The 576,716-nt window shown below is 41.4% G+C and overlaps 10 protein-coding genes and 2 long non-coding RNA genes across 36 annotated transcripts; 6 read left to right on the forward strand and 6 right to left on the reverse strand.

The window, feature by feature from the left end:
* Window positions 1–15,411: 15,411 nt before the first annotated feature.
* RNF2 (ring finger protein 2) lies at window positions 15,412–35,597 on the forward strand. Of its 2 annotated transcripts, XR_010651701.2 has the most exons (8): window positions 15,412–15,663; window positions 29,031–29,119; window positions 29,451–29,611; window positions 30,442–30,657; window positions 31,221–31,493; window positions 32,630–32,801; window positions 33,392–33,796; window positions 34,613–35,597. XR_010651701.2 is itself a non-coding variant. In XM_065842641.2 (7 exons), exons 2-7 carry the CDS (start codon window positions 29,033–29,035, stop codon window positions 33,491–33,493), a joined length of 1,011 nt encoding a protein of 336 aa, XP_065698713.1. In that variant the 5' UTR covers window positions 15,412–15,663; window positions 29,031–29,032; the 3' UTR covers window positions 33,494–35,597. The 2 variants fall into 2 exon arrangements, 1 of the variants encoding a protein (XP_065698713.1); XM_065842641.2 differs by having other exon boundaries at window positions 33,392–35,597.
* Window positions 35,598–37,000: 1,403 nt separating this feature from the next.
* Window positions 37,001–54,051, reverse strand: TRMT1L (tRNA methyltransferase 1L). 3 transcript variants are annotated; one of them, XM_071810572.1, is made up of 16 exons: window positions 53,786–54,051; window positions 50,797–50,946; window positions 49,936–50,046; window positions 48,440–48,553; window positions 47,366–47,430; window positions 46,884–47,013; window positions 45,174–45,294; window positions 44,574–44,653; window positions 43,576–43,822; window positions 42,552–42,764; window positions 41,690–41,880; window positions 40,117–40,195; window positions 39,185–39,348; window positions 38,642–38,698; window positions 38,225–38,351; window positions 37,001–38,125 (listed from the first exon to the last, which is right to left on the reverse strand). In XM_071810572.1, the coding sequence occupies exons 1-16, from the start codon at window positions 53,907–53,909 to the stop codon at window positions 37,810–37,812; spliced, it is 2,289 nt and encodes a 762-aa protein (XP_071666673.1). In that variant the 5' UTR covers window positions 53,910–54,051; the 3' UTR covers window positions 37,001–37,809. The 3 variants fall into 3 exon arrangements, with proteins under 3 accessions (XP_071666673.1, XP_065698712.2, XP_065698711.2); XM_065842640.2 differs by having other exon boundaries at window positions 38,642–38,701; window positions 49,984–50,046; window positions 53,786–54,050; XM_065842639.2 differs by having other exon boundaries at window positions 38,642–38,701; window positions 53,786–54,044.
* A 5-nt stretch (window positions 54,052–54,056) lies between these two features.
* SWT1 (SWT1 RNA endoribonuclease homolog) lies at window positions 54,057–85,213 on the forward strand. 5 transcript variants are annotated; one of them, XR_011739826.1, is made up of 19 exons: window positions 54,057–54,289; window positions 55,001–55,075; window positions 57,979–58,037; window positions 58,538–59,291; window positions 60,236–60,301; window positions 60,427–60,483; window positions 61,101–61,230; window positions 61,364–61,465; window positions 62,927–63,115; window positions 63,643–63,736; window positions 65,075–65,211; window positions 66,024–66,175; window positions 67,436–67,574; window positions 68,643–68,788; window positions 69,019–69,230; window positions 70,900–71,028; window positions 80,672–80,738; window positions 81,588–81,779; window positions 84,098–84,206. XR_011739826.1 is itself a non-coding variant. In XM_071810570.1 (19 exons), the coding sequence occupies exons 2-19, from the start codon at window positions 55,010–55,012 to the stop codon at window positions 84,201–84,203; spliced, it is 2,670 nt and encodes an 889-aa protein (XP_071666671.1). In that variant the 5' UTR covers window positions 54,057–54,294; window positions 55,001–55,009; the 3' UTR covers window positions 84,204–85,213. The 5 variants fall into 5 exon arrangements, 4 of the variants coding, with proteins under 4 accessions (XP_071666671.1, XP_071666670.1, XP_065698714.2 ...); XM_071810570.1 differs by having other exon boundaries at window positions 54,057–54,294; window positions 81,588–81,652; window positions 84,098–85,213; XM_071810569.1 differs by having other exon boundaries at window positions 81,588–81,652; window positions 84,098–85,213.
* A 387-nt stretch (window positions 85,214–85,600) lies between these two features.
* On the reverse strand, window positions 85,601–101,125 carry IVNS1ABP (influenza virus NS1A binding protein). 4 transcript variants are annotated; one of them, XM_065841804.2, is made up of 15 exons: window positions 100,988–101,125; window positions 96,010–96,257; window positions 94,863–94,985; window positions 94,359–94,528; window positions 94,198–94,273; window positions 93,317–93,490; window positions 92,882–93,007; window positions 91,390–91,497; window positions 89,358–89,484; window positions 88,528–88,752; window positions 88,279–88,400; window positions 87,980–88,106; window positions 87,761–87,892; window positions 87,454–87,627; window positions 85,601–87,035 (listed from the first exon to the last, which is right to left on the reverse strand). In XM_065841804.2, exons 3-15 carry the CDS (start codon window positions 94,971–94,973, stop codon window positions 86,782–86,784), a joined length of 1,926 nt encoding a protein of 641 aa, XP_065697876.1. In that variant the 5' UTR covers window positions 94,974–94,985; window positions 96,010–96,257; window positions 100,988–101,125; the 3' UTR covers window positions 85,601–86,781. The 4 variants fall into 4 exon arrangements, with proteins under 4 accessions (XP_065697876.1, XP_065697873.1, XP_065697874.1 ...); XM_065841801.2 differs by having other exon boundaries at window positions 94,863–94,989; XM_065841802.2 differs by lacking the exon at window positions 100,988–101,125 and adding an exon at window positions 98,036–98,138 and having other exon boundaries at window positions 94,863–94,989.
* Window positions 101,126–101,397: 272 nt separating this feature from the next.
* Window positions 101,398–181,030, forward strand: LOC136104044 (uncharacterized). Of its 2 annotated transcripts, XR_010651702.2 has the most exons (18): window positions 101,398–101,481; window positions 101,585–101,719; window positions 107,031–107,109; window positions 115,651–115,801; window positions 118,456–118,643; window positions 122,605–122,745; window positions 128,429–128,566; window positions 129,562–129,635; window positions 137,414–137,503; window positions 152,343–152,409; window positions 154,638–154,687; window positions 154,820–154,929; window positions 156,209–156,315; window positions 157,087–157,174; window positions 168,484–168,570; window positions 174,406–174,520; window positions 175,830–175,895; window positions 178,826–181,030. It is a non-coding gene; the product is annotated as an uncharacterized lncRNA (long non-coding RNA). The 2 variants fall into 2 exon arrangements; XR_011739827.1 differs by lacking the exons at window positions 101,398–101,481; window positions 101,585–101,719; window positions 107,031–107,109; ... (4 more) ...; window positions 129,562–129,635; window positions 137,414–137,503 and adding exons at window positions 147,919–149,150; window positions 150,052–150,187 and having other exon boundaries at window positions 175,830–181,030.
* Window positions 181,031–190,986: 9,956 nt separating this feature from the next.
* HMCN1 (hemicentin 1) lies at window positions 190,987–377,117 on the forward strand. The gene is made up of 107 exons (XM_065841673.2): window positions 190,987–191,425; window positions 218,664–218,734; window positions 222,069–222,227; window positions 222,555–222,677; window positions 236,014–236,185; window positions 237,854–237,960; window positions 244,246–244,366; window positions 244,910–245,173; window positions 245,438–245,582; window positions 249,701–249,822; window positions 254,384–254,659; window positions 265,772–265,913; window positions 266,315–266,442; window positions 267,051–267,164; window positions 268,943–269,101; window positions 269,793–269,987; window positions 270,938–271,036; window positions 272,255–272,382; window positions 274,100–274,244; window positions 275,604–275,716; window positions 276,705–276,864; window positions 277,692–277,866; window positions 279,517–279,644; window positions 281,133–281,405; window positions 282,479–282,574; window positions 282,870–283,064; window positions 283,807–283,937; window positions 284,532–284,679; window positions 285,150–285,276; window positions 286,390–286,544; window positions 288,192–288,470; window positions 289,078–289,359; window positions 290,367–290,475; window positions 291,071–291,240; window positions 291,478–291,632; window positions 292,413–292,536; window positions 293,836–293,937; window positions 296,068–296,244; window positions 298,676–298,827; window positions 299,593–299,716; window positions 303,178–303,353; window positions 303,494–303,590; window positions 305,577–305,699; window positions 307,429–307,590; window positions 308,162–308,443; window positions 309,716–309,883; window positions 313,461–313,574; window positions 316,856–316,942; window positions 317,350–317,541; window positions 318,249–318,422; window positions 319,477–319,590; window positions 320,975–321,120; window positions 323,089–323,239; window positions 323,980–324,183; window positions 324,956–325,069; window positions 326,065–326,252; window positions 327,084–327,180; window positions 331,708–331,869; window positions 332,633–332,746; window positions 332,879–333,081; window positions 333,308–333,389; window positions 333,536–333,667; window positions 333,890–334,039; window positions 335,551–335,710; window positions 336,306–336,430; window positions 337,792–337,975; window positions 338,142–338,239; window positions 338,598–338,876; window positions 339,419–339,609; window positions 340,449–340,530; window positions 341,328–341,464; window positions 344,507–344,648; window positions 345,709–345,853; window positions 346,736–346,863; window positions 347,159–347,315; window positions 347,494–347,615; window positions 347,810–347,974; window positions 348,171–348,278; window positions 348,758–348,895; window positions 349,047–349,181; window positions 349,461–349,730; window positions 351,183–351,373; window positions 351,738–351,951; window positions 352,528–352,662; window positions 353,125–353,315; window positions 354,039–354,120; window positions 354,899–355,168; window positions 355,667–355,837; window positions 355,915–356,085; window positions 357,867–358,037; window positions 358,911–359,081; window positions 359,706–359,876; window positions 361,302–361,472; window positions 361,851–362,000; window positions 362,301–362,438; window positions 362,765–362,886; window positions 364,297–364,534; window positions 365,841–365,903; window positions 366,725–366,844; window positions 367,091–367,225; window positions 367,626–367,739; window positions 368,045–368,170; window positions 368,951–369,079; window positions 371,622–371,972; window positions 374,140–374,259; window positions 374,763–374,889; window positions 375,762–377,117. The coding sequence occupies exons 1-107, from the start codon at window positions 191,149–191,151 to the stop codon at window positions 376,126–376,128; spliced, it is 16,929 nt and encodes a 5,642-aa protein (XP_065697745.2). The 5' UTR covers window positions 190,987–191,148; the 3' UTR covers window positions 376,129–377,117.
* Window positions 346,089–412,301, reverse strand: LOC139828320 (uncharacterized). 9 transcript variants are annotated; one of them, XR_011739836.1, is made up of 12 exons: window positions 411,672–412,301; window positions 398,592–398,679; window positions 398,005–398,062; window positions 386,792–386,883; window positions 382,050–382,224; window positions 381,541–381,632; window positions 378,795–381,032; window positions 378,570–378,690; window positions 377,806–377,868; window positions 375,545–375,605; window positions 374,080–374,251; window positions 360,251–362,351 (listed from the first exon to the last, which is right to left on the reverse strand). It is a non-coding gene; the product is annotated as an uncharacterized lncRNA (long non-coding RNA). The 9 variants fall into 9 exon arrangements; XR_011739829.1 differs by lacking the exon at window positions 360,251–362,351 and adding exons at window positions 346,089–348,291; window positions 351,152–351,285 and having other exon boundaries at window positions 378,795–382,224; XR_011739833.1 differs by having other exon boundaries at window positions 378,795–381,632; window positions 382,054–382,224.
* PRG4 (proteoglycan 4) lies at window positions 397,569–415,668 on the forward strand. 3 transcript variants are annotated; one of them, XM_065842745.2, is made up of 12 exons: window positions 397,570–397,987; window positions 398,578–398,676; window positions 400,807–400,929; window positions 403,042–403,161; window positions 405,972–406,082; window positions 407,561–411,229; window positions 411,900–411,986; window positions 412,181–412,320; window positions 413,094–413,250; window positions 413,973–414,152; window positions 414,358–414,483; window positions 415,473–415,668. In XM_065842745.2, exons 2-12 carry the CDS (start codon window positions 398,580–398,582, stop codon window positions 415,574–415,576), a joined length of 4,914 nt encoding a protein of 1,637 aa, XP_065698817.2. In that variant the 5' UTR covers window positions 397,570–397,987; window positions 398,578–398,579; the 3' UTR covers window positions 415,577–415,668. The 3 variants fall into 3 exon arrangements, with proteins under 3 accessions (XP_071666675.1, XP_065698817.2, XP_071666674.1); XM_071810573.1 differs by lacking the exon at window positions 400,807–400,929 and having other exon boundaries at window positions 397,571–397,987; XM_071810574.1 differs by lacking the exon at window positions 400,807–400,929 and having other exon boundaries at window positions 397,569–397,987; window positions 414,358–415,668.
* TPR (translocated promoter region, nuclear basket protein) lies at window positions 415,617–454,071 on the reverse strand. 3 transcript variants are annotated; one of them, XM_065842674.2, is made up of 51 exons: window positions 453,556–454,071; window positions 451,970–452,074; window positions 451,674–451,747; window positions 450,771–450,867; window positions 450,301–450,404; window positions 449,479–449,643; window positions 448,683–448,775; window positions 448,480–448,560; window positions 446,952–447,039; window positions 446,342–446,482; window positions 445,354–445,445; window positions 444,352–444,549; window positions 443,785–443,892; window positions 443,026–443,252; window positions 442,375–442,538; window positions 441,851–441,990; window positions 441,617–441,765; window positions 441,168–441,330; window positions 440,642–440,776; window positions 439,769–439,909; window positions 439,431–439,599; window positions 438,796–438,962; window positions 437,683–437,835; window positions 436,869–436,985; window positions 435,586–435,789; window positions 435,310–435,494; window positions 434,721–434,868; window positions 434,196–434,333; window positions 433,425–433,556; window positions 432,953–433,083; window positions 432,386–432,596; window positions 431,905–432,051; window positions 431,318–431,516; window positions 430,450–430,655; window positions 429,704–429,765; window positions 428,565–428,773; window positions 427,597–427,869; window positions 426,689–426,837; window positions 426,203–426,286; window positions 424,524–424,724; window positions 424,164–424,295; window positions 423,587–423,677; window positions 422,949–423,169; window positions 422,011–422,079; window positions 420,992–421,083; window positions 420,244–420,350; window positions 419,371–419,466; window positions 419,022–419,178; window positions 417,399–417,517; window positions 416,670–416,768; window positions 415,617–415,828 (listed from the first exon to the last, which is right to left on the reverse strand). In XM_065842674.2, the coding sequence occupies exons 1-51, from the start codon at window positions 453,944–453,946 to the stop codon at window positions 415,773–415,775; spliced, it is 7,380 nt and encodes a 2,459-aa protein (XP_065698746.2). In that variant the 5' UTR covers window positions 453,947–454,071; the 3' UTR covers window positions 415,617–415,772. The 3 variants fall into 3 exon arrangements, with proteins under 3 accessions (XP_065698746.2, XP_065698745.2, XP_065698747.2); XM_065842673.2 differs by having other exon boundaries at window positions 420,992–421,086; window positions 453,556–454,070; XM_065842675.2 differs by having other exon boundaries at window positions 420,992–421,086; window positions 422,949–423,133; window positions 453,556–454,038.
* A 911-nt stretch (window positions 454,072–454,982) lies between these two features.
* Window positions 454,983–471,279, forward strand: ODR4 (odr-4 GPCR localization factor homolog). 2 transcript variants are annotated; one of them, XM_065842644.2, is made up of 13 exons: window positions 454,984–455,253; window positions 455,564–455,695; window positions 456,056–456,151; window positions 457,283–457,389; window positions 458,294–458,330; window positions 458,448–458,588; window positions 459,194–459,289; window positions 459,809–459,874; window positions 461,213–461,341; window positions 461,981–462,071; window positions 463,486–463,671; window positions 468,060–468,152; window positions 469,347–471,279. In XM_065842644.2, exons 1-13 carry the CDS (start codon window positions 455,155–455,157, stop codon window positions 469,412–469,414), a joined length of 1,341 nt encoding a protein of 446 aa, XP_065698716.2. In that variant the 5' UTR covers window positions 454,984–455,154; the 3' UTR covers window positions 469,415–471,279. The 2 variants fall into 2 exon arrangements, with proteins under 2 accessions (XP_071666676.1, XP_065698716.2); XM_071810575.1 differs by lacking the exons at window positions 457,283–457,389; window positions 458,294–458,330 and having other exon boundaries at window positions 454,983–455,253.
* Window positions 471,280–476,127: 4,848 nt separating this feature from the next.
* Window positions 476,128–493,843, reverse strand: PDC (phosducin). Its single transcript, XM_065842526.2, has 4 exons — window positions 493,725–493,843; window positions 479,587–479,670; window positions 478,079–478,239; window positions 476,128–477,379 (listed from the first exon to the last, which is right to left on the reverse strand). The coding sequence occupies exons 2-4, from the start codon at window positions 479,645–479,647 to the stop codon at window positions 476,852–476,854; spliced, it is 750 nt and encodes a 249-aa protein (XP_065698598.2). The 5' UTR covers window positions 479,648–479,670; window positions 493,725–493,843; the 3' UTR covers window positions 476,128–476,851.
* Window positions 493,844–563,591: 69,748 nt separating this feature from the next.
* On the reverse strand, window positions 563,592–572,348 carry PTGS2 (prostaglandin-endoperoxide synthase 2). The gene is made up of 10 exons (XM_065841958.2): window positions 572,116–572,348; window positions 571,610–571,726; window positions 571,364–571,507; window positions 570,780–570,923; window positions 570,221–570,402; window positions 569,310–569,393; window positions 568,890–569,136; window positions 566,631–566,917; window positions 566,322–566,469; window positions 563,592–566,174 (listed from the first exon to the last, which is right to left on the reverse strand). Exons 1-10 carry the CDS (start codon window positions 572,165–572,167, stop codon window positions 565,768–565,770), a joined length of 1,812 nt encoding a protein of 603 aa, XP_065698030.1. The 5' UTR covers window positions 572,168–572,348; the 3' UTR covers window positions 563,592–565,767.
* Between the last annotated feature and the right edge of the window lie 4,368 nt (window positions 572,349–576,716).

Raw genomic sequence — 576,716 nt, forward strand, 5'->3', positions numbered from 1 at the left:
CTGTTCCAAGGCTCCATTTTCCGCGGAGAAGCTTCTCATCGGGAGCCTATCCAAGAAGCCATATGCAATGATTGAAAGGGGATTTGCTAAACCATCTTGCACGCTGAACAGGCTGCAGGAGTTCAAAAGGAGACACACAAAGGAGAATCTTGCAAGAGAAGGACATAACCCACTCAATGGCAACAGCACGACCAGGGGCAGTTCCCCCGTTCCAGGACATGCCATGTCACAATATATATTTGTTAATGACACAAGTTCTGCCACAGTGATGCTGATTGGTATAGAAATTGCAACAAGCGTCTTATGGTGAAACAGGAAGCAAGAATCTCTGCAATTAATTATTACCAAGAATTATTTGGGTGGTAATATCTGCACACAGAGTTTTTCATTGTCCTTTAGGAGAGCGAGTGTAATTAACCAGTATATTACTTACCTCCGCAATGATTTTCTTACGCTTGCTGTTGCTTTTCTAGTTGTGAATGTGGGTAACAAGTAATCTGCTCTTTTAGCCTGTTATCTAGCTTGGATTCTCTTTAGCTAAGCAACTTTCCAGCAGTTGCACTATCTTGTGGAAATTATGTATGTCCATCTATAATAAAATGGGCTCTGTTTGATTATCCATTCTTCTATGTGAACTACTGCTAAAAAAATAACTTTTAAAAAAGAGAAAAGTAAACTGCATTTTTGTTGTGCAACTCATATACAGATGTCAAGTGCCTGGCCAAGCAAGAAGTATCTGTTACGTCTCTCAAAATGGTTAAGGCTTGTTTAATAACACTGAACACCATGGTTTACTCCAGAAGCAGTGCAAAATACAGTCTGTAGAAATTAGAAAGTACCCAGTAGGTCCTTTTGCTCTAAATTGAGCATTTTTGTATAATAGCGATCTACTTGGATTTGATAAATTCTATCAAATCACTGGTGAGTCTGTTTTTTTCTAAGTAATTTAAAAGTCAGTGATTATTTGGCTTTTATAGGAAAGCATAATACTCATTAAAAAATTGCTTTCTTTCATATACGCATCCATCATTGCAAGTCCCCCAGTTTTGCTGTACTCTACAGAACATACTGGCACATTTATTACATTAAAGCATCCCTCTACAGAAGAAAAAAGATCATTTTATTACTTTTTTCACTGATGTTGAGCAGAATCCTATACTCTCCTGGTTATCTATGCAGTTCAACTTTACCAGATTGGTTTTGACCACAGCCAGTTGCAATAATGTTTCTAAGTGAAACGCAACTATTGCTCTTCCTTCCTTTTCTATTTCATAATAAAGTTAGTATTTCCGTAGGCCCTGGAATCCTCATTTGCCTGACATGAGAGCAAATAACCACATTCTTCCGTTATCCCAACTTTGAAACATGATGATTAGAAGTATTATCATAGATCACAGAAAAATCTCGTTTGGAAGGGACTTCTGGAGACCATCTGGTCCAAGCAGGGCTGTGGAGATAGGTTGTCCAGGGCTCTGCCAAGCCAAGCCCTGAGTATTTCCAGTGAGGGAAATTCTATCATTTCTCTGGCAACCTGTTCCAATGTTTAATTGTTCTCACAGTGATTTTTTTTTTACTTAGATCCAGGCAGAATTTCTCCTTGAAGCATCTTGTTTGTCTCACCCTTCATGTGTTTTCCCTTGATGCGTTCAGATACGCAAAGTAGTGCTCGCCGGTCTAAATAACCACCAGAAGAAACAGCAGTGGTCTCGTTTTATTTCTGATGTCTTGCTGGATATTCAGAGATTGAAGCTTTTGTCCGAGTTTCTCGTTCCCGTTTGCACAGCCTGCATAAGTACCCGACACAACTGGGTGGTCTTCAAGTTCTCTGCCAAGTCCCAGAGAATTAAGGAATACAGAAGTAGACAGGAGTTTAAAATTGAGGGTATTAACATTCTACAACAGCCATCCACTGCCTTTTAAAATGAAGCTTTTCAAGGACTTTGCCTACATGGTATAATTGAGCTGTGAAGGTCGCGGCCATTGCCTGAAGGTCTGTATTCGACCCTCATTTTGTGCACATGCATCACGCTGCAGGCTGAAAGCAGCGTGCAAAACCAACCTCGTCATCCTGCCAACAATTACCTGTTACTTGGTGCACTGCCCAGAATAAAATCATGCAAAATTTTAGACTCCAGTCTCCATTTCTCCGCTATATTTCTATAGCTATTGAAACAACTGCCAAAAAAAAAGAGAGACGATAAAAGTGTTTAGATTATGGAATACACGTGCATAATGGGTTGGCTACAGTTCCCTTGTCTTTCCCTAAATAGCTGAAAGAATAACGAGAGGAAACACTAAAAAGAACCAGCAATCTAAACAAAGGTTGTGAGGTCAAACTCTCACTTGCTCCTCCTTCCTTCTCTTTATCGCTGCCAGCCACTCGGCTGCTGGCTCGCTGCTTAGGGCTCGCTTGCATTGTTAGTCCATGGGCAAAAACAATATACGACAAAATATATATATATATTTTGTGGGTGCCCAGTGATATCTTAAGATTAAGATTTTTCACTGGTGGTGGACAAAGGTCTTCTTGCCAATAGGTTTCACAGCAGTGAAGCAGAGGTTTGAACATGTGAATTTAAATATAGCCCAGTAAAAGTTTAGCATCAAGTGGTAACCTGTACAAATGGGTGAAGGGCCGCAAAAGTCCGCCAAGCGTGGAGATGTTTCTAGCAGCGTGCTATATTTCAGGATAGGACGGGTCTAAGTAGCTGCCGCTCAGTGCAGGTCAAGTAAATGCTGGATTTGCTGCTGCAAAAGGAGTCGATTGACCCTGTCTGACAGTGCTCCCGTGTCCTGCCCCCTGAACACAGCCCTGAAAACAAACAGAGCCAAAGTTGTAACCTATCTGCATATTGTCTAATTCAATATTTTGGGGGCACAGACAGTCAACGCTAAATGTATCAACTTAGAATCCCTGGAAGTGAATTTTCTAATTTAACAAGGCAGTAGTTCACTGTAGAGACTGGTATCGCGTGGCTGCAATTGGAGTGCTAGTGTGACACAATAAAAATAAAGGAGGCTATACAGTTCCTACTGAATTTGCTCTTGCACATCTAATTACAGAGGAGCAATGAAGATTGTACTCCTAACGGATCAAAGGCTGGAGTTGCAGACAGGAATCAGATTTTGGGTCGCTATTCATATATCCTGACTGTTGCAATGAATGTTGAATGTGCTAGCCAGCAAAATCATGAATGCTTGGGTCTCCACTCCAACTCTCTGAGGTTATGCAAAATACAACCTCAACCAAAACGTTAAACTAGTTGTTCTGCTTCTCTTTTCTGAAGACGTTAGCACACCAAAAGTTACTCCTTGCTATCTGGCGCCCTCTCCCGCCCGTTTACTCATGTAGGCTGTTCTGGTTACACAGAAACTCCCACAACTTCCTCCTTGTCCTGCCAGGAAGGTCTCTCAGCAGAGAAGTCCCTCTTTCCCCAGCAAGCCTTACCTCCCTGTTTTTCAGATACCTCGGTTGTGGCCACTCATTACACGCCACAAGGCTCCCAGGCAACCTTAGCTTTGTTAATGAAGACTTACCAGGCAATTAATTCTCTTTACAAAGCAAAATTACTCCTAGCATCCTCAACTTACCATGCTCCAGCTCTCTGCTGGTTGTCTCTGGTTTATTGACAATCATTACACTTGCCACAAAATGCATTAAACAGTGTTGGTGTTTTTACCTCCACAACAAAATCCTTCTCCGTCTCCTGTCTTTCCCCTCATCGAGTCCAGCTGAAGTTGAAGCAAATAGATCTGAGCGCAGCTGCCTCCTCAACACCATCAGCCTCCTTGCCACTCCATCTCTGTAGGAAGGTAGCAGTAAATACATAGCAGTGACTGACCCTGCACTCAGCAAAGGCAAGAAAAAGCAGAGATTTTGGGTCTTTGCTCCAAACCTATGTGTTTTACATGAAGGCCCATTGCATCTCCAGCAGAAGTTCAGAGAGGTGTGACCTCACCCCCAACAGCAGGTTCTCTGGTCATCCAGCTGCGATTAGAACAATCTGAAGCTGCATCTCTGAGATGGAGAATTTGCTCCACTTATGGGTCCTCTTCCACCTCTTTTATCTGGAGATGAAAATCCACTGTCCCAGCTCCCACAAAAGGCAGGGAACGGGGCACAAACCCCGAGGAGCTTAAGAATTCATGAAAGAGGAAACAATAAGGGGATAGCACTTTATTACCACATTTCTACATCCTCCTCTCACCAGCTGATGGCCAAACCACTTTCTCTTCCATTTCCTTCCTCCCTGTTGTCTTTTTTTACACTGCCAAGTCGTTCACACCACTTCCTCACCCTCGCTCAGTGTTCCAAGGATTCTCTTTATCATATTTTTCTAGTTTATCACCAAAAAGCTGCAAGAAGCTGAGAAGAAGATAAACTGGCTCTTAGAGAACAACACAGAGGACGCTCAGACTTTTGGCTAATGCTCTGCTCCAACATTTACTGGATTTGATCCATACATTTTAGAAGGCTTTTTACTTGTAGGCTGAGGATGTTTTCAGCAAAAATCCATACATATTGGCCATTCATTTTCTGTACGTGTCTTTGAAAAACCTTTCTGCAGGGTGGCCTGTTTGATTATTCTCTGATCAATGGCTACACAATGCTACTGTAAATTAATCCACAAGAAAGCACATTAAAAACTAATTTTCAGCTGGTTTGTGGCAACGGGTGCATACTCTATAGTTTCACCATCCAAGAACTCTGTATCACTGACTTTTTTAGGCTTTTTTTTTTTTCCTATAGTCTTCTTGGACAAAATGAAGCCCCCTAAAAATGCACTTATAGTTGTTGATTGTCTGACTAACCTACCATGCAATGTTACGTCTCCCAGGTGAATAGGACGGTGTGGCCCCAACTCCTTCTGCTGGAGGTGTTTAGGATCAGCACATGTGCTAAGCCTGGAAGTGTGAAAGCTATTTCTGTATTTGTGTTGTGGATTTAGGTTTTCCTACCCTCAAAACCTCCTGCTGCACACCAACCCACCAGACTTCTGCAAAAGAAACCACTGAAAGCAGTGGGAAAAGGAACCCACAAAGTTTCATGAATTGAAACCGCCTGTTTGTGTGATTTACTTCAGCATACCTGTTCCTCAAACACAGGAGGCAGTTCTGTAAATACAACAGAATGTAACAAATCTTCCACCAATGCTTACCCTTGTGGCAGCAGATGTTTTGGTATCTACCGACAATTTCCTCCCACGACCACTTAGCCTATGACTAACGATGCCTGGAACTGGTTTCAAACACTATTCTTTAAATCACTTCTAGAGTTTGAAGCAGATTTGCTGCAATGTTTCCTAACAAAGTGTTTATGTTGTGGTTAAATTGTTATCAAAAACCACTGATTTTTGTGGCCCATGGGAAAAAAAGTCAGCTTTCTCCCACCTGCTTCCACCCACTTCAAGGTGTTTCAAAATCTTTAGCTTTGACCTCTGAGAAGATGTAGTTTTCAAAGTGCCCCATGTTCTTTTTGAAAGTAGGTATGATATATGCTTCTTAGTCATGTAAATACTATGGAATCACTACCTGAGCAGAATCATGATGTTCTACTTACTTTCTTCCCTCCTTCCTTCCTTTCCTTATGATTGTTTTTATTCCAAAGTTGTAACTGAAACAGTTAAAACCAACCAAGCAAGCAACCAACCTAATGAATATCTGGATTTAAGAACTTACAATCAGGTTTTTGCTTTTCTGGTTAAGTCTGTCAAATCACACCTTCTGCCTTTTCTCTTCCTCCGCTTTCTAAGCTCAACTTCAAATTGCATTGTAGTTCACTTTTACAAGTTTGGACCTGGGAAGAAGTGGAGACTTCAGCTTTAACTGACTGTACACATCTGATTTAGGTCTGACTCAGAGAATAGTCACTCCCGAGGCACGCAAGCACAGACAGGACAATTCAGAATACCTAAAGTAGGTGCTTAGAGCGCATTGTGTGGGAAAAGATCCCGGCTTATATGTTAAGAGTACAAAAAAACCCACCTTCTTTGACCCCTTAGTCACCTTTGAGCACCATCCACCACTCCTCTCTTTTCCAGTCCATCACACTGCCTACACTGCTTCTAATTTTTATTGTCATTGTGTTCCCACTGTCATGTTAATTAGATTAAGCCAGGCTCCCACTGAGGCTGTAACAATGATAAACATTGTGGTAATCCATCAGCTCCCTCTGCAACCACTTTCCATGGCTTTGTAAATGCGCTGCCGCAACAGACCACACCGCTGGGTAATGTAAATAATCTGCTTTGATCACACTTGCTCATATATGTGACAATGATCAATAGGGAAAATTAAATTCATAATGACAGGAAACCTGAGGCACGTCATCAGTCTTTCCAATTAACTAACCATGAATGGAAACAGAATAATTTTAACCATGCATTAATACTGCCACTTTTTAACTACACATTGCAAATGTTGTGGGGAATTATCTCCTGTCAGAAGTTTAAAATGACTGTGCATTACAACCCATCAGTTTCTTTGTCTGGAAAAAATGGCTTGTTCCATTTTTCCCCTCTTTGCCTCAAATAGTTTGTGGCCTTTGCACTGCTTGTTGTAAAGAGAATAATACATTCTGACGACTTTTAACAGACCCCCAGTTTTACAACATTTCACTTCCAGGCAGTTAATGTCTAAATCCATATTCTGACAGATTCCACCTGAGGAAAAAAGAACAATGTGAGAGCAAGCGCTGAGCTGCCTTTCCTGACTTACAGTGTGAAGATATTCAGCGCCAAGGCACTCCACGTTATCTGGCTGTATCGAGAAGCAGGGTGGGCTTCATAAATGCAGGTTCAGTACAAATGACATGGAAACCATTATAACAAATATTAATATTTCTCTATTTCTCCCTGGCCTTATGCCTCATTTAACTGAATCCAAAAGGTTTAAGTCTTCTACATCCAGTGTGCGTGCGTGTGTATGTATGGACATCTCTATATATAATCTGCTGTGTTCATAAACCTGTATTACACATCTCATTTCTCTTCTCACTGCAAATTTGAACCAGATGTGTGAGGCTGTAGAGAATAGGTGTGAGCTGGTTTCTTCTAAACTGTTCCTGCTGCTCATTTGGAAAGCGTGAATTTCCCAAACAGCAGAAGCACAGACTTTAAATACAATAAAAACACACAGCCAAGATCTCACCTTTCCAGCCCTCGGCCTGAAAATAATGAAAGAAGAGTAGAGGTGGAACCCAAAAAGAGAAATTATTTCTTCTTTAGACCTCTGCCCTAACACAAAACCTGCCCCCAGCACCTATCAAAGTCTACTATGGATCTTTAATTCAGAATGGTGTTCAGAAGATTATCTGACAATTATTTTATATGTCTTTAGCTGTGGGAGGTGATTCACAAACCTGGAACGAGGTGCTTAGGTTTGCACAGGTGGTCTGTAATACAAGTGGAAACCAGGCTGGGCCTCCTTGGAAAGCAACTAACTGCAAAACCCTCTGTAATATGTTGGACTGAAATGTGAACGTGTGCAATATATACATATATATAAATATATATGTACACCACCCCCCAATAAACTAGAGCTCAGACCTATGTGCCTCAAATTCAAAGGCTGCCCAGACTCCAGCAGCAGGACTGTGCTTGAGTTAATCAACTCTTAAAAGGTTTATGAGAACAGCGCTGTGTTCTGAAGAAGTGAGCGGAATTGCTTGGGTGAGTCACACGCTGACTTGGAACAAGAAGACAGCTGCTATAAATCTAGTTTTCACCGTTTCTTGAGGTCACTACTTAAAGTTCAAATAATGGAAAAACCAAATGAGTTAAAAGCAAACCTCTTTGAATCATATTTGAAACACATTGCTCAGGTATAGTCTTGCAAAAATTAACCAGCCTCTGAAAAGTATGGTACAACTATCTGTTGAGCTTCTCCACTCGTTAGAAATTAGAAATTAGCCCGCACTTGATGATAGTCATAAAGGGATCGCATGCTTTGACCAGCTACAAACCAAGGTAAGTCTGTGCTACAAGAAATCCTTTAAAATATGGGATAAAGAGAGGGAAGATGTAATCATTTGCTAGAACTGGTTCTTAAGCCAGGGATGATTAAAACTGTATCCTGATTTCTCTTTTATTCCCCAGGATTTCCCCCCGCTTTTTGCCTGCTTCTGTCCTTATCCTTGACTGTCTATTTAAAAGTATGCTTGTGTTGATCTCGTTTAAAATGGCCTTATAAACACATCAGGCCAAGACATCCTCCTACTTATTTACTTCCTGCATGCTTTTCAGTGCAAGCACAAACCTTCAGCAACTTCAGCACAAGTGCTCTTGGTTGGGCCATTCACTTCCAGGATTGTACTAATAATCGCAGAAACCCCCTCTATTTTTGCAGAACTAATAACTGCAGAAAAAAAGTTCCATATTTGATTGCATCTGTTTAATATAGCTACAATTACAAATGTGATCAAACTTATTTGTGCCGTCCTTTAAAGAGACCTTTGGTGATGCTGGGAAGACAAAGAGCATTCGTTCTGCTATGGTCTGATGTGATAAACTCCACAAGAGGGCACCAGATAGTTATCTCAAATATCATCCTGGCAGATGTGAAAATGCTGTTACTTGCACCTAATTAGGTATCAATGGCTGTATTTAGCAGCTACAGGTTAGGCCTTCAATATAGAAACACTCAGTGAAAAATTCGGGGTTTCCATCTACACCACAAAGGAAAAGTTCATCAATGCAAGAGACAGTTTCACTATGGGTTAATCTCCATCTCCAGAGCTACTCCCCCAAATGCTGCCACCTTCCATGCTTCAGAGAGGCCTTTGACCTTGTATTTTCAATGCATATATAGTTATTTTTTAAATAATTTTTTAAAAATATTCAAAACATTGTGTACAGAATTTCCCCTATGGGAAACCACATTTCATAGGTGTTAATTACACTTATTTCCTTACTGCAGAAGACAGAACGTTACAAGCGTTTGCTGAATCACAAATTAAGAAGTCGTAAAAATGGTTTTAGCGTGTCCCTATTTCTGTTCAAATCACCTCTGCTAGGCACCGGAGCTGAAGCGTTCTGCATTCTTCTTTATCCTGAGACTACCCAGATCCTTCTGAACGTATGTGCAAAATGTCCTCAGCTATTTTGAGGAAACAAGAAGGTAAAAAAGACAACCAAACAAAAACACTAAAAAATTATCTTTCCCCTCAATCCGCTTATTATAATGCAAAAGGTAAAGAAAGTAGTAAAAAAGGAGTTACAGGAAAATCAGATGCAGCTTGACACCCAGCCTGGATTGCATCTTATGTACTGAGAGAGGTTCTGTTTCACTAAAGCATTTCAAAAAGTCATCCTCCTTTAGCAAATGCAACAGAGAAAAGTTAGCAGTCTTTAAAGCAGATTTACAATGATTCATTTGTAATTATTTTGAAACAACTGCTCAATTGCAGAAGCTGTGGATAGCACACAAAACTATCCGTGGTCCCTGGCCGTGTTACGGGATGGTGGGACTTTCTCCCCAGAGAAGGGAAGAAAGGATTAGGAATCATTATTGCACGTGGCTCGGAGAGAATAGGAGATCAGCCAGTTTGCCAGCCACACATGTACTCTAATCTCCCTCAAAAGGGAACAGAAATGCTCAGTGGGAAAGTGAAAAGTTCTCCCAGGCGAGAAGCGTTAAGTCTCAGAGCAGTTACTACAGAGAATTCCTTTTCTGCTTCTGTTTCTAGGCATCTTCCTAATTAGCAGACTCATTTGACTTAGTATTCAAGAGGAGCAACATCTTTCTTAGTTGCTTTTAACAAGTGATGACTTCTCTATCTCCCAGCCCGGGATTTCTGAGAATAGAATGGTATCCTTTAACAATTTATCTTCTATAGCCTGAATTTTGAATATCCATTAGCTACATGGAACAGGTCATAACGCACAACGCCTGACAAGGAAACCACATGTGTTAGCGTGTAAGCTGGACAAGAGGAATAGTCTGTTCTCAGAGATGAAATCACTAGCGAATTCAAGCCAAAAACTTCCACGTACTCTGAAATTACAGCTTAGGGGACAAGAAAGTAGGCCCAGACTGCTGGCTCCATGTGCAAGGACCTACACCAGGATGTAAAGCAGCACCAGTAAAGTCACACCTAGGTCAGGGTACTGGAATGGCTGTAAATACTGTCAGAAAGTTACTTCTTTGGGCAAACAAGCGCTTCTGTCTCTTCACTTCTCATTTTCTTGGCAGTGCATGCAAGAAGAAACAAATACTACCTTTGGTTTTATTGTGGCTAAACAACATGTTTTAGATGAATGGAATTAATTCTCTTCTCTTACCGTATTAAAGGGATAAAGGAAATGTCGAAAATAAAGTTCCCACCCCATGAAAATATTTTAATAAGCTGTCTAATTACCTGATTAAATAATTATATTCTTTGTCTCCCTGTTCTAACACCTGTTAATATGCTGTCCTAGATACCAAAATCACAATTAACACCAGCCATTAAGTGTATGCTGCGCCACTCCAGAAGTCCAAATTAAGCATGTCTTTACAAATTATACCTCTAATTATCCAGCTTTGTTATTTCAGTCAAATGTCTTAATGTACCTTAAAGATATTTTGCGAACTAAGGAGACATTTCTTCTCAAAGTATGAATATTCTGAAAACATCGTATTTTTGAGCACAGACCCTAAGGCTATAGAATTTGTAAATACTTTTTTTTGTTGTTAGTTTTAAGTGAGCTGGGGTTCTGCCTTCTGAAATGTTTAAGAATCTGAATTTCATATACTAACCTTTCATTGGCATAGCTATTTCTGTAATTCGGGGTACTGCTGTTTTGAACTATCTTTCATTTTTTAAACTGGCAAAATCCTTTGATCACTGCCTGAAACTTCATTTTCTGAAGTAGACGACATTATCTTGCAGCTGCTCCTGGAGTTCTTGGCCAGCTCTGCCCTCTGTTTTTACTTGCAGACATGATTACTTTCAGAACCAGAGTTGAGACTTTTTTTTCCCTGTGCTTTCTCATCTTTGCCTTCTTACAAGCAACTTGCGTTAGAGAACTTGACCTGATGCTGTTTCCATCAAAGCTGGTGAAAGATTTTACGTCCCTGCTCACTCAAAATCAGTTGCTGTTTTGCACGCTGCCTAAGAAGCACATTGCAGTCATCAGTTAATTAAGGTGATGCTAGACCCAGATACAGCAACATTTTTAGGATACATTGGAGGGGAAAACAAGTTTTCAACCCTTTCTAAAGGAGTTTTACTATGTTACTATGTGGTCCCATCTCTGCTACTCCCAGCTGTTTCAGGACTTATAAACTGCTGTTATTAGCACTAACTTTCCCTCTTGAGTTAGTATTTGTTGGCCAAATGCTGGCTACATACTGGTTTCCAGCGACTTTTTGAAAGCATGAACTTAACGGTGGCAGGGCATGAATTCTGAAGATCCTATGGCGTCTCACGCAAAACTTCATTTCCAAGGGAATAAAGCTGATAGAATCCCTGATTTGTGCGCTTTGACCCTTGAGTAACACGGCTTCTGCTACAATTCCCATGTATTCACATTTCCTCTGTGAGTAGTTAATATACCATGGTTTTCTCCTCCCTACTTCTTTTTGTCTACAAGTCTCAAAATAAAATCACAGTCTTTTCAAAGTTCTGAAAATACATTTCCAGGGTATTATTTTACTGATCAGTCCAGGAAATTAATACAAATTATGGCAGTTTCTGACACATATTGAATTACCTTCATCACATCCATAAACAAACATCCCAAATGCATGACCGCCTATGGAAACAGATAATAAGCCTATGTCTCCAGATGTTTATTACTGCTGAGCAGAACCCACTACACCGTTAGCAAATATATCTGAAATCACTCCTTAAAATGATCTTTGGGATGTCAATTTGAAAGTGACACAATTTCTGCCTTGGCACAAAAAGTACCCTCTGTCACTGATTACTGTGGGCCTAGAGAACCCAGCTACAGCTGAGCAATCCTGTTTAATTTCCCTCCTCTCCCATTCATAATATTGAACATTTCTTCATTCTAGATCACACAACTTGCTTGCCTCTGCTTTTTTTTTAAAATAATCTAAAATGTAGCTAAAACGTCCGTTCTGGGCCAGTGTTGGTTTAGAGGAACAATCTCCGCGTCCTTTCCTCCTGCCTTGCTTGTACCTGCTCCAATCCTAAGGAAAGCCGCTTTGTATGTACTGTGTATCCTGCACAAAGTGTAAATGCCTCAGAAATCCCTCTTGCTCAGTTTGACAGGGGCAGCCAGCATGGGAAAAAGGATCAAGTATTTTACTGATGTCTGGGCACCACCAGTTACTTTACCTCACCTTAGCACTCCACTGCCCATTGATTTTTCTCTTGCTATCACTTATTTATACACTCATCTTTCTTTACTCTAATGGACCACAGCAGAGTAACACACCAAGACTGACATTTCCTCCTGCCTTCTCCTACTTTTTCTGTGTTATTTACAGTTCCCTGCCTCCAGACTTTTAAAATGGGAGTCCTTTATTTTCCTTTTTCTTCTGTCTATATATCGGTTTCTAAAAGGCAGTGAATGCATGACCTTCAATCACTTTAACAGGTAATAAATATTTTGCCTGGAAGGGGGGCATGGAAACAGCATGTCTCAGTTGACTGGAGTGATTTTCTTTACTATTATTTTGCTGCTGCCAGGAGCAGAATAAATGTTTCCATTACAGCAGGAGCAGCGGAAACCAGGAGCTGATGACAGCTTTTTTCAGCTGTCATGCCGCACTGTTTTTTCTACCTGCTGCAGAGAAAGCTGCAAAGAACAAAAATTCTCACAAACGCCAAGGTTTGAAATGCAATATTATCCATATCCCAGGCTTCCTTGTCTGCACTATGAGTGCAGAATCACAGGACGATGGGATAACTTGGGCTGGAGGTGACCTCAGAAGGTCCCAGTCCAAGCTCTTGCACAAAGCAGGTCAGCTCTGGGGTCAGACCAGGCTGCTCAGGGCTTGGACCAGCTGGGTCTTGGAAACCTCCAGGGATGGAGACGGCACAACCTCTCTAAGCAAACTGTGCTGAGCGTCCTCGTGGGGAACAGCTTTTCCCTGCATTCACCCCAAATCCTTCTCGTTTCAGTTTATTGCACCTCTCACCTCGCTCCCTTGCAACACTGAGCAAATCCTGGCTCCATATTCTCAATAACTAACAGTGGCACACAAACATAGGAACTTCTTCACTCACCACAGTGCTGCAGACAATAAGTGAAGCAATTTTCACCGAAGGACACTTTTTGGTACAGCAATAGCTTGAGAGACAACGTCTTCATGTCTTTGGCACTGAAGAACAACTGAAACATGAAGAAAGTGTCAGCCATTAATCCTGACTAGTTTCATTCTAAAGAGTGGAACTTGCCAGAATCTATTTTTCTGTTCTGTACCAGCTTTGAACTTTAACATTTAGAGAGCTCAACGCAATCCACTTAAGAAAAATAATTCTTAAAAAAAAATGAAGAACAAAAAAGGACTGTTTAACCCTGTCCCCAGCTGACTCCATCTGAGATTCAGCTGAGACATTTGATCTCAGTTAGAAAACAGAGATGTTATTGCTGAACACCTTATCAAGCTCTTGTGAGGATTTCATTATATAGGCTGCGGTGCAGGTCACAAGGAGTGTGGAGGAGTGAAAACTACCACATAAAAATAGTAACTTAGAATGACCAGAAATAACCTGACACAAGCTAAAATTTTAAAAAATGTGAAGCTTTTCAAAGGGGGAAAAAGTCCCAAGCAGGACTTTGTTAATATTCCAATTATGAGAATATTAACTGTAAAATTCTAGGAAGACTTAAAATACTCCATATAGAACTGCTCTAAATAGTCCATATTGAATCATCTCAAATGATGTTGCTGTGTCATTAAAGACTGAAGTATTAATTCAAATTTACACCTCACAAGGTGATCTCTGTTCACTTTTTACTCACACCAGGTTTAATTACACTAAGTGAACTGCTGTATAAACCAGTTAATCACAAGACCAATAAAGGCACTGCCGGAGACCTAAAGCTCATAAAAAAACTATCATAATGTAACAAATGCTAAAACGTGCATACCAGGAGACAAATGCTTCTTTAGCACTATGGCTCCAGAGACTAAAGATGTTTGAAAAACGTCTGATGTGAATTGTGGTATCTGAAAGATGGGCACATCAGGTCTTGCTTCAGTTCCTGGCCCCTGTTTGCGGAATGTAAAGATGGCACAGCGCACCTTGATGTCGGGCTTCGTCTCACAGCCTCTGAACAGCGAGCACGTCCCTCTCTTCAGAAAGGCGGCCAGGAACGAGAAGCGGTGAAGAGCCACAGAGCTTGGAGGCCACGTTCGGGGAGGAAAGCCCAGCAAAGGTCAGACAGAAGCCATCAGTTTGGCCCGTTTGATCTTGAGAATGGTGGACCCACTCTTGCGCAAAGACAATTTAACAGCCTTGCCCTATTGTTTCACCTGGCGACGAGGCACAGGCACTGCCACCACCATCCCGCCTCAGCCCTCACAGAGATACCAGCACCACCGGCTCCACACAGGCAGTGGGGCTGGGGTGGCTCCTTGGCAGTTTGGAGTGGAAAATATGAGACAGCACTGACCGCCCAGCGTGGCGTCACCTCAGGGAGCATGGCCACCCCTACAGAACCCCAGAATCCCAGGGGTTGGAAGGGACCTGGAAAGCTCATCCAGGTCAATCCCCCCATGGAGCAGGAACACCCAGCTGAGGTTCCACAGGAAGGTGTCCAGGCGGGTTTGAATGTCTGCAGAGAAGGAGACTCCACAACCCCCCTGGGCAGCCTGGGCCAGGCTCTGCCACCCTCACTGAGATGAAGTTTCTTCTCAAATTTGAGTGGAACCTTTTGTGTTCCAGTTTGCACCCATTCCCCGTAGTCCTATCCTTGGTTGTCACCGAGAAGAGCCTGGCTCCATCCTCCTGACACTGCCCCTTTCCATATTGATCCCCATGAATGAGTCACCCCTCAGTCTCCTCTTGTCCAGCTCCAGAGCCCCAGCTCCCTCAGCCTTTCCTCACACGGGAGATGCTCCACTCCCTTCAGCATCTTGGTGGCTGCGCTGGACTCTCTGCAGCAGTTCCCTGTCCTTCTGGAACTGAGGGGCCACAACTGGACACAATATTCCAGGTGCGGTCTCCCCAGGGCAGAGCAGAGGGGCAGGAGAACCTCTCTGACCTACTGACCACCCCCTTCTAATCCACCCCAGGCACCATTGGCCTTCCTGGCCACAAGGGCCCAGTGCTGGCTCATGGTCACCCTGCTGTGTCCAGAACACCCAGGTCCCTTTCCCCTATACTGCTCTCTCCAGGGGCCGCGGGCTGAGGTATCGGGGGGGCGGTGGGGGGGGTGGGAGCTCCCCCGAGCTCGCTGCCGCATCGCCGTGCGGTGCGGAGGGGCCGCGGGAGCGCTGACAGGCGGCGGGGCGGGGAACGGAGGGATGGAGGAGGGCGCTGGGCGGCCCGCTCTCGGCAGCCCCATCCATCCGCGCTCCCCCTGCCCAGCCCCGGCCATGAATATGTAACTCCCCTCTCATTTCCCGAGCTCCATTGCGGAGGCTGCCGCTCGCCATATTGTGCTGCTGGGGCTGCGGCGGCACCGCCGGCGGGAGAGGGTGACGGGAGCGAGTGGCGCGGCGGCAGCAGCGAGCGGCGCGGCGGCCTAAGGGGAGAGCCCGGTGAGCGCGGCGCGGGGGCCTGGGCGGCCGCGGCCGTTCCCGTCGGGTCTGTCCCTCCGGAGGGGCAGGGGAGGGCAGCGCAGGGCGAGGAGCCGCCGGCGGGGTGGGTGCCCCGGGGGGTGTCTGGTGCCGGACCCGAGGCGGAGGAGGGGCCGCCCCCAGCCCCTGACAGGCCGGGGCCGTGGGACGGGGCCGCTCCCCCGTGGTGCGGGGCCGCGGGGAGCTCCGCGAGCCCTGAGGGAAATATATATATATCTGTATCTCTACGTGTCTGTATATCTCTACTCTGGGAGCTGCAGGCAGAGGTACCGACCGCCGCATTCCGTAGCACCACACAGCCAGATGCCTCCCTGGAGGAGGGAGAGCTGGTGAACAGTCACAACCCGTTACTGCTGTTCTAATAAATTTCCCCGGCTTAACGTAGGACATTCAGTATGATTTATTGCCCTGCGTTCCCCGCCTTTTGTTTCTCCCCAAGCCATGTCACCGTGTCACCGAACGGCGTTTGCGAGGCGTGATGCTGATAAACCGGCTGCTGTGCTGACAATGTCATCGCTCCCAACCGGGCATCAGGTGCAGAAAGACACTGTTGGCGGCTGAAGATGCGTCTCCTCCCTTCACACTCGCTCTCGCTGCTTCCCATAGGAATTTAGAACCTTTTTCTTGCCAACTTCTACAGTCTGTCATAGCTGGCTCTTCAAAATAATTTGCTTTTCTTGGATGCCACCCCATAGCGTAGTGTATATGTAAAATGGACACTGAGCAGTATTACTGAGATTTTTATTAAGCTGTTTGTTTTTCAGACACTCTTCTATGGGAAATAATTGGATCAGGTGCCTCACTCCATAGAAATCCAGCGGAGAAAGATGATTTCCAGTAGGATAAATTATAATCCACTCTTGTTTGGAGGTGGTTATAGCTCTGTGTAATAACTATGCATTTCACGCAGGCTTTTAAGGATTAGAGGGAATAGCTTACATTTGAAAAAACGTGACTGGTGCGCGGGTAACATTACTTTTGCTTGGGGAAAATTCTTTAATCAAATATGTCATTCATTCAGTGACAAAGACTCGATTTGTCATAGGAGTTCCCCGCAGAGGTACTCTCATTTCTATTCATGTATGTTTTCATTAAGAACTTTTGTAATGAGATAATTTGACATTTTTATATATCATGCCGAGCTCAGAGCTGTCAGCCAAGACAGAGGCTCTCACTTTGACAGCAGCAGATATTGATAAGCAGTATATTTTGCATTAAAAGATGTGCTGGTTTGAAGGATTAGCTTTGTCAGATATTTGGAGATGGGGAGGCATTTTCACTGCATAGATGTGGTTATGGTACACTTCAGTGATGACGCTTAAATTAAGTTCAGATCATCTTTAGACCTTATTGACCCTGGAATTGTTATTTACAATGTTTAATAAATGCCTTATTATTTTCAGCATTCAGCGTCATAATAGTAGCGGAACGCAGATTTTTTAACTTCTTCAGTGGCTAAAATTTTGACCTTTGGCTTCAAAGCTTTGAAACACCAGCCCTGCTGCAGTTGCCAAGAAAAGCTCTGCCTATCATGGCTTAAACTTGAAATAATGTGCAAGTGCCAGTGAAATAAATTGCATGGGGTGCTTCCTTTATCACTGACGCTTCGTTTCTTAAGTGTGGTGCATGGTAATATGTTGAGTATAGAGACTTGGTTGGGCATCTTGGGTGATTAGAGCAGAATTCTGGCGTTTTCAGGGCTGTGCTATCAATTAAATAGAAATACGGTTGGCACCTATAGGAAAGCCATCACTCTTATATGAAATAGATGCTGGGATACGTGAATTTAGTCAGCTTTCTTTAACTGTTTCTCTTTCCCTTGCTTAATAAAAACAATGCAATGGGGGAAAGAAGCCCTGGGGAAAAAGGAGCTTCAAAAATAAATCGTAAGTCTGTAAGTGCTCGGGTGTATTTTTCTTAAAAGAAGCACTGGATCTGCTGTTACTGAAGCACCAGTTCGAAAACATTCAGAGTAAAGGGATTCCTTGTGCTTTTTTTGTTTTTGCTTAAATACCCTTAGCCTGTTTTTAATGACTAAATCAGCAGTTTAATAATGATGCGAACAGAGAGAAAAGAGATTGGAGCAGGGCTGTAGGTGAGCCTAACCTTGGTCCTGCTTGGTGGTGAAAATAACCGGCCTTTGAAGCCGACCTTAAAGTCTTAATTTTCTGAGGAATGAGCAGCGTTCGGTGTTACGGAGCTGTTTAGACTTGTTGCAGTGGAGAAATATTTGAGGAATTATCCCTTTCTGCCTCCCCTCAACTTCTGGATCGTGCAGCTCTTGTGGACAGCTGGGAGTTAGCAGCAGTGTTCTGCTAACTAATTAAAAACCTAATCCATTCTTTACTCTTTACTACTCAGGGATAAAATGAAACTGTTTTGGCTGATTACAGAGTCAAAACTGTGTAAGTATTGCTCCTGTAGTACTGTTTACCAAGTGTACAGTTTTATTTGAGAGAGAGTCTATAAAACACAAATCCTTGTTAGCTGTCACCCGGCTTTAGAGGAAAGCTGTCTGGGTGCCAAATTAACAATTTTGTTTCTGTATATTTATTTTAGGCATTAAGTCAGTCATACGTAAGATTACTTGAATCTTTCTTTTTGTCTCTCAAGTGTTGGGGGGGAGTTAATTTTCTCTTATTAATAACCAAGCTGTCTTTCGTTCTCATTAAGAAAACTGGTTGTGGCTGACTTCTCTGTGATCACTGGTAAGTGGATGAGAAATTTTTGTGGCTATCTAACATAGCTCTGGAAAAACTGAAAAAAACCAAGCGTATTTATTGATTCAATATTCTCAGAATTTCTCCCACAATATAAACTCATTAGAATATTACTGCGTGCTGCCATTTCTGTTAGTAAGTGTGATGGTTAGTAGTTTTATGCTGAAGGATAACAAAGTGGCTCACTCGATGTGATCCCAGTAGGCCAGGGAGAGCAGTTCGCCTGATTTACAGTATATCGGGCTTGAGCTTCTACGATGTTTCTTAAAATTTACTTAAAAGCACCTTGGATCCCAACAACCTTGGGGGTGTTCAGCCTGGAGAAGAGAAGCTCTGGGGAGACCTTATTGTGGCCTTTCCATACTTAAAAGAGACCAATAAGAAAGATGGGGACAGACTTTAGCAGGGCTTGTTGCGATAGGACAAGGGGTGATGGTTTGAAACGAAAGGAGGGAGATTTAGGCCGCACATGAGGAAGGAATTTTGTGGCAAAGAATTTAACAAAGGAAAAAAAAAGTCCGATTAAAAATATCCTAAGGCAACAAGTGTCATTCCTGAGCTGTTTGTATGTATTTAGTTGCTGTAACAGATTAAACTTTTCTGGAGTTTGAAGGTTTACTTTTGTTTGCTCCCAAGAGTTTTCAGTCTTCTATCCCTCTGATCTGATACAGTGCTGAAGTGGATTTTAGACAGGATTTTAGAAAGGCATTTTTGCCTTTCTCTTTCACAGCTGGTTATTAATTCTGGAATCTAAGGTTGATATAACTCTAAGAGCTTGAGAGCTTCGCTAAGAACTACAGTACCATGCTTCCTAATGTGAGAAACTTTGCATAAAACTTAACCAATAACAGAGAAAATGGCAATTCTGCTCACTTCCCTACAGAATTCCGTTTAATATTGTTACTTCACAGGGCTAAATAATGGCTTGGAAATGGCTGTTTTCCATTTTTTATAAATTGCTGGCAAAGGTCTTTGGCAAATTTTAGGTCAAGTGCTTGTCTGATTTATTGGCTCATGTGAGGAGTGAAAAGATGCTTTTCCTCTATCAGTTTTGTTTTCAGTCCCGGCAGAAGGCGCTACTGTTGTATCACATTTCAGGCCTCAACAAGATCTAGGTGCTGTGAAAGTACCAGGATTTTTAGCTTTAATGATTGATCTTAACTACCTGTTGCATTACAACAGTGGGCAATGTTTGTGATCATGTTGTATATTCCAGTTTTTGCAGCTCAGGAGATGTCCAGGAGGGTATGATACGGAATTGTTGAACGCTGAGGACCGAGGTTATTGGCAGTGACAAAGTGGTCCAGGAGGCAGCGTCAAAAAAACTGATGCCCCTTGCTGGGAATATAGAACTCATTAAAATAAACTTGAGTTGGAGTGTCGGCTGCATAAGAGCAATGTACACGGACATATAGTGCTTATATGCCATTATACTTTACTTCTACGATCACATACATCTGTCATGTCCAAGAGTATGTGACTGTTCTTAACCCTGTGATACCCTTGAGTATGATCAAAAGTTTAATTTGATACTATCCTTTTTTTTAATGCTCTTCACATCTAAAATGGGAGGATTCTCTCTCGCTGGTGGCTTCTATTAGCATTAGATTCATTGCATTTTTCCATAGGTGTACATGTGTGTAGCAGATGGTTTGTAGGAGGTCACTAATGTTTTGGAAGGCCAGGATGAGCAGCTTGATGGCCAGACTGGAAATGCTGCCAGGGATCAATTAATCTCCAGTCCAGTTAATGATGAGTGGCAATTAACTACAAGATTCTGTGTCTTTGCACCAGGCAAAACCACTTTCTTCCTCAGGGGCATAAATACAGTGTAGAAACTGTAAAAGACCTTGTGCTAGCAAGCTGCTGTGTTTCTGAAATGCCAATATAAGTTTTATTTCCCCCTCTCTTGTCAGACGTTATCTGAGCGGGAGCCTGCTGGAGGTTTCACAGTGATGGCATCAGGTGGTGTTACTTGGCTTTCAAAGGATTTATTTATTTTTGGCATTGAAGAGAAATGTCTTTTAAGTTTATGGGGCAGGTCGTGGGAAAACTGGAGTTTGGGACTAGTTATCAGCCAAACTGAAAACTTAGAATGAGTGTGATTGAGAGGGACAATCACGTTGGGAACATATCTGAAGTGTTACCGACTGCCGATGCTGCTCAGCTGCGCCGGTACCTCGGGTTTCTCTGCATTCCTGGGTTTTACTGGCTGCTTTAGGACATTTTGAGTCTGTGGTCTTGAATTAATTATACTATTTTTTTCTTCTTTTTTTTTCCTCCTGACTGGTAGTGCTTTGGGGCAGAAATGAGGTTGATTCTCCTTGCTAACTGCTCTGCATAGGCTGACAAACTTTGGATTCCTCGGTTTGGACATCTGAAAATGAAGAGCTTTATAACACTTTCTTTGGGAATAAACGCAGCTTCCCTAATCTTTATGTACTTCCAGTGTGGAGGTTCGTAAAATATCTTCTGATGTAGTCGAGTCTCTTCTAGATGAAAAACTTCATTACTGAAAGTAATGGGATAAGAGGAAAAATACATGAATCTTTCTAGAGTGACCTTTACAGTGGGTCTCAGTGAGCTTCCCATCTTGAGCAATCTAGACTCGATTTTAAGTGGCAAATGAGAGAATTTGACAAGGTATTTTACAGTTGAAGTGCTTTCCAGTGAGCCTGGAGAAATGCATACGTATGGCTTCTGCTAATATACATTCTGGTGACATAATACTATAAAGAAAAGGAGAACATGTCCTTTTTTTTGTACAGAACAGCCTGGATTTATATTTTAAATGGGGAAATTGGCACAACCTTGAGTGTGAGGAACATCTGGCACTCATGTACGCACAAATAATTTTATTGTATTAATAATTTTGTTGTGCCAGCCGATCACTTATCTAACATTCAGCGGGAGCTGCATGTACTCATCTGACAGTAAAATTTGTGTTTAATTTTAATATTGGCTTTCTGGTTTAATTATATTTAAATTGTTTCCTCGGCCATGATGTAATTGATCGAAACATTTGAATGGTAATCTCTTCATTCTGTAAATAAAAGTAGGAGAACAGGATGGCAGGGAACCGGATGTTGCTCAAATGGTATTGTCAGGGTGGTTATCACTTTGTGTCCATCGCTTACACTTGAAGGACAGCGTGATGCACACTGATAATTGAAATTAACCTGCTTTGAGATGTTTCATCACATTAAACATCATCTGTACCATGCACCACAGTCAGACTGCTTGCATTAATATACGTGATTGTTTATGGCCATGTGTGGTCTCAGGGTAGTCCCAGCCAGTCTTTATTTCCGTACATTTTTATTCAGAGTTAGTTTCTGTTTCTTTGGTTTAGCTCAAACACAGGTTTTCCAGGTTTGCTCTTGACGAATGAAACCCAGCAACAGTTCGAGATCCCAGGATGATGTCCTGACAAGAATCAGATTTGTGTCCTATTTCCCAGCAAGGCTCTTGCCCCTGGAGTTGCCGGGGAGCTGGTTTCATCTCTTTCACGGAGATAGAGAGTAACAACAACCCATAGCTGTGTCTCTCCTCCCTCGCTTTTTTCTAATTCGTTGTGTCTATCCCACAAATACAGTCCAAGGATGTGTTTGTTCGCAAGCTGATATACCTAGCGGGTGGAAAGCACGGTGTAAATACTCATTCTTATCAGATTTGACTTCTGGAGCATGTAATTGCTATTTGAAGTCTCAGTTTCATAGTTCGTATTAATTCGGCATCTTTAATAGTCTTTTAATTGACTTTGATTGTGCCTTGCAGATGGTAGCATTTTAGTTAATGTGTGCAAAAGTATTTTAAACGCTGGCTTTGTGTAAGCGTTGCTAACAACTCCCTTTTAAATGTAGTAGGCATTTACAAAGGAGCTCTCTGACATTACGATAGAGTATTAACTGATAAAGTATTTGGTAATAATTTTGAAATTAGCTCATGAATGTACTTTTAAGTGTTCTGGGATAGCAGCTGAAACTATTCACTTGATAATATTTGTTTTGTAATCTGTATCTGATCCTCATGAATTTGCATTAATCCATCACCACCTACAGCTCTTTTCTAACAGCCACGGATGTTACATTTGGGCAGATACCTTCAGCTCTCGAGAGCTTCAGTAGATGGTCAAAACCCAAGGCATTTTTGCTTACCAATGTACAGAAGAGAGAAACTATATGATCCGAAAACATTTGTATGGTATTTTGGGGCTTATATGTTAATTTTCCAGTTTAGACAGAAATACCTAGTTGTGAATTTTACTCCTGATTCCACAAGTTCCCAGAAGATATATCAGGGGAGTGTTCTTTTTCTTCAACATGTGGTTGGTTGTATCATGTGTTTATGGAGGAAACTCCCAGCTTAAGCTGGATATTTTCTATAACATCCTGCGCACCTAAAGGCTCAATTCCCTTGTTGCTGTTTCCATGCAGTTCAAACAAATGGATTCTGCTTTGTTTAAAGCTACTGGTCACTGCAGTCCCCCAAAAAACCTTCTGATGTTTCTTTTGTGGGTGAGGAGTATGTTCATATTGAGCCACAGAGGCTGTAAAAGACATGGGGAGTAGGAGAATGTCCTGCTGAGGTTTCTTCAGCTTTTTATGGCCGTGCTTTATTGCCCTGTTAGTAGTCACTGCTGTTCGCTTTTCTTGGCTGTGTCACTTTCTATACAGCAAAACTAAGTATAAATTTATCCGATAGCGAGATGCCCCATAATTAGAATAATTTGGGTTGGAAGAGACTGGTAGAGATCATGCAGTACAACCTCCTGGTAAGCAGGGCCAGTTAGATGAGGTTGTTGGTGACACCGGTCGAGTGTGACTGTCCCCAATGTGGAGATCCCACCACCTCCCTGAAGTGACCTTTCATTAGTGATGCTCTCGTTGTGGCTTGATGCTTTCGGCATGGCAATAGTTCCCCCTGTGAATTTTACCACTCGATGCTCAGCAGTTTATTTTGTCCTCCCGTGCGCCTTTTGTCGTGGCCAAGGCTTGCTTGTTTTCTTTTTGGTAGCTTAAGCAGTTGTTGCTTGATGTCTGGCTCGTGGTACACATCCACAGCACAAGCTCCTAAGGAGTTTAAATGGGGTTTTAATGACTATAAGAAATGATGATGGATGCCAGATCACATGACTTAGATGTCTGTGAGCCTTGACAACTTGAACCTTGTACGTTGGAGGTGAGCTGCACTACGGAGACGCTGTGTTTGATGGCAACTCTGACCATGGGTCAGTGAGCTGGAATTTGTTGTTAGCACAGATACGGACTGGTTGTGTCAAGAGAAGATGACTGTACACGTGGCTAATATAATACTGAAGTCAATTTGCAAATATAAAGAAGTGAAAACCTTCCCTGTAAGGGATGTTGTGACATTGAACTTGATAGTTCAGTGAACTTGACAGGACAAGGACTGAAAGCTGAATGAACTAAACCCACTTTACTAAGACCTTCCTCTCTCTGGCTTATCCCGTTTTTGAGATCAGTTATTTCCTGATGATAGCGAGTGCAATATAAACTTGCTGAGAGGCGATTTGGAGCGTGGTGACAATAAAGGAGCAGAGGAGGATGTGGGGGGCACGGACAAACACGGTGACATCCTTGTTCAGGATCATCGAGCGGTTCGTTGCAGAGCTGGGAATAAAATGAGCTCCAGGCCAGACCTGATTTGGCTGCGTCCCAGGGATTTGGAGATCTGGAGAGGAACAAAACTTCAGCAAAGATTGAATAGTAGAAGTATTAGATTGTAATCTAGTCCTAGTTGCCCTAAATTATAATTGAACGTAAAATATGAACTACAGGGAAGATTAATTCCTTCAAATAGCGTCTATCCAGATCTTTTTTTTCTAAATCAAGCTCTTAGCCAGGAAGTAAAAGCAGCAAAACCTTCAATTTCAGACTGCTTTAATGGAGTAAATTGAAATGAATTATTGAATCGAATACTTTGTCAAAACATTCAATTTGTCCCTAATACTATTTACAGTATTGGAGAGAGTATATAGAACTCTAATCCTGTTAAGCTTCCAGAGTAACTGCACCACGGTACCTGTTTTTAAAAGAACTAATCCTTTGGCAAGTAAAAATGGAAATGGTTGAAGGTGCTGTTGAACTTGGCGTACCAAACAGAGCTCTAACTCTCCTACTGTTTTAAGTCTAAATATTTACCTTTTAACACTTGGAACAAAAATGAATTGATTTCTAAGGGTTCAATACTACGTGTGTATTTTATTTTTTAAAGAGCCTGATGCTTTTTTTTTTTCCTTAAAAGCGTTTTTGAGGGAAGTATCAGAGCTCAGTAGACTGGTTAGTGTTAAATAGCGGCTCGTACGGTATGGCCAGAGCTGAGCTGGCTTTGTGGGTTCTCTCTTCCAGCTGTTGGGTACCATTCCACCCTCTGGTCTCTTTGCCTGGGCTAAAATAGGCCCTGCAAAGTCTTTTGGAGAGTAATTGAGGTTGTGAGGGCTCTCTGGATGTCATCTGGCAGCAAGTCCCCAGCTCCCCGGTTAAAGCAGGGCCACCATCATGGTTAGTTCAAAGCTAGACCTAAGGAACTGTTTAAATTGTCACCAATGACAAATTTTGAGAAATGAGGCTAATTTAGGGGTGGTGAATCTCTGGGAAGGTGAAGTAGGGAAGAGCAGGAGCAGCGTCACACAGCTCCGAGCGGTCCAGAGCCTGCTGGTCCTGTTGGATTTTATTTCCAGTGGCCAGTTCCAGGACTGGGATACCCGAATACCCAACTTACCGTGACTCATCACAATATTTTAGCAAATATTTAAGCGTATTTCAGTATAAAAGCTTGTAAAGTGCGTTGAAAGGACTTTCCAGCATTGATTCCCCAGTCAGCAAGCAGGCAGGAGATCAGAGGCTATTTTCTGATCGGCTCTTCCATACCATTATTTTTCCTATAACCGCCTCTTTTCCAGCGCTTCAGGAACAAGACTTAGTTTGTTGTTACGTTTTTAAACCCCAGCTGTTAGTCTTCAATATTCTTTTTCTAATATATATATATATTTTTTAAGAAAATAATTTACACATGGATGAGCACAAAGAGCAAGGTTGCGTAAGCCCCTTTTTCCGAGGAAATTGGGCTTAAATAGCAAGTCTTTCAGATGAAGCGATGCGGTGTATTTTAGTGAAGCCAGCAGGCTCGTCTACCGGCTCTAGTTAGGGAGCTATTCAACATGTGGGTAAAGCTGCCTTGTATAAAAATCAATGAAAACTCTTAAGAACAGCACAGGTGGGTTTTGTTTTCTTTTGATTTTAGTGTTCTGGCAACGTGGAGAACTGAGAAACATCCTGGGTACAAAGAAATACAAATGTACACCTTCTGATGATTTTTAACAATCTCCCACTTTTCATCCGGCAGTTTTCTTCTCTAAACGACACGCAGCAACTCAGCAAGTTTTATGACTAAATAGTAAATGTTAGCCTGTTTCTCTTTTTCTCAGGGAGTGAGGAGGAATCAAACCTGGAGAGATTCATAACGTTTCTGGCTCTCAGCTCTGTTGTTCGTTCTTGTGGCTCTATCCACCAGCCCTTGCTTTGATAGCAACAGCTGTGTGTACTCTGCAGTTACCAAGTTTGTGCTTAAATTTTACTGTCCTCGAAGACTGAGTCAGTCTGAAGGATTGTAGGGATCCTTATAATATTAGTTAAGCTTGGTTTTTGGTTTGGATTGTTTTTTTTTGACAAGAGTTTCCCTCTGGCTATAGCATAAATCACAACAACTAGTTGTGGCTCCAAGAGCTGACAGGAATGTGGCTTCTCCCCTTCATATCACCCCCGTGTCATGCCACTGGTTCCTTATATCCAGAGGGCAGAGACAAGGCCAGAAAGTTAAAAAACGATAAAAAGTCTAAAGTTGTGGTGTATTAGAAGATTTTCAAAACGGGGGTACCTGACTTCGCGTCGTTCCCAACGTTAGCACGTGTGACCTGCAAAGAAGAGATGCCATCTTCTTCATTTATAAAGTGGAAAAGACGTTGAACAGCTGAAAACTCGAGTAGATATTGTGATGAAATCTGCTTTGTATCTTCAGTTGGAAAAACAAGCATGATATAATAGATATTTAAGACTTAAAAAAAATGCTGAAAGGGGTGCAGAGGGATAGTGAAATACGTCAGTGACGGTCCAACTGATTTTAAGAATGTGAGATTTCAGTGGAATGAATTTCCAGACTGAAGAATAAATGTAAGGTTTTATATTTATTCTCTATCTTCTCTCCCCTTGCCAGTAGTAGTTAATAAAAAGTGTGTTGTTCTTTTCATCCAGAAACTTTCCACTTTTATATTTTCCACTCTGAACAAAGAATCAACAACAGAAAACAAAAATCTTTCTTTGGCTCGTGAAAGACTTTTCCTAATTTTGTAGCTTTAGAAAGAATCGGCCATTCAGATGTCAGTAGAGCTGCCCAACTCTTTGCTCTTGAACCTGAGAGCAAGGGCCCGGTGCGATCTCCTCCTGCTTGGTCAGAAGGCTTGACTTGAGTGTTGGCCAACTCTAGAGGTTCTTCTGCCCTCTGTTCTCCGAGAGAATGGAGATCAGCCATCGATGAGAACATCTGAAGAGACTGCTTATGATTTTGAGACTGCTGAGTTGGTACGTGGTGCCTATTAGATCAGTACAATTTTAGGTTAAAATGCCTCTCCTGGTGGTTGAGTTTGACCTTTGATAGCGGCACCAGCTGCTGATGTTGCTGTATTAGGTTTCAGCAGCGTGAAGAAATGTAATCCAACCCGACGTCCAGTAACATGCTCGGGAAAAGAAGCCGCATCCACCCGCATTTTTCAGACCCAAATACACATCTGGAAATTGTAGGGGAACAGGGAAAAAAACAAGGAAGCTTATTCATTGATCATCAAACAGATTAAAAACTCCATGCAGTGTAATGTGATTTTTTGTGGTTGATTTTTTGGAGCGGGAAGGGGCTTTTTGGCATGTTTGAATTCAGCGTGTTTCTACCGGTCCTCAAATTTCGCCTTCAGACATAGCAGAGGAGGCGATCGAGTGGACTACACGGATCTCCCCACCTTCCAGGCCAGCGTTTGTCCTCTTTCAAATTTGAAAGTGCTATCGCTGCCAACCCGAGGGTCTTGCCTGAACAACTTGACTTTCTGTACCCCTGGAATTACCTCAAATAGTCGTGGAAACCAGAACACAGAGAAGTATTATGTCCTTTCTTTGCCACTTGTACACTTTCTCAACATTGCTGTTTTGCTGAGATCTGTCATTTAATACCATAATTAAATCCGTACCTCTGGATAACTTAAATTGCTTTTCTGATCCACACAGAGAAACACGTCTCTTGTGACAAGTCATCTGTATTGTTAAGGCACAATATCTATATAGCCAAAATCGGAGTCGATGGTCTGTCATCTATTTCTTGTGATGCCCTTTTGGACCTTTATTACTTCTTAGACATAATAGTGGACGTGGCTACTTCATGTCAGGCTTTTTTTCACCCCCTTCCTTTTTTCAGGAGAAAACTCTAATTTCAGTGCCTGGATAAAAGTAGATCTAATAATCTTTGCTGCACTGTTTCTCTTGCTTTTTCCTCAATGATTAATTAAAGCTTAGAAAGTAACCTCGCTCTCCGGAGAGGGTGACCCTTTTCACATGGAATTTGATGGATTGGAAGCTGGATTATGATGTACCTGGTAGATATCAATAGAATCTGCATTTGGCTGCGGGTGTGAAGGTCTGGAAATACAAACCTAGATTAAAAAATAAGCGTTAAAGGGAAAAAAGCGCTTCTGCTTTCTCCACCCAGTAAATATATATATATATGTATCTATAGAAATATCTTGCCTCTTCTGTGGTTACATACACTCTGGGATAAGTTTTCCTGCTTCAAGGAAGGTATTTTTGGAGAGATGGGGAGGTCTGTCCCCTCTCCTCCAGTGTGCAAATATTTTCTGCTCAGAAACATCATTTTCTTCTGATGTTTTGACCTTTCTTCCACACGTCTGCAGTGACCACATGTGGTAGTTTTGCCCCATCACATCCAACAATCCCACAATTTTGATGGGAAAACAGAACAGTTTCTTTGCATGGTCTTTTTATTGGGTGGGAGGGGGTTTGTTTTATTTGTGTGTTGTTTTTTAAATGAAAAGGTGATGTGTGCCTTTACCTGCAAGCAAATTCTGGTTGTGGAGCAGTTATTTCCATTTCCAGGAATGCTTGTCTGCCACTGCTGACACAAAAAATGAGCAAAACCCTGATAATCTCTGTACGATTTGGTTAAAGCGGACCCGGCTTGACCCACGTGCAGGTTCCCGAGTGGACGTTGATGGACATTTTCCGCATCAGGTGGCACTTGCAGCTCTTGCACCACGCAGCCCAAGTTTTCCGGCCTCGGGTTCCGCGTCGCTTCTGTTTAACGACCTTAATTGATGTTTGCAAAGCGTTCACGGCTCACCGACTCCTTTAGTTTCTCTGGAGCGGCAGAGAGCGTGGGATTATCCATGTGTGGGATGAACATTGTCCCCATTGGTGGCACAGGGACTGTGGGTCTCTGTGACCCAGGGACACCCCGCTGGCCCCAGGAGCCCCTTGGCGAGGGAGCTGGATCCCGGAACATGCAGTTTCTCTCTCTTTTTCTCCCCAGGCATGTCTCAAGCCGTGCAGACCAACGGGACGCAGCCTCTAAGCAAAACATGGGAGCTCAGTTTGTATGAGTTGCAAAGAACGCCTCAGGTAAGCCAGGCTCAAGGCCTTCATGGCACAGCTTTTTTAATACTTTCTAGAACTCAAAGCTTGATGTTTAATGTTTTCTTTTCCCTTTAGGAATGTTAACTGCCTCTTTTAAAGGATACTCTTTAAAAAAGCCTTCCCAAATAAAAACCTGTCTTATAATATTAGAAAAATAAGCCGGTTTGATGTTTATTTCTTTTTTCCTTCCTTTAGCAGTGTATTTGATGTGGTTGTGTATGCGCGTTCTGCCTTTTTACCGTGTTTCTCCTTAAAAGCACAGTGAACCATGCAGTCTAAATTCCATTAAAGAACTCTTTACCTTAACTAACGCTAGGAAGCAATCACCGATGGCTTGGAGATCGTGGTGTCGCCCAGGAGCCTGCACAGCGAGCTTATGTGTCCCATCTGCCTGGATATGTTAAAAAACACCATGACGACAAAAGAATGTTTGCATCGCTTCTGTGCCGATTGTATCATCACAGCCCTCAGGAGCGGGTACGGAATCGTTACTACAGGGAAAAGGGATTTTACTCTAGACAAAGCTTTCCAGGCTTTGCTACTGAAACAACCTAAAGCACAAATAATTTTTCTCTTATTCTTCAATTACAAGTTCATCTTTTCCCCAAAGCGATAGAATTCTGAGGTCACCAACAGCAATTAAGTCAATGAGGGATCTATTTCTGATAATGGCAATTACCTCTGTACAGAGGTCACACCCTATTTGCTGTGCCTGTGTAAATCAGATGAGTAATTAGCAAAAATACATTAGAGGGCAGCAATAAAACCATCAGGAGTAAAGACACCGGTGTTGCAGCCATTGACGCCTCTCTCAGGAAAATTAGTGTGTGAACCTGACATTTCAGTTCAAAGACAACAAAATGGTAGGAAGGACAAGTTTCTGGGTTTAATTTTGCCAGGAATTAGTGCTTGAGCTACAGACTAGGTTCCTTAATCTTTGTTTTATCTTCCAAGCCCCAGAAAGACCATGCCTTAATGTAATTTCCACTAGACGTGCATTTTTTTCTAGGTGAGAATCCAGCCAGAGGGTTAAGGGCAGAACTGGGTTGCAGAGTGGAACTCCTGAACTCTTCAGTCTAAATACAGTTTCCTTAAACATACATTAAAAAGAAGCAGGGAGATACATTTGGGGTTTTTGTTTCAATGTCTGGAACTACCTGATCCATCCAAAGACGGAAGCCTCATTCCAGATGTACTCTCAATATTGAGTCTTGGTGAGCACTTTGACCAAGAACTGCAGCATTAGGGCAGACTTTGGTTATTGCCAGAGAGCTGTAATTGTTTTCTCCCTTGTTGTTCCTATCCAGCAACAAAGAATGTCCCACGTGTCGTAAAAAGCTCGTTTCAAAAAGATCCCTGAGACCGGATCCCAATTTCGATGCTCTCATCAGTAAAATTTATCCCAGCCGCGATGAATACGAAGCTCACCAGGAGCGAGTGCTGGCAAGGATCAGCAAACACAACAACCAGCAAGCTCTGAGTCACAGCATCGAGGAAGGGTTAAAGATTCAGGCCATGAACAGGTACGTAACCCACCTCATTTGTCCACGTGTAACCTTCTCTTTGATAATAAACTGCAACACGGTGAATCCTGTACCGATGTATTCCCCTTACATGCAAATCAACGCATGTAACGCCAGAATTGAGGTTTTAGTCGCGACTTAATTCACAAGGTTGGAATATGGGGTGCTTAAATTCTAGGGGTGACCTAAGAGAGTCAGCTGGGAAAAAGGCCCCAAACTTTGTGTTGTGAAACACGGTGTGATGTATATTTTTCATCACAGGTGGATTCACATTTAGATGAAAATAAAGGTCTGAAAAATAACTGTATGAAGTTAAAAATTACCTTAAAGGCGTTTGAGGGATAGGAAAAAGTCTGTAGTCTTGTCTATGAGTATCTTTTTATCAGAAAGATAGAATTTTTAATTTAAATTTTAAAATCTCTGAAATGTTTAGTGCTTGTGTGTGCCCAGGTCTACCTTCTGGCACGGCAGAGACCAGGAGAGTTGTACCAACCCCGTGGGCCTGTACGCTGGGGAATCCCCAGCGCGGATTAGCTGATTTCTACCCATTTCTTTCTGCTCAGGTTACAGAGGGGCAAGAAGCAGCAGATTGAGAACGGCAGCGGCGCGGAGGACAACGGCGACAGCTCGCACTGCAGCAACGCCTCGACGCACAGCAACCAGGAGGCAGGACCCAGCAATAAAAGAACCAAAACGTCGGACGATTCGGGGCTAGAACTGGACAATAACAACACAACCGTGGCCATAGACCCCGTCATGGACGGGGCGAGTGAAATAGAGTTGGTCTTCAGGCCTCACCCCACCCTGATGGAGAACGACGACAGCGCGCAGACGAGGTAAACGCCCGCTTATTGCTCTTCACATCCTATCTGGATATTCTGCTCTTATTTTTCTGGTGATTTTGTTTTCTGTCACTTCTTGGGGCTTTGAAAAATCCATTTACGTCAGTCGTACCACATTCTGTTCAACCATACGCACACTTTCCCCTTTTCCATTGCAAGTCAGGTCGATGCTCAACTGATAAAAATACTCTGTTGCAGTAACAATCTGCTTTGATTTAATCACAAATACAGATGTTTTTAAGGGCTTCTAGCATTGCAGTTTCCAGTAGTTCCCAAGATAATGGTATAATATCAACCCCTTTCTACTTATAATAAGATTCTTTAGGAATAAACAAACCTTGCATAAGTGTCAGCAGTTTTTAGAGCAGCTTTGTGTCAAAGGGATTTATAGGCTGGACGCTTTTCCTGGCATTTTTTTCATGATCCAGTCCAACCACCGACTGGAAATTTTGGATTGCGGCAACAAGGAGTCTCGTGGAGTTCCCTCCCATCTCTTCCTGGCTTTCTCTCCTCGCGAGACATCTCCCTGTAGTGCCTACAAATATATTCTAAAGTTTCGGCCAGCTTTTCTTTTTGGTTTGGAATTGCAAAGGAGTTCCAGGGGTCATTCTGAAAGGCAAAGAGAAAACCAAGCTTCTGGGAGAGGCATTTGCGTCAGCCTTTAATTCTTGTGTGAATAATTGAAGCGAAAACAGATAGTGAGACAATACGGAAGAGTGACGAGGCGCAGAGTGTTGTGTGGGCAGCTGTCCCACCGTACGGCTTTCTGTCCAGGCACTTGAGGCTGTATCTATGCTCAGAAGATTTCAGCAGCCGTGAGTAGCTCTGAAAAGCCCTTGACAACCCATCACTGGGTTTTTCATTTTGAGCAGATGCCAGGGCAGCAATGTCTTCTTTCTCCCAAGAGCAGGAGGGCCTGTGGGACAAGTGTCAAAAAGATGAAGGGACACTTTAGAACGCTATACTTCGATGAGCTGCTTGCATGTCTTGGGGAAAAGCAATTAATATTCTTGTTTGTGAACTTTTCCAGGTCTTTTCACGCTTGATGCTTAATATTTAGGGGCGTTCTAGATGGCTTTTCACCGTACCTACAACTCATATGTCTCTGATTATCGCTGTTGTTGCTGCAGATACATTAAGACCTCGGGCAACGCCACCGTTGATCACTTGTCCAAGTACCTGGCGGTGAGGTTGGCTTTGGAGGAGCTTCGTAGCAAAGGCGAATCCAACCAGATGAACCTGGACACGGCCAGCGAGAAGCAATATACCATTTACATTGCTACCGCCAACGGGCAGTTCACGGTGAGCAGCGGAAAGCTGAGCCTTGATAAGTCTTTGATACAGGTCTGATTGAAATACACGCAGCTGGGCTTTTCCTGAGTTGGCTTAGGGGTGAAATTCACAGCACCAGGTTGTGCATTTAGGAGCAGATCAGTTCCTCTGCGGGAAAACACATAGAGCAAAAACTCAGTTAGTAGAGAAGGAGGCATATAAATTACTTGGGAAAAATCCAGCGATGCCAGCAACAACCAGCTGACTTATGGCGCTATTTTACGGTTAAAATTGAAGAGGAAAACTATTACTTCATCTAAGAGAATTGTCTGAAGAGCAGGTAGCTCTTGCACCCGAAGTGTCTGGCGTGCGGTGACGTTTCTCCATGTCTGTGTGGGCTTCGAATATTCCCCTGTGAGCTGCTGTGGGTGGACCGGGGGCAGATCCCTTCATTCAGCTGCCAAATTCGGAATATACAGATACAAGGTGGCAGCGTCACAATCGGATTGAACTCCGAGCCTGATCTTACACCTGGGCGTTTATCTGAATGAATTAAGTCTTGCGGATAAAAGGCAGATCCTTTACATTTCTCTCATTTCTGTTTCGCTGTTCTCTTCTAGGTATTGAATGGCTCGTTTTCCTTGGAACTGGTCAGCGAGAAGTACTGGAAAGTGAACAAACCCATGGAACTGTACTATGCACCCACAAAGGAACATAAATAAGCTGTGCTGGAAAACAGAGATGGGACTAACTCTTTTATAGCTACAACTTTAATATTAAAAGAAGGCACCACCCTTATCTTCATGGACAGCACATGTGATGCCTTCACGCTCTCTCAGTATACTTATTAATATGGTCAGACAGTATTCTGGGTTGTATTTAATTTAGTCTTTGTTTTGGGGTTTTGCTTTTTTCCCTAGGAGACTAAATGACCTTCTCCAGTGCATTCCAGTGGTTGACATGCTTTTTTGTTCCTAATGCATGATAACGAGTGTTCCGGTTTGGAATGTCTTCATTTTGTCCAGGTAAATCTGGATTTCTCGTCCATATGACACAGTCACAGTGGCCTCTGAGAAGTACTGAGCATTGGGCGGCCAAGTTGGTCTGTTCAGTAGTCACACATGCCAAGGGCTGTAGTTCAATGTTGTCTGCCGATGGTTATCCGTATAAAAAATTGGTGGAGGATTGATTTCCGAGTCTTGCAGCTTGAGGTTGATTCCCTAGAGAAGATTTATGAGTCATTTTCTTGTGAACAAATAGAGCCGTAGTGAGAAAACAGACACTTTAAAACCTTCCTGTTTACTGGGCTGAATGCTTCAGCACGAGGTGATTTGTGAATCTGGTTTGCTTTTCAGCAAATACTTCACTCGGAAACCTTTTAACATCTCAAACCCATAACCCTGTGTAGAACATGCCAGCCTTGCTGCGCACTGCAGCTTCCCGGCTGCGCTGTTATCCTGTCCTCGCATCCTTAATCGAAGAAAATCTCCTCAAAGTTTTATGTCCCTGCTCTATTTCCTATAATTACAGATTTTTATTGTGAATGTATTGGAATGTTCTGTAAAGAACCCCCCTGAAAACTTTTCTCTTAAAGCAAATCCCCCAAAATTCCAGCGCATGGACATAGTGCAATGTCCAAACGCTTTGCTTTATGGAATTTGTGCCACCCCAGCTGGGAGCTTATCCGGGCTCCAGTTTGAGGAGGGAGGACTCCAACCAGAAGCTGCTCATAGATTAGTTTCTTTTTTATTTTTTGCCATAGCTTTAACAAATGTGGCTTAGCACTTTGGAAGACAATTTTAGTACTTGACGAAGTTTACCATTTAGTGTCTTAACTTTAGGTTCAAGTTGGACGGACTTGGCAGCAGGCGGTTGTGTCTGGTCCTGTAGCTGCTGTCGGCACCTGAAGCAAAAGAAGTTGCAATGATAGGTGAGAAATATAATACACTTTCCAGCAGATGGTGTTGCTGCTGCTTTGTCTTGCCCATAGTTAGACTGGTTTTGGTACAGAAGTGTTCAGATGCTCGGGGATGTTCTTAGGAAGGAATCATCCTTCTGTCACGTCCATCTTTCCAGCCTGGCACTTGTAAATAAACGTATCCACTCCGGCTGCTGTTGCAGATCAGCTTGATCCTGATGTGAAAACTCGGCGGTTTTCTTTGAGTAACTTAGTTATTTTCTCTTACTGGAAAGACTTAGTTTTTTTTGTGACATGAAACTGCAGTTTTCAGGCCCCGGAATGCAGAGGGGGCAGTTTTTAAGGCAATTCATGACTTTCTGGTGAAATGGTGCATTGTATAGACTAGTAGTGCATGTCCACTAAATATAATCTGGGGGGTGGGGGAGTGGTGATTATAAATGCTTTAAAATTGATGGGGAAACCTTCTAGCTTAGTCGCAGCATCCCTTCCCGGTGTGATCGCCCAGGGGACATCCAGTCCCTTCGAGAGGTGTTTGTGAGGCCGAGCGGTCTGTCTAGGAGTCTGTCTGTTACTTTGTCCCCAAGTTCTTTAAGAAGCGTGGGAGAATGTGAAGCTTTTATTTTCATGTTGTAGTGAATTTACTGAATATTTATGTTCTTTAAATATTATTATTATATATATATATAATGTAGTTGTTTGATTAAACCATTGATTGCACTGTGACTCTCTAGTGCTATAAACTATTTTGTTTTCAAAATGACTTTACTCTTCCGTCTTTTAAGCCATGTTATTTTTTAAATACATAACGTGTTAGGTACGGGTAAGCCTAATAGCTCTAGTATCCAACTGAAGTGACACTGAAACTCTTGAATTGACAATAAAAGCCAACGTGTTTTAACAAGCTATTGGGAATTCCAGTGCTGCTTCCTCTGCCAATCCATAAAAGAAACCCTTTGGCCAGTTTTGGAAATCCATAGGCGGACAGAAGACATCAGCTGGTGCTGGTCTCAGATCCTGGAGCCTGAGGAACAGGATGAAAAGATTTTCACATTGTTGGGATTAAACCCAGCGACTCTGGTTGCATTTAATTGTATATTAAGCAGCTTCAACAGGAAGGAGCGTAGGTTAACTCCACCAACTCACTTGGGTTGAGGTATGTTATTAAAAAGTGAAGTCCTGTTCTTTGCTTTATTTCTACAGTTATTATATTACAACTGTTAAGCAGAAGGATGCAACCCTTCTCGCAGACTCAGGAAATAACAAGGAGAAGCCCCTAAACAGCAGCCTTGAACCAGCACTAGTGTTCTGTTAATTAATTATTGCAGGACTGATGTAACCTACTGAACAACCAAGACAACTATTGAACAGAATGAGAATTCTCACAGGCCTGAGCTACAAATCCCCCTTCTGGTCACTCACACCAGGCAAAAACTCCTTGTCCCTGATTTTATAATGGCAAAAAACCCCAAATTATATGGACAAGTCTGAACTTCATTTTCTCAGCCCCTCCTTGTGCACGGGAAGAGTTGCTTTGACTTGGAAAATACACACAATACCTTCTGTTACTCAGGGAGCTGTAAAAGCAATGGGCAATCCTTCCTCCAACAGGCTTCAGTTAAACTTCCGTTTTAGCTTATTTTGTTCTAATTGGAACATTCTCTTTTGCTTCAATTAGCCAACTTGGAGTGATTTTTATCCCACTTACAGTAACACTAAAGTGAGCTGTGTTAGCTGTGAGCAGAGCCTTCCAACAGGCTCTCTGCATCAAAAATTATTGAAAACTGGTCAGAACAACTAAGGTTTTCCTCCTTCATTTTAATTTCTAATTTGATACCAAGTTACCTTTAGAAAAGAACTAGAAGCACTAAATTTTCAAAGGAAACTTAGTTTCATGCTGTATCACTGCTGAAGTGCAAATATTATCCCTTTAGTGGTCTCTTCTTAATTTTTAATTAGGACAGTCCTCAGTCCTGAATTGAAGATGGTCTAAGAGGCAATAACTTAATTCTGGCCCAAGGGGAGCTTAGGAAGTTGTGCATGATCAGGAGTGTGCTGGTCACATTCCTCTTGGTCAGCACTCAATGAGAAGCAATACTCTTACCAGGAAGTTTCAGAGATGGATAAATCACAATAATAACCTCTCATGCTCTCCTCATAGATAAACCAAACACCTGGGGCCAGGCTGAACACCCAACTTATGAAAAACCACAGCAACTCCTTCATTTGGCAGAGTTGTTCCCAATTCAAGTGACACATAGAGAGGTGTCAGAACAAGGTTTGGGGGAAAGAAAAGACAAAGTCAAGTTGATTTGACTGGAATGCTGCCGTGTATTTAAGGAAAACAGACCCAACTCCCACCGCAGCACCTCTTTGCTCGTTCACAGAAGAGATCTTTTAAACAACTAAGACTTTAATGACAGATTCATAGCAAAACGTCACCTGGAACTCAGGGTGTCTTGTCACTGTTCCTTTTTGCAGTACCCAACCAAATGTCATCTCTGCACAAACGCCTACCAAGGGTGACAAACACAACTCACTATGGTTTGGATGAACTGGAGTTTCAGGAACAGTCGTGGAACCATTTCTTTCTGCTCTCACTTGAGTTAGGTCCTTGCTTGTAGGCAGAACTATGAAAACAGAACCAAACGCCAAATTACACGTGCCAGCTGGAGTGAGAAGCACACCAAGGAAGGGTTTTCTGGATTTTTATCCTGTCATATTTTATCATCTTAACTGAACTGTAGCCAGTCAGGTGTTAGGAATTATTCATTTCAGGAATACTGTGTTTTGTATTAACCTCCTGTTGAGAAATGCTGAAGATGTTCAGCCCCATCCGCCCTGCTGGGTTCTGTGCTGGCAATAAGGTGTTACTAAGGGCTTGGGAGCAGCCACCAAGCCTCAGCAACAAAGTGGATGCAAGAAACTCCCTCTGAGACCTTCCCACAGCAGCAGTACCTTGACCACACACGCTGTGAACAATTCTAAAGTGTCTTTTTCAAATTAAAATAGCAGGCAGCTCAAGTTTTCTAAATCCGGTTTGGTGAGATGTACTGGCTTACTGAAACAGGGTGTGCTCGCAGTCCATAACATCCCGCCCTGCAAACAGGACGGTTTGTGTTAATCAGCCGCGCACAGAGCGGGGCAGTCTTTTGTCAACAAGGCAGCAGCGACCGCAGATTTATCGTCTTCCAGAAACTCGGCATCGTCCACCTTGCCGTCTGTCTTGCCGTAAGCCTGTTCTCCTTGCTGGATGTCCCCCGGTCGGTGGCCGGGACCCTCCGCCTGGCCCCCCGTGTACGTGGGGGTGCTGTACTTCATCAGGACGGTCTTAAACTCCGCCAAGGGCGCGTCTGTGCGGACTCCCATGGGATCAAAGTGGGTTCTGCTGACTCTGTATCCCGCTTCGGAGAGATAGTTTAAGAACTTATTTAACCTGGAAAAAAAAAAAGGCATTAATGCTAATAAGGCTGACTCAATACAAGTTATCAGTTGTCACAGTAATATAAGGCTGGAGCTTAAACAAAAGCCTTACTTTGGCATGTTCATTCCTCTAATACTGTGTCTGTGGATATTGTAGTAAAACGCAGGGTGCTCAGCACTGTTCTCAGATTTTTGGCGCTTGGCTGCATTCCGAAGCACTTCTTCACTTTTTCTTTTTCCTGAGCCACAAGAAATGCCAGTGAAACCAGTGAATACCCAGCAAGACCACAAAAGATGTCAGTGAAGCCAAAGACAGTACACACAAACAGCCACACAGCAGCTACACCTTTGTGTCTGATTTTAAGCTAGACTTTTGCAGAGTTAAAATCCAGGCTGAATTTAGTTAACATGCTATGATTGCTAGATATTAAAAAAAACCCAAACCTGTGACGACTAGGTTGGTTTAGCCATCACTTAAACTACAGTTTAATTTGAAACTGCTTGAACTGCACGAAAATGATCTACTTACCATGTATCAAGTAGGATTCTGCAGAAGTATTTGCTGTTTTAATATATACGCCACATTCTTCTAGAACACAAGAGTCAAAATTAATTGTACTGTGAGACAGGAAAATGGCAAAACAGGAAGAAATAAAACCACGTTCTGGCCTAAAGAAGTGCAGGAAGGAAAACTTTCACATACTAACTTGGAGTTCAGAGGCGATATTCAAAAATATGATTTTATTTAATGAGCAGAACAGCATTCCCATCCCAAAAGCCATTTTTCTGGGCCTGCTGGTTTGCAGTGCCTGCGGAATATGCAGAGCACAACAGCCCAAGTCCTCCCTTCTCACAGCACATCCTCTCGAGTCAAAGAACCAGCAGACACTGCGTATTCCCAGCTCGCTCAGGGAACATGCTGGATTTCATGGCAGTTCACCTACTGCATTATGTTTATTTGTTGTCCCACCCTGCATTCTGTTTTATGGACACACTAAGTTTTTAAAGAGCAGAATCTCCCTAAATAGCCCCCAAGCCGGTCCTTTTTATGACACATCTGTGCAGTTCTTACCTTGTTTGTTCTCATCAGAAGGGCTATGGGTAGAAAGTTTCAAAGTTGTACACTCTGCTTCGCAAAATAACGTCTTCAGAAGTGGCTGAGCTTCATCCAGACCATGCTGGACAGCCTCAACCAGCATTCTTCTGAGGAACCCGCTGTTGAAGATGGACCCTGACCTACAAAACACAAGTGAAACATTAAGACTTCTTAACGAAAGCAAAAAAATTTGCTCCGCAAATCCCTTGCCCAAACTGATCAGCAATTGCATTACACTGAAGCGCTGCATCAGGCTGACTCTGTTCTCAACTTGGCAATAGTGAACTGGTTTGCAATGACAGCAGCATTTGTCTGGTGTTAAAAAATCAAGATCTCAAGAATGGTCATTTTATTTCTGTCCTACTATGTTGAGAAAGTAATTTAGACCCCACAAGAAAAGTACTGTCACTTGTGAGCCATTTTCATGCTGCTCTGACATGGTTAAAAGACTTAAAGATTTATTCTTATTTCTCACAAGAGAAAGTTCTAAGTATTAACTATTGAGCAGTGTAGTATTTACTACCATCAGCACATATGAGGATTTAGTAAATAAGTTCTCCACGAGTATAGAATAATAGAAAGTTGTTTAACATTTGGCAGCTAGAGGAGTACACAGCCAGGCTCCCCTGTGCAGGATGTATTACCTAAGTTGCACCAAATGTGAAATTTAAAGGCAGTTTTTCATTTATTAACCAGACGGAACACTATGAACAAGAGCAAAAAGGGAACACCCTACAAAATTAAAAGCGATCAAATGTTTTCTGAGCTCCTCCCAGTTGCTCTACCTCCTTTTGCAGTGGTAGAATATCCAGCAGCCTTACGTTTTTATTATGTGACTGAGCATCTGACCTCCAGAGGTCCTTCCAACCTCGATTATTCTCCGATTCTATGTTGTGTTCTGTACTTACCAGAGAGGACCAAGAACAACCGCCGTCTTCCCAGGCATACTGCTGTGACAATCACAAGGCAGCTGCTGATACGGGTTTTCTGCAACAGAAAAACAGGATTTAAAAGTTGTTTTGAAATAGCCAGCAAAGCCTGCTCTACTGAAGAGAGATGACATCAACACAAAGGCATTAAGTAAACGATTCGTTTACTAATTATCCTGGTTTCAGCTGGGATAAGACTTAATCTTCCTCCTAGTAGCTGTGGAGTGCTGTGTTTTGGATTTAGTAGGGGAAGAATGTTGATAAGATGCTGATGGTCTGGTTGTTGTTAGGTAGTCAAGGACTTTTCAACTTCTCACACAGTGCCAGGACAGCTGACATGGACCGGCCAAAGGGACATTCCATACCATCCACCATCATGCTCAGTGTATATTTTGGGGGAAGAAGGAAGAGGAGGATGTTTGGAGTGATGGTGTTTTGTCTTCTCAAGTCACCGATAGGTTAGATGGAGCCCAGCTCACCTGGAGCTAGCTGAACACCTGCCTGCCATGGGAAGGGGTGAATGAATTCCTTGTTTCCTTCGCTTTTGTGCGCAGCTTTTGCTTTACCTATTGAACTGTCTTTATCTCAGCCCACGAGCTGTATCACTTTTCCTCTTCCGATTCTCTCCCCCATCCCACTCAGGGGGTGAAAAGTGGCTGCGTGGGGTGGAGTTACCAGCTGGAGTTAAACCATGACACTAATGAAAATCTCTGCTGCAACACTATCAGTTACTCCGTTCTGTTCTTAAAACTTTATCCAAGGTTTTAAATAATCTTTTTAATAACAAGCCCATTGCACACTCCTGCACCTGACTTGGAGCAGGGCAGTCAAAACCACCACTAGTTAGTAGTCAAATATCCAAGAACCTGTAATTTTGAAACAAGTTCTTTCCTTTTATCTTCATTCAAACTACCATCTGGCTAGTAGCTACCTCTTAGCTTATTTTTTTCTACTAATTTGTGTTTAGAGACAGCCCACAGTCAGTTTTTAACCTGGAGGCTGCCTTGATTTACCACTAAGTGTTAGAACTACACGTGTCTTTCCTACCACACCTGCCGAGAGATTCCATCAGATGTCTGCAGGTCCTGCCCAAGGGCAGGGAGAACATATATCCTTGTCAGAGGGAAAGTGATACTGTTTAGTACACTGCATTTTAAGGTAATAAACGATCCATAGAAAAGCTATCTGACACTTAAATCTATCCAGCTGCAACTGTGCGGAGGAACCAAGTGGTAGCAAAGACTGTCCCACTCTTTGTGCCTTTGCTCAAAATACAGACCCATATTTACCGGGCATTCCAGCAGCTTCAGCTAGTTGGTGTTGAGAAACAAATCCAGTATATTTACAGCAAAATTCATGCAGCCAACTCATCTAACCCACTACCGTAAAGCATGGCACCTTCTCCACCTCATCCAGTGAGGTGGGGATTGTTACATTAAAGGTAATTATTACTTTACTAAGGGAGTGCCAATACAAACAAGGCCTTAAACAAGCACAGACCAGACATACAGAAATCAGACCTTCCAGAAAGTACAAAGGAAAAGCCATTTACCTTCTGCCATACTACCCTGTTTCTGAAAAATTCTCTCTTCACACCACTGGCAATGGATGAGGTATCTTATTTTCTTTACTGAATCATCCGCGATGGATGGTCCCCTTAAAACTCTGACCACTACTAGAACAAAATGTTCTAGAGCCACTGCGAGTAAAACTTCAATGGCTTTGTTACAGCGAGCTGCAGCTCTGTGAAGGAAAAACAAAACCAAATCGTACTCAGTTCAGCAGACTCAAACTGCCACAGATACCTGAACCTGCTGAAAGATTCTTGAGCTCATCCACTTTCTAGAAAGAGATTCTGAAGATCTGAGAAAGAGATCAGGAGAAAACCTCATTTCTTAAATAGCTGGTTTTGTCTGCTTCCTATAAGGCTGAGTAAATCTTATTTTACCTTTTACTGAGAATATTGATATGCAAATGACTGATTTCTCAAATTAGCAATCACATGTATCTTTTTAACTTCAAGCATGAAGAGCTAAAGTGAACATCAGCTTCCACCAAAGCAAATCTAACTCTAATGCTCAGCTAGAAGCCACTCAGGCAGTTTAAATCATATTTATAAAGTCCTATGCAGCACTAAAATGACCATAAAATTGATGGAGGAATAAGAGTGTGCAAATAGGCAAGTCTGGGTATTTTTACATTACCATCCCTCCCCACTGTCCCAGTCTCTCACCCTATTTAGGCCTTTTCTCCTCGCTCAGTCTTTTAGTTTAAAAATCACATTATCCCATAGCAGCACACAAAATACGAAACATTCATTTTGTATCAAGAATTAAGGAATTCTGGAAACCGAACATGCACAACCTACAGAAGCAGCTAGAAGCAGAATTTGAGCAAATTTGTTTTACCAGTACCTTGTCACAGCAGCAATTATCATTCTGGCTCCCAATTCCCTGTAGTACTCCGTTCGGACAATATTACACCCGTAATGACGCAGGGCAACGTGCTGGGCCTTTGCGTACAGAGAACTGGTGTCTGTGGACGTCAGCGACACAATTCCGAGGTTTCTCACATTTCTGAAGGCAGAATCCAGGTAATTCACAGAAGTTCCAAAGGGGTCCAAATGGCTGAAAGCAAAGTACCACTGAGTATCTATAGATGCTCAACAGTTTAGCCTTCAACTGCAGAAAACACTTTTATAAGCCTCACTTATGGCCATATTTAAAACAAAATGAGAAAACAGGACTAATATTTACAGTACACCTCTCATTAAATACTCTGGAACTTTAAAGTATCAAATTGCAAGAGCTAGGGAAGCACTATGCTGGAAAATACACATCATCACAAAGCCAGAAAGTGCTTTTTTTTGGCGTCCTGACCCAGTGACTCATTTAAGCTACAGGAATATTGGCCTGAGGCTTACCTTCAGCCTTAAAACAAAGGGAAACTTCCAAAACCAAGAATGCATTCCACTTTATGAACTAAATTAATACTAATTTTCAGCCTGAATACTTACGAGCTTAGATCTAGACATTAATCAATCAAAAAAAAAGAATCCAATCACTTATTTTGATATCTGTATAGGTTTTGAAAGTATGCATCTATAAACCCAACTTGGAAGAATTAGTCTAGTTGAATATGAACACACTGCAAACTGGATTAAAACAGGAGGTGCAATGAAGTCCTGCACAATGACATGCAAAGGTATGAATTTTAAATTAGAAGTTTCAATTTAAAAAAAGACTAATTTGACATTTCTCTTTCTCAAACAATGTATTTATAAAAAGAGAGTCTGGCTTAAAATTTTCATGTACTATTATAGACCATTCTGTATGTCAGAAGGACTTAATATTTTCCCTAAATAACCATACACTGGGAGATGGGTGTGGTGTGTCATTATCAAACCGGGAAATCATTAACAGAAACATTCAAACTTACATAAAATCAAATGCTCTCAAATGCATTATAACATTGGCGTCCATTCTTGTCACTTCAATGGTGTCAGTATTTTCTTCTCCATCTACCATAGCTTCACCATTGTCTTCCTCCATAGAGTCAAGTTTCACCTTCATTTTGTTTAAGTGACAGTTTTCCCGAATCATCGTCACGGAATTTTCGTTACAATCATTAATCGTAACTTTCACAGCACTCCTGAGATGCTTTGCCCACTGTAATCCCATGATACCTATGGAAAGACAGAATTGTAACCTTAGAACGGCTACTGCAAAAGCTGGCAAAACAATTAATTATTATTTTATAATAATTAAATAGTTAAACATTAACTAATATTTTTAGGTTGCCTCCAAATGTAGCTTTTGTAGTGCAGCCCATGATGACATAGCAGAAGTGCAGGACAGGATGTGCTTGTGGAGTCTGGCCTCATTCAGAACAGGGATTAATTCACAATCAAGAATTTTTATGCAAAAATGCTGAGCAGTTACTGTTCTTAATTAAGAGGCAGCAATCCAGATCTCTTTGGGTTTTTGTTCCAGATGGTTAAATAGACACTGATATAATTACATTTAGTTCACATTCAGAATTTTGTAATAATTTAAGAGATGATTCTGATAAAGACACTTGAATTCATCACCATTTTTAAACCACAGGCTGATTTTACAGCCAAAGTCCACAACCACAGTCACACAAGATCTGTGACCTTGCCACAAGTTTAGGAAGATGCCATTAAATGTTGAACATGAAAGCAAATAGTTTTAAGGAGACTGCTAAACTTTGACTTAACATTATTTACAGTCTTTAAAACACCTAATACCACGCTCTTGATGGCTTTTTTGTATGGAAGCCAATGGCTGGCTGCCTAAGGAAGAAAGTTATTGTGTAGCTCACTTTTTTTTTTAATACATCATGTCAGTTCCTACTCATTTTTGCAGCTTCATACTACTGGATATTAACCAAAAGAGTAAAGTAATCGACTTTACCAGTGGCACCAAAAGCATCCAAACATTCTATCGGTTTACGTTCCTCGGCTAGAACGGCTAGTGCGCAGAATATCAACTGCCTTGAAAATAAAAAGGAATGGTCATGGTAAGTTGAGAAAACATTTTTCCTTCTTTTTCTTTAGTTATTTCCCTTTAAAATAATACTAGAACATTTAAGCCAAGCTCTATGTTTTACATGGAAAAACACTACCCTACAATGGCTCCATGTTGAAAATCATCATAAATGATTGTAGAGCAATGAAATTCCACTTGTTCTTTGAGACATGGCCATGACCTTGGTTGCAATGGCCTCCCCCAGAGTCACATCTCAGCTGTCACAGGTGTGTCTGAGCTAACTTTAAACTCAGCTCAAATATTAACAGCACTGAGAACATGAGGGGTCAGCAGGGGCTGAAGCCCCGTCTTGAAGCCTTGGTGTCAACACTCACACTTTGGTACAGACACATTTTCTAATGGAAAACTATTTCTCCTGCCCTCTGAACTAAAGTTTCTCAGGGTTTGCTTTTCAAAACACACAAGTATTTTTCACTACAAACTCAGCAGCCCTCTGGTGCATCCTCCCACCCCCTGTTCTCTTACCGGTTGAGTTTCATTTTAGGATTAAAATAGGAATCTGTTTTCTGAGGTGTGGAGTAGTTCGGAAGAACCTGCACATCTGTGGCCAACTCCTTCAGCACTTCAGAAGACTTGGGAGCAGCAACTAAAAGCAAGCAGTTGTGGGGGAAGGAAAGAGTTATTGACAACTGAAAACAGCATTAGCACATTTGATAAATTAAATTAAAAATTTGCTCCCATAGAGCAAGAAGTCTGGGTAATGCTGTAATTAAACTAGCACACGGATCAGTTAACAAGTACGTGGGGGTAAATAAGCAGAGGATTTATCTTCTAGTCCTACAAGGAACAGATAAGGATCAAGCTCTACTATAATTTTTTTCCCATAAAACATCAGATTTGTTTTTCAGTTGGGCTCCTACATATTCAGAAACTTCAGAAAGTGAGCCCCTGAGCTTGAGCACATTTGCTTTGCATGTTCTAACATAATACACTGCTAATTAAATAAAACCCTAATGACATAGTTCTGAACTTGTATCAGTGAACTGCAAAAATCCCTCAAAATCCTTGATCTAATCTCTAAATTATCAAACAGCTTCATGAAACGTGTATAGACAGCACAAGCAGAGGGACAATTTCAACGATTAAGCGTGAAAGATGTTCTGAATTTCTCCTCTCCTCATGAGGAAAAGTAGCCACAAACATTTTGTTAAAAAAGCATCAAATAGGCCATTCTTTACTAACAGTTCTGAAGGGAACCATACAGAGATACATGTATTTCACAACCTCTGTTAAAGGTTAAAGTTATGGAATAGAAAGTCCATATTAAATTAATGTTCAAAATTAAATTAATAAAAACTAAATTAATTTCACTAATTTAATTTAATACATATAATTAAAAGTAAGTAATTGAATTAATACATAAATAATAAAAATTAAATTTATGGAATGAAGTTAAAAGTATGGTCTACGGTATGGAGGGTACTACTATCACTTCTTACATGCAAACTGACGCCAAGACACCGAACTACCACTCCTAACCTGCTTATGGGCAACAGAAAGTGTGACCCTCATAGCACCCAGTCTCACCTTTATTACATTATATATAGGTAAAAATCCATATATCTACACAGAGAAAATAGATCAATTTTCAACATCAATAGTCTAGGGTGCAGGAAAATAAAAAAAGTTTTACACATCAGCTAATCAATAATGTGCCTTTTACTTGACAGCTCTAGAGAGCAGACAATTTGCAAAAATAAAGAGTTGGCGTTCCAATTATTTAAAATGCTTCCCACTACCTTGTTTGGTGTATCCACGCTGATGCAGTTTGGATAAAAGGCAAAGGATTTTTATATTGCAGAGACTTCCTCAAGACTGATTTACAAACACACACACAGCCAAATACATAGGCATTACACTCTCTACACAGATTTTTGTTACATGGCTTCCAGGTCCTCCATTCTTTTGAAGAGAGAGAAGCCTACATTTGCAACATTTAACTAATTGTGAAGGGAATATTATTTATCAATAAGAATAGCTAGTCAATGTAGAGGTTATATCACAAGGCCGTTACACCTTTGAGGAAAAAAAGTGTTCCGAAATATTAAGGGCAGATTTTACAATAGTAAAGCTAAATCTGTTCCAGGATTTTTATCATCTCTCTCACTCATTTATTATAGTTACTCCACGTGCTAGACAGTATAAGAAGATTGAATGTTTTACAGAAGAACACACCTGTAATAAACCTTGACTCAGTTTCTCCTTTATTCACATGACGATTAATATGACTTATCATGTCAGTTCTTCGCGTGATAGTTGCTGAGCAGATGATACAGTGGTAATGGGCTCCCATCTTCGAAAGTGCCTGCAAAATACAACATGTGTAGTTTCAGAATAAACACAATCAAAGCAGAGGAACAGCTGAATATAGGCAGATGAAGAAGTCATCTGTTACCACTAGCGCATACAAAATACTTCGATTTTACAGCCAGGGACTTAGGTGATACTCCCAGAGCCACCCTCTGCTGATGCTCCACGTACTCTGCATGCCGGGGAGGAGCAGAGACACATCCAGCACCTCAAATACTTACATTCTGGACTGATAAACTGACACTAAATAGCAAGATGTATTTTGAGACTAAGTAGATCGCAGAAGTTCCCCCCAAAATACCCATTTCCCAAGCTAACAAATATTTGTGTGATTCAGCATTTTTTACCTGCTCTCCAACAAGGTTTGGTTTTACTGGATGACAAGGTAAGTGGCAGATGCACATTCTGTACCCTGGAAAACAAATTATTGTCACATCACAGGACAGTAAGTAAACAGAATGCATGTGTCCTACACCACAGAGTCTGATTCAAAGTGTTCTGCATTTTCATTTCATGGTCTCATTGAAGATATCCAGATATTGCCACAAGAAAACGTTACCACTTATTTCACAAACTCACCTTCTGCAGAGAGAAATTAATCAGCTAACTATACATTTTTAAAAATCAGAAAAAAATACAGGCAATTAATTTTAATAAATCTGTGAGAAGCTACAGTGAGTCTTCAGGCTATATGGTATGTAATGTTCAAAAATACTTTGAGTATATCACAAAAGTATTGTTACCTGGCTAAAAGACTTGTGTGAAGAACCCATATGTTTCATGGTTTACAGAAAAACAAATCCACCCCCCCAAACATACCGGAAACACAAAAGACATCTGCTAGCACACACAAAGCCAGAACTCCAGTTGCATCATTTTTAAATCAACCTTCATCTTGTCCATATTCTGATTAGTTGTTTTATTTCCTGCAAACTCTTATTTCTGGTTCTTCAAAAAACACATGCTGCTCACTGTCTTTTCCTTCTTCAACTTCCCATAGGGATTTTAATGCATCTTACAAGCAGATCACAGAGCTTGTTAAAAACCAGATAAGTGACCATACTTGTGTGTCTGATTGTTAATAATACACCCCAAGCTTTTATTAAAGTAATTTTCATTATATACATATTTTAACTTTTATTGTCATTTTCATGACATGCCAAGCAATTGTTGTAATTTTTTCTTAATTAGAAAATGCACAACTGTAACTATTTTGGCCTTTAAAAGAATACAGAGCTATTTTACGTTTACATTTTACGTCCCAGTTCAAGATTCATTATGTCAAAATGTGGTTCTAATTCAGAGCTGGGAACAAGATCCTTAAATCAAGAGAAATTTAAAAAGATGACACAAAGAACAATGTCCTACAACATGTTCACAATTTCTTCTAGCATTTACTATTCAAATATGATTGTAATTACCTTCAAATTCAACAGAAACTTTCCAGTGCAAATTCTGAAGGTGACGATGGAGCTTAGGACCGTAACAAGCTTTTAATTTCTCCTCGGGACACAATGGACAAGGCTTCTTTTCATCTGAAAATACAAATAAACAAAAAGTATGAGAAACATATGAAGTGCAGCAAATACTCATGTTAACAGAGATGCATATCAAGAGAAAAAAAGAATGAAGGTGCTATCAATGGAAGTTAGAGATGAAGTCACCAAGTTATATCCTATTTCAGGTGCACAAAAACATCAAATTTGTGGATTGCCTCTTTCTACTTCACAAAATATAGACAGAGAATATAAAATATAGACAAGAACCACTATAACTTTAAAGATCATTAACTTTTACAACCCCAGGTTTTGTTTTCTAGGTTTTTTTTACTCAAGCAACACATGGCTAATGGAACTTCTGAAGAGTACTGCAGAATAACAATTTCATAGATGATGTTGAGACTGGCAACATTTAGAAAAAAAATCCAGCTGAAGAGGTTAGAACAAGAAATCTGTCTTTCCATATCCTGAATCTTTTAGATAAAATAAAAACTAGCTATTGTGAGATGCTGTAGAGCTGTACACAGGAATTATGCATCGGAGCATACATACACCTGCTGCTGGGTCATAAACTCCTGAATGGCAAATAACTTTTCATGCAGAATTTAGCAGAAAAGCTGTGATGTGTTTGAACAGTACACAGTGAATTTTGAAACATGCCACACAACATGGGGATCTATAATAATAATGACATATCTTGGGCGTGCACAGCAGCAAAATTCCTTTTTAATGACTTTTTTAATGAGTGGATTAGTACATCCATAAGGTCCCACGCCACTGAAGCCAAAAGAGGCAGCCTACAGCTCCCCAAATAGATATCTAATGCTGACCAGCCTCTTTTATTGACTTATGATTTACTGAGTATCAAATGCACGAGGAAATGGTAATAAATACAAGTCAGTCCAGTAATACATGTGGCAGAGGAATGCTACATCCATGGCACAAGAAAAAAAATACTATTGAGAACATGCAAAGGAAAAATGAGTTTCTTACCACTACCATGGATTTACATCTAAATCAGCAACAGCTAAAAGTGCCAGAAATCTGAGATCCCTATGATCTATCTCCTCATTAAAAATGGAACAAACTCTCTACAGAAAACATTTATTTCAAATTTACACACTAACAATTAGCTTCCCTGTTAGCACAGCACTTAAAGTAAAATAAAAATGAGACTAAACTGCTGATGTATAGCTAGAATTAACATTTTGCTGATCCATGCATGCTGCCAACATTAGAAATGCTACAATGCAGAAGAAAAAGATGAAAAGGAATCATTAAGGCCTTAAATTTAATGAAAGAAGCACAACAACAAGAAGGGGAACCATAAAGGTATTTATTTATGAAACCCCTCATCTTCAAGCATATTAAATATATATGGTGTTTTAAAAATAAAACCTGAAAGAAAAAGTAAATACCTGTAACGTGCTGATCTGTGTTCTGGGATACTGCCATGGTAAACTCACCTTCTCTCAGATCAGCTAATTTCTCTAGATCGGCAAGATGTCTTTGAATTGAAATATGTTTCTCTAAAAAGCAGAGACATTTAGAAGTCAGACATTTTTAGTTAATAAATCAGTTTACTGCTATTTTTCTATCCATCATTTCAAATCTATTGCTGACACACAGCAGACTTCTCAAACTCGAAAGAACTTCATCTGAAAAAAAGCTGAAAAGAGCAAGTCACATTTGTTCCTGATTTTACTGCTTGGCATTGGTAGTTAGAGCGAATCAGGCACAAAGCAGTTTAAAAACATCCTATGAACTCTCTAAAAAAACCTAAGAGATCAGCTAGAAGTGTGCCAATTGTAAGTAACAATTATTCACTGTACAGTTGGGATTCACATTCTACCAACGTTTTTACCCCTTAAGAGAGTGTTTAACCTTTAAATTTACCACCTGGTATCAGTCAATGGGAACAGTGGAGAAATTGCTAAAAGCAAGGGAATTAGTTTATATAATAAGTCACCTTTATTGATTTCAGCATACAGAACATTCCAGTTTATAGTAATACTGAGTCTGTAGTGATTTTAAACCTCTACTATGTTTTTACAAGATGAGTCTTTAGGTTTTCTTATGTGAAACAATGATACCCTTTGATCCACGGGCTCAGAATAGAGAGGTGAGTTTTAAAGCAATTCCTAGCAAGAGATTTCCTCTGCTCTCTGTGGTGCTCTTCGCATCAGAACCAGATGTCCCTTTACCTTCCCCCCTATTTCTACCTTTTCTCCTCCTTTCCTTGAGCATACAATAAATATTCTTAGATTTTATTAACAAACCTCTGGGATAGTCTGATGATACATCCAAAATGCTGCTATCAGATTCCCTTGTGGATTCTTGCTCCATTCCTTTTTCTTCCGCTTCCAATTCTGACTTAACTTGCACATCCAGGTTGTTGCTTTTCACTTCTCCAGAGAGCTCTACACCATCTTAACAAAAATCAAACAAAACAGTGAAAGTGTTGTTGATATAACTGAATTATACAAATATGTTCATTTGTTTCCAATAATTTGGTGTTTCTTACAGGCTAAAATAACTACCAGTGCGAAGGAGAAAAATTGTATGTTTGAGAATAACATGGGATTAATTATTGCTCATCCTTGGAAACCACTGTGAAATAATGCCATCCTGGACAGACAAAACTATTTGCCCATCTGTATCATCAGATGTCCGAAGTTAACAAAATAATATTTACACTTTATTTTCTGACAAAATGCAGTGCTAGCAAGACAAAGCAGGCAAGAAGGGGGTCCAAATACTCATAACAACATACTAGGAGCTAAGAAAATTGTAAATTAAAAGTTTAGAACCATTTGTGAGTAACTGAACATCTTGAAAAAAAGATGGAAGGAATCTGCTATCCTCAGGAGCCATGATGAGGGTTAAGTGCTGGTGCCATGAGTATTTTGCAAATGAATGACTTATCTGAGGTAGTGCAGAGATGGGCCACCTGAAGAATTCCAAATGAATGACTTATCTGAGGTAGTACAGAGATGGGCCACCTGAAGAATTCCAAATGAATGACTTATCTGAGGTAGTGCAGAGATGGGCCACCTGAAGAATTCCAAATGAATGACTTATCTGAGGTAGTGCAGAGATGGGCCACCTGAAGAATTCCAAATGAATGACTTATCTGAGGTAGTGCAGAGATGGGCCACCTGAAGAACTCCAAAAGTACTTAAGAAGACAAAAAAATAGTCAAGTAGTAGACTTGGGAAAAACACCCTCATCTTGATTTCACAGATGAATGGATGCATGGACTCTGAGCTGAGCATCACCAGTCAGGACCACCACCTCGGGATCTTAAAATCCAGTTTTGGTGAAAGGAAGAGGTGTGAATCCTCAGAAGCAGTCCACCAATTGACACTACTGGGAAAGCCACATATAGGGAACAATATTGTCCCTGAACCCTCAAGCTTTAAAGGTAGAACGAGGCAAGTTTCAAAAAAAAAAAAGCTATGGCACCACTTCTTAGCTACTGGAAAATAACAGAGCAGGCTCTGACTTCTCAGCCTAGATCCAACAGATGTCTATAAAACCATGAGATGCAGAGAGAGCACTGAAGTCAACTATTCAGTGTCTATTCCAGTACAGAAACAGGGATGCACCAACTGGAGATGTCAGAGCTGGAACGTCAGAGCAGAAGAACATCAGTTTACACATGAAAGCTGCAGAGCTCCCTGCCAAGGATGCTGCAGGTCTACAAGTGCCCAAGTCAGAATTCTATGGAAGAGAAATCCACTATGGGATTTTAAACACAAACTCAAGCTGAAGAAAACAGGGGGTCACAAACTAGTGGGTTTTTTGTGTGTAAAGGTATTTCTGGAGGGTGCATTAATACATAGTTGCTGTGTTCTGCCATCTACTCCTGGCCACTAACTAAAGACAAGGGCTGGAAGGATCCTACAGCAATTCTTATGATCCCCCTGGGGTATTTTTGTTTGTTTTCTTTTAAATATTGCAGTTGGATACATATCTTTGCTGTTATAAAGAAATAAAGAGGAAATTGAAGTAATACCTGAAGGCAGGGGGTTGGAGGAATTGTTTGGAAAGACAATTCTAACAGTTTTCTACCTACTTTAAAATGCATCAACACCAGCATTGCTACTCAGAGAGCACTGCCGTATTTCGCACATTTTCAAGCTTAAAAATTGTATTAATAATTTCCATCTACTCCTCAATTAAAAAGTTGCAAGATGCCTGGTCATAGTTTCTACAAACTTTATCAGCAGAAAGAAAATTAAAAAGTGAAAGGATTTTTAGTAAGAGATCCATAAGAAGAACAATGATTAATTACAACTATATGTGCTGCGAGAAAAACTTGTAACACTTATAAAAATGCGTAGTGAGAGCACAGTGGTGACCAAAATTCACCCGAGCTGGATTATCTGCATCTTCACAAGTCTACAGGTTAAAATGGCTGAAAAAAATATCATGCATATATATGTACATAGAGCTTGTATACATATAGGAAGAACGGTAAACTTCCACACTAAATCATTAACAAAAGCTATCAAAGCAAGATTGCACGATTTTTAAAATACCCATGAGGAATCACTGGTCATGCACAAACATTACAATGCTTCAAAGAGCCTAAAATTTTAAGAGTCAGTTTGCTTCAACCGTAAGATTACAGCAGCAAATAACATCAGTGCCACATTTGGCGCGGCTGGAAAACCGATTTAAACACATTTGGCAGAAAAAAAAAAAAAAGAAAAGGCGAGGAGAAAACTCAGGGGGCAAGGGCGGCAGAGCAGCCAATTTAAGCACATTTGAGAGGAAAAAAAAAAAGAGGAGAAAATCCATGGGGCAGGGGCCGCATGGCTCCCACCGCCCCCATGCCTGTAACAGGACCTTGTGAGACCGCGTTTTGAGATAAAAAAACCACCTTTAGCAACCACAACAATATCCCATTAGATGCAAAGGGAGAAAAGGGGAGACACAAGCCCCATTTCGCTGTTGCTAAACCGGCAGAGGCTCAGCCTCGGGAACACGTGTGGCCCCACACAAAGTCGGGAAAACAGGGCAAGCTGAGCCTACCTCACCCCGCCGGTCTCACCGCGCGGGGCGGGAGAGGCGCGAAGGCTGCTCGGGCCGCCCAGCTGTACGAGTTCAAGCCCTCGGTTCCCTCAAGGCGCTTCTCCCCCATCCCTGCCCGCCGCATCTGCTCGGCGCTCCCCTCGGAGGAGAACGGAGGAGCCGGTGCCCGCCACACCGCCCGGTGCCTCCACACCGCCCGCCCGCGGCCTTCCCGCGCCCGGCCCTCACTGAGCGCCGCGGTCTCGTCATCGCCGCCTTCGGGCTTCTCCTCAGCATCGTCCTCCCGCCCCAGCTGCCTCTGCTCGGGGGACAGCGGCGCTAGCGAGGCCTCCGCAGCCGCCTCCGCTGCCATCTTCTTTAAGGGCAGCAGGAAAAGGCCGACAGAAAGACACCCCGTGGGGCCCACACGCCTCTTATGTGGGAGCGAGGCGGGCTGGGTGGGGGGGCCAGGCGGCGGCGGCTCCGCACGTAGGGCGGGAGGGAGGCGGTTCCGCACCGCCTACATTTCCCAGAGCGCCTCGGGTGAGCTGAGGGCTATCCCCCGTGAGGCTCCTGGCTGTCCCCACAGCGGGGAGGAGCCGGGCCCCGGGCCCGGGAGGTTGTTGGGGCGGGCAGCGCCTGCCGGGGAAGCCCCTTGCCCAGGAGCGGGGCCGCGCTCGGGGTGTCCCTGAGGAGCGTCCGAGGTGAGGGCGCGGAGCCGCTGCTCGCGTCGGCTTCAGCTTCGGCAGGAGGGTGAGGTGGGGCCCTCGTTGTCCTGCTGCCGGGGATAAGGAGGGAGGGGATGCGCTGGCAGCTACTGGGCGGGGTCGAGGGGTGTCTGGGGGCTGCTCTGGGGGGCCCGGGGGCTCAGCCCGCGTTTCCTCACGCGTGGGGTTGGGGCAGGAGGCTCCTGCTCCCTCAGTCACAGCCGTTCCCGCGGTCACTCCGCCCCGGCAGCTTGAAGAGCCGTGTATTTGCTCAACTCCGCCTTCCCTGTGGAGTGGCCGAGCTGTTGCTGTGTCTCACCTGCTCAGGCGGGTGATCTGGACTCCAGACATTCACCTCTGGAGCTCTGGGAGCTTCTGGTGAAGGTTTTTTACAGCGCCCTGAAATCTCTTCTTGTTTGTTTGGCTCTAAGGGCCAGTTTGTGTGTGGGGGTGGTGTAGCTGTTGGGAGATATCGCCGTGTTTATTACCTTCCCTCAGTGGAAGTGATGAATTCTATAGCCTAAAACTCGACGTTTATATGAGTAGCCATTAAAAAATGTTTGTCTCTCTTAGTCTTTGTTTGCTGGTACAACATACATACATAGCATTTAAAATCCACTGTGGTGCTGTAATCTGAAGAGAAAAAGGAGTATTGGAGTGATTTTTATTTGCTTTTTTTCCTCTATGCAGTTAAAATTATTTTTATATCAGCCAGAAAACTTGAAATAAATAATAATGGCAATACTGTTTTTCCTAGGATTTCAAGATGTCTAAAAAGAAACTGAAGAAGTTAACTGGGAAGGAAGACTGTTTGGATGGCCGGGATGACAAAGTAGGAACAGCTGTATTATTAATATTACTATTACTTTAATTCAAACCCCCACATTCAAGAAAAAGGTGTTGATTATTTAGCGGGCTTGTGATAGAAGGATTAATCAAGTTTGAAGATGGTGTCATTAAGAACAGCAGGATGGTTGAATTGTTCAGATAACTGCAAGTTCTAGCCTGGTAACTAGCTTAGGTTTTTCTCCAGAGGTAGTGTGGGTATCAGAAAATATGAGACTTTTTTATTTTAACATATCTTCCTGGTTGAGGAAATTGACCTTAAAACTGCTATCAAAACCACTACTGTTTTCCTGGATTGTTCCGTGTCTTGGATCACAGATCTTAATTTTCTGATTAATTGCAAATTGTGCTTATTTTAGCAAGCAACTCTCAGATATTTCCTCTTAACCATTAAGATGTAAGTCAGTGACCAAAATCAGATGTAGATTCTTAGTATACGCTACTATGTCTTTGTGTTTAGTGATTAAGTTTTCACCGGACCACTTGTAAAATACAGGTGCTACAGGGATGGTAATCTTTCAGGTCATGCTTGTATGTAGCTTCCCGTTTGTTTTTTTAATTGTTTGTATAACTTTTTGGGAAGTTATTTGCCACCAGTGGCATAATACACATGTAATAAATCATTAGTTTAATAAATCCATACTAAAGTTTGCTAGATTTTTTTCACTTGGATTTTGTAAGGCATATATGAAATACGAGAGCTTTTAACTGTTTTGTCATAATTGTGTTAAAAAAAAAGTTTGGAAGTGTTTATAAATGAGCATGATATCTTGGCAATAGAAACTGAATTATGCACATGAGGAGCCTTTTGCTCATGAGAAAATATTTGTTCTAGGACAAATACTTGTAACTATTTTTCTCCTGAATTCCCTATTATTATTATTATGCAATATGTCTTTTAAGATTAACTTGTTCTAAGGTGTGGTTTTTTTTTTGTTTTTAAGTTCTTCAATACAAAAGGTAAAAACATGGCTTAAACCCTCATACTATAGCTGTATTGCTAATGCCTATACCAATTTAAATAATAGAGTTTTAACTGTTGTGCGATTTCCATCTCTGTGGGACAGAATTAAATATTGCAGATGTTGACCAGTGCAAGCAGCAGTGAAAACCCAAACTATTAATAGCAAAAAGATAAGGAAATCTCTGAATAGTAGCAAGTGTTTCTTCAGTGTGATCACAGAATGGATAAAGAGGTATCTTCAGCTCATACAGGTGAGAGTAAGCCATCTAAATAACTTAGGAGTGATTGTGTCAGGGCTTTGGGACTTTTTATGTGGTATAAGCATGGCCACAGGTTAGAGAAAACTCGATGCCTGCTGGCTTTTAATATTTTGGCATATAATTCTGTAAGCAAAAGGACATTTGTCACAGTATAAATTAGAACAGGTTTAAACAGAGCTGTCTGGGGGACTAAAGGCACTGGTGCTACTTGATAATGTTGCCCAGATAATGCCAGATGATATGATAGCTGTGGAGTTATGAACAGAACACCTAAAGCGGTCTGCTCCAAGAGGATATTTACCCTGAACTGATAATGCCTTAGCATTACCTCTTAAGATATAATTTTTTAGTAGTCTGTTATTATAATTTTCCTGGTTTATTGCCGGTATTGATCCTGAGTGTGTAGTTCACCTATTGCCAGTTAATTGAGTTGTTAATAAACCAATAAAACACTTCGATTCCTATTTGATTATAGTCATGCAAGTTGAACAGGTCTTCCTGCACCAAGCTGCACTGGTATGATTCTCAGTGGCAGGAGCCTTTAACTGCCTCCTAAGTTATAATTTCATTGGGTTTGCTGCTTTTACAACTCCAGAACGAACAACAGGCAGAAGTTCTCCGGATTTCCTTAATTCATTAGGGCTCCACTGGTTTCTGCAGCCTTTTTATTTTTTAATGAAGTGCTTTCTACTGGGGAAGTAGAATAGCAGGCCTCTCTTATTAGGGAAATCTCTGTGACAGTGACCTAATGGCCTCACAGAGTCAGCATGACCCATTTACCGAAGGAGTGACTTATTTGTAAAAGGCAGTACTGCCTAGAGCTTCCTTATCTGAAGTAATCCATATGCTACCATTCGCTGTTGTAATTTCCTACACCCTGCTGTAGTTTTGGGAAAACTGAGTCCCATAACCCAAAGGTATATAGAAATTACCTGCCTTGTTGCGCAAGATTTGTATCAGCAGAGTCTCATTTTGCTGCTCCATGTTCTGTCCCATAGCTGCAGTAATAAACTGCTTTTTGTTCTGACCTGATTGAAGTCACCTTGTAGTTATTCTGCAACATTAACGCAACACAAATTGCAATATAGGTATGCCAAGCAGTGATATAGCTGCTTTCTAAACAGGGTCTGTTCAAGTTCTTTGTTTGGGGACTATCTTTACTCTTAAGCAGGCCTATGTAACTGTGGTTTCACACTCTTCTACTAATTAGTAAACCTGATGAGAATTAACAACACATCTCCTGCACAAAAGTCTCCCATAGAAATAACCTCTCTTGGGCCTTACCTAGGGGGTAGTTGGAAGCAGTTTTCAGGTAACTTTCTTCTCCCTAAGAATTGTTGTAAATATACAAAAATAGGTATTATACTCACTGGTTTGCTTGTGGAGTATATGAAACACATGAATTCTTAATGTGCTTAATTAGTTGAGCTTTCTATATTTATGAGCAGGGCTCTGTGCCACAGTGTTTTTTCCTGCGTGCTGTTCTTAAATGTAACAAAATCTAAACACTAGGTCATAGCAAGGTACCTGGCTGCTTTTTTGAAGATTAGCTTAAAATCATAGTGAATCTAGTATGAGATAATAGCTTGATCCATCCTATGAAGATTTTAACTGCAGTTTCCTCTATAAGGAAAAAATCACTTAGATTTTTTTTTCTTCTTTCAGAACTCTGAAGACACGAAATCTTATAACCGTACTGTGAAAGGCGATACAGAGTTTCAGAGGTAAAATACTGAAGAAAAAAGTTTGTGATTGTTTTAAATTGAATTTAAGAAATTTGTTTGACTTGTTACCGAATAAAATACTTAAACTGATGAAGTGTTGGAGTTGCATTAATGAGTGGATTCTGTCTAAGCTAGGCAGTTGGAGATAGTTGAGAAGACAGGGTCCGGAAAAAATAATTACTCTCTGATAAGCTGAAACTAGACTGATAGTGAACGCAGAAAAAGCTTTTCTCAATTTTGTAAGTTAAAATAGCTGTACAACTGGTAAAAATGTAAATACTAAAACCACTCTATCAAACTATTTTAAAGGATGGATGTTGCTGCTAGTTCATATTTAAGAACATACCAAACTAGTACTCATAAATGGTTAGCTGTAGCTGCCTAAATCAAGTGTTGGCTTTTTTGTGGTTATTTTTTGGGATTTTTGTTGGTTTGTTGTTGTTTTTCTATTACATTAACTGAAGTAGATTACATTACTTTTTTGGGTAATGTTTCTATAGGTTCAAAATAGAGAAAGATGTGCAAGAGAAGAAGCGAGACCAAAGTTCTAATATTTCTCACAGTACTGATGGAAGATCCCAAAGAAAATCTCCAAACAGAAGCAAAACCACAGACAATTCTTTAATCCAAACTGAAAAGCAAAAGAAAATAGTTATACAATTTAAAGCCAAAGAAATTAAACATGGAAAAAGTACACACACTCCTGATGTAGTGACTTCTAGCAGGGAAGGTCATAACAAAAGTCGTTTTGATGAAGCAGAAGGAAAAGGACTCTGGCATAGCTTTGCACTTCAGAGGGCGAAGGCAATGAAGAAAAAGACGGAGAAAGCCGAACTCTGCAAACTAAAGTTAAAAGCGGAACAAACGATGTTGGAAAAATTTAAGTCGTCTGCCTATGATTCACACGTATCGCATAAAAAGGCAGATGGATCAAAAAAACGGAATGAAGATGTCAGAATTCCCAAAAAACCGTATGACACCTCTACAGGGACTGTGGATGACCGTAGGACTTCCACTAAGAAGTCAAATACGTTATCTAGAAGTTGGGAAGAAGAGTATGAAGAAGAACGTAAGGAGTTTTCTATGAAAAACCGGCATGCGAGTAAACGCACACCGTCACGTGCTTCAACTGAAACACCAGAACGGTGGGACTTCAGTAAACGGAAAAAACAGGACGATGGTTCTGGTAAAGCTGCTGGTGCTTCAGGAGCTGGAGAAGGGGACTTTGAAGCCACAGCGTCATGTTTTAAGCAGGTAATTGGAACTCTTAGCATTATGCTGGTAGGTCTTTCAGGCTACTTTCTGAATGGCAGGCAGTTTTTGTGTGAGCAGACTGTCTTACAGATTTATAACACGATTTCTTACTTACACTGGGTTCAAGGAAAATCTATCAGGCTAAACCATGTTAAAGTGTTTCTCTGCTAAATAGTTAAACAAGCTAGAAGAATAAAGGTCTTGCATGTTAGGACTGTGTCTGCACAAATGCTTTCATAGTATTACTTGCCTGCTGGGGGTGTGCAATACTTCAGTTTAGGTGTAAGTCAACAGAAATTTTTTGGAACTCGTATTGTCATATCATTTTCTGAATGAATAACCAGAACCAATGAAAATAGTGCCTGCCAAACAGGTGCTAATTGCTGACAAAGTGGTGCCAGGAGAACTTCTAGATGTTGAACTAAATTTGTACATTTCCTGCAGAACTTCATCTTTAGCTGTGATGGGTTTATTTCCACGTTCTGGCTTATTTGGCTCTGCACCTCAACTTTTTCTGGAGTCTGGTTCCATCATCTTTACATTCTTCTATCAGATATTTATAAACATTGATAAAATTCCCCCTTCTTTTCTTCAGGCCAAAGTATCCCATCTCTTTCAGCCTTTTGTATGACATGCCCAACTCCTTTAAGCATCTTAGTGACCATTTGCTCAGCTCACTCCGTTAACTTCACCTGTGTCTTGTACTGGGAAGCCCAAAGCAAGAATCATATAATGACAAACCCACAAGAGACTGGGCTCACTGTGTAAGCCACTATATTTATTGAAAATTAAGGCCATCCTTCTAAGCCCTTTTGAAATGATACTGTAGGTACTTCATCATGAATATAAAAAATATGTTTGGTACCTATTCATTTTACTTTGGAACATTCAGTGTTCTCTAAAAGGCTGGTAACTGTCCTGCTTCCATTCCTATTTATTTCTAGACTTTTGAGGTCCCATGCACATCTGACTCTTACCGAGACAGCGAGGACATAAAGTCTACCCAAAAGGTTAGTGATGTACTTGTTTAACACTGAAGAGCTATATTCCAAAACTCTTGACATGGGGTCACTTGTTCCTCAGTCTTCCTTGATATTTTGTGGTATTGGTATGATTTTTAAAATTCTTCCTGCAGAACTTTGAAGTCTTTCCACCCCTTCAAGGCAGTCAGAATCCAGAAGCAGACCAAGAGGTTAGTAATGCACTTCCACGTTGTTTTAAAAATTCATGGCACCGGGTTTGCATCGCTGGACAGTTGTGACTTTTCCTAGTGTTTTGCCTTGTTGGCTTATGATCTACACTTCCAAAAATGTGGAGCATTTATTTTTCAAATACTAAACAAACTTGCTGAAGTATCACTAATCAGGATCTTTCTGGGATGGAAGTACTGTGTTTCTGTTACCTGCCTCAATGTAGGAGGCCTGCATAGCTGCCTACATCCTCTAGCTATCTCATTTTCCACCCTCTAAATTCTAAGTCGGAAAAGAGACTCTTTTTAAGAAAAACCTGTCAGGAAACTGACAGTCCACATAGCAAAAAATGGAACAAAGTTTTCAAGTACTGGGTAGAAAGGACGTAAACAAATCTTCCTTTAGACTGTATTTTGGACAACTTTTGTGGACTTGTTATAGTGGAGGGTGTGCAGAAGGTTCTCACAGCTTTACATTTTCTGCACCAACTTAAAAAGTTTCCTGTTTCATTTTTAGGTATTTTTAACACAACAGCATTAATATAAAAGTATATTTTTGCGGAATAATTCATAATGGATTGCTTACAATTGATATAATGCAATTTTTTTTTTTATCGTAGATGCAGATAGTTGAAGATTTGCATGTTGCTCGTGTTCAAAAGAGGATGGCGCTGCCTGTCGTACAGACTTGTGGAGAGCTTACAAGTATGGAGATAGATCTTCCAGAGCAGGATTTAAATACTTCTGCTGGTATGTCAGGATTTGATGTTCTTTGGTATCTACACACACCTTGTTATTACAGTTGGTTAATGCTCTGAGTAGAGAGTGCACAACTGATTTTTTTTCACGATTGTACTTTTGTTGTATGTTTTTTCTCCCCCAGAGGCTTTTACTTCGGGCCTGAACATATTAGTGGTGATTGACACAAATATAATGATTAGTCACCTTGAGTTTGTCAGATCCCTGAAATCTGAGGACATACCAGGTACGTGAATATGTGATGATCAATAAGACATTTTAAGAAAAAAAAAACAAATATTGTAAGAACTCCAGGCTACTTGAAGAAAAACAAACTTGGGCTTAAAAAGGCAGGAGGTTTCATATCGAGGCCGGTTCTGTGGACGCAAACAGGCTGCCTCTTATACCTGTGTACCTATAGAGCGTCATGGTCAACATTCCATGAATGTGTATGAATTCTTAGAAGTAAATAAATCTTACCTACTCTAAGAACATACTTTAAAGGGTTTAATCTGATACTGGTGGCAATGATGTTTTTTACTCTTTTTAGCTTTTTTTTTTCCCTAGAAATCTAAAAACACTTAAAATCTGATAAGCAGTCACTCAGTGCATTATTTATGTCTTGGTAAAAGTCACAGAATTCATGAGACGTGTGAGCAATTTCTCAGGAATTCCACTTGCAAACCCTGGCTTTGATGTTTGGCTTTGATGTTTGTTGTGAGGCTTTTAGTGATTTCATGTTAGCAGGATTAGGATCATGCATGTCAGTTGTTGGTAGACATTTGGAATCTATTGGAATATTTAGGGTCCTTTGATGCTTTCAGCTACTGAGAACACTTATTCTGGCCACCTGGAAAATAACTTTAATAAGGGCCTGAGCAATTTTCAAGAGTGTGCCAGACTGTGTTTCTCTTTCCCATGTTAGGAACTGTGCTGCATTGTATAATACTGGGAGCTGCAGTCTCAAATGCCTTTTTTAGAATATTGCAGCTGTCAATTTCTGGTCCTACACTAGGCCTGTTATGCAAAAGGTTCAGAAGATTGCTCATTCTGGACCTGTTTATTACAAAATAGATGGATATTGAATGTATTCTCCAAAACTGACTGTACAGAACAGTCCTTAAATTTCTGATTTACTGTGTATTTCGTATGTAATAGTTTTAAAGTTCAAACCATACCTACCTCCAAATAAAACCGTGGTTCAATGTTTATGCTTCCTGTTCCTTGCTTAGGAACTCTGGTTGGCAATCAGAACAACTCATCACCCCTTTTCTTTGACAATTGGTTTTGTACAGTGGCTGTTGTGATCATTCCGACATTTTCAGCCTGTTCTTTCAGCTGCTGTCACCGTTTGCTTTAACACCTTACACTCAGTGTGTGACAGGATGTTAATTGCTGCAAATATATTTTACAACACCGCTACACACTGCTGTCCAAGTATTCCATTGATTAAAATTGTTTATTCCTTTTGTTTGCCTAATTTTGGCGTTTTTACATATAACCAGTGTAGCGCCGGTTTAAGGTTAGATCAGAAACAGGGAACTTGGCCTTTTTCAGTTGTTTATTGTTTAATATTAGATGCTCTTGAACATAGAATATGAAAACTACTGGCAAAAAAAGATACATGTAAGTTTATGTAATTATGATATTGACTTTAAAGTTAAATGTAATAATTTGCATGATTTTTAATTCTTTTTTTTCCTTGCAGGGGTTAATAGACTTGCGTTAATAATTCCCTGGGTCGTTCTACAAGAGCTGGACAACTTGAAGAAGGGAAAAATGTTGCAGCATGTGCGGGACAAAGCTATCCCTGCAGTCCAGTTCATCTACATGTGTCTCAAAAACCAAGATGCGAAATTGTGGGGGCAATCCATGCAGCTCGCTTCTCAAAAAATATGTAATACATGTGCAATCAATTTGCTTTGGGTACTTAATCCTTGCAGTACACTTAGTAGTGTGAACATTTGCACTAAATTTTGAGTTTAATACAGTCTTCACTCTGCAGTTTGCTAATTAAAATTAGCTAATAACTTGCAGCAGCCTTCAGGCTTTAGTGTGCAAATACTTTATTCACATTAGTGCTTTGCTTGCTGTTTTGTCAATTGTTTCTCAGCGAGGGAGTTAATGAAAATTTATCCAGTTACTGCTTTTGCTTATGAGCTAAGGAAATGTTGTGCGCTTTTGCTTTTGACTCAGTCGTCACAAAAACTGACATAATCAAATTTGTGTGGCTCACTTGATGTTTTCTGGCAAAACCGTGGAGTATTATCAAATAATTCAAGGCTCACATTTGTGCTTAGGTTACACTTCTGTGTCCTTGCTTGGGGAGTGTTAAATTGAAAAACAGTACCATGACTACACTGAAGTATTTCTTATGTTGAGTTCCTTCTGAAGATGTCAGCGCTCTCTTCACTCGATTTGCAGATGGCCTGAGTGACGAGAACAACGACGATCGCGTTTTACAGTGTTGTCTGCAATATCAGAACCTCTTTCCTCAAGCTGTCGTCGTACTCTGCACGTGAGTTCCTGCATGGTTTTGGGCCTCTTATGAGGCGTAAGATTGTCTCATGCCAAATACGCTGTTTTCCAATTGGATCTTCAAATGAAACTGTTTCTGAAGTAAGCTTTTTGAAGAGCATTCACTCTCTTAAAAGCTAGAGCAGAAGGATATAATAAAACACAAAGATTGTGGACTCAAATCACCTTTGTGTGCTTGAGGCCTGAAGTAGAATTAAATTTACTCAGTATTCAATTTTAAAACTTTTCAAAACATAGCATTCTCAGATGTTATTCTGATTTCTGATAAAAATATTGCTGGAGTTACAAAATAAAAAAATTGTATTAATTATTGAGGTTCCGTTAGGTGCTTTGTATCTGCTCACCTGATTGAGAACAGTGATAAACATTGTCAGAGATTGATCTTAAAAAGAGCAAAAATGGAGATAAATTTGCCTCTGGTTTGGGAAGGGTGATGGGCAATGCGGGTTATTTTTAGGAAGAGAGGAGATTGAGATGGATTTGTCTCTGCTCTTGTTCTGTGAGTATAACGGCTGAGTTTTAAGTATTGATTCTGGATTTGACACAAGTCACACGAAGCTGGTTTTTAAAGGGCCGATATTCCTCGACAGGGACTGTGAACAGCTTTGGTCTTCACTGAAACCTATATAGGTGCAAGAAGCGTGGTGTTAAGAGCCCCGATATCGTTGTTTTGTGTAGGGTGGCGTGTGTGGGTTGGGTTGCTGTGAAAATACTATTTCGGTGACGCTATTGGTAGGACTACTAATAATGATTTGGGGCTTCTCTGAGTAAAGAATAGGAAGTGACCTCAGAAGTGCTTTTCATCCAAAAATCCCTTTATCCTTTATCATTGTAAGCAATGAAAAATTTTGAGAAAGTACTAGGTCCAACTTTCTACTGCATTCTTCTAGTAGTTGTGCTAGAGCAATGTATAACTCGACAATTATTTGGCCAGTAGAACACTAAAAAAAGGTGATGAAAACAAGGATTAATTGTACAATCGGATCAGATATTACTGTCTTAGATCATTGCCTTGTTTGTGTTCCAAGGTCATAGCAGCTAGGTTTCATTGCTGTAGTATTTATATCAGTTTTTTCTTAAAGCAAAACTAGAACCTGAAGCATTTTCCAGTTATGTTTCTATTTGTTTCAGAATAGCTGCTTTACTTAATTTTCTGGTTTAATTTTTTTGAACTGTTTCTAATTTCTTGAGAAAGAAATCTTCGTATATAATGAAACTCACGAGATAAGCTTACTGAAGACAAGGTTTTCCTTGTGTTGATTTTATTGCTTACTATGCAATAATGTCGGTTTTATGTCAACAATGAATTATCTTCTAGGGACGACAAAAATTTATGTAGTAAAGCCATTGTGAGTGAGGTCAAGGCATTCTGCAAAGCTGACTTGGTTACTGCTCTGCGCAATCTGAACGTGAACAGACACCAGAACTGTGCTGAGCTGCAACAGTCAAAGTGTGGTACGTTAGCTTAATGTGGTGGCTTTTGAGACACGTAACAATCAGTGGAGGAGTGGGAGTATGGTTTCTACGTAGTTTCTACTCTAACTTAATTTTTCTGGTACTTTTAATCCTTAGGAATGGGGGGGCAGATTTTTTATTTTCCAAGATCGATGGCTTTCTAACAGTTTGAGACCCTTATTAAAACATCTGTCTTTTAGAGTTCTAGGAAATTCAAATATGACTTTTTTTTAATAGAAAAACCACAACATGGATATTCTATGTTTATTATAATCTAACTTCTTATGACTGAAAATTTTTTTTTCCACATGATTTAGTTTGGGTGCTGTTCTTAGCAGTCGTAATATTCAGTGTGATGCAATCACACCCATACATACCACACTAATACTTTTCCTTGCATCCCAAAGAGTAGAACTTCATCCTTGGATTGCCTGCTTGTTTTTTCCAAAGCTATAAATATAGCTTACAATATTAAGAATTGATCTTCTTATATTTGCTGATAACCCCACTGGCTATATATAATCTAAGTTATTTAAGGAAAAAAGGAAATGTGGAGTAAGATCACAAATGAATGATGCGCTGGGGAAAGAAATCTTTTTGGTTGGTAGCTCATAATTAAAAATAACCACAGCACAAGTGAGTATAACTAGAAATACTCAAAATGTAATTAAATGTAGCCCACCTGCTTTATAACATGAAGTGTGAGTGCCGTCTGTCTGTATTTATGGGAACAAGTTATTCGTGTGCTATCAACATAAATGAGATACAGAAACATTTGCAATAAGTACCGGTTATTATCATTGGTTTGACAGATGCAGAATTGGAGAAAACAGGAAGAGGTGATGCTAGTCTTACTGCGCGATTCCCAAATACGCTTCCAGGCCTTGAAAAGATCTTAGGAGAAGCTTTATCTTGTATTTTGGAGACCGAAATGAAAATTGCATTTGGAAACCTATGGATGGAGGTGGTTTGTTTTGTCATCTTGCTTGATATTTCAAGTATTAAGAGGTTTAAGTGTCCTTGGTATTTTAATGGTATTAGTACCTGTGCTAAGCCAAACAACTAACTCATCTAGTTCACTAATCTAACAGTTCAGAAACAGTGAACAGCCAAGCGTTCAATTTTACTATTTCGTTTTATAACAAGATTATTTTATTTGACCAGTAATGACTGTGCAGTATTGGACTAGTATTTGAATAAAAAAGTAACAGAAGTGCCAGCTGTTCAGTGTGACTTTTGGGAACTCTTTGTATTAGTTGCATTAATTTTCTATTTCAGCTTTTCTAGTATGGTTAAATCACTGCATTGTAAATACGTCCTTGCAGAAATTTTTCCGTCACGTTTGATATAATATTGAGGCACTGTTGTTGCGGGCGCTTCTTCCCCTTCAGGGCAGCTGGTTTTAGAGATCATGTGGATAAAATTGTTCACAGCTCAGCTGGTTACACTGCAGATATAGAATTACAAGGGTATTAATGAGAAGCTCCAAACACTCACTCTTTCAGAAGTATTGTTAACAGAAAATAAATACTCGTGTACAAGGCACTTTCAAGTTACCCGTGCTTTGGTTTAGATTCCATTTCATAGCTGGTAGGGGTTAGTTAGAAGTTTGAATTTATTGCAGACAAGCTTCTGTGGCTTCAAAAAAAAATAAATCTACACAAGATGACTGTTGTTCCACAAGACAGAATTTCGATTAGCTGATAAGCTTTAAGGCACTCTGAACTTAATTAATTTTCTGTTAACATATTTTCAAGCTCTAGTTTCACTTGGTGATAATAAATTTAAATTTTATTACAAAATGTATATGCTATTTCATGTATATGTAGTCACAGCTAGGAGAAATGTGATTATTTTTACTTTAACAATACTAGAGAATCAAAGGTGAATTTACTGTTTCTCTGGATTTGTGCACAAGTAACACATTAAATATTTGATGTGTTTGAGAAAAAGGGAACCAAAAATCACGAAAATATTGAAAGATTGTTATTGTACACTGAACAATTCTACGCAAGCATCTCTAATTAACCCATGATGCTGTTGAATCAAATATTTAATTGATAAACTTGGTAGATCTGCATATAACCTTATTTCTGAGGAATGATTGAAATTCAACTTCAACATGCATAAATCATAACGTTATTGAAGAACGGAGCGGTTGTGAAATGCGTAGGAATATGTCTATATATGTCTATGTTTGAATGTATAGTGTATTATTTTTCAGATACTGTATCTGAAGCCACCATGGACGCTAGCAAACTTGCTGAAGTGTTATAAAAAACACTGGATGGCTGTTTTTGGTTACATTGTGCCAAGGAATTTACTTTCAACCGTCGAATGTCTCTATAAACACCTTTGTACAGGTAAGAATCTCTGAGAACGTAGACTATAAACTTGGAACAAGCTTCACTCTTCTGGTTTTAGTACTTACAGAAGTAGATACTTTGAAAAGGCAGGTGCTCTGTGCAGTCAAATAGTGACATGTTCTCTTCTACTTTTTTGTACATTAAGGTTATCTAAGTGGAGCCTACTTTTGTATTGGTCCACAGTTTATTGCCCAGATGGGTGACAAAATCCCAACACTGCTTTTGTAGCCTTAAAACCAGAATTGAACCGAAATTGATGAAATATGAATTCCATTTAAAAAAATAACAAATAAAGCTTGTGCCAAGATCAAGTCTGTCGAGACTCTGGTCCTGTGGGCTCTAAATATCACCTGAAAAAATCACAAAAATGATTTCTGAATTATTTTCTTTTTTAACTTCAGTATTATTCTGCCTTTTTTTCCCCTTATTTTTTAATACGAAGACAGTAAAAGCAAATGTCTGGATGCTCTCAGGGACGTAAGACTTTTTCACACATCTCTACAGACCTGCAAAAATCAGGGGAAAAGCATTTAAATTAATATAAGATATATTCATGATCACCGAAGTCTCAGAATTGTTTTTAAAAAGCAAATAATCTCTGTCCTTTGCCGCTATGTTATGTGTGGCAAAATGATCTGCATTTGCCAAATAAATTACAGGGGAGTTAAGATGAATTGACATAATAGATGAGAGCAGGGAGGTTTGTTTGCAAAAAAAAAAGCCAACAAAACATCCCCAACCCTTTCATTTATTTAAAGATGTCTTTAAGAACTTGAATTTAACAGATATCCCTGTTTTGGGCTATTGCTGTTCTACAGAATTATTTCAGATATGCCAGTTGATCGTCTTGCCAGATCCTGGGCTAAATTTGGAAGACTTGATTAAGAAGTGAAGAACCTCACACATGTTTCTCTTGAGACTGTTTCATTTAATGCTTCTCAACCTTTTCCAAGGCTTTCTGTGTGCTTCAATTATTGCATATATTTGCGTACTCAACTTGCCTCCTACAACTGAGAACTCCTAACATTTTTTTTCCTATTTTCTGTATTAATTTCTAAATATCAGGTAAAACAGTTGACTCCTCAACAGCAGCCATGTTGCTCCAGGAATCCAAAAAACTGTTCCATGCTTTCAGTTCAAGGTCAGACTATGATGGAGTTCTTCCCCAGGCTTACGCTGAAGTGAATAAGCTGCACCAAACGCTTACAGAGGTATGGGGAGCTTTAGTTTCTCCATGTTCATATCGCAAACCTCACTTAGATTTCTCAATTATTCCCATAATTTAAAAAAAATATTGCAGGAAATGTTGTTGCTAGGGTGTTTTCAAAATGTAGCTTTTATTTTCACGTAGCAAATATCTGCCTTGATGTTGAAGTGTTCAAGTTTTCTGAAGTTGGGAACCAAACACATTCATTATTTGTTTGCTGAACTGTTTTATAAGGTGAGGTCAGGCTGTGAGCAGGATTTATCAGAAGACATCATGGTTGTTTCAGAAAATGCTGCATGTGAAAAAATGGAAGCCATGACACCAAATCTTCAAAATTGTGGAGAAGAGAAAAAGTTACATCCGAGCTTTCATGTGGCTCAAGAAAACAGGCACCAGGAAATCTGGTCAGTCCTTGAAGGTGTGTGGAATACGATGAACTTGTACAGGTATGGAAAGCTAAAGAAATCCCGAACTACTTCATAACCTTACGTAATTCCCCAACGCACTTGAGAAATGGCTTTTTTCCTCCTAGTTTAGAGAAGAAGCTGTTAGTAATTACTCAAAGTTGACCAAAAAAAATCACACAACTTGTTGCACAGAGAAGTTAGGAGCATGCAAATTGTTACATGAGTGCAGTCAGTGATCTCTTTAGTCTGCTGCTCTTTTTTCTGGACGGTGGCTGAAATAAGTTGCCTTAGAGAACGGTGTTGAAAACTCTATAAGAGCCACAGATCTCATCTTTATCTATAAGAAAGAGACACTAAAGTTTTAAGTTTTCTTGTGGGTATTTTCGTTCCAAATCCTGTGGAGGTATAATGTGCAAAACTGTTTACTTTTTAATCAATTTGAAATACAAGTTTTCTTGTTAAGCAAACTCCTTCACTCTGTAAAATCTGCATGTAGAATCTAGTGATGAATTTCTTTTCTCATATCTCAAAATTGTATGAAATTAAACCCCCCTCTGTCTGGTTGTTTTACCATTGTTTTTATTTTGATTATTTTTGAAAAATCTGCTGGAAGATGACTGAGATGCCATACTTTTGGATTCTATCACAGAATCTGAATAGATGCTGTGTTTCCTTTTTGTAGTCTTGGCCTGAAATCTTTTCAAAAGAGAGACTCTGAGTTATGTCAAGCAGAAAGGAACTCTATTTTTGGTGGTCTATTAAGGACTTTATTAAGCCCTTTATTACCGTTTATTAAGAGTAATAGCAACTCTGCTAATATGACTTCTACACAGGCATTTGAATGTACTAGAGATCTGCACCAGCAACTTCTCCTGGTTTGCACCAGTGCAAATTAATCCGAATTGAAGCTGGTTTCAAGTTGACTTGGTGTGGTGTTCAAGTCAACTGAGGATCTGAATCAGAGAACAATCTTAACAGTTTTCTTGCTGGGATAGTAATTGTGAATTTGAAGATTTCATACAGGCATTGAGGAGAAGCTCTTTCAAATGTACCATTTTTATAATGAAAATCCAACTGGACTGTTGGTTCTCACTACCTGCCAAGGCCCATGCTGTGAAAAGAAGATAAAATCTTAGAATCAAAGCTCACTTCGCATTCTTCTTGTTCATGTCAAGAAAATCCTACTAGGGCTAATTCTTCATGGGTGTACTGCAGTGCATGGTCCCAATGCAACCATTGCAGGGAAAATGTTGAGCTCCTTCCAGTAAATCTGGAAAATGAAGCTGCTTGGAAAATTGCTGGAAAGCGCTATATTATAACTAATATATATCATATGATAAAAACTAATGCTTTGTTTCTTTAAGCTGGGAATGCTCTTCTAAGAGAGGCTTACTCAGGCCATGCATGAAGAGACTGTGTCCTTCTGAAGGGAAGATTAATGATAAATACTGTTAAAAAATACAGTCAGCAAGGAAAATTTTAAGCAGAGAAGTACAATTGTAGGGGGTGCTCTTTCTGCCGTTTATTCTAAGAATATTTTGGATAACATGGGTTTAGTACAGATTTACATTTGACCTTGTGTTGTTGTGGTATGTCAGTTTTTGTTTAATAGTTGAAGTACAATGCGTACAGTAGGTAATGGGTTTCTGTGAATTTTGAGGATTTTTATTGACTGCTTTTCAATGTCTCTTTTTCTTTTGACTATTAGTATTGAAATTTTCCAGAAGTTGGACCCGAACGCAATAACTGTGACTGCAAAGTCTTCGTTTGAAGAAGCTTTTTTAGGTCTGCAGAAACTCTTGGCAGCTGTGAATGATATCCGTGAAGGAATTAGTAGGTAAGCATTTAAGACAGTGATAGTAACAGTCACATGAAGTCATAAAAACGACTGAAATCTCTTGATGCCAAGCCACAATTTATTATGTGTTGCTTAGTTACATGATTTTTAGTAAAAATCTTGGTATCGAGGCTACCTAGAACCATTTCTGGTGGGAAAAGCATTAGAAATGCTTGCAGACACAGATCTCTCGCAGTGCACTTTCTTTTATGTCTTGGGACTCTGCTCAGAGTGTCACCGCAGCTATGACATGATGAGCTAATACCTTAGCTCTGATGGCAAGAGCTTTGAATAATTCAGAACGTTTGTTTTTCAGATGTGAGACGCACGGGAACTGGGGCAAATTTCTGATATAGTGACAGACATAAAGTTTTGGGACTTCACTGTTACCGACCCTAGAGTGTTCTTTATGAGTCAAAATCTATATTGAAGCAGTAACAGTGTCAATAAATCAGCTGGACTCATGAGTTTAGGAAGGATAATGTTCCTTCTTTTTTTAAAGAGTACAGAATAATAAAAATGATTCTTTGGAAAGAATGAAGTATCTCCAGTGTAGGGTTAGCTTAGTCCTTTTTTTTTTTTTTATAGCAATGAAGTTTATTCACTGACAGCAACAGCCAGAGGAAGAATACTTTAAATTGTCGTGATTGTAGAGTTCCTCAGTTTCTCATTTGCTTTAATGAGTGTTTTTAGGAACTTGTTTGTAATTGTGGTAAAAGTGCCAGTAAGTGTCGTGAGCATCCTCAGGCGTGACAGGCCGTGAATCCAAGTGGCTGGAATAATTTGACTTGGGAAAACACACCACTTTGCACACTTCTTTTCACAGAATCCCAGAATGTCAGGGGTTGGAAGGGACTTGGAAAGCTCACCCAGTGCAATCCCAGCGCTGGAGCAGGAACACCCAGCTGAGGTTCCACAGGAAGGTGTCCAGGCGGGTTTGAATGTCTGCAGAGAAGGAGACTCCACAACCCCCCTGGGCAGCCTGGGCCAGGCTCTGCCACCCTCACCAGGAACAAGTTTCTTCTCATATTTGAGTGGAACCTTTTGTGTTCCAGTTTGCACCCATTCCCCCTAGTCCTATCCTTGGTTGTCACCGAGAAGAGCCTGGCTCCATCCTCCTGACACTCACCCTTTCCATATTGATCCCCATGAATGAGTCCCCCCTCAGTCTCCTCCAAGCTCCAGAGCCCCAGCTCCCTCAACCTTTCCTCGCATGGGAGATGCTCCACTCCCTTCAGCATCTTGGTGGCTGCGCTGGACTCTCTCCAGCAGTTCCCTGTCCTTCTGGAACTGAGGGGCCACAACTGGACACAATATTCCAGGTGTGGTCTCCCCAGGGCAGAGTAGAGAGGCAGGAGAACCTCTCTGACCTACTGACCACCCCCTTCTAACCCACCCCAGGTACCATTGGCTTCCTGGCCGCAAGGGCCCAGTGCTGGCTCATGGTCATCCTGCTGTCCCTTTCCCCTGTGCTGCTCTCTAATAGGTGGTTCCCCAACTTATACTGGAACCTGGGGTTGTTCCTGCCCAGATAGAAGACCCTACACTTGTGCTTGTTGTATTTCATTAAATTTTTCCCCACCCGACTCTCCAGCCTGTCCAGGTCTCTGATGGCAGCACAGCTTCCAGTGTCAGCCACTCCTCCCAGCTTGGTGTCATCAGCAAACTTGCTGACAGTCACATTGTTCCCTTTTACATAATAACAATGCAGATAGGTTAGAAAAATCTGAAATAGATCCATCCAAACAATCGGGCTTGCCCTGTATGTTAACAATCTACCTTTTAGGTAGACATTGAGTTAAATTCCATTTCTGCCACAGGCTGTTACAACTTTGTTAGAGATTATCTAATAAGCGTATGCTTTTTTTTCTGAGAAGTGGGTTTTTTTATCATTCTACCATAGTAGTGAGCTTTTAAACTTGCATTATCAGTCCTTATCGAGGTTCATTACAGTATTTTCTGATGGATCACAGTCCTTATGCTACAGTTATCACAGCGGTCCTGCCAAGTATGGATGTGTGCTTATCCCGGTTGTGAAGTGTGAGGTCTGACCTGTCAAAGCACTTCAAAAATCTGTCATTTTCACCTGTAACTGCTAGAGTATTTATTTTTTATATATATAAAAATTACGATAAAAACATGCAAACATTTGCTTCACTTGTTGCCACTCCCAAATAAGTTTTCATTGCCTATTTTTTATCATGGTCAAAAGACTATTTCCTGAATGTTTCAGAAATATGTGTGTTCTGTAAGTCCCAAACAAACTTCAGGATACACTCATGTGAAGTGGTGTGTTCACACGAGCACGTAAGACCATCCTGCATCAGTAGTTATAGGCCAAATTTTTTCTGTCCAACACATGAATAGTGGGACAAATCTATTCAAATAATTGTTGTCTTTCAAAGACAAATGGTCTAAATAATATGAAAACAGAAAAATATGGGTAGAGATGTGAGCTAGAGCAGCTTGGCGGTAATTGATTAATTTTCATTGCTGATTGCTTTAGTGTTCCCAATTGAGATTAGACTTTACTAGCAGCAATGTCAGGTTTTTCTCTGAAGAAATTGCTTTAATAAAGCAGGTTACTGCTAAACTCAGTTCTTTTTATTGCGCTCCCAAAGTTCTTACAAAAAATCCTGTGGTTGTCAGTTTATATATGTGGTGGATGACATTTAATGGGAATATGGCGATTCAAGATCATTATTTCTGTGTTGCAGAGGTGTTTTATTAATACTTTGTGTGGCTGTAACAATAGACATTTTAAAAATGTCTTTCAGTGAAGGCTGTTTTCCTCTTGTATTTCCCCTTATGGGAGAGCTCTGTAAAAATACAGAAGTCTAACAATATATCAGAAAAATCTATTTTATAAAAGATGTACTTTCATAATTAGAGCCATGAAAATATCTGAAGCAAAGATAAACAGGATTCTGTCATTTGATTTTATTTGAAAAGAAGAGGCTGTTTTCAGTTCTACCTGCTTACCATGACACTCAATAACATTTATGAAATGGCTTTAAAAATTCCTTTCGTACTTAAAATTTTCTACCACTGAACGTTATTTATGCAACTGGGATGATGCTCGGAGAGGAGTCATTTCCTTGCAGGTTTGTGTTTCCCAATGCCTGCCCTGAGTTTGTTCGACAGTAGGAGGCATCATGGAGCAAGAAATTCAGAGAGACTGTAGCGTGTAACCATCTGTTTCAGTCTTGAGTGTAGGTATTGAAGGTATTTTCAGGCTTCTGAGTAGGTTTTCTAGAGGGTCAGTATTTAGGAATCATTGTATGTTTATCTAGGTTACAGAGTATTAAAACAAAAAGTCTGAAGTTTTCAAAAGCAGGAGAGGCTCATTTTGCTCAGGTCGCTCAGCCTTTCAAAAACTGAACTCAGAATATAGTAATTTTTCTTGATTTTTTTTTTAAACAATTCCTTCCAGTGGCTTAGACTCAATCCAATGGTGTGATGGCAGAGAAGGCACCTGGAGAAAAAGTAGCAAAAAATCCTAGCTTGAATATTTGGAGGTAATACAGCTTTTAGTGATAAAATACAAGTGTTTTCTGCATTCCCTTCTGTTCCTTGCTGTCCAGAACAAAGAATAGAACGACTGTCTTGTGCAAGTTCTGAAGTTTTACAAATAAGTTACACTGAAAGTTCCATTGCATTGAAAGTTCTGATTTTCAGATTGTTCAAGACAATTAGAAAAGCTTCTTGAGATAAATATGTGTAGCGATACCCTTCCTCATAACAGTAAAGATACTACAGTAGTGGCACTGGTACAGCTGTTCGGATTGGATGAGCAGAACATGGTTATGACAAATACAGATATTAAAACGGGAAAAAAGAGCTATTCAGTGGGTATAATATATGTTGATGTATATATTTGTTGGCTCCTAGTCAATGTAATATATATTTCAAGTCAAACTTTAAAACCGTGGCATGTTTTTAAATACTTTTGGATTGCATAACATTTCTGACTGGTTTTAATGGCAGTTTGTGTTTATGTTGTGTATTATTTGGGCTGGGTACTATTTGCAACTAGTTAATTAGGGGCCCTCATTTAAGCTCTCTTAAATAAAATCTTTAAAATAATTAGCTTGAAAATAATTTCTTGATTTTTTTAGTAGCTCTTTGAGGCAGCAGAACTATTTCTACAACTCACGGTCGTGCTAAATCTCTCATCGCTTGTTGAAATTCTTCCACCGATTCTGCTGGAAGGTGTTTGGGTCCATCTTTGAGAGAAGTTTCAGTACTTAGCACGGATAATTAACTCTAAGAAGTGCAAAATGCCTTGCAGGGTATCGCTGGGGGGCTATAGATAATTGAGATATATTTGACTCTGTACTTTGGTTCCATCATGACTTCTGTCCGCTTTCTGTGTGTTTCTCTTTTAACCCCTTGAAATTCTGATTCTAGGGTTCCTATGCACCCTCAGGGAATTTTACCTGGCCTCATGTTTCCTACCCAAGTTACTTTTAGATAAGAAATCCTAGTTAACAGAAAAGAAAAAGTTTCATCTTTGAGTTGACATATAATTATTTCTAGTTTAATTTTTTTTTTTCATCTGTTCATTGGGAAATATTTTTTTGTTCATCTGCCCACTGCAAAATCACAACTTACAGCATATATTCTTAGATATAATACTTAGATATTTATACTAATATAGTGCTGGCTGTAAAAATATTTATCTATTACTGCAGTAAGTAGCCTGAATTCTGCTTATATTACCTAAATGGCATTTCTGTGCAATTTGCAATGATGAAGCGTTTGGAAAGCACTGATTTAGGTGAGGACTCTGTCAACATTTGTAAATTAAAAGTATAGTATTTAAGATCTTCTCAGTAGTGCAACAAAGCATTTGTGTATTGGAACTGATGGCTGAATTGAATGTTTTTAGCTTAACTTAGCGGAGTGTTTTGACCACACGCAGTCAAACTGGCACCATTTTCTCCTAGTTGTAGCATTTCCTGCATGGATTTTTTGCCATCTCCTGTTACATTTGAGTTTACCTACAGCTTTCTCTGCTGCGAGCACCCACGTGTGTCCTTTACCCTTCTACCTAATTTAATGAGAACTGTATGGAATTAAGTTTTGAGACGTCTGCCTCTCTTAAATACAGCTGAAGTTGGCCACTGCTTGAAGAGGTGCAGGAGCAGAGATGTTGCTGTGGCAGCTATTTAACCCTTGTTGCCTTTAGAGCAGTCTAAAAAACAGAAAAATGGGAATAAATGAGTTAATGTTGTAAAAGTCACGATCCTTTCTGACCTTGCAAAACTGGAGAACTGGCATCTGGACAAAGCGGGCCTAGGATTTGGCATCCCGACTGCTTCCACAATGGAAGCTAAGATGAACTTGTATTGATTTTGGGAAGGATCCCCTTGATTTCTCAATAGGTAGGTGTTGAACAAAACTCTGGTGTGTGTAGGTCATTGTAACAGCAGTTTGAGCCCCTTATTGCAGTGCTGTGTAACGAGCGATGGTTAATAAGCCACTTAGAAGCTTTGTTTTTCCATTTCTCATCTTTTTTATTTCCCTGATCTTCTGGCAATGAGGTTAAATGGGGCTTTTAGTGGGTCACATTGACTTTTTTGCGGTTCAGTCATACGCCTTTGTGATGAACCGCACGGATTTATTGAATTAACGCTTTATGACAGTCTTATCAGTCTGATGCCACGAGCGATTACATGGAGCTGATAAAGAGGAATGGCTCAGTGCGACGAACACCGAGCTACAGGAATTTGGCCAGATTTGAGAGCGGTTACCGCAGGGTCGGGCACGAATTTATCCACATCCTTCACTTGTCGTTGCTCAGTTTTTCCATGTTTGTGAGCAGCCGGCACACTGAGCTGCTTTCACTGCCACGTTGCTTTGTGGGGTGTTGTTTGTTTGTTCGTTAGTTAATTTTTCTTCTATTTGAGAAGTTAATTTTCCAATCCTTTCCAAGTAGGCTTTCCTTATTTCCCAGGTCTTCCCTATGCACAAGTGAGGAACCAGACCGTGAGCTGTTTTCCTGTCCACTTCTTTTCTTGATTATCATATCTTCCACCCTGTGCATGTGTTGGGCATCAGAGGGGTGTCAACCTAAAGCAATGTTCATAGTTTGGGAAGCCCTGTTGCTTACAAGATATAAATCATTAGTCTGACGCTTTCCTCACGTACTAAGTATTTCCAGAAAACTGCACACAAGGCTACCGTAGCTTTTACCTTGATCAACACATAGCTCAGAACATGATGTTTGGATTAATTAAGAGTTGAAGCACGTAACGTGGGGCTGTTTGTGGTTTGGTTTTGCCTGACCGGAAAGGCAAAGTGACTCAGTGGATTTCCACCATCTGCTTTTGAATACGTTTCATGTCGTGTTGAGATAAAATAAAAAGTGGTTAATATTGCAGAGGTCACAATACTGAGGTTCAGGTTCTCAGTAGACAAGTTTTGCATAAGAGCCCATTTGCTTCATGTATCATTAATTCAGGGGGTGTTCTCTAGACATAGTTCTATAGCTGAGACAGGCTTTTTGTCACTGAGCAGCTTTGATGAAAACGAGATCAACTTGATTTAGTGAAATAAAAGATGCAGAGCCAATGTGCATACGAACGCGTTCGAGTTCCCAGTGTACATCTTGTAAAATCTCTATTTCCTGTAATATAGAATGGTGGCTACAGGACATGAAAGAAACATCAAATGACCGCAGTGGTGGTGTGAAATCAATGCCCTGCAGACAGGAATGTGTTGGAATTTTCTACAGAAAAATATATTTCAAGATTGGAGCTGTATTCCAGTTCCTTGTTAATTGAAAGCAGCAATAAACATGTTTTATGAATGCTGACCTGGTAAGAATTTGTGGGGGAAGTTACTGTACGAGCTCTTCTCTCCCCAACTTCTTTTCAGTACTCCATGAGTAGCGATGGTTCCTCCATGAAAACAACAGATGTCTTTTATTTGAAGATACTGTAAAGCTTTGAGCCAAATGTCAGACTTCTCACTTCACCTTATAAACTCAGAAGCAATTGCTGTAATAATCCAAGCAAACTCCATAAAATAAGTTAAAGGATTTAACGTTAAGTTGCTTATATGCTTATTTACTTACGTTTTAGTTTCTTTTTTTACCAAAGAACTGGAGGCATGGCCGGTTTGTCCATCCGCCTGAGGTCTGGTAATGCACAGTGAGCTGAACCGACGGTGTTAGCAGTTTGTTAGCACGCTGTGGTCAGCAGCACAGAAATGATATTTTAATTTGATGTATGAAGAAATGAATGCCGTGAGTGGTGAGGGTTTGAGTGCATAGACTGGAAAGCATCAATGGACTATTTTTAAGTCTGTGGCATTCTGAGTGGTGTCAAGGCTCAGAGATCTTAATACACTGTTTCTTTTCTCTAGTAATCTATGAAAAGTGCTCTCTTCAGTGAGAAAAGATCAAATACAATCTGTGTGCAATGCTGCTGCTTTTGTGGCGTTCGGTTTGTGGAAGGAAAGGGAATGTGGGTGGCGCATTGGCTGAATCACACTCACAGCACAAATAAAGGTCTTTGCAAAACCAGGGCTCTAAAAATGACCTGGGAATGACAGTCCAATGGTGCTTTGGAAGTGACTTTCGAGATGGTTTTCTTTAAATGTGGCCTCGCCGAGAAAAGTGGAGTGAAAGTTGAACTTTGCAGTCGCTTCCTGGCTTGGAGGCTGGAATCAGGCGGACAGCAGCAGTCGTGCGGAGATGCCGTGTATAATCACAGAATCGTTTTAATTGGAAAAGACCTTAAGGTCATTGAGTCCAACCATTAACCCAACCCTGGCACTAACCCACATCCCTAAGAACCTCATCTCCGCGTTTAAATGGGTGCTGTTGTTCCCTTTATGATCCCACCTCCCACTTTGCTCTCAGGCTCTTCCTTCACCTTTATGTAGCTTGTACATATGTTTTTCTTCCACAGAATCAAGAAGCCCATAATTATTCCAGGTCTTCCTTCTCCTACCAGCTGTCCTTTCCCCCTGCTCCGTCCTTCCTATAGAAAACATACCTGGCTGGGCTTCCCATGACAACTGCCTTACTTATACATCCTTCCATATACATCCTTGACACAACAAGAAAGCTACCATGATTTTACCCCAAGATATTGTGTGACATATTGTGAAGTTAATAGTCAAGTCTTCCCTTTTATGTTTAGTACAGTTCTGTGTTCCGCTTTAGGAAAGCAACCCCACAAGCGCTCCTCCTTTTGGCATGAAAGAGAAGGCAGAACGGTACCAAAAATGATCAGCAACAGGAATCCACGCTTTCCCAGGCCAGGATATACTCCTTGATTTATGTTGCAGACGCGGTGCAACAGCTAAAGCCGCCACGTCCTGCGCGGATGGAGCTGTTCGGTGGGAATCGCGGCTGCGATGGGCTCCGAGCTGCCAAAATTCCCGGCGTTTCCAGGGGCGTTTGCCAAATTGTCGCTGTCAAAGCCGGTGACAGCTTTCTCGCTTGGAGGGATTTTTAGGAAAAACGAGCCAATTGGTCCTATTTTTTGTTTGTTTTTTTTTCAGTTGGCAGGTTAAGCGCTTCGGTTTAAGGCAAAAAAGATCCTGCGTGCATCTTCTTATGAAGGGGGAAAGAATGTGTGGCTAATTTTTGTTACAGTGATCATTCCAATGGACAATCATGATGAAAATAAGCAGCGGGCTCGCTAATGATAATAAATCCTGTGGTGTGGTGCAGTCTTCCACCTAGTTTAAAATACAATGTCTTATTTAACAGGGTTTTTTAACTTATGCTCGGTTTTCTTTTCCACTTTGTAATTAATTCATGTATAAAGGCTTACAGCTTGCATGGAGAAGGAGGGGAGAGTTTGGGTGCTTTCCCATGGGAAAGTAAATAGACCTTCTCAAAAGGAAGATTTTCTTTTTTACCAAACCTAGTCATTTTCTTAATCATTATTTACATACTTAAAGCTTCAGGTAAGGCAGAATTTTATGAGTATTTCTTAATATATATATAAAGTGTTACAGGGTTTTTAATGTAGATTTTAATGTACATCTTCTAACGTTTCAGAGGGTTCCGTATTTTCCTAGTGAATGCAGATTAGGTTACACTGAGGAATAGCCAAATTATACCTGCTTAAATAGATAAGGATAATTAATTTTTGAGATAATCAGTTCCCTAATGGATCATAAAATACCTTCCTTCAGCTGTCAAACCCTGCTTTTGCTTCTCAATATTGGGTGGGAATTGGTTATTAGAAGTGGAAATTGTAGCATTTGAACTGTGAATTTGAATAGCGGAGGGAAGGAGTTAAAGCTTTAGCTGGCGTGGGGAAGTTTTGTGTCGCTTCGCTGCTGCTCTGTGTTCATCCGATGGGGTCTGCTTATGGGAAACAAAAGGCTTTTAATTATTGCTGCTCTTCTTCTCTATATAGAGAAATTGCTCAGAAAACCAACAGTTGACATTTGAATTAGGAAAAACCTTTGCAGAAAGTCCGTACAGCAAGAATAAGCTCATTTAATTCTTTTAGAGGAGTGGAAAAGGGTGGGTGAAAGATCAGAATTTTCTTTTTGGTTAAAGATATTAGATATATATTACGGTTAGTGAAGCACGTCTGAGTATTTTAACACATCCATAGAATCCTTTTATATTTGCTTAAAACCAAAAAAACCCCAAACTTCTCTATTTCAGAATTTTGGCCCCAACCAGTAGTTTCCAAGATATTTGGACCCTCTATAACTTCCTCATAAGCAACGAGGTATGAAGTTTTCTTTAATGTTTTGTTGAACACACTTCAGTTACAGTTTTCCATTTAATTATGAAGTTAACTGTCTCGTCATTGTATTTCCACTGAGCTAGAATTTTGAAGAATTGCTCTTTATTAATAGATGTTGGACATAAAAATATATATGTTTTTTGGTTGGTGTCTACACAAAGTTATTTGAATCTCTACCGGTGTTTGGGTTTTCTGAGCGCTTGTGTTGTGAATGATTTGCTGTGGAGAGCGAAAAACCCTGAGGCTGAAGGCACCCCAATATCATTTTAAGAAGCGAGCGAGTAGATTGGATTAGGTGGTTCTATGGAGAATATTGGCTGCAGTTCACAGGAAAAAACAAGAGAAATTACCAGTTACTGATGAAGTTTTAACTCATTTGTGCTGCAATGAATATTTGCAGTAGAATAGAGGTGTTTTTCCATTTGGTATATGACATATTTCAGATCCCAGTCCTCTCTATACATGAAAAAGTACTTGGGTTTTGAGCCTCTACATATAGACTCTGTTTATGGAATTAACGCAAATCCGAACTTCATTTGCTATAGAACTGTAGAATAAATTGGGAGGGGAGGAAGAATGAATTAAGGTCTTTTATATTTGTACATAAATTACGAGAAAATGGAGCTGGAGTGTGACACCTATCACTCCCAAGATATACAATAATGATTGTTAATTTGTAATATTTGAATCTATAGCATGATTTTTTAATGTACTATCTCAAGAGCCCGTTGGGTAATATATTAACCAGATCTGTTATACCAGCTGTCTAATTTTAATCGGAATGCGATACTTGGTAAATCGCTACGTTAGCGCTTTGTTCTTTTGTTTTAGATCAACAGCAGTATAAAATTCACTGCTGAGGAGCTTTACGAGTGCGTTACACAAGAGACCTATCGGTAAGCTAATTACTGACCACACCAGATGGCTTTTGAGACAATATTTTGAGACAATACTAACCAAAGTACCAGCAGAGAAATCCTTTGGAGAAATAAAAATTGCCACTGTAGGAGGGGCAGAAGGAAGGTGAGTGGGGGTTAGAGCGTGAGGTTGCATTTAAATGAATTTGGTTAGAGCTGAAATTCTCTTTCGGTGATGAGGTACTTGTTGGAACAGAACACCTTATTGTGAGAAACATGGGTAAAGTGGCTTATTTCTGCTTTAGGAAGCTTTTCTATAGTTCAGTTGTTCTGTTGCGCAGCTGAGTTAAAGGCATTGAAAATATTAATGTGAAAATGAGTGTAAATATTTTCTTTGATGTTCCCATTATATGGATATGATTTGGCTGGAACATGCCAGGATGTGAAGCTTGGTTCCATCAGCTGCACAAAAGGCTTGAAGATTGTTTTAATCTGAGTAAGGAAATGATTCTAAAAACCTTTGCTTTGCCCGGATTAATAGTGATTTCTCAAACCTTCCGTGAATGTGAAAGTGCCAATTGCCAGGTCAGGGCAATTAGTTACCTAAAAAAAAAGCCCAGACGCCGTGTAGAATCACAGAATCCTCACCTGCTGAACCTTAATTGGAATGAAGTTTGTATCATTTAATAAATGACAATTTGATGAAAGGGGTAGGTGGTAGAAAGACTTACTCAGGCTTTGTTTCGCAAACATTGGAGCACTGAGCGTTGAAGTAAATCACTTGAAAGCTGTGTGGGACTTTCACACTGCTCTTTGTGCTCTTGCACCTGGTTGTATCTGCCTTGCAGTGTGGTTTTGAGAGCGCAGAAACATCTCCCTTGACCTGTTTAACGTAATTTCTAGTTACTACAGTAATTACATTTGGATTAACCCGTTGCACTGTTCTTGGGTATAAAAGTCCGCATGTAGTATCATCCTAGCTACCACTTTAGCTGTTACTCAGTGGCCACTGGAATAACACAGGGGAAATTTAAATTGAGGGGAGAGTCATGAAATATTCGCGTCTCGGCTGAGATTTTATTTTGTGCTCATTTTTAAGGCTGCACTTGTGTGACTTCTCTTGCTTTTGTTCTCTTGTTTTGAGGAGCTCCTTTAAATGGGCTTTTGAGCAAGTATCTTTTGGAAAAGCCAAGTTACAGCATGTTTGCTGTGTAATCAGAACTAAATTCCTCTGGGGAAACAAAAGTCTAAATAATAAACCACTGTAGTCAAGAGGGGGTTTTTTTGCGTGTAAATAAATGTATAAAAGACTGTTTGAATTCAACCTTCCAAAATCCCCTTTCTGTTAAGAAAGCTGATAGAAGAGACGTCTGAATGCTGATTGTTTATTAAAACTGCCTCTACATAATGCAATGAAAAGTAAAAAGGAGCTCTGCCTTTTCACTGAGTTGCAAGTTGGGGGTTTTAAGGTGTTCATAGAAAATCCAGCCTTTGCTGCTTTTTGGATTCTATGGAAATGGCCTTTTTGATGATACACATCACCTTTGCACCTCTTGCACATCATGCTTGTACAAGCAAGATCAGAAAAGCCTGTGCTAATTGTTTAAAATATAGATGTTTACATAAGAATGAGGTCATTTTTGAAACTTGTAGAACTCAGCTGATACACGTGTGGTTGATTTTTGTTGTCTTTTTTTTTCCTCCCCAAGAGCAATAGCAAATACGTTGGGAAAATTCTCTAGCTTAAGTACAGAAATGAGGATCTTTTTTTTTTCCCCTCGCTATTTACCATTTAACCCATTTTACCATCTAATTCCAACTTCAAATAGAAAAACAGGAGCGGGTATTTTAACAGTTTTCTCGCTGGAAAAAAGGCAAACTGCACAGGGAAGATGGTCAGAGTGTGCGGGCAAATAAAAGCGCAGCAGGACCTGCCGTGATTTGGTGTCTACACCTGAGTTTTATGAAAGTGGATGTGGGGAACAACATCCTGGATCTGGCCCTTTTGCCAGTGTTTGTTAAAGCCAAGTGTGAGAGGCACAGAACAAAGCTGCACATTGAGCTCGGATTATCCCAGAAGTCTCTGACCACGTTGTAACTGGAGGGAGCTTCTTAAACATTTAGGAAATGTGGAGTCGACACGCAGCTTAGGCACATTCAGTACAAGAAACCAGTAATGTTTTCTATCCAAACGCTCAGTTTGGAGTTGACTGAACTGATGTTCAGTGTGGCTCTTAGATTGTCCGTTTTTCAAGGTGTCATCGCAGGAGGCAGCTGGGAACAGGTAGGGCTCAGCCAGCTCTGGCATAAACGCGATATTTTGCTGTGAAGATCCAAATACATCTCAATTTCCAGACGTATTGAGTATTTTCTGCTTTAAAGCCCATTAGAATCCATTTGAATTTTGGTTTAAAGGACTATATGGGAACGTTCTGTGAACTGGGTCGGTGGTGTCCCGTTAACCGGCGCCTCGTCTCTCGGCAGGGAGCGGCTGGAGGTCGGGTGCTGCCAGCTGGCGCAGCTGGAAGGCGCCATCGAGCAGTGTCACAGCGCGGCACACGCCGAGGCCAAGAGCCGCGGCTGGCTGTGACACTGGGGCCAAGCTTTGGAGCTGCTGAGTTCGCCCCTGCCTCATCCTCATCCAGATGATGTCCGACTCCTCGGGGCTGCACAAGGGACACACTCGAGAAGCCAAAAATCTGCCTTTTCTCAATGGTGCCGTTTTATATGTGAGTTGAAAGAAAAAACCCAACTAGTTGTACCATATGTACATTAAATGTGTTAATTACCTGCTAATGGGCAGGTAATAGAATTGCTGGTCTCCAGTGAGGGGCTCTGGAGTGATACAGCTGGTTGGGTATCCAGCAGATGTGCTGGGCTGCTGTTCTGAATTCCAGATGTTGTTAGCAGCTACGTCCTTTAACACTTGTGTAGGAAAATCCTCATAAAGTGATTGTTTTGCTGGGATTTGAGAAGTGACAAGTGAGACCAGGGGTCTGAGGAGAGTGGCTGCAGAATCAGCTGCCTGGGATATGGACATGAAGGACTGAAGTGCAAGTGCAATGTATGGATCCTACGTAGTGCACTATATAATGAAGAGAGGATATAGAATGGGAAAAGAAATAGATTGATGCTCATTTTTAAACACACAAAGCAAAAAAGACCCCACCACCATGCAGGTATGTTTGTCCTGTACCTTTTCTCAGAGGAAAAGGATGTTTTTGTTAAAATACCCACTTGAGCTTCATCCAGCAGGAGCCTCTCGAAAGTTCCTTTGGGAAAACTCCTCATCCTTCCCCTTTGCCACCTTCCCTTGCGCAGGCAGGAGCGGTTTCCCTTCTGTGCCTCGGTTCTGGTTGAATGTACCAGTTGTTGCTTTCCCAACCCGCTTTAACTCCATGGAACTTTGTAAAAGCCATTTTCAGTGCTGCTGTGGCCTTTACAGCTACCTCTTCTGTGTATGTACTTGTACAGAGAGACAACAGGCAAAGTTCTAAAGGGTTTATATTTTGATATTGACTTTTAGATGTATTATTTGTAAAAAAAATATTTTATTGTTAAAATCTGATTTATTGTTATAGTAAATGGCAGTTGATTCTACGTGGCTTTTTCTTTGAGTAGCTTGTTTTTTCGCTTTGTCTAATTACTGTGGATGAAAGTTTAATGCAGTTCTTGCCCCCAGATACTTGGAACTCAGAGTTACTATTGGAGCCAAAGGGATTTTCCCATTTGTTATCCCACAACTGTGGGGTAAGTATGATAATGCTCAACTCCACCTATGTTGGCAACTCATAAACTGAGGAGGCTGGATCAACTTAAGCACAATGTCTGGCTTAGCACACTCTACTTTTGGCAGAGTGAGGGAAATACTTGATATTTTCTCATACAGACTCAGTTTTGTGTCTTAAACCTACAGGCATATGAAATGTCTATTTTTACGTCGCGAACTTCTGTCTTGGTAAAGAAAAGACACGTCAGAGCCATCCGTTGGTGCAAGGATTTCCCCAAAGGTACCTTTAATGTGTTTGCAGCAGCAGCAAGCAGTCAGTGCGAGTTTTGGCACCAGGAGTTAGATGTGCAGCACTACACATTAGACACCGAGTTGTCCTACCCAACATTTTGTCCATAGGAATAGAGAAAGTGAACTAAAACATAGTACTAGGAACACATACAAAATCAAGTTAGTTGTGTTCTATGACACCTTCAGCTGTAGTATTAGAAAAATAAACTGAAGACAGTTACTAATCAGATGAATACATTGTCATTGCCAACTGGCAAGAGTTTAAAAACCATGAGAAAACCCCCACGTTTAAGTTATTGGTTTACAAACGTTTGCTCACCCAGATTAACAAAACTGCTGTACAGAAAACACCCTCTGCTGCCTTCTCAAAATACCTGGAGCCAAAATATTATTCCCATTTCTTTTTTTTTTTTTCTGTTCAAACTCCATTCAGCGCTAACAAAGGTGTTACACATGGAGTTGTAACAGTGGAGCAGATGCTCCTGGCCACTGCTCAGTCAGTTCTCCCACTTAGTCCCTATGAGCTCCAAGGTTGGTTCTTTGCTTCAACCACCATGTATCTATCTGCCATTTTCACATCAACAGATAAAATACTCTGCTGAGTATATAAAAACTGTTATAAAAAGGCAATCATAAAAGATAAGGTACTGGCAGGCATTTCAGCATTTTTTAATAAAAAAAATAGCCATTATATCTATTAAATAAGGCTTCTTGTTACAGATTGTTCCAGTTACTGAAGGAAAACAAGGCCCAATCAAAAAAATAACCATCCCCCTAAACTTAACGCTTCCTGCCCCAAGAACAACATCCTACAGGAAAAGTCATTTAATGTGCAAAGTGACAAAACAAACAGCAGGGGAAGCTCCTGAAATGATATGTCCTGTCTAGTTTCTCTTGCATTATCTTCAAAATCTTAAAAAACAAAAAACCAAAACTGAAAACAAAGTTCTGAAATACACAGAAAACCCTTCATCTCAATATTCTTCCCAAAACAAATATGTACAGCATGTTATAATGCAATATGCAAAAGCTTTGTGTTGCTGTTGGCAACATCTACACCCTCCCCGCCCCTATTCACATGTGTACCTCTACTCAACCACAATTACATCACTAAGCCTGTTAGTTTGAAAAGGGGGATTTAATTCACTTAAAACTTGGAAATTTTTGTGTAGGGGCTCCATTCGTTTGACTCGGGATTGTAAACTTCAACTGTGTTCAAGAATTCGTTGCCATCGAATCCCCCAACTGCGTAAATAGTGTTGGCCACCGTGGTGATGCCGGCGTTGCTCCTCGGAGTAGTCATACTTGCCATCATCTTCCACTCGTTCTTGGCGGGGTCGTACATCTCCACGCAGCTCACCGCATGGGAGCCATCGAAGCCTCCTCCGACAAAGAGTTTTCCTGTCAAACAAAAGTGAATATTTCACCTCTGTCACCAAATGCAGCCTCCGTTCTGGGGAGACAAGCAATGGCAAAACAAAGGAACTTTGGGTTTTCTGCCAGAAATCTTTGCTTTAGTCAAGGTCTAAACTTAGAATTGACCTGCTTTAGGTTTCGCAATTGCTAGACGTGACTAAAACTTCTATCAGTGAGCACAAAGTCCAAATTCAAACAGATGCAGTTCTAGAAGATACACAGTGCCCCAAAGTAAGACATTTTTGCTTTGCTGGTTACAGTTTTAATTAAATTGGAGGCCCAGTCATGTTCTTACTCCACTGTCTCCTCCCCAAGCGGGAACACAGCTTTGTACTCCACTTGCAGCGTAGCTTAACACAAACAGTTCAAGTACAAGCGAGTGCTTAAGCCTGCGGCCACCTACCGTCACGAACGGCCACTCCAGCTCCCCGCCGAGCCACATTCATGGGCGCTATCAGGGTCCAGGTGTTGTTCTCGGGATTGTAACGCTCCACACTGTTCAGGCAGTTCCACGATTCGGCTCCTCCAATGATGTATAAATACCCCCCCAGCTCACACACCGCTGACTGGTGTCTCCCTACAATCAAACACCAGCAGTTACAGCCCTACCAAAACACCAAAATCTAAATTTTTTTAAAATTTGGTTTGGTTTTAAACCTGCAGTTTTGCCATCGCACTTCCCCCCCCCTCAAACTACACAGCACACTTACGGATATTAAGGGGAGCACAGCTTGTCCAAGATTTTGTTATGGGATCAAACACGTCACAGTTCTTAAGTCCCTTTTGGCCATAAGGATCTGAACCACCAACAATGTACAGTTTTCCATTCAGGGCACACACTCCTGTTCATACAGAAAAGAAAAATAAGTAAGCTAATAAATTAATACATATATTTTTAAAACAACAGTGATCAACTGTAGACATGTTACCTGCATTGCAGCGGTTGGTTCTCAGCTCCGGAACAGGAGTCCAATCATCTATTTCTGGCTCATACATTTCTCCACAGCTCAAGTCATCTGAGTGACCGTTCGACCCCCCCACAACATACAGCTGCCCCTAAATGGAAAAAATAAAATACCTGCTTCACATCTGTGTACACAACAAATCAAACCATTAGCACTTAACTACAGTTAAGCAAATCCTGTTACCATTTTGTCAAGTTTGCCATGTTTGTCCCACCTGCATTGACGTAACCTCACATTCCACCCGATCCGCCCCCACCACCCACCATTAAAACCGCCATCTGGAACCGAGCTCTCGGCGTTCTCATCGGCGCGAGGAACGTCCAGGTGTCCTTCTGCGGATCGTAGCATTCCACCGTGCGCAAACACTCCTCTCTGTTATAGCCACCTGAAAGCCAAAGGTTAGAGGAGGTCACATCTCCAAACACTGACTGCTTTGACATTGAAGAGAATTGAAACCACCTTCGCGCTCACCCCAACCACGCAAGTTAAAGAATTATCATCATTTCTTTTACCTGCGGCGATGAGCTTGCCGTCAAGTTCAGCGGTGCCCAGTCCGGACCGAGCGTACTGCATGGGAGACATGGGCTTCTCGACGGTGTCGTTGGGCTGCGGCTCAAAGCTCAGGCTCTTGAGCAGCCGCGGCGTGCTGGTGGGAGAGCTCTGAGGGCTGTTGCGGCCGTGCAGGAATATCACGCACAGCACTCCATCCAGAACGGCCAGACACAGGTAGGTGTTACCTGTTGTCAGGAGAGAGCACCAAGAAAATAAAATTTCAGGTGAATGCCATCTAGGGTCTTCTGATTCTGCTGCTCCCCTTGTAAGCGTGAAAACTTCGTTATTTTTGTTCTGGTTATTGGTTCCGAGTGTTAGCCTAGTTACTGAGAAATGTGAGTTTTAGATGATTTAGATGATGGTTGGACTAGATGATCTCCAGAGGTCCTTCCAACCCCAACCACTCTTTGATTCTGTGATTAATATAGTGCTCAAAAGACCTAAGACAGCAATATAAAGACACACTAGGGGATAGTCTCCTCACACACACACACAGCAAATAGCTCTGTTAATTAATTACAGACTGCCTATTCCCTTTGATTATACACAGTGTGGGGTCTGGCATGGCCCTGTTGATACAGAATCAAGATGTAAGCGATCCTGCTTTGGCCCCAGATACATCAGAAACATCCCACAAATTACTGAGCCAATCAAATTAATCAATTTGTATAATCATTAAGAACAAGCACTTCTGCATTTCTTACAAATGTTGAAGGAAACCCCTCAGGAGAGGTGGGAGGTGCATGATACCAGACACATCGTTTAGACAAACCCCACTCTGGTTACTCACTCGAAGTTCTCTCTGAAGCAATGATTTTCCACTCATGCTTAGGACTCTGAACAGTAGCATTTGGAGAAGGACTTCCAGAGGAGCTGCTACTGATCTGCTTGTGATCATTCTCACGTGGTGGCTTCTTCTGCAAAATCAAAAGGCAGCTACAGAAACCTAGCCAGAGACTACGCTCCTTCTACATGCGCTTCTCTGAGCTCATACCTAACTACTCAACGCTTCTCTACCACCTCTGCAGAGTGTCATTTATAGCACAGCTACATTTTCGACAGAGAACATCCTGCCTACTCAGCAACAGCGGCCAAAACCCACCCTGCACCTCCTCTTGTTAACTCACTTCACCCTGTGACTGCACCTTTACGCTGCTGCTGTCTGACCAGAAACGATTTCGCATCCCTCAAAGAGATCTCGCGTTACTAGCAGGATTTCCGAAAAACCCTCATCCCTTTGGAGAGAACCGATCCACAAAAGAGAAGCCTCACTCACAAGCTCTGCTTCTGGCACTGGAGTTAATTACATAACACGATTTGGAAGTGAATTAACTATTCTCTTCATTCCCTGAAGACAAATTAATTTCGTCTCAGTTCCTCTCTGTGCTCCGATTAGCTGTTTCTTGGATGTTACTCCCCTGATACTTCCCACTAACAGGACACTTCTGCTTGCTTTTCTTCTTCCATTAAATTTATCCTGTACCCTACATTATTTTGCTCAATGAAGAAAAAAAAAACAAATTTCACATTTCAGACTATACTGCACGGTTAGTTGAGTCGTTCAGGCTTTTTCTGTATCTCAAGAACCAAACACAAGAAGGTAACATTCTGTCTATCCTGTTTAGCAGAGAAGTTTTGGACCACGGTACCAAGTTTGCGATGCTCACACATTTCCCCAGAGTCTGATCTCCAGAAATACATCATCTAACTCATCGGTGACCTCACACGGACAACTGATTACTGTACGTAGCTCCCCACGACACCCAATTCCTTTCTGGATAGCACTGTTGTTATTTCTGAACCTTCGTCCAATTAAGAGCTTAGGTTCTCTTTCCTTAAATTGCCTCAACAGTCACAGAAATTACGCAGAACTATTGGCCTTGTTTCTAAAAATGTGCAGGTCTGGAGTGGTATCCAAAGGTGGTGAAGTCTGCGAAGGCTTACTAAAAATAATTAAGAAACTGGAAAATTAGCTGGCTTTTCATTTTTCTCTCTTTTCCCCTCTAAAATCCATGTTTTGGGATGAAGAGTGTTTCACATAAACATTTCAAGAAACATACATCTGTATCAGCACATTCCACTGTTAGGAGTTAAAATATTAAATAGCTTTGCTTCTAACTTGGTGTATTTAAACACCCTTAATTTCTATAAACCAACCGATAATTCACATCTATTAGCCCTTTTTTATTCTTTGCTTTTTCAACAGCCTCCATTGTGCTACATCGTGCATTTTCAAGTAGAAATATAACTGGCTAGAACTGCAAGAAAATGTTAAAAAATAATCTCAAAAAGCACACAATCTGCACACAGTCAAAGCATCACTTATGTCTAGATCAAGAGTAATCTACTCCAGCTTTTTTAAATCTCTCTTGCACATTAGCAGTGCAGCTGAACAAAAGAAACAGACGCTGGCAGCTGAAGGATTAGAACTTATGTCTGGAATCCTTTTCCGTGCCAAAATTTAACAGACGCATAAACCACTCTCCACTGCAAGCCAGGCAGCCCGTGATTCCTTAGTCTCTCGAGTATCTCTGCAAAGCCCCAGCTGACTTGCTACAGCTTTTCTACCTCTTCCTTCTGCTAACAGCCTAGGAGTTCTTTTGAAGTCAAACCTAAAGCGTTCCATTTTGCAAAGGCTCAGTCTAAGGAAAAACAAAACAGAGGTGGTGACTAAATGGTCACCTCCAGAAGGATCCCTTCTCGCCACGTGTTTCTCCATTAAAGCTACAGCTGCTTTCTCTGCTCCAGTACCCGAGAGTTCAGGTGTGCTGTAAACTGCTCCAGTCTATCTGGGGTTACCTCAGACTGTCTGCAAGTTGTACCTGCACAAACTGAATGTGGTCATCATCACTGCCATACACCTCAGCCTGTCCATCTAGCAGATTTCCATCAAGCAGCTTGTGATCAGCTGAGTAGTACAGCGTTTGAACCTGCAAAAACAACAACAGAACACCCAGGTGGCTACCGGCTCCGTTGCTCCCGAGCTACAGGCACATTACAAAAGGCAGTCGCCAGCATACTTCTCGTCAGCTCATCTCAATCTAGCGGAACAACAAAACTAAAAGGAAGCAGATGTCATGGTGGCAAATCTTCGAACACTGGGTGAAGGCTCCTTATTTCTCAGCTTGAGAGAAATCTTCGGTTTCCAAGGACTTCGGCTGTTTTTTTTTTCCAGCACAGAAACATTAGACAAGCGAGAGGCACATTAATTTGCAGAATTTACACAAATTCACAATCTCATGCAAGCATTTTCGTTAGCCCCGCAAACAAGTTTTCTGCTTTGAAAAATACACATATTTATCTCGATCAAAAAAAAGTTAAAGAGAAGCCAACAGTGGGCTCTAAGAGAAAGGTACGGGGACGAGGGCGGACAACACAAATTTAAGTTCTGGAGGAAACTGCCATCCACAACTAAACATCAGATGCAACTGTTTCAGTGAAATGCATCTGGATTTCAACACGATCAAAGCTCTTTAAATGAGTTATCCCAGGAGGAAATGAGCATACACGACAGTATCAACATGGACTTTTGCCTAGACAAGTGTTGCCGAAGACGTATCGTGCTTGTAATAACAAAGTGGAAAAATTTTGAGGTTTCACAAGTTTTTGTAAAATCCATTTTCTCGAGCCAATTGAAAATTTAGATTCCCCGCTCATTTTGCCATTAAAAACTGCCCAGGCTACATCTAAGTATTAGTATTCATCAGTAAAGCCATTTAAAAACACACAACTTAAAAGAAAATGTATCCTGTAAAGGAGTAAGTAAACACCATTAAATCATCATCATCGTTCTCTGCCCACAGCGGATTTTCTTAGGAGAACTGGGGCAGGACTGCTGCTTCTGTACGTGTCAATACACTTGAGGGCTCTTCTTGGTTCTTCAGCCTTGGTATCCTAGTTTTGTTAATAAACCTATGGGGAGATAAACCAACGGGGAGGAACAACCATTAGAAGCTTTTACCTACTTTGCATTTACAAGCAAAACCTGCAGAGGAAAACATCAAGAAGTCTACGGCAAGTTTCAGTTACCACCTCCCCAATTCTAAAGCAAGGTACACGCCACTTTGAGGTTACTATACAGCACGTAGTGAGCGAAGAAGGAAAGCGCAAGACCAGACTGAACAGTTCATTCAGCTCACCTGAACACCCCCCCTGTTTCTCAGCTTAGGGGTACCTACAGTAAAATTTAAATTCTTTAGGGTCATAGTTAAAAAAGTGAAAAAAATAAAAAAGAAAAGAAAAAGGGATCATCCTTCACATCGACTTCTTTATTTTTTTAAGAAGATGTTTAATCCCATTTTCTTAAAGACTAACCTCTTCCATGAGATCTTCCAGGCTGTCTCCGTTCTCCCAGATGCTGCGCTGTACCCAGTTGATTACCTTTGTGTACAGTTTGCCGTTGCTGGGTAGGCCAACATTGTCCTCCAGCATGACTTCGAGCTTGAATTGGAAGAGGAAAAGATCATTTACTCCCCTCGTATTTGTAGCGTACTACACTTTACACAGTGAGCGTTACTATACCGCAGAGCTAAGAAACACCACCTAGGAGGAGCTTTCAGCCTGCGCCACTGAAATGAGGAAGCGCATTTTAGGTACAACTAATTTTTTACGCTTAGAAAGGATGATAGGATGTGTTCTCTACAGTCAAGGTTCACAGTAGTATAAATATTACACAGATCCAAAAGGAAGCCTTAACAGTTGCTCCTTTGTTACCACCTACCGGAAGAAAGGTCACAAACTTGAGCTAACCTTTAACCGTGGGAGTTTGAGAAATTCTTCCTGTTCTGAAATCTGTAAAAGATGTTCCTGAATGTAGCCATCGATCTTGTTCAACAAACGCGAGTCTCCCATACAACTTGCAAAGTTTCGGTAAGAGATGCAGCTCTGAACGTCCATCTTGGAGAGCAAATAATCACCGCAAACCTTTAAAGAAGAAAGGCTGCGTCTTAATTTACAAGTCGACAAGATTTTTATGCTTCAATTATCCACCCCAACATACAGCAGCAGCTGCTTTCTAACTGCAGAACAGTGGCTGTTGTCAGCCCTCTGACAGAGCTGTAAACGAAATGTTGCCTTCCGTTGGAATATGAGTGTATTAAAAGCCACACACATTTGAAAGCTATGCACAAATTCACTAACCCCATGCTTTCCGATTTAACACCTGTTCAAAACTGCGGATTCGCAGCCAAGTGAAGAATCCTAATTCCCCTGGCAAAGGTATCCCCATTTGCAGCAAGACAAAATAGTTCTCAAGTCAAGCTCTACTAAACGTATGTTCACGAGTGTGCGGATTATTCTCTTTTCATACTGCCACAGATTTACAGGTTTAATTACGTTCCCCAATGCAACCGAACACACCACCGCTCCCACAAACTTGATGATTCAGAAGCCATTTTGCTGATACGGGTGCACAAATACAAAACTTAAACTTCGGAGAACCCTCCAGCACAAAGGTAACACAACTGGAAGCAACACATACTGCTGTCACTCCAATCAATCCAGTGCTAATGAACATCAAAAGCAGCTTATCCGCTGAGCACTTTTTCAACAGAATCTTCATTTTTTTTGTCTCACTAACACAAAAAAAGCATAATGCTGTCAGCCTGAGAAAGCAGAGCCCAGAACTGTACCTGCTTAACTCTCTCCATCTTCAACTTCTTTGCTGCAGAGTACACATCCTTCACCAGTTCTTTATCAGCTTTTAACCTAGTAAAGGCAGAAATTTGTCATCAATATTTGTTTTTTTTAAAATTAAAATCTACTCCCTCTAGTTTCTATGCAGACTACTTACTGAGCAGTGTAAGCGTAATTCAGCAGAACTTCCACAGCTTCTGGATTGAGATCATCGAATTTAACGTGGGAAATTCCATGAGAATCGCTATCGCTGTTGAAGATTTCGAACAGGTAGGGACTGCAGCACGCCAGCACGGCTCGGTGCGCCAACATCTCGTGTCCGCACACCTTGATTTAAAACACAAGTAAGAAACCCACACACTGGTAAGACTTCTTTTGAAGCACATTTGCGGTATACTAGTATAAAGGCCTACCCAACTGAATGTCACAGTTCAAATCAATGGTTCAAATCGATAGTCTCCAATTTACGTCAGCTGAAAAAAATGTTAGCGTCACTTCGCCCACAATATATCTGACTTTTTTCTTTTTAAATGTACGCATTTTTCAGAAAAATCAGATTCTAACAATCTCATGCCCCACAACCATTGAGACACATGGCATTACACAGCATAACAAAAAGCCCCAGCACGTTCAACCATCATACTCAATAGAAAACAGTTACCTGGAGACGGACATCGCAGAACTGACCACTTTTACGTAAGGCATTTAGTTTGGCAACAGATGACTCAATGAAGTTTTCATCTTCAAACATCAAATATCCATTAGGAATCATTTTGGTGTCGGTCTGGCTGAAAATAGAATGCGTGAAGTTGAGAGAGACAACATTTTGCTGCAGTATAGGAGGACTATCAACACAGCATTTGCAAACAAACATTTATAGGGAATTAAAAACAGAAAGATCCATCCCCCAAAAAAAGCCTAGAAGAGTACTACTGCTGGTAAGTACAGGTGGACAAAAACCCTTTGGACTGGCTAAATTAATTAATTCATTCAATATTTTAGAGTAGCTACAAGTCATGAAAGGACATTAGCACCAACAAACCAACTGAATCAAATACATTCTGAAAAATGATAATTTATTTTAAGTCGCCACGAAGCTAAAACAGCTTCCCCTGAAGATCTTGCCCATATACAAACAGACCATCCCAGGTACACTGGACCAAGACTGGAAAAACAAATTGAGAAAACTAACATTTGGATTTGGAAACTATTTTTATAGGTCATTTAATTGATTCTTTTTTTAGCTAAGCACTTTTAAGAAAAGTTCACTTTCTAAATAGGAAGCTAATTAAGAATAATAAAATACAACCCTGAGGTCACCTAATGAATTTGAAATAATAATTAAAAAACTATGTATATCAAATTTGTGAGTTTGAGCTGCTAACATATGCAAAAGTCTACTTTCCTCATCAATTTGAGACCAAAGAATACGTGGGATGCTACTGTTACTAGCAACAACTTATATTTCCATCTGAAGTTTAAGAAAATTCTGAAGATCAGACTGAACAAGAGAAGTCCCAGAACAGAACAAGCAGATAACAAAAATCAGTAATAGAAACAGCAAGCCTCTCACAAAATAATTCTAGTGTTAATCTGTTTATTTTAATTTTACTTACTACTGAAAGCATTTGACCCTAAACTGGCAACAATAATCTTATTACAGACATTATTATCCATTTGTATAGACTTGCTGCGTTTAAAAAAAAAAAAAAAAATAAATAATAAAAAAAAAGGACAGCAAGGTTTTAAAGTCACAGAATTTCATCAAAATTGTTAACTTGTATACGCAGCTAACAGTATCAACTTACATAGCAAATATATTCCTGTCAATTTTGAACTGGGAGATCTTAAAACAATCCAATGGTATCACTGTGTTAAACCAGAACACTTGGGTTTCAGTATCTTCTTGTAGGGAAGATGTTTGTTGAAATGCAAAAGCAGATGTGCCTTTGCAGCTGCAACAGGGATTCCAAAACTATCAGGCTTGAAGATGATGTAATAAAGTCCTTAAGAGCTATAGACATGAATTTCTTCTGTGATAATCATGCATCATAACCTGCAATAAAGGAGAAGATTTCAAGTAAGAACACTAGACAGTGCTACCACGTATTTCGGATAAAACTTTCATAGTCTCTTAAAAGTTCCTGACCCAATCAAACAAGTGTTTCTTCACAGAAATAAAACAGCCTGAAAAATTCCATACTGACACCAATACATTCTCGTGCCTAATGAGAGGTCAACCACATCAATTTTTATAACCCCAGAGACAAGGAAGCGGTTGAATTAGTGCCTAGAGAAAAAGGCGGAACAGCGGAATTCCATTTTTAGGCAACTCCTCACCAACTCCAGCCTTCGGCACTTCCGGTACCTCCATCATTACTGCTGGCTTCCACAAGTGGAGAACTCTCACGTAACACAACAAAAATGACTAAATCTAAAAAAAGAAACCAGTCCACATGCCTCCTACCTTTTGCTTTTCCTGTACTCATCTACTTATATCCTTCTTCTACTGAATGCCTGAAAGGGACTGAAGATGGATTACAGACACGTCTGAAATGACTGGGCATCTCTCCAGTCTGCGGTACCTCCACAAAAATGATGAAGTCAAGAAACGGCTATTTTGACGATAACCTTCTTAGATAAAAAATAAAGTCTCTTTGCTACCCTGGGAACAGAATCTGTTAAGTTCTGGTCAAGCCCTGGGGCAGCTTTGCTGGGATTCTGTGTGTGAGGGGACCCTTTATGTCGGGCTTTTTTGGGGAGGGGAGAAGGGGAGGAACAGCAGCGGGGAGGGAACAGGCAAACGCACACCCATTCTGGAACTTTCCATGACCCTAATGCCAGCTCAGGAAAACATCAATCACTTCAGTTCCAAAACTATATTTGTATCTACAGATAAAATGCCACGTGGGCAACCAGGATTCCTAAAAATAGGTGCAGCTCGCTTCTCCTCGTCAGAAATTCAAAAGTCACCTATGCTGACTCCATAAATCAAATATATGTTCTTTTTATAATCCTACAGGCAAGTTATGAAATGCATCCCAAGCTCTATTTACCAAATATTATTTAACTGAGTATTTGGAAGTCAACACTTCTCTTGTTGGTACAACTAGTATAACCCTTTCAGTTTCTAAAGCAAACAAAACATTTCACTTCTGAAAAACAGATTCACCTCATCTGAAACATCCAGTTTTTCAAAGATGCAGAGATATTATTTCAACACAAGTGTTGCAATGAATTAACTCTGAAGTTATAAGAAGCTACCAGAAGTTATGCTTCACCAAAATGAATGTACAAGGCAATTATCACTCAGAGACTTCTGACTTCCATCATTTCAGATTTTAAAAGTTCCAGGTGAAAAGTCTTGCACCAACCCGCTCAATTCTGAGCAGAAAACCACACATTAGATTATCCACCTCGCTCACACGGGTTTTCTCTTTCCAAGTCCTCCTTTGTGCTTGGGGTCTAAACCACACATTCTGCTTTTATGCATCTACTAGCATTGTCTAATCTGAATACCTAGGAATTTGAATGTCTTTTTTACTGCCCCAAAGTTTCAATACCGTTGTGTGTGAACCATGGATAATATTACTCAAAGTGGCATTAAATAGCACAAGCATATTCATTACATTCTGCATTTTTTGGTTAGGTATACTACTGCTAGAACAAAAGCCAAACAATCAGCCGAAATTCTATGAGAAGCCAAGAACGCTGCATTTTCTGCTTTAAATATTACATGTAAACAGGTACTGCAAACAAATTCCTTTCTTAAGCATCTAAATAACTTTTCATTACCTCCCCCCCTCCCTCCGCTTATACACCCATCTAGCTCACCACATCAAGAATTGCCAGCAGCTTTTCGTACAATTTTCCAGGATTTTTTTAAAAAACCAAGCATGGTGTTCACAGTTTTAATATTAAAGCCTGGAGGCACCCCCTCGCTCCAGAGTCGATCACGGCAAGTGTGGTGGTGCTGATGACGGAAGCCACGGAATGTTCACGTGGTGTGTTCCCATGCAGAGGAATGCCGGTACTCAAACGTCTGGCCAGTTGCTTGATTTAAACAGAATTGTGTTCTAATAGTTGTGTTTCCTAAACACCTACTGTTATGCACAGGCTTTTTGAATTGCTACTTATGTGTACCACTGGACCACCAAAGATTCATGGCTCATAATACACTCCAAAAAGAATTCACTGCACATAACTGACTCCACAAGAGAGATTTCCCCCTTTTAAACTCATCTGTTTCACTGTATATACACTTAAAGATGCATTTCAGAAGACTCACCCAAATAATAAAGAAACTAAGTCTTCTCATCCTTGACTACCCTATTCTCTTACATGCATCTTGCAAATACTATTGAAATATGATTAGCACAGTTACAACATCAAATAAATGGCATAATTAATACACTTTATATTGTGTATTGTGTTTGGAATTTAGGATCTGTTCATCCCTTTTTTTTTTTTTTTTAAAAACAGTTGTTCGCTGCAGAAAAGATTCCGACACTGAAAAATCCTGCTGCATGGTGATTACTGTTGAATTTCTCCAAGATGTAAACCCCATGATCTGGGACTCTCTGCTGCAGAACCATGAGCTGCGGTCTCAGGTCAGGTACTAAAAAGACGGGTAAGAAGTCACCTTGCCCATGACCTAACAACACAGGTAGTATTTATTTTTCCTCTCACCTGAGAACTCTCATCTTTAGTACCAGCTTGTGCTTTCTGGCTGTTCACAGTCTAGTTCAGCAGAAATGTAGGTCACATCTATGACTACTCAGAGTCCATTACTTCTATCAGAAGATAAAACCAGACACCCTCAACATTCTCCTTTCATGCAGCAGCATTTATTTATGGTGAAAACACACGGTATTTTCACGTCTGAGTTTGCATTTTGGCAAAATATCATGGACCAAGACATGTATTAACAGGCTTTACACCATTAAACACCTTCAACTTCTTTACACCAGTGATTTAAAAATAAGAGTCACAGAATTTAAATCTATTTTGTTTCACATATTTACTTTTCAGTTGTCTTCCCCTAAAGATTTAGTCTATTGAGAAATATGCCTTGTACACAACTTTTTTCTGTTTCACTGCAAACCAACCTCAGCTGTGCTTCCTCACAATGGGGGAAGGAAGAACCACTATAGACACTTCCCAAAACCTTTTCACACAGCCCAGGAAGATGTACTACTTGGCGTGTCCTCTATAGAGAGCAAGCCTGGAGAGCTCTTTCAAACACACATTTATGTATGTAGACTTAAAAAAATCATGAGAAGCAGGTTTTACACTTGAATGTTACTACTCTTGCAACTACAACTCATCTGTAACACACCATTTACTCACTTCCAAGGCCATCCTGGCCCTTACATCCCCTTTCCATACCAATTCTATGTTTCCTCTCCTTTTCCACCACATCATACCTTTTTTGTTGTTGTCACGGCCTTTATCTACAGCTTCTTTTGCCTCACACATGCTCTCTTAAAATCTTTAACCTTTGAAAGTTCTTTCCTTTTTCCCCCCCTTCACACAGGTTTATTTTTTCTACCAAGACAAATCTTCAAACATTTGTCCCACAACCAGCAAAAACGGTGGGTTTTTTGCTTGTGTGTTGTTGCTGTCTCCCACCCCCCCACCCTGGGCAGTTTTTGCCCTTTCCTGCCATCTCCTGCTCTTTGAGAACTCAAGCTGAGGAAAACAAAATGAGACCTATTTACAGTTTTCCTAACTGGAAAGTATCCCCGTGCTGTTGCGTCCTGTGCTCCAGGAGTCAGGCTACAAAATCCGCTTGCTAAAATTAAACCAATCTCATCAAAGCGCCACATCCTGCTTGGTTCCTTATTCTGTAGATCCCTGATGGAAGAGAGTAAGAGTGATGCCTACACACCCATCACTAGAAACAAAATTTAAAAAAACACCCTTCAAAAGCCAAAACAAATATGGAGAGTGGCATGATGCTGAATTTCCACTTGTCTATCACTGCTCAGTCTTGCTGTCCTTCTTTGTAAATAAACCGGACGCCTTGCTTCTTACTTCATCAATGTTCTTCCACTGTACAAAACTGTAACCAATTCAGCTTGGAGTCTTGGGAGTAACAGCGAAGACGTCAAAGGAAAAGGTATTTTCTACCTTGAAGCACCTCTGAAATATTCTGAGAGGCTGATGGAAATTGGGGAAAACCCCCCAAAAACCTCCCGTCCCGGTCACCCACACCCATCACCTTTCTCCAGAAGCACCAACAGCCCCTGGTTTCACTGTACTATCTATCTCCTATTTTCTAGAGGTGCTACAGACAGGGAAGGTCGCGACAGCAAGAAGCTGTCAGAACACTTTTTTAAGCCCCAAACGGCTACAAAGTCCGGGATTTTTGCGTTTCTCTTTCCCCCACATTTAACTACAAAGGCTTTAGGAAAGGTCCCCCTGGAATAACACTCACCCGGGGGGGAAACACCTCATTGCCGGGGCCTGAGGACACTCCCGGTAGCGCCCCCACACCCCCGGGCGACCGAGAGGGAACCGGCCATGGCCACGACTTCGCCTCGGCGAGCCCGGCAACGTGGAGATCTGGGAGAAACGAGCAACCAAGAGCCGCGGAGCCACACGGGATCCTGCTCCTCCAGCCGAGGGAACAGGAGAGGGGGGGACAGGCTGGGGCGCCACGGCCACAGCCCCAGCGCCGAACGGGGAACAAAGAGCGGCGGGGCCAGGGAGGCGCAGGGCCCGGCAACCCCGGCCGCTGTCCGCCCCCCCTCCCCCACCACATCCCGCTGGGCCCCGCCGTACCTGGTGCCTCCCAGCGCAGACGATGCTGTTCATATTGGGAGCCTCCAGGCTGAGGGGGAAGCCGACGCGGAGATGCAGTCCCAACCGGCCGAGAAGACGGAGCGGAGGGCGCAGGGAGAGCCAGGCGAGGCGGTGCAGCGGCAGGAGGGCGCGGCGGGAGCAGGGAAGCGCGGACACGACACCACAGACACAACTCCGAGATCCGCCGCGGCAGCCTGAAGAGAATCCGGCAGCCTGAGGAGAATCCCCACCCCGCCTGCGCGGCACTGCGGCCCGTACCCCTCCGCCTCCGCGGGGGCGGGCCGCATCTCTCCGCCGAGAAACGAGTCCCGGCCGCGCCGCTCCCTCCGCTCCACAGAGCGGGCCGGGGGAAGGCGGCGGGCCGGCAGGGGGCGCTGCGAACGGGGGTGCCCGCCTGAGGGGGCGGGAAACCCGGGCGGGGCGGAGGGGACCGAGCCGGGGAAATCCGGGGTTGATCCGCCGCGATTCTACAAGTGAGTGTCACCGCGGTCGTTTACTCGTAGCTCTAGGCCACAAGCCCTCCCTGGTTCCATGGTTTTAATTTTTTTCCAACGTGGCGTTGTTTTTTCTCCTCAGCGATGACTTCCCCTCAGCGCTCTGGTCTGCGGTTTGAGGTGTCGTTAACTGCTTAACCAAAAAAATATCATATTTAATGCTGCAAATGCTCCCTGGCAGCCTGTGCTCCATCACCCCTGGATTGTTCCAGAAAAGGTATTTTCCCATCTGGATTAAAACCACCCCCCCCCACACTTTTCACAATAAATCCTATCTTGCTGGGCAAGGTGGTTTTAAAATATCGCAGCTGATAAAGGAGGGGTGTTTGGAGCTTTTGTTATGTGTTTGCATGCTAGAAAGCGCAAAAGGTTTCTAATTCACGGCTGGGCCCTGAGTGCTACTGCAAAATAAAACACGGAGCTGGGGGAACCTGAGGGTCCTTCCCTGTTCAGAACAACGGCAAAGTCACCTGAAAGGGCTGTGGGGCATTGGAACAGCTGCCCAGGGCAGTGGTGGAGTCACCATCCCTGGAGGGATTTCAAAGGCATTTAAACGAGGTTCTTAGTGACATGGGTTAGTGCTGGAGTTTAGTTATGGTTGAACTCAGTGATCCTGAGGGTCTCTTCCAATTGTAATGATTCTATGACTCTAAGGCAGCAATATACTTCCCCACACTCCTTCCCCTTGTTCTGTCTCCTGATTTGGAGGCCACTTTGGTCAGAAACCAGGAAACCTATAGATTATGTTATTAACAGATGCATCCTCAGTGTCTCAGCTGTCAAATGCGTGTGATGTGCACGATAACATTTATCCATTTCTCTGACACTCTTCTAGAATCTTGGTGGAGAAGCGTATTTCAAAACACTGGAGTTGGACGGTTCTGAGGTTTCAAGCAGAAAGGACTTCAAAATACTGAAAATAATGGTCTCAGCAGAAGCAAGCAGAGGCGTTAAGCCATAGGTGTATTCCTCGCCTGTACATATCCCCTCATCTGTGGAAATTATATGTATGATAGCACTGGGCCCTCTCTTCAGCTTCTCTTCTTGCCAAACAGAACCCTCTCAACTTCTTGCCTCTCTCTGACATATTTATATTCCTTTTGGTTTATTAAGTCACCAGCCACACCTCAGTACCTGCCTTCCCTCTCTGCTTTCTTTTTGAATGAAGCTTCTTATTAAGGCTATGCTAATCAGAGGCACTTGTGGTAAAGCTGGGAGGGAGGGGGAAGTGAAGACAAGCGATAGAAACTATGATCAAATAAAATAGTGCTGGAGATGTTCCTTCATTAAGTAGATCTCAGGATTATGCAAGCTGCTGTTCCAGTATTCTTTGGAAAGGAGATGCCTTTGTGAATCACCATTAATTTTAATAATCAGCCACTGCAAGTGACGTCAAAGAGCATGCAGAGCATCCTCCCAACAGCACAGGGTGAGCGGATGGGTTTTCCCAGCTCTTTTCACTTAGGTCGCTGTGGCAGGGGAACACGTTTGGTATTTTGTGAACTGTGGCTAGCTGGGAGCTCAGGCAGCACCTGCTTTGGGCAAGTTGCATTCTGAGCACCCAAATTCATCTCCCACTGAAAACAATTGTTTGTTTGTTTGTTTGTTTTTTCTCTGCTTCTCGCTTTGTAATCAATATGAAATTAGTTTGCACCCTCAGACACATGGTGTGGACTGTGGAGTTGTCATATGCAGGGACAGGAGTTGGACTCAATGATCCTTGTGGGTCTCTTCCAATTCAGGACATTCTATGATTCAAACACCATTGTTCCAGCTGAGATGTGACTGTATTTCTTATGATGATGGAGAAGACTTCTACAGCATGCAAATAACTTTATTCCAATATGCTAGATACTTTGCAATCCTTCTCAGTGAGACCTCTGCCAAATCTTAGTGGATTTTTAAAGAAGAATACTTAATTGAAAGATGAGAGTGTGATCGAGTTGATAGCGAACGACTGAGTTACTGGGAGCTGAGCCAGAATCACTAGTTAGCACACATGCAACCATCAGAGCAGAGGTGATGTTCGTTAGGGTCTTTGATCTCATGGTTTGACAACTATCCTTCCATGTAACAGTGTTCCTAAGATGTAGAGAACACTCCTTTAACAAAACCACTTCTCTAACAACACTGTATTCAAAAATTTAAAAAAAAAAAAAATTGTAAAAGTTATGCTTTTAGAGGCTCTGGATGTTCTGCACATCTGTTGTTTCCCACCAGGGAAGACAGAGTCTTCCTCATTGATGAATGGAAAACCCTCTTGCTTTTCTTCAAAATGGCGTGTTACTCCTAAATCATGTGGGTTTGTAGGTGTCCCTGACTGTGCTGTGGCTGTTCTGCTGGTCCCTGTCTTATTATAAGTGCCTTAAAAAATACCTAATCTAAAGATCCAGTGTCCAAAGGAAAGGCTGCTTTTGTTATCTCTGGATATTACAAGGGCCTAATGTTAGAATATTAAACTCTACTTCCACCAAAGCTTAGTCATGAAGACCACCTGACAAGGGAAAATATACTATTTGGTGAGAGCAAAATATGTGCCTTGGATTGCTGCATTAAAAATTGAGGAATTGTAGAAAAAACAAAAGTTAGCCCTAGAAGAATAAGACGTGTTTGCCCATAAGCCACTCTACGATATAGCTTTAAACCTAACATCACATAGCATTTCTCTTTGGACACAGATTAGTACAGCTCAGCAAAGTGCAGCACCTGAGCGAGGTACACGAACAGCCAAGGATCTGCTCCGTGGTTTTCTTTTAAAAGGAAAATAGTTTTTATGAACAAAGACGACATTTTGTGAGACCAAATACGATTTAGATTCTCCATAATTATCACATATACCAGTCTATTCATTCCACAACTTTTCCTTGCTGTGTTTGGGAAGGATTTTTGGTAGTTTGTTATAGTTGCAGAAATCCTGGTGTAGAACGTTTTGTTGGTGCCTTGGCTCTCAGAGTCCTCAGCGGTGACATTTTATTGGTGTTTGGGGTGTAGAGGCTGCGTTGGAATTAATGATCTGTGTTGGATTGTTTCCTGTAAATTCTGGCGCGTCGTTTGCCGTCTGGCTGGCTGGTAGCAGCTGTTCCGAGGAGGGCAGTTCCTCTCCTTTGCTCGCCCTGTTCTTAGGCAAAGCAACGATTGTCTTGGATGAACTCTATACTTAGGAGCAGAGATTGTAGGCAATTTAGACGCAGTACATAAGAGTATTAAAAGGCCTAATTTCAATAGCTGTGGCCTTGCATTTTAAAGGCAGGCTCTCTATCAAGTCTCTGTTCATTTTTCCTAAGTGATGTAAACAACTTTCCTCCTTGGTTTCAGGAGACACCATTCTTCCACCACGGTGACCTTCCCTGGTTTCAAATCGCTTTGTGTTGGACAGAAAACCAGAGACTGTCTTCCACACCAACGTTATAAATCCTGTCTTGTCTCAGTTCCATTAAGCAAACAGAAGTGTGTTTAATTAATACCAATGGATTAAGTCCATAGGAAACATGCGGTGGCTTCTGACAGAGCTGCTAGTTAATGTCTTGAAAAAACCCTCTTCTACCTGTCCTGCCATCTCAACAATGCAGCTTTTAGGATGAACCATCATGAGAGCTCCCAGCTGCAAATGTACCTTGCATAGAGAAAATAGCCACAGTTTTTGAAAAATTATAGCTCTTTGAAGACAATTCTTACAGTGCAACTATCAGCAGACCCATTCTGTGCATGGAAGTACTACCTTTATCTGTGTTTACGCGATATTTTTCCTTGGCCTGGGACAGTTGTGCCAGTATTTAACTCAGATATAACACCAATTTGAAAGTATGGATGCATGTATGTAAACCGTTCACAAAGCAGTACCTGTTCTGTCTTCATTCCCCAAGCAAACAAATCAAAAACTGATATTCAGATCTGGTTCCCCAGCAAATGTGGTGGGACATTTTACGGAGACTTTGCTTCAAGGCTGGTCCTTTGGACTGTGGTTGCTCAAATGCTTCCAAAAGACTGGGTCAGGAATTGGCCTTCAAAAAAGTCTCTAGTTTATGGCTTTCCTGTAGAACTTGAAATTTCATTATTGCTTCTTTAACCCAGTTAAAATTAAATGAACTCTCCCATGCTTTCCAGTTGTATTAATTTATGGTTGCTGGGCAGTGATATTTACAAATATATTCTACTATAAAAACGCTGACTTATTCCCATACACCTGTATGTCTTTATTGCTTCTATAAGAACATTGTTTCTTTGGCTGAAACACCCTGTTCAGAGTGTTACAATAAAAGGCTGTAAACCAGTTTGCTCTTAAATCGTTTGCCTTTGTGACCCTTACGCTTTCTGCCAGCTCCTGGCTGTGCATGGAGCTCTGAGCTTTGGACTGTTTGTCCTTGGTGATGCATTCACAAAATATGTTTGTTGGCTCTGCTGCAGTCTGGTAGCTCCAATTTGCTTTTCCTTCTTTATTTTTTTCTCGCCTGCTGAACCTACACCATAACTTTCACTCGTGGTCCTAAGGAAAAGTCAGAATGTAAAGAAAAAGAATTTAGAACTTTTCCATTATGAGAATCATACCAGTAGGTCCAAAGCTCCTGTTATAGTGGTTGCTTTTCAAGTAAAGTTCTTCTTCTCAGCTTTTGCAGAAGAACCCAGTGTCCTTCAGTTTTGTTTTATTTTAGTTTGGTTTCATTTGTTTTTTTAATTAATGCTAACATCTAAAGCTAAAGGGAAAGAAATTGGTTTAAGAGTTGGACTATGTATTTGTAATCTCTGCACAAGCAGAAGAGTAGCATTATTTCTAAAACTGCTTTAACTCTACTTTGATGTTTTAGCCACAATAATGTCATGACTAACTTCATGTCAAAAAAAAAAAAGAAGAAAAATGTAGGAAAACCTTTATGTGCTGTGAAAGTAAAGCTTTTCCCATTGTGTACCCATGCCAGCAGGAAGGCAGAAGGTTAATGAGAAAACCTCCTTTAAGACTGTTTTTCAGATGTACACAGGGACAAGCCAAAGACGAGCTACATTGTTTCTTGATGTAGAGCAATTAATTAATCTTAAAAACTCATAATTTATTCCAAAGAACACAGCAATTTATTGTAACTGGGTCCTCACTTTGTATTACACTGCAGCTTGACAGTGTCTGAAAAAATAACTCTTACCCATAGATCCTCATTGATTTTGATTTCATCAGTATTATGAGTTCATTCAACATGGTTTGGTGTGGTTTTTTAGTTTTCGCTTGTTTAACATCTGGAACCAATTATCTTTTATTGGTATGACTGGTTTCCAAAAACACTGGTGAGTGCTACAACTGGCCTGCCACAGATTATGGAGAATTTCGGTAGGGTTGGGGGAAATGTCTCTTGGAACCATCAGCAGGGTTTGTGTTGAAATGATTTATTTCACATGAGTCATGATGCTTTGCATTTCTTTAACACTTTCTGTTTGAAGACCTCAGAACTATATGTAAATGAATTCAGCAGCGTAGAAATGCATAGGAGGAGATAACTATTTTATATTTATGCTTTGCTCTTTGTTGTTGCTTCTTTTCGCAGGTGAGTGGACTGCACGAAGAGGACTGTCTGATTTGCCTGAGATCACAAAAGTACAAGAACCAACAACACTGACAGAAAAGTAAATTTCCCCACTCTTGAACCTAGAGAGAATACCACCAGCTTATTTCTATAAATATATATATACAAATATGTGCATTACATAGTGCCATGCTTATGTGTTGCATATTAACATACCAGGATACTCAGGAAAGGAATTTAAACAATGAAGTTAGTTTTTATTAAGATGGAATACACTATTTTGCCCCTCACATTAAGGACTCAGTTATTTTATTATCATGACTAAGATGAGGAGTTTGTTACATGCTGATATACAAATGGTTATGGTGCCAAGATAATTACCAATGTGTCATAGCCATGTGTGTTTTGTTCCAGCTTCAAAGCTCTTTGGCCATCCCTACCCATGAACATCAAGTTCCTGCTCCTATTATAATTAAAAACATATTTACCTTTGAACTCTGGGGGAACAAGAAATGACCCCTTGAGTAACTGTGTGAAATAATGGACTTTAGTAACATTTACTTCACTCATCCAATCTGTGTGTTGACTCGAACCAAATTACTCGAGTAATCACAGTACAGTTTACTTACAGTTTTATATTTTTAATTATCATGCAAGTGTCTAACACTAGGAATGATCTGTATTTAGGAGAAAGAGGGAAAGGTATGAGTGGTTTTCTACACGCACTGTTAAGATAATACACACAGACCAAAAAAAACCAGGCAGCTGCTCTGAAATCTATAGTGCATTTCAAGTTTTGTGAGTTCTAGTGGTAACTAGAGCGAAGAAAGCAGGTGAGCATTTTATATCAGTCCAAAGAAACATTTTCACTTTGTATTGCTGAAACCTGAGGTTCTGAAAAGAAATGGAGAATATTATCTTGCTTTTCCCCAAAAGAAGTTAACTGATAATCTGTCTTCATCTCTTAATTTTTGCCTCTTGTTCATTTCTCTTGCTTTCTCTTGCTCATTTATTGTCTGTCTTTTGAATGTCCTTTTGTCAGTAATTTCCATTGTCTGCTTTTATGTCACTTGGCAAAAACCAAGGCGATAAATTACAGACTCTTCACAAGAGCGAACAATCACCAGTGGCTTTGCTTGTGATACTTTTATGGGATGCCTTATCTTTTCCCTTCACTTATAAATGAATGAGATTTGACGTGTTTGATAGGAAAGGGGAAGTGGCATAACTGTTTATAGAGTCACAGCCACAGTGTCGAGAAGGAAAACACGTTTCAAATCTGTGAGTGAAAGCTGGATCCCATTTGGTTTTGTAGTCGTTCCCTTTTTATGAGTGAATCAGGATTGTGCCCTGTCATTATTTGGGATTCTACTATAGTCAGAGCTTTCCCCACTGGAATATCTGATCCCATCGCTGAGATTAATGGCTGTAGTCTTGCAACAACTCAGAGAGATTTATACACCTCATTTCGCAGTTTCTTAAACTGAGGCTTTAAAAGGTGAAGCCATTGGTTTGAGTTACAAAGGAAGAAGGTAGGAATATTTTGAGTTCAATTTTGATCACCCTAGTCCTATGTCAACACTTTCACACTAAAGCTATTGTTCTGTTGTGATGCAAAGAATAATATATGACTCATGCAGGTATGCTTCTTTCTCTCTTCTATATAACCATTTAGAAGAGAACCACCGTATAAATATTAATAAACCAGTGTGAAATATCTGGAAACATGCATTATCATTTGGCTGAGATTCAAAACTCAAGATTTATTAAGTCATCAGAGAAGGCTGATGGCCAAAATAACAGGCTAGCTATAGATATTTCTGTAGTATCTCCCTATGCTTCCTAGTCCCCTCTTTGGAAAATGAAATGTCAGGCCTGGGAAACTCTACTTTTGGTGAAAGAATGGGTAGTGGTGTGATCATAGTGAAAAGTGTGGTGGAGGGATTACACTCTCAAACTTTCCAGATCTTCTGAATTTCAGAATAAAAACCAAACAAACACCAAAAACCAGAATGTAGGAGATACGATTTGACAGTTTGGAACATGTTTCCTTTCAGCTGTATTGCTTACCTGATTTTGGTTTACCCTTTTCCACCTTCAGACTCGTTCCATCTTCACCCACAAACTCTCTTGATTCATTTGACTTTGCCAGTCCTGCCTCCTCCTCACCTTAGGAATTACTGAGCTCCTTATTATCCACAACCAGGATTTTCAGTTTCTATTCACATTCCCTGACACAGCTCTAGCTCCCCTGCCTGAAAATCACCTCTCACACCTCTCCCTTCTTGCTGCTGTACAGACTCTCCTGCACAACAGAGGAGATCATGTAGATTATTGCACAGCCCGTTGGATAACTTGCAATGATGTTTTATTTTTCAGGAGTGAATCCAAAACCTACAGTAACTTTAGGAGGTTTGGTAGGCAAGCACTGCAGCACAAACCTCTGTTAGACATGGAGTTACAGGCTTCTGCAAATTAGGGTTAAAGAAAGGAGTCAAGGGGATGTATTCTACGATCATGTGTAATTCCATTCATAATGAAGAAAGGAGAGGATTTTTTTGTGAAGATCTGTTTCTAACAAAATAGGAATGTGGCAAACATGTTTCCCTTCATTACGTGTTACTACTGTTGCTGTAGTTCTGCAAATCTAGCTGAAGAAACAAAGGTTTAGGAAGAGCAAGCCCTGTGGGCTCACCATTGCTTTTTTATCACTCCACATCACACTGATGCAATTATTTGCTGGGACATGTTGTAACACAGGAGAATGAAATTACCGAAGCTAAGAAACAACTCTTTTTTTATTGTTTTTCAACCTGGATCATTCAACAGATTGAGTTTGCATGGGGATGGGAAGCTGGCTGGCAATTCTTACACCTACTTCTGCTACTGCAGCCGACATGCAATGGCTACGGTGTCAGGACACCAGTACTCTGGGTGCTGTATCCCTAGATAGGACTGGCTTGGTGTTTAGGAAGACCAGGAGAAGGCACAGGCAGTGCCATACCATGAAGTGGCTACTTGTAGTTCTTTTATTATCAGTAGGGCAAAATAAGTACAAAGCAATGAAGGCAGTGGGTGCGTGATGAATCGTTATTCACTAAATCCTCCAGTAACAGGGAGCGTATGTTGAAACAAATAAGAGGCAGATTTGAAAGTTTGATTGAAGAAAGTGAATTCTTTACACGGCGTGTGCTGAACTTCTGGAATTCGTATCCACTGAAGCGATACAGTAACGGTAAACGCAAGATAAAACATTGTCAGGGGTCTTGAGAAACAAACCACAGCCAGACACAAAAATAACATTTTCAAATACGTGCTGAAGAAAGAGATTACTCTCTCATGGTCCAACATTTTTTGCTATTGAATTTAATTTGTGCCCAAGAGAGACAACTGGCATTCCTGCTCTGGTTTCCTTAGTGCTTTGGAGGTGTGGAAATGAGGGGTTTGAGAGTTCTTACAGAGATCTCTGGTGACTGAAATCCAGAGGAAGGTAACTGCTATACAAATGCATTTGTACCATACGGGCATTTTTATCTCCCATGAAGATGCCTGTGGCTTGGCCGGGTGCCACTGGGAGTTTGATCATTTTTTAAATTGACCACCATACTCCTTATGTTGTTAACACTCTAATTTTGGCAGTGATTAACTTTGAACCTGCCTTGATCTCTGCTGTTCCCAGGTGATGCTCACCCTTTTCTCTGGACATGACAAAAAGTAAGATATTTGGAGCAACACAGAAACCCTGTTTAATGACAAAAGAGGAGACAGCTTGTATTATTTTTAAAACTTTGGGTCAGATTCCTTTCTGCCTCAGTACATTTGCTGCATATTGATTTTCCCGAAGTTACATAAGGCATAAAACCAGCCCTTTGTCACCAAAAGCAGCACAGCTGTTTCCAGGACCATGAGTCATGGGCATGACTTCTCCTTTTAACTTCCCACTGGCTTTTTAAAAATATACTTTAATATCAGTTTTGCTTTTCAACACCAAAGAGAAACAGCAATAATTACTCCCAAGAACTGCAGGTTTGGGCAAAACATTAAGTAGTCATATGCTGCGAAGGTTGTGTTGCAAAGTTGTTTTAAACTCTGATATTTACACAATATTGTAGAATATTGGAGAAGTAACGTATGGTTACATACATTTAAAATTCAGATTGGAGGTATTAAAATTGTTTATTTAAGCAATAGTGAAACACAGCTGCTGGGGCTGTTTTAGATAACCAGGCAGTCCAGACCTTCTCTGACTGATTCAGGCATCAGAGTGGTTAAAATGTTGTTTGCTGGAACACCTTGCAAAAGCAAATGAGTGTTGGTAGCAGCAGGAAAAAATGAGAAGTTTAGGCTACACTCCCACTTTTCTAGGAGTGTGTTCATAAATAGTTAAGTATCAAAACCTTTTAAAGTGGATATACGGAAAAAATAATAAACATGAGTACAGGGTGAGAATGAAATTCCCGTTGAATTATTTTGTCTAATCCCATCTGGATTAACAAAACAACCACTGGTGATTAAATCCAGCTTTTCCTTGTCCTCTTTCTCCAGTACTTCAAACAAAGGTACAACAACCTGGTCTTTGTGCCACACCAAAGTGAGAGCATTGGCTTTCGAACCCTGCTTTGTTTTGCTCCAGCTTTTGTGCCAGGGATCTGACCTGAGCTGCATGGACCTCCTCAGGGAACTCCATGTGCTCCTCTGAAGCAATGTCACCTCCATCCTCTTCTGGGTCTGGGATCGCATCGCACTTGGACAAGACTGTGGCCTCAGCCTTTGTTTGATGCCCAAAACTCCTCTGCTGGCACAAAGAAGCTGCAGTCCTCTTGGCCGTTCACTTAGTTTTTATAAAAAGAACAGGGAAAGACAGCACGGCAGAAGCTTGTTTGAAAAATTACCTCATTCCTTGTGGCTACACTTGAAAATATTCATCTCCCTGTTGTTTCATTCTGTGTGATTTGCCACAAAGATGCAGGTGGTGGTGGAGGAAAGAGAGAATACAGTGGTCTGAAGCCATTTATCAAAGCGTGTCCTCATGTGTAGTCCTCCTGAGATCCCCAGATAGAGCAATATGGCACATGTGTGTCACCCCATTTGTTATCACGGTATTATATTAGGAACAGATTGTTCCCAGAAAGATCTGTGGGGCATTGGAACAGGCCGCCCAGGGCAGTGGTGAAGTCACCACCCCTGGAGAGGTTTATAAGGAATTTAAACGAGGCTCTTAGGGACATGAGTTAGTACTAGAGTTAGGTTATAGCTGGACTGGATGATCCTGAGGGTCTCTCCTGACCAAAATGATTCTATGATTAATATCTCCTGGGTACCTACAGAACCCGGTCAGACCACAGCATCACGCACACAAAGAGAACAAGCTGTGGATAAACTATGCGGTTCCTCCCAAGTCACCTGGTGATCTGTGGCAGATCAGGCGAATTTTACAAGTTAGTTTTATGGGTCGCAGCCCAGCTTTTTTACTGCAAGGCTCATGAAGCGAGGAATTTAGAAAACCTCAGTCTAACTGGCTCTTACAGGTTTAAAAACACCACTGCTGTGCTTTGCCTGGCTTTGCAGGTGTTGTACCAGCACCCAGGCACTCAACTTGCCTCTCAAGTACAATACTGAGAATTAGGTAAAGTGTATAAAGCACTCTGAAGATGAAAGGCACACCGGTCCTCGCTATTATGTAGGAACCATGGATTAACAGCAGTTTAGACTGGATTTATTGAAGTGACATCATTTGCACGTCTAAAATTATATGATATCTACATATATTCATTTGATAAATATGTGAAAGCTGCATATTTGCACTCATCTGTAAGGCTTTTGGTCTGTTTTATGGGCTGAGAAGACAGCGTGCATCATCCTGATTGCTGTGCTCAAGATCAAATGTAAAAATCCAGCAATGGATTAATGAGTGAAATCTCCAAATGCTTTTACAGTTTCGTGCATCTCGCACACTCGCATAAATTCCAACAGACACGTGATTTTTAGTAAAAATAATGGCAGAGGCATGACAGTGCAAGAAAGGCTGGGACATTACTGGGTAGTTCTTGTATATATTATGAACCTCTCAGGTCTGCTTCAACGCTTTTCGCTTTTGTGTTTGATGTGTGGCGAGAAACCCGAAAAAACCCAAACCTGATGCAAGGTTTTTATGAAGAGAGAGTACAGTGAGCTTTTTTTAAAGTCAAAAAATCAGTGGACCAGGTTCATACCACCACCGCAGTTTAGGTAATTATTAATTCATTTAAGAGGACAGATACTAGGTTTTAAGTCAAATTGCACCCAGAAATACATGTAAGAACAAGACCATTTCTTTTAATCTCTGTATGTCCATGTATTTGCATACACATTCACCTATATGAGTTATACAGAGACATATAGGTGGGAGGTATGTCTGGGTTACCTCCTTTCCATTCCTTGGGTATAACCCTGCGAATAACCACATGCTCTGCCTTTTAAAAAGCAATGCTGCTGCTTAGCAACCATTCTCTGCCTGCATGAAAGCAGAAACCTTGCAAATCACAAACAAATCCATAGGTCCATGCAGAGGCCAAGTTAAATAAAGTGGTATCCTTGACCCAAACTCTGTCTGCTCCTCTTTTTTCCAAGGTAAAAACTTCCATGAAAAATAAGAGGGACTATAGGACATAGAGCTTTAAAGAAGGTGGTTAAAAATTCGATAAATAGGAAATAAATATGATGCACAAGAAGTTTTCAACCACTATGGAAAATAAAAAATACCTCCAAAGGAGATGAAAATTGCTTAATTCAGACTTTTAAAGCCAAAGTTTAAAGTGGATTTAAAATTTTCCTTCCCCCCATCATGACTAATAATTACTAATATGTGTTATTTCCTCCATAGAAAGTGAGATGGAGAGGACAAGGAGTTAATTTTTATATCTTTATTGGCAGTTCTTTTTGACATGTCATTAACACCTGAGGCTGACTCTCACAAAAGAGCCACATCCACCCAACTGCAGAGCTGGTGCTTCTGCTAAAAGTCCAATTTTCAGAGATTTTTATATTCCTGGAAATACAACTGGAGCCAAGACATCACATTTTTCAGAAGAAAATCTAATGAAAAGCAAATTAGGTGCCTAAATCTCCGGGCAACTAGAAGCTTAATGTGGTAAGGTACTTTTGGAAATCCCATTAGGCACCTCAATATCTTTGGAAAATCTGATCCTGTGAGGTTGAGCAAAATCCACTTGAAATCTATGGGAGTCACTCCACTGACTTCAGGAGGTTTTTGAGTTCAGCGACTGTGTTGTACCAGTTGTATTGTTATGTTGTACCGGTTTTGTATCTCTGAACAGCTCTCGTTTAACTAAACACCACGCAGCCGCTCGCTCATTCCCCCACAGTGGGATGGGGGAGAGAATCAGAAGAGGAAAAGTGATACAGCTCGTGGGCTGAGATAAAGACAGTTCAATAGGTAAAGCAAAAGCTGTGCACAAAAGCGAAGGAAACAAGGAATTTACTCACTGCTCCCCATGGCAAGTGGGTGTTCAGGAGAACAGGGGTCTGTCGTGTGTATTGGTGACTTGGGAAGACAAACACCATCACTCCAAACATCTTCCCTTCCTTCTTCCCCCAAAATATATACTTCCCCCCAAATATATGGTATGGAATGTCCCTTTGGCTAATTTGGGTCAGGTGTCCTGGCTGTGTCCTCTCCTAGCTCCTTACGCATCTTCAGCCTTCTGGCTGAAAAGTCCTTGACCTGGTATAAACATTGCTTGGCAACAATCAAACCAGCAGTGTGGTATCAACGTTTTCTCCTCTTAAATCCAAAACACAGCACTATGCAGCTACTAGGAGGAAAATAAGCATTATCCAAGCTGAAACGAGGACAAGAGCAAATAGTAATGGCACAGCCATGGTGCAGAAACGCAATGCCCACCCTCGAGTATGAGGGTTTTGCCACTTCCATTCCCTCCTGACTCTCATGTCATCCCCCAGATGCAGAAAATCCCTGGTGCAGACCTGCTCACCTGGGAAAATGTGCTGCCCAACACACGGTTTCTGCTTCCTTTGCTGTGTCTGCTTTGCAATGTAGAAGCTTTACAGCCCGCAGAAAATAAAGACAAGCTGCTTGGTATAAATGTTCCGCTCACATCTCACTTCCCAGGCTGGCTGGAGAGTAAATCCCCATGGACTGATCGCTGCATGCACCTCTATATGCATCTCTGTATTATTTAACCACAATACACCTAATTGTGGCCTAATATCTGTCTAGAGAATTCTCCCTAGATGATGAACGAGACTGGCAAGGCCCACTATTTTCTCTATCTCCTGACCTTTGGAGCAAAGAGACGGACCCCTGCACCTTTTCCAAGAAAAAAGGCTGCTGTTTAACCTGTCAAAAATATAGAGACCTGCTTATATTTAAAAAAAAAACACTTGAAGCTTTTCCTTTCTTTCAAGGCTTAAATACTTCCAAACACCTCGTTTTCAGGATTTAATGTTCAAGAGAAACAACTTTGGGTGCTAAAATTGTGGCTTTCCTTTGCAAATGCAATCACTAGGGAGTGGATCAATTTGTTATATAATTCCAGTAACAAAAAGAAAAAAGGAATTGTCATTTTTTTTTCCCCTCAGAAATGCCTCTGTGCTGATTTTCCTTATGGTTTAATTGCAGGTAACCCACAAACGATGAGCCCGGACATCGTAGCAGGTGGATCTCAGCAGAGCTGGCCCTGCAGCGACTGGTGAGCTGAAAGATGAGATCGGACACAACTGAATGAACACACTTTCTCGGTGCTTTGTGACCCTGTTTCATTCCCTGGCAGGTTCGTTTGTCTGATTACCTCTGCACGGTCTTGCTCATGCAACCTAAAGGCAGCCAGGTTGGCTCCTGCAGCTACAGCTAAAAAAAGAGAACAGGAATACGACCTGGAAAACGGAAGGGAACAAAACTGGAAAATTACACAGCGAGATTTTTGACATTGCTGAAGCCCAGGAATCTTTAGGAGCACAATGACAAATTTGCCATAAAACCAGAGGGCACAGAAAACATTTGGAATTTTTAATATAGTGATATGGCTTTTTAACTTACGCTAAGAGTAAGGTGACACACTCATATGTGTAAGGCATTTTTACTGTAGAATTTCAAACCTTACAAGCGTCACATTTTGGCCCTGGAGGCTGCTTTTGTATAAACCGATGCTGACACACTCACTAATCTTTGAAGGGCTTCTAGCAGGGGAATAATACATAAACTAGAGGCCTGTCTGCAGAACGCATTCTGTGTGCTTAATGCCATCATTAACAAAGTTAAGCGTTACAAGAATACATTTATATTTTCCAGTTTTCTTCCTGTTTTGAAGTCTCAATATCAAATGTGGTAAAAACCTTCAGGAATGTAGCAAGTGGTGCTGTTATTTCTAAGCAAACAAAGCTGGTATTGTCATTAAATTTTGGGTGGGCTTTGACTAGAGACAGATCAACGCTATTAGTTCTGTTGAGGAGAGATGAAATGCTGCCAAACTTCATGATGATGCTCCTGATACCCCAGCTCATAAACTAAACCTCTTAAAAGTACCTTTCAAAAAAGTACTCCTAAGTATTTCTTATTAAAATAGAGTAAGAAATATCTGTTTTCTGGGAAGCACCTTTGCAGACCTTCTCTGAGACAACTGATCCTTGGCTTGTGCCAATGGAGTGAAACCGAGAGCGGCTCCACTCAGAATGAAAAAGGGAAATTGTCTCAATTAACTGGTTGCATTTTCATCAGTGTTTATCAAGGGAAATTCCTCCAGGGTGAAACAGAACATGAAGTACAGGGCGCTCAGCAAATCGCCACCGAAGTTGAATATTTATGAAAATTTAATAGGGCTTGCAGATTATAACTGGTGTCTTTCAAGGGTGACTACCAAGGAATATACAGAGAAGTCATGTGATGGGAAATAAAGTTTACAACCCCAGTCCATGTGTGTTGATTGAGGCCAGATAACAAAATTTAATCTGCCAGACTTCTTGTGTATTATACTCTAATTGCAATTAATAGCTCTGTGTACATGAAGTCTCGTAGCAATTAGCTTGTTCTGCTTAAGCTTGAAATCTGGAATCTAAGTCAGATGTGTTATGCTAGAAAAGTCTGTAAGGCCAAAAGCAAACACACCTGCTTCACTGAGAACAACATGCTTGTAAAATCTTAGGCAAATACTTCCTGAGAATGAATATAAAAATAGGAAAAGCTGTTAAGCCCTAAAAATGTCACACTGTAGCAGGACCTTTACCTTCAGGGTGGCGACAGACTGAGGAAAGTCATCTGTAACAGCAAAACTCAGGAAGAGCTGGTCTGCCTCACGTGTGGGGTGCACTGTTCAGTGCAAAAGCTTAATTTCCTGGGAGCTACTTAATCTGGCATCGATTTACCCTGAACAGTAGAGGTTTTGATGTTTAAATGCTCAGCTACACCCTGTTTATTTCACCTTAATGTCTGAGTGAATCAGTAGGTCAATGGGCTCAAGCCCGACCCCCCCAGCTTCAGACTGCGAAACACGAATCTTACGCTGGTTGGGAGGAAGAACGCAATTTTCCTCACATCGCAGGATCAATAGTGTTCATTTAAACCTTATAAAGAGCTAATAAACCTTGCATGAAGGAGGCAAGTGTTACCAATCTCATGTCATGAGTGCTGACATCTCAGAGGGTTGTGAAGTGACTTGGCCAGTTGAGATAGATCCTTGTTTAGATTGGTATCCTCAACATAAGAAGATATTAGTTTTAAATATTAACACTTCAAAATACAAAATACAAAAAGTGTCTCCAGCTGAAAAATAGGTTGTTTAATGAAGGAATAAATACCTTGAGTCAATTTGAAATGCAAAATTTGATTTGGCTGTAGCAGAGCAAATATTAAAAATACTTCTTATTAATAAACCTCAGCTGTTCAGTGACCAAAACTGGATGCACAGCAGCTGATGAGCACAATACAACACAGACAGAAATATAATGTGTAACAACACATCAGAAGGGTGTTATAACCCCCTACTCCAAATCTGTTTAGCTCTGTACAAATGTCTTATTTCTTTACAGTCCACCCATAACAGAAGACAAACTGTTTTTTGCCGGTGAGTTAATTTTATGTGATATTGACATCTTTCCTCAAGGTAGTGAGGAGCTATATCTCTAACATTTCAAATCTGAAATTTGTATTTTAATGTGGCAATGGTATTTAACATAAAACAAGGCATTACAACAGGGACTGGAAACATCAGTTATTATGAGCAGTGTTTTGAGGAAAGGCAGTATTCATGTCAAGATTTGCTCTTATTTCACAGTGATGACAATCACTGCCACTTTTATCAACAACTGTTATCTGTTTCCATCAAGAAATCCTTTTCATTGAGCAAAATATATGGAGAATTTGCAGATAGGAGAATATGGTTTCAAATGTTTCGTGTTCACACTTACCTTATCCCTCTCTATCCTTTCACAGTTCGTTTGGGGTTCAGGTCTTTGGTCTGTTGCCAGAGAGAGGTGGCAGATGCTGGGATCTGCGTGGAGTCAACAGCGTCGGGCCAGCCAAACTTCTCCCCTTGGAAGGAAAAAAGACACAGTGCAGCTGGGAAGCACCGGTTGGGATCCTGGCCCATCCGTGGGCACAAAATTCATCACTGGCCTTGTGTAAGTGGAAGAATTGGCAGCAATTTGCCTTTGCTTCAGGTTTTGCTGAGACTGGGCTGCTGAGGGTCGGGCAGCAGCAAATCTTTCCTGGTCGCTGCTGCTCTCCACAACCTCCCGGCAATATAGAGCTGGAAAACCTGGTAGAGAGCTTGAATTGTTATTTTGGTTCTTGCTTTCTCACCTGCAGAAAAATGGTAAATACACTATTTCAGTGGATGGCAGACAGACCTGAGGGCAATTACGCTCCCCAGTACAAAACATCTCACATTAATAAGGCTCAGTTTAGTGCTGGGGATTCAGTGGGAAACGGCATCTGACTCCAGATCCTAATTACAAAACATTGCGTTACCTTAACTTTGCTTTTTAAAATATGCTGCTGTCCCAGTAAAAAGTAGCTGGGCTTAACGTCTGATACCCTTTTTCATTTGCAAAACCAGATCAATTAACTAGAAAAAACATATAAACTGACCGTAGGCTCAACAACTTCATTTTCTCTCATGGTGGCTACTAGTAAAATGTTACTATCTTTAAGCATGATATTCAAAGATAGAGATTCTGGATACGTGTACTGCCTTGCCTTTTGTAGGTATAAAAGTATTTGAAGCTTTAATAGTTTCTGCTTCAGCATTTCATTGCTGATGATTATTCGCAATCCAAGGCCCAACTTTGTTACAGGGTGGCTCTAGATAGACAGTAATTATCCTATTAGAGATTAATGCTGCAGACAGTTGTAGATAAGGATGAAACAAACAGGTGCCACATAATTTCCTGCTCACCAAGTGGTAGTAGCTTCTATCAGGGTTTCGTGGCTAATTACAGGTAGCTCAAAATGCCCAGACACACACAATCGTAATGATACAGAATAATTCAATTTTTTCAGCTGCTTGGCTTCCATCTGAATGATCCAAGGGAGGAAGAACAGCATGCCAGGAACTTCAGGAACACTTATTTTCTCCAATGTAGTGTATGCAAAGCAATATCTCCAGACCTTTCTAGAAGTGCCCAAGGTTTTTCTCAGGGAGCTCTTTATCCCTGCATGAAGTTCAATTTGCAAAACACAAAAGCTGTAGCATTCGAGTTAAACAAAAAGCCAGCTTATAGCGCTGCTGCAGTGCTTCATAGGGATTGAAATATATATTCTTCGAGTAGAGTCCATAATAGCTCACAAAGTCCCTAAGCAAGGAGTCTAGCAGGTTTATGACTGCTAAGAAAACAAGGGCAGGAAGCCTAGATGAGGTCGTAAGTGCAAGTATAAAATGAAAAAGATGAAAATGTTGAGCTGAATATATGTTCTGACGTCCATAAATGCAGTAGAGTCTCCAGCATGCAAAACATTTTTGTGTCTTGATTTTAACCTGAGGCTTTAACAGCTACTATGGTTTCGCATCATTTGTCAGAATGGTCTGATTCATCTCAAAGCCTTTATATCAGTTTATCTCTGCTGACTTCACTGGTATTATGTCTTTATCTCTCTCCTCTTTAATAAGACATTCTTGAATTTTCATTCTCACTTTAAGCATGGGAAGAAATACCATATTCTCCTTTCTCTTCATATAAGCAGAGTCCTACCCTTTTAGGGTCAAATCCAATTTTCATTAAGTCAACACAGTGTTTTTAATTTATTTCTATGGGAACTGGATCAGACTTGCATAGCATGAACTATATTAAGTATCACATCATAGTATACACATTGTAAATTTTCAGGAGACTTCATGCATTCAGGCAGTTTGAAAGGTGAAGCTAACATAAACCACATTTAGTAGATGGAGTAAGAGCTTCTTACTTAAAATCTATTAAATCAATTTCACATGAAAACAGCCTGGCTCCAAATTATATCCAGGACATTTGAAAAATGTAATTATACACAGATCTCATATGACACCATGGGAGAGAGGGGAAAAAAGGGAGGATAAAACCAAGTTGTAAATATTTGCAAGACTGAAATTGTTCAAGATGTAAGAAACATGAGCTGTTAACGCAATCAGTGGGAAGCGTTATCTGTAGTGAGCAAGTGTTATTTTCTGGATGTGCTTGTCTGAAAGAATTCTGCCTCTCCATCTCTCCAGGAAATATTGGATAGCTTATGAATCTACTAGGCAACAGTAATTGATTGGAGACGCTTAAAACCAAGAAATCCCTGGTGTGAGATAAGGTTTTTTCAGTTTTTTAAAAAAGAACTTGATAGGCTTTACATCCCTCTCGGGTGATGACAATTATTCATGACAATACATATATGAAACTAAGAGCTTATATGAATATGTAGAAGTACCACTAACCTCCTGAGACCAACCTCCTAAGTATAAATTGAAAAATAAACTATTATAGTCTGTAAAGAATGAGTGATAAAGCATTACTGGATATGCAGAAATATTTTCTGGTCATTGACTACCATAAAAAGAATTACTTAAATTGCTGTAGCTCCACTGAACCCAGTGAAATATAGATATTAAAGGGTTCTGATTATGTCTTGGGGCATCATTTCTGGAAGGTCTTTTTTTTTTTACATGACCCATTTTCAGCTGCATATCCATTTTTATAATGACAATAATGCAAAGAAAGCTGACATAGAGATGAAGAGCTCTTAGATTTTTGAGGCAAGAAGGTTGCTATATGGTACGTATAATTTAGCTCTCGTGGTCAGAGAACAGAGGTATCTCACTATTAGTGGTGTTATATGTTGAAAAAAACAGATCCACAATGGGCTGAAGGGTCCAGATTCCAGGACAAACAAAAATTATGAACATAACTTGGGTTAAAAAATGTTTTAGCTGAGTAGAAGCTGTCTCATACTGAAGAGAAAAAAATTATGCCCCATTGCTATAACCTTTTCATTCCTCGAGTGCAGAGGGCTTGGATGAGGCTACATTACAAAACAGCCTCTGTAAATGGCAAACTCAGAGTAAACTTTCAGCTTCCCTATTTTACACAAAGAGTAGAAAGTGGCCTCCTGCAAAGGAGGTCAAGTGACTTCACCTGAAGAGCAGGGAAAGAAAAGTGCTTTATCTCGACATCTGCTTGCCACATAAATCTCTGCACTGACCTGTGGAAGAGCAGATTTATTCTAGGGAAGCTGTTTGAATTAAGATATATGGCATAAGCATATTAGCTTTATCTCTTTTGTGCTTATAACTTTCTAAGTTCATGAGCTTTTAAGTACAATATTTTGTTTCTTACTTGGACACTAACTGGGCTGGGAGCCCTCCTGACTGTTATGACAGCAGATCCTAAGGGAGGCATTTTTATTTGGAAAAACATGATAAATCGCTATCCCATGAACTGCCTCTAGAGATTGTTTAAGAATAATGAACCAGAGCAAAACCAATTCAGAAAGATGTTTAACAGAAAAACATTGCCCAGTAGGACATGATGAAGTATAACTGGACAGAAGAGTTTTAAATTTAACTTCAACATTTATCTGAGAATACTTACCTAGTGACAAAGTTTTCAAAATGTTTTCACTCCAAGTATAGTTAATCTGTAATGTAAATACTCTTCACGTATTTGGGAAATAGCAGATTTAATTGAGAAGTGTGTATCCAATAATAAGCACAGTGTGACAGTCCTTCTGTATTTCCTCTCCTTTATTTCAGCAGTAGCTGTCAAGTAGGTGGTTTTTTTTTCCTCTGAAGTAATGTAATACTTTTTTTCATCTGCAAAGGTACGTATTTTTTAGCTGATTTGGTAATTCTTGTACTGTATTATGGAAGGTTTCTGTCATCTTGACTTGTAAAACAGCACAAGTCATACATCAGCACTAGTACTTGCAACCTGAAATTGCTATGGGCAAAAACCACAATTATTTAATTCTATTCAAAAGTCGAAAACGCAGTGTTCAATGGTAAAGAATCATTGTTTTGAAGGGTGAGATTTTATTACTTTTATCTTTAGCATTATCAGTTTCCATTTGGTTTGGCATGATTTGGTTTGGCCAGATAGAAATGAGATTTCTGTTCTGTTCCAGAGGGACAAGCATTTCCACTCCCAGACATTCCATTAAAAAAGGACAAGGATTGCAGAGGTTTGAAGACTGAGCTCTTCCCTTCTCTCCATGGCCCCTCGATCAGCTTTTGACATCAAGGTTGTGGCTGACCAACAACTCTAAGTAAGTGCTGAGTAAGTACTGCTCAGTTGTACCTCTGTTGAGATTAGAGAAATGACAGCGTGAACGGTACCTGATCTGATTCCTGTGTAAAAATAAAAGCGCAGTGGAGATGGTTTTTTGAAGACGAATGAGTCTGTCGTAGGAGGTTATTTGAGAAAACAAAGCATAAATCATAACACCTACTTGCATGGTAGGGGAGAAAAGTAGTCAGTCGTTCTATTGCGAATAAACAAAGCAAGAAGGTGAAAATAGCAGGAGTGTCTGACTGGATAATGAGAGGTTTGGATATACGGACAAACGGGGCTATTCAGGAGCAACAAAAAGAGATTTCAGAGCAGGCTTGTTTTCTCTTGCCATCTCCAACACACAGACAGTGCAAATAATAATGGGAACAGCAAACTGTGCTTCCAGATCTGTTCTTCATGTTTATTCTGCTTGATGTTTTTTAAGGAAGGGAAGGGAACATCTTGCTCTTTCCTGGATGGCTCAGCTTCAGTTTCTGTGACAGTTTTTGAATTGCCCTTCTTAAAAACCCATGTCACCTCAGTAAATGGAGGTAAGCAAGATACAGCAGCATTAAAAGCAAAATATCAGAGCTGAAAGGAGTATAATTATCTGAATTAAAAGTGATTTCTAGGTAGTCAGTGCATGAGTAATAAAGGAGAATGCCAGTGTCGCTTTACCAGATCTGACACACAAACCAACTCCGTCTCCTCCTGAATTTCTGTCTGCTTCGGATGTCTGGCTAGCCAAGATTTTTCGGTGCAGACTTGCGTCTGGTGTAAGCATGTGGAGGTGACAGCCAGCGCGACGGCCTGCGCTTGTGGTATCACTGCAGGATCTTCTGTATTTAGGGAAAATTAAGTCATTTAAAAAACAAAACAAAACAAACAACCACAATCCCTAAAACTCACATACAAATTCAGAAAGAAAGGAGCACCATAAACAAGTTGCTGAGATAGAAAACAAAACACGGCACCCCTCCTCTCTGGCTTTATCCAAGGCTTCTTTCGCCTTTGTTTTACTCTCGCTCTGGCATATCTAGGCCAGCATTTACTAATTACCAGGAAATGGAAAATGGTTGCTGAATAGTATTAAAGGACGATTCTCATATTTAAAGCCTGTGTTGATCTAACATGCTCCATAAAAAAAAAGCACTTACTCAGAAGAACTTTAAGGAAACAAACAAACAGTGCATTATTACATAATTGGAGCTCAAGTTGGGTGCATTATCTAATATATATATACACTTACAAATCCAGCTGCATTTTACCTATTTACCCATCCCTCCAAGCGCAAGGCACAGTAATTGTTACCACACCTTCGAAACTTTCCATGGCAAGGTGTGGTCTATTGTCAGGATTATATCAGATCGTGAACTTGCATCCACAGAGAGGAAGCAGTTAGAACCTGCTGGTAACGTCAGCAGAGAGAGAGGAGAAATTCAGAAGAAGAAAGTAGAAGAAAAACTACGGAAAGCTGGCAACTGATATGGGCACGATATTATTAGATGGACATTTGATAAGTTATGGCATATATACAACTTTAATTTCACTTATCTAGCTGACAGATTCAACCCAAATACATGAATTAGCATTGTTCGGTTCCTGTTTGTTTTCCAGGATGCTTGTCAAAAGCAGGAAATGTTGGAGTGCACTGAAAACATGTTGTTTTCCTAAAGCAACTTTTAAAAATATTTAAAATAAGAAGTATGCAGTGTATATTCAAATTTTCTAAAAGGGAAAAAAATTGCTCAGTAGTGTGCAGAAGTTATTGTAATGCTAGTTTTATCAGCAGATTTGCAATAATTCCATGCGCTTATATATAGAACTGTATTAGCATTCTGTGAGAAAAAGGCTATTTCAGTCTGTTCATCCACTAAGGAGATAAACCAGACTGTTATGTCAGCCTTGACAGCAACTCTGAGTCTTCCTGGATATATCTAAGAAAAGGCTTTTATAACTATCACCATATGGAGCTATAACATATGATGCAGCCTAAAGCTATTTCCTTTGAAAGCAGAGCTCTAGATTCCTGTAATAAAGCTATGGATGTAAAAACCTGTTGTGAACTTGACAAAACAAGGTATCCGACACAGGTTCTGCAATTTCCTATTAGTACCTGCGGTGGAGTATAGAATAACCATACATTTTCATTTACCTGTGATTTTTTTTTGGCTGAAGACCTCTAAAAAGGGGCTTTAGGTACGCATGCTCCTACGAGGAACTGGTTAGTCCAGAGCCATGTGGGATTTACCAACCCAAACAGACACTGAGATTGTGAGATTATGTCAAGCCTTAGCAAGGCAAGAAAGGACAGAGGTCTGGGAAAATGTCTACATCAAACAGTATTTGTTGAGCCCACTGAATTTTTTTGGCCAGACGAGTATGGTGGAGTGTGCTGCCCAGAGCTTCGCCAGCTGGAATTTCAGGATGTTTCAGACAGAGGGGTTATGCTATAGAGTGCAGAATTTCCTTTCCTGGCATCTGTTAAATCAATACATAAAGCTCAGGTTGGTGTTTTTAACGCAGAAGGCATCTGCTGTCTCTTATCTTCTCCAAATCTTCCTCCTGTGAGGGTCACTTCAGAGGAACAGGCTTTGACTCCCATCAGTGCAGAAATCACTTTTTGCTGTATTCTGTCCCCGCTGCGGGGAAGCGAACTGCTCTGTGAAGTCTTTTTTTCTGCTTCCTACCAGAGGCTGCAGCACCAGGATGTATCTTTTGCCATGTGTGTGCTTTTTCATCTCTCTGTACAGCCTGCGTGTGTGCTCCTTTGTCCCCTTTCTTGCATCTCGCTTCAGCAGATGGGGTGACACGTCGAGCGGCGTGCACCCCCTAGCACAGGTGGACTCCATCTCTGAACCAGCGAGCAGAGGGAAAATATTCATAAAAGCAAACATCAAACTGGACTGTTGGAAAGTATGGTGAGCATCGCAGGTTACAACAAGACCAAGAATCTCAGTTATAACATGTTCTAGCCAGATCTCCATGTTTGGTTAAAGTAATACATGTTTATACTTAGTTTGAATAAAAGATCATACGCACAATGGTATTTAACGTGAGCAGGTGTACATGTCAGGGCTTAAATTCAGTGAAGAATGTGAGTAGAATAATTGTTGGCTCTCTTTCTTGACCAGGAGTTACTATCTTATTAATTGTGAGACACAGGTTTCCACAAGACGTTGTCCTGAGTAATAGCAGAGGTAATCACTGACATCAAGCAAAACAATGCTGCAATGTTAATGAGTAGATTTTTTTTAATTAACAGTCTTTAGGGGATAAGAATCATGGCCATACATTTTCAAACATTTTCAAGTGTGCTGTACACAACCAAAGTAAATCTACTCAACCTCTGGAGCACTGCAGAGAAAAAACAGTATTAGGAGCTCAGTTTAAGGAGGTGGGGCATTACTATAAAAGGGTTATCCTCCTAAAGGGGAACGCTATTTCCGTCAAGGAAATCATATATATTAGATCACCATACATCCATCCGTAGGTCAACACCATTTTACCAGACTAAGCTATTGCCATGAAGACTCGAGGTATTTGGCCCTGGCTTTCTTCAGCACTGGATGTGATAACTTTGATGGAGCACTGGTTCTTGTGATTATTTGCACCCTGATTACTTGCTGCTGTTGAGTTTTTATTTATAGGCTTACAGTACTTAACGGACACACAGGGAATTCAGTGGCAGGAGGTGCAGTGAATATCTGCATAAGCCTATTCACATGAATAAAACAAGTTGACAGCGATTGACGCTATGGATGATTAAACTAGGGGTAGCAGGTAACTAATCATACCTGTTGAAAAACGGTTAAGAACTGCAAATGCTTTTAATGATAGATTAGGTAGAATTTTCCCTACTGTTGGCATTGAGTGAGTCCCATCATCTACTCTGTCACATAGAATGGTGGAAATGCAAAAATACAGCGGGTCTGGGGCTGGAGGTGGGTTCATCTGCTACATGGGGGCCGGGGAGCACTCCAGAGATGGGGTTTCTGGCAGCTTCGCCCCCAGGAACAGCCTGTCATTAAATTTGGGGTAAATTAATTATTATCATCAGGCTTTTTTTTTTTCTTATGAGAGCTCATGTAGCTCGAGTCAAAGCGCATTTCTTGCTGCAAGTGCATGAGGCTTGTGCTGCAACTGCCGTTCGTGTCTCCATTACAAGAGCAAAACCCCAATTTTCCTTTTAATGTTTCGATTTATACTTTCGACTTCTAGGAAAAAAGGATCAGTGACATGAGAGGAAGGGTGGTGTTCGTGATTCATGTGCTTGTATGTCTCATGCAGGCACCGCAGCCGTACCTGTAACTGCGTGAATAATGATTGTGCTTGAGCTGGGCCTACGTAGGTGTTGAAAATCAGTCATGCAGCCATGCTTTGCTAAGCCAGGAATCGCAAACCCTGCCTGAGCTGCTTCTGCTGGCTTACAAAAGGCCCTTGAACACAAGAACTGAGAGAGGAGAGCCAATTCCTGACTTTAAGCCAACTTTCTGTTACGTGAGGGAGGAAAAAAGGATTTCAGACCTTAAAATGGTTAAGTCTTAACAGTTCCAGCCTGACCCAAAGCCCACCGAAATTGGTCTCAGCCTAACCCCAGGTCAGTGAGGATCTTTACATCATAAAGTATTATTTGGAATGGAGCAATAGGAGGAAAAAAGGTCAATCTGAGCTAAAAGTACACAACAAACTTCTGTGTACTGTGAAAATGGATAATAAAAGCTGTCCTAGCACACTAAACCTTCCCCTGCCCTTGTACTTGCATCACCTTTTTGTCTTCTAGTATCCCTGTTCGAGAGTGTGCTTAAAATTAGCTATGCTGTATAAATTCAGGAGCCTTAATCCACATAAATGGATAGAAAAGCTGTACTTGTTTGTCTTCTCCTTTGTGGAAGGAATGAGAGGCCAGAGCTCAGGCATTGCGGTGGGGAAGAAAAGCGGTCACATTAAAGCAGGACATAAAACAAAGTGTATAAACATGGGAAGGGATAGGAGAACACTTTGAAAATAATACACATAAATATAACCTAAACCCTAATACTGGAACCTGCTCATAGCAGCTGCAGTCTTGCTAAAGTTTCCATTATACCAACATGTTTTTACCCGCTTCATTTTCGACCAGAAGTCCTGCATGACCTGTAGCTGTTTGAAGATTAGTGTTAGAAAACCCGAGCAAAAATTCCTTTGCTTCTTCTTGAAACCATTGCAGAAAAGCAGAATAAATATCCACTTCTCCTATTGTAAAAACACTTGAGTTATGGTTCTTAAAATGCTAGTGCAGAAAGTAAAAGAAACAACCAAAAAACCCCACAGCAATTGGAAGAAAAGACAGAATTGGAAATGCGATTGACTCTTTCAGGATCCCAGCCATAACCAGAGAAGATTTATGTTTTCTTTTGAAACTGCTCCTTCAGTACCAGTTTATTTTAAAACTTCATCCCGCAAACATCTAGAAGTGTTAATTTCGTACTTATTAATTTCAGTGGATGTGAGATCACCGTCTAGATTCTGCTAAACTACTTCATGTTTAGTTTACTAAAGCTGGGAACTCTGGGGTTATCTGGTTGCTGTTGAGACAATTTACCTGGGGAAGATTATAACCCTATCAATCAAAACTGCTTCTAATATAATTATTTTCCCCTGAATATTAACTTTAAGTGACCAACCATCTCTTACAGAATGTTAAACACCCAGCAGATGACAGCTGCACTTTCTGGAAACACCCAGTAATCCGACGTTCCCCGAGGGACAGCGGGAAGCACAGAACTAAGAGCTCATCAATTGTTTAGTTGGATTCTGAGTCACATGGTGAAAAGGTCAGTGTAAATTGGGCATGCGCTTTATAATTAGTTTCCAGAGATTAGTGATATGCTAATGACCCAAATTCCAAGAGTTGTTCTTAGTGCACACAGAGGGCATGTGGGTATATTGGATTCAGAGTCTCGGCAGTACAGGAGGAAATATGGACTTTAGAAGAAAAGAAAACAGAGTTTAAGTTATTTTAAAAGAGACGATAGTTTTGGAAGTTAAAAAGGAATATATTAAAAGAGGAAAACAAAATGACTAGGACAATGTGAAAGACACTAAATAGCCTCGGTAAATCAAATAAGCAAGATTTTGCACTTCTATTGGCTTCTGCTTCACATGTAACCGCTTAAATTATTGAGTTTTCGTAGTATAACATTAACGCTTTCCCAGTCATCCGTATCTCCCATGAGACTGTACCCAGTTAGATTATCCAGGCCGTGCTGGTGGGTGCCCGTAACCTTGTTGCTGAAATGGAGCACAACCTTATTTTGTTCTGTCAGCTCAACACCACGAGCGTTCCCCTCCCTCCGTCCCTCCCAAAAGGCACGGCGGGCACAGAGAGGAAAGAAATCCCGAGGGATTACATCAGTGTCACGGCATTATCACTTAGTCGATGACAACTGTAAGGATTAATTCAAGCTGGTGAAATCCTTCTTAGCTAGAATAGGAACCAGCAAACCATCTGGTGGAAAGAGGGCCAAAAGGAAATACTGTCTGAGCAGTCAAAGGAAAAAATAAACCTTTCCGCAGACTTTTGGGAACTGTTGCGTTTCCGAAGTGTCTGGCCACAGCAAGTGACAGTTTTGATTGCGGTGGTTTAAATAAATACCGTGGCAAAATATTGTGTTTGTGGCTCAGGAGAAAAATCAGATTTTCAGCTTTGAAATTTAGTATAATAAAGTACAATACTTACATAGAAAGACTACGTAAAAAATCATGCGTTCTGTGAAATAATATTGTGCCATGCAATCTGATTTCCTGCTAATGTCTTTTCTGTTGCCAGATTTCTACCTGCAACAGAAATACTGCATAACTGCATTATTTTATTGCTTCCTTATTGAAGGAAGATCTTTACAGGTAAATCGCTTTTCCTCTGCTGTTCTCTCCTACTTCCCTCCTTTGAGAGAGGGGCTGTTGGTCTCCGTACGCACTTTGCTTTACCCTGAGGCGGAGTAAATGAAGTGTGTGTAATCACAAAGACAAAATACAAGTGACCCAAATTTCCAGGTGAGGTCAGTATCACAGCTCTTGGGGTAGGAAAGACAGACTGGCCTACAAAGGCAAGGTGATCAGCCTCATAAACTGCTTTGAGGTTACCTCTCCAGGAATTAAGTGTCTTTGTCTCTGGAGAAGATCAGACAATGTGAATTGGATTTATGGTGGCGTCTCTCCTCTGCGATGTCACTTTGCTGATGTTTATATTCGAAATAAGGTCTTGCTTCTGATGCGTTGGAGCTTGGTTCACTTGTTTCAGCCGCCTTATAAATAAAGGAATCTAATTTACAGCCTGTGTTTTCTGAGGTGTGTGCTGCCACCGTTGACTTCTGTAATATATAACGGCAATTGCCTCACTGTGAATGATTGGTGGTGACACCACGTGCAGTCTCACGGGAAGGAAGTTTCCGAAGGGCATCCAGTAAATACATTTTTCATCCACTTGAATCTGTCGTTCCCTTTTTAGACCTAGAAATTCTCTTGTTTGCCTATCTCCGACTTGAACGGTAAAAGTGCTTACGCAGCTGACGCTGTTGTTCCACGGCAAGGTTTTCCTGGCTTCCTGTGCCTATGGAAAGTTTTCATCCTGCTTCTCCCCAAATATTGCCATGCATAGGAATTTATGAATGCAGCACACTGGTGTGTAAACTAATGTAGCCTTGCAAATATAAGAACTGCACAAAAGTGTTCGTTTTCCTGAAAGAAAAACCCTGAAGCGTTGGTTCACATTCCTCTTTTGTATGTGGAAGTTCTTGATGTGAGAACTTCAGAGCAAATCTGAACAGCAGAGTCCTAAGATGTGTAAGGCTTGTCTGGTACTTGCAATGAACCTGTTTATTACAAGAGGCAATAACAATCAATGTGTTGGTACAACAGGGCACCAAATTTTCCTTAGACGTCCTGGCACGGGCAGTAGTCCCGCTCTTGAGCTCGGCCTTGCCCTCTGAATGCTGCTGAGTTTGAAAACATGTTTTCACAATATATCGTTTCATCAGTGCTCAGAAGTTTCATGGATCTTGAAAGATTGTTTTCTCTCAGTGGAGCCTAAAATAAAGCTAAATTGGGAATTTTTGGATCCAGATTTGAAATAAGAGGATCAAAGGAATCAAAATATCAGCAAAGATAAAAGAGTTTGTTTGCCAATGTCAGGTCTTACCGCTGCTACTGGGGGCTCTTTCGATCTTTGGGAATATCAAGCAGGAAGCATCTGTGTGCGCTTTTTTACAACACAAAATCACACATTTCTGGCCTTTGCCTTACCAAAGATAGGGAGTGAGATGTCTCTTAACATCTGTCTTGCAGAATATTGGACATACCGCAAAATCTGGAGTGACTTGGTTTGTGTCTTTTTGATCAGTTTATGGTCAGTTTGTCTCGTAACATTAAAACTGTGTGAAAGGTTGGAGCCGTCCGTCCCCTTTTGCTTCGATCTGGGTGATAATCCATCAGGCTGGTCAGTTGTTCTCACAAAACAACTGTGCCCTCAGCATGAAGAATAAATAACAGGAATGAGTCATCACAGCAAATTTACAGGAGTCCTGAAGGAAAAAATGATCCTGGAAAACTGAGTCATGAGAACACATCTTTACCAAACATCTTGAGAAATCATAAACTGTACAGCAAGATTCCCAATGCTATAGATAATTATTTACCAATTACTAGTTATTAATTACTAGCTACCACTAAGCACTGTGCTCCAAGCGTAGCAACTCAAGACAGAACAGTAAATGCTGTATAATTTGGGAGGTAGAAGTACATTAAATTATTACTTTTTAGGCATCATGAGAATAGACATGCTGATTCGGACCAAGGTCTTGCATGGCCTCTTACTCTGACTCCAGTGTTGGACAGTAGTGGATGGATGACAAGAAAGAAGTAAAAAGAGGTTAAGTATAATATATATCATCTTACCCTCTCTTCCCCTGCCTATCTCATGTGCTCTGCCAGATGCCTTGAGATCTCATGCAAGCTTTTTGCTTATTAACAATGGAAAAGGCAACAAAAGGAAAGAGCAACAAAGGTACAGAGAACGTCCACGTGAGATTTGACAGAGTAGAACTCCACAGCCAAAACCCAGAAAGAGACAGTTCATTACGTAGCTTATGGTAGACCTGTGCAACTCTTCACCGAAGGGTGCTGTACATGCACAAAATTAACATTCGCTTGAAAGATATTTGGACAAGTGCTTTGGAAAGGCCCAGCAATCTCGGTTTGTTCTGAAGTTGACTTCTGCCATCTTCACTGGTTCTTCCAGCACAAGAACTGGTGCATGAGATGAATAGTTGATTCTTATTCACCTCCTCCATACGTAAACAGCTAAAATATCCCCTTTAAGTCAAATGTTTTCTGTGCTCTAGAGTTTCCGCTCGATCATTCCTCATATAGAAGTTGTTTCATACATTTAATCATCCTCATTGCTCTCTTGTGAACCTTTTAAGTGCTTTATGTTTCACCGAAGCTTCACAGAGCGCTCGGTGTGAAAGAACCTTGGCTGGATGTAATGGCATCGTGTTATTTTCTGTTTCATGCTGTATTGCTTTGTAATAACTCCCGAGGCATGGCTATCCTTTCTGACAGCTGCCAGCCACTGAGCTGATGAGTTTATGAAAATCTGCATCTAAAGCCTCGTTCTTGCTGTGTCCGTTTTCCCGTAGTTGCTCAAAATGTTGACTTAATAATTCCAAAACTAATGAATAGTATTTTTCATTACAGCTATTTACAAGATCATACTTGCATATCCATGCTGAATTTAATTAACTTTAATAGGTTGAGCGATTTCAATCTGCATCTTTTGGCGTCTTAAGATCTTTTCTACATTTGGCCTGAAATGAGCATTAAATATCTTGTTCTGGCAGTTTGGGGTCACCATAATGATAGCTGTGTAACACCGAATACATGAAACAGCTACACCATCTGTAATTACACGAGCTTTGTCATGGATAATTAATGAGATATTATTAATACCCTCACATTGTTGAAAATATATTCACATGCTTATGATTAATCATAGAAATCTAAAACCAGAAAGCAATATTAGTGTGTCTTGCTGCAATTAATGTAAAAATGTATACATAAATCTTAAGACAACCTTCTCTGAAATGGCTACTAAAAAAAGGAAAATACTGTGAGAATCTATGTAAGTTCTACAAAGTTCTTCCATGATCTGGCTCTTATATTAGTTGTTAAATGAGGTCTTTCTAAAATTTATGGAGGTGGTGTAGCCAGGAACACTTTTCCAAAAGTGTAAGTGGATGCACAACAACAACATACAGCTGAATTACAACAGCATTGCTGGTGAGGAGCTTGATTTTTTGGATACTTATATTTAGAACCATGTTTTGATTTTTCAGCACGTTCATTTCTGTACTGGCCTGAGTTACATGGTGAATGTTTGCACAGGTTGACACAGGGCACAGGGTTTGAGATCCTTTCTTGAGTAGCTTTTTTCTACTCCAAAAAAGATAATTGGAGAAAATCTGTGAAGTTTGACAGGCAAGAATTTGGATGCAGCTGAGGAAACAGGAGGATGAATGATTACAAAAGGAGAACGCTGCAGCTTGATGGGAGGTTGTAATTCTGATCTCCTGCATTTGAAAAATATCGTGGAAGCTGAAGAAAGCTCCTCTCCTGAGATTAATTTTTGAGTCTGTATTTGTACTTTGTTTTCCCCTGAAGTTGCTCAAGCCTATGCCCAGACTATGATTCAGCTACTCTCTGGGCTTGTTCTGTGTTCAGAGTGCATTAAGCTGGCTCTGTGCTGTGGCCCATGTGCAATTAGGATGGAATATTCTTGGTATCTCTGCTCCCTTGGACATTTTAGAAAACCGACAAAGGAAAAAATACACCTAGAGCTCTACTCTGTTACTGTCTGCTCTGTTTATGCAACAGGATCAATACAAGCTAATTGAGATTGGCTTTTTGTTACTGCAATTCTCTGTTTTTTCCCACGTGTCCCTTGCCAGCTGCAGGTTGCGTTCATCTGTAGCTGTCAATGCTGCTTTGCCTCCGCTGTCTCTAAATCAATAAACATGCACTGGTGTTTTCTGGGCCTGTATTTCCTGGGGCATCGTGGGACTCGGGGTATCGTCATGTCAGTAACTATACTGGGAGATAGTGCAAAGAGCAGGGTATGTACGTTAATGTCCTGAGTTCAGTGCGTGAACGTCACCCTGTAATAAGATTGTTTCACAAAGTACCTAATACCATTCATAAAAAAACTTGTTTGAGTGCTTAAAGCCCTGTTTGCCTGAAATACAACACTTTCACCCTCTGTGTCGTTACAGTTAAAAATCAGTAATAATCAAATGGATATCACACTAACATAGGGATTTTAGAGATGTTTTAAAAATCACAGAATCATCTGATTCCATTTAATAACCTCACATTGGTTTTCAGTTTTTTATTTACTCATAAATCTAGACTGCAGTATTTCCTAGTGACAGCTTTCCAGTATCTACATCGCTGTTATTTCCCACAACATAGCTAAACCTTTGCTTGGAATAATGTCTTTTTAATGCTGAATGGGTACAAATCACTGACATTGAGCTTCTTGAGCTCTGCTATTGTGCTATTTGTTTTCCTTGCTTCTCTTAGTTCTTCCAGGTCCGTCGTTGGACATAGGTCACATACACATCTTGATGCAAATGCTCAGCTATACATTACTCTCCCTAAATCAGCAGCAAAGTGTGTGTATTTTGTTTGTGTTCCCCATGCATTCTGTAGCCCTATATAGGCTAAATCTCAGTGCTTTTCCTTGTATGTTTTGGTTTTCTTTTCCTTTTTAATGCTTAGTTTTTAATGTGGACATATAAGTACATTTGGTGCTTCTTCATTACTAGTCCTAATACTGGCTGTGGAACTAAAGATGTGATCTTTGGGACTAATTCAGCTTCAGTGCAAATTTTCACTTAGCTCTACCGACTTAAATGGCACTCGGCACGATGAGGTACAAATTCTGATCCTTTTTTTGTGCTGTTTTATGGGGACTTGATGCAGGCGCTCATCTTATGCACCGAGTGCCTGCTGCACTGAACAGACACCCTGCAAAGGTTTGTGAGGCAAACCGGGAGAAGTCGGACAATAGATATCATGGTTCTGAAATGCAGCATTTTGGAAGGAGTCTTTGGTTGTTGCTCAGTCATACCTACTAAACTGGTGATGTAGGAAGAGCTTTTGTTTGCAATTACCTGAGAAACTAGAAATATTGGCATTTTCCAGGTCTTTTACGTTTTCCGCTGCTGATAGAAATACAGTCGATGTGACCCACAAGTTGCTTCCATGAGCTGGGTCAGATTCAGTGTCCAATTCAGAGTCGACCAATCTGTGGGGTTTAAGATTAAATGCTGGGGTTTCCAATTACCCACGTTCGTAAGGTTATTAACAGGAAGGAAAGGACAGCTGTGTTCTTTCCCCAAAATTTCTGAAGATTTGGATGTGCATGTCGATCATTTTTCTGTGCTAGTATTTCAAGCATGGATGAAGCGTAGGAATGGAAGAATCGTATCAGTAGCACCTTGTGATACCAACTGTTTGGATGGCATTAAAGGGAGCTTTCAGTTTATTGGAGCGTAACTCTTGCAGCCATAAGATCGGATAAGTACATAAGGGAGAGGAAATCAATAGCCTGCTTAAGAAAATTAATCTTTGCCTGTGTTTCCAAGGCAACACAGATAAGGAAAGTAGTAAGTGCCATGCTTAGAAATTGGGATCATCATATTTAAGGGGCAAATTTCTCTGGCAAAATCAAAAAGAGTGTTTAGAAAAAGCAAAGGTATCTCTAGCAAAAGAGATACCAATTGTCTTTTTAAACTCTGCTGAAACTACCCACGTGAAACAGAGTGAACATGGTGAATCCTATGGTTGCCTAGGTGGGAAAATGACTTTGATGCAGATCAGATAATTTACCATGCCCATAATCTCAGTCCTGTGTGAAGGAGTCGACTTCTAGCACGGAGGAGGGTGTCTTGTATTTAGTATGAACAAGGACCATGTCCTCAGGGGAATTTAGATGCACTCAGGAAAGTGTCGGTTGTGTTGTTTGAGTATATTCTTAAACAGTTAAAACGTCTACCAAAAATATTTGGGTTTTGACAGGTTCATGGTATTTTGGGATCTAAATTAAATAATACCAAAAGCTGGGGAAGAAGTTGTTTTCTGTTGTAGCTTAGTCCTCACCTCAGTAATAAGAGTCCTGCTAAGACTATTTATTTAGTTTATATATATATATATATATGTATGTATTTGCAAATCTTGTTCCTAGACCAAGATCAGTTTTCTTCAAGAGATGTTATGTGAGCCAATGCCCTTCTCTTCAAGTGCAGTAGAATTGGATCGCTCTCCTGGATCAATTACTATGGGCTATATTGATGACATGGTTTCTTAGGAAGAAAGACAAAAGAAATAATAGTTCTTCTGGTTGTTTTCTATTGAGTTAAGATTACACAGTAGCAGCGATGCATGATTTGGAAACTGCCAAGAAAAAGGTTGGAACTTTTCTTGTGTCTGATGGAATAAGATGAGAGGATATAATAAGTTTTATTATATGTGTTGTCTTCTTGGGCATTGCATTTTGTGGCTAAGGGTCCCTGAAAAATCAATTTTCTCCTGCAAAAGTAGGAATGAAAGATTCTTTGTGGAAACTTTTACTCACCTATGTGAATTTTTATGATTCACTGTTTGAAAGTGAATTGGATATTCTTATGTTCATAAATTCAGGTATTTTTAATTATTACTCTTGCATTCTTTCTTTCCTTCCTTCTACTATTTTGTTTTATTTGGACAAGGCTTGCAAGATGATATTTAGGTCTCTTACATGTTTTCCTTTGCATGTTTTCCTTTTGACATCATTACTTCTGCAGATTTGAAAGACAATTGGAAAAGGGTCTTTTTTGGGGGAAGAAAGAGGGAGGTGAAGAAGTGGCAAACTGACACTTTCATTATCCTTGAGGGCAAAAAAAGGTCTGAATGGAAATCTGAATATCCATTTTTGCACTATTAGTGCTCCATTTAGCGCTCTCACTGACTAATTATTAGTCACCTTGACAGCAGCTGAGTTGCTCTTATACCTGCAAAAGTTTGGGCTATAACGACGGGGCAGTGTGGAAATGCTTGTGTTTGTATCCATCACCCTCCTATGGATAAATTTAGGCCTGGAGTCTTGTGGGGTCACATTTGCAAGGTGTCTTTAATAACAAATATCGGTTTAAAGCGGGAATAGCAGTAGGTGACAGCGTGACTTGGGGGGTAGGGGGGGGGTTGTTGTGCGATTTTGCATGCTTGTTTATCTAATTGAATAGAAATCCCATCCATCATGGGATTACGGTATTTGCCAAGGATGCCTGTGGGCTTTTAAAGCATTGACTTTTTGACATCGCTGAAATGGGAAATGGGATGCTTGCATGCTGTGGCTTATGGAATATAAGGCTGAATAATTAAGTCTTTAGCATACTGGGCTTATTAATTAGCATTAGCTGTAGCTGATAAGATATACGGGCAGGGTGTGTGCATTTATATAAGGAGGAGAGAAAGAGCAAGAGAGAGTGAAAAAGAAGAATGGGGTGAAAAAAAGGGAAAGAAAATACAGGAAAGGAAAACAAAACAAAGGGAAAAAATAATCTTGTGCATTCCCTTGTATGTTGAAGGCCTGGACAGCAGGAGGAAACCTCTCAGGCAGCGCAGTGTAATGCCCGATAAGGAGTGAACCAAACAATGCTCTTTGAAACCCCAGCAAGGTAAGAGATCTAAAGATTCAGATTACCTGATTTGACCTGGGTGCTGCTTTGCCAAAGCTTAGGGATCAGAGCAGACACTGCCCGGACAAAGGTGTTCCTGAAAGACCGGAGGGGAGAGGTTGTTGCCTGCGGTGATATGACAGGTACTGATTAAATCGAGTTCCTCGGTAGGCAGGGTGTCACTTGGATGACAGAGTTAATCAGGTTTGTGCAGGTTCTTGAAGGGAATGTCACAGACAAGGAAGGTGCTAGGAATGTGTATCTTGTTTTTGCACTGTCTTGATTTTGGCAAATCAGCTCCGCGTTGCAAGCATGAATCCACTTGCGTAAACCAGCAAAATCTCTCCCTACTGGTACCCAAAAAGCAACAGTATTTACCAATCCTGCTAAACACCACAGCTATACCACCAAGCAGGCTTATATCTACCTGTGTGATCTGGCCTTCCCCTGGCAAAATGGAGACGTGGACATCTGGCTTTAGAGCCCTCAGCTTTTTGTTTGGTTACAACAGGTCATTTAGTGCACCAAGGAAGCTGTTCTGCAGCAAAGGAATTGAGGCCGGTAGCGGGAATCACAAACCGAGTGCTAATCAGCAGTGATCTGCTGTGACCGAGCAGGTAAAGGTTGTATGAGACTGTGAATAAGGAACGTTACTTGAAAAATGTAGTCATGGATCTGCTTCACTTAGCATTAGTAAGAGATTGGCTGGAGACAGAGGTCCAGCTTTGGATGCTGCATTTCAGGAAAGACGTGGGCTGATTGGAGAGACACAGTGAGTCAGAGCTCTAAGAAATACAGTTCTGAGGGAAAGATTAAACCAACTCTGATTCTTTCAGTTTACAAACAACTGGAGGGAGTGGGGCATAAAGCTGTAAGACATTAAAAAGCTGCTGCAGAAAGGAAAGTGAACATTGTGCCCTCTATCTCTGCAGTGTACAAGACAAAAAAACCCCACCCTCTAACATTAAGTGAGATTTGGGTTGTTTTTTGGAAAAGTTCTTCTAGTGGTAACTGTGTTTAAGCTTTGGGGGGGGATAAAAAGACATAGGGAGCATGTGGAATCACTTTACCATAAGAGGATTTTGAGAATAAGTTTGACAAACAACTGGAAGCTGTAGTATTGACAGAACTGATCGTGTGGGTCAAAGGGGTAGGTAAGATAGTCACTTTAGGGTCCTGTTTCTTTCCTTTTTGACCTACTTTTCAATTTGTCGAGACACCTTTGAGTTCTGTGCTCCAAAGCATATGCAATTGCTTTGCAAATTCTGTAAGCAGGCTTCCTCTGTTCTCATCCCAGCCACTGCATTAAGAGATGACTTCTAAACTCACCCTACATCTGATATGATTCCGCTTGCGATAATCTTTAGGTTTGATAATCAATCTTCTACATTTAGAGAGGGATTCTTTTCAGTGAGTTGCACATCCATGATTTGGTAGTTTATGAGAATGTCCTGGGGGAATGTGCCTTACCTCCCCTCCTGCCACTGGACCACTTGTCCCATCCAAGAAAGTAAGTACGTTGCTTGAAAATAACTTGTTGCCTTTTTGAAGTTGACCTGTCTTCCTGTTTCATATTTGTGCATGAGTTTTTGAGGGATTAAAGGGATCTGATACATTACCTCAGATTTCCTTTTACCCTTGTTTTGTTTTGTTTTAAGGTAGTGGTGTATTTACTCAACATACTGCAGATCAAATCCTGGTTTAGAACGCTTAGGTAAACAGCCCATATCTCTGCAAGGACACAACACACATTGTACTTTATTGGAGAGGCCTGATCTAGTGATCTGAGTAAAAAAAAGGGAATGGTTTAGCCCTTCTCTTTGCAGAAAGTGCTGCTGTTCTGGATGGGAGTGGGGCGAGTCCAAGAATGAATATTGTAGCTGCACAGTGGTTGTACACACTTTTGGGGCAACCTGACCAGAACTTGTGCTGTTTTCTGTTCCACTGTAAGTATTTCAAAGGAAATAGGAGTGTTTACAAGTTCCAGGAGCGGAGCTGGCACTTCCGAGAGTGCAATCTTGATTCAAGCTGAAAACAAACCATGAGGAGGAGGGGCAGTTTTTCCCTGACGATGGGAAAAATGACCTTGCCGAACACCAGCTCCTTTTGCTTGCTCCTTTCCCCACTGGATAACAGGATTTCAAATACCTGCGGCAGGAGCGGGTTATCTGCTCAGCTCCATGTCATCGAGGTGCAACCATTGCTCCCTGGATCCCTGCCAGCACGGCCTTAACCCAGGCAAAGCAGAAATTCCTGCCTTTGAACTCTTACCTTCTGCTTCCCAGCGGGTTTTTTATAGACTTGCTTATTTTGCGGCCGGGTTGACATCAGGATAAGGGTCATTAAAACAAATAGATTTCAGGTGATCAAAAACATCAACACAATGTGAGCACAAGGAGTAGGTGAAGTGTGAAGCTGAGGGAACACTCTGTGCGGCCTTGGGAAGGGAAACAGAAATAGCCTATTCCCATAGTAACTCTGCTAAACTATTGCTACTATTTATCTATTGTGTACAAAACAAGTGGTGGGAGGTAGCGCAGTTCAATTAGCATTGAAGTAGATCCAATTTTATGTAGCACTCTGGATTTTTGCCATTCATCAGATGTTCAGGGCACTTTGAAAGTAGCTAACAGCAAGCTGGCTAAAGACAGGGAAATGCAAGATTTCCATCCATCTCTCTACTTAGCTGTACAGAGTAACCTTGTATAAACTTCTATAGAATAAAATAAACCTGCTAGTAGTTTGGGGAAATTCTTCCAATAAACAGAAGACACCGTATTTCTCCTTACTCTGCATTCAAGACAAATATTACAACAGTGTCCAGAAACGGCTATGGGGTAATCTATGATAGCTACAGAAAGAGCAAACTTCTGATTTACTTTACTTCTGTGCTCATATCTTCCCTTGCCTTTGTGGAAATCTATTTCTGCTTGGGTCACCTGTTTTAGTAACAGTTCTTGCTGTAATATGTAGCTGTTTTTATGGGGTTTGTGATATGTTTTTCTATCCCTGGCTTCTTCTCTGTGGAGTACAACCACCAAAGGACAAAGCAGGCAGCCGTTCTTCAATGGGAATGTGTCCTTATGGCTGCTCAGTTCTGGCTCGCAGGCTGCCAAAACCCAACAATATCCAAATGTTATGGAAACTTCTTGCTGCTTCCACATCTCCTGCTGCTTTTGCACATCTCCGGGTGGTAGGAGCTGAGGCTGAGTTTCCACCAGCAGTTTTACATATATCACATCAGTCGTTTACCTACTATGATAAGTAGTTCCCACTGGTATCAGCTAGAAAAAGTGGTTACCATGCGTGCTCGGAATGTTTTTCAATGTGATGAACTGTTGGCAGCAAATGCCATTGGCTCAGGCTCATGTGGAAACACTTCCATGGCTCACTGGTCTTGTGCTGGAGTGACCTATCAATATGTAAACCAAGCCTGGATTGTACTTTGAATGCTCCTAACGAGGTCACTAAGACTGCAGTTGGTTAAAAATTTACTTTTGTAAAAGGCATGACACACTAAATAGGCCACATGGCCGAGTCCGATAAGGCAGAAAGACAAAATACATGAGGCTTTCAGGCTTGGGAAATATATCAATATTTGTTGTGGTAAAGAAAAACAACTTGGAAAACTTTTTTTCATGAAGGGAAGCGAACTGTTGCAAAAATATGAATTTAATGAGTTATATAAAGTTATTCCTTTTACTCTCTAAGTACAAATGTCGAACAAACTGAGGATTACAGAGGAAATACCTGAATTTGCAGATGGAACCTCTAACCTGCTACTTCTTTTAGCTGTTATGCAAATATATCTGGTAGTAACTCAGTGGTTTCACTGTTTCCCCTTCTTGGACAAAGTTTGGTGTAAGAGTTTGAATACTTTGCAGTGGTTGCCAGTGGCTCTAGAAAAGCAGAAATACTCCTGGTGTCTATTTCATCAGTGTTTATAAGGCAGGATGACCTGAAAGGCCTGTGTTGAGTGACCGCTGAAAATCTCATTAAAAAGCCAGTGCTTATGTTAAAAGAGAGAGACTTGGATGTAGATCTGAACTCAGTATCAAAACTTAATCTGAAATCCTGTTTGGAGCCTTACCTTAACCTTTAGGACTTTTGTCTGTCTCTAAAGAGCCTGGTAAAGTGAGGAAGAGCTGACACCAAAAGCCAACACAAGGCATCGCTGATCAGACACCTTTCTATTTTTAAGAGGTAAATAGAAAGAAACAGAGGTATAGGTGGGAGTTTCAGGTCTTCCCGCATTCATATCCTCAGAGAAAGAACAAAGAGTTCAGGCAAATTAAATGTTTGCAGGTTTATTTTAGTGGCCTAAATGAAATTAGAATTCCAGCCAACCGGCCCTAGTTCACTATGTTCGTAATACAGTGAAGGCATTTTCTCACAGTGAATGTTTTCTTTGTTATATTGATAAAAATGACTGTGTTGGTCCTAGAAGGAAAATATTTTCAGAGTCTGATGCTTTCTTTTAGAATTCTGCATTGAAATCTCTCATGGGGTTACTCTGCTGATAAGCTGTGCTCTCATTGGAAAGAGATTATTAGTTCAGCTCAAGCACAAGTCCAGAAAAATAGCCTATGAATGGGTTTTTTTTGAACTGATGTTGGCTGAATTTAAACAAGATTATGGAGGAAAGAAGGGAAAGAACATTGTGATCAGTTTTCCATCAATTACATTGAGCTGAAATGATATCAACGTCACAGATTTTGGGAGATTTGTCGTCCTGGTTTCCTCTTGCTCAAGCTGGTAAAGATGCTGGCTAGAGAGTGAGCTGCTGCTGGTGTTTTCTGGGAAAGCTTTGCCTTTGGGATCACGCTTTCTAAACAGAAATACAAGCAACTCAAATTAAAAAGAAATCATATAGTGTTTATTGCTTGGGTTTTTATTAAATGCTTGGTGTTATCCTCGTAAGACCTTTCTGCTTTGCTGTTGATGATTTATTTTATTATGGATTGCAGCGTTAATAATTTGCAAGATCACCTGGTGAATGGAATAGATACTTCAATTTAGCATTTTAGAAAGAAAACAAACCAAATCACCATTAGAGACTTTGATACACGGGGTCATTGATTCATCTGCTAAAGCTGACAATAAACAAATGACTCATAGCAAAGTGCAACAGCTCATTTCAAACATGCGGCCAACTGCTCAAGCAATATCGCTGCATGGATGTGAATGTCCCTAACCCCATGGTAGCCCTGCTGCACCGCTTCTTCAGTCCCAAAGATTATTTTAAACCATATAAATGCAGTAGTACTTATTAACCCAGCCTTTGGTGACAAAGAGAGTACTTGGCCACTTGTGCTATGAAGTATTTTTCCACATTTACCTTGTGTGTTATCTTTTCCCCCTCTCATTTACATATGGAGTGTTGCCATTTGGGGCAGAATTACAGCTTGTAACACTTAAAAAAAACCCCAACACAAAACACAATCAACCAACCAACATAAGAAATGAAATCAAATACCACATGAATTGCAAGTGAAACTCCTGAATACTCGTTCTTGACTCTTTTACAGGCTTGTTCTGTGACACTGATCAAATTGCCTAGTGGACTGTGTTCGTTTTAGGGTTCACAGTGGTTTGTGTAAATACAAGCCAAGACTTTTGGTGTTATCACTAAAATTCACTTCTGGAAAAGATACGAGTAACAGGAATCCAAAAGAAACGTCTTAAAGCCGCAGTGACTCTGAGCCACGAGAGAACTTCTTGCTTTGCAGTTCTTCATCTATGGCCCATTGTCCGTCCATGAGGTATTTTATGATCCTTGATGATGCATTCTGTGCAAGATGGAATTTCTTTTCCCCCTCTAAACGCATTAAAAAGCCCTGCATTTTCAGGTACATCTTCCTCACTCTAACACATATATACCTACATCTTAGTTTCACCGCTAAACCCAATGTTTCACTGTTCACCATTCTTAAATGGGTAGGTGTTTGAGACCCTGTCTAATCTGTGTTTGGCAAGTGACTCTTTTTTCTAGAAGAAATCAAAATCAGGATCTGAGCATCACTGAACACAATATCAACTAACTTTAGCACCTAGCTGTGGATCCTGGTTTTACAGTTACACCCCCATTGTATTAATATTTTCTTGAGCTGTTGCAATGCAAACCCCCTGTATCTGGTTAGTGTTAGTTTTAAGCAGCCTTGCTATCCTATGAAATAGGTGTATTTGGTTGCAGGTGCAAGGAGGAAGCGTTGCTACGTTTTGGTCCCATGCCATTAGCAAACATTTACACTATTTACTCTTACATACCAATAATACAGCAAAAAGTCACTCCTGCAGATCAACGAGTACCCTGTGTGCCTCTGGTTTAAGGACAACATGTAAACCTGACAGTGCACAGGGAATCCAGCTGATCAGACCCTTAATTGAGAATGGTTATTCTCTTGTGCTGAAGCTGGGATCCAATGTTGCTATGGTGGAAACTTATCATTTACAAGTTCATTTTAGTCATTATCAAGAGTTGTGCCAGCTGAGTTCCTTTGAGATACAAATTCCTCAAAAAATGATGTTAAATGCCTTGTTACTCATCCATTCTTGCCCTTGGTTAGGACTGTGTATCTTCTACTGCTTTAGCAATTGTGGAAATGATTGATGGCTCATCAGCCAAAATCTCAGAACAAACTCTATCCCTTCAAAATGAACACTGCAAAAATCCGGGGTCCGAGTCCTCTTTGGTGTAACAGAGTTTTCCTGCAGCTCAGTGTGTGCGTATGTGTTAAATCTAGAAACAGTGTTAGGTATGGTGTAATAACCGAGGTTACTTCTAACTGCAAATCTGGGGTTCACATCGATTCGGTGGTCTGATCTCAGTTTCTCTGAACATTATCAGTCCTGTAGCCAGTGCTGTTCTGGAAAGCAGTGGGAGTTCTGTCTATCCTGGACTTGATCAGTAGTTTTTTGCGTGGCTGTGGGGGAAAACGGACGTCAGACGATGACTTAATTGGTAAGAGATGCCAGCGTATACTTTCCTTTTGTATCAAGATTAAAACTAAAAGGCCATTTTCTTCTGCCTTCTCTGTTTTGAAGCCATTTAAGGAGTATTCTGCAAGATCCATCAGAGCAGTGGCGTGCTGGGATTTACAGCAGGAGGCAGAACTAAAAACTACCCCATTTCTGGGAGAGCTCGTGCACTTGAACTCAAAGGTACATAACCATGTGCACATCCACAGGTCCCATGTCCAGCTCCAGGCGGGGACACAAGGGCATGTCCAGCTCTCTTTTGATGCTTAAGAGAGAGGGTTTAAAGGGCCACAGTGTGAACCGTTTCATACCATTCATCTGTTACAGTATTCTGCTAGATAAAGAATCAAATACACTCCATTTTAAGGGCCAACACAATTGCGACAAGACTCGAAGATAGTTTCTAATAGGAAAAAACTGTTTTCTCTTTTCCATCGTATCTAATAAAAAATATACACTATTGAGCTAAGATTGTGGTAGTGATCTTCTAAATACACGGCTATATAATTAATAATAAAATAGCAGTAGATTGGAGCAAGGCTAAAAATTCAGTAGAAAAAGGATGAATATGATAAGTGACTTTATTATGATGATACATTGCTGATAATGTATTAAGTGCTGTTACCATACAGACCGTCCTTTTTTACTGTAAGGGCATAATATGATTGAAACAATATAAGAAAATGAGACTTTTCTATCATTTATATATTAAAAGCTCTAAAGCTTCGTGCAAGCCAGATTTGTGCATTTATGATGTAATAATTTGACACTGGAATTTTATATCGAGCAGTTCAAGGGAAATATTAGCAATATACTGCCATTGCTTGAACAACTCTGATCTTTTGTAATGATGAATTAAAGCCAGCCTTATATCAGAAGTTAAATGTAAGCTATTCTTGCAACAGGGTTACCTTGTCTTTGCAAATTAAACCTTACCTCACTGTTACAATCACTATGAGTGCAAGAAAATAACTAAACCCAATAGAAAACCTAGAGAAGAGACTGGATTTATCAGAGGGACTTGCAGTTGAATGAGTACTTTACAAAGGGCAAAATAATTAAGATAATCTTGGAGACCTGTAGGGACTCTTTGTGGAATAATGTTTGGACCTAATCCTGGAAGCCTTTGGTCACGTAACTAATCCGGCCTCACACAAGGAGCGTCACCTGACGTCAATAAAATGATTTGCAGGGGAAAGGATTACTCACATGACGAAGGGTTTGTGTGCTTACTTTAATCAGTCTTTTTCTTGTTTCAGGAGTAACTTCCCCAGAATTTTTCTTTCCACACTCATTTTGCTCAGAAGAGCAGGTGAGGTCTACACACTCGCACACAAATTGATGGTGCATTTTTGTTCTGGGTAATTATAGCAGCTCTTAAAAGCATGTGCACACACGGTTTGACTGTATGACTATAAAGGGACCCAGGTGCTTTTAACATCCTGTATGTAGCAACACTGATCTTTTTCTTGAACTAGTTTATACTATTTTTCCCCTCTCATAACTGATTGCAGTTCATCCATATAAAATCAAGAGAACTCAACTATAACTAGACAAAATAAATGCAAATTATCTCATATTGATAGCTAAGATCTATTAATAAGGAGGAGAAAATTATGAATCGATCTGTCTTCATGGACTGTGTTTGGTAGGGGAGAAAGTGCAGAACAAGACCTGATTCATTCTTAGAACTTGTGGGAAACAGATTCCAGCCAGAATAGGCTGAATATGAAATATATTTGTCCTTTAAGTGTATTTAATTGTACTACATGTTACAAAACATGAACTAGTTCTAAAAAGTGTTCTGAGACAGAATGCATGTGTCAATACTGAAGGAACTTACTACTTTAAAAAGAAAAAAAGAAACCCCCAAACATGCATATTCAAAAGATTCAAAAGTAACCGGAGAAACATTAATCTTCTGAATGGCTCTGGTATGTGGTCACCTTGAAGCTTCCAAAATCAAACATTAAAACCAATGGCTGCAACACTGCCGGGGTACCTCAAAAGAGAAGAAGAAATTATGCTTTATTTCAGAGACCAGAAAGCTAGTCCTAGTAATTTATGAGTTACTTCAAGACAGTACTACTGTAACACTGTTGCAGGTGGGGGTTACCTTTGGAAAATACACAAAACTCCTCTGTTCCAGTCCATGGTTATCCAGATTGGAGGAGAAACCCACGAGAGCAACATGCCCACAGGAACCCTGTGCCTCCCACTGGGTTTTGTCAGACATCAGATCCTTAGCCTTAAAATCAAAAGCTTTTGAAATTAAAATGTCTGGTTCAGATGTCCATAGTTTTCCAGATCGCTGCTAATACCCATGTTACAAGTTGATGCATTACTTGCTCTTCCCAAGTTCCCAGGTTCAAAGGCGACGCTCTGTGCCGTTGTTACTAATCCGTCAGTCATGACATCCTTCCCAGTCTGTCACCATTCGCTCGGGGGAACACCATCTGATCCTGACATCAGCTCACACTTTGGTTTTGTCTTTGTTCAATAGCCTCATCTTCACCTTTCACAAAAAGAAGTTCGGCTTGGCCTACCTTAATGTTTTGTGTTGTGTTTTACGTTTAACCCACCAGAGTTTGCGGTGCTTCCTGTTGGCTTCATTTGAACTTGACAGCTTTTTGAAGGATGCCCCCTTAAAGATTTCCCTTCATCTACCTGGCCATGCCTTTTCCTCTTGTCCCTTTCTCAGACCTTTTTGAGAACCATTTGCTTGAGAACCGTTGAACTGGTGGTTTGAGTAGTTTTCCAATGCGTGAAAACTCTCCACAAAATCCCAGGTCTATCGCAGAACCGGAATAAGGAAACTACATGGAGAATTGAAATGCGAGTTGTTGCATTTTATTGCTCTGGTGGCTGAGTTTTGCAGGTAAGGCATGGATCTGCTTCGTTAACTGTCTTGTGTCATTCTGGCAAATTAGCAAATGATCTATTGACAAAATTAAAAGCCCTCCCCCAAACATACAGAACAAGGATGTGTGGTGGAGGTTGGTTTTTGGTGTTATTGTTGGTTCAGGGTTCTTTGTGGAGTCCTCTGCTGGGAGCTGATAAGGTTTAAGGCTTTCTAAAAAACCCCAAACCAAATGGAACTAAATTCCCAAGAGCTCCGGTCTCTCTCCAAGAACACATCTGATGTTTGTGGTCTTTCCAAACATGGGAGATGGGAATTGTGCAAACAACTGTACAATGGGATTTTCTTCCTTACCTCTGTTCAACCTTTCTGTGTCCTGTTCGTTCAGATAATATAAAGGCAAAGAAAAATACATTGAAGTCTTTGTAGTTCTTTTTTCAAACAACCTGATAGAACCTCAAATATGCTGTGAATGTCTTTGGAAGTGTTGAGTTTACTTGACAACTTCAAAAAGAAAAGATAAAATAGAGACTGTCAGTGTTAGTATCATCTTGCTGGTTAAAATCTGGGGCCTAAGCCTTCATTATCTTTGATAGCTAGCATCATGTATTCATATTTATAAAAATCCAAACTGAGAAGGAAATGAATTTTCTTATCAGATCAGACAGGTAAATGGATTGTCCTGCTTTTACCATACCTGCAAAAACCCAAGGGGTAAAGGTCAAACCTGCAAGCTATTCCAGAGAACTATTTTATAAGTATTTTTGGAAGCTATTGCCACAACCTGTGAACCAAGACACCCTCTGGGCTCAACAGGAGGAGAAAGGTCTCGAAGTTTGAGTAGCTCAGAAGACTCATGATTATACAGAGAGCTTCAGCTCCTACGGTAAGCTAAGAACAGCTGGTTTGTGTGACAAGGAGATGTTCCGGAGCTTTTTGTTCTTTCGACACTTCAGCTCAGAAATTGGGTCAACAAGCAGAGACTTGTTTTTTTCTCATGGGAAACTCCCATAGAAAAGCTTGCACTGGATTCCAGCATGGTGTAAAATTTATGTTTATTGTGGGTGTTGGTTTTTTTTTCTCAGCTGAACCTTAGCTCAACCTCGAAGTAAAATAAAAGTAACAACTGGAAACAGGTTCAGCTTCTAGAAAACTGGCAAATCCATCCTTGGAGCAGGCAATAAAAGGAACAACATAGCCTGGTCTGTGGAAGAAAGCAAAGTCAGGTGAGGGCAATTCATTGCTCTATACCAGAATTTCAGCATTCTGCGGCACTGCCTTCAAGTTTTGTCGTCATTTTCCACTTTCCGTGACTGTTGTTATTGATACTTGTTATTCAACTAGTAATTTACTGCTGTTCCTTTCTTTTGTTTGAGTGACTGATGCATCTAACCAGAGGAGGATTATTTTTCCAAGCCTTTGAACTTCCCCCCCGTTCACAGCAACCGCAGCGAAGGGTTGAGGCAGCTGATACACTGAATCTGTTGCAGATGGCTTTACTGTATGTTTGATTGCAAATAATTAAGGGGTTTATTAGCCCTTTGGACGCTACTGAACAAAAGCCAGTGTCTTTGCCAAGCATTGAGGTGCAAGTTCTGCAATGCTTACGCCAGAAAAGCCTGGGGAGTTCTGTGGAAACGAGTCAGAATGACTTTCTATCAGCAAGCAAAATCTACTGCTGGCTCTTGCCTAAAAAGCACTGCGGAAGGTCTGTTCCAAGGGAGAAGAAACATGTTAAAAGGGAATAGAAACATAGGCAGAGTGGCATGCCATTGCTGCTTCTTCTCCCAGCCTCCAAAAGAAATATTAGTAAGTACTTTCTTCAACCAAGACTGATGTAAGAGGCACCTACTTGGGCTCCTTCTCAAGCCAGAGATCTCAACCTGGGCCTTAAACTTTCCAGGGCTTGATAACAGAGCTGAAACAATGTTAATAAATAGCGAGTTAATACTGATTACTTCCTCAGTTATTTACCTTGCTGAAGATAAGTGGGAGTTGTTACCTGCCCTTGCTATTTTAGTTCCTCTGCAGAAAGAGGGTGCAAGTTGAGCAAGACGAAGCAGTATAGCATACCGATGATTCAAATCACAGCAGTGACTTTTTAACCCACTTATACAGAATTGCTTAATAATGAAGCACAGGCAGTGCTTTCATTTTTTTTTGCTTTTCGAAAACTTACTGCCCTACAATGAAAGTTACTTGTTTTCAAAACCATAATAATAACCTGTATTTACCTGTTGTAGCTACAATGACCTTGAACTTCATTTTTAATGAATAACAAAAGTCAACAAAATACAAGCTCTTGATAATCTGTAAAAGACATTAAAAAAAAGAAAGGTTAAGTAAGGAAGGCACAGAAAAAGAGGTAATAATGATATAAATAATCCTGTTATTATCCTTTTATACTGTTGCCAGCAGCTAAACAAAGTTAATATAGCCTTTCAGTCCTTCTTTCAAAATTTAGTCTTGTGGGCTTTTTTGTGAACTAGAGAGAAAGGAAAGATGAACAAAATGGAGCAAAGTCAAACCAAAGAGATTTAGCCCAATATAAAAAGAACATAATTCAGTGCGATATTGAACACTGTGTGTTGAGGGAGACGGAGAGGACAAATCTTAATGTAGAAATTAAGAAAAACATGATCAGAATTGTTTTCTTTAGAAACTTGCTGTAATATGCCTGCCCATTTCTTACTTCCTGTTCATAACGCAGGTCTAACAGGTTAATGTCTGTACCTGGTGGTTGCCTGTGGCTTCATTCTTGTGGTCAACTGCATTTTTAATTGTCAAGGGCACCTCCACTGCTGTCTGGGTACCCTTGGGGTCTGTAGTTGCAAAACCAGACAAAGGTAAGTGCAAGTTCTACCTGCAAAAACTCTGCTGTGCACACAAACTGAATTCATAAACTTCACTCTTGAATAAGTCAGGACAATTAACTATGAATTTGCATGCTGCAAGTTACTTATCAAATCAGGAAGGAAGAACAATTGAGAGGGACTTGAAACCAAGCTGGCTTAAATTCTAGCTGGAGATATTAATTCGGACCAGCAAGCCAATATATAAAGCAAGCTTACCAAAAAGCAAAAATCACTATGTTTTCATTTGAAAACATCTGAGAACATCTCAAGCATCCACACAGCAAAGAGGAGCAATATCTTGTTGACCAAGCTGTGCAGTGGGTATTTCCCTGAGCTGTACGCAGCACTGAACATCTGGCAGCGTGGAAAATGCAGCTGGGTGTTTGCAGGACCTCTACGCTCTGCAGTGAGGACCCAGCACGGCAAAATCTTGATTTCCATCTGTGTATGCTATGTATGCACTCCCTCTTCTGGATAGCCGTGTCGTGGCTGAGCTGCGGGAACTTTCTCCTGGCTCTGCTGAGCCTAAAAAATTATCAGGACTGAAATTATGGCTGCAAACGGAGGCCTGTGACCTAGGAGGTCTTACAACAAGGGTTGTCTGGAGGGCTTGTATCTCTTGCAGGCAACAGTGGCACAAAGAACCACGGTTCTCAGAACCAGCGTTTTAGCACTGAGCGCTTCAAAAACTGCAAATCTGGATCTGAGCGCAGTCACTGGCCTCTCCCTTTGTAAGGAATCACGCAGAAATCATGTGGTGGATGCCCCAGATGCCAGGCGCGCAAAGCTTTGATCACAATTTGGGCACTGCGGCTCAGAGCCAGCAATGTGAAAACATGATATTCATTTAGGAAAGCAACGGTGATCTTGCGGTTATGTCACCTGAAAAAGATGAACCCTGACCCTTTCCCACCTCAGCCACAGATGTCACGGCTGATTCTGGGCATGTCACCTGGTCTTTGGCCAGATTTCGCTTTTATAAAACAAGGCTGACAACATTTCTGGTTTTCCTGTGAAGAAAACAAAGCCACATACTTGAGATACTTTGATGCGTGGCCTCATGAGATGTTAGTTGTCTTGTCAAGCAGAGAAACAAAGCTTTTTTTGTCTGGAATATTTTTATCCATTTATTTCTTTAAGCCTGGCTGTTCACTTCGGTTAGGGAGGGACTTTGCAGTGTCTGTTCTTGGAATCTTCATGTGGCCCCTTTGCCTCCCTCTGAGTTTTTTCTAAGCAAAAAGCACCAACTCCCCATTGCCCCTGACTCCTCATTGCCCCTGACTCCCCATTACCCCCGACTCCCCATTGCCCCTGATTCCCCATTGCCCCCAACTCCCCATTGCCCCCAACTCCCCATTGCCCCCGACTCCCCTTTGCCCCTGACTCCCCATTGCCCCTGACTCCTCATTGCCCCCAACTCCCCATTGCCCCTGACTCCCCATTGCCCCCAACTCCCCATTGCCCCTGATTCCCCATTGCCCCCAACTCCCCATTGCCCCCGACTCCCCATTGCCCCCGACTCCCCATTACCCCTGACTCCCCATTGCCCCTGACTCCTCATTGCCCCCAACTCCCCATTGCCCCTGACTCCTCATTGCCCCCGACTCCTCATTGCCCCCGACTCCCCATTATCCCCGAGTCCCCATTGCCCCCGACTCCAACCAACTGCTTCCATATCCAGAAATTCTGCACCCTCCCCCCCTCAAACCTTTAGCCTCCTCTACTCTTAGGCCTTCCAAAGATTTTAGTCTTAAATGCATCTGAAAAAAACCCGGAATTTGGGGGTAATCTGTTGTTTGGTCCCTTCCTCCCCACACCCCTTATGGGCTTACACATGTATTAAAGCTCTTGTAGCTCATATGCCACTGAAAATAACAAAATCATTAATGACACCCTGTTTTTAAAGTATAATTAAGGCCTTAAAGTCCTATTTGGGCTGTGGAATTTCATTGCTAAGCTTTGTGCTGCTGACAGAAGGGAATGCTTCAATTTGAAGCCCATGAGATTTACAGGAATCAAATAAAGCTTTGCTTTAGGTTTTCAAAAGGGCGAATGATGCCTGTGCATCCATTATACATGACAGAATGATTATACTACAAAAAAAAATAATAAATTACATATTCAATCTTTTGTATTTTGGCTGCAGGCAGTTCAGCTGTGTCTGGGTGAGTGCACGTCGTGTGTTCTTCCTTTGGATCCACAAACAGCTCTAGGTTAGTGGTGGAAAAGGGGAAGGGGTCTGAAATCACATCAGCCTGTTTTCTCAGTGTTTAAACAAGGCAAAACCAGCCACCTCATAAAGAGAATTCTCCGTGGATTGCTGCAGGCAAACTCAGTCTCCCGTTGTTCTGGTGCAACATGAGAAATATTGGTTCACAAGATGTTGAAAGGTTTCTGTGCATCCTGAAAAAGCAGCCAAGTCATCTAACACATGGACTTGGTTTTTCTCGAGGCTGATAACCAGCTTCTGCAGTTGTGTGTCAGGCCCAGCTAAACCCACACAATTTCCAAGGTAAAATACTCAATAATTTGGTGAGGGCGATGTTGATGAAATCAAACTGTTACTTACCTGCCTGCTGCATTTATTTACCTGGAATAAGCTTTTATATTCAAGTAGGTGAATTGCCCGATATTTTTTAGCATGATAGGACCTTCCACAAGCAATTAAAACACAAGGTGCTGAAGAACCAGCCACCTCTTTCTACCCATTTCGGTGAAACTACATTGGTGACTGAAATGCTCTGTGTTCTAGAGATAGAAGCAAGAGAGCTGAGGACTTGTTAACCCCTCAGCATGAGTTGCTGGGCTTTGGAATCTTACAGATTGTCTGATGGGGAAGAAATTTGTGATCAAGTCAGGTACATCCTTAGGAACTACCAAAAGTTGCATCCAGGTATATATAAGACCAATTTTTCAATGTTGCTCTGAGCTGGGTTTGCTGTGTGCAGAGTTCACAAAAGTACAGGAGAAAAATAACCACAGCTCCTGTTAGTCAAATGTGGGATGTGTGCTACAAATGACACGTGATGTGGTCACAGCCGCCCAGATAATACACCAGACTCCTTTATCCCTGCCTATTTTGCTACCCCAAATCCCTTCTTTTTTATTTTTCTTTTCCCCTGCTTCTTCCCCTTTCTTCCCTTTCCCCCAAAGGATTTGTGTTTCCTGTGCTCTGCCCACAGGGTCTGCTCCACTTTCTGCTGAGGAACAGGATGCTCTTGTATGAGCGAGGGAAGGATGGGGTGAATACAAAACTGTATTTTGAATTCGGTCTTTCTCCAGCAAAATCAATTGGAGATTAGCTACCGATACCAGTAGGGCCATATTGAGACCATTTCAGGCATCTTTTTGCAGTTAGTGAAACACAGCTGGAAAAAAGGGTGCTTGCTGCTCCCAGATGCAGAGACGAGCAGTGAGTTATTGCACCTTCAGCTGCCTGAGAACGCGGGTGATTTACAGCTGACGTTCTGACCTCTCCCGACATCTCAACAGCGGCGAGGGGAAACACAAACCCAGTGCTGAGGAAGGAGCAGGAAGTCCAGGCTGTTGTGTGTGCTTGTGGTTTCCTTTGTTTCTTCCTATTTTAGGTTATGCCTGATTTTTTTGTTTGTTTGTTTTTCAAGTTGCGGAAATGAGATTTCACAGTGCTGGCAATAATATTCACTGAATACGCTGGGAAATATTGTTAACTTATTTTCTAGGGATACAGGGCTGTGCTTGCATTTTTCTGAAACCTGGGCTTTTATAAAAGGTCCTAAGCCCTTTTATAGAATACAAATGGAATAGAATTGTAGAGAATATCAAATATATTTGGTTATTTGAGTGGATAATTTCAGTCTGTGACAAGTAAGGGCCAGTTTCAAGTTGAGCTAGCTGTTCCCAAGCACTGAGTAAATCCATCAGGCTGGGTAGGAGCTGGGGGTGCAACCTCACATGTAGTTTTCTATCCAGCATGCGTTATCTTTGCAGGGCCCACTTTCAGATGTTTTTCTCTCCTGACATATTCTGTTTATCACTTTTTCATGCCTATGGCCAAAGGCCTCTCCTCCCACTTCACTCTTTAGTCCACATCACATTTATTTCTCATTCCCACATACTCCCTGGCTCTGTGTCTCCAAATGACATGTAGGATATCTCGAACATTAATGGTTCTCTTCAGTGGTATATATCCTTTTTTTATGTGTTCCTTTTCATGGGGGGAGACCAAGGGATTCTTTCTGGACTCAGCTCCAGCAAAATAAGTCACTTTTCTTCTGGGATGCACTGAACACACGTTGTTACCATTGTCTTAATAGATCTGGAGTTTGCTCTCTCTAAAATCGCCAGTTGTACCTCTCCTTGAGCAGCAGCACTAAGGATTCTGTGACTTCATTGCCAGCCAGATGAGGGAGTTGATCTGACTGGAAATCCATTTATGTTTTTTTTTTTCCCTGTTAATTAGCAGATGGATCTACTGACTTGGGCCAGCTCTGAGGGCAGGAATTGGGAAAGGTGGGTACCTGCCTTTTTTGCAGCACAGAATTTAAATTGGCTTAAACCATTTATAAATAACACGCATAGTCTCACTCCTAACTTTCCCCTTTTGAAAGAAAACAATGACTATAAGAAAATATGGTTTTGCAGGTGCAGCCACAATGCCCAACTCAGAAATCAGCTTCCCTACACGGAGGAGAAGGACTTCTGCAGCCTGTTGCTGATGGTTAACAAGTTATGACTGCAAAGTCAACAACAATGTAAGTCCAATATCTTTTGTAGTTTTCAAGCTCCCGTCTCCAACAATGAGTCTGCGGTAGGTTTTCTTTCAATGAAAGCTGAGATTCTGCGTTCAAAAAGCTGAAGAGCAAAAAAATTGCAGTAGCTGGAAGGTGTAGTAGCACCAGGGTGTAGTAGCACCAGGGTGTGGTAACACTAGGGTGTTGTAATGCTGTTTGTAGCGGTGTGAGGAGAGTGTTGTGATCCGCGAGTGGAAAAGCCAGACGTGATCTTGGTGAAAGCAAGAGAGACACCTTGTGAAGGTGGCGAAAATCCTCCTCTCCTCATCTCTGGGAATTACGTCTGCCTTGTGTTCCAAAGTAGTCCGTAGTCTGGTGCAGAAAGGAGTTTGTAGAGCTTAGCACTTACGCGAACAGTCTGATAGCTTTTACAAAATTATAGCTGTGAAATTGCTGCACGTATGAAATACATAAAACCTTGGGAGATGCGTTTGGTTCCTTCTTCTGCTCCCAATGCTCGTCTAGAGAAATTCACTCTGTTCTGCCGCCAGTTTTGGAGGTTTTGTGAGCCAAGGGCTGAATGACAATGGCTTAAGGCCCATGGGGAGGAGTGCAGGATGGAGGGTTGCTGAGGTCTCAGATATCACTCCTGACGCTGTGTTTGCCTTTCTGATGACCTAAAGCCGTTCTCCACCCCTTGATGAAGTAACCTGTCCCTGCTTGGGTGTCAGTTAAAGTAAGGAACATCCCGGTGGTCTAATTCGTTCTAGTGACCTAATAACAAATTAGGGGATTTGTTTGGATAACTCAAAGGGGTTTAATAATATAGTGTCTATAATAAATAATTTTAACAGCATTGGAAGTCAGAGCCCTACCAGGGTCACTTCAGTGTCTCTTGAGGTTACCAGACATTTATCTTCTCTGCCATGGGGAAATTAATGCCATTATCCATGTTTTAGGGTATCATTATCTTGAGGTGGAATAGAGACATGCCTGGATCTGTATTTTAGTGGATCTAGGCTATTTAATGCATCTTCTAATCATAATGCATATCACATTGTTTTAGGAGAGAGCTTAAAACATTGTTCATCCCCTTTTGTCTTTGTGTTTGCAGTTTCTTCCTAGGGAGTTTTGGTTACGTACTTGCCACAGATTGTGCAATTAAAGCACACTACAATTTTGTATATAAAACCAATGACCTAGAGCATTACAGAGCATTACTGTACTCTTCAAAATTAATCCAGAGGCTCTGAAGACTATTTCTGTAGCACTCATTGTCTTTTTTCTATTACACGTACAGGCTCGGAAACAGCATCTGCCTTTGGTCTTGGAGCTACAAAGCAATTTCTGATCATTTTGAGATGCTGAGCTGCACCTTGAGGGTTGTGGAATCTTATTGTTGTTAGTGTAAGTCATGGATCAAAGTGCTGGCAGAAGTAGGGCTGTAACTCTTAACATTGTGCAATGGCCAGACCGTTATTTTTCCCTGAGGTTCATTTGAAAGAAAAGAACTGTTTGTGCTGTCTTTGAAATGTTTCAGTCCGGTCCCAAACCACTGACCTCCTAAAAACAAAATGGAAATAAGCCAACACCTCCCTGAAAAAAAGGCCATTCCCCAGGCATGTGATAATACCAGTCACTGTGCCTGAATACGCACAAATAAGAAATAAAAAGAGCCACGTGTCTGGTTGAATCAGACAGCGATTAGGAACCTTGAATGAAGGTTTGCAGATGCTGGCTTTGCAATTTAGGGTTTGCACATTCCCGTTCCTACACTTTTTAAAGATTAAACAAGAGTATTAGATCAATGAGGGCTGTTTCCTAACACACTTACTTTTAGCTCTTAATAGATCTATTTTGAGTAAGTGTTTAAACAGTGAGAGGAATTTCATGCCTCTTACTGAATCAGCAAAGCCTTGAAATCTCCTGTTTGTTTTATTTTCAGTTATTTATGGCTGGGGTTATCTCCTTTCCAACACTTCCCTCTTGCATCTTGTAAATCCAGCTGAGTTGCATAAGACAAAACAAATTCTGATGATATGAATGACAAAAGCCCCTGAACTTCTAGTTTTAGACTTATACCTCGATTACTTCGTTACCTTTTCATCATGCTCCTGTTGCCTCGGTTCCTCTTTCCCTCACCTGACCTAAAATGTTTCCTTTCCCTCTGTTCTGAAGGCTGCCAAACAACAGATACGCTCCTGCTTACCAGTCCTGCTTTGAAATGCTGCAGCTCGTGGCAACATTTCCTGTAATTCTGCTCACTGTAAGTAATAAACAGCCACGATGGCTGTGGCCTTGCTGGTTCCTTTACAGGGTGGCTGCTGCCCTGGCAGGGAGTTGGGTGCATCGTGCAGGATCTGCCTCCACTTTTATAGGGATTCCTGGCAGCAGGATCCACAGGCCAACTCTCTGTCTTTCCTTTGGGGTTTCCATACCTCTCCCCATTTTATGGTGGAATCAGAACAATTCCTCAGCCTTTAAAGACCAAAATCCAAGTCAGCTCTTCAGCTTGGCTGGATTTGTATGTGCAAAACATCCATGAGCATGGTTTTTTTTTGCATACTATTACATGGTACTTCTAACAAAACACAGAGAAGCTCATTTGTGGGTGTAGGAGTTTTGTTTGAGTCTCTCTGCTCTTTTTGTACCCGTGAACCAAGGTTTGGTTCCAGATTCTATGTTTGCTCAGCTACTCAGAGGGCTGTTCCCTAACCCAGTGTTTAACATACTTTCAGGGTGATCCAGCAATAGGCAAATGTTTAACCTTAATCCACTGAACTACTAATTTAAAATTAGAAAAGCACCAGCTTCTGGGGTTTAGTCACTGCAATTTTCCATCTGTTGTCAATTGTAATTGCAGGGCACGTAAGTCTTGATTGGCAAGGAACAAAAAAGTTGTTCATTCGGATTCTTATGTACCAGAAATTAAAAGCCGGCTTGCGTTAGTGTATCAAGTTTGTGATCACACCGTGATCAAGCTTTGGGTCCCCCCGGCTGGCACAGGACATGTTTAGGAAGCTCTGGATAACGTGGCTGTCTCTGTACTAGCTGAAATCTTCACTTTGTGCCCACTAGATAGACAGGAGGCTATTGAGATACTCCAGCGGATTTATCTTTTTCTTCTGGCACAGAGAATACCTTTGTAACTGTTCTTATCTGTAAGATGCTGCATACGTATCCTGGAAAACAATATTACTTGAAAGCAGGTAGATGAAAAGGAAAACACCAAATACAGGCACATTGTCTGGCATTGAAAATCCCTCCAAAATAGATGTCAGCACAAAATATTCTTTTTAAACTTGTCTGCTGTATTTGCAATTGCATCAATGTGCAATAAGACTTAAAGAGTTGTTTTGAAATGCAAACACATCTACATTTAAACAAAACAGAACCAAAGTATCACCCCAGCAAAATCTGGGTAACCTCATTTACTGACTAAGAAGACTTTGGTTCTAAGGATGAGATGACTTATACCTAACTTTAGATATCTAAAAATTATTGTAATTATTATTATTTTTTATTTTTATTTAAGGACTGTAAGTAGCTTTTCAAATCCTGTACCGTGAATGTGAACACCACCCCAATTCTGCTTGTTTGGAAGAGGGGTGGTTCTGTACAATGAGCTATCTGTATTTGTTACATCCGATGTATTTGAGTAAGTCCTGTTGGGTTGGTCTAATCAAAGGTATCAGCGATTAAGGCAGGGAAAGGGGGATTTCCCTTTCCACGCTGCATCACCCCTGGCTGCTGCCTGCCTGGCTCAGCCAAACAATCTGGTTTTTCGAGTTTGATATTGTGAGGAAAATAAACAGGCCTTGGGGGAAGTGACTGATGGAACATTTTCTACGCTTTTCCTTCACAACTTAGCATATCTAAGAGACTGCTTATAAACCAAATTACTTGGGTATATGGCAACCCTGACAAAGACTTTCCCACAATCTTTTCCTTCAGGTTTCCACCCATTGTGGCAGCAATGCTTGCTCTATTTGCAGCTGATCTTAACCCCCTTGTTCCCCCAATCAATCAAACAAGCGGAAAAAAAACCCAAAACCTAGTTATGAATTACTTTCTCAGGCAATTTTTCTATCACAATGTCTTGAACTCTTCCACATCACTACGGTGATAAAATCAGCCGCATTAATTGTGTTAAATATTCTGTCAAAATCAGCACTGACTTCACTGAATGGCACATGGGGGGCATTTGAACATCTGAATGATTCCAACATCCTTTGACCATCATCTTCCAGCATACACTGAAAAACGAAATGAAATCCTTTTAGTGTTACATGGAAGGGCAAATTTTTCATTGAAACACAGAAGAGGAGTTACAGTCTACCCACCTGGTTGTCCGTCCAGCTGAAAAAGTGCTTAGATGATCACGCTCCCAGGGACGTGGTTAATATGTCCCCAGGTGGCTTGTGCCAAGTCTCTGCAAGTAACTGGGATTTGGCACATGCTTCATGTCTTTAAAGAAATGTTTTGGTAGCATAGGTCACGATGGGGTTGATAGGGATAGGTAGAGTAGGCATCAATGCAATCAATGCGTCACAAAACTTCAAGATACTTTGAAGATCTGAAATAAGATAAAAAGTTTGCGTATCGCTGACCTTGTCATTGCTGATCTCATAGATCAAATTGACTTTCATGTGTTTAGATACGTTATCAAAATACAGTTACCGTGTTTTCTCTCTGTCCATTTCCTCCTGTCTCTACGGCTGTAAAAGCCACTACCGCGGTGGATTCACGGTGGGTCTGCTAACACGTAGTTTAACAAATCATTGTGTGATACGTGGGGGAAAAACGGGTCAGTGGAAATGCAGAGACTGAGCATCATTTCCATAATCTTCATTAATCTTTTCCTTTGAAGTTAAAATATTCCAGTTGGCAGTAGACATCCGTACAGCGTTTTGGCACTAGCAGCCAGCTGCGGTGTCCTGGAATTCATTGCCGCATATGAATAGATGTGAGTGGGCAATTTAGAGCTGGGGGTTATAGTTCCACAGGGACAACAAATACGAAAGCAAAACAATGGCTTTGCGTGAGAGCCCGTTAAAACCCCCTAAGAGTTTTTCTATAAATAGGGTTTTGCTTCTCTCAGTCGCCTTTGAGAAAATATTAAATCCAGCAGGGCTGGCGTATAAAATCCTGACTTACGAGAAGCATAAATGCTGTTCCTTTCTAAAGAAATGCTAGAAAGTGACATAAGCAGTAATTAGGGTCATTTAAGGGTGGTCACTGATCTGGGAGATATAGGAGATATACGACAAGTTTGGATGTTTTGAATAATGCTATGAGAGTCCAGCATGGGAAAGGAGGCACAAGGTGTGAAGGAAGAATCAACATCCCCTAAGAGACCAATTACTGTAATTGGGGAAAAATAGACAAAGGTTTGGTCAGACACGCCGTCCTGGAGGTTTTGATGAGCAGAGCTGCTGATTGCTTTCAGCTCATTAAAAGCATTAGCTGGCAAGAGGTGGTTTGGAGTTGAGCAATTTGGATTCAGGTTTGACAGTCTGGGCCTGTAAATAGTATTCAGCAAATGCAAAAGCCCTTGTCTGAAGTCGATGAAATAAGTGGGAATAAATAGATGGGTTAATGCGTCTACAGTTTGGTGGTGGCACAGAGGTTTGTGAGTGCTAGGACTGGTAAGCTGGAAGAAAATAGATCAGGTTCTTGGCAAAAATGTGTTATTTCTTGCTAAGAGAGTCAGCACAAGGAAGACTTGAGTTGTATGCATCTAGACTTTTGCCCTCTAAAGGTAAAAAACCAAATCTATGTGAATCGGTGGTTGAGACCGAATGGAAATTCAGGCTTTTTTTTTTCAGTAAGAAGCAGTGCAAGGAGCCAGAGACAGTGAATTTTCCTTCACCCACTTATTACAGAACATGTGTATGTACCCCCAACTCACCAATCTCCCCTGAATCCTCAGGCTGTCTGCAGAGATGCAGATCTGAAAATACTTCTCTTTGTTATTTTTGTGAGTAATTTTACCAAAAACCCCCAGCTTTTTGCCCGTAGCAGCCTAAAATGTTTTTTTTTTTATGCTTTAGCAAGCTATGCTGAACAGATTTCCAAGTGAAGATGTTACGAAGCAGATGGAGAAACACCATTGAAATGCAAGGCCTCCTTTCTTTTGGTCAATTAATATTACTGAGGTTTAGGACTCGCCTTTGCAGGAACACTTTAGCAATAATCTAAATGAGCTAAAAATGTGATTTTAACATGGATTAGCCAAACCGCATTGAGCCTCTGGGTGGTTAATCACAGTGAGAATTAAACTGGCCTCATTTCCAAAGTCGAAGTAAAGTTACTTGACTTCTAAACCGAGATTTTATTCCGAAGGGCACGGCCTTATCGCTGTTGGCTCCAAGGTGCAGGCGGCTTCCAGGATGTTCTCAAGGTAGCACTGACGAGCGAACCTCCAAACTTCCAGATTCTCGAAGAGTTTGGATAATCATCAGAACTTCTGGATGTTTATCTGAACCGTATTTAAGCCGTTCCAGCTCCTTGGGTCTGGAAATTTAAGTTAGAAATCTTTTATGTAAGAGTCCTGGTATTTCCTGTTTCTGACAAGGCCAGATATGCGCAAGTATCTCTTTGAGGTGAGATTTGTCTCCTGTTTTTACTACCGTCACAAGGTTATCAGATCACCAGCTCTTGGATTCTAGTTCAGGAAAAAAGACTTAAACATGCTCTTGGTCTTGAGAATAAAGCAAAACAACAACGCCTAGAAATTGTGCTTTAAAGGGATGAGATAGACAATAGGAGAATATATCAGAGCCAGAAAGAAGTTATGACAGCTGGGGTGCACGTGGCTGGTTTGAGACAGCAGCCGTCTGTACATCATAAGCCTGTGATTACTGTGTGGGAGAAGAGGAAAGTTGCTTATAAAAGACAGAGAAGTTAAACGAGAAGATGAATTAAGAACGTAAATGCACATGAGAAAGTGTATTTATGTTCAGCTTATGGTTTACATTAAGCTTTACTGAGAAAGGAGGAATAAAAATACTGTACACAAAAGCACAGAAACGGATTAAAAAATGCATTCAATTTTGGTGAAGAGCAGAAAAGAACAAACCTAAACTTATGGTACAAAAATGCACGAGCTGTGAGGGCTGCACATTACCCTCTTTTTCCTCTCGAGTGAGCTTGTCTTAATCAGGCTTCAGAATTCAGGCTTGTGGGTACTGGAAATATGTGTTTTCTGGGATTTCTGAAATTACAGGCATACAGTTTTGGACATAATTGATATATTTATTAAACTGCTGAAGAACCAGAAGTGCAAACATATCGTCCCCCAAGATTTTGGGAGGTGTCTTGAGCAAGGACACCGGCATCTGCACTTCTAATGAGGCTTTGTGGGAGAAAGATGCAGCTGTAGTGCAAAATATTCATCTCAGCCAAGCTGAGAACAAGAAGAATAGAAGTTTTCTTTGCAAATCTAATAAAATTTAACAAACAAAGTTGCTATTGAAGAAGTATCTGAAATTTGCCTTTGAACTAGAATAGCTTTCATGTAAACTCAAGTCTTCTATGTGATAAAGTAAATAACTTTTAACCAAATGGATATTATTTTAATCTTTGTCCTTGAAGTTAACAAATTCACTTTCTCTGTGATTTCCTCACTTGTGACAGCCTCTGGCTGTGTTTTTACTGTCGTAACAGCTTCTGGCAGACTGCGTGTCTCTCACATTCACTACAAAGTAAACAGGAATTTTTTCCAAGGGTAACTGGCTGGGCTCCAGTGGAAGAATGCGAGTTATTCATAAGTTCTGGTAGGCTCGTTTCTGCTTAATATGCTCTGTTTTTATTGTGGATTTTATGAAGGAAAAAAAAAAAAGTTGTGATTTTTAATCTCCTGGAATTATTTTCTTCAAATGTGGGAAATTACCTTCCCTCCCTATACCGCACAACACATAGTTACATTGATTTTAGTCCCATGTCCATTTCTTTTCCACCTTTGGGCACAAACAGGTTACCAAGGTGCCACGGGGACATTTCATACCATTTTGAGGATGTAATTGGTGTTTCAGATGTTCACAGCAAATCCGTCACGGCTCTGGTGAAGCTCTGGAGCGCCAACAGCGTCGTCTGCCCTGCAGATTCCTCTTCCCGAGCACAAGCAGCAGCAAAGATTTCCTTGTGCCTGGCATAACCCTGGCCAAAAAGGGAGGAAAATACTTTTGGCCTTCAAGCAGATTCGATATTAATGAGACAAACCAGGATCAGGTGAATCCTGCTCGATGCCCACGTTCTTCATGGCCTGTGGCACCACCAGGTTCCAGGTGCCCATGCAGCAAAACTCTGGTTTTCCTGCTTTTGTCAGGTTTGGTCTTTAGAGCTGTTTGGTTTATTTTGTGGTTCTTTTTGTAGGAACGAGCTGAGCGGCCCTTTGGTGCTTTCCCAGAGGTTTGGGGGGTACAAAGAGAGCTGGGGGGTACGTAACAGCGGGGGAAAAGCTATAAAGCCGAACACAGATGTCAACACAAGAGCAAAACACTGTGAGTTGTCCAAGCTTAAGCTGGAAATTGGTTCCTAAATAGAGTAACGAGGTTCTTACATTTCCTGGGCGGAGGATTGAGGGAACTTGATGCGCTATGAAAGGGGTTATATAATAATTATACTGTTTGTGGCAAAAGGAGATTGGATTTGATGAACAGGGAGGTCCTTTTCTCACCTAATTTCCTCTTTTTTTTTCCCCTGGGAACACAAGAACAACCATAGAACTAGACTGTAATTGAGGACTGTCAGCACTTTATTGACATTGCAAGATGGGTGGGTGCTTAAGCCAAGTCAAAGTGTTATCCTGAGTCTCACCTCCATACTGGAGAAATCAGCTGGTTGTGATTGGAAACAGCGCTCAAGTCAAAGGGGTTTGCATGTTAATGTGTGTAGAATTCAGGACATTTCATTAAAACCAATAATAAATCAAGCATCTGATTTTAATATTGATAACGTTTCTATAATACATTTTAGTTCGAAATGTCAAGCCGCTTTACCATCAAAACTGACTTAAATACAGCAAAATTCATCAAGCTTCACCTGCGGTTGGTCAGGACCTGCTCATAGGCCTCTTGGGACATTTTGTGGCTGATACGATAGCAGACGAGCAGAAAATGATTTGGTTGGAGTTGAGCAGACAGGCTAACTCAGTCCAATTTGTTCCAATTGCCTCTCTCCACATTTGCTGTTTTTCCTTTGGCTGTTCGAGTGCCCATCTTTTGTTGCCGCTGATGCTCAACGAGGAGGTTTTAATTTCACATGAAAGAGCGTATTGATGTGTGATGCCAGGGATTTACAGCAGCATTGCTGGCGTGCTCAACTTGCTATTTTGGCTGCCTGTGAGTATTTGGAAATTAGGGTATTAGAAAGGAAGGGGAGACCATTTCTTGTAATGCTGAGCATTATGTGTCTCTTCTAAATCCGTATAAACCACTACTAATTGAAGCAAGCTTTCTTTTTGATTACTTTTTTAATCAGGAGATGAGTTGAAAGGAAATGCAGTAGACCCATATCTCACCTTCACTGAACGGCAGGAGCATGACCAATTATATAAAATATTTATGATACACAGCTGGAGAAAACAAGAAGATGCAGCCAAGAGGAGATGCGCTCAACCCAGGGCCCTAAATGCAGGGCAATATTTCACTGTTTTTCAAAGAGAAAATCAGTGAGGCCCACATTATTTTTAGGTACCACTGCAACTGTTGTATCCCACAAAGCTGATAGGATTCCTTCCGCTGGCAAACTGTGAGAAGTCCCCATTATATTTATTTCCTTTTTAAGATCAAAGAACATTCAGACAACTCAATTTAACATCTGTGCATGAAAACTGTGAAAAGAATGTACCTGGACTGCAAAGTTTGTTCAGAAATAGGGTCCCGAGTCTGCCTTGGAAGCAGCGCTACTTCATTTCTCTGCCAGAAAGCTCCATCCAAAGGTGGTCACAGGTCAAGTTTTTTATTCGTCTCCCTCACCTCCTTCACTTTACAAGGAAGAGCAGATGGGGGGAACTATTCCTACAGGGAAGATGTTCTCTTCCTAAATTTTTTGAGAACAAAAATATTTTTGAGACAGGCTGTGCCAACGATGTGCTTAATTATGGATGGAAACTAGATTTATTTTCTTCTTAAAATAGAGATCTATGGCATTGTAGCTGGATGCAAAACATTTCTACTAATTTCACTAAGAAACAGGGACACAAGGTGGTAAGTTTGTGCCACCTGATGAGATTACAACTCAAAGTAGCTTGGCTAGTAGAATTTTTATTTTCAACCTCTGCATTTGAGATGGAATCAACCTCTTGAACTCTGAAGTTCACTCAGGCTTGACTTTTCAGGTGAATTAGGATTGCAAGTCTCAGAACAGTTGGCTAGGGAAGTCACCAAGCCTTCCAGACAGACACCACGTTGACATCAGGCTGCTTTTGACCTGGCTCACTCCTGTGTGCCCCAAACCGGGCTCTTTGCTCATCCTGCTTGGTGTTAAAGTTTTGGAGGATGTTTTTTCATTCCCTCTCCTCTCCTCTCCTCTCCTCTCCTCTCCTCTCCTCTCCTCTCCTCTCCTCTCCTCTCCTCTCCTCTCCTCTCCTCTCCTCTCCTCTCCTCTCCTCTCCTCTCCTCTCCTCTCCTCTCCTCTCCTCTCCTCTCCTCTCCTCTCCTCTCCTCTCCTCTCCTCTCCTCTCCTCTCCTCTCCTCTCCTCTCCTCTCCTCTCCTCTCCTCTCCTCTCCTCTCCTCTCCTCTCCTCTCCTCTCCTCTCCTCTCCTCTCCTCTCCTCTCCTCTCCTCTCCTCTCCTCTCCTCTCCTCTCCTCTCCTCTCCTCTCCTCTCCTCTCCTCTCCTCTCCTCTCCTCTCCTCTCCTCTCCTCTCCTCTCCTCTCCTCTCCTCTCCTCTCCTCTCCTCTCCTCTCCTCTCCTCTCCTCTCCTCTCCTCTCCTCTCCTCTCCTCTCCTCTCCTCTCCTCTCCTCTCCTCTCCTCTCCTCTCCTCTCCTCTCCTCTCCTCTCCTCTCCTCTCCTCTCCTCTCCTCTCCTCTCCTCTCCTCTCCTCTCCTCTCCTCTCCTCTCCTCTCCTCTCCTCTCCTCTCCTCTCCTCTCCTCTCCTCTCCTCTCCTCTCCTCTCCTCTCCTCTCCTCTCCTCTCCTCTCCTCTCCTCTCCTCCCCTCCCCTCCCCTCCCCTCCCCTCCCCTCCCCTCCCCTCCCCTCCCCTCCCCTCCCCTCCCCTCCCCTCCCCTCCCCTCCCCTCCCCTCCTCTCCCCTCCTCTCCTTGCCTTTCCTCTTCTTCGCCTCGCCTCTCCCTTCTCCCTTCTCCCTTCTCCCTTCTCCCTTCTCCCTTCTCCCTTCCCTTCCCCTTCCTCTTCCCTTCTCCTCTTCCTTTATCTCTTCCTTTATCTCTTAATCTCTCATGGAGCTTCACTTTTTTTCTCTCTTACTAGAGATGAACTAATACCAAATACAGAGCAGATCTAAACCTTCCTGCTGTTTGGATAGAGCCTATCTCATTTGTCTTTGAGAAACAGTAAAAGTTAATTTTAATTCCACAGAAGTGATACAAAAAGTCACTGGATTGCCCCTCTTTAAAACTGTTTTACTCTCCCTTTCTGTCTGCTTCTCTTCTTCCTCCCATGACTTTTCAAAGCATAATAAATCCCTTTCCTCATTCTCGGTGCTTTCATCCACTTGTAAAATTCACTAATGAGTCCTTTTTGTGTAAGTATGGGAATAGAAGAAGTGTGAAAGCCAGAGTTCAGGTTTCTGTATTTCATACAAAACAGTTAATGGGGAAATATTTAAAGTACAGCATTTCCCCAAACCTGCTTTGTTGTTGCTTTAGGTGTTGCCCATCAGTTCTTTGAAACCAGAGCTCTGGATTAAGCTGTTGGTAGCACGAGTCCCTCCAGCTCAGCCAGAAGGGAGGTGTAATGTGACAAAAGATGGAGTAATGGCTCATTTTTAACCATTTCACCATCTCAAAAGCTCAGTGTGTGCTGATGGTCTGTCCGATTGGGCAAGGAAGTTTCCAGCTCTTCTGTTGTCCTGTGTCCTTCCATTCCAACCACCCAGCATTAACACATTTCCCACTTCATGGGTTTCAAAATGTAAGATTTGGTGAAGTAATCCTTCAGTTACCAGATGGATACTATAACAGGATCCTGTCATACAGATGGGACAGTGTTGTCATAGTTACAAAACTTCTAGTCACAGCAAGAATTAAAGAAAGATTTTTAAACGGTGGGTTCATCCAGAGCCCTCAGGAAGGGCCTCACATGAAGCGAGTTGGCCGTTTTCAAAATCAGTGCCCCAGCACTTAATAATTTCGGTCAGCCTTTTAGAAATAAAACAAAACCCACACAACCCACTTCCCCTTTAGGAAGTTGCTGCTTTTTTGTTTTTAATAAATTGCTTATTTTAATCCCTAGAAAGCACATTTTTCCTGTCCGAGGTATGGGAAATGGAGTCCCTTCTACATAATAACGCCATCTGTGTGTTTAATGTTCTGCTGTAAAGGCAGCAGCGATATGTTTGAGAAAAAAACTGGTGCCTGAGACAGCTCTGGACATACAGGACACATATATGTGGTTTCTCAGCCGCTGGTACCAATGGCTAAATACAGATCAGGTATGTCTGCCCACGCAACACAATGATTTGTAGCACACGTACAGGCCAGAGATGGGAAACAGAAGTAAAAGATGGAACAGCAAAGCGGAGGAGTTTGGCAAAGTTGGTCTGTGTAGCGTTGTAAAATCCAGTGACTTTGGAGCTCCAGCAATTCTCCAATGCAAATTACAAAGCATTTCATGTGGCCTCAGAAAGGCCATCGCACAGCGGAACAGATACAGCCAGTTTTCCCCTGTAAATATTGCCTGTTGAGATATAGTCACTTCTTCTTAAGAAAATCATAAGAGTAGGTTTATTCTGCAATACAAAAGGCCTGCAGAGTTACTTTGTAAAATCTTTCCTAAATATTTACTGAAATAGCCAGAATTGTATCAGCGAATTCCCTGGGTATTGAAAAGCAAGTTCGCTTTCTAAGTTTCTCAAGGAGAATAACTTTTTGGATTGTTCGTGTATTTAAATCAAGTTAGAGTTTAAAAAATGCCAACAAGAAACCTCACTTGAGAGCAGCACAAACACCCTTGTTTAGTTTCTCAGAGTTGTTTTATACAAAAGACAGACACAACAGAAGATAGCAGTGTTTGTTTTCCAGCGATTTTTGCAGCGTTGCTGAATGTTTCATTCTCTGCTTCCCTGGGTATGCCACGAAGGAGCAGTTCCCAGCGAGAACTCGGTTCCTGTTTGGCCTCTATTTCATTAATATTGATGTACATAAACACACGGACATGCAAAACAATGGCACTAACAAAGGCACAAGTGCCACCAACATATTGTTTTCTGCGTGGCAGGAAACAATTCTAAGCTTACTTTGCAGTTAGCTGGGAAGAAATGAAGAGCTATATTAATATATTCTTCTGCTTCAGTCCTCTTCCCTAGGTGGAATCAGGTAGATAATTCTTATTTGAAAGAAATAGACTTGCTAATAGGATTGAGGGCTGACCTATTTCTGTGTTTTTACAGCCGACGTTCCCCCTGCTTGCACCTTCTCACTCGAGGAAGAACTGGAGTCGGAGCAGCCAGATTCCCCCCTGCTTTCCTCCCTGTGGTGTAAGTGAAGCTTTTCACAGGACAACATTCTCCTTTTTAATACAAAAGTTCAAAGTCACATTGTGATCTGTGACAAGTAACCATCACTCTGTCTTTAAAAAGGCTGAAGTGGTCTGGTCAGCTTTTGTTAGGACTGATGTAGTTGCCTTCCGTCTGTAAACAGCACAGGTTTCTTGAGAAGCTTTGGGACAAAAATCAGTTTTTGCAAGTCCTGGTGTCTCCGTTGAATTTCCACTAATCTGCCTGTGCTGAAGAGCTTGTGGGATGGGAACTCATGGGCTTCTTTGAGAGCTTCCCATGCCACACACCTTCTGCTTAGAGGACAGATCACCACTGCTACATGAGAAAAATGGTAAAGTAAAATAAAAGACTGGATAATCCCTTAAAGTTTCTTGTAGGTCTTGGGAGTAGTGAAGAGCGAAACCCCTTCATCATGCGCCAGGTGGCTTCCTACGAGTGGAGAAGCTCTTACAGCCCCATAACACATGTTGGTCTCCTGACTTCCTAGGAGCTGGACCTTGAGTTCAGCTCAGTGCTGGTGTTACCTTCCAACCAGCAGCAGAAAAGCTTTGTCTTTCTGTCCTTCCTAATGGAGTTTAGTCTTTGATTCCTTCTATTTCTATTCGATCACTCTCTACAACTGCCTGAAAGGAGCTTGGAGCCAGTAGGCGTCGGGCTCTACTCCTCAGGAACAAGCGCCAGGAGCAGAGGAAACGGCCTCAAGTTGCGCCAGGGGAGGTTGAGGTTGGATCTGGGTGAACAATTTCTTCCCCAAAGGGCTGTGGGGCATTGGAACAGGCTGCCCAGGGCAGTGCTGGAGTCACCATCCCTGGAGGGTTGGACAGACGGACATGAGGTTCTCAGGACATGGGGCAGTGCCAGGGGTGGGTTATGGTTGGACTTGATGATCCCGAGGGTCTCTTTCAACCAAAATGATCCTGTGATTGTATGATTCTATGATCACTGTTCAAGGCGATTTTAAAGACCTCATAGAGGTTTTCTAGAAGTGTGGATGGGGAGGATAGTTCTGCTGCATTTGGCTACTGCACCATGGGCTATCGAGTTTGAAAAATACAACAGAAGAAGAAATTTTGAGGGCTTTGAAAGAACAATATGGTCACTTAAATCTGTGAAGACAGTGGGAAGAGGCAGGGTATTAGAAAGAGACTTTCCATTATTATATCAGACTTGCCCAAGTCAGCAGTGCCCAAGGACCAGCAACCCTGTGGGGAGGTTTCTCGTGGTGACTCTGCCCCACCAGTTGACAAACATTTGGGGTCCTCGTTAGTATTCACAGCACATGGGGTGTGTGATGAGGCATTTCAACATCAATCCTTCCACTTTGGTGGAATGGGGAGTGTGGGATACAGAGCCATCGGCATGGACAAAGTCTGCGTTTGACCTGCTGCATCAACAGGACAACTTTATCAGCTGCAACTATCAAGCTAATACCTTTTAGCAGGAGCTCAGAAGTAACTAAAGGGGGAAGAAAGAAGTAAAACTGTGTCACAGAATTGTGAGCCCATCTTCCTATAAAACTAAGACCAATTATTCAAATACCATCTAACCTCTGGCAAAATAATTCTAACTGCAGAGTGAGCTTGAGAAGCACAAACAGAAACTGGAGATAGCAAATCTCTCTGTTAGGTTCCCCTGTGTTTGCCCACGATGTTTCCTGTCTCACGTTTTAATGGCTTGGTGCTAATAGGGAGAAAAATTCTGCTAAGCATGTTGATGATCATGGAAAGCGGAGTCGTGTCCTTTCTGTATAGAGAGCTCATCGTGTAGATATGCATGAGAAATTGCATTTTGGGATGAAAAGGATTTAGCGAACTTTTGGGAACATTCCCAGTTCTTTCTCTTCCTTAATACTCATACTGCTGCTTTGAATATAGAAGTGTGGATAATCTCAACCTTTATGAGCTGCTGCTGATGGCATTTTTGTTTTCACAGCCATTTGAATTGCACTGAGTTTCCCTTCCATTAGTTGAAGTAAGAACGATTTGCTACGTTACAATATTCCTAGACGTGCAGCATTTTGAGGCAGCTACTTGGAGAAGAGGAGGAGTGGGCTCAGTAGCAGGGAATTGAATGTACTGAGTTGTTTTAACAACGACCTGCAAATTGTGACTTGGGCAAGTTCTTTGACTGCTTGTTTTGTTCAGTATCTTCATGAATAAAATGCGCTTTGAGATCTCTAAATGAAACAAGTTATATAATAGATAAGAGTTCTGGGAAGGGAGAGAAAATGGAGACTATTTTAATGTAAACGCATCATCTGAAAGCACTGAGACTGTTGCAAAATGAAACCATCAGTGCACCTTGATCCAAGAAAATGAACAAATCTGTCTTCTCTTGTGTTCCATGAAGTGAGCTTGCTTTATTATTATTTTCATTATTGTTTAACCAGGTTCAAAAGGTAATTAAAACACCTCTACTGGCAAACAGCACCTCAAATGCATGCAGTAAGTGTGGGTGAGTTGTGACTTCTTGCCAGTAACTAACGTAATTCCAGGCTGAGAACACCGAATGGCCCAGCTCACAAAATTTAGTGCTATATTTGGAAATCATCAGAATATGAACATCCTTGGGCCTATGGCTTTTGTTCACACTGTTTGCAAAGAAGTCTGGATTCCCACTATATATCCAGAGTTCTACCTGATGATATGAAGTGAGAAAACAAACAATGCTATTCAACAGATAATGAATTAATCACCGTTAAAGTAGAAAAGTTGAAGTTATCTTGGACTTTTTCCTGGAGAAGGTTGTTTGGTGTTTGGCAAAAAAGTATAGGAAAAAGGCCTGGGGACAGGAGAGATGTGGTGTGTTGGCACAAATGAACATTTCCTGCTCTTTTACTTCCTGGAATATTCATCTAAGAATAAAGGAATAATTTGTCATTGAATCACAGTTAGACTGGAAGGGACCTCTGGAAGCCATCTGGAATTTCCCACGTTCCAGCCTGTGTCTGTTGCCTCTCCCCATATCACTGTGCACTTCCAAGAGAGTCTGGCTTTATCTTCTCTGCACCTTCCCACAAGGTGTTTGTAGACATCTCCCCTTAGACTTCTCTTGAAGCTGAACAAACCCAATAGTTTCAACCTCCCCTCCAGTGTCACGAGTTCTGTTCTGGGGAATGTGGTGTCTGGAAACTCATTGCTGAGGTTTTCATTGGCATTTGCTTGGAGATGTAAGACGGTAGACTTTGGTTTTGAGGTACCTTGAGAAGAGTAATTAAAATCTCAAGTTGCTGTTGCCATCTTTAGCAAAGAAGTAAAGAACCTGAGTCACAAAGAGGTTAAATGTCTCACCCAGGGCCCAGAGCTGAGGACAGTATGCAGAAATCTGGAATTTCAGACGCTATCCTGTAGCCTGTCCTAAGAAATGCTTCACAAAAGGAGCTTTTAATAGAAGTGGTGACTTGTGCTGGATCAGTTTTGAAGTCTGTCCTTACCAAAAAGAGCGTTACGTAGATTGATACAATTAACAATAAATCCCATGCTGATGTTTTGCAAAGAAAATAATCTTCCTTAAGCAGTCAAAGTTGCAAAAGTACGTGAAACACAGAGGCTGGGTACCACCTGTGGCCAGTGAACATGCACCTTGTTCACTTGAACTTATCCCTTGGTTGGGGCAGCCTGATGCTCCAGCAACGTATCCGTTCTCCATCAGTGTGTACCATGAAAAGAACCGCTATGTTGTGTAATAAGCTTTTGGAACAAGATGAGCCCCGCAAAAATCAGCTTTACAGATTTAACAGCCTCTCTGGGTATTAAAGTGGGTTGACTGACAAAGCAGAGGAACAAAAGATCGCTGTGAATGGAATTATTAAAATCGGAACAATGGGGTTACATACCATGGGGTTTAGTGCATGGTAGATCAGTATGAGTCACTGTTTTCAGATTTATTTAGATTTGTGTTGCGTAAGGGAGCTATCTGGGTAATAAAGAGGAAAATTGTATGGCTGTAATTATTCATACTTAATATCTAATCCCAGTGATGCTTAAGTCATATGGCAGGTCATTGCTCTTGCCAGGTTATTTAACTCCTGCAGTGGAAATCTTTAAGGTAGTTCCTGAAAAAAAAATAGCCTTTGAGAATAAAAGAAAAGAGAATGCTATTTTACTCTGTGCCCATTGTGTTTAACATGATAAATTCATAGTGAGAGATACAAGTGTTCATGCTTCTTGTGTTGAAGTGGAAAATGCCTGAATGTTCTAACTGGCAGAACCTAGAAATGGAGAATTGAGAACAACAAAAAAATACATATCTGTATTCATATCCATATCCGTATCCGTATCCGTATCCATACCTGTATCCATATCCATATCCATATCCGTATCCATGCCAAGACTCTGGTTTTAACTGACCTTTTATTGACTCCCTTCATGACCTGTCAGTCTTCTTAATGTCCTCAAACCTAAAGGATTTCTTTCCTTCAGTCCAGTAGTTCAGCATCTGGCAATATGCAAGAGCAATCTTTACATTTTGGGGTGTTCAGATTCATCTGGTTTTTTTTACAAGTTTGAGCATAAACTTCAAAGAAGTTACTCCAGAGATAACTTGCAGAGCTAAAAAGTCCATCCATCCACTGAATGACCAGCTCAGCTGAGTTTAGTACTCACTCATATTTAACTGGAACCAGCTGGTTGGCTTCCTGTGTGTGTTTTTTTGTTGTTGTTTTTTGTTTGTGGTTTGGATTTAGATTGGTTTGTTTGTTTGTTTTGATTTTTCTTTCTTTACAACTTTTTCCAATGTAAATGAGGGGTGACCTCATTAATGTTTACAGATATATAAAGGGGGAGTGTCAGGAGGATGGAGCCAGGCTCTTCTTGGTGACAACCAGTGACAGGACAAGGGGTAATGGGTTCAAACTGGAACACAAGAGGTTCCACTTAAGTTTGGAAGAAACTTCTTCATGGTGAGGGTGTCAGAGCCTGGCCCAGGCTGCCCAGGGGGGTTGTGGAGTCTCCTTCTCTGCAGACATTCAAACCCGCCTGGACACCTTCCTGTGGAACCTCAGCTGGGTGTTCCTGCTCCTTGGGGGGATTGACCTGGATGAGCTTTCCAGGGCCCTTCCAACCCCTGACATTCTGGGATTCTGTGTGATTCTCTGATTCTGTGAGCTGACTCCTTTTGTGGTCTTTCTTCAAGCCTTCCTCTGTTCTTACTTTCATTTGGAATATTTTTCGTAAGTTTATATGACTAAAATTGTATACAAATGAAGTCTGACAGTGTCAGTACAACAGTCCCAGTACTTCCATGCTTTTCATGGAAAACTGCTTCTAACGCCAATATTTAGATTTGCTTTTTCGTTTTTTCATTGCACAACATTAGCAATTTATAGACATATTTTTTCAGATTAATACATTCAAGTGACTAATTTTTTATCTCTTTCTTATTTCCAGCTGGCAGTTTTGTAACTGCTCCTCATGTGTATGTGCATGACTTTGTATTGTGAAGTGCGGTCTCATTTTTACTATAATATCCTGAGCCATCCAGTTCTTTCTGGAGATACTGTGATCCTCCCCAACCCCACAAATTTGCTACATCTTTGCTCCATCTATGTCATCACTTTATTGCTAACCGAGGCAAAATGTTCATTTACTTTTGGGGGCTGTATCTATATCACCTTGAATCTCAATTCCATCCTTGGTACTCAATAGAAAGAGATTCTCAATCTTTTAAAAAGCACTGCTTACCTTTTTTGGGGAAAATACCAACATATGAATGCAGTTCATGCTGTATTTTTACATTTACAGCCAGCTGAAAAATTGGCCTGAATGGTTTAATTTGTTCCTGTGTTTTCCTCTGGTTTCCTTGTTTGTTTTGCAGGCACGTGTGGAAATGTGGACGTGGGTTTGTTTTCCTATGTAGTGGCTTCGAAACCACTTGCCTGATATCCTGAGGACACTAATGGGCCACAGACTGAGCAGCAGTGAGAGAACAGGTCTGGATTTCCTTTAATCAGTATTTTCATGTGTTTCTTTTTATGGTTTTTTGTCTTAAAACTTTCATTTTAAATCTTTCATTTTCATTTCGTTTGCAAGGTCTAACTCAGCCTCACATATCTGCCCTCCAAGACCGTCATTGACCCCATTATATATTGACCCCGTTCCTTTCCTTTTATGCTTCCATCTAATATTGTGCAGTCTTTTGTGGTTCTGTTTAAGATAAACCCAAAGCCTTATACATACTATAGTTCCTGACATGATCAGTTTCTGATTTCAATATGTGGTGTGTGTACAAAACCAGATATTGAGAACGATACGCTGTGTGTTTGGAATACAAGAGCGGATTGTGCATAAACCTAATTGTATAGGGAGGTGAATTAGTTGTGTGGAAACACGTGCCTTGCTGCTGTTGCAGGACAGGCTTTTGTGGAGTAGGGTTTGCCTTTGCTTTATTGAATATATACATCCAGTATTCATGAAAATAATGCTTCACCTGGCACAGAAGACCAGCTGCCTAATGACACAAGCAGCTTGTGTCCATCCACAAAGTTGAGATGTTCCAGATCAACCAGGCGCTTAACGAAGGCCGTGCCTCAATGGCAGCTTTGCACAGCGTTGGGGTTTGATGCAGAACATTCTTCTCCAGAGCTGGGCTGAACTTATGGAATCCTGCTCTGCATCCTAGGGAAAGAGTCATGAGATAGTCCTGGCTTCCTAGAGCAAGCAGATGAGGACTTGTGCATTTGTGAATATAGATCTATTGCGACTTCTGTTAAGAATATGATACGTTGCAGTTATTATAATGATCCTATAGCGATGTTAATTCAAGCAGTTTATGTAAAAAAAGCTGGCTATGCCATACTTTTCCTATGGACATCATGGGTTTGCATTGTCTTGAAAGTGAAAATATTCCTTTTATATCCCTCTCTAGGTCTGTAGATGCACTTAATGACTGTGGAGCCTGATTTAAAAGAATGAATGTTCTGTGTTGAAAAACACTTGAGCTAAGTAAACACAAGACAAAAATCCAACGTAGCTTCTGTAAGCCCCTGAGTAACTGTTTCTTGCAGTTCTTATCGTAACACTCAGCACTACAGAAGGGTTGGTGTCTTTAAATGACATCAATTTTCCATCAATCACATGTTACTATAGTTGTAGCGCAAACTTTTAAGCTTTAAAACATCATCTCAAGAGCACTGTTTATGAGCACATTTGGCTTGATTAAAAAGTGGAGATTTGATTATCTGCTAGGCAAATATAAGACAATGAATGGAAATGAACATTCTCTATTCCTTTCTGCTGCAGGTGCCTTCAAGATAACCTGGAAGGATTGGATTGTGTCTTGCATTTGTGTCCCATGATTTAGCAGTTGTAAGTATGCAAGAAACATGTTAGAGATGCAAATGTTAAAATGGTTTTAAAATGAGATTGGTAACTCTGTGAGTATTTGATTAGCAATTGCGTTAAATAGCATCGGATGGTGGTGGGGTTTATTCATGGAGAATAGTAGGTTTTTCTTGAAAGAACTGGGCATGAAGAGGAGATTGACTTTATGGATGTGATGGTACTGAAGGATTCACAGCATGATTTCTGGGGTTTGTAGCATAAATAAGGCCTCTTGTGCATTACACATACTACCTATTTCATAGCTCTTTACAGTCAACATGTAGTAGTTGCCTATTTTGGTTGCTAATTTGTGGACCACTTATGCTGAAGGAGATTATTCCTCCTGAAGGAGAACCTTGCTGTGTTTCATCATATTACAGCACAAAGTTCTTTAGCCCTTTACTTTTTTCCCAAATGCTGGGAAAAAACAGTATTTCCCACTACATTAATATATTTAATTCTAGAGTCTGTGCTTATATCCATGGCTTGCTACTTCCTACATACAGACTGTTTATAATCCTGCTTTGCGAAATCACGATGTGGAAGCAAAAAAATTAACAGAAGTGTATTAAATCTAATTTTCTGCCCTTCCTGTAAAGCTCTTCTGCTAAAACATAACACAATGTAATTCAAAGAGAGGGAAAAATGTGGGGGAATTTGAAACAATTCAGTCCTAGCTCAGCTAGGACTCCCCCACCACTCTGGCCAACCTGGGCCAGGCTCTCACCACCCTCAGGGGCAACAATTTCTTCCTTAAATCTAATCTGTCCCCAGACAGACTGGTTTATATGGTTTCTGGTTTATATTCATTTGGTCCCGTTCCCCCCCGCCCCACTATGCTTTTTATTAATGAAAGGAAACTGAGAGGAATAAGAACCTATTAAAGAGTTTAAATGGGTGTTTTCAAAAGCAAGTCTTTCAGCCCTGAGACACCAATCTCTAGCTAAGCGTCTGTATCAAAAAATATAACTGGGTGGCAGCAGCACAGATGTGTTTCTGAACACAAATGGAATGGTTCTCCTCTCTGAATGTCCTTCTGAAGCCGAGACTTACTGGGCAGGACTGGGCCGTTCTCGCACGCTTCACCTGCTGCATGTGACTGGACACTGGAGACAGCAGCACCTGGCAGAATGTGTCCCAGTGCTAACCAGTAACACCAGCATGCCGGGACAAATAGAGATAGGTGCTGGAAAGCCCGGCCTGGGCAGCAAGTGGGTGTTCTCAGATCTGGACTAAGCCGTTGTGAAGGTCTCCACCTCGTGGCTGCTCCTGTAAAATATGCAGCTTTAATATCCTTTAATTTAGAAACTTAGCTTTGCAATTGTCTACTTACTTTGCTAAATAGCCTTTTGCAAATCCTTAAAAATATACAGTAATATATAATATGCAGAAAGGTAGCTTTAAAGCAGTGGTCTCCTGGGCTCTTCTGTGACTCGGTCCTAAGATTCATCTGTGTGACACAAGCGTGGTGGGCAGCAAAAGGGAAAGTTTTAGAGCTGGCAACTAGAAAAGCTGTAGAGCTGACAAGAAGAAAAGTTGCGAGCATATTTGGGACCCAGTAAGGAGCAATACACAAGCTGTGTGTCACACTATTGGTGCTGGCACTTTTCCCAGCGGATGCTGAGTGGAAAATTATAGACAAAAGGAGAACCCATCTCCACAGAAATTATATAGACATAGCTAACTTTAATTCAGATTAATACTTTGTTGGTTTGGAGCAATTCTGTATGTGGCTGCTGCTGGTGGGTACTAACACATAGGCTGACACTGAGGTGACACAAACAGAAGTTATTTCCAGGTCGGTGTGTGTGGAACCGTGCTCAGAAGATGCTGTGTGCACATAGCCAAGTGTTGGTGACCAAATCTGCTATCATGGGCCTCTTCTTTGCAGGTGGGGGTAGGAATGAGCTCAGTGAGGGCAATACTCATTTGCTTAGCGCCACTGGTGCAAAGCAGGCAGGCCATCTACCCATAAGAGTAAGAAGATAAAAATATCCACCACACAGCATGAGGCAACCCCCTTTGGCTTTCTAATGAGCCACACAGGCCACTCACCACTAGTACATTTTAGGAGCCAGTATTATAACACTTCATTATTATTTTACCGCTACATGTTGAAGGTGGATGCAATAAAAGATGATTGTTTTAGGTAGACCTCCAATTATTGTATGTTACATGGAATACCTTATTCATGTTGATCGGGTTTTTTTTAGGCATCACCTCTTAAAAATTTTTGCCAGTCTGGTATCTGTTAAGGGAAAATAGTCAGCAGCTTTAAGAGAGAGAATCCATCTTCAAAGGTAGAGTATAATTTCACATCAGCCTTTTCTGTGAGGATTCCTAGTGAGAGCTAAATGATGCGCTGCAGTGGTGGTTGCCCACTCAAGAACAGGACGAGAGGAAATGGCCTCAAGTTGCGCCAGGGGAGGTTGAGATTGGATGTGGGGAACAATTTCTTCCCCAAAGGGCTATGGGGCATTGGAACAGGCTGCCCAGGGCAGTGCTGGAGTCACCATCCCTGGAGGGCTGGACAGACGGACATGAGGTTCTCAGGACATGGGGCAGTGCCAGGGGTGGGTTATGGTTGGAATCAATGATCTTGAGGGTCTCTTCCAACAAAAATGATTCTATTATTTTAGGATTCTATTGTGTTGCTGTTTAAAAGACAACACAGTGCTGTTTATAAGCAGTGGATTGTCAGAGCACTTGGTGTGTGATGAAATGCCACAGGCTAGAAGCTCCATTGCACTTTGTACTGAAAAGTCATGTCACTGGGAAGTGCTGACATTTGGAGTCTCCAGCCACAGTGTGCACATCCACCAGTGGCTCAGTTCTCTGTCCTGTTTCTAAAGGAGACTGAGAACAGGAGAAGGATGCTGTTTGTGTTCCTTGTGTGCACTTTGCTTAACCTTTAGCAGAGCTATGGAGCCGTCAGTCCAGACTGACCATGCCGATGGGCTGGATGATCCTGTACCCAACCGGGCATCTCGTAAGTGCAGCTCAGGACTGCAAATCTACTGCGGAACAGACAACCTTATGCTGGAGCAAAGGGAAAAGCAGCGGAAAAATACTGCAGGGAAATATCTAAGATATATAACATCAAGGAAAGTCATTAACGTAACTTCTAGACATGTACCTAAACTGTGCTGGATCACAGAAACTGGTATTCCACTGAGATTTGTACTAACTCTAGCTTCCCACTTCATAAGATCTCTTAATATATTCCAAGAAGAGAGATTTGTTTAAAAAATAAAACCGATCTTCACAAGTCCCAAGGTACCCTGATCACGAGTATCCTCAACTCGTATGCATTTTCTTGACCTCTAAAAGAAAAAAGCACAAGCTTCATCAAGACTCTAACGAGATTTAGCTACATCAAAACCAAATAGATATCTATCTTTGCCAAGTCAATTTTAAAAGAATTTGACAAATCTAAAATCTATAGTTATCGATGTTAATTAAAAAGAAACAGTGGAACACTTCTTAGTTACCTCCATCTAAATGTTTAACAGATAGTAATATTTGTTCCAATATTATCCTTCTGCAGCCATCCAGTGAGAATGGAAACCGCTTAGAACTTTGTCTAACTTTCATGTTTGTACAGATAATCCCTGTTTTCTTCCCACACCTGAATGGCAAAATTGCCCTGGATTAAAGACGGTCCAGGATCTTAATAAACGAGTTGTTGTGCCTTTGGGTTGATCTGAATGCTGCCTTGTTCCAGACCATGAGATCCAGGAAATGCCTTTTTGTTATATCTATCTATCTATCTATCTATCTATCTATCTATCTATCTATCTATCTATCTATCGAGATATATATATATATATATAAAATCTATACTTTTGTTCCTATGTCCTGGCAGCAAGAGATACACGTTGCACAGAAAGCAGAGCTGTAACAATGCCATGTAAGCAATATTTGGTGCAGGAGCTTCCAATCGGTTCATAAAAGTGTAACTCCATAATTTAAGCATGTGTTTGTCATTACAGTGATATGACTTCAAAATTGGAGTGTCAGATAATGAGCAACATTAAGCCCCAAAGGGAAACAAAAGGTGTATCAGGGAAATAACGGGATTTTTTTGTTAAGAGGGTAATTGTCTTGAGAGCTCATGCATCCACACTCTATTCAATATATATAGAAATCATCGCTAATCACTAAACCACAAGTTTTAGTGGTACCAATGCACAGTTTATATCTGATATCTTGCCCCAAAAGCAAGATCCTACTGCTTCGCAGTTTCTGATGTCTGTTTTGTCCATTAAGGATAGTTAAAAACGCTGCAGAACAAACTCAAAATCCATGAAATAAAATGCTTTTGTTTAAAAGCAGTTACTGGAACCTTTGAATATTTTATTTTACAAGGAATGCTAAACCTTCTGTTTCCAGATGGACTTTTTAGCTGAAGATATGCAAGAACAGTTTACTGATGATGCCATCTCCAGCACAGCTTATTGTAAAATACCTTTGAGATATTGAGTAGTAGTATTTATCAGTTTACAAAGAAGATCCATTCCCAGCTCCTTGAGTTGCAGAGCCTGTGCTGGAAAAGTTACACCGTGCGAGTCGTAGTGTGGCAAATACCAGAAAAGGGTAGTTGGATGCCAAATGTTGCGGTTTGGCTGTACATTCTCGCTCTTACACTCGAAAATAAACTGCGATCAAGGCAGAATGCCTTTCCAAAGACAGCTCTGTTTGTCCTGGACATCACACGTGTTTTCATCTTCCCCCGTTCATGCTGTCCCTTAAAAGAAAAATCTCGAATGGGTTAAACAGCACATGAAAAAGCAAAGTGTCCTTCAAGAAATAACAGCTGAAAATCAAATAGAATTAGTGTAGTTACACCGAAAGAAAAGCTTCAGGAATGCAGGATAACAGGGGGTATTTTTGTGCCTCTTTTCTGAATGATCAGCTGGAGCTCCTTCTGGAAGGGTGCACATGAAGTCAGAAGACGACTCCTAGAAGTAATGTTTCTCTGCTGTCGTGTATTTATTTTGACAAGTGGATTTAGAAACACTTTACTAAGAACAAAAGATACAGCAATAAAAACTCTGTAACTGCAAGAAATAGTAACTCGAATGTCTGCAATAACCATCCCCAAAAGGCTGCAGAGAACCTCTGATTGTCGGGCAATTCACAGCCCCTGTGTCACTGCCACCAGTCTTGTTAAGCTTGAATAAATCTTATCGTGGTTTTCAAGAAGCGTAACCAAAAAATCTGCTGTCTTACATTCGTGCGAATAATTTTATTGTACATACATGCATTTATATTTGAAGTGTGAAGATCTTGAAAATCTTTGCAACAGCTGAGGAAGCCTGGGCAAATAGAATATGTGTGTTTTGTAACTGTTAAAATTCACTTTAATTTAGATTAAATGTAGCTGATGGACATGCAAAGGTCATTTTCCCTCAACTTCTGTGAATCTTCAAGCCTTGGCAAGGAGAGGTCTCCAGTCTGGTCCTTATGGGTTTTGAATTATTATACATAACAATATACGCAACAGTGGAAATTAAGTGCACAAATAGGAAATATAAGAAAGTTTATCAGACTCCTTCTAGCCGTGTAGCCTCTCTTGGTCTCTCGCACTGAAGTAGCAGCTTATTCCAGGTACCATCACGTTGCCTGTAGAAAAAAGCAACAGTCTGATCCAAAGATGGCTGGAAATGAAGTGAAGAAGGTCGTTAATCTCCGGGAGCTTCAGGCCACTAACAAGTTATTGTTTGTATTTCAGACTAATCAGCTTTATTTCCGATCCCTCTCTACATAACAGACAACATTTTGCTTTCAGACTCTTGGACCCAGGAGCTTGAAGATGGGAGGTAGATCTAACCTGAGTAGATGGCCACGTGATGATGCCATACATTTAAATAGGAATTAATCTTTTTAAGCATAGCCACGGTCATCTCCTTACAGAAACTCAGAAATATTTCTTGTGCCTAAGCCAGCAGCTTTAGTTGCAGGAACAATTAGTTCTCCCAGCTCAGCTCATGTTAGTTATTCCGCATGTAAACTTCTCAAGATCTGCTGGGGTTCTTCAGAAAGCGCTTGTCATCAAGTTGTACAAAGTAAGGAAAATATGCAGCTAACTCTTTTGGAGCAGAGACAAACCACAGGCAGTGACCAAAGCATCACTTGATGCTCTACTGAGTCGGAGTAGAAAGGACTTGCTCATCTCACGTGCCACCGCGGTTTGGCTTCAAACCAACTTCCCCTCTTGCAAGTTCAACTTGGGAAGTTCAGCCTGTGACGTGGAGCTGGCAAATCTCACTTTAGACGGAGGTCCTGACCTAGCGACAGCGACCGTCGCTGTGCTCTGACAGCTGCCAAGGGATCTGGTGACCGTAGGAAAGACTCTGCTGCTGCTTAAAACCGGCTTTAACTGCTCAGACCTGGGGTTCTTGCCATGCTGCACCAGCCTCGTGAGGTCCATTGTTTGAGTTTTTACTTAGGAAATATCACATCCTTCCTCCCTGAGCCCTTTCTGTAGTCTGTCTGAGGGACTAACACACTCACAGCCTGAGCATCCTGAGCTCTGGAGTGGCAAAAAGAAAACAGACAACAAAGAAACCCCTTTCTCATACCAACAGCTTGTACAATTCTGTATGTAGTCACTAAATACAGTACACGATATCATTGCTCGCCTGTTCAAACAGGTATTTCAGGACCAGAACATGAGATTCTTCTACACCTGTATATGGGAGAAAAGCCTACAGAGTAGTAGACTATGAGGTGGCTACTAAATGACAAAGTCTGATCCTTAATATGCCAGATTATTTGCTTTAAAAGACACTTGCATACTGAAATAGCAGAGATCTAATCAGAATAATTGTGTATACACACTGTAGCACCCCAGTAGCGATGCTGAGTGGTATTTGTAGCACCATTTGGCTCTTTGCATAGGTCTAGTTTTAAAATCCATTCCATCCCCAGGGCAGTGAGTGCCCTTGGAAACACCTGGGTTTTTTTGGTTGAATAACAACAAAATTTCCTCAAAAAAGACATGTTATCTGGAAAACGTCAGGCCAGACAACGCAAAGGAGGCCTGAAAACAGGGTCGTGGTGGAAATTGCCAGGTAACTTCATGATAAATGGTGGATTAGCCACCTGAGTATGCAATGCATGCAAGCATGGAACAACTGTTTTTCATATGGGGAAGCCTTTTTACTCCCCCTTCCCTATTAATGACTATTTATTCTCATTATGAATAAAAGCTTGAGTCCATTCTTATTTAACTCCTCCCTTTAACCCTAGAAAATTATATGCCTGACAAAAGTCTCCTGTTTCCCAGTAGAAGGAGCATCAGGCTTTAATGGAAAAGATGATGTGGAAAACGTTCCAAGTTTTAAGAGCATCTCCATTATGCCAAGAGGAGTGTGACTGCGGATAATACACATCTTGGTAGTAAAACTAGCTCTCCAACTACTTCTAGTCTTGGAAAGTTATGCTTGGTAACTACTGGTAGGTGCTAACTCAGGTTGGCAGGATTTTAAGGGACACCTTGGTCTTTATGGGCTTAAATGTGAAAACTGAAACTGTGACTAAACCAAAAAATCACTCAAAAATGATAAACTTATAAATTGTGTGACCTTAGTTTCTTCAAATGCCAGGAAAACACACCTCACACACCTGACGATACTGAGTGCTGTCGTGCTGAAGCAGTTTAAAGGAGGATATTTAATAACGTGAGAAATATTTAAATCAGCCAAGTCTACACATACATGAAGAGATGAGAAGCGTGAGCTAATTCCTTAACACTTCCATGGGGATGAGGACAGGTAGTGGGAGAAATGCCAGGTAGTTTTCATCATAGGCTTAGCCTGCACAGACTGGAATCTGGACTTATGTTTGCTTTTAAACAAAATACATTTTTGACAGGTTTAAAAGGAGGAGAGCACGTAGCTCTGGAGAACTAAACATTTATTTTCTTATTCTATTTTTTATGTGAATGGCACGAACACCTGAACTTCCTTGGTGTTTCAGGGAGTAGTTTTAATTCATGGGTTATGAATCCAGGTGACTTTTAGTCCAGCTTTGCTGGAATACACCTGTAGGGCAGCTGTTAATGGGAAAGCCTTTCTGTCGTGAAGTCTTAATAGGACGCTGCGCCCTAACGAGCTCCTCCCGAGAAATTAAAACCAGCAGAATTCATTCCAAGGCACAAGGTGCGGTAATTAAGCTCGGGGGCTGCAAATCTGCCGAGCTCATTCCAGAGAAAAGCTCCCGGTATGAGAGGAATGGGACGCTTTGGAATATTATCCATTATTTCAGTGTCTGTCATCGACTCGGAAACAAGCTGAGGTCTGCGGAGCGAAGCGGCAGCACGGCCGCCCTTTGTAACACAGTATCATGATACTTGAAGTCATTTCATCTTCTTTTGGGAACTTATCCTGGATATATCGCTGCTTACCCCCGAGATAAGGGATTGGAGAGGCTGATTCTGTTAGAACTGCAGCAAATATCTAAGGTCAGATATTCTTCAACGCATGTGACTTGCTTCTAATAATAAGATAATGGAGAATAGTTCGTACTGAGAGTTGCTGTTTGCATAAAGTGATGGGAGTTTTGCAGCTTTTCAGAGTTTCAGAAGTAGAAGGAAGCAAAATAAAAGTATTAAATAAGTATAAAAATCCATACTTTTTGTAATTCATTTTCAAAACATTTCCTTCCAACTTGCCAGTAGAGGGAGATAGGGTTCTTGAAGCTCAACCTAAACTCACTACAGTTATTTTCATATTACGGTGTGGTTGCCTAATTGTTTGTAAAGTCTGCTGAAAATCCTGACTTGGCCAATAGAATATCTTGAAATTCTTGAGAATACCATAATTTTCAATGATAAAATTGCTCAAATACCTTTATAATAGCGCAGCATGAGTTTTGCAAAAATCCCCAGTCCCACAGGCAATTACTCAAGTGGTGAAAGCAGCAAATGTGTTGTAACATGATTTTAACCATTTTGTTATATCTATGCGTCCAGTTTTCTAATGGTAAGTTATGAGTGCAATTTAATGTACATATATAGTATCTCTTGGAGAAATCAAGTGGGTGACTTGGTGACTCTTCTATTTAATGCACAGCCACCAGTAAGCTTTGCATGATGACATGACTGTGGGTAAAAATAGTTTGGAATTGTGGATAATCAACATGTGCAGAAATTTAAAAACTCAGGTAGGGGATTTATTGATCTTCACGGAGCTGATCTTGAAAAATGATCATTATTTCATGGTTCTTTTGCTTCTTTTGCTCCACCACTGCCCTGGGCAGCTCGTTCCAATGTTTAATAATCCTTGCTGGGAAGAAATTGTTCCGCGGATCCAACCTCAACATCCTCTGGCACAACTTGCAGCTGTTTCCTCTGCTCCTGGTGCTTGTTCTTGATTCCAGAGCAGATTGCCTTGTCCAGTAGGTACATGCCCCATACTTTGGATTATTCTATTTCTCCCTCCATCATTTTATCCACTCCTTTTTCTTTTTCCAAGCAAGCAAGGAGGTAGCACAGCAGGCCCTGACTTGGTCCTGATCTTGATACATCATTGTCTGAATAAAGGCAGCGAATCTGCTTTGGAGCCAGAAAGCAAACTGTTGGCCCCTGACTTTTCGATGTCATGATCACAGGATGACCTGTTTTATAAAACAAATGTTTTATAACCAAAAGCAAAGTGATTTCAGCTTGCAGATGAGAGATGATTCAGTGCTGTAGCGGGGTGAAACGGTCTCTTGGCTCAGGCACATGGTTTATTAAACAAACGACTCCAGTTGCTACAGCTACTTATTGCTTGTGCGCCCAGCTCTTTTTCACCATTCTGTGATATTCTGAAATATGTTGACCTGTGAATCAAATTGACATTTATATTGAAGCAAAATTCCGTGGAGCGGACGAGATTGAAAAGGGCAAAAGATTATCTCTGTGCGACTTTTAGATTCTTTACTATGTGAAACATACGGCATCTTAAAAATGTCTGGGTTTTACGGTCTTTGCAATTAAAAGCCTCTGCCATCTAGAAATGTTTGCAGAGCAAAGAGGATTGCCAGCATTCACCTGTGTGCTCTGACTGTGCTGTAAAGCATGAATTGCCAAAGCCCTGAACAATTCCAGCATCGCTGCGCTCCTGCTGCCGCAGATGGAGTTTAAAAAGGAAACAGTGACCATGGAACACTGGATGGTCACAATTTGGGCAGACCAGGTGTGAGCAGTTCAAAATACAATTCTGGGTCCAGTGGAGCTCTTTACACTGAGATCTGAAAGGCAGGAGGAGGGAATATAGCCTGGAGCTTGATTTTGCCTTTCAGATTCAAACAAACCTTTTGGAAAAGCAGAGATCAGACGCTTGCAGTTCATCAGAATCTGGATTAAAGCACCAATCCTGACAGAACGCTGGAATGGACTTGGGAGAAAAATTACAACATATGACCTCTCTGAAGATTCAGAAGTCAAACAAAAGTTAGATACATGCCATTTTTATCTTAAGTCACAGGTTTTGTGTAGTTGGCAAAGGTAATGCAGCTCTCAGGAAGATGTGAATCTACTGTGACTACAACACTAAGAGGCGCTGAGATTATTTGGTATAAATGCTGTCTGGAGAAAAGCTTCTAACTCTATCAGGCAAAATGCCTCGGTCGCAGAAAGATAAGACGAGGACTAAAAACACACCAGTCTAAATGTGAGCCCAGCTGCACGGCTGAATAAATAGGAGTGACCGGCTGGAAAACAGTCAGTGTTTACTTGATCACTTTGGAGTCTGAACCCTCATATAACGGCATTCACATGATAGAATGTCCCCCCAAAAGCAGTGCTGGTCTATTCATGGTTTTTGCAGATGAATGTGAGGATTTTGCCACAAAGGTGGATCCATCAGTCCTTTCTCTTTTTTGCTCTTGGTTTGCCTTTCCTTGGGGATCTGTTAGCAGCAAGCTGCCTCACCTGGTTTCAGGCTCCTCAGCACACCTGCTAATTCCTGTTGGAGCATTCCTCTTCTAGGATGGCATTTTAACCCCATCCTTCCCAAAAGCAGCATTGGTTCTGCCAGCACACTGCTTCAAAACTCAGAACTTGAGACCCAAAACATTATTTTCAGTTTCAGAATAGTCAATGGCTGTGATAAAAACCAAGTTGTACCCCTTGTGTGCAGGACTAGAGTGTGTATACACATAAAATACAAAGAGAGGAATAAAGACAGGCTGAGAAAACACTCTGCAAACTGGAGAGATTTTACTGTACAATATATATGCTTCTCACAGAGAGCACCAAAGCCAGATACCCCAAACAAACAGCATCGATTCCCTTCTTTTCCACAAGAACGACTCCAGTTCAAACAAAAGGAAAAAAAAAGGCAGGATGGGACTTTGAGGAGGAGTGGGAATAAAAGCTTTAGATGCGCATGGAGATATCGTCAGACGTCTGTGACAAAACGGTCCCGCGGATCTGGTGTACGTGCAGAGTTTGCTGAGCAGCAAAGAGGTGTCGTGAGAAAGCGCTCCGGCAATGCGGCCTGCTGAGCCTGGTCCCTGGGATCCCAGGAGGAGCATCTGCTTTGCTACCAGCACTTTGCTCTGTGATTACAGAGTAGCATCGGCTTTGAAAACAATCATTTGGATATTCTGCTTCAGATGGGAGCTTCAGGTTTTGCTTGCTATGAAGGAGACTGAAACTGGCAACTCTTTCCTCGGATAGTCATAATTTTTAGCTGCAAATTACAAAATGGAACAGATTCAGATGCAAGTCCAAAGGGTGAAAAGTACATTATTTCCTTTCCAAACTTCTAAAGCACTGTATTCAAGGATTGATGTTCCATGTATCAAAAAGACTCACATGAGAGACGTGAGAGACAGGAAAAAAGTGAGTAGTAATGGAATCATAGTGATTTCAAAAGGAGACACAAAACAGCACATAAGATCATTAAATCCTGTCTATGCTGCTTCAAAACATTGGCTTTTGAGAATTACACAACTCTAGTTCACACCACCTTTGCTTTTCTCTTCTCAGTTTTACGTTCCATTGGAAATGAGACTAATTCAACGGCATGACATGACACAAGCACAAATGAGTCGGAGAGATGGAGGTTTTGTACTCGCCTATCAATGCTTGTGAGTTTTGATGTTATCCACAACACTTGAGCAAACAACCTGGGTTTTGTGTGGTATTGCTCCTGTGGAAATGCATATCACACTATCCCCTAGAACTTGAAGGCACACAAACACCCTTCCTCCAGCCAACAAACAAGTTTTGACGTACCACTTGACGTAGCCAGACCTTTAATATGAAACCATAAAGGCAAGGCTTGTGGTGTTGGCTATATAAGTAGCTACATATTCCACTCCTACCACAAGCAACTGGCACTTGAGAAATGCTCTAAATGACTAATGGTTTGAGTGTTCTGACCCACCTCCTTTCCCTACAGCATACAAATTCTATGCTTTTTATATTTGAGATAAGCTAAGAAGAGAGGAGGGGTTAAATGACTTAACTCTTTAATAATTTACAGGTATCCAGGATAAATGCATAGTGCGGAGGGGTAAGGCTGCTCACTCAGAGTGGCAGTCTGGGAGTGTGGTGGGAAGGAATTAGACAATCGGGCCCACATCTGTTGAACTCTTTCACGCTGCCAAATCGCATAACCAAAATGTCAAATTCCAGCCCCAAAACAGGCACGAGAAGAATATCGAGGTTAAGTGAGAAATGCTCAAAATTAGGAAGTAAGTGTCGAAGCCAACTGTAATGTCTGTACACACAGATGCTGTCAAAACTTCACTGGAGAGCATGTCAGAACGAACACAGCCTTTTTATTTTTATTTTATTTTTAATAGATGATTCTTTGGCAAACTATGAAAATAATTTCATTGGAGAAGAAAAATAAAATCATTCCTCTTGCCACAGGGCTTTCTTCTTGCACATTTCAAAGGCCCGCTGTGAATAATAGTGTTAGAGCCTCCAAGCTTCAAGGATATTTTATAGTGGAAAGTGTTAGGCAACCAAAATAAAGATCAGTCTCCACTGTTACGAAATTGAGATTTTTTTCTTTATGTTGTACCTTAAAACCCATGTTAAATGACAATTTTATTAGACATACAGCATTATGCATCAAATAAGGTTATTTTTGTCATAGGCACTAGGTTTGTTCTAACTTGTTTACATCGAAATGAGAAATAATTTAAGACAGAAATAACACTTTGGCTTTCTTTGTGAGGAGAAATATAACAGGGATTCATCTCTGCAAAGAACTGAAGGAAATCCTTAAATCCAAGGGCTGCCAGTCTCTAGGGTGTTCAAAAGACATATTCTTATTATATGGCATTTCTACTTAAAAGATTTGTGAGTATTTTTGACAAACCTGGTCCGAGTTTTCTGTTAGCAGAGTTACAGATGAGGCAAGTTTTCCATGGTTTGGGGTTTTATTGCGAATGCTTTGCACAGCTCTGGTTATGTGCTTCCTTCTCATGACATCAGTGCTGAAGGGGAGAAAGAATGTAAACATCTGTTTTTTATAATTCAATTCCAGGCTTATAACTTGATTAGGATAAACAATGCTTCTAAACGATTAATTTTCCAGTCGCAATACGATGGGCTTGGCTGCGCAGTTTTAGCACCAATTAGTAAAATAAGGAGGGAAACAAACAAGGTGAATTCTGCTTTATGGTCCAAGCCGCGTGCCTCATCCGCCTCACACATCCCTCTGGAAACAAAGGATGCAATTTCCCTTGATTTGGCATTAAACGATGTTGTGTTGCCCCCCGCAGCGCACGGTGCCAGTGTGTGCGGTGATGGGGACGGGTATGGCGATGGAGACGGGTATGGTGATGGGGACGGGTATGGCGATGGAGACGGGTATGGTGATGGGGACGGAGGCTCAGGACAGCACGGATGGAGCAGCACGTGTATGGGTTTGCTGATGCATCTTCTGAGATGCTACCTTGTCCTTGAACAGCTACAGAGCTCTGAAACATCTCGTGTTTAATCTCCCCCATGGCCGGAGCGGGGTCAAACCACCACTCCAGCCACTTGCTTTCTCTTCGTTGTCCCATCTTTTTCTTGCACCACGGACCACCAGTGCCTGGAGCCGTGATCCTGGACACATTTTGGGGTCTTTTCTACCCACTTTAACAGTGGCTAGAGGAATGCTTTCTAGGAGCAGAGGGAAACTGAGGCTGGAAGGCGCCTCGGGAGGCACAGCCTCTGGGTTTCAGGTAGTAGCTGTGGAAGTGTAAGCAGAGCTGAGAGGGGAACTGGGGCAGCAGCACATATATGAGTGATTGCAGTCTCCTGTCACGCATTTATAGCGATAAAACAATCCCACAGAATCACAGAATCATGTCAGGGATGGGAAGGGACCTGGAAAGCTCATCCAGGTCAATCCCCCCATGGAGCAGGAACACCCAGCTGAGGTTCCACAGGAAGGTGTCCAGGCGGGTTTGAATGTCTGCAGAGAAGGAGACTCCACAACCCCCCTGGGCAGCCTGGGCCAGGCTCTGCCACCCTCACTGAGGAGAAGAAACTCCAGCGGGGGGATTGGACTAGATGATCTTTTGAGGTCCCTTCCAATCCCTAACATTCTGTGGTTCCGTGGAATTGTTTTATTGCTATAAATGCGTGACAGGAGACTGCAATCACTCATATATGTGCTGCTGCCCCGGTTCCCCTCTCAGCTGGGCTTACACTTCCACAGCTACTACCTGAAACCCAGAGGCTGCGCCTCCCGAGGCGCCTTCCAGCCTCAGTGTCCCTCTGCTCCTAGAAAGCATTCCTCTAGCCACTGTTAGAGTGGGTAGAAAAGACCCCAGAATGTGTCCAGGACCACGGCTCCAGGCACAGGTGGTCTCTGGTGCAAGAAAAAGATGGGACAACGAAGAGAAAGCAAGCGGCCGGAGTGGTGGTTTGACCCCGCTCCGGCCATGGAGGCCGGTTGGTACCTCACCCCTCCAGCCCCTGTTCCCGCCACGGCCGCCCCGGCCAGGTGCGCGGAGCGAGCCCGGGGTGAGGGCAGGGGCCGCCGCGGGCCACGAGAGGCGGGGCCGGGGCGGGAACCTCCTCAGCCCGCAGCCAGAGCTCCCGAGGCGGTAGCCCCGGCCCCACCGCCCCGGCAGCAGCGCCCGCGGCATGGCCGGGGCTCCGGCTGCTCCCTCGGGGCGGCGCTGCCCCAGCCCTGCCCGGTGAGAAAGGCGGAGCGGGGCCGCACACAAAAGCGGCGGCGCTTCCTGCCCCCCGCGCTGAGGGGAACGGGCGGGCGGTGGGCTGCTCCGCTCCATGCAAGCGGCTTTCTCGGCGAACATGGCTCTCGGTGTGGGCAGCGGGCCGCGGGGAGCGGCGCTGGGCGCCCTGCTGCTGCTCCTCGCCCTGTGCCCCCGCGGCCAGGAGGTGCCGGAGGGAGCCTCCACCCTGGCCTTCGTCTTTGATGTGACCGGCTCCATGTACGACGACCTGGTGCAAGTTATCGAAGGGGCGTCCAAGATCCTGGAAACGTCGCTCAAAAGACCCAAGAGGCCGCTGTACAACTTCGCGTTGGTGCCTTTCCACGATCCAGGTACGGGGGTCTCCGCGGAGGGGGAGCCGGGGCGCGGGCAGGACGCAGGGCTGGGTCTGTTCGGGGCTGGTTTTTATCAAAAATTTGGCTTCCTGCGTTTCCAGGGGACAGGAGCATAAGTATTTCTGTCACTTTCAGCCCTGCCTGCCACAGGGGTCTCTGCTGCGGTCACTCACCAGGAGCGAGGAAGGTTTCCTCATCCCCCTCCTTGTCTCGGTGCAAACGCCAGCAGACCTTCCAAGAGCCTTTGGGACAAGCTCTGAGTAGGGCTCCGAGTACTTTTGGGGACCAAATAGCTCTTTTAATAATTCTAGTATGAGCTGAAGTGGCTTCAGTGACCTCTCCTAGTAGAGAACATAATTTCCTGGTAATGAAGCTACCAAGTTTTTTTCAGTGCCCTTCTATGGGAATACAGTTACGAACATACTACAGTTGCACTTTTCCTCCAGTCCTGCTGTCCCGTGTTTACATTCAGAACCTAGCACTGAAATGATCCAGAAGCTTTACATGGTGTGTTTTTTAGTTTGGGTCGATATTTCTTTCCCTCATTCTACCTCTTTTCTTTCTGTTGTACGTTGTGTGTTCCTCTCTTTCAGCATCTGTTTTCTATTGTTTTCCTATCCCTTTCCTCTGGCTTTCTTCCTCTTTCCTTGTCAAATACCTTGTGGTGACTGGAAAAGGAAATAGAAATAGAATGCCCCAGGCTGTACCATGCAGTAAAAACCCCTCTTTTAAATAAAGTAAGGGGAAAAAAAAAATCAAAGAGGGGAGAAAAGGCTCTTGAAAATAGCAATTCTGGTTCTGGTTTCCATGGAACATCTCAGAGTATGATATTCCAGAAATCAGTTCTGAAGATTTCAGTTTTTGCAGGGATGTCACCAAACGAAAACAGACAGCCCTTCTCTTTCCCCCCAGTCACAGATACTTCTGCCTACAAGTCACGTGTTTGCTATTGTTATAAATACCTTAGACCAAATGCCTGGAAAATTTGAGAATAACTTGTCTTCGCAAATTTTGCGGTTTTGTTGTCTATAAGCTTGTAGAGCCCATCACTGTGGTGTCAGAGTGTCCTATGGCAAAAGGGGCTTTTTATGTACCTTACTGTTTTCAACTTTGGTGTCACTTGTTGATTTCCTCTCTTTATCTTTTTGTTGTTTTATGGAACAAACATATGTGGGACTTAGTATCATGCCACAGAAGAAAGCAAGAAGGAAAAGGTTTTGGTCAAGTGTAGAGCGTAAAATTCTTATGTCCTTTTGGAAAATCAAGCTGTCCTAGGAGCTCTTTCCCCTTGGATGGGGCAGAAACTCAACTTGATGTGTTTGGAGTGTTTTGATTTTATTTTTCTTTCCATAATCACACACTCTACATCTTCCCTCACCAAAGTGATTCACTATAAGAATCGCTAGTTCTCTTTTTCAGAGGGCTTGTGTGTCTGTACCAACAATAAGATTATCTTTCATGGTGCATTTTTAGTTTGCAGGTTTGTGTAGGTGGTCCCTTGTTCTTGTGCATCCTCAGGAGAAACAAGTTCCAGCTTTTTTATCACCACCTTCTTGAGCTGCACGTACCTCGCCAGCAGCAAATCCACTGCCACCTTCCCCTGCTTAATACACATTTTTCCCCTTGCAGACTTCTTGCTTCCTTGCCTCCTCCTCCATTCCCTCTTTTTCCACAGGAGATCTCTTTCCTTGGCAAATGTTAGATTTCATGCAGTAGAGCAGCTGAAACTTAAACCTGCGGAGAGCTGACCTGTGCAACAAAGAACTGCTGGCAAACATACGTTGGTGGATCCTGTTACACGTCTCTATATGGAAGTCCAACTTCTTTGCGCAGCCATACCTTTTAGCATGATGGATAACTTGTGAGGTCATGAAGCTGTTTGAAAGTGGAGGATGTACAATTTTAAACTGAATTTTGTCTTAATTTATGAAAACTATTTCTCTGCGTCCTTCTTAGAAGGACGCAACACAATCGCAGTGTCTTGAATTTTATGGATGTAGCAGTTGAGGCTGCTGGTAAACTGGTATTTTACATCTGATGACTAAGCCTTGGGACTTGAAAAGAAAATGCAAGAAATACTGTTGTGACCAGTTCTTCAACATCTTTCTTGGATCTGTAGAGAAGTAACCCAATAACAAAAATATTGCTTGGCTTGTATGTCACAGTGTCCAGTTCGTTTACCTAGTGGTGTTCTTTCTGGAGGCTGCTCAACTAAATTGATGAGCATGAGATTATTTTTCTTCCCCCTCTTAAGCTGTCTGGTTATTTGCCCAATTGATACTTTTTCTTAAAAAAAAAGACCTTTATATGTGGCTGCTCCACAGACAATTATTTCTTCCCATTTTTGTGAGGTTCCATGAGGCCAATGGGACTCTACCAGGAGTGTAACATGGTTGGACCTCAGCTCCAAGGAGCTTCTCTTTGTATGAAGCTGTCCTGATCCGGATATACTGTTTATTGGTGGGTAATTACAATTTAAAGTTGGTGTGGATTTGGCTTTTAACTCCATTGTTTTCCTAATTTATGTTGCACAGTGTATTCTGAACAGTGCCGCAGTCATTCGTTTTGTGGTGCTGCTTGATTAGTACTAATTAGTGAAACAGCTCAAATGGTTTCTAAGTACTGTAAGGAGAGTGTGTTCACCAAAACTATGCAAGAATCCTTTACATCATGCAAGGTACATCTGAATTATAAGTAATTTGAGTTATTTAAAAATCTTCCTGTATTCTAGTGGACTACATTGTTAGCGAAGTGCTACCTACCCTGTTTCCCCAGAAATAAGACCTACCCTGAAAATAAGCCCTAGCATGATTTTTTTTGAGGATGCTCAAAGTATAAGCCCAACTCCAAAAACAAGCCCTAGTTACAGTTCATTAAAAAGTCAATTTAAATAGTGTCCAGGCAGCTAAACATGTTAAAAAGTGAAATTAATTAGCGATAGAATGCAGCAGGATGGATGTGACAGAATGTGATGACATGACTATTTTGAATAAATGTTCATTTTTTTTTTTGTTCAAGAATAGATGTAGATTGTTGTTCATGGAAAAATAAGTTATCGCCTGGAAATAAGCCCTAATGTGTCTTTTGGAGCAAAAATTAATATAAGACCCTGTCTTATTTTGGAGGAAACAGGGTATGAACACTGCATATTGTGGTCTTCAATGGTGGATTTAAATGTAATGTTATGGCTACTGTAGCGGTATTTTGCTCAGACTATGGTATTTTGGTAAACTACTAATAATTAACAAGTGTATTTTGTAGCCTGGAACCTGAGGTTTTGGGCATAGCCCAGACTTGGGACCTAGAGAAGAAACGTGTGATGGGTTTCACGTTGCCATAGCACTGAACCATCTGTGCTGAGATCTCCCTTTCGAAAAGCCTTTTGTTCTGGATCCCGCTCCATGTGTGTTGTGGTTTTCTGTTGTGATTTTTCGATGCCTGAACACGAGCAGAGAAGTTTTGTAGATAGCTAAAAGGGCTGTTGACAAAGAAATCTCTTGTGTTCAATGGAAAAACTGAAGGAGTAAAAAAATCATGTCCCAAATTAAGAAGAGTTGGCACAGGAAAATTTTGAGTTGGACCTGAAGGTTAAGATCAGCAAATGCTTTTGTAGTTGCGTGTTGTGGGTCCTGATCTCCTACTAACTCACTCCCATTGTATCCTGTGGAAATGGGACTGGACTCAGAATGTCTTTTATTTAACGTCTGTGGCCAGCTTTTCTATTTTCTCTTTATGCCATTAAGGAATTTTGGAATGGAAAATAAGCCTAAGAGGACAAATTCAGCCCTAGTATTCTTCTGGAAAGCTAATGGAATTATACCAGCAATAACTTTGTCTCCGCATCATTTAATCAAGCATTCCTTTGGTGTGAATGACTATTTTATAGACGGAACCCGAGTAATTAATTTCAATTACGAGAAGAATGCAGGGAATATATAACCTCTGGACTTCCTAGTGCACAGGATGGTATTTTCCTGTTAATACTGTGCAAGTCTGCAGGTCTCTGATGTGGGCATCTCTTAACCCTTTTTCTTATAAATCAGGTAGGCAACATATTATCTGTGTGAGACAAGGGAAACTGTTAATACTGCTTTGTTGAGATGGAACACAGTGTTGAACTGAAGTCATCCACCCAGGGTCATGTAGTAAAAAATAGGAGAGCTAGAAATACCATTTTTCCTTGATCCCGTTTCTCTTTTGTTGGAGAGTAAAGCTCTGATTATATCATGGAGTAAAGGCAAATAGTGATGTTGAACTTTATAACCTGGAGTCTCCTTCATTGTACAGAGCTGCAGTGCTATATCCATAACAACGCTCAGGCTGCTGAGCCACGTATGAGCTTGGAACAACTTCAGAAGGTCATATGAAAGGTCTGAGAACTTTGGGGTTTGCAGGTTTGATAGTTGTGTTTTGGGTGGTTTTAATTTTTTATAGTTCTAATGAAGAAGAAATAATGGTTTTTCCAGAGGAGGAACATAAGAAATTATGATTAGGCTATTAACGGAATTAAGATTTTTCATACTTTCAGATATTTGTTGTACAAATGGATAGTAAAAGGAGATGGAAAGCTGTGTGCAGGAACAGAAGTACAAGCTTTCCTTTGCATGTTAACTTCTGTGTTGAAAAAGACACTTGTGAGCAATGAAAAATAGTTTATCCTTCGAGTATAGCGATAAAACCTCCACCCCTGCTCAACTTACACTGTTTTCTTCTGTCACTTGAGGTCTTTGACTCTCAGGTTCATGGTATCTATGAAAATTTTCGGGCGAAGGCTGGAGATATTAGATATAAACCAGGTGTCTGAAACCTTTTCCCATTCAGAGGGAATCAAAAGGTGCTTCTGGTGTCACCTGAAGATGATGATCGTTGGCTTCTTGTTCCTTTGGATGGGGGAAGAAATGCTTCAAGACTTGGGATTAATTTTACTAAAGAACAGGAAAATAGCTGTGGAGAAGCTGTGCGGCTGTGGTTTCCAAAGCAGGGAGATCTTTTGTATCAGTATCCGAGTTTTCCAGCACCACAGAAGTGACGATTGTATTAATCCAAGGGCTGGGGGCTCTTGCTGTGCTGTCCCCTTGCGGTTCTGTTCTGGTGTCATTGCTTTTGTGGGTAAGTGATAGCACTTGGCTGTTATATACCTTTCTCAGTAGGTAAAACTGTTTGAGAGCTGTCTAATAGTTGAACTACACTAATTCTTAGGTTGGCAAGGAGGAATAAACTGCTTGCCAATGAAGTTCCAGTGGGCACGTTTTGCAAACACTGGTACTTGGCAAAAATCACATTTTCATAGGAAAGAAGGCGAATCGTTGCCCCAACTCTGCTAAGAGTAGGCTCATAGGCAAATAAATTTATTCTCCCCACTTGATTCAAATACTCGTAGTGTTCTTTGGTGGCCCCAGACGTTTCTGGAAATCCTATCTGGAAAACTGAAGGTTGTGTAAGGTGTTTTTTTTGGGGTCAGTTGATTTTGGCCTTCTTTAGATACATAGTGACAGCAGTAATGAGTACACGTCCAAGTTTTGAGCTTTTCTTTCACTTTTAGGAGACTCAATGTAAATTTACAACTGTTGGGTGCTGTCTTGGTATGTCTGAAAACAAATAATAACCAGAACTGGGCATAATAACCGTTAAATCTGCCCTTTAGTGCTCCAACTGTTGAAGTGTTACTATTGCTTATTATTTCGCCGTTGACAATTTCAGCAGGAAATACTGCGTCCTTAGGGCTCATATACTGCCTCTTTATTATTGTTACTGCTGCTAAGTTTTATTGTTACTGTCATTGGTTGATTGACAATCACCAATACTATACAATAGTCACTATTGTATAGTGACTATTGTATAGTACTAAAAGTACTAGAAGTCTAAAGCACCTACAGATGTTTTCCATCTCTATTGAGACTTCGATGATGACTGTACTGACCGTATGTGTGGTGAGTGTTTTGAAACCTTGTTGTTTTCCTTAACAGAGACATTGTGGTATCTGTAAAATCAATTCTGTGGGGTTACGTGTCTATTTCCTTCATCCTCTGGAAGGATTTCTCTGGGGTCCTTCAAAAAGTGGCTGTTCATATGGATTACAGGGGGTGGTATTGCCAGTGCCAGAAGCTCTAAAGTCTTTGAGACAGGGCAGAAATGTAACATCATCCAAAAGCCTATTAGAAAATCACTTACACCTTATTTTTCTATTGTCTTAACTCTGCCTGTCAAGCACTGAAGATACACACAGCGGTAAATTTTCCTACTGATTCCGAAGCCTTTTTTGCAAGGGAAAGGATTTTATCCTTTCTTTGGCTGGAAGATACAATGGAGATCGTCTTCTGCTGAGGGAAAAAAAGTGATAATCCTGAAAGATTTCATTCTCCTCTACGTTGCATTATGAATTATTTTTCATGTAACATTTGATATTTTTGTCTGCTGAACTCTCACAGAAGCTACTTGTTCTATTTTGCTTTGCTCTCCCCGGCTCCAAGTGGTGACGATTACGTGAAAAGCTCTGTGGCTCATCAGTAACGCATCCCAGTGTTTTTCTGTCCTAATAATTATTACTGATGTCGTTTAGCAAATGAGCCTTGCTGTTTAGCGTGCGCCTGTTCTTTGGAGCTCCTGGAGTTTACATGGAGGGTCCTTCACATGGTGCATCCCAAACAGCAGTCGCTATTCAGTGGCATTGCAAACTCAATGTAACAATATAGCAAATACTTGCACAGAGTTTTAAGTTCACTCCCAAATTCAGTGGGAATTTCAGCTGCTGCCATTCTGCACAAAAAATGTGTCCCCACCTTCTCATTAGAGGTTGCTGCCTCATTATTTGTGTTACTTTAACTATTTGCTGATTGATCTCAAAGTAAACACGACACAGCACTGAACCAGATTAGAAGGTGATGAAGCTGGTGCCAGTGAAACTGAAGAACCAGTGAACCCTCACCCCAGATAAAAGTGGCTGCGCAGTCCTGTGAATATGGTTTAATCTCTTCCCTTCTTCCTCCTCCCACTTTCAGTTTATTTCTCAGAAGTTGCAGTAGCTTGTTTTTCCACACAAAGTCATGTATAGAAGCCAAGTTAATCCTATTCAGGACAATAATTGTTTAACAATAGGCCACATTGGCTACGAGTCTTGATGGGAGCTCTATGGTATGGAAAGAAAAGAGAAGTTTTTGATGTGTGCATCTATTGAATTGGTTTGAATGCCTACAATTGAACTTTGTAATGACTTATAAAAAGCAGATCCTCAAGTGTTTTTAAAGCTACGACTAAGCTGCGCTTCCCTGAGATCGATATATTCTGCCTTTCTCTCACCTGGAGAAAACAGTTATTTTCCGAGAATTCACAGTAATGAAACAAATAAGGAGGCATGAATATTATATACGTATGTATCTCACTCTAACTGAGGCACTAGTCTTCTAGAAGCTGGCAAGGAGTCTGCCCAGAGAATATTTGCCTCTTGAAATGCCAACCTTGCTCTTTTAAAGCAGTGATGCTAGAAGATACTGTAAAAAACCAACACCTGCGGTGTGAATTTAATAGCAAATGCCTTCACTGAAGGGAGGAGCTTGAGTTCTCAGAGGAGAGAGAAGGAAAAAGACCCAAGACCTGGAGGCTGTTGAAACCAAGCCTCTGAGATCCTCCATCCTCGCTGTATGTGCTGCGCTGCATTGCTCTGGATTAAGGAGTACGGAAAAGGAGAAAGCCCTCCGATGCCAGTCAGTATATATTTTCCAGTCGGTTATTTGATTTTTGGCATGTGCCGTGGCCTTTGGTTTTGACGGAGACGCATACATCAGAGAAAATATTGGGAACATATGATTTTCAGTTTGCAAATGGCAAAACAATTTCTCCGTTAAAAGAGATGGTGTTACTTGATCAGCTCGCCGTGCCTTGGTAATCAACAGTTCTGTTAGAAGAAATAGGATGGATTTAATAAAATGTGCTCTGGGCTGGCTGCTTAAATGCTTTCTTTACTACTGCTGAGAGAACGTGTTTTACCCCTCAATTGCCTTGTTGAATATAATTCATTTTTTATAACAATTGCCAGTGTTTAGGATTTCCTGTTCTAGGTGCATCGCTCTCAGATCTGATCTACGAGATCTTCCAGTTATGCCAGTTGTGAATTCACGCAATGCAGTCGTTGTTGGGTGAACTCTGCATCCAAAATTTGTGTTTTGCATAGGGGTGATTTGCAATGTTACATTTTGAAGTGGGATTAGGGTGGTTTAGGTCACACCCATCCCTTGTGCTCCATGGTTAAACCTCTCTTGTTGCCTTTTGAAGAACATGTTGGTAACCATAGATGTGATCTGAGCTTTTTCCTTGGTTTTGCCAGAAGAGAAGCACGACTTCATGTTCCTGAACCACTTGAATGGGATCATGTTATAGTATATTAAGATACACAAAGCCATGACGCTGAGGACAGGATTCACCCCATTCCGCTTCAGGCACTTCACTGAAGAACCTCAGCTGGGAGACTCATTACCCAAAGGCTCTTGCTTTAATTCGCAAAAAGAATTTGGCACCTTTATGGAGCAATTCACTACCTGTGAGTTTTTAAATATTCTTTGGAGGTGTCATTTCCTTTCACTGGCTGCAGAGGGAGCAAAGGTTAGTTCAGCTGAAAACTCAAATTTAAGAGGCATGAAAACAAGCGAGAGGCTCTCTGCTTTCTGACTTTTTCCTGCTCTGGGGCTGAGTGTCCAAATAATATTCACTGAGATTCATTTTTATACTGTTTGTCATCCTACCATATGGATACCGAGTGCTTCGATGAGCCTTGTTCGCGTGGGGGAATAGGTGATGATGTCCTACCTGGTTCTGATCTGACCCCAGACCTCAGCCCTGCTGGAGAACCTCCCCTGGTTGAGCATTTTGGGCTAAAACTGAGCCATGCTCAGAGGCAGCTCCAGCAATAACCTGAGGGGCCTCTGCGGTTCCGCTTTGTAGAGGGCGTTGGTGGGTGCCTAACGATGCGGTTAATGAGAACACCTTACCAAAGGTTGTTGGCAGGGTCGGAACCTCGGCTGTTCAGCAGAAACCCTCTCTGTGTGAGTGCAAGGGGTAACACCGGCAGCTACGAGACTGCTGGTCTCTGTGGGGATAAGCCACACGTGGGCTGGTATGCACATTGTTGGTGTGTATTGAAAATGTCAACGGGCTGGGCGTATTTTTGAAGTTAACTTATTGTGCTGTATCCCATGGACTTCTCCATGTTAATTTTCTTTGGCATCCCTGGTTCTCCTCCTCACAGAGACACTGTGTGCCCTCTTCCAGCTCTGCTCGACTTGTACCCCTTTTCCTACAATATACTTAGCTGCGGATTTCAGTCTGCAAGACGCTGCTGGTAAAATATATGCATATTTGAAAATGACATGTTCCCAAACACCAAGCCAAGAAGCCGCATACATCACATGCAATGAAAGATAATTGAAAGTGTTGAATTTATGTTGGGTGATGTCTCCCTATTAGTCTCATCTGTTTGCTCTGGAGTAGCAGCTTCCTTCCCATATGGTAACACAACAGTTAGTGTGTGAATTCAGGGTCAGAGCCTGGGTGTAGCATAGCGGGACTGCCAGAATGAGCCTGGATGTGTGAGCTTTGTGCAGAGAGTATTTTAAGCGATTCTTTCAAGGTGTCCTCTTGTGAAAGGGCCTTGTGGTGCGGAGCCTGTCGCAGAATTGCAATTGCGAGGGAATGAGCTTTATCTCTCAATTTCAGTGTTTTCACGGGAGTTGTGGCGCTTCCTTCCTCTGCTGGTTTTTCCCAGCCGTAGGATGACAAAATATGAAGACACATATCAACTTTATAGGATAAATTACAGCTCTTAGCAGTAGACCGTATTCGCAATGAGACGTAACCAAAAGTGGAAGGGATCCCAGGTTTTCAGGCTGGAAAAACCCTGCTGGAGTGGAGTGAGTGGGGGTGGGTTTGTATAATTAATTGGAAACGAAGGAATGTCTCGTGTTGCTGTAGTCCCAGCTAAACGGCTGCTCTGTTTGCTCAGGATAGCAGCTCCAATCTGTGACTATAGGTTACTGCTGGATTCCTGCCATCCCCTTTAAATTGGATTCGTAGCCTGCGGGTGTGAGCAGGAAGCCATGGCAATTTTCATGCTTTGGACATCAGTGTATTTTCATGAGCTGAAGTTAAGTGTCTCTGGGGATGCTGAATATCACTGAAACATTTCCTGAGTTCTCTTAAGCTGTACAATGGTATGTCCGAGTCTGTTTTCCAAAGGACTGGCCTTTTTGTTTAGTTAGCGAGGTCTTGGTTAGTTCACTGAACTAGGATGCTTTTGCACTAATAATTTATTGAGGAACAGAAGAAGCGGGGGAGTAAAAATGAAGTCTCCCCCCTAGAACAGCTGGGAATGCTGTAATTATGCCCCATATTAATTCATATTTCTGATTACTAAGATCCTCAAGAGATTGTGACTTCACAACTACTGTATCAGAGCGAGTTTTGTGGGCTGTATCCAGGTCAGTAGTTAGGCAAGCATGTGGTTTTAGGTAAAAGAGCTGGAGCACCCAGGTAGAGAGACTACAATCGCTACCAGTCTATGGGCAAATCACTTTGCGTTGTGGCACTTCTTTTCCATTTTATGCTACTTAGCTTGTACAGCACCAACACAGTGACAGTGTGGTTTTAATTAGAGATCTCTCGCATCGCTGTGCATGCACTAATTGCTGTTTTTTACCAGAGTTAGGGTACCAGAAGCCCAGCACAGACTGCTGAAGGAGGAGGTGGTGTGCACTGCTGGGGGTAACGTCTCCACTGCTTTCCTACAGCTTTTTTTCGGTGTTGTTTTGGTGATGCCTTCCCATTCTGAATTTTACATAAGCTGAAAGCAAAGCAGAGGGAATTCATGTGACAGAGGACTGTGACTTGGGAGTCAGTGTTAACCACAAACCCGCAAATCGCTTATTTGTCCCTGAAATGTTTACTCCTCCTTTTCCTTTCTTTCCTCATCTGTCAGACTCCCACATCTTTTTATCTCCGTTGTCTCTGCCTTCAACCCATCCCTTCCTTAAAATTTCCACTGACCCTTTTCCCTCCGAGGTTCAGTGCCCCTTCTCAGCGCTCCCCTTCTTTATCTCCACGTTTTTTGGCAGTCTGGTCTGTCTTTCGCATACACAGGCGGGTTCCTGGTGATGAAATGTGGTGCTACTAAAGGCAAAATACTCTTGCTGCGTTAGCCACAAGTAGGTTTGTTCGACTGCGGGGGGATGGAACGAGCGTCCCCCGTGCTAATGAGCTTAATTGAACTGTAAAGGTTGAATTATGCAGGATCTGTGCGTGTGTGCAAATCTGGACAGTTTCTGTGAATGCTGACAATGGGGGAAAAAATGTGGCTGCTTTGTGTGTGGAGCTTTGTTCTACATGTTGCTGTTGTTACTCGTGCTTAGGGTGCGAAAAGTGATGATCGTGGCATTACTGTAAAAATTCAGCCCTTTCCCCACCCTTGAAAGTGCAATTAAATATCATTCTGTTACCTGAAGTGAACCGTGGTAAACGAAGATAAAAATAATGCGTGTTGGCTGAATTCTGTTCTAAAGAATTTGGTAATTTTATCACTTCGGGCAAATCTTTTAAGCTCTTGGTGGTTGGGCACAGTCGCTTATACTGATACAAACCCATGGTTTTTCTTTTAAAGGGAAGGTGCAGAAATACTCCTGAGTAGCGTGTGGAGCTGAGCTTGGGTTTAGCAAGTGGTAGGAAAGGATGAATTTATCTCTGTAGAGGGCACCAGGGGAGCAACTTCGGAGATGCTGTCACATTCCTGCTTCCCAAGGATGAGTCTTGTTCTGTGAAGAATATGGCTTGAGATGAAACCAGCAAACAAAAAAAGCCCTAAATAAGTGAAGCTTGTCTTGAATTAACTCTTTAATTTTCATAAAGCTTTTTTAGAGGCAGATTTAGAGTGTGTAAAACCTTTCAAACTTTGGCTGTGGATACTTCTGTGATGGCTCAAGCCCATTTCACCTTTTGTGTTGTAGCTACATAGCATTAAACAGTTTCTTAGTTACTTGCAATGAAATGTCCCATTGTGTAGATATAAAAGCCATTTTTTTCCACTTCGATATTCTGTCTCATTGAACAGGTTTTGTTCTCAGTTATCGTGGAGTAAATCCAGAGCCATTCCATTACAGTCAGCGATGTTGGTTTGGATTTACACCAGTAGAAGTGAGATCAGAGTCTGGCTTTGGTTACCTGCTTTCTTAATTTGCTAAATATTACACATTTCCCAAATTTCCTTTCACATCTCCTCTTCAGACCTTGCTGGCTCCTCCTACTTTCCCAAATTCCAAGAGTAACAACGTAGGTGAAATTTGAAAGTTCCTTGTTGAAAGCTTAGTTAAGCAGGGTCTGGTTTTTGTTAGATCAGCTAGTTTTCATTCTCTCAGCGCAGTTTGAAGTTTCATTGTACTCAGGATAGGATCTGCATTCATCACGCTTCTCTTATTGATTCAATTTTGTCTATTAGAAGTGCGGTGTTTTAAATTATAGGGTGCTCTCCAGTGTTATTATTGAGTTACAGTTGTGTGCCTTGGTGACATTTCAAAGCAGTTTTTATCTCCAAAGATCAGAAAAAGGAAAGAGGTTATGCCTTGAGGCATTGCTGTTAATCAGCAACATAACATGTTTGAAAGAGCTTGGTAAATGTAAGATGCGACTTCAGAGAATGAGAATTAAATTTTTCCTGCGTTTGTTTGTATTTCCTGACATTACTAGCTTTGTACAACTTTACTATAGAGTATTTTGATTTACCATGTTTGAGAGATATCTGGAATTTCACCTAAGTTAGTTATTCTGTTAGATAAATTGGATTTATTATTAAGGTAAGACGTTTGGACAGTTTTATCTGTGTTTATGTGTTTAACTGGTACATTGGGGTCTTTGTCCATAGAATCGTACCAGAAATGAATCCCTGACACTTGTCTGAATGTACAGTTGGACTTCTACAGTTACAGAGTCTCTACCTTCATATGAGGGTAAATAATCCTGCCCAGAATATCCAGCTCTTACTCCAGGGATAAAGAAAAAGTGGGAGGCTGGAAACACCAGCTCCTTCATAGTTTGGAGACCTTGGGCACAAACAAGCTCCATCTGTGGTTAAGCAAAACTATTAAGAATGTTTTTGTATATATTCTATCGATTTTTGGCATGATTTTCACCTATGCCCAAGTGTTTTTCTGAGCGAGGCCCTAGAGATTTGCCTCAGATAACAAAGAGAATCTTTGGCAGAACTAGTGATTTAAACCTGAGTGATAGTCGTAATCATTCAGATGCCGTTTTGTCCTGCAGACACCCAAGAGCTTTGCAGAAAGACTGAATCACTAGTCGTGTCTGTACCTGAATCTCTCCTAAGTTCCACGTAGTGACAGTCTTCAGCCATTTGTAAAACCAGATGGTTCCTCGATCCTGCACAATAAACTGTTATTTAGAGAGAGTTAGTCATGTGCTTCCTTGGCATTAGTGTTCCAGAAAGTTCGCCCGACTATTAATGTGTGTAGGAACTTCATGCTGCTTTGTGAATGCCATTAAAACGACATATTCGTGTTGTGGTTTTGAGCCTTCTTTTGGATGCAGGAACTAAGGCGCACATGAGAAGCCGTGAGCAGCTGTAGCACAAACACCAGCTCGTATCCTTGTGCTTTCTTCTAAGAAAAGATGACTATGAGCTGGACACAGATGTGTGGCAATTTGGGGCATTCAAGTTATTTATTCATACAGTCTATTGGAAATTATTTTTTTCCTTTCTCTTTTTGACGATGTAGAGTTTTTGGATTAGTTTTATTTCCTAGCACTACTGGAATCTTACAAAGCTCTCATAATTAAAATAAATTGTTCTATATTCTGTGCTAAGCCACTTGATAACAGGGCAGCTGAAAATGCTGTAAATTGAAAGCAAACTTCAGCTGCTGTAGATCACCCCTTATTTGTACTCGCCAGCGATGGTGAATGGCAAAAATCTCAGTGGTTAGCCCTTAATTGTCAGAGTGTGTTTCAAAGCACCTTCGTGTTCAGTGAGTTTGTGTTTTTGAGCTTGACGGCTTCAAGGCTGCAGATCCAAATTCCCCAAAGAAGAAAGCTTTGTGCTCTGTGTTGTATAAACAGGCTGAGCAATTTATTGAAAACAGTAATCACGGTAAATGCTGTAATTTTCACAGAATCCCAGAATGTCAGGGGTTGGAAGGGACCTGGAAAGCTCATGCAGTGCAATCCCCCCATGGAGCAGGAACACCCAGCTGAGGTTCCACAGGAAGGTGTCCAGGCGGGTTTGAATGTCTGCAGAGAAGGAGACTCCACAACCTCCCTGGGCAGCCTGGGCCAGGCTCTGCCACCCTCACCAGGAAGAAGTTTCTTCTCATATATACGTGGAACCTTTTGTGTTCCAGTTTGTACACATTACCCCTTGTCCTACCGTTGGTTGTCACCGAGAAGAGCCTGGCTCCATCCTCCTGACACTCCCCCTTTCCATATTGATCCCCATGAATGAGTCCCCCCTCAGTCTCCTCTTCTCCAGCTCCAGAGCCCCAGCTCCCTCAGCCTTTCCTCACACGGGAGATGCTCCACTCCCTTCAGCATCTTGGTGGCTGCGCTGGACTCTCTCCAGCAGTTCCCTGTCCTTCTGGAACTGAGGGGCCACAACTGGACACAATATTCCAGGTGTGGTCTCCCCAGGGCAGAGCAGAGGGGCAGGAGAACCTCTCTGACCTACTGACCACCCCCTTCTAACCCACCCCAGGTACCATTGGCCTTCCTGGCCACAAGGGCCCAGTGCTGGCTCATGGTCACCCTGCTGTCCCCAGGACCCCCAGCTCCCTTTCCCCTACACTGCTCTCCAACAGCTCATTCCCCAACCGAACTGGAACCTGGGGTTGCTCCTGTCCAGATTCAAGACTCTACACTTGCTCTTGTTATATTTCATTAATTTTTTCCCCACCCAACTCTCCAACCTGTCCACGTTTCTGGATGGATTTTTAAAATGTAATAATTCCTGAAGAGTAACTTTGGTAATTATTTAGTGATTATTTTATTTCGATGGGTGAGTGCTTTGTTTTTTTCAAGAGTCAGCTGGGTAAATCTGAGTTTTGTTTGACTAGGCCAGGCAGAAGGTGAAACTGGGAAATACAGAGATCAAGGCAAGTGAGTTATCAAGGCCAATGAGTTAGTCAAAGCTAATTTCTACCTAAACATAAGTAGTGGCATCGTTTCAAACTAATTTAAAGAGATGAGAGAACAGAAAACAAGGGTTCTGCATGATGCAGCCCTGTTTAACCTATTCAAGTTATCCTCATGTGAAATGAAAAGGTATATTTTGTTTAGGGTAAAAAAGTTAATGTTCTCATCTTTCTCTTTTTTTCCCCTCCTCACATCTGCTTTTGGAATTAGTCAGGAGCGTGCTTGCATTTTACACTAGTAGAACTCAGTGGAGTTTTATAATCCACAGATGATTTTTAATGTTTGCCTCTCTTCTACAAGCTTCCTAAAAACTACTGAAGCCTCAGACCTGCGTCAAGAGCAGAAATATTCTCACAGTTTCCCCCTTTTCTTCTTCCAAAGCCATGAAATGGCTTCTGGTGGCTTAATCCTGAGTTTATCCAGAGGGAAGACATTGCACCGTTATAGAGCCAGTGGTGAGCAAAGGCTCTTGCTTTGCTTTCTCAGAGGGTGGCCAGGGGTGACAGGCAAAGCTGTGGAGTCCAGAACATCGGCTTTAATCCCTACAATTTATTAAATCCTTGTGTTTTTTATCTTTTCCATGGAGTCACCAGCAATATCCCTCAGCCTAATAGGGCGGCATGGTCTACTTCAAAAACTTCTCATACGCAAGAGATTTTAGGTAGAGTCTGCAGGATGATGAAGAAGGCGAGTGATGAGGTTTTAAGACTCCGACACCGATATGGTGACAGTGCTCTGCCCGTGTGGCCGAGCTGTTGGTGGTGGCACCCCAGAGTCCCTGTTTCACAGCTGGACAAACAAGCTGAACTCGGTGCTTTCTGAACGAGGGCACAATTCTCTTCCAGCTTTTCTTCTCTTCTAGTCTTCCCTCCATTGATTTTTAAAATGACTTTGTTATGTTGTAAGGTGTTTTGCTGTCTGCGATCTCGATTTCATACGCCAAACGTCTGTCAGCAGAAATGATGCTGAGACATGAATTGGGGGATTTTTTACATGCCATGGACCTTACATAGGGTCGGTGAATTTGCAGATTCTCTTTCCTAAGTGATGAGTAAACATGTCTGGTTTGCAGCCAAATCCTTGGCAGCACAGCGAGAATCGAAGACTTGCGTGCGACAGGATTTATTTAACAAATATTCTCAGATTAATTGCATGGCTACCGGGGGGAGCAAGTTCTGGGTGTTGATTCTTCCTCCAGATTCAAAGGACGAAGTAGGTGCAATGCTGCAGAGCAGGAAGATGGAACATTTTGTCCCTGTGTGATGCTGTTCTCCTCTCCTCTGGGCTCCTGTTGGCCATTCCAGTTTCTCACGTTTGGTTCCCTGTAATTCTACAATAACTTTGTCCCTTTCTGAATGATTTCTGCTGCTTAACAATGTTTTTGTTGGTGCCTTTTAGAAACCATGACAAATGATCCAGGCAAAAGTGAAGGGATGGGACAGAGCTGCTTCCAACTGACTCGCCGGTTACCAAAATAAACAGTGCTCTGAGGAAGGTGTTGAGAGAAATAAAGTGAACTATTTGAAAAGTCTTCACTGTTAAAATTAATAATGGATTTTTCTTTTTTAAAGGACCGAAAAGTTCACTTTAGCTTGGTACCCCTGGACTTTCTTCCAACGTCTTCAAGTAGATGCTTTAACTTAACAAACAAATTGATGCCTCAGCGGTATATGAGGCACCGTTGTTAGAGCCCTGGGGATAACACTGACAACTGGATATTGTCACGTGAATAATCGGTGTATACAGACAGTGTAAAGCTGCACGTTCTGTCAGCGGCACAGGGATTACTTTTGTGAAGTGGACATTTATTTAGAATGATGCACGGGGATTTGTATTTGCAATTCTAATGGCTAAAAGGAAACCGTGTGGCTTTCTAATGGTTTTATAGTAGTAATCCTTCAGCAGTTCACTTTATACAGGAACACTTGGAGGGGGGCTGGGGCCTGTTGGAGTTGAAATCAATAAAAACTCTGTCACGGGCTTAAAAAGAAAGCAGATGCACTGTTAATAAAAAGAAAACAAGAATTTTTGGTGCAGAGTAAGTTCATAATGCAAGATTCTAAGAGTTTTGTACTGAATGTGACACAACTTCTTTCCTCGCAGCTGGTCCCAGGTTACCTTGGTTTTCTTATGCTTGGAAATCTCCATTCTCAAAGGATGGCCACTGGATACGCCATAAAGCATTTTATACTATAGACATGGTGATGTGTGTATACACGTGCACACACAAGATGGCATCTCATAGATACTTATTTGTATTCTAGACATTTCCTAAAGAAATAGTCATTTTTCCTTTGTTCTTCTGAGAGACAAGTGGCTCAGTATGAAAATTGAGGAAAATGTATTTAGTTGTGTTTTAGTTATCTGAGCGTAGATAGGGCTGTGGTTCAAGTCTCATTATTATCTTTTCTCTTTGTTTAGGGTTGACTAATTATGTGGTTTGCTGATCATTTTCAGAGCACCATTTATTTCCATAGATTTCAAGGATTGTGTCTGGCATCTGAAGGGATTTTAGGTCAGTCTTTTTTGTGCTTCTCTTCTCCTACAGAGGAAAAGCCCTAAAACTTACCATGCTGTGTATGAGTTTTGTATCTAACAGTTGTGCTGGTCTGTTTTGTCCCAGGTCGTTTAACTCCGTCTTGTCAAAGAAACCCCAACAGACCCATTGAAATATGATACAACATTCCATCTATGATTATTTTTTTTAAATAAATATCTTTTACAATGTGAGGGCGTCACAAGAACATAAGCCTGTGAAACAACAGCGTAGGATTGATATGATAACTTATTCTGGAAAGTCGTCGTATTTTGGGTTTTTTTGCTAGTCATCCTATGGACCTCTCCTATGGTGAGATACATTTGGGTATGTGGTGGGAACCAAAGCTCAGTGAGACAAGAGAAGGAGCCTTTGGGGAAAACTTGGGTAACCTGCAGTGCCGAGAGGCTCCCGATGGTGGAGCTCGGCTGTTCCCGGCCAGCAGCGGCTCAAAGTGAATCTTTGCTTGATGTTGCAGTAAATAAGTTCCCTTTGTACCTCGTATAAATTTTGAATTAAAAGTTGAGCTTTAAATAGGGTTTGATTTAACTGCAGCACTTTAAGGTTATTAATCACAAACCAGCGCTGTAAAATTTGTACTTATGTTGATTCCTGCCCTATTCTTTAGTGTCAGCTCCGTATCCAGCGCCGTTACAAGTGTGGTGGGAGCGTTGCCAAAATACACAGACCGAGAGATGAGACAGAAATAGACCTGGACTGAACTGGAGTTCAGTCTGGAGAAAGAATTCAAGGAGCGTTGTGAACTGGATTTTACTCAGCTCGGATTGTCGTTAACAAGGGGAAATAAACAAAAGCAGAAAGGCATCTGATGGCCTTTTCAGCTGCTGGAGCGAGCTCAGGGCGCGGGCCAGCTCAGCACTGAGGGAGCTGGGCTCCGCTCCTTAGCGGCCGTTTGCTCCGCACGGGGGCTGAGGGAAGCTAATTAGCCGCATTAATCAAAGCTTGCACGCTGTGTAGTGTCAATAAATGAAGACAAATTGTATCCTGGGCTGCATCCCCAGCAGGTGGAGGGAGGGGATTCTGCTCTGCTCTGTGAGACCCCCCCTGCAGTGCTGGGCCAGCTCTGGGGTCCCCAGCACGAGGACATGGGCCTGGGAGGACGGGCTGAGAGAGTTGGGGTGTTCAGCTGGAGAAGAGAAGCTCTGGGAGACCTTAGTGCGGCCTTTCCGGCCTTAAAAGGGGCCCATAAGAAAGATGGGGACAGACTTTTTAGCAGCGCTTGTTGCGGTAGAACGAGGAGTGATGGTTTTAAACTAAAGGAGGGAGATTCAGACTAGATTTAAGGAAGGAGTTGTTGTCCCTGAGAGTGATGAGAGCCTGGCCCAGGTTGCCCAGAGAGGTGGTGGCTGAACCATCCCTGGAGACATCCCAGGCCAGGCTGGACGGGCTCTGAGCAACCTGAGCTGGTGAAGATGTCCCTGCTCATGGCAGGGGGGGCACTGGGGGAGCTGGGAAGGTCCTTCAACACAAACCATTCTATGATTCTATATGAACTTCTGTACTCCTGGCACTACAGGGTGGACAAGGGGACTAATAAAACCAACCCCCCTGAGTTCCTGGGGGTGGCTTGAGCATGGGGGACACCGTGTTGTAAAAGACTTGCATATAATGTCTGTGGCAGAGACCTCCAGGGCTGCTCAGAGAGCGCAGGGAAAAGCGTTGTGTATTTTTACATCTGGGACATTTAATAGCCACTGGCATTACTTGACATTTTAACCACATGAAGTCACATTTCCCAGTTTCTTTACCTCTTATTTGTGCACCAGCAATGTACAAAACCTTCTGACCAACCAGAGGGGATGTTCCAGTGAATTATTTTCTCGGAATAAAAATTAACCTGCGTTTTCTTATTTCCAGTACTAGGGAGTAGATTTTCTATTGGTGGTTCCTGGTGAGTGTGATTTAGTGCCACCCTTCCCAGGGGCTTGAGAGGATCTAAGGCTGTTCTGTGCATCACACATTCAAGAGGGAGTTTTTACCTAGACCTAGATTTACTTGAAAGGTCTCTGGCTAGAAGAGGTTACTCTGCACATCCTGTGTCTTTACTATTGTAGTTCTCAGAAGGAAGAGTTTTAACAGTGAGCTGGTTTTGTGCTGGGCAAATCACCACCTGATTTTTAATATTTGTAATTAATTGCATTTGGTTAATAACTTTTAGACTTGAGGCCCATAAGCTAAACATTGCAGTAGACAAAAGATGATAATACTGGATTTTACCCACTGTAGTCACCAAGATAGTTTTTCTTTTCCATAAATGCAAACGTATCATGGCTTTGTTTTTCCTTCTTGAACCATTGTCATTTTCCTTTGAAAAAAACAAAAGAGGCATATGCTCATAGATGTTATAACAATGGGAAGTAGCAATACAAATATGCCACTTACTAAGGCACAATTTTAGTAAAACTTGTGTTAAATCCTTGATCTCGGAGTTTCATTGAGGCTTTGGCCACTGCGCTGAGCTGACTGGTGAAGAATTTGGATGATTGTTTTTTTTAATAGTCATAAGTCACGCGGCTGAAAAATAAAATAGAAAAAAGTGACTGCATGAGTGCATTAAGGAAACATGTGAGCTGGCTGGGTTGGTTTGGCGCTTTGCTTTCTGGTCTGGTTAAGAATCTGGTAAAAGTCGCTCACTGTGGTTCTTGGGCTCTTAAAAAATCTAATTACACCCAGGTTAGAGTCTGAAAGCTAAAAACAACCGAGTCACGAGGGAATATAATATAGGAAGGAACTTAAAATAGCTCACTACGTGTTTTAGTGCTAAAAATCTTGGTGTACGTCATTGCTCCCCGAGTTCTTTTGGGGGGTTCCTGGTGGGGGCTCATGGTTGTCGGTGGCATCTGCAGAGGTGCTTGTGCTTCCATAGAAACTCAGTTAATTAATCCACATGCTCGCTGTAATTTGAGAGATGGCAATTAGTGTTGTTCTTCTATTTAGTTGCAGTGGTGAGCTGGTACTGTGGCTTTGGAAAGGACAAGAGAGTCCGGTGAAATGTCTCTAATGGCAGCTAAGGACCCAATTTACTCTTAGGAAATTAAAGATTTCTGCTTCTGTGCCCCTAGGGTGCAGTAACTCCACCATTACTCTCACTTTCTTCATCCTTGGCAGGTAGCTACTCCTAAAAGTCTCCAGAAGAATTATATATCATATAGCATGGATACTGAGAAGGAAGCTTGAGAAGAGCACGTTAAATCTGATACGGCTCCGTGCTCAGCACTGTTAATAAACAGTTCATACGGGATAATTGTACACCGATTTCTTTTGGCAGCAATCCTGGCTGACGCATCTTAGTTCTCCCAGCTGGTCATTCCCACTCTTACTGTCTCTTCACTCCATTAGAAGACTAAAGATTATTTTAATATATATTTTTTAAAAAAAAGTGGACAGGCAGGAGTGTGTATACATTATATATATGAAACCTATATTAGTCTTCTGATCTCAAACTGTCACAGTTGCCATAGCTGGGAAGCAGCGCTGTGACAGGCAAAATGGGAACTGCTTAAACTGGCATTACCCATAAAGTGAATGTATATAACCATGCCCAGGGCGTGATTTTTATCTTCCCCCCACCATCGTACATACCTGTCAAGAGGTAAGTCTTGAAATATGTTAGAAATTTACACTAGGATGCTTCCACAGGTCCCTAGTTTCAAATACATCCTCGAAAATCTTCCCTTTTCCACCCAGCCCTTTGCCGTACGTATATTTTCAATGATCCCGATAAAGCACGATCTCCCAAAATTGTGTGAAAATAAGAAAATTATTTGACAGCCTGAAGGTACAAATAAGTCATTTGCATAGTTTGACCTGTAAATCCTTATTCATACAACTTCACTTGAGCCGTGGTGCTTAACGTGCAGCGAATGGTGAAAACAACAATTGCTTTGTAAATGCACCTTTCTGATGAATATGTAGCAATTTTATGTACGCCGCAGCTCTGAACATGATTTTTCAGGGGAATTTTGAAGTTTTCAAGGTATATATTTTACTTTTCAAAGTATGCATTTAAAAACATGCAGATTTTACTGACTAGAAGGCCTTAATTTTCAGACGCCAGGTGCTAAATGCATCAGTCCACTCAATAGATAAGTATGTGGGAGATAATTGCCACTGAGGTATTCTTTGTGTTATAAAGTGGGGGGAACTATGTTTCTTGAGCTCTATACTACGTGACGAAGAAATAGCAAAATATACTTTGATCTGTACAGTTCTAGACCATAGAGCGCTATTCCATTGCAAAGATGGTAAAAATCTGCATTATACCAATAATCTGTCAGCATTGGGATGACATATTGGGTTATGGAATGGAGTAAAAGGGTGTTGTAATTATATTTCTTATTAAAATATCAGGATTTTTTGCTGGTGCATGGTGGTCATTGTGGTTTGTGGCTTTTTAAATTATTATTACTTTTTGTTGGTTATTTTTTATTTGCACTGTACTAGTGTTGAGGTTTTAGTTCTTTGGAAGTATCCAAAGGTGTGGGGTTTTTTGGGGAGGGTGTTTTGCTTTATTTGAATCCTGGATATAGTTTTGCATCAGGGAAATGCCCTTGCTCTGCATTAGAAGAAAGACTTCTGTGGGTGAGAGCATTCCCCAGGATTTAGCATCTCTGCCGAAATTCCTTTGGCTACCGAGTAGCAATTAGAGCTTTTTTCCCCTTTTTTTGTTCCAGAACAGAGAAATTCAGTGTTCTGAGTTGATGAGTTAGGCAAATGTTCCCATATTCCTTTGCTAGATCTCCTAAAACATCCAGTTGTCCAAAAAGATCTTTGGCGCAGATGCGGTTGGGATTAAGGGAGCGCCAGGCTGGTAATGATGTGTGATTGTGTGTCACTGGGAAGTTTTGCTTTTCCCAATGCGCCTGCTGTTCAGCTTGTAGACAAACATGGAAAAACATCCCGGCCTGTCAGAACGGCCCGTTAATCCAGTTACTTCTCTGCTTATTTATAAGGGTTTTTATCAGATTTACCCCAGAAAGGAAGTATCAAAACTCTTGATCTCTATCAAATGAACCGGTCCTCAGCTTTCTGCTGTCACATTTGTTTAATTGCTTAGGTACAAGCTCAAACACCACGGTGGTTCCATTGCGATTTTTGGGTTAGGAAGTCCAGGTTTTGTTCAGTGATGTGCAACCCTTTCTTTAAAATAAGTTTCCTTTCCGACATCACCAGTGTTTTGTGTGTGCGCAATATGAAGTCTTGGCTCACCAAGTCAGTTTGAAAGAACTTAGATTGATGTTGTATTTTTAAGGGATGCAAGTTTAATTGCTGCCTGAGGCAGATACTGCTTTGCTGTGTCTGTATTGAGCTTTTCATTTATTGTACAATCACTTCCAGGGGACCAGGGACAACTTTGGAGTCCGGAGCAATGGGGACACCTCCCTAACAAACTAGTCCCAAATATTCCAATAGCCGTGCCTGAAAATGGTTTCGTATTTCAGCATCAGAACTGGCACGTTCGGTTGGAATATTTCACATGTCAATCTTTGCCTGGAGAACTAATGAAGCTTTAAGAAGAAAAAAGAGATGTTTTTTTTCTTCTGCTTTACTTGGCGCGTTTTCAGGATCTGGTTTCTAAGTAAATACTCTGTATTTAGAGTGATAGATTTGTAACTGTGCTTGATTTGAGGAATGTCTGACATGTGTGCTCGACTTCTGCATGCAGTTATTGAGACTTTGGGCAATTTTGGCTGTGGATGGATGTGCAATTAGGGCTATGAGCTGACTGGATGCATGTGTACCGTTAAAGATGGACAGAAGAACAAAGCCGTGCTTCACCGCGCCTCTCAAACACCAAACACTGTTACGAGTACTGGCACATTGGTCTTTTTCTGTTTACAGTGTTCACTTTTTTCTTACCTTAGCTTAATGCCACAAAGCTTTTCAGCATTGTTTAGACCGATGATTGCAACTTGATTCAGACTTAACAGTATCAGGGATTTAACCTTCTGTAAGAACTTTCTGTGGTGCTTTGTGAGAGGACTTGCCCTTCTTTCCTCAAGTCCCTTCTGCAAATGGTTCCTAGTTGGCAAGGAAACTGAAACCACTTCTGGTAATGTTTTCTTCTCACTTTTCTCTTTTCTGCCTGCTTTGAAGGCCTGTGTTTAACTGCATTGATGGAACGGTCTTGCTTGGGTTGCACTTTGGGTGTAGGAAAAAGAAGATGAAAGGATGAAGGCTATTTCTGGTTTTTTGGCAAGCAGGTCACATCAGCTGGTGGCATCACAGCATGTGAAAGATGGGGTTTTGTACAAGGTGGTGAGCATCACATCACCTTTTAGACCTTTTAGACCTTTTAGACCTTTTAGGCCTAGAAGAAGGGTGTTGTAAACTGCATGTGAAGCCCCTCTGACCTGTGAGTCTGACCTTGGTGCCGGGCAAGGTCATGGAGCAGATGATCTTGAGTAACATCACACAGCACGTACTAGAGAACCGCATGATCAGGCCGAGTCACCATGGCTTTATGAAAGGCAGGTCCTGTTTGACCAACCTGATCTCCTATGATAAGGTGACCTGACCAGTACATGAGGGAAAGGCTGTGGGTGTTGTGTACTTAAACTTCAGTAAGACCTTTGACACTGTATCCCACAGCATCTCTTGGAGAAGCTGCAGCTCATGGCCTGGATGGTGTATCTGCTATGGGTAGAGACCTGGCTGGAGGGCCGAACCCAAAGAGTTGTGGTGAACGGAGCCACATGCAGTTGCTGGCTGGTCACGAGTGGTGTCCCCAGGGCTCAGCACTGGGGCCAGTTCTGTTTCATCTCTTTATCAGTGGTCTGGATGAGGGGATCAAGGGCACCCTCAGTTTGCAGATGACACCATGTTGGGTGGAGTGTTGATGTGCTGGAGGCTGGGAAGGCCATACAGAGGGGTCTGGCCCGGCTGGATCAATGGGCTGAGGCCAATTGTCTGAGGTTCCCCAAGGTCCTGCACTTGGGTCACAGCAACCCCATGAACGCTGCAGGCTGGGGAAGAGCGGCTGGAAAGTGCCCCAGGAAAAGGCCCTGGGGGTGCTGGTGCCAGCGGCTGAACATGAGCCAGCGTGTGCCCAGGTGGCCAAGAGGCCACCAGCATCCTGGCTGGGACCAGCACTGGTGTGGCCAGCAGGCCCAGGGCAGTGACACCGAACCTGTGCTGGGACCTGGGGAGGCCAAAGCACCAGTCCTGGGGCAGCTCTGGGCCCCTCAGCTCAGGGCTCAAAATGGCGGCGCCAGTGTCACCAAAATCACCTGAGGGCTCAAGAAAGGCCTTGAGGTGCTGGAGCGAGTGGAGAGAAGGGAACGGAGCTGGTGAGGATCTGGAGCACAAGTGTGATGGGAGCGGCTGAGGGACCTGGGGGGTTCAGCTGGAGAACAGGAGCTGAGGGGAGACCTTCTGATCTCTGAACTGCCTGAAAGGAGCTTGGAGCCAGGGGGGTCGGGCTCTGCTCCCCAGGAACAAGCGCCAGGAGCAGAGGAAACGGCCTCAAGTTGCACCAGGGGAGGTTGAGGTTGGATGTGGGGAACAATTTCTTCCCCAAAGGGCTGTGGGGCATTGGAACGGGCTGCCCAGGGCAGTGCTGGAGTCACCATCCCTGGAGGGTTGGACAGACGGACATGAGGTTCTCAGGACATGGGGCAGTGCCAGGGGTGGGTTATGGTTGGACTTGATGATCCTGAGGGTCTCTTCCAACCAAAATGATTCTGTGATTCTGTGACACCTTTGAGAAGGTGAGACCGTGTGGGTGAGGGAAGCGATACCAGCCCTGAGTATGATGGTTATTGCCATTTCAGTCACCTTCTTTATCATCATCGGTTCCTTCAGCATTGGTGAGCTGCCTCTAGTTGCAGGTAAACATCCTGTAGTAGCACTGCCACTTGCTGTTGTAAGTACTCCTGCTGTCCCTCTGATGAGAGCTGGCATTGAGAGTCACGGGAGCGTCGGTGTCATTGACGGTGCCGCCGTTTGTCGTGTTGTCACTGAAGATGTGAGTGATCCTGCTTACTGCATTTGGGGCCTAGTAGTTTTACTACAGGTATAAACCCCATTCTGAAGTGAAACAATTTGGCAGTAGCTTTGTTACAGGTGTATGGTTTAAAGAACACCTAAAGAAGGATGGTACCAGGTGGAGCAGTGGGAGCAGGAGCGTGGTGGGATGTGGAGGAACGGTGAGGCCTTGGAGCGGCTCTTTCGACAATAGTGTAGCTTTTTAGTAAAGAGATAAATGGCTCAAATCAAAGCCATACCAAAAGAAACCCCAAACTGGAGACAGTTTAACACCCTAGGACAGGCATTGTGTGATTTCTTGGATGACTTCCACACAAATTAAAACCTCTGCTTAGCAGAAGGCACTGATAAATAGAGCCCCCCAAGCAAATACTTGTGATTATAGTATATCTTAGTGATGGCTGTTGCTGAAACTCCAGTGAAATAACACTTTGAAGTGTTTAAAAATGTCTAGATTATATGGAAGTTAAGTACATCTTACCTTGTACAGAGCTTGGAAGGTGCTGAATGGTGTGCTGAGGCAGCGCTTCCATGTAAACTACAGCTGTTTTAAGTGAGCACCACTGCACTTCCATGCTTTTGTTTCACACTGACTTCATAAACCGTACCCCATTCTGTGTGCTGGTACTCAGCCGACCTCTTTATGAATGCTTTGGGGCACTAAACCAGCAGAAATGTATTACCTTTTTTTTTTCTTTTAGTGTCTGCCTGTGTATTTATGTATTTATTCCTGGCCTAGCGCCCTGAGCCAGCTTGCTGAGCTAGATTTGTGCAATTACTGGCACCAGGACAGGGCAGGAAAGACCAAAGCACACGAGTGCCAGGGCACATGGAGGTGAAGTGTCAGGAAATCACAGCCGGAGGAAAATAGCTGCTTAGAATCACATTTGATACCAATTAGGAAGGCAGTTGTTGAAGGGGCAGAGGGAGGCTTGTGGCACAGCTGCTGTGATTGGGAAACGCTCAGATATGTGCTGCTGTAACTTCACTTTGATGTCCTGCTGTTTCTCAGTACACAAAGACATGGAAGTCACCACAAAGTGTTGATTCTGCTTCAGTTCTTTCTGGCAACTGCTGCTGGATACACTGAGGTTGGGCACTGGGCTCACACTGGGCTCACACTGGGCTTATGTACCTAGAGGGTACGTGTTCTTTCAGGCAAGAGATGTGGCATCTTTTTTTTGTCTTTAACATCAGTCAGTGAAGCTAACACATGTATTCTGTTCAATTAAATGATTGCTCAAAAGCAAATGTGAAATAAACACAACGCAGAGTGCTTTGTGTGCCTCTGAATGTTCAAGACACCTAAAAGTTGGTAGTTCTGCTGTGATATTAGTTGCTAGATTTGGAATCATAGATTTCAGGGCTCAGTATATCATTCTCAATTATTCCTTTCTGTTCAATGCTTTGTTTTGTTTTTTGCTACCAGATTTTTATGAATCCAAACCAGCCAGCTCTTCAGTTGTCTTTTGGTCACTTGGTGCTCTCCTCATACTTTCCTATTTTTTTTCATCCTAGAAATTGGGCCGGTGACGATAACCACAGATCCCAAGAAATTTCAGTTTGAACTCAGGGAACTTTATGTTCAGGTGAGTAACTTGTTTGTTCTCTATGTGGTTCTAGCAAAGGCCCCGTTCCCTCCCTCTCACCTTTCCTCTCGTGTTGATGTTTCTGCTACAATGGTTCATCAGGGTGTAGGCATCTACCTCTGGCATTTTGCCTGCACAAGCTGTCATCTTAATTTATGATTCCAGTTAATTACTTTGTCATGGTTTGCGTCAATGTATGTGAACTGTTCAATAACGCAAGAATAGTTAGATAATGCTAACATTTATTTTGCATTTTAATAGTTCTGCCACTTGTTCACAGACGCTTTTATGAACTGTTTTAGTGTGTTCTAAGACTTATTTCCCATGAAAACCCTTCAGTAGCTTGAATTAACTGATTTAGCTACAAAAGGACTGTAAGACCCGTTGAGTACGACTTAGGTATTGCCTTCGCTGCCGTGTGTTACTCAGCACCTACCGATTCAAAAGCGTCGGGTTGACGTGGGCGCTCCTCTTCACAAATGGAGCCAAGTGGCAGTTTTGGGACTGGCACCCCCGTGTGTCTCCCTTGGAGGAGTTTCCCTGGGTGACAATGAACCACAAGTGACGTCTGGAGCGGGCGATGGAAGGAAAGAGAGGTATTGGAGTGGAGTTGCCCTTACTGAAAGGAAATAAGATCAGGTTATCTTCTAATCAAGCGAAATGCTTCTGACCTGTGGAGAACCTTGGTGGGGTCAGTAATGCCAGACAGGCTCTCCCATCTGAAACAACCATCTTTTACAAACCGGCACATGGCGTAAGCCCTGCAATAAAAGATTGTTTGAAAGCCAAAAGTGCTCGTTTGGGAAGAAGGAGTAGTTTCAAAGTTGGCAGAAAGATGAAAATTCAGAGCAAACAATAGTATGTAAAATGCCAACCCTTGGGGCTTTCTCCTTCACAGGGAAACACAAACCTTCAAAATCCTTCCAGTCTTTGCTTTTTTGTTTTCTAAACAGCTGCACTGGAAAATAATTGCAGCTATTTCTAAAAAGTATATGATTTAGGTGAAGCTTTTGGGAATTAAACTCTTCAGTTACAAGCAGCTTGTTTGGAAGTTACTGTCTAATGAATTTCAGATTTTTTTAATCCCGATTGGTTGCGTATTTTGGCATTAATTTCAATATGTGCTCATTCAGCTGAATTAAGTTTTTCACTGACTTGCATTCAGTCCTTACACTGGTGAATATAGACATTTAGAAAGTGATTAGAACAGGACTGATAAGGCATCTTCAGTTCTCCCAGAAAATGTTCACACTTCCTACGTGTTTGTTATTAGTATTTTTCCTAGAAAGAGAGTCAAAAAGGTGCAGGGATAGGGGGGATTGGACTAGATGATCTTTTGAATCATCCCTATGGACAGCATGACAATAATTTGGGCAGCAGTGACTTCTTAGTGTCTTTTTTTTTAAGCATTAACCAGTTCTTTTGTGTGTTCTCGTATTAAATACACTTTTAACAATGGGTAGTTACTTGTATAAGCAATGTACTTAAATCTCGTCTATATAAAATCCTTTCAAAGTATATTCACATAGTTGTGAGCGTCTCATGATCCTGTGATACAGATGCCAACACACTTGCATCAACAGTTACGACAAGGCCTTATTTGAGTATTTCTCAGTGTAAAAATGACACCTTAATGAAACCAGTCTTCTGTAGGAGTTGTTGATAATGCTTTTTAAGTCAGATAGCAAATTCTTCCTTTTGCAGGTGGAGGCAATGCCATTTAAGTAAATAGTTATAGAGGTATTAAATTTAGAGAGAAGAAATGTGAGTAGTATAGATTAGCTGAGCTAACAACCTAAATTTTCTACATTTTCTGCTGCCCGGACTGAATAGAAAATGAGACTTGCCGAGCTTTACTCACCTCTGTTTTTCCTGAAAACTTCACAAGGTAATTTTAGCCATATTTAGTTGTAATTTGGAGAGAAAGGCAGGAAACATTTAATGGAAATTTTTCGTATTATTTTAATTATTTTTTTTAAATAAAGCTAGCACAGTTCTGTTTCATAGTTCTGCCTCGCTGCCTTTTGAGAATACCCCTCTGCTGTGTTACACGAATAAAATACACTGCTTCTCAGAATAACCATTTCGCTCAGCAGTGCTTTATCCTGTTAAATATAGAAAATAGACACTGCCATGTAGAATATCACGAGACAATAATTTAGTGGACTTGAAGTGGGAATAAAGTTGTGGGCTTTATTTGTTCCAAATAGGTGTCTGTAGAAATCAGCTCTTATCTTGACTTTGCCTACAAATGAAATACTTATGTGGAAGAGCCTTTTGCTGAAGATGACACTTGCTTTGCAAGAGTGGGAAAGAAATAACTTGGATATACTGATCTGTCCCATAGGATCATATACACATTGCCAAGATAAAGATCTGATGGGTGTGAAATGTTTTTTGGAGAGTTCCCTCTTGAATTTCAGGCAGTCTGGAGTCTACTTCTTGCTTTCCCCAGAAACATAAGACTACACTTAGAAAGCGCTGATTTATAAAGAGAGCAATGGCAAAGTACCTATTCTTCAACATAGATGAGGAGTTTATTGATATTCCTGCTTTGAAATGGGTTTGAAGATACTGGTAGATAAAAAACTGTCACTGACGTGAACATTTTGTTGGGGACAGCTGAGATTCTTAAGGACTGGGAGACTGTGGAAGGCAAGAGTTGTCTGGTTTATGTGTCTGTGTGAGTGTTTAACCTCAAAACAGAATTTCTGACGGCACTTGGAGAATTAAAAACAGATGCAACACTTACATTATCTTTTTTCCTCCTTCCCAAGCTGTGGAGATTTGTGTGTGTGCAAAGGTTTGTTGACCGTAGAAATAGAAGGAATAACTTTCATATTTAATCTTGAAAGAGCAGAGATGTTTCCATTTACAGGGGCAGGTTTTACAGTTCGTATTCAACTCCTTGGAAAATTCTGTCTTCAATATACCCACTTAATTTTTATGTAAGGCAGAGCAAACTTTAATTTAAACAGTATTTTCCTCTAATTCTTGATTTAGGAAGAGAAACTGATCCTTTCATGTAAATTTAAATCAAGTCATACTTGGAAGAAGAATTAAATTGTCAGCCAGTCAGGGAGCACGTGAGTGTAGGAAATGGAGCTAAACACGGTGCTCCCACAAAATACAGGACTGACCACAACACAAGCATTTTCAGGACTAACCACAGCCTTTCCTTTGACTTACTTTTCCCTATGGAATTGTCTGCAGAAACGGCACAATGCTTAGGATAAAAATAAGCCAAGAAATTGTTAGAAGCTGAGAACGTATCTGCCTTGAGTGTCCCAAAAGAAAGTAACGTGTGCTTTGTTTTTCTTCTACTTGTGAGCAGGGTGGCGGAGACTGTCCAGAGATGAGCATCGGCGCAATAAAGATCGCTCTGGAAATTTCTCTTCCTGGTTCCTTCATCTATGTGTTCACTGATGCCCGGTCCAAGGATTATAGACTTACCCATGAAGTGCTGCAGCTCATCCAGCAGAAACAATCGCAGGTACCGAGGGGCTTTGCGTTCTCAGCTGCTTTATGTGTTTAATGCCCTGTTTTCTCAATATTGAAAGGTTAAATCCTTCTATGTGAGACTCAGTGAAATCTTTTTACAGATTTTACATCTCGTCCTTTCTTTCTCTTCTCCGTTCCTTTTTCCATCAGCAGTGAGTGCAACAGGGCCGTCCATCACGCAAAGTAACGTGACCCCATGTCAAGCGATACAATTCTTTTGTTTTCATGCCTTAATGCTGTCTTTACAATGTTTTCCCAAACTTTGCACCGTGTACCAAATGATTATTTTTTAAAATGTATCTATATATTTTTAATACAGGTGGTATTTGTGCTGACTGGAGACTGTGATGACAGGGATCATATTGGTTACAAGGTCTATGAAGAAATTGCCTCAACGAGTTCTGGTCAAGTTTTTCACTTGGACAAAAAACAAGTGAATGAGGTAATTTTGCTTAAATTCTGCAATACGTGGAGAGAACAAGGCAAGGGCTTATACTCTAAATCTTCAAATGACCCCAATGGTGAGTTAAGGAGAATAAGGAGAAATTCTAGATGTTCTGCTGTTGGTAAGTGGCCTCTCTTCCAGCTTTCCCTGCCTTCTTTTTCCATCTGCTATATCAGGATGCAATTCTGTGAGGTTTTTTAATATCAGGGAAGGGAAAACTGCCATATCTAAGCAGAACCTCCCCAGCTTCCCTCTGCCTGTGCCAGAGGCTTCTAGGAGGAAAAGACTTGAAAATAAAGAACAATTCTGTGCTCCAAGTAGCTTTACTACTCCAAATAAGCCTGGACAAAAATATTCTTCACATAGGTAATGTTATGGACAGAGAGGTGTGAGCTAGCAGGTTTCCATCGTTCACAAAATAACAGTGGTAACTCTAATTGAGTTTATCGTTTCAATAGTTTTGACGGCGCTGCTGACTTACTGGTAATTGTAATTACTGGCCCACAGCCTTGAATGACTCTTTTCTTTGCAAACTCCAGTGAGTGAAGTTTCAATAGCGCATGAGAAAATAATTTGAAGGGAGATGAAATCACATGTTAGTTATCTGGGGAGCTGGAATTGTTTGTAAGTGTTGTAAACGTTTTCCTTTGACTTGCTGGTATAGGCAATAACTAGATGAGGTTTTTTAATACAACTTTGCTTCAGTTTTTTCCTTCTCCTTTCATAGAGTTTGGGCAATGACAAATGTTGGAGATACATTGCAGTTTTCTACTGTTATTACCTAGAAAAACTGAAGTTCTTCTTAGGGATGTTATAAGGTATTGGCAATGATGTGAAGGTGATGGAAAGGAGGCACTTCCCCGAGGATTTATCCTCCCACAGTCAGATAGGTTAAAAGTCAGAGGAAAATAAATTAGCTGTTGGGACTGTGCAGGTCCTGACCCGCATTTTGTAATAATTTGTGTATGATGGGCAAAACTTCTCACTGTGAGACTCTATGAAATCCCTTTATAGGGATCATGACACTGCCGATGGGAAATACTCTTTGCCAGGACTGAAGTTTGCAGATCAAGCTTTTCTTTGATTGTTTTCTTTCTGTTTTCTTCTGGTTTGGGGAGGCAGAAGTGAGCAGAAAGAGCAACTTGGAGGTTCTGGGTGACGCTGCCCTGTTCTGGTTTGTGGCACTTACCCATTGCCAGCAATACCAGTTTCTGCTCATATTGTTAGGCTCCGAGTCAGATTTTGAGCAGAGGGTTTTGGTAACCAGTTTCACCCCTTTTCCACTTCATCTCAGCATTTCTTTGAGCAAATCTGGGGCTCAAAAAGAAGACAAAACACAGCAAAAACCTCTCCATCACTTTCAGAAGTCTTCCACAATAACTGCTGAACAATTTGAATTAAAACCAAAGCACTCCGAAATAATTTTAGGGATCATTGGACCTTACATAAAGTTAGATCTGGACTAAAACGACTGTGAAAAAGAGTTTGCTAAAAATCTGTCGTCCCAAAGAAAACCCTCACTGCAGATTGCAGTTCTGGACCAGAAATCCTGTTTTTGAGGAGCGTATCCACCGATGGGTGGGTGCAAACGTGAACAGGAGATGTATAGTAATCCACACCAGCAGTTTATGGTATATCCTCCAGAAATAAAACTTGCCCTCCCTTTTATCCGAGTAGTCAATGATGTGTAAAGAATGAAGTTTATAAATGCTAAAATATATTGTCTGTTTTGGACTTAGAGACAGCTAATGCTGAATTGGAGATTAGGACAGAGCTACAGAGTCACTGCCTGTGAATTGTCTGCCAAACCAATGTCTTGTTTGGTTAAAACACTTTTGATTGTTCTACCCTCAAAAAACCCAAACAAAGCTATTTTTAGTGTATAAAGTATCAAAGCATTACTCTCATCCTTGCCCTTTGTGCATTAAGTGCCGAGTGAAGCAATACTGTAAGCTAGCTACGAGGAAACACAGCAAAACAATACTTGATCCTTCGCCAGTGCTTGTGTTCGCAAGAAGACTGAGAAAACTTACGGCCTTCTTTCACTTCTGAAAAAGATGTTATGGTCTCAAATACTGCAGTTACCTCCTTGGTCAAAATTATTGTCAGTTGACAAAGTTGTGTTGGGTTCAGTCCAGCACAATGTGGTATCTGTATCTCTTATCGTCTCCATCCTCTCCCTCTCTCTCCATCCATCCTCTCCCTCTCTCTCCATCCATCCATCCTCTCCCTCTCTCTCCATCCATCCTCTCCCTCTCTCTCTCCATCCATCCTCTCCCTCTCTCTCCATCCATCCTCTCCCTCTCTCTCCATCCATCCTCTCCCTCTCTCTCCATCCATCCATCCTCTCCCTCTCTCTCCATCCATCCATCCTCTCCCTCTCTCTCCATCCATCCATCCTCTCCCTCTCTCTCCATCCATCTATCCTCTCCCTCTCTCTCCATCCTCCCTATCCATCAATCATCTCCATCATTCAATCTCCACTTATTTGCTGAATGAAACTCTTCTAACAGAGGAGAGCAAGGTCATATTTTGATGAATTTGCCAGGGTTTCTATGCATAAGATTAATAAGAATTAATAAGAGTATTCTTAAAGTCCAAAGTTTTGGTTTTGTCTTCTACATTTCTTCTAGATTTTTCCTTAATTTGGGGTGTCAAGTGTACCATCTTCTCCAGAGGTAACTCTGTACTCAAAAATGATGACCGATTTATAATAGGAAGAGACCAAATATGTTTTCGGTGTATTTGGTAAAATTTGATGAGTTCTCTAAAGAGACATCTACAAAGGAGGAAAAATATTTTGTGATCAAAGTCCTTAAAAAGAGAAAGGTTTCCTATTCAAACTTTGGTTTTGAAGTTATTTTTCTGCTAACAACTTGTGAATACCTCTGTATTTAAGTACAACTTAATTACTTAGTCTTCAATTTGAAATTTTTCAAATTGGCCTCTAGTTTTGAGATTTTTATCCTATTGAATCAGTTCTAAAATGGATGTCCTTCCATCCCAAAGAACAGTAGCGTTCTCGTTTTGTCTCCAGTGTCTTGGAAAGGTTATTATGCTTGTTTTATCCAAACATTTCAGTCCTGATCTTGAAAGGTGTTCCTTTAGGGTGAGATTTCCTTGCTTGCAGTGGGGTTCTGTGGCTCCTTTTGGAGGCTTAGGGCTTAAATTGCAATAATTCCTCAAAATTAAATTGAGAACACCCATCAAACATGGGTTAAATTCTTTTAGGACCAGATTCTGTATTTTCATAACCATATCCAATTTTATTTGTACTTTTCCAGAAAGTACTGATTTTGGCTTGAACTGAAGTTATGTTACACCACACTTACTTGTTTCCCGCTTAATGGAATTCTGCAGAGAAATTCCTGTAAATGATTCTGATGCCCAAAGGTTTGTCCCGATGCCAGGGCTGGTGTTATGATGAACACTGATCATCAGCAGAGCCTTAATTTGGTCCAGCTTAAAAATGGTGTTGACTAATTAGTCACTGGTGGTTCAGATCACACCTCCAGGTAATTTTGATTGTTTGTGGTACAAATGAGTCATTACTGTGTGTGACGAACTGGACTGATCAGTACAGCTAAAACTTGGGAATTCACAAGAACTGAGCTAGTGAGGAGATGTTTTCCATTTCTTTTAGTATTTAAACACTTACTTGCTTTTCTTATTCTAACCTTCCTGTTAGAAGGGAAGATTTTTCCTAGGCTGCTTAAAAATACAACTTTCTGACTGATTTTTAAAATAAGTAGACATGGACTCTCCATATACATAGATGATGGCAGAGCAGTGGACATGGTCTACCTTGACTTGAGTAAGGCATTTGACACAGTCTCCCACAGCATCCTCACAGCTGAACTGAGGGAGTGCGGTCTGGGTGACCGGGCAGTGAGGTGGACTGCGAACTGGCTGAAGGGAAGAAGCCAGAGAGTCGTGGTTGATGGGGAAGAGTCCAGTTGAGGCCTGGATCTAGTGCAGTGCCTCAGGGGTCAGTGCTGGGGCCGGGATTATTCAATATATTCATCAATGATTTGAATGAGGGAACAGAGTGACTGTCAGCAAGTTTCCTGGTGACACCAAGCTGGGAGGAGTGGCTGACACTGGAAGCTGTGCTGCCATCAGAGACCTGGACAGGCTGGAGAGTTGGGTGGGCAGAAATTTAATGAAATATAACAAGGGCAAGAGTAGAGTCTTGAATCTGGGCAGGAGCAACCCCAGGTTCCAGTGTAAGTTGGGGGATGAGCTGTCGGAGAGCAGTGTAGAGGAAAGGGACCTGGGGGTCCTGGGAACAGCAGGGTGACCATGAGCCAGCACTGGGTCCTTGTGGCCAGGAAGGCCAGTGGTACCTGGGGTGGGTTAGAAGGGGGTGGTCAGTAGGTCAGAGAGGTTCTCCTGCCCCTCTGCTCTGCCCTGGGGAGACCACACCTGGAATATTGTGTCCAGTTGTGGCCCCTCAGTTCCAGAAGGACAGGGAACTGCTGGAGAGAGTCCAGCGCAGCCACCAAGATGCTGAAGGGAGTGGAGCATCTCCCGTGTGAGGAAAGGCTGAGGGAGCTGGGGCTCTGGAGCTGGAGAAGAGGAGACTGAGGGATGACTCGTTCATGGGGATCAATATGGAAATGGTGAATGTCAGGAGGATGGAGCCAGGCTCTTCTCGGTGACAACCAACAGTAGGATAGGGGGTAATGGATTCAAACGGGAACACAAGAGATTCCACTTAAATTTGAGAAGAAACTTGTTCCTGGTGAGGGTGTCAGAGCCTGGCCCAGGCTGCCCAGGGAGGTTGTGGAGTCTCCTTCTCTGCAGACATTCAAACCCGCCTGGACACCTTCCTGTGGAACCTCAGCTGGGTGTTCCTGCTCCGGCGGGGGGATTGACCTGGATGAGCTTTCCAGGTGCCTTCCAATCCCTGACATTCTGAGATTCTGTGATTTGCATTGACGAGAGGAGAACTGAGAATGACTGTGAAGGAAACTGGAGATACGGTGTTGACTTTGGAAAAAGGGGTTGTTGTTGAGTGACTTGAAAGGTGGATGAGACTAGATGGCAAAAAAAAGTTTGGAATTGGATTGAGAAACCTGTGAATAAAAGGAGAAGATTGGGAAGGGGACTGAAGACAGGGATGGGATGAGATGGGTAACAGAACAGATGCTACAAAGGGGTCATACGTGTGGGGAAGGTGCAGAAGATCCACATCTCTAAGTTCATGTGGATTAGGAATGGTGTCCAGAATCCTTCTTTTGCTGTGAACAGAAACCTCTAAAAGTCACTGGAAAAGCATCCTGTTTCTCCTGGCTGTTGGTCCTCACAGGGGATGGCAACCAAGGAGTTCTACCTACATGCTCGGGTTAGTATTAAAGTATAGTGTGTGAACCAGGTGTCTGTTTGCATGATCCTACATGAGGAAGCAAATTTCAATTTTGTTTCACTTTGATAAAAATGTAAAAGGCCCCTCTACTGCTTTACAAGAATAACAAAAGTCAAAAGCTTAAAATTACAGCTTAAAATGAAGGTTTCTTGCATAGCTTTGTTTCTTGCTTTCTCATTGAGTCCGAACTAGTCATTGTGCTTTTTTGGAGAAGAAGAGGGAGGAATGGTTCATGGCTGAGTGCTACCTTCAAGATCATGTGTCTACTCAGAAGATAAGTATTGTTCAGTGAATGCCAAACAGGGGAGAAGAAGAAATAGTTACAGCTGTCCTTTCTCTCTTTATATTGAACTTGGGTTCTCTGGAAAAAAAACATTGTGCTCATGGACATAAGGACAAATGTACATAAGGACATATGTACATACAGGAACTGCAAAAGGATGTTTTAAGGACAGCTGAAAGCAGGCAGGCTTAATTCTTGGGTTTCCAGGCTTTGAAGAGCTTGGTGTTCAACGGTAATAAACATTTGAGTTGTGTGGTTTTTATACATGTAATTAGAATTATCTGTATAACTTATGATTTATTTTCGTAGTATAATTCTCACATGCACTGTCAGTCAAATTTTAGACATGCATTTAAAAGCATTATTTTTCTCTTTGGGTGAAAGGATGAACTGACATATACATAAGCAATGAAACAGTTAACTTCAAAACCTGATGCTCTGACTGAGAAATATTCTTAAGACACAGAATAAACAAATGGGAATAGAGACCGTGCTCCATAGATTTCTCCACGTTTCAGTATGCATTCCAAGGACGGACCTGACAGCAGGGCAGGTTGCAAGAGCAAATTCTCTAGGGAAATGTTATAAATTATTCCTGTGTTTGCCTTTCCCCCTCTACCAATATTCATCAAGTCACATTTTGGCAGAACGACAAAAGCTGCTGCTGTTTTTGGGGCTTTCTGTAAGGGTCCACAAGTGAGGACAAAAAAATACATCTACTTCCAAAGCAGTGTTGCAGCAGTATTGCAAACCTGTTCGGAGCGGCAGGGTTGGGAAACGGATCTCTCGGAATTACCTTTGGGGAAAATTTGAACTATCCAAACAAGTTTCTGCCAGACTTAAGGCAGCTGTTGCTTTCCAGTTTCATTTTGGAACTTGAAAAACTCTCAAAAACTGAAGGCAGGTTTCACTCTGAATTTCAGTCCCTTCCTCAGTCTCAGTAGCTTCTACTGCTGATATATACTTGGGTGAAAAACAAAGGTGTTCTTGCTTTCTTTTCTCTGAAATGCCAGTTGCACAACATAATTCTTCCCTGGGTGACACATTTTAAGGGTAATTTCTGCCATAGGAGAACTCCGAAGTAGCCTCAGGGTCATCAGCCAACCTGCATACAGTTAATAAACTGGAATTTTAGCCAAGGTTTACAGCAGTTGCTGTAGGATCTAAGTACTTCATTATGATATCCATTCACACAACGCTTCTGGGAGACAGAAATGTGGTGTCATTGCCCTTTTGGGTAAGGAGAATAAAGAGATTAAGGTGGTGTGGCCAATGTAACATAAGCTAAAAATACAACAATGAGGACAGAACCCTTGTCAACTTGATCGAAGTACAATCATAGGCATCAGAGAGTCTAAAAATGATACTTTATATAACTAGATTAATATTTATATAAGGGAATACTTTTCCATATGCCTAAGGTCAGACATAGTTGGCATAACGTGTGTGTGAGAGCCCGCGCTTAATGTTTAGTGTTGGTTGGACTTCTCTGAGGATCAGGAGCCAGTTCCACTTGACTTTTATTTCTCAATAAATCAAAATATAAAATGTGGATGCTTGCTCTTCAGAAACATTACACATTTTTCTAGCCTTACTTTTGCTCCGTAGATTTCAAAAATAGAAGATGCAAACTCTTTTTAAGATAACTTTTTCCCTCATGCGGGAGCGTATTTCCCTCCTTCAAGAGCAGATAAATGTTCTCATCCTGTAAGATACACAGATAGAAACCTGGTATCCTCAAAATTAGTCTTATACACCTGAGGTGAAACTATGACAATACTTGTCTTTGAATTTTACATCTATTCCATTAGGTAAATTATCAAACTATCACAGATGAGTAAAGGTGTCTAGAAATCTCTTGCTTAGTGGAAGACTCTTTTCATTAAGAACAAAAACCAGCTTGGTAATGAATTCTAAAAAGAGAGGTTTGAGCTCAATCTGTGCTCTGGACTCAGATTGGATCTTGGTAAATGTTCACATTTTCTTACACACCCAGAACTTGTTTTCATTGCCTGCAAATCATCAATTTCCAGCAGGGACCACAAAATGTAGGGTGTATTCAGCCATCCAGTTGAAAATCAGTTTAAACTCAGCTGGTTTAAATTGATCTACAACTCCAAGACTGAGCTGTTGGTTTTTTGTTTATTTTAATTGATTGGTTTGGTTTCTTTGAAGCTGACATTTTGAAGCCTTTTGAAAGCAAAGGGATGTCAAAATAGGTTGGGTTTGGTGTTTTGGTTTGGGTTTTTTTGGCTTTTGGTGTGTGTTACTGCTTTAAAGAAATGAGATGAACTGCGTTAAATTCCCATTTATATGCTAACTCAAACCTTCAGCTGGTCTAGTGGATTTGGATAGTTTTTGAATGAAATTTTGATTTTTAAAATGAGAGTCAGAGGTGGGAGGAGGGTGGAGATGGTGGAAAATGTTCCTTTCCCTTCTCTTGGAAAGAGAATATAGCTAATTCCTTATACTGAGATTTCTTAAAGAACCCAGCTATACCAATTTTGGCGGTCTTCAGTTATGTCAATACTATTTTGTTGTTGTCGTGCGCTGGTAGCTGTGTGTCCCCAGCATTCTGTCTCAGACATGTCATCTCTCTCTGACTTGGTTAAAGCGTAATTTTGTTGACAAACTTTCCCAGCTGTGTTGGGAAATGCGTAAGGAATCAAATTGTTGTGATTTACAGCTTCCGAAATGTGTCCTCTTGTGAGTGCATATGAATTTATTTCTGTTTCGTGCTGACATGTGGGTTGTGTAGTAGTTCACTTGCTCTTTAGCTTTGGCAAAGTGGTGCATGAGCTTATCCCTTGGACCTGTGTTTTCTGTTATTGATGGACTTGTCAAGACAGTAATATGTGCTCTTCAGGTTAGATTTCTGACCTGATTGGACTGTGTACCCGTGAACTATTTCCTGCATTTTACCAGGGAGGTTTCACTCCGATTTCTGGTACGGCATATCCTCACCTTGATGGAAAGCAGCCTGGTCCCATGCAGTGAACCATTGTGCTGGGTTGCCTCAACAAAGAAACCAAAACCTCGAACGTGGTTTCCATCCACACCCCAAAATAGTTGATACCAGAACATGCCCAGGAGATGCTGACAGTCGGGGATTTGGAGAAAGGTGGCGGTTGTTTCAGCCACCGAGCGGTGAGGAGTTGGGGTGCAAGGCAGGCTCTTCTTTTCCCAACGCCGTTTGAATTGGTGTTGGTATGTTTGCAGAAGAGTGTCATCTGAATTGAGTTTCTGAAATTACTCATCTTCCCTTAGCAAAAATTCCTTTTCTAATTTGAAAGTCTTCTTTAGTGTTCTCTCAAAGTGCCCTAGACTGTGGTGCATCATTAAATAACTGTTGTGTTTCCCTGTGAGAGGCTACAAGGCCTCATATAATTTACCTTTGAATCAAGTGAGCTTTTGGGACAATTTCCATGGCTCAGCAAGCCCGTCTGTCGAAAAGGATATCTGGGGCTTATAAAAGTGTTTGTTTTGATTAGATGTGTGTTTTGAAATAAGTGGTTTCATGCTGATTCATTCTTCCCAGTGGAGAGCCTTCCCACTTGCCTCCCAGGTTTGTAGAGGTAAGTTGCAGTGGTGCCAAGTGAACTACGCTGTACGAAAGCAATATGTGTTGTAAAAGGAATCAATACAATGTTGTAGGCTGAGAGATGTAATTAGGGAACAAAAACCACAGCAGACACAAAATGTTTTAGAGCTGCAAGGATCTGTCTTAAATTCTTTTGCTGAAGTCGTGCGCGATGGAGCTTTGGAGACTGTGGTTGTTTTCAATCCAGATCCTTTTAATGATTTTGTGTTTCCAATGATTTGGCTTGCGACGTGACTCCAGAAATGGGGCAGTAAACTTCAGAAAGGAGAACAAGCAGTTGCAGGGAGGGAAGAGGGAGGAATTCTTCATGCTGGTTTCACCTCAGAAACAATCCCTTCATGCTCCTGTCCTCAAGAAATACAACATCTAAAAACCAACACATAAAACCTGAGCACCCAAAGGAAGTAACCAATAGCAAGATCATCGTTTGACTGCAGGCGCGTTTTATAATCGGCACGACTGCTGTTAAGTTTTGCTTTACGTATTTTGGAAAGAGCTGCTGGAATTGTGTCACTGCCAGGAATCTGCTTTCAAGATGCATTTCCCTTGTTGTGGGTCCTGCCAAAGGTCAACAAGGTGCTTTGAGATCACCGGGATCATGTGTGCTTGTATGCTATCAACTCGTAATTTTATCATTATAATTCTAATGTTAGGGAAGTTTCTTTGCCGTAGGTGAGCTTCTCTAACATCTAACAAACTTAAATCACCCCTTATTCAATGCAGGGATGGGCTAGAGCAATCCTCCACAGGTATCTTGTGATGCTTTATGATGTGGAGAGATGGTTTGTAAGCTTTAGTAGTGCGTAGGTAGCATTGCCTGCTCTTTCCATCGGTGTTTTCTATTTGGGAATAACTGTGGTTGTTTGTGTTTTGGTGTTTTTTCTTTTTTTCCCCACCCTATTGTATATATGTTGCTATGCAGTGTAATTTGACCAATTTTCAGGTATGTAATATTAACCCTTCTGAGCTTAAGGAAGATTTTGTGCACGAATACCGATGTGATTCCAATTCTTTTATGTATTGGCAAAGCTCCTGCAATGATGCTTTACCTCATGACTTATTTTGCATAAGTCTCTTGAAATGAGTTTAAGCTAGACTGGAAAATTCCTTTCCTTTGAAAATTCGTGTAGGTTCATTAAAATTTACAATTTGTTTAAAAAATGTGCGGTTAAGATCCTGGAATTAAATGGAAACCTTTCCATACGCCATGTGCAAAAAAGTGTCATACTCATCTCAATATATATGAGTAGAACTGATTGAAATTTCTTTTGGAAGCATTTGTGGACCCAAATGTAGAATTTCAAAAGGTAAAACTTAAAATTAGCTGGATCTTTTTGAAGTCTTGTGATTCCCATTCCAGGTTTGTCTAAAGCAAGCCGAGTTGCTGAATAGCTGTTGCAGACACCCTATTTCTCTCTTGGGTCATGTTACTTCAGGGGTTTTAAGTAGTATAGTTAATTTTACTGTGATTTTTTTGGATGTTATTTTAAAAGTAGGCCTGAGTACCTCCCTGTTATACAGACCCTTGTGAGGAGGGCACACAGCGCTGTGGTTATATGGTCAGTGCTGTTTCACTTTGCATTTTTTTAGGACGGTTCGGCATGTCTCAGGTGAGGCATTACTGCTAGTGGAGGGATCATAATTTATGAAAACATTCCCCTGCTATTTCAAATACATTTTGAATGGTGCCCTTCACTTGTGAAACTTCTTCCACATTCGCAGTGGGGTTCCTGGGCACTCATAGTACAACATAGTACAACGTTTTTATTAAACAGACTAGAATCTAGTTACTATCGCAAAATTATCTTGCTCAGAAGCCTATGGTATAACCCATTTTTGTGTAAAATATGCAAATTTTGCCCAAAAAGCCATGGAAATGAGACTTTTTCGAGTTAGTGTCTTGGATCAAGGTCCTAGAGCTAAGGACTCATTCTCGAGGTCCCTCCATTGCTGATGGCTGACAGGTCCAGGTTCATTTAGTGCTGGTTTCCAAGTTTTGAACTGGCATAATCAGAAGCTCCTTTAAAAGGGTTTTTTTTCCTGGATGCAGCAATGGTTAAATGTAACTTAAAATCATGGTTCCTTATTACTGTGAATCATATTCACGATGTTATACGAAACTGATAGTGCTTCAATGGGATTAAAAAAACCAAACCTGCAGCTCTGTGATGTACAGTGTGGATGTAGTATAGTTTATTTTGACAGGCCAGGTGTTTCTTTTAAGGGGAGACTGGGGTTTTGATTGCAGTGTCCGACAGCTGAGTTCCCACTTAGCTCACTGCTCGCTCTGGACAGGGAAAGAAAGTAAGAATATGGTTGAGATAAAGACAGGGAAGTCACTTACTAATCACTGTTGAGGGCAAAACAAACTTGACTCAAGGCAATTTAATTTGTTGCAGATTAAAGTAGGTATTTAACTATTCGATCAGGTAGTGGGAAACCCAGACGAGTGTGAGCAGCTTTCCCGCCTTTTCTGAGCTCAGCTCCGCTCCCGAGTCCCCTCAGTGCTGCAGGGGATGGGGGTTTGGTCAGCACACAGGGGTTCTCCCTGCCCTTCCTTCCTCCTCATACTCTTCCTCTCCTTCCCTGTGGTCTCTCCCATGGGCTGCAGTCCTGCCAGGAAAAATCTGCTTTAGTGGGGTCCTCCGTGGGCTGCTGGGGCAATCTCTGCTCCATGGGCTGCTGCGGATCTCTGCCCCATCATGGCACCGCCTCCCGTCTTCTCTCCTTCTCTTTCCTCCCACTGTTCCTCACACTTTTTTCCCCTCATGGCCTAGGCAGAATTTTGCCCTTTCTTAACTACATTTACATTGCATGGCTGAGGGGCTGGGCTGTGGGGCTGTTGTTGAACCAGCTGAAACCGGCCATGTCCAGCCTGGGGCAGGCCCTGGTCTCCCCTCACAGGGGCTGCCTCACTGCCAGCACCTCCCCACCAGGACTAAATACACAGGTAAATCAGGTGAAATACACACATTTTATAGCAGCATCATCCGCCTATATTGTTCCAATTTTATGCTTGGGCAAAATACCATCTCATTTTCTCTTTCCTTCCACAAACCTGAGGTAAACGCGATGTGTGTGATGTGCTCTGGGGAAACCCGGCACCACTTGCATGACACCATTTTGTGAGCCCGGGCCACGTTTTCGGTGCTGGGTGATGCTCAGCTTCTTAGTCAGCACTAGTTGTAAGAGTGAGACCTTAGATTCTGTCTGAGTTTTGGCTGCTTCTGTTATTTTTTTCTTAAAACAGATGACAATGTACACCTCTATTTACAGTAATTGGTATTAGGCGCTTTAGGGGAAAAAATAGAAAAAGTCTATAGATAACAATTACTCAGTACATCTACATGAAGGAGTTTTCCTTCTTGCTTCAGGCAATTAATAGTTAGCTGATGACCAGAAATATGCATAGATTTGCATCCCTACTTCCTTTTAAAAGCATACATGTGGATATCGTGTAGAGGTGTATCCGGGTATTTTTCTGTACTCCTTTAAACATCATGCCGATCATGGCTTCAGGAATATCTTCTATTAAAATTGTGAGTCTCTTAAGTATTAGTAATTTAAAAAATATATTTGTCCTAATGTGGTAAATAAGCCTACTCCCTTCAGAACTGATAACTGCGCTGGTAAACCAACATAGCTTTGCTCCTTGTTTTTCCAGGCTGTTTTGTGATATCACGTATATTGATTCTTACACAGAACAGCCCTAGTTGAAGCACACCTTTGCTTTGATGTTGATGCTTTATTCCCTGGATATTCCTGCAATGCTGTCTTTTCTTTCTATATGCCTGTGCTCTTTGTGTGTTCCTGATACAAGTGGAAACCCTGTTTGTGCCATCTCCAGCATATCCTTGTTGAAATGGATCCATTGGGTGATTGCATTAGGCAAGTCCTTTACCGCTGTGTTTGCTCAGGGTGATGTGGTACCCATGCATCATCAGTGAAAGTAGGGATCTTCCATTATAACAGAAGTTAACACAGAATTTTTACAAGACAGTAGAGACAGTATTTCAGCAGAAAATATTTCGACAGCAAATACTGTTGACAGTATAATAAGAACTGCTGTTTTCTCTTCTAGGTGTTAAAATGGGTTGAAGAAGCTGTTCAAGCCTCCAAAGTGCATCTCTTGTCTACAGATCATTTGACCATGGCTGTAAATACTTGGCAGATCCCTTTTGATCCAAGTCTGAAAGAGGTTACGGTGTCCTTGAGTGGTCCTTCACCAGCCATTGAAATTCATGATCCATTAGGTGAAGTAGTTTATACCTTCTTTTGTGATAGCAAAAAACCATACAAACCATCTCTGCTGTCTGTAAGAGGGAAGGCCGTATTTGTGATGCATAAATGTCTTTCACATTTTGAAAACCAGTATCAGGATTTCTGCATATTTTTTAGTTTTATTTTATTTTTAAAATGCAGGATCTTTGGGTATATGCACTTCCAATATTTAAACTGTTCCCAATGTCCCATTTTTTTGATTCAGAGGAAACTGGAAATCCTTCCTATTCGTCTCACCTCCATCTCCTTTCTTACTGTGTGTCTTTGCATGCCGAATTTCTGGACACTTTTGGCTTTCATGTATTTATCTATTCACTGAACCATCGTTTAGGGATTATACATGACAGTTGTTTTTTATGTGACGAAAGGTAAACTCGGGTCTGGATCCTTGAACTGTTAGAGCATTCAGAATCAAACCCTGTTTCATGTGCCCATCTCTGACTGAACAGACTTGGGTGCTGATTGGTAACTGAAGGTATTTAGGAGAGATCTGCTGGTTGTTGTTATGCTGATGCTTTAGAAACCTGGAACAGAACTCCAGAAATAAATTCAGATAATACTTTGTCTTTACTGAATGACTTTTGGCTAAGGATGTAGCTGAAGTTTTAGTATCTTGGAATTACTTTATGCACAGGATGGGGTTCCCTGTAATATTATTTGGTCTGTCCCCCACTGAGTCATTCTACTTTGTTTATAGGAAGGGAATTTGCCGAGTGTCTCTTCAAACCACGGTAACACACAGTTCTGCGCACAACCATCAGGCTCAGCTGGAGCTTTTACCCTTTCTATCTGTTTTCCTTTCTCATAGTTCACCCCCATACATCTAAATCCACATAGATTCACTGACATTAGTCGAGGCACGTCTAATAAGCTCCTAAAAATTTACACTAGGACATCCCACTCTCAACTTCACCTTTGAGCCAGATGTGTTTTTTAGTGCTGATGGTACTTTGTAAGGAGCAAAGTGCCTCTATAGAGAACCAATTCCATATATTGGTATGCATAGGTGTACATATAAATTATAGTATGACAACTTGCACTTTTCTATTGAGGTCTGGGATGTCTAACAGCCCGAATTCCCTGTGAGGGTCTCATCTGCATCCCCACCCTTAGTCACATGCTATTCCCCTCTGCCAGGAAAACCTGGCTTATCAGTATTTTTATTAATACTTGTGGAGTTTATCCTGCTTGAAATAGGTCTAGAGGGTGGAAGAGAAAGAGGGCTGGCAGCTAGCAGGCAGGTTAGGGTAAGTCTGTTATAAGATCTCCTTCAGGCTATCATAGTTTGTCTCTGTGCTGCCTCCTTTCACCAAGAGCTGAGTATTTTCTGTGAAGAACTTGTTTTGCCCACAGTTTTTAGGTTTCCCGCAGCTCTGTATTGTTGTTGGCCATATTAAATTTCCCAAGTGAATGAAAAGGGTGAGAATAAATGAGCATTTTTATTATTCTGGCAAAGAACTACAGGGAATTTTGACTGTCGTAAATGTCACTGACCACTAACTAGTGAGTAAGCCAAGTATCAAAAATACATCAGTACAAAAGAACAGGATTCTGTTTACCCCCTCTCTTTTTTTTAGGCAACACTGTGTTTACTCCATACTGTATTTACTCAATATTGTATTTAATCCCTGTTTTTTTAGGCAAGCAGATCAGTAAAGGATCAGGACTGAATGAATTGCTAAATATTCACAACTCTGCAAAGGTAGTAAATGTCAAAGATCCAGAGCCTGGAACATGGACAATTAAGGTAAGGTTATTACAGAAATCATGTATGACTTATGCTGTAGCTTCAAAGGAGGCTGTATAATGATTCACTATATTATTTATCATAGATATCCATAGGTGAGTTTGTGTTATACTGAATGTGCTTTCTAACCTCTGTGTTGTGACATATTCTGAAGGCAGCATTATGAAATACTTATCAAGATGATAACATATTAGATTTTACAGTCTTTAGGTCATCCTTTTCCTTTGGATGGTAAAAGGATGAAGTGAGCACGGCATTTTTGGAGTCTAGCGAGCAGATGCTCTCTGTAGAGAGCGTGGGCGCAGAGGTATGTTTGGAGGAATGGGAGAGGGAGATGACGTGCACTTTGCAGGCCAGAGGTTTCATTAGCAGGTTTGCAAAGTCAATAAATAACATTTAATTATTTAAATACTACAGTATGTACACGATTCTTTTTCATATGAATGCTCTCCTAGCACATACAGTCACAGAATGGACCCTAAAGGATTTGAAAACACGAAGAACAGCATGCTTAGCAGTAATAACAAGAAACGATTGTTAAGACTCTGTTGAAATGGTCTTCTTGGAGCTGACTATGGCCAGCTCAGACCACTTAGATCTAGGGCTCGATGGGATTTTTCTCTGGGTGACAGTGTGAGTTTAAACATTGCTTTTGGCCATGTGTTCCTGTGAGGGCCGTATCATAGTTGCGAGGCACGTGGTGAACAATATGTGTCACACGTTAGTAACCTCTGAGAACACTTATGACCTGTTGCCACACGAAGAGCTGAGGGCTGCGATCTAACGCCAGTGTAGCTAAAAATCTACTGTTTATACATCAATAAATGTATGCATAAAATAGATACAGATCAGGAACGGGAAGTGGATTGCTTAGACTAGCCTTAACCTCTAATTTAGCAGAGATTCAAGTTAACACGCTGTGTCAGGCCAAAAATTGCTTACCTGAAACAATAGTAGGGATGAGCGAGAATACTTACTGTAGTGCGGCAAAGTGGAAGATGAAGCTTAGGACTTGGCGTAAGGAGAAGTATGTGTGAATCGTTCTGTTTTATAACATGTTTTTAGTCAATGGTTCAAAATGTAGTTGCACCAGCTGTGAATGGAATGTCAAAACTTTAAGGATTGCACTATTGATAAGATAGTATTTAAATAAGCTGAAGGACTCGCCCCAACACTGTTTTTTATGGCTAGATGCTGATGTTTCAGAACACTAACAAATCACACTCCACTACCACACCTTACAATCTGTTTATGTAGAAATCACACTATTTCATTGTGTTTTGTGGACAGATTTATCTTCAAACCAATAAAGCTGAATCTACACCTTGAACTAGTTTGTAGGGGGCAGCATGTTGTGACATGTGCTTAGAGTGGGGGAGAGGAAGGGAGGTATAAGGAACTGTAAGTTTTTATATCATCTTCTCGACTGTTGTGTAACTGTGGCCTAAACTGACTCATGCTTTGTCTAGTTGTGTGTGTCTCTAAATAGGTAAAGCACCATGATCCCAGCTTTCCTAAATTGATATGGAAATAGTTGTACTGGCATAGGCCCCTTACAACCGAACTACTCTATTCTACTATATTCTTGTTTTTGGAGGGGAAGTCACCTGTGTAAGGTGCCTTTATAGCCATTTTCACAATGAGGTGTGTGGAATGGATGCATGTTGTGTATTGCCTGTGCCATACCTGCAGAGGTAGTTTGAAAAAGGTTGTTAATTCACATACCTTACTGTAGGAATTTATTGATACTGCTGCAGAAGTGGAACTAGAAAAGCATGTTGAGGTCAGCAGCTCTATGGAGAATTGTTTGAATGTTTGTCTATGCTGCCAGGACCAGAAATGCTGAAAAACCTGGTATAGAGACACGCTGGTGGTCTTAAAAATTGAAGTTTTTTAAAAAAAAAAAAAGTTTGGATCCTGCTAGACTTAATGCCATCAGACATATTGGGTAGTGAGAGAACTTTTCCTACAGTCAGTGCCTTAGTATTCAACTCTGTTGCTTGCTGGAGTCTTTTAGGTTCAGCATGCAGTGTAGTGAACGTTCAGCGCCCTCCAACACAGCGAAAGAGAGAGCAGACAAAGGAAAAGCCCTGCGTGAGCTCTCCTGGCCCTGCGAAGTGAGCTGAGCCATGTGGAACCACTTGTCTATGCATTCGCTGCATTGCCCAAACTTCTGGATTCCACGAACTGCATAGAGAGCAGCTCGCCACCCTTACAGGGTCCCGGTGTAACACCCGGCAGAGCCAATAATCTCCCCGAAAGCCGGGGCTGGCGCTCGGCGTGGCGCGAGCTGCCAAGTGGCTCCGCAGGAACCGGGCCAGCGCACTCAGCTGGATGTGAACCAGGCCCTGCCAGAGCATCAGGCTGCTCCTGCAGTGAGGGTTGTTAATCTTTTTGTGTTTGTTTTTTTCTTTTCTAAGCTCAGTGTAATGCTGTCTCCAATTCTGTGGAGAATAATACATTAAAAAAAAAAGTTGAAATATTTCAATTACTTTAACTTTTATAAGCAAACCAGATCTTTATTAGGTTTGTGCAAAGAGCTTATAGAGGTACTTATTACCTAGAAGTGCAAAAAGTTGTCATTTTAGCGTGATAAGTCACAGTGAGCTAAACAGTATTAGCTGATCATAAATGAACTGGAGAATGTTCAGTCAAAGAAGATCTCACCTTAATCCAGAAGCAAGAGTTAGTGCAGTTTCAGTGCTCAGCGAAGCCTTTGAATCACAGGTTGGAGTAAAAGAAAACACACAGTATGCAACCCAGTTGCCTGTTGTGCTGCAGGATGCCTCCAGTTGCCTTCAGGTGCTTCAGTTATGAGGACATCAAATCTGTGCATGCTTGTGTATTTTATAAATTATTTTTCCTCCCAGTTTTGCCAGATGGTTAAGAAGGTGCATCGCACAGGGGGAGCTCTATATGTCCTTAGACCATTACATTCAGCCTAGTTATGGAATACAAAGTGCATCAGTGTAAAGGTGATACCGCTTATCCATAAACCGTAACGCCAGCAGGACCTGAGGTCGATATTAGGTCATAACGCATAATTTAGGTGCAGGATATAAACCAATTCACCTGCTGCACTTGAAGGGCAATCTGCGAGAGAGAGAGAGAGAAAAGAGAAACAAAGGCGCCAAGGTCGGGGAATGCCATGATCACGGACTGAAATGGTGAGGTATGACCCCGACCAGATGTATCTGTGAAGAGCAAATTCATGGGATTTGCCAAGTTATGGCCCTGACATAGGAACCAGAGACGCAAAAGAACAAGTGCTAGGGTGTAGGGGGGAAGAATGGACCTGAAGCTAGTCATGATGGATCCTACTTGCATCAAGTTGCTGATTTCACGTGAGGTGTAAGATTAAAAAATACCCTGGTCCCTGCTTTATGTACTTCAGGAGATATTGCATTTTATGGGCGGTACCAATCATAGTGTGTATTTGGGCACTTCCGTGTTGGTAAGGAGGTATGCGTAAGTTAGCTGTTTATGGGTTTAGTACGAGGTTATTGGGTTGTAATGTCCTAGGTATCATTACATTTTGAGGTACTCTGGAAGGATGGATGTTGTTGAGTGGCTGTTGCCCAGTTACATGTATGTTTGTGGTACATGCATGGGTAGGGGAACATTTGAGTTTTATGGGGATTAATAATTAGGATGTGAGCTATATGCTGTAGTACTATTGATCAGAGGTGAGCAATGACACAAAGATGAGGCTCCTCTCTCCATAGTGTTATCAGCAAACATGGCAGGGTTTGTGCAGGAGGAAGGATGCTTCTTCAGGAAGATGGTCCTGCTGCTGCGTGCGGCTTCCGCACCTCCAAGCTGGCTGAGAGACACAATTTATCTGTGGTCCTACTGCTGAGATACCCACCAAGAGATTATGGGGGAAGAAAAAAAAGGAGAGGAAAAGCAAGGAGAAATCAGCAGAAAAACTTGGCTGTTCTTGTGATTAAGACAGATCTTTCATGGCTGCTGCTGTTTCCTTATGCTCGTGTAGCCGAATGCAGCTGGTTCGATGGGGTGTAACAACAAACCAGTCCAGAGCGATGCCTGCTGAATGAGCATGTTTCTTAAAGCTGAAGTATCACCATCACTGTAAATATAGTAATATAACCATGCAATTAAAAATATATTTAGCCATTGTAGCTTGGTTTTTCTGTTGTGTGAAAATTAAGAGTTTTTTATTTTAAAAAGTGTATTTTTTTCATCTGTTTGTTTATAGATACATGCATTTTGGACAGTCTTATTTTGCTTTGTTTGCAAGACAGGAAAGCATTTTTTCCTGACATCTGTGATAAACACGTGTTTGCTCTTTTTATCATGCTTGCCCAGTGTGGGAGGAGAAACACTAATGTACAATATCAGCGATCAGTTTTACACTACAAATAGTGAAAAGAGACTTGTCAAAGATATTAATTGGACACCAGTCCTTTTGGGGAGAAGTTTATTCTTAGATGTTTGCATAAGACTGCCAACTCCTAACTGTGACAGTGATAGATGCATCTATTGTTACTAGTAAATGATAAAAGTTTACAAGGTTACTCTATCCTTAAAAATTCAAAAGTATCCAAAGGTCTGAATAATTCAAAAAGAGAAATAATTTTCCAATGTAATTTTCTATGAATTGTTTACTTGACATTAGTCACCAAATTGGGTTTTTTTGCATTATGATTTCAAGGCTGTGACTTAAGACGTAGAAAAAACTTAGAAAAGTTTAATCACACCATAAATTCTTTATACAGATGCATAAAGCTATAAAAAGAAAACTTTGCTGAATTTGTCTAATGAAATTTTAACTGCCAATTAACGCTTGATAACATGAGTTGTTTGGCACACTTAAATATTTCTTTGTATTGTCAACAGCTGGTTTATATAAAAAAGGCTTTAGTAGTGATTTTTCTGAGGTGAAAGGCTAAGCAAATAGAAGTTGTTTTAATCAGATACACATCAATTTGTCGTAGTGTCTAAATGGCTGTCCCTAGGCAGTTAGTTTTAAGAAACAACTGTGTAATTGAATATTCACATGCAGCTGTGTCAGAGGGTGGTTACTAAACTGAAGGAATTATGGATTTGAGAATGGATCACATAATAGTCTCTAGATGGATAAAGCTCAGTGGAATTGTTTCATTTTAATAGAATCATGTAATTCCTTTTACATTGCAAGTCTTGTGTACTGCGTCATCTCCCTCAACAAAAACCTGGAGTAGGTTCTACTAACTGTGGGTTCGATCTTGGCATAATATATCTTAGATATCACTCTTCGCAGCCTTTTGAAGCTTTATTTTTCTCCTGCCATTCTGGGGTTTGTCGTTGTTAAGTCTGTAAAATTGTAACTCCACGCTCAGTGGAATGCAGCAGTCTTTCTCCTTTTCCCCCAACACCTGTACGGTGTGGAACTAGGTGAGGATAAAAAGCCTTGGGTTCCCACATGCTCTTGGCAAGTAGCAGTTGTCCTTTTCTTTCTCAGCATGGAATGATAGAAAGTAACTTAAAGAAGATAAATCAAAACAATTGTGAGATTGAGGACTTGCATAAAAGCTACCGTGCCCTCAAACAACTAAGGCTGTTCAAGGGTGGGTGGGTCTCGTTTGTGATTTGGGCTTTTTTGCTGATTAGATCCAAATGATGTGGTGGAGAACAGAGGTGAGAGGCACTTCTGTATCCTCCACCTTCCCACCGACACCTGGGCTGGGAAGGAGAAGAACCTTTAATATACGGAATTGATTGAGGCTGGTCTGAACTTGCTGCTTGTTTCGTGATGTGCAGCGTCTGAGATTTTTGCATATGACTCACTGGTAAATTAGTTTTGCATGTATTTTAAAAGGGGGCTTACTCATGAATAAAAAGGTAAGATAAATTATTGTAGCACTGGAAGCAAATTGCATATATATATATATATATATGTTATCAGCAAAAATTGTAGACTTATTTTTCTGTTGATTTGTGTTTCAGTTACTCTTTTGTAATATGCTTTTATAATGGTAAAAATCCAAACTTCCAGTCAGTCTCCCATTATAATCACTGGTATATGACATGTAGTTGTTGATCTTGTGTCTCTGTGTTATGATTTACCTCCCAGACAAATGGTCTCTTTTCCTGATGCTACAACTGTAGGGCCAGTATTTAAAGTAAAGCCTTATGAAAGGTGTTTTTACTTATCACTTCTGGCATAAGCCTCGTTTCTGGCTTATTTTTAATGAAAGCTGAACTCAGTGCATGGATCAGAAACTTTGCAACTCCTGAAATGCCAGTTATGCAACGTGTTCTTTCCCTTGGTTGCTTTTGCAGACTTCGAGCAGCGGAAGGCACTCTGTTCGGATCACAGGCCTCAGCACCATCGACTTTCGAGCTGGGTTTTCTAGGAAGCCAACATTAGACTTTAAAAAAACATCCAGCAGACCAGTGCAAGGTTTGTGCCTTTTTTTATTCCATACTAAATAATAAACATTTTCAGACCCCCCAAATCAAGTAGAGCTTTATGAGGATCTCTCTGAACTTTGTGACAAATCCGGGGCTGCTCTTGGTTGGTTTTTTTGGCCCTTAAACATGTGAGAACAGCAGTATTTTTTCATATTAGCTTCATTTTTTTATATCCCATAAATCCATATATTTTTAGCTAAGAAACACCTCAAAATTGCAACTTTTATTGCTGTAACTTTTGGAGCTTCAGAAAAAGCCTTTGGCTCTGGGGCATGGTGAGCACTTAATAAAGAGGCTGCTGTTTCAGAAACACCTGTTGGAAATCAGTAATTTTAGCCCTAATCAGTGCTGTGTCACCTGGCACCTAATAAGGAGAGCACACCTTAGCACAACTTAGTTTTTTGCTACTTAGGAAGTAAGAGCTGGAGTGGAATGGTGCATTCAGGGGATAATGGACCATACATATGGAATTTAACCTTTGTTTTAATTTTATTTTTTTAGCACTTAACAAAGCATGTTTCTGTTTTTCTAGGGATTCCTACCTTCGTGCTACTAAATACCACAGGGGTCTTTCTTCCAGCCAGAGTAGACCGAATAGAACTCCTGAGTATTACAGGGGAACTTCTGAAGACCTTGCCTGTGAAATATTATCCCGACAGAAAGCCCTACGGACTGTGGAATATTTCTGACTTCATTCCGCCAGATGAGGCTTTTTTTGTTAAAATAACGGGCTATGACAGGGATGATTATCTTTTTCAGAGAGTTTCAAGTGTTTCATTTTCCAGTGTTACTCCTGGTAAGAGATTTTAACTCGCTTTGAATGTACATTTGTTAGCTCTGAATCAGTTAAACTTGATATCTAATATCTTTTTCTAACTCACACAAGTACTTTCTGTGCTGTTTTCTTCTAATGTTCTATCTCAAGATCACGGTGGACGAATGAATGTTATTATCTACTAAATATAACTTAATGAGAAATTGAATTTCCTTTTAACAAAAGGAAAGATAGGATATATGTTTAGTAGCTATTAATCTTTTGGGGAATATTTGCTTTCTTTAGATGCTCCAAAAGTTACAATGCCCGCCAAGACTCCAGGATATTACCTACAGCCAGGGTCTGTTCCTTGCCATGTAGAAAGTCTTATACCTTTTACTCAGCGTTTCACTAAAAATGGAGTAACACTAGGAGTGGATCAGTTCTTCAAGTAAGTAGTGAGGGGTCTTTTTCCCCGATACTGTTTTATTTCCTATTTATATCCTATGTTTTCTGTTCTTTAACGTTATATACTGCTTATACTCTCTTACTTCTTGTTACTTCTGTTATTTTTAGTGATATTCATTAAGGAATCTCTATTGTATGGAGAAATTATATATATATATATATATACACACACACACACACACACCTGTGTGTGTATATATGCGTATATGTGTGCGTATGTATATATGTGTGTGTATATATATATATACATCTTTGTGAAGGATACACTCTATATAGATGATGAGATTATATGGTTCTGGCCAAAATCCCCGTTAAATGTGTGCTCTTAAATGATGGTAAACTGGGTCAAAACGCCTAGAAGGCAAATGTTTTTAATTTCTGTTTTAAAAAGCGGTGTAAAGTAGATCCATAATTAGCTTTTTTCCTGGAACTCCCCCCCCCACCTCCAATGATTAATAGATGATTATGGAACATACATTAATTTCTTTTGTTTTTAGTGGCCTTTCATAGGTGCTTTAGAAGTATATTCTATGATACAGCCTAGAAAATATTCTTCTTCAGAAAATCTCTCGAAACAGGAACACTTTTATTGAGTTATACCAGAAAGCTCTTCAGATTTCTGCCTAGAAAATGGATTGTATGCTCTTTCTTGGTAGAATGAGAGAAGAAAAATAAATAAATAGAAATATTTATAAAGTCCATCTTGTAATTCCGGTAGTTGGAAACAAAAGGGTACCCTGTACTAGAAACCAGTGTCTAGGGTACCTCTGTTAGCATCTTGTAAAGCCCGAAGCACTTCAGGAGAAGATTGAAATTTAAGTTTTAGCATTCAGTCGCAGGTATGTGACTGCCAAAACAAATGAAGTCTGAAGCTCCCTCGTACGCTGTTGGCAATGTGAAATGCTGCAGCTCTTTTTCTTTTTCTCTTAAATTTACGAGGTGTCCCTTACACTCAGTCAGCCATGGCACATATTTCAGCAGCTGTGTCATTTTTTCCATTATTTAGTTATCAAACCACACACTTGCGTTCCTTGCTTTTCACATATCCAGCACCTTTATGATTGGGCTGCATTTTTCATTTTTGAATTATAGACTAGATGGATGAACAGATCATCCAAGTTAATTTGACAAAATATATTTCAAACCAAATATTATTGATCATAGTTAAATAAGAAGTAATTCAGCTTGGCTTGTCTGCATTTTATTAGTAGTGAAGTTCCATACAGGATTTGCCCGGTTTACTAATTCACTGCAGATTTGAGTTGTATTGTTGCTCTGTATTGAATGAGTTTGAACAAGTTTTATTTTGGTGACAAGATGTCATCTTTACTCAATTTTTTTTTAATACTTATTTAAAAAAGAAATGCTTTATAAGTTGAATGTTGTAGTTCTAGCGTGACAGTTGTCTGTGTGAAAGTAACATTAGAACGAATATATGTTAGGCGTTCTTGAAGTGCATGTACTTTGAAAATGTTATTTACTTTGATTGGAGAGCTACTGTCAGCTGTAATAATAATTCCTAATTTTAAATGAGTAACATGTGTAGGAAAAAGAAGTTTCTGTAAATTGCAGCAGCTTTTTTTTGCTAGTTTTCTCATACTGGGATGAGTCTAGTAGGAGAATTTGGATTTTGATTAATGTCTTGATGCATTTCTGACACGTCTGATTTAGGAGGCCAAAAACAGTAGAAAAGCACCTAATTCCAATGGGAAATCGGTGGAAACTGAGCACCAATGTGTCTTGAAGATCCATTCTGTATTATGAATGGTAGATGCCACCAACCCTGCAAAGGGCAGAATCAGCAAAACTAACGTGACATTCTGACAAGGAAGGTGATCCATTAGTTAATGAAAATAATAATAACTCTGAATCAATGGATATTTGTGGCTGTTAGTCTTGCCTAATATCTGGTTTGCTAAACCATGCAGAATATATCCCTCCAAACTAGTGCGGCACGAGTGGAGCTCAGGTTTTAGTTTGTTCCTGTAGCCCCAGGCTGCTGCTGAAGACTTCTTGGGTGACAAGATGATCTGGACCATGCTGGCTTGTGGTGACCCAGAGGGGCGGTTGGGTACAATGAGAATATCACTGTGCTCTCCACAATAACTAATAACCAGGATGTGATTTAGTCTTCAGGTTTTGCAGCTTAGCTAAGGGAGTATCTTTGTATTTTTCAGGCTGCCTAGATAAGCAGCTCGATCGGCAGATTGCAGATACTATAAAATGATGTGGGTAAATAAACAATTTGATGCTGAAAGGTGCTGTATTATCCACATCACAAAGAGCTGCATGTGGTTACTGCTTTTTAGAGTGCGGGAGATCCCTCGGGGTGTGTATTATGCATTGCTGCCATTGTTTAATTATTTATCTATTTTTACAGACCACCACAGGTCTCTGTTTCCTAAGCTTTTCCACTCTGGACACATTTCCTTTTATGCTTCTGTTCTCAAGGCTTCCATGCTTGACATCTGCTGTGTAGCAAAAATCAGGAATGAAGAAGAATAGGATTGCGTAATTTCACTTTTAACATACTTTCCATGAAAAAGAGCAGTTTCTCACTTTTTTGCTTGGAAGGAAGAAACTACCTTGTTTTTTAGCGTTGGCAGATACTGCCGTTTCCGTTTGCCAGCATTGCGCTGCAAAACGTCATAGATTTGATATATACTAGGTTATCTAGAGTAAAATCTGAAGTAAGAGAGAATGAGTAGGAAGCCATTTAAGGTCACTATAATGTTTTCTTTTGTGGTGTAATTGGATTGTCTGTCTCATGGTGCTATAGCATTGAGCTCCCATGCATATTCCAAGTGTCTTTCTCTTGTTTTTTCTGTGTCCTTTAAGGGCTGATAAATCAATCTATTCAGACAAACAAAAGAGAGACAAAGGATTTACTGATTTAGTGCTTTCCCATAACATGGCAATTACTTGCCAAAACTATCAGGGCTGTTTTAGTGCTCATCAGTTTTGTTTACATGCCATAGCAACAGGCCACAGGGAGCACTGGGACCCTGCAGAAGAATCACTGTTTTGCTCATTTATGTCATCATCTGTGCGGCTGTTGCACCATTCATTGCATAAAATGTGGGTTTGAATCTCAAGAAGCTGTAAGAGTGTTTGTTTTTAAGCAAGGCAGCCACCAGTTAATGTAGTTATACTTTTATTTTCTTCTTTAATGCTGCATGTGATAGACACATGTTATTATTGTCTATCAGTTTTGCCCTTGCTGTGATTTATAGAAAAACTCCAAGTATTTATGTACATTCTGTTACGTTATCTTGCTCACATCCCACACTCCATGTTCAGCCTTGAATCCAGCAATTCTGTCTTTATATTTGTTGCACTGTTTATTTTCATACAGCTAGGCAATCAGTGGGCAGAATATTGGTTTATTATAGTTATTGTTGGTCCTGAGTTCAGAGGTGCAGCTGGCAGAGCAGAAGTCAGGGTCATCTTCCTACAGATACTTCAGATTTTGCTGGATTGTATTAATAACTGTTTGAGATGGAGGTAGTTCCTGCAGTTTAGAAAGTACAGAGGCAGCTGCCTGGATGTTGTCATCCTGTAGCAAGGTGGATTCTGCCCTCTCCACTGGGTGAACCTCATAGTGAATTTACATATAGAAGGGGGGAAAGTAGCCTATATCTGGTAAAGGACAGGGTCTCCTTTTATGTGTAGCCCCTATCTGTTTGAGAAGCTCGTGCTGGGAGGATGAACCGTTGTTCCACTTGCTGGTAAGAGCCACAGGTTGAGTACCACATACCAGCTCTACACAGAAACTTGTCGGTGTTAAGATATCTTCTCAAGTAGTAAATCTAACAACAGAGTATGAGCGGCTGCGTGAATGACTGTGAATACCGTGGGTTTAGTTGTTGTGTGACAACTGTTAACACATGTTAAAGGCATATTTGGAGATGTGCAAATGCGATGTTCTGCAAAACTTGTATTTCTTAATGTTTATAAAAAGCCTAACAGTGTATTCATCGGAGGGTCTGTGTTTCCTCTTAAATACGGTAGAAATCTCCTGTGTCCGTAGGCAGGAATCCAAGTTCACATACCTTTTGATTCCTTCAGGAATTTAGTGAGTATGCGCTTTTCTCCCTCCAGAGAATCGTCAAGTATGAGCTGGGAAATTGCCGAGGTCTCCTTGTCTGACGAAGGCTTTTACGAATGTCTGGCAATGAGCAGTGCAGGCACCGGCCGCGCACAGACGTTTCTGGATGTATCAGGTGGGTCCTTGTCCGTCCTTCTGTGCTGAAATGTGATAATACATTGTGCTCGGACGCTTCACAGAGATAAATGGCACCTGGGGCCAAGAAGCTACACTTCCAGTTCTAAATGCATTTTTAATTTATGAGTTTTTTCTCAGCCACATACACAAATGTGCTGAGTTTTATTCAGCACACTGGTTTTAAATGGTAACATTTTAATTAGTTCCTTCTGTCAGGGGGGCTTGCAGAATAGATACAGCCTATAGAAGCGGAAGTTGGAATTTCAGATTTCAGTTGTTCTCATTTTTATTTTGAGCTGTAGGAATGTGTGTTTACTTGTTTGTATGTATTATTGGATAGACAAGACAAGGAATTACAAAAGTTGCATTCAAAAGTTTTCTGCATTTTTTTAAAGGAGATGCAGTAAATTGTTGGAAATATTTTCTCTTATATTACCTTGAATTTTTTAAAAGTGAATAAGGTGAAGGAAGTAAAATTAATTGAGGAATAAATCAGACTAATCACAAAGATAATTTTGAATAAACAGTAGTATTCAGTTGCTAGGCCCAGATTTGCTAGCAATTACCCATCCAACAGAGGATTCTAATCACTATTTATTGTGGGTTGTGGTTTGTTTTTTAATTTAAAATGCTCCTAACTTCATAAAAATCTCAGTTTAAATGGCAACGAGTTATAGCTTTCTGTGATTCTATGAATAATGTCATCCTGGTCAAGCTTTGGACACAAAAATTTGGAGTTGAAGAAAGGGAGAGAGTAGATTTAGTCTACATTGCTTGTGTACTGTGAGTCTGACTGCTGGGACATGGGGATGTTGGTTGTTGCCTGCAGATGATGATGTTGAGCGTTCCAATTGCAGATTGGCTAGAAAAGTTTCCAAAGTAAACCAACAGGCTTTAATTCACAAAGTTAATCCCTTTATTCCATCAGAGGAATTCAGTTTCAGTAACTGTAAACCAAGATGCAGCCCAAACACAGATGGAGAAAGCATAAAACCAGGTGTGGTCTTGATCTGCTTCAGCAGCCAGTAGAGGTCTTCTGTAGGAAGACGACCCGCAGGAAGAATTAAGAAGAAAATCTTATTTATGTCATGTAGAAATGTAAACCGTTGCTCTTGGGCAAGGAGGACACTGAAGCCGAGTCTGTTAATTTGCAGTGGCAATGAGGATGGTAGAGCTCACAACAGTGATTTGAGTTCAGCCTCAGGGTTTCATATAACTGCTTGTTGTCTTGTATCTCCTGTAGCAGGTAACCTGGGTTAGTTAGCCTGGATTATGAATTGTAGAATCACAAAACAGTTGAGGCTGGAGGGACCTGTGGCAGTTACTTAGTCCAGCCAGCAGCTCAAAGCAGAATTAATTTCCAAGCTTGGCTGTGTTTTTCAGACACTCGTCCAACAAAAAGTTGAATGCCCCCAAGGACACAGATTTCACAAGTTTCACGGGTGGCCTTTGGTGCTTAACTACCCCCACTAGGAAAATATTTTGCATGTCTAGTCAGAATTTCCCCTGCTGCATATTATGACTAGACTCTCGCCCTTTTTGTTTGTGCCTTGAGAAGACTCAAATTTTGTATTCTCTAAAGCAACCCACTCAGCAGTTGAAGAAGGTGACTATATGTCCCTTCACCTCTTTTCCAGGCAAAGATGTTTTGCTGCAGTGTGAGCAAATCCAAAGAAACGAGTGTGATATTGTTGATTCCAAGCAAGGCAAAGTTTGTAGAGAAACAGCTCTTACACCAAGTGGTAAATTTGAGGAGAGGAACATCCTTTTAGTCACGCAAAGTACTTGGGTAGAATTGAACAGTAACATTGCTAATTACCAAGCCCTCACTTTAAAGTGCTGCTTTATCCTTTGCCTACGACAATCTTTCAGGTCGACAGGAACCAAACCCTGTTTGGTTCAATCCGTGTTTTGGAGGACCAGAAGCTGTTATATTCTGCACCAGACATTGTGGGCATAGAGATTCTTGGTCTGGAAGTTGCAATAAACTTCTTTATCGCAGAGAAAACTGAAAGAGAATCCTAACTTTTTTCTCGTGATATGGGTAGCGCTTGAAAGTCAAGGGTGACGAGGGAGGAAGTTCTTGTGTCCTCTCATTTACAGAGCACTGAGAGATCGGCTGAGACCGGCTCGCTATGTAAACATGAGCAATTAGTTCTGTTTTGAGCCATGCAGAGGATTAATGTGAGAGAGACACTTTGAAATGCTTGTGTACAAATATTTGGAAGAAAATTACTTGAAATTTCTTCTTTAAGCAGAGTAAACAATCTTTTCAAGTATTCTTAGTTTGCTCAGCTGACAGACAGTATATCACAGATAATCCATTTTGTCAGCTGCTGTGTGAAAGGCATTGGAACTGTGTCAACATTTGCTAGTTTCAGAGAAAGCAAACACTTGAGCTTGACTTTGTCTCGCTCGTATTAAATCTTTAAAATGGCAAATACCTTGTTGGCTTGTGGAAGCATCTTAACTGGACTGCTGTGGGTACAGGGGATTCTGCTCAGAGCTTGGCTGGGGGATGCTGTGTGTGCACTCTTGTGGTAAGAAACTGATGTGGTTCATCGGACTGTTATTCAGAAATGGGGGTTTTAGTCCTGTACTGGCTTCATCCCTCTCTTTTCTAAGCTTAAGTAACATACTTGGTGATATGCCCATGAAAAGCATTAGGAGATTTGTCATTTCTTCCAAACAAAACAAAACCTAAAGTGCAGAGGAGAAACTCTATTTTCAATAAATAAGCAAGTCTAGCTTTTCTTGCTTCTGCATGTGTTAAAATACACAGTTTTGATAACGAAAGTGGTTGCTGTTGGGGATTGTGTTTCTGGGGCAGCAGAGCTGCACACCCAGCGTATGAGTGATTCATTGCCCTGCACAGATCGAGCCCAAAACTTGTGACCCTCGTCTGAGACTCCACAGGAGACTTGAGTGAGGAGGAGTTATGGCTGGCCCTGAGCTTGGGAGTAACTTTCACCCTTAATAAATATAGGCTTTCTTTTTATTCCTTGTTATTCTTGCTTTTCTTAGGATAATAGTTTTTTTGGTGTGTACTGATAAAGATTTGGTCTTGCTCTAACAGCTGTCTTATTTCTGCTGAAGCATCCCACTCAGAATATTATTCAGTAAGAACCAATCTGGGGAAAACCAAATGGAATTTATATATATATATATATATATATGTTTTTAGTGGGAATTCATAAAGTGATACATACTGCATTTTCTTTCTCTAGCACTGAAACATTGCCTCCTTTATCAGTGACATCTCAAGAAGGATCAGGATGACTACTCCTATTTTACGCATCTGTGGTTTCAAAGTTTAATTCCAATACAAAATTATTGCAACTGCCTTCTTCCAGGAGTGGGATAGATCAAGGGTCAAAACTGTGCAGATAAGTAGAGTGGAAAGCAAATAATAACAAATAGTGGAAGTTACAATAAAAAATAGGATACGAGGGAAAAGATAATAAAATTGGTACCTAAGATTTGAGTGGAAACTGTTAAAGGATCTTTTAAGTGACTGCAGCTCCAGAAAGGAGAGGGAATGAGATTACACAGTCGAAGGTTTAATAAGACAGGACAGAGTGTGATGATCAGGCGCAGGCCTTGGTTGGACAGGAGTACTGATTGGTGATGTTTTACATGCAGCAGTCCCCTTTTATGCCCCTTTCTGCCTGCTCCTCCCCAATTCACTTCCCCAGTATATTTCTTCAATGGTTTGCTTAGTTTGATAGCATCTCCACCCCATATCTGGGACCCCAGGTTTGTGTCCTTAGTGGTAGCAAAATCCAGATTGACTCCTCTTTGAAATGATGCTTGTAACTTCTTGATGGCCCATCAATCAGCATGATAAAGTTTTTCTTGTCATTGTTTCTACTGTTGTTCATCTGTCAGGTCTGTGTCTTCCTATACTGTGTTTATTACCTTCGGTTTTCCTTATCCCACTTGACAAGGTCCTTGATCAAATAAAATTAAGGGAACGGATCCTCTATCCTTCCACATGCCCTTACAGAAACCATCATGGAAAGAACGTAGTAATTATGCTTAGAGCAACTGTTGGCTTGGTTTCATTGTTGCTATTAGAAGACCTTGCTGGTAGTGTGGTTTTTTTTTCATATGCAAATCTGTAAGAATTTAGTGTGGAGCTCAGATTCTGTCGTGTGTGGTCACACCTCAGTCAGAGATCAGGCGCTGAGATCTGGTGGTGGTCCTGTCTCTTGTCTCTTCCTTCTGGTCCTGTGCTGCTCTCATCTCTTGGTGGCTTCTCCAGTGCAAGATGAGCTCAAAGAACACAGTGCTACATCTTCTCTCGTACATGATGTGATCTTCATCCTACGCAACACACTGGTTTTGACCTAAGTCACCTGTGTTCTAGGTAGCTTAGCATCAGGGCTTGTGGCTTCAGCAATGTGAAATGAAACTAAATATTAAACCAATATTACCTTATTTATTTTTATTTTTTTTATACTACAGTTGACTTGAAGCTGTTCATCCAGAATCCACAAATGACGCAAAGACTCCCAACCCTTTTTCTTTTATAATTGTATTCTGTTCTTTCTACACAGAGCCCCCGCCCATGATTCAGGTTCCTAATAATGTCACGGTTGTCCCTGGCGAAGGAGCCATCTTGACTTGCCTCACTTTAAGCACGGTGCCTTACAATCTCACCTGGCAGAGAAATGGCTGGGACGTGAGGCTTCAGGAGCCCCTGCGAATGAGGATGATGAGCAACCTGTCCTTAGAGGTGAAGGCTGTAAAGCTCACAGATGCTGGCAAGTACAACTGCATTGCTTCCAACGAGGGTGGATCTACCACAGCATCGGTCTTCCTTATGGTGCAAGGTAATGAGGAAACTGCATGTTAAACTTACTCTGTCATGGTTTATATTTTCTTTATCTTGTGAGATGTCTTTCTTAGTAACTTTTGTATTTTATTTATGGCTCTTGATAAAACCACTCGGGAGACTGACAGAATATTATGTAGTTCTTTCCGGTTTTAAAATGACAGCAAACAACACTAGTGCTCATTTTGTGAAACTGCCTTGTGCCATGTGTCTCTCTGAGCCGTGGTTTGAACCTCCTCCTCTAACTGCAAATTTAGCTGCTCTGCAAGTGAACGGAACCTGAGGTTGTTTTGGTGTGTCTTATAAAGAGCAGAGCACAGGAATAGCTGCGTATACTGCTCTCCAATATTTGTAACCAGCCTCTACTTTGAGAATATTTACAGGCTGGCTATGTGGATTGTTTTTTCAATGAACCTATAACTATAGTTGTATATATGTAACTCAACTGGTAAAAGTTTCTGTGTTCATCTGGATTATTTTATATCTCTGTAGCAGAATAGTACTTCTAATTTTTTTTTCTGTGTATTATGTTATTGTATCTGTTTTATAGTGACAATTAGTAGAACCAAAGAACTAATCATGATTTTATGAAGGGATAGATTTTATGAAGGCAAGGACTTTAGAAATATCTCAGAACTGAAAGCAACAGCGTGGGTGAGACCAGACCATGCTGTTGCTTCTCATCAGGAACAAATTTCAAAAAAATACGTATAAAGGAGTAATTTGTCTTGGAACTAATTGTTTTAAAATTTGAAAGTACTGCAGATATCTCTCCATTTGCCTTGGTCATGTGGAGGTTTGAACCTTTGGGTAAGAGGAGGCTGAACTTAAAATGGTTTAGAGAGAAAACTGTTCTGTGTGCTTGTTGGTGACTCTGACAGGATTTCTGCTTGCTGATGATGCCAGGTCATATTCTGTGCAGAGTGAATAGCTCCATTAACTTTGCTGCTGTAATTCTAGTACGTTGTTAACTAGTGGAAAACTGTGTTATGGAAAAAGCAAAATTGACTGGAATTGCCTGGCTCAAGGTGCTCCAAACACAAAAAGGTTGAAAGTGGAGTTGTTAACACTCACTCTAAACGGATGTAGCTTTTCGTATAGGAAGAACATATTGCTTTCCCAAGGTACAGTAAGTAGGTGTGCAATGAGTTTTGTAGGACCTGTTACAAAATACAGCAGGATGAAGTGTTTCTTCATTGATGTGTGTGAATTACCCTTAGATGGCTACAGCGAAGTTACAACTGTCAAATTTCTAGCAAGGCCGAAGGAAAAAAAAGCCATGGAAAAAAACCTCAACTTCCATACATTTGGAAAACTTAGTTTTAAGTTCTACAGGATTTTTCCCTCAAGACAGTCATTGAAGGGTGTCAAAGGCAGGAAGACAAGCATCCCTCTCCCTTGTTCATCTCTTCCTGGGAGTTAGGTTTTCCTCCCTCATGTCTATAGACCAGCTGGGAGCTTTAACACGATGACCGAATTACTTCTGGCAGCTTTTTATAGTAAAGCTAAAGAAGTTTACTGCTGCCACAGCAGAATATTGAGTTTCGAATCACTTATATATGTAGAATGATTCTATTAAATAGTTGGGAATTAGATTTTGGCTGGTAGCGGTATTGCTGACAGCTTTAAAACATGTCTGAGAGAAGCCTCTTGGACAGTTTAGACAGACTTACTTGGGAGTCTGAGTTCTGTTTTCTTTACTTTCTAATGAAAGATGTTTAGAACAGAATAAATGTGTAGGAAACGCTAAGCTGCAGCGGAAGTGAGATTTGTGCAGTAGTGTCTGCCTCTGTTTGTTTGGAAAAAGTATCCTCCTGCCAGCTTTTGGTTGACTGGATGCAGAAGCCGAGTGGAATCAGGATGGTAATATCCACTATTATTTGTAATCATTTCAGTTTGCTTGGTTAAAATGATTTCTGGAGGTATTTTGGTGTGTGATTGTGTCATGTACAATCTGGAGTGCTTGTTAGCGTCTAGAATAGTGTTCAAAAGAACAGTTTCTATTTGGCAGCAAAAGAGTAAAGGGTGGCTATATGTAAGAAGTAAAAGCTTTATAGGGTGGTTGTTATTAACATTCAGAAGAAGGAAATTTGAAGTCTTGTTAATAGATGGAGATAGTTTGTGCTTTGTGTAGCTGCAAGTATTTCAGCACGTCAAATTAAATTCATATTGAAGGCCTTTATTATTGTTGGGACGGTTCCATATAGATCTCTGAATTCTGGATCATAAGAGAATAAACACTGCTTTCATCCCCACTTTTTCTGGAGTGGGAATTAAGGCAGAGAACAAATGCTGGTAGCTCTAAAAATAACCCAGCCTCTGCTTTACATGCCTAAGTGGATTGTAATAAACCCATGTTTTGAAAGCTTTCAGTTGGATGCTGCCGTTTCTGAAAAAGAACACTCATCTCATTTTTGTGCCAGCAGCTGTACAAATACAGACTGAAATCTTGAATGAGAATTGACTTTTTGCCCCAGTTGCCTGTTCTGTGTTAAGAAGAACCCACTATACTAAGTTCCCCACTAATACTGAGCGCAGCTAGATGAGGATCCTGTTTAAAACTTGTGCTTATCTATGGAGTGACAGTATTTTGCTCAGAGTAGTCTGAAAGGTCACTGGATGGTTTACATTATAATTTCAAGGTGTATAAGCTCTGAAGCCATCCAGGATTGCACTGGTGCTGCTTGGGTGCTAGGACTGACTTTTAAAGTACGTGCTTATCTTTGGACATGGTTAAATGGTGGCTACAGAGCATGAATTACTCAAGTTCTCCCAACAGATTTGCCTTGTATGGAAATAAACAAATTTTTAAGGGCATTTACTACTTTTTCAGATCCTTCATATAATTTATCAGGAGGAGTGTGAAACATTGATCCTGTAAACTTTTCAGTGATCTATTTCTCACTGCTGAGGGAAATTCCATGGCTGTGTGAACTTCATTCCAGTTTTTCAGTCTTGTAGGCAAACTTTGACTTTGCTATATGGATATTTATCAGGTTGAATTAATATGGAGTGTTTTGGTAACTTGATGTTTTGTTCTTGATGTTTTCGTACATATACGTCATATTGATTTAGGAAGGCACTTTGAGGAATGTAGACATTTTTTGGAAATTGGAATAGCATGCATGAAGAGAGAGATTTTTGTGAGGTTTTTGTTTGTTTCCTTCCCTGTTGTTCTGACTTCATTCCTTCCAATGATTCTAACATGGTTCTCCACAAATCTCTTAGAGCTTTAATTTTTTTCTCTTCTTCCCCTCTGATAGTCTTATCCCACATACTATCCCCCAATAATCTCCATTTCATTGGGGAAAACAAAAGTGGAATTTCTCCAAAGTGTCCCCGTTTCTGGGCTAATGTAATCAATGTGGTTAACTTTTCCTGTGACGATTCGATACCTCTCTTAGAGAGAATAGTCGTCAACAGTGCTGCAGCTGTCTCAAGTTCCATTATCTAATCAGTGCGGTCTTAAGTAGGAGGCAAGTGGCCAGCTCGTCTGGTGCTTGTCTTTTGCTACCGGACAAAACACACTCTCCTACAACCCGGTTTGACTCCGTCTTTTAATGAATGCTGCTTGCCGCAGTAAGTGGCACTCCGGAGATCCTACTTTTGCGAACCATCCTCCTACTACCAGTTGTTGGAGAATGAAAAACTTGACATGGTAGAACTCTTTGAGTGCAACGTGCGGACCGGTCGAGGACAAAGAATCGGGCTCAATATGAGTTGAACATCAATGCCCTTTAATGAACATTTAACAACACTGAATATCAATGTCTGCCAGAGCACATTTTTACAACCCTTATATACTCTTTACCCAATGGCCACACGGCAAGCGCAGGCTACAATTGATTACTCTCTGCAGTCACTCTTCCCCCTCGCCATGGTGATTAGCTGCAGGGCACTGTCCACGAACTGTTCATGTGCAGTGATGACAGCACCCCTCCTGCAGCCTGGGTCGAGGGCAGACCAGCTTCTGTTTACTTCCGTTCTGTCTTTGGTGTCTCCAGAAAAACCTTCCATGTAGGTCCTAGGCTGCACCACAGCCGCATCAAGCTCTGGCTTGTTCACAGCACACAGCCCATGTCCTCTTTCTTCCAAAAACTCTCCACACTTCGCCCTCAAAGAATTTAAAATACACAATCAAAACTCAGATCCCTGAAATTTGGGTGATGCTAAATGTGATTTTACGGCAGTCTTGGTTTTGCATGTTTTCTGGCGTGAGTAAGAGTAGACAACGAAGCACTTCTTTTGATGATTGCAATTGTCTCTTGCCTCTACAACACAGCCGTGTAGCATGTAGAAACTTTTATGGTTTTGCTCGTGTTTATGTTGGCGATTAGTAGAGCTTTTTGAGTTCAGTAATCTCAGCTGGTTCTGTCCATGGCATGGTGAGTTTCCTTTACCTGCTATGTTGAACATTTAAAAATGTATAAATGCCTGTCTAGTATCACCATCACAACTGAAAATTGTTTTTAGCATCTCCTTACAGGTAGCACTGTTAAATAAATTGAGAGTGATCTGTGCTAGAAGCACCTAAGCTGTACCTGAAAGACATAAGCATACATGTTATTTGTTCCACCTGCGCGCATCAGAAATAAAGCGTGTATGTAACTTGGACATTAAAGAACTGCCATTGCTGTAATAATAGTCTGCTAAGTGTTCTTTTGTCAAGCCAAAAGGTGACGAGCTGTCCTGCTGTGTAAACGGAGCCAGCTATGGTAGCTGTGCAGTGGGGGGAAAGCAGGACCTACCACTGGGAACACTTACCAGCCAACTAATCGCTTGAAATCCAGGCTGCAAAAACCAGCCCTGGAGGCAGTGTATGTGAGTTGGCTCAACCAAAGCAATGGCGATTCTCAGGTATGTTCCAGACAATGAGCAGAAACCAGGACTGAACGAATGCCATAGGACTTTCAGCATGAATGTGCTTATATCTGGAATAATTCCAGGAAGGAGATTGCCTACATGGACAGAAGGTAAATTGCCTCCTTGGCATAAACCAGTGCTCGCTTCCCTGAATGTCCTCCGCTCTTTTTCTCTGAGAAGACACAATACAGGAATAAAAACCTTTGTCTTTCAGATCTCTGTATAGCTGATTGTGTGAATATCATTCACTTAGATCCATGGATAATGAGCAAAGAAGAATTTGTTATACTGTGCTGAGTTCTTTAAACATGGAGAAAACAAGAAAGGGGGTAAAATTCAAGTATTTGTGCTTTACTTGCCATTTCAAATTTAGAAAGTTAATGAAATACAAGGTGTCTGTCCTAAAGAATGAAAAGCAGTTTAGTGCCTTCTGTGCTTCTTTCTAGGCTGTTACTTGGAGCTGTCTGAGAAGAGTTGAGATTTTTTCCAGGCTCCGTATTTTAAAGTTCTACCCCGAATCTGTTAGCACTGTGGCACCTCTGTTAGAGCAGGAAGTAAAACAGTTGAACTCTCAGGAATGTTCTTTGATGGAAAAGTCAGTATTCTTTGAAAGAACGAGCTGAATCAGTATATATCCTCAATGCTAATTATCATTCATAGCAGGCTCAATGATAGCAATTGAGCTGTTTTTTGGAAATGAGCCTCTTGCACAAGCAATGCAGGTGAGCAGGAATTGCCTGAGCAGCCTCTCCAGAGTTCTCTGCCACTCAAGAAAATTAATGAGGTTCATTTGTCTTCACACAGCTGCTGTTCGTGAAAGGTTCCTTCCTACATTTGGTAAAAAGGAGCTGATGGGGAATTGTTTGCATTTTTGGACCAGTCACTCTTATGGCCTGATTTCAGAAGTTGGCCTGTGTTTATTGTTTGCAAGGTTTCTTTTGGTAATATTCTCTGATTGACATCCTCTATCAGTACAAAAGCAGAACAAAAAAACCTCTCTCCAGCTAGAAATTTCTTTACATTTTCTGTCTCTTATATAATTCATCACAAACTCAAATAAGTGATAATTAAGCTTTTGTAATTTTTAATAGTGTTCAGAGTCAGAAGAGTTCTTACTCCAAGGAGTCCTAACTTGATGAAAGATAAAACATCAAGGTATCAAATAAACCAGGAAATTAGTGTCTTGCATCATTTGTTTTCTTGGTCTTGCTTGTTTTCTTGAATGTTGGCCTTTAGAAGGATTTCTAAGATGAGTTTTTGAGGAGTGGAACCATAATATTTTTAGAAATCGGTACTTCTAGGTGTCTTCTGACCTACCCAAACCTTAAGGCAATACACCCTATGGATCGCTTGGAAACAAGCTTCTTGCAGGATATTTGATCCCTGTTGCTACAACAGTTAATAAAAAGCATGAGGAAATCATTAATTAAACTGTTAGGTATTGTTGGATTGGCAACTCTTGCCGGATTGCTGTGTACAGTCCCTGGTAACGCATAGGAGCATAAACAAGTTCAATATTGCATTTCAATATAGCAAACTGTCTCTCTGTCATGTGAAGACGGGGACACATTCCCTGAGAAGAACCCACAAAGTTGATGTTGTCACAGCCCCCTATTTCCCTTTCTGCAAAGTACTGGTTTTGCAAGATGATGCTGCTTTATCTACAGCACCTCGGTGCTGCTCTGCTGGAGCAGGAAGCCTGAACTATTTTGTTTTCATTTAAAAAGGTGTTTGTCAAGTGTTTTTTCTTGAGTCTATAGACTTCGAGGGCTGAGTATGAAGCCAGGACAGGGGTATAAGAAGGAAGGAACCTGTTTCCTTCTGTGAGTCTTTCTCCTGCAGGGATCTCGCTGTCAAGGCCAGGTGTGTGCTATGTGTGATGTTCGACCCTTTCTTTGTGGCCTCTTGTTCACAGCTGGTGAATAATTATCATATGCTAGATTTTTCCTGATAGAATCTGCATATGGTCAGTGAATGCCAAGCTACAAGGAAGCTCAGGGAGGTTATGAAAAACAACTTTGAGAATCCTCTGAGTGTAGTGCTTATCTGTGTGTCTTTTGAGAAGTAGTTTTTTTGGCTACAGAGAGTAAGTTGTCTTTCACAGCACACTTTCTTAGTGTTGGAGTGGATGCTGCATTGTATTATTTGTCACAATATATGAATATATCACAGCAGAGCAACTGGTTCTGTCAGTGGTAGCAAAGAGCGCTGTTGGCATTGGTGGAGTTGCAGCTTGTGTGTACTCCCTGGCTGAACAAGAAGAAGATCCGAATAATACTCCCCTTTTACCCTCTAGAAGTTAAATTTGTGCTTGGAAGCTTCGTGGAGAGTCTCCCAAAAATAACCCCACGAACTGTGCATCTTGTACCTGAGTGAGTGCATAAGCAGTTACAGGAACAGATGCTTCCGTGGTGCGCTGTGCAGCGATCTCTATTGAACATTTTGATCTCTATGCTGTAACAAATCTGTTCTCAGCTTGCTGTTCAAACAGGAGCCTGTGTCAGTTTTTCTGTTTATTTTCAATTTTTCTTCCACACCTCTTTCATTTGCCATGTGAACAAAAGTATAGAATTGAATATTGATTTCAATGCAAGTTGCTAAAACATGATTTAAAAATAATAGAAACCAGATGAACAGGGAGGATTCCCTTTGTGAATGTAGTAACAGGTTATGTGTATTTGTGTTATTATTTCATAACAGGGGATATAATTCTATATAAAGTGAAATCTGTGCCTGAACTGACATCAAAGTGGAAATCTACGCTCTGGGAGGAATTCTTTGGTATCCACATAACCCCAGTCTTCTGTCTCACTCACTGACATATGTTAATGGTTATCACAATAGTAAAGCTGGATGTTTCCACCCCACCCATGTTCAAATCTTCTCCCTGTGCAACAAAGAACAAAGAAGAAGAAATCAAATTGAGGTGTCGTACAAGAGAGCCTATCCTGCCTGCCTTGGGGCAACAAAACAAGGTGGCGAATCAGTGGCAAATGTGGCCTCACTCATTCTAGCTGATAGCTAGAATCATATTGCTTATATGTTAAATACAAATATTTTTTCTGCCTTCTTCTACTTGCCTGATACTATCATTGTGTGAAAATAACCGCATGGGCGACGGTGTATTGCCAAAGCACGATGTGTAATTATCATCTGAGACAAACAATTTCCTAATATCAACATGGGACTAGACCTTCCCCAAGACCAGAGTGTGCAGAATATCTCCCACTGTCTCTTGGCAGGATTTAAACTGAAATAAAAATAGCTGAGAAAGCTGTGCACATCATGAATCACTCGAGGACAGTTCTGTAACTCGCACCCATTTGTCGCTTCTCCCTGTACCCTCTGCTGTGGATTGAATCCTCGTACTTGTGGAACTATGGCTCTGCCTTCCTCTGGTGCCATCCCACTGGGAGCTCAGGGATTTTGGAACTCTTATGAAACACAGGAAGGACTTCTTGCACCCTGAAGCTCTTTATTAAATCTACTGAACTTGGGAAAGTCTAATGGCCATAAATTTAAGAAATAAGGCACCATATGCATCTGTGTTTACAATTTTGCAACTGTGTGCAAATCAGTTGCCGTTTATTATTTAATTTATTCCTTGTCTTTGGCAGTGTAGCTGTGTGGTTTTGCATATACTTACATCCTTTACAAGCTCACACATCTAGTTAGTGCCTGAAAACAGAGTCATGGAGTCTTGGCAATAATAATTCTGCTCCCCGGAGCACCAGGTGCCACGTTGCATCAAAAAGCCTTCCTCAAAACAACAATTATGTTGCTCTTTGAAAAAGTGCTTTTATGTGCTCACTAAGGATGTGCGGATAAGTTTGCATGAAACACGCACAGATGTGAAGTATTCACGGAACTTAAACACAAAACACACTGCAAATATTTTAAATAAAAGCATAGTAAAAAGGTTAAACCAAAGTTACTTGTGTGCTGAGGTTACTACTAATTATATTTGAAAACTACTTATGCTTTCCTCAAGAACCTTGCTCTCTGAGTCAGTGAGACCTACTACAGGACGCCTCGTTCTGTAGTAACTGTGATTGTGGCAGACGATACCCATGGCATTGTTGTGTACTCCCCTGCCTTGTAGTTGTAATTTATTGTAATTAATCCATGTTATCAAGTGAAGTTGGACCTGCAGAGACACAGCCACCTTGTTAAAGCTAGCAGAGTGCGACTTGATTGATAATATCGCTAGACCTACCAGCCTGGATTTCCCAAACCTTCACTGTTCTGGCTAAACCCTTCCATGTAAAAGGTGAAGAGATCTCCTGCTGTTCCTATCCTCATTCTTAGTTTGGTGTTTGAGCATTTGAAAACCATTTAATTTGTCATTATCTCATTTTCTATCAGTCACAGATCCCCTCGGGTGAGATCACAGGGAGGAAGATTCTTTTTGAAGTTCTGTGTTGTAATACAATTTGCTTAAAAACCTGCTGAGTCAAGAGCATTTCTGCCATGCGAGGAGGCAGAATCTGCCTTGCTTCTGCCCTAGAAACACCACAATCTTCTACAGGCACATTCTTCTGGGCCAGAAACACTGTGGTTTTCAGTGAGCAGCTTTTTAAGCAAATGGTATTACAAGATAGAAACAATCTTTCTCCCTGCAATTGTGGTGAAAATGCCCTGGTATTAACCCTCCAGTTTGCAATAGCACTTGGAATTGGACTGAACTAGAAAGATAGATGCTATTCACCTGGAAGTTGCATAGCATCACATCTTGTTCTGCATGGATTATGGCACATGGAAATAGATTGTGTTTTCTGGCTCTTAAACACTTTTTTCCTTAGAAGCCATGTGTCAAATGTCACCTGCATCTGTAGGATGGTGTAATTTCCACTGAAGCTCATGAAAATGAGCAATGCAGAGCAGCCCTGGATTCACTCTTTGCATTACACATATTTAGCCCCTTTTATTCTCCCAAAAGGGAGAGTGAGGCTTAGGCTTTTCATTCTATGATTGCTAGTAAAAAGATCAGCTGCAGAGGAATACATATTAAACCCCAGGCAGTGTGTGATTAGCAAAAGCCAAAGCTCCCAAGATAAAGCTTGATGCCTTAATTGAGATGAAGTAGTAGCGGTCAGTCCTATGAGTTGCTATGCTTTCATCTCTTAAGTGATGTGCATCTTTTTCTTGCTGCTATGAGTTAGCCAAAACCATAGGTACCACAGAAGAAAGCATCAGTTGCCACAGGGAATTGTTCTCAGGGCCTTTTTTACTGAGCAATTCTGTCGAAGATGAGTTTCACAGAATACATTCACTTCTAGCCTATCTCCCTTCTTGAAAAGTACAGCTGATATAAATCCATAGCATCCATTGGCATTTAATGCTGCAGATTCAGTTGGCTGCAGTGTGACTTTGCTGTTAATTTTTTTCCGTGTGAGTGCACGTACATCGTGACTTTTATTTGCACCGCTCAGGTTATATTCTTACTGTTGGCCTACCAGAAAGCTCATGCTCGTTGGCTTTCTCTTTTAGGAGTCCGCACAAATTTAACTCGAACTTGTCGAAATTCTTTCTGTTGCTGCCCCGCTGAGTTTTAAGCATGCATTAAAAAGTCTAAGTTAATTATCATGTAATTACTATGTCTAAGTTGAATCCACGTGAAACCACTTATGCTCTCGTAGTTTCTACTACAAATGATGACCTGGCGCTACTTATTTTAGCCCGGTTTTGTCACCTTGGTGGATCATTTTGGTGCTCTTTGCTTAGTTCTGGCAGCTTTGTGGCAAAATTGGTGCCCACATTTGGGAGCTTCAAATTCTACATCTCAGACCAAAGCAAGCTCTGTAGGCATGTGAATTAATTTGGCCTCTGTACCCTGAACCCCCTTTTATTAACTTTTAGAAAGGTTTTATAAAGCGTGTTCTATGCCGAGGAATCGGTAGACTGTGCTGGAGGAAGTGAGGAACTGAGTGGGCTCTGAGTAAAGACAGTTAACTAGAGAAATAGAAACTCTTTGAATAATGTTATAAGTAAAAAAGACTTAAAAGAATGTGTTTTCACCAGCCTGATTATATTTTAGTGCAGTTACTGACCTTTGAAGCAATTTACCTGTGTCTAGTGATCGTTAGCTGGGTTAAATGAAGGTAAGTGTAGGGAAGCATTCATGTGATCTTTATTAAGACTGTTTTCTCACTATTCATCTGTTTGAAAATGGGGAATAAAGTGATTCTTATAATCCATGTTTTCTAAATAAATCTTTTCAATTGCTGTTTTTAATGTTTTTTACTAGAACCACCTAGAGTTGTCATTTCACCTAAGGACCAGACTTTTACAGAAGGCTCCGAAGTGTCTATCAAGTGTTCTGCAACGGGTTATCCAAAGCCAACAGTAGTATGGACACACAATGATATGTTTATCGTTGGTTCGAGCAGGTATGGGTTAGAGCTTTCTCGGTTTCTTTATATTTTTTCCCTATGCGAGAAAGAGGTTTTGAAGGACGCCAAAATATTCTGACTATTTCTTTCACAGGAACCTGTGAGTTTGCAAACAGTACCTTAACCTTGGCCTTTATAACTCTTGAATTTCAATTTTCTTATCTCTAAAATAGAAATACTGTCTTGTTCGGAAGTTTTTTTTTACAAGATTAATTTAAATGCTCTTCACAAAACATACTGATATTCTCTAGTAGATAGAGTAATACTAATATCGTTGTGTATCATGAGAAATAAACCAGTCTGGTCGTGCTGCTGCTGTTGCTGCTTGGAGTGTGGATGTAACAGTTTTTCTCTTTTCCTTAATGAATCATTTTAGTTGGTCTCCTGTGTGTTCCTAGGTATAGACTGACCCCAGAAGGCACCTTAATCATCAGAAAGGCAGTTCCAAAAGATGCAGGAATTTACGGTTGCTTGGCAAGTAACTCAGCTGGCACAGACAAACAGACATCCACCCTTACATACATCGGTGAGTAAAAGAAGCAAGGCAGTGGAAGTAAATTTTGAAAAACTCAGAAAATATGTTGACCAGCTCACAAACATCCCTTTTGTTTTCCGTTCATATCCGAGTAGTATCATTACATGATAGCTGGGACTTAATCTTCTTCTTCTTGTGCTGTTTCTAAGAAAAACAAACAAACCAAACCAACCAAGCAAAAACCAACTAAAATTAGGGATTAAAGTGGGTCTTTGGAGAAGGAATCATGGTTCTATAAATTCCTGTAGTGCATTTAGCATGCTGGACACAGACTCCAAATTGTGTACTCTAAACACTACATTATTATACTAATAGCAGATGACTGACATTCTTTATGACCTTTTTACTTTCTACTTTCTTCCAATTCTTTTCTTATATTCTCGCATATTCCGTGTATGGTCCAGGTGCTCTGGGCATTCCAGACTCTACTTTTTCTGTTTCCCAGTGTTTGTCTATCACCCTACATGATTTTTAAGTCTCTCTGACTTTTAATGCAAATATTCTTCCACATAACAAGATAAAATTAGAGTATCTAATCGTTTATGTCTTAAAAATGCTTTGAACAAGAAACTAATTTTTTCAATATTGTTTCTTTTTAGAGGCCCCAACATTGACCATAGTTCAAAATGAAATTCTGGTTGCGCTTGGAGACACAACTATTATGGAGTGTAAAACAACCGGAATCCCACATCCTCAAGTGAAATGGTTTAAAGGTGCACTTACTACTTTGTGTTTGATTTATTTACTTGAGGGGCGATATTTAGAATGATGGTCCTGAAATGAATTCATTTTCTCAAAAGCTTTATGTGTAGTATTCAAGCAGTGACTGACCTGTGAAATTCTCTAAATCTAGAAGATAAGGCACTTGACCTCTAGGGCATAAATTCTTGCTCTTGTTTAAATACCATGTATGAACATACTGTAACGTGATTAATAAGAAAAAGCAGAGCCTCTTGCCTACTTAACGTTCTTTTTTTTTTTTTGTCAAAAAACGCTTAGCTATATGCTACAAAAACCACAAAACTTTTGTCCTGTTTTTCCCATTGGATGTTTGCTCGAATTCTTTTGCAATGCCAAAGATTATTTGTTTAAAAACAATTTAAAACAGCTATTTGTTTCTTCTGAATCTCAGAAGTATCTACTACAGTTTCTCAGGTAGTGAGAGAGGACATTGGGTATCACAATTTCACAGACTTAAATGGGAGTGAGAGTCCTGGATCTCGAGACTGAGCATTTATTCTCAGAAAAAGCAGTTGGTGCCTGTGTGTGGTTGTATAAGCCATCTGCCTGCAGATTTTCTGGAAAACCAGTAATCTCATTTGGTAGATATTGCAAACAGATAGCTTATCCAGTCCAACCCTTCACCTCTGAAACACAAACCCTGTTCTTGCCTGTTAGCAAATAACCTTCCCTCAGAGGAAGCTACTTCCGAACTCGCTGCAGTTAAAGAATCACAGAATCACAGAACGTCAGGGGTTGAAGGGACCTGGGAAGCTCATCCAGTGCAATCCCCGCCGGAGCAGGAACACCCAGCTGAGGTTCCACAGGAAGGTGTCCAGGCGGGTTTGAATGTCTGCAGAGAAGGAGACTCCACAACCTCCCTGGGCAGCCTGGGCTAGGCTCTGCCACCCTCACTGAGAAGAAGTTTCTTCTCATATTTAAGGGGAACCTTTTGTGTTCCAGTTTGAACCCATTACCCCTTGTCCTATCATTGGTTGTCAATGAGAAGAGCCTGGCTCCATCCTCCTGACACTCCCCCTTTCCATATTGATCCCCATGAATGAGTCCCCCCTCAGTCTCCTCTTCTCCAGCTCCAGAGCTCCAGCTCCCTCAGCCTTTCCTCACACGGGAGATGCTCCACTCCCTTCAGCATCTTGGTGGCTGCGCTGGACTCTCTCCAGCAGTTCCCTGTCCTTCTGGAACTGAGGGGCCACAACTGGACACAATATTCCAGGTGTGGTCTCCCCAGGGCAGAGTAGAGGGGCAGGAGAACCTCTCTCGACCTAGTTAGTGCTCGGCTTGTATTTTTTAAAGCAGGCTTCGATGCTCCTCCCAAAGAATGCACGTGGGCCAGTTCTCAGTGTTACACACCAGTATTGTGGCTCCTGCTGAGCTCGAGAGGCAGCAGAGCTGTTTTCTGAGTTCTGCGCAGTTCTCAGCTGGGATCAGAGCTGGCAGACAAGCAGCTGCCACACATAGTCTCTAATTTGGGAAGGAGAACTACAGCCTGGCATGCTGTCCTTGTGCTGGTCTCTGTCCAAGGCTACTTGGGTTTGTGTTCCTCTCGTGAAACAAATAAAGAAAAAGGGATTGTATCTAGCGTAGTAATGAATTTTTCCACTCAGTTGAGTGGAAACAGAGTACTCATCTGCTAAATGAATGTAGTCACGTTGCAAACTAATCTCCAACTTGGACGCTCTTTTGTTGAAATAATTTTGGTAAATACCCTCTTATATTTCAACTGCTTTTTTTTTTTTCTGTCTGGACTTAGGCGACTTAGAGTTGAGGGCATCACCATTTCTCATTATTGATACTCATCGGGGTCTTTTGAAGATCCAGGAAACACAAGATCTGGATGCTGGTGACTATACGTGTGTGGCTACCAATGATGCAGGCACAGCTTCTGGGAAGATAACTCTAGATGTTGGCTGTAAGTAGCTTGCAATGTAGAGGGTGAATACTCTGATTTTAGTGTTTATGTGGTTAATGGTGCCGTGGTTATCAGAACGTTGCTCACAAATAGATGTAGAGTCTGTGTGCATGCTGGAAATGCCTTTTTGGTGGTGTGCACTGAGCTGTATCCTTGTCCTGTTCGGACTCCAACTCTTATTTTTGCAATGCATGAAAGTTATGAAGAGGAAGAGAGAGGAAGAGGAGGAGGAAACTGTTGAAACCTGAACCTAGCATAGTTTTCTAGTAGAGAATATACTAAACTAACTTAAGTTACTGTTTAAGGTTATCAAAACTTAGCCCTTCCTCTCCTCTTTTCCTTATTCTTTCAAACTGCTTGTGGCCTGACACATCATGTCTTGTTAAACACGTGTTCCTGTCAGGCACATACGCTTGCCAAATCAGTGAGCAACGCTGTTTGAAGGAGATGAGGAACTTAACAGTGCTAACACTTGAGTATGCACGTTGGTCTGGTGGGGGTGGCTGTATTTTCATTTTCTGAGATGTTCAGCCCATTTCTGAGCTCCCTGTTCGAAGTACAGAGCATGCGAGGTTGTTTTTGTGAGGTGTTGCTGGAGTTGGGAATCTGTCGTTAGAAGAATAATTGTGCATAATGGGACATCGCGTTGCAACCACAATTCACTTTCTGTTTACTGGTTTTTTTTTTCCAGCTCCTCCGGTTTTCACACAGGAGCCTGGTGATGAATCTGCAGATATCGGCTCAAACATCACGCTGCCGTGCTACGTTCAGGGTTACCCAGAACCGAAGGTTAAATGGAGGCGGCTGAACGGTGCTTCTCTTTTCTCAAGACCATTTGCAGTCAGTTCCGTCAGTCAACTCCGAACAGGGGCTCTGTCTATTAATAGTAGGTAGACTAAACTTTTTCAAGAAAAGATGCCAGAAGGGAGTATGACATGCAATGCATTTAAGTTACTATGCCGCTTTATCAAATTGTTAGCTTTGTAAAATGACTGTATTTTTATCAGAGATTGTGTTTCCGATACTGACTTTATTGCTGTTGTTAAGCAGTTCATTTTCCCGTGAGTCTGTGAATTCAGATGTGTTTTGTCATTGGCTTTACTCTTCTTCATAGAAATTATTATCCCTTTGTTTGAGTAAACGTGGGTTATTGTCTCTGTTGATACTGCGGAGCCATGGTACTGAGGAGCCATGGATTTTCATTTTTTGGGCTTTTTTTGAGAGAAGTCTTTCTAAACTCATTGTTTTAGGCAAATCCTAACTTGAGTAATAACCAGAAATTCTGTGAGTGGCTTTGCAATTTCAGTTACTTGAAGCATTTCAGTCACCCTTACACTAAGTGATGTTATTCTGTTTTCTTAATTAGCTCTTTAATTCCTTTCTAGACATAATGAGCTTGGGTGAAGTAATTCCTCTCTAGTGTAAATAGCTTGTTTGCTACGTCCTACTATGTGGACATCTGTTCACATACTGACACACATTGCTGTATGTAATAAGCAACATTCCACAGTAAATGTGCTATATGATAGCATATGTATGTGTGCATATGTAGGATACTGCCATATATTATTTGTGCACCTTAGTATATAGTGTATTAAGTATATGCAATGTATAAAGTGATGAAAAATATCATATATATGTATATAATGCTTTTTTTAGTTCAAGTGCTCATATAGACATTGCCACTGTACTTGGGGACAGACGGAAAGGAATGCCCTGGCCAAAACTGAATGTTTGAAATTGAAAGATAAAATGATAGGTTATCCATGTATTGCAAACTTTCAGTATCACTTGGGATGCTGCAATCTGGTCTCTTTTTTTCCCCCCCACCTGTAGGTTTGTGGGTCAGCGATGAAGGAACTTACATCTGTGAGGCTGAGAACCAGTTTGGCAGGATTCAGTCCCGGCCAGCCACGATCACAGTGACCGGACTGGGTAAGGCTGGCTAATATCGGTGACGACTCTCAAAGGCAAGATGAGCAGCAGTTCTGTCACTGTTAGTTGTCTTTTCACTGGCTACATTAGTTTGAATTAGTTTCATCTACACTTTATAATGTGGACCTTAAAAAAGTGATTTATCCTGTTTTCTGTTACTTATTCCTAAGTAAATTTATTAAGGAATGGCAAATCACCATAATGATGAATGCTAATGATAGGGTTTCTGCCAATTAATGCAACTTAAAAGGGAACTCGCTTAGGTCACTGTGTGGATATAACTGGGAAGGAATCTTAGTGATCCAAGAAGACATAAATATCTAGCTCTGACAATAGCTGTTCTATTAAGCAATTATTTAGTATCTCAGTTGGTCAATTGGCAATAAAAGAAAAAATAATGTTATGGAATGTATGCATTTGCAGGAGGATAAGAATGGAGTCTATCTGCCATCAAAGAAACCATTTGTTAACTTAAAACATGTGGTGGGAATCTGTAATGCTAGTGCTGTTTGACAGACAACATGTTTTCACCTACTTAAAAGTGTTGTTTAATCCTCATTACTTAAAATGAATTTACAGAGCATGTGCTTCCTGTTGACTCTTTACAGCACACAAAGAATCCCTTAAAATTAATCCCTTAACATTTTATGCCCGAAGAAAACTACCACTTATTTTTTGTCCTCACCAAACCTGCTACATTTGTTCTTTGGTATGTTGCCTAAGTAAGGAAAAATGATATATTAAATTGGCATTAAGGGGAGCATGAGTTCTCAAGGAAATGCTGGATCAGATCCAGGTTCAGCTGGACAACAGCTTCCATTTGCTGCCGCTCCTTAGGCTTAGGATCATTTTATGTGTATTCCCGCAGCTTCCTTTTCTGTGCTACCCCACACCTTCATTTGTTTAGTTTTTTTTATTTTTCAGATACATTTCAGATACCAGAAGTCTCTCTGGTATTTTTTGTTGTAAAATTAAGTACGTTGGAACTTTCATGCTTTTTTTTAACTGTTTTTTTTTCCTTTCTATTTAAATGATACAGTTTTCATTTTAGGAAATGTTTCTTACTCTGTATTTGTATAGTACCTTGCACAAGGAGACCTTTGTCTGATGCTGCTGCGAGTAGCATTCGTAACAGGACTAATAATAAAAATTCAGATGTTATACCTTCCATGAACATATAAAAATTGCCAATAATTGATTCTAATTCTTTTATTTAAGTTACGCCTCTGATTGGAGTAAGTCCAGCCACAGCCAATGTGATTGAGGGGCAGCAGCTCACTTTGCCCTGTGTGCTGCTTGCTGGAAACCCCATTCCAGAGCGGAGGTGGATTAAAAACAGTATGGTGGTAAGAACTGGTTTCTTTCCTGTAAGATTTATTGCCAGAAAAAAAATCTACAACTGACATTCCAAGCCAGGATAACAACTTGGTTTAATTTGGGAGTACGACCATTCCCTGGTGAAATTATAGCTTATTATAGCTTATTCCTGATGGTTGTACCTCTCTCTGATCGCTGCCCATGCTAGGAAGTTTCTGCCCGTGAAGGGAGGTCAGGGAACAGCAGATGGTAGTGGGGGATGAGCAGGTCTAGCAAAGAAGTTGGAACCAAAGTGTTTGTGAATTGTGCTTTTATTATCTACTTTGCTTACTTTCAAAGCAGTTTTATGTATTCTCTTTAGCTTTTGAATTTCAGCCTGAATATAGGCATGCTAGTGGAATATCCCACCAGAATGACAAAAGTGGTGGAATTTAAACCCTGGTAACTGAAAAACATTTCTTTTCCCCTGTTTTTTAACAATAAAGATACCAGACGATTTCTGTAGATATAGGGTTTTTTAACATCACAACTTTCAATGTTACTGATGGGATGAGATAAATGTCAGCATCCCTGGCTGGGGCACTGCTCAGGGCATGAAAATCTGTGTTTTCTTTCCCACTGGAGAGCACGTTAACATCGCCAATTTGTATTATTTACAACTTCTGTGACAGAAAGATGATGTAGACACTGTGCCTAGGTTATCTCTCCAAGTGAAGTTTGATTTCTTTAGTAGTAGCCAAATTACTAACTTCAACATCCCTACAAAGCCCTTGTTTTTATCTTGCTTACTAATTTCCCACTACATCCTTTTCTCCACAGCTGCAATTAAAAAATGGTAACAAGATTTTTATTTGTTGTTGCCAAGCAGAACGCTTGACTTTTCGCTTGCAAGAGTTTTCTGCTCCATTTCTGTATCACTGGGAAACGTTGAACTTTTCTTTAGACTGTATAAGTGCAAGCAGCACAGGCTGTAACTTCCGTGAGAAATACTGGCAGGATCCTCCTTGTTGAGTTGCTAATTCCTCTGTAGAGTAGCGCTAGTTCCCTGTAATTGTAAGCACGCGGCAAAAGCTGCGCTCCAAGGAAAGTGTTGGAGAAGAATCCAGCTTTTTCTGAGCACGACACAACTGGAATAATTTTGCATTCTAACAGCCTTTCTGTAAGGCAAGCCCGTGGTGCTGAGCTCATGGATTTTTTGGATGTTGCTGTAGGGTATATAACTTTAAAAATTACTCTTTGGTAGAAGTTCTAAGTTTTCTTCTCTTTCACAATGGTATGCTTCGGAGCTGATCTCTTCCACTTGATGGATATGGCATGTTAGAAGATTGTGACAACCGTAAAAGATCTGTTTGTGGAAGAAGAACAAGTCATCAGCAGTGGATCTATAATGAAACTGGGTTACTGGAATAGCCAATAAATACGCAGTAAAGTAATTCAGCTAAATTTGGTTTTGCTTCAGTGTGCAATTATAAGCCTAAGTGGGAGTTCTGTCTGTGCTATGCTTGACCAGAGTTGCCATTGCAGATATTAATCTCACTCCAGCAGGAAATACAAGGTGCTACCAAAAGTCTTATTTAAAATTAGCTTTTTATGAAAGATGGAAAGTAGGAAAAGCTCTAGTAAAATTCTCCAGAAACATATAATTTTTTAAAATGTGAAACAGCCAAGTAAAACCACCGGCATCCCAAAGTAAATATTATCAACAAGTATTTTCTTCAGTAAAACATTACATCGCTCTTTTGGCAGCTGGTTCCCAATCCCTATATCAACATTCGCAGTGATGGAAGCCTCCACCTTGAAAGAGTTCGGCTGCAGGATGGCGGTGATTATACCTGCATGGCAAGTAATGTGGCTGGGACGAGCAACAAAACGACAACTGTTAATGTGTACGGTAAGGAACACACCGTCTTGTTGCTTTTGTGCTGAACACAAGATGAGGGTGTGTTTTTTACTAACAGGAACTCTCAGTAGAGCTTTTTGGTTACAGTTACATGAATTTCTCAAATTTCCACTTTTGTATCGTGTTACTTTGTAAAGTGACATGGTGGGAATTTGGATCCACTTCACAGGAAAGAACTGAGCGATTGAGACTGTTTTGAAACTGAAACCAAAATAACACCGTTTTGAGATCACAAAAGATCCTCATTTGTAAACATCTAAAGGTTGGCTGTGTGGTCACGATCTCTGGCTTTATTGACAAAATAGATGCAAGTGGGCATTTACTGGAAAATCATGAAAAGTGCGGTCTGAGGGGTTCATAACTGATAGAAGGAAGCACAACTCGTGGGAGAATCAGAATTAAAATGAATTATGAATTTGGCAAAATGTCACCTTTTTTTTTCCCCTCTTTAATTAAAAGGTACCAAAAATTACACTGACAGCAAGACAAAGTGTTAGCATGGTGGTAACCCATCTGTATTTCAGCTGAAGATACTTATATTAATTCTGTGTGGAGGCACAACTTAATTGTTTACAGCCTCATTTTCTCATGTGTTAAATTAATTATGGGAAATTTCTTTTTCTCTGAAGATGCTGTGGCATCTTTTTATGTTAAGAAGAGCTAATATTTTTTAATACAGGGAAGTACTTAATGTCCATAAGGTCTTGCATGTCAACACTAGTTATTGGAGTATTTCAGAATTTAAGAACAGAAAGGAATATATTAGTATGTTTTTAGAAGGATCTAATTTTTCGTGTTGTAGCCTTAAATCTGATCTCCTTTTTTTTTCCCTGTTGTAAATTCTAAACCAGCTCAGTTAAGTAGGGGAACTGGAGTTCTTATTATCTCTTGTTACTGATTTTTGTGAAGTGATTTGGTATTTTTATTCAAGTTCATCCAACAGTCAGACCCTGCAGAAACCATCACTGTAGTCAGCACGACTTTGTAGCATTTATAACAAAGATTAAATGAGCTTGGAGTGTGGTCAGTTCTTCACTCTCATATCTGCTCCATTCAAAATACTGTCCTTCGATGGAAATGGAGTTAGCACCAAAATTGCTGAATCTCCTCTCATGGAAGGTGCTGCATAGGTTGAATCACACCCAGTATTATTTCAGGAAGCCTAAAATGTTGTCAGAGGATACTGTGGTAAAGACTTTCTGAAGTCATTGCAATGAGCTATGTGAAATACCTCCCAAAGCCCCCTGCCTGTAGAAGTAGCAATTGAATATAAGGATTTTATTGTAAAGAGTTGTGGCATGGTTTGAAAACCACCTTCTGCATGTCTTTAATATTTGCATTTCTCTTTAGTTCTGCCTATAATTCAGCATGGCCAGCAGATATTCAGCACCATTGAAGGAATCCCGGTAACATTACCCTGCAAAGCCAGTGGAGTTCCAAAGCCGTCTATTGTCTGGTCCAAGGTAATTTGGTGAAAGATGAATTGACCACATCGTTTAGTTGTCATAAAACCTATATGCAAGAAATGAGACCAAAAGCCTATGTTGTGAGGGATCTGGAAATCCCTATTTATTGGTGTCTGCTTAGGTTTCTTGGAGCAATGCGTTCTGGCTGTGGTCCACCAACGGATCAGTGTTCTGTGCTTTGGAAGGGCTTTGCTTATCACTGTATTGTTCCGTTTTTAACACTTTGGAAATTGTTTGGATTCCTGTTCTGACTTGAGACCTTGAGGTTAGGTAACCTGCCACAGATTGAAAGCTCTTTTTTGTTTTGAAGCTTTACTTCAAGGTGGCTTTTTTTTCCTCCTCTGAAGAAAGTGTGTATAATGATTGTGTTCTGGGATTAACCTTCTGTCACTATTCAGTCACAGACGTTTTAACACAAGAAATCAATGTCAAAATTAACTCAGTTGAAACCTTGATTTTTTAATTTTATTTTTTAAATTGGGATCCATAAAAACAGGTCTTCTGCATAAGAATCCCTGTGCTTCTGCTGCTGTTACTGCTTAGACAGTGACACTCAAGGAGTGGGAAAAGTTAGTTGAAGTTAGTTAATTTGTATGGAAGGAATTCTGGGACCAGACCTCTTGGCTAATTTGAAATATTTTGTCCATCTCAGCCATAAAAAAATAGAAGTAGTACTGTAATGTGAATTAAAATATTGCTCTGTTTAGTTTGCCTGCAAATTGCTTGGTCTACAGAACTGCATGGAGCATATTGCACAGTGAAAAATCTGACCAAGTGTTATAGTAAATAAAGCATTTTTCGTAGGAATGGATCACAGCAATGGGATAAGCTGGGGCGATGCTACAGGCACTGGCAATTTTTGTATTCCTTTTTGCTTTTTAAATTCGATCTCTGTAAGCTTTTGCTTTTCTTAAGTTAAATGATTGTAATTTGGTTTATTTTAGAAGATCCAGACAATTTTTATTTCTTTTTCTTCTTCCCACAGAAAGGAGAAGTAATTCTTTCCAGCGATGTGAAGTTTTCTGCAGGATCCGATGGAAGTCTGTATGTAGTATCACCAGAGGGTGAAGAGACTGGGGAATATGTGTGCACTGCAACAAATGCTGCTGGTTATGCCACACGGAAAGTCCAGCTGACTGTCTATGGTTTGTATGAGCTAAAATCAAATACAGTGTCATTGTCTGTCTTCCCCCGTTGAGATCTGATTTGGACTATAAAACCCACTCAGGTGGATTATGAACTAGGACACTTGCTATGCAAACAAGATTTAAACTAATCTCTAATTAATGCTTTTGACGTTGTCCTGGATCACTGGATCTGCATACGAGGCAATTTTACAAATGCCTAATGCTGAAATGCCTGTCCTTCAGCCACTATTATTTCTTTTAAATCCTCCTGATACCTGTTACCTCGAGCTCTTGGACACGGATTCTTTTGTCTTTGAATGAAGTGGACAGGAAGTGTCTGTATAGGTAGAGAAGTTCCTACTGGTATGAGAATGAAGATCCCTTAATCCTGTCATTCCCATAGCTTCCTACCATCTCCCAATATTGTAAAATAATTTGATTTATGTGTCTGCTTTTTTTGCAAAGCTTTTGTGGCTTATAAGTGTTGGTGCTGTAGTGTAACATGGTTCAAGTATTGGTTGCAAACTACCCATGCAATACAGAGCTCAGCATGTGCGTGAACTGCATACATCTACTTTTATATCCAATGTTTTGGGTAGATAGTGCAGTCTTGCTGGTATCTGTGGTATTGCATGTAGGCATCAGCCAGTATCTGAGCTACAGGCACTGGACATCTGCATTACAGGGACTTCTGTCTGTCACAGACATGTCATTAAAAATAAGGTTGTAATGTTATATACCTGATTAAAAAAAATAGATGTTTAATCTGAAGTACAAGTGCGTGGTGTTACATTTGTACAAATACGTCTATTCATTGCAGCTTCTTAACATGTTCCTTGTCATAGTGAAACCTCGAGTATCCAGGCCTGGAGACAAGGAAGGAAACGCGTATGATAAGCCCCTGGAGATCTCAGTGATTGCAGGGGAAGATGTCACGCTTCCGTGTGAAGTGAAGAGCTTGCCACCCCCCATAATTACCTGGGCCAAAGAAATGCAGCTCATATCTCCATTCTCTCCAAGGTAACAATGTTTGAAAACAAAAGTGATATTGCATCTAAGCTTTCAAGATTTTGGAAGGGTTACAATTTCTAATTGCCTTGGGATCAGGCAGGAGGTATTAGGTTGTCCTGTGTGAGGACTGTTTTACTGGATCTTTAAACTGTCTTTCCAAACCAAGTGCGTGGCTCTTTCCAAAGGACACCAAGACCACGCATCATTGCCCAGCTTCCATTCCAGGTTATACCCAATCTCAGGAGGCCAAGGGGAAAGAGTTCCCGTTATATTCGTACTGTGGTGGTGCCCAGGGACCCACAGAATCTGTGCCTGATTACAAATGTTTAAAAACTGAGTTTCTTTTCTTACGCACTTCATGTTTATGCTCAGGGGAGCATTATTTGTTGTTCATATAAAGTCTGGGCTGCCAGTAGACTACAGATGATTACAAATGTGTGGGAGTGTCTGTCTGTTGAGCATGTTTCATGTGCTAACCAATCTGCATTCTTGGTCCCATACTTGTCCTCATTTTACCTCAGGAGACGTTGATAAATTAGGCTACTTGTTCACGGCTGTTGCGGAGGGATCCAAGTTGCCAGAGTAGCAGAAGTCCAGCTAAGCCCATTCCTTAAAATTGTTTACAGATGTCAGCAAAAATTAAAGAGTTAGTCCAAACAAAATTGCTTGAGACCACCCAAAGATGGTGTGACCTGTAAGTAAAAGGGTCAAATCAGAAATGAAGGAACTTCTGTCAGAAAGCAGATCTACTTACTGGACAAAATAATGGAGACAGGTTGCTCCAGCACCAAAAAAAAGTTTGGAAAGATATGGGTAGCAGAGGAGGAATCATAATATCAGACAGGTTTGGGTGTCCCAGGGGAAATACACTCAAGTTTCTTTCCATTCATCCCTCCGGGCCATTGCAATCCCAAAATTCGCCATTATACCATATGATATATAATATACCCATATACTAGCATTGTCCTAATTAGACGGTGCCAGAGAAAGGCAGACAGATGATACCACTAATTCCCCCCCAACTTCATCTAAATTCTGTTTATAACCTTTAATGCTAGACTTGAATTTATTCTTGTGGATTCTTAGCTCTCGTTTTTAATTCCTCATTTTTTTCCCTATCGGTTTTGATTTCTAGATAAGAAGAGTTCGGCTTAGCTGGCCAAAACTGTATTTCTCTATCAAGAATGTTACAAGCCTGTGACCAGAGCTGTAGTAAAAATCAATACTGTGTAGTTAACTATTTAATGATAGATAATGACAATTTCTATAAACATCAGAACTGGTGGTTTTGAATCAGAATACTCTTTAGAAAAGCTTCTTCCATCTTTATCAGTCATAACATGTTTTTTGCCAGGATGAAATAGTATGAAAAGTTGTTTAACTTGCTGACCTGGGCTGAGCATTTTTTTTGTCTGTTTCTAGAAACAAGACAGATTTTAATATGTTCTGTTAGGAACTAGAACCAAATTTTGTAATTTGGATCTCATATTTTAGTTATCTACTACGTGTTCTGAATGCAGCGACTCAGCACGGCACAGCTCGGTGTGCCCTGTAGAATGGTGTTATTTTAGCTCACAGCAATCATTAGCAATGCGTAAGCAGAGGTCATTCACCTTTCAGTACATGTTTATACAGCATATCTGCTTCTTATTTTTCCAGACACACTTTCCTACCCTCGGGGTCAATGAAGATCAGTGAGACACAAATTTCAGACAGTGGAATGTATATTTGTGTAGCCACAAATATTGCTGGGAATGTGAGTCAGTCAGTGAAGCTCAGTGTACATGGTAAGTTTTAACTTAAAGGATAATGATCTGCAAGCTTCCACATGGAATTTAGCATCATGCAGAACTTTTCAAACACTTTTCCATATGTACCTTAAATTGCTGTATTCTTTCAGATCATATTATTTCAATACACAAGTTGTTGTTATTGATTACACATAGAATCACATAATCACAAAATGTTAGGGATTGGGAAGGAAGCACTGTATACACACATATGTATACATGTGTATATATATATATATACACACCCCCCTTCCTTTAATGTTACGTAGACTCATGGAAGAATTATAGCACTGTATGACATCTGACTTTTTAAGTCAGCCAGAGGAGCTTTTAAAACTGAAAACTTTTGTTCTAGTGCACTTGGCTGCTCTTTGCGCAAGAGCTTTCTCAACTCTAAGTTGGCAAACAGTGACTGAGAACAGCAGAGTTGCTCGAGGCTTCTGGGGGTCAGATTCCCACCAACTTGATTGGAGTTCAATAGCCAAATTCTTTTGATAGCAAATGTAAAAGTTTGCTTGCTCAGGTGGTAGTGAAACCAGTGTGTAACTGTCACCTCTGCATCATAGAACCACGGGATAGTTTGGGCTGTAAGGGACCTTCCCAGCTCACCCAGTCCAACCCCTGCCGTGAGCAGGGACATCTTCACCCAGCTCAGGCTGGAGCACAGAGGAGGGTGCGTGCAGCAGCCGGATAAGGCTGATCAATCATAATTGTGGATGTATAGATAGTTCTGCTGTACTACAAATGTACCAGATTGGAATTCCTGCCAAATTCCTGAAACTTTCAGACCAGGCTAGTTCAGTTACAGTGGCTAAACCAGACTATTGTCTGGTTCTGTGTGTAGAGGAGTCTGATATCAGTGCACATCTTTGTTTATCCATAATTGTAAATTAACAGAGAGTGTGGAAAAATGGCACTTGTTATTGTTTCAGACATTCTTTTTAAGTCTTGTTATTCTCAATGAACCTTAGAAAGAAAAACAGGGTGGCAAAAAAGAGTTATGTTGGATTTGTATTATTCTTTGGGACCAGCAAAACCTCTTCCAGTCATATTTTATGGCCTCGTCTCAGCTTGTGTTTGGAAGCATACAAAGATCAGGGATTTGGGAAAGGAAATTAAAATGTCAAAAAGAAAATGTAATTAACTGTATCATAAAGCTTTTGAATTGTTTTGTGGATATAAATAGCCAATACTCATAGTTCCTTAGAAGTGCTCAGTATAACAGTATTACACTACTCATGTGGAAGTCATGCAGTAGAATTTGAAATGTAGCTTCTTCAAATAAGTTAAGCAATAGGTTATCATACAGCCTGTCCTATGCAGAGAACATACAGGGCTGCTCCCTTAGTCACCCGAGGGAATTTGATTTTTAGTGAATAAGGAAGGACATTTTCTTAAATGGCAAAACCAGAAAACAATTTCCCTCAAGAATGAACATGTACATCATTTTATCACATTACCGTGGACTAAACTTGTCTCCCTTAGTTCCTCCAAAGATACAGCGTGGGCCTCGAGTTCTGAAAGCCCAAGCTGGCCAGCGAGTGGACATACCCTGCAGTGCCCAGGGGATCCCTCCCCCGGCTGTCGCCTGGTTCAGAGCCCAAGGGGCTGTGCCCACAGGCGATGGGCAGTTCAGCCGCAGCCCGGACGGGGCTCTGAGCATCAGCAACGTCCAGCCGCCTGATGCCGGCGTCTACAAGTGTGTCGCTAGTAACGTAGCGGGCAGCGACACGTCAGAGATAACCCTACAAGTTCAAGGTATTTATATTGGGGCTGTTATCTTGTCACCTGGCCTGGCTATCTGTAATATCATGCCAGTGTTCTCTGGTTTATGTTTTGGAGGACAATGCTCTTTGCTGTTGTCTGTTACATGATGCAAAATCCAAACCTGTTTTAGATGTTATGTTCTGATGTTAAGTGAGGAAAATTAGAACAGGCAAATAATCTTTAGAGAGTTTGCAGAAATAATAAGAAGACACTCAAAATATATTACTTTTTTTTTTTTTTAATTAAAAAAAAAATCTTGAAGCTGCTTATGATTTTGTTTTGTAGTAGGTAATTAAAATCAGATTCCAGTATGGGAAAACTCTTTTTCAATTATTATCTCTATATGTGCAGATCTCTCAACTTTCAAACACTGTCTCTGAACCTCAGAACCTGGTGTCACAGCTTTCAGTGGAACTGGAATTTTGTATGAGCTGAAATGGAGCTCTTCACTCAATCAGTTATTATGATATTGAAATGCTGACAGGGCAACAGTGGTCAATGTGCTGATTTAAAAGTATAGTATAATTCCTCACTTGGTGAGCTGACATCCATCAGTGGAGCATGACTGGCAAACTAAGCAGGAATTATTTCTTCTTTGTTGTAGTCTAAAGGCAACATTCTGATCTCTTTGGATTAGAGGTGCTGAGAACTGCTTGTTACAAAAAACAAAGAACTACCAGTAAATGTACTTAATTATAAATAATAATCTTTGTATAGTCTCAGTCTGCATACAAGTTTAAAATGAGATGCAAGAACAAAGGATGAAGTAGCACTAATATGCAGTATGAGAAAAACCAGTTTTAAACAGTGTTTTTCAGATTTAGCAGAGACACCGTCTCTGCCTTCAAAACAAATACAAAGCCCCATTTGTACTGCATACTTCCTAAATATTCCTCTTGTAATTGAGACTGCTTGTATAGCACATTTCCTCAGTGGAAAGAGGGTTATTGGAATCTGACCGTGTGTGCATAAGAGAGACTGAGAAGCGGTTTGTATTGCCAAACCATATTTTTACATCTGGGAGCAGAGGTCAATAATTTCTTTGGGTTCTGATTTCCTTTCAGAGTCTCCTACTATTGAGGATCTGGACCCTCCATACAACAGCCCCTTCCAGGAAAGAGTGGCAAATCAGCGCATTGCGTTCCCATGTCCGGCAAAAGGTGTCTAGCGTTGTTACTAATTTTAGTGACAAAAGGTCATTTTTGTGTTATCATTGAAAATTACTAACTTTCATGGTAAAAACCTACAATACGCACAGGGATATTATAGTGGTAAAATTTTTAATGTTAAAACCATACTGTAACAGTCAGGGCTTCCTCTGAGTTTGAAAGCTTCTCGCCTCCATGGGCATTGTCCTGGCCAGTAGGGCTTCCAGCAAACAGTGCAAATTTATTGAATTTTTCTTATTCTGTACCAAAAGAAGCGTTTCTTTAAGTCTTACATTTTTCTCGTTAGGTATTCCAAAGCCTGTCATCAAATGGCTCCACAACGGCAGAGAGCTGACAGGCAGTGAACCTGGGATTTCAGTTCTGGAGGACGGGACGCTGCTGATCATAGCTTCTGTTACACCTTCCGATAACGGAGAGTACGTCTGTGTGGCAAGCAATGAAGCTGGAAGCACAGAAAGAAAATATAACCTGAAAGTTCACGGTAAATAATAGATATAACTGTCGGGGCACTATTTTTGAAGAACAGCTTCTCTTTTATTGTTGGAAATTGCATACCCCAAATCTGCCCATGTGCAGTTAGATTACAAAATCTAATCTGAGTACTTGCAGTGTTATTCTGATGCTCTGTACTATTTCTGTTGTTTCTGTTCTCCGTGACTTGATGCACAAACCATCTTTGTTTTGCTCAAAGAGCTGCATGCATCTCATTGGTAGAGGGCTTTAGTTATACTGGAAAACTTTAATGCAAGTGAACAAATGAAGACACTTATAGAGATTGAACACTGGGTGACGGAGCTGCACTTAAAATATAAATATGAGAAAAGTGGTTTATCAGAATGAGAACAGAATAGGAGAATTCTTGCTCCCTGATATTCTTCTTACAGAACCCTAAGGAATAACATAAGATTTGAGGATTAAGATGAAATTTAAGATGAAATAAAATTAGATTTAGGATTAAATTTTAGGATTATCCTCTTAAAATATTGATGGTGATTGTGGTTGAATGAATTTCCCTGGGAGTCTGTTATATGGAACAGAACAAAAGAACGCTCTGTTTTTTGAGAAAAAGGAGGAAGGACACAGGGGGATAGACAAATAGAAACATTGGGGAGGGAATGAAAATGGTCTGAGAAATTTAGATTACAGTGGTCCTTGGCGGGAAGCAGTAAGTGGGAAGTCACTAGAATAGGAGGCTTAATACATGACTCCGAGCTTTCTTTTAGTTCCTCCTGAAATTAGAGATCAAGAAAAGGTGACAAATGCATCTGTAGTTGTTCATCACCCTGTAAGTCTCTTCTGTGAAGTATCTGGTAACCCCTTCCCAGTCATCTCCTGGTATAAAGAAGATATCCAGGTATGTACGATTAACCTAATTGAGGTAACATAGCCATAAACAGTCAGTCTTGTGTTGACTTTTGAGTGCTTGCTTTGAGAACTCATTTACGTACATGCCTTTATGTATATTTAAACTGCACTAAGAACACCTCCACAAAAAGCCAGCCAAATATGGCTAATCCATTAATTCAGGTGTTCAATAGGTCAAAAGTAAACTTTTTGTTCTGCAGAGATTCAAATAATGGTATTTTCTTTATTCTATAGATGGAGCTCTCAGAGGTGATTTGAATTCCTCAGGGTTATCCTTGAGTCCTAGGCTTCTACTTGTAGCTAATAAGTGACCGTTTAAGATGAGGAGAGACCCTTTATGCACCCTTGGGACTGATCATTACTGATGAGCAAAGAATTTCTTTGCTTTTCCTATTCTCTCTTGGATGTTGAGCTACAAGTCATATTGAATAGACTGCAGAAGTTGAGGAGATTAGTGCTGTAACTGAAAGGGGAAACAGATTATCCTTAGACTAAACCTACCATTTTCTTATAAAAATCCAACTGTGATATTGGGCTGATGTAACTTGGATCACATAGGGCTAATGTCTCGGGTTCCTTCCAGGTTTTGGAAAGCAGTGCTGTCCAGATTTTGCACAATGGGAAGATACTTAAGCTCCTTAAAGCTGCTACTGACGATGCTGGACAATATTCATGCAAAGCCATAAATGTAGCAGGAAGTTCTGAGAAGCTGTTTAACCTGGACATATTAGGTTAGTTCTCTGTTGGTTTGGTCGTTTTTAAGATGATGATCTGAAAAACATTTGATACTTCAGAAACCATTAAATTTCAATTTATTATAAATGAATTCTTCCCTTCACTGTCCATTAAATATTGGCTGCTGAAACACTCTTCGTGGTGGCTTTTGAAGACTGAAAATTTTCCATTCTTGTAGTAACACAGACAAAATGCTGCTTTGCAATTCTGGGGCTTGGTCATGGGTGCTTTGTTTTGTATTTTGGGTGTATGGCAGTCTGCTGTAGCAGTCTGTTTATGCAGTTCATCAGCACAAGCATGGAAGTACTTGTCCTGGTGGAAATGATGTTGTGATCTCACAGGAGTCGCTTTGCAGTGAAAACTAGTGGTTTCAAGGGAGTAGCATAATCCGCCGCTGCTTTTCTCCTAGTTTCATCCCTTCCCGGTTAAATACCAGTTCTTCTTGTCATGTTTGTCTTTTTTAAAGTTCCACCAAGTATAATGGGTGCGGATACCCCTGGTGAAATGGCAGTCATCCTCAACCAGGAAATCAGTCTGGAGTGCAGAGCCACCGGCTTTCCTTTTCCTGACATTCACTGGTTCAAAGACGGCAAGTAAGTACATTATTGCTTTTGGGAGTTGTGTTGAGGTTATTCCTCCTGGAATGTCAAGGAAGAAGCTGCACTATGCCAGCAAGCTCAGCTTTTAACTGCCTAGTGTGAAGTTATTGGCAGTGAATAAGATTGGTGGTGCTGTGAAGTGGTGAATTCGTTAATCAGAAGTTATTATAGCATCCTGCTCTTCTTTGTGAACTGTTTCATTGCTGACACAGGCACTTGCGGACCAGATTTACAGTATTTGAAGCTGGACAACACTTGAACCAAGACAAATGTAACCATTTCTTTGACACAGAATCACAGAATTACACAGAATGTCAGGGATTGGAAGGGACCTCAAAAGATCATCCAGTCCAATGCCCCTGCTGGAGCAGGGACACTTAGATGAGACTACACATGAATTTAAACATATTATTAGTTAAAATACAGTTGTTTTGCTGACATGATTTTTCATTGGTAGACAGTAGCCATATCGAATGGTTTTCTAGATAGTGCCTTGTGCAGTTCTGCATATATACGTTCAAGGTTTTAAAACATTTATAGCCTGCATGTTTCTCTTCTTCATCTCATCTTCCAGGAAAGCACACCAAGAGAAGAATTCCCGGTGGCTTAAAATATTAGCTGAATAACAACGTGGGCTGTGCTTTTAAATAGTGTTAGTGTTTATCAATGTAGTTTGGTGTAGGTGTTGCCTATTACTCACAGATATTCTGCTGTGACAATTTATTGGGTTTTTTTATTGATATGCTGACACTTTCATCTAGTGAATGCAGAGATTTTGTTAGCAGCAAAGGACTGTCATGACCTAAGTAATTAGAAAAAGAAACTAAGATCAGGAGTAGGACTCTGGCTCTGATGCTGACATCCCAGACAACCTGAGTAAAGTACTTCTGTGTTTTGCTTCTTCTAAAAACTAGGAATAAAGTTAATTATAATAGTTGGTCACTTTGTAGTGATTCTGCGGAATAATACTGGTTATCTAGTGCTAAATGATACTCTTCAATGGTACAATTAGTGCCATTAAAGGACCCCTTCTTATCATTGTCAGTTTAAATTAATGTTGAAAGGATGGGGTCAGAGTTCTGTGAAGCAAAATAATCTCTATTCCAGGCCCTTGTTTTTGGGTGATCCCAATGTTGAGCTTCTGGACAAAGATCAAGTTCTACACATAAAGAGCGCTCGAAGGGTTGACAAAGGTCGTTACCAGTGCAGTGCCACCAACGCTGCTGGCAAACAAGTCAAGGAGGTCAAGCTGATCGTCCACGGTGAGTTTATAGAATGCCTGATCCAAGAAGATCCTTTAGTTTTACTCCTAAGTTTTATTTTTTCAATGGAGATGCTCAAACAAATATAAATTAAGGCTCTGACCTTGCGAAATTTGTGTACAAACGTAACTTAACTCGTGTCAATGTAGCGATCTTTTTGAGCATTTATGCGTATCAAGTAAAGTATGGATGTAGTCTTTGAAAGCTCGACCTTTCAGTGGATTTTATGTGCTTTTTATTAGTTTCTAATTTGTGAAAGCCAAAAATCTTGAAAGACTCTCAAATTTTGCTATTGATTAGTTCCAACTGAATTATTTTATTATCCCATTGACTTCATTATTTTGATCTGTCTTAGGGAGGAGAAAATGATTTAGAAGATTTTAATTTTAATACACTCATAGTCTTATTTTCCTTAAACTAGTGCTAGGAGTAAACGTTAGCCGGGAACATTTCTGAAGCATGGAGCAACCACATGCACAGAAATACGCCTGTACACCACTCAGGGAATCTCATTCCATTGAGATCAAAGAAAATGCTGTGAGGACTTGCAGGTGATTGTAACTGTTGTGAGATTAAAGGAATAAAAACCCCCACAACTTTTGGATGAGTAAACCTTACTTCAGGTTCTTCAGAACATGCAATAGTAGAATAGAATATCTCTTTAGTTTTAAATTTCTCATTCTTCCTGGCTGGACAAATGGAAACCCATGGACTAAGTGAGGAACCCAGTGCTAATCCTTGCTAGTTCATTCTTTGTTTTAGCTCTTCAGCCCTGCTTTGGGCTCTGACATTTTCCCCAAACACCGTGCTAAAACTGTTCCCCATCTCTGTGGATGAAAGCATTTGCTGATAAAGTTCCTTCACCCTTGAACTCCATGTGTTTCAGCATATTTTAAAGGTTTGCATATTTTTGCAAACAAGTTATTTAATTACGAAAATATTTAGTCCTGATTTGATTGTCTGCAAGGCCCGTCTCATAGGTGTAGATCCATTCACTGGCACTTCGCTGTGCATTTCTGTGGTGGGGCTTTAAATGGGCACTCTGTGGAAGTCGGTGGAATTTTAGGATATACGGAGCACGTTTGGCGGCAGAGGAGTTAATGTGTCTGCCAGATGTGTTTGGGACTTCCAGCAGTCATAAATTTAGCTGTTGCCAATTGCACTGTGCTTTTATTACTTCTACAGAGATTTACGAACTCTTTATATTGGCTGATTTACACAAGAGCTTGTTTGCTAGAAAAATCCGCGTACTGCTGCCTAGCGAGCAAGGGAAATGACTATGGGCCAAAAGTTTCAAAAATAGGAGCATAAAACTAGACTGTTAAGCTCATATTTAGTCTCAGAGTAAGTGACTTCATCTTCAGAAGTTTGGAGTGTGGAGCAGTTCCCACTCCGGTCATAGAGGCTCTTGGATGCATTTGGTATTTTCAATAGCAGGTTCCTCGCTGGGAGGATGCACCTCCCAAGGTGAACGGGGGTTACTCGCTCTTCACCGTGGTGAAGAGAAAGGCAAAAACACCAGGGAGGCTTGGAAGGCCAACCGAGCTAAAATCTTTTATTCTTCCAACATTCTAATGTTTAATCTATTTAAATCTGCACAGACTTGTATACTAAGATTTTAAACTGTTGTTTTGTGTTTTGAAATAGTTCCTCCTAGTATTAAAGGAGGGAATATGACCACGGAGGTATCGGTGCTTCTTAACAATCTTATAAATTTGGAATGCGAAACCAAGGGAATCCCTGTTCCTACGATTACGTGGTACAAAGAGGGACGCCCGATTATTTCCAGCCCCCAAGCTCTGTATGTGGATCGGGGACAATTCCTGCAGATACCTCGGGCGCAAGTTTCAGATTCTGCGAAGTACACTTGCCGCGTTACCAACGCTGCTGGGGCTGCTGAGAAAATATATGATGTGGATGTCCACGGTAAGCAAGAGTTTATTGAACTTGGTTATTTGCAATGTTACAGGAAGTACATTTTGAAAGCTTTTCTGCCTTCAGAAGGTATTTGCAGGGCTGTTGAGCATGGGCACCAGTCAGAGGTTGTGTTTAAAGAGTGGCCTGTGTTAGCAGGGCCGTGTGAAGGGAGCTTTACACCCCGTGCTTTATGTGGCTCTCAAAAAGCTCTTGAATTCATGGGCCTTGGTACCACGCTGTAGTGAAGTATCAAAACTAATTCTCTGTATATCCTTCCGCTTTGTCACACGTGTGTGCTGAACAACACTTACTTGAAATTACCACTCTAGGTGGGATCTTTAATGTACTGTTTGAAGACCTTCAGGTTTAGTTCTTCCATCCCAAAGCCCTGCAGATCCACTGTTTCATACTGATGGTCAATACTGAACCGCTTCATTTGACTTCTCTGTTTCCCCTTTGTCTTGGCTTGCCTCCGCAGCAAATTCTCACATGAAATTGCGCGTGACATAACAGCATATAGAGCCCAAGTGGGTGGGGAGGAACTAACCCATTTGCTCTTAATACATTTTCTGGCTACAGAATTAATCACTCACAATATATTTTTCCCTTCCTACAGTTCCTCCAGTAATTGAGGGCGATGCTGACGGAGCCCAGAACAGGCAGGTGGTTGCTGGCAATTCACTGACGTTGGAGTGTAAAGCTGCTGGTAACCCCCCGCCTCTCCTGACCTGGCTAAAGGATGGCGTGCCCGTGGAAGTGAGCGACAAGCTCCGCGTCAGCTCTGGTGGGAAGAAGCTGGAGATCCTGAACGCTGCTGAGGCTGACCAGGGCCAGTATTTGTGTGTGGCCACAAGTGTAGCTGGAGAGCAAGAAATCAAATACGACGTTGAAATCTTAGGTATGTGAGCAACAGAACTAGATTTACCAGATTTCTGCAAACCTAATAAAGCCTGGTTTTTAATTTTTGCTTTATATCGTTATATGAAATACACGTTAGTCAAGCTACATATATAGTTAAACCTGGGCACTGCACACTTTTTCGGTCCAGGTTTACAGGACAGCTTGAAGACTCAAACTTTCAGGTTTGTTTTTTGAAGAATTTTTGTGCATGTGATAGGTAAATATTATTCTCAGTAACGTTTAAAATTCTTCGATCTCGCCTTCATAGAAGAAAATGATAAAAATGAAAGATATCAATTAAAAATATTACTGGGGGAGAACACCTTTCTTGGAATGAGTTGTATTGTGCAGTTTGTAGCCTTTTATTGAAAAATATGTTTTCTTTTTCCATTGAAACCTTTACCATGGTCTGCATCTCAGCAGCCCTTTCTGAACAGCTCTAGGTAAATGACTTGTACAAATGCTAATCCCATTCTCTTGACATGGAAGGCTGTATTTACAACTTCCGAGGCTTGATTTTTAGGTTTTGAACTACCCTCTTGTAGAACATTGCATTCTATTGCACATAGATGTAGAACATTTGTTGTGCCTCTCCAGGTGTATCTCACAGCCCACCTGCCCCTGCAAGAGAACCAGACAGGATGAAGAGGACCCAGCAGAGGCTCCTCGGCACCTTTGTTTATTCCTTCTGCTCACAGAGCATGCTAAAAGTTTCCCCCGCCCCTCCTTGTTCACAAGGTTGTTCGGATAGAATCTGAAAAAAAAAATAACAACAACAACAAAAAAAACCCACCAAAAAGCAATTAAAAAAGAGTGAGGAGAGTAATTTGAATCCACATAATATCATTGGGGAGGTGTTTCTCTTGAAGAAGGAACGATGATGAACTGCAAATCTATATGTGTCCTGAAGTGTCCCAAAGTTTTTAACGTTACTATTTGAGATAGACTTTTATGACATCTCTAAATGCTTAAATGTTTCTGTTGATGGATTTTGCTGTCTTACAGTCCCACCGCTCGTGGAAGGTGGGGATGAGCTCTTGGACTACATTGTGATCCTCCAGAGCCCTTTGGAGTTGGATTGTTCAGCAACAGGGGTTCCTTCACCAACTATCACGTAAGGGGATTGCTATGATGGTAGAAAAAAATAACAATAACCTGATGCTTGCTGAGGTGAGCTTGGAGGTAGTCTTTGTGAAGTGCCCATGTTATTTAGTGATAGTTAACGCGTGGAGGACACACTCCTGGCTCTACCGAAGAAACCATCGAGCACACGCATGTCAGGGTTTTGTTTTAAAGTGAGTTGGTATGTTGTGCCAATATGCGTGTCCTGGAAATTAGAATAGATAACGAGAGCTGACAACTGTTGTTCCCTTGGTAAGGGAGCTGTGCACTTTTCATCTGCCACCAATGATTGTTTTTGCTTTAGAGATTTCTGTCTGCCTCTGCTGGTGGCAGCTGCTTTCACTGTGGCTTCCTAGCTGTCACCTTTCTGACTTCTTTAGAGCCCATTCCCCTGTGTTCCCTTCTCCTAATAAACCATTTCAGTCTGTGCCACTCAGAGAAGCAGAATACTACCAGACATCTCCAAACCTTCCTAGAAATGCAAATAGAATAACCAGGACATTTAGTTTAATAGAATTGTGCATATTTCAGGAGTGTTGTTGATCTTACTTAAATAGAGATCTTAGACTGTACTTTCTTTTTGGTAGGTGGTTGAAAGATGGTCAACCAGTTGAAGAGGGAGCTGGACGTAAGATCTTATTCAATGGACAAAAACTTCTCATCTCTCGAGCTCAAGTGTCAGACACTGGCCGCTATAAATGTGTGGCTGCAAATAAGGCAGGAGAACATGAAAGAGAATTTGATGTTACTGTGCATGGTATGTTACTCCTGGAGTGGGGTGGGGGAAGCAGCAGACTGCCTTTATTTTAAATTGCTGACAAGAACATACTCAGATTTTCTGTAGAGGTTTATTTGTATTAGTGGGTTGAAAAACTGGGCATGAAAGTATGTGAAACAGAAGTGGAGCTGCTCTTACCTGTGGAATATTGCTTCTATATGCTGAGATGTATATGTTCAAATGATACTTCATTTTTGTTTCTGGTGCTTCTTGCAGTTCCTCCAACCATCAAATCAGCAGGGACTTCTGAGAGAGCTGTTGTGATATCCAAGCCTGTGACACTGCAGTGTGTAGCCAGCGGCATTCCCAGCCCTTCCATCACCTGGTTAAAAGATGGTCAACCAGTAAATACAGCCAGAGGAAATATAAGAGTAAGAACTACTCTCTTATGGGATCTAAATAATGAAAGATAGTTACGATATACTGTACATGTTAGCGCTTCTTTTCCTTTTACTTCCCTCCTGCTGTGATATAAAGATCCATCCTGGAGAGCGATGGGCTTTTTACCTGAATAGGACAGTATTTCAGATCAAATAACAGTGCTCAGTAGACTGAATCCCATTAGACACCTAATCTGAAGAGTCCATGACTGTAAATTCAGCAACCGGCTCCTTTCAGTTGTACTTTAACCTCCAAGGTATGGTTATCTGCCAGTCACAAGGTGGCTCTACCCAGGTGTCACTGTGAGGCGGGTTTAGATGAGTTTTTCTATAATCACTGCTGTTGCAGCACCTACTTATACATTCCCTTCTCACTGTGAGATTCTGACTTTCCATGAACAGCCCTTCCCAGTGCTTGCATGCTCCGGGGGGATCGAACGCTTGTAGTGGCTTTGATGTACTTTAGGCTGGAGCAATTTTTGACATCTTGCCAGCGGCAGCTCTCTGCCTACAGCCTCCTCTTCACCTTGCTTGCCTGCCCCTCTGCCATCTAGGTCTCCTCACTGCTCTACACCTAATAATCCTGATGTCCCAGGAGCTCTGAAGTCTCTGAACTATCAAGACACCTCTTGCATGAGTAGTAGCCCCAGGTTAGAAGAAAGATGAGGCTGTGGCTGTATTCAGCATAAAACATTTGCTTTGCCATGACGCTCAGCGGCTCTGCCTGGGATGGTTGTGTAAAGTGGTTCCCTGCTCTCTGTTTTGGTACAGCTGGAGTCTTCAGGCCGTATTCTGCAGGTTGTCAAGGCCCTGCTCGAAGATGCTGGCCGGTACACTTGTGTGGCAACAAATGCTGCAGGAGAAGCCCAACAGCACGTTCGGCTTCATGTGCATGGTAATGACTTTTCTGCCTCTCCTTAGAAGCTAAAAGTGGCTGTTTGAAGGCAGCTTTTTGACATCCGTATTCCTTTCTCTTTTAAGCTCTGGCATTTTTGTTGTCTCTGCACATCCATCTTTCAGTTTTCTTTCCTTATCCCACTCTATTAGTAAGAACTCAGGGCCAAAGCTGTCTTTCTCGGGATTTAGCCTTCCTCACGTGGTGCTGCAGGCCGCAGAAAGGAGCGCACCTTTCCAGTGATCTCTTCAGAGGTTCGCAAGAAGCCAAAAGCGTTGCCACTAACCCACTGCTCTTCTGAATTAAGACATGATGTATCACCATGGGCATTATTAATTTGTTCCAGGTCTTCTGGGGATAACAGTACTCCCCATGACCTTGGAAGGCAGAAATTTTACAGGAATTACTTTTCTGAGCAAGAAACAGTCACTTACGAGGTGATTTTTCAGACAGTTTAATAGAAATTTTGGTTTGCAGCTGAAACCAATGTAAAAGGAATCAGGGAAGCCTGAGAATCTGTTGTTTGCATGTGAATTTAATGAATGCTCTCACCATGATTTTCATATATTTGCCTCAGAAGTGGTCACAAAGTATTGTGCATTCCTGTTGTGACCCAATCTTCAAAGGATACAGGAGATGCGGGAATGGACTGTGGCAAAATGCTCATGATGAGTATGATTATGTTGATTTTATTGTCAAACCAAGTCAGAAACTGGAAGATGTTAAACCGGAAGGCACACAGATTGCAGTATCTTCATAGAGGAGACTTGGAAAGAGAAACCACACTCACCTATACTGTGATAATTGCATCATAGTTAATTTTAGTGTCAGCCCCATGCTCATAAATACCTCTTTTGTTCTCAGTCTTTATGTTTGAAGTGTAATTATCTGGTGCTTCTGTCGTTTTACAGATTTGTAGACTGTAGTAAGTCAAAGAGTCTTGCTTTGTCAAAGCTGTGTACAACATTCAGTTTAATGTTACCAGTACAAGCGGGATGAGCTTGCCGTGGTAGCTCTGTATTGTACACCCATTTCCTGCAAGTCCATTTTAAGAGCCATTTTTCCTGACAAAGAGTAGTAAAAATAATGTTTTATTCCTCTTGACACTAATGAGGTTATATAATTAAAGAGTATTCCCATTTCAAACACGAACTTTCTTGAGAAATCCCTTGGTTCTCCAGCAGTTAGCTGAAGCTTGTGCAATCCCTTGTCCAAAGTTTCTCAGAGGGCAGATTACTGGATGTTCTGCTAGCTGGATGGCTGAACTAATGAAAACCTGATGCCTTTGTCTTTTCCCAGAACCACCCAGTCTGGAAGATGCGGGGAAAATGTTAAATGAAACCGTGGTGGTGAATAATCCGATCCATCTTGAATGCAGAGCGTCTGGGAACCCGCTGCCAGGTATGCACACGCACCTGGGAGAACCTGAAGCAGAGCTGATCCAGGCGTTTCACTTTTATATGTCTTTTGAAAATAGTGGATGTTCTGCATGTGGAGTTAATTCTGTCTTTTTTAAACTATTTAATGCTCTGTATAACGGGAAATGTCAATATATGAACTGGTGTAGACCAAGACTTGAGGAATTCTGATCCCCGCAGTTTTTAATTAAATGAATTGAAACCACAAAGATAATCTACTCCCTTGCACGTGCAGTGATGCCCTGTCCATAGACAAGAATACTAAATCAGCTTTAAACACCCACACTCTTTTTCCCCGCTAGGGCAATATTTATAGCGTAGGGCAGGATTCAAACAATAGCCGGTGTATTGAGGGTGCCTGTGGGCTGTGGCCATGTCTAGGGCCTTATCTCAAGTCTAGGGAAAGTCGCAGGAGGTTCTTTGTTTGATCTGGGCCTTTTGCCTGTGAGAATGAGTGGATTTTCTGTGTGTGTACAGTGCTTTCTGTGGCTTGCCCCGATGAGAAATTCAACTGATGAATTTATGGGTTCTCATTATATTCTAAGCTTTGGAAACTAGACTGTGTGTGTCTGTTTGTATTTTATTTTCCACACATTTTGTCAACTCACAATCTGAAAGAATTTGGCTCCTGTTTAGACCAATGGGTCTTTTGAATAGTTTCTGGCCTGGAAAAAAGTCGAAAGCGATCTGGATTTTGGTTACTTCATTGCTGGGGTTCTTTCAGCGCTCAGATTTTTGGATTAGATCTTTTTTTACAGTCAATCTTTTTTTCTTTCTGCTGTCAAGATATGCAGATAAAAATTTATTTCCTTTTTTCCAGTGTGTGTTTTTTGTTCCCACCTTCTTCTGATGCAATATAAAAATACCATGTTAATGTGAGAATAATTTTCTACATCAATTATTGTACAGCAAAACTGAGGAATAATGTATAACTAATATATCTAGTAGAGCACATTATTCTTGTGCTGATGATAGCCCCATTTTTAGAAGAATGATGTTACTAAATTTCAGGTGAGCATCCAGGTTCACCTTCTCTACCTTTTCAAGAATTAGTTCGCAGCAAAGCATTATTTTCTAGAATAATTTATATTTGTATAAAGCAAAATTTGGAATTGTTGGGTGTATATGTAAAATTAGATGAAAACATTAGGATTTTGTATCCATTTTGCACTCTCTTGTCTTATCAAATTGCCCATTATTTTAGGACAAACAATTAAAATGATGCTCAGATGATTTATACAATAAAACCAATTCGTTTACCTCTTTTGAGGTATGATGTGATGCTATATACTAATGTAGATATGACATTAGCAAAGAAAAGTGATAGCGCAACGTGACACTGAAGAAGAAGGAAGCTTGTGTGCAGCGGTCAGGCCAGATGCTTCTTGAATGTGGGTCTTTCACAGAAATCTTGGGTGCTATGAAAGCTAATTCAGTAAGTATCTCAGTTTCATCCAAGTGAACGCTGAAGTGATGCCCGTACAACATCAGTTCCACGTTCTGTTGATGGAGGGTGCCATCTTTTGGCTGAGATGCAAAAAAGTCCTTGGATTTTGTTGATCAAGTTCCCATAACATTTCCCTTTGGTGTAGTACCAGTTTTCTGGGCTTCATTTTCAGTTTTTCAGCCTGCCAGCTGAACTTTGGTGTCATTGCTTGGGTTTTGATTCTATACACTTCCTCAGGTGGTCCACTGTAACGTAGTAATACTTTAGGTTAAAGGTGAAAAAATTATGTATTTCATATTATTATGTCTTTTTAAACAGCTGCTCTTGACCTTGGTATGAGATGAGTAAATCCCTATAAGTATGCTTTGTGCGATAATGTTCTAAGTTCAGAGCATTTTTTTTCATAAATACATCATGTGCGCGGATGATGGTGTCAAAGTTTGCTGATGAATTCTCTAGGCAAAGTCAGTATTTGGCATAAATGTTACCGATTTCCTCATCTTTTGAGTTACGTTTTAATTGTTATTAATCACAATTAATATTGATATTGGTTTGTAAATGGTGTGTATCTGAAAGCTTCGATGGAAAGTTTGAAGACTGACTGGTTGCTTTGCTTGTAATGGGGGTATTTTGGGCAACTTCTCCATATTTCCTTTTATTTTCCAGCTATCGCGTGGTACAAGGACGATCGGCCCCTTACCAGGGCTGCCAGCGCCGCTTTTCTGAACCGAGGGCAGGTTCTGCACATTGAGGGGGCTCAGATCTCCGACACCGGCATTTATAAGTGCGTGGCTGTCAATGCAGCGGGCACAGCCGAGTTGTTTTACAGTCTTCAGGTTCACGGTAAGTATTTTAAAACTTACAAAATACACCTACATGCACCAGCTTTCCTCTTTTCAGGTTTCAAGCCTGCTTAGCAGACTGATCGTTGCTCATCACACCATCATACTGGAAGAGATACAGCAGGGGCCAGAGGGAAGAAAATTCACTTTGTTTGGTTTTCAGCGACATTAGAATATGTGTTTTGAATTAGGAAGGTGTGGTAAGGCAGGTCAGTTCTAGGAAGAATGCGCAGAGACACCAGATTTGTGGAAGAGGGATTTAAGTTATCACTTCAGCAACTTGACCTCGCAGTTGCTGGGTTTTGTTGTAGATGACTCTAAAGCTCACAGTGGATAAAGAAAGGACACAGATCAAATGCTCTTTCAGAGTTTTAAAGACAAATGTCCTGTGTCTAATAAGATGAAGTGGAAGTGTGAGTGTTTGCAGACATGAGAGACCTGATCCAAAGCCAAATTGGAGCTTTTCCACCGATTTCAGTGGCTTTTGGATGGGGCTGCTTCTTCTTATCATTGATACATGCATATTCATTTAGCTGCTTTTCTGTGGGAGTCTTCCATGCAAAACTGCAGCCAAAATTTGGCACAGTGTCCCCAGCAGAGATGCACGCAGAGTATGTGGTTCCTATTAACGTTAATTAACAAATAATGAGTGGGGCAGTACATTTCCAGGGAATTAATGACCATCAAGGGAAAAACTGATGGCTCAAGACGTGGTCAAAGACAATTAACCCCACCCAGTGATTAATTTGCAGGAAATATTTACGCCAAGGTCATTATTCTGGTTAAACCAAAAAATGAAAAATAACTCCTAAGTATATCTTTTATGGGTGGTGGAATTTCAGCAGATATATCTGGAGTTTCCTAGGGAACTAATACTTTCTGACTTAGACACCTAAAATTGGTTCCCCTTCCAGAACAGAACACATGCAGTTGCAACCAGGACTAATCGCATCAAAGGAAACTAAAACACCTATCCAGGAACCTGCTTAATTCAACTTGTGTCATGCCAGGCTTACAATGGAGTGCTTTTTGAATTTACCATAAACAGATTTAGCATCAATTTATTAAGAGTTTATGAGTTTGAGAAAAGTTGATTTTTTCCCTTCTCAATAGTGGAAACAAGAACAGGTTAAAGTGTGAAGAACAGAAAGAAGAACAGAAAGTTAGGGTAGTATTACTGAAACCCTGCTCTCAGTTTCTGTAAGGCCGTTGGCATCTATGTTGGTCAATCACTGGTCCTATTCAACAACTTTGGCTGCTGATAATGTTGTGGATGCAGTAGCTACAGTGGAAATGATCTGATCAGTTTTGCCTTAAAAACAGGGCTTGATGCTGCAGACTTAACATGAAATGGAACTAGGCAGACCTACTGAAGGAAGCAGGTTGAATTCCAGTTTAGTAATTCATATGATTTCATTGTATCAAGATTTTTCCACTTCTTTCTCACCACTGTAACTTTTTCAGGCATCTAAGAACAATGTATGTTATTGTATTGAAATAGGAGAACTGTGTGCTTGTGTAGGGGGTAAAAAAGATTATAAAGTCACGCTTTCTTTTTTTTGTGCTATTTCTGCTGTTACTGGCATTTATCTAAGAGTAGGTGGCCTGAGTTACGGGCTGTTAGAGGTTGCTAAATTTATTAACGAATCCTATTTTCTGTACACAGTTTTATACATCTATGTTTTCTCCCATAGGATACATGTGAGTAGATCACACCATTCTCATCCTTCTAGGAGAGGCTCAAAGTGTTAAGTTTTGTACTGATACTGACTGTAGAGCTTTATGACTAAGTTATTAGTGTTAGGAGCAAATAGAATTGTTCTTATTCTTCTGATAAATGAAACTTCTCCCTTTTTTAATACTTCGTCTCCCTTTTTAACATAGCTCTACGAAATTTGCTAGATTGTATACCTACAGTAAGTGTTTTGAGATGTTCCATGAAGATGTTTTTAATCATCGGACAGGCAGATGTTATACAGTCTAATCTAGTAAATGTTCACATATGCTCTGCAAGGCCAATTTATTACTCCACGTATGGATTTGCTTTATGCAGTTTATATGATAAATTTCTTTCTTTAATCCCCACCACTCTTAATGCCTTTCACAAGTTTTAAAGGGAATATTATAAAAGTTTTGAGGGAGTATTTTCTGCATAATGTTCTGGTTCCTGGGTTCTGCAGCTGTCCTTTGGGCTGGGTTCCCAGTCCTGCTTACCTTGCTCACAGTAGTTCCATTGAAGTTCTCTGGCTACTTGTGCAAAGAAAGAGCGGGATTTGGCACAGAGCAAACCAATGACAAGAGTTCAGTAGGAGTAACACACGAAATCTTTCCAACAGAAAGAGAAATAACATCCAAAAGTAAGTGGCGCGTTTAATTTCGTTGTCATCAGTACTCTGTGTAGCTGTTTCAGCTCTGTTTTCTTTTTCTTTCAGTCCCACCATCAATCTCGGGCAGCGGTGACATGGTGACGGTGGTGGTGAATAATCTGGTGCGACTGGAGTGTGAAGCGAGGGGCATCCCCGCGCCTATTCTGACGTGGCTAAAAGACGGTAGCCCCGTTTCCAGCTTTAGCGACGGCCTGCAGGTACTGGGGTCACATCCTGCTGTCTGTACTGCTTCCTCTTGTGGCAAGAGACTTTTAAACTGGTGTCGTTTAATGGAACAGAGTAAACGAGAGGTTTTGGAATGGGACTATAGGGCCTTTTGCTCTAGGTTATTGGTGTGAGTTTAGCTCCAGTACTATGTGAAGTAAAAGATACTGATATATTGAAATAAGTTGGTCCTTTCAACTGATTACACACTAAGAGTTTGCGTCATCAAATTTTTCACTTCCTGGCAAGAAAAGGAAATTGGACCGTACTCTTATGCTGAAGAGATCTGTAGAGCTCAAGAATGTGTAGAATCTCATTCCATAAAATAGTAACTCAGAAAAAAAAACAAGACCCGTGATGTAAGGAGATATTTCTGACTTAAAAGAAGCTTTTTGAAAACTTAAAATTAAGATCTGGAAGAAAAGAGGGGCGATTTGTGTACTGTGGGGACAAATCCAGGCACAGAGAGAAGGTGTGACAGAATGTTTGAAGCTGGTAAGAGGGAGGAATATCCAAGGTCCTGCAAAGACTTACGAATGCCAGGGGTTCCCTACAGACTTGTGCGAAGTTGGACTTGGGTTTCTGCAGTTCTCGACTGAAAGAGAACAACAGGCTGCAGAGCAAAGTGCAGGGAACCAGGAGAAGGTGGGAAGCAGTGGCAAAACAAGTATTTCATTTTGAAATGAAACATAATAGTTCTCTCTGCTTGTGCTTTACTTTGAGGCATGTATCCTGAACATGTCGTGCTTCTATTGCAGGTTCTGTCAGGGGGCCGAGTCTTGGCCTTGACTAGCGCTCAGATCAGCGACACAGGAAAATACACTTGCGTTGCTGTGAATGCTGCAGGCGAGAGCCAAAGAGATATCGATCTCAGAGTTTATGGTGAGATTTTATGACAACTCTCTATTTTTTTTGGTCGTGAGAACTGTTCCTGGAGCTTTAATTAAACACACCATGGCCAAGACCTTCAGCAGCATTGGACATAAATGGTTCCAACCCTTAATGGAAGGAAAAGTGATGAGGAGGGGTGTTTGTGTATGTAAGTAAAAATAAAAAAACATATACGTGCACATGTATTAAAGTATGTATATATGTATGTTCTTCTGGGTATCCTTGAAGAACTGTAGCTGCAACAGTGAATTTATAAGTTTAATACATAAAGGCTCATTTTAAAATGGTAGCAGAAAATATGCATTTGTGTAAAAAAAAAATGTAGATCCCACAGGCAAAATATATGATTGGGGCCAGAGCTGAGTTGTGTTTATTGAACCAAAATGAGTCAAGGTGAGTTTATCATTCAGCTCTTGAGTTTCTGTGCTGTTTTTAAGCCTTACTCTGCCTGCCCAAATGGTGGTGACTTTTTTAGTCCTAACATTGACAGTGTATTGAGCCCAAGCAGTTAACTTTTTCTCTTTCCAGAAGTAGGAAATCTCTCTCTTGTACTTTGTCAGTTTTCCCTATTAAATCAGTAAGTTAATTCTGAAGTCGTCTTGCCTGAACTTCATCCTTCCTGCTGATGTATTGCAACTTGTATGAGCTTCATCCTGATATTCTGTAACTTGTGTAACATGAGTCTTCATATGGTGCTCTTAGAGATCATTAGTGGTGCGCAGGTATCAAGGAGCGTGACATGGGAGCAATGCCAGAGAATTTGACTTTAGAAAGTTTCAAGTTTCCCTGGACAGCTGAGTGGTTCTGTACACCAGTGAAATGAGGATGAACAACCATCTCCTGTTTGTTTTTGAAATCTTATGGTACCAGATTTGGAGAGAGGGGTTTGGAATTGAAGAACCTTTTGTGGTTTTACCTCTGTTTTCAGTAGGTCAGTGCAGAGAGAGGTGCCTTGGCTCTGCCAGGCTCCAGCATTACAGCAACCCCCAGCAGAAGGCTGGAAAATCTTCCAAGAGACATTAGATATCTGGATGTTTTCTAAGGTGAATAGGGACAGCTGGCCAGGTTTTGAGTTTGGCTTTCAGAGTTGACTTCCTTGCAAATGCAGGGTGGTTGGGCTATTCGTGACTCGAGTCACGGCTGCTTTTGCATGCGTAAGGGACAGTTCAGGCAGTTGGTACTGGTGGGGCAGGAACGCTCGAGGTTAACGTGGGCTGGCACGTTTTATGTTGAGCAAGGAATATCGATGTCCCTTTTGGAGTTTGAGGACAGGTATGTATGTATACATAACCACACAAGTGGCACAGATGTATTTAATACTTCTCTTTTATTTTCTGGAACCTCTGTCCATTTTAGCTAGATGAAAAGAATTAGTTAGAAGTGGTGTATGTTTAAAATTACGGCTGTATGAAGAGCTGGCCAGGGTTGAGCTCGGCTGCAGGGTCATCTTGAGGGAGGCTGTCCCAAAAAGTAACATTACTCTTAGGACTTGCCCCATATGAGTAATCAAATTAGGAAGTTACAGGAAGAAATAATTTGGAGAGCAGTTGGAGCTGAGATGGTTAAAAATGTGCAGTGCGCTGAGCCAGTATAGGAGCTGTAACAATCTGGGTAACATATAGTTACCATGAGCATAATTACATGAGTTTTCAACCTTGGTCCTTCAGAAACAAATGCTTTAGTGTCTGTCTCTCTCTGTTTCATGAACTGATTTTCCTTTTGAACTCATTTAAATTAATTTAGCTGAGAGGAAATGTAATCGGTGGAAAAGTATTTGGGAAAAAACTTTGCCTTCTTTAGTAATGGATCAGCTTCCATTTTTCAGTTCCATAGCACTTGTAAAGAATCTGGGCCTTTGTGAATTCTACAAAGCAAGTAAGATAAACAGATTTTTTTTCCAGTTACTGTATTTCTTATCCACAGAGACCAGACTTTTCCCTAAATTATTTCCAAACTGTGAAATCAGCTGCTCTGCTTAGTGCTTCCTGTGCAAGAAAAACAAAGCTTTATTGTTGATGTTATTTTTCAGGACATCTTGAGTACTGTATTGCTGGTTTACTGAGTACCACTTTGGGACCTTTTATAATCTCACATGTGCTAATTAATTCAGTATCTTTGTTCAGAGTGAAGCCCAGAATATTTCTCACAGACGGTCCCACTGCTTCCCTTGCCCTTACCCCCATGTTTTGTGCAATCAGACATACAGCTCTGGAGTCATGGATTGCAAAACTAAGAAGCAAAGGAAATGTGATAATAAAGGTTCTCATATTTGGCCCCAATCAACTTTTTTGGGGCAAACTGAGCAGTCTTAATACACAACAAGCAAAAAATTCCCCTGGCTACATGTAACTAATGTAAATCTTGCTGGGAGAGTTTTGATTTTGTAAATCTTTTAATTGCAGGTCTCACGTTGCATGAATGTCAAGAGTTTACAACGCACGTACTTTGGTTTTAAATGACAAGAAAGGCAAGGGAACCCCTATGACTTGATTTGAAGATTTAATGACATATATGCCACAAACACTTTCCCCATGGAAAATTGCTTACTTGCTGTATTCCAGCTTTTAGTTCTCAGTTGCTTTGTTTCTCTGACTGTGGAAACACAAATAACTTGAAAAATAGGGAAAAAATGTGTTTTCTTAAATATTGACATTCAAGAACACCTAATGGGCTTCAGTTTAAATATCCAAAAGCATTATTTTTTCTTCTACACAGAAAACTTTCAATCCAAAAGCTGATTCTGCTACCCTGTAATTTGGATGTAATCATGTAATAACGAGGTCATCACTGAAACTGTAGTAAAAATCTCAATATAGTGTTCACTGCCAACGATTGCAGTAATTAGCAAGCAGATACCGCACAAAACAGATAGATAATAAAGTAATTGTAGATTATGACTTGATGATGAAGTCATTAACCCATTCACTTGGCTGCAAGCGTATAAGTTCTCATTCTGTCTTCTGTATTTGGCCATCTCTGGACAAAATTCCTCTTAAAGCCAGAGCTGTCCTTAAAGCCAAGTATCCATCTTGGCACTGGCTGCAACAGGGTAAGACATTTTCAGCTTCTGGCTCTGATTATTATCTTGTGAGATAATAACTTGTCACCTCTTTTTCTTTTTAGCGGGAATGTACTTAACCATTCTTTATATACTGGTGATTTTCCTTTCTAGCTGTATTTCAAGTATTTTTCTGCTAGTCTTGGCTTATCTACGTGATTTCTCTGTAGCTGTTATCTCGCTAGCGTGTATCTTGTGTAGAGGATGTTCTGTAAGTAACAGAATTATTCTGATGCTTTTTGTGATATAAAGGGGACTTAATTTCTGTGACAGGAAGGTAGTGAATGCTTTTTTGTTGTTATTGTTGTTAAATGAAAACTGTTAACTCCACAATATGTTGACTCTGGGAAGTCTGCAATACCCAAAGGTCCCTTGTTTGGATTTATTGCTGTAGCTCCACCAAACATCATGGGAGAGGAACAGAACGTCTCTGTGCTCATGGGCCAAGCGCTGGAGCTGGTCTGCCAGAGCAACGCGATTCCCCCACCCCTGCTGACGTGGCTCAAGGATGGACGGCCCTTGCTGAAGAAACCAGGTCTTACCATCTCGGAAAATGGAAGCGTACTGAAGGTAAACTGGGTGGTTGTGCTCCGGTGGTGATGGCTTGGTGCGGAACAGACCCACCGTGAAGAAACCTGAGTGACCTCTCCCTGCAAATTTCATGTATAACTGTGTAAGAAGAAAAGGTTCTTTTTTTTTTGCCTTCCTAGATTGAAGGAGCTCAAGTACAGGACACTGGCCGTTACACTTGTGAGGCGACAAACCTCGCTGGAAAAACTGAAAAGAACTATAATGTCAATATTTGGGGTAAGGTTTCTTAAGCTTATTCCAGGAGCAGAGCTCAGAGTGAAATTCTGAAGTGAGATGCTAAAAGCCTCTGTGGTTCATAAACATTTAATTGCTGAGGTTCATGCAGAGAGTTGTTACTATGTTTGCTGTAGTTCAGCAGTCCAAGAAAGCACACACATTTTCCAAATCACTTTGGTTTGGTTCTAAATGAATACCAGCTACTTCATAGGCCTTTGTCAGGATGGGTTTGCATGCATGATAGTAGTTTAGAGCTATACCAAATCATGGCTTTGTACCCATAGCCCCTGTTTGTGCACTCCAATACCTTTTAAAGTAACCTACCAACCTTCCACTTTTTTAAATGCTGAAGCAAGAAAATTCTGAGAAATAAAAGCTGATATACCTGGTTTTGTTTGCTCTGCGAAGTTATCAGTGTGCAATTGTAAGAGTAGCCTCAGTAAAGTGTTTCTATGGCTAGGTGTTGAATGTGACTTAGTTTTATTTGAATAATTGATTTTGAATGCTTTTTCTGCATCATATTTTATCCCTGTATGCAAATTGAATTGTGCCTTTTTCTGCTATTACAAGTTAATTTCTTTGTTTGAAATCACAAGGCTAGAAATATCTGACAGGGTTTGTAAAGATAAAACTACAATTTTTAGTAGAATTCTGGTATTATTTATTAAAAAGAAACATTCCAGGTGTTTGAATTAGGAGATGGATATTGTAGTATCATACAAGACCATGAGATTTTCTCATGCTGAAGTGTATTTAGTCATTTACCGCACATGCCATCTTGATCTCTCCCTTAGACAGATCTGCAAGATCTGCTGTGTTGCAAAGGAAGGAGATGGATTTGTTCTTTTGTGCAGTGAGACCATTTCAGTAAGATTTTGAGAAAAGGGATAAGTGTTTGCTAGTTAGCAGCATTGATGGGATAAGCTTAATAGATAGCAAAAGCTGCCTGTGAAAGTCTCTGTGGATAAGTGCTTACATCCAGGGACCAAAAGTTCTGCTTGCCGTATTTTTAAGTTTTGAATCCAGGAAATGTGTCCTTCTGAGGACTGGTGTGATCCTGAAAGCCGACTCGGGCTCCAGGAACCAGCCCATGTGGTAATTGTAATGTTCTCCTGTGAGAATGGCACAAAAGTTTGGACTAGAAGCAGGACAAATAAAAGGTTGAAGGCAGTACCGTACAAATAAGCCCTTTGCAGTCAGCTGTTCTGAAACCGATCTGTCCAATTGCCACTAAATAGAGAGTTGCAAGTGTCAAAAGGGGAAGCTGTTCGCTGTCACATGCGTTAAAAATATGCTGGATAAGTTCACCAGTGAGATTTTGCTCACCATTTTCAGCCTATGTTACCCTCTGCTTTTTTTCAAGTGTTGCCTACCCTGTTTTCACCAGCAGAAAATGGTTCCGCTGTTTCAAGAAGGAAATCATCCCTTCCCTAGTGATTGAAATGAAGTTCTTTAGGACTTTGCAGATCAGGGTGCAAACAAAAGTCCCTTTTGTGTGTTTGACAGTCAGGGTGATGTTGAGCCGAGCTGAGCAATGGAAGGGCTGGGCTCCTTGGCGCTGGATGTGGCAGCCAGCGCATTGCTGCAGGAAAAATGCAAAGGAAAAACTTGGGCTGAGTTTAAAAACCACATCGACTAATGATGATAGCTGTGCATTTATGAGCCACGACTAAGGCAGGCTCTTAGAACTGGAGTCAGCTTACGTAATTCACAGAAATGGCTTGGTTCTGGGGAGTCCATTCCAGAGTCAGCCAGAAGCAGAGGTTGTGTGTGCCCTCGGCCTCCGGGGCTCAAGGACAGATGCAGCCACTTGCAAGGAGATTATTCCCTACCCAGGGTCTGGTCTGCGTTGCCAGTGAGGAAACACAATCTTTGTAATTGCTTCAGAGCATAACGGGACAAATTTGTGTGAGGGTCATTTGGGTCCTTCTGTTGGCTGATAATGTTTTGTTTCAAATGCTACAATAACTTGGCATTTCTTTTCAGTGTCACCAAGTATTTATGGCTCGGATGACATCTCTCAACTGACAGTAATTGAAGGCAGCTTGATAAGCCTGATCTGTGAGTCCAGTGGCATTCCACCACCCAGCCTCACCTGGGAAAAGAATGGTGAGTAGCTATCCTTTGTTTTATAAAGAAAATGTAATAATTTTGACCTACTAGTTTTTCTTTTTTCCTGTGAACATTTCCCATGGTGTGTGCTGAGCATTTCAAGGTATCTGAACAGTCCTGATACTGCGCAAAATGAACTGCAGTAGTAGATTATTCCCTTCTCTCCCACCTCTGCTTGGATTAGATGTCATTGTTTCGAAAGATGTGCTAGAGAAACACAGTGCAGAGATTCCAGAGCTGATTTGAGAACGGGAGGTTCATACAGATTAGTGAAGCACTTAACCCCTCTCAATGTGCTTATTTACTACAGTGCAGTGAGAAGGCATCAAGGCTTATTTGTGGATTGCAGCCGGCAGGACTGTGAGCGCTGTGAAGTCCCAAGCATCTCAACTGCATAAAATAGACGTATCCTGTGGGTTATTTTTAAATTTGCAGCTATGGCATGCTACCAAATAATAAAACCACATCTTGCTGCAGTAATTGCTTTTGGGTTTTGTTGAACCTTTCTCTCATCCCATCTTAATATTTAAGAGTACTCTGCACACCTTTTTGCTCTAGGGGTTAAAGTAACATTGACAAACACCTGCTTATGAATCAGTAGGCAAAAGCAGGTATTTTTAGGACAATCATTTAAACACAGGCACCGTTGAAGCCAGAACATTAGACAAAATAAGATACTGAACTCATCCAGTATAATAATTCTTGTGTCATTAATCATTCATACCTATTCACCTGTGTTTTTCTAGACAGTACAGTTCAGCGTGGTACGTGCCCACCTTAATTAGTTTTGGCTTGTGGAAAGAGCAGATTTTAATTACAAAACACTTTTCCTAATGCATACAATTTTCAGAGAAGATGAAGTTTATCAAGTTCTTTTTAAACCCAGTCTCTTGGAAGCCAAAAAGGCATTGTATGACGTTTTGTAAAGATGTACTGCAAGGCTAAAGTGTATACATTTCAATGGCAGAAAGGAAACTTGAACCTGTTGGAAAGCCTTGGAAGGCTGTTAGTAAGCAGTGCAATTTTGAATGTTACTTGGGAGCGAGATTTTTGATCACCTTTGATGTCTGGTGCGCTTGTTCATAGAGAGGATATTAAATGCACAAGTGGGAAAATGAAAATTCACCTTGTAAAAATTCTCAGTGTCAGGTGTATCCTTTCTGTCACAAAGTCTCACTGCGGTTTGTAAAAATGAAGAGAGTTGCCTAATCTGAGGTCTCCATAATTGAACATTCTGCTCAGAGAATATGATATTATTTTGCTGTCACAGTTCTGCTGAGGATTTGAGGGGCAGAAGTCTGTGCACGTGTGCCGTGCGATGCACAATACACAGATAGGCCGGCTGGGAAGACTAGATTGTATGTTTCTAAGCACTGGCTGTGCTGGGTGAGCAGATTCTATACTGGACAATGTGTCAGATTTTACAAAGTGTTGAATTTGCTGCTCAGTGGGACTGTCCAAGACTTTCTGGATGGATGTGAGTGTGGTAAGAGTTGTTGTGCTTTATCTCAGGTTGCTGTATGTCCTGAAGTCAGCAGTTAATACGGGAAGTCCTCAGAATCTGCTCACGTGAAGCTTCTTATCTCCCGGATGACTCTGATAGAGCGATTCTAAACTGGATAATTGTGCAGCTCAGTAGTTTTGAAATGAGCCAGGGAACTTCACACCCCCCGAGCAAGCTCATGAGCCCTTTCTGTGTTGTTATCTGAAAGAACGTCTCTTGCAGGCTCTCCACTCCTGGCCGACCTTTCGGGAAGGGTGCGGGTGTTATCTGGAGGCAGACAGCTGCAGATCTCAATTGCTGAAAGGTCGGATGCTGCTTCCTATGCTTGTATCGCTTCGAATGTAGCTGGAAATACAAAGAAAGAATACAGTTTGCAAGTATACAGTAAGTTACCATGAACGTTCCTGCTCATAGTTTACCAGTTCTGCAATAGTTATGTTTTGAAAGTGTTATCAGTACAGTGATGTGAAGCTGCAAGATTTTGTCCAGCTGTAAAACAACGTTAGGGTCCTCCAAGGAGAATCTGGAGTAAAATCTGGGTAATTAGGACCTGGAGCTCGACCAAGACGTTGCATATACCCGTTGAACTTAGATTTTCCAATCTTACTGCAAATTCTGTATTCAGTAAGGAATAAAAACAGGTATTATGCAACAATCCCATGAAAATCTTCAAAAATCCATAGGAATTGACAGAATTTGAGGCAGTCTTTGTATTTTATTTTCTCCTATTTGCATTTCAAAAATTTCCTGTAAGTTTCTTTTTTAAAAACGTTTTACTTTATGGGTTGCTGGGAGGTTATTTGTCTTTTCTTGGTCCTGTGGAAAATGCTGCAAATTGCGGAGTGCCCCGGACTGATTTCCCAGCTATGACCTGCAATAACTGTTCTGTTCAGAGCCAGGCGAAGATCCTGAAATGTAGCTTTCAGTTGATTTCTAAACCGTGTTTCTTTCACAGTTCGGCCAACTATATTAAACAGCGGTAGCCATCCATCAGAAGTTGTTGTCACCCAAGGTAATGCAGTTTCGTTGGAGTGCAAGGCCCAGGGCATTCCAGAACCAGGAATAACGTGGATGAAGGACGGCCGGACGCTGGTTGGTGGAGGGGACGTAGCGATACTTCATGACGGTCACCTTCTTCAACTGCAAAATGCACAAGTGTCAGACACCGGCCGCTATGTCTGTGTTGCTGCCAACGTGGCAGGGCTGTCTGACAGAAAATACGATTTAAACGTTCATGGTGAGTAGATGTAAACTGGGACAGGCATAACAGAAACAAATTAGACCTTTAAGTTCAGCCAAGGACATCCAAGAAATAGTTGTGAAGCGAAAAGTCACCGCCTGGATCTGCTGGAGGTTGTACATGGGGTGCTGTTCCAGTTGCAGATCAGTGATGCAGCTTCAGTTGCAGTGGTACAGTAGTCCAAATCCAATTTTATAGTTCCTGAGTATTTAAAAATCTTGCCTCCGTCCCTGTTGATATCAATCCACCCTCAGCCGCTCCGTCTCCTGAGAGGAGAAAACCAGATGTGATATAATTTTATATGATGTTGATGCGAGCGTAACGGTGGGCAATGTTCTGTTGTGGGGATAGAAATCAAGGTTGAACTGAGAACACCCTGCTAGTGGCCACAGCCAGGGGACAGTTACCTGGGGACAGCCAGTATCTTCACTACCCAGTTCTCAGGTTGTGCACAGCTGGAAGAATTTAGAGATGGTACCTCCAACTACAATTCATCTCCATAATTTGACTTGATGGTATTAATCAGAACATCACGTTACCTTACAGCCACTGTAATTATTTTGCATATGAATTTTTTTATACTTCATTGAACACTGAATATTTGTGTTTTACTGTGAAAGTAAAGCCAGGAATTCTCACTATTCAAAACAAGAGGCCAAAATTATTTACCAGTTTTATTTCTGTATTTTTTTTTTGTTTGGAATATTTGCTTTACTGTTATAGCAAATTTTGGGTAGTAAAAAGAACCTTTAAACCTCCTGAAGCTGCTCAGTGCTGGAAGATGTTTGTCAATTCTTGACCTCAGACTCTGTGTTCTAAACGATGAACTGCAGAACCACTTCCAAAGTGGAAATATTCTTATTCCTAGCAAAGAAAAGCTAAAAATAAATTTGTGGTAGTTATTTTAACAGCGGGCTGTTCTTGCCATTAAAAAAAGCATGTAATTTTGTCAGTGTTAGAATTTTCCCTGGTCTTTTATTAGACACTGAAAGTTAGAATTGTAATAGCATAGAATGGACAGAGCGATTATACCATAAGCTCTTATTTACTAGAGATCTTAAGCCATAAAATAAAGGTAATAAAACTGAATGAACGCAGTTACACAGTTGGCAATTGTCATTAATATATAGTATTAAGTGTCTCAGTTTTGTAGCTCTTCACCTACCAAACTTACCATAGCTTCTATGAGTTATTATTTGGATGACAACGTTTTGAGAATTAATTTTTATTTGTTTTGAAGTGTGGCTTTTCTTTACTCTCCTTCTGCAGTTCCCCCAAGTATTGCTGGTGACCTGCGGGTGCCTGAAAACATCAGCATCGTGGAGAAGAATCCTGTCTCTCTGGTTTGTGAAGCTTCAGGAATTCCCTTGCCAGCAATAACATGGCTCAAGAACGGGTGGCCTGTCACTTCAAACAACTCAGTGCGGATCCTCTCAGGTACAAAAGCTGTAGTTTGTTTGTTTGTTTTAAAAAAAGGGGGGGGGAAGGAGGTGAAGGGCCCTATGCGTCTCTCGTGCAGGTATTTCACATGGAAGAAGGGTTGATTTAATAATCTGTAAAGACAAGGAGAGACAAGAAACTCACTCAGTGCTAACTTTTCAGTAAATAGGCTCAGATTGCTGGAGTGCTGGGTGAAGAGCTAATGTGAACTCTGAAAGCTGTTGCCAAACTGTATGTGTGTGCACCGAAGGCCAGGTGACTGTTTGGTCTGTGACATGGAATAAGTCATAATTGTGCCTGTTAGTGTATGTTAGTCCAGTGCTTATTTCCAGAAATATGTCAGGTGGTAACATCTTGCTTTGTTGGTGCCGACACATATAATGCATTAGCTCTCTTATTAGATTAGTTTTCTCAGTCTCTTCCTCTTCATAGTTATTTTTACCCTTTAAAACCAACAAATCTTTGAGAGAATGAATACGTATGACAAGAAACAAAACACATCTTTCTTTTCTGTGTTCGTATATAAAACCAAAAGGAAACCTGTTCATGAGCCTTGGAAATTACTAATAGAATCACAGAACAGTTTGGATTGGAAAGGACCTTCCCAGCTCCCCCAGTGCCAGCCCTGCCATGAGCAGGGACATCTTCACCAGCTCAGGTTGCTCAGAGCCCCGTCCAGCCTGGCCTGGGATGTCTCCAGGGATGGGGCATCCACCACCTCTGGCCAACCTGGGCCAGGCTCTCACCCCCCTCACTGTAAAAAAATTATTCTAATTAATGCATGTAAATACTTTCTGGCCTTGGAGCTAATTGCATCTGATCTTCAGAATGTCATCTAATAAGAGCTGGAGTTAGAATACTTATGATAGGCATAGAAACTTCTGATAGGCAAGCAGAGAAACAGATCTGATTCATCAGGGGTCTGTTTTCAAACTGGAATAACCTACGAAGAACTAGTTCAGGAGCCTTTATTGTAACAGTAGTAATTGACAGTGGTGACTGAAATAGGGGGGGCTCAGTACCTGTTCCTGTAACCCATTGTCCTGCAAAGCCACTGGGAGGTGAGAGTACTTGAGTGGCAGCTGCAGGGACATTAAAGCTTTGTGTTTCCATCAGGGAACTGAGTTAGCAGCCCTTGAGATCGCAAATGGAAAATGCGTACTAAGCAGGCAGTATGTTGTGTGTTGGCTTCTTGTGTCTGGAGATCAGCTGTGTGCAATGCATGAAATTAATTGTCTGCTTACAACTGAGATGTACAGAAGACAACTGAGATTTTCTTTGATCTTGGATTTGCCGCTCACAGTTAGAAATCTCCTGAAAATAAGTTTTGATGAAGTTTCTAATGCTCTGACATAGCCACCGTGGACAGCCAAGCCATTCTACAGCATGAACACAAGCAGGCTGTCGGACAAGTAAAGGAACTGGAAGGTGATTAGAAGCTTAGCTAAGATGGGATTTGAAGATGGAGTCTTTCAGGATTGTTTTAAGCAGCGTAGCTTTCAACATCTAGTAGTCCCATCTTTCATTTCCCCATTTGTACGTATGGCATGTGGAAAAAGGAGTGGGTGTCTGATTATTATCCAGTGTAAATCTGACTGAGTTGGTATGCATTCCTTTTTGTGCAAAGTTGCCATCAACAAAAATAATTTCTTCTGGGCTTGTTTCTTTTCTATCTGTTGATTTCTACACCCACACTAATATCACCACCCGGATTGCAGAGTCAGGAAGGGTGAGAGACAAAAAGCTGTTTATTGTCTCTGGATGTTAGCTGCAGTGGGAGTGGGGAACAGGCCAGAACTCCGTGCTTTGTTTTTCAGCAAACTTGGTGCTTTCGTGCAGTTCTTTAGACAACTGCATGTTGTGGTAGTGAACTGTGACCAACATGGCATTTGGAACTTTGTGCTTGTGCATCTGTTAAAAAGAAAACACCAACAAAAAACAGCAGCAAGAACAACAACAAAATCCCCCTCTTCAACTAATCTATGAGGTAAAATACTTTGCCAAAGTAAGTTTTTGGTTCTGTTGATTGAAAACATACTTGGCATTGCAGATGATTTAAATGTGTGGACACACTACTGGCAACTTTTAGTCTGTTAATTCAGATCCTACGGATACTTTAGGCAAAAAAAAAAGGGGAAAAAAGAAATATATACTCTACCACATCTGCTTTCCTGGCAGACCGTGCGTTATGCTTTAGGAAGGAGAAAAACTTGTATTAAGTTTTAGCTAAATGTAGAAAACCATATCCTGGCTCAGTGCTGGAGCTGTGAGGGTGCTATGGTGTGTGATGCCACAGAACATTGCAGTCTCCTGCAGGCACATATCAGCTTCATTTTGCGTCTTCTATGGCTTTGCTTGGTGTGCGGATGGGAGGAAGGAGCAGGGTGACGTGAGTTGGGAAGAACGGAACCTTCCTCACCACGCTCCCTCCAGGTAGGAATCCTTGGGCAGAGGAACATCCAGCAAGCAGTTTCTTCCTTCAAATGTGGAAAAGACTCAAGAATGGTCACCACTTTTGTTTTCATACTTCAGTGCTCACTGATGGTGGTTTTGCTGTTCTTTTGCCAAAAGGGAAGCAAAAAGAAGTTGCTCTGCTTATGGCATAGCGACAATATTTTTGGTCCTTTAGTCAACCATATTTGCCAATCTTCTTCCTTTTTGCCCATGCAAATGTGTTCTGACAACTGCTCTGCTGTAGCGTTATGAGAAATACCCTACATGTAAACCAGTACTGTTATTATTATTGATGGCATAATTAATACAAATGCTAGGAGAGAGAAGTGGAATTTTATTCCTGATCTGTACACGTGCAAATATCTTTATGAAGGGTTTGTATATATTAATAAAAATAAACTTATTTTTATGTGTATACCCCCCCTCCAACTCCAAGAAGGCTTTATTATTTTTCATGGATAGTCATCTAGATTTTCAGTATAGCAAAGAACTGATGTGAACAAAAATCTTGCTGGCTGAAACACTGTATTCTCTCAACATTTCCTGCTTGGAAGTATGTGCACAAATCCTGCTTATTGCAGACAGCGCTCCTGCCGCATGCCAAGTGTCTGTGCTGAGCAGTGAGTTAATTCCATGTGTGTCGTACCCCTGCGGGTCGTTTGAGTGACCTGTGTGGAGTAGGTTTGATTTTCTCTGCACAAACTCTACACATGTGTCTTGAAGTTGTCAGGGATTGTGCCAGTTTGTCTCTGACTCCCACCAGAAATTCTCAGGAAACATCTGAGTGCCTCAAAGTTCAATTAAATGTAATTTCTGGAGGGACAAATGGGGATATGTCAGGGTAGTTTGGAAGTTACTGGCTCAAAGAATATTGTCAATATTCAGCACAGATCTGAAAGCGCTGAGGAGCTGACGACCTGAGCAGATGAACAGAAATGGTGGGAATAGGAGCAAAGTCAGTCACTTCTCTTACTGTTTGTTGAGCAACTTGAAGCACATTAAAAAACAGGCCACATTTAAAAGATGTACAGCTGTAAATTTAACCAAAACATTAAAAAATGAAGAGTTAGCACAGATGATTTGACTCTAACGATGGTACGTGGTCTGGGTTTCTCCGCAGGGGGCCGGACGCTGCGTCTGACGCACACGAGCGTGGCAGACGAAGGTCGGTACACTTGTGTGGTGACCAGCGCTGCCGGAGAGGCCAGCAAGGATTTTGACCTTTCCGTTCTAGGTAAGTACGTGATAAATTAGTTACAGCAGAAGATAAAGGGGTCTACTGTATACTTTGCTGGTATTTTCAAAAGTATTATGCCAAAACGTTGTCTTCATGGAAAAAAAAAAGTACATTTGGTAACATGGTCAGAAAAGTCAGGTTTTAAAAAGAGGGTACTTCTAAATGTGAGCTTGCTCTTTGTTTAGTTTTTAAAGTTAAGATTATTCAGGCATTACTTGGAATAACTGGCAGCTGCTTCTGTTCTGTGGTTGGTTTGTTTCTCTTGTGAAAAGGAGCTGTGTCAGTGGAACTGGCTTCAGGGAGCTGGTTATTGCAGGTGGACAGAAGTCTGGGGGATGCTGATGGCTGGGCTCCCATCCTCTCCTGTTTCTTGTTGCTCAGAGCTTCATCCTCCCTTGGCTGTGATGAACAAGGTGATTCAGTTTATAGGTGATCTGGAAAGGTGGGGTTTTTGTCTTTTCCCGCTCAGGTTTGTTTTCAGACAGACCAGTTCCCTGCTGGTTCACCACAAGGCACAAAGATGCCAATATTGGTGAAAGAACAGAGACAAGAGTGAGTGGTCAGGGAAATAGTGCTCTTTCTTTTGGCACCAGCCAGAATTTAAGCTGGTTTAAGTAAGAAAAAAACTACGGCCCCAGGAAACTATAGGATATCATACAAACTTGTTGCATCTAAAGTTCAAATGCAGAAAGGTGCAACCCCATGTAACAATACTCATGAATTAAAAGCAGCATCATTGTGCAGCAATAGGTATCATATGTGTAGCTGAGTGGCATCACAGTAATAATCTGTCACAACAAAAGATGTGAAGGTAAAGCCAAGACCAAAAGAGAAATCAACGATTGAGCTGGAATTGGTTTTGCAAAACAGAGATCTCTGATCCAGCGGAAACCTTTGGTCAGTAGAGGGTTTGATATTGTGAAGCATATAAACCAGGTGCGGCAGTGGGGCATCGTGCTAATGTTTTTACACAAGGACTGGTACAGCAGACTCTTTAGGTGGCTATTTGGAACCCTTAAGATGTAATTTCATCACATTACTTAGATTTTTTTAAATGGTATTTTCCCCAGAAAATAGTGCTTTTTGGTTTAGTAACCATTTGTTATTTTTATCAATAATTACCAGGCCTGATGCAGGTTGTCTTATAGCATTATTGCGCAGAATTTTCCTGTAAGTTCCTTTTCTCGAAGGCACGGAGCGCTCTCCGCTTCCCTCGCCTTCCGCTGACTTAGGCACATTGAGCCTGGAAATGATCACTCGCATTCGTGTCAGTTCGTGTTTAGTTGATGAGCTCATGGAAGTGTCAGGCTGGCAGGATGGAAGAGCAGGATAAACACTGAAAAGCGTTCATTGTTCTACTGTTTTCTTTGGAGGGTTTTAGTTGCAGGGTGTTCATGAGGGTTCTGGAAATCTCTGCGTCGGCTTTGTTTGCCTTGACGAAAAAAGCTCAGTGAAGCTGATTTCAAGTGGGCTAAGTGGAAAATTCCATTGTTCAGTCTTCTCTTCCCTCCCCCCAGTAATTTTGTTGTCTTTTTAGAGGAAAGTTACTGGAATGTGACCTGATAGCAACATGGAATATTCACTGGCTCCCTGTAAATAGGAACTGTACAGAGACAGGTGGTACAACAGGCGAGCCAGTTTGCATGGGGAGCATGGTGTAATAAGCACAGTATTTATATATTTGAAAAACGTTTGGTGTGGCTTTGTCATATTTCTGAAATGAATATGTGTTGACATCTGACTGTATTATTTTGAGGCCAAAGCGCTGAGTTGCTCTGTTTGTTTATGAATCGTAACTTTTGGCCTGACTTAAAAGTCCAGAACCTTCTGATTTTAGGTTGTGTTTTCCCCTAAATCCTTCACTAGTTGTTGTGTCTTTTTCCCATCCCATTTGGACACTAGAACCGATACAAAAGCCTGGTTAGTGCTGCTTGTGCAGTCGCAGCAGGGAATTTGCTCATCAGAAGCTGGTGAGCGTGTCAGGACATGCCATGTTCCACTAACCCACATCACACCGTCTCTCCTGCTCACAGGCCAACTTTTAGCCACACTTTGCCGTTCCAGTCAAAGGAGATGCAAACCTCTTTGAATTTAGTTCTTCACTCTAGTTTGTACCATTCATTAGCATCAAAACTCTAGCGTAACATTATTTTTCTCTGTTGATAATGAATTCTGCATGTTAGTGCAATTCTTATTTTTATTGACATTTTTATTACAAAGCTTTCCAGAACTACTTGGAGATTGAGCTTGCTTGCTTAAAAATAAAGGCCTCTTTTTCAACCTGTGATACTTTGGTTTGTAGTGCCATTTTCATTTGGCCTGAAGCTACAAATGCCTCAGCTTTGAAAGAAATAGCTCTTCACCACAGCTCCTCACCAACACATTAATAATCTGGCCTCCCTTATCCAACAGTCTGTGACGTCCTGTTGACCAAGATTGTTTGGAAACAAGTTACCAAGTGGTCAGGCGTACACTAAGAGTTTCCTTGAGTTAGCTATTTGGGGGGTGGGTAGGTATTTTAAGGGGACGGTCTTGTCTTCTGTTTCCCAAGAGAAACATAGTTTGTACCATAGCAAGATGCCTTTAGACCTATATAGTTTGTTCATCTGCCTGTACAGAATTAGCTGTATTTGCATAAAATACATGTATGCCTTTACACAGCATCCACTTGTTGGTAAGCTGTTGCATTGCTTTTGAGTGTACTGTTAAGGAAAAAACCCTATGTGGTACGTGAATAGACAAGCTGACTTAAAATAGTTCTGTCCCTGGAGTACTAGATAGATACTTTCAATTACTGCTGGAAAAAAAAAAGCAACTCTAACTTAAGCACATGGTTTTGAACAAATAAATCACTTACTGCTTAATATGGGAGATAAAAGTGTATACAAACTTATAATACCTGTTGGTGCATAAAACCAAACACGGCCCCACAAACAACTTGCTCATCACCGTTGCCCTACTGACCCCGCACCAAAATCCTGCCCTACAGACCATACTCGTCCTCAGCATCCTGTGTAGCTCTGGAGCTCTGCAGATGAAGTGAGATGAGTATTGCTGAGCACTTGTGTGCTTAAGGGTGTGGAACAGAGGGTTATATGTGTGGTACAGGCAGGTTGGCTCTGTGCTGCCTCAACTCTGGACCAGGTCCTGGTAAATCTGAGCTGTTCGTAGATGGATGTGCTTCAGGGAAGCATATGCTGAGATATAACCTGGGTGCACCTTTATTGTATTTAAACTGGTTGTAAGTAATGCTCACTGATGTCATTGTCTCTTTGCAGTGCCTCCAGAGATTGTGGGTGAAAATAAATTGGAAGATGTGAAAGTGAAAGAGAAGCACAGAGTTACCCTAACGTGTGAAGTGATAGGTAAAAGTGTACAATATTATGATATCTGCTGATTGAACCCCATGGTTTCCATCATAGTTGGTTCTGAGCAGCTTGTTTTTAATGGTATTTTCAGTTCAGTGGAATTTTTACATTTCAGAATCAATCGCAGTGCTTGTAGCAGGACTAAGCACTCCTTCTTATAAAGGTTGTGTGAAATACAACCAAGAGGGTAGTTGTAATATTTCTTCTCTAAAGACCTATGGAGTTTAGGAGGAGGTGTTTAGTATTTCGCGAGTTTCAAAGACTTTAGAATATGTATTCCAAAATATCTTCCGAAAGGATGTGTTTTAAAAAGGCATCTGAAACTGTGTTTTTCTGCTTTCCAGAAATTTTGTCATATCCTAGAGGCTATGCAGCTACTAATATTTGCAATTTTCTTTATTAAGGGAACCCTGTACCACAGATCACCTGGGTAAAGGATGGGCAACCTCTAGCTGAGGATGAAGATCACAAGCGTCTGTCCAGCGGCCGTTTCCTGCAAATCACCAATGCCCAAGTCACTGACACAGGGAGATACACGTGTATTGCATCCAACACAGCTGGAGATAAGAGCAAAAGTTACAGTCTTAATGTACTTGGTAAGACAGCTGGGCTGGCTCTTGCAGAGAAAATATTCATCTTGGGGGGAAAAAACAGATAATCACATTGGAATTTTGTAGTACTTGAATTGCAGCAATACTTAACTTGCCTGGCTACGATTAAAATTTCATAGCTTAGTAGCTGATAAATAATAGTAGTTCAATAGAAACAGCAGTTCTGCACTTTAGACAATATAGAGCGATAAAATGTGAAGCTATAACAGGACGTTGTAGGGAATGAGAAGGGCAATACTTCGGCTTATTGTGATTCAGGGAAGTATCTGAAGAGCCCTTCAGATTGTGATCTCTTCAGAAAAGCCGAAACCATCTGCAGTTGGCTTTTGTCGTGATGGTTATTGCGTAACCCAACACAAACAATGATGAGTTTGTTTTCCACATCTTGGGCTCATCCCTCCTACCTCTCTGCTGCTCGTGGGATCATGGAGCGGTGGCTCTGCCAGCTACTGTCCCAGATGTGGTGGTGGCTTCCTGCTGACCTGGTGTGGACACCGGTGCAATGGGGTGGGTTACACCAACACTGGCTGGCTGTTGTCTTTAGGCCAAAACGTAAAGCTGGATTAATGTTGTCTGGTAGGAATGGCTCTCAGCTGTTCAAGGCTGCAACCAGATTCCTAGACGGAACAGGGAACATAAAATTGGCTTTTTATAGAGGTCCTTCCTCTGGTTAATGGTTTTGTTGTTCCCAGTGTCTCCAACCATCGTGGGTGCAGACAGCCATGGAAACGCAGAAGATGTCACTGTTATCCTCAACAGCCCAACATCGCTGGTTTGTGAGGCCTACTCCTACCCCCCAGCTACAATCACCTGGCTGAAAGATGGTAATCCTTTAGAATCAAACAGAAATATCCACATTTTACCAGGTAATTTTTTAATTGTCATTGAGAAATAACATAACACACTATTCTGTTATTGTTTAGTTTCCTGTTACAGATTTTCTTGAAAAATCAAAGGATATGTTTCTATTCAGTGCAATATTTGTACTTTCATAGCATTTTCTATTCCAATATTTTTAAGTGCCACACAATTAACTGATGATTTACTTGTATTTTATTTGTATGCAGGTATTTATCCTTTTTTTTTCTGTAAAGCTAAATGGTGGCAAACAAGTTCATCGGAGCAATGTAATGAATGTATAATGAATGAATAATGAATGCAAATAACTTGAAATCAAGTATGGAAATTAAATGGAGAGGGCTGTAAGCAACAACAGTAGTAAGGAGAGCGAGGTGGCGTTTTTCTAGGTCATTAGTAGACTGTCATTTTTAATTTGTGGAGTAACTCTTCCCTAGCACATCTATGGAGGCAGAAAACAGGAACAAGCTTCACTGATACCACTGAAGTAATGTAGGTGAACAAGTACTTTAGTATTGCTAACTGCAGGCATTCGGAGGAGGAACGAGTCGATATTGATAACAAGGAATTTAATTACTACATGGGGGGACAATTTCTGGGAAAGCAGTCTGAAAAGAGCTGCAGCCAAATTAATCAGTGCCTCAGGTCTGAGAACACAGATGATATAAGTCATAAATAAACCAGGTACTATGGGAAGGAAACGGATGCTGAATAGAATCTGCTCGGTCAGTGCTTCCTTTCCCTTTCTCTGTGGATGAAGTGCAGAACCGTAAATCACTTCTTCCTATATAAATATCTTAAAGAAATTTCTGGTACAGAACTATGTTAACCGGATTCTTTTCCAAGAATCCATAAGCAACAGGAGTTGGGATCCAAAGCACTCCTGCAAATTATGCACTCATTTATTCCACAGTGTACATGGTGGTGAGCAGTCACTTTTTCATGCTCATCTAAACGTAGAATTTGAACCGAAGGATTGAAAATATGCTGCAGAAACGATTTAAATAATTGGGAAGCAAGTGTATGACATGGATGCTACTAACGAATGATGTCTTTTGGCAGGTGGTCGAACCCTGCAGATTCTAAACGCACAGGAGGGCAACGCTGGAAGATACACCTGTATAGCCACAAATGAGGCGGGAGAAGCTCTGAAACACTATGAAGTGATAGTCTACAGTATGGAAATAGTTACAGCTTTTTTTTTCAATTTCTTTTTTGTCTTCTTCCTTTTTTTCCCCCCCTTTGCACTGTTACTTATCCTGGTGCATACACAGACTTCTGTTAGTAACTTTGCTTAGCAAACATCTACTTTAGCTCCTGTCATTGCTTGAGGAGAGACACTAGAAAAGTTTGCTGTTGTATCCTTCACAAATGCTGCGGTTGGTCTGAAAATCTTGCAGCACCCAGGGGAAGACATTTAAGAAATGTTGAACCCTAATTTCTTCTGAAATGCTCTTTTGGTAATGATTTTTGATCAGAGGAGTGCATCACAATGGGAGACATGAGCAGAGAATCTTGTGAGCACAGAAACTATTTTAGGAAAAAAAGGGGGGAGAGGACCTGTAACATCTTGAGTAAGGTAAAACAGGAGGATACTATTTTTGTATCCTTCCAGAAAATACTGTATGCAGAAAAGCTTTCCTGTTTGGAGCTTTGTGGCAGCACATTGTCCTTTGAGCATCTGTGCCTCATACGCGATTTTAGTGCTCAAACTCTTCATTATGGGCTCAGTCAAGCATGATTTTTAATCTTTTTTTTATTATTATTTATTTCCTAGTCTGAATTGGAGTTTGGTTTGCTCCCCTCCAGTAACCGTGCTGTTATTTTAATTGCACTAAGTTCCTAATAAGGCCCCATTAGTTTGAGAATAATGAGAAGATGACAAAAGAGTTCATTATTGAAGGGTGCCTATGTAGCAACATAAGGCCTCCTCCACCCCCAAATGCCATTGCAACTGTAGGCATTAGGGAGATTTTAGAATTTCCCATTGAAAAAAAACTATGGAAAATGCTTTGCAAGCATTTAAAATAATTTAAAAGACACTATGAGAGCAGGGTAGGGGGTAGCATAAGAATTTTGAAATGTTCTTGTTTTCATTCTGATTCAGAAGGAAACAAGATTTTGTAACACTGGGATTTCACTGGCATGGAAATGTTGAGTTTTGACCAGCTACTCTGAGTGCAGACTTCAGTTCAAACATACGTTTCTGAGAATATTAGTTCCCATTAAAATGCTTTTTGATGACTGCAGTACACTGAACTTTATCGAATTTAAGCCAAACACATCATAAAGTGCTATAGTTGGGTAAGGCTGTAGGCATGTCTAAAACTGTTAAACACAGTTTTATGTGTTTTTACATATAATACATGTGCTAAAAATAGTTTAAAGTACATATATATACATAAAAACATTAAAATTCAGCCGTGGGGAAGAGGCAGATTATAGGGGGAACACACTTACTTTCCTTGAGGTTATCATCCAGGTTTTCCCTTTGTCCAGTTAATTTTGAAATGCAGTGTAAGACAGGTTACGAGGGTCCGCCTCCCTTTGTTTTTTGCAGTTCCACCCACCATTAACAAAGGGGATATCTCAGGGACAGGTCTCTCCCCTAAAGAAGTGAAGATCAAAGTAAACCACAGCCTTACCCTGGAGTGTGAAGCTCACGCCATTCCTGCTGCTGCCATCAGCTGGTACAAGGATGGACAGGCCAGTCACAAACTTAATTCTTTCTAATGGGTGGATTTAGTACAGAAACAACTGCATGTTCGTGATCACTATGAATCACAGAATCATTTTGGTTGGAGAGATGCCCAAGGTCCAACTGTTAACCCACCCCTGGCACTGCCCCATGTCCCTGAGAACCTCATCTCTGTCCAACCCTCCAGGGATGGTGACTCCACCACTGCTCTGGGCAGCCTGTTCCAATGTTTAATAATCCTTTCTGGAAAAAAATTGTTCCCAAGATCCAACCTCAACCTCCCCTGGGGCAACTTGAGGCCGTTTCCTCTGCTCCTGGCGCTTGTTCCTGGGGAGCAGAGCCCGACCCCCCCTGGCTCCAAGCTCCTTTCAGGCAGTTCAGAGATCAGAAGGTCTCCCCTCAGCTCCTGTTCTCCAGCTGAACCCCCCAGGTCCCTCAGCCGCTTCCATCACACTTGTGCTCCAGCCAGACCCCCCCCCAAATTGACACCCCTGCTTTTATGCGTGCTTGGCAGTGCCACTGAGACATCAGTGCTGGATTTCCCAGGGCCCACCGCTGGCCTGGGCTTTATGGGAAGAGCCCCATCTGGAAGTAGCATCCCATGGTGTGGCTACATGTCCCTTTGCCATTGTGTAACGTCCCCAAGGGCCCTGTCACATTGAAATGGCCTCGTGCTTGTTTGCTCTAAGTGCTACCCTTGCAGAAGCTGTGGAAAGCCTCCCGCTTGGTTCTGACAAAGCTTACAGAGCCACAAAAGCATCTGGATCCTCTGCGAGGGGGATGAGGCATGGTTCCTGCTACATGCTCTCTTCACAACAACGTCATTCTGGAGGAGAAGCAGCACCTCCTGGGTGTACTGATTGTGTAGCCAATGAAAAGTGATGTTACGGAGAGGTCCCCAAAGAGAGACAGTGGCTGTCAGCAGCTTGCTGCTGCTGGCAGAGCAATTCATCCACCCAGCAGGTTTTTCTTAGCTTGCCTCTGGGCAAATGACTTTCACTCACATCCATGGACTAAATTCATCGTCCCCTGCAGGCCCAGAGTTCTGTTGTGTCTGCCCAGTGTGTTCCATTTTCATTATTGAGAGATACAGGTTGTATTCCTGTAGTGTCTACTGTTGTGTGTAATGTAGGTTCTACAGGTCGTAACATTTCATCAGGGAAGGTTCAGATTGGATATTAGGAAACATTCCTTCCCGAAAGGGCTGTTGTGCATTGGAACAACTGCCCAGGGCAGTGGTGGAGTCACCATCCCTGGAGGGGTTTAAAAGGCATATAGACGAGGTTCTTAGGGACATGTTTTAGTGCTAGAGTTAGGTTATGGTTGGACTCGATGATCCTAATGGTCTCTTCCAACCAAAATGATTCTGTGATTCTGTCTAATCCTGTGTATTTCTGCGGTGCTGCTGCATCCATTTTATGTTCACGCTGTGACCTTGTCAGGCAGCAGATCCTAGTGGTTGTGTGGCTGTAGGATGAGTTAGGTTGAGTTGTTCACCTCAGAGTAAACTGATAGTTTTACATGTGTAGGTTGGCCAGTGAGCTCAGGGGTGGAATCAGCCTAATTTAATCATATGTCATGAGAGCCTTTTTCTGATGGGGATGGCATTGTTCCTTTCTCCATCAATGTGAGCTGGGCTTAGGAGTGATGTAAAACGACCAGCTACCAAGATCAGAAAGGTGAAGACACAGAGTTTCTGACAACCATGAAAAGAAAACTGTCTCTGGGAACTTGAAACTTACTCAGGGAGGCAAAGCTTTTGGTTTGAGGGAAAGGAGGAACAGGTTAGTGGTATCAAAGCAGAGGAAATACCAAAGCCAAAATATGCTCCTACTCCCAGTATGATGCCTTAGGAAGGGTTTTGAAACAACCTGAGTTTGACCAAAAGAGACATGGCATCATACTATCTCCACAAAATGGCTATTTCTAGTGTATGTCTTGCCATGTATTAATTTACATGTAAAATGACATTACAGCCACTGAAACCAGACGATCATGTTGTTATCCAAGCTAGTGGCCGTACCCTGCAGATTAAGGAGGCTCAAGTGTCGGACACGGGTCGTTACACTTGTCTGGCATCTAACATTGCTGGAGAGGATGAAATGGAATTTGATGTAAATATACAAGGTAATCAGAGTTCTGATAATAAAATTCTGCTGGTAGCCTCCTTTTCTAATGTTCTGAGATGCTGGAATTCTTTATAATATTGTATTTTTTCCACCTACTTGGTTTAATCCAATGCTTTTGTGTTTTGTGTGACTTTCGTTTGATATATATTTTGCTAATCTTAAAGACATACAGTATTTTATTATTCTTTCTTTCGCATTTTGTGACATATGCAGTGTTCCTGAAATCAGTGGAATGACTTAGTAACTTTGATCTTCCTCTAAACTACATGAGAAAGTTTTAATTTAGCTTAAAGTAAGACATCATGTTGTATTTCTCTGTATGGAGTAGTACGTAGAGGGCTGAGACAGAAGCATCGTGTTGGCCTACACACTGTTTGTAAATACAAGAAAACAATCATTAGTCATTTCTGAAAATTTAGATAAAATTAGAACTTGAGTGAAACCAGATACCTTACTATTTAAGTATTATTGTTGATTAATACCCTCTGTGTTTTGTCATCAGGTCTTCTGCTGTTGTTTATTAGTCTTCAGAAAATACTCATCAAAATGCCCAATTGAGCAATCTACTGAAATGAACTAGAATTTTCCTGGCTAATCTAAATTGGGGCAGGGGTTAATTTAATACACTTAGTTTTTATTGCAGCTATTTAGCAACTGCAATTTATTTTCATATATTGATTTTAAAACTAGCTATTCCTGCTGTAAAATTCTAACATTTTTCCCCCTCCTGGATTGTAGTTCCTCCCAGTTTCCAAAAGCCTTATAAGAAATGGGAAGCTGGTAACATGGTTGATGCAGGACGAGGTGGAGAAAGTAAAGATGTGATAGTCAACAATCCCCTTTCACTCTACTGTGAGACCAATGCTGTTCCTCCTCCGGTTCTCACCTGGTATAAAGACGGCTCTCCTCTGAGCTCTAGCGATAAAGTACTAATATTACCAGGTGAGTATTAAAATGTAACTCTCTGACCTTCAGAAATGGCATTAGTACTAGTATTTGTGTAGTAATAACAAACCTTTCCCCTTCAAAACACTACATTAATGTTCTTTTCAGACTGTCTTGACTGGAAAAATTTCTCTGGTCCCTGAAAGAAGGAAACAGCTTGTTTCCTTCTTTCATTTAAAAAGTAGCTCCTAAAAGAGTGAATGTGACCATTTAATTTTCATGTGCGGTGTTGAAAAATAAAATACAGCAATGATCCCTTCTTTCTGCTGTGTTCCTGATTTATTTCCTTATTAAGTTTTGTTTTGGCAAAGTCAGAATTAGAGTAGTAAAGCCTCTTAACCAGAGAGTGAGGCATAGAAATAATTTTCCAGTAGAAAAATGGCTGTGAACTCGTACATAACCTCATATGGGAAAGGGAGAGAGGTGCTAAAAATGCAGAAGGTACAAATATAATAGTTCTCTGTCACCTTGCTGAGAAATATTTCTGGTTTCAATTGAAGAATAACTTCTGGCTGCATATTGCTGAAGAACATGATTCCTTTCTGTGGAATTAATTACTCTTTTCTACCATTTCAATATGAACGTTGCTGAATTCCAAGTATCTGCCAGTTGAAAAAGTAGCTAGGAAATAATCTTTAGTTCCTTATAATTCAGAACAAATGCTTGACCATTTATAAATCTGCTTGCTCAGGTCTCTGGTGAAATGTGGTGTGGAAATGATGGAAACTGCTTGATGCTACGTTTAAATCTTTACTGTGTTTCCTTGCAGGAGGCCGAGTGCTGCAGATCCCACGGGCACAGGCGGAAGATGCCGGGAGATACACGTGTGTGGCGGTTAACGAAGCCGGGGAGGATTCCATTCATTACGACGTCCGCGTGCTCCGTGAGCTTCCCTGCTTTCCTTTGCCTTTTCAATCCCCTAAAGTGTTGTGTGGAAAGCAATGAAGCGTTGCAGGCTAGGTTTACTTAATGCTTTTAAAGTTTAGAAATTCTATATGTTTGTAAACTACAAAAGAAATGTGTTTACATAGGGTGCTAGAGTTTTGTAGAAAATAGAAGTATACATGAAAATATGAAGTATGCGTGAAAATAGAAGTATACAGAATTGCATGAAAATAATGTTGTTAGTTTAGTCTGGTTTTAGGTTATTGTTGTAGGAACTCAGTTGCATTATCCCTAACACACTTCACTAGAGAGAAAAAATACTTAACTAGAAATTTAGGTTTTATCCTGGTATTTCTTGTTCCTTCTCCAGTTTCCAGTTCACAATTCTGACTTACTAGACTATTCTCTCCCCTTGTTTTGATCATTTTCTAAAACACCTGCAAAACTCCCAAAGGCTTAAGGGAACTGGTGATTTAGATCAGCCATTGAGTAGCTGCAGAATCCATTTTGTATGTTCTGTTTACAGACATTGCACAGAAAGCTTTCCTTTGTACTCAAGGTTTTTGCCTTGGGAAACACTTATTTCTTTACCGAAATTTCTGTATCTACCACTGAGAACACTGATTTGTTGTTAGGAAGGGATCCTAGCTTGGGAATCCTACCTTGGGAATCCTCTTTTGTCCTGGCAGCAAAGAACATGACAGACTAGCTGCAAAATTCGTTTTCACCTCTTCTTCTTTATGGCTGCTGTGAATAAGCTCACTTTTCTCCCCCAGTTCCAGCTGAACTACTTGTGGGATTGTATTATCTTTTGCTATGTTCACCAGAGATTTCAGTACTTTCCTATGAAAAAATTATCTAAAAGATTGGAGGGCAAATGAAACAAATAATCAAATATATCAAGAAATACATTCCAAAAAATTAAAATAAAATAAAACAAACACTGGGAGACACCAAGTCACAGTATTCTTGTCACATTTTGCTGGTTTGCAGTACCCCCATCCATCAGCGGAGCGGAGGGCGACCTGCCCGAAGAAGTGACGGTGCTGGTGCACAAAGCTGCGGCGCTGGACTGTGTCACCAGTGGCAGCCCCGCTCCGAGCATCACCTGGCAGAAGGACGGCCACCTCCTCAGAGAAGACGCCAAACACACGTTCCTATCCAACGGGAGGAGGTTACAGGTGGCTCTCAGGGAATCACTGATTTTTAGCATTGCAAACACAAGCTGCCCATGAAGATAAAACTGTTTAGATTTGCTGAATATAAGATGCTGATTTTTTTTGTTAACCATGTTCTGCGAACCTAAGGGCTTTTTGTCTCTTGTCACTGTCCCTCAGCTGCCCCTTCTTGCTCCTGTGGAGTTCCCTCGGTTGTGCTGATCCATCTCTCTATGGGGTTGTGCTGTGAACTGCAGCAGGGAGATCACTCGGTTTAAAATACACTTGAGTTATGTGGAGAATGACTTGTCAGTTTTGTCCAAGTTTCCCTAAGAGAGATTCATTATTAGAAAATGTGCTTTTTAATTTAAAGAAAATAGTGAATTCTGAAGAACATACCCACCCCCCCATGGATGGATGATACTGGATGAAACTGTTAAAACAGAGCACTGAGCTTAATTGTCTCAATTTCTGTAGCATGATCTAAGAGTACAATAAAAATAAAAACCAGATAGAACACAAAGATTTTTATTTCAAATATTTAGTGAATAGATGTTTTGTTACGCACTTTAATCGAATTTAATGTGAAAGATCCTGTGGTGACTTTTCTGGAGATTTGAGATGCACAGATGTGCGTAGTAGATTCTGAAAGGAGGAGCATCAGTGGCAGTTTTTCAAATGGATTCTTTCATAACACTGCAAAAGCATTAGTAAAAAACTCAATGAAACAAAAGCAAATGCAGGCTCACAGGTCTCAAAGACCCCACGTTCTTTGGGGAGGCACCAAAACTTGATGCTTTAACAGTCAGCTGTCTTATATATTCCTTTAACAACAATCTTGTTTCTTTTTCTTAGATTTTGAATTCCCAAATAACAGACACTGGCAGGTATGTCTGCATCGTGGAAAACATAGCTGGAAGTGCCAAGAAGTATTTTAACCTCAATGTTCATGGTAAGTACAGTAACCCATAATTTTCTGGTTATCTTCTTTCAAATAGTAGTTCAGCTTGAATGTGTTAATTTTAGAGTGCTTAGGCAGATGCTTAGTAAGTTGTCTTTTTGGGTGTAATGGAGATTCTAAGGCACTGGAATCTCCAAGTACCTTGGCAAAATGTAGTTTGCGATACCCCGTGGCTTCACCTCTTTATATGTATTCCATGTAGATGGAAATCAGATCTTGCTAAGCCCTGAAATCATGACTAACAAACTGCTAACAGAGAGATATGGCATTGCAAAAGCTTACTTTGAAAAATTTCTCCTTTAAGATTCCTTTCTGGGTGGTTTTTTTTGTTTATTGGAGTTTGTAGTTTTTGTTGCTCAGGGTGGTTTTGTGATTGGTTTTTCTTTTTTTGGTTGTGGTGTTGACTTTTTGGGGGGGGTGTTTGGCAGAGGTTTTGGTGGGGGTTTTTGTTTGTTTGTTTGTTTGATGTTGTTGAGTTAGAGTAGGATTAAAATAAATTTGAGCATTTGATATCACAAGCCTAAAAGAAATACAATCAAGAAATTAAGACATTTCCCATTATTTTGAGAAAACAGTCTCTCTACCAACTCCCTGTACCTCTTCTGACAGCTTCAGAAAATTGGGAAGTCTCTAATTCATATTTCAAAGTTAACCTTAACTTCTTAGGTTTCTACCACTATTCTTTTCACCACTTTCAGCTTCCCATTCTGAAGATTATTCCATTATTCCCATAAATTCATCTGCACCATTACATAATAAAACCTACCCAAGATGCATCTTTATCTACTTTCACAATACAATTTGGAGACTTGTATCACGGTCTGCTCCATATGATCAATCCCCTTTTCACATCCTCATTGGCTGGCTGACCTTCTGTATTACGAACTAGATATTATAGAAGTGCTATCTTCTCTCTCCCTCGCTTAAATGTAGTACCAGCATCCAAGGAATTTGATGATTCAAGCTAGTACATACCAAATAAATAAATTTTGTTCTCATTCACACATGCAGCAGATTTACAGACTAAAAGAAACAAATGTGTGGTACTTTTCTCTACTCAGTAATAGAATTAGACAGAAGTGGTGTTGTCCTGGGAAGAATTTGCCCTGCAGTTGTTCTCCAACAAGTTATTTTCTGTCCGTGGAGTCTGTCCAGATTTCCTGATGTTTGAGTTTGGATTTGAAATCAAAACATTTTGCTTTCCTTGACATTTGTGTTTTAATTTAAACTTCTTGTGTTTAAAATATTTGTTTATAATGACCACAGTCTAATACTATTATATTAAAAGAAATATTTGCATGAAGCTTCAATTCTAGCTCAACAGTATGACTAATTTAGGTCTATTAATCTCAAATTTAGGTCTATTAATCTCTAATTTGAAAAATTAGAAAAGAGCTATTCAGGAAAGGACCACCCAGGGTCAAGCACTGATGAAATTGCATTATCATCACTAAGCAGCATGATCTATTGTTTTGTCAGTGCCAAAACCAGGTTATTTTCCAACATTTTTCTATGTTTCTAATTTAAACAAATATTAAACAAGATGCTCTTTAATTAGTTGAAAACTCCACTTCTTGCCTCAAAGGTGAGTAATAAAACGAAAATTAAACCTTCTAGAGTGCTGAAAATTAGCATCCAGTTTTAAAGTCTCGGTCTCTAAACTTAATATATAATATATATAACAAATAGGTACTTTTCCTCACAAGTCTGTGGGACCAGATGGGATCCATCCTAGGGTGATGAGGGAGCTAGCTGAAGAGCTCGCCAAGCCGCTCTCCATCATCTTCCAACAGTCCTGGCTCACTGGGGAGGTCCCATACGATTGGAAATTGGCGAATGTTACCCCAATCCACAAAAAGGGCTGCAAAACTGACCCCGGCAACTCCAGGCCTGTCAGCCTGACCTCAGTGCCTGGCAGGGTTATGGAGCAGATCATCCTGAATGCAATCACACAGCACCTTCAGGATGGACAAGGGATCAGACCCAGCCAGCATGGGTTTAGGAGGGGCAGGTCCTGTCTGACCAACCTGATCTCCTTTTATGGTCAGGTGACCCACCTGGTGGATGAGGGGAAAGCTGTAGATGTGGTCTGTCTAGACTGCAGCAAAGCCTTTGACACTGTCTCCCATAATATACTCCTTCAAAAGCTGGCAGCCCGTGGCTTGGACAAGTGCACTCTCTGCTGGGTTAAGAACTGGCTGGAGGGCTGGGCCCAGGGAGTGCTGGTGAATGGGGCTGCATCCAGCTGGCGGCCAGTCACTAGTGGTGTCCCCAGGGGTCAGTGCTGGGTCCAGTCCTGTTTAACATCTTTATTGATTACTTAGATGAGGGGATTGAGACCATCATCAGCAAATTTGCTGATGACACCAAGTTGGGAGGGAGTGTGGAGCTGCTGGAAGGCAGAAGGGCTCTGCAGAGAGATCTGGATAGATTGGAAAAATGGGCTGATTCCAGTGAGATGAAGTTCAGCAAGGCCAAGTGCCAGGTCCTGCGCTTTGGCCACAACAACCCCCTGCAGTGCTCCAGGCTGGCACAGCGTGGCTGGAGAGCAGTCAGGCAAAAAGGGACCTGGGGGGACTAATGGACAGGAAGCTCAATATGAGCCAACGGTGTGCCCAGGTGGCCAAGAAGGCCAATGGTATCCTGTCCTGTATCCAAAATAGCGTGGTCAGCAGGACAAGTGCAGTGATCCTTCCCCTGTACTCTGCATTGGGGAGGCCACACCTGGAGTATTGTGTTCAGTTCTGGGCCCCTCAGCTCAGGAAAGAGATTGAAGTGCTGGAGCGGGTCCAGAGAAGAGCAACAAGACTGGGGAAGAGACTCGAACACAAGCCCTATGGGGAGAGGCTGAGGGAGCTGGGCTTGTTCAGTCTGGAGAAGAGGAGGCTTAGAGCTGAGCTCAGCACTCTCTAGAACGACCTGAAGGGCAGTTCTAGCCAGGGGGGGATTGGGCTCTTCTCCCGGGCAGTCAGCAATAGGACAAGGGAGCATGGGCTTCAACTCTGCCAGGGGAGATTTAGGCTGGAGATTAGAAAGCAATTCTGTGCAGAGAGAGTGGTCGGGCATTGGAATGGCTGCCCAGGGAGGTGCTGGACTCACCGGCCCTGGAGGTTTGTAAACTGAGATTGGACATGGCACTTAGTGCCATGATCTGGGCAATGGACTGGAGTTGGACGAAGGGTTGGACTGGATGATCTCTGAGGTCTTTTCCAACCCAGTCCATTCTGTGATTCCCACTGAATACCCAGGTAGAGCCCATTACTGTATCTGTATGTAGATTACCTGTGGTGCACAGGCCATGAGGGCTGCAGGATTTGAAATTTACCATTGATATAGTTAAGCAAAATTCATTAAAAGATAGCTCAGATTTGACCCTGTGTATTTAGTTGCCCACTGTCTTGCACTGCCAATAGTCACATCTGTGGGAAAGTAACTGTAAAAGTAAATACGCTATAAAATGTCATCGGATCAGAATTCTCCAGTTATTTGTCAAGCATTTCATGCTCATCATCAGGGAAATAACCTTTAGTTATTCCAAGTTGAAAAATATGGGACAAATTCACCCATTTACGTTGACTCCACTCGTTCCTGCAGTGCCACCAAGGAGCAATAAACTTGTCTTAATGACTCTTTTGTGTCAGTCAAGTGACAGAAAACAGCTGGAGCATTTCTGGCATAGGGTCCAAAATACTTGAACATTTCTGTCTTTGAAGAGGAGGATTCCATGTGTTCTTTGGAATGATTTTTCCACCCTATAGAGCCAAGAACATGCTTTTGCTTTCCTCTTAAGTGTTTTATAGATCCCCGCTGCAAAAACATGGAAACGAAAACTTGGGGTTTATTGAAAGCAAGAGATTTACAGTTATTTCATTTTAAACGGTTCTTGTAGAAAGGTCAAATGTCAAAATATTCTTGTCTTTAAAAATACCGGGACTTGTAAGCTTAAAAATGCACCCCTTAGAGCAATGCTTGCATGCCAGAATTTTAAACAACAGGTTAGCCTGGTTAACCAAAGAACTCTGAACTGCGTCAGAAGAAGTCACTTCTGGTTCTCCATAATGAGAAAATGGATCATTTCAGAAAGGAGTAATACAGTATCAGGAAGAAATGATACTTGTCATCCTACATATCCTGACAAAGTGAATTTAATCTCTCCTGCCTTATGCACCAATATCCTATGAGTACGGTGTTTTAAAACTGGTAACGCATTAGTCAGGATCTGTGGGATCTCTTACAGGTTGATTAGCCTTCCCAAATCCCAAGCACAGAAGGACTGCAAATTAAAGAATTTCTTTTTTTGTGAAGTATAGGAACAGCAATGACCATTAGGTTGACTTCAGTCATATTTCCAGATACATCCAAAAATCCAGCGGATCCATTCATAGGATGGGAAAGATTTTTGCAACTTGACCCCTTGGCAAAACTCAGCAATTCAGCGTTATTTGAGTAAATCAGGATCTTGTGGAATATTGTTTGCTGGCGCAATAGTAGGTACCATTAATGTCTTTCTCTCCACAGTTCCTCCAAGCGTTGTCGGTGCTAATCCTGAGAATTTGACTGTGGTGGTGAATAATTTCATCTCGCTGACTTGCGAGGTCACTGGCTTTCCACCTCCTGATCTCAGCTGGCTCAAGAACGGAAAACCTCTCAGTTCAAATGCCAATGCTTTTGTTGTACCTGGTGAGACCTTTGCGCTCAATTTCTGTCTGTTTTGTCTTGATAAAGGTGCTGACCATTATTTATCGAGCCAGTGTATTCTTGGTATTACCCCAGTGAGTAGACAAGATGCTTGGCCTACTGCGTTGAATAATTTCTTGGCTGTCGGGTAGGTTCACTTTTTAAAGAAAAGTGGCTCAGACTGAAAGCACTGAAATAAATTGTGTGAAAAAAAAGAGGTCAAGTCAGATAACAGAGGTTCTCTGGTAATAGGTATTGATTAAAGTTGAGCCATGTTGACTCATCTTCCAAAGAAATAATCAGAAATCGTTCTGGAGGCTGAGGTGTAAATTCTGTTGGCATAGGTAACAAAAAGTGAAAACCTTCCCGTTGACTTCAGGAGGAATCTGGTTTAACCCTGCTGAACTCGCAGGAAGAAATCCTGGTGTGCTGAGGTCTCCTTAACCCCTCGATGCTGCCCACTAAATAAATCCCATGAATGTCTGTGGCATTTCTGCTCCTGCTGATTCTCTTCAGCCCAGGGTACCAAGTATTTGTGGTCCAAACTTAGAATTAACAGCGCTAATGAAATTTACCCTGAAATTTTAGTTCTCTTGGCTGGATTTTTTTCCTTTAAGGATTAATGTACCTTAAAAACCAATGGTTTTTTGAATCTGAGGTTAATTTAGTGCCTACACTCAGTTTCTTGGACCTGCAGTTATAAAATAGCATTTGAGATGGATATAATAACCATAGAACAAATCTCAAGCCTTCTCTCTCCCTTCAGGTGCTCGGACTCTTCAGATTCCTCGAGCCAAACTACCAGATGATGGTGAATATACTTGTATTGCCAGAAACCAAGCTGGAGAAAGTCACAAGAAGAGTTTCCTGACTGTCCTTGGTTTGTTTTTTACCATTTTCTGAAATAATATCTACTGCTTTAAAAACTCAGTAGTTTGTATTTATTTTTATTAGGTTGTTTCCTGCCCTCTCACAGAACAGAGGCAGAAATAACTCTGAGTTTCTTCTACAGTGCCCCCAAGCATCAAAGACCACAGTGGAACCTCAGTGACGGTGCTGAACGTGCGAGTGGGCGCCCCCGTGACGTTGGAGTGTGAATCCAACGCTATTCCCCCACCAGTCATCACCTGGTACAAGAACAGGCGCATCATTTCAGAGTCTGCAAATGTGGAGATCTTAGCAGATGGGCAGACGTTACGAATCAAGGGTGCAGAGGTAGGTCAGGCTGGGGGGATGCTGCATCTGCCACTATTCTCTTACTGTTCAGCAATTATTTTACTCTTTATTGGTGTGTTCTGCTAGCGATACGTAGGAAGTATATTTGCTGGAGGCCTTTTGTTCTGTGAAAAGGATCTTGAGTTGACAGAGGCAAACGCTCCTAATATCTCTAAACTGTAGCATTTAAATAAGACTCTATAATGTTTTTTAAAATTTATTTTAGGTTTCTGACACGGGCCAATATGTGTGCAAAGCCATAAATATTGCAGGGCGAGATGATAAAAACTTCCATCTGAATGTTTATGGTGAGTATACTCTGCATTATGTGCACTATTTTTTATATAGTTTTATACTAGTTTTACCATAGACGCTGTAGAGTAGACAATTCAAAATCAGTTGACAAAAATGTTTGGTAACCAAACCATTCTTATCATTTCCATTCAATTAATAGTGCCACCAACTATAGAAGGCCCTGAGGAAGAGTCAGTCAACGAAACTATCAGCAATCCTGTGACCTTTGTATGTGATGCCACTGGAATTCCTCCACCAACGCTAGTGTGGCTTAAGGATGGAAAACCAATAGGTAACATCCTCTCACGCTCTTTTCTGCTCCTTTTTCCCCGCTTTGGGGCACGACTGTGCTATTGGCTGTCTGTTTTTTGATTCTTCTTCATCCATCTCTAGACAGACGCTTAACTGATTGGCATCTTTGTTTTGTTTTGAAATTTTGATGAAAAAAATTCCTCAAGCTGTGTTTGCTCTCAGTGGCCTGGTTTGGAATGACTACTTGTTTACATATTTTCAGAAAACTCCGATTCTCTTGAAGTTCATATTTTATCTGGTGGAAGCAAGCTTCAGATTGCTCGCTCTCAGCTTCTAGACAGTGGAACCTACACATGTATTGCCTCAAATGTAGAGGGAAAAGCTCAGAAAAGTTATGTGCTTTCTATCCAAGGTAAGGCGTGAGCAGAACTGGTTAATCATTGGTTGAGTGTGACACTGTGTCTGTACTGGAGACACTGAAATAACGTAAATGTGGAGAAAAGTGGAGAATTTGGACTATTTGGACTATTTTGGTTGGAAGAGACCCTCAAGATCATCGAGTCCAACCATAACCCACCCCTGGCACTGCCCCATGTCCCTGAGAAACCTCATCTCCATCTGTCCAACCCTCCAGGGATGGTGACTCCAGCACTGGCCTGGGCAGCCTGTTCCAATGCCCCACAGCCCTTTGGGGAAGAAATTGTTCCCCAGATCCAACCTCAACCTCCCCTGGTGCTACCTGAGGTCATTTCCTTTCATCCTGTGGCTTGTTACTTGGCAGAAGAGCCCAACACCCACTTAGCTACAACCTCCTTTCAGGTGGCTGCAGCAACCAGTGGGGAAAAATGGTTAGAGGATTATAGTGCTAGTCAGAAATTTGCATGAAAAAGAATATTCTTAATCTCTGATCATAGGAGAACTTGAAAGCAATCGGGAAGGCTGTGTGTGTTTGCTGCTCGTCACATCCCTCCTCCTGCTGAACACGCAGGCTCTGCTGGCTGTTGGAGTGTGGAGCACCACACATATGTGGTTTCTGGAGCAGTGCTGATGTTGCCTCCTGTCTTTTTAGCCATAGCGAATAGGAGATAGCAAAAAAAAACCCTGGCAGAATTTCCTCATGAAATTTCCACACCCCCCCTGCTCAACTCAGAACCCCTTATTTATTATGGAATTGTCACTCATGCTACAACTGTCTGTTTTGCTCTATTCCTAATGACTCGTGCCCATTAATTGCACTAGTTCCCCCCATGTCCGATAAGATGCTCATGGTGTAGTACCTCCAGCTTTCTGCTGTGCTCCCTTTCTGTGCTGGCAGTGGCTGGTTGAGGAGGAGGCAGCAAATATGGATGAAATTGCTTGAAATGCCCAAAATTTCCTAGTGGGACTGACAGTCTCGATGTGATGGATAGCATGAGAGCCATCCTTGGTTTTTAGGAGAACAGGCCAAACATGGCTGCTGGTTCAGACCAAGTCAATGTGTGGCTGTTAACAGGATGATGGGCTGATGCAATCACAGAAATAATAGAATCATAGAACCTGTATTCTAAGCACATACTCAAGACTTAAACAGGCATTTAATTGTTACAGTGTGTTCTGATGTTTAGTGAAATGGGATTTTGTTGTATTGTTGTACATGTAAGCACTGTTTGAGCTGATAACAGTAGATATTAAATATCATGGCAAAGATACATGGTTTCTTTGATTTTGTAAATTAGCCGTTTTAAGGAATCACGGAAGTGGCTTTGAATTTATCTTTACAGAAGCCCATCTAGAAACAACATAATCACGTACTTTCTGAACTAGGTTTGAATGGAGGTACTGCAATAAATGCTAATACTCACGCGCTACTGCAGTATAACTTTTTATAGTTGAATTATGTTTCTTGCTGATGAGTCTTCTCTTCCCTCCATCGTGGATTTCCAGTTCCTCCCAATATTGTTGGCTCTGAAATGCCCACTGAGGTCAGCGTCCTCCTGGGAGAAAGCATCCAGCTGGTCTGCGATACCGACGGAGTGCCCACGCCTGTTGTGCAATGGCTTAGAGATGGAAAACCCCTTGCCAGCGATGATTTACAAAGAATAAGGCAAGCAAAAATAAGCAGACATTCTATTCTCTTCTTGTATCCTTTTAAATCTCAGAGAGCCCTAAAAAGTATAAAAAAGGGGGCCCTAAGGAGAGAGTGTAAAGAGGTACTGAGTCTTAGGTTAAGAACATTGTCTCCCTCTTTACCTTTTGTAAAATACTTTGTTACTAATTTGATTTTTTTTTTTCTTTCTTTGATACAGAGATAAGTATATATCTATTTCTTTCTCAGTTAATAAGTTCCATTAAAGTTTATCAGGTTCCTTAAATCTTAGTTAGGTCAATGAGTTCCATTAATTTCCTTTGGAGGGGGAAAATCTGAGACATGGAAACATTTTACTCTTGGTACTTTTTGTTACAGGTTTTTCAAAAGCCTGGTTGGAATTGAATCCTAATACAAGGTTAAACAGGGCATCCCTAGGAAAAACTTCCTAGACTATCTCTAATAATAACATTTTGCAGAAAAACAATGGTTCTCTTGCTGAATTCCCAAGAGGATAGAGATGGTTGATTTAAATGTGCAAAAGTGACTGCTTATTTGCCAGGTCATAGGAATACATAAACAAACTCACTGTATTTTATGACCTTCCTTATAGAGTAACTCCAGATGGCAGCACATTAAACGTTGCCAGCGCTCTCGGTTCTGATACAGGAAAATACACTTGTGTGGCTACTAATCCTGCAGGAGAGGAAGACCGAATTTTCAACTTGAATGTATATGGTGAGTTTTCACAGATGCAGAACTGCAGTCTGGTCCATAATCCCGTCTTTGTAAGCGCTCCCAAGACAGGGCCAAGAAATGAATGCCTGTCTTCAGGGTAATACTACAGTCATGTGTTTCCAATTTCATGTACTGTAGATATCACTGTATATTACACAGGATGTTCCGTCAGCGACAAAAGGATTGAAATCGCTGGTGTTTGGGGATAAACAGAATTTAAACAAATTAATTCCTTTGGTGTATTTCATAATAGAGGAATTTTGCTTGCCATGATGTGTTTGTGGTTTTTTTTTTCTTGTAGATTTACTAGGATACTGCTTTCTTCTTGTGTTAATTTATCTTCGCTAATTCCAATCAAAGTACATCAGCTAAAACCCAGAGTAGTAAGATAGGCAACTAATAGTCAAAGGTCCTTATTGTTTAAAGGAAAAGTTGATAGAGTTTTGGATAAAATTCTTTCCTTGCACAATGACTAATGTGAAAGAGGGGCGAGTTCTGCATAGGCAGCATTTATCAGTTTTGTGTCTGTCCCGCTTATGCAGAGACTCAGAATCAGTTAGAATATAAGCAGAGTAGCAAGAGATGACCACTGATATAATAACAATATTGAATGACCCCATCAGATCTTCTGGGGACAGAATGGCATTATGCAACAGTGGAGACTTTTGTGGACAATTTTTCTCAGTTGAAGTTCAAGCAATAACCAATTTAAATGGTCTTATCTCTGTGACTGTCATGCTGCCTGATGGGATCTGCAGTCAGACAGAATGTGGAGCTGCTGTGGCTGGGCCTCCTGTGTGTAGTGAGTCCCCTCTTACCACAAGACCAAAACTTAAAAGCCCATCAAGCAGTTCTGTTAGAATAATCAGCCACAAACCTTAACTAGGCATTTCAAAATTTTCTATATTTAAAAATTAAGTCAGCACATACATCTAGAAGTTAATGAACTAACTTTGCTCTTGCATGATTCTAGCTTTCACTTTTTTAAAGATTTATTAAAGTGGGTAAGTTTGAGTGGCAGCAAACTGCCAGGTCCTATCTGGTGGTTCAGCCCATCCCCTGCATTGTCCTTCTCTTGCCATGAGCTTCAGGCTCTGGGCTCCCTCGTGTCTGCAACAACCTGATCAATCAGACAGATCATTCTACTATCCTTCTGAAGTGCATCTGATTTTATAGATGTAAATGGCTGTTTATTAGTGCTTAATATTGTTGTTAGAGGATTTGCTGGTTAAAAAAATTGGGAGCTTCTCATTGAATTGCCTGCAGGGCATTAGGTGCCGGATTTAGTGCGCGGTAACACATACGGAATGATTTTAAGAGCCAGTTTTAATATCTTCCTTTTCAATATTTACAAAATGTAGTTCCTCCAACAATAGCCAATAATAAAGATGAGGCAGAGGACCTCACTGCCCTTCTGGACACCTCCCTGAATATTGAATGTACTGCTACTGGAACCCCAGCACCACAGATAAACTGGCTAAAGAACGGCCTTCCTCTGTCCATCTCCTCCCAAACCAGGCTGCTGTCAGCTGGGCAGATCCTCAGGTTGGTTTCCATCTTTTTTAACTAGCCAAGTTTTCTGCTCCCTTTTGTTTTATCAGCACAATTCTGCTAGTGTTTTTGGAAGCAAGAATCACATTTGATCCAAACCGTATCGTAATAAAGATAATGCATTCTGTTTACAGCTTGCTTAAAATGATTTTCTCTTTAGGCTTGCCCGAGTACAGATATCTGATACTGGGGTGTACACTTGTGTAGCATCTAACAGGGCCGGAGTGGACAACAAACATTACAGCCTTCATGTTTTTGGTGAGTTTCTTTGAAGTGCTTTATGTACAGAATCTTATTTCTTAAACCTAATATTCGGTTTTCTTTCTGACCAACGCAAAGTTGCAACCAGCCACAAATATATCTTACATAGGTAGTTATTAGGGAAACATTAACTTTTCGATGTGGTGGGGTTTTTTAATGGAAAGCTTTTTAACACTAGAAGAGTCCTTACTTGAATTGGAACCCATAATGTATGGTTTCTAAGTGGATTTTAACACATGCTAAACATGAGTGTAAGTGAGGAAGTGCAAAAAGATGGCTAAATTCCAACTATTTCATATTCAGAATTAACATCTGGGTTGTACTCTGCATGAATCAGATCTTTGTTTCTCGGCAGTACCACCGAGCTTGGATAACGCAGGAGCAACAGAGGATGTGACTGTAGTGAAAGGCGGTTCAGCCTCTATGAAGTGTCTCACGGATGGCACTCCTGTCCCCACCATGTCCTGGTTTAAAAATGGACATCCCTTAAGCCTGGGAGCTCACCTGACATCGAGTAACCAAGGAATGGTCCTTCATTTTGTAAAAGCGGAGATCGGTGACGCAGGCAAATACACTTGTGTAGCATCCAATGAAGCTGGAGACATCAGCAAGCACTTTTCCCTAAAAGTGCTGGGTAAGTGTTCGCCTTTCAGTTAAACAAAGTGCGAGCAGTAAATGAGTATCTACTCAGGACAATTAAAGTCTCTGGGGATAAGGAGTACTTTCAAGAAACATTTACTGTGATAAATGACAGAAATAAGGAAATGGAATATAATCTATCTTTTTTCCCAATGTTTCAGGGTTACTGAAATATGCTATAATTAATAGTAAACTAATCTACAAAGTAATTTGGTTTAAAATAACTGGCTTTGGTTAGTAGAAATTCAGCTTGACAGGTTGACAGCACAGTTGAAGGCACAACAGGTAAAGGACTAATAAAAATTTTCACTGATATTATATAATATATTTTACCTTGGATTATGAAAACATTTTCGAACGAATAATTCCAACTCAGAGAGGCAGGTGGAAATTCCATGAGATACTCTGTGGGTTCACAACACAGTCAGAAATGATACTAATGTAAGCTAATTCTACCAACTCTAAGCACAAGGCTGTGTATCATGTTTTATAGGCTTTTTGAGTCAACGAAGGACTCAAACGTTTTTCCTTCCACAGAACCGCCTCACATCAACGGTTCAGATCAAGCAGAAGAGCTCTCTGTCGTCGTTAACAACCCGCTGGAACTCCTCTGTGTCTCTTCTGGCATTCCAGTCCCCAAAATCTCATGGATGAAGGACGGGCGCCCACTTCTGCAGAATGATAATGTTCATATCCTAAGAGACGTCCTTCGAATAACCAGTGCTCAGGTAGAGTATATGCTTCGAAATAGGCTCAGCTTTGCAAACGGAACTGCCTGCTGTTAGGATCATCCTAAGAAGTGTCATAAAAAGCCTCTATAAAATCATCCACCTGCATTTGTGGTTGGAGAAGGTATTTTCCCATGCAGAACAAGCACCGGTATTAGGGCTTGAGAGTGCTCAAGCATTTCTTCCTCTTCTGAGAGTTATTACTTCAAGTTCATTTCAGTGTTCTGTCATTTTTTTATTTATTGGTATTCCTGTCTTTCTCTGGTTTCATTTCTGGTTTTAGTCTGTATCTATAATCTGTTCTTGTCCATTTCCTGCCTATTATTGCTATCTCTTGCTTTTCTTCTTTTGTATTTTACATTTCCTCCTCAACCTTTTTCCTATTATGTTTGTTTTGCACATGTATAAACCATAGCTTGCAGAGAAGAGTGGCATTTGCAGCCATCTGTGTGCAAGTTAAGAAAAACTAAATAAAGACGATACAAAGACTATCGGATGAATTTGGACAAGGAAAAAAAGCCAGTCCAGGGAAAAATAACCTTCACAAACCTGCCCAATAAACTCAGGCAGCACCACGAATAGAAGAGTTCTTGCTGCAGACACATTATCCAGAGAGATTTTGAGGTCCTGCAGCTCTGAAACCATCTCTGTACAATCCCAGCATGGAAAAATAAAGAAGTCTTCAATAACTTTATTAATTTATTTTCAGGCGTTCCTTTTCTATTTTGTTTGCATTTAAGTGCTGTCTGTTCTATGTTGTCATCAATGTTTGTATTTCAGTTTTTCTGAACTGTTCCCATATTCTGAGGTTTCTGCTGAAGTTGTTGATCTGTTTCTAGGTGGAGGACACAGGAAGATACACGTGTTTGGCATCTAGTCCAGCAGGAGATGATGACAAGGAATATTTAGTAAGGGTGCATGGTAAGTTTAATTTTGGGAAAAAAAATTCCTCAAACCATAAACTACTAAGGTATGTATTAGTATCTCATTAAATAAGCTACATATTAATAAAGAAGTAGTATTTGGTGTTTTGAGAAAATTATATCACACCATATGATCATAATTAACATTTTTAGATAAGGGTAACTATTCTGAATATGATACACAATTAATAGAGCAAGTTCCACCTGATGCATCTGATTTCTGTTATAATTCCAAATCCTACATTTTGAATTCCTAGGAAGGTTATAGGTATCAGTATTCAGTTGGATTCAATTTGTTGTGCTTGCTGAAAAAGGATGTGAATTATACTGATATCTATGATCATCTTAGTTTTTCAGTAGAAAAAGGTAAGAAATGTATTTAGAAATTAATACCTAAAATGTAATGACAGTAAAGGAAGTATAAATGGGACTTCTGCATTACTACCATATGCCTCAGGTTTCTTTTTGAAGATTATATCTCCTATGTTTGTTGATAAACAGTTGATGGAACTTGGGTGATTTCTGCTCCATCTGGCATAAAAACTGGTCATCTCACTGAGAATGGACTTTAAATTAATTTGTGTAATAGTTTCCAGTGTGTGACCTAAGAAACAAATTCATCAGTACAAATGTGATATATTTAACACAGATATTGGAAAGCAGAACTAATTAGTGATACTATAGCTTTGCATTTATTTTATATTTAAGAAATAAATTGGAAATTTTCAGTGAATGATCTTAATGGTAACTCATATGTGTGGTGTTTATTTTTTTTTGCCTTAATTTTTGCAACAGTTCCTCCTAACATTGCTGGTACCAGTGGTCCACAGGACATGACCGTGTTGCAGAACAGACAAGTTATACTGGAATGCAAGTCAGATGCTGTGCCACCTCCCACCATCTCCTGGCTCAAAAATGGAGAAGTTTTAGAGGTATAGTGGTTACGCTATTTGTACTCTTCCTCTGCTCCCTTTAGTTTTTTTACACACAGTGCTCGAGGTTTCTTATTCAGCTCAGTCGCCCCTTCAGTGCAGTCCGAGTTCTGGAGCTTTGAATTCAAGAGCAGCCGAGTAGCCCCAGCACACCCACAGTTAGTCCTGACTAGTCCCTGAAGCCGGGACACGTGTGAAGTGGCCATCCCGCTGTTACTTGTTCTTTTTTCCTTTAGGGGGATCCCTTGCTCCTCCTGGATCCTCTGCACAATGCTAGAAGCCTTTGGTATACTCCTGAATGGCTTCCCAGGAAAGGTAGCTGAGAAAAGACTGCACAACATGTTCCTTTGGGTATATTATGCATCCTCCTATTCTAGTAGCATTTAGAAAAGGATTAAAGTTCTTAACGTTGGAAAAAAAAAAAAATGGGTTCCTATTCACCACAGTTTTGTATCAAGTGCATCTTTTTCACCCAGAATTCCAGGTAGTCCCATGTTAAGGCATCAAGCCTTTGCTGGTTGAGAGACAGCAAGATGAGGGTGGTTGATAGAAAAATAATTTTTTACTTTGCATCCTCTACTCTGGGATCACTCAGAAACCAGGTGCTTTCAGTTTGAAACACTTAATTTCAGTTATTAATTGAGCTTATTTAATTGATATTTTTTCCTCAATTGATCTTTATTCGTTAATGAAGAGGATGCAAATTCAGCTTATTAATTGTATCTCCTCTAACTGTAGTCCATCAGTAGTCTTTGCCCAAAGTTCTGCTTATGTGCTTTCCTTCTGACGTGCCATTCTTCAGCCTCGTTCTCTGTTGTAAATTTAGAAGAATGAAATGTTAGTGGAAGACATAAGAACATAGTGGGCAATCATGCCTTACCAAGTGCTGCTAGGGAATGTTACCTGAATATAGCACAAGAACTAACTAGTTCTACAGAAACACTCTTCTTCTGAATGGTTAATTCTTTAATTGGCTGGTGATTTATACATATATATATATATAATATAATTTTTTAAGAAAGCAAGGTTGAACAAGGCTTGGAAGTTAAGTATGTGAATACTTTTTCCCTCTGTGTTCCTTGGAAAGCTTGTGTTTTAAAAGCAGTAATTAATGAAAATAAACCACGAAAAGAAGCCGCTGTTGCAGATATTCCCCAGAAAACAAAGCACGAGAGGAACACTATGATAGATGTATGTACTCAGCTGACAACCTGTGAATTCACTTTTGTCTTCTCATGCCTCATGAATTGATGTCAGTGTGTTGTGGGCTGAGTCACCTTGCTTGGTCAGTCCCTGCCTTTTGGTTTATAATAGAGTAGGGAATTTCAATCTCTACAGTCGGCTTTTCTCCAGCACTGAATTTAAGTTACACATTTAGTTTAGACTTGGTTTGTCATGTGTCATTTAAGTAGCAGACTCAGGTTTATTCTGTTCCACACCATCCTTTTCATTCTCCAGCTTTATATAAATACATACTCCAGACACCAGGAAAACATTAGTGTCCTCCTGAATGCCCGGGTGCTTTCTCAACCTCAAGGAAGTGCAATAACCTACTAACACTAAGCAACTGGGGAAGAGCTCTCCTCATGTGCAGAAGTAGAGATCCTCTGGGGCGTATTATCCTCCTCATCTGGGAAAAATTCAGGTTTCACAGTGACAAGAGCGGACTGGAGAAAGTCAGGTTTTCAGGTTGCAGTGTTATTTCAATTTAAATCATCACTGCTTCTTGTAAAACAGCTTTGTGGTGGAGGGTGTCATTCCTCCTGGTTCTGTTGCCTTGCACTGTGCACGTTTTGAGGTCTCTTCTAGATATCTGTACGTTTAATGCTATAATGCTGCAGCCCCACCAGTTTTGATAGCAGAACTGTAGAAAGATCTAACCTCTAGGTGCTTTGGAGTCTTTGCACTCTTCATGGATTTGGAAATGCACTTTGAGTGTTACGAAAAGTAGGTAGGAGCATCTTGACCTAATCTGGCTTTAAATAAACACTGAAAGAATTGCTGAATTTCTCAAAGGTGGGGTTTTCTGCCATACCATGAGTAGAGCATAAGCAGTAAATGATCCCTTCATTGCCTGCTTTTTGTCACCTATATGCCTCTGTGTTTAGAAACTAATAGCACAGGCTGTGTACTCAATGGGAAATCCCAGTTATTACCCCAAATCTGGCTGTCTGTAACCCACATTTCACCTGTGAGGCTCCAGCACCGCTTTTACTCAGCACTGGTAGTCTTACCAAGTTGGTGCCTCATATGAGCCCTGCCTGCTAGGGTAGTAGTGCAGACCCAGAGGAGTTTCTCCTCTCTGTTGTAGCTGCTGTTCTCAGAGCTTCCAGCCAAAAGAGCAGATGGGAACAGCAGCTTTCCATTTATTTCATCGAAAGTGTGGGTAGCACTTACTGGAAAAGTTTGAGCTTCTATTCTTTTTCTACTGTTTTTTTATCAGATGTTTGAACCCTTGTCGTTGATATTACTGTCAGTCGTTTGTGCAGATCTGACCCAGACTGGTTGTGGTAAAAAAAGCTTTGAGTTCAAAGGGCTGCTTAGCAGGTGCTCTGGAGCCGTCACGGAGCTGAGAAGAGCAGTATCCTCATTGTGAGAAATGCTGGCTAAGAAACTTAGTTTGTGCTGCCTCCCACCTGATCAAGACTGTGATGTTTGAAGAACAGTGTAGAAAATCTCATATTTCTTCTGCCTGTAGTGTACATGGATTTAAAAAAATCAATAAATTCATTGTGTGCTATAGGATTTTCCATGAAAACACAAAAGCCCTTTGGCTATGTAACCCCAAAAAGCTGTCTTATGCAGGCACAAATCCAAGTAGGGGTGCCAAGGGAAAACCACTAAGCAATGATAATTTTTTAAAACTTTGTTTACCCTATTATGTTAACAGATGTAAACAAAGTTAAGCCAGCAACTAATTCAGTCTCTGGTTTATTTTCTGCCTACTTTCATGGCTTTTATTACTCTGCAATGACAGAATCGTCTGTCTTAATGAAGAGAACAATGATAAGAGTTAAATTTGTCAAACTCTCTTTCCCTTAGGGAAGTCCTCGGGTTCGAATCCTCTCCAGCGGGCGATACCTGCAGATCAACAACGCTGACCTCAGCGATACAGCGAGCTATACGTGTGTGGCAAGTAACATCGCAGGAAAAACGACCAGGGAGTTCCTGCTGACAGTACACGGTAAAATCACGGACGCGGTCTTGTGCATTTTGATCTTTCCATGATATTTCTGCAGGAGTTTAAATGGCAAGAAGGAAGCAGTAGGAGTCTCTTTGTAGCCAAGCTCTGGCCGCTTAGGCTGTGTCTAAACTGTGTGTGTTGTGTTCTGTGTGCCACCATCAGAGTCCACAGCTGTCCCTCCGGCTAAAGGACCTGTTGGGGACTCTCTGGGGCTCTCCCTCCATCCCTCTGTCCTACTAATTATAGATTATTTGCAAAGACACTACTGCTGTTGGAGGGTGCTGGGCATCCAGCCATCATCCTGATCCCGAATCAGGATGTGAGTGAACGTCCCAATCTAGGACTGAGAAATGCTTTTGGACAAATGTAGAGAAATTCTTAAAAGCACATGGCTGGCACCCTGGGGTACTCGGTTTCATAGCTGGCTTGGCCACCAGTTTTGTAAGTTATTTGAAAATTGTGGCTTGTTCTCTGCACCTGTAAGCAAGAGACAGCAGGGAGATGGGGCTTGAAGGGCCCTACACACTCAATATTTGTCCTGAAAGTAATTTTAAACCTGTTTATTTTCTCACCTCCGGTCTGATGAGAAACTATTCTATTCTCACACTCAGGTGATGATAAGAAACTTTTTTCCTGTATCTGTCTGTTCACAACCCAACCATATGTACCTGCATTACACTATGCCCACCTAGTGACTCTCCTTACTGGTCCAATTAAAATTCTTCTTTCTCCTTAATTTTTAATTATGAAACAAGGATATCACTACAGCCTTATTGTACTGAATTAAACACGCTGAGCTCTTTTACTGTTTTAGCTATGTGATAACCTTTGCAGTAACTTTCAAAGATGATCTTTACAGCGCATTTCAGACAAACTTTCTTTTTCATTCCCTACTGCATCACGGCCAATTATTGTGCACTACACAAAATGGTAAGAAACTTGTTTTTGTCATTGCACTCATTCATATATCTGTTAGTGCACCTGTGTTTTCATGTGTTTAGTTTCAGTCATTGCAGCACAAGGTTTATTCCTTGTATTACCAGTGATTTTCCCTTTGCAGTGGCTCCTACGATCCGAAGTGGTCCTCAGACTGCTGCTGTGCGATTAAATGCTTCTGCTGTTCTGGAGTGTGCTGCAGAAGGAGTACCGACCCCAAGAGTTACGTGGAGGAAGGATGGGGCTGTTTTTACTGGAAACAACACAAGGTATTGTCTAAAAGTCAGCATAAATATTATTCATTAATTCTTAAGAATTTATTAGCTGCAGAAAGCTTAATTAGGTGTCTGCTGCTTGTGAATTAGTTTTGTTTTCACAGATCAGAACTAATATTTGAACTATCATCTTGACTAGACCCAAAGGTGGAAAACACTGTGATGGAAACTGTAACAAAAAGTGTTCTACAAACAACTTTTCATAGCGGTACCGAACGTTTCATCCTTTTATTCTTAAAAAGGACAAAAAAGCCTCCTCTGACAACAAAATATAATAATTCTTCTGATATTACAGATTATGAACAGGAAACATGAAAGATCTTTATTTTTTTTTATACAGTTTTGGGATGAAGCCAAGCAGTTAATGCAGACTAAAAGCTACTCAAGTGTGCTCTGTAGTTTCTAATATGTAAAACTTCTATGCGTGTTCTAGCACCAACTTTTATTATAGTGAATGGTTTCTATCTTCGGATTGTTTTAAGGGGAAAGATTTTGGTATTTTCTAGAACTGAGTAAATGCTAAAGAATTCAGTTACATTTCAAAGAAACAAGAAAATGTAAAAGCATCAATTTGGGTTTCTTAAGGCTAAATGAGAAACCATAAAAAAGGGCTTTTGGATATTTTCTGCAAATCTGTCATCATTTATGTGAAATCACTGTGTCAGCTGGATTTCATAATTTCTCTGGAAAACAGATGCACTGGGAAAGAGTGAAGTCAGAATAAGCACAAAACACGAGAAAACTCCCTGTGCCCAAATTAAGCCACCGCACGTTTAGGCTTTTTGTTGGGTACCCTGAGTCTCTTCCTTCCACGGTACCAGGATAGCCTATGGTTCTGTTGATGGATAGTGGAAACAATATAAGGCATTGTTTCAGATACTCCATGGCAGAGGACGGGTCTCTACACATCCACTCAGCGCACGTTACCGACACAGGAAGATACGTGTGTATGGCAACCAACGCAGCTGGCACAGAACGCAAGCAAATCGATCTGCAGGTTCTTGGTAAAGAGTTTTGGTTTTAAATATTTTCTGTTCTGCTAGATCCAATGTTAAGTTCAGCCCCTTTATAGCCTTGGGAATACAACCCAGGTGTTCATGAAATGAAAATACTTATTCCTTTTGCACTGGATCTAGAAAGACTTGATACATCCTATGCTATATATTTAGTAAGTTTACTACTGTCAGTTTACTCTTTTATAAAAAAATCAAGGCTGTTCATTTCTCTCTATATAGGTAAGGGGTGGGGTGTGCACGTATATATAATTATTCTGAATAATTAGGCTTTGTTTGTCTTTAGTCCCTCCAACTATTGCTCCTGGACAGACGAACATTACAGTTACTGTAAACGTGCAGACCACTTTGCCCTGTGAAACCACTGGAATTCCCAGACCAGCAATTCGCTGGAAAAAGAATGGGCATCTGCTCAGTGTTGACCAGAACCAGAATACATACAGGTGAGAAATGTTTTCTTTTCACTGTGGGTTTAAAGTTTTCAGGGATGATTTTGGCGCTATAAAAATCTAGCCGTGCTCAAATGTAATCTTGTATAGCCAGCAATTTCAGCGCTCTGATTGCCTGAGAAGAAAAGAAGTATTTCAATGGCTTTTACTTTCTTCTCTTTTCTTTGTTCAGACTTCTATCTTCAGGTTCCTTAGTAATCATTTCTCCCACTGTGGATGACACTGCTGTCTATGAGTGCTCTGTGTCAAATGATGCAGGAGAAGATCAAAGAGCAGTTGAGCTCACTGTTCAAGGTAGAGGGGATATTGCTATTACATGTGTACGGCACCCAGAATGTCTTTGGGGCACTGAGATGAGATTTTTATATCATTCTTTTATGTTACTGATGTCCATAAGTCTCTGGTATTCCCAAGAAAGCTAAGTTATTTCCGAAAATTCATAAAAATGAAAACGGACAAGTAACCTTTACACTCGTCTTCATTTTTAGTGCCCCCGTCCATAGCAGATGAAGCCACAGAGCTTTTGGTAACAAAGCTGTCTCCGGCAATGATTTCCTGCACCGCCTCAGGGGTTCCTGCCCCCTCAGTTCGTTGGACCAAAAATGGCATGAAGTTACTTCCCAGAGGAGATGGCTACAGAATTCTCTCTTCAGGTACTGTGCATGACCGGAGCTCAGCCACAGAGAACCAGTGAAAGGGTGTGATTGAGAAAATAATTAACTTAAATGCAATCAATCTCCAGTTTCTTAGAATAAAAATACAGACCCCTTCTGATGGATGCTGTAAGGCAGTTTTTCTGTGAATACAGGATACTGCTGTAGGTTCTAACGCTCGCTCTCTCTGCCGCAGGTGCTGTTGACATACCCGCCGCTCAGTTGGCCCATGCGGGGCGATACACCTGCGAGGCGCGCAACACCGCTGGCTCCGCTCACCGTCACGTCACGCTTCACGTCCAGGGTAAGATGGGAACCTGAAAAAAAGGCTCATTCTGTCAGTAAACGCTGCCTTTGAATACATCCCTATGCTGCAGAGTAACGGTGAGGGCAGAGTGCACCGACACTACTGTCTTGCTCAACTGAATTAGAGATTAATCGCAAAGACACTACTCTGCATGATACAACTCTCAGACCCCAGATAGAGCCCCCCAGTCCATGCTGCTGAATTTTATTTTTGTAAGGTTTTTGTGTTTTCCTTTTTTGTAAGTTAAAATGCATGTGATGGGAAATTGCATGAAATAAGGCCATATTCTGTGCCCATAATCATGCTGAGCCCGTCTGTTGTATTTAAGAGCACTTCCTCTGAGCTCTTCATAAAGATGACAGAATTACAGCCATTACTCATTCAGCTTTCTCAGGTTATGCGATTTTAATATCTTGTATATTTTCTAACCTTGAAGGTTAAACCTATTGTATTTTCCTTTTGCTTTCATTCCCCAGAACCACCAGTTATCCAGACTCAGCCGGGGGTGCTGGACGTCATTGTGAACAACCCCATTCTGCTCCCATGTGAAGCAACGGGTACACCTCGACCTGTAATAACCTGGCAAAAGGAGGGCATCAACGTCATCACAACAGGTTTTTTTTCCAGAGTATTCAAACTTGGATATAAGAAACATGTTTATTTAAATACAAAAATACAAAATACACACACACTCACGTCCCGCCCCCCCTCGAAAAAAAAAGAAACAACAAAAAAAGTGTTCTTTTTTGCTTCTGTTTGTTTTAGGCAATGGTTACATGGTTCTTCCCAGTGGCAGTTTACAGATTGCAAAATCAACTGTTGAAGATGCTGGCACTTACATGTGTGTTGCTCAGAACCCAGCTGGCACTGCTCTGGGGAAGATCAAACTGAAAGTTCAAGGTAAATAAATAAACTTTTACACTTTTCTAGTGATTTACAGCCAAGAAATTTGTGCATACTTTCTGCTGGTTAAAACACATTTCTGGGCAATAGAAATGGACCTGATATTTTCCTCTTTGATGTGATTCTGAATAGAGCCCAGGAGGTTTATTCTCTTTAGTTGTCTGTCTACTTTAGGATCCAAGTATGCTTTTAGGATTATTTTCACTAAGAACTGAAGCATTCCGTACATTTTACAACATCTGATTATTTTTAAAAAAATTGTAAAATTCTTTTCAGTTCCTCCTGTGATCAAGTCCCACCTCAAGGAATATGTCGTCCCTGTTGATCAGTCTGTCACTCTGCAGTGTGAGGCTGAAGGTTACCCAGGGCCAGAGATCAGCTGGCATAAAGATGGCCAGCAGATAACAGAGTCCATGAGAAGAAGAATCCTCAGCACCGGCGCGCTGCAGCTGGTGTTTGCGCAACCCGGCGACGCGGGCCGGTACACCTGCATAGCAGCCAACGCGGCGGGGTCCAGCAGCGCTGGCATGGAGCTCACCGTGCACAGTAAGTGGGGCCAGACGGGAGCAACATGTGTTGGCACAGCGTGAACCTGTGACGGGTGAGCCACAGGTCTCCCACAGCAGTTTCCCACAGCATCCTCACAGCTGAACTGAGTGAGTGCGATCTGGATGACCAGGTAGTGAGGTGTACTGTGAACTGGCTGAAGGGAAGAAGCCAGAGAGTTGTGGTCAATGGGGAAGAGTCCAGTTGGAGGCCTGGATCTAGTGCAGTGCCTCAGGGGTCAGTGCTGGGGCCTGTATTATTCAATATATTCATCAGTGACTTGGATGAGGGAATAAAGTGACTGTCAGCAAGTTTGCTGATGACACCAAGCTGGGAGGAGTGGCTGACACTGGAAGCTGTGCTGCCATCAGAGACCTGGACAGGCTGGAGAGCTGGGCGGGGAAAAAATTAATGAAATATAACAAGGGGAAGTGTAGAGTCCTGCATCTGGGCAGGAACAACCCCGGGTTCCAGTATAAGCTGGGGAATGAGCTGTTGGAGAGCAGTGTAGGGGAAAGGGACCTGGGGGTCCTGGTGGACAGCAGGGTGGCCATGAGCCAGCACTGGGCCCTTGTGGCCAGGAAGGCCAATGATACCTGGGGTGGTCAGTAGGTCAGAGAGGTTCTTCCCTTCTGCCCTGGTGAGACCACATCTGGAATATTGTGTCCAGTTGTGGCCCCTCAGTTCCAGAAGGACAGGGAACTGCTGGAGAGAGTCCAGCGCAGCCACCAAGATGCTGAAGGGAGTGGAGCATCTCCCGTGTGAGGAAAGGCTGAGGGAGCTGGGGCTCTGGAGCTTGGAGAAGAGGAGACTGAGGGGTGACCTCATTAATGTTTACAGGTATATAAAGGGTGAGTGTCAGGAAGATGGAGCCAGGCTCTTCTCGGTGACAACCAATGATAGGACAAGGAGCAATGGGTTCAAATGGGAACACAGGAGCTTCCACTTAAATTTGAGAAGAAACTTATCAGTGAGGGTGACAGTACACTGAAACAGGCTGCCCAGGGAGGTTGTGGAGTCTCCTTCTCTGCAGACATTCAAACCCGCCTGGACACCTTCCTGTGGAACCTCAGCTGGGTGTTCCTGCTCCGGCGGGGGAATTGGAGTGGATGAGCTCTCGAGGTCCCTTCCAACCCCTGACATTCTATGAGATTCTATGAGGAGCCAGGATGTGACTTTCAGGAAAATTGTGCTGCTTAATGTGTGAGTTTTATTGGGTTGTAGTGTCAGCCAGTTGCTTGAACTTAGGAAGAACATTACATTTCCTTAGCTGGGTTTACACTTTGTTAAAAGTATTTCCCACATTTCTCCGGCATTCTTAATGTCATTGATAGAGACAAGAAACAACACAGAAGATGCAGGCAATGATTTTTTCAGTCCAGTATTGTATGTTTTTACAGTAATACTTGAATAATACGTACAGGTAAATCTTTTTAATAATCCTCCTCTCAGTTCCACCCAAGATTGGCAGTACGGAGGCGCAGTACACGGCCACAGAGGGCTCCCGGGCTGTTCTGTCCTGTGTGGCGGAGGGGATTCCGACACCAACAATAACCTGGAAGAAGGACAATATGCTGTTAACAGAGATAGCAGGAAAATACCAGGCTGTGCCAGATGGAGACCTCATTTTGGACAATGTTGTTGTAAGTTTCCTAAATCTAAGCTATGACTTGTCAAGTTTGGCAGTAACAAGACCCTGCTTCTCTTCACTCCTGGATTAGTCTTTGTTTTATTTTGTTTTCTTGTTCTTAATGTTCCAGAGACTTTATAAATTTTTCATTTTCCACTGTGGTGTAAAGTATCTGTGAAAAATGTGTAGTGATAAGTTGTCAGGAAGGATAAAAAGAAGTGTAGGTCATCTTTCAAATTTAGAGGACATGAAAGAGTTCAGATGAGCATTTCTACTGAATGCTTGTTCCAAACCTTTGGAGATTCTGGTATCAATATACAGGTGGTGTTGTGTAGCATATATCACAGTTGAAATTTCCCCAACATGCCTCCTTTCAGCCTGAAGATTCCGGCAGTTACACCTGCGTTGCTCACAGTGCTGCTGGGGAAGACACGCACGCTGTCACCCTGATAGTTCATGTACTGCCAGCATTCACTGAACTTCCAGGAGATGTCGCTTTGACTAAAGGAGAGCAGCTCAGATTAACCTGCAAAGCAACTGGGATACCTGTACCCAAAATAACGTGGACCTTTAACAATAACATCATTCCAGGTGGGTAACACCAGCTCTTAGTGGTCATTTCACTCTCGAGTTGTTTCCCCGCACCCCCAGCATTGCAATTAGTTTAGGATAAGGAAGAAAAAATATCTAGAGAGAACAAACTTGTTAGGTGGTGATTTTGTGAGGAATATCTTCAGTATTACACAATCATGTAATTAATTTGCCTCTGAGACAAAGATGTACGGAACATGGTTAAGAAATTGTTCCCCTTCTGTAGCCACTGATGCAACGCATTAAAAACATTCAGTATCTGATGACGTTTACTCAGCATCCAACCACTTACGCTATTTCTCTTAAATATGAAGAAACCTCAGCAGTTCATAGAATGCAGGTGCACAAAGCTTGAAATTAAGGGACAGCTTCAGTGAATACTGGCATGTGGGCAGATGTCCTACCAGCGACTTTTCAGTGCATTTCTGGGCTGTCTCAGAAATGAAATGGCCCAGTGCCACTGAGCTGTGTGGCTGAACCACGCTGTAATTCAAACAGGCTTGTGACAAAGCAGTCACCGAGATGCAGAAGTTTAAAATCCGTGCAGTGACCCTTTACTGCGTGTTCTCCCTTCAGCACAATACGATGACGTAAATGGACACAGCGAGCTTGTTATCGAGAGAGTGTCGAAAGATGACTCTGGTACCTATGTGTGCAGAGCAGAAAACACAGTTGGCTCCATCAAAGCTATTGGGTTTGTGTATGTCAAAGGTATGTAAAATAACAGTACTTACGGTCACTATTGGACAGTGTCACACAGCTGTCGGTTTTGACAATAGAATCATAGAATGCTTTGGGTTGGAGCAGACATTAAAGATCATCCAGTCCAACCCCCTGCCATGGGCAGGGACACCTTCCATTGAACCAGGTTGCTCAAAGCCCTGTCCAGCCTGGCCTTGAACCCTTCCAGGGACAGGGCTCTGGGCAGCCTGTTCCAGAGTCTCACCAACCTCATGGTGAAGAATCTCTTCCTTATATCTAATCAAAATCTCCCCTCTTTCAGTTTAAAACCATTATCCATAGTATTTGATGCCTTGTCTATGGCTAAATGGAAAAACATCAAAACAGGTTGAAATTCACACTTCAGGAAGTCAGAGATGAATGATCCCTTCCAGCAATTTCATTAAGGGCATTTGATTTTGATTCTTTCTCTGCCATCACTTGTTTTGTCAGAGCCTCCAGTCTTCAAAGGGGATTATCACTCCAGCCGAATTGAACCCCTGGGTGGCAACGCGATGCTGAATTGTGAAGTCAGGGGAGATCCACCTCCAACCATCCAGTGGAGCAAAAAAGGAGTTGGCGTTCAGATTAGCAATCGGATCCAGCAGCTGAACAACGGTTCTCTCGCCATCTACGGCACTGTTGTGAGTCCCCACGCCATTACGCTGTGTTGTTGTGTTGTACTTGATCAGTAAAGGTGTTCCAGATAACAGTGCTTTGCAAGAGTGAGGCCAGACATTTAATCCACTTTTACTTTTACATCTAACAACTGTTGTTTTAATTCAGGCTAGAATTAGATTCAAATTATTGTGACAAAAAAACCCTGTGGGGCTGTTGTTCTCTTTAGTTGTCAAAAAGACTGAATGTACATATTAATTGGTGTGTGAAATCCTGGTCGTGCACAGTTAAATGGGAATTTTGCTTTGGACCTTGAAAGATTGTGGGTTCTACACAGGTCAGCTGAAAAGAAATTGCATTTTCCATGTGCAAGTCTCTTAGCATCTGAATTCCTAATATGAATGGCAAGACCCGTTTTTGCCCCTATAAACCAATGCTTGGATTTTGAAATGGGGTTAAAAACGGCACCTACCTTGAGTTCAATTAAGTAAAAAAAACAAAACCAAAACCAACAAATATTTGATCCTCAGAATTAAACCGTTGAAGGAAATAAAAAATGGATAAGAAAAATAATTCACAATATCAGCTGCATGTTAATAAAGGTAAAACTCTGAGATACTCCATATCAGTGTGCTTCTGAATATCCAGAGTGCAACACACTGTGTTGCAGAAAATTCGCTTAGAGGAGGTGCACTGCAAACAGAAACCCGCCTTATGTACCTGCTGTCTCTTTGTTTTTTGTTTTTAAGAACGAAGATGCTGGTGACTACAAGTGTGTGGCTACCAATGAGGCTGGCGCGGTGGAACGCAGCCTGACACTGACATTGCAGAGTAAGACCCAAAGCAATAAGTTTGATGCCACTAGCGGTGACCTATGTCTAGATAGGTGCATGCGGCTCCCGTTGAGTTCTGGAGGTTGGGCGCTGCACTGTGGGTTAAGATTCATCTTGTCTGTCTTCATTAAGTCTGGCTTAAGCTAGTGATTGAGGTCAAAGATGAGAAGCACGTAGAGGTGATTCAGGCTCATCCAAGAAACCAGCTCAGAGTGGGGTGAATCACTTCTGAGAGGGCCTGTTCCTCTTGGTTGACTGGAGAGGACGTCTCTACAACTGGGTTAAACTAGACTCTTTCCCATTAACAAAGTTATGTGAGATGAATCCTGGTTTTTACTGACAGTATTTTATTTTTTACAGAAAGCATTATTTTGGAATTATTTTTTCACTGATGGTAGAATTTCCAAATATGCCTCTTCTGTTACAGTCTCAAGCAGTGTGGCTCTGTTATATCTTAGTTGCCTCTGGACAGGATTAATAGCGCCTTCCTGCAGGTTTTATGAAAAGCAACATATTTTAGCAGTACAAGAAGACTGTGCACTCATGGAGTCAGGCCTCAATCTCAACTTTGCTCCTCAGCTTGCTACATATTAAAAATAGCCTATTTTTGTCATTTTAACTTGCATATAAGCCTCCCTTTTGACAGTGGAAGATCAACCATAATAGTTTTAGTCAAAGTAAACAGACAAGATTTTTTGCCCCTGTTCTGACCGGACCTTTAATATTCGATACAATGAAAAAAAATGTAACCTTGTACTCTTGCCTTTCTCTTGCAGGTCCTCCTGTCATTACTGTGGAACCGGTAGGGACAGTGATTGAAGCGGGTGCCACAGCGATGCTGCACTGTCAGGCACACGGGGAGCCCCCTCCGACCATCACATGGTCCCGCCAAGGTCACCCCATTGTGAGTGACGAGAGAGTGACTGTCCTGTCTAACGGCTCCTTGCGTCTCGTCGCGGCACGGAAGGAAGATACGTCTGAGTACGAGTGTGTAGCGAGGAATCTCATGGGATCTGTTCTGGTTCGAGTACCCCTGACTGTCCAGGGTAGGTGTGCAAAATATGGGATAGTGACTGCAAACTGGTAGATGACAGCATTAATGGTGAATAGATGCAATCAAGATTTTATCTTATCCATATTTTATGGATATTTTGTCTTATCTTGCATATACGCATTAGGCACGTGTTAAATCTGGTCTGAGATGTCAGTGGGTTTCTGCTTAATGTCATACTCTGTGTAAGACAGATGGGTGTGATGGAGAGACATAAATAATAACGAAAGGATATTGGACTAGATCTCATCCTCAGAGCATGATACTAAGTTCATTGTACCTCTAAAGAAAAGCAGTTAGGAGGATAAGCGATATTTCAGAGCAGCTGAAGTATCCTCTGAACTGTAGGAAGATATTTCTGCAGTAGTGAAGATGTGAAATGAGTTGGATTTCCTCGTGTGGCTTACAAAGGGCAGTTTTCACTGGGCTGTATCAATCTAAGAGAATTCTAAGCACAAGCACGTTGCAAACAGCATCGTTGTTCCCGTTGCAGTGCATGGTGGATTTTCCAGTTGGCTGGAGTGGCGACCTTGCAGCGTGACTTGTGGGCAAGGTGTCCAGGAGCGAGTCCGTCAGTGCAACAACCCTCTCCCAGCAAACGGTGGCAGGAGCTGCGAGGGACCCGGCACAGACGTGCGCAGCTGCCACAACAAGCCCTGCCCAGGTGCTTCTTTAATTGATACCGCAATTTTTTTTTCTTTAATTATTTTAATTAAAACTGTGGGGTTTTCTGTTCTGTAGTGGATGGCAACTGGTCGGAGTGGGGGCTTTGGGAAGAGTGTTCCAGGAGCTGCGGCCAAGGGAACAGGAGCAGAAGCAGAACGTGCAGCAGCCCCGCGGCTCAGCACGGCGGGAGGCCCTGCCAGGGCAGTGCCCTGGACTCCATCATGTGCAACATCAGGCCTTGCCCGGGTAAGATGAGATAGGCTTAGAATTACAGAATCACACAGAAGCCCAGAATGCCAGGGGTTGGAAGGGACCTGGAAAGCTCATCCAGTGCAATCCCCCCATGCAGCAGGAACACCCAGCTGAGGTTCCACAGGAAGGTGTCCAGGCGGGTTTGAATGTCTGCAGAGAAGGAGACTCCACAACCTCCCTGGGCAGCCTGGGCCAGGCTCTGCCACACTCACTGGAAAGAAGTTTCTTCTCAAATTTAAGTGGAACCTTTTGTGTTCCAGTTTGAACCCATTGCCCCTTGTCCTGTCATTGGTTGTCACCAAGAAGAGCCTGGCTCCATCCCCCTTTCCATATTGATCCCCATGAATGAGTCCCCCCCTCAGTCTCCTCCAGCTCCAGAGCCCCAGTTCCCTCAGCCTTTCCTCACACGGGAGATGCTCCACTCCCTTCAGCATCTTGGTGGCTGCGCTGGACTCTCTCCAGCAGTTCCCTGTCCTTCTGGAGCTGAGGGGCCACAACTGGACACAATATTCCAGGTGTGGTCTCCCCAGGGCAGAGTAGAGAGGCAGGAGAACCTCTCTGACCTACTGACCACCCCCTTCTAACCCACCCCAGGTACCATTGGCCTTCCTGGCCACAAGGGCCCAGTGCTGGCTCGTGGTCACCCTGCTGTCCCCGGGACCCCCAGGTCCCTTTACCCTACACTGCTCTCTAATAGGCCATTCCCCAACTTATACTGGAACCTGAAATTAGTTACATAAGGGACTTTCTGTATAGATTTCTTCCTTTTTTTGCTCCTCCCTCCCCCCCAATTCTGCCAGCTTGTTTCAGATTATTAAATTATAAAAGAATTAGACTCTGAAATTTTTATTTTGATGTTACTTGTAATGTATTGAACAACAGTAATTTTTGGGAACAGAAGTAAGTGGAAGGAAAATTTTCTGCAATTTGTCTTCCCTCTCCCCAGTGAAAATGTTAATTTTGTATTTTGATGTTTTTCAGTGTTTGTTACAATGTGGTCACACAGTAAAACTCACTACTCTAAATCTACCACGCAAAGCCAGTTATAATGGAAAAAACTATTAAAAAGCCATGTAAAACATAATAGTTACTAATTTAAGACATTATCAGTATGTTTTTCCCTGTTTTTCAAATTTTCAGCCACGTCTTTCTCCTCACTAGCTGGATGTTCAGCTTTCCTTCTTCCCTTGGTAGCACTGACCACACTTGACAGTTGGTAGTTTATTCATAACCCTTCACCACTGGCATGTTTCCTTCTGTGCAATATTTATTATGTTGATTTTCCCTTTTTTCATTGACTTTGCCACCCCCACAATGCTAAACTGTTCCTCCACCAGCCAGAGTTAAATTTCTCTAGATTTTGGCAACAAAAATCAGTTGTGGCTCCTGCTCACCGGTGGCCACCGACGCTGTGCCAGCTCTTAGCCAGCCTGTCCCTTCCCCTGCTGAGACCTTGGGCCTCGCACAGGACAGGAAAACACCACATTCGATCAGGTGTTCAGTTCTGTTATTCCAAGATTGTAGTCAGGTGATGCGATGAATTCACCAAACAAAAAATAAAAAACAAACCAGGAAAAGAATTAGTCTGTCTTTTGGAAACTGTTGATCTGCTTCAGCTGTTGCTCAAGGCAAAGGTTTTCTCAAGGGCTTATTCAGGATATTTCATTTATCGACATTAAACCACATCGCTTTTTCGCCTTAGGCTGCGGAGCTGTGACTTCCAGTTAAAGCAGCTGCGTGGTTTAAAGAGTTTAATAGCTGTGCTGCCTTTGCAGTTGCTGGTGAGTGGAGCTCTTGGCTGCCGTGGGGTCCGTGCAGCGAGACGTGCGGGAAGGGCACTCAGACGCGGCTCAGGCTCTGCAACAACCCCCCACCGGCCCACGGCGGGTCCCACTGCCAGGGGGCTGACGCGCAGATGCAGGTTTGCAACAAGAGACGCTGCCCAGGTGAGACGAGTCGGACACAAACAGAGCAAACTTGGCATCTCCTTTACAGATTCTGCTTCATTTATATCGAAAGCCGCCCAGTTCTAAAAGCGTACTCCTTGAAAAAATGCCATTCAAGCCATTTTCACTGGCCCATCCCTATCTTTAGCATCTTTCTATAGACACAGCATACAAGATTTCTTCTCCTGTCCTTAAGGGTCTTTCTTCCTGTATCTTGCCACTGTGCACAAGCAGCATTTTACATCCTTGGAAGCTAAATTACAGGTTTCCTAAACTTTTTTTTTTTTAATTTAATTTTCCTAGTTTCTGTTCCTCATTTGTCCTTTTCTTCCACATTTCAGTGAGTCCTTCATGACTGGGTAGCAAAATTCACGTTTTTGAAACACGACCTCTCTGTTTGGCTGAGTGCAGGGGTGACAAAGGGAAATGTAATGAGGTGGAATGTGCAGCAGCTCAGTCTGGATCCTTCTGGCTTCACGCTCCGTTTTGCACGTGCCAGGTCCTCAACTGAGTCTGCACTGTAACCACCAACTGGTAGAAGAGAGAAATGACCTGCCCAGTGAGCTGATTTCAGGGGCTGCTTTGTACATGGTTTAACTTGCTCATGGATACCTAAAAATGTGAGTGGTGGAGCCTGAGGGATCCCTGACTGTGATTCCAATGAGGCTTGCAGGTGGTTTAAAAGACAGGTTGTGCTTTTCTCCAGTCTCGCTCCTGGAAATCCCTGTGTAGAAATCTCTATGTAGCTTAGACGTTCTACAGTGAGAGTCAGTAACATCCTACGGTCATTTTTACCCCGATATAGCGCTAAATTACTGTGTTATTCTGGATGTCCGAGACCGTAACTGTCTCACGTTGTGCCTTTCTCCCCAGTGGACGGGAAGTGGGCAGCGTGGAGCAGCTGGAGCGCCTGCGCCGTGTCTTGCGGGGGAGGCAGCCGGCAGAGAACGCGCCGCTGCGCAGACCCAGCCCCGCAGTTCGGGGGTCACAAATGCGAAGGAAACGACATACAAATTGATTTTTGCAACAGCGATCCTTGTCCGAGTAAGTGCTTGGCATGAGGCTGCTTGGCCACTGGCTGGGTGTGGGTGTACGCGCGGGAGGAAGGAAACCCTGCACAAATCACACGCTTCCACAAAAATTAGGAGGTCTGAAAAACAGATAAGTGGTTTTAGCTGCCTGGCAAGAGCGAAAGCATCTCTTCATCAGTCAATGTGACTGGGATGAACCGTTAGGAGCAGCTGGTGCAGAAGGTCCTGCTGGACTGTCAGAGGTCGCACACTTCTCTGAAGTTACACCTGTCCAGTCAGAAAGTACAGGGTGTTTTAAAGAGATGGACTGCTTTGAAATTGGGTCCGTCTTTTTGAAACACCCTGTACTGCAAAGTGGATCTCTCCGAATCTCACAGGAAGGTGTAGTGACTCACTTGGTTAATAATACGTGCTACATACTTTCCTCTGAACGTCCATGTTCAGGAGTTGTTTAATACACTCCGAGAAATCACTGAACACTGGATCTGACAAAGATAACTTTGATTTTTCGATTTTTCTTTCAGGAAAAGAAATGTAAAAGTTACTCTCCAATCAGAATATTTTCCTAGCTTGACTGTCTGGTTTTAAGTATTTGTTATTAAGAGGAAGACAGATAAAATCTGATTCACCTTTACAGTTCATGGCAACTGGGGCCCATGGAGTAGCTGGGGAACTTGTAGCAGAACGTGCAACGGAGGCCAGATGAGGCGATACCGGACCTGCGACAACCCTCGCCCTGCCAGCGGCGGAAGGGCCTGCGCGGGGGCGGACGTGCAGATCCAGAGATGCAACAGCGAGCTCTGCCCCGGTGAGTGTTCAGCCTCGCAGGGAAATTAAACGCGGCTGGAAGACTTCAGGGTGTACATAACCCATGTGAGATTTTCATATTGTGAAAGGAACGTAGAACGTTCCTGTAGTTACTTACAATTCCATACAATCTAATAATCCACTCTCACTGTTTTCTTTAAATAACTGTCACCGTGATTTCCCCCTTCACATGTGAGATTTTCTCAAAAAGAGGTGGAGTAATTCAAAACAGGAAATAGTATATTAAAATCTCTCCTACGCCTCATAATTCTACTTAGTTTTTACAGTAAATACAGTTTATGAGGTTCCTGGTAAGCCCTCATAATCTATTCCAGGAGCAGCAACAAACGCTAATGCCAAATGGTTTAAACGAAATGACAGTCAAAGCAGTTTATTGATTTATTAACAATACATAACAAAGGGGCAATGAGTGAACTTACACAATCAGGATCAATATCAGGAAAACCACAATGCTAGAGACTTGGTAAACACCTACACATTTCTAAACACCCTTCTAGAACTCATTCCAGACAGTGATTGTCATTAAATCATAATTAGTTTTGGTATAAGAATTAAAAAATGCTGAATCCCTCCTCTATGCTCACCCCCTTACACACCTTCCTCCTCCAACTTTACACATAGCTGTGCCCCACTGAACACCCTGCTGACCCGCACGTGGGTGACAGAGCCCCGAGGAGGCCACATCCATATGCCCAAGGTGTGGGGACCTGCTTGTTGCACCCCGAACCGTCAGATTTATGGTTTGTTTGGTGTCTTGTGCTCTTCGTCAGTTTTATACCCATGCAATCTCAGACATTTACTTTTGCAGGAGTGAAACCACTCAAAGCTCTAGACAGGCAGGCTGTCTCTCTGGTGACTGGCTACTAAAAACTGTGACAGGAGATTCTGAACATTGACAGCTGTTCTTTACAAACTGCTTTGGGATGGATCTGCATGTGTGACAATGCTTTTCAGTTCTGAAATCAGTTCTCTCCCCCTGGAGAGAATTTGACCCAGTTCTTATGAAATCACAGGATGGTTTGGGTTGGAGGGGCCTTCAAAGCTCCCCCAGTGCCACCCCTGCCATGAGCAGGGACATCTTCACCAGCTCATGTTGCTCAGAGCCCCGTCCAGCCTGGCCTGGGATGTCTCCAGGGATGGTTCATCCACCACCTCAACGATTTTATTAGAAACATCCCCTAGAGGAGCCTCCTTACTGCCAGTACAGCTGAACACAACATTTTTAAGGTGGTGTGTTTCTGAGAAGGGTTCATGCCTGCCCATCAGGTGCTTCTGTCATCCTTTCAGCTGTTTCTTTTCTCTGTCACATCAGACCCATCAAGATGGAATGACACCACAGCACCACTGATGCAGCCTGAAACATTTTGAAATGAAAAGCCTCTTTCTTCCTTCTTTCTTTCTTCAGTGGATGGGAACTGGGGGCAGTGGCAAGCGTGGAGCCAATGCTCAGCGTCTTGCGGAGGAGGCGAACAGACCCGAACACGCCTGTGCAGCAACCCAGCCCCGCTAAACCGCGGCCGGCCTTGTCCTGGAGACGCCTCCCAGATATCCAAGTGTAACACCCAAGCTTGTCCTGGTAAGTTAACTCGCTCCTGTTTCTTGGCCAGTTGACGAAGTAATTTCTTTTTATTTTGGCTTAAATCTCCCCGTCAACTTCAGCTGGATATGTTTTTGTTAACCTGTTACATCGCACTAGACTGTGCTGGTAAACGGTCATTGCTTCTCAGGCAGAGGTGATTCCCATGTTCTTGTGCATATATCTCAGATCACGTATATGCAGCATCCTGTTATTTGCAGGCTGTGAGTTTTACTCTTGCAAATAATAGAGTAATATGTGCAGAAATTTCCTTACTTGTTAAAATACTGGACAATATTTCTGAATTTGCTCTCCCTTAAAATACCAGACGGCAATTTTCACATGGGTGTTCTTCTTTCCCTTCCCTCCCCTGCACAGGTGGGCCTTCCCGTGCCAAAGGCAGCATCATTGGAAACATTAACGATGTTGAATTTGGAATTGTTTTCCTGAATGCCACAGTAACAGACAGCCCCGACTCTGAAACCAGAGTAATACAAGCAAAGATTACGAACGTCCCTCAGAGCCTTGGTAGGCTTTTTTGGACTTTTGAACACATTTTACCTTGAGCAATGTCAGTTTTCACCATTTCATTAAGTGTCACTGAAGAAACTGATCTAAACTTTCATAGAGAGAGAAAAAGGAATCTTCAATATATTCCTTCCTAGTACATTAGTATTTGTGAAATGGTTCTTCTGAATATACCAATACATTTTGTTTTCTCAGTCGCAAGGGTTACACTAGTGTTAGGCCTCTGTATTCATCTCCTGCTGATGTGGGTCGCATGACGTTAGGAAAAAGCTCTTGAATGTTCTGTCACATTTCTTTCAGGTCCCGCGATGAGGAAGCTTGTTTCCGTACTCAGCCCAGTTTATTGGACAACTGCAAAGGAAATTGGAGAAGCCATGAACGGGTTCACGCTCACTGATGCCGTGTTCAAGAGAGAAACTCAAGTGGAGTTTGCGACCGGTGAGTTACCTGTGATATACCATCTCTTTCTGTTTCCGTTAAACTTGATGGTTGCTGCATTTCTTTAAAAAAAAAAAGCTCACAGCTGTTGCTGAATGTTGAGCCTTGTCTTATACCTGTGTTTTCAGTGACTGTGGCTTTCTGAGGCTTAAATACAGCTTATGGAGCTGTAATTCAAGACATGTAATGTTTGTATTACAGGCATGGTACATCATATAAAAATATAACTACAAAATAACTGGTCAGGATCCCAATTCAGATACCACGTGGCTAAAATGTGTCTGCTTTGGATGCTTTATAAATCAACGTGCTCTCAAAATCCCCAGGTGAGATTCTGCGTGTGACCCACGTGGCGCGGGGCTTGGACTCGGACGGAGCTTTGCTGCTGGACGTTGTTGTGAGCGGCCACGTGCTGCAGCTCCCGTCGGCAGCGGATGTTAACGTGAAGGTAAAGCCACGCGATATACTGCCCTCTTCTCTTCCATATGTACCTCTGCTCTCAGCTGTATTGAAGCAGTAGACACTAAATCCTGAAAACTGTTTTACTGTATGGAGTGTGTTTGATGCCTGGTTCTACTGACAGGTGCTAATGTTGCCTTTGAAAACTAAAAGTTGCCATCAGGAAGGTTGTATTGGTCACTGCAGAGCTTAAGGTGTTAGAAGGTGGGATTGAAAAGCATCTTTGGGGCAGGTTATCACAGGTCAGGAGCTGCTTTTAATGCATCTTTAGCCTGTCTGGCTTCCCTGAGGTGACACCACCTCTTTGATGCTATGAGACTGAATATTACTGATTTGTTTGCAACTACAATTATACGCAGTCCGGCAGAGAAACATTCCCGGGGCTGACTGAGTTGCAAAGACGGGATGAACAGATTCTGAACCAGATTGCATCACAGGGTGTTTCACGTTTTATTGTCATTAGTGACATGCTCCTGTCTCTGCTGCAGCATCAAAACTTTGCCTTGTGGAGTTGTCCATTATGACAAGCAGTCCTATGATACAAGCTATCTGAAATATTTTACAGAATTTGCTTTTTCAAAGGAGGACACTTCCCTGTGAGCTTTTCAGGAACGATTAGAGAGGGCAGCCGGTGTGACACTAAAAGGCAAAAGGTCGTTGTCGCGCTGCTGAGTGGCTGTGCCTGCTCTTTCTAGATGTCCCAGTGAGAGAGATTCTGTCACTTCTGTCACTCCTGAGAGAAAAATGCAGTTCAAACAAACTGGTTTTCTACCTTTTTGGTTTAGTGTAAGCCGTGAAAAACATTTTGCTTAATATAATGCATACTGGTGGAAAACAAGGTGCTTGAGCTTTGGTTTTCCTGCGAAGGGACAATCTTTATGGTTGTTTTTATAAAGGTGGTAATTAGGTAGTGATAGGTCACCAGTAAATATGTTTTAATATATTAATCACACATTATAACAAATATACATGAAGTTCTTGATATTTTAATGCACTGCAATATGTAGCATGTCCAATATTCATACTTTTTTTTTTTTTCAGTGGCAGAATTTTTTTTTATTGATTGTTTATTTAGCACATGTTGTCAGCATCTGACTTAGGATATAAAAAAAATATATCGGCCTCAAAAGACTGCTATTTATCAATAAGCTCATTTTCAGGTGTCTTTGGAAATGCTCTGCCCCCATCAGGATCACCATCAGGATCCTCAGTACCTGTTTCTTCTTAAATGCAATATGCCAGGTGCTGTTAAGATTCAGAAGTGAAAAGGTGTGTGTTGTGTGTAGCGTGATTTGTTCAGCTGTTAAATAAAAACCTCTCTCTCAGAACACATTTGAATGCGAAGCCCGCGGTGGGGTTGGCCGTACGCGGTGGCTGACGCTGCCTCTGGCTGTTCCAGGATTACACAGAGGATTACATCCAGACCGGGCCGGGGCAGCTCTACGCCCATTCCACTCGGCTCTTCGCTGTCGATGGAGTCAGCGTTCCCTACACGTGGAACCACAGCATCACCTACGATCCCACTAAAGGGAAGATGCCGTTCTTGGTGGAAACGCTCCATGCCGCCTCCATCACAACACAGTACGACCCGCTGGAAGAAAGCGTGGCTTTTCAGATCCACGCTTCCATCGCAAAAGGTACCGTTCTAATCCTTCACAAAAAGAAACCAACGGAAAAATAATATCCTGGCTCCCTAGAATTCATTACCTCTATTCTCAAAAGCTGGTTATGGCCTTGAAAGAGGCGATGCTGTGGAACTCAGGGAACTATACTGTAGATCCTGGGACCTACACATCCTGTTCATACGCCCACAGCCTGATGTGTAAAAGCTGTTGCAGTTTGCACTTAATCTTTGCTGGTAGTTCTCATGGATGACGTGCGGCTGTGTTTGCTGACACTGCTAATAGTGTCACCAGTAGCTTCAGACATTTTCTTGCGTGTAGCTTTCATCTCTACAATGAACCTACTGTTGCTATTTGGGGGGTCAAGTGTTGGTGGGTTTTTATGTTTGGGTTTGGTTTTGCGTATCTATTATGAAAAAGGATTGTGTATTTTCTTCTCACAGCAAAACCCACGTAAATGTAAGTAAGGGGGAAAATCATTCAGGTTCTGTTACTGTTTGGGCTTTTTTTTTTTCACAGTGAGGCTTAACATCATGTTTCAAATGAAATAACTCTGGTTTGAAAGTAAATCAATCAGCGAGATTGCCTATCTCAGTCTTTCTTTTCAATAACACTCTAAATGAGGTAAAATGACTTCCCCACTGGCCAGACTATGAGCTCATTGTGCAATCTGAACACCAATAAGATATTTTTATTTTCCTTTTTAAAAAGAGGTCTGATAAAAGAAGTCTCCAGATCAAGTTATACCTATGCATTCATCTGGCCAAGCCTTTATTGAACTTGCATTTATTTCCTCCAACAGTTAATATACTGCTTTTTTAAAATGTCATATTTATTGAATCCATTTTCAGGCAGCAGAATACGTGTGGTCTTTGAGCAGCCTCTACCTGAGTTGTCGGTTACAGTTCACACTTGTGTTCTCCAGTGTCTTCCCACAGCCTATGACATGGTGATTCGTTTGGTTTGGGTTTATTTCCCTCCTTTTAGGTGAAGTCAAACCAAATGCTCTTTATTCTTTTAATAATGAAAACGTTATGGAGGGACTTTGCAGGATATGTTAGGCTGGATGCAACCTGCAGTCACTGTGAGGGAACCCCCCACCTCTTGAATGTTTTTCAAAACAGCAAAACCCGTTTACTACTGACTTCTAGTGCCCAAGCAGGACAACCACTCCAGCCTGGATTTTAAAAGTTTCTATTTTAGTGTCCAAGTATAATAAATCTTTTATAAATAGCTGGGCTGCAATTCTTAAAGGGTTTTTTTAAGTAATAACTTGGCTACGTTTTATTCACAAGTAACATGTGCTCCCTTTTATTATCAGGAGATCGCAGCAACCAGTGTCCTGCTGGGTTTCGACTGGACTCAGCTGGGCCGTACTGTTCAGGTAACGATGTGACGAGGGTCGTGTGGGATCATATTCTTGTGGAGTGGGTTGGGTTGGAGGGGACCTTAAAGCTCCCCCAGTGCCAGCCCTGCCATGAGCAGGGACATCTTCACCAGCTCAGGTTGCTCAGAGCCCCGTCCAGCCTGGCCTGGGATGTCTCCAGGGATGGTTCAACCACCACCTCTCTGGGTGACGTGTTCCAGCACCTCACCACCCTCCGTGTAAACCATTTATTCTTTATTTCCAATCTAAATCTGCCCTATTTTAGTCTAAAATTGTTACACCTTCTCCTGGCCTCTACAGACACCTGGTACAGTCTCTCCATCTTGTATAAACCTCTTCATATATGGAAGGGCCACAATAAGGTCTCCTCAGAGCCTTTCTCCAGGCGGGGAATGATCATCTGAAACACTTTTGCGGACTTACTGCATTGCCCCTTGAAAGCTTATCAATTAAGGAAATCATACATGAAACAAACACTACACCCTCCAAAAGGTTTAAAACCAGGAAAACTGAAAATAAGACAAGTAAAACCAGTTTCCACTTGCAGTATCATCTGTAAAACAACCTGAATTCTAAAACCTTAGTGTGGAACATGCAGTAATATTTGCACATGTCTCTAGAAAGTCTTAAGTCTAACCCTGAAACCCATCTGCTCTGTCGTAAAGAGATTCTGTGGAATAGATTGTCTCAAACACACAGGCTCCAGCGTGTCGCAGTACTGCGGCTTGGGTAACCCTGAAAATCAGAGCAGAGAACGCTGTAGTTCCTTGTAAAACCTCATGAAGCCTCACTGGGGTTTCAAACATTTCTTGTTCCAGATGAAGACGAATGTGCCGTGCCAAACCCTTGTTCCCACACCTGCCACAACGCCATGGGCTCTTACCACTGCTCCTGCCCCCACGGCCTCGCCATCGCTGCGGACGGCAGGACCTGCCAGGGTAAGAGCAGCATCGCTGGGGCAGCCTGGATGCAAAAAGCCCCACGGCACTTAAATCGCAAGGGAAATGTAATATATATATATATATATATATATGTGTGTGTGTGTAATTTATTGGTGGTATTCTAATTATTTCCTACCTGAGTATATTTGCAATCAGGTATTTCGTAGTTGATCACGCTCAAGACACCGCTTGATCTGTGTTTAACTGTGCACGGTGAGGTTTACAGCTTGTTTTCCATTGCAGACATTGACGAGTGTGTGTTAGGCGGCCACAGCTGCCGCGCTGGCCAGGACTGTGAGAACGTCATGGGCTCGTACCGCTGCGTGCTGCGCTGTGGGAGCGGCTTCCGCAGAACCGCTGAGGGCTTCGGCTGCCAAGGTACGGACACGTCTCCGGGGTCTGGTGTCAGCTTTCAGAAACTAAATACTGTCTCTCGCACAATCGAAATTAACTTCTTAAAAGCTGCATCTCCAAGTGCGGTGTCTGTAAATTTTCATTATTAACCTAGCAAGACAGGTTGTGGGGTTTGAGCTTGCTTGTTTTGCTTTTTAAACCTTTTGCTTCTTCCGTCTTTAGAGATGATAAATTTAAAAGCCTCTGAGGGAATAACCTAACATTCGTGTGTCCCACGTGCGCTTTCTTTTACAAAGAAGTGAGAGAAGTAAACACTCAGAACAGACCTCAGCATCCAGAACACTGACTTAACCACACTCTGTTCAGGTAAATGATGCTGAGGTGACTCACAGTGTTGGTGTCAAGGATTTGTGTTGTTCAACAGATGTTAACGAATGCCAGGAGTCCAGCCCCTGCCACCAGCGCTGCTTCAACACCATCGGGAGCTTCCACTGCGGCTGCGATCCCGGGTACCAGCTGAAGGGCAGAAAATGCTTGGGTACGAGTGGGGTTCTGAACGTTCCTCCCCTCTTGCCAGTGGACATAGTTCAACGTTTATTTGTTCCTATATTTGTTAACCGAATCCTTTATGAATGAAAGTCCTACTAGGGATGGTATCTTTTAAAATTTCTTTGTAAAGCAGTACTGCAAGTCAGAGGGAGCGGGAACTGGGCTGATGGATAAATGTGCATTAAATACATTCAAATGCACGTAGACATAATTACAGCTGGATTATTCTGCTCTTTAGACACTGAGCATGAGGAAGTCCATTCATTTCCATTCTTGCCTTTTTTTTTAAATCAGATGTAAATGAGTGCAGGCAGAACGTGTGCAGGCCCGATCAACTTTGCAAGAACACCCGCGGTGGCTATAAGTGCATTGACCTGTGTCCCAGTGGAATGACCAAAGCAGAAAATGGAACTTGTATTGGTGAGTAGAAGTGTTCATGTACTGTAGGGTGATGGGAAGCACAGCAACAATGAATTAAAACAACAACCAAACACACACAATATAAAAACCTTTGAGGTAGTCAATCTCCAGTTATTAAGATTTGCATGTATTAAGGCACCGAATTTTCTTCACTTATGGGAACATATGTATGTAACTTTTTTGAGATTAAAATAATGGATTTACCCTTGCCCCCTCTCGTTTACCATTGCTTTTAAGAAAGAACTGTCATGTTCTCCTCGGCATCTTTTCTGTGTTGTCACCTTGAAATCTAGAAATGGTTCATTGAAATGTTCTGCCACATGTGTGGAAGCTTTAAGAGTTTGTCTCAGGAGCTCTGAATCAGGATCAGGGGTCCTTGCGCTTGCCATGGCTACTTTGAATCATAACCAGTGTCCCATACACTACCAGATTCTTTTTTTTGTCATGGGATATGGCAGGTGGATGGGTTATGTCTCTTTGGAGAGTAGCTGATCAAATTGGAAACCTCAATTAAAAGTTTGAGAATTAATAGAAAAAGCATCTATAAATGCAATATGGTTGAAAAATGTATCTGTGACTCTGCTCAAAATCTGCTTTCAGTTTGTGAAACACATACTGTGGTTTGTAACACAAAGTGTTAGAGAGTAATGCCTCATCATGGCACCAGGTAGGGCCAAATCCACTCAGGGTTTAACCACATTCCTTCTACATCAGGACGTTTAAAACTGTAAGCAGTTTTCAGAAAGACCTGACACCTTGCCCTTGCCTTGTTGCACGCAGACATTGATGAATGCCGGGACGGGACCCACCAGTGCCGCTACAACCAGATCTGTGAGAACGCGCGAGGGAGTTACCGCTGCGTGTGTCCGCGCGGATACCGGTCCCAGGGAGTGGGAAGACCTTGTGTGGGTAAGCAGGAAAATCACATCCGTGTTGCGTGTTTGCTGCCACCGCTTTTGGCTGGGCTTTCTGCCGTAACGTATCCAGCGATGCCATCCCACGTGAAGGCAGCGGAGTTTGCTCTCAAGTTCAAAAATCACCCATTTGAAACAAAGCATCCCGTTCAAAAGAAAATTATTCCAAACAGAGATTGTTAGAGGTCTGCTTTGAAAACAAAGCGTACAAGGGTCTCAGTGCACTGGTGGGTGGATGTGGGAAGCTGCCACTCCACAAGAGGCTCAGTTTATAAAAATGAGATCAGGTTTGTCCGTTGTCACTAAAACCTGCAGCGTTTGAAGGATGCTCTGATGTGGAGACCAAAGTTATTGCGTAAAACACTCCCCCTGGCATGTCACAGACCTTGGGATGGCACTGGCATCATTTAGTTTCACCCTTTCTGTATTTATGTGGACTATTAAAAATATAATAGTTGACCCACCCTGATAATAATGATGTATGGCGGTTGGTCTGTGACGCTCAGGGAAGTTGCTCTCCTGTGTCCTGTCAGAGCAGCATTCCTCTGTGATGACTTTCCTAAGCGATAAAGAGCTGCTTTGGAGAAGAGGATTTTTTTTTCCTTTCAAAAGCCAGGAATGTTAAATATTTTGAAAGAGATTAAACTGCAGGAAGAAGTGGTTTGGCTGTAGATCAAGACTTGACTTCAACCAGCTACCTCTAGTGAAATAAAATCAGTCCCAGGCTCCTTAACATATATTAAAGCCATTTAAATTTCTGACAGTAATAAGCTAGATAAAGTTTTGGACTCAGATTTTCACAAACCATTGGCAGATGCCCTAAAGTTGTTTTCTGACCACTGGAATCTCCCTCTGAAATTAAAGTACAACCTGTACATACCTTTGAATTTCTATCTGCTTAGAAGTGTATTTAAAACATAGATGCATCAAAGATATTAGTTCACATGTGTTAATAAAATCCAGATTTTATTGGTGAAGTTTCCAGTGACCACAGGGAGGAGTTGAAAAGTAACTAGGACAGAAGAATTAATTAACCTTCACTCCTAACTGGCCACTTTTACCCTGTGTAATTCCCTGTCTGTTGGATGGATTTGTCATCACAACCGCCATAGTTTAGTTCACGCCCATTTAACAATATATCTGTGAAGTGTGTTGGGTCTCACTTGTGCCATATCATAGATGGAAGGGCATTATCAAATAGTTTTATAATACACTTTAGCATATAGCACATGCAAGGCTATCTAGAATTTAACATAAAATATTGTTCTTCAAATTAAAGAAAGTCTGAAAATTTTGCTATTTTAGTTTCAGAGTAATTTCACATTGCTGTTATAAATATTTAATATTTATGGTGTGTAATCAAAGAGCTGCTGTCCAGTGGAGGCTCAGGCTGACCAGGCAGCAATCACTGCATATAAACGCAAGGAACAGAAACTTCAAAGTCATGGTAGCTGTTGCCATATTAAAAATGAAGTTGTTTATAACACCTGAGGATATTACATTAATGATAGTTCAGCTGATACATAAAGTTTCAGTTACATGTTTGTGAAATAATGTGAAAAGTACTGCAATAATTACTCCTGGATTTCTCCCAAAATTCTTTAAAACATATATAAAGCATTAATTAGTTAATAAAAATGCAACCTATTATGTTTCCAAACTACTACTTTTAAAATACCGTTACAATCCATTGCTTGTCTCAGGTTACAAACTATAAAAAATAATACGTTAAAGTGGGACCAAAATAAAACTGTAATAATGCTCCTTAATGGCATTCTTACAAAATAATTTTAAAATATATACTTTCCACTAATATAATTAAACCCTTATTGAGTCACCATCTTTAAATTAAGTCATCTCTAAGTTCCAGTTAAAAAAATGTTTGCAATATATGTCAATTGTAAATGCATTGTTATGTATCCTAATATCAGGTTATTTATGTCTGGTCATTGCCCAGTTTCACACTCCTGTTTGGAATTAGCAGGTCTTCGTCTCTTTCTAGTAAAGAATGAATGTACATTTTAAAAGGAATACCATATATATCAAATTTTCAGCTGGGCCGGAGGTAACTTGATGAAGATTTTCAAGAATTTCTTTCTGGTAGTGCCAAAGAGACCTGGTTGGGCAGGGCTGCTCCTGCCTTATCCAAGAGCACGCAAATTGGAATTATTCTGAGTGAAGGATGCTCGCCATGCTATACCCTTAACCCCTTTACCATACTTACCTTCTGTTTTGACATAAGGATGGATATTTGTTGCTAGGGTGAGCCAAATTACTTTGGATTACACCTTCAATAGAAACTGAGTTTAAAAAAGGGCATTCCTTAGGAGAACAAAAATACGGATAGAATAACCTGCCTGCTTGGCATTGTGTTGTCTGTATGTTCCTGCCTTCAAGATCTCACTTTTGTCCCTCCAGTTTGTTCCACAGATGCAGGTAAGTGGTATCCGTGTATCTATACGTATAGTTACGTGTTGTTTGTTTGTTTTTTCTCCTCTCCACATGGTTTGTTGCTCTGGACCATGGCACCTGAGCAGACATTAATGAATGTGACCAAGTGCCTAAACCCTGTGCATTTCGATGCACCAACACCCCCGGCAGCTTCGCGTGTGTCTGTCCGCCCGGACAACATTTATTAGGTGACGGGAAATCTTGCGCTGGACTGGAGAGATTGCCAAATTCTGGCGCCTATTACAATAGCTATAACTATGCTCAGTTCTCCCCTCTGAGAGACAACCATCAACCTCAACAATATTACAGGCACTCCTCAAATCTCTACAGCTCCTTCTCGGAGTATAGGAACAGCAGAATTCCTTTCTCCAGGACGAGAAGGAACGTTAGAGAAATTTGTCCTGAAGGCTATGAGGCAAGAAATGACAGATGTGTAGGTAAATGTCAGTCGTATCTCTTCTTCTGGTCCTTACTCTTAGGTTACTGTTTCACATATACCAGGGGCTGAGGGTTTGTGGTGCTGTGTTTTATTTTCATGCTACTCTGATAAATACTCAGTAATAGTAAATTAAAATAAGCTCTGTGCCTCTCCTTAGTCTATATCCCAGTGGCACTTGTTCTTCCAATATAAATACAGCGATCTATTACTTTGTATTTATCAGAGTAATATAATATTAGCAATCTAATACTGCATGTTCTTGTCTCCTGAGCACATAGTAGCAAAAATATTTTCGGACCTCCTTGTAACTTCATTTTAATTGTGCTGCTAATTGTGTGTTTAGAAATTATTTCCCTCTGTTATTCTCTTGTGATTACGGTGACTTCAAAAAACCCCAGCAGACGCAGCCGAGTCCTGGGGATGTTGCTTACGCCAGCCTGGCAGTAATAATCTGCTTCAAAAGGGTTTGGAACAAAGATTTTAGAATGGAGCAGCCCAGGGCCAGTGCCAGCACTGCTGCAGGACAGTTAGTTGCTGCCCTATGGGCAATATAAGTAGAAAGTTTTAAATAATCCGTAGTTATGATATATAGCAGGTTGTAATGTAATTTGCTGAGCATGGAGACACTGATTTTAAGTGAACAAATGACATTTTGGATTCCCTGATGAGGAGAGCAGGGATTTGTAGCAACTGGCAAGCTCTGCGCTGGGTTTTTGCTTTTTTAAAGAGGTGCAAAGCCTCAGAGCAAAGTGTAAGACCAACAAGAAACAGTATTTGGCACCTCTAACTCCTCACTCTGTGAGCTGTGCTGAGCTGTTCCAGTGAAATGCTGCTGTTGTCACAAGTACTCAAAGTTTAATTCAGCTCCCCGTGGAAGTCAAAAGGAACAGCAGCCTGTACTGTTCATTGAGTGATTTGTACCAAAGGTGAAGATACAAACAAAACCCCAAAAATCTATTGCTCAAAAGGTACAAATACCAGGTTTTTCTCCCGTGGCAGTAGTTGGTGTCAGGGCTTCGGGAGGGATCACCAGACCAGCTGCTCAACACAACAGACAGGCACGTAAAAAATTAGTTAATCTTTTGAATTATGCTTCTCTTAAGCCAGATTTTGCCAACTTAACCCATGTTTTGAGTATCTTTAAAAAAATAATACTGAATCAGTGAAGTTATTTGGTGATAATACTGCTGAGTTGAGGACTAAGGGTACTGCAATCTGGGCTTTACTACGCGGAGCTCATGCCAGTGCATTGAACAGAGCAGTTTGTGGTGCTCCGTGCCTCTCCTTAGTCTGTATGCCAGTGGCTCTTGTCCTTCCAAGATAAATATAGCAACCAGAATCATCTCTAGAATGAAAGAGCAATGTATAATATGTAATATAGAAAAATATGAATTATTTATTAATAAAAATTATAGCTAGGCAGACATCAAACCCTGTATTTGCATTATAAGGACCTGTCAGTAGTCGTAAATGTGCAGTTTGTTATGGGTAGAGCAGTTGAATGGAAAAAGGCCGTAGAACATGGCTTCTGCTGATGAAAGCGTTAGGCTAAAATCTATGATCCTCACCCCCACGTCCAGTTTTAATTAGTTAATATTCTTGTACGTCTGTTTCACAGGAATAAACATCTACATTTTAAAAATGACTGTGTCATATGAAAAATACACCCAAGTGATGCTTTTTTTAAAAGCAAGTTGTTACAACAGACAACCATCACGATTTGATAACAATTTACTGTAATTTCTGCAGTCACATCTGTTTCCCCTTTGTGTTTGCATCGTTATCCAATGCAACCCCTGCAAATCAGACAAATGGAGGGGAAGCAAAGACTTTGTTCCACTGTTTTAATCATGCGAGTCAAATCTTGCACAAGACTAACCTGAGTATTGCTGTCCTGAATTAGGCAGATATTTCAAAATAAATGATAATTAAATATAAGCTGTGTCTAAATCACACTAGTCTGCTTTGAAAAAATTACATAAAGTGGTCTGGTACCTCTGTAGTTGAGATTAAAAAAAAAAATCAAGAGCATTTATTGATAGAGGATCCACACACCTCCCACCAACTTTGGCCATGTGCTTGTACATAAATAGGACAAAAACTACCTTGTTCGGTACCAGGTTCAAATAATCCTGACGCGTCCGTGTTCCTGTTTCTTCCTGCAGACATCGATGAATGCGAGAACAGAGACACCTGTCAGCACGAATGCAGGAACACCCCGGGCACGTACCAGTGCGCTTGTCCGGCCGGTTATCGCCTTATGCCCAACGGCAAAACCTGCCAAGGTACGGAGATATTTTATATTTAACGTTTTAGCACTTGATAAAACACTCCCTCATTACAGGCAATTGCAACTGCTTATTCTCTGAAGTCTCCTCAAGTGACATTATGACACATTCAACTCCAGACAAGCACACAGGAGCTCTAGGATCGAACCCAATATAATCCTTAACACACTTCTGTCAAACAAAGATACTATTAGATTTTCTGATTAAACAACTAATTAGGCTCTGTTGACAACTATGGTTTATGTTGGATCGTGGCTGTAGGGCAATTCCATCACAATACACCATCCTGCACAGTGATAAAATGCCAACAAACACAAATGCACATTATTGGAACTCCTGGCTCCAGCATCTCAAACAGCAGGAACGGATTGTGAAAGAGCTCGCTGAGGGCAGAGGTGTCTGTGCAGTCTGCTCAGCCTTCCCTGACCCAGCTACATTTTAACTGTTAAATTCATCTCAGTACCAGCAATTGATTATTTCTCTTTTTTTTTTACCTTCAGATATTGATGAGTGCCTGGAACAGAACATTAATTGTGGACCAAACCAGATGTGTTTCAACATGAGAGGAAGCTACCAGTGCATAGACACACCTTGTCCACCGAACTACCAGCGAGAGCCGCTTTCTGGGTAAGTTTTGTTTTCAGGCCCTTCTCACCCATCCCAAGCTCAGATCCTCAACCTGTATCCATCACATTCTTTCTGCTCATCAGTGTCATTTGCCACTTATGGGGCTACCTTTGATTGGAGTTTTCCGACTCTAACGGCCTAACTTGCCATCAGTTTCACAGCATTTAAAATATTTAGTCATGGAAATAATGCTACAGTTCATGTAAGTTTTGTTATTTTTAACTTACTCTATTTTGCTGTTCTGGAAAAAAGCATTTAAGTTACTTTCATCTTTCAGTATACTCAATGAAATAGCTTGTTTCATAGTCAGAAACCATCTTTTGTCATCAAACTGAACTGGAATGACACTTCAGTTGAAATGGATCATATTCTCTGACTGCTGTCAGTACTGACCGGCAGAGCTCACAGATAACTCCTATTCTGACTTTTTTTAATACCAGTAAAATTTTACTTCCCCCTTATTCAGTCCAAATTCTTTATTTTATGATCTAACACACAGACACTTCACATGGAGCTGCCCATTATGGGTGCATAATGGAGTACATTAAAACTTAAACATTAAGAGTTGGAAAGGTTGGTTTAAAACGTACTAAGAGCAAGGTCACTAAAAAACACCACAGACTTCAACCACAAATATTGTATTCAGTATCTTTACCTCTTGGAACTTTCTGAGATGATCCTGTTGATGGAAAAATGGACATTAAACCGGGCTGCACCTTTAAAGGAACAATGGATAAAGAGTGTATGAGCGTATTATCTTTAAATAGAAATTTAAATTACACAACAGGGGAAGAATTTATCCTTTGAGACCTACAGCAGTACTTAGGCCATCATGCCTTGCGCCTGGGCTAACGTGCTCTGCTTATTCCCAGGTTCTGCCTGAAAAACTGCCCGGCCAATGACTTGGAATGTGACCTGAGCACCTACGCTCTGGAATACAAACTCCTCTCCCTCCCCTTCGGCATCGCCGCCGGGCAGGATTTAATCCGGCTGGTCGCCTACACGCACGACCAAGTCATGCACCCCAGGACAACGTTCTCCATGGCAGACGAGGACCCGGTGCTGCCGTTTGCCCTGAGAGACGAGAACCTGAAAGGCATCGTGTTCACCACGCGCCCACTTCGAGAGCCGCAGACGTACCGCATGGCCGTCAGAGCCCTGTCCTACGGCGTCGAGGGAAATATCGAGTATCGGACAACTTTCATTGTCTACATCGCCGTGTCGGCCTATCCCTATTGAACACCACACTGCCGGACACGTGTTTTAACCACATTTGTACATGCCGGTGGGAACTGCCGCTCCTGCCTGCGGCACAGTTGTGAACCACGACACTTGAAAATGGTGCTAAGCTCTGTTCGTCATCCCTCCTTTCCTGAGGCTGCCTGTCTGCTTCCATTATCCCAAGTCAAGAGGAAAGCCCGTGCCTTTGAAGAACCTGTTACCACTTGCTTTATTTATTACACTGGAGTAGTCATTTGCCGCAGTTTGTGCTGAAAACCAGCAGGGAAAAAATAAATCAAAGATTTGTGGGCAAAGGAGCAAGCAAGGAGCAGCTTCTGCTGAAAGCAATGAAACAAAAGCCTAACCAGAAGGAAAAAAAGACATAATGTCAAGTGGTCTACATATTTTAAAGGTTGCTAAGTGTTTAACAATTTTATATCTCTTAGATTTTTTTTTTTTACTTATCAAATACCTGATAGAATTAGGGCTGTAATGTACTATGTTGTGTGCTGAAATAAATGATACTAAAGGTTGTTTTCAGCTACAGAATCTACAGTACAATTTGGAACTGGTACATTTGATTTCAATGCAAGTTGAGAGATGCCACTGTTTTTTTGGAAGAACAAACAACATGGCCACTTCTACTTTATACAGCAGGTATTTTATAACTTTTTTTTTTTACTCTGACATTCTGTTATAGCCATTTATTTAGCTCAAAACCATATCCACTTCAGTACACCCAGCCCAGCCAGTTAAAATGGTGTGGGTTTTTATGCAAACGGAACATTTTCCTCCAAAGATGATGTAAGTTTGGTTCAATAATGTCAATACACTGTACACAAGTAATTTTGCCAAGATGTATTCTATTTTTATGAAAGTGTATATATGTTTTTTCCAATGTGTATTTTCCATGCAGTATCTCAAGAGCGTTTTACAGTTAAGTTTGCATAAAAGAACAATGTCAGTACATTGAAAATAATCAAAATAAAGGTTCCCATTGCCTTTGAGGTTGCTGTTTTATCAGTCATTGCCAGACACGATATAAGTCACTATCATTTCAATACATATTGAAAAAGAAAGAAAAATCATGGAAAGGCATTAAGATTGGAGCCCGCTAGAAATTACCAACGGTCACTCTGCAAGTTCTGCTGTTTTCAGTCAAAGGGAGGACGAGGGAACCACACAGGGGCTGAACTATGGACTTGCAGGTGTCACGTTGCATGATTGGGTTGCAAGGAATGGACCAAGACTAATGCACTTCACTTAGTTAAAGTACATTTTTAGTGATGGGGTCAAATTGCTCCACAATGGAATTTTGACTCTCTTCAATATTATTCATATTATTAGTTATATAATACAATATATAAGAATATATATGTAATATAATAATAGAATATTATATTATGATACTATTCAATATTATTTTGTTACTCTCTCCTTCAATATTATTAATCAATCATTCCACCCCTAATGTTGCTTTTTGTTCAATTTACATTGCAATAAGTGAGAGTCCTGCAAAACAAGGACGACTTAAAAATCATTTTGCTCTTTCTACAAATATATACAAGTGACAGACTGCAAATGAAACAGGTTTGTTTCTTGGAAGCCTGACCTGAAAACTAAAAGCAGTTTAGGAAGAAAAAGAGGGGAACTTTCCTCACAAAGCCATGAGCTACAATCAGTACAGGTACGTACCTCAATTTCATTTAAGGATGAGAGTCACATTGAAAACGATGTCCTTGAGAGAATTTAACTCCACTGTGAGACAGGAAGAAAAAAAATAATAATTATGATATATTTCATGAGAGAATAAAAATAACAGCTTTAATGCAAATCTGTTACTTTTAGGGTTAGGAACTTAGCAGGCAGAAGTCACATAACCACTTCCAGACAGGTGTTCAAAATCTCCAGACAAACAGATCTGCTGCAGATCTACGAGCTCTGTGTATTTTTTTTTAAACTGTTAATTTATTTTTAAATCTAAATTTTAAAGTTTGTAAATACATGAAATACTCTACTGTATTTACTACTTAGGTTAGCAAAACCCTGGATGCATTTTTTTTTTCCATAAAGGAAAATAAAATACCACACAGGGTTTCAGTGTCTAAGGGTTGTATGGCTGAGCCTGCAGGCACTCTGTCCAACCCCCTCCGTTAGTCCGCAGAAATACTTGCAACATACACTTGCAATGCAACAATACTTGCAAAGAGTCGGGAACCCTGTTAAACAGTTAAATGCCATTGTCTCTTTCCCAGGAAGAGTGAAAGTCCCTCTGTAAATACCCATCTACTTAATTGCAGGCTAAGAGCAGAATATGAGAATCTTAAATTCTTACCGAGAAAAACCCCCACCCAAACACCACCACCACAACAAATAACAGTTAAGAGGTCCCAGCGAAAGCAATTGTTTCGGGACAGCTCAGAGATGTGCTGAACGCACAGTTCACGTGTCAGTCCTACCTGGTGCCTGCGCTACTGCTGTGTTGCACAAGCCTCGTTTGATTCCCATTGATGTAACGCGGAATTTCTTCCTGAAACAGCTCCTGTGACACCGGCTCCCTCCTTTGCTCCTGGGCTGTACCTCGGTACAAACATCACAGCATTTAATTAAGTACCGAGATTAACCATACCCTATGAAAGATGGCAAATGTGTTTTATACATTACAAAGATTAATTTATACATACTGGCAGTTGAAGGGTGACAGTGTATGGCATTCCAGCAGCACACCGTGGGGCTCCAGGTGAATGCGTTAGGTACCGACTACATGTCCGCGCGTGTCCCGTCCCAACAGATGGGATGAGGGATGAGTTAACGCTGAACGCGACACACACCCTGACTCAACAGATGAGATCAGGTGTGAGTTAACTCCGGGTAATTCTGCACAGCAATGCAAACTGAATGACAGACAGTCACTCCGGGGGTCCAGTTCTGAATTTGGTATGGTGGTATACAAATTACAGCAATTAGTGACTTGGCAAAAGTATGTTATAATAATAAGACAAAACTTATCAATACATTGATGGCAAAAGCCCTTCTAAAAACAGTGGATTGGCAACAGTTAGTAACTGTAATGCAAAACTTAACGACTTCAGCAGCAGAACTTACAATGGTATTACTTTTGTATGTTCAAGAAAAAGAAAGAGAGAGAGAAGGAAAATTAAGATATCAGAAAGAGAAAGGGAGGGAGAAATATCACCACTCCACAGGTACATCAGTCCCGCAACGACCTCTGGAGGGGGGATGTGTTGAAGATCTACACACCGCCAACCCGTATCATACGCAAGGTTGTTTTATAACCCAGTTCATTTACATGCGAGATAGGAGAAGGCGGTTCATCTCCTCCCTCTGCTCACTCTTCATGCTAATTAGGAAGACTCTTCTAAAAATGGGTCTGGGGTCTCCAAACTGGGGAAAGTTCACAGTACTGACCAGAAGTGAGTTGTCTTACCTGTCGGGGGTAGCTGTTAGTTCGTGGTATATTCTGGTAGTTGGTTGTCTGACAGATGGTTCATCTCTATCATCCCAATTAGGCCATGAGAACTTTCACAGCAACACTGTTAATTGCCCTTATCTTACAAGGTACCTACCTCCATGGCCATAAAACTTTGGGAAATATAAGACGAGGTGTCATCTATCTTTTCCTCCCAAAGTAACAAAAACCAGACGTTTAAGGCATAACAAGGTCCTTTGTTCTGCTAAGGATGGGGGGTGCGCTTCAAGGTTGCCACAGCGTGTTCCAGGAAAACACCCTGTTACAGCTGAGCCTCTGCCAGGCACAACCAGGCGTTCTTTTCCTCCTGCAAAACATCCTTGTTTATTAAAACCTAAAGGAAACTACATGCTAAAATGCAGCACTTCGCAAAAATAAATACATAAATTATAAATAAATGCACAATTTGTTCCACATATAATCCAGTTTGCCAATCCCTTGAGACAGAAATTCCACTGGATTCTTGTTTGTGCAGTGCCTGAAATTAAAAGCTCTGGAATGGGTACAGCAATGGAGCGGCGCAGAGCACACAGCACGGCAGGTTAAGCTAGTTCTCAGATGAGAACGGTGCTCAGAAAAGGCAGGAGTAGCAGCGCTTGACGGATCAACGTCCCCTTGCCAAGTAAGATCCAGACAGCGGGTGCTAAACCAAGCAGAGGATAATGAGTAAAGCGTCCGTCACGGCAATTACGGGCAGGACGCTGCTCTCGGGGTGCAAGTGGGAGCTCTGGCACCCTTTGCCTTCAGAGGCGTTCCTAGTTCTGGCCGCTCACATCTGAAGCTGCTGCCAATAAAAACTTCGACCTTTGAAACCCACGGATTAGCTTATGAGGCTGGAATCCAACCGCCCACCCCGCGCCTGCCCACACGGGCGGAGAAGGGGCCACGCAGGATGGTGCGGGGGGGGACGTGGCACCAGCACCAAACCAGTCACAATTAATCACCCCAGCACAGTGATGCACGGAGAGATGTCTGGCACAATGCCGTTTAACCTCGTCCCTAACGAGATGCTGCAACCAACAAATACACCGATGGGTGAGGGCTGCTGGGCAGGTCTGGCGTCTTGTTTCTGCGGAAAACCAGGGGCAGATGAAGGCTCCTCCAGCCTTCTGGGCTTCAACCTCTGCTTCTGAGATTTCTGATTTGTCACAAAAGCAAATGGGTATCACCTTCAACGCTACAGCCCCACACTGAGAAACAAACACCCAAGTCTGGACATTCAGAACACACTCTACACCAATGCTCATTCACGTTGCACTCAGTGACTTGCTCAAGCCCAGGCGTATTTATTGCTGGGAAATCACACAGGCCACTCCCACACATACTCACTTTGCTGCTGCTCCACATGACCTAAAAACACCCTTAGCAAATGACTTTGTCCTTTCTGTCCCTGGACAAACTCTTTGAGGCTCGGGGTAGCTCTGGGTGTGAGCTGAAACACAAAGAAAACACCAGAGAGGGCCAGAGGTAACCAGGGCTGGGACACATCCAGCAGCATCGCACCAACAAACTCAACATCCCTGCACAGCGTTTCCAGCCACACCCTGGGAATAATGTTACATGTGATAATTCCTCACTGGCAGCAGACTTTTATAAACACATCTGCACGTCTGGACACAGTTAACACAACTCCAATCGCTTTTCAGACCATTGAGTTCAGCTATTCTGCATCTTCAGCCTACAACTGGCTGATTCTTCTGGTTTGATAAATTTGGTATTAGAAAGGGAAAAAAAGAATACCTGGTTACAGATAGAGGCACACGGATAAAAAGGAGTGCTCTTAAATCTTTTACACAAAGGTTGGAATTATTATTTATGAATACCCAAATGCTGGGGCCATCAGAAACACCATCAAGCGATAAAGCAGTTCAGATTTCATAGCAGAGGTTCAGAATGCTGTGTGTGATTGCTGCAAGCTGTGATGATTCGGGGGGACCCACCTCCACGTCATGGAGAAAACCGGAGGAGCCTTTCCTGCACAGCTGAGCTCCAGGTACCTCCTCAGGTCAGGCTCTGGGACAGCAGGAGGTTGCTGGCACACAGGACATAACACGCATGAGCAGGCTGAGAAGAAATCGTGGGCCTGCAATGACCCTGAACCTCAGAAAAAGCTGCAGCAGTGCAGCTTTGTACTGCTGATCAAAATATTGGCACCATCTAAAGCAAGCCACATACCAAAAGACAAAAAAAAAAAGAACATGTACAAGTAGAGCAAAAGGACACTACTTGTATTACTTCAGTGAGCGAGCACATGGCATCCACAATCCACAAATGTACCTTCTCTCTTCTGAATTTGTCCCAGATAATAAAGATAATTTTTCATACACTTTCCTTGCCAACATATCACAGATCGCAGGACAGAGGTAATTAGACCCAAAGTGGAAAATAATACATACATTTTCAACACATAATGGCTATCTGCAGTAACAGTGAACACAACCGATCTTACCCACCACTGCTGCTGGTCTTGCAGTTCTCTCAGGAGAATAGCCAGGAGACAACCACGTAAATAATCCTTCCACTCTGGCACACAGCAGCTCCTCAAATATTGCTGTGAGGTACCCAGGAATTTCAAGACGGCACTCACAGCTCATCTTTCCATTGGTGGGGAAGGAGAAGACAACCTGATGGGAAGATAACCTCAGTTAATTTTTCTCTGTATGTGAGGATTATAAAACTGAGGCCATTTTGGGACTGAGAACAAGGTGAGATAATTTCTTGGATAAAACGTGTAAGAAGCAAAAAGAAAAAAAGTATAGCAAATAACATTATCTTTCCTAAAATGTAACAAGCTAGGACACAAAAGTAAGGACTGTAGAGTTCTTGATCTTGATAGCTTAAGCGGCTTTCTTACTAATAACTTCTCATCTCATTTCAGACTAGTTTGCATACAGGTCAAGAGTACACATCTTAAGTAGAATCTCTCTTGAGCATGGTTTAAAAAAACCGTGTACGCTGCCTGTGAAATGGGTAAATCAGTTATCTGGAATTCGGAGTGGTTTAGCTGGCGATGCACTGAGACCAGCAACCCACCAACCCTTTAAGCAGCTTACCAAGCAGTGAGACAAACCCCAGTCCAGCCCTTCTTCTGGCTGGACCACAGGAACTCTCTCTTGTAGAGAACATTCAAGTGGTATCAAAAAATCTGGGCTGTACAGATATGATTTAGCCCATAATTAAAGCAAGGCCAAACTCTCTTGCTAGAAAAACATGTAGCACAGCCACTGGCAAATACTTAAATACATTTGTATGTAAAAGCTTAAAAAACATTAAAATCTGTCTTGGCTCAACAACTCCAGAGGAAAAATCATCCAGGATCCCTGAGGAGGAGAATCCTGCCAGTGCCCCTAGTTCCCACCATCCCTAGAAGGGCAGAGGTGCATAAACACAGCTGAGTTCCACACAACATCCCAGTTCCCCCAACAGCCATCATACAAATTTAGCCATCTTGCCTCTAGCATCCGATGCTATAGATCTAGAGTGAGGATGGAAAAACTGGGAGAGGAATGAATTCCTAAATGCCACAGACACAAGTGTCCCAGCTCCTCTCTGAAAGCAGCAAATGAACAGGACTTCTCCCCACCTGAAGAGGAAAATACAACCATGCGAGTGACTGGAAGTGAAGAAGCAAAAACACCACAAGAAAATAACATTAAAAACATATGCTGAAGGGACTACAAGAGCCCTAGTGATAAACCGGAGGGGTACCAGAACAGTGCTGTTCCCGCATAAATGTCCTGTGGACAAATCTTTAATGCCAGAGCGCTTACAAATGGCAGATAGGCTGAAAAGGCGTTCAAATCTGTGGCAAAACTATTGCCTCCTCAATTCCTCTTCTGCCTAAAGGAACGGGACTCTGAATACAAGCCTTGTAAATAACTGGGATTACATCAAGTTTATTCATCCTTCCTGATCATGGTCTGCTAACAGAATTAGCTCACAGATCTTCACATATTTACCAGCCGCACAGGTCAGGTTCCTTTTCTGCGCCCTGGCCTCGACTGAAAGAGAATATTTGTGGTTTGCTTACTGGTTCCTCTGAAATGCTCTCAGTGATGCGGAGACTGATAGAGAACCTCAAACTGGGTGTAACCCTGCAAAGCCTTTGCCAAAATATTACCGCTAACATTTCGCAGCTCATGTTTTGAAAAGATTTTGGATGCATAAACGATGTTGTCCTTTAATAGATTGGGCTGTAGCACAGAAGAGGTTTTTGTTCACCAGCTGAAATGCACAGAAAGGTAATAACATGGGATTTTTATCATGTGTAGTAGCTTCACTGTAGACAAGCAAAGAGCCGTCAGTGATTACCAAAGTCGCACCAAATCAAAGCCAGTCACAACCTTGCTAAAAACCCCAAATTAGGGTCTTCAAATTGGACACCCCACCTAATCAAAATACCTCTTAATCACACAAACAGTTCTGAGCAGCTACTAAGAACAATAGCAAAATTTTTACTTATAGCTGATGTAAAACAAATTTTCCTGGTAGAGATTTGAAAATGATACACAGAACAAAAAAGACACATTGCTAAATTAATTGCCACAGCATGAAAAAGAGCATCTCCAGAGCAGCTAGTAAAAACAGCCTGCATTTTGCTGAGAACTATAATAACTTTTTGAGAAGTTGTTATTTGGGCAGTCAGGTTCAGCAGTGAAGTTCAGCCTTTGCCAGGCTACTCATTGTTTATTAATAAAGTCCTGTTGACTATCTAAATAAATCACGTAGCACTGGCTTTGCTCCCACTTTGTGTGCTAGAAAATAATTACTAGAAAATAACAATGACTGGATCACCAGCCTGAAACTTCAATCTGAAACGGTAATTCTAAAATCAGAGATATTTTGATGATCTAGAAAGACTTGAAAAGATTAGCCATCAGTAGCTTTTACAAGTATTTGTACAAGTGACAACTGACTGTCTCTGGACATCTCACTTGCGTAACACTTTGTAACACACGCTGTACTAACTTGGACAAGTTTTACTTGGAGCCCTATTACACAGCTCGTCACTATCCGTCTCTAAATCAATTTATTCCATCCTTAACACGGCTCCTTTGGTGCCATGGTCTGGCGCTTCGGTAGTTTTCCAGCACAGACAGTCCTGAAAGTGGAAGATGGACTGTTTCAGCTGCAAACATGGACAGCACTTGACAAACACCTCTGACCACTTAAAGCTGAGCTGAGAAAAACCCACACCTTTTTTCCTCTAGCTAGAATAATTCTCAGCCTCTCTGATATTCCCGAATGGATGGATGTTCAAGCTGGCAAAACCAAAACTGTCTCTTCACCAGCTTTTCTGCCAGCCTTTGTTGTGGGGGACTACAGGGGGGTTCGTGGATTCCCTGACGGAGGGCATGGGAACAGAAATTAGTCTTGAAGATATGAAGGCCTACCCATGAGAAAGATGGGAGTAAAGGAGTATCCGGAGATGTTAAGGATGTACCCGTGAAAGAGAAGGGAGTAGAAGAGTAACATTGATGATAGCAAAATTAGACAATGAGATGTTACTGCTGTAACTTGTAACCAATAGTGAAGAGACACATGAATTGATAAAACTGTATAAAAATGCACTTGTGGCAATAAATGGCATCTACTACTTTCATCCTGGAAGAACTTGGTCTATGTCCTTTGTCCATCTCAACCACGACACTTTGTTTCTTTCAACAAGTGCTTTTGATACTCAGATACGCAACCCGGATAACACCTTCGACTTAAACATTTGGTCTGAATTTTTTCTTAAATATCATAACAATACAGCCATCTCTATACCTTAAAAGCTGTAATGACTATTACAGCACAAGCTTTATATGCCTGAGCATCCAGACTTTCCAGGCATCTCTCAGTAATGGAAATTACCTTTTCTCCCACAGTGAATCACCGCTGCAAAGATCTTTATCTTAGCCTAATAATATAAGCTGCTACTTCTTTGCTTTCAAGTTCTCTACAGCCTCTCTTCACTGTCAAGAACCAGCCTTGCTAGACTTTCAAATACATTTGCTCTTCTTCTCAAATTGCCCTTCGTACTTGGCAGAATTCCCCTCATGCACACTCAGAAGCTCTTCACTTTGCTCCTTCACATCTTTCTCCAGAGTGCTCCTCTGTTAGGATGTCATTGGAGATAAAAGACAGCAAAGATGGTGAAATTCTTAACTACAGGAAAGGAGTCTAACACCTTTTTCTGTAGTAGCTATCTGAAAAAAATAGTTTTGGAATGTATTAAACATCTTCCAGTGTAAACAGCACTTTTATAATTATTTCCCTATGAAAGGGTTCATTATTGAACTGGTTTTCTTTTTTTCAGTATTGCAAACTCTGTATGTAAAATCCAGATAAACTCCATTCCACTCCACACAGAAAACACACTAGATGTGTGTGCATGGATTTTAAGACCTGATCTGCAAACTGCTCCTCAGGCAAGGGGAGCGGGTTCCTCTGGGTCACAATCTCAGATATAAACAATGCACTGATATTTGTCCACTGCCACTACACCAAACCCCGTGATGCAGAAGAAGAATTCCTGAAAATATGCACACTGCTATCAACAAAACCAGAGTTTTAAGTGGCAGAGTATGGCTAAAATGAGTCCTCATTGCTGCTACGCACAAGCATACAGGAGCGCAAGCCTTTCAGTAGCTAAAGGGGTCCCAGAAGAAAGGTGAAGTGGCACTGGAAAGGTCCCTTCAACCCAAACTACTCTGTGATTCTATGGAATTTTGCAAGAGTTGGTTATATATTTTCATTAATGACTAGGGTGAGGCGATTATTAGCAGATGACCTAAAAGGTAGAGGGCAAATTTAGAATTGAAGTTGCTAACAAAGTTGATCAGTTGTAGATACTCCCCGCAAAGACCAGGATGGTGTTCAAAGATCAAACCCTAAGTATTACACATTAGGCAGGAAAATACAATTGCAGAAATTCAACACACATGATGCCTTGTTATGGCTGCATTTCAAAAGGAACTGAGGTAGCACTGAGGATCACCAGCTAAATGAGTTAGTGTTCTCACAGAGATGGAAAACGCTTCCCACTGAAGGGAATGCAAAGCATGCGATGTATTTTTGTTTCATTGTTTGTTAGTTATCATACAACTTCACCCACAGTATCACATCCTGAATTGGGCCCTGTGTTCCAAGAAAGCCGTAGATCGCTTTGGAGAGACTCTGATGAGAACAAATAATCATCGCTATTACCTGAATTATCACAGCGCTGGAAAAGGATCTCTTCTCTTGCTAGATGTTATCAGAAGACATTCATTGATATTTTTTAGATTAAATCTGATGATCTGCAACACAAAAAAATAATCAAACATTATAAAAATTGTCAGCTCTGCTGGGAGTAGCAGCTTTGATATGACAGATATTCAAGGAATTTTCTACTCCAGTTTTCTGTAGGTAGATTTTGTCAGTAAATAATGCATTTGATTACATTTCACTATTATGCAGTGGGATTTTTTAAGCTGTTTTGCTCCTATTTGAAATAAGTTTACAAGACTTGTAAATGAGAACATCTGGTAAAACCCTGCGATCTGCCAAACAGTCTTGTGAAAGAGTAATTGCTCCAAATAGACGGTATTTGCAACGCTCTTTAATATTACTCCAGACACAGGAATCACATAAATGTAAAAGTTTAAAAGGATAGAAGTAACATCATATCCCTGACATCATCGCTAAGTGTCCATATTTTCTGAAGTTCGCATATGAATCACAAGCAAACTACTGTCCTGGCAGAAGGTAAAGGTCCCAGAGGGTGAACATGCATGATGTTCACCGAAAAAAAAAACACAAGGAAAAAGAGAAAGAGAGAAAAAACTACAGATATTTATCATGCTCTATGGACATCTTCATTTTCCAAGTGATTATTCATAGATTTAGTGGGACAGAGAAGAAACTAGTGAATTCAACTGCTTTCACAAGCAAATATAAGGTTGGAAGGGACTCCAAAGAATGATTCTATAATTTTATTTGACAGCTGTGCCAACAGGAGTATTTCCTTTCATTCAACAGTTACATGAAGGGACTAACAGAAACACTTTCTCACTCTTTACTATGTAGTAATGTGATTTTGCTACAAAATACATGAACTGGTAAAGCTGCATTTTTAAATTATCCTGTACTATCCTAAACTGGCTTTTCAGAAAGATATTTATGTGTAATATCAGAGTTTAGCATTTTTATCACTAAGAAGATCCAAGTTTAAAGGTAACTTTGGTTCCAAAACGGGATTAAAAGACAGCCTTGTACTGTGATCAAGATGCCCTGACAGTGTCACCTCCAACAATAGTATAATCAAACATTCCTTCTGATTTCACATGAAACAGAAAGATGCAGATGCTATGTGCCTTATTTTTCACAAGTACCGTGGTACCCATGGCTTTTCGTACTCTTAATCTCATCAAAATTTGTTTAAATTTCATGGTTAGCAAGAAAAAAAAATACAATAAGTAAAGCACAGAGGGGAAGGGCAAGGTTCAGAGGAACAACTGAGTTCTCCCATCTTCACCCCACGTCCTCTCAGCCACCAAAGCTGCAGCTACTCCCAGCAGAAAAAGGACTAAAGTTAAATGTCAGGGCCATTGGCGTTCACACTCCAGCAGCAGGGAGCTGGGAAATGACTGTTGCAATGGCCAAGTTCTACTGCCTGTCTGAACGCAACTCTGCAGCAGATGGCCATGATACACGACTGAGGACACGGAAAATAACCCGATCCATTCACAGTAAAGTCATGTCTCTAAAATAACCGGCCCCGCTCCACCGTCTTACAGCAACCGGCTCACAAAATCACAATAGCTTAATAATACAATCTCAGTTTCACTGTTGTCTTGTAGTGACGCAGATCACGAGGACAGTGCGAGAACCTACTTGATCGCAAGGCTGTTTCCAGCCCTCAGTGATACAATGCTTAAGAACCTTCTAATTTCCTGCATAATCCGATTTACAGACCGCTTAAAACTACCTGATTTTTGGTTGCTATTGCCATTTAGTTTAAACAATTCTCTTCAACTCAGTGCCCCAGATCATTACTGCTTAGAGGTATTTACACACAGAAATCAAAGCTCTTTTTTGCTAGAATTAGCAAACTCTTCTTTGGTTACCTCTTGCATCTTTCCATTACTTTATTATCGTAGCTCCTCTTTTCACCTCTCTTAGTTTCAGTAGCTTGTGCATGAGCAGCCAGAAACACTCACAGTATTTCATGTCAGACCACAGGGTTTGGTTAATAATTTTAGACTATTTTCTCTACTTTCACTGAGTCTAGAACCCCGAATTTCTGAAAGGTGCTGGTCTAAATGTCACCAGAAAAATCTCAACAACATGTCACAACAACCACAAAGTTTTATCTGGCCACATAACTAACTTTGCTGAGCAACCTCGGGAGAGGAACACCAGGGCGTTACCATGAAGTCAGGCAGAGTCATCAGCCCAAGCCAGAGCCCTGGAACAGAACGTTATGAATATAACATCAGCCCTCAAACGGTGCCAAACTTCTGCAACCTTTGCAAATTCTGCAGCCATCTCACTGACCCCCCATGGGATTCCCAAAGACAAAACCATATCAAGCTATTTGCTGGCAGCCAGCGTCCTTCCCGTTTCCTCCGTGACTGTATATTCCAGTTAGTCCCCACTGCTGATGACTGGGCAGCTTGTCAACAATGCCAAATTCTACCTCTCCTACACGTCCCATCTGCAGCCCAGCCCAGCATCATCAAGGCCCCGCTGGCTGAATAAACCCACATACATCATCACCAACACCCGGGGGTTCGGTTGTACTGCCAGTGCCTCTCCGATTGTACTTACGTCCTCTAAGATCTCCTTGAACTTTACTGCTCCAGGTTCAAAATTGCTGATAAGCTGCTACTTAACATATGATATTTAAAGTTTCACTTAATTGGCCCACTTTGTCACTGGATCTAATAATCATAGGACCATAGAATGGTTTGGGTTGGAGGGACCTTCCCAGCTCCCCCAATGCCACCCCTGCCATGAGCAGGGACATCTTCACCAGCTCAGGTTGCTCAGAGCCCCGTCCAGCCTGGCCTGGGATGTCTCCAGGGATGGTTCATCCACCACCTCTCTGGCCAACCTGGGCCAGGCTCTCACCACCCTCTGTGTAATAATGTAATATAATAATACAGCTGGTCAGAATGGAAGGCAACTACCAGCCCTACATACCCACTAGTCACCAGGTATTTCAGTACATTTGAGGTGAAAGAAAAAGGGTTCATCCCGTCTCCACAGCACTTACAAAACACAACAGTCAGATAATAACGCCAGTCTGTCCTTCACGTTCTCCTCATTGAAAATACTGGAAAGAAATGCCGCAACAACCTCAAAGCCTCAAGACAATATTCAGGATTTGTACAGATTTGCAAAAATCTTTTAGAACAGGGAGCTACTTACTTTCTGTATAACCCCTGGGAATTTAAAAGCATTGTGAAGTTTAAAATTTATTATACACACAGGAAAAAACAGGCCTAGATCTTTTGTGGTTTTTCACTAAGAAGAAACAGGCTGGAATACATTACAATATCATCTCTTATTTTACTGATTAAATAACAAATTTAGGGAATTTTCCTACTTGATGCTTTCCTAGGATCATTTAGCAATTACTTGTAGCAAGGCCCTAAACAAAAAATTTATCATCACATTCATAAATCACTGCAAATAACTGAGTTTTCCTGTTTGTTCTTCACTCTGTGCAAATTACGCACAACATGTACACACTCTTTTTCAATGTATTTTTAGAAATAAGTGTTCAAGTTTCATCAGAGGTTGAATAATGGGCAAAATAGTTATGTCTTCCTTACAGAATACAAACGGAATGAAGCTCAGATTTGCATTATGGTTTGAATTTATGCTGGTTCTTTATCAAGTTGTAGAATTATTTCCTTTGCTGCCAGCTACACTGAAAACACCAGCAGCCTCAACTCCTTACTGATGCATTTGAGGTAGTTTCATGATTAGAAATTCTCAAGTGAATTCAATTCAAATCCAAGTGAAAAGGAGGATGCCCCAGAAGTATAACCCTTTAACATATCCTATTCTTAGAACTCTAGTATTTGGATAGAAAAATCACTTGAACACATTAAAATTAAGCACCAAGTGGATTTGGAATTTAAACACCTGCGACTGAAACACTTTGCTTATAAAACCATTTTTTGTCATGCCAAAAAATGCTAAACAAAAAAAGCTTCACAGAAACACGTAATAGCATGTATAACCAACTGAAAGGGTCACAAACTGACTCCTAAAAAGCTAGGAGCAGAATCTTATTTAGAGTTTGGATCTTGCTGGTCTAAACTGGTCTCATAATTTCACATTAGAACAGATCTATGTATTTTTAAATACACTATTTTCACAGTAGCTGTTTCTTTATCTGTAAATACATGTTGCATAATGTTGGGCATTCTGAAATTCATTTCCTAGAATTTGATCAACTGTCTGTAGTCCACCCGCTTCAGCTTCTTCATCCTTACACCTTACCTAATAATTTTTCCTGTTAGTAGATGCCAGTTTTAAGGATTCCAAAGATAATTTTCAAAGTGTGGATTTCACATTGCACTTACAAAAAGTTAAGCTAAACACTTAGAAGGAATTGCTGTTCTGAAAAGACTGGTTAATTTGGGGCATATCGTTACTTGAATCATGTGCTCTATTCTTAGATACTTGATATGTCTCCTCTGAGCATAGTTAAAGAAAGCAAAAGAGGAGGAAAAGAACTTAACTCCCTGCCAGAAGGGAACTCCTGCAATCTTGAGGAACAGGTAATTAAGTGGACTCTCAGTTTTAGATTTCTAAAAGCTAATACTTATTTCAGTTCTAACCTTGGACTTCATTATAGTCAGAGATCAACAGAAATTTCCTGATACACCAGAAAGATATTTGGATGATAAACAACTGAACCAAGCTATTTTCTTCATTTTGCCCCATTATTCCCTCAGTAGATCAGGTTCAAAATCCTGCCTTTGCTGCAAATTGTTCCTTTTTCAGACTTAGATCAGGACTGCACAACCTGTGGTGCACCATAGCCTTGCTGAATAATGTACATTTTTGCAATCATTTCATTTATTGGAAGAATCTTCTTGTTATGTTTAAACTGCAAAGGGGCTGCTGTGTTCCCAGTGCCCTGTTTTGTGTGACTCTTGCGGGAGGACTGAGAAGAAAACTGATTTCTCAGAGGCACAGTTGATATTGAAAGCACTTAAAAGGGAATATAACTATTTCAACGGTCATTGGAACTGAAGGGAAAACGAGCATTTTTGGCTATCTTTACCTTCGACAAAGAAAAAGTGATTTTTCATGCTGAGACAATCCACTCAGCCTAATACCTGCTCAACTCTTGTTCACTGTGTCTTTCACATAACAGAATCCTAATAGGCAAAAGCAAAGTACTGAACATTTCAGAGGAATAATTCAGATTCTTGTAAAACTATGAATGACCAAAACCAGGTGTTTACAATAACAAAAAAGCAGTTTCCACAAGCCCCTGGCAGCTTTCACTAAAGCCTTCTCCACCAGCATTAATAGACAGTATTCAGTGCTGCCAAGAAAGGGGTTTTTATACATTAACTTCGTATTCTTTGACCTTCAAGACTTGCCTGTTGAATACACATCAGAAGCGTTCCTGTTCATTTCTCACTATGAAGTCGAGCAACAGCAGCAAAGTTTCAAAAAAGAAAAAGAAGTCTTCACAGAGAAGTAAAAATTCACAACTACTTGTCTCTCTTACGTACAGTTACACTGATCCAGCAAGTCTTTCCCCGTTGAATATAGACTGTTAAACAGACCATTTTAGCTTGAATACAGAAGAGGTGAAAGCTTGAAAATGCGTTAAACAGATTATTTATAGTAGCCTGGGTGTGATGATTCTTCATGTTACAAGAAAATTACTTCATACCAAGTCTGAAAAAAAAAAAACAACCAACGAACACCTCACAATGCTGTCTGAAACGTTTTCAGTGCTTTTTGCCAAAGCAAGGGGGTTATTCTTCAGCTGTATAAAAAGTGGTGACTGTTTCTGGGAATCTCTGTTAACAGTCATGTAGGTGGTAATGAAGTAACTGCTGCCTGGAAGAATTTTCTGCGTGTTTCATTCACAAATTAACCAGGAGTCAGTGCTAATTCCCCTACTACTGTTTAACTGGGACTCCCTGTCTAACCATTAAAAATTTCTTATGTTATAAAGAGGTACATGTAACTTCTTGCTCTCCTAGCTCTACCTCTTTTTTCCTACCTGGAGCACCTTGTATTTCACATGTTAATCTTCCTTATTCTTATGCACCATCCTTCATATTAATCAGATCTTGCATGACATTTTTTTCTTTCTATAGTTGAATCTCTTATTTTCTTCCTGTTATTATTCAGTAGGAGAATTAGTATATACACTGTATTAATTAAAAAAAAAGAACAAACAATATGGAATATAATTCATTTTGTGAGGCGTTTTTATGAGGCAGCAGTCACTTTTTAATCAGGCCATCTGGATCCAAATCAATAACCATTTCACTAGACCCAGCTTAGGAGGGGAATAATTCATATACTGCGAAAGAAAGAAAAACTGAATATTTCTGATTTATTACAGTAAGGTCCTGTTCTGCCAGACATTCTCTCAATGTACTCCTCTAACTCTCTGGCATTAAAAGTCTGCCCTGTGGTGTGAATCGGAGCATGCATTCCACACAAAATGAGATTTCAGCCTAGTGCCTAGCTTTGATATAAAAACTTACGTCTTTTGGAGGAAATTGTTCAGACCCACTTCGAGATATTACGATAGCTATGAAGTGATGGTCTTGGGCTCCAGAGGAAGCCAAGGTATGTCCATCTCTAGATGTAAACAGCTAGCAGACCTGCTCCTCCTCTTCCTCTTCAGGATATTCAGTAATGTCTGCAGCTCTTCTGGAATAAAAACATTTCTCCTACTGATTTAAGTAGTACTGTAAAAATAAAAAAACAGACCCACAAACATGCAGATTCTATCCTTCATCTTCTACCTATCATTTTGGCCTCATCTGTTATCTCTCCGAGGACAAAATAATTTCTAAGTCATATTTTTCTCTTTACTTACTTGTAAACCATTCTCTCAACTCTTTAGGAGCTGGAAATGCCACATCTATATTTACATCAACTGGATGACGTATGTGAACATATGACCCTTATTACAGCAGCTTGATACGGTGGAATTCATTGCAATACTACTGATGCTCATGCTACTCATCAACCACAGAAAAGCAACGGTATTAATATTCCTTTGTCTTAAAAGTCATCATATTTAAGAGATATTTGAATTAAATATTTTTTTGTTATAATCAAATAAAACATGCCAACAAAACGTCACCAGTTCTAGCACGCAAGAAAGTAACTGATCACAGAAAGCAATGCAGGGAAGTGTCTTCTGATCAATTATCAGATGTCCCAGAAGAATTAATTGTAATTCCATGCCCTTCCCACATTAGGGCTCCTGTCTCCTCTACATCATTCTCTTTCCTTTCCCCTCCATGATCAGAAGCCTGGAACTGCATCAGTCCTTCCTGCAAGAGCAAAAGTTTTCTGTGATTCTTCCTCATTTTTCTTCGTAACTCATTTAACAAGACTTCCAGCACTCTCACTTAACTTTCAATTAAATTCCTTCTAGGGTAAAGCCGAAAAAGAGGTACACGTACCAGTGAATATTTAACAGACCAACATTAATCTAAATGCATGTTCTCTTGTTTTCTTTCAACTTTATTTCACTTTTGCTCAGTTTCTTTCTACAACTTCTGCTGGGACTCCCCAGCTGCTCTTAAAGCTGAGTTCCCACAGGGTTCCAGATCGCTGCAAACATAAGTTAGTTTATATATGACAATTACATGATATTTTGAGGATACTGATGGGTTAGAAACAGGGATCAATGAAGGGACTGAAGAGAAATGAGGCCTCTGTCAGACCAGGCCCAGATTAACACAATTATTTTCATGTTATTTTCTAGAATTGGACTGGTTTACATTTTCCATGCAATCCCCGGTAGATATGAACACATCCCAAAACCACCATCACAAATGTGACTGACTGATGAACTGTGGAAAAAGCAAAGGCCTGAAAAGGCATAAGAATACAGCTGAGTCGTGGGCATCAACATAAGGAATCCATTAATCCTGAAATAAAAGACATTAATAAATTGCACTCTAACTACAACAATCTCAATATATAAGCAAAGCAGGGTTTGTAATGAAAGGCTTCTTTTTTTTTTTTCTTAAAAAAAATTGCAATCAACTAATGAAGTTAGGAAATACAGGTAAGATTCTGGATACACCTGATAAAATCTAATGAAGAGTTTACTCTGCCTGAAACTCTTGCCAAATTAAATGACTGGTCAGTTGGTACTTAACTGAAGCAATGAAGTATCAGACAACAAATAATGTTTGTTCTTTCCAGCTAGATTAGCTAACCACAATATTAAGTTCCCTGTGTTGCTCTGAGATTAAGAAAAATAGTGGTGGAGCTGTATCTCTTTATTTACTCATCAGGAATGTAATGAGTCTTGTTTGCCCAAATGCACAAGAAATAAAAACAGGGAAATGGAACATTTTGTACTTTCCCTTTCTTTTTCTTTTTCCCAGCTCTAAGTCCCTCCCTGAAAACAAAGGGAAGACCAGCAGAACCTGATGATGATGATGATGATACAAACCCCACGTCAAAATTGCCTGATCACACGCTGAAATGCCAGCACAGACATTAATACCATTTCAGTGCAGCTGTGACACCACAATTTAAAGATGTCTGTTAATCCACTTCGGGAATTATTCCACACAGTGTACATGGAGGCGAGACTTGCCTGCAAAAGGAGCTTAATAATGTATATGGTATGGAAAAAGAGATTTTTACCGGCACTTGTGAAAATCCTGTTTCACCCTTCAGCATAAATGACTTCACTAAAACTCTGACACCGAGCCCGTTGCAATACTAGAAATAAACCCAAACTCATTTTCTATCTGGGTACCTTAATCTCAAAAAAACCCCTACTGCATCTTGAACCAGTCTTTCAAAATTATGTTCCCCAAAAAACCTCCCTATTTCATCTTCAACCAATCTTTCAAAGTGTGTTCCTCTAAATTAATATTTGATTATGTATAAAAAAGTGCTGTAAGGAAAAGTGATACATAGATTTTCAAATATTTTTTTTTTCTGCACAGGTAAGAGATCAAATTTATGACAAGCCCAGTTTTCATGTATGACAAAAGTAAATGAAACCCAGGGAAGCTGGTAAAAATCCATTATATTTTGTCAGATGTTGCTAGGTAAAATTACTTTGACATGAAGGAAAGAAAACGTGGTGCAGTATCCATTTCTATTTGAAGCTTGTATAATTAATGCTAAAGAAACTTTAACAACCATCTAACAGTCATTCAATTATAACAAACTCACGTTAAATGAAGATAATTGCAACTGAATTCTGGTAACTGCAGTTTGAGAACTCATCACTTACACTTTGCAACCCCACATCACCTCTGACGTTCCAAAACCTTAATTCATAAGAGAAATAAAACAATACAACTTTACCAAAATATCCATAGCAGATAATAAATGTAGCAGCAAATCACAGTTACCCATATTTTCAAGTTGTATATGTACCTAATTGTCTTCATATGACTTAATTGAGTACTGGCATGTTAAGAGAACCATGATAAAAATGTTGAGTGTCTGTTACATTTTATTTACTACTTCATATGTATACATTTTTCACCTCCGGTAGCTAGGCAATATTAACTGGGACTTACAGCTATACTGGCTGTGAAATGATAGAGTCAACAAACCTCCTCCATATCATGGATATACCCAATAATGTAGTCTTAAATGTTTTGCTTGATCAAATGATAAATTATTTAAGTTATGTGGATCTTAGTACTTTTCTATAAAACCAATCTCACCATGTTGACACTCGTCTGCTACCCTAAAAACTTCTTCCCTAAGTTTAAATATCTGCAGACAGGTACCTTTTTTTCCTCAAATCACAGAGTTTCTTTATCAAGCTTATAGTCAGTTCCACTAAAAACAGCACTGAAGTTCTCGTTATGAGACACATAATATATATTTCATTCTTGAATAAACTTGAATAAACTCCACAAAATTTCAGAGCTTCGAGTTGACTTTTCCACAAAGTAGAGAGTTCTCATAGCAGAGAACCTTGAATACCTCATCAACACAATGTCAGCGCTACCACTTCACGCTTGTCTAAATAACTCTAGAAACTTTAATGAAAATTATATGTGTTCCTAGAGCAACAAAAAAGCATTATTATATTGACTGGAATAATTTAACGAAGTGTGGCTGTGATAAGAAACAATTACTAGGATCTACAATGCAGAAAGATTGAGTGAAACCGCCTCTATTGTGATAATACAGAAATCAGAAAGAAATTCTAGCATAAAAATATGAAAGCTGCAAAATCATTGGACCAAGTGAGGAAAACATTCAAGCACATGTCTAAACCTGCTCCTTTTCAGATGTTGTACATTATTTTCCTTAAGAGACTCAAACTCATGCTTAAGAACTACACTCAATTGGGATCAATGCATATTATACCATGTTTATTCTTTTGGGATAACAGAATTACTTTGGGATTCAAGTAATGTTGTAATACAGAAGTATCAAAGTTCCCTGGCCTTTAGGATAGTTTCTGAAAAAAGATCCCCCCCAAACTCTGAGCATCAGGACCACTCCAAGTTTCAAAGGAAACTTCCTTTAGCTCTGAGAGGGAGTTACAGATAGCCATTTCCAGTACCCTAAATCTGGAACCAAACCCACAAATACCGTTAAAACAATTTATCTCATTCATTTTGATGTTTTACGTGTATTTAATCTATTTGAGATTTGACTAAATTCTTTGATTTCTAGCCAATACCTTGGCAAAATTTCCACTCAGTACTATCTGTTCAGCGCAGAACTGGCAAATTACTTCGGACTGCACAAATTAGATCTCAAAACTCCTTGGAGAAGATACACCATCAGTAGCAGATAATACTGCACAATTTTAAAGCTACACTTGACAAGAAAGAAAATATACTCAGCATTTGCCTAGAATGATTTTTTTTATTGGTATGCAATAATATCTAATGCCTTCCAGATGCATTCAGGACAATTTGTTCACTTCCCTCAGTAATCAAAATGTGTTTTGACTAGCAAGTCCCTATTTAGTTTTTTCTGTAATCATTTTTCTTAATGGGAGTATTTTCCAGATGTTGCATTCGTCTAGTCATCTGGGAGCTCTTCCAGCTCATGTGGAAAGTTTGCTGTCATGAGCTGTCATTGGCGGTTCTGGTTAACAAGCTGTCTAATTAGTTAACCCCAGCGTAGTTACGAAGCAATATATAAGGCATCTGAAACATCACGGAGAGCAGACACATTCTTCGTTAGGTAAGTGCAATACCTACCTCTACTCTGAGCATTTCGATCCAAGTGCTCCTCCGTCTTCCAAAGGAAAATGATGACCTGGAACAGAAAAACCAGGCAAATTTTCCTTTTGAAAGATTTACTTTTATCCTACGTTCCCATTTGACATATTTACAACACTAATACTTCAATGATAGATTTTGGTTTATAAAATTAAGTTGCTTAATAACTAATGTTTTAACAGTATTTCTTTTTATTTGACATTTATATTTATCAGTAGAATAACCTTAGAAACTGTTGCCCTGAAGTGCATCCATGCTAAAAAGCAGAAGACTCTGTCTGTAGCTTTCACATAACAGAATTCTGAAAAATATTACTTCCTTATTTGCTGATAATTTTCCTAGTTTTACTACAAAATTTAACAGTTAACTGACTAATAAGCAAGAGAGAGTTTATGGCATAATTCTAAATTTGCAATTTGTCCTTGAATAATTTCAGAATTAATTTTATGTTATTAAACAAGTATTATGTACAAAGATATGCACTGCATTTTTTAAAAATTATGAACTGATTAACTGAATTGCATGTAGTGATATGAGATTATTTCTTTTTAGGGATGATGTCGTACCTGAAAGTAATGACCATATGGAACATACTCTGCCTGTCCCTGGTGATCCTTTCACTGTCCTTGGTTCAAGAAGTGTCTTCCCAAGGTACTGTAACACACGAAGTGGAAAGGAGGGTGTCTAGGATATCTGACAAATACTAAGAATGCTTCAAATGCATCTTCATAAAAATACTCAGCAGTTCTAGAACTTCGTACTTATTCAGAGAGGCATTATGATTCAGCTTTATCATCACTGAATATTTTCATAAATATATTCTGGTACAGCATGGCCCTCTTTTTTAGAGGAATAACATGAGTATCACACAAAATGCATACGAACCTAACTTCTTTTTCTGCAGGCATGTTCTACAAGATCCTGTTTCCCAGGGATTGACACATTTAGCCCAAGTGATTTGCAGTACAATTCAAGGAAGAATCCAAAATTACAATATCCACCTAATTAGGTTAGAAACATTCAAGGCTCAGTGAAAGGAACGTCTATACCGTACTAAGTGCTTTGCCTTTATTAAAGGCACTGTTATTACTACCACTGAGGCAAATTTTGGCAATCATTCATCTGACAGTACAGATTTTTATTCACTCTCAAACCTCTGTAATTGATTTCTAACTGAAGTCGCACTGTTATGAAGAAGCAGAAGAACTTGCAAGTCCTGTACTGTCACAGTTCTCAAGTAGCTATCAAGTTGTTAGAGTGATAACATTACTTACTGGTAAAAAATAATTTATTACTACTTGATAGTAGAAGACACAAAATTTGCATATTTGAATGGCTCACCAGTGCCCAGAAATGCGATTTGCCCAGCAACTAGAACCAGTTCAGTATTTTCCTTAGAAGTAACTTCATAACTTACAAGTCATGAACCTAAATAAATGAATGAGAAGGCATTACTTTCTGGACTTTTCTATTTTTTTCTTCCCATACGGGAAGAAGGGTGCAATACATTGGGCACATAGTCACAGAGGAAGATGCCTAGCTTCTATTTCCAGCTCCTGTATTAAGAGCCCATTAACTCAAGTCAATTGAATCCTTCATTAATTCCTTAGTCCCACTTCATTATTTGCAAAGAAGTGGTAACAAACATTATACCTAACTGCTGAAAAGCACAATATATGTAACTGTTATCCCATAGTTTTCCTTCATACACACACATATGAAGTGTGTGCTGTTAGAAACTGTCTTTGGTGTTGTGTTATATGTTATCTCTTGTTATTTTCTTCTTGTTCCTCAGTGTTTCAGCTGATAACTGTGTTTTAGCTTGCTGATTGTTCAGCTTCTTTGTTTGTATCCAGGGGCGCTTCACTTGTGGTCCTTCATGTTTTATTTCCAGAAGAAGCTGTTAGCATGTTACGTTAGCAAGGTGTTTGCGTAGGAAGGGGAGGTGCTCCAGGGCGAATATCTGATCTGGCAGCAGAAGGTAGCAAATCACTGCCAACTCAAATGCATGCAGGTTTAAAGCAGAGCTCCTGATGTAACCTGCACCATTTATTATGATCCGGCATCTTCCAACACTACAGCAGTCTAGCGGTAAAGCCATTGTGGGATGACCTTTTATGTTACTCTGCTAATAAATAATTTCCTAATTAACAAACAGAAAGTACTTCATAGAAGATCGCAGGACTAGATCCCAACTGTTCCCAGCCTCAGAGTTGATACCAAATTCTTCTTTGGTCTCAGGGAAGAAAATAATGTAGAGGGCAGGCAGATTTTGAAAACTGCCAATAAAAATGGCTCTGGGGGCCTGTATTTATTATGACAGCGCTCACCAGTTTGCAAGCTAAATTAGTTTTATTTCGTTACTATGTAGAACATTACAAAATGTAAAATGGAGTCTGTCAGGTAGAGCAGGTGCTCACCTATAGCCATACACAGGCTGAATTAAGTCTGCAAAACAATATCGTACCTGGCTGATATACTGCTTATGATAAATCTGCATGGGCTAGTTTGGATGCCAGAGCTGGTGAGGTTGTATTACTGAACCAGTTCTCAGGGTTCATTAACTTCAGGAGGAACAGGATAAATTAGTCTCCAACCTGAGCGCGCTGATGCAAACCACTCAGGAGGGGCTGCACCAGGCCCATGGGTTCTGCAATACCAAATAGCATTCTGTAGGAAAAAAAAAAAAATAGTACTAAACTTCACTACTTTGCTGTTCATCGTTTCCTTACGCACCATTCGGGTTTGGCCACATTTACACCAGTGTTGTGTGATTTTTAGATTTATCAAGCTGTACAGGGAGATGTGGGGAAGGGTATTCTAGAGAGCACGACTGCCAGTGTGATTTTAACTGCCAACACTACATGGAGTGCTGCCCTGACTTCAGGAAGGTCTGCACGGTGGGTAAGTTCCCAAACAAACCCACCCAGTTCCTATCGGCAAAACTTCCCTTCCCATTCGCTCCAACTCCCTCCCACATCTGCGTCTCTCCTCTGAACGCTTAAATGTCTCCTTCAGTTCACCACGTCCTTGTTCTCCTCTCATATGTGTATTGTTCTCCCCCTCAAAAACTCAGTGATAACCTCTTGCAATTCAGAGAAAATTGTGTATCCACAGGTTATCACCAAGAAAAGGATTTTTGCTTTTCAGAAGAGTAGAGCAAGGAGGGGGGAACAGTTTGTCTACTGCTTATTTTCTTCTTCTTAGTGCATTTGTGCTCTATCTGTTTGTCTCTTATACAAAAAAAAAAAAAAAAAAAAAAGAAAAAATGGTAAAAGTAAATCCAGGGTTTTCTGGGAAGAAATTCTGGGACATTCCAACTCAAATTTAAGAAGTGTGGAGGGTGCAGAGTCTAATCCAAAGTCAGAGGGTTAACAGAAATTAACTCTGGATCAGAACCATGTCCAGAGTTTGATGGAAAAGATGGTTGGATGAGTATTATTTTATAGGCAAAACTGTATAGTGTAAATAAATATAGGCACTGCAAACTGGTTTACTGAGAGTTAAAAACATATTTTCCTATGAATAACCCAAGTAAAAAAATATCAGTGATTTAGGTAACTGCAGTTTCTTACACTACACTGTAGTTCTGGAAAGATTACAGGTGTAAAACAAGACTTCTTAGACCCAGCAACAGGGCATCTACATAACATCTTAAGGAAGAGTTTAAGGCTAGAGGAAGTTTTCCATGTTCTACCCTAAATCACTGAATTTGAGCAAGCACAGCAGACACCATCCTTAAAGGACACAAGCTAAGGACTGCTGCTCAATACATGATTAATTCTGACAAAATTAGAGAAATGACATACATTGTTCATGAATAAAGACTGCTCTAACTTTATAAAATAAAAACAATTCTCACTTATGCCTGTGGGATGAAGCCACTGGCATCAGCAGAGTCGCTCCACACCTACACTGGTAGATAGATAGATAGTGATTTGATAGATAGTGATTTAACTGTAAAATATTATTTTATGGCCCGTGTGCCACAAAGACAATAACTTCAGTAGAGACTTATCTACAGAAAAGACACAGGACAAGAATAACAGATTATATGGTAAATTCTGGAAATATAAAGTGATAGTTGTTAGCTCAATTGTGTGAGACAATAAGAATCCTTAAAAAATATCCATTTCAGCTCTAATACCATAATTTCAATTTAACAGTCAACCAAGTACCTATTAAAGGTAGTACTGAAGGTTAATAAATATTACATTGCAATGCAATGTAAAAGTTTAGGGTCAAATTTTGTCCTTGAAAAATACAGCAACCATGATTTGCTGAAGTCTGTAATAGCTGTGAACACACTTTCCAAAACAACATGGTCATTAATATGAAGCAGAAGTACTATCATGACTGAAGCTATCAGAAGTTAACCAATAATGAATTATTAAAAGCATGTGGTTATTAATCATGTCAAAACATGATATACACTCCTTTAGTACTAATAATTTAAGAACTGTATTAAATAGACTGGGATAACATTTCAAAAACAGTAATTTTCTGTAACTCTGCTAACTCTTTCACACAATTAAGTTGTAGTATTTGCCCAGAGACACCAGGTACACTTGGCCATGGCCTATTTAGGAAGTTCTTTTTCAGGAATTCTTTGGCAGACACATCACTCTTGATGCAAAGTGGCACCCTGATGAACACCTTTTGGAAAATCCTAGCCAGAATTTCAATATTACACTATTCTGAGGATAACTGCTATTTGATTAGAGAAATGGAAACCTTCTATGATGGGACCTAGCTAAAGTGAACTCGAAGGGCACTTTTTATCACACTACAAATTCTAAATTCTCTCAATATACTGCAATTGCAAACTGCAGTTGTAGTCGTACAGCCCGACTCAAAACTCCCAATTACACAAACAAGGTCTGGATCAGAGCAGAACAACCACCTGATGTTATGAAGCTGTTCTTCAGCTTAAGCAAGCGACTTCACTGTAGAAAGGTCCCAGCATTAAATAAGAGCTTGCCAAAAATACTAACTCTGTTTTTCTGTCTTAAACAGCACTCTCCTGCAGAGGACGTTGCTTTGAAGCCTTTGAAAGAGGAAGAGAATGCGATTGCGATGCAGAATGTGAGAGATACGGCAAATGTTGCCCAGACTATGCAAAACAGTGTAAAGAGGGTAAGAGATCTCTTTATCACTATATTTTTCCTAGATGTATTTAAATAGAGATGCTTTGCATCATCATGAAACAGTAACAGTGCAGGCTTCTTAGAACACCAGAAGTTAGATACTGAACAAAAACCAACCACACACACAAAGAAAAGTAACAAAACCAAATGTCAAAAATAAACTGGTCATTTTCTCAAGCATGAACACTTTACAGGTGCATAAAGGTAGATATACTGGAGGCCATCACCAAGACACAAATTCTGAGGGTAAATTTTTCTTTTGCACTAGCCTCTTTTAGCATTAGCCATACACTAATTTACTGTAAGAACCATCACCCAGAATACTACCTGTAAGGTCAGGTTTTTCAGGCGCATTTCCACTCATGCTATTTAAATTACACCAATAATAGAGTTCAAGAACAGAATGCTGGGGAGAATGAATAACACCTTGCACTAATAAGTCCAGTTCATCTACAAAAAGGCAGTAATAAAAGAAGGTCCAACTCCCTTAAATTCACCTGCAACCCACTTGAAAGTGGAAAATACCTGCTCCCAGCACTGGGATAGCACTGCTTCGACCTCCAAAACCACTTGCTCTTTGTTACTGCGATCATTGGCAGCATATAGAGAGATCTCCTAGATCCTCCCCATCAGATCCAAAATCAGCCTATCTCACACAGAAACCCATCCTCTGGGGCAAGATGGAGGAACCGGAGGATCTGCCTGCTTAGGAGCTGTTACACATCCACACTGCAGCAAGAGGCACTTAAAGAAAATGCACATGTGACCTTTAGACTGCGATTTCAGTTCAGGGAAGGATTCCTCCGACCCACAGTCACTGTGGTTTATTGTGTCCTTTACTGCAGAACCTGATGGATTTTTCTTAATTGAGCACTCAAGGAGCAGTTTCACCTTCATGTAGGTTCAACAACACTAGCAATTGAATACTAGTCTAGAAAACACCAACAAAATATGTTTAATTCCATCACGCCCTTAAACTTTCTGCTACTTACAGGCCTAAATTCATTTCTATGAATGCACTTAGCAAATATGAATTGGCATCAGGATATTGCCTTCACAGACCAGACACCCTCCAAGGCAGCCAGTTTCCAAAGCGTGCAGGTTAATAAACAAGACAAGCTCTGGATTACCATTTGGTTCACATTACCAACCACTCCCGCTCCCCAGGCACTGGTATAGCAGCTTGGTTTTGCTTCTTGGTTGCATAGTGATTTATACTGCAGTCGATTCTGCATTAAGCATCTTTTAAGTAGATGTCTACAAGAAGATAAATGTCTTGGAATTGTCTAGAGGTGAACTTGCTACCTTTGAGGTTGCTTTACACCTCCCACTTTATGCTGAGTTTAACATGCAAGAATGTTCACAAAAGATGGTTAGCTGTTTCATTTTTTCTTCAGTTCAAACACAATGAAAAGTTAACCAACTGCTGAAAATCTTCAAGTTTCTTCTAGTATTTTAGTTACTTAGCTTTGCTATTTTTTTTTTTGGTAAAAACAAATTCAAAGTGAAACAAAACCCTCAAACCCAAGCCTACCACTGTACTCCAAATTTGAGTATTTTTGCTATGTGTAGGTAACTGAGAAACCTGTTAAACCTTTCGGAACAATGTAATAACTTAAGGCCATGCAGTGAACTTTCATTTTGCTGTTTCTGCATCTTCTCTAAGTTCACAATGTGTGTCTCTCCTATCCTCCAAAAGCCCTTATATCCCCAGAATACACACGCACGCACAGGTAAGGACTGGTCAAACACTTCCCCCTGCCACTATTGACTCCTCTGAAAGCTGGTTCAGCTCTCAAAGTGTTTTTTTTTCAACAATTACAATTTCTCTCCTTTTCTCAACAAAAACCTCAGGATGCAGTCTACCACCCCACCTCATTTGCTTTAAGTGCCAGCTTGCTATAAAAGCAAATCCTTCAATACCACAGTCATCCTCTTACAGAAAAAAAACACTCGTGTGAAAGGTTGATTATATGTACCTATGGCAGTTACCAGCTCCTTCAGTTGGATCAAAAAGATCCTGCAGGTACCCTGAGCTCCGTCACGCTTTTTTCACAACTAACAAGATCCTTCTACAAGGCTATGTTAGCGGGAACAGAGGGACTCACTTTCAATTGTACAATTTGACCCAACAATTAGTTTAAAAATACATATTCTGGCTCTTACTGGATGTAAGTGAAATCCCATGCAAACTTCAGAGTTGGAAAATGTGAGCACAAACCTCCCGTTTCTCCCAAAACTCAGCCTACTAGAAGTTAGCTTAACACTTAGACCTCTTGTTGTTTCTTTGGTCCATGCCTGCTTTATAGCTTCCGTCTCTTCCAAGGAAACAACAGCTTTTAAGATGTCTCTCTGAAATGCTCACTTATGTGCGGAGTTACCACATGTCTGAAGAACAATAATGTAACTAAATCTTCAGGGGATTATCAGAGTAAATGCTTGGCTAATATGGTAGCTCTCAAAGATCCACTATAGTAAATTAGCCCCAAGACATATGTAGTAAAAAATACAAACTGCCAAAAAAAAAATTAGACAAATATTCAGAATGTAGAGCTCCAGTCAGAACTCATCTTTTTCCCACCTCAAAATTCATATTCGCAAAGAATGCCTCATCTCAAACTTGCAGGAAAAAACATTTCTCACATCTGTGATGAAAACACTTAAGAGATCCAAAGTGGTTTTTTTCTCTCATTTTTTTCCCCCTGAAAATACTTTAAAGAATCCTACAGTAACCACTTTCTTCTTATGCAGTTCACACCAAGCACCAATAACATTAACAGATTGTTTTATTTCTTTTAGCACATGCAAAAAAGCCATCACCTACAACTCCTCCACCGACACCGAAAAGCTCACCCAAAAATGAGGAGAAGCAGCCAGAGGAAGTCACGCAGCCACATGAAGTGATGGAAGGTAGGAAAGCACAGGGACAAGACAGGATGGGTGTTACCTGAAGGAACATTAAAGACCATTTTCCTGCTCTGGAAATAGCAAGTCGATGCGAGACATTACCAAGCTTGGAACCACTCGGTTTATAAACTAATTACCTCACCTAGACCTCAGGACACCAAGGGTTCACTTCACACAGATGCTGGAGTGCGGTGATGTCTCCTGCATCTCTATGGGATTTGATCAGACATCTTCCAAAAAAAAGTTACAGGCCATGGTCAGTTTTGGAGCAAGTCCAGAGCTGGAACAGGAAGGGTGTTGTATTTTGGGACAGTGATGAATTGGCAGGACCAGGACGGGAAAGTCTCCTAGCAGGTTTCTCTAGCTTTAATCAAGCCAGGCCTCACGCAGCTTCAAAAAACACAGATAATTTATTTTTTCTGAATGGAAAATATGTTGCTTTCTGTGTTCTCTGATATTCTGTTCCAGTATTTTAAGTGATAACCCGGGAGGTCAGTTTGAACAAGTTAACAAGTATGAAATGAGACTAGAAGTAAATTTTGGCCAATATTTTATACCTTACATTTTTTATTTTTTATCTAAAATTTGAAGTACTTAACCTGTCCTCTGTGGCATCTTTCTATTAAAAAAATCAAGATAGTAGGTCAAATGAAATAAAATTAAGGAAATTCAAATAACCATTAACAGGATCCCACTTGGCTTACAGTATTTTGGACACACGGGGTGGGAGGAAAACGTCTTTCTGTAACATTCTGTTCATACTGCACCATTTCTGCAACACATTTACCCAGGGATTATTTCTCACACTGCAGTATTAGAAATTCTTCCTGTCTGCTGGGAAAGATGCTGCATCAGAGCTGTGATCACCAGCAACAGCTCGGATCTTTTTGGATTTTTATATTTGTTCAGAAGCTGAACAACATGGCCCCAAATCAGATGATGCTGCACTTGGTTTGTTCAGATTTTCAAGAAATAAATACTAATTCAGTTGTAATGGTATACAGCAACAAAGCAGGAGTAACAGAAAAAAACCCTACGTGAAAGAAGAGCTAAACGGTAAAACATCACAGAGATAGGACTCAGTGAGAGATTAAAATGCAGAAAGACTTAGTGTTATTTTTTTCTGAATAAAGCTATAGTAACGATTGTCCTTAAGTCAGTGTAACTACATATACAAATAAAGGAAGTCTTAAAGCTGTAAATCATGAAAGGAAAAACACCCAAGATAAAAAGGAACAATAGGAGATGCAGTCAGGTGTTTGTACTCTGAAAGTCTGATTTCCTCCTATTTCCCTAACTCTACTTTAAAGCTAATTAAGTGCAATTTTATGCAGAAAGCTCTTAGAGCAAAGGCTATAAAAAACAGCTATTACTACTCAAAAGATAAGCAACTATTTCTAACCAGAATAATAAACCAATATGCAACAGGTGCCTGCACTGCAATTCCAATACCTTAATTTAACATCTGTGTATTCTCATAGAGACCGACAGTGCACTGGAAAACACAGTGACCAGTCCTGCTCCAACGACAAAACAACCTGACACAACCACAACAATGGAACCAACTACACCAAGTCCCAAACCCAGTTTACCACCTACAACCACAGAAGAAACAACTACCACAGAGACCACCACAGCTCAGAAAGAGACGCCTGCGACAACAGAGGCACCAACAACCAAAGCTGAGTCTCCCACCACCCCCAAACCTGAAGACACAACCCCAGAGGAACCAACAACCAAAGCTGAGTCTCCCACCACCCCTAAACCTGAAGACACAACCCCAGAAGAACCAACCACTACAGCTGAGTCTCCCACCACCCCCAAACCTGAAGAGACAACCCCAGAGGAACCAACCACCACAGCTGAGACTCCCACAACCCCAAAACCAGAAGACACAACCCCAGAAGAACCAACCACCACAGCTGAGTCTCCCACCACCCCCAAACCTGAAGACACAACCCCCGAGGAACCAACCACCACAGCTGAGTCTCCCACCACCCCCAAACCTGAAGACACAACCCCAGAGGAACCAACAACCACAGCAGAGTCTCCCACCACCCCCAAACCTGAAGACACAACCCCAGAGGAACCAACAACCACGGCAGAGACTCCCACCACCCCCAAACCTGAAGACACAACCCCAGAGGAACCAACAACCACGGCAGAGTCTCCCACCACCCCCAAACCTGAAGACACAACCCCAGAGGAACCAACAACCACGGCAGAGTCTCCCACCACCCCCCAACCTGATGAGACAACCCCAGAGGAACCAACGACCGTGGCTGAGTCTCCCACCACCCCTAAACCTGATGAGACAACTCCTGAAGCTACAGAGGCATCAACAACAAAAGCTGAGTCTCCCACCACCCCCAAACCTGAAGACACAACCCCAGAGGAACCAACAACCACGGCAGAGTCTCCCACCACCCCCCAACCTGAAGACACAACCCCAGAGGAACCAACAACCACGGCAGAGTCTCCCACCACCCCTAAACCTGAAGAGACAACCCCAGAGGAACCAACAACCACGGCAGAGTCTCCCACCACCCCTAAACCTGATGAGACAACTCCTGAAGCTACAGAGGCATCAACAACAAAAGCTGAGTCTCCCACCACCCCCAAACCTGAAGACACAACCCCTGCAGCCACAGAGGCACCGATGACAGAAGAATACTATCTGACCACTGATAAGGTTGAAGATATGACCCCTGAGGCCACAGAGGAACTAATGACTGAAGCAGATCCTCCTACCACCGCCAAAGCAGAAGACACAACCCCTGAAGTCACAGAGGTACCAACAACCAAAGCTGACTCTCCTACCACCCCCAAACCAGAAGACACAACGTCTGGACCCACAGAGGCACCAATGACAGAGGCAGATGCTCCCACCACCGCAAACGTTGAAGATATGACGCCTGAGGCCACAGAAGAATTAATGACTGAGGCAGATGCTCCCAACACACCAAAACTTGAAGATACAACCCCTGAAGCAACAGAGGAGCCAACAACTAAAGCTGAGTCTCCCACCACCCTCAAACCTGAAGACACAACCCCAGAGGAACCAACGACCACGGCAGAGTCTCCCACCACCCCCAAACCTGAAGAGACAACCCCAGAAGCACCAACAACCATAGCTGAGTCTCCCACCACCCCCAAACCTGAAGACACAACCCCAGAGGAACCAACGACCACGGCAGAGTCTCCCACCACCCCCAAACCTGAAGACACAACCGCAGAGGAACCAACGACCACGGCAGAGTCTCCCACCACCCCCAAACCTGAAGACACAACCCCAGAGGAACCAACAACCACAGCAGAGTCTCCCACCACCCCCAAACCTGAAGAGACAACCCCAGAGGAACCAACGACCACAACTGAGTCTCCCACCACCCCAAAACCAGAAGACACAACCCCAGAAGAACCAACAACTACGGCAGAGTCTCCCACCACCCCCAAACCGGAAGAGACAACCCCAGAAGCACCAACAACCACAGCTGAGTCTCCCACCACCCCCAAACCTGAAGACACAACCCCAGAGGAACCAACAACCACAGCTGAGTCTCCCACCACCCCCAAACCTGAAGACACAACCCCAGAGGAACCAACGACCACGGCAGAGTCTCCCACCACCCCAAAACCTGAAGACACAACCCCAGGGGCACCAACAACCACAGCTGAGTCTCCCACCACCTCCAAACCCGAAGACACAACCCCAGAGGCACCAACGACCAAAGCAGTATCTCCTACCACCCCCAAACCTGAAGAGACAACCCCAGAGGAACCAACGACCACGGCAGAGTCTCCCACCACCCCCAAACCTGAGGAGACAACCCCAGAGGAACCAACCACCACAGCTGAGTCTCCCACCACCCCCAAACCTGAAGACACAACCCCAGAGGCACCAACGACCAAAGCAGCATCTCCTACCACCCCCAAACCTGAAGAGACAACCCCAGAGGCACCAACGACCAAATCAGCGTCTCCCACCACCCCCAAACCCGAAGAGACAACCCCAGAGGCACCAACGACCAAATCAGCGTCTCCCACCACCCCCAAACCCGAAGAGACAACCCCAGAGGCACCAACGACCAAATCAGCGTCTCCCACCACCCCCAAACCCGAAGAGACAACCCCAGAGGCACCAACGACCAAAGCAGCGTCTCTCACCACTCCCAAACCTGAAGAGACAACCCCAGAGGCACCAATGACCACGGCAGAGTCTCCCACCACCCCTAGGGTCAAGGTTACCACTCCTGCAGCTGCCACCACGGCCATACAGAAAACTTCACCTACCAAAGTGACAACTACTGCCCCTGCATCAGTCACGGCTGCTAAAAAATCCACCACCACTCCGAGGAATGAGGCAGTCACGACAACGAGGAAGGAAACTCCCACACCTGGAGCAGACAGCACAGTTTCAGAAACAACAACAGAGAAGAAAATCACAACTCCTGCACCCAAAGTAGCAACCAGCACAACTGCAAAGGCGAAGAGCGCTACTACTCCTACAACCACAGTGCCAACAACTAAAATAGAAACAACCACAGTGAACAAAGAGATAACAACACCCAAGAAAGACAAAACTACTGTGCTTAAAGACATTATAACAAGCAGGAGAGACACAACTACTGTAACAATGGTGGTAACAGCTAAACCAGATGATAATCTGAGCACAACTGCCAAAACAGATGCAACTCCTAAACCCAGGGAGATCGTGACAACAACTAAAAAGGACACAACTATGGGAACTAAGCAGCCGGTAACAGCAGCAGCTGCAGGGAGCACAGGCACTACTAATGTTGTAGAGACAACAGCTGGTAAAAACGAGGTACCAACCAAAGAAACCAGCATCACACCTGAAAAAGAAATGCAAGATGCCACTGAAACGTCACCTAGTATTGAGAAGGGAGAGGAAACCACACCTACTAAAGAGACCGCTACAAGAGAGAAGAAAGACACGATAGAAGAAATGTTTGTTGTTTCTAAAGGGACGTCCAAGCCCGCTATACATTTCCAGGAGGTCACTGACACCAGAGATGAGCCTCGGCCAGCAGAACCCGAAACTCTGCCAGCAGAAGAGGAGCCCGAGATGAACAACAAGCCTTCAATACAAACTGCGGACCTGCCGGTTTTCACTGGAGAAACACAAGGTAATTGCACCCCAAAATGTACAAAAGCACCAGTAATTCCACCAGAGCTTGACCTGCCGTTTTGCGGTCACGCACAAAAATATCACACGACACAGACAAGAAGCCTTTTCCTTGTATTCTCTTTCCTCAGTGCTTTTTGCCACAATCTTTTTCATATCTTGGTTTTTGTTTTTGTTTGTGTGTTTTTTCTAATCAGATATTGCCCCCTGGTTCTCTGGCATTTTATTCCAAAACAGATTCAACGTTTCTTTGTATTTAACGGAAAGTAAATGTTTTTTTTTAAGAAGGGGGAGGGCAAACCCGTTAGAGAAGCTTGGAGAAACACCAAGTAAACATCCCGGACCATTAAGAAATTAAATGAAGGCCATAGCACATGATGCATTTATAGGTCTTTTTCTGAATCACGGGGACTACGGTAAACAACAAACAAAGATATCCATACCTGGTCAGGTAAACGGCTGGTCTTGAGCTCCTGGGACCAGAACACCAGAGCCAAACTTTCCAAAGATGTCTTTTAAATGAGTAATTAAACTTTTTGCATGAGAAGTGCCGGGCAGAGCAGCTGTGGGACCTGCCCCGTGTGGCGGCCCCGGCGCTGCTGCGGTAACGCGGCTCCTGAGGTAAACGAGGCTCCTGAGGTAACGCGCGCTCTGCCCCGTGTGCTCCGCAGCCATGAGCGACGAGAAGGACCTGTGCAGCGGGAAGCCGGCGGATGGCATGGTGGCCCTGCCCAACGGCACCCTGGCTGTCTTCCGAGGTAAGGTAGTCTCCCCCGGGCCCGGCCGCAACCTTCCGAGGCCCCACAAAGCCCCGGTCGCGCCTCAGTGCTGCCCGCGGGGCGCGAACCGCGTTCCCGCCTCGGCTGAGGGCGGGAGGGTGGGGGGTCCCTCGCCTCCAGCGCCATCCCCGCCGTTCCCCCGGTCTCTCACCGCCGCTCCTCCTTCACAACAGGACACTACTACTGGCTGCTGAACGGCCGGACCCCGCCGACCACCAACCCCCGGCGGATCCGCGACGGCTGGGGCATCCCGTCCCCCATCGACGCCGTGTTCTCCAGGTGCAACTGCGACGGCAAGACCTTCTTCATCAAGGTGGGCAGCCCTCCCTCCCCTCCTCTCCAAAAAGGTACAGGTGTTGAAACGCAGCCCCGCAGAGAAGGAGCCTCGTGTTGCACGTTTTACAGAAAAAAATTGGCATTTTTCAACGGGGTGGTGGGTTTAAAATCCTGTGGGTGAAGTGGTGTCTCTTCCCCAGACCTCTTGAGGTGGCACTTTTGGGAAAAACCTCAATTCTGTAGTTTTTTTCCCCGATAGGAGACAAAGTATTGACAGAATAACTGGTGATTGAGTAATATTTACATATGAGCCACCCTTAGAAAAACCAAGCTCTTTAAACTATGAGTATTTTATAATGCTTTTCCCTTGCACAAACATGGCCTGAATTTGTTCCTAAATACATTTATTTCCCTTCCTGAAAGATGACGATAATGAAATGCACCCACTTCATTAAAAACATTATACAGTTATTTCCCAATTTAATAATTCAGTCCTGGCATTCAAGCAGCTTTTTCTATCAGTGGAAATTTAAGAGATTTCAAAAGCAAACTGCTTTGTTCAGTAACCACTTTTAACAGTTCATTTCCAAGATAAATCTATCCCTACTCCAAAATAGCTACTGCAGAAGGTATTTTATGAAGTTGTAGCATTTATTTTTCCTGGTTTTAATAGATGTAGGAGTGCTTCCAGTCAGTTTTACAATTTAGTTATCAAAATGCTAGTGTTGCCATTATTTTTAATGTCTATGTTGAAGTTTAATTACCAAGAATGAATTTCCTCTAAAGCTCATTTTTTCCTTAAATCACCAGGGTCCACTTTACTGGCGTTTCACCAACGGTGTTATGGATAAAGGGTATCCCAAACCTCTTGCCAACGGCTTCGCAGGGCTAAGTGGGAAAATTGTAGCAACCCTCCCTGTGGCAAGATACCAGAACAGACCAGAATCTGTTTATTTTATCAAAAGAGGTATGTCTTGTATTTCAGAAGTTCACAGATGATCAAAAGGTGAATGGCCTTAGGAATAAAACACCATTTCTGTCTTGCCTGAAAAACTGATCTCTTTCAAAAACAGAAACGTAAATGGTGTCAAAGTGTGCAAATGGTCAAAAAGTTGCCTAAAGCTTTAAAATTTTGTATTGGCACTCACAGATCTTTAAGTGCATTTAAAAAAAGACAGAAGAAGGGACAGAATCTGGCATTATAGCAGACAAACATTAAAATAACTTTTATCTGATGCTAAAACTATTTTAGTCTCAAGTAGAGAAAGAAAGGCTTTAACCTGACTAGTTTGTAACTATGTATGGATATCTCCCTATTTCTTATTTCATATTTTAAATTAATGCAGTTTCCTTATCTTGCTACAATGACTGTGATGACCCTGCGCAGGAGGTGTCACTACACCTAGAAGCAAATGTTTGATTTAGATAGCGAGGCTTTTTTAATCTCAAAATATAGGAACAGATATAAAAAGCTGAAAGCTGCCAGAGCTGCAGTAAAATGATGCTACTGATTTTTCTGCATGTAACTTAGTGATGACATTTTTATATCTGACTTACCTGGTGGTTTGGTGGTTTTTGTTTTGGTTATGTTTTGTGTGTGTAGTTGTGTTTGTTTTGAAACACAAAGTGAGTTTTTTGTGTGGGTTTCTGTTTGTTATTTTAACCAAATGAAACAAATGTCTATTTTAGATGGCAACATGCAACAGTACGTGTACAAACAGGAACCAGCCAAGCAGTGCCAGCGAAGGGCGCGGGTTACCATACGGTACCCAGCTTTTGTCCCAAGGCTCGTCATAAGGAGACGCATCCAACGTGCAGTGAGAATTCCAACTGTTATTCGGACTGTCAGAATCGACCCACATCCAGCTGGTAACTTCCGTTTATTAAGTTTCTTTTACACAACTATTTCATCTTAGTAGCTTCTGAAACACAACATTGTCCCATATTTTTTTAAACATAATACTTTTAAAAATTTTAATCCAGTTGATCTCCCTTGATATAGATAATACAAGCAAATAACAGCTCACAGCAGACACTGCGACACCTCCTAACTTCAGCGTTCTTTTGCTTGCAGGAGTTTTGCGGAAGGAAATCAAAGTGACAGCCTACTGGAGAGGGCTCCCCAAAGTAATTCATTCGACAATAGCACTACCCAACTACAATAAGCCAGACGGCTACGATTATTATGCCTTCTCCTACAGTAAGTGACAGCTAATACAAGGTTCTAGAGACCTCAAAAGCCCAGGGGATGGGGAAGAAAGATGCCCACAATCTCTCAGCTTTCCGAAGTGTGAGGTTCTCACTTGTGGTTCTGCAAGACTAATTGTAAGCGCTACTAAAAAGTCCTGAGCATCAAAATGTTGCCTGCAATGGAGAGATGTTTCTAAAAAAAATTAAGTTACAGGACAACTAGCAGCAACAATGTACAACGATTCAAACTAGCCAGTCGCGGAATGCGTTGCCATAAGAATTCAGGCTTATAAAGTGAAAAAAAACCTGACACTTAAATGCAGAATGTATTAATGATATTATAGATTGAAATCCTTGGACCACTAATACATCAATAGTTTTTTCACCATGGAACTACATTTCTGACAAAACAAAAAAGGGAGGGATGTGAGCCACTTTGCTTCACAGGAGAAAATACTTTATGATCCCAGATTAGGCAGGTCCTTTCCCTCTAGCCAGGATCATGTAAATGCATTCCTCAGAATTTTCTGGATTATTCAGAAAAAAAAAAGAGCTCTAGGAACTAGATGTATCCAAATACAGGATACTAAACTAAGTCTCTGCCAGTATGACCTAGTTCTGACCTTAGCACAGGCCAATTCACACTCGGGGACCAGAGTTCCCACTTTTGTAGTCAGTTCAGGATCGCTTGTTTGATTTCCAAACTCTTAAGACTATTTCTGTGCTCCAGCAGTAGTATAGTATTATTCCCTACTCTCTGTTCTTGGAACAGATTTAATTATTAGCAGTACTGTAAAGCCTAGCTAAACACAGAAAAGGACACTTAAAGTCGAGGACAAAAATTCATTGTTCTATCCTCTCAATTCCATACATGTACATGGAATTTAAAATCTTTTATTTATGCCTAAATGAAACCAAAAGGAAGGTTTTACCTTCAAGATTCTTTCCACGTACTAGATGTAGCTTCTGGAATTTAATTCCGACCTGTCTTCATTTCAGATCGGTACTACAGTTTGGATGTTGGCAGAAGAATAGCAAGACCTGTTACAGCTCTCACAGGAAAGACCGTAACCAAGGACTGGTACAACTGTCCTAGCAAGTGATGCACAGCAGAGGACTTTGAAAAAAGATGCCATTTGAATGTTGACATTTTGTCTAATTTTATTAATAAAGACATCGAAGTGTGTGCACACAATTCTAAGTATAAAACGCTGCTTTAAGCTCTGGCTTCATGACACTAAAGCAATCACAGGCAAACTGGCACTTTTGTATGAACAGCTGTAATTACTTTACAGATCATTAATTGATGTTGCCTCTGTTTAGGCCTCCTCTGCCTCCCATTGCATGAGTTACACCTGTGTTGGGAAGAAAAAAAAGACAAAAACCAAACAACAAATGCATTAATATAAATCCTTTCACCCTTTTAACCAACCATTGGTACATGTGATACTTCACTTTTCTGTTGAGAATTGCTCCTTTCTGGTAACATTTGAGCTGCCCTCCCTCTCCTTATGTTATTAAACAAATAGTGATAGGACTACAAAGAACATCGATCCTACATCTGCCTCCTCACTTTTTTTTTTTCCTTTGTAATAACAGACACCTGTATTTCAGTGCTAGTATCAAGTCTTGTACAATGTTAAAATAATGCCAACCCAAATATAACTCATCTAAGGATTTTTCTTAATTCAAAAGTTGCAAACAACAGTTTATTGTTGTGGTTTAACTCCATATCGAATTCCAAAAATCTGTAATACTTCCATAAACTTCATTTTTTAATTGACATAAGACATGGTGATATAATATCTAGAAACTTTGATGTACCAAATGGGAAACTGACATGCAATGTTAAAAAACAAAGATTTCTAAACTTATGTCCTAACATTTAAAAAAATCTTTGAAAACTTTATAAAATTCACGACCTACTGCCATTTACTTCCTGTCCACTGCTAAGAACCAAGTGCCACATAAGAAGAAAGTTTGCCTGTCTAAACAATGCTCAGACTAACATACTAAACCGAAACTACAGAGCTCTTAGGGTAGCACATTGGAAGTTAGGGCAGGGATGCTGTATTACTCAGTGTCTTAGAAGCAAATGTAGCCATATAAAGTAGTACTTCATATATGGTCCCCACAGGAAGAAAGTACTAAAAACTGTTTGAAAAAGGCTGAATTTGAGCAACCACCACCACTTACCTCTCTGTCTGTTGAACTGGCGACCCCGAACACCAGTTCTCAACGTCGGTGGCTGAAGTCGGACACGGCGAAACGGCTTCGGCTGATTGCTGCTTGTGTCTGAAGAAGTGGAAATGCAGAAAAGAACGTCTGTGTCTAGTGCTGTTTCTCAATGTTTACATGATTTGATATGCATCGTGCTCTCAAATTTTACTTCAAAATTCTGAAGGTGCATCCTTATTTCATTCACACCTTCTCTGATGTAAATAAAAGCCTTAAAACAAGTCAGTTTGGGACTTCTTTTATCACCCACACTATTAAATTGGTAACTCAACTGTGATTTACTTACTCTTTGAATGAAAAATATATTTTTTAATCTAACATCAAACATAACCGTGGATAGAATCACCGAAGTATTAAGTTGGTGCAAAAGTAAATGCGGTATTTGCATTGTTGAAATTTGCTGTTTGATATTGGAATACATTCTTAAATTTAAGTGTGGTTATGTTATACATAATTTTAATGCACTTTTCAATCTATCAATAACTTTTGCCCCTTTAAGCATTATTCTTACTCCAGCCTACTCCAGTTACTGCAGTCCAAGCAGAAATTCTTTGCTGTTAAGACTACAGTCATAAAAATGTAATGATGCTCCAGGAGTTCTGTCTTATTTTGTGTATCTTGGCTACAAGCAGTGCTTGACGCTGGTCCGAAAGTACGAAATAATTGCTTCCAGCAATTAAGCCCTACCTGCAGATGAACTAGAAGGAGGATCTTGACTAGTTGAAGGAAGATCTGACTCATCAGATGCCTGAACAGATTCTTCTTCTTGCTGGCTATCAATTTCTAGGCCTGCTTCTGAAGTAATTCTGCAAAAGAAGGAAGAAAAACATCTAATTATATTCTCATCGTTTCAAAAAGCTGAGGAAAAAAGGATCACCTTAAAGCAGACAGATTCCCGTGCAAATGTCTTTCCCCAGAAATTCTCCCTGGTTTTATTCTGTTTTCTTGTGTTCCCCCTGCCTAAATCATGAGAGATTTATCTGGACTGTAAAAAATAACAATGTAATTTCCTTGATATGCAGCCCACTCCAGATGCACATTCAACACATTAATTGTATCTCGGAGAAGGTCATAGAAGCTATTTAATAACTAAAAAAACCTGACGTGATGGTGGTGTGTATATTTAGACAGGAAGAATGAAGCAGGTGGACCGCAGTAATTGGTTATGCCTAAAGACCACTCCTGGGTGCAATACCTACGTTATTCGGACTCTGTCTTCAAAAGATAAAAGCCTAAAAGCATTATAGGGCTGGTAAAAATCAATTAAACATTCAATTTAGTTTAAATGTAGCTCACTTTTCGGTATACTTTTTATTTACCTTGATTAGTATATAAAAACTGTTAGAAGATGATAACCAAAAGTACACTGTTCCCTAAGAACTGACTTGCTCTCCCACCAAGCTAAAAGCCTGGTCCTAACTAAGGATTGCTTCACGAATCATTTAGTTTCTCTACAGATACACTTCTAATTCACTGAAGATTAAATATTTTGTAAGAAACAAATATGCGATTGTAACATCAGAATTTCCATCCTACGCTCTAACTACTCGCAGGCAGACTTGCAGTCCAAGTTGGTGCTGCATCAGAAAACTGGGGGGTGTATTTAACTTGCAGTGGGAACATTTCATTTTTCTTATGACCAAACCTTCCGCAATCCGTAGATGAAAGCATAGGTAAATTGTGAACTATACATTTTTTATAATTATGTACCCAATAAAAATCAAAAGCAAAATACAGTATGAAATGATAACGTGTCCCCTTTTAGATTTGGAATGTATTTGATCATAATAAAAATATAGCAATTACTATAAGTATTAAAAACTGCACTTGAAAAGTAGAAGACAATATCATTGTCTATGAAATTCTTAAAAACTGCTTATTCTCTTCCTTTGTGCTCCATCTTTTGTACTTTCACTGCCCAAACTGAATGACTTCATTGCAGATCCTTTGTAGCAAGAAGTGATTTTCTCTACTAACGAACAGAAATGCTTTAGCCTTTATTCTACAAACTCTAGTCCTTCAAAGTGGGGCCTTAACTCTCAGTGTCTGACTACTACAGAGACCTCCACATTCTGAAAAAATAAAGAAATCATTATTTCTGGTGACGTTTTAGCTATGCTAAATAATAAGAAGAAAATCTTTGGGTTTAGAAGAAAAGGTCAGATTGTACTACCTCCCAAAATTACTAAATCCTCTTTCAGTCGTCCTTCCTACCAGAATAAGTTAAACTTGAAAATGAATTGCAGGCACGCTTGGATGACAAACTATCATGATGTCAAGTCTCAGTGAACCAAACAAGTCACAGTTTACCCTTCAGACTCGGCCTCTGCAAAAACTTCGTCCCCGTCATCGCCCGCTCCAGGCTCTGTGGTGGTGGACAGGTTGCCGGTAGATGTGGTCACCATGGGGACAGACTGAGAAGCGTGCTCTGAAGCATCGGCTGATGCACTCTCGGTAAACACTGTCACTGTACATGAAAGGTAGTTTAATAAACATCGACTTAGTTTAAATTTCCTACAGAAAACCTTTGGAAATCAAAAGCACATCGGGGGAAATACTCCCAACATAGCAATAAGTGTTATAACAATAACTTAACTATTTTCTGGAAAAGTCAAGGTTTCCAGCCTTTACTTCAGCCTGAAAATGTCTTGTCGCTTACCTGGTGCTGCTACTTGTAAAGGTGTTGTGGGAACGCTGCGACCACCCGATTCTTCCTCATGAGCAAGGAATAGTGGGGTTTCATACATTCCTAAACCTGCAACACAAAGTTTTAGTGACAAATAAAATAGCCAGCTAAAAATTAGACCAACTGTCTTCTCTCTGTGCACTTGATGAAGTCCAGTGATTTGTACTTAAAAATGGAGATTGTTATTTTAAGTTGTTTTGACTTACTGCCAGAGCTAATTATAATTTATTAGAAGGTAAAACCTTGATGAAAATATATTTGTTTTACTTCTATCCTTTTCTTATGTGCTTGTTTTGCTGTGAGCTTTCTTCTTTTCTTGTGACCATACCCACTCTGTGCTGATGGGGATACAGGGGAAAATGACTGATTCATGATAACAAAACCAATATAGACCAACTGCCTGACCATCTCTTAGCAAGTAAGGCTATATCCCAAAGATTTCTTTGCATTTGCTGTTATTTCCTATTATTTTACTACAGGAAAGCTACGATCAACAGTAAAATTGAAGTTGAAACCCATTCCTTCAATATTTAATTTCTCATTAAATGAAGTTCCTTGTGTCCAGCGGGCAATCTGTGCTGCATAAAATTCCGGTTTCTCTGGTTCACAAGCCTGCTGTTCCTACCCAGAGAAGCATTCCACTTTAAAAATCATTACAAACAGAAGCTCAGCAGTTAGGAGGAAACTCCTTTTTCCTTTCTGTTAGTCTCTCTCTGCTGACAATTACTTAGGATTCACAGGTTTCCACACTTCAACAAGCACTCGAAGTAGAACTGCATTTTATTGACTATATTATTTGTTTTTCTCTCTAGCAACCACAGAAAGGAAAGTAGAGAACTGGTTTACCTCCTTGCGATGCAAGTTGACCAAGATCTGAGTGACTCGAGCTGGTTTGGGGCATATCTTCAGGGGGTCCAAATCTGAACCTAGGAACTCCAGCTACCTGGGGGGAACTATCAGAATAAACATGTAAGGAATTCTGCAATGTTTCAGGTCATTTGGGGAGCTGTGGGGGAGCCAGAACGCCAGCTGACCAAAACAAGAGAACATATTATGCATGAGACAAAATGAATTAACACTAACCATAAAATCAGCTAAACTACTGCTAATTAAATAGCAATTAGTTTCTCAAACTGATCTGCACTGCATCCGAAGTCAGTAAAACAATCCTGAGGACAATATTCTTGACTTAAGTCATCCTACAAATTCTCACAATTTTAAGTGGATTGCTGAATCACCCCAAATCAAAGTGATAATTTTTCCTATTGTATTGGTAATACTAGGGGGCAGGGAGTGGAGGGCAAAGAACAGGAAAGGAAATTAAACAGAAGAACCTATGTTTTTTTATTAATCTCTTCTCAAGTCAGTACATTACAATACATTGGAGATTATCTGCCTCCTGATTTGCTGATGAGTTTCAGGATACACAGTTCAAATAACGATTACTTATCAGCAGATGCAGTCATCTATCATAATACTTCGCACATTTTAACACGTCACTCCAATCATAAGTTCATTTAATTTGAATTTATCTTCATTCCACTGCAAAATGGAAAGAAATAGCTGCCTCATTCTTTTCTTTACATCTACTTACTGAATGGCTTCTGCAAACCCATCTGTACGATGTGGAACTACAAGAGTTGGCGTGCTTGGAACCGTTCTGTCCTCATCATCAAAGAAGTGCTGCTGCTGGAGAAAAAGAGGCTGATATGAGCGCCTACAATGTTATTTCCGGTTTCTACCAAGCTAAGTTAAAGGTTAGTTTGCTTTTTTTCCACATTGTCCAGCAAAGCAAAGATTTATCCCTAACAAAATTCTTGCCCGGTTTCAGACGTCTAAATCTGAGCTTGTTTCATAGACTGCTCGTACAGGTGATGACAAACACCAAATCCAACCAAAATAAAACCGACATATGTGCAGGTCACCCATCTTTCAAAGGATTTTCAGTCGTCTACTCCATGAGACCATCCTACCATCTAAGCGCGACATCTTCCTGTTGACTACGAAGCAATCTTAGGGTGACGCATTCATAAACGGATACGAGTCATCTGTATTTATCTGGATTGCTGTAATGTACTGAGCATATGGGATTTTTCAGAGTGTGAATCAAATCGTCTGTTCCCTATAGATTTGTGTCCTGAGCTGATGCCTTTGATCTCAGAAAAGATACTTCTTTTTAGTCAGTCTCTCCCTCCTCCCTCACTGAGCATTTGTTCTGAAAAACAGAGCTGAAGTTGAATAAAGGGTTGGAAACTACCTCAAAGAGACAGACAGAAAGCATAAATTAGCCTTGCTAATCCTTACGGATGAGGTTGAAAACATTTAATTCATTTTTCCATCCACTTCAAAAGACTGATTCTAAAAACAAGTAGTTAAAACCATCCTGGACAAAAGGAAATTCAAGCTCTTTTGAAGAGCTTTAGCTCCTGGGACTTTTCTAGTGCCTTTCATTAATACAGAAATTAACAGGTCTAAGATGCTATCTGCAAGGCTACGGAAACCATTCCACCCCTCAAGTCAGCAGCTAAACTTCTTAGAAAAAGAAAACAGACCCCAAGAGTTATGAATGTTCCTTCAATGCAGATTTTTCGTAGTAGACATTCATGTCCTTACCATCCCACCTATACCAGGAGTCAGCTGAAGTCCACGCCCCACTGACTGTCTCCGAGTCATCTGGATCCTCTTTACAATAAAGAAAAAAAGTAGTGTGAATGCTCTCCTGGAATTCTAATAACATACAATTGTTCAATCAGAATGAAATATAGTGGCTAAGCAAGCGTAACTATAACACGTCAGTGCACAACACTGCTCAGTACATCATCGTAACGTCTTAAAGAACAGACTGTGGCTGCTCCACACCTTGTGTCTGCTGCCTGGTCTAACCATGAAAGAATCATGTAAGTTTAAATTCTGGGTAAGTGACATTACTATTTTACTCAACTATCATCCAAGGACAGAAAACTTGACCACTGAAATATTGTGGCCTCAAGCCTCAGAACCAGTTTATGGTAAAGCATAAATTTCAGTCAGGATATTTTTGCAAAATTCAGGGTGTGACGTTTAGTTTACAAAATCTATAGGTCTGTGTTACAGCATCATCACAGGTCAGGCACTGATTGTGAAAGGTTTAGGTGCTCAGTCTGCACTGGGGCAGGGACCAATAAAAACCCCTGCAAACCTGTCCAAGTTACAATCTGTTCAAGAACAGCTTTTATAATGGAAATATCCATAGTAACTGATTGAAACAACACTGGTATAAGAATTTCAAGATAGAAATCCATCATGAGCGCTTGACTGTCGTTAATGATCCCTGTCCAGCCATAATCTGCAGGATGAGATAGGTTAAATCCATTTGCTCAGATACCACTTTTAAAATCATAGAACCATTCTGGTTGGAAGAGACACTCAAGATCAAGTCTAAACATTTCAGAATGTTAAACAGACGTAATCTATTTTTACAATAGGCAGGGTACTTAGGTTTTACTTAGAATAAATCATACGGTAAGTTTTTAAAGTTTCAGAAGTTCTCAACTGCTAGAGATGGTTTATACCTGCACTGGGGGACCCAGTTCTTGAGGAGGAGCATGAATGGTGAGTCGTGGGGGCAGGGGATGTGGGGGTCTGCGCGGTGACTGGGGGGGCCGCGGGGCCTGTCTCTCCGAGGCGGACGATGGCTGCTGTTCTCTTGGGCTTTCGTGAGGAAAGGTGGACTCCGCAGCACTTGTACTCCCTTCTCCTAAAACATACAGAAGGGTGTGCTCCCCAAACTGAGCTGAAAACATGAAGGCAAGTCTTCAAATTCTGCTTTCATATTAACACAGATGTTTCTACCCTTGCAAGAGTGGTGACAGCTGAGCATTGTTATTTAAAAGCACTTAAAAGAGCACTTGCCCCAGCTACATCAACACCAGCACTGAAAAAAACCCCACTGATTATTTAAGTGCTGATTTAGAAACAGGAGATTAATCTACTGAGCCATCAAGAGCAATTTCCACAGCAACCAGAGCTTCCATGGTTTTAAAGGGAATGCGGAATATATCCAGAAAAAAAAAATTCAAAACAATCTACATTTCTGGTTAAAATCACTTCTAGCATTTTGCCTTATATTCTTACTTTGAAGTGCATATTTTAACACAGGCAAAACAGCTTCTACATTTTCCCCTCTTGAAGAAACATGCTATAACCATACCGCTGTTTTGGGAATCTGCTGCCCTCTGGTTGCTTTCGCCTCCTCCCATGCTTTCCTCAGTTTCTGTTCCAGGATCAGTGCCATCAGCACCCTAAAAAAACCCCACGTAGACATAATATGATTAGCACTGAACAACTGATATCCTGTCAAGATATCAAAGACATCAAAATCTTAAAATATTTCTGTAAGTATCTATGAAATCGTGTAAATATATACAACTGTATGAAATTTCAGAAGTTTTGCGTATCTGTACGTACACAAACGTGAACAATGGAGCCATGATCGCTTAATAATAATGAAATACCCAGCTTTTAAAGAAACTGCCTTACTAGCTTTGCAACTACACTATTTGTTGCTTGTCCCTGTACTTTGTATTTTCATTCAACGTTCTTAAATGTTCAAAGTTGAGTCTTCTTGTGAAAACAGGAATTACTATCACCTGCTTGCAGCCTCAGTTTTCTGGGATGAATTCATACTAAGATTTTCCCTTTCAAGTACGCCAATCTGTCCAGACGCATTACAACACCGATTTATTCCGAGAAATTTAACAGGCTATAAAAAAAGGTACAAATCTCACCTCAGCATCATCTGCTTCATATCCATCATTGCCATCAGCGCTACCAGTTCCTTCATTACTGTCATCGCCTTCATCTCCCATCCCCGTGTCTTCATCATCATCCTCGTCGTCTTCTTCCTCGTCCTCATAGTCCTAAAACCATAAAAAACCAGCAGCCGATGGGCTCAGCCGTGTCCTGCAGCGAGGGCACTGCTGGCAGAGCTGGAACAGGCTGTGTCCACACACTGGAAGTCCAGACTACAAAAATCCAGACTATTTATACAGTAAAAAAAAATTAGTCCCACACAGCGAGCTTTACTTCGGATCAAAGATAAAATCATAAAGTAATTTATAAATAAAATAATTCCATGCTACACGTACTTCCTGCTCGCCTTCATTTTCTTCGTCATCATCATCTTCATCATCACTGTCAATTACGATGACATCATCTCTCTTGGACTGACCATCCTGAGATGACGAATTGTTTGGTTGATCTGACTGGAGAGGTCCAAGATCTATTGGGATAGACTGAGAAGTTTCTTCGCTGTCCTCCATAGGAGTGTACTCTCCCTGGGTAACACCCTGCGAAAGAGAAACGTGAATTACTGGAGGAACCAAAATCAAACGCGGCATATCCAATTTTTAAATGTTCATCAAGAAAGCGTGTGCTGTATTTCTGACACCTCTTAGATCTCAACCTCAGTCAAATGGAGGCCTTGCTCTACAACACAAATATTTTATCCTTCCCTACCAAATCTGATAGAACGTCCTGAGTTGGAAGGGACCCCCAAGGACGACCGAGTTCAGCTCCAATAGGTGCCATCACTAGGGATACTGTATCACATATGATGTATTTGAATGCACACCCATGAAAATCTGCTCTCTGAATATTTAGCCATCTACTTTGGACAACCAAGGAGCTATCACCAACACCTGCCACCATCTCTCTTCTACGCAGGAATCCTAAGCTGCTGCTTTAGAGTTCATTTGCTCTGGAGAAACAGCAACACAATGCACACGATCACCAGCCACAAAGTGAGCAAAAAATTCTCCTTCCATTCAGCATGTACATATAATCAAAACATGTAAAACAAATCTGACAAATATGACTAGAAGCGTTCAGAAAAAAAAACAAGGGCATAAGAGAGAGTCCCCCACAAGCTCTTTAAAAAAAATCAAGACTCCACCACATCCCTTCTGTAGCATTCAAGATTTCTGGTTTAGGTACAATAACTAGGTTATTATTTTCTGAACAACATGTTACTTTAAAGCTGCACATGCTTGTCTAGCAGCAGAATTCAAATTATTACATGGAATACTAGAGTTGTTTAATTAAAGAAGGTTTAAAGATACCTGTGGAATAGAAAGCACACAGCTGGGATTTAATGAGATGTTTGTCATGCCTTTTAAACTTACGATGGATACAAGGGGAAAAATGATCAACTAAAGACTCAGTACCTGCCACTGCCTAAAGAAAATAGATTCCACAGTTCAACATGAGGTTTTGCCAAATTACAGTTATATTCAGCTTTCCTAACAGAGCTACAATGGGCATTTTACAGAACCAGAACAAAACCAACTTATTTTCTTTGTTTAACACATCATGACCCATCAAACACTAAGCTTGCTTGAGGATTTGTCAAATCCTTCTGTAAAACAAAGGCCAGAAAACAAAGAGAAGCTCTCCAAAGGAGTAAATGAAGAACTGAAATCAAATTCCATTTTAAGATTGTGACTTACTTAACCTCTCCATCTCAGTTTCACTACAGAAAACTGGGGTTAAGGACATTAGGAGTTCTAACACACCACATCAAATTGAAATTCAAAATTGCAAAGCTTCATTAACATCCTTATTTTTACTTATAGCTATATGTAGAGTGCAATACAACCCAAATATGTATCCTTGAACACAGCAAGTCTGAACTTAAAATGGTTTTAAGTGATTTCCACTTGAAAAGTTTCAGATACGATTTGATATTTCATTTCTAAAAACATTGACAGTGAAATAAAAGATATAGCTATTTCTGCTGAAGAAAACCTTTCTTTTCAAACATGCTTACTTCTCCAATTGAGTCCTGTGAGTCTTGATTGTACGTTTGAGCTTCTACCTCACCATCAGTGCTCTCTTCTGCTGTCACTTCCTCCTGAAAGAACATTTATTTTTCTTGTTTAAAACATATCATTAGCCCTAAAGTTAAGATGTTTGAGATTTTTCTAACTTCTTTTTAATGATCTTTTCCCACAAAGATCACAGGCATCATTTTGTTCCCCTTCCACTATTACTCCTTAGCTTTGCTTTTATCTGGCACCACAGATTGCTCTGCCTTGGAGAAATAGTTTCCCCATTCCAGTTCACTGCACCTCAGTGCTCTACATCTTCTTGGGACCAAAAAAAGAACCCCCAAGGTTTCCCCCTCCACCCCCATCCTCTTAGCTAATTAAGTGATAACATTCTTACACCATCTTGCCCTTTTCTGGTATGCAATATCCACCTCGTACAGAGTTAATAGACAGATTAAGTAGTAGCATGTTATGTTGTCACAAACCTCAGGTCCAACTCTCTGTACGCTTCTCAGTTTCTTCGGAAGAGGCACATCCACCGTTTCCTCTGAAATTTGGTCCGAGTTTTCCACAGTGTTATCTTCCTCTTCCTCTCGTGGACGTTTAGACAGCGAAGAACTTGGAGTAGCTGAAACTTAAAAGAGCCTTTCTGTTATTTTCAAATGTACAAACCTGAAAATCAGAAGGTTTGGTATTTTATTCTGGAATATTGCCTCTTTTTCTACATTGGACGATAACAAGTTGTATCAGAATGACTCACTTTGTGCTGTTTCCTAGGCCATGGAACCATCGGCCCCTTTGGTTACAAGTCTTACACTCTTGGACCTATATTCATGACCTGACCAAACCCAGATGTAATTAAATGTAATTAAAAGTAAAAAATTAAATTATTTTTTCAGCATTTTTGCTTCTGACAAGTTCACCTACAAGTTTAACAGAGTATCAGCTAGAAAACAGAAGAAGCATTTTAGGAAAGTGTATTTTGGGGAATAAACATTTTAAACTATGCTGGACAAACAGATGTGCAACAGTGTATCACACTAAGCAGCTTTTGTGTCCATCTCTATATTTTCTATTCCAGCTTAAGTAGCTTACTCGTGACGCCTAAAATGAACCTTGCTCCAACAGTACCATGGAAACAGAGGCAGCAAGGTTTAACGTATTAAACCCCGATGCTGCTCTGAACAGAGAAACAAGTTTGTATTTTCTGTTTCAAGGAATTCAGTGACAGTTTCTTAAGGTTTGAGAAAGCAGCCTAACACCAGAAGTTTGTAAAGCTTGCAATAAACTCAGGCAGGAGAAAAAAGGGCATATTCTTTTGCTGAAGTTAGGCCTGGCTTAACAAGGGTTCGAGGAACTATTCAAAAAGGCAGGCCTAGAAAATAAAACCAACCTGTGCCAAAGACAGCTGTGGAAGTGGAGGGCCTCTCTATCTGTGAGCTCTGTACGACCTCCACGATGGCAGGGGACGGCTCCTGTGCAGCGGGCTCAATCTGAGGGTGGCTTTGCTGGGTGGGCTGCACAAACGCTGTGGCTTGAGTCTGCTGCTGAACAGTCAGGATGGGCTGAGACAGAGACGTCTGAACGTTGGGGCTGGTGGAACGCACAGACCCACTGGTACTCCCGAAGACTGGAACGTGCTCCACAGGTCCCTCTGACTGCATGGCTGAAAGGCAAACGGGAGCGCATTCAACTGTCAGCATGCTAATTACTACAGTTCACACTCTCCATTTCAGAACGCCCTAAATAAGCAGATTCCGTGTTCTGCAGATAGAGTTAACATTACTTACAATCTTCAGTTGAGGAATCATGAACTTTGTTGCAACAGAAGCAGTCATAGAAGTGCAATATTGAAAAAATGAAGGGACAATAAAATTATTTGACGTACTTTCAAACCAATAATTACTGAGATTTCAAGGCAAAGTGTTTATTATTTCATTCCTATGAGGACAGGCTGAGAGAACTGGGGGCGTTCAGCCTGTAGAAGAGAAGCTCCAGGGAGACCTTAGTGTGGCCTTTCCAGACTTAAAAGGGGCTGATAAGAAAGATGGGGACAGACTTTTTATCAGGGCCTGTTGTGATAGGACAAGGGCTGATGGTTTAAACTAAAGGAGGGAGATTCAGGCTGGACATGAGGAAGGAATTGTTGCCCCTGAAGTCTGGCCCAGGTTGGCCAGAGAGGTGGTGGATGAACCATCCCTGGAGACATCCCAGGCCAGGCTGGACGGGGCTCTGAGCAACCTGAGCTGGTGAAGATGTCCCTGCTCATGGCAGGGCTGGCACTGGGGGAGCTGCGGAGGTCCCTCCAACACAAACCATTCTATGATTACTTGTAGATCCTTATACCGTACTAATGCTCACCTTCCTGAGTCTCCACCTGTGTTGTGGGCATAACTGTGGCTGTCGGAGTAGTGGTAGGATTAGTGACAGTAGCAGGTGTCACCATCGGGCGGATACTGGCTCTCGGAGTAGATTTATTCCCAGCTATCGCAGCAGCAGTCACTTTACTTGGAGTTGACACAACAGGAGTTGGTTTAATATTTGCCGTTGGTGGATCTGAAGTGCTAGCACTGAAAAACAGGATCTTGGTTTCACCATGGAAGCGCAGAAAGCAGGTTTTAAAAACATGTAAATACATTCTCATAGCCAGAAATAGTAGTTTTTAAAGGTTTAAAATTTAAAAGCCTCACACAGGCATAATGAATTGTCTTCCAAATTTTTTTATATATTTAAAAAAGAAAAAAGATAGACCCACTATGCTATCAGTAGTGTTTTGTCCCACTTAGAGGTTTGACAGGTTTCCTCAAACATAATCGACTAGAAATCTGCAAGTAGATCAAAAGGAGCAGCACGTAGCCTGCACTATTAGCTGTGCTGGGTCTTTATTACAGCAAGAAAATACATCTTACATTAAAACTAACTGATTAATTCAATACAGAGCAACATCATCTTTTGGTTGAGAGAAGGATCAGTCAAAATTTAAGGAACATTTTTGAAAGCCTTCCTTTCAAAAGGATGCTGTCATAAAAACTGAAAGAGTTTGTCACCTAAACTCAGCAATACAGTAATATTTCCCATTTTAGAGCTTAGTCATTTGACTATTTTATCTGTTGTTTGAGCTTCTATTCAGCCCATTTCTCATGTTTGAGATTCTTGCCTAAGGAATATCCCCGCTCCGAAACCAAAAAGATCACAGATGATAATCGAAACTGTATAACCACAAGAATCTTGAAGTCTAAGAATATTTTAAAAATCTTCTGTGTTTCCCAGATACCATGTTCCTGGTGGTTAATATGACTATTTGACTTCTTAAAAGCCTTATTGATTAAACGCAGCTAAGAAGACAGGAAGAACATATTGTGTCAATCAGTATCTTGAAAGCTGCTTAAGAAAAATTGTGAAAAGCCAGTGGTTCACTAAAAAGAACAGCAGCTAAAAGAAGACAAAACCAAAAAACACCAGCCACAAACTCTGCAAAAACCCCAAACCCTTCAACTCACATTCCTCGTTCACCTGAAGCTGGCGTAGACTTGAGAGAGATTTGCCTCTGCTGTTCTGGGACCTATGAAGAAAGAAACAGAAGTATCGTACCATGTAAATACAAAAAAGAGCAAGTAATTTGGTAAAATACTTCAGCAGACAGATCTCTTTGCTAGTAGTTGGGTTTTTTTTAACAGATTTGCTACCATACTTACTCAGACTCTGCGAATACTGCAAATTCTCCAGAAAAATCGTACCAGTGATAGTAAGTATGTAAACCAATTCAGTAATTTCTCAGGTATTTTCTAAAGCTATGGAGAGAAGAGGAGCTTAAACTCATTATACTGAATGCATGGATAAAATTATAGAGGTAGAGGGCAGAGAGCAAAGAGCTCATGGGCTAATTTGCACTGAATGATCTGTGTGCTTGTTCGAACTGGGAATTCTGGCTATGGCAGGAAATAAATTTAAAATTAGGCTCTGAGTCCTGCCTAAAGCTAGCTATATTTCCAAAACGAAGGGAGCAGCAATTTGGGGGGCTCATTGAGATATATATATAGTGTAGGAGTCCTATGACAAGAATTTCCATCTGCTATTTCGGATGTTTAGAGAAAAGAGCTTCACGTAAAGCAGTCCTGAGCATGAAGTCCTGTACACACAAAACCAAACCAAGCTAGAGAAGGGTACCGACAGCTGTGCCCACTCCGTCATGAGACACACAAGCCCTTTATTTCCTCTCACACAGCCGGTTAAAAGGATTTTGTACCTTGTTTGTAGACTCTGGCGGCTCATCCCGCTGCTCGTGGTGTCGCTCCTGCTGCTCTCTGAGCTCTCTTTCCAGACGGCAGATTCGACCTTCATACTGGGATTTCAGTGCACTCATCCGCACCTCCAGTTCAGTCTTCTGCTCTTCTAATGAGCTGCTCTTTTGCTTCCACTCTTCATTTTCTTTTGTTAGCTGTTCTTTCGTACCTAATTGAAAAGGAAAGAATTCAGTCTCGCCACTGTAAAGCTGCCTGCCAAGTCCCTGCATCCTAAATACCTGGCTGTTTTAATAGGTTAATGATGTATTTTGACATCTTAAAAACGTTAAGCTAGCAAAGGAGCTCTTAGAAGTAATTTTAACTTTCACCTGCCATTTTTCTATTTAAAAAAATTTAAAATATAAAAATACATAATAAAGATATATAAAGAAAAAACTAAAGAAGTAGTCGCAAAAGAAACAAGATGTTTTCAGCAAGCTCTGGTACCATCATTCCTCTCAACTTCAATTAAAAGTAAAGGAGGGAGCTATGTTTCGCACTTGTACACTTAGGGAAGGCAAGAGTAAATTACCTGTGTCATCTCTAATCAACAGCAAGATAAAAAATGGGAGTTATCATGTTGGCTGGCTAAAACGGAGTAAAACTTTTTTTACCTCCATTGTACAGCTAGTCATATACTTCATCTCCTGAAGGAATTAAAATTTAAGTTCTAGAACAACTCCTGTAACATCTAATCTAGAAAAAAACATTTAAGTGAAATATGAAGTAGGCCGTGTTTTCCCAAGCATCCTGTCTAAATGCTTTTACATAGAAATAATAAAAAGGCCAAACAGAAGACACCATAAGGCCAGAAATAAAATATTGTAATACCAGCTAACTGCGCGATTTTCTGCTTAGCCGCAAGCAAGGTCTTCCTCGTTTTCTCTTCCTTCTCAGTGATCTGTTGCCTGAGCTGCTCTTCCTGCGTAGTCTTCTCTTGCAGATCTTGATGAAAACGAGCAAGTTCTGATTGTAGTTGTGTGATCTGCTCCTGAAGATTTCTAACTTCAGTTTCCTTTTCTGATATAGTCTAGAAAGAGAGAGTGCAACTGTTGGTCACAACCAGCTACTTTAAACAAGCCCCAATGACCCAGTATTAGCTGGTCACTTTATTAATACTAAAAGGCTTTTAATTAACAATAGGGGAGACCAGTCCTCTCCAAACGCAACAGTTGAGAAACAGCATTATCTTTCCCACTTCTTTATTCCACGAAATAATGTGACACACTAGGCTCAGGATTTAAACAAGGTTTAAGGTCCCTCCTTCCCAACAAGGTAGAGGCACAAATAGGTCATTTTGCATATTTCTGTGCATGCATGTGCACACACACAAAAACCCACCCTCCCATTCCTCACAGTTACATATTTAAGTACTCTGAAATTGTTCAGTGTCCTTACCATGTTTGTTCTGTTCTTACCTTTTGTAAACTTTCAACCTGAGCCTCCAAAGCCTTTGTCTTCACTTCAGCTTGACCGAGAGTGTCTTTCAGCTCTTGTACTTCCTGGGCAGAAACTTGTTGTTCTTGTTGTTCTACAAGAGGCTGAGTTGATGCTTCTGCAACCATCTGAAAGATGTTAAGTGGTATCAGGCTAAAGGGTTCAATCTGATGAGATCAGCGTTACTTTCACAAGTCGCTTTTGCACGCGAACCGATGGTTTAAAAAGTTCAGGAATTCTAATCTTAAGTTTTGTTAAGAATACTGCAAAATCTTAAGTGATACACAGCTCATGTTTTGAGCTAACAGTACAATAAACAATGCCATTTTTTGCTTTTCTCTTCACAGGTAAGTATTCATAGATTATTATACAAAAGCAACATGACGATCATTAGCTAGATTATGCATTATTCTAGTTGAAAACACACTTCTAAAATAGAATTTCTTCGCAAAGTGTATCTACCTTATCATGTTGTGCTTTCAGTTCCTCATATTGAGTCTTGTACCTGCGCCCAATTTTCTTGACCTGCGTTATAGTTTTCACTTTTTCTTGTATGTCAGCCACTTTGGCATCCAGTTCTTTCTGTAAAGTATCCTTTTCTGTTCTTATTTTAGTTACTTCATCCTTCAGGCTCTGAACAAGATTCTGGCTTGTAGTCAAGGATGCACTAGTTCTAAATAACAAGAGATTAAGGGAAGATGCAAACGAGATGTTCAAAATGGTTAATAATGTTTCGATATTGCTCACTGATGTAATATCACAGGCGTTATCTGTAGTGAATTATGTTTTCTAGGATTTTACAATACAAAGGAGTATTTGTAGAATACAATACATTAGTTTAGAAGAAGTTCAGCTAAAAGACAGCTTCCAAAGCAACTTTGTTTTACCTGCTTATTATCACACTACAGCAAGAATACCAAAAGTTTCATAGTTACATGGAAACAGTTAAGAAATTCCACTTTCAGATCCAGCTTTATTTAAAATATTTTGCTTTGCACAAAACTTTTGAATAACTGACTTATGCCACACCTGGCTATTTCTGCTTTAAGCCTGCCCGTTTCTTCACTCATTTGTTGTATGCGCTTGGTGTTTGCTTCCCTCTCCGCAAGCAGCTTCCGATACTCTTCGAGATCAGTATCCTTCTGTTGGCTCAATAAATGCTGAAAGGTTGAGAAAAGAGTTTGCATTTTCATAGGATCATTATACAACTATATCCAGAAAATCTCCTTGAATTAGAGCTACTGCTTTTGCATTTTGATTTGGAATGCCTATGAATTAGAACAGCCTATTTTGAAGTTGTATAAGCAATGTTTTATAATTAAAATACATTTCTTAGCTTGTTGTTGTTTTTAAGAAAATTTAGAACTTTTTTTTGGTCTTTGCTTTGGGTTTTCTGTTTGTTTGGGGCTTTGTGTTTGAGTTTTGTTGCTGTTGTTTGGATTGTCGGTTTGTGTTTGGTTTTTGGTTTTCCAGAACATCTTTGAAGACATGCATTCCTCACCTGAGTCCGGGCTTTCCAGCGTTTAACATCTTCTTCCAACAGCTTTTTCTCCGCCTGCAACATCCCACTTTTCTCACTCAGTTCAGCATTAGACTCTTGCAGAGGTAGGATGTCTGCCTCAAGCTTGCGTACCTGGCAAAACACAACTGGGGACTAAACTCTCTGGATCTTATAAGACCGAAGGAAACTGAATACAGTAGGTCATGAAAAGTAAGAACAGTAAGAGGAACAGACCCTCAAGAAGTCATGATGTATTAATAGGTTCTTTTCCAACTCTCTGCCTTTCAGTGGCGAGCTGGGGGCAGGGAGAAGGAAAAGGAGCAAGCGCAGGGGATGATCTTACAGAGAAAAAAATATACAGGTACAACTTCACAATTTTGGATTCTCACTTTGTACTTTGGTACAGGAAACAGGTTACTAATTACATGTTAGAAGTCAAGCAACACTGCACTGGATCCCATGAAAATAACTGGTGTGTAGAGATGGGAGAAGGCAGGATCGCCCTTTTAAACTCCTAATAAAGTGGTGGTCTGCTTTACAGGTGCCATTTTTCATTCACCTGCTCATAATATCCTTGTTACTGAACTTCAAAATGTTGTAGGGGGACCAATATCTTCTATAATTCTAAACGGAAAGTTTCCTCATTTGTGCATAACGTAAACGAATAAGTACAATCTAAATAATGTATTTATTGTAATTAGCAATGGTATACCCAGACAGTAACTCATCGGCTTGAATATCTGAAAAAATTACGTGAGCCTCAGTACCAACCTTTGCTTGAATTTGTTGTAGCTCTTGTTCCAGTCTCTCCTTCTCTTCTCTTAGCATCTTGTTGGTTTCTATCAGTACGTTCATGGTCTCAGTTTTTTTCATTAATTCTTCGTGCTGTGCAATGGTTTTTGCTGTCACCTTTTGAAAAGATTTAACTCAGTCATTTGTTTTGCTTGCACATGCATATATACTTCTCTGGATCTGGCACAACACCACCTTGCAAAGCTATCACACATTCACTATCTCACATGTACATTCAAAGTAAGTAAATATTGTTTAAGAAATGGAGGATAAAAAAAAAAGAGGGAAATTATCTTTATTTTCCCTACGGACATGATTTTAGAATTACCACACTGCTCCACAGGACTCATAACAAGATCCTCTGTTTGGCTATACAATATTCACAGTTTAACATCTCCCAGTTCTTCCAAAACTTCATTTTTGGGCTCAGGCAGCAAAGACAGAGTAGAACATAGGGAACAGCCCTCTCTTACTCAAATCATAAGCGATAACATCCAACCATACCTGCACCTTCTCCCTCTCAGCATTGAGACTGTCCTGCAGTTCCTGGAGTTCCCTTTCCAGGTGCTCAACTCTCTGCCGGTACCGCAAACTCTCCACCTGGGCCACTTCGAATCTAGTTTCTGCAATCTCCTTTTCTCGACGTATAAATCTGCAGTGAGACAATGAACCACACATCATGTCCATGAAAATGCAAGACAAAGCTTTTCAAGGTGAAGCATCTTATATCTGAAGGTCTAGTGAATATAGAAATTGGTTCAGAAAGACCAAAAAGAGACTCCTAGATAAGAATTACTGAAAATCTACATAAACTCTTAAGAACCACAATGAGAAAAAAATCACCTCTATGAAATTTCCTCGCCAATCACATTTGCTAAAATCTGATTTAGCTTCCTGTCTTAACTGATTCAAAGCTTTTTTCCTAGAAGTATAAAGAAATCTCCTCTGTTCATTTCCGATGTAGCACAACCACCTCCTACCTAGCAAAAAAGCACCTGCATCTTATACATCATCTTTTAAAGTAATACGGAACTATTTAATTTGCAACTAATTTATAACCACACCAGGAGAAGTAGCCCAGAGTTAGGTTTACCTAAGAATTTCCAAGATTTGCTCCTGGGATTTGCCCTCCTCATTGAGAGAAACATTCACTGCAGTTGGCACGGCTTCCTTCATTGAAGTCACCATCTTATCACTCAGGCTTTCCAGCTGTTCATGTAATAATCGATTTTGTTTTTCCAAATCTTCACAGCGGGATGCGAGTTTGGAGGCTTCATCCTGCAACAAAATTGTTCGATGGCTGTGAATTCTGTGTCGTAATTTCCACTAACTGAAAAAAAAACCACTGAAACCATAAAACAAATCATACCTTGATCATTCTCTCTCTCTCTTCCCACGAGGCTTTGCACTCTAATAATTCAGACTCCGCTTTCTGAGCGGCATCCTCCAGCTGCTGCCTCACCGCTGCGTTCTTGGCAACTTGCTCTTTAATAGCCTGTAATGCTTCAACATCAGCAGCATGAAGCATTAACTCTCGTTCGTATTTATTTTGCGCTTCAGAAGCCATCTTTGCCTGCAGAAAAATATAAAAAATAGATACGGTTCCCTTTAATGTTACACGTTTTGATATGTATAAATAGATTCCCAAATTCTAGACAAAGTCAGTGATCACTAATCAAAAAGAAAACCACCGGCCAAAACCTGTGTCATTCTCAAGTCCGAAAAAATGGATAAGCTTAGAACAGTTCCCTTAAGGAAATTCTTATTTTTACGAAAAATTAGAGTTCTATATAATTTTCTCTGAGCAGCTAGCAGGAGGATATACTCTCTATATAGCTACTCTACAATTAAACCTTTTGGTGTAGATTCTGCACTGATAACAGGCAGGTGTTAGTCTAAAAACATTCCCTGGTTACTTCTACATGTGAATGGACAAAGATATTTGCTGCATGAGGTTAAAAAGCTATAGACAAAGTATGGTCAGTACTTGCTGAAAAAGATGGAAATGCCTGTCAACTAAATTTTGAGTTGGATAAAACAGCAGCTAAAAGTTTTTCAACATTCTTTACATCAAATCAGAGTTGCCAGGATTCTCACCTGCAGAAAAGTAGACTTCCATTTAAAAAAAAGCCCACGTTGGTAACAAGATAATCTTTCCATGTGCTGCTAAATATAATATTTCCCTCAGTTTTAAAAGATGGCAATTACGTTTTGGATTAGAAAGATATTTTCCCCACTGTCTTGTTGTGAGAGTTCAGGGTTTTTTTTCTACTTCCCATCAGGAGACTGAGGTAGTACATCATTGGAAACAGTTAATTAGATACCTCAATCAATTTTTTTTACATATGAGACAGACTTCAGAAATGACATCTTCTGTTTTCTTAAAGATGACACAAACTGTGCTTGCAGCACAGCTTTGTATTCAAAGTCAGTTTAATTGATACTACCCCAATGTTTGATCAGGTAGAACAATGAAGCATTAAACACGCAGCTGTTCAATAAAGTGCTTTTAAAGCACTTTTCTTGCCTCCACAAGCCTCTGATTAGCAGCACTACCTTTAACAAAAGTTTTGAGTTCAACTGAAAAATCAATTAAAAACTAACATTACATTTACCACCTCTGGCTGAAATAGGCAAATACTACAAACACACCTGTTCCTGGCAGTCACGTCTGGCTTGCTGTTCATTATTTAGAGCGGTGCTGGCTCTCTGCAGAGCTTCCTGAACTTCTGATTGCATGGTGGACAGACTCTTCTTCAGTTCTGATAGCTGTTGTGATGGGGGACAGGGGAAATAACCAAAATAAATAAACAAAACAAAAAATTAAGACTAAATCACCAAGTATTTTACAGAGTATTGAACACTGCAAGGCTTTGAATAATGCAGAACTGAAGTATGGTTATTTTTCTAGTATGTTTTTTAAATACTAATTTTAATCTAAAGAGAAATACTTTCAAGATTTCAACTTATTAATATACAAAGCTCTTTCCTGGTAAAAATAGATAACTGCTCTTTCAGAGTTGAGCCTGCAGTAATTCTAGTTGCAGTCATCTTGTTTCTTTCAAACCCAGTAAGAATCCCACTGTAAATCAGACAAATCAGGGCACAGACCACCCTGTTTTAAAAGACGAGCATGCTACAAATTTGGGTTTGGCTCATGTTCCAAAAAGGGTTTTCTGAGATCTTTCTCAAAGGCTTTTACCCACATTTTTCTGCAAACAGTGCTCAAAGTTCAGAAAGATATTGACAGCTTTAAATACAGAATCACATGAAGAAAGTGATAACGTACTAATCATGTTTGGAAACCTCTCACAAATTTAGTTACCCATTTGTACATCCTAAAAGACTTAGGTTTTCGACACTACCATAACTGTGAAAACAACCTGAAGTTTAGGGAATTATGTAAAAGCACATTCTTGTGGCCTCTATGCAATAGAGTTTAAGGAAGGGGATGTTCAGTGCATACCTGCTGTTCCATATTCTCCACAGCTTTACGCTTCTCCTCTTGCAGTTCTTGCTTTTCTTTCTCTGACTCCATCAACTTCTTTTCTAGCTGAGCTTGATACTCTGAAGACTCCTTCAGGCGAGCTTCAACTGTTGCACGAACTTCCTCCGTCACCTTCATTAAAATCCATCATGAGAGATCAATTAACTTTCCTTTAAATACGACATTCTGATGTGAAAGCAGGATTTTTTTTAAACAATTCAAAGCCAGAAGAGGTATTGTAAGCATCTCGTTTAGAACATCACCAAAAATTTGGAGAATAACAAATAGCACTGACATTTTCTTCTTTTTATTCCTCCCCTTCAAAGCTGCAATACCTCATGAGGTCCACCTAAGAAAAGTTTCACGTGGCTGCACTCAAATGTGCAGTAGCCATTTATTACACACCAGAATCTGCAATATTGTAAAAGCAGATGAAGCCACGGTGAAGTTTTCACAGTGACAGAACGCAGGCAGAGAACTTGCATACTAGACAAACAGCATCTACTGATACTGTGACTTCTGTAGAAAATGAGAATTCTGTTTTCCCAATCTAATTGATTCCACTATGCTGAATTGCCTGAAAGAACAGGCTTCATTTCTTATTAATGTGGTGGAGTGTATGACAGGTGAGAAGGTCTTTCTTAAGCTTTTCCCATCAATCCCACATACAGAATGTTCTTTTGCATGGCTGAAGACCTCACTGATGCAGAAGGTGTGAATTTCACTGCTTTTGATTACAGGATAATTCATATTTTTAACCACTGATCACAGGGTTGCACGGAAGAGTTTTTACAAGTCAATTCCTCTCTTTCGAAAGAATACAGTGGCAGAGAACAGCAGAGAGTCAAAGTTACAATTCCACATTTTAAAAATATGCTGCAAAAAGGTTTAATATTTCTATGATTAAAAGTGTTTCTAATTGAAACTGTCTTAAATAAGATCTTACTACATTATATTCTAATGTCTTCTAAGCTAACTCGAGGTTTTTTGTAATTCCTCCCATAATCCTACAGACTGGACTGTATACAAAAAGTCCAATCATCTTTTGTTTTGCTGCTGGTTTTGCTCTAATAAACAATGATAACTACTTACTTGTTTTTCCTTATTAAGGGATTCCTCTAGACTAAGAACCATGGCCCTGTACTGTTCCACATTACTAGAACTAGTCTTGAGTCTTTCTCTCAGGTCATTAACTTGTTCATCAGCTTGTCTTAGTCGACTTATAAGATCATCCACATCTTCATTTGCATTAGGCTGACCTATAGTATTAGAACACATTCATTAACCAATGAAGTTTAATTCAGTTTTTTTAAACCACTGTTCTGTTGAAAACTGATGTATTTTTAGGATAATAACATGGAAAACACAATCACCCTCACAAAGCTTTCCTAAATAAAATTGTCAGCCATAACCAAAATAGTGGCTTACGATAAACACTGTCGATTCAGAAAAGAAAAAAAAAAAGGGCTATTTAAAAATAAGTGACCTAATAGACTTCAGTTCTTTCAAATACAAAAAAAGGGATCCCATTGACAAAGACTGTTCATAAATTAATTTTACTTTAACAAATCATCCTGGTTATAATTTGTTTGAATATGTGAAAAGCATTACTATTTAGTGTATTGTCCTCCTAATTCTAAATCATTATGTATTATGATTTTCACCATTCCGCAGACAGCAATGTTTAACATAAAGAGAAATTCAATATAGCCAGACAGACACCTTACCCTTCCCTGGAGCCCTCACTGATGACTGAGATGCAAGCTGAGCCTCCGTGTTGTTAAGCTGTTGTTTCAACATGGTAGTTTCCTTCTGGGCATTCTTTAAAAGTTCCTTTGTGTTAATGTGACGGTTTGTCTCAGTCTCGAGCTGCCTCTTAAGATCCAGGATATGAACCTGAAAACACAAGGTTCTTAAACTTGTAATTATTCACAAATGGCACAAAGATCAAATATGTTTATAAATTTCACGTATGAAAAGCCATAGACTGCAAGCTGGCAGAAACCATGCAACTGTGGCTTTATTATCACTAAAACAAGTTTAGTATACTTATAATTATACTCACCTCTTGATTTTTGGTAAGGGAATGTCTTTGTTCCACCTCATTTTCTAGTTTCCTCTTCAGCTGAGATATCTCACGCTCCAGCTTTTCAATCTGATTAGTGAGTCTTTGTTTCGTTTCTGTCTCGGACCTCTCTAGTATTCCCTGATAAAAGAGCATAATGCACCATGCTTACAATACACTTAGAAGAATTTTCTTCTTAATCACTGCAGCATTTAAACAAAGTTGTCACAATACTTCTCCCATCAACAAAAAAAACTACTGTAGGGAGCAAGCAATAAAAGGTAGCACTTACAATGAACGACTTAGCTTTGAAAGATTTTTTAATAATAGTAATATAATAAGTATTATTAGAACAAAATCTACTATCCATGCAGTCTAATTCCAGGGGTTAAAAAACAGAAGATCTCCAACAGAAACAGAATTCAGTCACATGATAAAATGTGCAATAATAAATATTTATACTCTAAGAGACAATATACCTTATAATAGAAGACATAAAAGTAAGTATACCTTAGAACAACCGGAAAATAAACCACTGCAGGCACTGGTAAATTTTGCTATCATAAAAATTAACAGGTTTTTTCCTTTCACTCTGTTTCATGAGTTTTGTTGCCATTTCATTACAAAAACCCTTCTTATCAACTCAAAATTCTCAGGACTTTCCCAGGTAAATACCAGAATATTGTAATTTACAACAGGAATAACGAACTTGCTTAAACAAGTTGCTTGAGTATTTTTATGTTCAGTGTCAATTTGTAGCAAAAAAAATAATCCACGACCCAATCCCACTACTGTTTTATTCCATTTCAATGGGTATTTATTGAAAACTCTGAAACACAGATCAAACTCAGACGAAAGAATAAAACCACATACCTGAATAGTTCGTAAATTAGTAAGTAGCAAGTTCTGTCCTCTTTGTTCAACTAACAAAGACTCACGTTGCTGAGTCAAACGCACATCTGACATCTTCAAGATATCTTTCTCTTTTTTTAAGTTTTCTGCTCTCACCTTCAAGATAGCAAACAACAACAAAAACTTGGTTATCAATCCCAAATCTGCCCATTAATATTATTTTTATTATCAGTTAATAATACTTCCAAAAAAGAGCTTTTAAGATTACAGATTGCAAATTAAAATTTATGCAAATTAAGCCACAAACAGTAAGAACATAATTGTTTGATGAATTGCATTCTCTCTGTAAACTGAAACACCTTCGGAATGTTGTTCCATCTTCACCCAGTGATTGAGGTATTTTGTGGAATGTTGCAAATGTACGCAGCAAATATAATAGCTGCGGCGCTCAAAAAGCCACACATTCAAGTTCTGACAGTTTTCAAGATAATCATAACACTTGAGCTAATGCAGAATATCAAACAGTATAATGTGCTGAATCACTAACCTCTGCCACTGCCAGTTTTTCATTAGCTCCCCTCAGGTCTTGAGTCATAGTGTTAATTATCTGCTCTTGCTTCTGAGTCGTTGCTGTGAGTTTCTGTGTTCTTTCATGCAGAGATGTTATTTCTCGCCGGTAGCCTTCAACATTATCCTGCAGCATTTCATAACTTCACATGGAACAACAAAGCAAAGGATGTGTTTGCCACATTAAACTTTTTAATTGCAAGAGGTGTATGTACACAGCTATATGTTTGGTGTTCTTGTGCGTCAGTTTTCACATACGTGGCTTGCTCAGCTAGAAGGTATATTGCTGATCCCACCATCACTATTTCCTTTGTGTTCTTTAACAGAATAGACACTATTAATGTTTAATTGGCAACTCTTCCTGAGCAAACAAGATTCTCCTGACAGAGAACACATCCATTAGGCAATTAAATTAAATAGCTGATTTACCGTTTGGAGGCAAACTCCAGCTGTGTGGATATCTTTGCGTTTTGCGACCTCAAGTCTGTGACCTGCTCCTGAAGCTTTTCATTTTGTTCATTCAGCAACTTGTCATTCTCTGCCTTTTCTTTTTTATAGTTCTCAAACACTTCCTGCAACTACATCCAAGAACACGCATTAAAGTGCTTACAAGCGTAAGAAGAAATAACGAGAGCTTTCTACAGTGCTTATTGAAAAACATACCTGCTTAAGAGCAGCCTTAGCCTCCACAGCCTCCACTGACTCAGCCATTGACACCGGAGCAGGAGTTGACATGGCTTGAGGTAAACTTGGGCGCTTTGGAGTAGACATAAGAGAAATCTCCTCTGGTAACGTACCTGAAGCTAAAAAAAGATACAGGGCTTTTAAACGCAACCACTGAATGAATGTTTGCCAAAGCAAACCATATAATCACACTGAAATATGGCTAAAACTAAGACTGTATTGCTGGGCAGGTCTTGGGCTCTCCTGAGCAACTCATTTTTTATACCTATAATATGCTATCAAAACACACAGTCGCCACTACACATCAGTCATTACGTAGCAAATTATTATACCGTAAAAATAAAATCACGTGTCTAAATCCAAATTCATAGGTTTTCCAGTAAGGGTAAAAACTGAATAGCAGGTTAAGAGAAGTTACCGGTACCATTACAGCGCCATTACTGAAAACTCATCACAAAGGACAACTTTATATTTTTTCAGCGGTGCAGAAACGTGAAGCTCACCTTGCAAAGGGATGATGGCTCCTGTGGTCTGTGCCAACAATATGCGGAACATATCACGCTGACGAACTATAGACTCAACAAGCTGCAGCTGATGATGACGCGACTCACGCAGCTTTTCCAGCTCATTGTGAGCTTCCTCGAGTTGACTCTGAAGCTCCGAAATTCTGAAACCACCAACAGTTGTTTGCAGTAAGAAACAGCAAGGCAAACCAGGATGACACAACCCAGTAGCATGAGCAGAGAATCAGGCTGAGAACTTTTAATACAGAATTACTTTCTGTGGGCTTTACAGCTAGTGAATTAGATATGCACACATCCCATTTTTTGTTCAGCTAACTGGAATGAAAACTCAACTTTCTTTTTTAATAAACAGCTCTGTTTTGTAAAATCACATCCACTAAAATTTATTTTTACTTTGGATTTTGATGACAGAACCTATTACAAGGTGTGTAGCTACAAACCTAACCCTTAAGCAACATTGTCTTCATAACAGTTTGCCTTTATGAATTACACAGCTGCTCATGAGCACATGCACACTTACAAATGCACATACACGCACACAATCACTACCAATCAGAAACAAAAAAACCTGAAAAGTGTTTAAATAAATCCCTGTTACTACTTAGTAGAAACAGTTTACAGATCACTCACTTGGATGATGTTGTTTCTTGCTCCTCTTTTTCTCTGGCCTCTCCCAGCTCCCGAAGAGCCACCAAGAGACGCTGATTCTGCTGCTGAAGTTCTTCAATATTTCTGTAAGAGACCAGGTGTTGAGATATCACCTCAGAAGAGCTACTGATGTCAGCAGAGCTCACTTCTTCATCACGAATCACGTGGTTGCCCCTGGCTTCTTCCAGTTCCATTAAAAGCACACGAATCTGAAAGAGAACATTCTAGTGTAAGACTTGCAAACAGACTCAAAATTCTGCTCTGAAAAACAGTATAATAGAAATAAAGTCCTTGGAAATTCAGTATTTTTTCCTACAACATACAAACTACTATAATCAATAAATTCTTGTAAGATAGTTACATTACAGAAAAAAAACAAAACAGTTCAACAAAAGGAAACCACATCAATCTCACAAGTAGATAGTCCATGTTCAGTTCTGCAAACAGATCACACGACACTTCAAACAAAGAAGTTACAACTTTTCCATGCCAGATGTTAAACAAGATTATCCTAAACCAGCATCACTTCTATTGAGCTAAACTTATTCCAATTTTATAAGCAGAAATGTAAATACCATGTTGTCTTAAGGAGACACTTTAAACATCACTAAGGCTTTTATAAGAACTGAAGCGTACATGACTGTCGCTGAACACAGCTTCCAAATAAACTTCAGAAATACAGCACCATATTAATAAATAAATTGCAAATAGCACATTTAACCATAGCAACATTTGTTCTACCTGCTGTGAAAGATCTTTTACTTGTATTTCCAGTCTCTGGTTCTCTCTCTCAAGTAGAGAGGCGTGTTTATTGGCTTTATCGGCATCCTCCTGCAATCGCTGGATCTCCTGCAAGCACACAAACATTAACAAACACAGCAATTCAGCTCAAACACATTTCCTTCCAGACAGATAATGTCTTGTGAATCAAGCTGCATGTTACTACTTTAAAATTACACTCCAAAGGTTAAACTACAGATATGTATGAATCAAAATCTCTTTCATGCTATGTCAGTGTATGATTAAAATTAACGCGAAGTGAGCATCTCTGTCTACAAAGCATTTTTCTCTCTCAGAAATCAAAGATTGCAAGTCACCACATTTAAGCCTTCACTATAAAAAATTCTGAAAAAAATGTTTTGCCTGTCCTGTCCAATAAATCACAAGCTAGAAAGTTCAACAGATATTTTCCCACGACAAAAATTGACTAAAAGATCCATTTTATACATTTACTGAGAACCATCAGCATTAAGGAATTAAAAATCCATTTTTTCCATAATTTTACATGCTCTTTCATTTTATACTGACCTTCATAGCCTGTTCAAGCTTTGCTGACAGACTAGCAACAGCTTTTTGGGAACGCTCAAATTCTTCACGCTGACGTTTTAAGATTGGCGCTTTTGCTTCTACTTCCTGCACTATTTCATCCAAATATTTATTGATTCTCTTATTCTCCAGCTTTTCCAAAAGCAACTGATCCTGAGTTTCCACATATGCATTGTACAGCTGCAACAAAACATTTTTTTTGGTTTTGATACACCTGGACAGACCTCTTAAAAAAGCAGCACTGGTAATTACACAATTATCACTTTATACAACTCTAAACTAGTTGATTCAGAGAAACAAGTTGGACTTTCAAAACAATGTGGTTTTAGGACTCATACCAAGACAAAGCAGTTGTCTTTTAAATTAATTTAAAAATTGCAAACTTTCATAGAGCAACTGTGTGCAATAATAGAATTCTATGTAGAAGGGACAAATCTTAAGCAAGCTTAAGGTTATAGGAATATCAAAATTAGTATCACAAAAGAAAGCAGGAAGCACAGAAGTAATTTAGTGGCTGGAGAGAACGAACAATCGCAAACAAAATGATAATAAAAAGTGCACAAATAGAAGTATAAGAAAACCCCTAGAATATGTATGACATATGATTATTTTTTTCTGCAAGTGTAGGCCAAATGCAAAGCAATGGAGATGAAAAAATTATATAAATAAGCAAAAAAAAAAAGCTCCTGCCAAAAACACACACAGAAAAAAAGTTTATCTGTAAAAAAAAATATTTAGAAAAATATCTTAAAGCCCATATAAATGTTTTGATCTACTAAAGTAAAACAGCAAAGTACATGTGAAAAAAAATCCCAATAACTCAGCTAGCAAAGCCTCCCTCAAATGCATTAAAAGATTTCATCAACTCCAGCCAGGCGTTACATCAAATCCCAAACCGTGAATGAAGTCTGCACCCTTATATTATTAGCATTATCTCTGTTGGCATTTCGAGAGCCTCGAAATGGAAGAGTTAAGAGAACTTACCTCGGTGAGTTTCATCCCAGGCTTGACCACTTTGGCTACGGCCGCAGCGGTGGGGGACATGGCTGCCAGCTCCTCCTCGGACAGGATGGCTCCTGCGGACATAATCCCACCAACCACCCTTAAAAGCTGCAATAATTCCCATTGTAGATATTCTTTATTAAGAATGTCTACATACACCTTTGTGCTTTGTAATACACATACATGTGCAAGTGACTGGTATTATACACAATATTCCCTGTCATACAATATCAACATCCCTGACCGAGATATAGAATGCTGAAAAGCTTTTGCTATTAGACTCTTAAAATCGACATCATTTCTCAACATAAGTAATTGAAATACCTAGAACAAAACTTACATCAGATTTCTTAGCAAAACACTGGAGGTTTGGAGTGACAGAGCGCCGTTTATGGTCTTTAACACAGAGACATAGCAAATATACTTCAGACATAGCAAACATACTTCATGCCTCTCTGTTCCTTCCTACTCTGCTCTTTTAATTAGAAATTACTTATGTATAGTAAACAAACTATTATTTTCAACAGAAAAGATAGAACTCGAACAGTGAATACCGAGCAATATTTAACGTTAAGCAAAAATTTAAGGACAGAGGTTGTTTTCTGCTGCCGTTTTTAATTTTAAGAGGAAAACAAGAATAGTTTATCACCCCCACTCCCCTCTCCAGAAAACCATTAAAAGCATGATGATTCAGCCTCAAGGAAATGTTTCCTCTCCCTTTTCTTTGAAAAAAATAAGTCAGATTAACAAAAAAACTTCAAAAAACATTTTCCTCCACCAGAAAATGCATTTCTATGAAAAATATTTTTTCATATATGTACACACATGAAAAAGCATCTACAATTATTAAAAATGACCAAAGAGGAGTTAAGATTAAGGCACCTCCTACAAAAATTCAGCATAGTATTTTCACACAAGATGATAGAAAGCCTGAGACTGTCTGTATTTGAGTTCCCAGCATTATCTCTACCTTTGCGTTTTGTAGCGGACAGTAAATCATTGGCATTCTCCAGCTCCTTTTCCAGTTTACTGATCTTCTCTCTCAGTTCTTTTTCCATTCCAGCTTTTGCCTCTTCCACCTCGGCCAAATGCTCCTGGGTTGCTTTATTAGCTGAAATTCAATCAGATAAGCAGTTTGCTGTGTTGTGGTTTTCTTTTTCTTTCTTATTTCAAAAGGTCAAAATTTGCATATGCACCTGAAATTTTATTTTAGCTTTATACGATCTGCAGAAGCTCATGCAGGTAGCGAGACTACTTCAAAGCATGAACTTGACTAAGAAAAGGGCTAAAATATGAACTATTTATCAGTGAAAAAGAATCTAAACCAAGAAACTAAAATGAAGACATATCTTGCAAAATTAGATCCTTGCATCAAAATCCAAAGTAAAATTCCAGGTATATTTGAAAACAGTTCCCTCCCACACACCCTCCGAGTACATTAAACTAGTCAGGTAAATGTTTTTCTTACAAAGCGACCATCCCCAAAGCCTAATGAAGTTCCTTTCACAAAGGTTTAATCCGTATTTTTCAGTGCATCCAGGTAGTTCTGTCCCAGTCACGGTTTCTCACTCCCAACTCACCTTCGCCCGCTTCCTTCAGCAGCTTGTGCAGCTCCTCCACTGCTCCCGTCAGCTCATTGCTCTTTGCCTCCGAGTCATCAGCAGCACTCTAAAGAAAAGGATTTTATTTCACCTTTTAGTGCGCAGCAATAATTACTATATTTTTATGCAAAGCTCAAATTGACCTCAAGTTGTGAACACTCCGTTTCTTGAGTAAAATGCTAAAAGAGTCACCTAAACTGGACAATTCTCTTTCCTCTGGGATTAAGTCTCACTCTGATGGAAACTGCCCATCTGAGAGTAAGAAGTGTCGGACATTGAGTTGATATGTCAAATCCAAGTAAAATGTAGCTGTTTTATAGTTGGTGCTGGCTTTGTTCCTTCTCTTCACTAAAGAAAATCTAGAGGAATTTTGAGTACTCAATTGTGACCGTTCTGAAAAATTCAGTATTTTTAGGGAATCTTATATCGATGATTTATGTTTATTTGCTTCCAGTTAGAGATCTCGCAAGTGGAAGGCTGTACAATACTTCAGCAATTCTGCGAGTCCATTAGAGATAATGGAAATAAAGTTGAGTCAGCTTCTGTTGATCAGAAAATATCAGAATAGGCTCCCACGGGAGGGCGTTCAATTTTAATACTTTTAATATCAGATCAGACAAATACATCAGTAGATACAAGTACATTAAGCAGAAGACAAACTTTTAAGCCCCTTCAAATGAATGATTCTATGATAAAAGGATAAGTGAATAGGAGTTTAAAACAAAACCAAATTAAAAGGTAAACAGTAATGCATTATGCTTCAAAAAAAAGAGCTGTTGACTTGCTGCTCAGTGAAGGGACATCTGTTCACATCTAATCAAAATATTAATGCAGAACACACAAGTAAGCATGGTAGAATGATCAAGTGGGTATCTATGCGAGAAAACTAAGGAAACAGAGCTAACAGCCTGCGAATCTAACATGCATAAACTAAAGAGCAATCAGTTGGCCTCATTAGCTGATTTTGTCTTAGTCAATAAGCCATGGGATATTTTTCATTCTTTGAGCTAACAAAACAAAAACTTACTTGTTTAGATGGTGCTTATTTGACACAATATGTGACATTCAGTTGTGCCTTAATCAGATCACTAACACTTGAAGTGTTATTTGAAACAAACTTCTACTAACCGACCTCGGAAAAATCTCCTGCATAGTCCATATAAACCTTTACCTCCAAATACAACATTGTAAAACACAACCACATTCATACAACATGATGCCTCAAAACAGTGCACATCAAAATCACTATTTTACACTATTTTAACCCCAGATTTGCTTAATCTACAAAATGATCCGAGCAATGTAAGGTTTTAAAAGCTGCCTAAGACAGCAGCAAAGAACACAATATTTTGGATGTTTCCCAAGGTTTTGCAATGAAAGTTCAGTCTTGCACACATCAATATTTTGTGGGGAAAAAAAACCCCAAAATTGGCCTGCGCTATGTTTAATGCTAAGATTCGGCCCAAGTAATACTAATATACACTTATAACAGAATCAGTAAACTCACCTTATACAAATTGGATAATTTTATGTGGGCATTCAGTTCATTGTGGAATCTTTCCTCCATACCAGCTTGCTGGTCCTTTGCCTAGTAAATTAAAGAAGAGACAGGGTGGGGGAGCATTCCACTGTTTCTATTTCACACATTCCGTTTTTCATTTTGTAGAAACAAATGCAATGCTATTTCACAAAGGCTTCAAGCCTTCTTACCTCCTTCAGTTTATTCAAAAGGTCTTCCACATGCTTCTGAAGATTTTCATTTGACTGTTTCAAGCTGTTTACCTGTTCCTCCATTCTGGAAACCTGTTCAAAGAATAAATGAGAACACCAGGTATAAAACTTGCCTTTTCAGTCCAGTTTATTTTGGAAAACAGCCATTTTTTTTTTAACTTTAAAAAAACCCTGAAAGTTCCAGAAAGAGCATAAATGGTTGTTCCTGTGCATTCAACTAAATGAAAAAGCAAGAGTCCCTTAATTGGTCCAATTATGCATAACCAAATAAATCCCCAAGCTACACCGGAGCCAAGTGCCTCAGAAAACCTGACCAATTGTCACAGGTGTTGAAGAAGCTGTTCAGGGACTCAAACAGATGCTCACTAAAGCGGAGTACGTTCAAAATATGACTATTGATTCTGCCACGTATTTTGTTGCAGGAAAACAAAAATATCACCACCCCACTCCGCAAACAATGTTAAATCAGGTCCTTTTGCCCCTTCCCCCCATTAAGAACTGTATTCCCATATATTTTAAGAAGCCGTATAATGCTATTATCAGTGACACTAAAATTTCTAGCTTTTAATTAATCTTTGATTTTCTATTCCAAATAACGGTAACTATTCGTATCCTTAAACAAAAAAATCTCAAGTTAAATGAAAGAACATCTCCTTATCAATTGCAAAACATACTTTTTCAAATGCAGTTATTAAAATACTTTGTTTTGTTTAATATAGTTAATCAGGAGGTATGATTTATAAGAAATAGCAAAAGCACTCAGTAATTACACTACCTCCTCCTTCTTGTTCTCCAGGTTACATTTAAGCTCTAAGATTTCATTGCCTTTCTCCCTGGCAGTGTGTAGGAGTTCATCTGTTTTGGCTTTCAACTCAGCATTCAGCCACGTGTTTTGATTCTGTAGAAGTTCTTTTTCCTGCTCCAACCTCTTCTCACGGTACTAAAAAAGAAAATTGTGCAGTGTAATCATACTGGTTCCACAGAAAACAAAGCAGCTAGTCAAAGGACAATGATCAGCGTAGGAATTGTAAAAATGTAATTTGTTAAATCGCACCAAATGACAGGCTGTGTTCCTTATTAGGTTGGTAATATTAACCTACCAGTCTCAAACTACAAGAACCTCTTGAAACTTGAGTTAGCTTCCTCAAAGCTTACATTAGATGGGAACATTAACTATGTTAATATCTAGTTAAAAGAAATAAACTAAGGTATCAAAAGTTTTCCTCCCCTTCTTTCTCCTTTCCTCCAGCTCTTTATAGAGTTTATTCTGCCCACAGAAATGGTGCAGGTTCACAAATACTTATTTTTCTCCTTTCTACCTGCATTCATGGACCTGGAGTCCTTCCTAGTGTGCAGAGGCAGCCACCAATGAGGCTTGGACACGCTTGCTCAACATGATGTCCCCTTGCCTTCTATGAACGTATGTCTTAGTTTCAGCCACAACCACCAATTTCATAATAAAATAATTTGTTATAAATGACAGGGGTACACTCGACCTACTTTCAAAGTCACTAATGACAAAATTACTGTTATGTCACACGCACACAACTACTAATTAGAACATTAACATATACTATGCATATAAAGTACTGCTCACCTTCATGGAAACGTCTGATGTTTGAAGTTCATCCAGCTGTAACTGAAGTTTCACCTTTTCTGTGTTTGCTTCTGTAAGCTTTTCATTTAAGCGTTTAACATCCTCTGGAGGAGGGAAATCAGCGTTAAAAAAGGCTAAATGTATACCAGGTTTAATTACTCAGTTTAACTAAGTTGTAAAGAATGAGAACAGGCAAGATATAATGTATGTAATTGTATATTGTGCAATAAGCTACATGTATAATGTATGCTTTTATATCTACAAAACCAAGCATTAAACTACTGTGTTTTTCTGCAATTAGCACGTAATTTCCTGCCTCGTTTCCTCTTCTCTAAACACTGTTTCCTGCAAATCCACTACTTGGTGCTGCCTATACAAGCTGGATACTCCATACCCGTTCAAATGCTCAAGCATGCCTTTTAATCAGCAAAATCGTGTGAAGTATTTTGTTAATAAGTTCTTGGTTATACCGTTTAAATGTTCAACTTCCTGAGATCGCCTTTCGCTTGTTCGAACCAAATCTCTCTTTTCAGCTTCCAGTTCTTCTTTTTCTCTACTTAACTGGCTCTGAAAAAAATTGCACAAGTAAATGAAAGAGGTAACAGAGTAACAAAGGAATTAACATATGCAAAAAATCAGTATCAAAATCAATAGTCTTGGATCATTCCCAGGCTGTAGTTCTGCCTCTGCCTTCTAAGGTGTCAGGACAACCACTTCAGGTGGGCCCAGGGAAGCCCCTCAGGGGAAACCATCAGATCCGTCTTCTCATCGTGAACAAATCCATCCAATAACAACATTTTCACTTCCTGCTCCAAAATTAGGGTTCTGCTGGATCAGTCAGCTGAAGTGACTCATCCATATGAGCATAAGGCAAGGCAAACCGTCCTGGAGGCTGGGAAAAGATGGGGGAAAAACCGCAGCTCTTATTTACGCTTTTGTCTGACTTTGGAGGTTCAGCGTAAAGTCACATCTCAACAGGTTTCAGCTAGAACGAAACAATCTAGCCAAACTGAAATAAAGTATCTGCTCTGGTGTATGTTCACCTGTAATTCAGTTTGCTGCCATGTCAGGATTGAATGAAAAAACTCAAGCAATCTTCCTGGACAGCAAATATGTCCATCAGTACATATTTACAGCAGATATGTCCATCAGTACATATTTACAGCAGATATGTCCATCAGTACATATTTACAGCAGATATGTCCATCAGTACATATTTACAGCAAATATGTCCATCAGTACATATTTACAGCAAATATGTCCATCAGTACATATTTGTACTGATATTTCATAGAGCTCAGTTTGGAAATTTATTGCTGCAATGAGACAGGTCAACCAAAGTCTTGCAACTTATCCTCAAGTTCTCTCAGTACCTGGATGGCCGTATTACGGTCCTGGGCAGCTTCAAGTTCTTTATTTTTCTCATTCAGTGACTTCAACTGTTCATCTGTTGGAGAAAAAAATAGTAGTGAAGGATCCCCACTACAATATAACAACAGAATTCACCCTCCAAATGTGAAAGCAAAACATCTCTCCACTTGCAGATCCAACAAGTGTAGTTAATAGATGGATTTTCAACTCCCTGTTTAAAACTTAAGGCATTTCACCATAACATTGGACTAAAGAATGAATATCCTGTCCAATCTTGCGAACGTGCAGTTATACTTACGAAGTTTTTTAAGCTCCTCGCGGAGAGTTTGACATTCTTGTGTCTCATTTACAAGTCTCTCCTGACTTTGAGCCAGACGCTTCTCTACTTCGAAATACTGTTGTTCTGCAAAATAACAATGTTCTCTCAATTTCACTTAATAAACATTTCTTTTTCTTTCTCACCTTTATCAAGGATCCTTAAATGGACACCTTTATTAACAGTATTTACAAAAAAAAAAATCTTGAAATAATGAGACCACAGTAGCATTTAAAGAAAAAAAGTCTTTCTGAAAGCAAAAACATGCACTTCCACATTGAAATAATATTGTTTAAACTACTTTGTTAGCATGGAAAGTGATATGGTTCCAGGAAGGACCCATAAAATGACAGGCAAAGTAACTTTAATAGTTCTTTAATGCTTTTGACACAGCCAGGGAATGTTGTATCAGCACAATTATGCAGTGTGGTCTCACCAACTTAACACTTCTTTTGCCTGTAGCGTATTTCTATACATATAACACAAAATATACATAACCCTAGGTATCCACTTTAGAACATTTTTAATGAATGCTTATTCAAGTGAACTCTTGTGCTCTACGCTACATATCCCACAGCACCGAAAAAAATAATTAGATATAAATCTTGGTCATCTGAGATAGTAACTGTGTCATAGAGCTTCACTGTAAAACACCTGGTAAAAGCAAAATTAATCTCACTCTCAGGCATAATGGACTTCTAAGGAAGTATTGAGGGATTTTTATTTATCTTACGCTTCCTATCATATCTTACAACATCAAATGGCACTGCTTCTCCAGCCACACCTGAACAGAAGGGACCTAAACCTGCTAAAATCTGTGGGTTACTTCAACTTACACAACACTTTATGAACTCATTTTAACCAGATTTCTATCATGAAAGAGACAAAAAGGTCGAAGGAAAGGTGGCAGTAAAGCTTATATAGGAAGTATATCACCTAACCCCTAAACTGGTATTTACAACTCTGCCCAGTGCCTACGTGCATCTCCACTCTTCTCCCATTTCGCTACCTGTATTATTTTTCTGTGATCGAGTGACTGCCAAACCAATATAACAATGCTGATTCTATCAGGAGGATTTTACATTAAGGTTACAGTCTTCAGTACGGACCAGAAGCATAAACCTAAGACTACTTGAGAGCGGGGTAAACAAATCACTATTTCTCTTTGACGACAAGGATCAAAGCAGACTGAAAGCATATTAGTGCTTGTTAAAAAATCTGACGAGAAGTTGTTCTTTAAGCCCGTTTGGAACGCAGTTTTAACCCTGAACGGTCCTTTGCAAACGAAAAACGAAGAAAGAAACGAAAATTTTTAAATGAAACTTCTTTTACGAAGGGAAAGTGAGAGGAAACCCCTGTCGCGTCTCAGCCACAGGGCCCCCCCGAGCCAAAGGCCCCTCCCCACGAGGAGAACACACACACACACACACGCCCCCCCTCACAGCCTCAGGTCAGCCCCCAAAACCGCTCCGAGGACACGCAGGCCCCGCCGGGCCCAGCGCCGCCTCCCTCAGCCCCCCGCGGCGGGCCCATCGCCCCGCTCCCCGCCAAAACCGCCCCGCACTCACCGCTGTCCACCTTGAAGCGCTCATGCCTGGCTCGGAGCCCGTCGATCTCGGTCTGCTGGTCGGCCAGGAAGCGCTCCAGCTTGCCCTGCACCGGCTTGGGCAGCTTGGCGAGCTCGGCCCGCTCCAGTACCTGCTGCAGCACGGCCGCCATCTTGGGCAGCCTCACCCCCCCCACCGCGGCGACTCGCCACACGGCGCACGCGCCGGGCGGGCCGGGCCCCGCGGCCTCACGGGAAGTGTAGTTTTCACAGATTCCCAGAATGTCAGGGGTTGGAAGGGACCTGGAAAGCTCATCCAGTGCAATCCCCCCATGGAGCAGAAACACCCAGCTGAGGTTCCACAGGAAGGTGTCCAGGCGGGTTTGAATGTCTGCAGAGAAGGAGTTTTCCATGTTTTCAATGAAGTTCACAATGAAGACGGCAGCCTCCCACAAGCACTTCCGTTTCCGGTAAGGCTACTCTATCCGCCATGTTGAGTGAGGCGAGACTTGCTGGTTGATGCATTGAAGCCGCTGAAATGGAGACAGGAGTCCTGAATGCTTCGTTTTGAAGCTCGTCACGACCCGCACTCCCTTCCGAGCCATCCTTCGCGCCCGGAAGATCCAGGAAGAGCAGTTACCGCTTCCGCCACTCTAAGCATGGCGGTTCTGGCGCCGAGCTCTCCCTCAGCGCGCACTTTTCCCGCGCTCCGTGACGAGTCGCTTCGCGTCATCGCGTGGCGCCGGGCCGCGAGCGGCGCGGGTTGGTGACGTCACCACTGGCCGGCTCAGCGCAGGGCCGAGGTGGTGGTGCCGAGTTCGGGACCCGGCGGTGGCCGCGGCCGTCAGGCGAGTGTGGGGAACGCGGCGGGAAACGGGCGGGAGCGGAGGTGCTGTCGGTGCTGAGGAGGGTGCGGGACACCTGTCCTCCTCCCGCCGGCGCGGAGCCGCGGCTCCGCCAGCCCTGCCCGGCACACACCTATGCGGGGACTCAAATTGCTTGTTCCCCTCCTCATCGTGTGCTCTTTGGCTGCGGCGTTTCCGTAGTTAATTCCTGTGGAAATCCTCGATCCGTTTTCCAAATAGGTCTGCCTGGATCTCTGTCTGCGGCAGGTCCCGTGTCCTGGGCCCGTACAGCTGGTGGGAGCTGTAAAGGCCCTTTGGATAGTCCACACATGCTGTGCTCTAATGCCTTAGGAATTGGAATTGAAATTATGCATGGCATGTCTAAGTACAAGCCTCTCCAAGAGGAATGTATCTGCAAAAATGCACACTTTACATTCAGGCCTCTGATGGAAGATGATACAGCAAGAAGTTGTTGCTTGGAGAGACGTTTTTCCTGGTGTTTGTGTGCATGACTTGCCATATCATTTCAGTGGCTGGTGTTTAAAATAGTTTTCTTTCTAACAAGACTCACATGCTCCTTCCTCTAGTATAAAAGTTATATTTTTCATTTAAAAGAGCAGACTTGCAGGTCTTAAACTAACCTTTGAAAGATAAAGTATTCATCTCCTCAGGATCTTTCTTTCAGATAACCAGCATAGTATATATATTTTCTTTGCCTTTGTATTTTATTTCTTTTATAGGTTGAAGCTGCAATACTTAGTCTTAAACCTGCAGCAATGGGTAGAACGTACTTGGTTGAGGAAGCTATTGGGCAGTATCTTTCAGACCTCACCACAAAAATGAATCCTTATGTCACTGGCCTGTTAATAGGGCAGGTAAGTGTGAAATATTTGAAGTCTAATTTATTGCTTTGACGTTAACAGGGGAAACTTTCTTGGTCTTAATCATCTTAAATCATTCTGTGGAACACAGGACACGCAGAAAATAAAATCCTAAAGATAAAACTTATCACTAAATGAGGCTTTAAGACAGAGGCAGATTCATGAGGGAATTATTTTTGTAATGGGTTACTACAGAGCTTAATGATACCTACTGTAAAGCAGACCTTACAGTTGCTATATTACACAGTATATTCCAGAGACGTCAACTTCGTGGTATATTTACTTATGTTGATGCTTTTGAAAGTGTTCCCCACAAAGAGACTATGTGATCCGGGCTGTTCGAACACCTCCAAAGGAAGAGCAGAAGGAGGATAACGTCAGTCCCGCAAAGCTGGCGTCCCTTGATGAAGAGTGGATAACAACACACGCCAGTCAGGTACTGCAGGGCAGGTTGATGGAGGGGATGGGACAAACAGAAAGGAAATAAGACTTACAAAATCTCATCACTTGTTTAATCTGAAGCCTTTTTCTCAACCTTCATAGGCACAGACATTTTAAACCAAAACATCTCTGTTGTTTTCCAAATTTTACGATAACTTCATAGGACTGAAATGAGAAAATTTTTAAGGTACTGTGTTCCTACATTTCAGAGGGACCTATAAGTGAAAAACAGTCTTAATTATTTCACTTCTGCTCTTAACACGTACTTGTCTCGTTAGAAATTTTTGATATATCAAGTTATGTGGTTGCTAGATCTCTTGAGTCCTATTAATACATGTTCATTTCTATTTTGAAGGTTTCTAGAATGCTTCCTGGAGGCTTATTAGTTCTTGGTGTATTTATTATTGCAACTCCAGAACTGTCAAAAGATAGTCAAAATGCTCTGCGCAGGGTAAGTGTCCTTCCTGGTGGAAAAACCAGGAATATCTCTTAGGTGTGTAGCTGAGTCATTTTCTGTCATTGTCTGCAGTATATGTGGTTGTTTTCTTGCTTTATTTCTAAAAGCACAAATATGATTTTGAGAATGAAACCTCTGAAAATCACTGTCCTGTGGGACTGTACCACAGCTTATATTTGCTAACTTGCTGTTCCTTGTGGTGTTTGTTACTGCAATGGCAAATCTTCCTGGATTTTCTGAAAGTGGACATTTTAGCTTAAGGAAACATCGTCAAAGCTTATATTAAGCTAAATCCTTGTGGCACAGTTCTTAGTAGTGTTAACATGTTAGGGTTTTTAGTCTGAGTTGTTCAGAGTAGAGATGTTTACAATGGTGAAATATCTATAGTTCTGATTCCTTTAAAATAAATATATTCTATAGAACTAGGAGTATTTACCTTGGGTGTGTGGGGTTCTGTTTAAAAACTGCATAGAACATGCTGCACTCCAATAGATTTAAAATGCTTTTTTGTTACAATATTGGGGCATCTAGTGTCACATTTAGTTTCTGTTCTGTAGATGTAGGTTCATTTTATTAATTTTGTAAGGTAAGCATGATCAGCGATTTAAACATGAGTAGGTTTTGAAGCATAAGGTCTGAGATTCTATTTTTACAGTTCAGTGTAACCTCATCTCAGTTGTGATTACTGCATCTAGTAGCCAACAAAAAAGGTGAGCTGTGTCCAGGTGATAAGTCATTCCTGAATTAAAATTTGGGTTTGTTTTTGAATTAGTAGCTGTTTTGCATAGCTGTCCTTCCAGATCCTCAACTGGTGGGCATAGAGCAGTAATATTTCTGTAGGGGGAAAAGCCTGTGGGTTAAATATGTGAATGTGTGTTGCTTGGTTAAGGTTAAAAAGGAATCTGAATTAGGATTTCAGAAGCAACTTTAGCTTTGGAGTCATAGCCTACAAATCTTTGTTGAATATTCTTTTAACATGATATTTTGGTGACATGGCAGGTGTACTTCCTGTTTATGCTTAACTATGGAATCACTCGGACTTAGAACTTCAGTGCAAAACTGTTTTCCAGAAATAATAATGCATTCTTTTTGTGGAAAAATCCATAATACTTATTTCATCCTTAGCTAATCTTCTCAGTGGAGAAGTCCTTGACGAAAAGAAGGCTCTGGAAAACCTCTGAGGATGAGGTCTCGGACAGAGCAGCTCTTCAAATTTGTTCTGCTACTAAAAAGTATCCTTTATGATCAAGGTTTATTGGTTGAGAGCGTGGTTTCTGTAGTTATTTCTGAATAAATGATAAATTATGAGGGCAAAGTTGAGTTCAGTTAGGCATAGATCAGTTAAGTCAAAATGATGAAGTTTTCTGATGAGAGTAAGAGTATTGACTCTCTTATCCTTGCAAAATTTCCATCATTTTTTTTCTGTTAGGTTTGTGTGTGGTGGCATCAAATGATGCCTTCCCCAGTCAGTTTTGATTTGCATAAATTGATGAAAACGTCTAAAATACGGTATAGCTTCTTGAGCTTACTGTTACCGTTGATACCGATGTGGAGGTGAAGAAGTAGCAGGCATGTGGGACCGGTACTAGTGCTGCAGGAGAATGCTGGGTCTGTCAATAACGAGATAATACATGGAGAAGAAAGCAAGGCTTAGCATCACAGAGGTGAGAGAGAGGAGGATAAACTGCAAATCAGTGCATTGGTGGTTCTCCCTGTGGATACCTGTTGATCTTAATATATCTGAAAGAGCTGGGACAGCATCACTAAGATAGTTGGAGTTTACAGGCAAATGTTTTTCCGCTTTTTTACGCTAATGAAAAATAATCAAGACAATTAAATTGAACAGTACGTATTCACGAGATGTTCATGTCTACATCTTATTATTTGCAGTCTCTCAGAGAAAGCAAAAGTAACTACAAATAGCGCTATGCCAGAAACTGGTTTCTTGACCAACGATGTTGCTTCAGCATGCAATGAACTGGTTCATTCTAAATTGGTCACAGTTATTGAAGACAAGAGGCTTTACAAAGAAGTAAAGGACAAAGTTAATTGCAAATTGCTCCTATTAGTTTTTTTATTGTTTTATTTTGAGGGTTTTTTTGCTTCTCACTGGATTTTTTTCTTTAAGTAGCAAAGAGTAGTTTGCCGAACCTATGATGTACAAGACCCAAAGGTGAGCTCATTATCCGGTGTGTCATATGAAGCTTTTAATGCTTAACAAGCAATGTTAAAAAAATAATCTCTATATAGTGTTTTGTATAGATGCTTTATTGCTTTTTTCTATTCTCAGAGTTCAGCCAAACCAGCAGATTGGAAATACCAGAGCGCTCTGTCTGCATCCTGGTTGGCTTTGGGCTGCACAGTAAACGTCAATATTCACATTCCACTTCTTGCTACTTCACCCAACCACGACTTGGAGAAGAACACCAAGGTAACTCGCTGCCTGTGCCAGTGGCGCAGAGGGTCCCCACACCCTTTCTTCTGCTGAGAATTAAATTACAGAGAAAGACTTGAATAATGCGAGTTGAGGAGTAGGACTAAACAGCAGAGTGTGTTTGGCAGTTATTCCTCTTTTAAATGCTATTTGGAGTTACTATGAAACATTCATAGTATAAAAAGTGGAGAAAGACTTTTCTGTGGTGTTTAGTGTCGGCAGTTTCCTTTGCTCAAAATTCTTTTGCAATCATCATGGTTATTCCAACCAAAGTCTCTTCTGCTTCATCTAGTGAAATGTTACATCCAATTAGGATGGAGTAAAGGGTGCTTTTGATAGTGATTGACTTTCAAAAATAAAATGCCTAGGGTAGCTCTTAAATCTTTTGAAATACTTGTGTCTTAGTGGATGTATTCTGAACATGTTGGCTATAAGATTTAGCTTCGGAAAAAACATATGAACGGATTTTTCAGAGACTTTAAAACTCTCTCAGAGTAACTGTCGAAATGTAATAATTTTCAGCATGATACTGTCTGATTCTTTTAGTGAAACTCTCTTTCCTCTTTCTTATGAGATGTGTGTTTTCACTTTATTTTTAAAAGAACGGATTAAATAGATGGTCCAAACAAATTGAAGACAGTGTTTTCCTGATCAATGGACAAGTTAAAGATGAAGATACAGAGCTACTGGAAGGGCAGGTGAGTGCCGAACAAGCAGGAGTTGCACTCTAATAGCTGTGTGGTGAGAACCTTTGGTGTGATAACGCCGGAGACGTCTTCTGTACAGCGTTTATTGATCTAATTGGCCTGTGTAGGTAACTAATACGCAGGGCTGCTCGTGTTCCCATCTGCATTGCTGCGAGTTGCCTCTTCTTCCTCCAGCAATGCGAACGCAATAATTATACGGGAAGTCTGACTAAAAATGTTTCTATGCGCTGTCTGGTCATTAAAGAACATGAGTAAGGTGTGAATGTAGGTGATGAGATTTTTAAGACCTACATGTGTCTATATTTTTAACAAAGGGTGGAAACACATTGTTTGGCTGATGCATCCATCTTGCCTTTTAGTTTTGTAATTATATTCTCATGGCTATTTTCTATGGGCCATTTTCTCTCTTAAAAGCTATAAACTAGGGCACATTTTATATTGTAGTTAGGAGATGTTGAATCAGGGAGATTTTTTTCCTGTTTCATGACACACAACTTTTTCCCCCCTCAGAAAAAGTCGAAAGGAAATACTCAATCCAGCACTCAGTTTTCTGATGTCAGAGTTCTGACACAGCTGGTAAGTATTTAGTGGTTTGTAAAGTATAACCTCTCTGTTAGCTTACAAAATATAATAAAAAATAAAAGAACATTGTGAATTATTGTCTAGAAATCCAGCTTACTTTGTCCTAAGACTTTTTATTCCCTCATGAATTCTGACTGTGAAACTGTGGCCAGATCTACATATTCTGTGTCTTTGGAAATTCTCATGCTGTGATAACCGTGTTGTCTCAGAATTTCACAGTACAGCTGCAAGGAAAATGTTAAAAAGCTGGTTGTAGAAATAAAATCCCACAGACTAATTCATGCGGTAGGAGGATACCTATGCGTACCTGTGTACGCTGATTTGAAGGTGGCTTTGCATTGTTCGGAAGTTCAGAGTCACCACAGTTAGCTGTGGACATACACTTGAACGCTTTGTCAGCAGCTCAGTCACTCATTTTGGATTCAGGTACAGAACCTGTGAGCTGAATCCAAATCTGGAGCTGCTGGGTCTGTGTCAGGAGTTTCCTCTCTACCAGAGGTTATACTGACTTGACCCCTGAATTAGGTGCCCCAGTTAAGGTCCTAAAGTCCAGATGAGACCAGATGTGTTATCGGCTTCTTGCATAGCGCAGGCCGCCCTGTTTTGTCAGGTAGTTCCTGGTTACTCTAAAGTTGCTCAGCAAAACTTAGAAAAGCATAAAATGCCATTTTAAAGACTTGGTGAGTATCTCAGCTTTTGTCGTTACATTACTCCAATGGTTAATTGCCTCAGAGAAAGGAAAGCTTTTTGTTTCAGTAGCAGTTTATGCAGTTCTTGTGGAAGTTAAGCCTCCTGGTGTTTCCAGGTGGCGTCTTAGAGTCCTTCACACAACAGACTCATTGTTTGGGTAATTAGGATGAGTATTTCTAGGCAACAGTTTAATACAGTTCTAAACATCACCACATTTATAATTTAGTACTGACTGATGGGATGAATCTCAGGATATGGTAGCTTATGCTGGCTGTATAGTAAACATACAAGCTTCATTTAAAAAAAAAAATCTTAAAAGGATTTCTAGACTGCGATACTAATATTAGCCACAAGCCACTTGCCTGGAAAGTTTAGAAGTCTTATACACACGAATATTTAAATCACAAGAAATGTCTGCAAAAGTAAATACATTTTCCGTAATGGAAAAGGAAAGAAATTTTCAGTCTTAATTAACAAACCTAAAAAAAAACCCAAACCATAACCAGAGTTATAAATCACGAGGGAAAACAGGTTATAAGTAAACATTTTAAGGTATGCTATCAATTCCTAGTTCTGGTTTTTGTTACTCATGCTGCAGGTGCCTTGGTAACAAGATAAAACCTAAACCTGTTTATTTTTCAGTCCCAGGGTTCAAGTCGTAGATCAACAGCTACAGTCCAGGTCTGCAGCGGTTCCATAAATCTCAAAGGTGCTGTGAAATGCAGAGCCTACGTACATAACAACAAGCCAAAAGTTAAAGAAGCCATTCAGGTAGTGAAAAGGTCGTTAGCTCATCACAAACATTTTTCTGAAATACAAGAAATTTGTCAAACTGTTTTTTCTTTGCCCCAGTCTAAACTGAGGTCAAAATGTTCATAACCTTGAACACAGGGATTGTTTTAGAAACAAACTGTGTGTGTGTGTGTGGTGGATTGAGTTCCTTTTTCACTTCTAGAAGGCATGTCTCCTGTTGCTAAGGCTGTTCTCCGGTGAATCTTTGCACAAATTGTCAAAGTGATTAGCTTTGAAGAATTGTCTCAAAATTAAGGAAAGGTTGCAGACTATATTTTTGTATCTGTAGAGGGAAAATACAGATTCATTTGTTCCCCTTATTGAGTTAATGCCTTGTGATTATTTTTGTTTGACAACTTCTAAACGTTCCTATTAAAAACAGTTCTAACAATACTAACATTTTCCTCAGCTTTTCATTTTTGTTGGTTTTGATTTTAATTCTTTTAAAGTTAGCTTCTCTTTACTGGATTTGTTAACATTCTTCAGAGTTTTTACTTTGTGGGAAAAACTATTTCAACATGGGTTAAACCTCAGAGGGACTTCTTTTGCTGTTCCTTACTAGTCAAAAGCTTTGCAAATGACTTTTAGGTTACTGATGGTTTTGCTTTGTCCTTGCAGGCTTTGAAGAGAGACATAATAAACACGTTGAGTGATCGGTGTGAAATACTGTTTGAAGATCTGATTATAAATGAAGGATCTCAAAAAAAAAGTAGGAATTACTAAGTAAATAACATTGGGAGTGAATTTTGGTTCTTGTAGAAAATTCTGCTAGTGTAGTGAAGTTAGAGGAGAATAACAAGCAAATGACACCATTTCTGTTTGGCAGCCTTGAGTTTTTCTTAAGATCCAGAGGATTTTCTATCAAGTCCAGATATGTGCTTTGGCATCGCAGCTTTCATACCAAGTTTGTATTCAGTTCTCCTGACCACAAAATATGATTTCAGCTTCTTTCTCACTGATTGGAAATCTTGCCGTTTTTAAAAATACTGTAGTTGAAACTCCTGTCACTAATGTAATTCACACATTTCATTTTTTTTTAAATCACTATATGATGCATCTCTGAAGTTCAGTAGTTCATCTCAATTAAATGTGGCATTGCATGTGATGATTATGAAGTGAAGTATCCTGATTTTTTAATTTTTAGTTAACTATACAAATATATCATTTGTGTTGTCTCTGCCCCCGGAGTTATTTCTCTTCATCAAATACTGTTCTACAGGTTTTGTCTGTTTTAAAGAAGTAGATCTTATTTCAGCACGGTGAATAACTGTGGGATTGCATTAGCTTGACTGTGCAGTGACCGGAACACCATGCTAATTTGTTCTAATGAAAATAAAACTTATCGTGATTATATTAAAACCTAATGGGGTACATGATGAGACCAAATCTCCCAGCTCATACTGGGTGATTCTTTAAATTTCTTTGAGCTGGCTCAATGGTATCAAGTTATCTACATGTTGTTGCGTTGTTTGGGGTTTTTTAAAGCAATCGAAATAATCAGTTTGACGATCTCAAAGAAAGGAAAGCCTTTTGAAAGATATTATATTTTATAGTGATTTTAGAAAAAATAGAAAAGAAATGGAAATGGGTGGATTATGTAAGGAAAAATGATTCATGTTCAGAATTACCATTTCCTTTAGGAGAATGTGGTTCGTTTTGGTGTTAGCCAACTTTATCCAACCTACGTGATACAAACTTTTCAATCACACGCAGTTTTCCGTTTCCTCTTTAGGTGGCACCCGTACTTTGTGGCTTGACAGCCAAACATTTGCGATGTTGAAATCATGCGCTGTTCTGTGGACGCTCTTATCTGCAGTCTCTGCCAGTGTTCTTTTGCTAGTCATTCGGAACATGAAAAAAGGGCTGTTTAGCATTTTATGGGCTGTTTTGGAGGTCTCTTGGGTATTTCTGGAGAGACTAACGTAAGAGCATAAATCAGTATAACAGCAGCCAAAACTTGCATAAAACAGTAACAACTAAACCCGAAAACAAGATTTTTACATGGAAACCTTGAGCAGTTCTTTTGCAATAGCTTTATCTTATGGTCAGAGATGAATAAAGAATCTTATCATAACTGTCAAGGCTTTTATTTGGATGATAATTTTTCCCCCTTTTTCCTTTAGATTTTAAGAGGCAATATCATGTCTTACCTCAAAGACTGTTTGTCCCCGTGGCTGGATCCAACGTGATGCTCAGCGATTATAAGTTTGGTGATGAGGCCGCTGGAGAAATTCAGGAACGTTTTGTTGAGATGTTGGATCAAGCTGTGCAGGCCGAAGATATCCATGTCGCAGAGGAGATGAGCGCAGGTAAATATGGGATCTGAGAGCCAAGAACGGTGACCACTTCTATCCACATGTGGATATGCTTCAGGTTGGCTTCCTTCATATCAAGCTCTAAGGGTTTATATCAATCTCATTACAGTTTAAATATATTTGTGAGAAGTGGTAAAGGCTCTTGGCGGGTTTGTATTTGACTTGTAACAGATTTTTTTTCTCTTATCTCAAACATTGCTCTCTTTCTGTGCAAGTATGGTTGCAGCTCGTGAACTACGGTTCAGTTGAACAAGGTTTACATACATTACTCTGCACCTGAATTAAGGATATATATATTGGCAAACAAACTGTAAAAATGCATAGAAAGCTTTCTATTCTGGTTACTTTTTCAGTAGTTCAGCGTTGCTGGTTTAAGAGCTGAGTAGTTCTGACACTACTTATTCTAAGTCAAAATCGGAAGTTGACAGCTGTTCTCAAATCTACAGTTTTTGCACTGAATATTAAAAACCACATGCATAGTCTAACACATCTTTCAGGAAGTTCTCATGTTAGAACCTGAGTCTTTCAAAAATACCAAGTACCTTTCTTTGTTTGGAGTGTTTTGATTTATGTAGCAAATGCAGAGCCCAAACCTGAAGTTTTGTGATTCACTTGAAATGGAAAGAAAATTGTGAGCGCTTTTCCTTTTCTTCTGAATGTCTTAGAAGTTTCTGATCTGATCACAAGACTGTTATGTTCCCTTTAATACAGATATTTTTCTTTAATGTAGTTACTGACTTTCTGAATATTTTCGGTTTAAATTATTTCCTGTTGTGTCTTTAATTTTTTTCCCCATGTGGCTTTGATTTCAATGTAGGGGTCAAATCGGTAGTTGAAATTCATCTAACAATGCTTCCTATGATCTTACGGAAGAGATTTCTTTTCTTCCCTTTTCTCTCCCATCAGTGTGAATATGAGCTACAGGTTGCAGTCTTATAATTGAAAATTTTAAAAAGAAATTCTCAGATAAGAGATAAGAGAGAAGACTTTTTGATGTTGATATTTTGGGACCAAAAAATGGGAAACGTAACCATGAGCTTGGTGCGTAGGGTGAACTGATGTTCTGCTTGACCTACTTGCTTACTTGGAGGGTTTTTTGAGTTTCTTAATTTCAGAGCTAACCACAAATTCTTAAGTCTTTCTAAATTATTTAGTTTTCCTGGGTTTTAACTAAACCTGTTAGCAGTGAATCTGACTCTTTATCTCGAAGTAGCAGATGTACACAGCTCAAGACCATCACGAAAAACAGGAAAGCGAATAAAAATCTCTCTTGCGTTAGAAGTGTAATTTTAATAATCTTTAAGCTAATTAGTGCTTATTCCCATGAACACCATAAAGTTTGTCCATATAATGGGTTCTGTTCATAGTGATGGTGGTAATAACGCTATCAACACAACGCTCTTCAATTCTGGGAATTATTGTTACCGTATTAATAACTTGTGGCTAATTAAAATCTTCAGTTCTTTATACACTTTTATTAATGCCAGGAAGGCCGTTTTAGAAATTAGACCTGTTAACTGGGTAAGAAAAGTGTTCTGCATTGGGAGAAAAAGCATTGATTTTGCAATTTGATTTTTATTGGTGCTTTGCTCTGAGGTGTCGAAGCGTTGCTGTAACTGTGTTTTTGTGACACCATGAGAGTTTGAGGTTTCACCCATGTGAAAGCTTTTTCAACGCTTCGTTCCAATTTGGGTAGCATTTGTTGTTTCTCAAAGCTTAGTGCTATCTCTATTAAAAATAGTCAGTATCCAGTAAAAGTATAAAAATTGGTTTGTAGTGAATTTTGTTTGTATCAAAATTCCTGTGGTCTTGGGCACCGACCTTGAATTGACTGGAAATGCCTGTCATAGTGAAGTTGCTGATAAACAGAACTGTTTACAATTCAAGAACATGAACAGGCTTTTCAAATAATCTCTGTTTTGGTTTTGCTGTTGCTTTTTAAAATATGCACTTGTGAAGAAGAGTATCTAATCAGTATCGCCAAAAGATTTCTTTTTAAGGAGCTTTTAGTCAAAATATATGAAGTAAAGGTGTTTTGGGAAGGTCAGGTTTATGTGCTTACTTAGTACAGCCCCTGCTGCCATCTCCTATGGTTTTACTCTCTTGATTCCTTGTACAACTCTCTAGCGAGGTCTATCGGGTCATGCTTGAAAATTGTTACATGGAAAATAGAAAGTAAAAACTGCCCTATTTATGATTGAGAGATATAAGGAGCTCTGACACTGCACTTTCAAGGTATTAGTGCTTTAATACAAACAGTTGAAAGCTCTGCATTTAGGATTGGCTTTGCTAAATCCCTGCTCCTCCTCAGTGCAGGGGGTGGCATGTTAAATACCCTGAGTAGATAAACTTAAATAAGACCTCAGGAGTGGTAATCGCTTCCCCATCTTTGTTAGCAAATGGAAGAATTAATGAATTAAGAATTCATATAATTGGTACTAGAAAGCATCTGCTTTTGAAAACTCTGTATGATTTATACCACAGCCGCTTCAAATGCAAGTCTTCCTTAATGACATAAATGCCTTTGGTACCTAAGTAGCTCAAGGGTGTTTCTTTTTTCCTCTTTCCTGTGTTTTCCCTTCCGGAGCAAGCAAGCATCGGTGTCTTGGTGTGCAGCTTCAAAAGCCACTTTTAGAAAAGTGCAGCGGTTCTTACGAAGGCGCAAAGAAACACCAAGTTAGAGGGCACAAACTATCCTACTTGCTCATGAAAGCTAAAGCAGAAAGAAACCTTCTGTGTGTAGACTTCAAAGGTGACCCAAGAAATGGGGTCAGCTTCTCTAAAATAGATACGTTATTTTAGGGAGTTGAAAGCTCGATTAAGTAGTTTGGAGAGAATGTGGTGCTCTTACTGTGCTAGTTAATGTACTTGGAAAACTATCTTGCAACAATTAATAATTCATTTATTCCAGTTGAAGATTTCTGTTCATATTTTTAGGCAGATGAGGATGCGTTTTCCTTCTTATAGAAAAACTAATGATGAAACTGCGGCCTCATTGTGGACCAGTTGGCTTCAGAAATATGTGGTTGTTTCTCTTCAAAAACAGCACCCCTTGCATTGAACTGTTGTGCCCTTATTTTTGTTTTACGTGTATATGCAGGTTGCAGAGAGATCTCAAAGCGATGTTTACGCTTAGTGGATGCATGTGTGTGCGTCTGCATATCTATAGGTCTTGCTGTCCCATTAAGTTTCATACCAAACAGTTATTAATTGCTCTGCCATAGTACATCTTATACAAAGTCAGTGGGTTCAGGGGTAAAAATGGCTAAAGATAGGTCCTATATGTCCAGTTAGAGTGCTTTTGTGTAGCAACATCTTGGGCAGGTTTGACCAGAGAAGATTTTGAAGACAAGCACGCACATGACTCATGCGACAGAAACAACCTTTACAATCACCCATCTAGATTATACATTTCCCCCATAGCTAATGCTATGATAGAGAAAGTACTTTTCCATGAATCATTTTCATATGAATCACACAACGGATGTGCGGTATTACTCAGCTCTATAATTTGTAATTTATAGGTGATTGACAAGCCCCCTCTGGAGATGGGAGACGTGGTTTTATTCCATAGACTGCTAAAACTTGATAGCTGGTACCGCTGGGGGGTTTTCTTCTTCATCTTCTGAACAAGAAGCATCTGTTACTCTTTATTTCTCATCTCACCGTGCCCATTCTTTTCTTTCTGAAAACATCCAGATCTCACTGCAACAGTTGACTGGTCCAGAAGATAATCTTCACTAGATATGGGTTTGAATCCCATCAGGCTGGAAACAGAGTCAAGCGCTCTCCCATCCTGGCTGCATAGTCTGTGGATTTAGTAATTGTTCCAAAGGGGCACATGTCCTCTGCGTCTGCTCTGAAAATGGATTTTTAAGGAATTTCTGTGCTTTGAAATAAAGCATTTTATTGCTCTTAGGTAGGGAAATGGTGCTGGGCTCACTCTTTTAGTGACAATGGATTTGTGTGTAACCTGAGTTCCAGACAAATGACTTTAGAGGGAAAACTTTGATCTTGGAAAGTGGTTAATGGTTCATTTTGGTGGTTCCCTCTCAGAGCATTCAAATTCTCCCCAGGTTACCTAAAGGTGGTTGGATACGTTATTCTGGAAGCAGGGTGTGGAAAATGAGCTTTGGAAGCGGAACTGATTCACACATGTATTTTTTCTCTTTATTTTTACCCTTCCTGCCATATAGAATAAGTTGGTGCTATACTGGTGCTACTGTACTATTTCTACTATGATAAACTGTATTTTTTTCTACCATAAACTTACTTCTTATAAAGTCGAGATTAAGTTCTTGGCCTTTTGCATTAATTCAACTGTAAAACACAACTGTTAGCTTTTCACCTAGAATTTACTTCTTCACTTCATTTCCATACAGTTGATATTTGTCCCATTGTTGACAACGCAGATGACACACAACAGAAACAAGTGACAAAAGCAACGTTGCTGTTGAAACTTCAACAAAATATGGGTACGTTATTTCCCTGGTTTTGTTACAGCAATCCAGAAACTTTAATGGACCCTTTCAGTACTGTTCCACAGAATTATTAAGAAGATGGTGAGATTAATGCAGTGTTTTACTGAAATGAGTCCTCATTTCAGTGTTGTAGGGGCAGGGTGTTTCTGGGGAAGGAAAAACCACAACCCGCTGCGGGAACAAGACCAGTATTTGCATTCATTCCGCTTACAAGTCCACACAAAAGGCTCGTGTAGCTTTACTACTTTTATGGAGACTCACCGCTTTTATAATTTTGCACTTGAAAAATAACACACTTGAATGGCTTTGTCAAGTAGGCACCCATAAATTGGCTGGTGACTCAGTAATCTCCTCCCAAAGCTGACAAATGCTCATGGGCTTGGGTGCTAATTGTCAGCCTCAATAGTTCAGGGAACTCCAGCCACAGAGCTCTTCTTTCAGCTACAGCTTCTCCATGATATTCTGCATTGAGCTCTCCTATTTCTGTCTGTGCTTTGTACAGCTCTCTTTGCTGTGAGCTTTCACTGTCTCTTCATATTAAAATACAGTTATATTTTAGCCAACAAAACAGTAGCTTTAGTTTTCTATGCTCTTCCAGTTACCATGTTCTACTTCTAAGAATTAAGAGTACTAGCAGTAAGTATGTGTTTGCTGTGGATGTAAAAATGTTTTCACTTGAATCATCGCTGAGGTGTTTGGGGTTTTTTTGATGTTGTCTTAACTGCATCGGTAACAAGCATGTTAATCATGAGAAAAATGACTCTTGTGCTACAGGAAGGCTTACGGAGTAGATGTAGTGCCACACAGAAAAGAAAAAAACTTCAAAGCTTTTGTTTCTTAAAGCTTAATTATTGTATTTTTTCATAGTCCGATTCCTAGAATTGAGCAGTAGTGCAGAGTCGGTGCGTTGTTTCGTAGGCCAGAACATGGCCAAGGCACTGCAGAAGTGTGCAGTCACCTGCATTTCTGGCAGGGTCCTGCTCTGATGACAAATGCCACATGGAGCTTTTAGAATTTCATTATCCGACTTCACGGCTTTAACTTTATGCTTAGCAGTGGTACATGGTTGTTGAGGTGGCTCTTACTGTTTCTTCTGCTTGTCATTCACCTCGCCCCTTCCCTCCACACCCTCGCTGCTGCCAACTGCGCCCGTGCCACTCACCCAATGAATTGCCTTTGTTATTTTAGGTGTGGTCATCGCCGCTGCTGTTGCAGTCTTGGCATCGATCTTCTCCTTCAATTACTTCAGTGATTAAACTCAAGCAACCGGAGCTCCATGGAAGTATTGGCCAGTTACGAGATGGACTCATCTGGGTTTAATGTCTTAGTAATTACGAATTGTTGCCTAAATATCACCAGTTAGATGTGGAATATAAATTGTAATGATAGGCTCAGGTACCTTGTTCCAGCATGCACTTAATGTATCAAGTAGAATCATGCAGTTCCAATACCATGTATTGTAGAAACTGAATCAAGTTTACAAGAAAATAACCCTGTCACTCTGTATAAATGAATGATAGTATAATTTTCTAGAAAAATCCCTCAAACAAATGTACAACCTTCATTTTCTTCTAACTTGCTATTTTGATGCTACTGATATTTTTCAGGCTATTGGTAGGACTGGCAGAGTTACCTGGTAAGACAATTCTTGCTTGAAGGGTTCCTTCGCTAAGACAAATCCCATCTCATTCAAGTTAATTGGGGAAAAATTAGATTTATTGAAGGCAACATTTCACCATATGCATTGGTTTAGGTAATGTTGGTTAACTAGAATAGTAGGTATGCAAATAGTTTTTAGTAGTTTAAAGGCTAGACCAATTCAGCATGTAAATACCTTACTTCAAGACCTGGAGAATTCAGAAATCAATAAAATCTGTAGAAAGTTTGAGATGTGTATATGCTGCTAACTCAGAGAACTTCTCGGTCCAGCTCTGATTCCTGTCATCATTCTCTTGGAACATTAACTGCTTCAGCAAGAGCTACATCTATGCAGTCCTTGTGGATTATCTTGTAGATCAGTGCAAGATGTCAAAACTGGTTGCTAATCAGGATTTGCAGACTATAAACAGATAACTTTCCCATTAGGGCTCAATAAAGATCAACAAGGCACGATAGAGCCCAACAAAACCCAACAGGGCCTGACAGGGCCCAACAGTGCCCGACAGAGTCTGACAGAGCCCAATAGGACTTGACAAAACCCAACAGAGCCTGACAGAGCCCAAGAAGGCCCAACAGAGCCTGGCAGAGCCCAACAGAACCTGAATAAGCCTGACAGAGCCTGACAAATTCAGACAGAGCCCAACAAAGACCGACAAGGCATGATAGAGCCCAATGGAGCCTGACAAGGCCCAACAGGGACTGAAAAAGCCTGACCGAGCCCAACAGGGCCTGACAAACTCGAACAGGGACCGACAGAGTCCGACAGAGCCCATCAAAGCCCTACAGGGACCAAAAAAGTCTGACAGAGCACGACAGAGCCCAAGAGAGCTCGATAAAGCCTGATAGGGCTCAACAAGTCCTGACAGAGCCCGACAAAGCCCGACAGTCACTGACAGGGCCCGACAGAGCCCAATAATGCCCAACAGGGCCCAACAAATCCTGACAGGGCCTGTCAGAGCTCGATAGGACTTGACAAAGCCCAACAGGGCTTGACAAAGACTGACAGGGCATGGTAGAGCCCAATAAAGCCTGACAGGGACCAACAGAGCCCAATGAAGCCTGACAGAGCCCAACAGGGCTCGACAAAGCCTTACAAGGTCTGAAAGAGCCCGAAAGGACCCAACGGAGCCCGTCAGAGTCCAAAAGAGCCCGAGAAAGCGTGACAGGGCCCAGCAGAGCTTTCTCCTGGATACGTTAGGCAATAATAAGAGGAGAGTGGAAGGAGGGAGGAATCCTGGTAAGTTTAAAAAGGATAATTTGTATATAAAATGTGATGTTTACTTGGATCTGAACTACAATAGGATTCTGTATGATAGGGCATTTTAGTTCCACTGCAAATTTCTTTTTTGTATAAAGGCACTGGAATACTAAGAACAAATATAAGCACTTCAGCTCTGAAGCATAATTGAGGTTGTACTAGCACACTTTTAATAAAAGGCAACTATGAGAATGATGTCTTAAATGCTATTGCCTCATCCGTGTAGTCTGTTTGGAAAAAAGATCTGCTTTTAGTATGGTACCTGTATTTTGGAACACAGTGTTGATCTTGTGTGTCAGTATTGCTGGAGCAGGGCAGGGGGTGTTGGAGCAGAGGATCTGTTTTCAGGGGACTCCTTCAGCTGCTGCGTGTGTCATCGGTGCACGTCATTCTGGGCAAATCCACAGGCATTCTGCAATGTGCTTCAAAATATGGTTGGTTTAAAAATTGCTCTGCTAGAGTCTCTATTTGAAGGAGGAGCAGGGGAGTAATGAGAAGAAAGAAGTTTGTCTTTTGTCTTTTTTTTTTTCCCCATGGTGATGAATGCTTTTGGAGGTAAAACACAAAATGGTTATTCTGTAGTTGCCTGTTACTCAAAACTCAGCCACAGAAGTGAAGTATAACATTTGAGATGCTAAATACCTCACACCAGAGAGTAAAGTTGTCATGAGGCGCTCTTCCAATAGATCTTATTTAGCACTGGTGGTGTAAAAAGTAGAGCTTGTTTGGAGGTTTTATTCCATGGATCCATTAGCAAAGAATACCATTTTTCTTCCCCCCTGCAAGCTCATTCAATGTTTAGTAAATGATCTTTTTCTTTGTGGTGTTTCTACAGAACGTCAAATTAATCCATAACTATCTATCAAGGGTCTGTGGAGTCTAATTCCCCAGTTTGAGGTTGGAAGAAGGCCAGGAAAAGTTGCTTTGGGTGAGGTTTCTGCTGTAATACAGGATGCTGCATTTCACTATCTGTGCAATAAGAAAATAATTTAACCCTGTCAAAGCAAAAAAATGAGTAATTTGGCTTGTATCTACAGATTGAGCCTTCCAGTCATCCTGCCGTGAGGAAACAGTGGATGTAGAAGGAAGCAGGTTCTTGCTTGTCTAAGAATTACAGAACTAACCAAGAGGGGATTTCATTGTCATCTTCCTTCCCATCCTGGTTCTACTCTTGGCCACTGATAATGTAAGGAAATGAGCTAAGAAAAACAAAAAAGTGTGTGGAAGAAAAAAATGTCTATTTCTTGACTGCTGCTTAACATGTGCTCAGTTTTCATGTAGGTGTATCGTTTTCCTGCTGCCTGTGTCATCTTCTGAAGCTTTCAGTTTGTGAAAGCTCCATCATGCCTGAAATGGAGCTTTGTTAACTCGTGTCCATGACTGCAAATAGATTTTTATTTTAATAGGAAAGATTCCATAGGAGTGGTTGGGACTTCCACAGCTGAAAACCCAGCTCTTCAGAGTGCAGTTCTAAAACTGATCTTATGCAGTAATTTCACAGAAACCTTATTTTCTGTGCTATGTAGTTCTAAAATGTAGTTCTAAAACGCCTCAGTGATCTTGTACAATGAGATTTATAACTCCTCACAGCCGAGGGGCAGCGTTCCGCATGCCAATCACAGACACGCATCTACTAGAGCTTCTCAGTTTGATCAGCAGTGACACCGCTGATAATCCGTTTCCTTTCCCATTTTTGCCTGCGCCAGAATATTTGAGGACACTCAGGATCTCTGAGTCCAAAGGAAGAGTGACTGTAGCCAAGGGCAGCAGGAAGGCTGCTCCCATCTCCTTAATAACACATCTATTATTTTATTCATGTACTTTTTTGTTATTTGAGAATCTTCACGATGCTTGAGTCAAGTCTTGCTTTTTGTGTTTAAGGGTTTTTTTTCTCTGCAGAAATATGAATGACTGCTGCAATCAGAGCTTTATTTGCAACTGCATTAGTCATGAGCTTCTGTTGAGGCTCAACATCACACGTGTGTTTGCTTTTTCTTTGGTTTTTGTTTTTTAAATTGCAGGTCGAAGGAAATCCTGCTTAAACATGTTTAATCTGTCTCTTAAATTGAAGTGTCAGCTTATTTCTTACAACTAGCTATAAATGTAGTTTCTGTGGTGGTTATTTGTTAGGATTTATTTGCTTCCAGCCTGATTTCTCAGAGAAGTGATGCTTATGTGATCAAGCTGCTGATGTGCAACCCGATCACTTTTGAACCGAGTTTGAACAAGAGGGAAAGTTCTCGAGAATGTTCAAATAACCACCAGCTATGTGGTGATTTTCTTGTGTGGAGAGGAACAGAAATTTTTCTTGCCTCTTCTTTAAAACATAAATAACATAAAGAAAATCCAAGACAAATACCGTCCTGCTACTCAAGGAGCTGGTTATTTTTGTGCGAGAATTCATTATTTTCCCCATAACTTGTTATAAGATCATGACATTCTCATAGCGTTAGGTATATCTGCAAATGGCAGCTTTCCAAAGAGTTAACTACTGATGCAAATGAAATGTTAAGATGAAGGTGATTTTATGTGAAGGGTAAATATGATGCTTGTGTAAGGGCAAAAAGAACTGCTCGGGGGGGGAAAAGCTTTATTCCTTCTGGAATTATGTCACAGAAACTTATGACACTCTTGCATTCAGAACTGTACAGCACAGAACGATGCTGTTTGAATTCTTAGCGGAATAAAAGAATTAATTGTTTTACAGACTGGAAAAGATTGTGCATTGTTAAGAGGAGGAACCTCATTCGTATTGCCCAGTGCACTGTCGCAGAGGTAAACCGAAACTCATCCAGACAAAGGATTTGCCCAAACGAACTTAATTTCACGGCAAAACCGAAACCAAGCAACAGAAACCGCTGAGAATCAGAGGGATAACCCAAAACCAGGCAACGTTTCTGGTCACCTTTAATCCTCTACACATTCATTGTGCCAGTTAGGGTATTACTGCTGCAGGTTAACACACAGAATGATGATCCGAAGCCCAAATACACAAGGCAGGAAACTCTCTCAGGGGCAGCCAGGAGAAATAATCATTTGACCAGAGGGACAAGGCCTCTCTCAAGGATAAATCAGGACAAACAATTCCTCACTGGGGGCAGGTGGGTGAGGGGTCCCGCCTCTCGCTGCTGCCCTGCCTGAGAGGTGGCTGTGACTGGGGTCACCTCACCGGTGGTCATGGTGCTGGGGACCCCATCGAAGTGTAGATGTCATGGTCAGGATCGCATCGAAGGGTGGACACCACAGAATCCCAGGATGCCAGGGGTTGGAAGGGCCCTGGAAAGCTCATCCAGGTCAATCCCCCCATGGAGCAGGAACACCCAGCTGAGGTTCCACAGGAAGGTGTCCAGGCGGGTTTGAATGTCTGCAGAGAAGGAGACTCCACAGCCTCCCTGGGCAGCCTGGGCCAGGCTCTGCCACCCTCACCATGAAGAAGTTTCTTCTCAAATTTAAGTGGAACCTCTTGTGTTCCAGTTTGAACCCATTACCCCTTGTCCTATCATTGGTTGTCACCGAGAAGAACCTGGCTCCATCCTCCTGACACTGCCCCTTTCCATATTGATCCCCATGAATGAGTCCCCCCTCAGTCTCCTCTTCTCCAGCTCCAGAGCCCCAGCTCCCTCAGCCTTTCCTCACACGGGAGATGCTCCACTCCCTTCAGCATCTTGGTGGCTGCGCTGGACTCTCTGCAGCAGTTCCCTGTCCTTCTGGAACTGAGGGGCCACAACTGGACACAATATTCCAGGTGTGGTCTCCCCAGGGCAGAGCAGAGGGGCAGGAGAACCTCTCTGACCTACTGACCACCCCCTTCTAACCCACCCCAGGTACCATTGGCCTTCCTGGCCACAAGGGCCCAGTGCTGGCTCATGGTCATCCTGCTGTCCCCAGGACCCCCAGGTCCCTTTCCCCTACACTGCTCTCCAACAGCTCATTCCCCAACTTGCACTGGAACCTGGGGTTGTTCCTACCCAGATACAAGACTCTACACTTCCCCTTGTTATATTACATTAGATTTTTCCCCATGGTGGTGGTCATTCCATCAAAGGGTGGACATGGCAGCTGCCACAGCAGAGTGTGAGGGGCACAAATGAGGCAGTGGCTGCCACATTGGAAGCCCTGGTCTGTATGAGGGTAGGTGCACCCACCACATGCACATGGAGGTGAAGTTTCCAGTGCTCTGTTAGAATATTAATCTACGGCAAAACAATCTGAAAAGTAGGAATTCAGGAGCATTTTGAGAGTACCTAAAATTGGACAAACAAAAGAGATATATGGTTTTTGACCATTATTTAAAACAAGGCATAAGTTGGGCTTAAATCCTTGTATTTGACAGGGTGTCTCATGGCTCCTTCAGTTTTGCAGGGTTATATTTCCCAAGTCTTTTTGAGTTGTTTTGTTGTGCAGACCTGTTGGAAAATTATGTATATTTCAGCTGCCCCTGTGAATTTTCCATGTGTGAAACGTAAAAGACAAAAAGCCCTTAAAAGCTGCTCCGTTCTGAATTCTCACTGATCCACGCGGTTTCGTGGGGTGACAGTTCTGTGCTGGGACGCTGACCCGACGTCGGACTGAAAGCTCCCGCCAAAGCCAGCAAAACACAAAACTATCAACTCAAAAACCAGTGAGTCATATCAGTACTGAAAATGATTAACATCTTGATAATCTCAAACATTATCAGCAAAATTGTGTGTGATTAACATATAGCTGTTGCTGTAGTCAGAGTAAGATACAGATATTTCTATGCTCAGAGTAAAATTGAACTTCCAGCTTTGCCAGCGGGCAAAAGAAATCGTTGAAATGTTTCTGAGGTTTCTTTCTGGTATCAGAACTGGAGGATGGGGATTTTTTTACACCTACAGAGAAAGGAGGTTTTAAAGCGGGTTTACCCTGTGTCATCTTCTCAAAAAGATTGCTAAATCGTACTTCCCAGCAGCATCCCTTTAGCAAAACTCAACACTTCGAGTTTAGTAGATGTCTAATGAGTGTTTACTAATATTCCAGATCTTTTTAAGATTAAATACTACCAATGTATCTCACACTTCTAATGGCAGGTTTGGAGAGCTGTTAAGCTTTATTCAGAGAAATTACATAAGCACAATATACTTCCTCAGTAACTCCCAGACATCTTAAAAATCACTGTTCAAAATATGGAGCAACAATGAACTGATAATGTGTCTGTGCTAGCTGTTTGGATGGCAAACTTACCAAAGCGCTGAGCTAACTTCCGTATTTTCATGAATATTGAAAGTTAAATGCAGAAGCATAAAATAATGTCCTAGATACCTAAGCCATTTAGGAATGCAAGGAATCGGGCTATTTGTCCTTAAAAGCGCCAGATGAAATCTTTTTCCTATTGAACCCAGTAGATGTGAATCTGTGGAGCCAGGACTGGCCATAACTCCAGAGCATGGAGATGGCTTTTTGTGTATGCAGAGGGATGGATCCATCCTGTTCCTGTTGGAATTCAGTTCTTCTTGTGCTTAGTGGAGACACGCATTTGCCCTCATTTTTTATTTTCCTTGCTTTCTTAAACATCACCAGTATTGTCTCCTGTTCTTATTACTTGCAGCTGGCATAGCAATAATTATGTACAGGACTGCCAGTCGTATATGTTTTAAATAAAATTCACATACTAACAGCTAAGCAATGTATACATACGTGTATCTTACAAATAAGTTAGCAAAGGCAGCCTTCTCTAAATGAGGCGGGTGTTACTGAGATTGATTTACACCACACTGAAGAGGGAAGGGAGACAGTGAGGACTACGGCTCTCTAGCTATTCAACATCTTGCTCATCCGCATTGCCGTTATCCAGTGCTGGAAGCTCCCTTTCGGGTAGGAGCCCATACTCATTTAGGAAAGACTCCACATCCCCCGCAAAGAACTCCTCATTGAATTGTTCAGAAACGCTGATGAAATTGCTCAGGAGCTCCCCACCCTTGTAGATGAGGAGAGTGGGCAGCACATCGTTGGAGAAGCGGTCGCCAGCCCCTGTGTCGGAGGCCTTGATCTTGCAGAACTTGACGGTGGCGTACTCGGCCGCCAGGCAGGTCAAGCTGTTGTTGAGAGCGTCGCAGCCCTTGATGCCGTCTTCATAAATGTGGACGATGACAGTGGTGGTTTTATGTTCTTTCTCGATGGCTTCCAGGAACTGTTCCCCATTCTGCAGCTCGCACAGATAACCGTATTTTGGCCCAAAACTCAGCCTCTGGTGCATATCCTGCATGCAGCGTTTGCGGTATTTTTGTAGGCAACTTTCATCTTCTTGCTCATCATGAATTAATTCATACTCCTGCATGCTCATCTGTGAATATTGAGACAATGTTGTATTAATAAGTGGTAACGTGTTGGTGCTGAGGCAGGAAGAGACTAAGTTGTTGTCTAAAGAACGTGGTGTGGAAAGCTTAACCAGAAGAGCCATCACTTCCCACAGTGACACTGGAAGGTCTCTTTGGGAGATCGGTGAAGATCCCATCTCAACACTTGCATGTCAACTTGACGGTATTAAAGACAGTTACCACATATGGCAAAAACTTCCAGATCTTCTAGAGTTGGTGGGAATTCTGCCAGGGACTGTAGTGGGGTCAAAGTTTAATTCCTGGGTTTTTCGGGGGTTTTGGGTCCCCCACTTTCAGAACTGGTAAGTGGTAGTGAGCAACGTTCAGGCTCAGAGCTCTACCCTGACTAGTAGGTTTTTAAACGTGTTAACATTTTTCCATTGCCTTAACCAAGGACAGAGCGCTGAGGCAGGGAAGGGAGGAAGAATGGTCAAACAATGTTGTGTGATACGTTGTTGTGAAATACACTGCTTATTTTAGTGAAGTTAGACTTTGCTTGAGAGAGGGCTGGATAGATGGTCAGGTGTGCGTTTGTTCTGCATGTATTGTGTGAGCTCTGCTAAGCTGCAAAGAAAGTGAATCTGGCAAATGCAGGATTTTCTACCTTACAATCAGTATGTTTTATACACAATCAAAATGTATTTATTTTGCTTTTCTTCTCTTACCTTACGGCAGAATCTCTCTCTGGTGTCTTTATCCTCTTTACTGAAAGATCTGTGTGGTGAAGACATTTGTCTAAGAATTTCTTTCTTGCTCAAGGATAGGGAGTCTCTATCTTCACTTTCTAGTTTAAACTTCCTCCAGTCATTGATCACACCTTTGGGCCCTAAAAGAGATGAAGTTAGATGAGAAACTGGCTGCAACAACAAGTTGTCTTAAGAAGGTTCAGCTCTTTGCTGCTTTGGGACCAATGTGTTACTTTAGCCTCCAAAGCAAATAACTTTTTCCTAACCTGGGTTACTTTGATGGTCTAGTTCCTGTCAGGATCCAGCAAAAAGATTTTGGGGAACTACATGAGCAGTTAATGAGGATGAAGATATCAAAACCTGTAAAAACTGACATACTGGCCAAAGCTGGTGTTCCGTAGGAATACGTTTGCATTTCTCTATAGAAAAGGCTAAGTAAGCAACTCTCCCTCCCATGAGAGAGATATGGTGTTTCCAGTTGCCAACACTCTGTTTTGTATCAAATTTCAACATCTTAAAGAGGTGGCTAAAGGCACCACACCCCTCGGTGGAAAGGGAACGTGACCTGATCTTTTGCAAACAAGATTCCGAAGCAAGAATAAGCCTGAACCTCTTGGCGTAACAATAACCGTACAACAGCCTGATATCTACAACTATTTGGAAGCCTAGGTGTTGATGTAGTGCCCTACATTTGGGTCCTTACAAAAATATATGTATATAATAATGTTAGTCAACAGCAGTGAGGCTGGTTGGGAAAGAACGCCAGGAGGAGTTATTACAAGAGCTACATTTATTATAGCCCAAAGCAAACGAAGCCCTCGGAGCAGAGGGAGGGAATGATTGCCGTGTCGTTACCTGTTGGTGGGGTGGGATGAAGCGATGCCTGTCTGTAGAGCTGAATGCAATGTCAATACTCATAAAAACCATGGTGATTGAGTGCTGGATTAAAAAGAGTTGCGATTCTGAGCAAGGATGCTTTTAAGGCTTTTAAATGCTATGCTGTGTTTGCCAAAAGGATTTATAAGTTCACTTTTAGCACTGAATGTTCCTTCTGTAAGAAGGAAAAAATAATTCAACCTTTATAGTGAAAGTTTATAACCTAATTCTAGCGTGCGAGTGTGGTTTTTGTTGCTGTTTTGTTTTCTTCTCTTATCCCCGGAAGGAAAAAGGCTGTTGTTCATGACTGAAGCAAGAAACCAACAAGAGCTGCCTTGGGCCACTGCTGTTGGTGGCTTCTTCAGGTGTTTTCTGCATTTGCCATTTGCTTCGGGTATAAGGAGATTGGTCCAAAGATCAGTTTGGTGTCACCTTCCATGAGGGGTGTCACTCCAAAATCCATTCTCGTTGGCTTTGGAGTTGATGTTTCTGTGCAAGTTTGTTGGCAAACCAATTGGATCGATCCGAATTATGAGCTTCCCCAGTGAACAGGGACAGTTTAGCTTATTTTTAGGAAAAAGAATAAAAAGAAAAGCAGTTAGTTTTCTTGCCTGTGTGTGTCGCTTGTCCTTCAAAATCTTCTTCGAAGCTGGTGTTGGCATTTTCTTCCATTTTGGTGGCTGGAGTAGGAGATGCTGCAAGTTTGAAAAGGAGAATGGTTAATAACAGGATAGAAAAGGGATAAACTTAGAGCAGGTACAGCACGGTGTGTAATTTGCTGCAGCTGTTAGCTATCAGTGGAGATCAAGATACACATGATAATTGTAGAGCATCTCATCGTCTCATCAAAAGCAAATAGGATATATGTCAGTCTTTTTAAAAAGACATGTGGCCAGATTCTTACAGAAACTGCCTGGGTGAGGGATTCTTTGTTATACTGTTCCTTCTCAGTCGCTGGAGAATACTGGGAACATGGTGTGAAATACTGGTTGTAACACTTGTCTGCATTGGTAACGTCTACTGAGTATTTTCTTCTTTTTTTCCTTTTTTGTTTCCTTTTAATCCCCTTTGGAATCAGGAACCTATTATTCCCCCAAGTCCTATAGGTATTTATTTTTAAGGGTTGCCTGAACTGCTCATTTTTCATACAAAAGACAGAGGCAAGTATTTGAACCTGTTGGGCAAGAGACCTCTGAACACCCTGGAGACAAACTGCTTGTACTGGTTGGGCCATGTTTGCTACAAAACAGGAAAAATTATGGGTGTTTTAAAGCAAAATCCTTTTCTTGTTCCACCTGGTCTATAAATAAGGCAACCCACGGAACGGATGGCAATGACAGGGCACTGTGATACAGCAGCACTCAAGCAAGAGCCTTTGTCTTTTATGGAATTTTTGGAGGGATAAAGAGGAACCACTGTTCTTTAGGGGCAGAGGTTTCCTTGTGTATTCCTATGGATGAGCCCAGCTGGGTGGTGCCAGAGCATCCCAAAGCAGCAGGGTTTGGGTAGAGCATCGAGGAGGAAAAAGGTACCAATTATTCACATGCATTTTTACAACACTGCTGATAGACATCTACGTAGCCCTCTGCATCAGCTCTGCCACCGCATGGTACTGAGTCTTTTCTCACATTGCACAAGTTTCCTTTTTAGTTGAAACCGGTAATTCTAATGTGATAAAGTGTCTCTGTCCACAGGAGTCTTAAGGCAGATGATTTGAGCGCTCCCATTTAGTCTGGAGCAGTTTTAGCTGTTCAGGTGCTAAGGTAAGCTCTATTGGACTTCACTGTAGATGCTGAGAGGTTTATCATGCCTTGAATGCCGTGTTTCAGAGCTGCTGGTGGGTTAGGCTGGAGTGATGTTAGTGTTGTAGCGCACATGCACAAGAGGAAATGCATCTTCATCTTCACACACCAGCATCAAGGAATAAACCAGAGTAACGACTGAGCAAGACACAAGGAATCAGATTCTGGTGTGTATTGGGACCAAAGCTAATCAGTAAATGTGAGAATAAATTACTCCACACATGTACTTGTGGCACTTAATCAAAACCTGTGGGAAGCGTTGCAAATAAGTTTGGAAGAAAAGCAGATATTGAGTTATACTCTATCAGTCTAAATTCTTTCTGTAGATAGATTGTTGTCAGCACGTGGATCCAAATTATTGGACCAATTGCCATTAAATCAGTTCTGAAATAGAAATATGAATCTTTGCCATGTCAGGGCTGGATGTGCTGGATCAAAGCCGCCTAAGTCAGACCTGTAGCTTACATGGACATCTACAAAAAGCTCTACTGCCTACTGATGTTGAGGTTTTTCTTTGTTCTGTGAGGAAAGAGAGGGTTTGATTCTCTGTGTGCTTTGCTATTTAATAGCTCATAGCCCTGAAAGGTGCTAAAAATAAAGGATATGAAACTTAAGCAGTCTGTTGCAAGCTCAAACCAGAAAACTTAGTACATTTTCGGTGAAACATTAGAGATGAGAACTGATTGCTTAACAAATGAAAAATCTCTGTAAAGTTTATGTTACTGATCTGTTGTGCCTAATAAATCTGAAAAGATTAGGTGAATCATAGCAGCACGGAAAGCTGCGGTTCACCATTCTGCAGCGTGGCATGAGCTGACGGTCCTGATGATGCGCAGGCTGGTAAGCTGCCCATGGACCTGGGAGCGGGAAACTCCTCAAACTTAATCCTGGTTCTGTGGCTGAGTCAGGCTGTGAGCCTGGAGCAAGTTATACAAACTGTTCTTCCCACTCAGGGAAGTTATAAATATTTATTGTGCTTATCTTGGTGCTGGGAGAAGCCAGGTCTTTCCCAACCTGAGGACGAGGGCAAATGAACGTGTAACTGCAAGGTGATCTGTGGGACGCTCAGTTCTAGGATGAGCTGGCTCTCCTTTCAATAAATTCAGTGGAAAAAGGTGTAAGTTACTGTGCTTAGTGTGTGGGCAATCACCAGGGCGGGAAACTCTTCCACATCCTTGTGAAGGGTTTAGATGAGGTGTTTTTGTTGCTGGTGGGGTTTTTTTGGGGGTGGTGGTCTTTTATACGCTGGGCATGTGGCATTTTCCAAATTAAAATGAAGGTTCCTGGTATTTGGAGAAGTGTGGGTGCTACCAGCTCTGGAGCACACTGTGCAAGTACCTCCATGAGGAAATGTCCATGCATAGTGCTGGGACAGGAAAGCAAATAGTCCAACAGAGTAGGTGGTAATGACCCCTCACCGGATGTCTCGGGTCCAAAGTTGCCACCTCCCTGGCTTTACAGGGGGGTTAAATCTGGTGTGCCCAGCGGTGGGGACAGCTAGAGCCATCCTCTGCAGGAGACAGGAGCCACACACCACAGCACCCAGCTGAAGGTGGGTCCTACTTAGAATTAGTTTAACATCTTTGTAAGTGATGTGAATGGTGAGATCAAGCGTACCCTGCTGAAATCTGCCAATGACACAACACTGAGTGGAGAAGAGTGGGCTAGCATGAACCTTATGAAGTTCAACAAGGACAAGTGTAAGGTGTTGCACCTGGGAAAACATAATCCAGAGTACAGCGCAGGCTGGGTTGTACCCAACTGGGGAGCAGCTCGGTGGGGAGGAACTTGAGGGCACGGTAGGACAACCAGCTCCATCTGAGTGATCAGTGGCTGCTGCTGCGGCAAAGAAGGACAACAGGACGCTGGGCTGCATCACCAAGGGCATCACCAGCAGAGACAAAGTCGTCATCCCGCTCTGCTCAGTGATGGCCAGGCCACACCTGGAATCCTGTGCTCACTTTCGGTCCCTGCTGCACAAACCAGCTGTGGATGGGCTGGAGAGGGGCCAGAGAAGGGCCACAAAGATGATCCAGGGACTGGGCAGCTGCCATGGGAGGAAAGGCTGAGACACCCGGGCTGGTTGAGCCTGGAGAAAAGGAAGACAAGGGGCGATGGGTACAAGTTACTCCTGAGGTGATTCCAATTGGACACAAGGGAAGTTTTTCCCGGTGAGAACAATCAGCCATTGGAATCATCTTCCCAGGGAAGTGGTGGGTTCTGCAACACTGGACACTTTAAGATTCAGGTGTGCTGGGCCAGCTTGTCTAGACCGGGCTTGTGCCAAGAAAGGTTGGACCAGATGGTCCTTGTCCTCTCTACCAACCTGGGATTCCGTAGTTCAATGATAATTAGTTGGCTGACGGTACTGTCTTTTAGAAGTTTGTTAACGCCATCTGTTAACACAACCTCCTCAAGCCTGAGTCAGGCAAAGAGCACCATGGAGCGCAGAGGTCAGAGGTAGCACTTAGCAATGCAGGATGGTGTCCAGCGATGGTAACGTGATAATAAATGTCATCACAAAAGCCATTTGTGTCCCTTAGTACCCGACAGAACTTCCAGGACACCAGCTGCATTGCTACTGCTGGCAAGTCAGTGTGATGTGTCAGATCAACTGCAACCTTTGCGGGGCAAAAATTTGCTGATTTAGAAGATATACTGCATTTTCATTACCTTTTGTCATTGCTTTTGACAACTGGAAGTGTCTCCCGACATTTTTATTTGAAATGTGCAAATGAGGAGAAAAAAATTTCCTTATCAGGTCTGCAGATCATCAATGCCATTTAATTTCTGTGAGCTTTGGGTCTGTTTTAGCCCAAGAAGAGCCATTCCTATTACTGATGCTCATCCTTCTGTTGTCATTAAACCAGACGGGCCAGCCTTACCACAGGGTAGAGATGGCCATGTAATAAAGTGTTTCCTTTTTATGCAATATGAAACAATGCTTTCTACTTAGTAACAAGTATTTTGTGCCTTTAGCCTTCACAAAGTGTTCTGTGTACCCAAAATTACCTTTTATTTTTCCAACTGTTCTATCCATATTGAATTTCTGAGGTAGCTCAGGAAGGAAGCACAGTGCCTGTGTGTTTGTAGTGAAGACTTATTTACTCTTTGTGATATATTGCAGCTGTAAATACAAAAATAGTGTCTTCTAGTGGTAAATTATAGTTACAGAAGAGAGGGAAATTACCCAAAAAAATCTCTAAACAGACTGTAAAAGGCAAGATGCATTCTGTCAAGGACAAAGCCAATAAATAAAACTTGCTTTTTTAGTGACTACTCCAATAAGTAAACATGCAAAATATTTTTCTCAAAATATAAACATGCTCTAGGCCCAATTTTCCTGCTTTCCATACATGCAAATCCCACCGAAAATGCCGTTCTGTGTGTGCCAATCACCAGTGATTGCTGGGACATTGCCTGGGAACTGGGAAGGTTGAATGGTTGAACGTGGATTTGCATGATTTGCATGGTTGGGACACGTGTGCTTCAGACCTGGCCACGGTCTGCTTCGTAGCTACTAAACAAAATGTTCTATTCCAACAAACTGTTCACTTTGCATGTTCTGTATGCCATGTAGTTTGTGCTGTTAATCAAAATGCATGTGTGCTGAGTGAGAGACTGGGCAGGGGGTCGGAGCACATCAGTGTCACAGGAACGAAGTGCTTCTCAGCTGGTCCCTTTAATTCAAAAATAAAAGGGGGGCAAAAAAAGCACAAGAGCACTATATATCCTGGATCATGCCTGCATTTGGATTTGCAAGACGCATTAGCATCATTACATCAGCAAAGTCAATGTCAGAGGTCAGGATTTCAGAGCCAAGAGCCCTCAGCACCTTTAGTGATCCGCTCCCGACAATGACCGTCAGGCACCCAACCAGAGAAGTGCTGCTGGAAACCACCGAGTACCCCCAGCTGCCTTTGCAGCCAGAAACCGTCAGGTCCCTCATGTTAGGGTGGGTAAATACAGATTGAAGAACCAGCTTTCAGAGCCGCCAACCTCTGCCTTGACCACCCGCACTGACCTTGTGTTACCAGACGTGCAAAAACAAGCTTCTATGGATAAACGGATATTTCCTGGGCTTACCTAGAGGAAAAACATGGTGTAACGTGTAGTGATTAAATCACTGTATTTGGGGAAAATACATTATTTCAAAACACTGCAACTTTGCTTAAAGAAGACACCATACAATAGGAAGAAAACCTAACCCAGGATGGGCTGACATAGGAAGGTCACTGAGACTGCTGGATCGGATTATTCGCTCCATCCGCTTTAGGAGGGTTACGCTGTTCTTTATTCATGAGATAGAAACACTTTAAATAGATGCAGTTCAAAGTTTAATTTCTCCTTCAGGCTTTCCCAATTAGGAAATTCCCTATGTGACTGCCCCAGGCTACAGCACTGTGTTAGGTTAAAAAGCATAGGATTAAAAAAAATATCCCTTTCTCCTTTTTGTTTTTTTTTAGTCTTTCCAAATTTGGTGTATAGTTATGCACCAGAAATTCTTCATCTTGTATGGATTGCACATTTATTTCTAGATTTCACTCTGAAATGGGCAATTAGCTCAACATCTTTCACATCAATCAGATTCACTTCTACTGCAGGACCCCCATGTTTTGTATGGAAGGGCAGAATGCAGATCTTTTCAAACAGGACTTGTTTTATTACTGCAGAAAAAATATTAGCTGACACTAATAATGTCAAATTCAATTATCATTAACCAAATTTTCTAATTTGAAGAAGCTTAATTTTGTATTTTAAGTGGTGAATGTCTTTTGAAACTCAGGATTTGAATTTGTGGATCGCATTGCCTATTTGTTGGCGCAATTCCGTAGTTGCTATTACTTTTAAAATTCTCTCAGGAAACCCCTTATTCATTTATATTATTGAAAAAAAAACCCTTGGCTATATCCATGGGGGTGGCAGAGGAGGGTGCTTGATGGTGAGAATGTGTCTATTTGAACCCAAAGCAGAACGACCAGGTTTTCAAATGCAACTATTTAAGGACACGAACCTCAATCCGTGTTTAACCTCAATGCCCGGCCAGATTTGCCAGATGGACTGAGCATTTCACCACGGAACTCTGAAAGTCAGGACAGAGTTTTCAGTTGATGTCTAAGTACATATTTAACATCCAAACTCTAAATAAACATCTCTCTGCCTGCTAGAATTGACATGTCCTTCAGAGTTTGGTTGCAGTTTATTGCTGTAATTAGCAAAGGCATGATGAATGGCAGAAGCCTAGGGGAGAGATTTTATGTATTTTTTTTTTCCCAAACTCAGCAGATGTTTGGCAGTTCGTATAATCCCTATATTTGTCAAAAATCACATATGTCAGAGCTGTAACTCCAGCAGTGACTGGAGGCAGACATTTGGAGACGTCGATGGCCAGCGTTTGCTGGAAAAGGGAAGAAATTTCAATTTGTTGTGAGGTGAATTAAAGATTTAGAAGTAGCTGTACCCTGTAGGGACTTTGAACAGACACCTACTTCTCCTTCCCATCAACAAAAAAATAAAGGGTGCCTGGAGGGAAGGGTTGGGAGGAATGAAGCCTTGGGAAATTGGGAGAACACGCACGGTCTGTTTTGGGCAGGGCTTGACTGAAAATGCCTCCTAAGGCTCTGGATATGCAAAAGATTGCCCACGGAAAACACTTAGCAAAATAGCTTTGGCTCAGAAATTCCAATATTTCATTTTGGTGGGGGTTGTTTGTTTGGTTTTTTCTTAGCTTGGTTGCAGTTTTTTTTTTTACAAATATGTATTTATAACTGTAGAAGTAAATGGGCAGAAATTCTTGCTTTTGCTTTCTTCATATCTATGCATTGTAATCTACAAAAGGCAGGCTTGACCTAGCCACCAGGCTCCCTATAAATGCAGGATCTACCTAAGCTGTCTTTCTCTTAAATTTGAGAGAATTAAGCAATTAAAACACCAAAAAGTTGTTCATAATAGCTTTCAAATTAATGTATTCTTCATTCCTGGCTTTCTCTGAGCATTAACAAGCATCCTCTGAGATGTACGAAGGATTTTTTTGCTGTTTTCCCGCCATTTGAAAAGTTACATCATCTTCCGATCCCATCATTTGAAAAGTTATATTACGTTCCAGCTCTGTCGCTGTTAACACTGAATTAGCGCCTTTCTCTGCAGCGGGACCTGCTCACCCCTTGGATGGAGCTTTGGGCAAGCTGGGCCAGTAGCTCTCGACAGGGTGTATTTATTAACTTCTTGGGGCTTTAATTAGATTAACATAGGTATTGTGGAGATGATTCAAGAGTAAAGTCAGAGCAGACCAAGCAAGACATACTTAATTACACTAACACAATAGCTACATCTGCACTACTGGATGCAAACTTGTCTCCCTTTATAGAGCAGAGAGTGAAACTTGCTAGTTGCAGGAATAATTTCCATATTTGTGTGAAATGAGAAGATCCCCATGTAAAAGTGGTAAAAAGGCAGCATAGATGCTGTCAGGAGGATGCTGGCGATCTTGAGTCGGGTTAGTATATCCAAAATAGAAGAAAACAGAATTCCTCTGTTGAACTGTAAAGCTGCGGACAGCTGGATATGTTACAACAGAATGTTGTTTTTCTTTTTTTTCATTTGACCATTTACCAAAGATTACAGTAACTGTTTATAAAGTAATTAATCAAATGGTGCACGTCCAAGTCCCATTCAGCCAGCTGCAACTTTACAGTACGCAGGGCTGCCTGCCATCCTTGCTTGTAATATGAGAAATAATGTTGTCTCTGCTGTATATGATCCTGGCATCCCCGTGAAACTACAAGTAAAAGCGACAGTAGGAGTGTATTCCCTGTGTTAAATCGGAAGATGAAAGGCCAAGCGGACAATATTGTGCGGCCACAGAGAGCCCTGCAGAGCTGAACTCCCGCAGCGGGTACGGCAGGGCCGTGGCTTCACGATTTACCCCTTTCCTCTGGTGATACCCTTGGTGTCGCTCCAGAGGCTTCATGTTTCCTTTTGGATCCTGCGATAGACTCTTAATTATACATGGTGAAGACTCACCAGCTAAATTCCAAACAGCTTCACGTGTGGCTTGTAAAATGGCATGAAATTAGAATGTTTTTGCTTCCTTTGCAGACCAGAACGGAGCAAGCTGGGGCTGCGGTTATGCAGCAACTAAGGCATTTGCACAAGCTTCCCTGAATGTGTAAATAAATGTTACAATCTGTAGAAAATTGCCGATGGCTGAAAACACGTACTTTTCCTATCCTGTTCCAGAGCACGGCTTAGATAAACAGCACACTAGATCCTTTCCCTGTGACTTGCTTTTATTTATGCAGAAACTGGAACACACATTCTGGGCCAGTTTTTCTGTGCAGCATTAGTTGTTTCTAAGACTCCTTCACAGAGATTGCCATGGCTGTATCCTGAATTAATTCCAAATATTCCCCCGTGGTCAGGCTACAGTTGTATCACCCCGTAAGAAGCCACAGATACAGTTGTATCACCCCATAAGAAGAAGACGGCTGCAGCCATGTAACAGTGATATTTTCTTGAAGGCTTCTAGCATTCATCTGAGCAGAAAAAAAGAGCATCAGCAGAAAAGGGCTTGTTATAACAAGCAACACGAGATATCAGGGAGCTTGTTTGCTTAGCGGGCAAAAAGAAGTGAAAGGGGAAAAGGAGAATGAAGGGAACATAATGATCTTATCGGAAAAGATCTTACCGATCCATTTCATTTGCTTTGTATGTGCGCACCAATACAGCGCTCTGACACCAATCTACCTCCTAGGGACAGAATTTGGAGCAAAGGCCGAGGGAAGCATCACTGTCACCTGCACGATGTGACAATGCCATGTAAAACCCAAGAAATAACAGCAGCGCAGGTTCTGCGGTCCTAGGTACGGGCAAAGATCTCTGAATCCCTTTGGGTCTGCAGTGCTAATCAAGAGGAGAAACGGAAAATATGCTCAACGATGCAAGCTTCTAGTGAATAAAATAGGAAATGGGTGGTACGTGTCTGAACGCGATGTTCCTCGTGTTGTAGGAAGCTAGGAAGCTGCTGCAGGATTTAGGTGCCTTCTGCAAAGCGTCAGGGCAGCCCCGTCTCGTTGCTGTCATGGCTGACGTGATAAGATAAACCAGGTCCTCTCCTCCCGTGTTTGCAGCAGCTGGCCATGGGATCAAGAGAAGGAAGTACAAGAGATACTGAAGATGTTTTGGTGGGTTTTCTCCTTCCTCTGGGTTTATTTACGCAGCAGAGCACAACGTTTGGTTGAACCCGAGCCGCTGCACGGACCTGAGTGCAGCTGCAGAACTGGCTGCAGCAGCCATGGAAGGGGATGGAGCAGCAGCCATGAACACTGTGCCGATTTTAGAAAAGCAGAGGAATTCTGTGAGCGTTAGAAGTAATTAAATGTGATTTTTCTAGGATTTTCTTTTCTAATTATTTTGGTGGGTGTGTGTGGCTTAAAGGGGCCCTATTTGTGAATTCTTCAGTGTTAAAAAAGTAGATGTGAATGCATGTGAGAGCACTCGCTGTCCCTTTGGGAGAGTTACACTCAGATACAAAACCAGAGAGCATCATAAATCAGAGGAAAAACATGCTATTTCAGATGAGCATGATGTCACTGATTTGGATTTACATGATAAATGGCTGTTACAGCATTAACTGTCCCAACAGAACAGTTGAAATGTGAATCAGTTTGCAAGAGCCTCATTTATTGATGTGTTCCAACAAGCACTGCAAAGAAAATCAAATTATAATTCACTTAACCATTTAACAGTCAATAAACCCTAGGATGGTCTGTATGACAGCAAGTCTGTATTAATACCTGTATTATAAAATTGTAGGAGAGTCTTGGATGATGCATCAATATTCATACTAAACAGAAGAGTATAATAATATTGTAAAACCCTAAAATGTCTGTTAATGTATTTTAAATAAATAGACAATTTCTAAAACAATTTTAAAGTCATCTAAATAAGCTCTGAATAAATACATTCCATTGTTTTATTTACCATAGGTTGTGGATTCCTAACAACTTGGTTCAGTGGCTTGAAGCCATTTTTTGGGTGAAGTACAGAACTCAACTAGCATGGAGAACGGAAACAAAAACTGGGAGAGATGGTCTCCTGAGAAGAAAAGAGCACCTGGAAGTCCTCAGAGTCTGTATTTCAACCTCAGACACGCAATGGCTGGTGTGTTTCCTCATCCGATGTAGACTTCTCCTGACTCTTCCTGAGGGTCTCCTTAATTCTGCTTGGCTTAAGACTTAGCGAGGTTATTCTTAGCTAGGCTGTATTTTCAGTATTTATTTTATTATTTATTATTTTTACCACTTTAAGGATAGACAACGTGTGGTTGTCTTTGGGTACCGCTGAAGGCAGCTATTTTAATACGATTCCAGCAATTGTGAAGAATAGGACTCAGCACCCCAATTATTTTATTTGACACTTTGTGTAGAGTTCTCATCAACACTGAAACAATTAAAAATAAAAAACCAGGGAGTTTTTATTAAGAAGGACTTTGGTTAGATGTTTTCACCTGCAAGACCAACCAAATCTGCCCCCCAGCCTGGCCGAGTTTCAGCTGAAATCACTGCTGTAGGTACAGCTCACAGATCCCTTATTGGGAAATGAGTGGTAATTTGGGCATTTCTTGGAGGAACTTTGACCATGGGAGTTTCATAATGCAGCAGGTACTTTGCTCAGAGCAGCTGGGATGGCCCACTAAAGCCTGGCTTAGCTCACTCTGCAGGAATCATTCTTCCTACAGCGTCACAATCCCTTCCTCTGATTGAACGCAGTCAGAAAAAAATCACTGCGACTTCTTGCATTTTCCTTTTTTCTATTATCTCTGGCTGTTAGAGTGGAAAGGGTTCTGGGTCATCAAACACCATTTCTTGTTTTGGCAGGCAAATATATGGAGCTATTTTTCAGGCTTATCATACTTTCCTGTACTACTTGTTGCCCTCGTCTTGCGTGTCTGTCCAAATTGAAAATGCCAGTGAAAATGTTTCATTTCAGCTTAAAAAAATAAGAATAATACAAGAGGCAATATGAATCCACAAAGTCTTTCACTTGAAAGAGTTGGAAGGGATTTTTTTGTTTCGTTTTGATTTTGATCCTTTTAACCAGAAAGTGTTATTCCCCTAATTTTGACCAACCCTTCTCATACCCATCAGTGGGCAGACCCTGCTTTTCTCTTTCATTTTATGTTTTTCCACTCATAGCTCTTTGATATCTTCCTTCCAGCAAGCAGCAGGATAGGAATTGCTCTGTACAGGTAGACTGATTGGGGAAATTCCTCTACAGCTTTCACTTGAACTCCGCAGGCATTGAATGTTAAAGGCAAGAACTGAGGTGTATGCCCATTGCAATATAGTGGAGTTTCACAGCATTTTCCAGGTTACATTTAAATCAGTGAGAAACATTTCACTGTATTGGGACTCAGGCTAAATCCTTGTGCTCATACAAGGAATTAAGAGTTGAGGTTATAATTCAGTCTAACTCTGGTTATCCATATGACTTAAAATGAAGATTATGACCTGGTTTAAGATAGGATAGCACTGAAAGCTGGTTACTGGCCTCTCCAGCTGAGCTCCCTGTGTTTTTTGCCATATTAAACATAACAAATCACGAAGGCAACTTGGTTTTTCTTTCCTCTCCTTGCTCACCAGTGTCTAAGCAGAGAGCTGTACAGGGTCTGCAGGGTTTTCTGTCCACAGTGGTTTGTGGACTATGGGTTTGTTATTCTGCTTTTATACCACTAGACATCTGAAAGTGATCTAAGAAGACAATAGGTCTAACAGACAGGGTGGGAATTTAAGGGTGATGTAGACTTTTCATAAATCCTTGTGTCTTCTGCTTTTAAAACTACTCTGGGGTTGCACAGCAGAAGCGAGAACTGCAGCCTCCTGTAACTGCAGTGAGTTGCACAACTGAGCTGACTAATCCCTGTAATCCAGTCTAGTGCAATAATTATTGAAAGTTATTTCCCCATTGAGGTGGGGCTACTGTTTGTATCAGCCAGGCCCTTCTTCCCTTTTTGCTGAACTGCTGCTCTCTTTGATTATTTTTTCCTTCTTTTTCTTTTTCTTAAAGGGCTGGAAAGGGGTACGAATGTCCTTTAATAATGTAATTCACTCAGGAAAAAACTTTGAACAGATGAGAGTATTTTGAAGATGTAAAATACCTGTAGGGTTTTTGCACTTCGTGCATGAGGAATAAGAGAACCCTGTGATGCCTTTAAGATCCATTGCTGCTAGTGATCCCTTTATCACTGAAAACTAGTAGTTGCATATACTGGCTTACAGCGATCATCTTCAGTTATGCGATTTGCTCTCAATTTGTATTATTTTGATTACTATCTTTCATTACCTAATGCATTTCCCCACGATTTTAGCCGTGCTGTAATTAGAATTGCTAGGATTAGACATTAATATTTATAACAGAGATCAGCTTAAAGTCTCCTATCCCCTTCTGAAATAGGATGAAGTATTCACATATAATTCTCACAATCTGGTATATATACCAGCTGCAGAAGAGTAACTTTATGTTCAAACTGTTACTTCCTGCCAAAAACATTTCAAGTACTTGCAGGAAACTTGTAAAGCCGTTGATTGCAAATATCATATAGTTTGCGTAAGCAAGTTGGAAGCAAATGTAATTTTGCCCTGGGGTTTCTTGACCATCTGGACCTGTACAATTCACAACATGCTCATTTTCTGGGGATCTCAGCTGTAGAAAGCAATCTCTCAGTATCAAAAAATGGGGGGGATAGTGAGCTGTTATATACACTAAGTTTTCTTCACTTGCTCGTTATGGTTGGTTTTGAGGGATTGGCATATATATCTACACATACATATACATATAGAATATACATATCTATCTCTCTCTATATATATAAAGATGGCTGTTGTTATGCCCACTACCAAATCCAAATCTGATTACAAATAACTAAGGCTTGCCACTGAGAACAGCAAAATACTGACAGGTAAGTGAAGCATCTCCACCAAACCGTGGACTTGATGATTTGTTCCACTGCTGTTGGGGGCAGATTGCCCTCAGAGCAGGGACATTTCCTTCATCTTTTCATGTAACGCATCATTTATACCTTTAGTGACATACTTGCAACCTGCGTAGAATTAATGCTGTCACACCAGCTGCGTAGTGAAATTTCTTGTCCTGTGCATTTGCTATTCTTCCATGCCAATATTTATACTTCAAACAACATTCTTTTGCAAGAAAACAATTCTGAGCCTGAAATTAGATAGGATTTATTCTAAAGGTAGGATTTAGAGTTTCTTGGAGGCTCTGAAAACAAAGTGACAGAAGGTTTTCTGGGCCTTATCCCAGCCATTTGAGCCCTTCGCTCACCCTTCACCAATGTGCTGAACTCCACCCCACCCCAAAACAGATGGTGTGTTTATATTCTCTTGTAGATTCTTATATACAGCTAGGTTACGAAATCCCATTTTGAATTAAATCAATGACAAAATCAAATAAAGAGAGATAGGACACCATGCAAAGAATCTAAAAGCTCTGTTAAATTAGACATAGGTGTCACTTCTGAGAGACCGGGCAGGCACCAGGACTGCTCAGGGGTCAGATTTCTAATATATTTCCTCTTCCCCCAAATGAGTCCATCTGGAGTGAAGCACCGCTTACTGTCCACGCTAGAGCAAAACCTGTGATTATTTAAAGAATGAATAACGATAGCTCTTGTAGCTTGTTATTCTCAGCTTAATCAAAACTGCCTGCCAAGTTTGTAACTGGAAATCTGGCATTAGATTTTATCTCAACAGCTACGTGTCAGCCTGATGCCAAAGGTGAGGTTCTACTGAGAGACCGTATCAGTTAAGTTTATCTATTAGAATACACCGCTAATAAATTTTAGCAGCTGTGGCTGTCTTCAAAACACCGCATTTCGTTCCCCTACTGCAGTAAAACTGGAAAGGCAATCGACATACAAATCACTCTACCTGAGAGGCTCAGTTGCTCAGCTCCACTTTTTCCAAGCGCTGCCAAGTGTCCTTGGTGGTGTCCAGGAGAGGAGCTGGATTACAAGTGACCACAGATAGACCCGGTCTCAGATTTACATCTCGGTGTAATGATGAGCCTTGCAGAAATAGCCCTGGACTGGTAATAGGATTATGATAAGGGAATTAGAAAATTCTGTTCATTAGTTTGAGCCAATGGAGTTGCAGGCTGGATGGAGGTTTAAAGGATTTAGTGCATAGATATAATTGGGAAGGGAGAAAAACAAGTGACGCTGAAGAAGAGATACAGATGGCACCGCGGTATTGCAGAGCAAGGTGTATTAAAAATGCTGAAGATACAAGGATGGATATAAGCATGGTATAAGAACCTGTTACTGCACGTAGGAAAGCTACGCACACAACCCTGATGGCTTTTTAAATATTTCTCATTAATTTAAAGAATTAAATACTACACAGTGCAAATGAGAAAAAGGAAAGAAAGAATTTTATTAATATTTCTTTTGGGTTTCTTCCTCTCTACTCGGACCCTGAATTAGCTGGTGGGTTTATCCCACTGTAAATTTCATAATGTCTGCTGGGATAAAGCTAATCCAAAAAATTCATGTGAACTGCATTCCTTTTATTCCATGGTTCGGTCCACCATTAGCTTCCAGCTCATTCAAAGTGCTTATGTAGCAGTAGTGGATGTAGTTTTGATAGTTTATTGTCACACCAAAATGAGCAGATTTGACCCAGTTAAAAAACCCAAAACATTATATAGAGGGAGAAAATGCTACATGAGGGTAATTGTCCCAAGCGTATAGTGAGACTTGCAGGGGACCAAGAGCTTTTGGAACCTGGTTCTGAGGGGGCTGCTGGAGTGGCTCTCCGATAATTTGGGTTAACCAAGGTTTGATGTGATTTGTGACTAACTTTAGTGATAAAGCAATGACTGGTCAACCACCAGTCCTGCTTTTGTCACCCAGCAGCGACCCTTGAGAAAGCTGAAAGCCCAGTCCTGGGCACCCGCTCTACCTGACCCTGCCCGAGGAGCCTCCAACCTCAGATCATCAATTATTCAGCTCGTTAACACTGTGGCAGCTCCTTAAGGATCAGTTGCAAATTCTTGAAAAATGGGGTCGCTGTTTCCTTAGAAATAAGATTGTAGATGAGGATAAGAGAAATCAGTTTTCCCCTGTATGGATAAACTCAATTTCACATTAAAGGCTGGTTTATCCTCAGAAATAACAGTGTAGACATGTTGGGGATCTGCCAAAATTCTTCACGGAGTTTCTTGCAATGAAAGACAAACCTACGGATTATTGCAGCTTTTTCTGTATCTCGAAAATTGAAGTTGCAGACAGCTGAGACAGCAACTGTGTATCTGGCATAGGTGCCAAGCGGAGAACAGGGGAACGTCCCAGGAGGAAATGCTGGACCCGGACCTGGGTTTGATGGGACAACATGATGGCAACAGTTTTCCAAGCATTGCGCCCCAATTAAAAACCCTTTGAGAAGGCAAAATGATATTATTTTCTTTTAAAATCAGACGTTCCACTTCAATGACATTTCCCCCTCAGCTTCTAGTATTTATGTGGTTTATATACATGTGTGTGTTTGCCTGTTTTTGTTTCCTGCTTGGCTACATCTCTATTTGCTGAGCCCACCCTGAGGTGTTTCCTACCTGCCATGCACCTGCTGTCACAGACTTATGGTGCTTCATTTATGTCCCTTTCTTATGAAATATTTAAATGTCTTTTATGAGAGGGCTGTTAATTTTTCATGGAAGATCCCACTGAATTGGAAAACTCACTTTGCTCTGTTCTGAAGAGCAAAAGCAAGACATTTCATGCAAGTGAGCACGAAACGGGGATCCTCTTTGTTCTTGAGTGGTAATAATATCCTCAACTCGTATCCAAACCTGTGTTTTATAATGTTGCTACAGTGCTGAATAACTTTGGATAAACCCTGGTTTTAGTTGGTTTTCTTTGCTAAAGGGTTCTGGCTGGAATAAAGTCTGTTTGGAGCTGGTTCTTTCTCTACATTGACTTTTGCAGCACCTCTGTGACAGGGGGATTTCGAAATACAAACTTGTCAAATTCCAGTTTTTTGAAGATAGTGGGTCGCATTAGGTTTGAGATTGCTTTGTGTTTGGCTGTGATATTCAATATCATTGATTCTTAACGTTTGACCTTCTACTTTTATTCGTTTCATCCATTTTTACAGCTTCGCATTGCGCACATTAATTTCCTCCTGCGTGACAGCGTTAGTTCAGTGCAGGGCCTGGATGTGACTGAACTCCATCACCCTCTGCCTTTTATCTACTGCAAGTCACGGGAGCATAAAAGAGATTTAAAAATTCCCAGTATGCCTCTTAGATTAGCATGGCCGAAAAGCTTCGTGAGGCCTAAAAATGCCATTTTGAAACAGTTTATGGTCTTCTACAGCAGGTAGATTTTCTTACTTTATTTTCCCCCTTATTTTTCTTTCCCTCCTTACTTTTTTTTTTTTTTTATTTTTACTTCTACAGTTTTAGGCTAAAATATGCCCTTAATAGATTTAATTTAAAATTACTTATTCTCTGCTAGCAAGCTGTAGTGTATGTGCCATGATTTCAGGAAAAAAAGTCTGTAATTGATTACTGGTGATATTTCATGACACTTTTATATCTGATGATGAAGAATTCGTACTTGCAAGAATATTTATAAAATTACGCTTGTTCATTATTGGCTTAAAAAGCCCTTGTTGCAAAAAGATGGATTAAGTCTTGACATGGAAACTGATCCTAAACCAATTAGCAAAACTCCATTTGTTTGCATCTTTGTCATTAACTTAAGGAAGATTAAAATAAAGAGCAGGAAGACGAGCAATGTGTTTTCCATATCCCGTTCATCACAGAGCTGTTGTGTCTTACCCCATTGAAGCTCTGACGCACAGAAAACTTAATACTTTGACGTATTTTTGTTTTTACTGAAGAGTTCAGAATACCCCGTTGCAACCAGGCGATAGTACTGAAGGTGCTGGTGCCCGGACCTCGCTGTCCTCACACTGCTGGGGTTACGCTTGTCCTGTTTTCCCACTGCCATGTGCCGCTGTTTGATATTTGTGCATTTTGTGTCACGGTCTGTGTTTGTTTTTGATCCCAGTGCGGCCCGAGTCTCCGTCACACACCCGGAGACGGTCCAGTGCCCGCTGGCAGCTTCTGAAGTTCTTCGTTGCATCCACAGAAAGGATCCTTATCCATATCCTACCTAGTAAATCTCTTTTGCACCATTATATGTTGCCCATAGAGGTCGGTGTTTGCCTTCAAACAGGAGGAGCCGTATGCCTGAAGCACTGCGCTGTCACATAACACACAGCTGGCTTTCCTATCTACTTCTACCCATTTCCTTGGGTTAATAACATTAAATTGATCTGAGGTTCTAAAGACATGACTGAGATGGAAAGCGTTGGTATGTATTTTGGTACATCACTAGGTTTTGCTATCTTTAACATATTTTAAAAGATCAAACAGAAAGCTCTGCAACTTGACATTTCATAAAATACTTGCATATCTAAAAGAGAAATACAGAGGACCATTCAGAGTGAGAACCATATCTGCATTTGTCATCTTACATATATTTTATTCAGCCATTTGCTGCCTTGTAGAACAAACCCCTCCATCTTTATCCTGAGACCTATCTGCTGTTATTTGCCAATGGTAGCAGCAGTTGTGGCTCTATGAGAGTAATTACATGAGCTAGTCAACTGAGATTATGGAATACACTTTGGGAAATCACGTCTGTAGAGTAGTTTTGAATGAGTTCTGGGTGAGGAAAGTATAAAAGCAGTCACTCAAAAACTCATGGCTGGAGGTTGTATTTTGTAAGGACTGTCTTCTCAAATGTTCTTTAGATAAACTGCAAACAGTGTTGCCTAAACACCTGAAAAAAGTAGTACTTTGGGTTAGTTTCTGTATGCTTTCACATGGGAAGCAAAATAGGAATCCTGTGTATTGCACCACCCTCAGTTATCTCCTCCAGTGTATTTGTAAGTTACCTTTAGGCTGTGTGCATTGCACTTTACTTGACTGTCTAAATGCTTTTCAAGCAGAAATGTTAAATTAATTTACAGGTTGGGTAAAAATCCTAGGTTGTCATATGAAGACATGGAAACTCAGTTTACTAAAATAAGCATTCCTTAGCTTCCTCAGGTGTGACGGTTGAAATGGGTTTGGATGGCTGCCTGGCTGCAAAGTAGTCCGAATTCTTGTATTTCACGCCTGTTGATAAAACTACCATTAATAGTTCTGTGTGTTCCTTTAAGCTGGCCCAAACCCTCTTTGAAGAGTGACCATTTTTCTACAAAAATGAAAACAATTACTTTAATTTGATACTGCTTAGTATTCCATTCATTATGAGATTTAAATGAACGATTGATTATTAATGAAATATTTGCAGAAAGCGTGGTGCAACTAGTGCTTTTGGAAATACGTTGATGGAAATGTTCAGCTGAAAGTGCTGGGACGTCTGATATTGTTTTTCCCCTCCTTAAAAAGTGTTTTCCCTCCTTAGGTGTCTTGGCCGTGGGGAGAGGGCTTCTCATAGCATTGAAATACTCAATTACTCCATTACTCCAATACTCCTAACTTCTTTTTTTTAAAATGAAGTGCATAGGACAATATGATGCACGACTCTCAATTTACATCTAGGCAAATGAAGATCGCTTCTTTTCAGGTTTTCTTCTTTCAGACGTGTAGCCAGGAGGGAGCACTCTTACCTAAGGCACAGTAATTCTGCCCTCACCCCTGGGTTCCCCCACCTTGGTGTACGTAGGCAGCAAATTCTTCCACCAGAACAATGCGGAAAGGGTGAGGCTGGAAACTGTTCAGCGATGCACTTACAGGCTCTACACTAATTCATTGCCACGTTATAGGGTTTTTCTGTCTCTTCAGTTACTGGTGGTAGCCTTTGCTTGCTAAGATTGAGCAGCGGTTTGGAGTCAGATGAAGCAATTCTCCTATTCTCTTCTCATAGGGATATAATATAGTGATTTATGACCCTCGTATTGCCACTCCTCAATGTGATCATCAAGTGGTTTGGGTTGGAAGGGACCTTAAAGATCATCTAGTTCCAGACTCCCTGCTGTGGACAGGGACATCTTCCATTAGACCAGGTTGCTCAGAGCCCTGTCCAACCTGGCCTTGAACCCTTCCCATCCACAGCTTCTCTAGGTGATCTGTTCCAGTGTCTGATCGACCTCACAGCTAAGAATTTCTTCCTAATATCTAATCTAAATATACCCTGTTTCAGCTTAAAACAATTACCCTTTGTCCTTTTGCTACAGGCCCTAGTAAAAATCTCTTTCCATCTTTCTTCCACGCTTATTGAAAGGCTGCCATAAGGTCTCCCCAGAGCTTTCTCTAGGCTGAACAACCTCAACTCTCCAGCCCTCTGACCATTTTCCTGATCTCCTCTGGACCAGCTGTAACAGGCCCATGTCCTTGTATTGGCGACCCCAGAGCTGGACAAGCACTGCAGAGGGGTCTCACAGAGTGGACCAGAGGGGCAGCTGCTGCCCACACTGCTGGGGATGCAGCCCAGGATATGATTCTGCCTGCAAGTGCACATTGCTGGCTCATGGCCAATTTGCCACCCCATCAGTACCCCCAAGTCCTTCTCTGCAGGGCTGTTCTTAATCCCTTCACCCCCTGGCCTGAATTGACTTTGGGGGTTGCCATGACCCAGGTGCAGGACCTTGCACTTGGCCTGTTGAACCTCACAAGATTTGCATGGGCCACTCCTCAAGCCTGTCCAGGGTCCCTCTGGATGGATCCTGTCCCTCAGGTGTGTCACCTGCACCACTCGGCTTGGTGACATCCACAAAGCTGCTGAGGGTATACTCAATCCCACTGTCTTTGTTGTCAATTAAGATGTTAAATAGCATTGGTCCCAGTATGGACCCTTGACAGACATGTTACTGGTTTGCATTTGGACACTGAGCCATTGACTCGAGCTCTTTGGATGTGGCCATACAGCCAATTTCTTTATCCATTAAATAGTCCATCCATCAAACCCTTATCTTTCCAGTCTAGAGACCAGAATGTTCTATGGGCCCGTGTCAAAGGCCTGCAGAAGTCAAGATAAGTCACATCAGTTCCTTTTCCCTTATCCACCAACACAGTCCATCGTAAAAGGCCATCAGATTAGTCATGATTTGCCCTTGATGAAGCCATGCTGGCTGTCTCTGATCACCTCCCTGCCTTCCATATGCCTTGATGTAGCTTCTAGGAGGATCTGTTCCATGATCTTACTGGGTACAGAGGTCAGGCTGTCTGCTAGTTCCCAGAGTTCTCCTTTTTACCCTTTTTAAAAATAGGTGTGATGTTTCTTTTTTCCCAGCTACTGGGGGCTTTGCCTGACTGCCATGACCTTTCAAATTAGGTGGCGAGTGGCTTGGCAACTACATCAGGAACTTGGGATGAATCTAATTGGGTCCCATGGACTTGAATTTGTTCAGGTTCCTCAGATGATTTCAAACCTGATCAATATGGTATCATTAAGGATGCTGCCAACTCGAGTCTCACTGTATTTGCCACGGGCTAGGTGTAAAGGATGCATTCCAGAAATCTGTTGTGAACATGTCGTTTTCCTTCCGGGGGATTAACCAGAGCTCCACCTATGGTTCAGTAAAAGCTTTAAAAGCAAATAGGGAGATTTCCCCTAACAGAGTCCAGAGTCCATGCTCCTCTTGGATGGTGTCCTCTACGATCAGGGTATGTGCAGATCTTATGCTAAAGCACCACACTGGCTGTACTGTAAGTCCCCTACTGAGCAATGTCACTGAGACCCCAGGAAAGGTCTTTCACACCTCTCTCCTATTTGCCTGTTTTGAAGAAAACCTGAACAAACTGTTTGTACCAGTGAGAGGAGTGCGGTGCTTTCTGGTCTCTTTAAGCTCCTTCTCAGATTTCTCTGCAATGGCCAGCTGCTCCTCCAAAGTTTATTTAAAGTTGAACATCATGGGTAGCAGTGAAAATCTAATTGCCTGTGGTAATATTGTGGGGTTTTTGCAGTTTATCAAGGGCAGCTTTATGCCAGATCTTTGGAGAATATACCATGGGAATGTCAGACTGCTTGTGCTGGCTGTCTGCGTGCAGGCGCTGGCTGGGAGGTCTGTGTACAAGGGCTACAGTTATGACATGGAGAGAGTAAGTTATTGTAAAACCAGGGGAAAGAAAAAAAACAACCCACATGAAAAGCCAGAAGTGATTGGGGAAGACACAAAAAGGAGGTGGGCAGTTATTCATATAATGCTGGACGTCATAAAGTGATGCGTTCCTGATGAATTCCAAGCAAAATGGAGAAAGAAACTGGCAAAACACACAGATATTTAATCAGCATATAATCACAGAAAGATATTTGGAAGAAACCCTTTGTTGGTCATCAGGTCCAGTCCCCTGCGTCATGGAGGAATTTAACCACACTAAGCCGCTCTTTCTCAGATGGAGGTCAAGTGGTCATTATGTCCGGTGAAGATGATTCTTGGCAGCTTGCTGCACTGTCCATGTCTTAGAAGCAAAAGAACCGCAGTGTATTGTTGTTAAACTCTGGGAAATGACAGTAAAAAATGGCATAATTTGGGCTCCATGGTTACTGCTTCTCAGTAACTTCCACTGAAGTATTTTCAGTGGATAAGTGAACTTGCAATTTTGTTTCCTGAGCATGACTCCTAGAAAATGTCCTCTGGGAGCTGAAATTCTGGCTGGGTTGTGCTTTGTCTGTCTTAGCTTTTTGCTAATGAATCTCTGGGTCAGATGCATAGGTTGTTTTATATATGTGTGTATATATATAAAATCTGTATATGTTCATGTTCCACATGCATTAAACATAGCAGGGTGTGAGTTCTTGAGTTGTTTCTGATTCCTTGGAGAAACTGAAAAATTACAGTGAATGTTTAATTCATTCAAAATTATTTTTCTAATCAATATTTGTCCTTTTGGTGCAGTGAGTTATCTGAACAGGCTGTGCCTTATTCTTGTGCATTCCTACATGAAACTTTGCAAAGAATTTTTACACTTTTAGGTCCCTTGTGCACACTTTACTTCAGGTATTTGAAATTCAAATTCGTGTGTGTGCATGTGGTTGAGTAAGCAAATCTGAGTTCCTCTTTTAGTGAGTGAGAGTAACTTCCCTGTTGGGAAGACACAGCACAAGGCATGTTCGGTGGCTGTTGCCAGCAAAACTCTGGCAACTGGGAGCAACATGATGCTGGTACGACCCTGTTTCTATACAAAGAAACAGGAAAAAGACACACAAAGCTTTCCAACCACGTATGCTTCATGAGGATCTGCTGGGAAGGACACACAGAATAACCATGTTCAAGTTAATATTTTTTCTTAGCTGAAGTAACCATACCCGTCTTCTGGATTTTGAAAGCTCTTATGGCAAATACCAAACATTTTTTCTGTGTGCTTAGGTTCCCTGCTTCTGGACAATGAAATTAGTGCAGACTGAGTCAATATTAAAGATCAATACTGACCCTAAATCATACTTTCCAAATGATCTTTTTCTACATCTTTCAAGATAATCCTGATCTGTTGCTCTATCACATTCAACAGAAGCAAGTGTTTCTAGTATTTTTTTTCCCACACTATGGTTAAAACAAGCCTTAGAGCGTAAAGACCTTACAAATGAAAGCTAAGATGGGGAAGAGGTAGGACATGGGGTGATGGAACCATTAGGATCTATAGATGTGAAGCATGATGTGCTGCTTACAAGACATATTTTAAAAGATGTGTGCGATAGTCACTAATTCTTAGTTTGGGTTACACCAGCTCCCAAGCTGACCTGGTGTTACCTGTTGCCAAGGTTCTTTCTGAACCCTTGACTGGTGACAGCCATGCTTCTAAAAAGTGATTTGTGACACCAGCAAATCAGACTTCAGTCTTCGATTGTGCAGATACTTTCCCACATGAATTCTGAGAAAACAACATAAAATATATAAAATCTATTAAAAATGTAATGGAAAGATGTACTAAACATGAGAATTTTTTTTTTTCTGTGTAAAAGCTGAAGAAGGACAGAGGATTTTTACAGATATGTTATTGAACCCAAGCAATGTTCTAAAATAAGGATTTCTATGTCTGATGTTGACTTGCACTTTTTCATTTCATGCTAAGCTGAATTTAGGTGTTTCAGTTTGAAGTTGCAAGTGGATTAGTGCAGTATCGTGGTGTTATGAGGCACCTACAACTCACTCAGCTGCAATCACATGAGAGGCTCAACTACCATGAGGACTGTGCAAGTCATTTATTGTAATCTTGGTAATGTGTTCATGATAACCTTCTCCTTGCATCAATAAGACTTATCTTGTTTTGCTTAATTAAACTTTTCCTCCTTGGAAAAGCAGATTTTCTTTTTCTTTTTCTTGGTTACTGTCTCTGGCTCAAGCCAGAAGCCTAAGCCTTTCCATAGGTATTGAGGTCAACCAGACCAGATTCTCCTGCAGGACTGAGTTTAAAAGTAGTCATTGCTGAAGACATCGCAGTACAAAGACATTCAGGCATAAGATTGTGTGCTAACTTCGCTTTCACAGTATCACAGTATCACAGTATGTTTGGGATTGGAAGGGACCTCGAAAGATCATCTAGTCCAATCCCCCTGCTGGAGCAGGAACGCCTAGGTGAGGTCGCACAGGAAGGTGTCCAGGCGGGTTTGAATGTCTCCAGGGAAGGAGACTCCACAACCTCCCTGGGCAGCCTGTTCCAGTGCTCTGTCACCCTCACTGAGAAGAAGTTTTTTCTCAAATTTAAGCGGAACCTCCTGTGTTCCAGCTTGATCCCATTGCCCCTTGTCCTATCATTGTTTGCCACTGAGAAGAGCCTGGCTCCATCCTCGTGGCACTCACCCTTTATATATTTATAAACATTAATAAGGTCACCCCTCAGTCTCCTCTTCTCCAAACTAAAGAGACCCAGCTCCCTCAGCCTTTCTTCATAAGGGAGATGCTCCACTCCCTTAATCATCTTTGTTGCTCTATGCTGGACCCTGTCCAGCAGTTCCCTGTCCTTCTTGAACTGAGAGGCCCAGAACTGGACACAATATTCCAGATGGGGTCTCACCAGGGCGGAGTAGAGGGGAAGGAGGACCTCTCTCGATCTGCTGACCACCACCCTTGTAATACACCCAAGGATGCCATTGGCCTTCCTGGCCACAAGGGCCCAGTGCTGGCTCATGGTCATCCTGTTGTCCACCAGGACCCCCAGGTCCCTTTCCCCTACACTGCTCTCTAATATGTAATTTCCCAACCTATACTGGAACCTGGGGTTGTTCCTGCCCAGATGCAGGACTCTACACTTGCCCTTGTTAAATTTCATCAGGTTATTCCCCGCCCAGCTCTCCAGCCTGTCCAGGTCTCTGGATGGCAGCACAGCCTCTGGCGTGTCAGCCACTCCTCCCAGCTTGGTGTCATCAGCAAACTTGCTGATAGTACACTCAATTCCCTCGTCCAAATCGTTAATGAATATATTGAATAATATTGGCCCCAGTACTGACCCCTGAGGCACTCCACTAGATCCAGGCCTCCAACTGGACTCCGCACCATTGACCACCACTCTCTGGCTTCTCTCTTTAAGCCAGTTCGCAACCCACCTCACTACTCTATTGTCTAGACCACACCTCCTCAATTTAGCTGTGAGGATGCTGTGGGAGACTGTGTCAAAGGCTTTACTGAAGTCAAGGTAGACCACATCCACCGCTCTGCCATCATCCATCCACCTTGTTACATTCTCATAAAAGGCTATGAGGCTGGTCAAGCATGACTTACCCTTGGTAAAGCCATGCTGACTGCCCCTAATGACCCTCTTATCCCTGATATGCCTTGAGATGACACCAAGGATAAGCTGTTCCATTACTTTCCCAGGGACAGAGGTGAGGCTGACCGGTCTATAATTACCCGGGTCCTCCTTCTTGCCCTTTTTGAAGACTGGAGTGACATTTGCTTTCTGAGGATAAAGGACAGATCAGGAGGTTCCATGGTACAAACTTAAGCTTCAAGCATGTTTCCTTCATTTACATTCTGTTCTCCCTTCCTGTCACACATTGGTGTCCAAATTCCATTCTTGAATATTTCTTTTACTGACTGGGTATACCACATTTTTTTTTTTTTTTTTAATAATAGCAAAAACTATAGGGCAAAATTTTGACAATTCAGGGACTTTAGTCATGAAATGTTGAAGCACAAGAAGTTGTGCCAATTAGAATGAGAAGCTGGCCCAACAGTCAGATGTGCTGGATGTTATCTGGTGTAAATGTATTGGTTTTAATCAAAGAGAAAAGGAGGCAAGATGTAATTAAGCTTTGCTTTGGTAATTCAAAGTGCGTGGTTCTTGGTAGAGAACACAATAATGGAACAAGAGGTAGCACTAAGATTTTAATCAGCCCAAGCAATCTCAGTACAGTCTTTGGCTTCGCTCAGGTACTGCTGAATTAATGGGCTAGTTGACTTCATTTGACTCACTGGGATGTTGGATTCACAAACTTAAAAATATATGAATGGGCTATAAATAGTCCCCTGGCCTTTTCTGATTCCTTTGGGTATTTATATTACCTCATTTGACTTTCGAAAGAGTTCCTTTGTTGAACCTGCCAGTCATTGCCTGAGGAAGAGGATTCTTGCCCAGTCTGGCATGGTGTTAATGGCACTAAGCCCAGCAGCATTATAATCTGGCAGATTCCAAATTTTAAGGGAAAGAGATTGTTTTCTCTGTGTCCTGGGGCTCTCATTTTCTCTGTTATTTGAACAAATGTATTTCTTAAATCATACTTGTGTTGGCTCCTATTCTTGCCTGATTTATGTGATGTTAACATGTCTGTGCTGAAGGCTCTTTCCTTTTTCTATATCTCTAAGGGTTTGGTTTGGATCTTTTCTATACCAGCACTGCAGCCTAATCAAAATCATGTCTTAAAATATTGCAGTTCTAAAACATGATTATGTAAAATAACATGATACAAGCTACTTTCTTTTCACTGGCTGTGAAGGGTGCTTACAGCAGTTAGGTTTTTTTAATGTGAGAATTAGTATTTGTGAACGTTTCTCACAAAGTTTTATGTCCTGGCCAGTGGAAACAGTGGGAGCAACACATTCCTCCACTCAGAAATCCTCCTCCGAGCCGCTGCAGCGGGCTGAGTTCAGCTGCGGAATGTGTCAGGATGAATGGTTTGAAGTAATTTTCTGGACATATCCTTGGTTGCCTAATTTATTTAAAAATCTAAGGCCTTGCATATCCAGAGTGTTTTATAGATTTTTATAAATAGACCTGTCAATACCTGACAGTGGTCCTTCTAACACAAATTCCTGAAGATGTCGTGGAAATGCATATTAGAACAGTCCTGGCACTGTTTCTTCCATTATCAACTGCATTACAACGCATCCAGGGAAATGCTGAGAAATATTGCTGTGGTCATCATAATTTTATCAATAATGACTGCTTGGCTGATCACCCTGCGTATTTGAACCTGTTTCTCTTCCACAAAAAGAAAGATGCTCATTATCCAGCCAGAGGCAAAATGTCTGGAGGGCTTTACTTTTCATATGTACTTAAATACTTTTTACTTTTATTTCTGTAGATCCAGTCATGCCTGGTTGGATCAGACCTCCAGGTCTTTTGCTCAAAGAGATTAAAACAAATATAAACAAGACAGAAGGACTCTAATTTAGATTGGAATGGGATCCCCAGGTGTCCTGGCCTTGTCTCTTTTGGTAATGGTTCATCTGACGCTGGGTTGCTCAGGAAAAGTTGGACCACCGCCTATCCCAAGATTTAGATATTAAGAGGAATTGCCTTTTTATATTTCTGTGCTGTGTGTGATCTACATAGCTGCTGTGAGTTGCTTATAATACAAGAACCTGAAGCCTATGACACAAATGATAGGAATTTGCTTGTCAGATGGCAGTCTGGTTAGGCCGTACCAAAGAATATGTGTGTGTAATATTGGTGCTGAGTGGCCATCGAAATCCACTGATCTCACCACCAAACTTCCTAAGCCTCCTTTGAGAAGTCCCAGTATACGTACTTGGACAGATGAATTAAACGTTCATCATCAGCCACTAGATGAGAGAAGAACATGCTTAATGCTTCGCATCATCCATCTCTTATACTAAATGGTGATCCATGACATACAGCTAAACTCCAGAGTATCCTGACTAAATACATTCAGAGAAATATCATCAAGATATGCATCTATATTTTTGTGTGTGAAGAAGTGGAATATGTAAAACATTGTACAACTGTGCTGGGGTGCTCTGAATGGAGAGATGAGGGAGGTGGGGGTTTAATGCCGCACTGTTTCTTTATTGCGCTTCTAACAGGAACAAGAGGCACGTGTCAAGTCAGATTGTGGCTATTTTCACAGTTACGCTCAAGGAACCGCCAAAGAGCCTGTCGGCTGAAGAGGAGGTCTCGGCTTCACCTTGGCCCGGGTGCGCTGAGAGCCTGCAGGTGATTTACTGAAGGAGTTACATGGAGAGAGAACTCTGTAAAATCTTCATTTCTGTGAAACACTGATCATTTTTGTCTCAAGACAAATATCAGTGATGCTGCAGAGGTGTAGTCCTTACAAGTAATGGGACTTCCAGGCAGCAAGTGAAAAGCAGCTAATGAGGAAATTCTGTGCAGATGATGCAAGTCCCTCAGGATGAAAGGGAAATGAAGGCTTAAGGTGAAATGAATGTATCTTGTTCTTTACAGATGTAACAAAGAATCACAGTTTCACAAGCAATTCAGACTGGATTAAATGCTTTAAAAAGACATGATATTCCCCCTCTGTTCTCTTTCGGTCTATGCAACAGGTAGAGCTGCAAGGGAGCACCTGCTGCTCTCAACAATCTCCAGCAGCCCCTGGGGACATTGGTAACTCACTGAAATCATTGCAGGATGTGGTGATTTATGTTACATGATGGAAAAGGCACACCTGGCCAGGGCTTAGGGGACTGCAAAGATGCCTTAAAGCTTCTTTTCTGTTACCCCCTCCAAGTTAAACACATCCCCCAGCTGTTAGTGAAGATTGTGGTCATTATATTTTCCTGTGTCTGTCTTTAGAATTTGTTGCTTAGTTTCTTAAAAAATACTTAAAGCAGGGGCTAATTGAAAGGAGGCCTTCTCTCATTTTTACTGACCTTCTCCTAACCTCACCGGTACCGTTTGAGAATATTTTCCAAACTGATAGATAAAACTCTATCTAGTAATGGAAAAAACTCATTATGATTTTCCAGCGGTTTCAGTCTGAACTCCTTCCAGCCCTGTATTTTGGCTTCTCTCTACTGCAGCAAGAAAACAAATAGATGAAGTAGAACTGGCTGTCTTCTCCAGTTTCAAGGCTTTTTCTGTATACACTTGCATGTTTCAACAGGTTGTTCCAATATAAATATTTAAAGAAAAAGGACGGAAACCCCAAACTGGAGAGGAGAGCAGTTTCCAGAGCTGCTTTAGAGAATGCCTGTGTCAGGACAGCTCTTGACTGCGAAGGAGGAGGCTCCAGCATGTTATCGAAAGATAGAAGATAATTGCTAGGCAAAAATCACAAACCGGTCTGGCACTCACGTCTGCCGTCCCGATATCCAGACAGTAGGAAAACAGGCTTGGTGTCGGACCGTGTGGGGTGAGGGCGGAGGGGTGGGAGGAAACCCGCCAAACCGCACGCCTTCCTCCCCGCTCCTCAAAATGTCAAGCGCCAGAACGCTTTTTTCCTTGCCTTCCCGTACCGTGTGCGTACAGCTGTGCAAGAACGCGAGTACCTTGGAGCACGTCGCGGTACAGTCATGCCTGCGTGGCTCGTCTGCCCGCCGTGATGCCGCCGTTAGTAACGGGGAGCGTGGGGACGCCGAGGGGACGGCCACGTCTGCAGCATCTTCCCCCCGCCTCAGCCTCTCCACGGACTGAAAATTGCCTGAACTATGATAAACTCTGTAGGGAAAAGTTACTTTCCAGATAAGAAAATTAGAAACAGTCCAATAATTCTTCTATGTGAACACTGGAGCAGGTATTGCCGGTGATCAATAAAGGGTGTTGATGTAACTTTATGCTTGCAGCAGATGAAGAAAACTTAGTTGCTCGCTTGTGAAGCCTCAGCACGGGGGTTTAGGAATTGAGCGCAAGGAAAAAATAGCGATTTGTATTTGTGTTTCTCTTCTTACTGGCCTGCTATGACTTCAGTCTCTGAAATAAGAGACGGTTGTGCTCTGAAAACATTTTCTTTTAGAAGAAAAAGTACTTTAATCTCCTAGGTTAGCTGAGTGCATGTAAAATTGAGTGTCTTCAGAAAATTCAATGCAACCATCCTAGCTATGAACCCGGTCTTGCATGCCAGATGGATTCATGAAGAAGCATTATGAACATATAATTTTTTAAAATAGAACATTTAATTCTATTTTTTCCCCCTGTTCTGGTAAGCTAATTCTGAACTTCTGAAATGAAACACCACGTTCTTTTTTCCTACTGGAAAACCCCTGATCCTGCTGGGTTAGTTGCTCAAATCTATACACTGTGTGGACTTTACATGTCTTGTTTCCATAGAGTTGGGCAGCAGAGAGGTGTGATTCAACAAGGTAGCTGAAACTTAGAAAAAGAGCAGCTTTTTTTGAGTCAGAACAACATCTTTGTTGTATTTTTTTGCCCAACCCTGTCCCATACGGTCTTTGTCGCAGTTGGGTCTGGCATTTGACGTCTGAGGGACACGTTGCTCTGTGTTGTGTGCCAAACTGTGGGAGCCACATCTCCTGTGCTTCGAGACTGAATTACAGGTCCAGTTCAGCCCAAAGTAGATGGAATTTTGGCGAGATCGGTGAAATTATGCTGATTTGTAGTATACATGACTATAGTCCGTAGACTGAGACGCTGCCTCATAAGTAAACTAATTAATGACGCTTGTCAGACTGCGCTACCACTAATTACGAACTTGTTTACACGGACCCAGTGATTGATTGCAGTTAACATGGATGTTTTGGCAAGAGGGATGTTTGCAAGAGCTGGCTGCCCACTGTTGTTTTATTACACCACGTAGTAAAGGTGTGATCTATATTTTCATGTCATGATACAAAACAACCGACTTCTGTTCCACAAGTAGGTCCTTTAGAAGTTCAAAATGGTATAAGCAAAGCGTGTTTAGAGTGATCGCTTGTTTTTGACAAAAGCAATTCTCTAAGTTCTCCTTCCCTACTACAAAATCATTGGTATTAGTTGGGAAAATGGTAAATTTTTTCACTTCAGATGCAGGTACCACTAGTTAGTACTGGCCAGCACGATGCAGGATACTAATTTTCTCCACATTAGATATGTCAATGTCTACCTGCACTCTGTTCCAGGCTTGAAATGAAAGGATATACTGTTTCAAATGCCAAATGGGGTTTGCAAAAGCTCTAGACCCTGTTATTCACTATGTTTAATTTTTAGCATCATTCTGAGGAGTAAAACATGTTGCCTAATGTCTAGGAAGAGATTCCTGCTGTGAAAAGATGACTTCTTTGGTTATACTTTCTTCCTTTGTCCCCTGATTTTCTTGGCAGATGCATCATTGTGGTGTCAAAGCCCTTCTTCAGTGATGAAGATCTGAAACCTGGTGAATGTGTCACCCTCATTTGCTGATGCAAATGCTAGTTTGGGCTCTCCTCGCTTGCTGTAGTGATCTCCACAGTGTCTCCTTCAGCATGGTATGAGTGCACGTAGCTGCCTAGTGAAAAAATGAATCACAACCTATTGTAGTATTTTTTACTCACTTTGTTTTTTCTCCAGGTTACTGATTCATTCAAGCAGAACAAATTTCCGTGGTAAAATTTAAGGTGTCAAAATATCCACCCCTGAAAACTCAGTGCATGATTATCTTGGCTGCTGTAGTTTCCTCTTTCAAATGTTTTGACTGGAAGCAGTGGTGGTGGACCAAAAACTGGTGACTACTTTTCAGAGAATGGGGACTTATTTTAATTCTTGGAATTAGTAGGGTGATATATAAAGTATCTCTCCAAATTTTCAAAAGGGCCTAGTGCGAGCAAGCCAGGTGGTGACCATTAACAGGTTTTAAAGAGGTTAGCTTTGAGCTCATTAATTTCAGAGATGGCAGAGGACATAATGAGCAAATGGACTTTACTAGAGCAGTAATTAATAAAATAGGTTGAGTTCATGCGCTTGCTAGTGTTTGTGTACGGACCACTCTGTTCAACTTGTTTGTCTTATTGTGGCAGAGTGGATAATTTATTTCTCGTTCAGCAGTAGTTCTAATTAATGTTTTATTCTTGCTCATTTTGCTTTATAAATTATCTGGCAAGTGAAATTATTAAACAAGAATTTTAAAGATGTGGTAATAGAAGGGTAACTGGTGAGGAGGCAGGGGAAAGTCTCTTAAGAAATATTTGGTGCAACTAATTTCAATTTGTGTGTATCTTGACATTTTCATGTTCAGGTTTCTGACTGCCCAGAGATGTTTTGCCGTTCCAAGTCCCGGACTTCTTGGTAACTGGGACTGTTACGTCTCCTGTGGTCTAATCCCTTTCTGGCTTTTGCAATGTATGCATTAATGGCTAATAAAGGTCTCTTAGGACTTGCAGGTCTAACCTATCTTAGCTTTAAGCATAGCTGGGTGAGCTACATCTTAATAAAGCTTGAGTTATTAATAAAATTGAAGTTATTTATTCCATTTGATTTCAGACCTCTTGTTTGTAGTCAATACAGGCTGAACAAGTCCATCAGTCACAATTGTGATCAAGACTATTATAGACATAATGCAGGTGCTTCTGTTCTTCTTCAGACACTGTGTTCCTAATCTGAAGCCCAACCTCAATCATGGTTTACAGTAACACCTTCAGCAATTGAAAACTTCAGGTGCCAGGTTCCCTTCTGTTACCTACTGCCTATTCTGTATTATTGTTATTGGCTGAACTTGATTATCTCTTCCAGCCAAGATGATTCTATGTCTGAAACGAAATAAAACGGTAATTCTTTGCTGCGGTGGTGTCTGTACCTGGTACGGAAAACATTAAGCAAGAGTAGCTGTAACCTTCTTCTAGCTTCCAGCTTTCAGTTCTAAGCCTGAGAGATGCCCAAATGACACAAACTGCACGTTTGCCTTGGTATCGGTACATGGGTGATGGGCAAATATCTTGTTGGTGTATTGCTGCCTTGTCCTGCACACAGGGCAAGGGACACCAGTAATGCAGTGGTATCTTCAGGGCCCTTCTACAGGTATAAAGCTCTGCATCATGTAAAGCTTTCTGCATCGTATTGCCCCTGATGTATGACCCAAGGTGAGTAAGGGAGAGGGGCAGCGTTTTGGAGCTGAGCGGCCCCTGCCTGGGAATCCCTGCAGGGCAGTCCTGGTCCAACGGGTCCATCTCACACAAGAAGCATGAATTTAATAACTTCTTGTTTCACAAGTTACATCTCCAGTTCTAAAGAACTTGGAGCTATGGATTGAATTTTCTGAAACGTCAGCCAAAGGGCTGTTTGTTATTATTTAAAAGAGATGAAGATAAAACTTTTTCTCCTAATAATTGCAGTCTGCATCCCATTTCATTTCTTGACATTCTTCTAATCTCCACTTGACTTTGCACAAGAGAACTAGTGAAATAGCCTTCATGCTGCTTTTAAGATTGGTTCTCAGTCTAAACTTGAGCCAGTATAACAGATTTCGTTTTAATTGTTCTTAAAATTCTAACACAACTTTAGTAACTGTGAGTTTTATATGTGTCTGTGCAGATGCCTTGAACACCACCTGTAAAAAGGAGAATTCCTGTTCTGACTAGCCTGTTGTAGTTGAATAGCAACAAAGAGAAATAATCCAAGATTGTAGGAATTTGCACTAATTGCTTGCGAAAGCTTATTTGAACACTCCTCTTCACTGTAATCCTTGTATAAAGACAAAATATGCCCTGCCCTGGTGTTTTCCTTCTCCTCACCCTGTGATTGAATTGTTCCACAATTGCAACTATGTGAATCTGAAACTGAAATGAGAAGAACTAGAGAGGGAATGTGGTAGGAGGCATGAAGAAAGCAGTGTGATGAGTTCAATGTTCATTAGAAGGATTTCTGCTCTAACCCCTTCCCTGAAATACAGCAAATCCCATTTCAGTATGAGACCAAATGACTGCAATTAGGTTTTTCAGTGAGGGAAGGTTGCAAAGTCTATTCATGCTACTCTGTCTGTAAACCTGTTCCCCCAAATGTTTATTTTAATGTCTTCTCTTACTATAGATATTTAACACTGTAGTCACGTATGTTTGGTTTTAGTAAATACCAAGGACACCTCTACCTGGTGGGTTCTTCAGATTTGGTGACCAGATCTCAGCTCGCCTGAGCAGAAATCTCCTGTCATAACCCATATACGTTTGATCTTGTCTCAGTTTCCTGACTTAAAATGAACTTTGCTCTTCTGTATGTCTGCAGTTGTTGCTCCCTGACTCTTTTCCTTCCTTATGGCCCATGTATATATGGTAAAGATCCCGCAACTCCAAAGCAGCTGCTGCTGAGGCCAACTCGAGCATCTTTGTCTGGAAACACCACCAAGAAAACAAGTTTGAGCAGTGTTCCTATTTGTTTTGATAATTCCCTGATAAAATGTCAGAGGGAAATTATTAATGTGCTCCCTACAGACATGCAGAAATTGATTTTGAGAAGTCTAGAGAGAAGTGAGATGATTTTCTTCTCAAAACTCTGGCCCAGAGCTGTCCCTGGGCATCACTGAGAGCAGCAGTTTCACTGCAGCTGCTTTTATTCCTCCTCTGATTTCAGTGTGTGTCCCCTAATGCTAAATGTCATTCACATTTGTAATGCATAGAGAACTGGCATCAAATTTTGATTCACCAGCTGCCAATCTATTTGTGCTTGTCTTAAATTACAGAACATTTTTAACAGTGATTTTCTTTTACATGTATTTCTACCAGTGCTATATGATGCCTACACAGGGTAGCAATAACCTCTTGAGTAGATAGCAAGTAAAACCTTCAAAATTGCTTATTTTTAACACATTTCTTGTCTGTTTCATTGAAACTGATGAGAATTCCTTGGAAGCACTTGAATGCTGGGCAGTTATTAGTAGCTTCACTATTAGACCGAGATTGAAAGTCTTTAATAAAAGAAATAACAAATCAATTTCCTTTACCAATAATCACTCTAAAATTGTCTAAGAGGCTTTTGGTATGGTTCAGTATGGTAATCTGCTGAAATAAGTCCTTTGTTTCACTGTTTTGTCCTGCAAGAAAAGATGATATTTTCATTTTTAACTCTCCTAAGTTTAAATCTTTTGAGTCAACCTTCTGGCACATTTTCCATGATGGAGATCCTACTGGGCTGAGTGTGTATTGTTGAGTATGAATTATACTCAATAGTCATCAGAAATGAACATTGTCTCTTAATTTTTATCTTTTATTTTGCCTTTAATTGCGTAAGTCTTCTGGACGGACTCACTCTGATATTATTAATCAGAGGAAGTTAATCAACCGTACTGATTTTGCTCCCTAGGTAAGAGAGTTCTTCCTGGGAAACAGGGATGAGAAAACCTCATTTTCTTTAAGTGAGCTAGTTCGTTGTGATTCAAATTACAGCATTACATCTTTCAGAGTTCATTCAGTTTTCCACATGTGCGTAGCAAAGCCCTTTTTTTTGTTGTTTAAACGTATTAAAACAAAAGTTCTTTATGCAATTCAGTTCCTGGTATCAGGCCAAGCTTTTTTTTTGGTGGAGTAATGAAGATACTGTTCAAATTCCCTGTTCAATTTATGGCAATGCTTTGCCTAACTTAAGTCTTAACGCATTTTTTAATTCTTTTAATTCTTCAAAAACCAAAATCTCTTTTCTACGCTCTGTAAGGCTCTAAAAGATGTTTTCTTCTTCATGTCGTGTTCCCAGGAGGGTTCAAGTCTGTACAGCACAACCCAAAGATGCTTTTGGAGCAGAGGAAAATGTGGAAAATACTTTGTGTATGTCTATGAGATTTGGCTCTGAGGTTTTGTGCCTCAAACACAGGAATAACAGTAATTGCTGAGTACATATATTCATTTTTTATACCTAAACATGTGTGAATTTTGTGTTAAAATGGATTTCAAATATTTTATTTCCCTATAAGAAATGTATTTTATGTAGTTTGTAGTTCTTTAATTTGCTTACTTTTGAGGTAGCATCTTTCACACAAAGTTATAGCCTTGGAATATCAACCTTAACTCCATTTCGACTTAGTATTTTATCTGATATGAGAAGTTTTATATTTTATGATTTTTCCCTTTTTCTACAGAGCTAAATTTCTATTGTGCATTTCCAGCCAGTCTTTGCTGCTGGAAACAAATTCTGCTTTGTTAACAATATATTGGCTCCAAATTGGTTGGAAATCTCTTAATAAAAAGGAAAAGAAAAAGAAAGCATTTATTGGAAAAGGCTGTAATTTTTAGAAGAATTCGAAGAAAAATAGAATAATGAACTGAATAAGCAGTTGTGTAATTGCCACACATAAGAGAAATGGAATAGGAAAAAAAGAAACTTGTCAGAAGTATGAAAAAAATGACACTCTTTAAAACAAAATATTTGTGTGGCACCTTAGTTCTCCGCTAATAAACCCATTCTCGTTAGCTTGTAAATTTGGAAATGGTTGGAAGAGCTAAACGCAAACAGAAGAGGTAAAAGATATGGTGATAAAGATTGTACAGCGCTATCCTTTTGCTAACTCAGTGTCTAAAAATGATGATATTAGCAAATTGCTTGGCTGCATGAATTCCAAGGATTTTAATTACAAGTCTGTTTTCTGTTGGTTCTTTGCCTGTGAGCAGAAGGGGATTGGAGCACAGGAATTCTGTGTGCTCAATAAAATTCTGGAGCTGTTTATATTTCAGAGGCAACACTGGCCCCAAAGATTTTTCAGTTTGCTATTTTTAGTTGCTTGCAGTTCATTTCAGGAGACAGACATTGCATTACAAAAGCAATATTAATAGAAATATTCCTTCATTTCTTAATTAATGTGCGCTTTGACCTAGCACCAATTATAACAATTTTATGAGTCTTTTTTTTTCTCATGAAACAGGAGTAATTGTAATAGGAGAAGATTAAATCTTGGGCAGGTTGTTTTGCAAAGGAGAAGTTACTTTCAGTAGTTTCCCCTGAAGAGCTTTTTAAGTTCCACTGGGATGAACTTCTGCTTTGAAAATGCAAAAGACCAGTTGTTTGATAGGGATGAAACCAGCTCAGGTTGCTCAGAGCCCCGTCCCAGCCTGGCCTGGGATGCCTCTGGGGATGGGGCACCCACCACCTCTGGATGAAGCCTGCATTTAATTTGTTTCACCAAGCATTCCTGCAGCCACAGCTTCCTTTTTGCTTCTTTATGTGGTATAAGAGCTTGGCAGTCGCTAGACTATCAGTTTATAATGTACCTGATTTTGTTAGAACTACAAATCATTCTGAAAATTCATGTGGTCAACATCATTGATGGGTACTGGGCACCACAACTGAGGTGCATTTGAGATACTTAGTCTGATCTTTTTTCTGTACTAATGAATATAAAATGCAGCTTTAATCCAAAACCCACAATCTTCATGGAATAGCTCTTTTAAAAACAGCCTGTGGTAACTAGTCTGTATGTCTGTCTTGCTTCCCAGGGATCAGTTGTCCTGCTGTTTTCCTAAGAAAGGCCGGGGAAATGTCCTGCTGGTTTTCTGCGGAGCTTGGTTTTGTTCACATCCGCTGCTCCATCCTTGGGTGAACTGCTTGACATCTTTGAAAAGTATCTTGAGGGTAAAGATATTTACTTCTCAGAAGTTTTCCAAAGCTTAATGCAAATACAATGTGACCATTGAGCAGGATGGGCTGCTGAAGTGCTTTGATCATTGACTGTGCCATCAGTATGGTGCCATTTGAATTGTGCAATTTATGCCTTGTTGTCTTAACTCATTTATTTTGTCACTTTTGGACTTTGGGAAAATTCTAAAATACCTCTTATTATTCTGTTCCTTGTTTTCCACCTTTACAAAATAGGAATAAAATATTGGCTAATGAGAAATTTTGACTTTCCAATTGTCAAAGATGCTGAGGTGCACTTTTTCCAAAAGTGTTTTTTTTTTCATAGATTCATTAAAGTTTGTTTCATCTGAAAAAAAATCCAAGTAAACAACACTTGAAGCTCACTTGGTGTTCCATTTAACTACTTACAAATACCTCAAATGAATCTACTTCCTGATTTCACCAGGTGAAGAACCAAAAAGTCTACATTTTTCCCTAATTTCCTCCAGGAACAACTTGTGCTCCGCACAGTCATTTCCTTTTCCTTGCTGTACACTGGTGAAGGTCTCTGGTTCTACTCACCTACATCTGTATTCCCTTTACATATAAAATCTGGAGATGTAGAACTTCAGACAAATGGTTGCTTGGGAGCATCATCTCAGACTGTAAATACCCAACCAAAAGCCATTGTTTCCTCTCTTTTCTCCCTCAAACCAAACCACAATTCTCATCATCTCGTTTAATGATAAAAGTTTTGATCAATTTGAAGAATTACAGAGATATTCGCTGAGATGATCAGGTATTCCTTTACTATGAGTTCTTCCATTCTTGGCATTTATGATGGATCTTAAATTTCAATTGAATACTGTCTTGTACACTAATAAATGGGGCTGGAAGCTCATTGCATTTCACCAAAACCAAATATTTGCATTTTTATTAAACACAGGCCGATTTGTAATCAGTAGCGTATGCTCAGTGCCAATACATTATTAAAGGTAGAGGATATTTCATGGTAAAATCAGGACCATAAAGAAACTGCCAATTGGATGGGATAATGAATCACACAGGAAAGGCTGCAGCGTGGGAGAGAGTCCCTGGATGCAAACACAGGGTTAATTAGTAAATTGAGCTGTGACCTGGGGGTGGAAACACAAAATTTTGCTTCTCTCAGGCTCGTGGTTTGTCTATGTTGTATTTCAGATGGAGGATATGATTGAATTTTTATAGTTGTCTGTGTCTGCTCATAAAGATTCAGCAGAGTGGTGTCCATTTCCCGTCTCTTGCAAAGTTTTGCATTTGAAAAATTTCATCCTCCATCTAGGGACGCAACAAACGCTTTTGGAGTTTTCCTGTGTTATGTAGGCATGGACTTGAATGTCGAATCTCTGTATCCTAAACACATGTTGTAGTTTTTGCGTTGTTTCTACTTCTCACGCATCTCTGGCTGTGGTGAAGTGCCTGGATTAAAGAAAAGCTGAATGCACAGTCAATTGGTTACAGTCCTTACATGGAATATGGAAAGTATAAATTCATGGTTTAAAAAATACAAATTCATGCTTCACAGAATTCCTAATTATTGAAACATTTTGGAACAAGCTCCTGCAGAAAGCTTGGGATAGACTGACAGAAGAATATTTAAGAGCTGGCTGCTGCTAGGAGCAATAACCTTGGTGAGGAAGCTATTTTGACCAAAAGCTAACTTAGAACTGTAGTTTTTCCCCAAGTTTCGCATATTGTGGTGAAGAGACTGCTTTTGATGAGTTGCTTTTCTCTAGGAACTGCTGGGAACTTTTAAACATGCTCCAATTATTTGTATGTTCATATTTATGAGCTTCCATTGGAACTTCTGTCAAGTTAATACAAATATTATGGTTGAAAATTAACTTATGTATGATAGCAAGGATGTTGGAAACTGTAAGCAGTCTTCTTTTCTTCACACTTTTGCACCAAATCTGGAAAATTTAAAAGTATCGTGGTGCTATAGCACTGTCCACGCTTCCTGGCTTGAGGTCAATATATTGAAATAAAAAGCGAACTTGCCGTGAACTTGAATTTTTAGAACAAGCGTGATAAGCCAGCCAGCCCAGAGGCAGCAAGGTAAGGTTGGGTTTCCCATGTTACAACAGCTAATACCTATTTAATCTCAATATCTATTTGATCTTCTGTGTTGCTTTTTCCTTCAAGAATGCCATTGACATGAACTGCTTGCTGGAGGGAAACTGGTGAAATTATTCTTCCAGCTTCATTTTGAACTTCTGAGGACTAAACTATTTTTTTTTTTCCTAAAAAAGCTCTTGCCTTTAAAGGAAAGAGAAATGTTAGAGAATTCTAAGGCGTTTTACGTTGTGACTTCGATGGATTGTCAAAAAGCAAGAGAAATAGACCAGTCTAGAATCCCACAACTGGTGTGAGGAAAGGTTTCCTCATCGAACTCCAAACAATTAATTACCGTGATTTTCTGCCAGAGGAACCGAAGGACCCATGAAGCAGTCACCTACAGTCAGAAACGGTGAGTTGTAGCTGGGAGTCCTTCTCTCCTGATCTCATTTCTCAAAGTAAAAGGGTCTGATTGACACCAGGGATTGAAAACAACCTGACTTTTAGTTGAAAAGGGACTCTCTAAGGCAGATGACATGGGAAATGACCATTCTTCCTGGGGGCTGCTCGCAAGACCCAGTTCAGGGGACAGAAGTGGACAAAGGTCTGCAGGAGTTGGGCAATATTTGAGAAAATTCAACATAGACCATGTTATTTCTGTCTCCAGAAGAGCTCAGGAAAATGAGGCTGAGCTCCAGCATGATCCCAACGAGATGTGGATGTTATAGACAATGTGGTGGGGTCTCACCACCATTTCAGGTAGTTGTTGTTTTATCTGCAGACAATAAAACCTGGTCTGAGGCAGATCTTCACTTTCATGCATTTTAGTGGCTTGGACTAAAGCATTTAATTGGGAACCACTTTCTGGGCTAGCAGACCAGGGGGACTCCGTGTTTTAACTTGCCACAGGAGAAGAGTCAAGAAGATGGTGATGAACATTTTGCGCAGCGAGAAATATATCCAAATACATATATATATATATATATATAAATATTTAGTCACAGTGAAAGGCAAATTGCATTTCCCAAGTTGAAACTTTGAATTGTTCTAGCAAATGACTGTTACCATTCTCACCCCTTTAAATTCAAGGTTTTAAATTAAATATGAACCATCGAGTTTTTTCAGCCAACTTGTGAGGGCATGCAAATAGCCTGCAGTCTGTGCACTTCTAACTGTGCTTGTTATTAAAATACCAAGGAAAGCTGTGCTGGTGCCAGAAAACGTGCTCGTTTTTAAATCACAAGGGCTTCATTTGACTTTGTTGTGAGTTGCAGGCTTTCATAGGCTGGTTAGCTTGTAAAGGACATCATGGGAGATCTAGGAAACTTCTATGATCGCTTAATGGGAGAAGGAGGAAATCCACAGCTTTAAGGAAGATTTTGGGAGTTACAGAAAAATGGCTCTTCTGCATAGAACTAAGCGCTCATTTTAGTGAGTTTTCCGACTTCTAGTGTGGATACACAGTCCCACATTGTGGTGCTGCAGAGTACTTGGTGACCTTTTTTGAGGGAAACCATAAATACTAGCTTGGGCTTGGGTGGGCTGTATTCCAAGGGTGGTGTGCTAGACTGTATTTTTCCTTTCTCAAATTACAGGCTAAGGATGCTGCTGGAAACTCAACACAGACAGGTAAGATGCTTTCAGGCGCTTCGTGGGTAGCACTTTGTTTTGGAGCACAACAGTGTCTCCCCAGCCCTGCTTCTCACAGCTCCTGTATCACAAGGAAAACCATGCTGCTCCTGACTTTAATCTTGCTTTGCCATGAGGTTCTCAAAATGTGCTTTTGCAGTCTCATTTTTGGCAGTCTGTATTGGGGGTGCTGGCTCTGCTCTGCACGTGCATGAAACCCAGTGCACGGGTGCAGACTGGACGCCTTTGAAAAGAGACTTTCAATCCTCACTCTCAATGCAGGGATGCTATAAATGGATTTGCTCGAATGGCTTGCTGAGATGTGTGCAAGCAATGTACCCCACTTAGTGATTCCGTTTTCTGTGAATAGAGAAGAAAAAGGCGTTAAAATGGTGACACGATTGGATCCATGTTGGCAGGGCTGTATGCGATCGAGCACTGTGTGTGCATAAAGTGCCTCCGTTCGTGATGTGAACCATCCAGGGCCATTCCTGCCGCACACAGCCTTTATGTGGCTGGAGAAGAGTCGATGTTCGATTGACACAGTAAGATTCTACATCCGCCATTTTAGCTTCACTTTTTAAGATTTTCTTTAAAAAGTTACGCAGGACGAGTTGCATAACAAGGAAGTTCATTTCCTATCCCTATTTCCCTCTGGACTTTCTTGGTTTATGTAAGAGATTGTTTATTTTGCTTCGACGTTAGCATAATTCAAGAGTGGCGTTTGTGTGTTTAACAGTTAAAATGTTGTAGGGCTTCAAGAAGAAGGCTTCCTGCTGTTGTAGGAAATAAATATCAGATTCTGCAACCGTAATAGTCAAACATAGGTGACTTAATGAATTCTTAATCATATCAGGGCAGTAACACTCTATTCCTAGTTGTTCAGGAATAGTGAGATCAAGGAGCTTCTCACCCTACTCATTTTACAGAGCGACAAAAACCATGAAGAAGTAGGGAAGAATTAGAGAAAAGAAGCCAAGAGCTTGTTTTGGGTAAGGAGGGAAAGCAGAAAAACAAGATGCCTAACTTAATGTGTCTCTAAATACACAGCATTCATAATAATATATGCTTGCCTGTTTATTTGGGAACATGAACAGTGTTGTAGGGAGAAGTGAGCTAGAGTGAGAGACACATACAGCTTCCACATCTGGTTATGAGACTCATGGGTCTCCTTTCATCCATGTTCCTTGCCCAGCTGGACCTCTGGCATCTACCTGGAGCTGGTCCCGGAAATCTGATTGTACCGTGTTCAATAGGCACAGCAGCAGCAAATGCAGAATTAGGTCATGATAGCAATCAATTCACTCTCTTGCTACAGATTCTTGACTAATCATCTAGAAAAAGGGCTTTCTTAAACTTCCTAGTCTGCTCCAGGGCTGGTTTTCTTCGGGTTGTGTATGCAGGCTATACGGGGGGAAGGTTGCAGAGGTGTGAAGAGATGACACATCCCAAGTGAGAGAAAGTATGGAAGAGAAGGGACAAGAGGGAGCAGGTGGAACATCACAGCCAGAAATGCTGGTGTCTGTAGCAAAATACACCTTCCCCAAGGAGTATGGTGCTGCGTCTGTAGCAAAACCTTGTGAGGCTTGTGTAGTCTGAGGCATTTCTTTTCCTAAACGATCATCCAGATGACTTCTCTTCTGTGGCCACTGTGTAGAAAGAGAGAGACTCATTCACCTGATTTCTAGGAAACTGGCTTTTTAGCATTGTGAAGTTCCTGCCTCCTCTGATAAGTTTGTGCTGCAATTTGTAGAGTGTGCGTGATCCTCCAGAGAAGATAACAACAAAAATAAGCAGAAAATTTCTCATGTCACTATGAGATTTTCAGGTCCCTGTCTCAGTCCTCCAGGATCCCCGTGTCCGGCAGGCAACCCGACTGGCAAAAACAAGATGGGTGGGATGAGAGAAACCATCATAGGACTGACTTAGAGTGATTGAGTCTGAGCCTCAATTGCTAGGGGCAGCGGACTGTTTTGAAAATACAGTCTTCCTGCTAAAAATGATAATGTCATTGATTTTTTTTCATCACACGCTTCAAATTCTGTAATGTGGGCTATTCCCAGGCTGGGGCAGATGACAAAACATTTCTGCAGTCATCCTGTTGGACTCCAGCCTGTGGTTTGAGGGAAATGGCATTAGCCCATGTGCATCAGAGCCCGGAGCCCCCGCGGTGTCCCTGCCCATCGTACCATGCCCGCCTTTTCAATCGTGTGGTGTGGCCACAGGGATACAGGGAAAAGCACCTTCATGGGGGGTGATGATGTGCTGGCCGTGTGGTGTGTGTGCGCAAGTGCTTGCAGACCGCATTTGCAGTGAAGTCTTTATTTCTTGTGTTGAGTTGTCCAGTTACCTCTACCCCTGGGGCCACTGGGTCCTTAGGCTGGTACTTAGACCATCTCAATTTGGAAAATAATGACTGAGATGGATTTTTGTTTTTCTCATGTGCGTCTTCTCTCACTTTCCTGCCTCTTTCGCTTACGTTACTACAACCCACTTCATTTACATGTGATTTGTCTCCCTTACAAATAACTGCACGCTATAATTTCCAAATTTCAGCAGGGTGGCACATAAAAGAGGAAGAAATTGCACAGATTGAAATGGCAAACTTCACCCAAACCATGATCTGAAAGCAAACTCTCTTTCCTGCTGACCTTATTTGCATTTTCACAGGCTTCTCCTTGTTGCTGGGGCTGTGAAGGGGATGGCGTGAGAAGCACTGGGGTGGGATGATGTTTGTCCAGTGTAATGTGGGAAATATTGAGACCTTTCAGAGGATGGGTATTTTTCAAGAAGATTTCCTGGTTGCTTCACATTGACCAGGAAGAACTGTGTAGGATCAGAGAAGCACTAGAAATGGGTCAGAATAGGGCAATGCATAATGCATTTCTTTATGTGGAAAAACGTGAAGAAACTGATATGTGTGCTGGTTTTCACAAACCTGCTTTACCCCTCTCCCATCCCTCTCCAGAAAAGAGCCATTTATGAACAAGGCATGATGACAGATGCCTTTTTTCCCCTCCTGGTATTTCAGGCGAGCATCAGAAACACCAAAACCAGCTCTGATGTCTATTTATATGCCCTGAAGGCTGGCATTTTCCTTGTGCTGCACATACAAAGAGCTGCATCCACCTGTTTGTCTGCTCCAAGACGTACAAAAAAAAAAGAGAGCCACAAGGAATTTAAATGCAAGAAATATAATTACAAGTGTGAACGGTCTCACACATCTTTGCAGACCTTTTTGAGGCATGTCCTGGGCTAAATTGGGTTGGTTGTCCTCCCTTACCCCGTGCTTGCCAACCTTGTTCGCCAACAGACTCATGCTCTCTGTTTGAAGAAGAAAAAAAGACTTAAATAAATAAAATAACCTCCCGCAGTGTTGCAGCGAGTTCAGAGCCTCGGCAGCCCATGATGATGGTGGTTTGTGGAACGTCCGTGTGTGTCAGTGGGTCTCTCTGCTGCTCAACCTCGTCCCGCTCCGAGGTGCCATCAGAAACACCCATCGCTCTGCCCTTGAGGACCCGCAGCCGCGCTCTCATCGGACGTGCTTGGAGGGTGGTGTCACGGAGCTCTACAGTTTAATTATAGCCTCTGATGCTAACCCTGTGCTCTGGCAGGCGGGGACGTGGTCAGCGAACGGACAGAGGCCACGGAGGGGAGGAATGGGAGAGAAGGAGCAATCAAAATTCGTTTTTCTCATTACTACAATCACGTTTCAATATTCTCCTTTTTCATCTAATTAGATTTTACAAAGGGAGGCAATCAGTAGTGGAGCGGAGCATCTTTGCTTTCTGAAGAGTTTGTGTCTTCAGCTGATCTGGTACATCATACCCTGCATCATTAAGGTAACAAAATACTAAAATACAACGAACTACACAATGCCTGTATTTACTGGGTCTCTCTGTTATTCTGAATTGGAAAGAGTAAAACGATGTGTTTTCTCTGAAACAGAAATTTCTGGGAACTCTGTTGGTTGTAGCTGAAGCCTAACAGGAACAACCCAGCCCCTCTCTGCTTTGTTCTTTAAACACAGCCTTGGGTCATGAGTCGGTGAGGGAATTTTTCATTGGAAGTTTCTTGCAAGACCCTTTTTTGCTCAGTTTCACAATGTGGTGGGGTGTCACTTGGCCATATTTCTTAGCCAACTGCTGTTCAGTGGAGAACCGGCACGGGACAAGAGATGCCATAAGCGTTAGCATCATTGTTATGGCATGAACGGTAACTCTGTGATTCCACTTCCAAAATTCTAAGTAAGCTAAGGAAAAACCCCTTGTATATAAAGTATGTAGTGACGCAGAGCAATGGCAATGGCAATGTCTTAACTTGGAGGTGACGACTGGGAACAGGAAAAATTCACCTTGTCCCAGTGTCTCTGCTAACGACAAGGAATGCAGGAGGGTTGCAGCACTTGTATTCCTTGCGCTATGTAAATTAAACACCAGCCTTTGCTATTGCAATTCTCACATCAAGAGGGTGTCCCAGTGCAAACCCCCGTTTTTCACTGTGATGTGGTAACGTCACCAGCAAGGTCAGCTAGAGCTGTGGTTAAAAATAGACTTAAGCTAAATAAATCTGTTAAATAACTAGCCAGGAGGATGAGAGTACATCTGAAAGTTATACTTTCAGTTATAACCTCCCGAGTATCGTACCAACTAGAATGGATTTAATCAGAGCAATATCCTGTGCCATTCCTGCTAGGAAAGGGAGCTGAAAAGGAGAATAAAGACATTGCAGGTCAGCTGTGCTTCAGAGAGATGATTTTGAGGGAAAAACACAAGCATATTGAGGTTTTCTGAAACAACTTTGACTGTGAAACACGTTGGGCTGCCCTTTGTTCACCCCTGGCATTTCGAATGGTCTGCATCACAAGGCGAGCGACCGCAAAGGACTTTTTGTGTGGAAAACTGATTTGTTGATTTTTATTTCCCTCTTAAAATTGTCTGAATGATGGAGCGTTACCAAGTGTTGTAGGTTTTGATTGTGGGGTGACAATAAAACCGTGGCAGATGTATTGTTAATCAACTCTCCCCTCTTTCCCACTAAGGACAGGCGATTGGGAGGCAAAGAAGGACAGAGAGAAGAGAGTTGGAAAAATTAAAGATGTTTTACTAATGCTACTAATAAGAATAGAGAAAATAATACAAAATATACAAAACCAATCTTTGAAAGTCTCAGCAACTGCAGAGCCAGCACCCAAAGTCCCGGACTGGACTCTGCAGCCAACCAGAGCTGGATTCAGTCTCTCACCGGGCCTCAGTTCGCAGGGACGACCAGCAAGGTCCTCTCCTAATGTTGGCCATAAGGAAAAGGGACGAGATCCTCGTGATCTCCCACTTTTATATGAAGTATTCACATGAATGGAATGTTATACACAGTTGGTCAGTTTCTTGGTCGCCTGTTTCTCGTTGCCCCTCTCGCGAGATGTGAATCTGTCCATATCAACAACTTCACATTCCATTGCTAGGTTTACCAAAACATGTGTCTGGTTCTCCAGGAAAGTGCAGCTAATATGAAGCTTTAGCTGACAGGCAAATTCACTAAAAGAGAAACTTGTTTATAACAAAACCAGGATACCAAGCCCTATGGAAAATGCCAGAGCTCTTTCCATGCCACTTCACATGTGGCACTGGGTGCCACTGGCGTGGAGGTCGCCACTGGTCAACCAGGGACTCTGGTGTCGCTCGGTGTTAAAACTTGGAAGCTGAGAAATGAAGAGGGACAGATTTTGGGGGGTTTACCCTGCAGAGCTAGGGTCAGGAAGGCAATCCTGGCTTTGGGGGTCTTAGGGAGGTTTTTTTGTAGCATCCAAAACCTTCATGTACCCCTGAACTCCACCGTAATTTCTCCAGAATGCAGTACTGCTCTGGAAATCTTTCTGAGAAAGGTTTTCTTCATAACTTAGGCATGTGAGGGTTTTTCATTGTTCAAGAAATTAATCTTTTCACAAGGATTTCACAGCTCGAGCAAGCTGGAGAAGTCCCGTTTCTCTCTCTTCCTCCTGAGCATTTGCCCACACGTTGGCGAGCGGCTGTTTGTGGAGCACAGCTACGCAGGCGACACATCGCTATGGAGGAAAAAAACAACACGGATTTTTTCAGTCATTCTCAGTTCTCATAAACGTGTCCTTTGGAGCCTCCTTGGGAAGTGCTCAAAGGTGGGACAAACCCTGTGGTCATGCTGAGTGGGCCGTGACTCCAAACTCCCTGTGGGGCAGGTGAGATCCAGCCCCGTCCCCAGGTGTGTGCAGGGGCTGGAGGACGCGGCAAGTTCATGTAGGAATTGAAAAAAATTAGTATTATTTCTCAATAAAATGCAATTGCCAGCAACTGGAAGGTGCATTTGATTCTCTTGGTGCGTAGAAGAGATGGAGTTCATATCCCCGCTTCCAATCAGAAGGAGAAGTGACCGTCCAGCAGCCCAGTGGAGCATCTCGACTGGGAGGTGCCGTTACCTTTTTAGGGGGCAGCTCGCCCTGCACACGTGCAGACAGAACTGGACACGCACGTGTACATGTGCAGACATGCTCGTGAAGAATGTCAAAACCTCATTTTATTTCCACAAGACAAAAATTCCTGTTCTCGGGCCAGCTTGACTTCTAATCCAGCAGCTATTTCACTGGGGGCAATCCAAACTCTCTTTTGCGTGCCTTCCAGCACACAGCGTTGGGTTGGATTTATGACTGACATCTAATTTACATGTAGATTTTATTGCAGGTAATATTTTCCGCTTCCTTTCCGAAGCTACCTAGTCCAAAGGCCTTCGCAAGACCTTTTGGTTTTGGCCAGTGTCTTGGCCCCCAGGCCTTTACATACAGCTGGCTACCCACATTTTGCTCGCGTCCTGTTTATTTTCCTGATTGATTTCCAGGGTCGTGATGATGATTGGCTTCAATTTGGGTGAATCTAACACTGAAATTACATAAAATATTGAGTAAATCGCCAAAGAATCATTTGATATTCCGCCATGGCCTCTCTGATTCTCCTTATGAAGCATGATTTTAATCCATTTTTGAAGCAATTCAAGTGTTTATCTAAATAAATCTTTAAATATTTAAAGATGCGTATTCTGCCCAGGCCTACCTTGCAGCTTTCATGATGAATTTGCTTCCTTAGCTGTTTCATCAAGCAAAATAAAACCCAAGTTTCAAGGGGTTTATTGCCTTTGATTTTAAAAATGAGAGGGAAAAAAACATGCTGGAAGAGCAAAAGAATGAGCGAAATATTTCTTTCGTTGTTTTGTGTGTTCAAAACAGATTCTTTTTTTTCCTGATGTCTTTTTTGTTTTTTTCTTGAAATGGATCTTTAAAGAAGGCAAACGTTGCTATTCCGTGGATTCAAGCCTAAACACTGGCGAGCAGGTACTGCACTGAGCATCCGGTGGACACCACATTTATTATCAGGGTCTTTGGAAGCATCATTTTCTTTTGTGCCCGATTGAGCTTTGTTAGTAACAGTTGAAAAACCGAACTCCAACCGAGTCACTGGTTTCCAGAAAATCCCTCTCACACCTGCGACACCGTTTAGCTTGTGCGAGGCCCCCTCAATAAAAGCAGTATTAAACGGATGATTCAGAGGCATACCCACACATTTGGCTTCACATAGCTCTGGAAAAAGAAAAAGGACATTGGATGGATGATAACAAAAGCTACAAATAGTTGCAATAGGATTGCGCTGCCCAAAAACCCCTGGGAAGTATTAACTGATCCGCTGCTTGTTCCAGATGTTGGATGCGTCCACCTTTTCTGCTAATGACAATTTCATTTCGTATTTCAGTAAAACTACTTTTAAAGCGAGCTTTAAACATACCTTTACAACACCAGGTGGTGTATAACAAAAATCTAAGCTCTAAGACAATGTCTAGGCTCTGTACCAGTCCAGTTCTTGTTGTTGGTGTCCAGCCAGGTGTAGCTGACTTGTCTGGACTTGCCTCTATTGCAAATTGAGACGACTCAGACCTGTTCACTCTGCAGGTTCCATAAAATAACATCAATTAAACACTTGTTGTCAGCGATAGAAGCCAAAAGTTGGATCTCTTGATGCTTCCAAGAGATTTCATGGGTGAAGGCCAGAGACAGCTCTGAAAAGGTAAAAAAAGGTGCCAAGGGCAGAGGAGGAGATTTCCTCCAAATAAAACCCTATTACATGGACGTGATTTATTGTGGTTTTCACTAGGGCTGCAGACCTCCATTTATCAAAAGGAGGTTTTTAAATTCCCATTCAAGAAGGATGATGGGGATGGATGTACCAGCCTGGGACAGAGGCAAGGGAAGGATAACATAGACATGCTGCTACTGTGCTGCAAAGGCACTTGGATTTTTATGGAATATGAACCTGCTGCCTTAAAGTTTTATGAGCCCTTTAGAAGCGCAGGGTGAGTTCAAGTTAGTTCAGTCTTGGAAGACAAGTCAGCCAGTAAAACTGCCTGCGAGACTAAAGCACAGTAAATAATAATGCAGCAAAGCATATTATTAAGTTTGCTGTTCCCGGTGCTCTTTTTTTTTTTAAACACTTCTTAAATGGAAACACTTTGTTTCCTGGAAGCTTCATTTCAACTTAAGTGCATCTCTTCATCTGTGACTATTTTATGATTTAAGCATTAACATTGATGCATTTTAATGGACAGGCCAAATAAAATTAAAAGTACGTTTGTGGATACAGCAAATGCTTTCAGGAAAAGCAAGATTTGATAGGTTGCTATAATAAGTAACACAGATGGGATATTTAGGTCAATAAAACCAAGATACTGTGAAGGGTGGAAATACCTGTAAAAGCTCAATAAATATATGTTCACGGATAATGTGTCGGGGCGCTGGATGGCGTGGCTGAGTGATCCTAAGAAGGTCTGGCTTGGTTGAAGTAGAGGAGATGTTTGCAAGAATGAGCAATGTCTGGAGAACTTTGATCACCAAAGAAAAATGGAAAAATGGTTTTGTGTACCCCCGCTTTTAAAGATTTTTAAACAATTTTTTTCCATGGATATGGAGGATTCTGAGTCATGTAACTATAGTTCTGCTTTTTTAAGCTATATTTGATGGACTTTATTCTGTAGACTTAATTTTAAGTCGCGTTTTAAGGACAGGATTCTAGAGCCTGGAGGAAAGGAGGGCGCCCCCAAGTCTGAAAAAGCCTCTTGCATTAAGGGAATGAGCTGTTTCCTCCTGGCCACAGGCAACAGAGCAAGAAGTTGTGGGTTTGATTTTCAATCGGAAGCTCCACTGCCTTTCTCTGATGAAAGCAAAGCGCGGATCTGAGGGTTTTAAGAATAGGCTGGACCAGCATCTGTCAAATCATTTGGATCTAATTGATCGTGGCTTGGGGCAGCGGGAGGGACCATGTCTGGTCTTCTCAGAGCTGAGTGTCAGTTAGCAAATAAGCACCGTTCCTTTGTGCATCTGGTTCCTGACTTCCAACGAGGGTCATTCTTGCCAGCTCTTTGCTCTCCTCCATACATAAAATTTTGGCAGAGTCTGTTTTGGGTTCTGTGCTGGTTTTTGTATTTTGTCCATGCTTGCCCTTCATCAGAAACTAGTTTATTAGCAACCGTAAAAACTACGATAGGAAATTTCCCTATCATTATGGTTACAATAGAATAAAAACCCTGGCTTCTAAGTGTTGGCTGCATTTTTTTAGTCCAGAGTGTACAATGACTTTTTTCAACACTTGAACCAAATCATGGGAGTTTCTTGTCTGCGGTTTTGTCCAGAAGGAAGGGATACATTTCTTTGCCAGCAGCATTCATAGTCGATATATTTGAAGCCTTTGAGAGGCTGTAGTGTGAAGTTATCACCAGTTGATGGCCCACGATCACCTGCAGGCATTAATACTGTTACAGCAATGAAGTGATTTGTAGCCTTGGGACAGACAATGTTTGCAATTTTAGTAGCTTATGGGATACATCCAGAAGTAAGTAAGAACTTACCATTCAACAGTTTGTCCTAAACCTGTCACAGGATATGGGATGAGAGCCACCACATTTTATATATGTCCAAAGAGGTGTTTTTCAGCCTCCACCTTGACATGAAGAAAAAATTCTCTTCCCTGCCCATTGGGTCTGCTGTCAGGAGTCCTTGTGAGAACAGAACAGACTGTGAACTGCAGAGCGCTTGATGTCTGCTGGGGGAATAAAGAAATATCTGAATGTTCATGTTAATTTTATAGGTCTGAGCGCCTTTAGCTTAGCAAAAAACTGTTTCCTTAAGGCGACATGCACCTAAGAGAAAATTGTCATCCCTTTGCCCTTTTTTTCCTTGTCTTTTCTCATCATGGTCACCTGGTTGTAAATGTTTATTACTTAAACTACAAGATGCCCAGAGACGCTCAGGAAGCTCTGGCATGGCACGTGAATTTAGAGAGCGGGGGTACATTTATTTCATCCCAGTGATGGAAAACCCACTCCTTAGTCCTGAGGGGAAACTCAGGGTTTCCTGAATTCGTTGCTCACATGAACAGGGAGGGGGTACGCCGTGGTTTTGGGCATCTCCTACGTGTGCTGCTGCCTGTGCAGAAACCCTGTGACTGCAACAGCATCGCTCTGACGGGGGAAGCGAACTGGGTCTGACCAGTCTGAACCTACAGCTCAGCCATGCGTGTGTTTGTTTGTTCGTTTTAAGAAGGGAGATGATAAAATAGGGGCTCTCCCCATGATTCCTCCGGCAGCGGATGTTTCGGTCATCGAGTTACTCGCGGAGCAGCTGATGGGAAAATGAGTAGGAGAAAATTCGTCTTCAGCTGGCAGCATCCAGCCCTTGGCAGAGAGGCTGAACTCGATAAAACTCAGCCGGGAAAGTCTGTTTCTCGGCCTGCACACGTTCTTTTAAGGGGAAAAAGAATTAAAAAGGAAAGCGGGTGGGGGAAAGCCAGAATAAACAGCATATCGCTTGGAGCTCGAGGCTGTGGAGAGATGGAGAGAAAGGGAGAAGGAAAAATATACTTTGAAGAGGTAGAAATGGATGAACCGACACAAGTGTGCTTTGGTTTTGACAGGGTTGTAACTGAGCAAACAACAGAGCTGGGAAAGCTGGAGTAACCCTGAAGTTCTGCAGGACAGCACCTTCCTGTTGCTGCTTATTCTTACTGTGGCAACTGACTCAATAGAAGTTTTCCTCAGATGATTTCCTTCAAAAAAAACCAATTACAGAACAAAGTTTTTCTGGCACTAGATTATTTATTTTGGCCATTTTGTATCATTCTTCCCCCAGAGAGAGAAGCAATGAAAGGATGTGAAATACAATCTGTCTCATAGACGCATTGGTGGTCCCAACATGGTTTTTAATGACTCAAGCACTAGTAATTAATTTTATACAATTAACCTATTTCCTTAATTGCTCTGAACAAAATTAGAATGAGATTTTGCTGTCCATTCACTGAAACAATTTCCCCGTTACGAGCCAGATTCTGCTACGTGCTCAGATGAGAAATCACAGTCGTCACCACCAGCCAGATTTCGGCTTGTGCATCCTGAGCACCTGAGTCAGCAGCCCCTTCAAAGGCTGATATGCTAAACAGAGATGATAACTTACCAAAATGGATCTGAGCTTAGAATCATAGACTAGTTTGGGTTGGAAGGGATGGGTGGAAGCAGCCGTGCGCTCTATCTTCAGTGCTCAGTCTGGGCCATCCTAGATTTGATACTGAGCTCTGGTTCTTGGTGTGCTTGGCGTCACAACCTGGACTCGACTTTTAACTAGGTTGGGGAAAGCCGCTTCCCAGTGGTAAAGGTGTCCACAAATCCAGCATTACTGCTGGATAGCTTGTGGGGGAGGGATAGGCTTAAGTCACGTCAGGGAGAGTTTCAATTCTGGTTTTCTGCGTGTGGCACTGCCGAGAATCAGCTTTTAGTAGGGAAAACCCACCCTCCTTTTGTGGCAGTGTGCAGGGAGCCTCTGCTCAGCGGCCCCCACTTTTCTCAGCAGCATTTCTTACTGTAATTTTGCAGCTTGGCAGAGGCTCCCGGAGGAACAGAATGAAAGAAATCCTCTGTTGCTTCTTGCTGAAGACTTGCTTTCATCTCCCGGGAGGCCTCGTATAAAGTAGACAGTGGTTAAATAATAAGCTCTGGTGTTTTCTCAGTGCTATATTAAATCAGTTGCAATAAAGAAACTCAATTTTACAACGAAGCAAAAGTGAAACTTCCCATTTCCCCAGGCACCTGGCTGCAGGAGCAGCACCTGGTGGGGCTGGAGCACCTTCACTCACACATCAAAGTGTCCTTGAGATCGGGTTGCAACTCGGCCATTCCCTTCCATGGAAACCTTGAGCCCTTTCAAAATGACATTATTATTAATCAAATACAGACCAGAAAACAATAAAACTTCCTCCTCCCGCCCAAGTTGTGTTTCTTTTTCATTTTGAAGAGGGTGAGCTGCGTGCTCAGTCCTGGAGCTTCAGGGCTGTGAAGCTCCTCGTGCTGGGTTTAGTTCGAGGGCAATTCACTGAATTGAACCATTTGCATGAAACAGTTGGGTTCAGTAAAATAATATTTTGTTTACTGAGATAATAAGGGAAATGCTGAACCCTTATCACTGTTGTCTGGGCTAGGAATCTAGATGAAAATATCCACCCAGCCTTGTTGTTGGAAATGCCCTGTTCCTCCAGCAGTTGTTTTATCAGCAGAAAGTCATGGTGGGTCCTGGGCGATCCAGCTGGTGGTTATTAGTGTCTTTAGCATGTGTACTAATTGGAGAATTAAACAAATTATACACTTCCTAAAGATCTTAATCTAGAGTCATTAAGATAGTCAATATTCCTGGAAATCAAGTTCAGTTTGGTGCATGCTGGTGTAGAAAAGGGGAATTTGGTATTTGCTTTGGAAATCTTCAGGATGACTAATTTACCAATGGTAAATGGCATGTGGCATGAATGGAATTAACACTGGGGTTTGAAGAGATTATTCAGTGATGATGAAATGCCAACATCTGAATAGGAGCACTTCTCCCACAGTCTTAATGTAAGAAGGGCAAGACTTCACAGGTTTGGGGTGAGGTAATGGTTGCATAGTTAATTTGGTCTAAATTTAGCCATCCGAAAGTCTTGTCTAAACGAGGCTCGTACCACACATCTTGAACGTCTGTCTCTAACTGGGATGATTCATCCTCTGAACACATCCATCTCTTATCTGTTGACCACAGATGAAGCCAGGATGACCAAATTGTTGAACTTTTGCACGGATAGAGTTGGGTGAGCTGAATCCCACCCAAAGCGCTTACTAACTGTGTTTCTCCTCTGTGTTTGGGTATCTTCTGGCATGGACCAAGTGCCGCAGCCACTTCTGCTTGCCACAGAGTTGCTTTGAGCTCTTTGCAAAGAGACTCTTAAAACCGTGGTTACAGAAATGCACTTTTCTTACAATTTAAGGCGTCCTGTAATGACTGAAATTGGCTCACTGGAACAAAAACGTCTGTTTTGCCCCAGGACTTGAATTTCACATCTTTCTTCGTGCAGAAATCAATCTCGCTTGTCTGTGCGGCTCCTTCTGGCAAGACGCTCAATGCTTTTAATTCCAGACTGGTAGAAATCATGTGCTTTTTGCCTCTCTGGCCAGGACACAATAAGGAAAGTGGATGGTTTGAGATGTTTCTGTTTGAAACCAGGGGAATAAACAAGAGGGGGACAGCAGGAAAAGTGCACGCTGAATATCCATCATCTGGGGAGACACCGGGAAACAGAGACACAAACTCCTCTCATTCTACATGTGGGCTGAAACACTGGAGTCCGGTGTGGTGAAGTTTAACACCTCGCTACTGCAGCTCTTCCTCTTTTGTGGGTTGAAAACTGACTTTGCGCTGGGTTAAATGTACCATCTTCATTCCCTGCTATTTAGATTGCTTTTAATTAACTTTCTCTCAGAAAAAAAGTACTCTTCGAGGCACAGAGCGAACCCAAGTTACTCTGTGTGTAATAGTTTCTAATGCAGATATCAGAGATGCTGCTAAGCTTTAAAAAGCTTGCTTTCATAGCAGACACAATAAATGGGATATACTGTATTCACTTCAATATAATGACACAGTAAATATAGCCTAACTAAATATTAATAGAACTAAGAAAAATGGACATCATTCAACCACTTGATTCCTGGCCTGTGTCGTCACCTCTTGTGGTGTGTCCGTCTCCCACCAATTTGTGTTTCAGGTGGAGTCTGCAGCCGTGGTCTGGGGATAAAACTAATAAATAATAAAACTAATTTAAAAATAAAATAAAAGTCTTTAGAGGAAAAAAATTGAACTCTCAGCTCCATCATTTTTGCAGGGCTGTGGGAGCGAGGGAAGCAAAACAACTCGTTTCTACAGCCCCGATCAAGATCCTATTGAGGCAGCTTGTTCAAGCTCTGCTGTTTGTGCTTTTGTAAAGAAGGGTTGGTTGAGTTGTATTTCTGTGTCCCAGTAGCCACACAAAACAAAATTAAAATCTAATTCTGGATCTACCAAAATCAGTGCTTTTGGTCCATAGTTATATTTATATACCTGCTTTAAATGGAAGCCAAACCCACAGATAAAGCAAACACTATAACTTCTGCCTTCAGTCCGAGGGAAGGGGAGAATCCCTGAAACCCATTGACTCTGAAACAGAAACTTGAAGCATATCAGTTTGAAATGCTGAAGTGCATTTTCAGCTCCCAAATTTCCTCTTCTGTGTATGCTATTAACATTAGTACTTAATTTGATGAGCGTTGAAAAATAGCTTCCTCATTCTGGATGCAGCATATTTTGACGGAATTTCTTCTCTCTGAACTCTCATGCATAAAGGGTAAGGTTGTTAGGATATTGTAAAATGACAAATGATAACTTATCCTCAGATTTTTTGAGGAGAGGAAGTTGATTTATTTATTTGAAGTTACTTTCAGACTCGCTGGACTTGTTTAAGGTGGAATTGTGGCAGGAGACGATTTTTTAAGATTTCTTTTTCAAGTGTGTAAAATAATTGGAAATGGCAAGTGTTCCTTATGCCTGTTCCAATGTCTGTCTTCCTCCTTTTCCATTTTACCCTTTAGTTTAATTGGCCAAATCACTTTCAGGAAACAGAAAAAGCCAGAAATACAGTAGGAAAGGTGATTTCATTTAAAACAATAAACTTTCTTTCAAAGGCTTCCTCTTTTTTGTAACAGACTGAACCTAAAACCATTGAGTGTAATTGGAACTTTCTAGAAGGATTTGACTTTTTGTCCATCTTCTTGATCATCGTCAGTCATGCTATTTCTAGATCACCAAAAAGTACCATTAGTCTAACATGTAATTCTCCTCCCTGATGCATTTTTTTAGCACTCTGAACTTCGATGAGACGCCTGAAATCATGTGTACCTGATTTTGTAAATATTTGTCTCCAGAGCACTTTAAAATCCCGGGAAGAGGAGGATTGGGTCTCCTCCAACCTGATGCAGCACTGACCAGGCTGAAAATTTTGGTTTTGTTTTTGCCCTCTGGTCATGACGCAAGGTTTGGTTCTATTGGGTTGAAGTTACGCTTGTAGGTGTAAAATGTAAAACCATCCATCATCACAAAACATTTTCTGACCTAGGTTAAATTCGATTATTTCTTGTGTTGGCCTTCATGCTGTTTTAGCATCTGCAGGGTTGTTTCACCATTAAAATCAGTGATGAACACTGAAGCAGACATCTGTATTTCACTTTTTGGAGGGCAGGGATGTCTTAATCCTCTGGGAAAGTCAAGTGCCTTTGAGTCAACCAGAGTCAGGGACCGATATGGTGGGGGTGTTGCATATGGCTCGCTAATTGAATGTCTCATTAAGAAAAAAGCTAATTGTTTTGTTTGTTTCCTTGGGGTTTTCCTTAGATTTCTGGGGGCTTTTGGATGTTTTCCTTAGTGTAAGAGTTCTGGGCTTTGTTTTACAAAGTTTATATCTTCTGAGAGGAGGTGAATAGAAACCACATCCTGCTCTGGTTTATCTTCTTTCTTATCAGTCAGAAATACAAGCCGGGCTGTTACAAGCTGCTTTTTGGCCTCTGCAAAGCCATTCAACACAGATTTCCTACCGCAGGTCATGCAGCTTCCTCCTCCGATTTTGGTTCTGTTTCAGCACAAGGCAGTTGTAGAATCAATGCCTTATATAGGGCGTATAAATATGGAATATGGGGTATCTTTAGAAAAGGTATTGTCACTTTCAAGGGAAAAAAAATAGAAGGAAAAACTAGAAAATAAAATTGTAGACTCCTGTCAAAGAGAAAAGGCAGGCTTCTATGATGCATCTCAACCAAAGAAGTCTGTAATGGAGAAGTGAGGCATGATGTTAAGCTCTTGTCACCCAGAATAATTCAGGAAAATATGTCATTTCTGAGGGACTCATGGCCAAAGCAGTCCTGGTTTTGGGAGAAACCTGCTCGGTTACCTGCCCTTGGGAGAGGGAGCCGCTGGGAATCCCTGTGGTTTTGGGAAAGCTGTCGCGGTGACGGCATGGGAACGATCCTGCTTTCCAGTCTGACCAGTTAGGGCGTCCAGTTCTCGGAAAAGACGTACAACTGGGCCAGTTAGGGTGCCCGGTCCTCAGCAGAAAGCTAGTACTGGTGGTTGAAAATGGCTGCGTGTCTTGTTCCTGACCATGGCTTTCCAAGCACAGGGAGTTTGGAGCCCCTGAAAAGTTTGATGCAGGAAGTTTTGGATCAATTTGGACCATGAAGTCTCATGCCAAGCCAGTATTTGTGGAGGTCTGACTGATGTTTTAACTCCCATGAGCCTTCTCCATGCTCTACACACCCAAACCACCCTGCTGTGCCAGGCTTTGCCAGGATGAGCCACCCTACCCACGCCAGATAAGAGCGCTTGGGTGTCGGATCTTTTGACCTCTTCCCTTTTGCATTTCCAGCATCTAAGAAGTCATTGTCAACATTTTGAGTCACTGGTTAAATCTAGCACAAGTTGAGCAATTTAGGACTGAGAGAGTGCAGTTGGTACAGCCTGACAGTCCTGTTTGGATTAACAGGTAGGTGATGATGAATGTCTCATAAGCGCTGAAGCTTTTTCTTTGACACACACTGCACATGTAGTATATGAATCAAATCACATAATTAGAGAGGTTTTCATTACTCTGGCCGCTCGTCTATGCCGGCTGTTAGAAAATTGGGTCATGCTACCTGATATTTATTGTATTCTATTTCAGCAGGGCTGGAAGATGTCAATATCTGCAAGAAGGCCAGCTAGCTGGAGGATGGAGGTTACAGGAGAAATCACAGCACAAGGATGGATGTGACCTCTATGCCTGAACATTTTATCCCAAACCCAATACTCTGTGAAAGGGAGTTCAGGACTTGAGATGTTCGGCCTTGTTCTGAAAAATCACTGAGCAGAAATTCCACCCTGAGCAGTTTGGGTCTGCAAATAACTTTACTATATATCTCGGGTTTTTTGCCCTGTAACTTGGAGTCAGCACATATCTCAATGCCTCTGAGTATGAGCTTTAGAATGAAGGACTGAATTTAAAAGATTTAAAAACCCCACCATTATTAAATAGTCAGCTAGGTCTGTAGGGGTAATAGTCTTAGGTCCACAAGTGCTCGCAGTGAGGAATAACTTCATTTGCAGATGGGGCATGTAGGAGCACTGATGGAAAACAGCTTTTTCCCTTCTCTGAGAGGGTGAAAAGGAGTAGAAATAGGTCTGACCTGTAAGAGTATCTGCCTGAGGAGCTGAGGCCATATCAGATGCACAGTGTTAGATGGAGACAACCCAGACTGCTGGTGATATTGGAAAGTGAAAATCACTAAAAGGTGACCTTCTTCCTCACCTACTTCCCATCCTGGAAGACATGGGTAATAGGAATGCAAATGGAATTATTTCAACTAACAGACTTTTTTCTGGTCTAGTCCAGGAGGCGTGAAAATCCGTGCAGCCCTTGTCATGGGTGATTGACAACCCGGTGGTCCTATTCAACATTTGGCAATATAGTAGCAAATTCCTTTTCCTATAGTGCCCCATAAATATTCTCTAACTTGGAAACAGTTTAAATAAGGAGCTTAAAGGCAAACTGATGTGGAAAGCCCAAGATTTTTCTTTAGTTTAATAAGTTCCTTCCCCAGCCGTTGTAGGTGTCAGCACCGGGGAGCTCTCACTTGGTGAAATCCACATTTGGCTGCAAACTTGAAACGCTTCCCTAATGCGCTTCATGTGTTGTCAGTAGTAGATATACGTGCATGTGTATTTGTGTGTGGTCTAAGGTCAGACTAGAGGTAAAAATCCCATATATTAGAAACCACAGCGAGCAAACCTCTATGCATTGATTCCCCATATCTTTATTTAAGTTAGTTTTGAAAAGTTCTCAATCTATTTTTTTTTTGTCTGGATTTTGCCAGAAAGTCAGCAGCCCAGAGAACTGGTTATCTTTGTAGGCTTTTTATGTCTGCTGATCATTACTTTTACACATCTTATTTTCACTTGCCTGTTGATAGCAGGATAACTCACATTTTGCCTGAGTAAAACAGTGAAGAGTCCTGGTGTGCACATCCCTTCCTTAAACCTCATCTCCATTTGAAGAGAGACTAAGAAAAAAGCCTCCTCTTGGGACTGAAAATTAGAGTGATATTCAACATTTTCCCCTGGGAGCACACAGCACGACTTCTGTTTCAGAGTTCAGTCTCAGTGAATATTTAAAAGGCCTTTCTTAGGAAGGGACCTTCTTCCTATTGGAAAAAGATTTGCATGAACTGCGGCAGTTCCCAACAATTATCCTCCCGTTGCTAATAGTGGTTTTCCCCTTCTTCTTGGCAACCTGTCAGCTAAGGTGTATCTGCTTCCCTGCCACTGTATTTACAGTAAACTTTCAGGAGTTTTGAGTTATACTTGAGGTTTATGACATCAATACCTTATAGGAAATTTTTGTGGTTCCTGTCATGCACAAGAATTTTTCTCCTATGAAAAACGTTTGCAAATTAGGGGAAAAGGGTGAAACGTCACGTCCCCAGCGGTGCCCGTACAAGGAGATGAGCAGAAGCCATTTGGACTCTTCCGTTTCTGGTGGGAGAGAAGGAGGATCAGCACATCACTTTTCGATGACTTTCCAGCTGAGCCAATGCAAGACCTGATGTTGATTGACTCACAAAAAATACCACTTCGGCTGCATCAGCCTTCGGGACACAATTCTCCAAAGCACGGAAAATGTCACAGGGTGTATGTGGGATGTAGACGTGCTCTATCTTGGTGATCGCTCAAGACTTTTTGGAAAGAACCTATGTAACGTGCCTCGGTGTTCACTTTTTGAGGAAATATGTGAGGATTTCAGCTTTGGTGGTCCTGCAGGAGGCTGACCTGGGGCTCTGTGTCAAAAACAGTCGCTCCAGTTGGATCTCCCAAGGTATGATGTTCATCTGTGGCTTTTTCAGCCAGGATCAGGCCACAGAGTGGCCTCTTTGTGTCTTAGACAAGGGTGCTCTTTTGGAGTCTTTCTATAACACAGACCAAACAATGAATAAAAGCAGCTGTTTCCTCTCCTCACCGAGAGCAACGAGACTTGCAAACCCCAGCCAGCCCCAGCAAATATCCCCGAGAGCGGGTAGACGTGTGGCAGAGCTTTGTGTAGCAGGGTCATGGTGCGCTGGCAACACAACGATGATTCAGGCATCTTGCATCAGCCCCCTGACCGGCTAAAAAAAGCCCCTAGGTCAAAGAAATTGAGGGGTTCCCCTTTTTCTAGGCACTCAGACATTGTCAGTCTGTCCAGGAACTGTTTCTATTTCCCTGAAATTATAAAAATGTTACCTTGAAACCCTGCTTGATGAAAGCTCTCCTAAAATGAAACTAAAATCTGTTAGTCAGTTGGTTTCAGCAAGCTTTCACCTGTCTGTTGATCACTGTCCCACAGTCCCAGATACTGAAAATGGTCAAGTTATTTGCCATTATTTCCCATAACTGCTGGACGGAGAGCAAAATATTACTTTGTATAATGGCAAACTATAGTATATAACATAAGGAGAGGGTGGGTAGTCTTTAAGCCGTGCTAGTTATTCAGTGATTTCCATTGAGACTACTGCTTGGCTCTTTTATATTTATACTGAGATTCACAGTGGTGTATATTTAAAAGTTGATCCTAACTTTTATTAAGAGACAGTGAAGATTTTCATAGTAAAACCAGCCTATTGTGATCCTTTCTGTATAATACATTAAGAAATTTGAAGTCAGACACCCTTGGTCAGGCATTAATGTCTTTGATTATTAAGCATCAGCAAACACATAGGTATAAAAATTGTTTAAAAGGTCCAAATCTCTTGCATTGCTCTACACTGTCTGCTCTGGTTAAAATCAGAGGTAGGGAAAATGGTTTATTGCACTTTTAATTGTGTGTGGAACTTGCTGTGCAAGTTTGACGTTTAATGATATGAATAACTTGATTGAAATACAGATATTAGGGCAGGATTACCTTTAATCTCTTGTGCATTGCCTCTAGGAACAAACTTATCCACTAACGTTACTGAGTAACACGAAGGATCTACAGAAACATTGAGGTTTTATGAAACACTTCTGTGTATCTTATCCAAAACTGTGAAAGCAATAAGTGCAATTGCAGGGTTCGGAACAGCGTGTTCATCAACAAGAAAACACTTCTAGCATTTTATTAGAAAGGATTGGAGAGGAAGGGCAGAGTGAGGGATATGATGCAAACCAACATCAGTAAATAACTTGTTCTCTTGAGTAACTCAAGCTTGATAACAACCCCACAGGGGCTTGATACGACTGCTCCTGAGCCTTGGTGGGGCTGGAATCGAGTTCCATCAAGCTCTGCTGTCTGGTCTGTCTGGTTTAAGCCTACGATCCTGATTGAGGGAGCTTTTCATAGCAAAGAAAATGGGCGGAAGAATTTCTGGGCCCTTTTAAAATGTGTTTGCAGTGGGTGATGGAGCTCAGTGAGAGCAAACACCTATTTCAGCTCATCCTCTCGGAAGAGCTGGCATCATCTTGGCAAAATTTGCTTGTCGGTGCTATTTCTGTCTTTTCCCCCCAACCAGAGCACACCTGACCAGCCCTGCACTACTGGCCGTGTTCCCATTGGGAATTTTAAGCAATCCTCTTTGTCCTAGCGCATGGAATCCATGGGGGAACTAAGTACAACTCTGTACGGCAAAAGCTGCAGCTGAGATGAAGCAGAGACCACTGCCCTTTTCCCACTGCCTGTTGGAGCCAACCAGGTGTCTCGAACACCCACAAATGTCACTCTTTGGGATGAATTTCTGCAGGTTTTTGTGTGTGTTAGCTGAAAATGGCTGCTGAGGTGGGTCACGCGAACACGCACACACTTTCTACAGGGACGGTGGCTGCAGGAACCCAGAGACTGCAATTCCCCCCCTCTCTGGCTGTAGCAACGTGGCCGTTGGGGACCCACACGCACGTGACAGCAGACAGCGTGATGTGCAACACATCTGGATTTCTCAAGCATCGAAGCAAAATATTTCTGTTTCTATCCATGGATTTAGTCATTGCAAAGCCAACGTCTGTTACCAAATCACGAGGGCTAAAGGAGCAGAGCATCCTTGAAATCATAACAGGACTTAGCGAGAAGAGGAAGGTCCTAAGGTGTAAAATTCAGCAGATCATAAAAGCAAAACAATTAAGCGTAGTTACCCTTGGCTAAAGCAGATGTGTCTGTCGTAACACTGGCATATCTAATCTTCGTTTGGTGTGCGTGCATAAACTCGAGCAGCACACGTGAGCCAGAATCCGCCATCGCTCAGCAGCTCTCCCTGTTTCAGTGATTATTCGGTGTAAGACATGTCACGATCGTCTCTCCTCTGCTCACTTGTACCAGGGAGAATGAGTTTGCAATCCGCAATGAAATAGTGAGAGCCTCACAGCAAGGAGGAATCTCAGAACTTTGCAGAAATACCCACAGACTCGAATGATAATGTTGAATATCGGGCATTTCTGCCTGGGTTTAGGTCTGAGTGCCAACCCTGGGCTGGCTGGAGGATCTTGCCCAGGTTTCCTGACAGGTCTGCTCACACGTGGTGTTGTCCCTGTCAGGGTTCATGGACACTTTGCAGCGGGATTTATTTGGGTTGCAGTTACAGGATTTATTTTTTTTCCATGTTCTTTAAAGACTTCCCCGTTAACATTTCCATACAAGGTTAGTTATAACAATGGAGACCAGTGTCACTGTTTGGGTCAGAACTGTTGCCTGTCGCGAAACAGGATCTGACCTTTATACAGCTATTTGTTCCTCTCAGTTTCAACAAAAATGGGTGCACAATTAACACAACACTAATAACTGCATGACCAACAGTAATGTGCTTAGTATTGCAGCAGCGGTTAACACATCTAAACAGTGACTACGTTTTGTCAGGGGAAAAATACAGTAAATCCAAGAATACTGGTGTTTCAGTCATGGAGATGAAAGAATTTATAGTACGTAATTGTTTGCTAAGTCACCAGTTGTGTAAGCATGAGGAAACACTTCATGTGGTCGGTTCGATGATCCTCCTAATTCTCAGAGATCTTATCTCCTACAGAGAAATATCTTTGCATAAGTGCAGGAAGTCTTAAAAATGATGTCAAAGGTCAGTGACATACTATGTTTGAGGACTGATGTCTGCAGAAAGGGTCACACGGTAACTCAGGCTGGAGGTGACCTCAGGAGGTCCCAGTCCAACCTCTTGCTCAAAGCTCTGGGGTCAGACCAGGCTTCTCAGGGCTTGGACCAGCTGGGTCTTGGAAACCTCCAAGGATGGAGACGGCACAACCTCCCTGGGCAACATGAGCACGTGTGGTGTGTGGTACCTTCAGATGGAGTGATGAGGGGCCATCACTCCTGTCCAAAGCACATCTGCAAAGACATCTGCTTCTAAAATGGATTCCTTTGCTGCTGATCCTTGCTCAGGCTGGGGATATGACACATTTTGGCCCCAAATCCATTGTTGTTGCTCTGCTGGCCTCTTGAATAGAAGCAATAGATTCTCAGGAAACTAAAATTGTGTACTAAAATGTTTTATGGTGTGTTTTGCACAGCAATATGAAGAAACTCTTGCAGGATGATCCCAGAGGCAGCCCCGGTGATGCATCAGTGACTGGCAGGAGGAGACGTGGGGCGCGTGTCAGGATCTGCTCTGTGCACCTGAGCTTTCCCCCCGTGCCAGCGGTAGGACCGACGGGATGAACTCTTCCTTCTTGGGACAATACTTGTCCCTCTTCTTTCCCTGAGCTTCCTTTCGAGATCACATCCTCTATACAGATCTAATTTATTTTAAGGAGGCTGTAGATGCAGAGGCCACAACTGCATTACGTTATTCCCATTGTCCTTGCTAAAGTCTTCATGGAAAATCACTTGAACTGAATACTAGGCAGGATGTAAAAGAAAAAGGATTGCCTAAGACCATGGAGATGATAAAGTATTTTTACTTACTCTTTTTTTATGGTCAGTTTTATTGTCGTCAGTAACTGTTCAAGTAACAAGCTGAAATCCGCCTTTTTGCAATGCCATTTGTAGAATTATTATGTATGAAAAACGTTGGTTATGCACAGTATAAACAAAATCGAGGTGATTTGCACGAGCTACCGTAACAGGAAGTGTTACAGAGGGAAGTGCTTTGCAACATCCTGCTCAAGGCGACAAAATTAAAGTAAAATTCATTCTTCTGATGGCAACTTGTGTTAGTGCTGACATATTGCTTAAGCAAATTGTGAAAGAGCTGGTGAATTTTCTGGTCTGTTTGAAGCCTTTTTTAAAATAGACTAAGTCATTTGAACTATATATTTAAAATGGCACAGCTAAAAATATGACTGTATTTTCTTTAAATTAGTTAGTCTGTTTGAATTAGAGTAATGTTTAAGGAAAGACTGCTGGGCAGTTTTGCTAATGTGGGTGTTTAAAAGTCCTCAGGACATTGCCACTGAGAACGTGTTTATCAGTTTAGCTGTAACATGTATGGATTTCTTAAAAACTGGAAAAATTGTCAGGTCAATCTGAAAAGCATTTTTCAGTTTTAATGTCAGCACAACTGAGATTGATTGAAACACTTTGGAGCTGAAATCTTTAATTTTAGTCTTAAGACTTGTTACTCTTTGAAATAAAAAAGAGTCACTTTAACAACGTCACACTTCATAGTGAAACCCAGCATGTGTTAAGTGCTGAATGTAGGGACAAGTGGTTAAAATTCCTGAAGTATTTTGACTGAAGCCATTTGACATGAATTCTGGAATTAGACTGAAGGAATTGTGGGTGAGGCCATGGCCCAGGTTGACCAGAGAGGTGGTGGATGAACCATCCCTGGAGACATCCCAGGCCAGGCTGGATGGGGCTCTGAGCAACCTGAACTGGTGAACATGTCCCTGCTCATGGCAGGGGTGGCACTGAATGGACTTGGAAGGTCCCTTCCAACCCGAACAGTTCTGTGACTCTTTGTTTCCCCCATTTGAAGGTCAGGCTGCCCCAGACCATGGTGAAAGCAGATGGGGGAGAAGTAGAAGGTTCCTCCAGCTCTGCTAGGGAGCCTGACTTCAGAGCGGGCCCTCACCTTTGGTCCTACAACAACCCTCCTGGATCACAGTATCACAGTATGTTTGGGATTGGAAGGGACCTCAAAAGATCATCCAGTCCAATCCCCCTGCTGGAGCAGGAACGCCTAGGTGAGGTCGCACAGGAAGGTGTCCAGGCGGGCTTTGAATGTTTCCAGGGAAGGAGACTCCACAACCTCCCTGGGCAGCCTGTTCCAGTGCTCTGTTACCCTCACTGAGAAGAAGTTCTTTCTCAAATTTAAGTGGAACCTCTTGTGTTCCAGCTTGATCCCATTGCCCCTTGTCCTATCATTGTTTGCCACTGAGAAGAGCCTGACTCCATCCTCGTGGCACTCACCCTTCATATATTTATAAACATTAATAAGGTCACCCCTCAGTCTCCTCTTCTCCAAACTAAAGAGACCCAGCTCCCTCAGCCTTTCCTCATAAGGGAGGTGCTCCACTCCACTCACCAAGACAGGCTTGTCCTAGCCTCCAGATCGGATCTGGGGAACAATTTCTTCCCCAAAGGGCTGTGGGGCATTAGAACAGGCTGCCCAGGGCAGTGCTGGAGCCACCATCCCTGGAGGGTTGGACAGACAGAGATGACGTTCTCAGGGACATGGGGCAGTGCCAGGGGTGGGGGAACAATTGGACTCAATGATCTTGAGGGTCTCTTACAACCAAAATGATTCTGTGGTTCTGTGATTCTATGATTCCATATCTCTATGGGCTTGTGTGATGATCTCCGGGCTGTGCGTGGCCCTGGCCACTAGAGCTGCTCTGCTCAACCTGCCCAGGTGTGGTGGGACAGCACCCTGGTTGGCGGGGATGCTCTGCTCCCCTTCCTGCCACCCTTGAATGGGCTTTTTTCCTTGTCCAGACTCCCCGTGGCTGCACCTAAATCCAGCTAGATTTTAGAGTTCGGATTATTTTAGCTATATAAGACAGTCAGACTTACTCCTGGGCTCTAAACTTTTAAAAATAAATTCAAATAAGGAAGATGTCTTAGCTGGTACAAAAATTAATTCCCAACGGTAAGTCAGCTAGAATAGAACACTTTCACAAAACTACCATAATGAACAAGTAGCTCTCAAGCTGGCGTGTCATTGGCCACGTTGTCAATGACACTTCAATACCACTTAAATCTTCTCTGGTGGCCCTCCAGGAAATTGCTCTTCTGCTAAGATTTTTGTTGGAATGATGGAAATACTGGAAATGATTTAAATCTTTTGTGCCTCATTATAGCATGTGTAAGCAAACAAAAAATGCTTTTGAACACAGTGGACCTCCTGCTGGTCGAAGGACTGGAGAGGGAAATCCATGAAGTGAAATATTCTTTGCCTTGTTCTGTCAGAGCTTTGACCAGGGCTGTTTGTTCAGTGACTGCTGTGCACTGAAAAATGTTTTGCATTTTTTCTTTTCCTGTTCTTATTTCTTTTCGTTTTTTGTGCCTGCTATTATTGGAAGAATGGCAAACCTTCCTGCATTCTTTTGAAATCAAGATTTCCCTAATAAAACTGATTAAATTGCTGGTTACAGCTCAACAAAATACTTCTTTTTTACTAGCGTCCATAGCCTTTTATTTTTTTAATAAATCAATTCCAAGTAAAAGTGAGTTTTGCTTCTGCAGTTGGAACTTTACAAAAATCCAACAATTTCCTTACAAAGTATATTTAACTAATACTGGCTGAAACCTGAAGTAAAATAGACTTTCAGCGAGTTGAGTGGTCAATTCATGAAAATGAAGCCTAGAATTTCTTCTTCGGTATTCACAGTAGTTTTTCTACCACAGTAGAAATCTTCAGAGGTAAATCTTGCAGGTAAAATCCATAATTTTTCCTTGTTTTTGTCATAAATAATGTAGAATGCTCAGTAATCCAAAGAACCACTCGAGGTGTAGGGACCTTGGGAGGTCTCTCTTGCTCACAGCCAAGTGTCAACACTGAATTCACAGCAGATTACACAAGGACTTATTCACTGGGGCTTGAAAACGTTCAAGAACAGAGGCTGCACAGACACTCTCGGCAGCTTGCTACCACACACGACTGTTTGTATGGTTAAAATATTTCTCCTTGAATCCAGTCTGACCGTCTCTTGTTTTGATTTAGGCTGGTTGTCCTTCTTCCTTCTGCCGTGCACCACTGTGAAGGGCTTTGGCTCCACCTTCGTGTGCACAGACTCTGCAGGCTGAGTGCTCTGTCTCCTCTTTCAGGTAACTGAAAAAGATATAAAATGGGCAGGTCCCAGGGCAGACTCCTGTGGTACCCACTGCAGGAGACTTTACGGGAGAAGAATGTTCCTGGTCCCCCCTGCATGCACAGATGGAAATGTTTCACCACAGGAGGCAACCAGCTTGGTCATAGAATCATTTTGCTTGGAAGAGACCCTTAAGATCATTGAGTTCAACTATAATCTAACTCTGGCACTATCCCATGTCCCTGAGAACCTCATCTCTGTCTGTTCAACCCCTCCAGGGATGGTGACTCCAGCACTGCCCTGGGCAGCCTGTTCCAATGCCCCACAGCCCTTTGCGGAAGAAATTGTTCCCCAGATCCAACCTCAGCCTCCCCTGGTGCAACTTGAGGCCGTTTCCTCTGCTCCTGGCGCTTGTTCCTGGGGAGCAGAGCCCGACCCCCCTGGCTCCAAGCTCCTTTCAGGCAGTTCAGAGATCAGAAGGTCTCCCCTCAGCTCCTGTTCTCCAGCTGAACCCCCCAGGTCCCTCAGCCGCTCCCATCACACTTGTGCTCCAGATCCTCACCAGCTCCGTTCCCTTCTCTCCACTCGCTCCAGCACCTCAAGGCCTTTCTTGGCATGATGTCAGGCACAGCTCAACTTTGGTCGGCCCATGCTGTTCCCAGTCACCTTGTTCCCCTGACATGTTCAGAAACGTGCTCCAAGATGCTCCCTCCACGGCTTTCCAGGGACTGAAGAGGGGATGACTGGTCTTTGTTTTCCCTCATCCTACTTTTTTGCAGATAAATGTAACATATCCTGGGAACAGCATTTGCCTTTACAGTTGTCTGGGTCATTCCCTGATCTCCATGATGTTTCAAAGATGATGAGCTTGTCTTACAAGTACACCAGCCAGCACTCAGCACCCATGGATGCCGCCCCTCAGGTCCCACGGATGTGTATGGGCTGGGATTTCTCAAAAGACCCTGACTTGATTCTCTTCCAGCACTGTTAGATCCCTTCCTCCTTGAACCCTGCCTCTAAGCTCACAACCTGGGACACCTTCCTGCTGAAAATCGAGACAAAGGAGGTGTTGAGTACCTCATCCCATCTGTATGAACTGTCCCTAAATCATCTGCCCCGCTCAGCAGCAGGCCCATATTTTCCTTGTTCAGCCTTTTACTGCCCGTGGAGGTGCAGAAACGCTTCTCCTTGCCCTCTCTATCCCTTGGGGCCTCTGTGTCGCCATCCCTGCGCGCCTCGGCCGCGTTTGCAGGTCCCTCAGCCTCTGCCTTCTGGGTCTGGAGCTCAGTCTAGACAAGGCTGCCGTGGATTACCACATCCCCAAACCACACGGCCTATTTTGGTGAGAATTTCGGTTTTGCAGAGAGAAAAAGCATAAAGGCAGAGATTTCCTTCTGTGTTCAGATCTAAGAGCACATTGTGACTCTTGAATTTCTCTTTCCGCGTTGTACCGTGAAAGCACAATGTCTTCAGCTTCTCACCTGGCTATTAACCCTGTCAAATATTCGAGATGACATTTGGATGAGTATTCATTTGTGAGTAGTGCTACTGAATCACGAGTTGCCAGGAGAGAGTATTTATAACTGCCATTGGTGTTTATAGAAGTGAAGAAACGTAGGAAACTTTGCTTACACATGAAAAAAAGTCTTAAAAAGTGTTTATTCTAGAAGGCAGAGTTTAACTCTGACATGATTACATGATGCTGTTGATACTCTGCAGACCTGGGCAGATCCCTGGACAATTTTCTAGGGCCATAGTGACCTTTACACGCTGTATTCAATGGTAAATTAGAGAAAAAGATACATTATTTGCATACACTCCGCTATAGTGGATTCATCGATGTTTACATACCTAATCTGTGAGTCACTAGATAAGTGCCAAAAATCTGAGGAGAACAGAAGATAATGGTTCGCAGCTTTGCAAAGTTCCTTTTCAAAGTAAACAGTCCTGTGCTGCTGCTTGGTGTGTGATAGTTTCTTTTCCATTGTATTGACAGAAGGTATGTTCAGGAAGGATGTGTTCAGGCAGATTAAAGGATTAAAGGATTTTCTGCGCTCTGTCACCTTCCATCTCTTGGGGGAGTGAGTTCCTCTAAACATTTTTTTTCTTTTCCTAGAGTGAGTATGTGGTGCTTGGACAGATAATTCAGCTATTTTCTTATACTCTAGGCACTTATTTCTGTTAGCTTTTCAGACACAGAGGACTGAATTACTTTCCACGTGCACAGTTAACCATGTAAATACTGGAAATTAGACATTTTTGTTTACCCATTCATATCTGCTGGAGCGGGGGCTATTAGACAATGGCTCAGTATCTTTGAAAACTTGAAATGTATTCTAACCAGGATACCTGTGAGATATAGAGACTGTGTAATGTTAAATTGTATATTCGAACATGCAGTTTCTTGGTCCATGTTAGAACAGCTTCCTAAATCTTGCTTTGTCCTTGTGAGTCGTAGGTGGACACATGAATGTGAAGAAGAATTTAAACTGAATAATTTTTCGTAGAAAGTCTTGTTATGAGAGAGTGTAGAGTTGCATCATTACTGTGTGACCATAGCAACAAGATGATGAAATACAGCTTTTAACAGCTACTGATCCCAGCCACTATTATTTCTTACATTATTCCCGATGTTGGTATTTCTGAAGGCACTTCTTACAGAATTTCTACACTACAGGAAATCTCCAGAGCTTATTTTTCTTCGAATTGCAACAAAACCAAGCTGGACGCCAATGGACAGTGTTGAAATTCTGTGCAAATTGGAAATGCTGAGTTTTGATGTGCCATATGTGGCAGTCTTTACTCTCGGCCATCCAACAAGGCTGAGTCAGTGGTGTGGTTCTGTGACAATGACAGAAAAACAATAGTGAGCGATGGGAAAGATCTTGTCTGGGCATTGGTGTGCGTGTGTGGCAGGGTGTTGGCCATTTTTCCAGCTCAGAAACCAGTAATTCATTTCAAAGGCTTTCTCCATTTCATGACCTCGATGGAGATGACTCAGATGCGAATATTTCCAAAATTTCCTTTGGCAGGTTATTGCACAGTTTTATAGCCTGTCACCATAACAATACTTTTGTGAATACGTTAAGCCCTTAAAAATACGTATTTGTTAAAGTTTTGTGTGAGCTAATGTGAGTTCTGTAGTAACTTGGTGGCATATTTTGGACTTTCCCTGGGACTGTTTATGACCACGTAGACAAGCGTCCTTGCAAAATGAAACCCCTGCCCTGTGATGGCATCAGATCTCACTTCTCTGCCTTGGAAATGGCTTTTAGGAGATCAGAAAAGCTGATGTTGCAGACGCTTGAATTTGTTGATTCTTCACCTGCGCCAGCAGTTCTTACTAGAAGGATTTTTCTTTTGTTCCCATCCCAGGGTTGATGTTTTGCTGTCACTTGCATGGCTGGTTCTGCTGGCATATCGAGGGATACGCTACCAGAGCGCCATAGCATATGGGTGACCATATTGACTTGCATCCGTTTATGGTTACTAATCAATGAATACCTTTCTGCCATTAATCTGACTAATTATTACATCTATTTATACTTCAGGCTTTGCCTGTATACAGTGGCAAAATGTTGGGTCATTTTATAAGTTGTGTGGAAAAAGTCATCCTCTTGTTTTAAAATTGCATCAGATAATTTGAATAGCTCTCAAGCTGGGTAGTGAGAAACAGTGACTACTCCGGTGCTAGTCACCTTCCAAACACAGCCGGTCATATCTGCGTCATGGATCAAGCCCTGGGCAACCTGGGCTGACCCCAGAGTTGACCTGCTTTGTGCTGGAGGTTGGACTAGAGACCTCCTGAGCTTCAGCTTGAGTTTTCCTATGAGCCTTTTTTCCACTAGCCTGTTGTCTTCCATACTTCTCCTTTTCTCCTTCTCCTTCTCCTTCTCCTCCTTCTCCTTCTCCTCCTTCTCCTTCTCCTCCTTCTCCTTCTCCTTCTTCTCCTTCTCCTCTTTTCCTTTTCTCGTTCTTCTCCTTTCTCCTTCTCCTTCATTACTTCAGGTCTCTGATGGCTTCTCCTGCATTTAAAATTATGATCAATCAAAAGAATTTTTTTTAATTCTATCATCAGTTTCAGAAGTCAGGCAGTCCCTGATGTGTCATTTAGGCATTGAAGCTTATGAAGAAGCAGGTATAGATTATTCCATTTCAGCATGTGGGTTGATAAATACGAATGAAACAGGGCTTCCCATCAGGAATGAGAGTAGGAATATTTGGATAGGTTTCAGACTTTAGATTCAGACTTGCCTTGTGCTGCTAGACTTGCTTACGCACACCTAAGATGTCTGTTGGACTGACCTGATGTCCATTTCTGGTAAAAGAAGGTCAGAATTAATGATTCACAGAAGACAGATGAATCAGTTGTGAAAGTTAGAGTTTCTTTTAATTCAGACTATTAAGGTATGGAATGCATAGAAACGAAATGGGTTGAGAACGGTGGATTACATTTACATATGTAATGCAATTACATTACATGGGTAATCCACTGCGCTGGAGTCTTGAAAAACATTTCAGGTGTCATCATTACAAGCCCTTCGGTGCGTGTTTGAATTTTAATTTAGTTTATAATGTGTACGTAGTCCTTATGATATATACTGTAGTGTGGTACTTCTTATTTAGGAAAAACAGTATTTGAAATGGGGATGATAAAGGACAAAAGTGTGATAGCCAGATTACATGAAGCCAGACAGCTATCATTAGTTTGGGTTACTAAAAACTTTCTTGTTCATGGACTTGAAGGAAAAGTGCTGTTGTGTCCTGCGTTAGCGCTCTGGGCGCTGTTGTGCTCGCGCTGCATCTCAACGAGCAGAGAAGCAAATGGAAAAACAATTAGTGCACGCAGCTGCATTTTTCTGGAAGTCATACCTTTTCACCAACAATTGCCAGACGATGTCAGAGGCCAGGAATGTAAAAATATTAAAAAAAGAAATCACTGCTGCCGTTCCGAACTGCTGGAACAAGTGCGCTGTTGCGCCACCGCTCGAGAGCGAGACAAAGACAGACGTGGTTGCAAAAGGCTGTTCCAGCATCATAACACAACTCTTGGCTGTCTGAGCCTGCATATCCCTCACGAAGTCTTCCTAGCCGCCACTTCGCAGCGTTTTGGCTGCACACCTGAGGGATTTCACTCTATATTGGAGATTTCACAGTTCTGGCTTGCAATGATGTGATTACACTCCTTGTTATAAAACGATTTACGCTGGGTGCTTTCTTCGTGCTTGAGTGACAGCATTAATGCCTAAGAGGACAGAAACAGTTTCTGCCTTCACAATTTTTGTCTTCTTGGGTTATTCTATGCATGCAAAACCCTCTAAAATCCAGGGAATTCGCTATTCCACATTGTGTAAGGAGGAATCATGAAATTTTGCTCTTATTCTTTCACTATCAAGCCACTCAGTCCGTCTTTCTCCCTCCTGTGCTTTAGTGCAAGTCATAGATAATTTAGGTGGCCATAGGAAGCTTTACAATTTAGGAAAATTTTCCAAATATCAAAGGGTTTTAGACACTTGAGGTTCTCTGAATCATTCTTTGTAGGTGCACAGCTCTGCCCACTGACTACATTGGGGAGAAAAGGTTCTTTTTTGGGTCTTCTGAATCACAACTCAGTCACATTCCCAAAGCAGCAGGAGGAGGAGGATCAGATGGGAGGGGGACGGTGGGGTCACCTCCGTCCTCGAGGAGGAAACATTTCTGGGGTTTGTCAAAAGGAACCCCGTTGGCCCTGACATTGAGTGGGAGCAGCCCCAAATGGGGCTTGTAACACAAAATCTTTCTGTTACAGGACGTGGTCTCTAATGATCAGTAGAAACGCTCGGGTCTCATCCGTATATCTCCAGGATGGACGTGCTTTGTCAGACTGAGGGTGCTTCCAGCCCTGTACCCATCCCCTGTGCTGGTGCCTGGGGAAGAACAGCACATGCCACCTCCCCCAGCCTGATCGCCTTTCCCACCCATCAGTCATTTTTCTGGGTCTTCAAACACCCATGTAACACTTCCAGCTTGTTCTAGAGTCCAGAAGGTGACAAACATCTCCTACCAACATTGCCACAAACCTCCTTCTGATCCTTAGTGTCCCCTTACACCCTATCTTGGGGCACAGTGACTCCAAAAATGCGCATTTTCTTACAGCAGTCTCCTAGCACGTCTCACTTGGCAGCAAGCTGCAAACAGAAGAGCTCCTGCTGATGGACCTGGGGAGCTCCCGGCCCCCAGCGGGACGAAGGGCTCTTCCAGATGTTCTCTGCAGCTGGGAAGTCTGTTGTGCTCATAGGAAAGTGACTATAACACCCGAGGCCTTGGTTTTTATCTGAAAGCAGTCTGGTTCATCTAGGACAAACGCATTTGTTAAAAGAGATAAGCTGGCCTTTCCCTTTGAATCCTTTGGCAACGGCTGTGAGTTTGGAGCAGAACGGGTCCCGTACATTCAGCGTTCAAATGTGAAACTGCTCTGTGGGGAGTTGCAGGCAGCTCCAGGATTTAAACATCATTTTCCTTACTTTGTGGAGGGTATTTCTAAATCGCTTCCTCATGGCCTTCCCGGTCCACCTTTCCTGGCCAGACCTGAGCTGTCACCTTCTGGGGAGAAACCTCTTTGGCAAAGCAATCAACATGTGGAAGGGCTCTTTGGGAAAAGGGAAAGAAAAAGGAAATAAGAAGCAGGGGAAAATGCAGGAAAGCAGAGGCAGTGGAGGGAGAGTGGGAAGCGCGTCCCCTCGTTGGCCCCGCGGACGTGCTGGGCGAGCACGCCTGCTCCTGGGGCTTGTCCTCCGCTGCAGCCGGAGGTCCACGTCACATCTGCCGCCCCTTCCTCCCCCAGACCAGCATGACGTCAGGTTCTTGCACAGCTGGGAGTCTGGTCAGAGAGTGATGTCCACTGGCCGTCCCTGTTTGCCCAACCTCATGCTATGCCTCCTCTGCTTCTCCTCTTTCTGGACCTTTCCATTGCCATCCTTCATCGCCGTCTCTTTCTCTTTCCTTCTCCTCTTCCTATGCTATCTCTTTACTTCATCACTGCCTTTCTCCTCTTCCTCCCATTACCCCATCACCTCCCTTCACTCCATCTTCAGCTCCTTGTGATTCAACTCCTTTTTTCCAACACAAGTAATCCACCACGCTGCTGACGCTTTCCTTCCCTGCTGTGTCATGTCTTTCTGAAAAGGAAACCCTTCACATGAGGGTCTGTGTTGTTTCTTGTGTTTCTAGGCCACAAAAACTGCTCCCCGTGGAGGCCTCAGGGCAGCACAACAATATAAATAGCAATAATTAATGGAGCACTGCACATACGGAAGAGGTGGGAGAACTGACGACATGGAGCTGACATTTGGGAACATATATAGTCATTAACGAAAGGCTGCTGAGATGTTTCTCCTGCAATTGCAGAAGCAGTTATAGCTTCAGAGTGCTGTTAGCTCCCAGGAGTTACCCATTAACACACAAGCAAGGCACAGAGCTGTGCGTACTCAAATATAGAAGAAATCTACGCATAAGCGAGTTTAATGAACGATAGCCACAGATGGAATTAAACGTGTTAGGCCAGGTCCTTGCGAGCTCTGCCCAATTGCTGTTGGCCAAAGTAAACACAAGCCAAGGCCTTATGGACTCTTGAATTACTTTTCCGTCCAGCAGTGTCTATTATCATATATGTGTTGGCAGTATGTGACGAACAAGCTCACAATTCAATACCCTTCCCCATATCTTTCTTCCAAAATGTCCCCACCTGAAATGAGCTATTTCTGGGTTTCCTCCAGCGCACTGTGGTGACGTGAGGTGATGCACCATCAAGCGTGCTCGTGGCACTCCACAAAAGGCACTGAGCTGAGCAGTGAATGCCGGCCTTGAATCATAGGATCATTTTGCTTGGAAGAGACCCTTAAGATCATTGAGTCCAACCATAATTAAACTGGCACTGTCCCATGTCCTGAGAACCTCATGTCCGTCTGTCCAACCCTCCAGGGATGGTGACTCCAGCACTTCCCTGGGCAGCCTGTTCCAATGCCCCACAGCCCTTTGCGGAAGAAATTGGTCCCAACATCCAACCTCAGCCTCCCCTGGCGCAACTTGAGGCCGTTTCCTCTGCTCCTGGTGCTTGTTCCTGGGGAGCAGAGCCCGACCCCCCTGGCTCCAAGCTCCTTTCAGGCAGTTCAGAGATCAGAAGGTCTCCCCTCAGCTCCTGTTCTCCAGCTGAACCCCCCAGGTCCCTCAGCCGCTCCCATCACACTTGTGCTCCAGATCCTCACCAGCTCCGTTCGTTCCCTTCTCTCCACTCGCTCCAGCACCTCAAGGTCTTTCTTGGCATGATGTCAGGCACAGCTCAACCTTGGTCGGCCCATGCTGTTCCCAGTCACCTTGTTCCCCTGACATGTTCAGAAACGTGCTCCAAGATGCTCCCTCCACGGCTTTCCAGGGACTGAAGTGGGGATGACTGGTCTTTGTTTACCCCCATCCTCTTTTTTTGCAGATAAATGTAACATATGCTGGGAACAGCATCTGCCTTTACAGTTGTCTGGGTCATTCCCTGATCTCCATGATGTTTCAAAGATGATGAGCTTGTCTTACAAGTACACCAGCCAGCACTCAGCACCCTTTTGCAGGCTCCTGGGGCAGCAGTCAAAACCCAAGGTACACCCAAGGACCATCATGTCACATAGAGGGGTTTTTTGGTTTATACCGCCAAGTTTCTCATAACTCTGGGATAATTTCAGACAACACAGGCAGCCCGAATCTGTCAAACAAAAGGCTGTCTGGTGTCACGCATGGGGGCTGCTCTGTGGCTGACGTCTGCTCGATGGCTCACGGTTTGGGTCCAGGACCAGCCTGACCCCTGGCACTCCAGTGCTCTGTTTTGCACCAGCCACTGGGAAGGAGGAGGAGGAGGGAGACGTGTTGTGATCCAAAGCCTGCACCTCTGTGACCTGCCCCTGTGTGCCCTGAAGTGCGTCACATACGCCGCGTACAGCTAAAATGGGTTTGATACGAACAGTTGACTGGTTGGTTACTTTATCTTCATAAGCCTGCGTAAGAAAGGGTAGCATAATAGTCTAGAACAAACAAATAGCTTTTTTTTCCCCTAGTCAATTCAAATGTATTTGTTTTGCTTCCCAGAGGCACTTTTGCTGTGCTGCCAACATGACTTGTTGTGCTTGACAATGACTCTATTTTGCATATGGGGTGAATTTTAAAAGCTTTCTGCTTGTCCCAGTTCACTTGAGGACGGTATCAAATATCTCTAGGCCTTTCCTTAGGTTTCCATCCCCCAAAAAACTTATACATGCCATTTGAACATCTTTTTTTTTCTGTGATAATTTAGGCAACATCATCCACGTGGTACAATTGTATTTTCATCAGAGCCCTTCTTTTTAGAGCATAATGGGATTTGCTATCCCGTCCAGACGGTGCTTTATCAGCCAACTGGCCCCAGTAACTATTACAGACTTCCCTTATCCAACGTTCGTAGCTTCTTTTCATCGCCAAAAAATTTCCCTGACCTCTTGCGAAACAAGAGGGCTGCTTTGCTCTGGGCTCTGCTCTTCACATCCATCCAAAAGGTGGACGTCCCTGTGGGAGGTTTGGAACCAGGTATGAGGATCTGCCAAATTCTACTTCTCTGTTATTTTCTGGACCTGGTTAGGACCACCCACATTGTAATTTAGGGTATGGAGAGATTTTGAGAGGTTCACCAACAACCAGTGACTCTCTGAAGCATTTCAGCAAGGGACAACTGGTCAATCACTGCATCTTTCCTACAATTGCAATGTCTCATTAACTTTCCAGTCCAAAAATCAACATTTCTGCTGAAGCCGGTTATTCTATGTTTTGCTTTTCCGGGAAAGCTGCTTTTGCAGGCAAATTCCATTCTGTGAAACACAAGACCACTTATGAAGTGAGAAAGTTTTTACATGGATTAGCATTAGGCAGGAAAGGATTTGTCATCCTACAAAAATTCTCCCATTTTATGGTGGAAAAGAAAGGGAGACTTAACGTTGTATTTTTTTTTTAATGAAAGGAAGGAATTGGTGGGGAAAGAGCGATCCTGCAACAGTGAATTATTGGCACCTCACCTGGAGGATTGAGGCATTGCAGAAGTTTATCCCAAGCAATTGCCCAAAGCCTCAAAGCGAGGGTAAACCTCCACAAGACCTATCAGATAAAGGGGAGAGGGAAGGTCTCAGATGGGTTTTGACCAAGAAATTCCTTCTAGACCTGACAAATATTTCCCAAGAACAGTTCAGTTGAACTTGGCTTGTTTCCATAAAAATACTACATTCTTACAAAAGCCTGATTTGTCCAAAAATTTCCACCGGACTCAAGTGGAGACATTTCCGTGCTTCCCAGAATACAGAAGAATTGAAAACAACCTCATAGTTTCTACGGCGGGGGGAAAAAAGCGTCTTCCAATTCTGAATGAATGTGGCTCCACACGTCCACCCCTTAGTCATCGTGAGTCCGCTCAATACGCTTCATATTATTAAGCAAAATAAACTTCCCATTAAAGATGCTTTTGTTTGAGATCAGGAAGAGTCCAAGCCCGGCTTGAAAAAGGTTATGAGGGAGTTTTGCAGTGCTGGCCGTGGCCCATGACCGCTGAAAGGAGCTGGTTTATTATTGTGTCTGCAAACAGGGCTTTTTTGTTTAAGGATTGTATTGATGGGAGGGTTAAAACTTGCCTAGTGATGTAGGGATTTTATAAGTAGATTAGAAATATGTTTAAAAAAATTCAAAAAAGTGAGAGTGAAATATTGTGTTGCTTATCTAAATGTTGAACTCAGCCAAGGGAACCTTCGCTCTGCCCTTTCATGGGCTTTTCCTATTGAAGGCCCCTGTTATCATTAATACATTTATTTAAAAATTGGTTTCATTTCACTTGTTCTAACTTTTGATATCATTGTGAAGCAGAGCTGAAGCCATTTATTGCCTAATATGCATTTCTTTATCTTAATAGGTTTGCATTTCTTTTAAACATTAACTTTACTTTTATTCATTGCAACATTCCTATGTTACACTCTATTCTAACTGAAAATAGCTCTTTTTCTTGTAATATATTCTTGTGTAAATACTAGACAAGAAGCTTAGAAGAAATCTTATCATATGCTGCTCTGAAGTGTTTTAAACTACGAAGATTAAAACTCAGAAGATGTTTATTCTAACTTCTAGAATTGTACCAGGGGAGGTTTAGATTGGACATTAGGAACAGTTTCTTCCCAGAAAAGGTTACTAAGCACTGGAACAGGCTGCCCAGGGCAGTGGTGGAGCCATCGTCCCTGAAAGTGTTTAGAAGACATGGAGATGAGGTTTGTAGGGACATAGTTTCGAGGTGGACTTGGCAGGGTTGGGTTAAAGGTTGGACTCGATCTTAAAGGCCTTTCCCAATCTAAACAATTCTATGGTTTGGTTAAATTCTTTTTGACTCAACATGAATATAAGAGTAGAGAGAACTTGACCCTAGTTGAGAAGAACCGAGCATGGCGGTGAACTGAAAGGTGGGGCTGGCTTTATGCAAATTACACAGATCTAGACTAGCCTAAAATCTGATGACAAATTCCTCTTTCAAAGCTTTATTCCAGTGGGCACATTTACGGCCATTTAATAATAAGAAATCTTATTCGTCATCTCCCATGTTGCCTACCCATTCATGTGCTGAATCATCAATCATGGAACTTATTTTCTAAAGGAAGCTCTTTCCTGTGAAAATGGAGCTGGAGGCAAATATATACAGATTTTACTAGTCACTCAAGAAAATTTGCCTTTTTTTTCTGACTTCCAGTTCTCCCAGTAAATTTCACAGCTACTGAAAGTGAGCAAGCAGATTTAATACGATGGGGAGTAGTACATCCTTCTCTCTAACTTTTTCTCATTATGAAAGTGCTGAAGCAAATAGTTTCTCAGTCTCCCTTCTGGTTCCTGGTATGTAAGTGAAGCAGAAGAAGAAGAGAAGAAATAAAATATGTATATATAAAATCCTGTATTAGATGCTCATCATGTACTATCTCACTATGACTGAAAGCAGAAGTGACACAAATCTCATGGGAACCTTTTCTCGTGAGCTTCCTTGTCCGTTTTTGCAGAGTCAGGAGATGCAGATAAACTCGGTTTTCCAGAACTCAGTTCTAAAGCTGATACGCAGTTACAGAAGAGTTTTCTTCATTTTTGTTCATAATACTCAGCATCCCAAGGTCCTGGTTTTTTGTTTAATGATTTTTCCCACGAATTATGTAGCAAAAAGGCTTTGTACCTCTCCATTGCATCCCACTGAAGATGAAGAGCGGAAGGTACTGTTAAAATAGCTGCCCCTTGTTCCTACAAAAAGACAAACTTTGCAAATGACGTTTGCGGCAGAACAATGTTATTCAAATCATGCAGCTTCACCAGTGTCAAATTTAATGCGACAGCTGAAGTCATTGTAGACTTGACCAGAACAAGCAAATATATATAGGAAGATGGTGGTAAATGTTTACTTGTTTGCACAGAAGCTTTAAAGGGAGTTATGACAAATATTTGCAACCAAGGGTGACCGCAGAAGTGACTTTAAAGAGGAAATAATCTTCCTAAAAAATGAGGAACCTTGGGGATTTTCATTCTCTCTTCGCAAAGTCTTCATTTGAGAAATTGATGGTTTGGTTGTTTTAATTTTTGCTGTTGCTTTTAAAAATCAGTTTGTGAAATGGCGTTGGTCTTGACTTACTGGCAAACCATTGCCTGCTCTTCTTTTTTCTATACGTTATTTAAAGTGTTACGGTAACTGAGAAGCCTTAAACTTTTGGCACATACTTGCTCGGTGATACAGAGCGCTCGGGAGCCCTGGACCTCAGTAACACAAAGATCTCCAGAGATGTTTTCACAAGTGCCAAAGAGCTGCAGAAACCAAAACCCTTTCCAAAGTCCCATCTCCTGTTCAATGTTCTGATGTTTGTTTTGCAATTATTGGAGCCACTAACTTGGTCTTCACAGGGGTTGCTTGTAGGCCTCTTAAATTTTCCTCAAAATGAGGCACATATTCCTTTTATTTCTGGATTGTTTTACATATTTGGCTTGAGAAAGCTTCCATTTCATGGTCAAGTTGGGAAGTCTTTTGTTTACTATTAAGACTGGGTCAGTTATGGTGACAAACAATTAAACATTTCACCTAACAGGCAGCAAAAAGAGGCTGATTTTATTGTTTTGGGGCTAAAAATATGTCTTGAATTTGCCTGAAATTCTAGAAATTTATTAGACACTGGGAAAAGTCAGTCCCTTTCTAATTTCACTGAAATGCTCTGCGCTGTAACAATCTCAGGAATGGTCTCCACTTCACCGCCTCGTTGGCCACAAAACCTTTTCAACAGCTTCTCCAAGATGTGGTTGGATCATCTCGTGTTACGTCCCAGCCTTATGTAAGAACTAGTATTTCACAGCTGAGCAAGCTCAACGCAGTTGTGTTTTAATTATTACTTGTGACTGCTACTTAGCAACTCTGCCATTATTTGTTAGGCAGGCTTAATTAAGATTGTCTAGGCAACCGGCTGGAAAGCCACAACTGAAAGGATCTCGAGTTGTGTCAGTTCGCAGGGCAAGGTTTGGAAGGTGCTGGAGAACGTATCTGGAGTCGGCGTCACGGCTTTTAGTCACGTTTTGTTGCTCTGTCATGGCTCAACGAAGCTTAAAATCATTGGGAACAAGTGATGTTTTTGAAGTCTCGTGGAGCTGGTTTTTTACACCAAAGCTTTGCTGCTCAGGGTCTGGGTCTCACCTTACATCTTGGAAGACCTGGCAGCATAAACTCAGAGATATCCTTATTAGCAACCACACTTTACGGTGTCGTGCTACAGCCGGTATGACTTGCTTGATGAACACTTATGAAAATATTGTCTTTGGGTAGATTTTCATGGTATGGGGGAAAGCCAGATGAGCCGACGTGGTGTTTGGGGAAGGCGCCTCCTCCAGCCGCCGCGCTCGGTGCCACGGGCATTGCTTTCACTTACGTGGTTAAAAAGTTTCATGTGCTCTCATAGAAAATTCTACCATCGATGCAGGCCTTTTGCAGAAAATGAATGGGTGTAAAAATTACCTGTCAGCAGGGCAGGTTTGGACAAGGGTGCTTGCACACACCTTTATCCACTACTGTGTAAGCCTGAAGTAATGAGCTACACCTGGTTACCGTGAAAAAATAAAGTGCAGGGCAAGAATGCATTTCCTGCAGGATCCTCCTTTTCGTGAGGGTTTTGGGTTTATCCCAAGACAGAAGCATGAACTAATACTTTGCTACTGTATTAAGTAAAGATCTGAGACACTTGAAAGCAGGATGCTCCTAGTTATGCAACACTTTATTTTCCCACTGCCTTTCTGGTAACAGCTACTAATTAACAGAAAAAAAGAATACCCGCATTACAGCTGGTTAGAAGATGCAATTTATTTTCAGCCTTCCGTAGATGTGCCCTGCTATGGGCTAAATCCTCAGCTGTTTGCACTGGGTTGCTTTGAAAATCGATGCTTTGAACATTCATTTTCCTTCTTGCCCCAAATTTGTGGTGTCCGTGCTTCGCTTTCTGGAAGTGAATGCTGCCATTTTCAGTCCCCAGGAGGGAAAGCCCAGGAGGGAAAATTCATTATTGTTTTATGTGTTACCTTTTCCTTTCTCACTTTCTTGACATCTGCTGCATTGTGTTGCCTCTCAGTATAATGCTATGTGCACACTGAAAGTCCCGATTGCAGGAAGAGGAGCACTCAGCTCTTAACAAGGAGAGGTTTTTTCCGTCTGATGTTTTTACTGCATTTCTGCCTTGTGTGGCTCTCTTCATGCCTTTTAGCAAAAGAAAAAAAGGTTAGGGTCTCTCCTTTTCCATATTTAGAGTATATAGCTATGGCCTGCTCCCTTCTGTTCAATATATATCTATCTATTGGTAGAACTTGCAGGGGTTTTGTTTTGCTCTCTGGTCTTCCAAAGGAAAGAGCGCACCTTTGCAATAAGCTTTTCCAGAGCTGGTCACCTCTTTCAAACTACCCGTCGACTTCCCCGGCTCGATGCCGAAAGCCACAGAGGTGTTTTCTTGGTGGTACCAATGTCTCTTGCAATGTAGGTAAAGCCTGGGGAGCACGAGTGCTCCAGTGCGGAGGTCCACGCACCTCCAGCCGGTGAATCGCAAGTCATAAACCTGGTCAGATCCCCGTGGGGATCAGTGCCGGTAAAGTCCTCTGTGAGCAAAGGACATATGGCAAAAGCGCTCGGTGAAGGTGATGGCGAAGGGTGATCCCAAAGCACATTGATCTCATGCTCCTTGATGGACTTGCCTCCAAGGGTAGGGCTGAAACACTGAGCCCCCCTCCTTTATCATATTGCCATGGGTGAAACAGTTACCTCAACCTGGGCTGGAGAGCAAGTATTTCGCAGGGCAGGTTTCCTCGGAGGAACATTCTTGCTGTTTGTATCATCAGGACTTGCCCCTGCTTAAGGGGAAGGAGGAGCTCCTCCACAATGGAGCTATCTCATCCGTCGTGCGCCAAATCCATCCGGGCTGGCCCTTCCCTAATTGTGGCAGCAGTCACTCAAAGCACCTTCTCCGTGGATGTCCAAATGCCACGGCCAAGCCCAACCCCCTGCTGGCGTGACCAGCCCCATCTTCACTCCCTCCCTCGCTTGACTTTCCCTTGAAACAGAAAGCTGTAGGAAATGTGAATTAAATCACAGAGTGAAGAAGTTGACTGGTTACTGAAGAGAAAAGCCCCAGGTTGCTCGCACATGACCTGCAGGTGCCTCCCTGTGCAGCCAGGGCGGGAGTGATGCTCCCTCAGGATGTTGTGTTTGGGGGCTGAAGAAAGTCCTTGAAGTGGTCAGGGCTGAGTCTGAAGCTGAGGAGCATTGCTGGAGGTGTTTGGGTGTCTGGATACAATAGGAATACAAGGGAACTGCACACTGGTGAGGATGGAAAGGAGCTACAGGGCAGGAGGACGGTCATGTTCCCAGGGTGGTCGCTGGGATGAGCCTGGGGCCAAAGAGGCTTTGGGGTAGTTTGAAGGAAGGTGACTCCGGTAAAGGTGATGAGGTTGGTCACTGTGAAGGGGCTGTGGGAGGACAGGCCAGCAGCGGTGGAGGGTTTGGAGCCAGCACCGGGGTGACAGGGGGACCTGAGCACAGAGCAGAGCTGGAGGTGACGTTTGGTCAGTGGCTTTGTGGAGGTGGTGGGGCTTGGCTGAGGCAACACAGGGTGTGTGATCCCCATTTCTTATCGAAGACGAAAACACAGGGAAGAGCCTGGGTGGCCCTAGAGGCACTAGATCGACGCAGTCGATGGCGTCAACAAAGTGGTTGGAACAGCTTTGGAGTTTGCTGTGGGACAGCAGGGACAAGCTCCACTGCCGGAAACACACTCAGGTGCAAAACCATGGTGGTTCTCGTGTCCCAAGGCAGTTTCTCCTTCTGGAGCACACTAAGCTCAGAGAGAAATGCCTCTGGACTGTTGCTTGGGACAGTCTTAGCTCAGTGCAACTCCAACAGCAGTCGGGTGCCCCAGAGAGCACTGCTGGCACCTGCACTGCTGCAAACAGCAAAATCCCTTTTCACTGCTGAAAACAGCAAAATCCCTTTTCACTGCTGAAAAAAATAACCGTGTTTGGACAATTTAACCTACAGGCATCTTGGTTTTGGGGCAGCACAGAATTTAATGCTGGTTTTGTTAAGAGGTGTTAGTAATTCCATGGAATTCTCCGTTTCATTTTGACTGGCAAGTAGGACAAACTAATTGTTTCAGACGGAACATTGCTAAAGGAAATCAAACGCAAATGAGCCCATGTAGATAATGTTTTCAATTTATTTATATAAACACTTGCTTTTTAAAAACATTCTCATCCTACAAAAATAAAGTGAAAAACAATTCACAGAATTTTCAATAAATAATCTCAACCATACACATTTATCACGAGCAACTTGAACCCAGCCAAACCCAGCAGGTTGGGTCACAGGTAAGTGACTGTTGAAATGTGGCTGCAGAGTACAAAATGCAGAGTGAACACGATGCCTTTCTGAAGCGGCTTCTGACTGAGCTCCAGTGACGTGGGCTGAGGAATTCCTCTTTACCTACCCCAAAATAACTAGATTTGTCCAGACTTGTCCCCCTTCGACTCCAAGCCAGACACTTTTCCTTGTTAACGGCAGCAGGGTGCTCTGAAGTGTGTCCCAAAGATGGAGCTGGATGACAATCACGTTTAACAGGTGTCCAGGCAGTTGTCACTTGTTAGCAAATACAGTACTGACCACCTTTTAATATAAGGTTACTGAAGGTTCTCCCTTCTTCGTGCTTCAAATAGAAAAAGGAAAAGCAGATGCCCTTCTTTCTCCCAGAGCATTTATACCAGAGACCAGCTCAAATCAGTCCCTGGTATCGATCGCTATGGGAGGGCTCGATCCAGCTGTTCGTGCTAATAATTACAAACTTACAGAGCATAAGGTAACCGGTGTCTCTAAACAGATCAACAGAAGTCACAGTCCGACTACGCTAGTGCCAGAGCCGTTACAATGCGCAAGCCTCTAAACATGTTTGAGATTCAGATGAGACAGAAAACTCAAGTCCTTTTCCACAAGTAGTCAAGGAATTTTGGGCAGGGGCACAGAATACCAGGTTGCTGCTCTATTCCAGTCTGAAGTGACTTTTTCTTTTTACCTACAGTTCCCCAGCTGTTTTTATGGGAAGATCATCTTCTACATTTCCTCTCTAGAAATTAAAAAAAGATACCCTTATATGCAAAGGTTGAAGTGCTGGTACAAGATCCTGTGTAACTTCTTATGTTTTAGTGCTGGACCAGGACAAATACGTCCAGGAGATTTTGTGCTAGCTAGCCAGTTTTATTTAAGCTTAAGCCGCTTACTTAAAATGCCTCCGTTCAGAAGTTATAAATAAAAGATCATCCCTCCTCCCCCCAATAAATAGAACTAAGTCAGGAGTACAGCACGTGCAGATAGAGACAAGCTGCCTTCAAGTCTCAGTGCCTTGAAGTTTTGCGAGATCTATTCCGTATTAATTTCCCCGCTGTGTATTTACACAGCTTCTCACTATTCCCCAAGAGTCTCTGTGCTTTAGGTACACAGAGCTACACTATAGTCATGTCCTTAACTAAAGCTACGCTGTCCATTTGTCCTTAAAGTGAGATTAAAATCATATTATCAAGCAGACCAGAGAACTACAGCTATGAAAAGAAAACTAATGCTTTCGACTAGGTTTAAGACCTCCCCAAACTTGCACAATAAAACATCCGTATACCAAAATACAAGCAGCCTTGTATTGCAGCCTGAGTCAGTTATTGCTAAGCTCAGTACCTTATTACCATCATCCTCTTACACAAATAATATTTCTGTGACATATGCTTCAAGAACAAGTAGAATTTTCTTTAAATAATTAAGTTAAAAAAGTATAATGCCACATGAAAGTAGATTTACACATAAAACCCAACATAAGTTACTGTACAAAGTGCCTTATTTGCAATGAGGGAGAGGTAGTATCAACAAGAAATGGAACGCATTTTCTGACTTTACATAAATAAATGAGTCTCAAGTATTTGTACTTTTTGTTAATTTTGGAATGCTCATACTGAATTCATAATCTTTTCTGGCAGTTTTCATTAGGTCAAATTGTCTTGTACTTTTAGTTCAATGGCCTGTTTTCAAGTTTAAGAAGTTGCGTAGGCTATAACTTGCTTTTTTAGTGTTATTTGACCTATCAAGTGAAAAGACAAAAAAATACCCCACGAAAACCCTTTGTCAAGTATTAAAACAACGTTAAAAAAAAAAGAGTTGGAACCTTGGTCCACTTTGGAATACATAGTTCTGTTACAGAAGACTTTAAACAAGGGATTCACCGCTGTCGACCTCAGACACACAAAATCCCTTTTGTAAATGGAAGGGGAACCTAGGGCAACCCCCACCATGAAAACGCTCAAGTTTTTTTGTTTTTAAGCACTTGAAGCCATAAATAGAATAAATAATGTAGTTAAATAAATAAATAGATGGATCGTTACAACTCAGCGGATCGCTCTTTCAGAAGCAGTGTGGGGTTGATATCTTCCATTGCTGTTTTTGAGGTACTAACATTAATCGTCGCCTCTGTGGGTTCGGGGTTTAAGACGTGGAAGGCGGTGAAGGGGCAGCCTTTCACGTTGTTGCAGATGAGCTTCTGCAAGGAGGCGGTATTGATGATTTCGAAGCCCACTTTGCCGCCGAAGGTGCTCGGCTTCCAGTACTCGGGGGAGCAGATGGCGTTCCCCATCAGTCCTTTGAGAGAGAAGGGCGCTCCTATCTCCACCATCGTCTCGCCGAAGATGGCGCCTGGCCGCGGCTTTTCTACAAGGAGGCCTGGGTACAGCTCCATGGCATCGATGTCTCCGTAAAGCTCTTCCAGCTCAGCCGCCATTTCTTTTTCTCCTGTAATGATCACAGGGTAAAAACCATTAGCGGAAAAAATAAATCCTGTTTTCATTGCAACATTATCGCATTCGAGTCCATTGCAGGACTCTATTAGCCATTTTAAGACAGGGGTCCTTGCTTGTTAGAAAGGATGAAAACTCTTACCTGTAAGTTCTTCAAATGATCTGAAGGGTTTCAACATGAAGCGTTTCCTGTACTCGTTCAGGGACTGGTATCTCATTTGTCTGCTTTGGTCAATCGAGGCCTTTGCAACTTTCTGTACTGCAGCAGGAACATTTTTCCCACCAGCGACCTATTTAATAAAGATAAAAAGTAGTAAGATCTCTCGATCAGAGTTGTGAGGAAGTTGTACTTTCATAGTAGATGATTAATTTTGGATAGCTTTATTCTAGCCCCTCGTCCCACCCGCAGATCATGTCCCTGTTGGTTCACTAGCAATTTAAGAGCACCTACCCTGCCAGCACTTTGCTTGGAGAAGGATTTCACCATGTGGGAAAGGCCGTGTTCCAGCATGATGGAGTTGTTGTAGAGGAACTGCTGGAAAGTGTACTCCTGGTCGTGGATCTGGAAGGTGTCGGGCAGAAGCGGGTGCCAGTGGTAGAGGGTGTTGAATTCGGCTGCAATGCGGTTCTGGTATTGAAATCGCTGGTTGAACAGCAGCTCCGGATCGAACTTCAGTTTGAAGTGGTAACCGCTCAAGTGTTGCACATAGTCCTCGATAACGATCTTGATCGTCTCTCCTGTTGGTCAGTGAAACAGAAGATAATATTAGTGCTGGTTCCCTGAGAACCTTCGGGTGGTTATCCTGCTCCGAGAGGAAATACCACTGCTAAATTATGCTGAAAAAAACCCCCGCACCACTATAGTGATCAGCATAACAAACACTTTAACATTCTGTTATTTCTCCTAGAAAATGATTCATGTAATTTTATGTGACTAAGAGCAAGGGATGGAACAGCACTTAAGAGTAGAGAAGTGCTTTCCACAGCCTGCTTCCCTCCTGGAAATACAGAATCACACAGAATCACAGAATTGGCCAGGTTGGAAAAGACCTCAGAGATCATCAAGTCCAACCCTTGGTCCAACTTCAGCCCATTTACTAGATCATGGCACTAAGAGCCATGTCCAATCTCAGTTTAAAAACCTCCAGGGACGGTGAGTCCACCACCTCCCTGGGCAGCCATTCCAATGCCTGACCACTCTCTCCGTAAAGAACTGGTTCCTAATATCCAGCCTAAACTTCCCCTGGCAGAGTTTAAGCCCATGCCCCCTTGTCCTATTGCTGACTGCCTGGGAGAAGAGACCAGTTCCCACCTGGCTAGAACTGCCCTTCAGGTCGTTCTAGAGAGTGCTGAGCTCACCTCTAAGCCTCCTCTGCTCCAGACTGAACAAGCCCAGCTCCCTCAGCCTCTCCCCATAGGGCTTGTGCTCAAGTCCCTTCACCAGTCTTGTTGCTCTTCTCTGGACCCGCTCCAGCACCTCAATATCTTTCCTGAACTGAGGGGCCCAGAACTGAACACAATACTCCAGATGTGGCCTCACCAATGCAGAGCACAGGGGAAGGATCACTGCCCTTGTCCTGCTGACCACACTATTTTTGATACAGGCCAGGATACCATTGGCCTTCTTGGCCACCTGGGCACACTGTTGGCTCATATTGAGCTTCCTGTCAATCCGTCCCCCCAGGTCCCTTTCTGCCTGACTGCTCTCCAGCCACTCTGTGCCAGCCTGGAGCGCTGCAGGGGGTTGTTGTGGCCAAAGCGCAGGACCCGGCACTTGGCCTTGTTGAGCTTCATCCCATTGGAATCAGCCCATTTTTCCAGTCTATCCAGATCCCTCTGCAGAGCCCTCCTGCCTTCCAGCAGGTCGACGTTGCCCCCCAACTTGGTGTCATCAGCAAATTTGCTGATGATGGTCTCAATCCCCTCATCTAAATCATCAATAAAGATGTTAAACAGGACTGGACCCAACACTGACCCCTGGGGGACACCACTAGTGACTGGTGGGCTGTCAATTTCCTTCTGTGTTCCACAGCATACAACGCATCATCTACATCGTGTTCAGTTATACAATACTCTCTGGGAGACAACTGGGGGATGATGAAGAAAGTTGGAATCTGAAAGCGACTCTCAGCTCCCGAGCTGCTTAGCGCAACCGCCTTGCTTTGCCGTTTCAGTCACAGTTTGGGCAAGGTCTTTTTTACAAGCTTAGTGTTCATCACCATTTACATAAGACTAAATACCATTGAGCAGACAATTAGGCAGGAGAAGTATGTAAAACTAAATTCTCCGTAACTTCCTGAACTATAGACTTAATCACAGCCTTTCTTTTAAAGCATGCCTGAACTGACCCAACCCCAGGGGAAAAAACCCACAAAACGCCCCACAAGATGGGAGAGTCTGAGGTCACGACGTAGCCTCACGCGACTTCTCCCTGAGAAATGAATCTTAGCATCCTGCCTTTTCCCTGCTTTCGGTTCCGTTAACCCTACATAAGGGAACTAAGTATCACTTAGCTCAGTTTTCTTCAGTTCTGTCTTTGGCACAGCTGTGAGGAAGCTGTATCTTATTACAAAGTCCCAGTGACAGGTCACAAAGGCTCGGGCCTATGTCCTGACACACCAACTTAAGTTATACTTTCTGTTTCCTTACTACACCACAGTAGGTAACGGGTTGAAGCGTCACACTCAAGAGAAGGTTATAGGACACTCACCTATCAACACGAGTCGAGTCGTTTGGAAGAGCTGCTCGTCATCCCACTCTGGATGCTCCTGCTTGAGGATGTCACAGACCCGGTTGTGCTCCCTCAGCCAGATTGTAGCGTACATCATCAGACCCGGGACCAAACCAAACACCTCCTGTCCCACAGAGAATTGCAGGTGTTCGGGCACGTGCGGAGGGTAGAGCATCTCTGCCTGGGTGTCCTTCACCGTTGGGGGATACATTTCTCCGTCAATCATCTGCCAGGGGAGGAAGAAAGAACATGCCGAGAGTCGTAAGTTATGATGCTTACAAGTTAAGCTGTGTTGACTCTTCTAGTACTGACTTTAGATCAACTACACCGTGCACAGAGTGCCAGTTTTAGGAAATAACTCATCTGACAAGAAGGCAAGAATTTTGAGATAAGACATACCTGGTATTTCAGCTTTCCATCCTTTAGAAGCCTCAGCTTCAGTTGTCTCTCCAGAGTCTCTCCATAAATATGGTTCAAGTCAACCTATAAAATAAAAGCATTTGGAAGATGAAGCCAAGTCGCATATTTTGCTATTTTAGGATAGGTCCTACTTCTATGGATGCCAACAGGAGCTTGTCCCTTAGATGTTTACCTTTAAATTATATTATTGTTACCTTATAAGTATCATGCACTGATATTTAAGACGAAGCCAAATTATTTCTTGGCAACCGGAGCCGTCTCTGCATGAGCAAGTTTTAAAATTGACTGGCAATTTAAGAGGACTCTGTTTAAAGTGTCAGCGGCTTTCTATTACACAGACAGCTCTTCGTATATACACATATATTCTATAGCTTTACGTTTTAGACAAGCACACGCATATTAAAGAACTTTTCGTCTAAAGACTGCCTGTTTTGTAAAGAACCTAAATCCAAGTCTGCTTTCGAAGTTCTTTTTAAACTAAGTCTCTCCAATTAGCAGCACACAAGATAGTTTACAGTGCTAGATACAGCTCTCTGCAACCGCTAAGAATAGTCCAGAGCCAGCAAGAGTCCGCAGTGTATCTAACACGCTTTAGCTGAAAGCAAATTCTTGAGAAGAATAAAAAAAGCCATCTAGATCACTGTGCAGAGACTTCAAACAGAACCACGTGAGCAGTTCTGACCCAGGAAGAGATGCTATCGAGTGCTGGAATTTTGCCTAAGGAGAAGCTACTGCAGGTTTGTGGCAAACAGCGTTGCACAGTACGTGCCCCGGTGTTTATCTACAGCCTGCAAAAGGTACCATCCGAGCTGCTCAGGAGCTCCTGAGAACTAAGTGCTGCGTTCAGGTTACAGAGCTATGATCGTATGGTCAGGTTACTCTGATCGTACCCCGTGGCCGAGGCCTTTGGTGAAGGCAGGTCCTTTCTTGTGGTCCGTCTTGAAGAACTGATGAGTGAAGTGCTGGGCAAAGAACGTGAACATCACATTTGTGCCTTGAGGGTCAGGAATAAATTTGCGCCGTAGTAGAAACTTCTCCACAATCAGTTTTGAATCTGGGAGCTCTTTCTTACCTGCGAGAGAGTGAGGTATTTGAGACAATGGTATTTATGCAATACTTAATTTTGTTCCTAACAACAAAAAGGCTTAAGACTTTCAGTGTATTATTGAAGGATAGCGGCACACAAATAAAGGGGGCTATCTGCTTTTCTATGCTCGCTTTCCTCATTTTATTAGAAACTTCTAAATACGCTGGTTTCAGCATGTAACTCAATAACAAGAGCCAGAATAGTTATCTTTTAGGTCTTTACATAGTCTGTCTGAAACATGGCTATTCTTAAAGTCAACTACACTAAAAAATAGTTATAGACAAGCAGTTTTCATTGTATGTTCTAAGATGATAAGTAGGATTTCCTAGAAGCGAGCATTATGCATCTGGTTTATTCCTTACCTTTAACACCCATCGGTGTTGGGCAGTCAAGTCCTACTGGTGGAAGGCTTCTTGTGTAATAGGAAAGATTGGAATAAGCTTCCCAGTTTTTGTAACTATAATCACTGTTGTAGGTTGGTGGGCTGTCAATCAAGTGTGATCTGGCTGGAAAAGACAAAAAAAAAGGTCATTTAATTTTTTTAAAAACTGTACATTTTGGTCTCAAATGTAAATCACAGGGCCAGATCTCTTCTGTATATTTTTGCCAGCAGTTGCTCTGACAAATTCCACACGTATCAGGTATCGATATTAAGTAGGATTACAGTTACTGAATAACAGGACTGGGTCACGGATTATCAACTGGATCCAACTATTAGCCACGAGCCGTTCATGCGAGCGAAATCCCGGATTTTATTAGAGAGCAAAACGCACTTCCATTTCAAAGCACATTTCACACAAGTCTGCGACATGCCGAAATCTTACACGTTCTTTGGCTTTTTTTTTGCCTTGGTGCGTTTTAGCAGACAAATCAAGCGCAATGTTCTGAAAATCCTACGAGTAGCTCCTGCTGGTTAAGAGGACTAGAAGAGAGAACTCATACTTACACGTTAATACGTATCTCATAATAATATCTCGCAAGAAGGGAATATTGTTGATGATATTCCAGGCTCCTTTGAAGTGGGTGAGGATGTAGTGGACAGTATTTGGTGACGGTTTCAACGTTACCTTCAGCCATGTGAAGAATTCCGCTGTGAGCAGACAGAAAGATTATTTTAAGTCAGCTAGTGAGAACAATCCCGGAACTGAATTCTGAAGCTGCATCCCCACAAAAAGGTATTTAATATACTCACGCGTCGTACAGTTTTCTCCGTAATATCCTGTCCTCGTGCAGTCGCATTCATACTGATCAAATCCCGTTGTCATGCACACCCCTCTGTTCTGGCAGGGGTTTGAGCAGCAAGGGTTGGCTGGAATTGAAACCAAATGCTCCCGTTAGTGCCTCAAACAGCTACAGGATTTCGCTAAACTAACTTTTCAAACTTAGGTAGGCAATGCCCTGAAGTTTGGTGCTTACCAGGAAGCCAGAGAGCATCCTCTCACACGCACCATTCACACACGAGCACACATGCACACAGGTCACAGTTATTAACGAAAGGAGAGGAATCACTCTGTTTTCTGACAGCAACAACCCCGCTCAGAAGGGCTGGATCATCTCACAAAAGCCCGAGGAAGCCCGGCGTCCTTCCTACCGTACAGCTACTGGACAAACCACGACAACAGTTACAAAATAGATCCATCCGGCAGCTGAAAAGCAGAAGGAAATCCAGTTGGTTTGAATGGCGATGGCCGGACTCACCCGCATGGCCGGCAGCCAGGAGCGCGGTCAGCAGGGCGCAGGACAGCAGCATGGCCCGGCGGGGCTGGGGCTGGGGCTGGGGCTGCGTGCTGCGCGAATCGGCGCCGAGAGCTCAGTGCTGCTGCCAGGTACCCGGCCATGTATTTATTCCCGGCCCTTGCGGTGAGTCACGCCCGCTCGGAAATTCCGAAATTAAGATTTCATTGCGCCCGCCCCGTTGGCGTCCACCACTCCTCTCCCACCTGCCCGCGGCCACCCTTCCCCCAGCGCCCGCCCTGACGGGGGCGGCGGGAGCGCGGAGGTGCCGGCGGACGTGCGGCGCAGGCGCTGTCCGCAGCCGCCACCGTCCCCAGCCCGCCACCGTCCCCAGCCCAGCGCCCTGCCCGGCCCAGCGCCCGCACTGCAGTGCAGTGCAGTCCCCCAGCCCAGCGCGGTCCCCCGGCGCTGCCGCCGCGGTGCTCAGGGTTCGCGGCCACTTTGCGGCTCTTCCCGCCCGGTAGCCGCGGAGGACACAGCCGCTGGGGGAACAGCCGCATGGGGGGGCTGCTGGGCCTGCCGGGTTGTTTGAGTCCCCCGCGGCCTTAGGGAGGAGGACCAGGCGGCTCCTGAGCGCCGGCTCGCCCTGTCCCTCTGGGCGCCGCCGGCGGCTCCTCAGGGCGGGTTGGCGGGGAGCGCGTCCCGGGGCTGCCGGTGCTTGGGGACCGAAATGCCGCCTCCCCCGGTTTCCTCACCCCCCAAACTGCCCCTTGTGCACGTGGTGTTTGCCGAACGGCGCTCGGTACCGGAGCTGCCCGCCCCGCGGCACAAACCGCGCTTTTCTGACTGAAAATAATGCAATAAAAACGGGCAGGCAGCAGAAGGAATGAAACGGGCAGCGGGTGTCCCACCGGCATTTGGGTTTCCCCCTGTGACACAGCGCTCTTGAAACGTAAGATTGTTAATGAGGCAATTTTAACATGTTCGTCGGGGCACTTTATTCTCCGTACCCGTGAAAGGGGCTCTCTGCAAAGCGCACATAGCGGAGAGACAAACACTAATCATATTTCATTTTATTTCTATAAACTCGTGCTTCTGATGAGACCAAATCCCATTATTAGGCATCTTATTTTGAAATGCCCAGTGATTTCCCCCCCCCCCCCGGTGCTTTTGCTTTCAAATCACCCCCACTACTCTGGATAGTCCCTTTGTAAACAAATCTTTGCTCATTTCCTTCGAACGCTGCCATTTGAGGATGCTTTACCTTTTTGTCATAGATTATGGTTTTTAATCAGTGCGCTGCTCTATTTTTAATCTTCGTTGCGCGTGGAAAATTATGAAATCAGCTGGCTGCAAGGCGGTTGTGCAATGACAGCGGGGGGCTCGCACTTTCACCCCTGATGTCAGCACCGAGCAAAACAAAAACCCCATTGCTGTTTCCATAAAAATATCTTCCGAGGGTCAACGCTGATGGTGTTTAAATTGCAGATCGGTGACTTTACAGAAGGTGGATTGAGTCGAGTTTAAACAAAATCTTATTTTTGGCCCAGAAGAATTGCATTGTGGTTGGTGAATAATTTGTATACATCAGCCGTAGGTCATCCTAGATGTTTTAAGGAATGGTGCACGAAAGCGTGTAATTGCATGACTCTTCTGGCGTAGGAAAAGGTGTATATTATAAATCTATATATTTACACACGCAGACATTAAAAATCCCCCCTGCTTTGGTCATTTGCGCTGTGCTGTAGGTCAAAAGTCTGGCTTTGTAGACACCACGTGTTCATTTTACACCGATTTTTGTCCTTACGAAGCTTTTATTGATGCTGATCGATAATAAGCCTCGCGTGAAAACATTAGGCAAGTGAGATGTTACATTTTAATAAGATGCATTGGAAAATGTGAAGCCAAAAAGCGTTTCTAGGGTGTAGAACGAGCAACGTTAAGGGGAAAACCGAACTAATTGTGTGCGGCTAATTACCCCGAAAATCATACTACGACATTAACTATGCTGTGATTTGGAGGACCCTGGGGATACAGGTAGTTGATATTCCTCAAAGTTTTCAGTTATTACACGTAACAACCCCTTGCGCACGTGGTGCGATGCGAGCTCTGCGCCAGGCTGGTGAAAGAATGAAATAAATAACTTAGGCTTTTTCTATGGATAAACAACGTTTAATCCAATTCCTTAATTGGATTATTTAAACGTGTTCATTAGAGCACAAGCAGAACAGCGCTGGGTCCGCGGGGGATTCGCTCCGCCCAACAGGCACACTTTTAACAATAAGAAGTGTGCTTAAAGACAGTAAGGTGTTACATATTCATAATGACCCCAGGAACGCCCATACATATTCATCAAGTGAGTCTCAGATCACCATTTCCATAGCCCCTCCTTGGCCCTCCCCTGTTGCGCCTGCGCAGTGTCCCTTGGTGGTTTTGAGGAGGGGTCTTTGGATGAAGGCTCCTTCAGCTTCGTCACAGTGGACTTTTTACCTTTGGCTCATTATGAGGAACCGGCTGGAACCCAAGCTACCAAACCGACTTAAACCGGACTGGCGCCCCCTTTTTGCTTTAAATCCTGGCTATCTTGTCTCCTCAAGGTTGCAGCTGGTGCTGTAAAACTTCTTATCTCGGCATTTAATGAAGTCCTGCTTTTTTTAGTACAATTGGTTACATACAGCTCTAAACTAGATATTAATTATGTGATTTAAAATGTTAGCTTGTTACTAGGCCCTTATTATATAGTTGCTTAACCCTTAAAAGGTTAGTTCCCTCTATCGATATAACTTCCTAAACAAGTTTCATAACTTTTTACATAGACCTTAACCACCTTTTTCGCTTTTCCAAATCCAGAGTCCGCGCCTCATTTGGTTGTACCTGTAAACATTAAACATCTTAGCACGAATCACAGCTGCGTTTCTAACAAGAACAAGGAAAATCAGGGAGAGACTATGACGCTGGTTTTCCTAAGGTTGCATTTCCCCATTTGCTTAGGGATTGTCTAGAATAAAGAACTTGCTATCTGTGGGAATTTCTTTAAAATAAAATAGTCTGCTGTGGCAAGATTCACCACCAGGTGGAGATTTATGTGGTTTTTTTGTCATCAACTAACATGTGCTGGGTATTTTGGTTTGGTTTGGTTTGATTTTAGCATATAAACTACCTTTATGAAAAATACTCTGTCTTTGCTCTGAGTCTTGGCAATCCAAACCAAATGCTATTGTTCTAATAATAATGATTTTTGCGGGGTGGCTTCGCTGTGGCAGGGAGGTTGAGGCTTTGCAAAGCCCATCGCGTGCCTGCAATGCAAAGTGTGCACAGCCACTAAGCACCGTTTTCAGAGCAACAACGTGATTCTTTTAATTTGGTTCATCTGTAGCTATGTTTCAGTGGGAAAAATCGGTAAATTCCTCACTCATTGGGATTATTTGCACCCCTGATGTGAAATTCGCCTCCGCCATTCTGGGAGTTTTCTTAACAACTGCGCATGGAAATTATAATTCTATAGATAGTGGAATATAAACCGATATAGGGTTTTTTGTCCCAATAGTAGGTAGAACTGCACATGACCTGTTTTTGATGATTTTGAAGGAAGCAGAACGGTTCACTGAGCATTGCTGCCCTCTCACTGGGTGTTTGTTTCTTGTTGTATGACACGATAAATGATGAGACGCAAAATAGGAATAAACTCACGTGCCTTCTGAGAACCTGGAGTTCATAGACCATACAGAGAGAACCGCCAGAAAACACCAGACAAGCAAAAAGGCATTAAAAAGTCTTAATAATTGAATTTAAAACCGATTTGGGGAGGTAATTTAGGTAATTCATTTTTGTTCTTCTTTCTTTAGATGATGCCTCATTTGAGAATAAGCTCTATTAATTTAATCACTTACAGTCCAAGCCACATAAAGCCCTGGTTTGTAACCAAACTTTGCCAGGTTAAGCTGTCATTGGAAATTGTTAAATAAAAGACAGGGGGGAAAAAAATGAGTAATTTTAAGTAACTTGGATATAAAAAGATAAATGGACCATTTCGAATACTTTTTGTTCTTCCAAAATTTCAAATTGTAGCTACCAAAAATGGAACTCAACAAATACTTGACCTACGAGATTGTATTGCGCTGTTAAGTATAATTTTAAAACCACTTTGCCATCAGATGCATGGGAATGGCTCCCAGGGGCTTTCGCTGTGAGCCAGATGCTGCAGATGTTAGAGAAATGTGCTAAACTGAAAGGCAGCATGAATTGGAATTGTAGTTTGCTGGGAAAAAAGAAAAGGAAGCCAACACAAGACGTTTATGATTTTGCCACTTTCTAATCATAAATTACCTCCCCAAATTGGTTTTAAATTCAGTTGTTAAGGCTTTTTAATGCATTTTTGCTTGTCCGGTGCTGTCTGGCGGTTCTCTCTGTGTGGTCTATGAACTCGAGGTTCTTAGAAGGCACGTGAGTTTATTCTTATTTGGTGAAAACAACGGAACCATCTATCTTTAAGCTGCAGACCTGTTACAATAGTGAGTGAAAGGATTTTGTTTAGAGTTCAAGTATCTCTTGGAAGGTTGTTCTTCCAAGAAAAAAGCCCCATTTTCTCGCTAGTTCTGCTCACTGCTGGTTGCACTGTACACGTC

This window comes from Patagioenas fasciata, chromosome 6 (assembly GCF_037038585.1).
Source record: "Patagioenas fasciata isolate bPatFas1 chromosome 6, bPatFas1.hap1, whole genome shotgun sequence".
NCBI lineage: Eukaryota > Metazoa > Chordata > Aves > Columbiformes > Columbidae > Patagioenas > Patagioenas fasciata.

Coding starts and splice junctions, on each gene's coding strand:
- SWT1 (XM_071810570.1), top strand. CDS start 55,010: ATGTCTAAAAAGAAACTGAAGAAGTTAACTGGGAAGGAAGACTGTTTG. Junction 60,484..61,100: donor ATCCAGAAGCAGACCAAGAG/GTTAGTAATGCA, acceptor TTTTTATCGTAG/ATGCAGATAGTTGAAGATTT. Junction 69,231..70,899: donor AATACGATGAACTTGTACAG/GTATGGAAAGCT, acceptor TTTGACTATTAG/TATTGAAATTTTCCAGAAGT.
- PRG4 (XM_065842745.2), top strand. CDS start 398,580: ATGATGTCGTACCTGAAAGTAATGACCATATGGAACATACTCTGCCTG. Junction 398,677..400,806: donor TCAAGAAGTGTCTTCCCAAG/GTACTGTAACAC, acceptor TGTGATTTTTAG/ATTTATCAAGCTGTACAGGG. Junction 414,484..415,472: donor TTATTATGCCTTCTCCTACA/GTAAGTGACAGC, acceptor TCTTCATTTCAG/ATCGGTACTACAGTTTGGAT.
- RNF2 (XM_065842641.2), top strand. CDS start 29,033: ATGTCTCAAGCCGTGCAGACCAACGGGACGCAGCCTCTAAGCAAAACA. Junction 29,120..29,450: donor AGTTGCAAAGAACGCCTCAG/GTAAGCCAGGCT, acceptor AACTAACGCTAG/GAAGCAATCACCGATGGCTT. Junction 31,494..32,629: donor GACGACAGCGCGCAGACGAG/GTAAACGCCCGC, acceptor TTGTTGCTGCAG/ATACATTAAGACCTCGGGCA.
- ODR4 (XM_065842644.2), top strand. CDS start 455,155: ATGGGTAGAACGTACTTGGTTGAGGAAGCTATTGGGCAGTATCTTTCA. Junction 455,254..455,563: donor CTGGCCTGTTAATAGGGCAG/GTAAGTGTGAAA, acceptor TGCTTTTGAAAG/TGTTCCCCACAAAGAGACTA. Junction 459,875..461,212: donor TCAGAGTTCTGACACAGCTG/GTAAGTATTTAG, acceptor TTTATTTTTCAG/TCCCAGGGTTCAAGTCGTAG.
- TRMT1L (XM_065842639.2), bottom strand. CDS start 53,909: ATGGCAGCGGAGGCGGCTGCGGAGGCCTCGCTAGCGCCGCTGTCCCCC. Junction 50,047..50,796: donor ATCATCAGACTATCCCAGAG/GTTTGTTAATAA, acceptor TCTGCTTTTTAG/AGAAACATATTTCAATTCAA. Junction 43,823..44,573: donor GGATGCTTTTGGTGCCACTG/GTAAAGTCGATT, acceptor GTCTTTCCATAG/GTATCATGGGATTACAGTGG.
- PDC (XM_065842526.2), bottom strand. CDS start 479,647: ATGGAAGAAAATGCCAACACCAGCTTCGAAGAAGATTTTGAAGGACAA. Junction 478,240..479,586: donor AGGACAAGCGACACACACAG/GCAAGAAAACTA, acceptor CATCTCTTTTAG/GGCCCAAAGGTGTGATCAAT. Junction 477,380..478,078: donor GAGAGAGATTCTGCCGTAAG/GTAAGAGAAGAA, acceptor CAATATTCACAG/ATGAGCATGCAGGAGTATGA.
- PTGS2 (XM_065841958.2), bottom strand. CDS start 572,167: ATGCTGCTGTCCTGCGCCCTGCTGACCGCGCTCCTGGCTGCCGGCCAT. Junction 571,727..572,115: donor CCTGGCTGCCGGCCATGCGG/GTGAGTCCGGCC, acceptor TTTCAATTCCAG/CCAACCCTTGCTGCTCAAAC. Junction 569,394..570,220: donor CCAAAGGCCTCGGCCACGGG/GTACGATCAGAG, acceptor TTTATTTTATAG/GTTGACTTGAACCATATTTA.
- HMCN1 (XM_065841673.2), top strand. CDS start 191,149: ATGCAAGCGGCTTTCTCGGCGAACATGGCTCTCGGTGTGGGCAGCGGG. Junction 191,426..218,663: donor GGTGCCTTTCCACGATCCAG/GTACGGGGGTCT, acceptor TTTTCATCCTAG/AAATTGGGCCGGTGACGATA. Junction 324,184..324,955: donor TAAAGTACTAATATTACCAG/GTGAGTATTAAA, acceptor GTTTCCTTGCAG/GAGGCCGAGTGCTGCAGATC.
- TPR (XM_065842673.2), bottom strand. CDS start 453,946: ATGGAAAACTCCTTCTCTGCAGACATTCAAACCCGCCTGGACACCTTC. Junction 447,040..448,479: donor AATTATCCAATTTGTATAAG/GTGAGTTTACTG, acceptor CCTTTTCTTTAG/AGTGCTGCTGATGACTCGGA. Junction 415,829..416,669: donor CCAGTTCAACAGACAGAGAG/GTAAGTGGTGGT, acceptor TTCCCAACACAG/GTGTAACTCATGCAATGGGA.
- IVNS1ABP (XM_065841804.2), bottom strand. CDS start 94,973: ATGATTCCTAATGGATATTTGATGTTTGAAGATGAAAACTTCATTGAG. Junction 93,008..93,316: donor TCAAACTCCCACGGTTAAAG/GTTAGCTCAAGT, acceptor TTCCAATTCAAG/CTCGAAGTCATGCTGGAGGA. Junction 88,401..88,527: donor CGGCAAGCTCATCGCCGCAG/GTAAAAGAAATG, acceptor TTTGGCTTTCAG/GTGGCTATAACAGAGAGGAG.